The following is a 576716-nucleotide window of genomic DNA, read 5'->3' as shown; positions in this document are numbered from 1 at the left end:
GGCCCGCGTGCCCACTGCATGCACCAAGATGGCCGCCCGGCCCCAGCGCGACCCTAGCCTACAGGCGCCACTCCGGCGGGAGGACATCGCGCCCCCCTTGGGATGAGAGAGGGAGGAGCAGTTTCCATCACACCTCTGCGCTTCCCTGGGACGGTGGGTTTCGATCGACCTGCGGGCCTCCCTGAGGGCTGGCTCCACGCCTGCTGGGTGTCTGGGGCTCCTCCCGACCCGGCCCTGAAAGGGTCAAAGGACAATGGCAGGAAACCCCCAACAAGTGACCCCCAGGTGACAAGACCCCTGCCTGCACAGACTCCGGACATCAAAGAGGAGTCGGCCTATAACAAGGGGTGCTCTGGGACTGTCCGGCAGATTCGCCTTGGAACCACCTGAGCCCTGCTGAGTGACTCGCGGCTCCCTGAAAGATCGTAAGACCTCCGAACTTGTGCTTGAGCCCTGCTGAGTGACTCGCGGCTCCCTGAAGATCGTAAGAACTCCGAACTCGTGCTTGAGCCCTGCTGAATGACTCGCGGCTCCCTGAAGATCGTAAGACCTCCGAACTTGTGCTTGAGCCCTGCTGAGTGACTCGCGGCTCCCTGAAGATCGTAAGACCTCCGAACTTGTACTCGAGCCTGCTGAGTATCTCGCAGTGCCCACAGACTCCCTTGGTCCCGCCGGACCCCACGACGACAAGCGTATCCCCCAGCTCGAGGATTATGAGCTGTGCGCCGGATACGCTCCTGCATTTGATCCATTCCCCCCAAAGACTGTCCCGCTACCTCCTAACCCCCCTCCAAGACTTTGTGAGCCCACGCTCCACTTGTATATGTATTGCCTTGCGGATCATAAAGATCTTACCACTCCGATCTGATAAAGATTTGCTCTTAAGAACTCTCGGTGTTGTGTCTCTTTGTCGTGTGGTGCCGAGTGTACGATCCTAGATACGAGATTCCTCCCCTGAGGAGTCTCCCGCCAGTGCCCGGCTACGATACCTCGAGGGTTGGTCTCAGGCCAGTCAGGGCCCCCTCCGGGCCCCTCTGAGGTCGCCTTCTAACAGTACGCTACTTGTACGATTCGTACGGTAAAAAGAACGGATACGAGTCGTACAGAGGAAATTTTTCCCGGATCGGAATTGGCACCTGAGTGTAGAATACGTCACAGATAGCACCTTAGCATACAATATAAAAAAACTAATAGCCCTAGCCTATGTCCCTGTCACTGACGTACCAGAACACTATAACCTACTAATAGAGAGTCCATTCTACAAAAGAAATGAAGAAAAGTTAAGTCCACTACTGGATTACTTTGAGGACACATGGGTAGGGAGACTACACCGATCAGGCCACAGAAGATTACCAAAGTTCCACATACCATGGTGGAACGTGTACCTCAGCACCCTAAACAAAGAAGCCAAAAGTAACAACGCCGTTGAAGGATGGCATAACGCCTTCCAGGCAACAACAGGGAGAGGTACACCCACACTTCAAAAACTACTACAAAGTATTCAAAAGGAGCAAAGCTACTAAGAACTAAGGATACAACAATCCATTACACTAATTAAACCTAAAGTAAGTAAGCAAACAAATAAAATGTATGAACTTCTCCAAAGCCAAGTTACACTCTATCCTACAACTCGAGGCTTAGAATACTTATCCCTAATTGCAAAAAGCATCCTTTAATTCAAATTTAAACATAAATGAAAACATTGTCATATAAATCAAAACATATGCATAACTAAAATACTTCCATATTTTCATGAAACATTATTAATTTGTCAAATATATACAATTGATAAAATATTAAAAATATATTAACAAAATAATAATAATTAACAAAATACAATACATAGCAAAACAGAAATAAATGACATTTCCCTCCCACATACCATTAAAACAATTACTTACAGTTGTTGTAGCACCAAATCCAATGAAAGAGAAGGTCAAAGTCCATCCAGGTGTCAATGTATCCCAAACAACGTTAAATAAGCCCAAAAAAAAATGCAAAAATGCAAACATGTCCAAAAACAATTCCTCAAATCGATGAATCCAACTTTAAATGGCATAAAAAACCCGAAAAAATATAAAACGTAAAAAACGCTCCAAGAAGATGGCAAAAATACAGAGGTGCCGATCACGATCCTGTAGAAACCGGGTACGAACCGTCGGTCGGAGCATATTCTCCGTCCGACGCGTACCCGGTCTAAAAAATATACAAACATGGAATTACGATTCGCACGGAAATACCATTTCCGTACGAATCGTACAAAACCCCGACCGACGAAAATAAACACACAAATGTGATCCGGGAAAGCGCCGACGTGACGTCGGGACGCACGCAGCCTGCCATTCACGAACCAGGAATCACGATTCGCACCGACGTCATCCCGCACGGTGAATATTTTCCGGCAGCCAAAAACTGCCGGGAAATCAGGACGACGCGAACAAGGAGTACCTGCACGCGACGGACAGACATGGACCCGAACCTACGTGACATCCCGGCCCTCATAGCAGTCGACCTCCTCTACAGGTTACGACGCAGACGCCGCAGAAGGTCAGAACAACAAAGGGAGGGGGGAAAGGGGGGGGGGCAGGGGCAGGCCACAAAACCCCCACCAAAGTCACACAGCACACATGCCCTGGACATACCTGACCCCCAGGCCCTGGTCACTACGAGGGGGTGGGGGCGTGTCCAGCAAAGCCAGCGTTCGCCACAACGGAAGTGCTTGACGACGCGAACCGGCAACACAACAATACAGGTACGTCCCGTACCCACGCCTTAAGAGCGTGGGTACGAGTCGTACCACGCCCACACCTACGTCATCCCAACAATGGCGGGACGGCTGTACCCACGTGGTAAAGGCCTGGGTACGGCCCGCACAAGCATCACATAGCGTTGGGACGGATATGTACGGACCGTACCCCCACCCCCGCATGCATGGAGCGTACCCCCCACCCCAACAGTGTAAGTACGACCCGTACCCTCACCCGCGGACGTATGGAGCGTACCCCCACCCCAACAGTGTAAGTACAACCCGTACCCACACCCGCGGACGTATGGAGCGTACCCCCACCCCAACAGTGTAAGTACGACCCGTACCCACACCCGCGGACGTATGGAGCGTACCCCCACCCCAACAGTGTAAGTACGACCCGAAACCACACCCGCGGATGTATGGAGCGTACCCCCATCCCAACAGTGTAAGTACGACCCGTACCCACACCCGCGGACGTATGGAGCGTACCCCAAACCCCAACAGTGTAAGTACGACCTGTACCCTCACCCGCGGACGTATGGAGCGTACCCCCCACCCCAACAGTGTAAGTACGACCCGTACCCTCACCCGCGTACGTATGGAGCGTACCCCCACCCCAACAGTGTAAGTACGACCCGTACCCTCACCCGCGTACGTATGGAGCGTACCCCCACCCCAACAGTGTAAGTACGACCCGTACCCTCACCCGCGTACGTATGGAGCGTACCCCCACACCAACAGTGTAAGTACGACCCGTACCCTCACCCGCGTTCGTATGGAGCGTACCCCCACCCCAACAGTGTAAGTACGACCCGTACCCTCACCCGCATACGTATGGAGCGTACCCCCACCCCAACAGTGTAAGTACGACCCGTACCCTCACCCGCGTACGTATGGAGCATACCCCCACCCCAACAGTGTATGTATGACACGTACCCCCACCCGCGTATGCATGGAGCGTACCCCCACCCCAACCGTGTATGTACGACCCGTACCCTCACCCGCATACGTATGGAGCGTACCCCCACCCCAACAGTGTATGTACGACACGCACCCCCACCCGCGTATGCATGGAGCGTACCCCCACCCCAACCGTGTATGTACGGACCCTACCCCCACCTCGTATGCATGGAGCGAACCCACACCCGTGTATCTTCTAAGCGTACATATCCTGAAATAGGAGGGGTGGGTGCAGAGTCCTCCCAGCAGTGCCCAGAGACAGGAGGGGTGGGTGTACAGTCCTCCCAGCAGTGCCCAGTCACAAGAGTGGTGTGTGCAGAGTCCTCCCAGCAGTGCCCAGACACAGGAGGGGTGGGTGCAGAGTCCTCCCAGCAGTGCCCAGAGACAGGAGGGGTGTGTGCCCATCACTCCCAGCAGTGCCCAGAGACAGGAGGGGTGGGTGTAGAGTCCTCCCAGCAGTGCCCAGACGCAGGAGGGGTGTGTGCAGAGTCCTCCCAGCAGTGCCCAGACACAGGAGGGGTGGTTGCAGAGTCCTCCCAGCAGTGCCCAGACACAGGAGGGGTGGGTGCCTATCACTTCCAGCAGTGCCCAGACACAGGAGGGGTGGGTGTAGAGTCCTCCCAGCAGTGCCCAGACACAGGAGGGGTGGGTGTAGAGTTCCCCTAGCAGTGCCCAGACACAGGAGGGGTGTGAGCAGAGTCCTCCCAGCAGTGCCCAGACACAGGAGGGGTGGGTGCAGAGTCCTCCCAGCAGTGCCCAGAGACAGGAGGGGTGGGTGTAGAGTCCTCCCAGCAGTGCCCAGACGCAGGAGGGGTGTGTGCAGAGTCCTCCCAGCAGTGCCCAGACACAGGAGGGGTGGGTGCAGAGTCCTCCCAGCAGTGCCCAGACACAGGAGGGGTGGGTGCCTATCACTTCCAGCAGTGCCCAGACACAGGAGGGGTGGGTGTAGAGTCCTCCCAGCAGTGCCCAGACACAGGAGGGGTGGGTGTAGAGTTCCCCTAGCAGTGCCCAGACACAGGAGGGGTGTGAGCAGAGTCCTCCCAGCAGTGCCCAGACACAGGAGGGGTGGGTGCAGAGTCCTCCCAGCAGTGCCCAGAGACAGGAGGGGTGGGTGCAGAGTCCTCCCAGCAGTGCCCAGAGACAGGAGGGGTGTGTGCCTATCACTCCCAGCAGTGCCCAGAGACAGGAGGGGTGTGTGCAGAGTCCTCCCAGCAGTGCCCAGTCACAGGAGGGGTGTGTGCAGAGTCCTCCCAGCAGTGCCCAGACGCAGGAGGGGTGTGTGCAGAGTCCTCCCAGCAGTGCCCAGACACAGGAGGGGTGGTTGCAGAGTCCTCCCAGCAGTGCCCAGAGACAGGAGGGGTGTGTGCCCATCACTCCCAGCAGTGCCCAGAGACAGGAGGGGTGGGTGTAGAGTCCTCCCAGCAGTGCCCAGTCACAAGAGTGGTGTGTGCAGAGTCCTCCCAGCAGTGCCCAGACACAGGAGGGGTGGGTGCAGAGTCCTCCCAGCAGTGCCCAGACACAGGAGGGGTGGGTGCCTATCACTTCCAGCAGTGCCCAGACACAGGAGGGGTGGGTGTAGAGTCCTCCCAGCAGTGCCCAGAGACAGTAGGGGTGGGTGTAGAGTCCTTCCAGCAGTGCCCAGTCACAAGAGTGGTGTGTGCAGAGTCCTCCCAGCAGTGCCCAGACGCAGGAGGGGTGTGTGCAGAGTCCTTCCAGCAGTGCCCAGACAAAGGAGGGGTGGGTGCAGAGTCCTCCCAGCAGTGCCCAGACACAGGAGGGGTGGGTGCCTATCACTTCCAGCAGTGCCCAGACACAGGAGGGGTGGGTGTAGAGTCCTCCCAGCAGTGCCCAGAGACAGGAGGGGTGGGTGTAGAGTCCTCCCAGCAGTGCCCAGTCACAAGAGTGGTGTGTGCAGAGTCCTCCCAGCAGTGCCCAGACGCAGGAGGGGTGTGTGCAGAGTCCTCCCAGCAGTGCCAAGACACAGGAGGGGTGGGTGCAGAGTCCTCCCAGCAGTGCCCAGACACAGGAGGGGTGTGTGCCCATCACTCCCAGCAGTGCCCAGAGACAGGAGGGGTGGGTGTAGAGTCCTCCCAGCAGTGCCCAGACACAGGAGGGGTGGGTGTAGAGTCCTCCCAGCAGTGCCCAGACACAGGAGGGGTGGGTGTAGAGTTCCCCCAGCAGTGCCCAGACACAGGAGGGGTGTGTGCAGAGTCCTCCCAGCAGTGCCCAGACACAGGAGGGGTGGGTGTAGAGTCCTCCCAGCAGTGCCCAGACACAGGAGGGGTGGGTGTAGAGTTCCCCCAGCAGTGCCCAGACACAGGAGGGGTGTGTGCAGAGTCCTCCCAGCAGTGCCCAGAGACAGGAGGGGTGGGTATGTAGTAATCTGCTTTTAATGTAGTGCATTTCCCTTGCCCTGCTGTTCTCCCCAGCTATGTGATGTCATGTAGAATGTTGGGACTTGTAAAGTGGCAGTTGTGGAAGATGGGCTGAGTGGCCAGGAGGCTGCTCCTGGTGGGGCTTACTTAAGACTTACTAAAGAACCTGTAAGGATACAACTAAGAAATAAACTACGACTACGAGACCCTGTCTACTGGACTTCCTTATATTTCTACATTGGCGACGATTGGAGAAGCAATTTACGCGTGAAAAGGTGAAAAATTTTGAAACTGCAACTAAGGTACTAGTTTTGAAGTATTAAAATTATCTGGCACCTGCCCCACCAGTGACCCCAAGATCGGTCGCCCTAGAAACTAAGATTGCCAGATTCATCTAATTATTGTAAAGGTGCAGAGAAGTTATGGCGTTTTACCGATTTAAATATGAACTGTGGCAAGCTAACTGATTAAATTGGTTGTACAACGAGTGTAAAACTACAGTCCTTTGAGGAGAAAGTTAACCTGTTGCTGTCTTCAGTTTTGGGACTGGCTTTGTGGCATTTGTAAAGTTTCTCCTGCCAGCGCTGCACCATGGGTATGCTGACAGAATTTGATTAACGAGGAAGTGCTTCATGTATCGCCTGTGTATGCTGATTAGTGGACACACTTCAAGTCCAAGTGATGAAAAGTTAATTAAAGAGGTTTTGTAAAACAAACGCGGTGAAAAAAGGCGCTTTTAATGTTTAATTTTGGGTGGCTGGATACAATACATCAGTCATTAACGAACCAAAAGGTACATCGTTTCAAATCCAAACTGCCGGTGTTTACTTATGTACTGCGTGGTTGGAGTCCACGAGTAAGCTGTGTGTGAGTAAACTCGTGAGGGAACTAAATTGGGACATTGTCTGTAGTGGGAGTTTCCATGAAAATCGCCGCAAGCTCGGGAGAGCTCACCTTCAATATTGGGTTTCCATGACGACTGCTGCCATTTCACGAGGGTTCATCTTCAATATTCAAACTGCCAGCTCCGGAGTGCACGAGACGTTCCTTGAGTCTCTATATTGATGTGGTCTTCGCCGGAGCATTTCTCCTTCTGGTGACGTCGTAGAACCTTCGGGGATACTGGTGTAGAGGGAGTGCGTAGTAGTCACACGCTTTCTTGTGGTTCTTTTGTTGCCTGGTTACCAGTGTGTGGCCGAAGAGAAACTTTCAGTACGTCATTACGCAACGTTAAATGTCATGACGCCACGTCAAGAAGTCATTTGCAATTTCATTCTGCGTGTGTAGAGTGTTGTGTTCAGGTAACTAACGTTGCCATGGGAACAAAAGTACACCACGATGCCGCAAAACCTAAAGGTGGGTGAATGCATGCAGAGTCATGAGTTACTGGGAACATCAAAGCGTTGGCAGTTCCATTCTTAAGTGCGTGTGTTATGCCTAAAAGAAGACATGTGCGTTAGTGGAGACACGAATAAATACCAAGCATCGGCAGTTCCTTTAGGCTGCACTTTGATACCCTTTCTGAGTATGGAAATCAGTCCTAGTCAAAACGAGGGAGCACAAACGAGCACAAACGAGTGAAGTTAAGACTTTTAATTCCTTTACAAGAGTGCCATCTAGTGGATTTTCGAAGTATATATGTTTTATGGATTTATAGATATCTTCTCAGAAGCAGGCAGCACGAGTAAAGTGAAAGCAATATTTGAATGTAATAAAACCTACTACAAAAGTGCGAAAACAGTAATACCGGCATCGCAACAGTGACTATGACTGTCAGTTCAGAACAAGGAAAGTACAGTATTGTAGAAAAGGTTTCAAGTCTAGAGTATTAACTCGGTACCCGACGAAGAGCCGGAACAGAGAGCCTGCAAAGGGGGCTAATGGAAGGGGTTGTTGCACATAAGTTTATCTTGTGATGCTAGTTCCACTCATAGGTTCGATGTCGTATTAAGATGATGTGTCATTTATTATTTGATGTCATTTATTATTTGATGTGTATTTTCATTTTACACTTTACATGGATTTAGGAAAAGTAACTGAAGGATATTGGGAGGAGGATTCCCCCTGTGCGAGATAGATATTTGTTGAGGTTCCCCATCTTGATATTTTTAGGGTACTAGGCTTGGATTGATTTGTGTGGGTATTTGTTGTGTTGGAGCTGGTCTTCACACACTCTGTTTTAATCTACAGTGAGGGTAGTGCACACCCTTTGCACTGATTCTACCCCAGTTAGTTTTCTTTGGTGCCTAGCATTAATGTTTCAATCTCGTTACCCTTTTATATTGTTATTTACCTGTGTGTTTGATGGGTACCTCCAGTTGTTACTTAAGATTGAAGTGCGCAATGGATAACATTCTTATTTTATTGGTTATGCGCAATGGTCAGTATAGGTAGGAGGATTCCCCCTGTGAAGTGTGTATGCAGTAGAGGGTATGTAAATCTCCCTGGTCCTGCCATTTGTTTAGGGAGGAGGATTCCCCCTTTACATTGTGTTCATAAATGGTCGATATGTGTAGGGAGGAGGATTCCCCCTGTCCAATAGGTGAAGTGTGTATGCAGTAGAGGGTATGTAAATCTCCCTGGTCCTGCCATTTGTTTAGGGAGGAGGATTCCCCCTTTACATTGTGTTCATAAATGGTCGATATGTGTAGGGAGGAGGATTCCCCCTGTCCAGTAGGTGAAGTGTGTATGTAGTAGTGGGTATGTAAATCTTCCTGGTCCTGCCATTTGTTTAGGGAGGAGGATTCCCCCTTTACTTAGAATTCTATATTTCTTGTTATTTGATTATACTTGCTTATTATTATATTTACAGTAGATTTCTTTCTAGATGTTTATTTTCCTTTTACTACGCTTATAGAATTGTATGCTAATTCATTTTGTGAATTGTATTATTATATTTACAGTGTATTTCTTGCTTAATGTTTGTCTTCTTTTACTGTGCTTGTAGAATTCTATGCTAATTCATTTTTATTATTATTTAAAGGGGGGAGATATGTAGTAATCTGCTTTTAATGTAGTGCATTTCCCTTGCCCTGCTGTTCTCCCCAGCTATGTGATGTCATGTAGAATGTTGGGAATGTTGGGACTTGTAAAGTGGCAGTTGTGGAAGATGGGCTGAGTGGCCAGGAGGCTGCTCCTGGTAGGGCTTACTTAAGACTTACTAAAGAACCTGTAAGGATACAACTAAGAAATAAACTACGACTACGAGACCCTGTCTACTGGACTTCCTTATATTTCTACAGGGTGCAGAGTCCTCCCAGCAGTGCCCAGAGACAGGAGGGGTGTGTGCCTATCACTCCCAGCAGTGCCCAGAGACAGGAGGGGTGTGTGCAGAGTCCTCCCAGCAGTGCCCAGTCACAGGAGGGGTGTGTGCAGAGTCCTCCCAGCAGTGCCCAGTCACAGGAGGGGTGTGTGCAGAGTCCTCCCAGCAGTGCCCAGACGCAGGAGGGGTGGGTGCAGAGTCCTCCCAGCAGTGCCCAGACACAGGAGGGGTGTGTGCAGAGTCCCCCCAGCAGTGCCCAGACACAGGAGGGGTGGGTGCAGAGTCCTCCCAGCAATGCCCAGAGACAGGAGGGGTGTGTGCCCATCACTCCCAGCAGTGCCCAGAGACAGGAGGGGTGGGTGTAGAGTCCTCCCAGCAGTGCCCAGTCACAAGAGTGGTGTGTGCAGAGTCCTCCCAGCAGTGCCCAGACGCAGGAGGGGTGTGTGCAGAGTCCTCCCAGCAGTGCCCAGACACAGGAGGGGTGGGTGCAGAGTCCTCCCAGCAGAGCCCAGACACAGGAGGGGTGGGTGCCTATCACTTCCAGCAGTGCCCAGACACAGGAGGGGTGGGTGTAGAGTCCACCCAGCAGTGCCCAGAGACAGGAGGGGTGGGTGTAGAGTCCTCCCAGCAGTGTCCAGTCACAAGAGTGATGTGTGCAGAGTCCTCCCAGCAGTGCCCAGACGCAGGAGGGGTGTGTGCAGAGTCCTCCCAGCAGTGCCCAGACAAAGGAGGGGTGGGTGCAGAGTCCTCCCAGCAGTGCCCAGACACAGGAGGGGTGGGTGCAGAGTCCTCCCAGCAGTGCCCAGAGACAGGAGGGGTGGGTGCAGAGTCCTCCCAGCAGTGCCCAGAGACAGGAGGGGTGTGTGCAGAGTCCTCCCAGCAGTGCCCAGACACAGGAGGGGTGGGTGCAGAGTCCTCCCAGCAGTGCCCAGAGACAGGAGGGGTGGGTGCAGAGTCCTCCCAGCAGTGCCCAGAGACAGGAGGGGTGTGTGCCTATCACTCCCAGCAGTGCCCAGAGACAGGAGGGGTGTGTGCAGAGTCCTCCCAGAAGTGCCCAGTCACAGGAGGGGTGTGTGCAGAGTCCTCCCAGCAGTGCCCAGTCACAGGAGGGGTGTGTGCAGAGTCCTCCCAGCAGTGCCCAGACACAGGAGGGGTGTGTGCAGAGTCCTCCCAGCAGTGCCCAGACACAGGAGGGGTGGGTGCAGAGTCCTCCCAGCAGTGCCCAGACACAGGAGGGGTGGGTGCCTATCACTTCCAGCAGTGCCCAGACGCAGGAGGGGTGGGTGCATAGGCCCCCAGCAGTGCCCATGGAAAAAAAAGGGTGGAGTACCCACAGATCCAATTGCCACAATTGTTAGTCAGGTGCACAAAGACCCTGCAGTACATGTAACACATGTGTGCGAGGCTGGGAGTACACACATGCATACAGCCTAAAAGGGAACATGTCCACATGAAGTCATGTCAACAGACTACATACACAAGTACAGTGATCACCAAGGATGCCACGAATGATGCAGGTGGAGACATCGCTCTGCATGCATGGCCAAAGTTGAAGGGGTCCGTCACACACCCAGCTAATGTAGACACAGCTCAGCGCAACATATTGGGAACACCCTGCAGGGAAGATGTCAGGGTACACAGAGGAAGGAACACACCTTGGGACAATTTCACCATGCAGTAACTGCTTACATGAACAGAGAAACTTAGCTAATACCTTGTGATGGCACACAGATACCAGGGTACCCCCTATGACCAGCACACTACTACATTTCCCACACACCCAACACATGATCACCACCCAAAATCATGTAGCAGCCCCACCAACAGCAATACCACAAAAGCAGTAGTGTTCTAAGGAAAAAAAAAGGCTTTATTCAGCATTTTCTTATAAAGTGTGTGTGGATAAAGTTCAATATTTACAAAGCCCATAGGGCAGTCCATGAGTCACAGCTGGATGGGGGACACAGTGGGACGTGTGTCCCCTAGCTTGCCTGCACAGTCAGACTCCTTCGTCTTCCAGAGCGGGGAGGGCATCATGTGGGGGGAAAGGACCAGGCACCGCAGGGACATGAGGGCGAAGGGTAGGCGTCGTGGGTGCAGGGATGGAGGACTCCACCACAGGGGGTGGGGCAGGGCCAAAGGCGGAGGCCAGGATGTCGCTGCACACCTTAGCAAGGTCCTCCAGCGACTCCCCTGCACCCGAAGGAACCACAGGCCCCAAGGAGGGGGGGGGGGGCGGAGGGATGGGTCGCAGCGCCACTGGGGGAGGGTGTGGACAGGGGGGGGACTCAACCACCCTGACCGGGGACTCCCTTGACCGCTTGCGGGGTGGTGTCACAGTGGGGCTCAGGGACAGAGCGGCCATGAAGGAGTCTTTGCCTGATATGTGGCCAGGAGAGCTGAGGGGAGGGGATTTGGAGGGAGTGGATTTGGTGGAATGCGGACTCCCACTCTGGCTGCATGACTTACGTTTGCCCCCCGACCCAGTGGGTGTGCCTACTTCACCCTGTGTGTGCGTGCCAGGAGGTGTGCGTATGAGCTTCCCTGCTGGTGTGGTGCCTGTGTCTGTTGTGGTGGGTGCATGCTGACGTCTGGGTGTACGTGGGACAGGCATGGGAGTGGGAAATGTGGATGGATCAGGGGTAGGGGGTTGGACGTAGCGCTGCAGGAGACCCACTGCTGCAGTCAGTGTCGAGTCAATGGACCTCAGCAAGTTGCGTTGGTCAGCCTGCGATGAAAAAATGCCCTCCAAGTATGCCTCCATGTTGTTCAGCACTTGGCTGTGGCCAAGGAGGACATTAAGCATCGCAGCCTGACCAACCTGCAACTGCCGCTGGATGTCCACAGACTCGGCATTGGCGGCAGCAGTGGAGACAGGGGCAGGGGGTGCGGTGCCTGGCAGGAAGGAGACATGTGGTGACCGGGCACGCTGGGAAGGGACACGAGCAAGTGGGAGGCGGCTGATGGCAATGGAGGGGGCGGGGTGAGATGTTGTGCCGCTGTCAGCTGCTGGTGCAGCCTCCGCCCACTTGGAGAGATCATCCTCGGACCCGTCAGCTTCATATTCTGTCGTGCCAGTGGACAGGTCCTCGGCCTCACTCTCCTCCGCCTCAGTTCCACTCAATGTGCCAGCCACGATGTCAACGCTGGCACTGGTGCTCGGTCCCTCCGCTCCGTCTGTGCTCATGTCTCCCTCCGTGTCCCCCGACGATGCTGTGGGCAAGGTGAAGAGACAGCAATTAATCACACACCTGTATACATATGTCACATGAGTCCAATCTACATAGGTTACAGTGCATAGCCTGAAAAGAAAGATCAGTAACATCTACAAAACAAGGTACAGATGTAGGGCATGCAACACACAATTGGTTGACCCACCATGCCACTGAAAATCCATGGAGAGCATGACACAATAGCAAATGACATGAAATGGAGTTTGACATAGGAGCCAGGCCCTGGGGACAATCCAGCACTGCATCTGCACCACACAGCGTTGCCGAAAATAGGGATGAGCAGGGACCATATCCATGAACTTGAGGCACATGCTGCATAGGTAATACTGAAAACATGCCCAACATGACTGGCTCACTGCACCTTGAGTGTATGTCCAGACAAACATCACACACTGGCCAGACCTAGCAAGGAGATTTCAGGTTTTGACATGTAGGCTTTGCCCGCACCAACCACCCCCTACATGAGACAATTTGTTGAGACACAGGTGGCACTTACATCTATTAGTCTGGATGAAATACACAGGGGCTGCATAAATGCAAGATTGGACGCCAAATACCCAAGGTGCGCCTGTCCAAATAATCATGTATAAATGGTCATCATCAGATGATTGTAACAAGACACACAGGCACTGGCCACCGTGAGTATGAACAAGGAAAATCAGGTCAGGCTGTACAGTGGACACTTGTACTACATATTACGTCAATATACATGGTGCCAGGGGACAATGGCACAGAGCACAACCTATGCTGTAGACACTGAGAGTGTCCACGTTGTGTGATGACACACATGACACCTAGGAAAATATGCCCCAGGGGACAGTAGTGCCCACACAACTCCATGGTCCTGAATGGGAATGACTGCAACACACGCCACCATCCCTGCACTATGCGTATCGCACACTCATGCACATCATGTCACAGGCCACAACATAGGACATGCGTGCTGTAAGGCATGACACTTGAGAGACTAACTCCCATGTCTGGACTCAGCATCAGTGCCAACTGACATGGAACCCACATGTACTGAACTGGACAGGGCACAGGCAAGGTCCCAAAACCTGTTACACACCACCCCCACACATGATGCTACAGGCATAGTTCACATGGAGAAAGCGCCAGCCTACATTACCTTGTGAAGGAGTGACTACACACAGACCAGGGAACACATTGCAAGGAGGGGAAGGGAGGCAGGAGAGCACCGCTATACTGTGGGTAACTGGATCTGCCCAGCACCTTTAAACCCTGGCAGTGTATCCATGCAACTGTGCACTTACAAATGCTGGTGACACACAACAAACACACATGTACCTACCCCCTTCCTGCTGCTGCTTCTCCTGTAAGCGCCTGTCCAAGTCTGGAAATACCACCGCCAGCACACGCTTGTGGATGTGGGTCAGACGGCGGCGCCCGCGGTTCTTATGGGTCTCAGGTGAGTCCCCCAGCAGGACCCGTGCGATCCTCCGCGTCCAGCACCGGATATCCTGCCAGCGTTTCCTCACCTGGGCCAGGCGCTGCTTGCGACCGTCCGTCCTCCTCACGGCACTGACGGCGTTCATCCATATCTGCTTCTTGGCAGAGTCGCCTACCTGTGAGGAAGAACAAGTGACACTACATCAATACACCAGGCACATGTCACAGAGAGACATATTAGAACAAATATGCTGTATACAACAAGGCATAGTATGCATCCAACGCATTGCACCTTTGTCATAGGGACATGATGCTCTGGGGAAGGGCAAAAGCAGTACGTGCCATTGAAAGTACACAGGTGGAATGAGGGCAACGACACAATCAATGATCCAGGCTCACACTGTGCATCACAAGCTACACCAGGATAATGTGCAGCACCTCTAAGCAGTCACATGCCACAGGCCACTGACGCTACCGCAGCAGAGTACACAGACACACACAGGCACAGGACATTCACCTGCCATTGCCAAATGCAGCGACAAACCTCACTCTGCACATGTGCCACTAGACGGGGGGGGCTCACAGGTGTGGGGTTGGCTCTGCACATCAGACACACAGCACTGCTCCCTGCTCACATCACATGGGCAGGGTATATCCATCCCTCATGCAGCCCGGGTGCCACACTCCACATATGCACCCAACCACATGACAGGGGACTTACACACACACCGATGTCCAGGGTACGAACACATCATGTGGACACTCTCAGCACAGGTACACAGAACTAACACACATCTGTGGGTACAGTCACCTGTCACACTGGGCTGACCACATAATAAAATGAGGACTGTAGAGGCTACATTCCCAGGAGGACAAGACTGGCAGAATGTGGCATGCACCATGCAGTGATTGTCACAGTAAACACAATGCAAGTGAGGACGGCAGACATGCACCACAGCATGCACTGGCTGGGAGACATCAGGCATTCCCCCCCTGGGACCCCCCCTACAGTACATAGCATGTGTGCCACACCTGGACACAATGCCAGAAGTAACTGTCACAAACAAGGGACACAGTCTGTGCTAGTAGACTCTGCACTCACCTGATACCCTGGTCGCCCATACAGCAGGGGGTACTGTGGGAGGATCACATCCAGCAAAGCCAGGTTCTCCTCCAGGGTGAAAGGCTGTGACCTCTCCACAGACCTTGACATGGTTCCAGGGAATCAGTAGCAGCAGCTGGGTCGTCGAATCCAAAGATGTGCAGGCAAGTGCTCCCTCATGGGACCTGGCTGCCTTATATCTGCCTTGCTGGCCTGTTTCATGCACAGGAGTACAGAGTGATTGGTCACTCACATTTGCATCCTATGTTTCCTCAAATCCCTTCAAACCTAGCACAGTCAGTGGGTTCTTATTGTGTTTTTTTCTTGAGCATGATGTCAACTCCAGAACCACATTGCAACAAAGTAGATTTATTCAAACTGACTTCTGCTGTGCACCTGCTTAAAAAAATTCAAACTTTAAACTTGGTCTCCATGACAACCAGCATGCATGTAGGCCTTTATACTTGTCCCTCATGTGTCCCCTATGTAATTTGGAGATTCACACACAGGTACGGTGCGTACCGGGGCCCTAGGGCACCACAAATGCATAGCAACGGCCCGTACAGGCGTGTGTACGGTCCGTCTCACTATGGGTGTTCTCGCGTATGCGTACTCATAGTGATAGTGAGCGTACGCACGCGTGTACGGTCCGTACCACTATGAGTACGCATACGCGAGAACACCCATAGTGATAGTGAGCGTACAGGCGTGTGTAGGGTCCGTCTCACTATGGGTGTTCTCACGTATGCGTGCTCATAGTGGTACAGACGGTACACGCGTGCGTACGCTCACTATCACTATGAGCACGCATACGCGAGAACACCCATAGTGAGACGGACCCTACACACGCCTGTACGCTCACTATCACTATGGGTGTTCTCGCGTATGCGTACTCATAGTGGTACGGACCGTACACATGCCTGTACGCTCAATATCACTATGGGTGTTCACGCGTATGTGTACCCATAGTGGTACGGACCGTACACACACCTGTACGCTCACTATCACTATGGGTGTTCTCGCGTATGTGTACCCATAGTGGTACAGACCGTACACACGCCTGTACGCTCACTATCACTATGGGTGTTCTCGCGTATGTGTACCCATAGTGGTACGGACCGTACACACGCCTGTACGCTCACTATCACTATGGGTGCTCACGCATATGTGTACCCATAGTGGTACGGACCGTACACACGCCTATACGCTCACTATCACTATGGGTGTTCTCGCGTATGTGTACCCATAGTGGTACGGACCGTACACACGCCTGTACGCTCACTATCACTATGGGTGTTCACGCGTATGTGTACCCATAGTGGTACGGACCGTACACACGCCTGTACGCTCACTATCACTATGGGTGTTCTCGCGTATGTGTACCCATAGTAGTACAGACCGTACACACGCCTGTAGGCTCACTATCACTATGGGTGTTCACGCGTATGTGTACCCATAGTGGTATGGACCGTACACACGCCTGTACGCTCACTATCACTATGGGTGTTCTCGCGTATGTGTACCCATAGTGGTACGGACCGTACACACGCCTGTACGCTCACTTTCACTATGGGTGTTCACGCGTATGTGTACCCATAGTGGTACGGACCGTACACGCATGCGTACGCTCACTTTCACTATGGGTACACATACGGCAGCACTCCCATAGTGATAGGGAACGTACACAGGCCCTCTGAGCGAATGTACGGTGCCTTTCACACATCACAGTGGTGACAGGCAGCACACCGGAAGGAATAGGGCTGACATACTTGTCCATGGATGGACATCAAGGCATTGTCTGGGCAGTACTACATGTGTGGGGCACAGGTGTGAAAGGCTGTGATGTGGCATATTACTCCTGAGTCGAGAAGGCACCAGATGTATGATGAGATGTGTACAGATGTAATGTGTGATGGTGCAATGTGTGCCAGGCATGCCCTTAACTCCTTTGACATGTGTGCATGTGGTACTGCACACTTGGGATGAGCGTCACTGGCATGGCACAGTCAACAACACACGCAAGTGTCCCCTGATGCCCGCTACAGGGGTTACCACACCAGACATGTCACTACCCACTGTGCACGATGTGACTATGTCATGTATGTGTGGGGTGTCCCCATTAGCTTGATGTTGGTGCTCCCTCAAATGCATCAGCTGTTGCAGCAACCAACATGTGTCTGTGTGTAGATGGACATGGCACACTGTTACGCACACCAGGCCACATGTGGTATCGGATGTGAGGTGCATATGTATGCATGGGACACGGAGTAGCGTAACAAGGACATGTCTGCATCCTCTCTATGAATGTGTGGTGAGTCATTACATGTACACCTTATTGGCAAGGTGTGTGGGCTGTCCTAGTGTAATGTCATGTGACCTGTGGCTCTAGTGTTCCGCTACCAGTCTCTGAAATCGACAGCCTACTTCTGATGATGTGTTGATGTATGTCACTCCTGTGTTGCGTCTGGCTGTTCACTTACACTGGGACACAGCTAATCCCATGCCATGGCATGTGGAGGTTTACAATCTCCGTGTGTAGCTGGGTCTTGGTAGGAGTGTCACCTGGCAGCCATACGTGTCCAGGGCATGTGGCACATACCTGACTCCGTATGTCGCATATGTGTATTGACAGATTAACATGTGCTCAGCACCAAAAAATTGTTGTTGTAGTGCAGTCACTCTTCCTTGTCACTTCCAAATTACTGCAGAGCGCCGCCTCTTCCCCGAGCAATTCCGGACTTGGCTGACATGCGGGAGAATGACTGTATCCGGTGCTACCGCTTCCCCCAACCGTTGATTGAGGAGTTGACGGCGAGGCTGGCACCACACCTGCAACCGCTGCACAGGTATCCTACGGCACTGACACCCAAGCTGAAGGTAATGGCAGCCCTACATTTTCTTGCCACGGGTACCTTTCAAAATACCATAGCTCATGTTGGTGGCATGTCCCAGAGCATGTTCTGCCGTGTGCTGCATGATTTCTTAGAGGCCATGTTGCTTCACCTGGATGAGTTCATCCATTTTCCAACCCCTGAAATGTTGACTGGGGTCAAGCGTGGATTCTATGCCCTGGGAGGGATGCCCCATGTCATTGGGTCCATAGATGGGACACATGTGGCTTTAGTACCACCACAGGCACAGGAGGTAGCGTACAGGAATCGCAAGCACTACCACTCCATCAATGCCCTTGTGGTGTGTCTGTCCAACATGGGGATTTCACATGTCTGTGCTCGTTTTATAGGATCAGCACACGATGCCTACATCATGAGGCGTAGCAGGGTGCCTGAGATGATGACGCAGCTGCGCAACGAACGAGCATGTGTTGTTGGTGGGTACACTCTGTCTGTCCTGTATTTTGCGTAGACTTCCAGCACGACCGCTTCTCCTGTCCTACTTATGTGCATGTGCTTTCCATGTAGGGGACGCTGGCTATCCCAACATGCCATGGCTGATCACACCTCTCCGCAACCCCATCACGCCGGCCCAGCTCCGCTACAACACCGCCCATGGCCGGACAAGGCGAGTGATAGAGAGGACATTTGGCCTCCTGAAGAGCCGATTCAGGTGCCTCCACAAGACCGGCGGCGCCCTCCCATATGCCCCGGCGAAGGTCTGCAAAATCTTCATGGTGTGCTGCATGCTGCACAACATGGCAGTTGAGAAAGCTGTGCCACTCATCCTGGATCAAGATGATCAGGACCATCCACCCGTGGAGGACCAAGGTCTTGGCAATGGGGCTAGTGATGTGGAGGATGTGGTTCCGCAAGAGGACATCCGGAGTCAGCTCATACGCGACTTCTTTGCTTAGTGGTGAGTACCAGTGTCTGTGTGTGCACGCATTGGTCCCCGTGTGGCATGTGTTGCCATGTGTGTGTCCATCTGCATGTATGGCACGTGAGTCAGAGGTGTGTGTGGATGTGTCACTGGAGTGATGGTGCCAGTGATGAGTGTATTTCCCCAGTCATAATTGTGACCTAGCATGTTGTCATCCTTACATGTGTCGAGTACATGCACATGCAAGTGGCTGTGCTTTTTGTGGCTGACTTCTTGTGTGTCTCTCATCCCCAGGTACTTGCGCATGCCGTCTGCTGGTTGCATTGTTGTGGCACTGCTATTCCTCATGGACACGTCATCGTGTGCTGACTCAGCGTTACACGCACGGACAAGTTTGGAAGTCTCCTTAGGGTAAGGGATGCATCAGGGGTGTATTGGGTGTGGCAGTTGTTTCCGATGTGTGCACACTGCCCCTGTCGATGTTTGGTTCCTCTGCAGACATGTCGCATCACCATGGGACACATGACATGCAGCTGGGTACACCTGAATAGATGGTCAGACTTGCTGACAGTCATCAGTGATGGGATTGTGGATTGTGATGATGGCATCAATGTGTGTTACACTGCCCTCGGACACATACGGTTTGCATTGGCTTGACATGGTGTGGGACTTCCACATCAGTGGATCAATGGTGTATGGCAGCCTCTCTGTGAGCAGCAGGGGGTGTTTAGCTGTTAGCCGACACTTGTGTGCCAGTTCCATGGCTATCACACATTTGTGCTGCAGTAGGGGGGTTCCAGTGTTGGACCCACATGTTACTCCACATGACCCGTTCATGTGTACTCCGAGTTGCCTCTGCAATCCCGAATACATGACTAATAAAGGTGTCCCTATGCCTCAAAGGTGCCTCTTCTCAGTCAATGCTGGTGTGTTGCAACGGTGCATCCGGCATGTCTGGCATGGTTTTCCGTGATAGTGGCTATGTGTCTATGTGTAGAGTAGCAAGATGCAAGCTGTTTGTGTGGGATTAGACTGTGTATTGTGCATGTAGTCCATGACTGTGTGGCTATTGTGACATGTGCCATCCCCATGCATCCAACGTTGGCCAGGCCACCATTCTCTGCATCCACCTGACTCAAGCTTGCAGGACATGGTTCTGCCACCTGTCCACACATACCTGGGTGCCCCACAGGACACTCCACATGATCCCTGACCTCTGCGCATGGCTGTCGCTGTACTCAATCTGTCTGTCGGCACGGTTGTGCGGCCACCCTCTCAGCTGGTTGGGCCCATCACGGGTGTGTATGGTGCTCTTGCCTAATACAATGTGACCCATGTGTGTCCTGTGCCAGACTCAGGCCCCAGGGTGTGGATGGTTGAAGTCAAATGAGAACTCAGGCATGGTTAGACTTTACAAGACACATGTAAGGTAATAATGCAATATGTAGGCATCTTCTCTTTATGGTGTAACTTTTTATTTTGGTTGGGGTACGGGGGGGGGTATGACATGAGGGGCTTTCCGGGTGTGTGGAATCCAAAGTTCACTAGGGGAGTTGGTGTCCTTGCCATTTGAAATCCTCAGAGTCCATGCCACAGTCTTTGTCAACATTGGTCAGACAGTGACCAGCAAGTCCAGGTGGCAGAGAATGTCTTTTGCTGCTGTGCCGCTGTTGGTCCAGTGGGCCAGGTGCCAGGCCAGGTGTCCTGGGAGATGGTGCTGTTGCGCTGACCCTCATGGTCTTTTCCGTGGACGACCCGCCCTCCTGCGGGGACCCTCAGAAGCAGGCCGTGACGATGTTTGGGATGCTCCTTCGGATGTCTCCTCCTCCTCCTCCTGATCCCTCCCTGTGGGTGGTGATGTTCTACGCCTGATGGCACAGGGAGGGTTGCCCATGTTTTCGGCTATCCGACGGAGTGTACTGTGAATTCCCCTGAACACCGTCACGAGCTCAGCCTGTCTGTCCTCCATCCGCCCTTGGTGTCGCAGTAGACAGGCATGTTGCTCCGCATGTTGCTGGGCCTGCTGGGTCTTGATCTCCTCGAGGATGGACACAACCTGGGCCATGCCCGTGGTGTCCTGCTGGTATGTGTCCAGGATGTTTCAGACATGGGAATATACCGGTTCCCCAGCCAACAGGTCAGGCTCGCGCCTCCGCCGTCCTCCAATCCCACCACCCCTGCCCACTTGCACCTGGCCTGCCCTTGTGGGCACATCGGGTCTCCGGGACCCCTGAGGGGTGGCATTGGCGTTGTCGCCTGCCTCCTCCTGGGTGTCCGGTACACCGTGTCCCTCCTGGCCAGCCTGGCTGCATTGTGGTGGTGGGGCAGGGATCCTGGGTGTCTCCTGGGATGTGGCAGGAGTGGGGGTGGTGGTTGGCCCAGTTGTACCTGACGCAGGTGCTGCAGGTGGTTGGACACCAGAGGGGCCAGGTTGGTCGGGGTCAGGTTCGTCCACAGAGTGGTGAGAGTCGTCGCTGCCGGTGGGTCCGTCATCCCGCCGAGCCGGGTCCTGTGAGTCTTCCCCCCCAGTGTTGGGGGGTGATCTACGACGTTGACCTGTGTGTGAGAGAGACAATGTTAATTTTGTTCCATGCAACATCCATGTTTCATTGGTTTCTAAGTTGGCACATTTCCTCTGGGAATTTGGATATGTCTTGCATTCCACTCACAGTGCACTTGTGCATGGGTATGTCCCTTGGCCACAGCTTTTGCGACTTTACCTATGTGTGGCACAGTCTTACTTGCTGCGTCAATTGTGACTGCAGTCAGCAGTGGAATGAGCAGGTGTGGCAAGCCATGCATTGGCACCTTCCGTGTTGCACTGTACGTGGGCACATGGAGTTGTTCCACACACTTAGATAATGCAGGTAGCTGGCGTTGTGCTCGTGCACAGGTTGACACATGGCCCAGTGTTTTGCCATGGAGAAGAGGGGGGATTCAGGCACTGGCCACCCTTGTCTACATGCACGCAGTCCACCTGCTGACGAGCAGACATTCCCACACCTCCCACGGCTGAATTGGTCTCCCTGTGTGTCCCTTTCTCACTCCCTCTCTGTCCCCCTCTCCCTCCCTCTGTGTGTCAGCCTCCTCCCTCTATCCGTCTCCCTGTGTCTCCCTCCCTCTCTCTCTCTCCCCCTCTCCCTCCCTCTGTGTGTCACCCTCTGTCACCTCAGCCCAGCTTCCTAGGCACACACTTTTTGCAGATCTTTGACTGGCCCTTGGCTTGTTGATGTGAGTTTGTTTCTCATCAGCAGGCACCCATTGGGTGTAGTGTCTGTGTCTGCGCTGCTGCTGTGGTGGTGTGTGCTGCCACTCTTTCACAGTGTTGGCTGTTCATTAGCTGCTGTCATGTGCACAAACGTGCCGTCGCCCCCATGTGTTAATGCAAGGCGTCCGCCATTTGCTGGCAAGTCTTTCCTGTGTGGGGACACACTGTTTGTCTGGCTGTGACCTAGGCCATATGGGCAGGGGGCATTGTTGTCTGCTTCTGAGTTGCACTATGTGATTTTTGTGGCCCACACTCCCGCCATCCGGCTTACCGTGTCTTGTGTTGGTGTTTTCTGTGGCCTGTGACTTTGCATTGTCCAGCTGGGTGCATGGGGCATGGTGGCGCCAGTGGCATGTGCGTGTTCATGGAGTGTGGTTGAGTCATGCGATAGCTTGGGGTGGTTGCGTGCCTCTTTGTGAGTTTGGTTGTGGATGACGTTCCCCCCATGTGAGGTGAGTTGTTTGTGTACTCTCCCGGGTCTCGGAGTCCGTCTAATCCGTCCACTGACACCACCGGCAGTATGGCCATCACCCTCTCCTCCCAGGGATGGTATTGTACGGGTCTGCGGGGCGGCCCTCCTCCAGTGACGTTGGCCTGGTTGTGGTCGTTGGTCATTTTGGCTCGGACCCTCCTCCGCAGATCGTACCACCTGGCTTGGCATTCATGCCTGGTCCTTCTGGTGGCCGCAACAGCATTCACAGCATCAACAATCCTCTGCCACATGGCTGTTTTTTCGGTCATGCAGGTCTGTCTGACCAATGTTCCAAAGAGGTGTGGCTCGACTCTGAGGATTTCGTCGACAAGGACCTCCAACTCTCGGCTACTGAACTTTGGATTCTTGTTAGTGGGCATGGTGAGGGGTGTGGATGGGGGGGGGTGTGGATGGTTGTGGGTGTGGGTGTGGTTGTGCAGGTGTGTGTGTGAATGTGATGAGGGGGTGTTTGTGAAGGTGTGTGTGTGGGACATGTGCAGGTGTAAGGTGTAGTAAAGGTTCTAGTATGGTGCTGTAGGTTGTCTGTGGGGTCTGGCAGCAGTGGGTCTGTTGCAAAGGCTCATAGTTTGTGTGTGTGGGCCCTTTTTATTGGTCCATTGGTGGGTGTGGCTGTGTTTGAAGTTTGGGTGGGTGTGTTATAAGGAGTGGTTGTGTTTTGGGCCTCTGTTTTGGATTTTGGCAGTTGCAGGTCAGTGAATGTGTTGTTTTTGTGCTTGTTGGACATGTTTTGTGGCTTTGTGCCATTCGAATGGTGTATTCTTCTGTTGTTTTGCTTTGTCCTGGTTGTGTACGTGCGTTTTTAGCGTGTGTACGGTGTGTACTTCGGGAATTTTGTTGTACAGTGCTGTCCTTGTGTCTGGCTTGGTACGACTCGTACATGCGCGATGTTGTGTGAAGGTGCTGGTGTTGGGGCCTGGGGTGCGCTCCGTACTTACAATGTTGGGGTGGGGGTACGCTCCATGCATACGCGGGTGAGGGAACGGGTCGTACATACACGGTTGGGGTGGGGGTACGCTCCATGCATACGCGGGTGGGGGTACGTGTCGTACATACACGGTTGGGGTGGGGGTACGCTCCATACGTACGCGGGTGAGGGTACGGGTCGTACATACACCGTTGGGGTGGGGGTACGCTCCATGCATATGCGGGTGGGGGTACGTGTTGTACATACACGGTTGGGGTGGGGGTACGCTCCATACGTACGCGGGTGGGGGTACGTGTCGTACATACACGGTTGGGGTGGGGGTACGGTCCGTACATACACGGTTGGGGTGGGGGTACGCTCCATACGTACGCGGGTGAGGGTACGGGTCATACATACACGGTTGGGGTGGGGGTACGCTCCATACGTACGTGGGTGAGGGTACAGGTCGTACATACACGGTTGGGGTGGGGGTACGCTCCATGCATACGTGGGTGGGGGGACGTGTCGTACATACACGGTTGGGGTGGGGGTACGCTCCATACGTACGCGGGTGAGGGTACGGGTCATACATACACGGTTGGGGTGGGGGTACGCTCCATGCATACGCGGGTGGGGGTACGTGTCGTACATACACGGTTGGGGTGGGGGTACGCTCCATACGTATGCGGGTGGGGGTATGTGTCGTACATACACGGTTGGGGTGGGGGTACGGTCCGTACATACACGGTTGGGGTGGGGGTACGCTCCATACGTATGCGGGTGAGGGTACGGGTCGTACATACACAGTTGGGGTGGGGGTACGCTCCATACGTACGCGGGTGAGGGTACAGGTCGTACATACACGGTGGGGGTACGCTCCATACGTACGCGGGTGAGGGTACGGGTCGTACATACACGGTTGGGGTGGGGGTACGCTCCATGCATACGCGGGTGGGGGTACGTGTCGTACATACATGGTTGGGGTGGGGGTACGCTCCATACGTACGCGGGTGGGGGTACGTGTCGTACATACACGGTTGGGGTGGGGGTACGGTCCGTACATACACGGTTGGGGTGGGGGTACGCTCCATACGTACGCGGGTGAGGGTACGGGTCGTACATACACGGTTGGGGTGGGGGTACGCTCCATGCATAGGCGGGTGGGTGTACGTGTCGTACATACACGGTGGGGGTACGCTCCATACGTACGCGGGTGAGGGTACGGGTCGTACATACACGGTTGGGGTGGGGGTACGCTCCATGCATACGTGGGTGGGGGTACGTGTTGTACATACACGGTTGGGGTGGGGGTACGGTCCGTACATACACGGTTGGGGTGGGGGTACGCTCCATTCATACGCGGGTGGGGGTACGTGTCGTACATACAAGGTTGGGGTGGGGGTACGCTCCATACGTACGCGGGTGAGGGTACGGGTCGTACATACACGGTTGGGGTGGGGGTACGCTCCATACGTACGCGGGTGAGGGTACGGGTCGTACATACACGGTTGGGGTGGGGGTACGCTCCATGCATACGCGGGTGAGGGTACGGGTCGTACATACACGGTTGGGGTGGGGGTACGCTCCATGCATACGCGGGTGGGTATACGTGTCGTACATACACGGTGGGGGTACGCTCCATACGTACGCGGGTGAGGGTACGGGTCGTACATACACGGTTGGGGTGGGGGTACGCTCCATGCATACGCGGGTGGGGGTACGTGTTGTACATACACGGTTGGGGTGGGGGTACGGTCCGTACATACACGGTTGGGGTGGGGGTACGCTCCATTCATACGCGGGTGGGGGTACGTGTCGTACATACAAGGTTGGGGTGGGGGTACGCTCCATACGTACGCGGGTGAGGGTACGGGTCGTACATACACGGTTGGGGTGGGGGTACGCTCCATGCATACGCGGGTGGGGGTACGTGTCGTACATACACGGTTGGGGTGGGGGTATGGTCCTTACATACACGTTTGGGGTGGGGGGTACGCTCCATGCATACGCGGGTGAGGGTACGGGTCGTACTTACACTGTTGGGGTGGGGGGTACGCTCCATGCATACGCGGGTGAGGGTACGGGTCGTACTTACACTGTTGGGGTGGGGGGTACGCTCCATGCATACGCGGGTGAGGGTACGGGTCGTACATTCACGGTTGGGGTGGGGGTGACGCTCCATGCATACGCGGGTGAGGGTACGGGTCGTACATTCACGGTTGGGGTGGGGGTACGCTCCATACATTCACGGGTGGGGGTACGTCTCGTACATACACGGGTGTACATACACGGGTGGGGATTCGACTCGTACATAGGAGGGCTGGGGGGGTGTTGGGCACGTATGCGGGCACATGTCTCCATGGTTGCTATGTGAGTTCGGTGCGGACGGTGTTTTTTCCATACGGTTGTAACATCGGACGCACGGGATGGATCGTAATTCCGCGGTCGGACTTCACTTTTCACATTTGTACGGTAAATCGTCCGGGGACGTGTCGGCCACATTTTCCGAACCGAGGACGTGTGGGGAATGATTCCCAATGCGATTCGTATGGACTTTTTACCATGCGAATCGTGATTGCCAGTTTGTACAGCACTTGTACGATTCGTACGGTAAAAAGACCGGATACGAGTCGTACGGGGAATTTTTTTACCGGATCGTGATCGGCACCAGAGTGTGTTAAATAAAGATTAGCTTACAAAACGAACACACACCTTCACCAAAAAAAAAACAGCAACTGATCCAAAAAAACATAATTTGGCAATAAATCCAATTGGCAAACCCTTCAAAAACCCGAAAACGCTTACAAAGTAAAAAACACTCTATGAAAACGCGAAAAGAATTAAGAGTGTGTTAAATAAACATTAGTTCTCTAAACTAATACACACCTCTTAAAAAAAAAAACGGCAACATTCTCCAAAAAGCAACGTCGTCAAAGAGAAACCTGTAAAACAAAAAAAAAACATACCCACCCACACAAAAATACATAAACACAACTTCTAAAAACGTTTAATAACATTTAATAACAATACACATAAAAATATCTACAAACACTACTACAGAAACACGAGTCCTAAAACACGTAACCTACTCGAAAATTACCACAACGTAACACACACCTAAATTACACCAGAAACACAACCACCAAACTCTAAATACACTACAAACCAACAAACTACATCCAAATTACCTTTAAACCTAATTTAAACAATAATAAATAACTCTTACCTGCCTCCAAGCGACACAGCTCCCAACCGCGATCTCATCCCGGCGAAATAACCCAAAACAACACTAAGCGGTTACAAAAATAGTCCCCTTCAACAAAAAGGATTGAATAAATAAAAAGGTTACACTTAAATATAATAAAACATACAGTAAACTTACCAACATTTTTACCAAAATATTTTCTAAAAGGTTAAAAAAAATGATTAATTTCCCAAAATTAGGTAAAACTAGTACAACATTAATAAAAAATAATAGAACACATATATTAATTTTTATTATTAAAAATCAATAGGATTATTAACTCTACATATCAAAATATAAAATAAATACATAAGTTGACACCAAAATACTAAACACTTAATGTAAATATTATTATTATTAAATAAAAAATATTAATAATATTAATTCAACATATCTACTATATATAACAAATATACAATTAAAGTTATATTATGTTTTGTTAAGTGCAATTAAATGAAAATGCAATATTCCTTTTACAACAATAATGAAAATATAACCAATTTTTTTATTAATACTGTTAATAATACACATATTAATAATATTAATACTCTATTAATTATATATATATATTTAAACTGTTAGATAAAAATTGATATTTTTCTAAACTACAATATAAAAATGCTATATTGTATTAATCAATACTATTCCAACTCCTCTCAGTATTAAATCATGGAAGGTACTGGATAGTAAATCTATATAATTTACTATTCCAACTCCAGTCAGTATTAAATAAGGGAAGGTGCTGGATAGTAAATAAATATAATTTACTATTCCAACTCCAGTCAGTATTAATTTAGGGAAGGTGCTGGATAGTAAATAAATATAATTGACTATTCCAACTCCAGTCAGTATTAATTTAGAGAAGGTGCTGGATAGTAAATAAATATAATTTACTATTCCAACTCCAATCAATATTAAATCATGGAAGGTGCTGGATAGTAAATAAATATAATTCACTATTCCAACTCCACTCAGTATTAAATCAAAGAAAGTGCTGGATAGTAAATAAATATCATTTACTACTCCAACTCCAATCAAGATTAAATCGGGGAAGGTGCTGGATAGTAAATAAATATAATGTACTATTCCAACTCCAGTCAGTATTAATTTAGGGAAGGTGCTGGATAGTAAATTAATATAATTTACTATTCCAACTCCAATAAATATTAAATCTGGGAAGGTGCTGGATAGTAAATAAATATAATTGACTATTCCAACTCCACTCTATTAAATCAAAGAAATTGCTGGATAGTAAATAAATATAATTTACTACTCCAACTCCAATCAAGATTAAATCAGGGAAAGTGCTGGATAGTAAATAAATATAATTTACTATTCCAACTCCAGTCAATATTAATTTAGGGAAGGTGCTGGATAGTAAATAAATATAATTTACTATTCCAACTCCAATAAATATTAAATGTGGGAAGGTGCTGGATAGTAAATAAATATAATTTACTATCCCAACTCCAGTCAGTATTAATTTAGGGAAGGTGCTGGATAGTAAATAAATACAATTTACTATTCCAACTCCAATAAATATAAAATCTGGGAAGGTGCTGGATAGTAAATAAATATAATTTACTATTCCCACTTCACTCACTTTTAAATGACACAATATTCTATATATTTAAAAAACATATGTCTGTATGAATTTTAATTAAAATATTAGTAAATATGTTATATATCTATTCCCACTACATTCTAATATAACAATGTACTATCAAATATTCTAACATATCAAAAATCAACATTTTTTGTTTACATATAGAAACTGAAAAGTTATAAATGTCCATTATTAGTAATTTTATCTAAAGGAACATTGATTATATTTTTAAAACTTTTAACTATTTCACCAGTCATTTATTTTATGTTTAAATATATCTTTTCATCTCAAAATATTTAATTATTAGTAAATAATTTACTATTTTCTCTATAATTTAACCATGGCCAGCTTTATACCTTTACAACACAACAAACCACTACAAAATTAGACATAACAATATGAATCATAGAACATTTATGTAAAACACCACGACACAAACAACCACGAAAAATTAAACAAAAAAATAAAATGTACAAATTGTCTATAAATGTTGAAAAGTTGTAATATTCAAAATTATAAAGATAGTAAAAATATTTATTAACATTAAATTATCTTTTATAAACTCTCAACAAATATTACTTATTACTAACATATTAGAAATTTATAAGTTTTGAAAACAGTACACACCCTTACCCAGTAATAACACAACATCACACTCCTAAAATTTCCATAACTCATAATATATTTATATATTAAAAATATAATGATCTCATAAATATATATTTACTCTCAACAATAAATAATTTATATTAACATATAATAAAATAGTATATTTTAAAAAAACTCCCCACCCTTATCCCCTAATAACCCAACATCCCACTCCAATTATTTATATTATAATTAACCTTTCTAAAAAATTAATATATTATTATTATCTCATAAATATATATTTACTCTCAACAATTACAAATTATAATTTACATATTATTTATATATATTTTTTAAAACACTCCCCACCCTTATCCCCTAATAACCCAACATCCCACTCCTATTATTTATATTATAAATAACCTTTCTAAAAAATTAATATATTATTATTATCTCATAAATATATATTTACTCTCAACAATTACAATTTATAATTTACATAATATTTATATATATATTTTTAAAACACTCCCCACCCTTATCCCCTAATAACCCAACATCCCGCTCCTAAAATTTATAATACTAAGACTTTTTTACATATTTTTAATCTATTATTATATATACTATTTAGAATTTATTAGTATAACATTAGTAAAATGTTAATATTTTCAAATTCTAATTTTTGCTATAATTCGACATTATCATATTCGATATTACTTACCTTAACAAAATAACTATATTTTGTCCTTTCGATATTTTAGACTCGATATTTTGACATTCGATATTTAAAATTAAAAAAAACAACGATATTGAGGCATTCGATATACTGACTTACGATATTTTGGTACATTCGATATTACAAACTCGATATTATGTCATCACGATATTTAAAAGTCGATATTATGTCCATTTACCTCCCAGATTACCACAAACACAGCAAGCATAGACAAATGGGTAGAACCTAAAAACAGCTAAAGCATGTTAAATGACATCTCAGACCAAGTGAGAAATCCCTTATTCACCCATCACAGAGTTTAAAGTCCGACTTTAAATGCATTAGGGATCTAGGATAAGAGAGTCTGCAGGCAAGTGGGGGCGATCTGAAGGAACCCGCTCAACAAATGTTATAAACACCATGTCCACAGGAGAACACAACCACCCACCATGATGCAGAGACATGAGAATTGAGAGCCTGGCCTCTGATTGCGCCCAAGGGCTGTGGGACCTGTCTGGCTTCTGCAGTTCAACCTTCTATGCTCTTAGGCTTCTGCTCTCTTGGGCTGTCCTATGGGAGGGCTTTTTTTTTAACTGGACTGAAAAGACTTAGGTGCACAGGTGCCACTGAAAGCTTATACTAGACCCTAAGAGATGGGTGTAAGCCTGAAGCCTGATATTTTGAATCTACTGATTGCAGTGTGCCCCTGTTCAAAAACCATATTGAATGCAAGCTGCTATTGGTTCACCCTATCTCCAAGGTCTGTTTAATGCCTCTATTTCCACTGGGTGAAGTAGTCCGCAGCTGTGGTCTGTGGTGCAAGTGACACCAATTGGGAAATGAGAAACAGTCAGAAACTTGGGGGTTACTCTTCAATGAAAACTTGTCTTTCTCGTAATTACCGGCCATCACAAGGTCAGCACATTGCACCTGGTTTATTACTTCTAAAATCGACTTAGGGACGATTTATATCTAGGAGGGCTGCACATTTTTCCGTCATGTAGATCGAGTAAATTACTGCATTGCCCTGATGGAGATGCCACCCGCCATATTTAATGACAGTCAAGCTGGCGGTCACTTTTAAAGCACTCGCGGGAACTGCCGTCACAACTGTTCCTGTCAATGCTGTTTACAGTTTGGTGCAGAGTTCCGTCAACATGATGGAATCCTGCAGCAAACTGTTGCCTTTTTTATTTTCAAAATGAAAATCCCGAAGCATAAATAAAATAAAAAATAAAATGCTCCCCTCGCCATGCGAGTCCTCTTCCATGGCGAGGGTAGCCTTTAACAGTTTTCACTGCCCCTTATCATCAGGATTTTCCTGGCAGTGACAAGCAGTGAAAACTGACCTCTAATTCTACACATCTAAACTGTTTCGGTGGAATTAGATGTCTGATACCGATGGCCCGTACTTCGCAGAACCGTCGGAAGGGTTTGATCATGGCGGAGACAGAGTAGTCTCCACTGAGATTAAACCCAAGCTCCGCCCACATCTAAATTTGGCCGGTGAACAATTATCTTGACGGTATAGATACTTTGTCGCTATTGCAGAGTATCTACTCCGCCAAGATATAAATTGGGTTCTTAGTTAGGTTCATTGAGAAGAACCAGCTACTTACCTTCAGCAACGCTCTTTCTGATGGATATCTAACCTCAGAATCCTCACCTTTATAACATTTTCCAGACGTAAGGCTGGAGCTGGAAACTTGTCATAGCAGTGCCCCTGTGTACCAGTTGGTGCTGCATAAAGTGCCATCCCTGTGCGTCAATGTCAGTTTCTTGTTTGAATCTTTCGCCACCCAAAACAATTGCCGGTACCATTGTGCAGATCTTTAATTTGGCACCTTTTTAGATAGTAAAAAGAGACCCCGCCACAGAATGTAGAGGTGGGAGTGCAGTGAGGAACTTTCAGTTAGATAGAGTACCCACCAGAAAAGGTGTTACAGAAGGTAAGTAACTTGTTCTTCTGATGGATACTTCCAAAAGCCGATTCCTCACCTTTAAAATAGATACCCAAGCAGTAACTCCTGAAGGTGGAGGCTTTGTGGAATGGGCTAACAAGTCTTGCAGAACCGAATAGGGAACTGCCTGTCCTCTTAGACCTGTTGTCACGGCAGAAGTGCTTCATGATCGTGTGCACCGATGCCCACGTTGCGGCCTGAGAGCTGTCAAGGGCAGGCACACTGAATGCTACTGCAGAGGTGGTTACCTTAGCTCTGGAGGCCTTTCAGAGGCTCCATTCTGGCCAGAGTGTAGTAGATTTTAATGCAGAAGACTATACCCTTGACAGAGTCCTCTTTTACACCAACTTCCTTTTCTTTGTCCTGAAGAATCCTGCAAAAGTTGATCATCCACCTGGTGGTCCTTGGTACGATTGATGTAAAACCTTAAAGCTCTTTTGGGGTCCAAATAATGGAACCTCTCATCCTCTTTCGAGGGGTGAGGTGATGCAAACAACACTGGGACAGTAATGGCTTGACCAACTTGGAAAGGAGTCACGAAATTTGGCAAGAATGCCATCCAAGGGGCATATTATCAAGACAGGCGATAAAATTATCGCCGCTTTAGCGGCAGAAAACTGCTGCTAAAATGGCGATAATGGGCTTGATAATATGCTCTATGGAATTCCAATTGAAGCTCAGGTTAGATGTCCTTCACATCTAACATGGGCTTCAATTGGAATTCTATAGAGCATATTATCAAGCCCATTATCGCCGTTTTAGCGGCAGTTTTCTGCCGCTAAAGCGGCGATAATTTTATCGCCTGTCTTGATAATATGCCCTCAAGTTCTCAGCACCAGTTTGTCCTGCAAAAAAGAGGAGTAGGGTGGTTGTACCGAGCCTGGAATTCACTCACATGACCAGCTGAAATGTTTGCAATTAGGAAAACAGTCTTTAAGGTCAGAAGACACATTGGGCAGCTGTGCAGTGGCTTGAAGGGAGTACATATGAGAAACGTCAAAACCAAGTTAAGGTCCCACTGTGGCTTTGCAAGTGATTTGCAAGAGAAAATGTGCAGCATGTTCATCAAAACTTCAATAAATTGCATCACAACAGGTATTTAAACAAGGACGGTTCTTTCGGAAAATGTAGAGGCCGAAATGACTGACAAATATCCTATAATAGTGCCCAATGTTAGTCCTTCCTGGGTCGAAAACAAAACAAACCATAAAACATCAGACGGACCGGATTGTCAACGGGTCTGTCTTTGGAACTCCACACCAAACCACAAATTTGTTCCACTGCCCGGGCAAATAGACTTCATAGAGTGAACGCAGTCAACTGCTGCTATTTCATCTTCATGCAAGGAGGTGCATATTGTACAGGTTCGAGTGCAGAACTCAGCCCTATTGCTGTGACAGAAGATCCTCCTGAAGTGGAAGCCATGATCAGGGGACAGACGCTCATGCCCAACAGTTTTGGGTTTTATACTCTTCTGACCCAAACCAGCATCTGGATCATAGCACAAATGTCCTGGACTCCTTGCAATGGAGGGAAGGCCCTGAACTGTACTGTGTCCAAGACAGCTCCTCTCAGAGGAAGCCAGTGCGAAGTAGTCGGTGCGACCTCGGCCCCAACAATGTCAGGAGAGTTCCTGTTGTCTGGTGGTGATTGCTGACTGAATGTGGTGAGTTAAACTTACACAGTGAGGTAGGGGAAAACTGGTACCCCCAACCTTTATTGATGGGTGGAGACCTGCGTCATAACTTGAGTGAGCACCCGAGGGACAACGGTGAGGCCAAAGAGGAGCATGGCAAACAAAAAATGCTCTTGGCCTACTTTGAACTGCAAATAACGTCTGTGGGACTGCAGCTCGGGTGTATGAAAATATGTGTCCTGTAGGTCCAAGGCCACCATCCAGTCGCCCGGATCCAAGGCTGACAGAAAGTGGTCTAGTGTGAGTATTTTGAATATGTTGTTCCTTTGAAAGGCATCCAGAGTGCGAAGATCCAAGATAGGCCGTAGCCCTCCATCCTTCGTTGTCATGATAAACAGCACATTTCTGAGTCCGGATCTCTCTCAATAGCTCCTTTGGGCATCCTTTTGGCATCTTTCTTGCATTAGAATGGACAGGTGCTCCTTTGAGAGCTTTTCTGATTGGGAGGAAGGTGTGGTGGGACAGAAAAAAACGGTAGGACATAGCCATGCTGAATGATTTGGAGGACCCATCAGTCAGATGTGATGGACCATCACCGTGAGAGAATATGCTGGATCCTCCCTCCCACAGGGTGGTTGTGCACCACTGATGCGAACCTAAGGTGTCTTTGTGGCTGTCGCCACTGGGGAAAGTGAGGGGACTCTTACAAACTCCTGGGGGCAACTGTGCTCCTCACCTGTTTCCTGCCGTTGTTTTTGGTTCGTCCTCCCGCCGCCGTTTATCCACCATACGGCCGCAGTGAGGAGGCAGGGACCACACCACCCAGACTCCCTAGCGGCTCCTCCCACAGCCGCCACCAGCCAATCACGCGCCTGGAGGCGCTAGAAACCGGCAGCCTAACCCCCGCGTCGCGGGACGCGCGCGGGTGATGCCAGGAGAAGCCCGGGACAAGGGCGGGACCATCTGCGACCATAGGAGGCCGGGCTGGGCCACCCCCCTTGTGACTGTCTCAGAGGAACTATATTACTAACTCCACCCCAGTAGCACGTTTCTCAGACATCTACCCATTCTGGAACTGATTGCAAACAAAAAGACATCATAAACAGTGGATTATAGATCATTGTGCAATCGCGGGAGGGTTTAATTTTTTATATATCTTGTTGTAAAGCAGGGAGGATTCAATCACCAGCTAACCAGGCAAGGAGGTAGTGTAGTGGCGGGTTGCTGCAGTGTAAGTTTCGTTCCTACGCCCTCCTCCTTTCCTGTTTCAGTTATGTCCAACAGAACTAAGACGCGCTCTGTCACAAGCAAAGTAAATTCGTCTCGGACCTCGAATCCTTTAGGGTCTGAACCAAATGTTGCGTTACAACCTACTGCGATTGACCTGATGTTGCAAAAAGTTAATAGGGAGATTGAGCGCACAGAGAGAAGTCTGTGTATTCCAAATACACCTACACAACTCAATGTTCTAAACACATCAGCAATTTCCCATACCGACTCTCCAAAAAATTCCACTGAAGGTATTCCTTGTGCGCAGGTGGTAAAAGAAGTAGTCATAGACACAAATAGGGAATCAAAACAAGGGGGAAGCAGGAAGGGCCAACTTCGGAAAAACAAACAAAGCAGGGTTACACACGGTTCGAAAGATAGGGAGGCAGCAGTCACCGAAGTGCCAGTGACACGTCATCAAACTCCACGTGGATGGATGGACGAAGTAATAGGAGACCTCCAAAAACACATGGAAACTTTCATTATGAATCAGCTGAAACCAATAATTAGCAGGCTAGATAAAGTGATTAATGAATTGACAAAGCAGGGAAGATCTAAGGGCCTTATAGATTGTAATTTAACAGCAAACCGTTCCCTAGCAGGCCCCACGTCAGCTGGTCAGATAGTCGGTAATAATAATTGTGTGAGTAACGAGCAATGCACAATTGTACAAGTCCACGAAATACCCAAACCTACAGGCCAGGTAGAGAGGGGAAATACTCAGAAGGGGGGGAAAAAAGGACACGGATAAGGCCCAATAGCGAAAAAATGCCCTGCTAGCTCAAATAGGAAATCCAATAACCCATGTTCGCACTAACACAAATCTGACAAGCCATGAGCCGAATGACAGATTTGTTCATCACGCACCACCACATATTAATTTGCCCCCTGAAGCATGCCCTTTTGTTGTTGCTTTTACAGGGGTTCCCGAACTCTGGGAAGGGGAGAAAGAGTCATATACGGAACTGAAAAGCAAAATAATAAAGTGGTTAAACATACACAGGCCCCTGCGGGGAGGAGAGTGCGGAGAGATTGTCCATGTGAGAAGGGTAAACTGGATAGGCAGCAGGAGGAAAGATATCACAGGGGATTGCATCGTAGTAAACTTTAGGAACGCTGATCTAGTGAAATACATATTAGGCAGCTATAATAAAAACCATACGAGCACCATATGTTCCTTACCATTAGGATACTTCTACCCGAGAAGACGTGCTGCAAACGTCTATGCTTATGCTAGAACAGGAAACACACCAACAAGACACTGGGCCAGAATGGAAGAGCAGAGAGGACAGGATTATACTCAGTGGGCAAATACAAACAGGTTTAGCCCGCTACAGTCCCTTGACGAAAACGACTGACTATCCCAAATTGGGAAATGTCATGAAAAGATGGCTGAAAGGGTGGACAATAAATTAAGTACACAGAGGGTCCCAGAAAGCTATCAAGTAAAGAGGGTGGATGTACACCGAACATCTGTAGGTGAGGATGATCAGGGAGTGACATTGCTTTGGAAGGATGATCTAAGGACACACAACCAGGGAGGAGAGGTTGGAAAAGCACTGAGAGAAGGTCTGATGTTACTGTCCTGGAATATTGCAGGCTTGGCAGGGAAATTTGAAAATTGTGATTGGAAGAAAAACTTCCGTGGCTATCATATATTAGCTTTCCAGGAGACATGGGCGGTAGAATCCTCCCCCTATCAAATAGAGGGTTACAAGTGTTTCTTTGTACCAGTTATAGAAGGCAGATCAGGCAGAGCTAAGGGAGGGCTGGCTTTGTATGTCGATCTAGATGTAGAAGGCTCATGGTCACAACCTTCCTGGACATCGCACACCTTCCAGGCAGTTGTATTTCAAGGTCAAGGGCTGAGATTACTGATATTCAATATCTATAATTCAGGGCCAGTGGATGGGAATTACTCAGTAATACAGGAACTAGATAACAGACTTAATTATGAGATTAGTCAGAGGAAAGGGGTAGGAGAACCTATAGTCTTGATTATGGGTGATTTAAATTGCCATCTTTGCCCAAAATTGTTCTCCGTAAGTGCTGACTGGGCATCATGCCCGGCAGAGAGTGGGCCACACTTTGAGCACAACAAGGTGGGTACAACCTTTATGAAGCTATTAGACACTTATGCTCTAACACATACAATAGACTTGGTGGCCCCGGGTAGGGATGGTACTCTCACTCCAACATTCAAAGGTAGGGGATGCCACTCCATTATAGACTATATTATGATATCTACCTTTGCAAAGGACCGGGTCAAGGAGGTGAAAATAGATTGGAGTCCCTTCAGTGACCATAACCCATTGACGATGGAATTAATATATAGTGGTCGCTCTATTATAAGTAAACCGGCAGCCATCGAATTGCGACCAGTGGACCAGGGGAGGCGACTTAGATGGGCAAAAATGAATGCCCAGGAGTTCTATGGAACTCTAGCAGAAAAAGGTAAAAAACAGATTTATGATTGTCTTGATCCCTTAGTAGAGGGTGGAGTGCTGGTCTCAGTGTTCGAGTCATTAACTAACTTGGTGGGCGAACTACTGAAAGTACAAGGGACCAAAAAGAACGGAACCCAACCGCGCTGGTCTGATTCCGAATGCTCGCGAGCACTGAGAGACTTAAAATCATGCCTTAAAACCCAACCTAGGGACAAGCAGAAAGTAGCTCTCTGTAGAAACATATACAAAATAAAGGTAAAACAGAGGAAAACCACGCTTCAAGGGGAAGTCTGGGCTGACCTAAGGGAGGCTGGGGAGAATAGAGATTTTAATGAATTCTGGAAAATCATCAATAGACCCTGCTTTCAAGACAGTAATGCTCCGGTGCGTAGCAATAATATACTCCCCGAACAGTGGGTGGCTCATTTTAAGGGCCTTTACAATCATAGCAATGATACTGTGTCAGTAGGGGGTTGGGACGGGGTTCGGCTCGGTGAATCAGAATTTTCACTTCAAGAAATCACCCAAGCAATCCAAGGCCTGACACGTAACAAAGCTCCGGGGCCTGATGGTACGCCACCAGACCTCTATCTAAGCAACATCGAGCTTTGAGCCCCTATTATGACAAGGGTGCTAAACGCAGCTATAAAATCTGGTCTTCCGCGATCTTGGTCTACAGCACTGATTGTCCCTATCTTCAAAAAAGGGAGTAGGGACAATCCTCAATGCTATAGACCAATCTTGTTGATAGACGTGTCAGCCAAATTACTGGGCAGGGTTTAAATCGCCTTATGGCCTGGACAGAAGAGCACCACGTCATGGTAGACACACAATATGGCTTTAGATCGGGTAAATCAACAAGCGATCAATGACTTAACCTTTACTTATTAGCAGCAAAATACATAAAGGCTAGTAAAGGTACACTCTACATGGGTTTTATGGATCTGGCTGCGGCTTTTGATAATGTAAATAGCAGTAAACTTTGGGCCATGATGAGCAATCTGGGAATTGATCCCGGACTTATTAATATTCTCGAGGAATTACATTGGAACACCACGGCCAAGGTCCGCTTTAGCACGGGGGGGGGGGGGGGAGTACTGATTCCTTCCCGTGCACCAGCGGAGTGAGGCAGGGATGTATCCTTGCCCCCTTTCTATTTTCCCTCCATATAAATGAGTTGGAGAGAACACTGGTTGACTTAAATGTGGATTGTCCCAAAGCAGGAACGCGTCATATCCCGGTACTGTTGTACGCGGATGACGCGGTCCTGCTTGCTTGAACAGCTCTGAGTCTACAACATCTCGTTGAGGGGTTTGTGGAATTCATGGACAAATTAGACCTGTCCGTGAATCTGAACAAATCCTACGTGATGGTGGCGGGCAAGAAACCATGTAGAAAATTTGTATTTAAAATAGGGTCCCACACACTAGAAACTGTAAACTCCTTCTCCTACTTGGGCCTTTTGTTTGATGGGGAGATAAAGTTCGACTTTTTAATTGAGGAAAGGTGTAGAAAGCTGGTCTCCGCAAACGGTGCGATACTCAACTTTGCCCGAAGGCTGGGTCGTTGGTCACCAGAGCAAGTAATGAATCTATACGTAGCTGTAAGTACTGCAAAGGCCTTATATGGTGCAGAGGTCTGGGGCTTCAGGGATGCAAAGCTTTTACAGTTGGAGGAAGACAAATTCCTACGTAGGATCCTGAAGCTACCACAGAGTACCCCAGCAGGAATTGTACACACTGAACTTGGGATTCCATTTATCACAGACCAGGTGAAGGTGAGGCCTATTATGACATGGCTCAGAATTTGGGTGAACCCCGAAGCTGAGCTAAGTAGGGTAATAGTTGGCGATTGCTTACAAAAAGACAATTGCCTCCAAATTCCTTGGCTGAAGTATATCGAGGATACATTAGGAATCATCGATCAGTCGCTACTATTCACTGATCCGACTTCCATTACCACCGCTTGCAGACATCAAATTAAAAAACAGCTACTAGAAAAACTTGAATTGCAAAGATTAAGCTCCGACTCTGCAAAAAAATCGGTTGTGGCACACCGTCTAGTGAGTAATGGAGAAGGCATGGAGCCCTATTTATTTTTAATATACAACCAGCAGGATAGATTTTTAATGTGTCGTTTTAGGCTCAATTTGTTACATAATATTTTAGCATATCCATCAGGTTTTACTTTAACAATTGAGCAGAAGGGAGTCTGCGGCTGCGACAATAGGTCTCCGCAGGACACCCTTCATTTTGTACTTTTGTGTTCTTTTTATCGAATTCCCCGCCGCAGATTTCTTGTTGATATTTTAAAAGAAGTAAAACTCCGTCAAGCCAAGACTGCTCTACTATTTTTGCAAAAGGCCAGTGATATGCGTATCCTGTGCTCTATTATGAACTTTCTGAAAATAGTAGTCAGACTAAGAAATACAAGAGACTGAGCAGCGATGTATATAATGCCATATGTTTAAATGTTTTAACCCTCCTTTTAATGATGTATGGTTCAGAAATGTAATTAATGTATTTTGTATAATGTATTTTTATGATTGTTTTTAATCATCGAAATAAAGATCTACTGAACTGAACTGAGTAGTAGGACTGATGCCCTTGGGGACCTGCTCCCAGCCTGGCAGATCCACCCCTCTGGCTTCAAGAGGACTGAGTTGACTGAAGTGGGGGGTGAGGAGACTGACATTCCATGTACCCCAGTGCCCTGGAGTACCCCCAGAAATTCTAAAACTGGTGAGGAAACAAGTTGCCAGGGGCTGAAAGATCCAGGGAGTGTGCCACGGCCCTACATTCTTTATAACGTTCTAAAGCAGAATCAGCATAGAAAGGCATATTCATAACGGACGCCTGGAAGTCTCCTCAGAAATCTGTTGATCCAATCCACACAAGCAACACAATGGTGCCAACTGCTCACCTCAGACATTCGGTAGTATCAAGGTTCAGCACACATTGCGTATTTAGCCGCATCTTGATTGGTTTGAGCCAAGGAGGCTCAAGATCTTCCTGGACTGCTGGCAATATTTTGCTGCCCATTTCCCAGAGGGTGTGCACATATCAGCCCAATAAACAAACAGCATTGACTGACCTCAGTGCTAGGCTAGCCGAAGAGAACATTCTTTTTCTGAACGCCTCAATCTTCTTGGAATTTCTGTCCAGGGAGGACACAGGGAATAAATTAAAGATGGCCTTGGTGGTGGAAGCCTGGAACACCAGACTCTCTGGTGTAGGTTGCTGTGTAACAAAATTAGGGAAGCCAGGTGCCGGTCTGTGGCATCTGGACACCTGCCTACTCACCTATGGGCAAATAAAGGGCTTTGACCAAATGCTATTAGGGGGATCAGTATGGCCTTTATTAAATGGGAGCAGGGGCTCACACAAGGGTGACTCAGTGTGCAAGACTTCTGTCAGGACATTTGTCTTGCCTTCAACAGAAAGTTTGTCCGTGACCTCTGCTACTCACTGAGTCATCACAGCAAAGGAATCCCTCTCCTCTGCTCATGATGCAAATTCAACCCTGTGTCAGTGAAAGTATTAAGCCCACTGGCTTCCTGCAAGTCCATGTACAGACTGTAGCCATCAAATCTCCAAAATTGTCATCGCCAAGTTGTGGGACGCTCTGGTCAAAGTCAGAGCCAAAAAGACAATAGAGCCTCTAAGGGGGTCTCTGTAGTAGTGGAAGCATAAGCTCAGACTCGTGTTGAATGGGGACCGGGTGCACTGTAGCAGATTTGGAGTGTGATCTTAGTTGAGGTGGAGTTGAAGTCGGTTTGGGGTTGGACATTGGAGTCCGCATTCTCCTCCGGCACCATGTACACTGACGTCGATGAAGGAGTGTCCAACAGAGGTCTTGGAGTCAGAGTACAAACCAGTACCGGTGCTGAACAAGTGATGGGTCTACAGGTTTATATGGTGTTGGTGCGGAAGGATCCGCAGGCGGTAATGACGAGAGCCTCTGAAGATGCTGTTGCGCCACCCATGGCCTACGGCACATCGGGATCAACAGCGGAGTCGGCTCCTCAATCAGAGATTGGGAAAAAGATCAACTAGCACCTTGATGCCCTCACTTCTCTTTTGGTAGAGAGTGGGGTGATAGGGTCGAGTCCGCTTCTTTAGGTCTCGCGAGCCAAAGGCTCGAAGAGACATTTTGTATGTGGGATTTTCAAAGTGCTACCCACAGTTTTGGCTGGCCTAAACCTTGAGTGCACGATCACAAGCACGTGCACAGCTGCTCCCACTCCCCCCTCCCTTCTCTATAGCTTTCTTTCACTTTAGCCGCTTTGACCCTTGCATTCCCCCCTCCCTTCTCACTCAGCCCTTTGATGCTCTGCTCGATTACTTTCACTTTCGCCGCTACAAACTTTCCACTCCCCCCTCCCTTCTCTATAGCTTTCTTTCACTTTAGCCGCTTTGACCCTTGCATTCCCCCCTCCCTTCTCACCCAGCCCTTTGATGCTCTGCTCGATTACTTTCACTACAAACTTTTCAAGCCTTTTACCGCCTTTGATTTTCTTTTATTTTGCTGAGCCTTGATTCATACGTGCTTGTGATTTCAAGGGAAGTCTTACCCATCTTCAACTAACAGCATGCAGCCAAGCGTGAAGGATTATCGCTTGTACTTTCATTTCATATCATCTACAGCTCGTGTCCTCTAACGCATGTAAATAAATGTAAAGGCACGATCAGACAAACGGTAAGGATAATCGCTTGTGCTTCCATTCAACTTTGTCTTCAGCACGTGTGTTTGTCAGCGCGCAGCAGATTTTCATGTTTCCTCGCTCATGACTATACATCGATGCTTGCATCATGTTTCTCCATCTCTCCCTTCCTCCTATGTTGTCCTTAGTTAACTTTACATCACTCTCTGCTCCTTTGCCACACACTCATTTGTCCTCAGTGTATCGCCTTCATGCTTTGCTTCCACTGATAGCATAACATAACATAGTATAGCATAACAAAACAAAGCATAACATAACAAAACATAACAAAACATAGCATAGCATCACAAAACATAGCATAGCATAACAAAACAAAGCCTAGCATAGCAAAACACAACAAAACATAGCATAGCATAACAAAAAATAGTATAGCATAAAAAACACAACAAAAAATAGCATAGCATAACAAAAAATATCAAAACAAAACATAGCATAGCATAACAAAGCATAGCATAACAAAACAAAGCATAGCATAGCATAACAAAACATAGCATAGCATAACAAAACAAAGCATAGCATAAGAAAAAATAGCACAGCATTACAAAACTCAACAACGCATAGCATAACAAAGCATAGCAAAACAAAGCAAAGCATTGCATACCAAAACACAACAAAACGTAGCATAGCATAACAAAACATAGCATAACAAAACATAGCATAGCATAGCAAAACAAAACATAGCATAACAAAACAAAAAACAAAACATAGCATAGCATCACAAAACATAGCATAACAAAACATAGCATAACAAAGCAAAGCATAGCATAACAAAACACAACAAAACAGCATAGCATAAAACATAGCATAACACAACATAGCATAGCATAACAAAATATAGCATAACAAAACATAGCATAACATAACAAAACACAACAAAACGTAGCATAACTAAACACAGACACAGGGCAAAATGCAAAGTACTGTGGTGGGGGAGGGAGGGGAGCGCACGCAAGACCAAAGACGTGCAAGCCCGCTCCATTCATCAGCTTTTGGATGTTATAAAATCCACAGTAGTTTATTACACCATAACATAGCATAACATAACAAAACATAGCCTAGCCTAACATAAAATAACAGCATATCATAACAGAACATAGCCTAACATAACAAAACATACCATTACATAACATAATAAAACATAGCCTAGCGTTGCATACCATTGCATAGCATACCATACCATAACAAAACATAACATAACATAACAAAACATAGCCTCGCCTAACATAACATAACATAACATAACAAATCATAACATAGCATAACAAAACATAACATAGTATAGCATAACATAACATAGTATAGCATCACAAAACAAAGCATAGCATAACAAAACATAACAAAACATAGCATAGCATCACAAAACATAGCATAGCATAACAAAACAAAGCCTAGCATAGCAAAACACAACCATTGCATAGCATACCATAACTGAACAAAACATAACATAACATAAAAAACATAGCCTCGCCTAACATAACATAACAAATCATAACATAACATAGCATAACAAAACATAACATAGTATAGCATAACATAACATAGTATAGCATAACAAAACATAACAAAACATAGCATAGCATCACAAAACATCGCATAGCATCACAAAACATAGCATAGCATAACAAAACAAAGCCTAGCATAACAAAACATAGCATAGCATAACAAAACATAGCATAGCATAACAAAACATAGCAAAACAAAGCAAAGCATTGCATAACAAAACACAACAAAACGTAGCGTAGCATAACAAAGCATAGCATAGCATAACAAAACATAGCATAGCATAGCAAAACAAAACATAGCATAACAAAACACAACAACACATAGCATAGCATCACAAAACATAGCATAACAAAACAAAGCATAGCATAACAAAACAGCATAGCATAAAACAGAGCATAGCATAACAAAACACAACATCGCATAACAAAATATAGCATAACAAAACATAGCATAACATAACAAAACACAACAAAACGTAGCATAACTAAACACAAAATAGCATAGCATAACAAAACAGAACAAAACAGCATTGCATAACAAAAAATGGCATAACAAAACAAAACATAGCATAGCATAACAAAGCAGAGCATAGCATAGCATAACAACACAAAACATAACATAGCATAACAAAACATAGCATAACAAAATACAACAAAACATAGCATAGCATAACTAAACAAAACATAGCATAGCATAAAACATAGCATAACAAAACAAAAACTTAAGATAACAACGCATAGCATAACAAAACATAGCATAGCATAGCAAAACAAAACATAGCATAGCATACCAAAACATAGCATAACAAAACAAAGCATAGCATAACAAAACACAACAAAACAGCATAGCATAACGAAACACAACATAGCATAGCATAACAAAATATAGCATAACAAAACATAGCATAACATAACAAAACAAAACGTAGCATAACTAAACACAAAATAGCATAGCATAGCAAAACACAACAAAACAGGATAGCATAACAAAAAATGGCATAACAAAACAATACATAGCATAGCATAACAAAGCATAGCATAACAAAACATAACATAGCATAACAAAACATAGCATAGCATAACAAAAAACAACAAAACACAACAAAACATAGCATAGCATAACTAAACAAAACACAGCATAGCATAAAAAACATAGAATAGCATAGCAGATCAAAACAAAACATAGCATAACAAAGCATAGCATAGCATAACAAAACATAGCATAGCATAACAAAGCATAGCATAGTAAAACACAACAAAGCATAGCATAACACAACACAACAAATCACAGCATAGCATAACAAAACATAGCATAGCAAAACAAAACATAGCATAACAAAACAAAGCCTAGCATAGCTAAACACAACAAAAAATAGTATAGCATAAAAAACACAACAAAAAATAGCATAGCATAACAAAAAATATCAAAACATAGCATAGCATAACAAAACAAAGCATAGCATAGCATAACAAATCATAGAATAGCATAGCATATCAAAACAAAACATAGCATAAAAAAGCATAGCATAGCATAACAAAACATAGCATAGCATAGCAAAACACAACAAAACATAGCATAGCATAAGACAACACAACAAATCACAGCATAGCATAACAAAGCATAGCATAACAAAACATAGCATAGCAAAACAAAACATAGCATAACAAAACAAAGCATAGCAAAAAACAACAAAACATAGCATAGCATCGCAAAAATACCATAGCATAACAAAACATAGCATAGCATAGCAAAACATAGCATAGCATAACAAAACACAACAAAACATAGGATAGCATAACAAAACACAACAAAACATAGCATAGCATAACTAAACATAGCATAGCATAGCATATCAAAACAAAACATAGCATAAAAAAGCATAGCATAGCATAACAAAACATAGCATAGCATAACAAAGCATAGCATAGCATAGCAAAACACAACACAACATAGCATAGCTTAACACAACACAACAAATCACAGCATAGCATAACAAAGCATAGCATAACAAAACACAACAAAGCTGTGACGGAGTGTCAGGGACAGGCGGGACACAACGTTGTTTTAAACGGGGTTTTATTGCCAAGTAATGCTTTCTAGATACACGGTCAGCCAGTGTCCGAGATGACTTTTCAGTTCTTTAGGCTCTCGATGTTATTACTCTCTCTTCTCTCCTCTTCTTTCCTATTCCGTCCAGACAGCAGGCGGTACGTGCGCAGTATCTCCCCAGAGCAAGGCGATCTCCCAGCCGGAAGGAAACAAAGAGACAAAAGGCTATGTCAGGGGACCGTGTTACTAGGTTCGTTCCCTAACTCCGGGACCGGGTGTGAGGAAAGACTACCACCAGTGCTTTGACCCCTTTTCCCCTCACGCTGTGCCTATTCAAGTGCTGACTAAGGGAAGGGAACACGGGAAACACCTCTCCTACACCGGCGGTCTGCCTTCTTTACCTAACCAGCCCGCTACTCGGTCACGTACCTGACCGAGCCACGCTCCTCCCCTGGGAACGCGGCTGGGCGAAGCGCGGTGTCCTGGGCCTCCTGGCCGTCCGAAGTTCGTCTCGCTTCCTCTTTCTTCGCGCCGCTCCTCTCCTGGTCCTTGTTCGTTCCGCTCCTCTCCTCGTCCTCGTTCACTCCGCTCCGCTCCAACACTCCTCCTGGAAACGCCGTTCGACTCACTGTGCGGTTCTTCCTGTTTTGGCTGCTCCCACTCGGTGACGTCATAGGAGGGCGGGTACAGCGTCTCGTAGCCTTCGCTCCACTTAAAGGGACCTGCACCTTCTGGTCTCGATCCTTGCTGTTGGTCCATGAAGGGGAACCAGTCCTCCTGCTGAGGGGTTACAAGAGGAGATGAGACCGGTCTGGGAGTCCACCACTCCTTATCGTTATAGTCCTCTTCATGTCCCGCACTGTCACAAAAACATAGCATAGCAAAACAAAACATAGTATAACAAAGCATAGCATAACAAAACACAACAAAACATAGCATAGCATCACAAAACATAGCATAGCATAACAAAACACAACATAGCATAGCACAACAAAAAATAACATAACAAAACAAAACATAGCGTAACAAAGCATAGCATAACAAAACACAACAAAACGTAGCATAGCATAACTAAACAAAACATAGCATAGCCTAACAAAACAAAACATAGCATAGCATAACGACGCATAGCATAACAAAACATAGCATAACAAAACATAGCATAACAAAACATAGCATAGCATAACAAAACATAGCATAGCATAACAAAACATTGCATAGCATAACAAAGCATAGCTAAACAAAACATAGCATAACAAAACATAGCATAACAAAACACAACAAAACATAGCATAGCATAACAAAACATAGCATAGCCTAACAAAACATAGCATAGCCTAACAAAACAACACATAGCATAGCAAAACACAAAACATAGCATAACAAAACAAAACATAGCATAACAAAACATAGCATAGCATAACAAAACAAAGCATAGCATAACAAAACATAGCATAGCATACACAAAACATAGCATAGCATAACAAAACATAACATAACATAAGAAAACATAGCATTAAGTTTGATAAACTCATAGTAGCGGGCTAGCTAGCTTTAACGGGCAGTGAGTGTAAGCAAATCCGTAAACCCAGAAGCAGTCACTCGGTCACCTTTGCTCTTGTATTGCAGTGGCTTCGTTTATTAAACAGTGCCCATATTTATACTGTTAGCACTTTACTTGTGCAAATTTCAGGGCTCACAAAACTTTGATGAATCGAAATTCACAACAGAGGCTGTTAAGTTCGTGCTATATAGAACCCTAAGGATAAATAAAAAACATTGCCATTTACAATGGGAATAGCTCCAACAAACACAAGACATTTTTCAAAGTACAAAACATTGCCATTTACAATACCAATAGCTCCAGCTCCAACAAATGCGAGACCTATTGCATTTCCAATGCTTGTTTTATGTTTCCGCTTGGACCTCGACTCTGAGGAAGGCTTCTCTCAGGAGTGGGTCTGCCCCCTCGGCGCGAAGTGAAAACGGGACTACTTCCTATGTTCAGCAACGTATAGCTTCACTTTGCAGTCCAGGATCGCCTTGGGGTGCATAAGGGCACACTCCTTACATGACTTGAAGTTGTGCACCGAGCACAAACACCAAAGTCACACCTTGTGTTGGTCGGTGATCAACATCTGTTTAGTGCAGTTGCTGTGTGGTATAAAGCCTGCAGTTTTAAGGAGGGTGGGCATTTTCCCTTGCACACTGGATTTCGTTTTAGACCTCAGCTGCTCATTGGATCAGAATGCTAATGAAAGTGAGAGTGGAGCACTGGATCTGCATTTGAAGGCATGGAATAAAAGGAACTGACGTTGATACGCAGGGGTTGCACTTATATGAGGCTCTGCTCTGTCACTTACGGGAGAGAACAAAGCCAACGAGGAGTTGCATGGTGCCACCTAGCAGCGGGTGGGAGCACTGCTATGACAAGTCTGGCACATGGGCAATATTCTAAAGATGAGGAATATGCGGTTAGAAGTATCCATCAGAATAGGAAGTTGCTGTGCTGCTCAAGCTGAGAAACACTACAAATGAGCCTACATCAGACTTGAAAACAGCGACTCCAGTGAAGTAGTAGTAGATGTTTCCTATTCTTCAGAGATGCGCCTTCAAGATATGTTGTCTCATCTTCAAATCTCTGAACACCAGAAGCACTGAATTTGTCAACGGCCTTATTCAAAGGCATATACACATGCATAATTTGCGTTTTGCTCACAAAAATCTTCTAACCGCACCCTCCTTCAAACTGAATCAGCTGGGTGGTGTTAGGTTTGCCGTACTAGCACCCAGATATTGTAATTCCCTTCCCCTTGAAATCAGATGTTGCACAGACCTCCTGTGCTTCAGGAAGCTCCTCAAGACTTGGGGGTATATTCACAAGAACGTGTGCTAAACATCACCGAAAAATGCTAACGCAACTTTACACATCGCAGCCTATCGCGGGAAAATAATTCTGTGTCAACGTGGAATTCACAACACGGCGGTACCATGCGATAGTCCGCCGAAACCGCGGCCAATGTCCGCAATACAACCACCTCGACGGAGATAAAAACACAAACCTCAATGCAAAAAAACATGCGATGGGCCAAAGTGTGATGAGGAAATCAGCGATAAGCAGCGCCAGGCCTGCAATACACACATGGCAGGCGGGAATAAGCACAACAAAAGCCTGAAAAAGAAAGACAAACCAAACAGAAAACAACAGCAAAGCACAATGGAGGCAACCGTAGCCAGGATACAACCCCACAAGCCCCATTGGCAACAAAACATTGTACATGGCAGGCCATCTTGGACAAGGTGAATGCAGCCTGAGAGCGGCGGAGGATAATGGAAGAAAACAAGAACATCCGGAATGATGCGAAACGCACAAACAAGCAGAAACACGCCAACAACAAGAAGGCAGCAATGCACACCGGAGGTGGGAGACCAGCGCCACCCCAGGAGCTGGATGATATGGAGGAAATGGTGTCCACCACATCAGTCTGGAGATGGTGGCAGGACTCGGGGACCGGAAACTGCCCAAAACAACAGACACAACAGCAACAGGGAGAGGAACCAGCAGGGGATGGGGGAGATGGGCACATTGGCACACATGCACAATTAAGCACAGCACAACTGCAGACAAACCATGCCCAAGAGTAACAACACCAACCAAGAGCACAAATCACACAACACAGCAATATCACAACACTGAACAAGCACAGAAGTTAAAACCACACTGCCTGGTACTGCCTGATTCCAGGTCCAGGCTACTGGAGGCAGAGTTAGTACCAGCGACTACATGAGCTTTAGGACCAGCAGCAGTGGAGGTGAAGCAGAAGCAGTGCTCGATGCTCAGATCCAGGTAGGGCATTTGGACCTTGGTTTGGCTGATAAGAACGTTGCTGCTATCTGGAGAGGAGGTAAGAGAATTGTTTGTTCACCACAGGACTGTCATTTCAGCTGTGTGCCTCTGTCTCATCGAGGAAAGAATCTTGTGACTCCTGTGCCTACTCGATCGCCAGATAAGGAGAATGCAATATTTTATTGCATGGAGACATGCGAAGGCCGGAATGTAGGTAGTTCGCAACCTAAGGTTAGCAGATATTCCCTACGTGCCAGGGCAGCTCATTCCTCCTCTAATACAGATATTATTCAGCCTATTCTGCCCGCTTGTGTCTCCCCTTCAGTTAACAATACCAGAGTGACTGCCAAACGGACTAGGTCTAAGGGGGTCAACATAGAAGCCGGGGCCAGCGTTAACGGGAAAGGAAGGGTTAGGGGGAAGAGGGCATTGACCGCTAAAGTGAAAATAACCCCTTCATTAAAATCATTCTATAAGGTCATGTCTTCTTCTTCTTCTTCAAATCGGGCCCCTAACAAGGGAGGTTCACCGGAGGGCTCACAGGATGGTGCTGATGGTCCTAGCAGGCTGCAATCAAAAAATTCTTTGGATCTTGCCCAGTGTAAGCCCTCCGAAATCACCCTGGAAAGCAACATGCAGCAGCCTAGGCTACCAGGGTTACCTGACCCCCAGAACGACTCGACAGGGAGGACTGGGAATTTTCATTTGCCATTCATCCCGCAGTTGGTATTTCAAATAGGTTCTCCGTGTTAGCGTCCCAAGATGACCGGGCTGGCCAACTAGACCGTCTCCCCGAGGTTGCCGAACCAGGGGCCATGTCTAGATCCCTGGCAGACATCCTATTGGCCCTTAAGGATGAGATGGCAAGTAGGTTTACTGTTTCAGAGACAAATCAAGCTGCGATCCAAGCATCATGTGTGGTACTAGCTCAGAAGCTCGAGGAAGTGTCATTGAGAACTGACACTTTGGAGCTGGAGATCCCGAAAACAAGGAGGCCCTTTATACCTCTTCAACAGATATTGCAAAGCTGGCAGCCCAGAACAAAGAATTAAAAGATGATCTTGAACGCCTGGAGAACCACTCAAGGAAAAACAACCTGAGACTTATTAACGTTCCAGAAGCACTTGAAGGCACAGATATCAAGGGGTTTGTGATATGCCTGTTAAAGGAAACAGTGTTAAAGAATTCCCCAATATTGATCTCACACAGGAGATTCAACGTGAGCATCGTGATCCATTTAAAAGAAATTCAGCCAAACAAAAGCCCAGGAAAATTTTCATTAACTTTTTAACATATACTGTTAAAGAGGAAATTTTAACCTCGGCTCTAAGGGAAGAAACTATTACATCTAATTCCCCTACTAACTCTTTTTCCTTTTCTATTAGATCCAATATATCCCACATCACTGCTACGAAACAGTGGGAGCTGGGAAAAAGAATGGAGGAACTGAATAAATTGGGGGCTAAGACACAATTGAGGTTCCCTTCATCATTGCGTATAATGTGAAATAATCACATGTATCAGTTTCGCACAGTGGAGGAGGTTGACGCTCTTCTAGCTAAAATCAAGAATGGGGGTGGAGTATAGGAGGGGGATGGGTAAAGTAAGGAGGGCCCTTTTCTAGAGAGACTATAGATTATAATTCTAAAGTAAGTTATTCTCCAAAGCCTGAGGAGCTGAGGCTGAATAGGCTAAGCCTAATAGAAGGGAGGGTTTCCCGGGGGGGGGCCACATAGGGGGGGTGGGATGCATGGGGGTGTGGAGCAGCGGGTAAGAATCGAAAAAATAATGTCCTCAATCTCACATTTATAAGCGGCCGGCCGTTTAGGGTTTCATCTACCAATGGCACGAATCTTCCCAAATGAATGACGAGGTAAAATTTATCCCATGGAATGTCAACGAGCTAAGATGCCCCCGTAGACAAAGAATGGTATTGAAATATTAAGAGTTCTCCCCTGCCCAAATTTGTCTCATTCAAGAGACGCATTTGAGCTATGCAGAGTGTTGTACTATATTCACTAAATGTGCTTGGGTAAAATATTTCTTCTCTTCTGAGCAGACAGTCCACTGCAAGGGGGTGGTTATATTGATTAAACAGGGGGCAGGTTGTTCCATCAAATCCATCCAAACCGATCATTCTGGGAGGTGGATAGTGGCCGTATTGGATTTTGGTGGCTTAGAGTTAGTATGCGCTTCTTTCTATGGTCCTAATACAGACGACCCGACTCATAGCTGTAAATTGCAATCTACATTAATAGAAGTAGCCTCGCCTCTAATTATTGAGGGCGATTTTAATGTTTTTCTTGATCCCCGAAAAGATAGATCAAACCAGAGCCACTATATAGGGGCACCCCGAGTTTGTCGTGCTATGAAGAACTTGTAGCATGACTTAGAGCTTGTGGAGGGCTAAGATGGGCGATACACAGGGATACACGTTCTATAGTAAGAAGTATGGTCATTCATCTAGAATAGATTATGTGTTAATGGACAGGTCTAATTTGGATAATACGACCCGTATAACCGTTTAGCCACTTATCCGACAATGCCCCTGTGTTGGTTTCTGTTGTGAGGAAGAAACACAATCTACAACCCAGATGGACGCTTAAAAGATCTATGTTGGCAGACTCGAAGATTGCGAGGGCTCTTAAATCAGCAACCCTAGATTACTTCTCTATAAACATTGGTTCGACTTCTTTGGACTACGTCTGGGACGCCTTTAAGGCCAACTTGAGGGGCTTGCTGCATAGTCTTATCTGCTCAAAGAACAGGGCTGAGGCCCGGGAGCTACAGACTCTTGAGGGGAAAATTCTTCAGCTAGAGTCAGAGAGGGTACGGTTAAATCAAGGGAGACCTGAAAGATCGGTACAAGTCCAGAGGGACCTGGAAGGTCTTCGGCAGGAGTACAGGGGCAGATTAGATCAGAAGTGCAGGGCTCAATGGATGACCAAAAACATGCAGAATTTCGAGTATGGTGAGAAGGCAGGTGCACTATTAGCATGGAAAGCAAGAGCGGATCGCACCAAGAATAATATTAACAAACTGATAATAAATGAAAGCGGAGAGAAGTCTAGTAGTTTAGAGAAAATGCAAGTCTGCCTCCTCTCCTTATTCTCAGAGCTATACAGAGAGGAGACGGTGCCTAATGCCGAATTCCTTCAATCTTGGTTAAGTGAGAAGTCTCTGCCGACATTAACAGATGAAAGTCGCGAAATCTTAGATGCCCCAATAACCGAAAGAGAAATTAAAGACCAAATAAATAAATGTAAAAATAGTAAAGCAGCAGGCAAGGACCCGCTCCCCAGTGAGGTTTATAAACTTCTTTTGGACGAATTGGTACCAATACTCGGTATTCTATTTAACTTAGTATATAGCTCTGTAGGACTGCCACCTAGGTCTTGGAAAGAAGCAACCATAGTACTTATCCTGAAACCAGGGTAGAATCCCCTAATAGCGGATTCATACCGGCCGATCTCCCTGCTGAACGCCGATTACAAGATCTTTATGGGTAGTCTGACAGGGAAACTGGTTAAGTTGGCTCCATCATTGATAAATGCTGATCAAAAGGGGTTTCTCCCTGGGAGATACATCCAGGAGCAGACACATCAGCTAATTGGAAACATCGACTTGGCCACGGCGAGACTGGACCCTTTGGCCGTAGTTGCTTTCGATGCGGCCAAGGCGTTCGACAGAGTCTGCTGGGTATACCTCTGGGAGGTTCTTAGGTTTATGGGCTTTGGTCCTATTTTTATACGTACTTTGATTAATTGCTACCAGGGAGCTCCTGCTAAAATCCTGCTAAATGGTACGTTGTCCTCCTGTTTTTATATCCAAAGAGGAACAAGACAGGGTTGTCCCATCTCCCCCCTGTTATTTGATATTTATATAGAGCCATTGGCACAGGCAATGAGATCTGATGATTTAATTTTCCCCTTTAAATCTCAGCAATATAGTAACAAGTTGGCGCTATATGCCGACAATTTGTTGCTGTATACCAACAACCCTAGGTTGGTCATACCAAGGGTTGAAGCTCTGTTGGAGGAATTTGGCTCTCTTTCGGGATATCTAGCCAATACCTCCATAACAGAGGTAATGTGTTGGAATATTGATCACTGGGAAGGACCCGAGAGTAAAGAGTTTAAATATTTGGGTATAACTATTGTTAAGGATATATATAAAATCCCTCAGGTTAACTTAAATAAGACCATCTAAGAGATTGACCGACTATTTGCCAGATGGAAGAATCTCCCCCTAACAATTTTTGGCAGGGTCATTTTGCCTAAGTTGACTTACCTGTTCAACGCGATCCCTCTTGTTTTCCCTAGTAAAGATATTTGTAAAATCCAAAGTAAGATCGGAAGTTTTATCTGGGGGAACAAGGGGGCTCAATTGTCGTGGAAAAAGCTGAGACGCAGGCTTATTAAGGGGGGGCTGGCTCTTCCAGATATCGGTTGGTACTCTGTGGCCTTCCAGTTTAAGAACATCCAGATGCTATTGGTGAAACTGGAGGAGTCATCCTGGGGGAGGCTATTGGGTGAAATGGTTAAGCTGGAGGGTGGCAGTGGAGGGGAGGCCTTTTTGTATAAATTTGGGGCTCCAAGGTTTTTTAAACGGGTGCCTTTGAAAGTTCTTAAGGCCGCCCTAGCCATTTGGTATAAGGTAAGATGTTGATGGGGGATTGTGTATTATTCAGACTTTGCTCCGATTTGGGACTCACCGGGGACCCCGCTCTTTTTGAAGGATAGCCTTGCAATTCCAATAAAAAGGGCGAGCATTAACACCTGGTCAGAGATTCTATCCTCAGAAGGACCTCACCCCTGGGAGGTTTTAAGAGCAAAAGTTGGAAGTAGTTTCTCCACATTCAAATACCTACAATTAACCTCCTGGTACACAGCAGAAAATGGGGATATAAGAGGCAATTGGGAGGCGGAGCTGTCTTTGCAAATAGTACATATCAAAAGAGAAGTTTCTATCTGGTATAGGAAGTTTGTGGAAGCTGAAGATTTGGATCATCCTCCGCAGTATGTAGTTTGGAATCAATCTCCCTTCGAGCCTAACATTGAAGACCTTTATTGAAACTTCTTTATAAATTTGTTAAACCGGCTAGTTTAAAAAATAATCATTTTTTTGCTATTAATAGACTCTACTACACACCCGCAACAATTGCTACGTTTGCTCCACTATCCTCCACCAAATGCCCAGAATGCAACTTTCCCAATGCCAATGATATCCACATCTTTTATGAATGTCTTGATCTTAGTGCCTATTGGAAGGGAGTGGGGGAGGCTTTATGGGGCATTTTAAACGCAAAAAAATAGAGGTTAACGCTTCCCTGGTATTTCTTGGTGACGACGGTGTGTCAGGGAAGAATGTACAGCTGATACACAGAGGCTTACTGCTATATCTGGTATTGTTGGCCCGGAGAGAGATTTGTATTAAGTGGAAAGAACCACGGCCCCCAACTTTTGAGTATTGGCTTAAAGCTACGTTTGCCATGGCCCGCATGGACCAAGGAGGAGTAAGTGAGAGTGGTGTGAACATTTGGCATACTCTAGTGTCTTGGGGCTCGGAGTTGAGACTGGTATAACTTCCTCTGGCTCCTTTGGGTCCTATGATTACACCAAGCCTCCAACAAAGGGGCTGGGCTGGCTTGGTCCAAGCAAATGCAGCAGCTGTTGGGTGCATAGTTCGGTAAGACGGCTCACTACAAGAATTGCAGATGCTTCCGTGAGACAAAAAAAAGGGGGAAAAAAGATTTTTAAAAAACACCCTGCCTGAAAGGGAGAAGGGTGAACCAAATCAGAGCTGAAGGGACATCTCACACACAATGCAGCACACACACATAGAAAGCAGAGCACCCCAACATCGAACACAATGTGGTACAAGCAACAACATGTGCACAACCAAACACAGGACACAAGTGCACCCGCCTGTGGCCGGTAAACGGCCATGAATATCTGCCAAAGCACGAAACAGGGACATGATAATGCACAAGTACAAACCCACAGTCCTGATGGGGTAGCAATGCACGTATGGCAGTGAGCCAGAGAGTTCGTGACAGACACATTAGCATACAAATCAAGACACAACACAGTGGAAGACAAGTGAAAGTGCGGAAACTTTATCAACAAGTGCGTGTCAATACGGCCAAGAGAAGTGCCATGATATGCAGACCAATGCAGCAGCATGTCTGAATGAGGAACGTAGGAAAGCGCCCATTTCCACCTCGGGGGAGTCCATCACCAACACAAGTCAGTGCCAACCCCCATTGGTTGTCCACGCCTGGATCATGAGGCCAATGCAGCCATGCACACTGTCGTCTTGGGACATGTGACCAGATTCCCAACATGCAACCAGGCGTCGGGACACATGCAATGGGTCACATCCAGTTGTGGCTGCAGGTACCTTGTCACTCGTCCATGAACGCAAGTGCAGCTGCGTAGGCCAACATCTCCAATGAGCGATCGTTGTCCACCACATCTGACATGTCATCAACGTAATCCATCAGCTGACCCGGACAGATGTGCTGACTCCAACCACTGGATCCAATGTGCACCAAAGCCCATTCGGGTAGTGGCTCAATGTGCTCACTGCACACGACGACTCGTGCAATCTCCCAGGTCCAGTTTCCAGCCTGCATGCCAAACATCCATGCATGCCATAAACGGTCTTCACGGGACACTCCTGGTTGTGGGCCAACAGGGGTCGCACACACACGTCATAATCCAGGTCAGCTACCGTCACGTTGCAGAGGCAGACATCCATGGACCACTCGAATGTGCACGAGCGACAATGCAACACAGGCTGAATGCAGGGGACGTCCAGAAGGCGGAAGCTCAGCCGATAACTGATCCGCAGCACTGCCAACAGCAGTGCCCCCAGTACATGCAGCAGACGTGCACAGTACAGGTCCACGTGACTGGAGTAGAACATGTGTCCGGGATGGTCTGCCATTGTGTCAGTGGCTCTGCTTGAAGTGGCACTGTCTTGCCCTGCGCCAGTCCTGCGGATGAAATGGCACAGCTCGGTGCAATGAGCAGTGTCTGTGTGCAACGGGTGCAGGCCTGTGGTGGTGTGGGAGTACGTGTGAAGGCCATTTCACACACGCTAACTACGACCAAGGACGTCTGTGTGTGGGATGTGTACACGTTGGTCTCACGTCGGGCAGTGCGTAGTGTGGGAGTCGCAAGCAAATGCTATTGTATCTGTCAGTGGGTGCTGGCCACATGCAAGTTCCTGCTCGGAGCTGCAGATGTGCTACCGCCTGATAGTTCAGGTAAAGGACATTTCATCCCTACAGTAACTTCACCATCTGCATGCATACAGGAGATGTACAGAGGCCTGTTGTGGGTGTGGTGGGATGTCTGCGACCCTGGGAATCATGGATGATATGCCCAGCACGTGGCACATGAGCGGCCTCACTGTGTGTTACGTTGCCACACAGCTGCTCCTCCCTCCCACGAGCCCCCACACTTGTGTGCGCTCCGCAGTTGCATCACCTGCACTCCTACGGCACACCATTCTAATGCCTGTCTGCGCATGTCCAGCGCCATGCCAACAACACCGTGATGCTGGCCTTTGAAGGTGTGCGGCCACGTTAGTGTGGGCCAATGGTCCGGACAGGGCAGACACAGGTGTACATCCCATGGCTGGCTGTGATCGCGCTGCGAATGAGGCCAGGCAACTGACTCATGCATCTGCAGGACTTATACACATAACACTTGACATGCATGTGCCAAGACCCCAAGCGGTCTTGCGCTCCTACATGTCCCCGTACATGCGGCCCCGTCCTCCTGGTGCATGCCACATTGCCAAATCGCCTACTGTGGCCCTGGTGGCGACAACACCCCAACACAGAGACACACTTACCGCACTTCCTGTCCAAGGCCAGGTCTGAGCCGTGCCCTGCTCCCCCTACCAAATCAGCACACCCCTGCGCTGACCTGACGTACGCTGGACCAGCACACGCCGCTTGTGCATTCAGGGGGGTGCATGCGCAGCTACATGTCCAGGGTCACTGCCATCACTGAGGTGAAATGGTAACGTCCGATGAAGACAGCACGCTGTGATGTTGCAGGGCCCATGCCCATCATGCTGACACAATGACCACAAGGACACACTTGCTCAGATGGTGTGAATGGCTATGGGCACGTGCACCCAGCCACATTTATTTGCAGGTACACATACCGAGTGACACCTGTGTTGGATGTGCATGGGGTGTGTGCACACCATTCGGCAAGGGCTGCCTGGTGCAGTCGGAAATCGACAACAGTGTAGATCGTGAAGGACACAACCATTCAACCATAAAGGCCCCATGACTTGTGCTGCACAGAGTTAGTGGCCCCGGATGCACAGCGTCCTGCACGGGCCTACCGCCACGGGCCGCTGACTTGTGGGGCACTGGGGCAGGGTCACGAGTGCAGAGCAGGTTTCAGTAGATGACAAAGGGGCTTGTCGCGGAGTGTCTCGGTGGACAGTGGAAGGTGTACCCCCAGGGCATGATGCAGAGGGCAACCACACTAAAACAGTCACTATGGTGGAGATGAATGGAACTGACCATGTGGGACACCAAGCCCGGTCCTGCCAGATGAAGATGCAGAAGACCACCAGGCCATGGACTCAGACGCCATCAAGGTCCAACCAGATGGTGCCCATGACTCATTGAGCACAGAGTTAGTGGCACCAGTGCTGTTCGGGGATGCCGCCTGCGATGAGGCGTGTCCAATGGTGTGGACTCCTCCACATCTTACCCAAGACACAATTCCACATGTGTGACCTACTGGACCGCAGTGTAGGCCTGAGGCAGCGGTCAGCACGGGCCATTCACCGAGTGTCGCCGGCTTAAGTTGGATGGCCCCACCGGCCTGCGTAGTTAAGGTTCAGTGGTAACACGGGACGCGGACTTGCGGTGAACAGGGTTGATGGCACGAGGTCAGTTGTTGATAGTGTTCGATCACCTCCGTGACTCTGATCCGGCTTTTGTCCGGACTGAGCCGCATCTTCTTCTTACTCCTCTCCGTGCGTTCACTGCTGTGGACTCTGCCATTCATGATTCGCAACTATGTGCTGGATGTGGGACCTACTGGTCCGCAGGGTAGGCCTAAGCCCTCATCTATGTGTCGCCGGCTTGCGTTGAACAGGGTTAGTGGCACCGCGTGTCGCCAGTTTGTGTTGAACAGGGTTAGTGGCACCACGTGTCGCTGGCTTGCGTTGAACAGGGTTAGTGGCACCACGTGTCGCAGGCCTGCGATATGGAATTATGCCTCACTGATCGAAGGGAGTCTGGTGCTGTGGCCGCTGCCACGGACTTGGGGTCACTGCCATTCAGGACTCAGGACACATTTTTACATGTGGGACATACTGGGCCCAAGGGGACGCCGGTGGAGTATGTCAATGAGAAAGGATGCAGGCCCCGCCGCGCTCGGCGCAGGACTCATGGTGGGCTGAGAGGCGCCGCTCTGTCAGACGCGTTGTCCATTCCGAATGAGAACCACGGCCAGTACGACGGGCTTTTTGTTCACACCCCTGCGCAGGCCTGGCATACGCAGGTCCAACCCACTACGCACGCGCATGCAGGGGCGGACATGACATGAGACATTTCCGCGTTCTTCCCCACAGCCTGTGGGGACATGGTAGCGCCAACGGGCCACTACACTCCATGCACCAGCAGTTGATCTCCCCATGACCATTTCCGTGGTTTGCACTCTGTGGTCTGTCCGGCACCTCCACGCCACACCTGGCTTTGGGTAGGTTCACATTCCTTAGTCACTTGCCGCTCTCACACATGCCTGCTCCATACCTCTCCTCACATCCTGCTATTGTGTGTCTGTGGTGCCATGCGGTGGCTGGGTTGTGGGCATGGCAAGGCAGGATTCCCAATGGAGTCGTGTTGTTGTGTCTGGCCGGTTGTCATATTGTGTGTCATGTTGAATGTAGTTGTGCTGCGTGCCCATTGGCAGTGTCGTGAGTTGCATGACTGTGGGCTGGAGGTGTGTGGTGTGTATATTTTGGACTTACCAACTGGCACTGCATTTCCATGTGTGCCATTCTGCGAGTGCTGGGTGATGATGGACTGTCGGGAGATGTGAGTTTCATGCACTCTGCGTGAGGAGTTGGCCATGACATTGTTGAGGAGTCCCAGGCGGTCCACTATTGCCTGCACATTCATGGTATGCATGTGCTTTCTTTTGTGGTAGTTGTGTGGGCAGGGGGCACAAGGTGTACATGTGTGCATGTGTGCAGTTGATTATCCCTGACGCGTGAGGGAATCCAGCTATGGCGTAGGGGCCTTGCTTGGTCTCCAGCTGCTCCTGCGCAGTGTGGGTGACGTGGGGATGCTGGGGTACCAGGCTGATGTTGGCATCCAGGACAGGAGTGATGACCTTGGATGGGGCTGGCTGTGTGACTCCTCTGACTCTGGCAGATGTGGGTTGGATGGTACCAGAGGCCGGCATGTGCTGCGCAGCCGGCAGCTTTGTCTGAGGTGGGATGTTGGTTGTCCGCTGGGTTGGTACCGTCAGGATACGGGGGATGGTTGTCCTTTTGGGCCTGTAGTGGGCAATGTCCTCCTCTGGCGTTGGGTCTGGGCGGCAGGTGCGTTTCAGGTGGGTCCGCTGTCTTTGTGTATGCTGCCTCTGTGGTGTTCCGGGGCGGGGGGGATCCTGGGGTTGGTGGCGGGCCTGGGGTGGTTGCAGTGGGTGTTGTGGCCCTCATGGGTATCCACGTTGCCTGATAATTGTGTCCATTGCATCTGTGAGTCTTCCGGTGTGGTTCTTGGCTGTGCTCCCTTTTGTGCTGCAGGTAGTCGTCCTGCTTAACACCAGAAAAAGGCAGGTGTTAATTCCCTGCTGCTACCACGGCTTATCGCCTGTTTTTGGTTCGCATCGCAGATCTGGCAGTTCATTGTGGTTTTTTCGTGTGTTTTTGCACGGGTACGCCTACTCTGCATCTCATTAGGGTTAGTTGGTGGTGTCCACCGTGGAGATACATTTTGGGGTAGTTGTCATGGGAATACTGGCGTTGTCTGCAGTTTGCACCAGCTTGTGAATGAGTTGTTAAATCTATCTCCACTTTTAAAGCGTTAAGGGGGAGATAAATCAGAGATAAGTCCTTGTGAATATACCCCTCGGTTGTTTAGACAAGCATATGAGTAATTCACAATGGCTTTGTCACCCCTTAGAGCAGCGCCATGAAACCAATCCAGTGTACGTGCGCTTTACAAGGATTGCTAACATAACAAACATAACATGTTCATATTGGGAGACCGGGTACATGTTGACCACATTTTGTTTTGGCTGTCTGTAGGTTTGCAAAGTTAGCAGAGCGCTCTCAACTATTTGGAAGACCCAATATCAGCTAGCACCAACCAAATCTAAGGCTACTTGCCCTCCTGGTGCTTACAATCCCAAGATGTGCCTCTCCAGAGACTGCAGAAAAAAGTGCAGACAGAGGGCAGGGCATCAAGGCTCTACATCCAAACTATCAAGCAGACTTTCGAAATGTCTCTGTAAGGCACCGACTCTAACCTTTTTTAAGACAATGCTGTATAGCATTTCCTAGACCAGGTGTCTCCAACCAGTCGATCGCGAGCTGCCAGTAGCTCGCAGAAACCTTCAGAGGAGTTTCCAGCCTTGTGCTCATTTTTAACTAAGAACTGCAATAAATAAGCTTGAGCTTTCCTTTTTTACAAATATTTTTATTTATTTTTTTCTTCCGGTAACTGATAATGATTCAGAGGATTCCAATAGCATAAATACACACAGTAAGTACAGCCGCGCCAATGCATCAATAACATTTTCATGAGTACATTTTGCCTGTAAGCCCTCAGTCCTGTATACATTATAGATACGTCGTCTTCGTGAATTATACTGATGGATAGTTCGCCTTTTATGCATTTAGGTCTGAGTCTGATTCCTCGAGGGGTGTAGTGCAGATGTTCCCTCGGTAGGAGTTCCACTTGCCACATATCTGAGTCCATTTTTTGGGGCATTTTCTGTGGACGAAAACAGCTTTCTCTGCTACCATTGCTCTATCCATGTCCTCACACCATTGTTTAAATGTGGGGGTTGTTTGTGCATCCCAATTCTGCGCTATATTGCATTTAGCCATCATCATACCCAAGGTCGCCCAGTCCTGTGCTGCGTGGTTAATGTCCGTCGGTTCCCAAATGTTGAGGAGACAGCGCCTAGGATCCGGGGGGACAGCGGGGCCACAAACCCGTGTAAAAGTGTTCATGATAGCCTCCCAGTACAGCGTAATTTTTGGGCACTCCGACAAGGTGTGATAGAAGGTGCCCTGTAACCCGCATTCCCTCAAGCAAATTGGGTTGTCGGTCCTGCCCATTCTGTGTAGTGACACTCGTGTGTAGTAAGTCCTGTGTAGTATCTTGAGTTGTACTAGTTGTAGTCTGGCGGGTAAGGCTACTTCTCGTGGGGATGCTAGGGCCTCCTGCCAGTCTGTTTCGTCAAGTTCCCCCAGTTCTGTCTGCCATTTCTCGCGGAGGTTACCATAGGATCTTTCCAGTTATTGATTATTTTGCGATACAGTAGGCTCTGGTTGTGCCTGCATGGGGTTGGCTATGTCGTCCCTCCACGTCAGTGGGTATATCAGTGTTGTCTGTGTGCGGAGTGCAGCATGTTGCGGCTAGTGAGCAACAGCGTGTTGGCGTGAATAGCATATGGCTTACCTGTGTGAGAAAACTAAACATAAACTTTAACTGGTCCCTACCCCCCGCCCCCCTCCCTGCCTCCGAGTGCTTAGTCCCCATCAACTTGTACTTGCATGTGGGGGGAGAGTAGTCCAGAGATCATCCCGCTCCTTCCCGTCCATCGATACCATAATTGTACGCTCTGGTCTGTTCAAGTTAAGAAAGAGGAAAGGCCCATCTAGTCAGAGATGTACTCCCAACAGACACGTCCCGTCGTGGGCGCGTGTCTCGGTACGTGTCCTCCCAGTTGCCTGAAAGGTGCCCGAGCAGTCCGTGCATCTTCATTTTCGGTTCTCTGGTTGTGTGGAGTCAGGCACGGAGTCTGCATCTTCGAGCTCTGCGGTGCTAGCTTTTGTAGACGTTGAAGCTGATGTGGAGTTTTGCCCGATCGTTGAGACCCGGAAGCCTGTCTCCAGCCCTCCAGCCAGTCCTGGGCCTCCCCAGGCATTTAAATAGACCACGTTTTTTCATCCGCCACTACCCGCAATTGTGCCGGGAAGAGCATGGAGTAGGGAAGGTCTCGGCGTCGGAGTTCCTTCTTCACGTCCAGGAAACTCTGCCTTTGTCTGGTGACTGCCGCAGTGTAATCCGGAAAAAAGGAAATTACTGAGTTCCCTATGCGCAGCGGGGGAGCCACTCGCGTCATTTGCAATATGGCATCGCGGTCTCGGAAGCTAAAAATGTGGGCTAGTATGGGCCCAGGGGGGCCTTGGCCTGGGTTTGCCGCCTGGTACACGGTGGGCCCTCTCCACTGAGAAATAAGTTGATAGTTCTCTGGGTTGGAGATGGGTCTTAATGAGGTCTTCAACAAATAAGTCCATTGCGGGGCCTCCTTTACTCTCCGGCACGCCCACGATTCAGAGGTTATTGTGTCTGGAGTGGCTTTCCTGGTCCTCCAGCTTAGCCATTATCAATGTATTGTCTGTTTCTAGTTGGCGCACCTGTCGCTGCAAGGCAGCCATGTCGGTGGAGAGGGGCGTTGTGGTACTTTCAACTTCGGACACTCTTGTGGCCACCTTCTGGAAGTCAGGTCTCAGCAGTGAGATGTCTGTGGAAAGCGTCCCCACAGTGGTTTGGACCTTGTTAAGTGCGAACATTATATCTTGTAGTGTGACCTCTGTCGGGCCCTCAGGCGTCTGGGTCTTTTCATGGGCGGTGTTCCTGTCCGCCAGGTCCGGTTGGTCCTTGGCGTAGGCATACTTGTCTAGTTTCAGTTGTTGCACCGTGCGCTTGCCCCGGCCCCCCATGGCGGCTGGTCCGTTAGGGCGTCTCCGGGAGAGTGGGGTGTGTGTATGTGGCAGTAGTCGCCACTGCCTGCCTCTGAGGCTTGTAGCCACGCGCGGCCTTTTGGGTTTCCTGCCACGTGACCCCAGGCGCAGATAGTGGCTATGTCTTTGAGGCGACCAGGCCCAAACGTGATGTGGATAAGGCAAGTCGGTGGTTAATTTACAGGCTTCTTCCAATATGGACCAGGGGCCCCCAGGTTTAGGTGTCGCAATTATCAGCTGTGGGCAGCGGATGCTCACACTGCCCGACCTCTTCTACCTTTGCTGTGGCAGAATTCAAGCTATCTTGCTGCCTTTGCATCTGAGATGTGGCGTGGGCACAACAATGTCTTCAAGCACTGCCAGGGGTCCGTGTGCGCCTCAAGCATGAATGAATGAATGAATACAGACTTATATAGCGCATGGCTACCCGAAGGCATCCCAGCGCTTTCTGTGACATCTTATCACTCACCACTACTCACGGAAAGAGAAAAGTCTTCAGCTGCCTCCTGAATCCGAGATAATCATGCTCAAGACGAATATGGTCTGGAAGCTGGTTCCAGAACTTGGCGGCATTGTAAGGGAACCAACGACCTCCCGTCCGTGACCGTTTAATCAGAGGAACTACAAGAAGTCGTTTATTACTAGATCTAAGAGTTCTATTGGTGCAATATAATTGCACCATAGACTGAATTATAGGAGGCAGAAAACAAACGGCTCAGACCTGCTCCGAGGCACCGACGGAGAGGGCGGGGCCTCCTTTAAACCTGAGTCAATTCCGGGTGAGGTGAGGCTTACTTCTCGTGCTAACCAGATAAACTTATATAGACTGAGTGCACGAAGAAGGTATACACCACAAAAGGTTGTATTTTAAATATTCACTGTTCCTTTTTCACACTTTATTGTTGCAGTAGCAATTAATAGTTTACAAGGTCCTGATGAAAGCCATTTGACCATGGGGTCAAGCAGGCTGAAACATGTTGACCACATTGTTATACAGCCTATTTGTTAAAAGCTGTTTCTGCACCATTTTAACTAAGGATTAGTAGGAATATCTTGCATTAAACTACCTTCTTCCTCTAAATCCTTTTTTAACATTTTCACTTTACTGCACTGCACTGTTCATATTTCATATATCATTTCTCGGGATATACCTGCACATCTTGCCTAAGCTAGTGACTTGGCTGTCTTCTTTCCTTCCCCCTTCCCGGGCTTTATCCAAGTGCTCTGGTTAACACCGTTACCACACATAATACTCCAGGTTGGAGTGGTTCATAGTGGTGGGAAGGTCGGATATCCAGATGATGACACCTACCAATCACTGGTTATTGATGGAAATCCTTTACAACCAATCAGCACTCTAAGGTTTTTCTCTCTCATGCTTTACATCTACATCTATCTCTTTGTTGACCTTGCTCAACACTTAGACTGACAGACTCTTTTTTGTATTATTGAATTATAGGAGGGCCATTACCCCCAAGCGACTTATGGATAATACACATAGCCTTAAACCTGATTCTCTCCAGAACAGGGAGCCAATGCAGCTGACTAAGAGCTAACTTAGCAGAGCTGCGCTTCGGGACGTTCAGTAAGAGGCGGGCTGCACAGTTCTGAACAGTCTGTAGAATCTTTGTAGTTCCTTGCGGCGCACCCAAGTAAACTGCATTCGCGTAGTCCAGCCGTGATAAAACAAGAGCTTGGACCAGCATACGCCTGGCTTAAAACGGAAGAAGGGGAAGAATCTTCCTTATCAATCTAAGATGGCCATAACAATTGGCAGCAACTTTACGTGCTTGTACTGTAAAATTGAGGTTACAATCAAACCATACGCCCAGACTCTTAATCTCCGTCTTGGGGACAGGAGAAGGACCAAGACAGCTGGGCCACATGGGATCTAAATTTGCGGGGGCGCATGGCCCAGGATCATAATTTCTGTCTTGGCGCCGTTCAGTTTGAGAAAGGACAACTCCATCCACTCAATGACCTTCTCAAGACAGGCGGTCAAAGTTGGTTTCACTCTATCTTGCTGACTGAGGGACACCACCAACTGGGTGTCATCAGCATACATGACAGTGTGGATCCCCAGGGGGCCACCACCTCCGCAAGGGGCCTCATGTAGATGTTGAACATAGTGGGACTAAGAGAGGACCCCTGGGGGACTCCACAATGCAAAGGAATCCGATTAGAGAGAGCCTCCTCATCAAAGACTGCAAATGATCTGTCAGCCAGAAAGGACTGTAACCATTTAAGGGCAATCCCTGCTACTCCTACCTCCCTAAGTGTTTGAATCATATTTTGATGATTAACCGTGTCAAAGGCATGGCTGATCTCGCTCTGTAACATCTTCTCTGTCGTTATGGGGCCAGGCTTCCCCAGGCGATGTGGTGCGGAAGGCTGAGTGTATCTGCGCATTAAAACAGTAAAGTTTCAGCGCGCCCGGTCCTTCCCTACCGCCACGGACCAATGGGCGCACTGTGTTTGTGTCCCACTCACGGAGCACGCTCGGCTCGGGCTTTGCCGCACGCCCGCCGTCTCGCTCCCAGTCGTTCTCTTAGTCCCTAGGGGAAAATGCACCGCAGCTCTGCGCCGCAAAGCACGAATCTGCTCAGTTCAGCCCCGCAGCCTGTTCCACAGAGCACCCGGGCACCTCACCGCCTTCCCGTGGGCGTCGCCGCTCCGCCTGCTCCTGAAGGTCACGCCAGGTCCCGGCTTCTTTTTTTGGACTCAGGCCGCTTCCAGAAAACACGGCGCAGTGTCCCCGTGCCTTGCTGCAGGAGTCTTGGAAAAGGATCGCTGGGCGCCCAGACACCTCCGATGCTGGAATCTCGGCGTTTCAGTTCAGAGCATGTACGGATTAATGACAGGATAGTCGGGAATGTTGGCTAGATCTTGGAGTCTCTATAGGCAGCGGCCATTACGGTTGGCTGCTAGCCACACACCCTCTTGAGCTTTTCTTTTAAAGTGAATGTGCTCATTTCACATTATTATCAGGCTGCAGATAGCAGGGCCTGATAATGAGCAGTGCTCCACTCAGATTTATGATCCAGGTAGGTCACAGAGGTTCAGAACTTAAGCACCAAGGTATTTAACTCAAATAAAAGTCATTCTCAGCTCATTATTGGTGCATGAGAACAAAATTGATGTTTTCTTTAACCCTACGTTTGGAAAGTTTCAACCTTCGTGCGTTACTGTCCGGCACTGATTACAACATTGGCATAAACAGTTACCAACTGGCTTATGTATAATTTGGAGAATCATGTTACTAGAGGCGAAATCCCACTGGAGGGAAATGAATTGGTGCCAGACGGTAACGCACGAAAGTTGAAACTTTCCAAACGCATAATGAAAGAAATGCACTTAAAAAAATGTAATTGTTATATTGATTTAAAAATGATTTGGAATTATTAATTTGTTTATGTTCATGGAACCTTGAAAGAATTCACAATATTGAATGTGAGAATTTTTGTAGGTTATTTACAATAATCATTGTTTGCTTAAAGTTAACTACATATACCAGAATGCTTACACCACAGAGGCAGAAAATCACATGACTTTTTTGGAAAAAATAAGTATGCTGTGTAATTGATTTAAAACTAACCGTGACCGTGATTTTGTTCTTTCAGTGCAATACAAAAGAGCTCTTATGACATCTAAGGTATGTAGCGCTCATTCTGCAACAGAGTCCGGTTGAGGGAAGAACACAGGTAATTCAACCGACTGATTGATGTGAAATGCAGATGCAACCTTAGGTAGGAATTTGGGGTTGGTACGAAGAACTACTTTATCTTTGTGTAACTGGAAAAAGGGTTCTTCGATGGTTAATGCCTGTAGTTCACCCACTCTCCTCAATGGAGTGATTGCAATGAGGAAAGCTGTTTTCCAAGTGAGGAACTGTAGCTCACATCTGTTCATGGGTTCAAATGGTGGACCCATTAACCGTGTGAGGACTATGTTAAGATTCCATACTGGGGCAGGTGGAAGTCTTGGTGGTATAGCTCTTTTCAGTCCTTCCACAAATGCTTTGATGACAGGTACTCTAAATAATGATAAGTGTTGCAAATTTTGGAGGTAGGCTGCTATCGCAGCGAGATGCAGTCTAATGGATGTATAGGCTAATGCTGACTGCTGCAAATGTAATAGGTAGTACAGTATGTTCTGTATGGAAGCATTAAGAGGGCTGATGTGATTGTTATTACAATAGATAACAAAACGCTTCAATTTGGCTGCGCAACAGGCCCTTGTGGTAGGTTTCCTGGCCTCTCTAATAATGTTCATACAGTCTGGTGGAAGGTTGAGATAACCAAACTCTATGACTTCAGGAGCCAGATCGCGAGGTTCAGGTTTTTGGGATCTGGGTGTCTGATTTCTCCATGGCTCTGTGTGAGGAGACTGGGAGTTAAATGTAATTTTTGATGTGGTACCAGAGAGAGTTCCAACAGGATTGTGAACCAGGGTTGACGTGCTCATGTTGGAGCAACTAGTATTAGCGGGAGGGATGTTTGCCTGAGTTTATGAACCTCTGATGGAATGAGTGGTAGCGGCGGGAAAGCGTAGGCAAATATCCCTGGCCAATTCATCCATAGCGTATTGCCATTGGACAACGGGTGTGGATACCTGGAAGCGAAGCTTTGGCATTTTGCGTTTTCGGGTGTTGCAAACCGGTCTATGTGAGGGACTCCCCAGGCTTGGAAGTATGGGGGGAGAACTTGAAGGTGAAGTTCCCACCCGTGTATTTGATACCTCTGTCTGCCGAGGAGATCCGCAATCTGATTGTTGACACCTGGAAGATGTTCCGCTAGGAGATAAATGTTGTGGTGAATCGCCCACTTCTAGATGTCTTGGGCTAAGTGGGACAGTTGGAGAGAGTGTGTCCCCCGCTTCTGTATATAATACATAGCTGTCATGTTGTCCGTTCGGACTAGTACAGCTTTGTCAGATAGGTGATCTTGAAAGGCTTTGAGCGCTAGAAAGATTGCCATGAGCTCTAAATGATTGATGTGAAGCAACCTTTGCTGGTGGCTCCACAGCCCTTGCACTGAGTGTTGCTGAAGATGAGCTCCCCAGCCAGTGAGAGACGCGTCCGCTGTTAACAATGTCTGAGGAACCGGGTCTATGAACGGCCGCCCCTTTGACAGGTTTTTGGTGTTCCACCACTGCAGAGAGCAATTAGTACGGCTGCTTACCAACACTAGATCGGTTAATCGACCATGTGACTGGTTCCACTGACTGGCTAAACATTCCTTAAGTGGACACATGTGTAACCTGGTGTGGGAAACAATCATGATGCAAGATGCCATCATTCCCAGCAGTTGCATAAACACTTGAGCTGGAAGTGATTGAGTGGCTTTAAATCTGAGAATGAGCGCCTGAATGTTTCAGATTCTGGCTGCATTGGGAAACGCTAGAGCCCTTTGAGTATCCAGAGTGGCTCCTAGGTAATCCTGAATTTTGTTTGGTTGAAGATATGATTTTAACACATTGACTGAAACCCTAGCTGGTGAAGCAGCTGAATGGTTACGAAAGTGTGCTTGAGACATTGTTGGTTTGTGCTTGCTTTGATGAGCCAGTCGTCCAGATAGGGAAAGACATGCATGCTTTGTCTTCTGAGATGCACAGCTACTACCGCCAGACATTTTGTGAAGACTCTGGGGGCAGTGGTGACTCCGAATGGGAGTACCTTGCATTGGTAGTGGTGACCTGCTACCACAAACCTGAGAAATTTACGGTGAGCCGGATGGATTGGATTTGAAAGTAGGCGTCCTTTAAATCTAGAGTAGAAAGAAAGTCGCCCTTTTGCAAAAGAGGTAGTACCTGTTGTAGCGTTACCATGTGGAAGTGGTCTGACTGTATGTAAAGATTTAGTTCTCTGAGATCCAATATGGGTCTGTGAGAGCCATCCTTTTTTGGAATTAGGAAGTAAAAGGAGTAAACACCCGACCCTTGATGTTGGGGTGGTACGGGCTCTATGGATTGTTTTAGTGGTAGGGATTGCACCTCTTGTTTGAGAAGGTCTAGATGATCCGATGAAAGTCTGTGCGACTTTGGGGGAATGTTTGGAGGAGTGTTGATGAACTTCAGGCAGTAACCAGAATGGATAATTTGGAGAACCCACTTGTCTGTTGTTATTGACTGCCACTTTGGTAGAAATGAACAAGTTACTTACCTTCGGTAACGATATATCTGTAAGAAACATTAGTTAGTGATGGATTCCTTACCTTAGAATTACCCACAGGCATCAGACTGGATCCGGAAAGGTTTCGTCAGGAGTACCCCTGCACGTCTGAGGGTGGCATTGTGCAGCTACCCGTCCGTCGTCGGCGTCGTGGTCGCCGAGATTACGTTGCGGCAGCTACTTAGACGCCACCCTCGTGCGGTGAAGTCAGTTCTGAACACGACTTTCCGCGCCAGGAACGCAGAGCCATGCAAGATACTGACCACTGCTGCATAGAAACTAGGGCCCTGAAAGGGATGACCTTAACCCTAGATTCCTTACCTTAGAATAGATACCCCAGCAATACCAACCCCGGTGGTGGGTCTGTGAACCAAAATCACACCATGGAGTCCCGGAGAACAGATCAGCCAAAGAAGCCGTCTCTCTGGACTTGGCTGTCCAAACAATAGTGCTTAGTAAAAGTGTGCAACGAGGCCCACGTAGCTGCCTGTAAGGGGACACCACGTCCCAATGCTGTAGTGGCTGCCGTCGTCCTGGTGGAATGGGCGTGCAGCCCCACCGGAGGCTCCTTTTTTGCCAGAGAAAAACAGGCTTTAATACACAAGACGACCCATCTGGAGATAGTCCGCTTGTGTACGGCCTGACGTTTCTTGGCGCCTAAGTAGCCAACAAAGAGCTGGTCATCCACCCGGAAATGTGTGCGATTGTCAGAAGCTGGATACTTTATAACTCCTTGAACCGCACAGGAGCAGTATGATGCTAAGTCCCAATGCCCTTCTCAGAACCTTCCCTGCTAGGTCTTTTTGTGTTCCATTGCAGGTAAGTTCTAAGGGGGGAAAGGGGTTGGGGACAGAGAAGAGACTGCTCCAAAAAATCTGCATGTTCTGCTGCGTCTTCTTCTTCTTCTTCTTACAGGACTGCAAACATTAACATTTATCACTTTTAAATTAACTGTGCTTTTAAATTACTTTTCAATTACATATAAATAACTTACCAGAATGCTTTTTGAAGCCTACTTCTCTTCTTACTTCTCAGAATATTGTTTGCTATGTTGCTACGAGAAGTCTTCACTCAGTTCTCACAGGTACAATCTGCACTTGATCCTGCTATTCCTTAATGCAAGAAGGATATGTTAAGTATATGTTTCTTTTATTCCTTATTTAAAAATTGCCTGGGTTTCTTTTTCTTTATACTGAACTCTCTATTTAGAGACTGAAGTGATGCCTTGTACTGGGGTTCTGGTGTTGTTAATGACAAGCCTTCCGTCTGTTAATTTAGTTCAACAATAACTCTGGCCTTCGGTGAAGAGTTTACTGGGAAGTGTTCTTTTGATTCCTTTCACCATTTATTCTGGCTGCAGCTTTAGTGTGTGACATGTGAAAGAATTATGCCCAGGTTTAACTCTGGCTTCACAACTCAATTAATCTTTGAAAAGGCTTTTGAAGTGCATTTACAGAAGACACGGCGTGCTGAAAGGTCACGCCCGTGTCTGACAGGTTCTGTAGCAGCTGAAGATAATAGCTGAACTGAAAGCTTTTGTTTAATGCTCACTGTGAGGGAAAGCAATTACTAAAAGAAATTATTTAGTCAGCTGGCGTTGGAAATTATTCTGTCTTCTTTGCCCTTTGACTTGTAGAAATTAACATTAGACAAAACAACCTTTTCTCTCAGAATTATTTTACTTTAGCAACGTTTTTAACACTAACCTGATTCTGTGAGGAGTTTTAATGTTCCAACGAAGCTAACCCCGATTTTATCGCAACTACCCTAACTGACTTCCACGACGCTGGGGAAAACAGGTGCTCTTCCAATTATTTCTTCAGTGAAGTGTGCAGTGGAATGTTAAAGCGCAGTTCACTAGCTGTCATCAAATCTAAAAGGCTAGACTGCTAACAGCGGTGTGCTGTTGCAGTGACAGAATGTTGGCAGCCATCTTGGAGTTCCAGCGGTGCCAACTGACACTCCAGCTTGAGGGATTAACTGCCTTTTGGTAAGTTTGTAGAGGGAAAATAGTAGCCAGCGTTGAGTTAGAAGGAGGAAACCTCCTGTGAGTCCTGACAGCGATTCAGGTAAAATGAGAGCGCATGTTTTAGGTCCAGACAGTGGAGCCTCTCTTCCTCTCTGGAAAGATGCGTAGGCAAAAAGAAGGTGGGCAAAGTGATGGTCTGCCCGATGTGAAAGGCAGTGACAACCTTTGGCAGAAAGGATGGATGTGTCCTGAGCACAACCTTATCGGATGGACAGACAGAAAGGGAGGTTTACAAGAAAGAGCCTGGAGCTCACTCACTCTCCTAGCAGAGGTGATGGCAACCAGGAAAGCAGTCTTCAAAGTTACAAAACGGAGAGGACAGTTGTTAAGAGGCTCAAACGGTGCGTACATTAAAAATGTGAGAACCAAGTTCAAGTCCCACTGTGGCATTACAAAGGGAATAGGAGGGAAAAGAGGAGTAATGCCTTTGAGGAATCTATTAACTACAGGGGACTTGAAAAGAGAGAGCTGATCAGGAAGCCTGAGAAAGGACGAAATAGCAGAAAGGTAGCCCTTGATAGTGCCCAGAGCAGAGCCCTGCTGGGCCAAAGGAAGAAGAAACAAAAGGACTTCTGAAAGAGGGGCAGAAAGGGGATCCACAGCCTTTGCTGTACTCCATGCCACAAATTTGTTTCACCTGCAGGCATATACCAACTTAATGGAGGGACGCCTGGCTGCCAGAATGACATCAGGAGGCAAGTTGAAAGGAAACAACTGCCGCCGCTCAATCTCCACGCAAAGAGGTATAGACTGGACAGGTTCAGGTGGAGGACAGTCCCCTGCTGCTGCGACAGAAGATCCTCCCGAAGAGGCAGTCGGATCAATGTTCATACTGAGTAGCTCGGGATACCAAACTCTTCGAGCCCAGTCCGGAGCCACAAGAATGGCTTGGGCCCGGTCTCTCCTGATCTTCTTCAGCACTCTGGGCAGAAGTGGTATAGGCGGAAAGGCATACAACAGACCGCAACTCCACTCGCGACGAAAAGCGACGCCTGGCGAGTGCCGCCTTGGAAATTCCAACGTGTAGAACTGCTGACATTGCGCGTTCTCTTCCATGGCGAATAGATCTAACCAAGGCTCTCCCCACTGCTGACAGAGTCCTTGCGCCACCTCCGAGTGAAGACGCCATTCGTGATCCATCATGCACCTGCGGCTGAGTTTGTCCGCCCTGGCGCTCAGGGAACCTGCCAGGTGTTGAACCACCAGGGAAGTGACCTGATGTTCCAGCCATGTCCAGAGGCGCAGAGCCTCCTGACATGGGGTCCACGACCCCACCCTGCCCTGTATGTTGCAGTACCGCATGGCGGTGGTGTTGTCTGTGAACACCTACACTACTCTCCCGTTGACAGAGGGAAGGAATGCCTTCAGTGCAAGTCGGATCGCCTGGAGCTCCAGGAGGTTAATATTGAGCCTGGACTCCGCCGGAGACCAGAGGCCTCTGATCTCCGCCTCTCCCATGTGGCCGCCCATCTCCACTGTGTGCTCTGGTTGTGGAAGGGAGAGGGATCTGCCATTGACCCAATGCCGGTTCATTAGCCACCACTGCAACTGTTGTGCAGTGCCCTCCGAGATCTGGACGTAATCGGACAGGTTCCCCTGATGCTGCACCCACTGGAACTTCAGGTCCCACTGCAGAGCCCGCATATGCCATCTGGCATGATCGACCAGCAGGATGCAGGAGGCCATGAGGCCCAGCAGCCTCAGGGTCATCCTGACCGAAACCCAGGGTAGAAGCTGAAAGATCGGGATCAGAGCCTGAATATCCTGGACTCGCCGTTTGGGAGGATTGACCCGAAAGTTCGTCGTATCCAGAACCGCTCCGATGAACAGGAGCTTCTGAGAGGGAATCAGGTGTGACTTCGGCACATTGATGGAGAAACCCAGCAAATGCAGGAGGTCGGCCGTAGTCTGGAGGTGGGAGATGGCTCCTATCGTCGAGAAAGGGGAAGACTGGAACCCCTGATTTGCGCAGATGAGCTGCGACCACCGCCATCATTTTCGTGAACACCCGAGGGGTGCTGGTAAGGCCAAAGGGGAGCACGGTAAACTGAAAGTGCTCGTGGCCTACTGTAAACCGCAGGTAACGCCGGTGGGCCGGCAGGACGGGAATATGGAAATATGCGTCCTGCAGGTCTAACGTTACCATCCAGTCTCCAGGGTCGAGGGCAGACAAGACCTGAGCCAGAGTTAACATCTTGAACTTCTCCTTCCGAAGGAAGCGATTGACATCCCTGAGGTCCAAGATAGGATGCAGTCCCTTGTCCTTCTTGGGCACCAGAAAGTAGTGGGAATAACAACCACTTCCTACTTCTGGCGCAGGAACGCGCTCGATGGCCCCCTTGGCCAAGAGGGCCATCGAGGGGTGGCATGGCTGGAGGGGTAGTCTCGAGGGGGAGGGAGTAGCCCCTTCGGACTATTTGTAAAACCCACCTGTCCGAAGTGATGGTGCGCCAGTGGGGGAGGTGATGGCGAATCCTGTCACCCACTGGCATTTGATGGGCCTGAAAAACCTAACTAGGAAGGTTTGGAGGCAGTGGTGCCAGGGGTGTAGGTGGACTGACCCGCTTGCTGGCCCCCTGACCCGGCTTGGTGGGTCCCACGTCAGCGGCCGCGCTGAGACTGTTGCTGCGCAGGCCGGTGGCTCTGAAGCAAACATGTCTGGCGCCCCTTCCGTGGCCACAAAAGGAGCGGAAAGCAGAAGGCGGAGGAGAGCGTGTGGCCGAAAGGACCAAGGTCTTGGCCGTGGCCTGCAAGTCCTTAAAGTGCTCCAGTGCACTATCCGCTTTGTTGCCAAAAAGGCGAATGCCATCAAAGGGCATGTCCATTAGAGTGTTCTGGACATCCCCAGAGAAACCATTAGTCCTCAGCCAGACGTGGCGAAGGAGCACCACTGTCGTGGAAATCGCCCTGCCCAGCGAGTCGGCGGTGTCAAGACCACATCGAAAAGTGAACTTGCCTGCATCCCTCCCTTCAGCAATAGCTTGAGATAGCACTGTCCAGGCCTCCTCCGGACACTGAGGCAGCACTTGCGCCACCGTATCCCACACAGAGTGGGAATAACGTCCCAAGAGGCATGCGGTGTTCACAGACCGTAGCCCTGAACTGGCGGAAGAAAAAATCTTCTTACTGAACTGCTCCAGTCTCTTGGATTCCCTGTCCGGTGGTGCGGTAGTGAATGTGCTCGGGGACGCAGAGCCTTGGCCAACCAAGCTCTCAGGGGTGGGGTGTTGGGAAAGTAAAAGGGGGTGCCCCGGACCGGGCGATGGCATCGGGCCACATTCCTATCCACAGGAGCCCCTGTGTTGGGCCTGGACTAGGTGCCCAAAAGAACGCCCGAAAGTGCATCATTAAAAGGCAGCAGTGGCTCCGCAGAGGTAGCTGCTGGCTGAAGCACTTCTGTCAGGAGGTTAGTCCTGACACCCACTGTAGTGAGCTCGAGGTGGAGGGCCTCGGCCACCCCACGCAACACCACTGCATAACTTGCACCCTCCTCCGTAGCCACGGTAGGACGAGTCAACATTCCACGGTCAGGAGAGGTATCAAGACCACTGGCCTCCCCCAACCCCTCTACAGTCCGGGTCAAACTCACATTGCGCTGTGAGAGGGTCCTCAGATCCCTCCCAGTCGTCCCCTTCCTTCGAAGGCTGATGAACAGGCCGAAAATAAGGAAGATGGACAAAGGGATAGAAATTCCCCATCGGCGTCGGAATCGGCGTCGAACGACGCCGTTCCAGTGTCCTATCCACATCAGGGATGAAACTGGGGCCGACGCCGTCCGGTCGGCCAGGTGACGTCGGAGGTGGTGCTGGTGTGGTCGACATCGGTGGAGGTGTCACAAGGTCAACCGGCGTCTACCGGGATCCAGGCCTGGATCCATGGGGGCCTGCGGCGCCAAGGTCGTAGACGACAGCGATGCCGGAGCCGCCGGCGGTAAAGGCCAAGGCCGCCAGTCGGGCCCGCGGGGCTCGAAGACACACCGGCGGGGCCCGACGGCACAAACAGGCGAGCCATGGCTGACAGAAATTCCTGCAGCTGGGCCAGAGTCGCTGACGGACCCGGGAAGGGCGGGTAGGCTGGCGCCGACTGCGTAGGCTCCGCTGGAGCCACGGGGGAGGCACAACCTGCACCCACAACCGCGTCACCCAACCGGCGAGGGGAAGTCAGAGAGTGACGGCGCTTCTTTGACTTCTTGAAATGCTTCGTCTTACCTGACCACGAGTGTGAAGAATTTGATCCCGATGAACGGTGGTGGTGGCTCCACGACCGGGCCCTCGACCTCCCACGGGACCAGGACCTTGAATGGCGTGGAGCCGCCTGCCAGTCTTCAAGCAACTTTCGGGACCGTGAATGACAGTCCCCACAGGAATTGAAGTCGGGCATCCCTACTGCACCAGGAGTCGATCAACTCGAAAAATAGAGACAAAAAGCCTCGAAAAAACGCAGTCAAAAAATGACTGGGGGTACCGCTCTCTCCGGATCTGTGCTTGCTGGCGCGGAAAAAGAAACAACTGATGTCAGCTCGCAAGGGCGGCGTCTAAGTAGCTGCCGCAACATCATCTCGGCGACCACTAGGCCAACTGCGGCTGCGAAGCCGCACTACGCCACCTTCTGACATGCAGGGGTACTGCTGACGAAAACTTTCCGGATCCAGTCTGATGCCTGGGGGTAAATCTAAGGTAAGGAATCTATCACTAACATGTTTCTTTCAGATTGTGACAGTCATCTCCCCACAGGTGTTAAATGGTCGGGGGTAACTATGGGCAACTCACTGCTTTGTATTGGGGCGAGGTACGTGTATTGGAACCTCTACCTCTGCCCTTGCATTTGTTTCCTCTGTAATTGCCTCGAAAGAAACCCTTGGAACCCGAGGGTTGGTTATTTCCTTTATAGGTGGACGCAATGTCGGAGGAAGTATTCTTGGACCCTGCTCGATAAAAGGAGTGTCGAAAGGAACCACGGCCTTGTGGAGACTGAAGGGCTCCCATGGATTTAGCCACTTCGGTATCCTTCATCTTGTCAAGGGAAGTGTCTATCATGGGCCCAAAAAGGTTTTCCTTATCAAAGGGTGTGTTTAATATTGAAGTCTGAACCTCCGGTTTAAACCCTGATATGCGCAGCCAGTCGTGTCTTTTTAAAAGAACACTAGTGTTCACCGTTCTGGCGGATGTATCAGCAGCATCTAGTGAACATCTAATTTGGTTATTAGAAATTAACTGTCCCTCACGTACCAGGTCTTGCGCTTTTGATTTGTGTTCTTGGGGTAGAAATTGGATGAGTTGTTCCATTTCATCCCAGTGTGCGCGGTCATAACTTGCCAGCAACACTTGCGTATTACAAATGCGCCAGACATTAGCTGCCTGGGAGGCAATCCTTTTCCCTGAAGCATCAAGGAGTTTAGACTCCTTATCTGGGGGTGGTGCATCTCCAGTACTCTGGGAGTTTTCCCTTTTACGTGCATTAGAAACTACTAATGAGTCTAAGGGTAGTTGACCTTTTATGTGGACTGGATCCGATGGGGCAGGCTTTTATTTTTTGTCTACCCTAGGGGTAAGGATACGTGCTCTAACAGGATCCTTAAAAATGTCGTCTACATGTCTGATCATTCCTTTCAACATGGACACCATGTATGTAGACTTTTGTGTGTTGTTTCGTGTCTCGAAAAGGAAGTCCTTTTTAAGGGATTCTCAATGGAGTGGGACCCCATGGTAAGTAGCAACCCTGCTTAGTAAATCAACAAATCCTACACTGTCATCTGGCGGAGAAGGTCTGGTAGGATATATGTACGGATCGTTGTCAGTGGGCGAGTCAGTATTATAGTCATCCCACACATCTTCGGGCAGATTGTCATCATTATCTTCCCCATTACCCTGATTGTCAGGTGTATGTGGTGGGGAGTGCTCAGGTTAAGTTGGCACAGGTAGAGACTGGGGTAGAGGATGTGAAGAAAGAGGAGGAGGGGAAGAATTTGTCCCAACAGTTCTCTTCTTTAATGGAATGCGGTGTTCCTCTTCTGTAGTAGCACCCCTCTTTAAAGTCACGTTAGTAGTAATATGTCCAATTTTTGGATGTATTACCAGAATTTTCTGTTTCGGATTCAGGTTGTCGAGCAGATCACCAAAAGCATACTTTTTAGGTGACTTGGGTGTCTCCGTCTGTTTTGGCGCCGAAGGTTTTGGTGCTGATGGTTTCTTGGTCGGAGTTTTCCTATCCGAAGTTGTTTTCGGTGCCCAGTGGGGATGTTCGGTGGCGGACTTTTTCTTAGACTCTGAAGGCTTTGGCTCGGTGCCTGATTTGGTATGGGACTTGTCGGAGACGGAAGGCTTTTTGCTATGCTTCGGTGCCGAGCCTGAAGTTGGGCTTCGGAAGCTTGATCTCGGTGCCGACCGGGGCCCGAGGGCGCGGGTTGGTCCGGAGTCGTCTTCTGCGGTGTAAATAGAAGTTGGGGCGAGGTAGGGACTGTACTTACAGTACGTTGTCCATGCGGGATGTCTTCATCCTCGTTGGAGCTTTACTCGGTAATGGATATTTCTTCCTGTTCTTCCTCGGCTCGGATGAGGTCGCCAGCTTCCTCTTCCTCCGATTCAGATCCGAAGAGGTCAGGAATGGAGCCTGTTTGTCGTCTCTGCATGTCGCGTAGTCAGGAACGCCGGTCGCAAAGAGTCTTTTTGAAACGGAACGCTTGGCACGCGGCGCAGTCTTCTTCACTGTGTTCAGGGGAGAAACACAGGTTGCACACGGCGTGTGATCCGCAAAAAAACGGGAACGCGATCGGAAACAATACCGTCGAGGGTGAATGTTATAGGCGCGAGAAGAACCAATAGATCGGCGTCGAACCGGAGCATAACGAGTTACACCCGAACCCGTTGGCAGCAAAAAACAATTTGTAGATGGAGTTGATGACCATGCGCACTATCACCTAAGGGAGGAGGCCCCTACCTTGTGATTAGGAAAACTTCTTCCAGAAAAACAAAGTGCAAACATCCGGACCTAACACTAGATGGCGATCTTATGCAAAGCATGTGACCTACAGCTCACATGCCTCCAACATTTATATACATACACACACAAACAGCTTTCAGGCAGTGATAAACATGTTAAGATAATGCTTGTGATTGTGTTCCTGCTAGAGAGAGATCAGACTTTAGTCTAGTGGCAGTGTTGACACTATGAAGAAGCGCAGAGGGTGTTCTGCAAAGAACAGATCTGTATTTTAAGTGGATAACTAAGCGGATCAGTAAATCCAGGAGTCAAAAACGTTTTAAAACAAATTAAATGTATGTGAGAGAGGGGCTATGGAGAAATGAGGGGCACACTTGCTGACTGGTAGTGAGGGAATCCAACAGGGGCGGCTCTAGGCTCATGGTGGCCCTGTGCAGGGAGCGCAGGTAGGGGGCCCCGGAAGAGGGGGTCCGGGCGGGGCGGAGCTCAGGAAGGTGTTTTAATAAAACGTCCAGAAAAGGCGTTAGATGACCAGTAACATGGTAACAGAAAAACGACGTTTACTTTTTGAGTGCTCATCACTTGGATACTTTGTTTTAGAATCTGGGTCTCTGGAGGGACCCCTTTCAACAAGAAAAACACGTTGTGCGTCCGTAAGAGAGTTCGGCCACAAAGCAGGATCCCTCCAATCACATAAATCATATTCATAACACGGGTCTGTAACGTGGTCTTGCTCTTTGGCTTCCTTTTCAATACCAGCATCATCCGTCTGTAAACTCTGAACCTCCTTCAGAATGCCAGATGTTGATGGACCGATGAATGATGTTTCCGTTTCTCTGTCTGAGGGTCTTTTGTAATAATCCTCATCCTGAGTTGGTAATTGCTGCATGTTTGTATCAATTTCAGAGTCACCTTGTTCATTTTCATTGGTCTGCTCATGAGTATCATTCTGCTCATGGATATCATAATTTTTTTGTTCTTCTTTATGGTCGTCAGCGCCTGTTTTACCGAGTGCATCAGCAGTACTCTGGCCAGAGGATTCTCCATCTTTAGGTTTCCCTTGGGTGATAAAGTTCAGGATTGCTCCTTCCTGTGACACTACGAAAGCCTGCTGAGCCACCTTTCTCTTTCGTTTTGAATAACCAGATTTGTGTACTCGAATTCTCTTCATTTTGCTTGCAATGCAGCGGGCGAGGCTAGCAGTGGGAAGGGAAAAAAAGAAGACAATCAGCAGTGGCGGCTGCTGAAAGATTTTGATGTGTCATTTTTATTTTCTTGCAAAAACAACAGTTGATGGACAGAATGCAGAACAATGTCATACATTCACCCCAGTACAGAGATCTGGGCCTAAATCCATCGTTTTTTTGCTCACCACACCACCCCAGTTCAGACATGGCCATATGCAAATCAGCCTTGACCCTGTGCCTCATGGGAACAGTCCAGCCCGAACTGCCAAGCCATGTCTTCCCTGGACTACACAATGAAGGACCAGCATACCTTAATGAACGAGTGAATTTCCACCAACCTACCAGGAAAATATGTTCCAGAACCATCTCCCTAGCAGCCACCCAATGCAGCCGCTGATAAACCAGTGGAGGCCGCTACTTCTCCCACCTGGCCGTGAAGAGCTGAAAACCCTCCCCCTGCACCTCAGAGCCTCACCATCGCTCCAGCAGTTCAGGAAGGACCACAAGACCTCACTGTTCAACCAACAAGCAGCATGATCCAGCAGCATGAATCCCACACCGCCTCGAGACCCTTATGTGTGAAGCAGCTGAGCTTTACAAACCCTGACTGATTGATAGTAATTACCCTTCCCACTACATGTATGACACATCATGAGGACTAGCCACATATGGAAGGCTTATTTGAAGAGTGTTATAAAACTATAGGGTAGATCATGTGACTTGGCATACAAGGTCTGTTTTCTCAGTCCACTGAGAACAGTAGAGCCTGGAGAATAGTTCATGATCCATTTGGGAAGTGACCTTAGCAGGAAGAGAGTAAGCTACCTTGAAATCATGGCACACAGAGACCTGTCTCAGTACGTCACTAACTGATCCTGAAGACAGCCTACAGGTAACCAAAGACTCGTCCACTTTACCACATTGTCAAAAGACAAAATACAATATATTTAATTAAGGTTTCTTGTATAGTGCCATATTCCAGCAACCAGTTCTGCTCGCTTTCAGAGCACCTATTAAACAAGGATTAAATACAGTGAGTCCTAAGGCTATGAAAAGGCACTAGAAGTTCACTGAAGCAAAATTAATGTGCAAGGAACATCCAGTCAGGAGACAACTTTAAAGCAGACGTACGAACCACTAGCACAGCGTACCAACGACCCCATGGGCCGTGGCATAAGCAAGGAAAATGGCCCCTTTGGCTGCTGCTCAGGAAGTAAAATATAGCAATTATCAGGGTTCAATGGGCCCCTGAGGGTTTTGGGTCTCAGTACCACTGTACTTGCTGAACCAATGGTAACTATGCCCCTAGTATGGACAGAGAAGGCTGCTTCACCAATTGCAAAATGAGGACTAGTTAAACTAGTTTTCTCTGCTAGTCACATGACAAGCACTGGAATGTAATTAAAGAAATGATCAAGAAGCCAGTCTCCTACCAAGGTCTCTGCAAAAGGGCATTAGATTGAGTTAACATGAGTAGGCACTGCCATCCTATTGCAGGCGTCCATCCATAGGTGCTTGCATTTCATGTCTGCCTCAACACCATATAAACAGACATAACCAAATGCCAAGTACATTCGAACACTCGATGTTTTAAAAGATTTGTGCAGGCAGATCCAATCATTAGATCACAAGTATCAGCTTCATACTCTGTTTTCATGATTGTTGATAAGTAATTGTAATCATTTTAATGAATCCTTAACATTACGTCTAACACCTTGTACCCTGCTCTCCTCTTCCCCCCAATACGACCGTGCCTCCCAAGTTACACCTCCAAAAGTCACCGTGCCTCCCCTCAGCCACAAGTAAACACCGCCCCTGCACTCCTGACTCACTCTTCCCTCAACATACAGCGCCGATCTGTACCACTCCCTACCCCTGGCGCACGGTGACCACCTCTCCGACCCGCGCCCTCTCAGAGATGAATCATGAGAGAGAGGCTCTCTCTCACGATTCATCATGCCCTCCCTTCCCATGACCACCAGAATACCTCCAGCTCGCCACCTCACATGGCTTACCTCCACCCAGACCCAAAGCACACAGCATCTACAATAACATCCTCACCCAACCTTCCCCATGCCCCCGGCTCCTCACCCCCACGGGCTGGGATACATTCCTACGCCTGATCTGCCCTCCTCCCCAGGGCTCCCCACACCCTCGTCCAATGGCTCACCTTCCCTCTGGTTCACTCTGCAGTGGCACACGCTGACCTCCTCACTCCCCCTCCCCATGCCCTGACCCTCGGGCTGCTCACCTCGCAGCTGGCACCAAAGGTTGCACACTGGCATGCTATCCTCTGCAAGGCGGCCTTTCATGCCCAGGGTCTCTAGGCGCGCCGGTGCATGGCCTCGGCTGGTCTCGGTGCTGCTCGCTGCACGCCGGGCACGGGTGCTGCCACCCCTCCTGCCGCCAGTGATGCGTGGTGCTTCTGTAACCCCTTCGCTGCAGGACTCGCGGGCACTGCGCATGCGCGCGCTTGCGAGCCTCCGGAGGTGCCAGATCTGGACTATTAAAACAAGCTCGATTCTCCTGGAAAAAAAGTTCTAAAGAAGCACAAGACCTACCAGAAGAGCCCGAAACAAGGCCGACCCCACACAAAGACGAGACTGGGTTAGAAAGGAAAAGAGTATAAGAACAACCATTCAGTGTGCATCACATTGGATTTAGCACGCCTCAGTCGTTCATGCGCCAAATCCCTGCCAGGGGCCACCACGAATATGTATTGTATCCGATTCCTCGGGGTGGCCCCTGGGGTTTGGTGGCCCTGTGCAGGTGCACAGCTTGCACATGCCTAAGGCCGCCCCTGGTGTGATTGTCAGCTGCTAAAATACAAGTGAAATACATCTAGATTAAAGGAAGTAGATGTACATAGGTGAGTCTTGAGCAAACCAGGTAGGCTGCATTATGCTAAACTTACATGAGATGCTGTTAGGTGTGTCTATTTAAATATATTGCCAAACTAATACCACACATTATGGCTAAATTAAAGAAGACAATAACAATCAAACTGAAAATTAAGGGATGTAAAGCCAGGGAATCAAACCCTGGATGTACATGAGATAATCATGGAGATTATGGGATGGGCTGTATTGTGCTACACTACTGTGACCCCCTGTTAGATGTGCCCATTAAAATCTATTACCAACATAAGTTAAAATATTTTGAGTAAGCTACATCTGAATTATACATTAGAGAAGAAAATTGTGCAATCTACATGACTTATGTGGGGGTACTGCCAAAGAGATTCAGCCCTTGATGTGCATGGACAAGTCACAGATGATACACAGTAAGAAGCGTTCTACTGTACATTGCTGTTTTGAGTTGTTCCAACGTCAGGTGGTAAAGAGCAGCCTCAAAGTGCATAGCTGCCAAGCTTTCAGATTGCTATGTGATATTTTCATAATTTTATTGTAATTATGAGTCCGCCGCCGCAGACATTTGCACCAGTTTTATTCTTCTTAGAGTTTACCACTGCTCAAATGGGTGTAATTACTGATATATATATATATATATATATATATATATATATATATATATATATATATATATATATGTTTCCCTCGTCTTCATTGCTTGAGTTTTTCTCGCAAAAAGTGTCACTCATAGTCGTTGAAATGTCAATCATAATTACACTGAAGAATCTGAAGTTATGAGTAAATGTCACATTTGAAACCTTGGCAGCTATGCTGCCACTCTGCCACTCACTAAATATCCCCTCTGAAAACATTTAGCTCCTACCTCACTCAGGCTCCAGCAGCACTCCACAGTGGTGGCAGCCAGAGACAGGGTCTCTATGGCAGGGGTTGGTTCACTTCTGCTGCAGCAGCCAGCAAATCACCCAGCACTGCCACTGCAAGGGAAGAGAGGTGGGGACGGAGGACACGAAAGAACCTGGGAGGGCAATGCACAGCAAGACACTCCTGACAGGGAGGGGACCTCATGGAAGAGGACACGATGCAGGAAGAAAAGAGAACGTGCAATAACATGGACAGGCTTGTGTCAAAGAGCAGCGGGAGGTAATGAAGCAGTAGAGGCAGGCAAATTGGTAGAGGGACTGTGGATGCACATACTTAAGGGGACGACCAACACGTGGGAGAAGAATAGAATGCGGAGGGCCATAGTGAGGGAGAGGGGCCAGGGAGTGATGAAGAGAATGAGGAGGGTGTGAGAGAGGGAGGCCAGGGAGTGATGAAGAGAATGAGGATGGCCGGTGTGAGTGAGAGAGGCCAGGGAGTGGAAGAGAATGAGGAGGGCCGGTGTGAGGGAGAGAGGCCAGGGAGTGATTAAGAGAATGAGGAGGGCCGGTGAGGGAGAGAGGCCAGGGAGTGATGAAGAGGATGAGGAGGGTGTGAGGCAGAGAGGCCAGGGAGTGATGAAGAGGATGGGGAGGGTGTGAGGCAGAGAGGCCAGGGAGTGATGAAGAGGATGAGGAGGGTGTGGGGGAGAGAGGCCAGGGCGTGATGAAGAGAATGAGGAGGGCCAGTGTGAAGGAGAGAGGCCAGGGAGTTATAAAAAGAATGAAGAAGGCCGGTGTGAGGGAGAGAGGCCAGGGAGTGATTAAGAGAATGAGGAGGGCCGGTGAGGGAGAGAGGCCAGGGAGTGATGAAGAGGATGAGAAGGGTGTGAGGCAGAGAGGCCAGGGAGTGATGAAGAGGATGAGGAGGGTGTGAGGCAGAGAGGCCAGGGAGTGATGAAGAGGATGAGGAGGGTGTGGGGGAGAGAGGCCAGGGCGTGATGAAGAGAATGAGGAGGGCCAGTGTGAGGGAGAGAGGCCAGGGAGTGATTAAGAGAATGAGGAGGGCCGGTGAGGGAGAGAGGCCAGGGAGTGATGAAGAGGATGAGAAGGGTGTGAGGCAGAGAGGCCAGGGAGTGATGAAGAGGATGAGGAGGGTGTGAGGCAGAGAGGCCAGGGAGTGATGAAGAGGATGAGGAGGGTGTGGGGGAGAGAGGCCAGGGCGTGATGAAGAGAATGAGGAGGGCCAGTGTGAGGGAGAGAGGCCAGGGAGTGATTAAGAGAATGAGGAGGGCCGGTGAGGGAGAGAGGCCAGGGAGTGATGAAGAGGATGAGAAGGGTGTGAGGCAGAGAGGCCAGGGAGTTATGAAAAGAATGAAGAAGGCCAGTGTGAGGGAGAGATGCCAGGGAGTGATGAAAAGAATGAGGAGGGTGTGAGGAAGAGAGGCCAGGGAGTGAGGAAGATTAGGAAGAGAGGCCAGGGAGTGAAGAAGAAGAGGAAGAGTGGCGACGGTGTGCATGACATGTTTACAAAAGAAAAACAATTTAGTGCCATGAGGCGACTCAGTTCTTGGTTGTGAGCACTAAAGGTTTTCTAACAAAACACAAGGTAGCATAGGACACCGTAAGCATAGCACAGGTTGGGGAAGAAAAGCATCCCAAGAGCAGGGGGGTGCGTACAGTAAAGAGAAATGTCTGCACCCTGTGCTTCTGTGTGCCCCCCGTGACCCACCGCAGGATGTCTCGGGTTTCCAGAAAACGGCATTAGCCACTCGGGAAACTGGCGAGAGGGCTTCATTTTCCTAATGGGCTGGAAGTGCAGCCAATGGTGGAGAGCTGAGAGCCACCTGTGGGCTGAGCCTGTAACCGATACCCCCAAGTCTACCCAGGGCACGGGAAGGGAACCAGGAGTCACTGCCTGAGAGAGACACAAGCTGGGAGGCAGCGCTTCCGCTAGGGCAGGGCTGCTGAGCCTGTGAGTGACAGCCCTCCTCAGCGACGGAGCCAAGTCTTGCTGTTGGTACCCTTACTCACGATCATGGCATGCCCACTTCTGATGCCCCACCCGAGGCCAGGCGGCTCCTGGGGTCCGCTTTTGGGGCAGAGCGTTGAAGCTGGTTTGCGCACTTACTGGCTGAGGCTATTGGCTATACCTCCTGCAGTGCATTGCACTTGCTCTGTTTGTGCGGCCGTCAACGAAGGGCCTTGTCCTAGAAAAATATAAGTATCCTCGCTCAAGAGGCATGTGAGGCCCTCCTCCTTATACAACAGCCTTTTGAAGACTTCTTTGGCTAAGGAAGGCACGCTCGAGCAAAGGGTATTAGGGCATCATTTCAAACAAGAGGTGAGGACCCTGATAAAGAGTAGGTTTGATGTTTTAAGAGACTTTGAGGGCCTCTACCCTAGAGGCTTCGGAGTCAGCCACCCCTCTGAAAGCGTTTAGCCCTCCTCTTGCCTCACTCCAGGGTCTCTATGGCAATCATAGGTTAGTTCACTTGCTGCAGCAGCCACGAGGAAAAAAGTCAAAATTGTAGGATACAACAACTGAGACTTTTTTTTTTAATAGATTGTTCTATTTTTTATTTCAAGAGATTGTTAGTGGAATTGGTTGTAGCAATCAAACGACTAGAACTTACATAACCGCCTCAAAGTCATTTTATCAGGCTATCAAATGATAGAAGAATGGTCTTAGGTACAAAAGCCACTTCCACAGACCGAAGGCAGGCAAAAAAAACAAGCCAACCCAGGTTGCCATGGTAGTCAGGGCAATGGAAGAGTTAGAATGCTACACAAATACTAATACGGATGTCAATGTGAATCAGCGCCACCTCGACGCTCCATACACTAGCAGTTAAAGCAAGCTAGAATTGGTTCAGCCAGGTAGCCAACATCATCAACTTCACTCGACTGTTTCGGGCACCAAGATGCACCAAACTGCCCCCCACAAGCCGCGCCAGGGCCGCCAGCCGGCCCCCCTAGCAAACTCTGCCTCAACCCTCCCCGTCCCTGTGCACCATATGTTGCTAACAAAGAAAACTTACCCGGCTCAATACCCTTGCAGCAGCACCCCGCCCAGACCCACTCACCTTACCCCCACACAAATCGTCCAGCACTGTCAGGTGCGCACAAGTGTAGATTGACAGATTTCTCAATCACAAAGCATGAAATATTTCAGCAGGCAGGCATTCAGAAATCCTCCCACCTTTCAATGGTGAAATATTCACGGAACGTATTTCGGAACGCTGGTCTGCAATATATTTTTCCACTCTTGGCAGAACTCTTGGTAAGCTCTTGATGTGAAGTAGTAACCAAATCTCAAAAGATTGAGTCGGATGGCAAAACAGTTTTACAATATGTAGTAGGTAAATCACGAAACTTCATTACTAAGTTAATTATTTATCAGACCAAGCACCTTCTCCTTCCTGTGTTAATTTCGGACATTAACAGCTCACAGGGCACCAGGAAATGTCAGAGTTTGCGTCACTGCTCATCTGATGTCATGCCTTCTTTCTTCTTAGGCCAAGGGGTCTTCAGGGGGGCTTACATTGCTTAAGAGCTAGTAATACCTTTGTTTGTATCCCTTGTGCATCGAGCGCGGGTTATTTACTAATATACGTTTACTGTGTCAAGGGGACTTGGGCGTTATCAATGTTCTTGTCTGCAGCGGAAATGCACTCACATATTAAAGTGGATTTGTAGCGGAGGTGATGAGCTACTCAGCCACCCCTCTGAAAACATTTAGCTAGCTCCTGCTGCTCTCACCTCACTCGCTCTAGGGGTTGGTTCGAACTTCATTCACTTCTGTTGCACTGCAGCACTGCCACTGGCTGCTGCCCCAGGCCAGAACAATCCTCACGAGACGAGCGCGTAGTGGTGAAGCGCGTGACGCATCACTACTACGTGCTCATCGCGAGGGCTGGCCAAAATGATGCCCAGGGCCGTCATTGGTAGCGCTCGCGCGCTACAAGATTGACGGCCCTGGAGGCTGGGACGCACCAACAGTCAAGCAAGCACAAACGCGGGACGGACGTCGCGGCGGCAATTTGGCAGCAGTGCGTGGCTGCTTGCACTTTCAAATTGGGCTGCGCGCGCAGCACTGTGTCCCCAAATAAATTATAAAGGCCGCAGCGGCCGCAACGGGCCACCAGTGTCATGCGTCCGCCCCCAAAAAAGTGCCGCCTGGGGCGGACCGCCCCCACCGCCCCCCCCCTAGCTACGCCAGAGATAGGTTGTAAATAGGCTGTCGGCAGTCTCCACTTGCTCATCTCTTTATTCCTCCAACAGCCCTCATCGTCCAATGTTCCCTCCTTAGACCATTGCTCAATTTCTTCTGCAGAAGCAGATCTCTGCATATCTAGCACTTCCTGTCTGGTATCATGCCAACGTTCAGCCTGTGACTTCACTACGTACATAGACGTGGTGCTTCGCTGCATGGCAGTTTCACGGGCTGTTTGGTCTGCAAAAGCATTGCCTTGTCCTATCTTATCAATTACTTTCTTATGTGCGCTACATTTAACAATTGCTATTCTCTTTGGGTATGTTAAAGCAGTCAAGAGATTATGTACTAATTCTCCATGCATTATTTGCACCCCGTGGGATGTAAGAAAGCCCCTATCCTTCCAGAGTAGCCCAAAATCATGAGCCACTCCGAACGCATAGCGGCTATCTGTATAAATGTTCACAGATAAGTCAATACTAAGTTCACACGCTCGTGTCAAAGCTATTAGCTCAGCTGCTTGAGCTGACTTCTGTGGAATACGAGCTGTCTCAACTACCGTCTGAAGTGTTGTAATTGCATATGCAGCTGACGTTGTACCATCTGGTAACTTCAAACAGGACCCATCAACCCATAGTTCCCCATCAACACTTGAAAGGGGCGTGTCTTGCAAATCGACACAACCCTTTGTCTGTTCCTCAGTAAGGAATATACAATCATGAGACTCCTGTGACTGAGACTGATTCACCGGGTATGGCAACAAAGTGGCTGGGTTTAGTATCGCACATCTCTTTAGTGTAATGTGAGGGGCCAACAATGTCAATTCGTATCCTGTCAGACGAGCACTAGTTAAATGCTGCGTCTTCGTCTGATTTAAAAGGGCATCAACCGCATGGGGTACTAGCACCAACAGCTTATGTGACAAAACTATCCCTTCACTCTGACATATTGACACAGCTGTTGCTGCAACTGAACGGAAGCATCCAGGCAATGCACGAGCAACAGGATCAAGTACTGCTGAAAAATATGCACAGGGACGCTGTTTGTCACCGTGTATCTGCACTACAACTGACAATGCGCATCCATCTTTCTCATGTACATAGAGTGTAAAAGGCTTCGTATAATCTGGAGTACCTAACACTGGTGCTGAACAAAGGGCTTGTCGTAACTGTCGGAAAGCAGTCTCACATTCATCTGTCCATGGGAGGGGCATTGGAGTATCTTTAGTCAAAAGTACTAGCAAGGGTTTAACAATATGCGAAAATCCTAATATCCATTGCCTACATAAAGAAGTGAGACCAATGAATGCACGGACATCTTTCTGAGTACGGGGCACTGGTGTGTCTAAAATAGCTTGAATGCGATCTGGTGTGAGTGCACGGCCCTCCTTAGACAGAAGGTGACCTAAGTAGGTTACCTTCGGTCTACAATATTGCAATTTCTTTCGTGACACTTTGTGATGATGGGAAGCAAGAAAAGATAGCAAGGACAAAGTACATTTTTCACACTGTTCAGGGGTATCGGCTGCCAACAAGATGTCATCGACATATTGTATGAGAGCCACACCTTCAGGCAAAACAAAAGAATCAAGTTGTCTTTTTAATGCTTGACTGTAAATACTAGGACTCTCAGTGTAGCCTTGAGGAACTCTACAAAATCTATACGATTGATTATTCAAAGTGAAACCGAACAAATATCGGCTATCAGGATGAATAGGGATCGAAAAGAAAGCATTCTTCAAGTCTATCACAGAGAATGTAGTTGCTGTCGGAGGAACCAAAGTAAGAAGTGTCGTTATGTCAGAAACCACGGGGTATTATTAACTTCTCGCAAATCAATAATGAATCAGTAAATCCTAGTGTCAGTATCCTTTTTCAGAATAGGAAGAATCGGACTGTTACAAACATTGTAAGGAACTTCCTCAACAACCCCCACTTCAATGAGATCATGGACAATACGTATGAGTGCTTCTTCACCTTCCTGTGAAATTTTGTATTGAGGCAAACGTGGCAGCACAGCGCCCTCCTTGACACTAATGTGTACCGGTGGAATAACCATTTGCCCTACATCGGTGTCTGAAGTAGCCCACAAAGTACTAGGGAGTGAAGCTAATGCAATATCCTCTTTAACAAGGCAAGCTCTCACCATCACAGGATGGTTGTCATTCAAGATAACACGTACACCTTCTGGAGAACATCGTATCGTAGCCCTGAAATACTTGAGCATATCAAGACCTACAATATTGTCTGGTGTATTTGGGGAAAGCAAAAATGGACACGGAGCAGTAAATTTATCCACATGGAATGCAAGTGGTTGTGACAATGGGCTAAGGGAAGGGGTTCCATCGAAACCTATCGATGTAATGGTTAAGCCAGACAGGGGAGCCCTTGGAACCAATTGTTTAGACAAGGCGCTACGAGTAGCTCCTGTATCAACCAGAAACTGATCAGTAGAACCCAAAACATTCGCTGTGACATAGGGACCCCTCTGATCTACTGGAACTTCAACTGATTCCTTACCCCATCCTAGGCAATCCTATGCATAAGCAGAATCTTGAGAATCAGACGGCACATAGTCAGACATTTGATATTGGTTCCTTCTATCAAAAGTGTTAAACCCATTCTGCCCACGTATATTCGCATCAAACCTAGCACAATCACCTGTGCTTCCTCTAGGCCCTGAATATCCTGAACGATTTCTCATTTGTCCCCGACCACGTGGACACAGCTGAGCACACAGTGCTGGACAATCGGAAGCCCAATGCCCAAATTTCTTACAGTACGCGCACTGGTCAGCAGACAAATTCGAACGAGTATAAGAAGGGAAAGACGAACCATAAGATCCACGTCCACCTCTATCACTACCTCTAAAAGGCGGACCATAAGCCTGAGCCAACATAACCTTCGTTTTTAATTCTTTAGTCTTCTTATCCTCATTACCCTTTGCTTCTAATTCCTGGCGTTCATAATACTGAGCCATAGTCAAGAGAGAAACCGGGGAAGAGGTAGTCCATGAACTCTCACTGGCTTTTAGGCGACTAGCTATTCCTGGCAACAGGTTTGTAACATATTTATCGACAAACAGATGTCTGCCTGTGTCATCTGTCAATGACTGACCACTAAAATCGTGGAATGCTTCTTCAAAGCGTGTAAAGAAATCAGAGACCGATTCATCTGCCTTTTGCTTACAAGATGCTAAAACAGTCCAATCTATCTGTTTAGGAGGAATAATCGTTTTTAACTTAACTAATATAGCTGCGGGAAGATCTAGAATTAACTGATATGGCTTTTGTGCGGGTTCCCTTTCTACATCCATTTGTTCTAAGTCTTTCCATAATGCCCCAAAAGCTGCAAGATCATCAATTTTACGAACAGTTCTCCACATATCAGGCGGTAATATCAATCCGAAAAATAAATCAATATCAGGCAAAGTCATAGTACAAGAGCTAATAGCACCCTCAACTTCCTCATAAAAAGCGGCTGGATTTTTCCGCGGATCAGGCAATGCAGTTTTAATTGCCATGACATCCGTCCTATTCCAAGGAGTGTAAACCCAATTATAAATAAAATAACCCTTTGCATCAATAGAGGCCTTATCATCACTTGTACCCTGTCCTTTAGGAGGAACATACAAAGGCGCGGCCTCCCGCATAGGTTTCGCATGAACTATCATAGTCTTATCTGTTCCTGAGATAGAAGCTTGTGCCATGCCGGTCTGAGATGTCTGTGCAGCTACATCTGCAGCCTTTTTCTCCTCTCGCAAACGGACTGCATCAACACGCAGTTTAACCAAACGCCTGATTGTATCATTCACCTGGGGGAAAACAAAAAGACCATCACGCATTTGCTTACAATTAACTGCTACATCGTCGGGCTCTAACTCCTCAGAATATTTCCTAAACAGCTCAATGACCTCTGCGGCAAACCCCTCAGTAAAATACAGCTGCTCCCTTTCCTGCCACCCTTTCATACTATCTAGAAGTTCAGAGGCGGGGGCAATGCTACGAACTGCTTTACGAGCAGCAGATCTAAGCTGGGTCGAACGCGCAGCGGTCAACATAGAACGAGTTTCTCGTGTCTTGTGTTCCTCCGAACTAAAGTCCTCATCTGACTCATGAGGGGCAGAAGGAACAGTATACGGAGGTGGAGGACGATCTAATAAAAAGGAATCATCTTGTGGTTTATTAAGTATAGGATAAAGGGGCCGCCGAACAGCGTATTGGCCAGTTACCTGTAAATCGAGCTCCCTATCTTCTCTCTCTTTTAACTCTTTTATTTCTTTGTTCTTCAGCTCTAATACTTTCACATAAATGTTCTTTCGCTGTTCTTTTTCAATCAAGACTTGCTCACGCTTCATTCGTTCACGCACTTCTTTCTCCCACATTCGTACACAATCAAACATATCTTGCCTAGTCTTTCGCTTACACAGACATTGTTCCACATACTCAATCTTTCGTAAATCAAATGACCCATACATAGGCCAACGCAACTCAGGGTCCTTACGAGTGTATTTATTCCATAATGTGCTGTACATTATAGAAGAAAGACCATGCTTAATATACATATCCCTATTAGGTGTGCCCTCCGGGGGGGCCGGTTGTGCTTCATCGAGTCTCAAATTGGTACCACTACAAAAGCAACACATCCTACGAAGTGTGCTAGAAACAGGCATGCCAAAAATAGTGCAGAATATGCAGTATTATAATCAAAGTAGCACTTAAGGTACCTTTAGTACGATGTGCCGTTCAAATCAATTCAAATAGAGAAAATTCTCCTCATTACCTGCCTATATAGATTGCAATCTATATATAAATCTCATAACAAACCAAGTTGGCCAACACAAATTCCGAAATCCAAAAGCCACAGTAAGTGTTACTAAACTACCTTACCAACCCCAGGCATCAAAACCAACAGCAAGCGCCGCAGAAGGACACTTACCAATCACTTGGTGTCCAGGTTCCAACTGCCAAGTTCTAAAATCGACCAAATGGTCACTGCGCGGCGAAGCAAGAGAAGAGATCTCAGTCGAGGACCGGCACCACCTGGATGGTCAGATCAGAAAGAAAGGAAAAACGTCGTGGTTGCCAAGACTCGGGTCGCATTGGGCAGCGATCGCGTCCAGAGCGAGATTCCAATCCTTTGTCGCGACCAATCCTTTGGGCATCCGAGTCGCCGATGAGCCCCACTGGTTGGGCGCCAATTTGTAGAAGTGGACCTCAGCTAAGCCTACCAGTGCAAGGGGTTCGCCCTTCTCTGCAACCAATAGGAAGAAGTTGGCACAGAAACTGGAATAGAAAATACAAAGTTTAATAAACCTCATGAGGTGGAACTACATTCACACATCACCCTTCGGTATTGAGTGAAGTAGCACACTGAACAGAAAGAGCATGGTCCTTTTATACCCACACAGGGGCTGAAAAAAGGCGGTACAAGTACACATGAGAAGAGTTATGCACATAGATGGTCATGCAGAAACTGCACAGTCGACAAGTAGGAGGAGTTAACAGTTTGCCAATGCTAGTAAACACATCCTGACAGTTACATACTACTAACAGCTGTAAACTCAACTGGGCATGTGCGAAGGTAGAAGATACTAAATATAGTTTGTTTCTAGGCAGATTACAAGAGCAGTTAACACTAAAGGAGGACAAAGCACATGGTGAGCACATGGCAAACAAAATGGCTGCCAGAAATACAAAATGGATTCCAGAAAATGGACAAGATAGCCTCTAAATACCAGATGGATTCCGCTAATGCTAATCCAATCGCAGCCAAATTACAACACATCTAACATGGGCTTCAATTGGAATTCCATAGAGCATATTATCAAGCCCATTATCGCCGTTTTAGCGGCAGATTTCTGCCGCTAAAGCGGCGATAATTTTATCGCCTGTCTTGACAATATGCCCTCAAGTTCTCAGCACCAGTTTGTCCTGCAAAAAAGAGGAGTAGGGTGGTTGTACCGAGCCTGGAATTCACTCACATGACCTGCTGAAATGGTTGCAATTAGGAAAACAGTCCTTAAGGTCAGAAGACGCATCAGGCAGCTGTGCAGGGGCTTGAAGGGAGTACATATGAGAAACGTCAAAACCAAGTTAAGGTCCCACTGTGGCTTTGCAAGCGATTTGCAAGAGAAAATGTGCAGCATATTCATCAAAACTTCAATAAATTGCATCACAACAGGTATTTAAACAAGGACAGTTCTTTCGGAAAATGTAAAGAGGCCGAAATGACTGACAAATATCCTATAATAGTGCCCAATGTTAGTCCTTCCTGGGTCGAAAACAAAACAAACCATAAAACATCAGACGGACCGGATTGTCAACGGGTCTGTCTTGGGAACTCCACACCAAACCACAAATTTGTTCCACTGCCTGGCGTAAATAGACTTCATAGAGTGAACGCAGTCAACTGCTGCTATTTCATCTTCATGCAAGGAGGTGCATATTGCACAGGTTCGAGTGCAGAACTCAGCCCTCTTGCTGTGACAGAAGATCCTCCTGAAGTGGAAGCCATGATCAGGGGACAGGCGCTCATGCCCAAATGTTTCGGGTTTCATACTCTTCTGACCCAGACCAGCATCTGGATCATAGCACAAATTTCCTGGACTCCTTGCAATGGAAGGAAGGCCCTGAACTGTACTGTGTCCTAGACAGCTCCTCTCAGAGGAAGCCAGTGCGAAGTAGTCGGTGCGACCTCGGCCCCAACAATGCCAGGAGATTTCCTGTTGTCTGGTGGTGGTTGCTGACTGAATGTGGTGAGTTAAACTTACACAGAGGAGCATGGCAAACAAAAAATGCTCTTGGCCTACTTTGAACCGCAAGTAACGTCTGTGGGACTGCAGCTCGGGTGTATGAAAATATGTGTCCTGTAGGTCCAAGGCCACCATCCAGTCGCCCGGATCCAAGGCTGACAGAAAGTGGTCTAGTGTGAGTATTTTGAATATGTTGTTCCTTTGAAAGGCATCCAGAGTGCGAAGATCCAAGATAGGCCGTAGCCCTCCATCCTTCGTTGTCATGATAAACAGCACATTTCTGAGTCCGGATCTCTCTCAATAGCTCCTTTGGGCATCCTTTTGGCATCTTTCTTGCATTAGAATGGACAGGTGCTCCTTTGAGAGCTTTTCTGATTGGGAGGAAGGTGTGGTGGGACAGAAAAAAACGGTAGGACATAGCCATGCTGAATGATTTGGAGGACCCATCAGTCAGATGTGATGGACCATCACCGTGAGAGAATATGCTGGATCCTCCCTCCCACAGGGTGGTTGTGCACCACTGATGCGAACCTAAGGTGTCTTTGTGGCTGTCGCCACTGGGGAAAGTGAGGGGACTCTTACAAACTCCTGGGGGCAACTGTGCTCCTCACCTGTTTCCTGCCGTTGTGTTTGGTTCGTCCTCCCGCCGCCGTTTATCCACCATACGGCCGCAGTGAGGAGGCAGGGACCACACCACCCAGACTCCCTAGCGGCTCCTCCCACAGCCGCCACCAGCCAATCACGCGCCTGGAGGCGCTAGAAACCGGCAGCCTAACCCCGGTGGAGCGGGACGCGCGCGGGTGATGCCAGGAGAAGCCCGGCACAAGGGCGGGACCATCTGCGACCATAGGAGGCCGGGCTGGGCCACCCCCCTTGTGACTGTCTCAGAGGAACTATATTACTAACTCTACCCCAGTAGCACGTTTCTCAGACATCTACGCATTCTGGAACTGATTGCAAACGAAAAGACATTATAAACAGTGGATTATAGATCATTGTGCAATCGCGGGAGGGTTTAATTTTTTATATATCTTGTTGTAAAGCAGGGAGGATTCAATCACCAGCTAACCAGGCAAGGAGGTAGTGTAGTGGCGGGTTGCTGCAGTGTAAGTTTCGTTCCTACGCCCTCCTCCTTTCCTGTTTCAGTTATGTCCAACAGAACTAAGACGCGCTCTGTCACAAGCAAAGTAAATTCGTCTCGGACCTCGAATCCTTTAGGGTCTGAACCAAATGTTGCGTTACAACCTACTGCGATTGACCTGATGTTGCAAAAAGTTAATAGGGAGATTGAGCGCACAGAGAGAAGTCTGTCTATTCCAAATACACCTACACAACTAACTGTTCTAAACACATCAGCAATTTCCCATACCGACTCTCCAAAAAATTCCACTGAAGGTATTCCTTGTGCGCAGGTGGTAAAAGAAGTAGTCATAGACACAAATAGGGGATCAAAACAAGGGGGAAGCAGGAAGGGCCAACTTCGGAAAAACAAACAAAGCAGGGTTACACACGGTTCGAAAGATAGGGAGGCAGCAGTCACCGAAGTGCCAGTGACACGTCATCAAACTCCACCTGGATGGATGGACGAAGTAATAGGAGACCTCCAAAAACACATGGAAACTTTCATTATGAATCAGCTGAAACCAATAATTAGCAGGCTAGATAAAGTGATTAATGAATTGACAAAGCAGGGAAGATCTAAGGGCCTTATAGATTGTAATTTAACAGCAAACCGTTCCCTAGCAGGCCCCACGTCAGCTGGTCAGATAGTCGGTAATAATAATTGTGTGAGTAACGAGCAATGCACAATTGTACAAGTCCACGAAATACCCAAACCTACAGGCCAGGTAGAGAGGGGAAATACTCAGAAGGGGGGGACAAAGGACACGGATAAGGCCCAATAGCGAAAAAATGCCCTGCTAGCTCAAATAGGAAATCCAATAACCCATGTTCACACTAACACAAATCTGACAAGCCATGAGCCGAATGACAGATTTGTTCATCACGCACCACCACATATTAATTTGCCCCCTGAAGCATGCCCTTTTGTTGTTGCTTTTACAGGGGTTCCCGAACTCAGGGAAGGGGAGAAAGAGTCATATACGGAACTGAAAAGCAAAATAATAAAGTGGTTAAACATACACAGGCCCCTGCGGGGAGGAGAGTGCGGAGAGATTGTCCATGTGAGAAGGGTAAACTGGATAGGCAGCAGGAGGAAAGATATCACAGGGGATTGCATCGTAGTAAACTTTAGGAACGCTGATCTAGTGAAATACATATTAGGCAGCTATAATAAAAACCATACGAGCACCATATGTTCCTTACCATTAGGATACTTCTACCCGAGAAGACGCGCTGCAAACGTCTATGCTTATGCTAGAACAGGAAACACACCAACAAGACACTGGGCCAGAATGGAAGAGCAGAGAGGACAGGATTATACTCAGTGGGCAAATACAAACAGGTTTAGCCCGCTACAGTCCCTTGACGAAAACGACTGACTATCCCAAATTGGGAAATGTCATGAAAAGATGGCTGAAAGGATGGACAATAAATTAAGTACACAGAGGGTCCCAGAAAGCTATCAAGTAAAGAGGGTGGATGTACACCGAACATCTGTAGGTGAGGATGATCAGGGAGTGACATTGATTTGGAAGGATGATCTAAGGACACACAACCAGGGAGGAGAGGTTGGAAAAGCACTGAGAGAAGGTCTGATGTTACTGTCCTGGAATATTGCAGGCTTGGCAGGGAAATTTGAAAATTTAGAATGGAAGAAAAACTTCCGTGGCTATCATATATTAGCTTTCCAGGAGACATGGGCGGTAGAATCCTCCCCTTATCAAATAGAGGGTTACAAGTGTTTCTTTGTACCAGTTATAGAAGGCAGATCAGGCAGAGCTAAGGGAGGGCTGGCTTTGTATGTCGATCTAGATGTAGAAGGCTCATGGTCACAACCTTCCTGGACATCGCACACCTTCCAGGCAGTTGTATTTCAAGGTCAAGGGCTGAGATTACTGATATTCAATATCTATAATTCAGGGCCACGGGATGGGAATTACTCAGTAATCCAGGAACTAGATAACAGACTTAATTATGAGATTAGTCAGAGGAAAGGGGTAGGAGAACCTATAGTCTTGATTATGGGTGATTTAAATTGCCATCTTTGCCCAAAATTGTTCCCCGTAAGTGCTGACTGGTCATCATGCCCGGCAGAGAGTGGGCCACACTTTGAGCACAACAAGGAGGGTACAACCTTTATGAAGCTATTAGACACTTATGCTCTAACACATACAATAGACTTGGTGGCCCCGGGTAGGGATGGTACTCTCACTCCAACATTCAAAGGTAGGGGATGCCACTCCATTATAGACTATATTATGATATCTACCTTTGCAAAGGACCGGGTCAAGGAGGTGAAAATAGATTGGAGTCCCTTCAGTGACCATAACCCATTGACGATGAAATTAATATATAGTGGTCGCTCTATTAGAAGTAAACCGGCAGCCATCGAATTGCGACCAGTGGACCAGGGGAGGCGACTTAGATGGGCAAAAATTAATGCCCAGGAGTTCTATGGAACTCTAGCAGAAAAAGGTAAAAACCAGATTTATGATTGTCTTGATCCCTTAGTAGAGGGAGGTGTGCTGGTCTCAGTGTTCGAGTCATTAACTAACTTGGTGGGCGAACTACTGAAAGTAAAAGGGACCAAAAAGAACGGAACCCAACCACGCTGGTCTGATTCCGAATGCTCGCGAGCACTGAGAGACTTAAAATCATGCCTTAAAACCCAACCTAGGGACAAGCAGAAAGTAGCTCTCTGTAGAAACATATACAAAATAAAGGTAAAACAGAGGAAAACCACGCTTCAAGCGGAAGTCTGGGCTGACCTAAGGGAGGCTGGGGAGAATAGAGATTTTAATGAATTCTGGAAAATCATCAATAGACCCTGCTTTCAAGACAGTAATGCTCCGGTGCGTAGCAATAATATACTCCCCGAACAGTGGGTGGCTCATTTTAAGGGCCTTTACAATCATAGCAATGATACTGTGTCAGTAGGGGGTTGGGACGGGGTTCGGCTCGGTGAATCAGAATTTTCACTTCAAGAAATCACCCAAGCAATCCAAGGCCTGACACGTAACAAAGCTCCGGGGCCTGATGGTACGCCACCAGACCTCTATCTAAGCAACATCGAGCTTTGAGCCCCTATTATGACAAGGGTGCTAAACGCAGCTATAAAATCTGGTCTTCCGCGATCTTGGTCTACAGCACTGATTGTCCCTATCTTCAAAAAAGGGAGTAGGGACAATCCTCAATGCTATAGACCAATCTTGTTGATAGACGTGTCAGCCAAATTACTGGGCAGGGTTTAAATCGCCTTATGGCCTGGACAGAAGAGCACCACGTCATGGTAGACACACAATATGGCTTTAGATCGGGTAAATCAACAAGCGATCAATGACTTAACCTTTACTTATTAGCAGCAAAATACATAAAGGCTAGTAAAGGTACACTCTACATGGGTTTTATGGATCTGGCTGCGGCTTTTGATAATGTAAATAGCAGTAAACTTTGGGCCATGATGAGCAATCTGGGAATTGATCCCGGACTTATTAATATTCTCGAGGAATTACATTGGAACACCACGGCCAAGGTCCGCTTTAGCACGGGGGGGGGGGGGGAGTACTGATCCCTTCCCGTGCACCAGCGGAGTGAGGCAGGGATGTATCCTTGCCCCCTTTCTATTTTCCCTCCATATAAATGAGTTGGAGAGAACACTGGTTGACTTAAATGTGGATTGTCCCAAAGCAGGAACGCGTCATATCCCGGTACTGTTGTACGCGGATGACGCGGTCCTGCTTGCTTGAACAGCTCTGAGTCTACAACATCTCGTTGAGGGGTTTGTGGAATTCATGGACAAATTAGACCTGTCCGTGAATCTGAACAAATCCTACGTGATGGTGGCGGGCAAGAAACCATGTAGAAAATTTGTATTTAAAATAGGGTCCCACACACTAGAAACTGTAAACTCCTTCTCCTACTTGGGCCTTTTGTTTGATGGGGAGATAAAGTTCGACTTTTTAATTGAGGAAAGGTGTAGAAAGCTGGTCTCCGCAAACGGTGCGATACTCAACTTTGCCCGAAGGCTGGGTCGTTGGTCACCAGAGCAAGTAATGAATCTATACGTAGCTGTAAGTACTGCAAAGGCCTTATATGGTGCAGAGGTCTGGGGCTTCAGGGATGCAAAGCTTTTACAGTTGGAGGAAGACAAATTCCTACGTAGGATCCTGAAGCTACCACAGAGTACCCCAGCAGGAATTGTACACACTGAACTTGGGATTCCATTTATCACAGACCAGGTGAAGGTGAGGCCTATTATGACATGGCTCAGAATTTGGGTGAACCCCGAAGCTGAGCTAAGTAGGGTAATAGTTGGCGATTGCTTACAAAAAGACAATTGCCTCCAAATTCCTTGGCTGAAGTATATCGAGGATACATTAGGAATCATCGATCAGTCGCTACTATTCACTGATCCGACTTCCATTACCACCGCTTGCAGACATCAAATTAAAAAACAGCTACTAGAAAAACTTGAATTGCAAAGATTAAGCTCCGACTCTGCAAAAAAATCGGTTGTGGCACACCGTCTAGTGAGTAATGGAGAAGGCATGGAGCCCTATTTATTTTTAATATACAACCAGCAGGATAGATTTTTAATGTGTCGTTTTAGGCTCAATTTGTTACATAATATTTTAGCATATCCATCAGGTTTTACTTTAACAATTGAGCAGAAGGGAGTCTGCGGCTGCGACAATAGGTCTCCGCAGGACACCCTTCATTTTGTACTTTTGTGTTCTTTTTATCGAATTCCCCGCCGCAGATTTCTTGTTGATATTTTAAAAGAAGTAAAACTCCGTCAAGCCAAGACTGCTCTACTATTTTTGCAAAAGGCCAGTGATATGCGTATCCTGTGCTCTATTATGAACTTTCTGAAAATAGTAGTCAGACTAAGAAATACAAGAGACTGAGCAGCGATGTATATAATGCCATATGTTTAAATGTTTTAACCCTCCTTTTAATGATGTATGGTTCAGAAATGTAATTAATGTATTTTGTATAATGTATTTTTATGATTGTTTTTAATCATCGAAATAAAGATCTACTGAACTGAACTGAGTAGTAGGACTGATGCCCTTGGGGACTTGCTCCCAGCCTGGCAGATCCACCCCTCTGGCTTCAAGAGGACTGAGTTGACTGAAGTGGGGGGTGAGGAGACTGACATTCCATGTACCCCAGTGCCCTGGAGTACCCCCAGAAATTCTAAAACTGGTGAGGAAACAAGTTGCCAGGGGCTGAAAGATCCAGGGAGTGTGCCACGGCCCTACATTCTTTATAACGTTCTAAAGCAGAATCAGCATAGAAAGGCATATTCATAACGGACGCCTGGAAGTCTCCTCAGAAATCTGTTGATCCAATCCACACAAGCAACACAATGGTGCCAACTGCTCACCTCAGACATTCGGTAGTATCAAGGTTCAGCACACATTGCGTATTTAGCCGCATCTTGATTGGTTTGAGCCAAGGAGGCTCAAGATCTTCCTGGACTGCTGGCAATATTTTGCTGCCCATTTCCCAGAGGGTGTGCACATATCAGCCCAATAAACAAACAGCATTGACTGACCTCAGTGCTAGGCTAGCCGAAGAGAACATTCTTTTTCTGAACGCCTCAATCTTCTTGGAATTTCTGTCCAGGGAGGACACAGGGAATAAATTAAAGATGGCCTTGGTGGTGGAAGCCTGGAACACCAGACTCTCTGGTGTAGGTTGCTGTGTAACAAAATTAGGGAAGCCAGGTGCCGGTCTGTGGCATCTGGACACCTGCCTACTCACCTATGGGCAAATAAAGGGCTTTGACCAAATGCTATTAGGGGGATCAGTATGGCCTTTATTAAATGGGAGCAGGGGCTCACACAAGGGTGACTCAGTGTGCAAGACTTCTGTCAGGACATTTGTCTTGCCTTCAACAGAAAGTTTGTCCGTGACCTCTGCTACTCACTGAGTCATCACAGCAAAGGAATCCCTCTCCTCTGCTCATGATGCAAATTCAACCCTGTGTCAGTGAAAGTATTAAGCCCACTGGCTTCCTGCAAGTCCATGTACAGACTGTAGCCATCAAATCTCCAAAATTGTCATCGCCAAGTTGTGGGACGCTCTGGTCAAAGTCAGAGCCAAAAAGACAATAGAGCCTCTAAGGGGGTCTCTGTAGTAGTGGAAGCATAAGCTCAGACTCGTGTTGAATGGGGACCGGGTGCACTGTAGCAGATTTGGAGTGTGATCTTAGTTGAGGTGGAGTTGAAGTCGGTTTGGGGTTGGACATTGGAGTCCGCATTCTCCTCCGGCACCATGTACACTGACGTCGATGAAGGAGTGTCCAACAGAGGTCTTGGAGTCAGAGTACAAACCAGTACCGGTGCTGAACAAGTGATGGGTCTACAGGTTTATATGGTGTTGGTGCGGAAGGATCCGCAGGCGGTAATGACGAGAGCCTCTGAAGATGCTGTTGCGCCACCCATGGCCTACGGCACATCGGGATCAACAGCGGAGTCGGCTCCTCAATCAGAGATTGGGAAAAAGATCAACTAGCACCTTGATGCCCTCACTTCTCTTTTGGTAGAGAGTGGGGTGATAGGGTCGAGTCCGCTTCTTTAGGTCTCGCGAGCCAAAGGCTCGAAGAGACATTTTGTATGTGGGATTTTCAAAGTGCTACCCACAGTTTTGGCTGGCCTAAACCTTGAGTGCACGATCACAAGCACGTGCACAGCTGCTCCCACTCCCCCCTCCCTTCTCTATAGCTTTCTTTCACTTTAGCCGCTTTGACCCTTGCATTCCCCCCTCCCTTCTCACTCAGCCCTTTGATGCTCTGCTCGATTACTTTCACTTTCGCCGCTACAAACTTTCCACTCCCCCCTCCCTTCTCTATAGCTTTCTTTCACTTTAGCCGCTTTGACCCTTGCATTCCCCCCTCCCTTCTCACCCAGCCCTTTGATGCTCTGCTCGATTACTTTCACTACAAACTTTTCAAGCCTTTTACCGCCTTTGATTTTCTTTTATTTTGCTGAGCCTTGATTCATACGTGCTTGTGATTTCAAGGGAAGTCTTACCCATCTTCAACTAACAGCATGCAGCCAAGCGTGAAGGATTATCGCTTGTACTTTCATTTCATATCATCTACAGCTCGTGTCCTCTAACGCATGTAAATAAATGTAAAGGCACGATCAGACAAACGGTAAGGATAATCGCTTGTGCTTCCATTCAACTTTGTCTTCAGCACGTGTGTTTGTCAGCGCGCAGCAGATTTTCATGTTTCCTCGCTCATGACTATACATCGATGCTTGCATCATGTTTCTCCATCTCTCCCTTCCTCCTATGTTGTCCTTAGTTAACTTTACATCACTCTCTGCTCCTTTGCCACACACTCATTTGTCCTCAGTGTATCGCCTTCATGCTTTGCTTCCACTGATAGCATAACATAACATAGTATAGCATAACAAAACAAAGCATAACATAACAAAACATAACAAAACATAGCATAGCATCACAAAACATAGCATAGCATAACAAAACAAAGCCTAGCATAGCAAAACACAACAAAACATAGCATAGCATAACAAAAAATAGTATAGCATAAAAAACACAACAAAAAATAGCATAGCATAACAAAAAATATCAAAACAAAACATAGCATAACAAAGCATAGCATAACAAAACAAAGCATAGCATAGCATAACAAAACATAGCATAGCATAACAAAACAAAGCATAGCATAAGAAAAAATAGCACAGCATTACAAAACTCAACAACGCATAGCATAACAAAGCATAGCAAAACAAAGCAAAGCATTGCATACCAAAACACAACAAAACGTAGCATAGCATAACAAAACATAGCATAACAAAACATAGCATAGCATAGCAAAACAAAACATAGCATAACAAAACAAAAAACAAAACATAGCATAGCATCACAAAACATAGCATAACAAAACATAGCATAACAAAGCAAAGCATAGCATAACAAAACACAACAAAACAGCATAGCATAAAACATAGCATAACACAACATAGCATAGCATAACAAAATATAGCATAACAAAACATAGCATAACATAACAAAACACAACAAAACGTAGCATAACTAAACACAGACACAGGGCAAAATGCAAAGTACTGTGGTGGGGGAGGGAGGGGAGCGCACGCAAGACCAAAGACGTGCAAGCCCGCTCCATTCATCAGCTTTTGGATGTTATAAAATCCACAGTAGTTTATTACACCATAACATAGCATAACATAACAAAACATAGCCTAGCCTAACATAAAATAACAGCATATCATAACAGAACATAGCCTAACATAACAAAACATACCATTACATAACATAATAAAACATAGCCTAGCGTTGCATACCATTGCATAGCATACCATACCATAACAAAACATAACATAACATAACAAAACATAGCCTCGCCTAACATAACATAACATAACATAACAAATCATAACATAGCATAACAAAACATAACATAGTATAGCATAACATAACATAGTATAGCATCACAAAACAAAGCATAGCATAACAAAACATAACAAAACATAGCATAGCATCACAAAACATAGCATAGCATAACAAAACAAAGCCTAGCATAGCAAAACACAACCATTGCATAGCATACCATAACTGAACAAAACATAACATAACATAAAAAACATAGCCTCACCTAACATAACATAACAAATCATAACATAACATAGCATAACAAAACATAACATAGTATACCATAACATAACATAGTATAGCATAACAAAACATAACAAAACATAGCATAGCATCACAAAACATCGCATAGCATCACAAAACATAGCATAGCATAACAAAACAAAGCCTAGCATAACAAAACATAACAAAACATAGCATAGCATAACAAAACATAGCATAGCATAACAAAACATAGCAAAACAAAGCAAAGCATTGCATAACAAAACACAACAAAACGTAGCGTAGCATAACAAAGCATAGCATAGCATAACAAAACATAGCATAGCATAGCAAAACAAAACATAGCATAACAAAACACAACAACACATAGCATAGCATCACAAAACATAGCATAACAAAACATAGCATAACAAAACAAAGCATAGCATAACAAAACAGCATAGCATAAAACAGAGCATAGCATAACAAAACACAACATCGCATAACAAAATATAGCATAACAAAACATAGCATAACATAACAAAACACAACAAAACGTAGCATAACTAAACACAAAATAGCATAGCATAACAAAACAGAACAAAACAGCATTGCATAACAAAAAATGGCATAACAAAACAAAACATAGCATAGCATAACAAAGCAGAGCATAGCATAGCATAACAAAACAAAACATAACATAGCATAACAAAACATAGCATAACAAAATACAACAAAACATAGCATAGCATAACTAAACAAAACATAGCATAGCATAAAACATAGCATAACAAAACAAAAACTTAAGATAACAACGCATAGCATAACAAAACATAGCATAGCATAGCAAAACAAAACATAGCATAGCATACCAAAACATAGCATAACAAAACAAAGCATAGCATAACAAAACACAACAAAACAGCATAGCATAACGAAACACAACATAGCATAGCATAACAAAATATAGCATAACAAAACATAGCATAACATAACAAAACAAAACGTAGCATAACTAAACACAAAATAGCATAGCATAGCAAAACACAACAAAACAGGATAGCATAACAAAAAATGGCATAACAAAACAATACATAGCATAGCATAACAAAGCATAGCATAACAAAACATAACATAGCATAACAAAACATAGCATACCATAACAAAAAACAACAAAACACAACAAAACATAGCATAGCATAACTAAACAAAACACAGCATAGCATAAAAAACATAGAATAGCATAGCAGATCAAAACAAAACATAGCATAACAAAGCATAGCATAGCATAACAAAACATAGCATAGCATAACAAAGCATAGCATAGTTAAACACAACAAAGCATAGCATAACACAACACAACAAATCACAGCATAGCATAACAAAACATAGCATAGCAAAACAAAACATAGCATAACAAAACAAAGCCTAGCATAGCAAAACACAACAAAAAATAGTATAGCATAAAAAACACAACAAAAAATAGCATAGCATAACAAAAAATATCAAAACATAGCATAGCATAACAAAACAAAGCATAGCATAGCATAACAAATCATAGAATAGCATAGCATATCAAAACAAAACATAGCATAAAAAAGCATAGCATAGCATAACAAAACATAGCATAGCATAGCAAAACACAACAAAACATAGCATAGCATAAGACAACACAACAAATCACAGCATAGCATAACAAAGCATAGCATAACAAAACATAGCATAGCAAAACAAAACATAGCATAACAAAACAAAGCATAGCAAAAAACAACAAAACATAGCATAGCATCGCAAAAATACCATAGCATAACAAAACATAGCATAGCATAGCAAAACATAGCATAGCATAACAAAACACAACAAAACATAGGATAGCATAACAAAACACAACAAAACATAGCATAGCATAACTAAACATAGCATAGCATAGCATATCAAAACAAAACATAGCATAAAAAAGCATAGCATAGCATAACAAAACATAGCATAGCATAACAAAGCATAGCATAGCATAGCAAAACACAACACAACATAGCATAGCTTAACACAACACAACAAATCACAGCATAGCATAACAAAGCATAGCATAACAAAACACAACAAAACATAGCATAGCAAAACAAAACATAGTATAACAAAGCATAGCATAACAAAACACAACAAAACATAGCATAGCATCACAAAACATAGCATAGCATAACAAAACACAACATAGCATAGCACAACAAAAAATAACATAACAAAACAAAACATAGCGTAACAAAGCATAGCATAACAAAACACAACAAAACGTAGCATAGCATAACTAAACAAAACATAGCATAGCCTAACAAAACAAAACATAGCATAGCATAACGACGCATAGCATAACAAAACATAGCATAACAAAACATAGCATAACAAAACACAACAAAACATAGCATAGCATAACAAAACATAGCATAGCATAACAAAACATTGCATAGCATAACAAAGCATAGCTAAACAAAACATAGCATAACAAAACATAGCATAACAAAACACAACAAAACATAGCATAGCATAACAAAACATAGCATAGCCTAACAAAACATAGCATAGCCTAACAAAACAACACATAGCATAGCAAAACACAAAACATAGCATAACAAAACAAAACATAGCATAACAAAACATAGCATAGCATAACAAAACAAAGCATAGCATAACAAAACATAGCATAGCATACACAAAACATAGCATAGCATAACAAAACATAACATAACATAAGAAAACATAGCATTAAGTTTGATAAACTCATAGTAGCGGGCTAGCTAGCTTTAACGGGCAGTGAGTGTAAGCAAATCCGTAAACCCAGAAGCAGTCACTCGGTCACCTTTGCTCTTGTATTGCAGTGGCTTCGTTTATTAAACAGTGCCCATATTTATACTGTTAGCACTTTACTTGTGCAAATTTCAGGGCTCACAAAACTTTGATGAATCGAAATTCACAACAGAGGCTGTTAAGTTCGTGCTATATAGAACCCTAAGGATAAATAAAAAACATTGCCATTTACAATGGGAATAGCTCCAACAAACACAAGACATTTTTCAAAGTACAAAACATTGCCATTTACAATACCAATAGCTCCAGCTCCAACAAATGCGAGACCTATTGCATTTCCAATGCTTGTTTTATGTTTCCGCTTGGACCTCGACTCTGAGGAAGGCTTCTCTCAGGAGTGGGTCTGCCCCCTCGGCGCGAAGTGAAAACGGGACTACTTCCTATGTTCAGCAACGTATAGCTTCACTTTGCAGTCCAGGATCGCCTTGGGGTGCATAAGGGCACACTCCTTACATGACTTGAAGTTGTGCACCGAGCACAAACACCAAAGTCACACCTTGTGTTGGTCGGTGATCAACATCTGTTTAGTGCAGTTGCTGTGTGGTATAAAGCCTGCAGTTTTAAGGAGGGTGGGCATTTTCCCTTGCACACTGGATTTCGTTTTAGACCTCAGCTGCTCATTGGATCAGAATGCTAATGAAAGTGAGAGCGGAGCACTGGATCTGCATTTGAAGGCATGGAATAAAAGGAACTGACGTTGATACGCAGGGGTTGCACTTATATGAGGCTCTGCTCTGTCACTTACGGGAGAGAACAAAGCCAACGAGGAGTTGCATGGTGCCACCTAGCAGCGGGTGGGAGCACTGCTATGACAAGTCTGGCACATGGGCAATATTCTAAAGATGAGGAATATGCGGTTAGAAGTATCCATCAGAATAGGAAGTTGCTGTGCTGCTCAAGCTGAGAAACACTACAAATGAGCCTACATCAGACTTGAAAACAGCGACTCCAGTGAAGTAGTAGTAGATGTTTCCTATTCTTCAGAGATGCGCCTTCAAGATATGTTGTCTCATCTTCAAATCTCTGAACACCAGAAGCACTGAATTTGTCAACGGCCTTATTCAAAGGCATATACACATGCATAATTTGCGTTTTGCTCACAAAAATCTTCTAACCGCACCCTCCTTCAAACTGAATCAGCTGGGTGGTGTTAGGTTTGCCGTACTAGCACCCAGATATTGTAATTCCCTTCCCCTTGAAATCAGATGTTGCACAGACCTCCTGTGCTTCAGGAAGCTCCTCAAGACTTGGGGGTATATTCACAAGAACGTGTGCTAAACATCACCGAAAAATGCTAACGCAACTTTACACATCGCAGCCTATCGCGGGAAAATAATTCTGTGTCAACGTGGAATTCACAACACGGCGGTACCATGCGATAGTCCGCCGAAACCGCGGCCAATGTCCGCAATACAACCACCTCGACGGAGATAAAAACACAAACCTCAATGCAAAAAAACATGCGATGGGCCAAAGTGTGATGAGGAAATCAGCGATAAGCAGCGCCAGGCCTGCAATACACACATGGCAGGCGGGAATAAGCACAACAAAAGCCTGAAAAAGAAAGACAAACCAAACAGAAAACAACAGCAAAGCACAATGGAGGCAACCGTAGCCAGGATACAACCCCACAAGCCCCATTGGCAACAAAACATTGTACATGGCAGGCCATCTTGGACAAGGTGAATGCAGCCTGAGAGCGGCGGAGGATAATGGAAGAAAACAAGAACATCCGGAATGATGCGAAACGCACAAACAAGCAGAAACACGCCAACAACAAGAAGGCAGCAATGCACACCGGAGGTGGGAGTCCAGCGCCACCCCAGGAGCTGGATGATATGGAGGAAATGGTGTCCACCACATCAGTCTGGAGATGGTGGCAGGACTCGGGGACCGGAAACTGCCCAAAACAACAGACACAACAGCAACAGGGAGAGGAACCAGCAGGGGATGGGGGAGATGGGCACATTGGCACACATGCACAATTAAGCACAGCACAACTGCAGACAAACCATGCCCAAGAGTAACAACACCAACCAAGAGCACAAATCACACAACACAGCAATATCACAACACTGAACAAGCACAGAAGTTAAAACCACACTGCCTGGTACTGCCTGATTCCAGGTCCAGGCTACTGGAGGCAGAGTTAGTACCAGCGACTACATGAGCTTTAGGACCAGCAGCAGTGGAGGTGAAGCAGAAGCAGTGCTCGATGCTCAGATCCAGGTAGGGCATTTGGACCTTGGTTTGGCTGATAAGAACGTTGCTGCTATCTGGAGAGGAGGTAAGAGAATTGTTTGTTCACCACAGGACTGTCATTTCAGCTGTGTGCCTCTGTCTCATCGAGGAAAGAATCTTGTGACTCCTGTGCCTACTCGATCGCCAGATAAGGAGAATGCAATATTTTATTGCATGGAGACATGCGAAGGCCGGAATGTAGGTAGTTCGCAACCTAAGGTTAGCAGATATTCCCTACGTGCCAGGGCAGCTCATTCCTCCTCTAATACAGATATTATTCAGCCTATTCTGCCCGCTTGTGTCTCCCCTTCAGTTAACAATACCAGAGTGACTGCCAAACGGACTAGGTCTAAGGGGGTCAACATAGAAGCCGGGGCCAGCGTTAACGGGAAAGGAAGGGTTAGGGGGAAGAGGGCATTGACCGCTAAAGTGAAAATAACCCCTTCATTAAAATCATTCTATAAGGTCATGTCTTCTTCTTCTTCTTCAAATCGGGCCCCTAACAAGGGAGGTTCACCGGAGGGCTCACAGGATGGTGCTGATGGTCCTAGCAGGCTGCAATCAAAAAATTCTTTGGATCTTGCCCAGTGTAAGCCCTCCGAAATCACCCTGGAAAGCAACATGCAGCAGCCTAGGCTACCAGGGTTACCTGACCCCCAGAACGACTCGACAGGGAGGACTGGGAATTTTCATTTGCCATTCATCCCGCAGTTGGTATTTCAAATAGGTTCTCCGTGTTAGCGTCCCAAGATGACCGGGCTGGCCAACTAGACCGTCTCCCCGAGGTTGCCGAACCAGGGGCCATGTCTAGATCCCTGGCAGACATCCTATTGGCCCTTAAGGATGAGATGGCAAGTAGGTTTACTGTTTCAGAGACAAATCAAGCTGCGATCCAAGCATCATGTGTGGTACTAGCTCAGAAGCTCGAGGAAGTGTCATTGAGAACTGACACTTTGGAGCTGGAGATCCCGAAAACAAGGAGGCCCTTTATACCTCTTCAACAGATATTGCAAAGCTGGCAGCCCAGAACAAAGAATTAAAAGATGATCTTGAACGCCTGGAGAACCACTCAAGGAAAAACAACCTGAGACTTATTAACGTTCCAGAAGCACTTGAAGGCACAGATATCAAGGGGTTTGTGATATGCCTGTTAAAGGAAACAGTGTTAAAGAATTCCCCAATATTGATCTCACACAGGAGATTCAACGTGAGCATCGTGATCCATTTAAAAGAAATTCAGCCAAACAAAAGCCCAGGAAAATTTTCATTAACTTTTTAACATATACTGTTAAAGAGGAAATTTTAACCTCGGCTCTAAGGGAAGAAACTATTACATCTAATTCCCCTACTAACTCTTTTTCCTTTTCTATTAGATCCAATATATCCCACATCACTGCTACGAAACAGTGGGAGCTGGGAAAAAGAATGGAGGAACTGAATAAATTGGGGGCTAAGACACAATTGAGGTTCCCTTCATCATTGCGTATAATGTGAAATAATCACATGTATCAGTTTCGCACAGTGGAGGAGGTTGACGCTCTTCTAGCTAAAATCAAGAATGGGGGTGGAGTATAGGAGGGGGATGGGTAAAGTAAGGAGGGCCCTTTTCTAGAGAGACTATAGATTATAATTCTAAAGTAAGTTATTCTCCAAAGCCTGAGGAGCTGAGGCTGAATAGGCTAAGCCTAATAGAAGGGAGGGTTTCCCGGGGGGGGCCACATAGGGGGGGTGGGATGCATGGGGGTGTGGAGCAGCGGGTAAGAATCGAAAAAATAATGTCCTCAATCTCACATTTATAAGCGGCCGTCCGTTTAGGGTTTCATCTACCAATGGCACGAATCTTCCCAAATGAATGACGAGGTAAAATTTATCCCATGGAATATCAACGAGCTAAGATGCCCCCGTAGACAAAGAATGGTATTGAAATATTAAGAGTTCTCCCCTGCCCAAATTTGTCTCATTCAAGAGACGCATTTGAGCTATGCAGAGTGTTGTACTATATTCACTAAATGTGCTTGGGTAAAATATTTCTTCTCTTCTGAGCAGACAGTCCACTGCAAGGGGGTGGTTATATTGATTAAACAGGGGGCAGGTTGTTCCATCAAATCCATCCAAACCGATCATTCTGGGAGGTGGATAGTGGCCGTATTGGATTTTGGTGGCTTAGAGTTAGTATGCGCTTCTTTCTATGGTCCTAATACAGACGACCCGACTCATAGCTGTAAATTGCAATCTACATTAATAAAAGTAGCCTCGCCTCTAATTATTGAGGGCGATTTTAATGTTTTTCTTGATCCCCGAAAAGATAGATCAAACCAGAGCCACTATATAGGGGCACCCCGAGTTTGTCGTGCTATGAAGAACTTGTAGCATGACTTAGAGCTTGTGGAGGGCTAAGATGGGCGATACACAGGGATACACGTTCTATAGTAAGAAGTATGGTCATTCATCTAGAATAGATTATGTGTTAATGGACAGGTCTAATTTGGATAATACGACCCGTATAACCGTTCTGCCTAGCCACTTATCCGACAATGCCCCTGTGTTGGTTTCTGTTGTGAGGAAGAAACACAATCTACAACCCAGATGGACGCTTAAAAGATCTATGTTGGCAGACTCGAAGATTGCGAGGGCTCTTAAATCAGCAACCCTAGATTACTTCTCTATAAACATTGGTTCGACTTCTTTGGACTACGTCTGGGACGCCTTTAAGGCCAACTTGAGGGGCTTGCTGCATAGTCTTATCTGCTCAAAGAACAGGGCTGAGGCCCGGGAGCTACAGACTCTTGAGGGGAAAATTCTTCAGCTAGAGTCAGAGAGGGTACGGTTAAATCAAGGGAGACCTGAAAGATCGGTACAAGTCCAGAGGGACCTGGAAGGTCTTCGGCAGGAGTACAGGGGCAGATTAGATCAGAAGTGCAGGGCTCAATGGATGACCAAAAACATGCAGAATTTCGAGTATGGTGAGAAGGCAGGTGCACTATTAGCATGGAAAGCAAGAGCGGATCGCACCAAGAATAATATTAACAAACTGATAATAAATGAAAGCGGAGAGAAGTCTAGTAGTTTAGAGAAAATGCAAGTCTGCCTCCTCTCCTTATTCTCAGAGCTATACAGAGAGGAGACGGTGCCTAATGCCGAATTCCTTCAATCTTGGTTAAGTGAGAAGTCTCTGCCGACATTAACAGATGAAAGTCGCGAAATCTTAGATGCCCCAATAACCGAAAGAGAAATTAAAGACCAAATAAATAAATGTAAAAATAGTAAAGCAGCAGGCAAGGACCCGCTCCCCAGTGAGGTTTATAAACTTCTTTTGGACGAATTGGTACCAATACTCGGTATTCTATTTAACTTAGTATATAGCTCTGTAGGACTGCCACCTAGGTCTTGGAAAGAAGCAACCATAGTACTTATCCTGAAACCAGGGTAGAATCCCCTAATAGCGGATTCATACCGGCCGATCTCCCTGCTGAACGCCGATTACAAGATCTTTATGGGTAGTCTGACAGGGAAACTGGTTAAGTTGGCTCCATCATTGATAAATGCTGATCAAAAGGGGTTTCTCCCTGGGAGATACATCCAGGAGCAGACACATCAGCTAATTGGAAACATCGACTTGGCCACGGCGAGACTGGACCCTTTGGCCGTAGTTGCTTTCGATGCGGCCAAGGCGTTCGACAGAGTCTGCTGGGTATACCTCTGGGAGGTTCTTAGGTTTATGGGCTTTGGTCCTATTTTTATACGTACTTTGATTAATTGCTACCAGGGAGCTCCTGCTAAAATCCTGCTAAATGGTACGTTGTCCTCCTGTTTTTATATCCAAAGAGGAACAAGACAGGGTTGTCCCATCTCCCCCCTGTTATTTGATATTTATATAGAGCCATTGGCACAGGCAATGAGATCTGATGATTTAATTTTCCCCTTTAAATCTCAGCAATATAGTAACAAGTTGGCGCTATATGCCGACAATTTGTTGCTGTATACCAACAACCCTAGGTTGGTCATACCAAGGGTTGAAGCTCTGTTGGAGGAATTTGGCTCTCTTTCGGGATATCTAGCCAATACCTCCATAACAGAGGTAATGTGTTGGAATATTGATCACTGGGAAGGACCCGAGAGTAAAGAGTTTAAATATTTGGGTATAACTATTGTTAAGGATATATATAAAATCCCTCAGGTTAACTTAAATAAGACCATCTAAGAGATTGACCGACTATTTGCCAGATGGAAGAATCTCCCCCTAACAATTTTTGGCAGGGTCATTTTGCCTAAGTTGACTTACCTGTTCAACGCGATCCCTCTTGTTTTCCCTAGTAAAGATATTTGTAAAATCCAAAGTAAGATCGGAAGTTTTATCTGGGGGAACAAGGGGGCTCAATTGTCGTGGAAAAAGCTGAGACGCAGGCTTATTAAGGGGGGGCTGGCTCTTCCAGATATCGGTTGGTACTCTGTGGCCTTCCAGTTTAAGAACATCCAGATGCTATTGGTGAAACTGGAGGAGTCATCCTGGGGGAGGCTATTGGGTGAAATGGTTAAGCTGGAGGGTGGCAGTGGAGGGGAGGCCTTTTTGTATAAATTTGGGGCTCCAAGGTTTTTTAAACGGGTGCCTTTGAAAGTTCTTAAGGCCGCCCTAGCCATTTGGTATAAGGTAAGATGTTGATGGGGGATTGTGTATTATTCAGACTTTGCTCCGATTTGGGACTCACCGGGGACCCCGCTCTTTTTGAAGGATAGCCTTGCAATTCCAATAAAAAGGGCGAGCATTAACACCTGGTCAGAGATTCTATCCTCAGAAGGACCTCACCCCTGGGAGGTTTTAAGAGCAAAAGTTGGAAGTAGTTTCTCCACATTCAAATACCTACAATTAACCTCCTGGTACACAGCAGAAAATGGGGATATAAGAGGCAATTGGGAGGCGGAGCTGTCTTTGCAAATAGTACATATCAAAAGAGAAGTTTCTATCTGGTATAGGAAGTTTGTGGAAGCTGAAGATTTGGATCATCCTCCGCAGTATGTAGTTTGGAATCAATCTCCCTTCGAGCCTAACATTGAAGACCTTTATTGAAACTTCTTTATAAATTTGTTAAACCGGCTAGTTTAAAAAATAATCATTTTTTTGCTATTAATAGACTCTACTACACACCCGCAACAATTGCTACGTTTGCTCCACTATCCTCCACCAAATGCCCAGAATGCAACTTTCCCAATGCCAATGATATCCACATCTTTTATGAATGTCTTGATCTTAGTGCCTATTGGAAGGGAGTGGGGGAGGCTTTATGGGGCATTTTAAACGCAAAAAAATAGAGGTTAACGCTTCCCTGGTATTTCTTGGTGACGACGGTGTGTCAGGGAAGAATGTACAGCTGATACACAGAGGCTTACTGCTATATCTGGTATTGTTGGCCCGGAGAGAGATTTGTATTAAGTGGAAAGAACCACGGCCCCCAACTTTTGAGTATTGGCTTAAAGCTACGTTTGCCATGGCCCGCATGGACCAAGGAGGAGTAAGTGAGAGTGGTGTGAACATTTGGCATACTCTAGTGTCTTGGGGCTCGGAGTTGAGACTGGTATAACTTCCTCTGGCTCCTTTGGGTCCTATGATTACACCAAGCCTCCAACAAAGGGGCTGGGCTGGCTTGGTCCAAGCAAATGCAGCAGCTGTTGGGTGCATAGTTCGGTAAGACGGCTCACTACAAGAATTGCAGATGCTTCCGTGAGACAAAAAAAAGGGGGAAAAAAGTTTTTTAAAAAACACCCTGCCTGAAAGGGAGAAGGGTGAACCAAATCAGAGCTGAAGGGACATCTCACACACAATGCAGCACACACACATAGAAAGCAGAGCACCCCAACATCGAACACAATGTGGTACAAGCAACAACATGTGCACAACCAAACACAGGACACAAGTGCACCCGCCTGTGGCCGGTAAACGGCCATGAATATCTGCCAAAGCACGAAACAGGGACATGATAATGCACAAGTACAAACCCACAGTCCTGATGGGGTAGCAATGCACGTATGGCAGTGAGCCAGAGAGTTCGTGACAGACACATTAGCATACAAATCAAGACACAACACAGTGGAAGACAAGTGAAAGTGCGGAAACTTTATCAACAAGTGCGTGTCAATACGGCCAAGAGAAGTGCCATGATATGCAGACCAATGCAGCAGCATGTCTGAATGAGGAACGTAGGAAAGCGCCCATTTCCACCTCGGGGGAGTCCATCACCAACACAAGTCAGTGCCAACCCCCATTGGTTGTCCACGCCTGGATCATGAGGCCAATGCAGCCATGCACACTGTCGTCTTGGGACATGTGACCAGATTCCCAACATGCAACCAGGCGTCGGGACACATGCAATGGGTCACATCCAGTTGTGGCTGCAGGTACCTTGTCACTCGTCCATGAACGCAAGTGCAGCTGCGTAGGCCAACATCTCCAATGAGCGATCGTTGTCCACCACATCTGACATGTCATCAACGTAATCCATCAGCTGACCCGGACAGATGTGCTGACTCCAACCACTGGATCCAATGTGCACCAAAGCCCATTCGGGTAGTGGCTCAATGTGCTCACTGCACACGACGACTCGTGCAATCTCCCAGGTCCAGTTTCCAGCCTGCATGCCAAACATCCATGCATGCCATAAACGGTCTTCACGGGACACTCCTGGTTGTGGGCCAACAGGGGTCGCACACACACGTCATAATCCAGGTCAGCTACCGTCACGTTGCAGAGGCAGACATCCATGGACCACTCGAATGTGCACGAGCGACAATGCAACACAGGCTGAATGCAGGGGACGTCCAGAAGGCGGAAGCTCAGCCGATAACTGATCCGCAGCACTGCCAACAGCAGTGCCCCCAGTACATGCAGCAGACGTGCACAGTACAGGTCCACGTGACTGGAGTAGAACATGTGTCCGGGATGGTCTGCCATTGTGTCAGTGGCTCTGCTTGAAGTGGCACTGTCTTGCCCTGCGCCAGTCCTGCGGATGAAATGGCACAGCTCGGTGCAATGAGCAGTGTCTGTGTGCAACGGGTGCAGGCCTGTGGTGGTGTGGGAGTACGTGTGAAGGCCATTTCACACACGCTAACTACGACCAAGGACGTCTGTGTGTGGGATGTGTACACGTTGGTCTCACGTCGGGCAGTGCGTAGTGTGGGAGTCGCAAGCAAATGCTATTGTATCTGTCAGTGGGTGCTGGCCACATGCAAGTTCCTGCTCGGAGCTGCAGATGTGCTACCGCCTGATAGTTCAGGCAAAGGACATTTCATCCCTACAGTAACTTCACCATCTGCATGCATACAGGAGATGTACAGAGGCCTGTTGTGGGTGTGGTGGGATGTCTGCGACCCTGGGAATCATGGATGATATGCCCAGCACGTGGCACATGAGCGGCCTCACTGTGTGTTACGTTGCCACACAGCTGCTCCTCCCTCCCACGAGCCCCCACACTTGTGTGCGCTCCGCAGTTGCATCACCTGCACTCCTACGGCACACCATTCTAATGCCTGTCTGCGCATGTCCAGCGCCATGCCAACAACACCGTGATGCTGGCCTTTGAAGGTGTGCGGCCACGTTAGTGTGGGCCAATGGTCCGGACAGGGCAGACACAGGTGTACATCCCATGGCTGGCTGTGATCGCGCTGCGAATGAGGCCAGGCAACTGACTCATGCATCTGCAGGACTTATACACATAACACTTGACATGCATGTGCCAAGACCCCAAGCGGTCTTGCGCTCCTACATGTCCCCGTACATGCGGCCCCGTCCTCCTGGTGCATGCCACATTGCCAAATCGCCTACTGTGGCCCTGGTGGCGACAACACCCCAACACAGAGACACACTTACCGCACTTCCTGTCCAAGGCCAGGTCTGAGCCGTGCCCTGCTCCCCCTACCAAATCAGCACACCCCTGCGCTGACCTGACGTACGCTGGACCAGCACACGCCGCTTGTGCATTCAGGGGGGTGCATGCGCAGCTACATGTCCAGGGTCACTGCCATCACTGAGGTGAAATGGTAACGTCCGATGAAGACAGCACGCTGTGATGTTGCAGGGCCCGTGCCCATCATGCTGACACAATGACCACAAGGACACACTTGCTCAGATGGTGTGAATGGCTATGGGCACGTGCACCCAGCCACATTTATTTGCAGGTACACATACCGAGTGACACCTGTGTTGGATGTGCATGGGGTGTGTGCACACCATTCGGCAAGGGCTGCCTGGTGCAGTCGGAAATCGACAACAGTGTAGATCGTGAAGGACACAACCATTCAACCATAAAGGCCCCATGACTTGTGCTGCACAGAGTTAGTGGCCCCGGATGCACAGCGTCCTGCACGGGCCTACCGCCACGGGCCGCTGACTTGTGGGGCACTGGGGCAGGGTCACGAGTGCAGAGCAGGTTTCAGTAGATGACAAAGGGGCTTGTCGCGGAGTGTCTCGGTGGACAGTGGAAGGTGTACCCCCAGGGCATGATGCAGAGGGCAACCACACTAAAACAGTCACTATGGTGGAGATGAATGGAACTGACCATGTGGGACACCAAGCCCGGTCCTGCCAGATGAAGATGCAGAAGACCACCAGGCCATGGACTCAGACGCCATCAAGGTCCAACCAGATGGTGCCCATGACTCATTGAGCACAGAGTTAGTGGCACCAGTGCTGTTCGGGGATGCCGCCTGCGATGAGGCGTGTCCAATGGTGTGGACTCCTCCACATCTTACCCAAGACACAATTCCACATGTGTGACCTACTGGACCGCAGTGTAGGCCTGAGGCAGCGGTCAGCACGGGCCATTCACCGAGTGTCGCCGGCTTAAGTTGGATGGCCCCACCGGCCTGCGTAGTTAAGGTTCAGTGGTAACACGGGACGCGGACTTGCGGTGAACAGGGTTGATGGCACGAGGTCAGTTGTTGATAGTGTTCGATCACCTCCGTGACTCTGATCCGGCTTTTGTCCGGACTGAGCCGCATCTTCTTCTTACTCCTCTCCGTGCGTTCACTGCTGTGGACTCTGCCATTCATGATTCGCAACTATGTGCTGGATGTGGGACCTACTGGTCCGCAGGGTAGGCCTAAGCCCTCATCTATGTGTCGCCGGCTTGCGTTGAACAGGGTTAGTGGCACCGCGTGTCGCCAGTTTGTGTTGAACAGGGTTAGTGGCACCACGTGTCGCTGGCTTGCGTTGAACAGGGTTAGTGGCACCACGTGTCGCAGGCCTGCGATATGGAATTATGCCTCACTGATCGAAGGGAGTCTGGTGCTGTGGCCGCTGCCACGGACTTGGGGTCACTGCCATTCAGGACTCAGGACACATTTTTACATGTGGGACATACTGGGCCCAAGGGGACGCCGGTGGAGTATGTCAATGAGAAAGGATGCAGGCCCCGCCGCGCTCGGCGCAGGACTCATGGTGGGCTGAGAGGCGCCGCTCTGTCAGACGCGTTGTCCATTCCGAATGAGAACCACGGCCAGTACGACGGGCTTTTTGTTCACACCCCTGCGCAGGCCTGGCATACGCAGGTCCAACCCACTACGCACGCGCATGCAGGGGCGGACATGACATGAGACATTTCCGCGTTCTTCCCCACAGCCTGTGGGGACATGGTAGCGCCAACGGGCCACTACACTCCATGCACCAGCAGTTGATCTCCCCATGACCATTTCCGTGGTTTGCACTCTGTGGTCTGTCCGGCACCTCCACGCCACACCTGGCTTTGGGTAGGTTCACATTCCTTAGTCACTTGCCGCTCTCACACATGCCTGCTCCATACCTCTCCTCACATCCTGCTATTGTGTGTCTGTGGTGCCATGCGGTGGCTGGGTTGTGGGCATGGCAAGGCAGGATTCCCAATGGAGTCGTGTTGTTGTGTCTGGCCGGTTGTCATATTGTGTGTCATGTTGAATGTAGTTGTGCTGCGTGCCCATTGGCAGTGTCGTGAGTTGCATGACTGTGGGCTGGAGGTGTGTGGTGTGTATATTTTGGACTTACCAACTGGCACTGCATTTCCATGTGTGCCATTCTGCGAGTGCTGGGTGATGATGGACTGTCGGGAGATGTGAGTTTCATGCACTCTGCGTGAGGAGTTGGCCATGACATTGTTGAGGAGTCCCAGGCGGTCCACTATTGCCTGCACATTCATGGTATGCATGTGCTTTCTTTTGTGGTAGTTGTGTGGGCAGGGGGCACAAGGTGTACATGTGTGCATGTGTGCAGTTGATTATCCCTGACGCGTGAGGGAATCCAGCTATGGCGTAGGGGCCTTGCTTGGTCTCCAGCTGCTCCTGCGCAGTGTGGGTGACGTGGGGATGCTGGGGTACCAGGCTGATGTTGGCATCCAGGACAGGAGTGATGACCTTGGATGGGGCTGGCTGTGTGACTCCTCTGACTCTGGCAGATGTGGGTTGGATGGTACCAGAGGCCGGCATGTGCTGCGCAGCCGGCAGCTTTGTCTGAGGTGGGATGTTGGTTGTCCGCTGGGTTGGTACCGTCAGGATACGGGGGATGGTTGTCCTTTTGGGCCTGTAGTGGGCAATGTCCTCCTCTGGCGTTGGGTCTGGGCGGCAGGTGCGTTTCAGGTGGGTCCGCTGTCTTTGTGTATGCTGCCTCTGTGGTGTTCCGGGGCGGGGGGGATCCTGGGGTTGGTGGCGGGCCTGGGGTGGTTGCAGTGGGTGTTGTGGCCCTCATGGGTATCCACGTTGCCTGATAATTGTGTCCATTGCATCTGTGAGTCTTCCGGTGTGGTTCTTGGCTGTGCTCCCTTTTGTGCTGCAGGTAGTCGTCCTGCTTAACACCAGAAAAAGGCAGGTGTTAATTCCCTGCTGCTACCACGGCTTATCGCCTGTTTTTGGTTCGCATCGCAGATCTGGCAGTTCATTGTGGTTTTTTCGTGTGTTTTTGCACGGGTACGCCTACTCTGCATCTCATTAGGGTTAGTTGGTGGTGTCCACCGTGGAGATACATTTTGGGGTAGTTGTCATGGGAATACTGGCGTTGTCTGCAGTTTGCACCAGCTTGTGAATGAGTTGTTAAATCTATCTCCACTTTTAAAGCGTTAAGGGGGAGATAAATCAGAGATAAGTCCTTGTGAATATACCCCTCGGTTGTTTAGACAAGCATATGAGTAATTCACAATGGCTTTGTCACCCCTTAGAGCAGCGCCATGAAACCAATCCAGTGTACGTGCGCTTTACAAGGATTGCTAACATAACAAACATAACATGTTCATATTGGGAGACCGGGTACATGTTGACCACATTTTGTTTTGGCTGTCTGTAGGTTTGCAAAGTTAGCAGAGCGCTCTCAACTATTTGGAAGACCCAATATCAGCTAGCACCAACCAAATCTAAGGCTACTTGCCCTCCTGGTGCTTACAATCCCAAGATGTGCCTCTCCAGAGACTGCAGAAAAAAGTGCAGACAGAGGGCAGGGCATCAAGGCTCTACATCCAAACTATCAAGCAGACTTTCGAAATGTCTCTGTAAGGCACCGACTCTAACCTTTTTTAAGACAATGCTGTATAGCATTTCCTAGACCAGGTGTCTCTAACCAGTCGATCGCGAGCTGCCAGTAGCTCGCAGAAACCTTCAGAGGAGTTTCCAGCCTTGTGCTCATTTTTAACTAAGAACTGCAATAAATAAGCTTGAGCTTTCCTTTTTTACAAATATTTTTATTTATTTTTTTCTTCCGGTAACTGATAATGATTCAGAGGATTCCAATAGCATAAATACACACAGTAAGTACAGCCGCGCCAATGCATCAATAACATTTTCATGAGTACATTTTGCCTGTAAGCCCTCAGTCCTGTATACATTATAGATATGTCGTCTTCGTGAATTATACTGATGGATAGTTCGCCTTTTATGCATTTAGGTCTGAGTCTGATTCCTCGAGGGGTGTAGTGCGGATGTTCCCTCGGTAGGAGTTCCACTTGCCACATATCTGAGTCCATTTTTTGGGGCATTTTCTGTGGACGAAAACAGCTTTCTCTGCTACCATTGCTCTATCCATGTCCTCACACCATTGTTTAAATGTGGGGGTTGTTTGTGCATCCCAATTCTGCGCTATATTGCGTTTAGCCATCATCATACCCAAGGTCGCCCAGTCCTGTGCTGCGTGGTTAATGTCCGTCGGTTCCCAAATGTTGAGGAGACAGCGCCTAGGATCCGGGGGGACAGCGGGGCCACAAACCCGTGTAAAAGTGTTCATGATAGCCTCCCAGTACAGCGTAATTTTTGGGCACTCCGACAAGGTGTGATAGAAGGTGCCCTGTAACCCGCATTCCCTCAAGCAAATTGGGTTGTCGGTCCTGCCCATTCTGTGTAGTGACACTCGTGTGTAGTAAGTCCTGTGTAGTATCTTGAGTTGTACTAGTTGTAGTCTGGCGGGTAAGGCTACTTCTCGTGGGGATGCTAGGGCCTCCTGCCAGTCTGTTTCGTCAAGTTCCCCCAGTTCTGTCTGCCATTTCTCGCGGAGGTTACCATAGGATCTTTCCAGTTATTGATTATTTTGCGATACAGTAGGCTCTGGTTGTGCCTGCATGGGGTTGGCTATGTCGTCCCTCCACGTCAGTGGGTATATCAGTGTTGTCTGTGTGCGGAGTGCAGCATGTTGCGGCTAGTGAGCAACAGCGTGTTGGCGTGAATAGCATATGGCTTACCTGTGTGAGAAAACTAAACATAAACTTTAACTGGTCCCTACCCCCCGCCCCCCTCCCTGCCTCCGAGTGCTTAGTCCCCATCAACTTGTACTTGCATGTGGGGGGAGAGTAGTCCAGAGATCATCCCGCTCCTTCCCGTCCATCGATACCATAATTGTACGCTCTGGTCTGTTCAAGTTAAGAAAGAGGAAAGGCCCATCTAGTCAGAGATGTACTCCCAACAGACACGTCCCGTCGTGGGCGCGTGTCTCGGTACGTGTCCTCCCAGTTGCCTGAAAGGTGCCCGAGCAGTCCGTGCATCTTCATTTTCGGTTCTCTGGTTGTGTGGAGTCAGGCACGGAGTCTGCATCTTCGAGCTCTGCGGTGCTAGCTTTTGTAGACGTTGAAGCTGATGTGGAGTTTTGCCCGATCGTTGAGACCCGGAAGCCTGTCTCCAGCCCTCCAGCCAGTCCTGGGCCTCCCCAGGCATTTAAATAGACCACGTTTTTTCATCCGCCACTACCCGCAATTGTGCCGGGAAGAGCATGGAGTAGGGAAGGTCTCGGCGTCGGAGTTCCTTCTTCACGTCCAGGAAACTCTGCCTTTGTCTGGTGACTGCCGCAGTGTAATCCGAAAAAAAGGAAATTACTGAGTTCCCTATGCGCAGCGGGGGAGCCACTCGCGTCATTTGCAATATGGCATCGCGGTCTCGGAAGCTAAAAATGTGGGCTAGTATGGGCCCAGGGGGGCCTTGGCCTGGGTTTGCCGCCTGGTACACGGTGGGCCCTCTCCACTGAGAAATAAGTTGATAGTTCTCTGGGTTGGAGATGGGTCTTAATGAGGTCTTCAACAAATAAGTCCATTGCGGGGCCTCCTTTACTCTCCGGCACGCCCACGATTCAGAGGTTATTGTGTCTGGAGTGGCTTTCCTGGTCCTCCAGCTTAGCCATTATCAATGTATTGTCTGTTTCTAGTTGGCGCACCTGTCGCTGCAAGGCAGCCATGTCGGTGGAGAGGGGCGTTGTGGTACTTTCAACTTCGGACACTCTTGTGGCCACCTTCTGGAAGTCAGGTCTCAGCAGTGAGATGTCTGTGGAAAGCGTCCCCACAGTGGTTTGGACCTTGTTAAGTGCGAACATTATATCTTGTAGTGTGACCTCTGTCGGGCCCTCAGGCGTCTGGGTCTTTTCATGGGCGGTGTTCCTGTCCGCCAGGTCCGGTTGGTCCTTGGCGTAGGCATACTTGTCTAGTTTCAGTTGTTGCACCGTGCGCTTGCCCCGGCCCCCCATGGCGGCTGGTCCGTTAGGGCGTCTCCGGGAGAGTGGGGTGTGTGTATGTGGCAGTAGTCGCCACTGCCTGCCTCTGAGGCTTGTAGCCACGCGCGGCCTTTTGGGTTTCCTGCCACGTGACCCCAGGCGCAGATAGTGGCTATGTCTTTGAGGCGACCAGGCCCAAACGTGATGTGGATAAGGCAAGTCGGTGGTTAATTTACAGGCTTCTTCCAATATGGACCAGGGGCCCCCAGGTTTAGGTGTCGCAATTATCAGCTGTGGGCAGCGGATGCTCACACTGCCCGACCTCTTCTACCTTTGCTGTGGCAGAATTCAAGCTATCTTGCTGCCTTTGCATCTGAGATGTGGCGTGGGCACAACAATGTCTTCAAGCACTGCCAGGGGTCCGTGTGCGCCTCAAGCATGAATGAATGAATGAATACAGACTTATATAGCGCATGGCTACCCGAAGGCATCCCAGCGCTTTCTGTGACATCTTATCACTCACCACTACTCACGGAAAGAGAAAAGTCTTCAGCTGCCTCCTGAATCCGAGATAATCATGCTCAAGACGAATATGGTCTGGAAGCTGGTTCCAGAACTTGGCGGCATTGTAAGGGAACCAACGACCTCCCGTCCGTGACCGTTTAATCAGAGGAACTACAAGAAGTCGTTTATTACTAGATCTAAGAGTTCTATTGGTGCAATATAATTGCACCATAGACTGAATTATAGGAGGCAGAAAACAAACGGCTCAGACCTGCTCCGAGGCACCGACGGAGAGGGCGGGGCCTCCTTTAAACCTGAGTCAATTCCGGGTGAGGTGAGGCTTACTTCTCGTGCTAACCAGATAAACTTATATAGACTGAGTGCACGAAGAAGGTATACACCACAAAAGGTTGTATTTTAAATATTCACTGTTCCTTTTTCACACTTTATTGTTGCAGTAGCAATTAATAGTTTACAAGGTCCTGATGAAAGCCATTTGACCATGGGGTCAAGCAGGCTGAAACATGTTGACCACATTGTTATACAGCCTATTTGTTAAAAGCTGTTTCTGCACCATTTTAACTAAGGATTAGTAGGAATATCTTGCTTTAAACTACCTTCTTCCTCTAAATCCTTTTTTAACATTTTCACTTTACTGCACTGCACTGTTCATATTTCATATATCATTTCTCGGGATATACCTGCACATCTTGCCTAAGCTAGTGACTTGGCTGTCTTCTTTCCTTCCCCCTTCCCGGGCTTTATCCAAGTGCTCTGGTTAACACCGTTACCACACATAATACTCCAGGTTGGAGTGGTTCATAGTGGTGGGAAGGTCGGATATCCAGATGATGACACCTACCAATCACTGGTTATTGATGGAAATCCTTTACAACCAATCAGCACTCTAAGGTTTTTCTCTCTCATGCTTTACATCTACATCTATCTCTTTGTTGACCTTGCTCAACACTTAGACTGACAGACTCTTTTTTGTATTATTGAATTATAGGAGGGCCATTACCCCCAAGCGACTTATGGATAATACACATAGCCTTAAACCTGATTCTCTCCAGAACAGGGAGCCAATGCAGCTGACTAAGAGCTAACTTAGCAGAGCTGCGCTTCGGGACGTTCAGTAAGAGGCGGGCTGCACAGTTCTGAACAGTCTGTAGAATCTTTGTAGTTCCTTGCGGCGCACCCAAGTAAACTGCATTCGCGTAGTCCAGCCGTGATAAAACAAGAGCTTGGACCAGCATACGCCTGGCTTAAAACGGAAGAAGGGGAAGAATCTTCCTTATCAATCTAAGATGGCCATAACAATTGGCAGCAACTTTACGTGCTTGTACTGTAAAATTGAGGTTACAATCAAACCATACGCCCAGACTCTTAATCTCCGTCTTGGGGACAGGAGAAGGACCAAGACAGCTGGGCCACATGGGATCTAAATTTGCGGGGGCGCATGGCCCAGGATCATAATTTCTGTCTTGGCGCCGTTCAGTTTGAGAAAGGACAACTCCATCCACTCAATGACCTTCTCAAGACAGGCGGTCAAAGTTGGTTTCACTCTATCTTGCTGACTGAGGGACACCACCAACTGGGTGTCATCAGCATACATGACAGTGTGGATCCCCAGGGGGCCACCACCTCCGCAAGGGGCCTCATGTAGATGTTGAACATAGTGGGACTAAGAGAGGACCCCTGGGGGACTCCACAATGCAAAGGAATCCGATTAGAGAGAGCCTCCTCATCAAAGACTGCAAATGATCTGTCAGCCAGAAAGGACTGTAACCATTTAAGGGCAATCCCTGCTACTCCTACCTCCCTAAGTGTTTGAATCATATTTTGATGATTAACCGTGTCAAAGGCATGGCTGATCTCGCTCTGTAACATCTTCTCTGTCGTTATGGGGCCAGGCTTCCCCAGGCGATGTGGTGCGGAAGGCTGAGTGTATCTGCGCATTAAAACAGTAAAGTTTCAGCGCGCCCGGTCCTTCCCTACCGCCACGGACCAATGGGCGCACTGTGTTTGTGTCCCACTCACGGAGCACGCTCGGCTCGGGCTTTGCCGCACGCCCGCCGTCTCGCTCCCAGTCGTTCTCTTAGTCCCTAGGGGAAAATGCACCGCAGCTCTGCGCCGCAAAGCACGAATCTGCTCAGTTCAGCCCCGCAGCCTGTTCCACAGAGCACCCGGGCACCTCACCGCCTTCCCGTGGGCGTCGCCGCTCCGCCTGCTCCTGAAGGTCACGCCAGGTCCCGGCTTCTTTTTTTGGACTCAGGCCGCTTCCAGAAAACACGGCGCAGTGTCCCCGTGCCTTGCTGCAGGAGTCTTGGAAAAGGATCGCTGGGCGCCCAGACACCTCCGATGCTGGAATCTCGGCGTTTCAGTTCAGAGCATGTACGGATTAATGACAGGATAGTCGGGAATGTTGGCTAGATCTTGGAGTCTCTATAGGCAGCGGCCATTACGGTTGGCTGCTAGCCACACACCCTCTTGAGCTTTTCTTTTAAAGTGAATGTGCTCATTTCACATTATTATCAGGCTGCAGATAGCAGGGCCTGATAATGAGCAGTGCTCCACTCAGATTTATGATCCAGGTAGGTCACAGAGGTTCAGAACTTAAGCACCAAGGTATTTAACTCAAATAAAAGTCATTCTCAGCTCATTATTGGTGCATGAGAACAAAATTGATGTTTTCTTTAACCCTACGTTTGGAAAGTTTCAACCTTCGTGCGTTACTGTCCGGCACTGATTACAACATTGGCATAAACAGTTACCAACTGGCTTATGTATAATTTGGAGAATCATGTTACTAGAGGCGAAATCCCACTGGAGGGAAATGAATTGGTGCCAGACGGTAACGCACGAAAGTTGAAACTTTCCAAACGCATAATGAAAGAAATGCACTTAAAAAAATGTAATTGTTATATTGATTTAAAAATGATTTGGAATTATTAATTTGTTTATGTTCATGGAACCTTGAAAGAATTCACAATATTGAATGTGAGAATTTTTGTAGGTTATTTACAATAATCATTGTTTGCTTAAAGTTAACTACATATACCAGAATGCTTACACCACAGAGGCAGAAAATCACATGACTTTTTTGGAAAAAATAAGTATGCTGTGTAATTGATTTAAAACTAACCGTGACCGTGATTTTGTTCTTTCAGTGCAATACAAAAGAGCTCTTATGACATCTAAGGTATGTAGCGCTCATTCTGCAACAGAGTCCGGTTGAGGGAAGAACACAGGTAATTCAACCGACTGATTGATGTGAAATGCAGATGCAACCTTAGGTAGGAATTTGGGGTTGGTACGAAGAACTACTTTATCTTTGTGTAACTGGAAAAAGGGTTCTTCGATGGTTAATGCCTGTAGTTCACCCACTCTCCTCAATGGAGTGATTGCAATGAGGAAAGCTGTTTTCCAAGTGAGGAACTGTAGCTCACATCTGTTCATGGGTTCAAATGGTGGACCCATTAACCGTGTGAGGACTATGTTAAGATTCCATACTGGGGCAGGTGGAAGTCTTGGTGGTATAGCTCTTTTCAGTCCTTCCACAAATGCTTTGATGACAGGTACTCTAAATAATGATAAGTGTTGCAAATTTTGGAGGTAGGCTGCTATCGCAGCGAGATGCAGTCTAATGGATGTATAGGCTAATGCTGACTGCTGCAAATGTAATAGGTAGTACAGTATGTTCTGTATGGAAGCATTAAGAGGGCTGATGTGATTGTTATTACAATAGATAACAAAACGCTTCAATTTGGCTGCGCAACAGGCCCTTGTGGTAGGTTTCCTGGCCTCTCTAATAATGTTCATACAGTCTGGTGGAAGGTTGAGATAACCAAACTCTATGACTTCAGGAGCCAGATCGCGAGGTTCAGGTTTTTGGGATCTGGGTGTCTGATTTCTCCATGGCTCTGTGTGAGGAGACTGGGAGTTAAATGTAATTTTTGATGTGGTACCAGAGAGAGTTCCAACAGGATTGTGAACCAGGGTTGACGTGCTCATGTTGGAGCAACTAGTATTAGCGGGAGGGATGTTTGCCAGAGTTTATGAACCTCTGATGGAATGAGTGGTAGCGGCGGGAAAGCGTAGGCAAATATCCCTGGCCAATTCATCCATAGCGTATTGCCATTGGACAACGGGTGTGGATACCTGGAAGCGAAGCTTTGGCATTTTGCGTTTTCGGGTGTTGCAAACCGGTCTATGTGAGGGACTCCCCAGGCTTGGAAGTATGGGGGGAGAACTTGAAGGTGAAGTTCCCACCCGTGTATTTGATACCTCTGTCTGCCGAGGAGATCCGCAATCTGATTGTTGACACCTGGAAGATGTTCCGCTAGGAGATAAATGTTGTGGTGAATCGCCCACTTCTAGATGTCTTGGGCTAAGTGGGACAGTTGGAGAGAGTGTGTCCCCCGCTTCTGTATATAATACATAGCTGTCATGTTGTCCGTTCGGACTAGTACAGCTTTGTCAGATAGGTGATCTTGAAAGGCTTTGAGCGCTAGAAAGATTGCCATGAGCTCTAAATGATTGATGTGAAGCAACCTTTGCTGGTGGCTCCACAGCCCTTGCACTGAGTGTTGCTGAAGATGAGCTCCCCAGCCAGTGAGAGACGCGTCCGCTGTTAACAATGTCTGAGGAACCGGGTCTATGAACGGCCGCCCCTTTGACAGGTTTTTGGTGTTCCACCACTGCAGAGAGCAATTAGTACGGCTGCTTACCAACACTAGATCGGTTAATCGACCATGTGACTGGTTCCACTGACTGGCTAAACATTCCTTAAGTGGACACATGTGTAACCTGGTGTGGGAAACAATCATGATGCAAGATGCCATCATTCCCAGCAGTTGCATAAACACTTGAGCTGGAAGTGATTGAGTGGCTTTAAATCTGAGAATGAGCGCCTGAATGTTTCAGATTCTGGCTGCATTGGGAAACGCTAGAGCCCTTTGAGTATCCAGAGTGGCTCCTAGGTAATCCTGAATTTTGTTTGGTTGAAGATATGATTTTAACACATTGACTGAAACCCTAGCTGGTGAAGCAGCTGAATGGTTACGAAAGTGTGCTTGAGACATTGTTGGTTTGTGCTTGCTTTGATGAGCCAGTCGTCCAGATAGGGAAAGACATGCATGCTTTGTCTTCTGAGATGCACAGCTACTACCGCCAGACATTTTGTGAAGACTCTGGGGGCAGTGGTGACTCCGAATGGGAGTACCTTGCATTGGTAGTGGTGACCTGCTACCACAAACCTGAGAAATTTACGGTGAGCCGGATGGATTGGATTTGAAAGTAGGCGTCCTTTAAATCTAGAGTAGAAAGAAAGTCGCCCTTTTGCAAAAGAGGTAGTACCTGTTGTAGCGTTACCATGTGGAAGTGGTCTGACTGTATGTAAAGATTTAGTTCTCTGAGATCCAATATGGGTCTGTGAGAGCCATCCTTTTTTGGAATTAGGAAGTAAAAGGAGTAAACACCCGACCCTTGATGTTGGGGTGGTACGGGCTCTATGGATTGTTTTAGTGGTAGGGATTGCACCTCTTGTTTGAGAAGGTCTAGATGATCCGATGAAAGTCTGTGCGACTTTGGGGGAATGTTTGGAGGAGTGTTGATGAACTTCAGGCAGTAACCAGAATGGATAATTTGGAGAACCCACTTGTCTGTTGTTATTGACTGCCACTTTGGTAGAAATGAACAAGTTACTTACCTTCGGTAACGATATATCTGTAAGAAACATTAGTTAGTGATGGATTCCTTACCTTAGAATTACCCACAGGCATCAGACTGGATCCGGAAAGGTTTCGTCAGGAGTACCCCTGCGCGTCTGAGGGTGGCATTGTGCAGCTACCCGTCCGTCGTCGGCGTCGTGGTCGCCGAGATTACGTTGCGGCAGCTACTTAGACGCCACCCTCGTGCGGTGAAGTCAGTTCTGAACACGACTTTCCGCGCCAGGAACGCAGAGCCATGCAAGATACTGACCACTGCTGCATAGAAACTAGGGCCCTGAAAGGGATGACCTTAACCCTAGATTCCTTACCTTAGAATAGATACCCCAGCAATACCAACCCCGGTGGTGGGTCTGTGAACCAAAATCACACCATGGAGTCCCGGAGAACAGATCAGCCAAAGAAGCCGTCTCTCTGGACTTGGCTGTCCAAACAATAGTGCTTAGTAAAAGTGTGCAACGAGGCCCACGTAGCTGCCTGTAAGGGGACACCACGTCCCAATGCTGTAGTGGCTGCCGTCGTCCTGGTGGAATGGGCGTGCAGCCCCACCGGAGGCTCCTTTTTTGCCAGAGAAAAACAGGCTTTAATACACAAGACGACCCATCTGGAGATAGTCCGCTTGTGTACGGCCTGACGTTTCTTGGCGCCTAAGTAGCCAACAAAGAGCTGGTCATCCACCCGGAAATGTGTGCGATTGTCAGAAGCTGGATACTTTATAACTCCTTGAACCGCACAGGAGCAGTATGATGCTAAGTCCCAATGCCCTTCTCAGAACCTTCCCTGCTAGGTCTTTTTGTGTTCCATTGCAGGTAAGTTCTAAGGGGGGAAAGGGGTTGGGGACAGAGAAGAGACTGCTCCAAAAAATCTGCATGTTCTGCTGCGTCTTCTTCTTCTTCTTCTTACAGGACTGCAAACATTAACATTTATCACTTTTAAATTAACTGTGCTTTTAAATTACTTTTCAATTACATATAAATAACTTACCAGAATGCTTTTTGAAGCCTACTTCTCTTCTTACTTCTCAGAATATTGTTTGCTATGTTGCTACGAGAAGTCTTCACTCAGTTCTCACAGGTACAATCTGCACTTGATCCTGCTATTCCTTAATGCAAGAAGGATATGTTAAGTATATGTTTCTTTTATTCCTTATTTAAAAATTGCCTGGGTTTCTTTTTCTTTATACTGAACTCTCTATTTAGAGACTGAAGTGATGCCTTGTACTGGGGTTCTGGTGTTGTTAATGACAAGCCTTCCGTCTGTTAATTTAGTTCAACAATAACTCTGGCCTTCGGTGAAGAGTTTACTGGGAAGTGTTCTTTTGATTCCTTTCACCATTTATTCTGGCTGCAGCTTTAGTGTGTGACATGTGAAAGAATTATGCCCAGGTTTAACTCTGGCTTCACAACTCAATTAATCTTTGAAAAGGCTTTTGAAGTGCATTTACAGAAGACACGGCGTGCTGAAAGGTCACGCCCGTGTCTGACAGGTTCTGTAGCAGCTGAAGATAATAGCTGAACTGAAAGCTTTTGTTTAATGCTCACTGTGAGGGAAAGCAATTACTAAAAGAAATTATTTAGTCAGCTGGCGTTGGAAATTATTCTGTCTTCTTTGCCCTTTGACTTGTAGAAATTAACATTAGACAAAACAACCTTTTCTCTCAGAATTATTTTACTTTAGCAACGTTTTTAACACTAACCTGATTCTGTGAGGAGTTTTAATGTTCCAACGAAGCTAACCCCGATTTTATCGCAACTACCCTAACTGACTTCCACGACGCTGGGGAAAACAGGTGCTCTTCCAATTATTTCTTCAGTGAAGTGTGCAGTGGAATGTTAAAGCGCAGTTCACTAGCTGTCATCAAATCTAAAAGGCTAGACTGCTAACAGCGGTGTGCTGTTGCAGTGACAGAATGTTGGCAGCCATCTTGGAGTTCCAGCGGTGCCAACTGACACTCCAGCTTGAGGGATTAACTGCCTTTTGGTAAGTTTGTAGAGGGAAAATAGTAGCCAGCGTTGAGTTAGAAGGAGGAAACCTCCTGTGAGTCCTGACAGCGATTCAGGTAAAATGAGAGCGCATGTTTTAGGTCCAGACAGTGGAGCCTCTCTTCCTCTCTGGAAAGATGCGTAGGCAAAAAGAAGGTGGGCAAAGTGATGGTCTGCCCGATGTGAAAGGCAGTGACAACCTTTGGCAGAAAGGATGGATGTGTCCTGAGCACAACCTTATCGGATGGACAGACAAAGGGAGGTTTACAAGAAAGAGCCTGGAGCTCACTCACTCTCCTAGCAGAGGTGATGGCAACCAGGAAAGCAGTCTTCAAAGTTACAAAACGGAGAGGACAGTTGTTAAGAGGCTCAAACGGTGCGTACATTAAAAATGTGAGAACCAAGTTCAAGTCCCACTGTGGCATTACAAAGGGAATAGGAGGGAAAAGAGGAGTAATGCCTTTGAGGAATCTATTAACTACAGGGGACTTGAAAAGAGAGAGCTGATCAGGAAGCCTGAGAAAGGACGAAATAGCAGAAAGGTAGCCCTTGATAGTGCCCAGAGCAGAGCCCTGCTGGGCCAAAGGAAGAAGAAACAAAAGGACTTCTGAAAGAGGGGCAGAAAGGGGATCCACAGCCTTTGCTGTACTCCATGCCATAAATTTGTTTCACCTGCAGGCATATACCAACTTAATGGAGGGACGCCTGGCTGCCAGAATGACATCAGGAGGCAAGTTGAAAGGAAACAACTGCCACCGCTCAATCTCCACGCAAAGAGGTATAGACTGGACAGGTTCAGGTGGAGGACAGTCCCCTGCTGCTGCGACAGAAGATCCTCCCGAAGAGGCAGTCGGATCAATGTTCATACTGAGTAGCTCGGGATACCAAACTCTTCGAGCCCAGTCCGGAGCCACAAGAATGGCTTGGGCCCGGTCTCTCCTGATCTTCTTCAGCACTCTGGGCAGAAGTGGTATAGGCGGAAAGGCATACAACAGACCGCAACTCCACTCGCGACGAAAAGCGACGCCTGGCGAGTGCCGCCTTGGAAATTCCAACGTGTAGAACTGCTGACATTGCGCGTTCTCTTCCATGGCGAATAGATCTAACCAAGGCTCTCCCCACTGCTGACAGAGTCCTTGCGCCACCTCCGAGTGAAGACGCCATTCGTGATCCATCATGCACCTGCGGCTGAGTTTGTCCGCCCTGGCGCTCAGGGAACCTGCCAGGTGTTGAACCACCAGGGAAGTGACCTGATGTTCCAGCCATGTCCAGAGGCGCAGAGCCTCCTGACATGGGGTCCACGACCCCACCCTGCCCTGTATGTTGCAGTACCGCATGGCGGTGGTGTTGTCTGTGAACACCTACACTACTCTCCCGTTGACAGAGGGAAGGAATGCCTTCAGTGCAAGTCGGATCGCCTGGAGCTCCAGGAGGTTAATATTGAGCCTGGACTCCGCCGGAGACCAGAGGCCTCTGATCTCCGCCTCTCCCATGTGGCCGCCCATCTCCACTGTGTGCTCTGGTTGTGGAAGGGAGAGGGATCTGCCATTGACCCAATGCCGGTTCATTAGCCACCACTGCAACTGTTGTGCAGTGCCCTCCGAGATCTGGACGTAATCGGACAGGTTCCCCTGATGCTGCACCCACTGGAACTTCAGGTCCCACTGCAGAGCCCGCATATGCCATCTGGCATGATCGACCAGCAGGATGCAGGAGGCCATGAGGCCCAGCAGCCTCAGGGTCATCCTGACCGAAACCCAGGGTAGAAGCTGAAAGATCGGGATCAGAGCCTGAATATCCTGGACTCGCCGTTTGGGAGGATTGACCCGAAAGTTCGTCGTATCCAGAACCGCTCCGATGAACAGGAGCTTCTGAGAGGGAATCAGGTGTGACTTCGGCACATTGATGGAGAAACCCAGCAAATGCAGGAGGTCGGCCGTAGTCTGGAGGTGGGAGATGGCTCCTATCGTCGAGAAAGGGGAAGACTGGAACCCCTGATTTGCGCAGATGAGCTGCGACCACCGCCATCATTTTCGTGAACACCCGAGGGGTGCTGGTAAGGCCAAAGGGGAGCACGGTAAACTGAAAGTGCTCGTGGCCTACTGTAAACCGCATGTAACGCCGGTGGGCCGGCAGGACGGGAATATGGAAATATGCGTCCTGCAGGTCTAACGTTACCATCCAGTCTCCAGGGTCGAGGGCAGACAAGACCTGAGCCAGAGTTAACATCTTGAACTTCTCCTTCCGAAGGAAGCGATTGACATCCCTGAGGTCCAAGATAGGATGCAGTCCCTTGTCCTTCTTGGGCACCAGAAAGTAGTGGGAATAACAACCACTTCCTACTTCTGGCGCAGGAACGCGCTCGATGGCCCCCTTGGCCAAGAGGGCCATCGAGGGGTGGCATGGCTGGAGGGGTAGTCTCGAGGGGGAGGGAGTAGCCCCTTCGGACTATTTGTAAAACCCACCTGTCCGAAGTGATGGTGCGCCAGTGGGGGAGGTGATGGCGAATCCTGTCACCCACTGGCATTTGATGGGCCTGAAAAACCTAACTAGGAAGGTTTGGAGGCAGTGGTGCCAGGGGTGTAGGTGGACTGACCCGCTTGCTGGCCCCCTGACCCGGCTTGGTGGGTCCCACGTCAGCGGCCGCGCTGAGACTGTTGCTGCGCAGGCCGGTGGCTCTGAAGCAAACATGTCTGGCGCCCCTTCCGTGGCCACAAAAGGAGCGGAAAGCAGAAGGCGGAGGAGAGCGTGTGGCCGAAAGGACCAAGGTCTTGGCCGTGGCCTGCAAGTCCTTAAAGTGCTCCAGTGCACTATCCGCTTTGTTGCCAAAAAGGCGAATGCCATCAAAGGGCATGTCCATTAGAGTGTTCTGGACATCCCCAGAGAAACCATTAGTCCTCAGCCAGACGTGGCGAAGGAGCACCACTGTCGTGGAAATCGCCCTGCCCAGCGAGTCGGCGGTGTCAAGACCACATCGAAAAGTGAACTTGCCTGCATCCCTCCCTTCAGCAATAGCTTGAGATAGCACTGTCCAGGCCTCCTCCGGACACTGAGGCAGCACTTGCGCCACCGTATCCCACACAGAGTGGGAATAACGTCCCAAGAGGCATGCGGTGTTCACAGACCGTAGCCCTGAACTGGCGGAAGAAAAAATCTTCTTACTGAACTGCTCCAGTCTCTTGGATTCCCTGTCCGGTGGTGCGGTAGTGAATGTGCTCGGGGACGCAGAGCCTTGGCCAACCAAGCTCTCAGGGGTGGGGTGTTGGGAAAGTAAAAGGGGGTGCCCCGGACCGGGCGATGGCATCGGGCCACATTCCTATCCACAGGAGCCCCTGTGTTGGGCCTGGACTAGGTGCCCAAAAGAACGCCCGAAAGTGCATCATTAAAAGGCAGCAGTGGCTCCGCAGAGGTAGCTGCTGGCTGAAGCACTTCTGTCAGGAGGTTAGTCCTGACACCCACTGTAGTGAGCTCGAGGTGGAGGGCCTCGGCCACCCCACGCAACACCACTGCATAACTTGCACCCTCCTCCGTAGCCACGGTAGGACGAGTCAACATTCCACGGTCAGGAGAGGTATCAAGACCACTGGCCTCCCCCAACCCCTCTACAGTCCGGGTCAAACTCACATTGCGCTGTGAGAGGGTCCTCAGATCCCTCCCAGTCGTCCCCTTCCTTCGAAGGCTGATGAACAGGCCGAAAATAAGGAAGATGGACAAAGGGATAGAAATTCCCCATCGGCGTCGGAATCGGCGTCGAACGACGCCGTTCCAGTGTCCTATCCACATCAGGGATGAAACTGGGGCCGACGCCGTCCGGTCGGCCAGGTGACGTCGGAGGTGGTGCTGGTGTGGTCGACATCGGTGGAGGTGTCACAAGGTCAACCGGCGTCTACCGGGATCCAGGCCTGGATCCATGGGGGCCTGCGGCGCCAAGGTCGTAGACGACAGCGATGCCGGAGCCGCCGGCGGTAAAGGCCAAGGCCGCCAGTCGGGCCCGCGGGGCTCGAAGACACACCGGCGGGGCCCGACGGCACAAACAGGCGAGCCATGGCTGACAGAAATTCCTGCAGCTGGGCCAGAGTCGCTGACGGACCCGGGAAGGGCGGGTAGGCTGGCGCCGACTGCGTAGGCTCCGCTGGAGCCACGGGGGAGGCACAACCTGCACCCACAACCGCGTCACCCAACCGGCGAGGGGAAGTCAGAGAGTGACGGCGCTTCTTTGACTTCTTGAAATGCTTCGTCTTACCTGACCACGAGTGTGAAGAATTTGATCCCGATGAACGGTGGTGGTGGCTCCACGACCGGGCCCTCGACCTCCCACGGGACCAGGACCTTGAATGGCGTGGAGCCGCCTGCCAGTCTTCAAGCAACTTTCGGGACCGTGAATGACAGTCCCCACAGGAATTGAAGTCGGGCATCCCTACTGCACCAGGAGTCGATCAACTCGAAAAATAGAGACAAAAAGCCTCGAAAAAACGCAGTCAAAAAATGACTGGGGGTACCGCTCTCTCCGGATCTGTGCTTGCTGGCGCGGAAAAAGAAACAACTGATGTCAGCTCGCAAGGGCGGCGTCTAAGTAGCTGCCGCAACATCATCTCGGCGACCACTAGGCCAACTGCGGCTGCGAAGCCGCACTACGCCACCTTCTGACATGCAGGGGTACTGCTGACGAAAACTTTCCGGATCCAGTCTGATGCCTGGGGGTAAATCTAAGGTAAGGAATCTATCACTAACATGTTTCTTTCAGATTGTGACAGTCATCTCCCCACAGGTGTTAAATGGTCGGGGGTAACTATGGGCAACTCACTGCTTTGTATTGGGGCGAGGTACGTGTATTGGAACCTCTACCTCTGCCCTTGCATTTGTTTCCTCTGTAATTGCCTCGAAAGAAACCCTTGGAACCCGAGGGTTGGTTATTGCCTTTATAGGTGGACGCAATGTCGGAGGAAGTATTCTTGGACCCTGCTCGATAAAAGGAGTGTCGAAAGGAACCACGGCCTTGTGGAGACTGAAGGGCTCCCATGGATTTAGCCACTTCGGTATCCTTCATCTTGTCAAGGGAAGTGTCTATCATGGGCCCAAAAAGGTTTTCCTTATCAAAGGGTGTGTTTAATATTGAAGTCTGAACCTCCAGTTTAAACCCTGATATGCGCAGCCAGTCGTGTCTTTTTAAAAGAACACTAGTGTTCACCGTTCTGGCGGATGTATCAGCAGCATCTAGTGAACATCTAATTTGGTTATTAGAAATTAACTGTCCCTCACGTACCAGGTCTTGCGCTTTTGATTTGTGTTCTTGGGGTAGAAATTGGATGAGTTGTTCCATTTCATCCCAGTGTGCGCGGTCATAACTTGCCAGCAACACTTGCGTATTACAAATGCGCCAGACATTAGCTGCCTGGGAGGCAATCCTTTTCCCTGAAGCATCAAGGAGTTTAGACTCCTTATCTGGGGGTGGTGCATCTCCAGTACTCTGGGAGTTTTCCCTTTTACGTGCATTAGAAACTACTAATGAGTCTAAGGGTAGTTGACCTTTTATGTGGACTGGATCCGATGGGGCAGGCTTTTATTTTTTGTCTACCCTAGGGGTAAGGATACGTGCTCTAACAGGATCCTTAAAAATGTCGTCTACATGTCTGATCATTCCTTTCAACATGGACACCATGTATGTAGACTTTTGTGTGTTGTTTCGTGTCTCGAAAAGGAAGTCCTTTTTAAGGGATTCTCAATGGAGTGGGACCCCATGGTAAGTAGCAACCCTGCTTAGTAAATCAACAAATCCTACACTGTCATCTGGCGGAGAAGGTCTGGTAGGATATATGTACGGATCGTTGTCAGTGGGCGAGTCAGTATTATAGTCATCCCACACATCTTCGGGCAGATTGTCATCATTATCTTCCCCATTACCCTGATTGTCAGGTGTATGTGGTGGGGAGTGCTCAGGTTAAGTTGGCACAGGTAGAGACTGGGGTAGAGGATGTGAAGAAAGAGGAGGAGGGGAAGAATTTGTCCCAACAGTTCTCTTCTTTAATGGAATGCGGTGTTCCTCTTCTGTAGTAGCACCCCTCTTTAAAGTCACGTTAGTAGTAATATGTCCAATTTTTGGATGTATTACCAGAATTTTCTGTTTCGGATTCAGGTTGTCGAGCAGATCACCAAAAGCATACTTTTTAGGTGACTTGGGTGTCTCCGTCTGTTTTGGCGCCGAAGGTTTTGGTGCTGATGGTTTCTTGGTCGGAGTTTTCCTATCCGAAGTTGTTTTCGGTGCCCAGTGGGGATGTTCGGTGGCGGACTTTTTCTTAGACTCTGAAGGCTTTGGCTCGGTGCCTGATTTGGTATGGGACTTGTCGGAGACGGAAGGCTTTTTGCTATGCTTCGGTGCCGAGCCTGAAGTTGGGCTTCGGAAGCTTGATCTCGGTGCCGACCGGGGCCCGAGGGCGCGGGTTGGTCCGGAGTCGTCTTCTGCGGTGTAAATAGAAGTTGGGGCGAGGTAGGGACTGTACTTACAGTACGTTGTCCATGCGGGATGTCTTCATCCTCGTTGGAGCTTTACTCGGTAATGGATATTTCTTCCTGTTCTTCCTCGGCTCGGATGAGGTCGCCAGCTTCCTCTTCCTCCGATTCAGATCCGAAGAGGTCAGGAATGGAGCCTGTTTGTCGTCTCTGCATGTCGCGTAGTCAGGAACGCCGGTCGCAAAGAGTCTTTTTGAAACGGAACGCTTGGCACGCGGCGCAGTCTTCTTCACTGTGTTCAGGGGAGAAACACAGGTTGCACACGGCGTGTGATCCGCAAAAAAACGGGAACGCGATCGGAAACAATACCGTCGAGGGTGAATGTTATAGGCGCGAGAAGAACCAATAGATCGGCGTCGAACCGGAGCATAACGAGTTACACCCGAACCCGTTGGCAGCAAAAAACAATTTGTAGATGGAGTTGATGACCATGCGCACTATCACCTAAGGGAGGAGGCCCCTACCTTGTGATTAGGAAAACTTCTTCCAGAAAAACAAAGTGCAAACATCCGGACCTAACACTAGATGGCGATCTTATGCAAAGCATGTGACCTACAGCTCACATGCCTCCAACATTTATATACATACACACACAAACAGCTTTCAGGCAGTGATAAACATGTTAAGATAATGCTTGTGATTGTGTTCCTGCTAGAGAGAGATCAGACTTTAGTCTAGTGGCAGTGTTGACACTATGAAGAAGCGCAGAGGGTGTTCTGCAAAGAACAGATCTGTATTTTAAGTGGATAACTAAGCGGATCAGTAAATCCAGGAGTCAAAAACGTTTTAAAACAAATTAAATGTATGTGAGAGAGGGGCTATGGAGAAATGAGGGGCACACTTGCTGACTGGTAGTGAGGGAATCCAACAGGGGCGGCTCTAGGCTCATGGTGGCCCTGTGCAGGGAGCGCAGGTAGGGGGCCCCGGAAGAGGGGGTCCGGGCGGGGCGGAGCTCAGGAAGGTGTTTTAATAAAACGTCCAGAAAAGGCGTTAGATGACCAGTAACATGGTAACAGAAAAACGACGTTTACTTTTTGAGTGCTCATCACTTGGATACTTTGTTTTAGAATCTGGGTCTCTGGAGGGACCCCTTTCAACAAGAAAAACACGTTGTGCGTCCGTAAGAGAGTTCGGCCACAAAGCAGGATCCCTCCAATCACATAAATCATATTCATAACACGGGTCTGTAACGTGGTCTTGCTCTTTGGCTTCCTTTTCAATACCAGCATCATCCGTCTGTAAACTCTGAACCTCCTTCAGAATGCCAGATGTTGATGGACCGATGAATGATGTTTCCGTTTCTCTGTCTGAGGGTCTTTTGTAATAATCCTCATCCTGAGTTGGTAATTGCTGCATGTTTGTATCAATTTCAGAGTCACCTTGTTCATTTTCATTGGTCTGCTCATGAGTATCATTCTGCTCATGGATATCATAATTTTTTTGTTCTTCTTTATGGTCGTCAGCGCCTGTTTTACCGAGTGCATCAGCAGTACTCTGGCCAGAGGATTCTCCATCTTTAGGTTTCCCTTGGGTGATAAAGTTCAGGATTGCTCCTTCCTGTGACACTACGAAAGCCTGCTGAGCCACCTTTCTCTTTCGTTTTGAATAACCAGATTTGTGTACTCGAATTCTCTTCATTTTGCTTGCAATGCAGCGGGCGAGGCTAGCAGTGGGAAGGGAAAAAAAGAAGACAATCAGCAGTGGCGGCTGCTGAAAGATTTTGATGTGTCATTTTTATTTTCTTGCAAAAACAACAGTTGATGGACAGAATGCAGAACAATGTCATACATTCACCCCAGTACAGAGATCTGGGCCTAAATCCATCGTTTTTTTGCTCACCACACCACCCCAGTTCAGACATGGCCATATGCAAATCAGCCTTGACCCTGTGCCTCATGGGAACAGTCCAGCCCGAACTGCCAAGCCATGTCTTCCCTGGACTACACAATGAAGGACCAGCATACCTTAATGAACGAGTGAATTTCCACCAACCTACCAGGAAAATATGTTCCAGAACCATCTCCCTAGCAGCCACCCAATGCAGCCGCTGATAAACCAGTGGAGGCCGCTACTTCTCCCACCTGGCCGTGAAGAGCTGAAAACCCTCCCCCTGCACCTCAGAGCCTCACCATCGCTCCAGCAGTTCAGGAAGGACCACAAGACCTCACTGTTCAACCAACAAGCAGCATGATCCAGCAGCATGAATCCCACACCGCCTCGAGACCCTTATGTGTGAAGCAGCTGAGCTTTACAAACCCTGACTGATTGATAGTAATTACCCTTCCCACTACATGTATGACACATCATGAGGACTAGCCACATATGGAAGGCTTATTTGAAGAGTGTTATAAAACTATAGGGTAGATCATGTGACTTGGCATACAAGGTCTGTTTTCTCAGTCCACTGAGAACAGTAGAGCCTGGAGAATAGTTCATGATCCATTTGGGAAGTGACCTTAGCAGGAAGAGAGTAAGCTACCTTGAAATCATGGCACACAGAGACCTGTCTCAGTACGTCACTAACTGATCCTGAAGACAGCCTACAGGTAACCAAAGACTCGTCCACTTTACCACATTGTCAAAAGACAAAATACAATATATTTAATTAAGGTTTCTTGTATAGTGCCATATTCCAGCAACCAGTTCTGCTCGCTTTCAGAGCACCTATTAAACAAGGATTAATTACAGTGAGTCCTAAGGCTATGAAAAGGCACTAGAAGTTCACTGAAGCAAAATTAATGTGCAAGGAACATCCAGTCAGGAGACAACTTTAAAGCAGACGTACGAACCACTAGCACAGCGTACCAACGACCCCATGGGCCGTGGCATAAGCAAGGAAAATGGCCCCTTTGGCTGCTGCTCAGGAAGTAAAATATAGCAATTATCAGGGTTCAATGGGCCCCTGAGGGTTTTGGGTCTCAGTACCACTGTACTTGCTGAACCAATGGTAACTATGCCCCTAGTATGGACAGAGAAGGCTGCTTCACCAATTGCAAAATGAGGACTAGTTAAACTAGTTTTCTCTGCTAGTCACATGACAAGCACTGGAATGTAATTAAAGAAATGATCAAGAAGCCAGTCTCCTACCAAGGTCTCTGCAAAAGGGCATTAGATTGAGTTAACATGAGTAGGCACTGCCATCCTATTGCAGGCGTCCATCCATAGGTGCTTGCATTTCATGTCTGCCTCAACACCATATAAACAGACATAACCAAATGCCAAGTACATTCGAACACTCGATGTTTTAAAAGATTTGTGCAGGCAGATCCACTCATTAGATCACAAGTATCAGCTTCATACTCTGTTTTCATGATTGTTGATAAGTAATTGTAATCATTTTAATGAATCCTTAACATTACGTCTAACACCTTGTACCCTGCTCTCCTCTTCCCCCCAATACGACCGTGCCTCCCAAGTTACACCTCCAAAAGTCACCGTGCCTCCCCTCAGCCACAAGTAAACACCGCCCCTGCACTCCTGACTCACTCTTCCCTCAACATACAGCGCCGATCTGTACCACTCCCTACCCCTGGCGCACGGTGACCACCTCTCCGACCCGCGCCCTCTCAGAGATGAATCATGAGAGAGAGGCTCTCTCTCACGATTCATCATGCCCTCCCTTCCCATGACCACCAGAATACCTCCAGCTCGCCACCTCACATGGCTTACCTCCACCCAGACCCAAAGCACACAGCATCTACAATAACATCCTCACCCAACCTTCCCCATGCCCCCGGCTCCTCACCCCCACGGGCTGGGATACATTCCTACGCCTGATCTGCCCTCCTCCCCAGGGCTCCCCACACCCTCGTCCAATGGCTCACCTTCCCTCTGGTTCACTCTGCAGTGGCACACGCTGACCTCCTCACTCCCCCTCCCCATGCCCTGACCCTCGGGCTGCTCACCTCGCAGCTGGCACCAAAGGTTGCACACTGGCATGCTATCCTCTGCAAGGCGGCCTTTCATGCCCAGGGTCTCTAGGCGCGCCGGTGCATGGCCTCGGCTGGTCTCGGTGCTGCTCGCTGCACGCCGGGCACGGGTGCTGCCACCCCTCCTGCCGCCAGTGATGCGTGGTGCTTCTGTAACCCCTTCGCTGCAGGACTCGCGGGCACTGCGCATGCGCGCGCTTGCGAGCCTCCGGAGGTGCCAGATCTGGACTATTAAAACAAGCTCGATTCTCCTGGAAAAAAAGTTCTAAAGAAGCACAAGACCTACCAGAAGAGCCCGAAACAAGGCCGACCCCACACAAAGACGAGACTGGGTTAGAAAGGAAAAGAGTATAAGAACAACCATTCAGCGTGCATCACATTGGATTTAGCACGCCTCAGTCGTTCATGCGCCAAATCCCTGCCAGGGGCCACCACGAATATGTATTGTATCCGATTCCTCGGGGTGGCCCCTGGGGTTTGGTGGCCCTGTGCAGGTGCACAGCTTGCACATGCCTAAGGCCGCCCCTGAATCCAACGACGTCATAACAACGTGTATTTGTAAAGCAGACGCTCACCTGTGCGCATCTTGGCGCTGAATAACAGATATTTATTGGAGATCATCGGAGGTGGGCGCCAAAATGATTGTCGCACTGAGTGCCACCAGTGCTAAAGGCCGTGATGATGGGTATGTGGCAAGGTGAAGTAATACGATGTCTTTTTAGTGTTTTTGGAAGGGCAAGGTACAGTGACTTCATCATTATTGACTGTTGCAAACCTCACTAATGCACACACGCACCTACCCACTTTTCAAATCAACAACCTATCTGCCTTCTACGTAGGATAGTGCTTTAAAAGGAAGGTTTTAGGCACTGGCAAAGATAGTGTTTCGTTGGATGAATGCTGTCCAGGCCCTAAATCTGGTCATCGAGTTCAGCTCTGAGGCAGGATCAGAGACTGAGACAACAGTTTCTGAGACAGCATCTGAGGGAGAGGACTATGGAGCAGAATCTGGGAGTCATTATTCAGTCGACGCAGTTCCATCCGGCGACTCATCTTCCAGCAATTCAGAGGGAGATGATGACAGTTGTGCTGTCCCTTTGCAAGCACAGTCTGTGCAGCGGGACAACAGTAGCAGGTTAGACCAACCCAGAGGAGGCATGTGTGGCAGCAAGCCTCCCAATTTAGTTCAGCCCCAAATTCTACCTTTCAGTGGAGACGCTGGATGTAAAGTCGATACGGCAATTTTGTTGCCAATTGACTATGTTCATCTCTTTGATGTTGGCTTCCCTGATGAAATTGTGCAAATCTGCATGCCGAACTATTTCTGAGGGAGCATGGAGGCAATCTCAGGCCTCTTTCCAGGGCACACAAGTGGACTCTCACTTCATTAGGGGAGTAGAAGATATTTTTGGGCCATACATGAGCAGAGATCGTTTTTTGCTAGTGCAGCGCATGCTGCATTTCAATGACAAATTCTGCTGCATTCCCCCTAGACAATCCAGACCATGACAGGCTGTTCAAAATTCAGCCTGTCGAGGAACATTTTTCTGCCAAGTTTCCGGAGGTTTATACTCCTGGAAAGAATATAGCCATCGATGAGTCCTTGATATTGTATAAAGGGCGGCTATTGTTCAGGCTGTACATTGCGAGCAAACAAGCTCGCTATGGCATCAAGCTGTACATGCTGTGTGAGAGCTCGACTGGCTATGCGTACAGTTTGAGAGTGCATGCAGGAAAGGACTCCACTGCAAACCCTGTAGGTTGTCCTCCTATGCTATGGTTCACATGAAAGATTGTATGGAAGCTTATGCAGCCACTCCTTCACAAAGGTTTTAACTTTTATGCAGACAATTTCTATACTCCCGTAGAGCTGTTCAGTGTGCTCTTTAAAACCTGGCACTCTGGCCTGCAGTACAATTCGTTGTCGCCACAAAGTATTCCCACAGGAGCTTGTTTGCAAGAAGGTCCAAAATCCCGAGTACTATGTTGCATTCCAACAAACTGCTCGCAGTCAAATTCTCAGATAGGTGTGATGTGTACATGCTCAATACAATTCATGATGAGAGCACTTCCCCTCTTTATGGTTTTGGGTCCGATGGCTGAAGTCCACAAGCCCACCTGTATACTTGACTAAAGGTACATGGGCAGAGTGGACAAGAACGAGCGATACAATGCGAGTCGTACAATTCGCACTTGGTATACAAAACTGTTTACCCACCTGATCCAGATAGCAACATACAATGCGTATGTTGTTTCTCGTCGACAACCACAGGAAGACTCATGTCTTTCCTTGACTTTGTTGTCTGTGATTGAAAGGCTCTCTGCTACAGAAGCAGCAGTTTCCACTTCATGTGTTCTGGAGGACGTGGCAAGGCTGAAGGAGCGACACTTTGCTTATAAAATTCCTAGACACCCAAAAAAGAGCGACCATATCGTCGTTGTAAAGTGTGCTTGAAGCAGGGAAAGAGACAGGAGTGCAGTGTTTACTGCCCCCAGTGCCCATCTGAGCCAGCCTTGTGTTTTCCTACTTGCTTTATGTTGTATCATACTAAAGCAAAGTACTTGGAAATTGACTGAGGTAGACCCGTCATTAGGTAAACCTTTCAATTGCTGTGAATGGATTCCTACTGTCTGTGGGCCACCACTTTACTAGGCATGCAGTCGCAGAATATTTGTTCCTCTACTTCAGGAAAACATGGACTTCGCGACACCCTTATCTGCTTTCAGAACGTGGTAGTTGTTCTGTTCGCCAATTGACAAGTGCATTATAGTCACCACACTGCACATACTGGTGGACAGAACATGCGACACGTTGTCACGGAGTACCCTGTTTGGCTAAATGTTAGAGGCGTGAAGTGCTTGTTAGGGAACTTATGTATACTACACAAGGACCATCCTGATTGCCATCGAGAACCGGAGTAAGTGTATTAAGTCAAACAAATATCCAACGGGACTTATTCACTAACATTTCTAATTGCTTTGAAAATGTGCAAACTCAATTAGTAACTTGTATCATAACAATGTTTTTGAAAAGGGATACAGGACACAATATCTTGTATGATGACTGTTTTCATATCTTTAGTATAAGATGTAAAAACAATCATACAAGATATTCTGTCTTGCACCTTTTTTCAATAACATTGGGTTTGATGCAAGTAAGTAATTGAGTTTTCACGCTGTCAAAGTAAAAGTGTCGGTGAATGAGACCCACAGGACATTTGATTGGCTTATTACTTCAGGGAACTTGAGCAATATTCCCCAGCATGTTTGACCTATTTTTCAAGGTAGGTATGCTTGCTCAGTTTGAGGAATGGCTTTGCGGCATACTCGGACACCCCCTAACTTGCATCCACAAACAGGAAGGAGTTGGATTTAGCACAGTGAGTGAGTTGATGGCGAATGACAAACATTTTCTTGAGCATCATGTAGCTTGTGACGGAAGGCATTAGTATAGGTTCACTTGACAGGATTAATCAGGACTTGGATGAGGACAGACACACGAACGGGGAAGAAAAGCTTACGGCAGGTGTGCTTTCCTAGGAATATAATGCATAAATAAGGGCCCCCTGTAAATAATAATATTCGACATCTTTTCTCCACATTTGTAGATTGCTCTCTGTATCCTGAGGAAACTTCCTTCTTTACATGTCCATCTAGGACACAGAATTATCTTGGCTTTTTTCCTGAAGAAGGCATCTCAATGCCGAAACTCGCGTAGAAAATTACATCTCTCTACCGAAACTACTACCTTTCCCTCCCCTTTTCTTTCGGTTTTATAAGCCATTTTATGTAGTATCCTGTTCTTGTCACCATGTATTTTGTTGGAAACTCTGTTTTGTGCCAGTAATGTCTATCTTGTGTTGTTGCTAGTCTTATTGCTTTTTTGTACATATTGTCGGATGTTTTACTGAATATAAATAAAATGATTTAAACTAATTTTTGTTCTTAGTGAGAGTACACAGTTTTAACTAATTAGAATTTTGACATTGATTCATAATTCTATTACTCATGTTTACTGCCTAGAAATTTTATTTTGTTCTTTCCTAGGAATATATCATAGGTTGAAGACAAATAGTAAAGGTAGTACAGATACACGTCATGACTTCATCTTCACCTATGGATTCAAACCCATTGGTGCCACACTCCCATTGATTTACGATAGTATGTATGGATCAATGCTTGACCTGCTTGCCATGTTCATCCTCCGTCAGAACTTAGTAGATGTTCAGTTTGCTGTATGATAAGTGCATTACAGTCATATCGGTGGATGGGACATATGCTATATTGTCACGAAATACCAATGTTTCACATTCTACCGTTCTTCATAGTTTATGATGTACTCTTTAGAAAACTTTAGAAAATTTCCAGCGCGTTTGCCTCATTTTCAAAGGTAGATATGCTCACTCAGTTCGAAGAATGGCTATGCAACATACTCGGACACCCCCAACTTGCATTCACAAACTAAAAGGAGTAGGATTTCGCATAGTGAGTGCGCTAAAAGCGCATGAAAGACAGGTCTTCCTGAGCCTCATGTGGCTGTCATGGGAGCCATTAGTAAAGGTTCACTAGACATGCGTTTGGTAATGTTCAAAAAGAAGGAGGCGGATAACTGACAGGTGGTAAAATGTATTCAAACTCATTACGTCATGTAGCGTATGAATGTAAAGAGTCCTTGCAGGGCGGCATGTTGATTTGAGTGCAAGTGATCTGTTTGATTGGGCCATGGCCGGCGGTATGAAAGTCTTGTGTGTGCTGAGTGAATGGCATGTTAATGGACCATAAAGCAGTTCGTGCTGTGAAGTGGCTTTATGGCTCCCCTTCAGAAGGCTCGGTTTCAATATTTAGATACTTTGATAGGTATTATAAGTATTTGTGCTTTGAAGCCAGCATTTCTGGAGGTGCTAAAACCAACCAGTGAAAGTGGTGGATTAACATTAACAAATTAGTACCAGAATTGTATTTGTGGTGGTAAGATGGCCTTTAGTAAGAACTTTTTTTTTGTCAACTTGGGTAGCTGGGGATTTTGTGCCCTAGCTCAGCCGTCACCAAGGCAAATCTGCACATTTTTGACAAGTAGATGAGGGGAGTACTTGCATGGCTCTCACCTGTTTTTTGTTTTGCCCAGAATCCCCTGCAAACCTCATATTTAGCTAAAACAATCAAATTTTCCTCACATTTAAGTGATGGAAAGTTCTGGAATCTGTGGGGACATACAAACTTCGATACATCCAGCGTTTCCCCCAAGTGTCCTGATACAAATGGTACCTCACTTGGTTCGGCGAGGGCGGCAGAGGTTTTTCTTGGGTACGTAGAAGGAGATTTGTGAGAAAGTGCCATCTTTCTTGCATGGTCGGCCCCCACCTTTTGCTGAATTGCTGAATGTACTTTGAATGAGTGTGCCCTGGGCTCCTGCCAATCAGGTGCCCAGGGCCTATGTTCCTTCCCTAAAAACTGTGCTGAAACCTAAACCCAAATTGGCAAACCCTGGCCACATGTCAGCCCCTGGTAAATAGTATACTAGGTACCCAGGGCCTTGTGACCAGGGAAGTCCCCTAAGGGCTGCATCACTTATTTTGCCACCCTTAGAGGCCCTGTGCTCTGACACAAACACACTGCCCTTGCAGGCTGAGTGTCTGGGTATAGAACAAAACAGAGTCGACATGGCACACATCCCTGTGTGCCATGCCCACAACACACACTGCCCTGGCATACATCAGCCACCCCTCTAGCTGGGTGCCCTATGCCAGTGGTGTGGGTACAGGAGCATGAGCCCTGTGCCCCTAGAGTACCCAGGTCGATTCCTGGGCACTGTAAGTGCAGTGCTGCCATTTAAGAGTATATGGTGCTGGGAGATCGTCAAACACGAACTCCACAAAACCATGATGGCTCCACTAAAGACTGAGAAGTTTGGTATCATACTTCTCAGCACATTAAACCCGCACTGATGCCAGTGCAGGATTTAATGTACAATGCACGACAGAGGGCATCTTAGAGATGCCCCCTGAACCTAACCTACAATCCACGTCTTGTCTGAGGGGCTGCCTAGGCTGCCACACAGCAGACATGTTGCTGGACCCCTGGGTAGAGAGCCATCCGCTCTCCTGGGCCTGCAACAATGCACATCCTGGGCGATGTGCTAGGTCTCCTCCCACAGGATGGGCAGGGGGAGCTTCAAAGGCCTTTGTGAGCTTCTCCAGGCCACTTGCTGTACTCAGCAACTGGCCCCTACCGGTTCTAAACCTCCACTCCGGCGGGAAGACTGCCCGGAAACCCCAAGGAAGGACAGGGGGTGTGCCAGCCTCTGCCAACCCCACCCCTCAGGTGGGGGAGGCGAGGTGAAGCACATCTCCGGGCTCTCGCCATCTTGAAGAAGGGGAGCCCTGCCCAATCAGGACTAGGCCACTCTCCGATCCCACAGGAGAGTGGCAGGATAGGGGATGTACCCACCCCAGGGCAGGGACCCAGTGGTCCCTGCCCTTTACCTACCTGTAACACCCTAAATTTTGTATTTAGGGGCACCCTGAACCTTCCTTCCTTAGATCCAGATTCCGAAACAGCAAAGAAGATCAAGAAGCAAGAAGACCTGCCGTGCAGCTGCTAACAAGAGGAAGAGACCAGCTGCTTTGGCCCCAGCCCTACCGACCTGTTAACCCTCGAACCTGCTACTGCTAAATCCCGGCATCTCCTGTGGCCAGCAATCTCACCAACACCGGAGGACCTGACTACCTTGCGACTCAAAGCATCTGGACTCCAACGAGCAGTGGTACTGCTCAAAGCAAGTAACTGACCCCTGGCATCAGCCAGGAACCGCAAACCCTGCACACTCTGCACGTCCCCCTGACGACTGTGGCCCCAAATCCAGCACCCAAGGACCCACCTCGACGCTCCTGACGATGCCTGCAGCCTCAGAACCAGGGACCCCCCCAACCGCAATCTACAGAGGGTAAGATTTACCGACACCAAAAGGCACCCCTGCACCCGGCGCCCTGCGGCCCCCTGTGCCCAACTCCTGGGTACCTACCTATCCTCCAACTACCCAACTTACCTCTCAAAGTGGTGGTCGCACCTGAAGAATCTTCGTCCCCGAGCTTGCAGCCTTTGTTAATTCTTGAGCTTCTCCATTGCAATCCATTGAGCGCCCAACGGCTCAAAAGCACCCTGCACCCAGCCGCCCAAGTGGCCTTGGCAGTGCAACTTCTACTCTAAACTACTTCCCCATTTGCCCTGAGCACGTGACCAGGAGCCCAGCTCCCACAGCCGCGTGGCCTGCTAGCCAGCAGCCACCAACCACGGACCCCTTGCCTCCCATAGGATAACATTGGGCCTACCTCACTCTGCACCCGGCTGCCCCAGTGCCGCTGAGGGTGTAACAACTGTATTTACCTGACCCTGGGAGACCCCTGAGTCTATTCCCAGAACCATAACTCTGCCAGTCGAGTACTTACCCAAAAGCCGATAACTCACTTTTCTTCCATAGGATAACATTGACTGGTTTCACTTGAAAATACTTGGGAAAAAGTGTGGAGTTTCTAAACTTTAAAATATTCACCTAAAATCAACCGAGTAACGAAATCGAAAATACTCACCTGCTATTAGGAGAGATCCCAGTGCTGGATCTTGGTGCCCAGCACTGACCCTGAAAAGTAATTACAACCATACTTACCGCTAACTCAATTTTCTTCCATAGGAAACCATTGAATGTTTTTTCTGTGAAATTTCTTCTGTCGATTTTTGCAAACTACAAATATTCTTTAAAAATCGTACCAACTGTGAAAACGTAATTACTTACCTGTTTTAGATAGATTTCACAGTACTGAGCCTAGGAGCCCATCACTGGATTACAAAAGTGACAAGAACATACTTTACCTGCAACTTGAATTTCCTTCCACAGGATAAAATTGCCTGGTTTTTGCTGAAAATGTTTCTAAGTGTTGATTTTGCAAACTTACAAATATTCGTTAAAAATCGCCTGTATAACCTAAACGCATTCTCTCAACTGCTTACAGGTGGTGCCCCAGTGCAGGATCCAACACTGAGCTAGAAAAAGTAACCTTTACCCCACTTACCGGCTAAGTGAATTTCCTCCCATAGGATAACATTGGTGATTTTGTTAGAAAAAGTTTTTTAAGTGTCAACTTTTAAAATACCAAAATATTGCTTAAAAATCACAACAGTAACTAAAACGTATTTACTCACCTGTTTCGAGGAACTGTCCCAGGACTGAATATAGGATCCAGTCCTGGAGTTAGAAAAGTAATCCTAAAACTAATCAATTGCATTTACTTCGAATTTCCCATTGAGCTCAATGTATAATTGTGTTTGAATTGTGTTGCCAATTGCAACAAACTAACTATTGCATTCAAAAGACTATTGCCTACTGAAAAGTATTTAACTAAAGCATATCATTCTGAGAAAGTATATTTTGATACCTATTGTTGGTTCTGAAATAAAACAACCATATATTTTTATATACAAACCATTGGCCTAGATTTCAGTTCTTGAGTGTGAGATCATTTGCTGACTGAGTGTTTACAACAAATGCTTTACACTGTCCTCTGATACTGCCTTACTGCTCGACCAAGCTACCACTTTAGAGAGTAAGGTTATATCTAACTTTAGCTTCTGCCAAACCTCTGGGGACTGTGGAATCTGTACACACTGTACCTATTTGGTAACCGTATATACAGAGCCACTTTCCTACAAGATTCTATCGTTGAGATATTGGGGTCTGATGTTGTGAAGGCATTTGTAGGTGTGGGTGAGTATCTTGAAAGTTACTCTCTTTTCGACGGGGAGCAAGTGGAGGTTTTGTAGGTGTTGGGTGATGTGTTCGTGTCAAGGGATGCCGAGGACGAGTCTGGCTGCGGTGTTGAGTTTGCGGAGCAGAGACTTGTTGATCCCGGCGAAGAGGGCGCTTCCATAGTCCAGTCTGCTGGTTATGAGTGCGTGGGTGACAGTCTTCCTTAATTCAGGGGGATCCATTTGAAAGTCTTCCGAAGGATGCGGAGGGTTTTAAAACAGGTTGAGGCGACGGCGTTGCCCTGTCGGGTCATGGAGAGGGAGAAGTCGAGTATGATGCCGAGGTTCCGGGCGTGGTCCGTGGAGGCGGTGGGCTACCGAGGGCGGTGGGCCACCAGGTGTTGCCCCATGCAGAGGGGGAGGGTCTCAAGACGAGGACCTCCGTCTTTTCCGAGTTGAGCTTCAGGCAGCTGCTGCTTATCCAGGATGCGACGTCTTTCATTCCTTCCCGGAAGTTGAGTCTGGTGGTGATGAGGTCCTTGGTGATGGAGAGGGTGAGCTGGGTGTCGTCAGCGTAGGATACTATGCTGAGTCTGAGTTCTCTGACGATGGCAGCGAGTGGGGCCATGAAGATGTTGAAGAGGGTAAGGCTGAGCGATGATCCTTGGGATACTACGCACTTGAGCTCTGTGGGTTCGGAGAGGAAGGGTGGAAGTCTGATTCTTTGGGTTCTGCCAGTGAGGAAGGAGCGGAGTCAGTCGAGGGCGGTTCCCTGTATGCCGGCGTCGTGGAGTCTGGCGGTGAGTGTGCAGTGGGAGATGGTGTCGAAGGCTGCAGAGAGGTCGAGTAGGATAAGGGACGCGGTGTGTCCTTGGTCGAGGAGGGTGTGGATGTCATCTGTAGCGGCGAGTAGAGCGGTCTCAGTGCTGTGGTTGCTGCAGAATCCATATTGGGAGGGGTCGAGGATGGAGTTCTCTTCGATGAATTTCGTTATATGGACGTTGACGTTCTTCTCAGTGACTTTGGCTGTGAAGTGGAGGATGGAGATGGGTCGGTAGTTCTTGAGGTCCGTAGAGTCTGCTGAGGGCTTCTTGAGTAGTAGCCTGTCTTATGCGCATTTCCAGTCATCTGGGAAAGTGCCGGTTTGGAAGGTGGCGTTGATGGTGCGTGGTAGTTCCAGTGCGATGGTGGCTCTGTGGAAGATGTGTGGAGGGCAGGGGGTCCGTGGGGGCTCCTGAGTGAATGCGTATCATGGTCAATGCAGTGTCTTCGGTGGTGATAGGGGTCCAGGAGGAGATGGTGGGCTGGCTGGCATTGCTGGAGGAGAGAGTGGTTTCGGGGTCAGGTGTCTGGTAGTTGAAGTTTTCGTAGAGGCACTTGATTTTCAGATGGAAGTAGGAGCCGAGCTTGTTGCAGAGGTCCTGGGAGGGGGTGATGTCCCAGGTTTTGCTGGGGTGTTTAGTGAATTCCAAGATGATGCTGAAGAGTTCCTTTGAGTTGTTGGAGTTGGCGAGGATCTTGTTCTGAATGAAGGTCCTTTTGGTGCGTTGGTGGTATTCGGTCATGGTGTTCTTGTAGGTTGTGCGGGCTTCATAGAATTTGCTGTTTCTACAATTTTTCTCGAGACGTCGGATTCTTGGAGGTCGGCGGTGAACCTGGTGGCCTTTCTGGGGTACGGTCTGTGGGGGTTACGTAGGGGTGCGAGCTTGTCTGCGCAGTTGGTGATCCATCTGTGAAGTTCTTTGGCTGCGAGGTTGGCGTTGGTCGAGGTGGAGGGGGCATCGCTGTTGAGGGTGGAGTTGAGCTGCTCCTCTGTAACCTGGCTCCAGTTCCTTCGCAGAGGGCAGGGTGCAGGCTTGGGGGCAGTGGGTTTGTTGACGTGTAAGTGTACGCAGTGGTGGTACGTCCAGGGGGTTGCTTGGTGTGGCTGAAGTGGATGCAAAGATGGGGTCGAGGGTGTGTCCTGCCTTGTGTGTGGGGATGGTGATAAGTTGTTTCAGTCCGAGGTTGTCCAGTAGGGAGGCGGAGTTGAGGTCGCTGAGGTTGTCGAGGAGGAAGTTGAGGTCTCCGATGAGTATGTAGTCCATAGAAGCGATGGCGTGGGGCGCGATGAGGTCTGTGATGGTAGTGGTGAAAGCGGTTCAAGGTCAGGTAGGTCTGTAGGCGAGGGTGCCTCATAGGGTCGTTCTGGGGCTTGTCTGGATCTGGAAGTGGAGGTGTTCGGTGGTGGGTGGGCTGTCGCTCGATCTGGTGAGTCGGAGGGAGCTCTTGTATGCGATGGCAAGTCCTTCTCCTGAGCAGTTGGGTCAGTCCTTTCTCTGGATCTTGTATCCGTTGGGGATGGCGGTGGCGATGTCAGGGCCGGCGGTGGGGTTGGTCCACATTTCAGTGACGAAGGCGACTTCTGGCGCGAGGGTGTCGAGGAGTTCCCAGATCTCTACAGCATTTCTGTGCAGGGAGCGCACATTGAGGAAGATGCACATTGAGGAGGATGCACCTCAGGGCTTCGGGGGTGCTGGCGTCCAGCGTGGGTGCAGCGGTCGTAGGGGTGTGGGGGATAGTGAAGGATTGTCGCCAGGAGAACTGACCGTGGGTTGTGTTCGGCATAGCCAGCTGGCAGTTGTTGTTCCTTCCAGGGTTGAGTGCGAGGAGGTCAGCTGAGTTGTAGCGGTGGGTGGCCCAAGTGCCTGCAACAGGGAAGGGCCCAAAAGGTATTGTGGAGACTTCAAAATTATCTATTGCAAAACTACCAGTTTTTCCAAGGGGATTACCTGCATTTTTGGTCCCGGGCTCAGCAGCGATCTAGGGAAACCTACCAAACCCAGACATATCTGAAAAATAGACACCCGGGAGAGTCCAGGAAGGTGTGGGTTGGGTCGATCCCCCAATGTGTTTCTACCCAGAATCCCCTGCAAACCTCATATTTAGCTAAAAAAATTACATTTTTCTCACATTTCTATGTTGGAAAGTTGTGGGATCACCACGCCGACACCAATTTCCTACCACCCAGGGTTCCCCCAGGTCTCCCGATAAAAATGCTACCTCACTTGTGTGGGTGGCCCAAGTACCCACTACAGGGAAGGGCCCAAAACGTTTTGTGGAGACAGCAACATTATCTACCACAAACCGACCTGGTTTTGCAAGGGGTGCAACTAGGCCTACCCACACAAGTGAGGTACCATTTTTACTGGAAGACTTGAGGGAATGCTGGGTGGTGGAAGTTTGTGGCTCCCGCAGATTCTAGAACTTTCCATGGCAGAAATATGAGGAAAATGTTGTTTTTTTACAAAGTTTGAGGTTTGCAAGGGATTCTGGGTAACAGAACCTGGTGAGAGCCACACAAGTCACCCCATCCTGGATTCCGCTGGGTGTCTAGTTTTCAAAGATTTACAGGTTTGCTACGTTTGCCCAGGTACCTGCTGAGCTAGGGTCCAAAATCTACAGCTAGGCACATTTTAAAAAAAGGGTTAATTTTCACTGGAAAAGTGTGATGTGTCAACGTTGCGTTTTGGGCTGTTTCCTGCTGCGGGCACTAGGCCTACCCACACAAGAAAATGTACCATTTTTATCGGGAAACTTGGGGGAATGCTCGATGGGTGGAAGTTTGTACCTCTCCACAGATTCCAGAACTTTCCATCACAGAAATGAGATGGAAAATGTGTTTTATTTTACCAGGTTTGAGCTTTGCAAGAGATTCTGTGTAACAGAACCTGGTGAAAGCCTTACAAGTCACCCCATTCCTGGATTCATCTGGGTGTAGTTTTAAAAAATGTACAGGTTTGCTAGGTCTCAATAGGTGTCGGCTGAGCTACTGTCCAAAATCCACAGCTAGGCACATTGCAAAAAAAAGTCAGCTTTCACTGGAAAAATGTGATGTGTCCATGTTCTGTTTTGGGCAATTACCTGTCGCAAGCACTAGGCCTACCAGCACAAGTGAGGTACTATTTGTATTGAGAGACGTAGGGGAACACAGAATAGTAGAAGGATTAGTTACTTACCTGTAATCCTAATTCTCATCCAGGGGTATACTCATCAAAGTCATAATCTATGAATAATCCCCGCCCACGTGCAGGATCCCGGAACATATAGAAAATACATATATATATCCATATATATGCATATGTGAAAACATATACATGCAGCCTAAAATGTTTCCAACATGGCAAAAATGCCGCAATTACTTAGGTTTGCAATGTAAGAAAAATACCCTCCTAACCCATAACGAAAAGAGGACATGCACTGAAAAGTTGTCATACAACAATCCTTTATTGCCATAAGAAAAACTTGCAATTGCAGGCAGTTGCCAGTAGGCTGCATTGCAGAGCAGTAATGAAACAAAGAAAACTGACACCTTGCCTTTAAGGCCTCCAAAGGTCATGCCACCGTGCCTTTAAGACCTGCCAGGAGACCCTCTGCTCCCATCATGCACCACAGGTGACAGTTAGGTCAGTTCTTTTTGACGGTGTATTGTGTAGAGACACTTGAGTAGAGGAAGGAATTAACACAGAACAACTCCAGTAATGCTCGTCTGGGGAGGAGGGAGGGTCGCTTATGACTTTGATGAGTATACCCATGGATGAGAACTAGGATTACAGGTAAGTAACTAATCCTTCTCATCCAGGGGATACTCATCAATAGTCATAATCTATGAATAGAGTAGCAAGCCCATACCCACTACCTCGCGGATGAGCAACAGAGTATACAGAATATGAACAACATTACATTCAAAATAGCAATCATGCAAACAAGTTCCTCAAAGAGGTCTGCCCAACCTGGGCATCGGCCTGTGCATCAGAATCTAGACAGTAATGGCGTGTGAAGGTATGCAGCGATCGCCATGTAGCTGCCTTACAGATCTCAGACATTGGAACATTGCGAAGGAGAGCTGTGGTAGACGCTTTCCCTCTGGTAGAGTGTGCTTTAGGTTTTCCTTGTAAAGTCTTGTTAGCTAACTGGTAGGATAAAGCTATACAAGAGACAATCCATCGAGAAATGGATCTTTTAGATGCAGATAGACCGGTGTTAGTGGAACTGTAGTTGACAAAGAGCCGGTCAGATTTCCTAAGTGTGTGAGTCCTGGCAAGGTAAAACTTCAATACTCTCCGGAGATCTAAAGAGTGTAACGATCTCTCAGGGGGAGTAGAAGGTTTAGGAAAGAAGGTGGGTAGAGTAATCATCTGATTGATGTGAAAATCCGAGACCACCTTAGGAAGGAAGCTCGGATGTGTACGTAATACCACCCTATTGGCATGAAACACAGTATAAGGCTCCATACAGCACAGCGCCTGAATCTCGCTCACCCTGCGGGCTGATGTGATTGCTACTAAAAAAGCAGCCTTCCAGGTCAAATGCTGCAAAGATGCCTTATGAATAGGCTCGAAAGGAGCACCCATCAGTTTAGTAAGAACAATGTTAAGTTCCCAAGGTGGAGAAGGAGATCTCACTCGGGGGGTAAACTTTCCTGAGTCCCTCCAGAAAGTCCTTGACCACTGGCATTTGAAAGAATGATGCCTGGTTCGGAGACTTCCTGTATGCCGTTATTGCAGCCAGGTGAACCCTGATGGAGGAATATTGCAGGCCGGACTTAGCCAAGTATAACAAGTAAGGAAGGATCACTCGCTCCGGACCCTTGATCGGATCATAAGCGTTGTCATTACACCACAGCTAAAATCTCTTCCACTTGAAAGCATAAGATCTCCTGGTGGAGGGCCTCTTTGCTTCCTTGAGAATACTCATACAGTCCGCTGAGAGGTCTAAGTGCCCGTACTGGATGACCTCAGGAGCCATGCTGTCAATCACAGGGAAGAGAGATTGGGATGAAATACTCTCCCTTCGTTCTTGGCCAGAAGGTCCGGACGGCAGGCCAGCCTCCGGTGTGGGGCCTCTGACAGCTGTAGAAGATCCGGATACCACCACTGGCGTGGCCACTCCGGAGCTATCAGGATCATTCTGGTGTTGGTCCTGTAAAATTTCTGTATGACCGCTGGGATCAGAGGGAGCGGTGGAAAAGCGTACAGCAATGTCTGACCATTTGATCAAAAGTGCATTCCCCTGTGATCCTTGTTGTGGGAATCTGGACGCGAAGACGGGGCATTTTGTATTTGCCGCGTCTGCGAACAGGTCGATGTCTGGCACTCCCCAATGCCAAAAAATGTCCTGAGCGACCTTGTCGCTTAGTACCCAATCGTGCGCTTCTACGAAGTCTCTGCTGAGAGCATCTGCTTGCACCTTCAAGGTTCCTGGAAGGTGGACAGCCACGATCGTGAGATTCCTCCCCAGAAGCCACTTCCAGATGGTCTGGGACTCTAGAGACAGGACCTTTGACCTGGTGCCTCCCTGCTTGTTCAGATAGAACATTGTAATCATGTTGTCTGTATGAATCTGAATGGAACTGGACTGGCGAGATGGGTACAGAGACTTGAGAGCCAGATGAACTGCCCTTAGCTCCAGGAAGTTGATGTGATAACTTCGCTCTGTCTTGGACCGGAGACCTTGTACCTGAAGCTGGCCCATGTGAGCTCCCCAACCCTGCAGTGAGGCATCCGTTACAATAGTCTGGGTCGGACTGGCCTGGTGAAAAGGGACCCCTTGTAGAAGTTGCAATCGTTTCAGGCACCATTTGATGGAGTCCCTGTCAGCCTGAGGAAGAGACACACTATCTTCCCAACTGCCTGACCGCTGCGTCCACTGATCTCCGAGGGACTGCTGCAGAGGCCGCATGTGCAGTCTGGCATTGGGAACAATGAAGATGCAGGAGGCCATAGATCCCAGCAGTGACGACACCTGCCTGGCTGTAGGATGTGGAGTGCTGAGAAGAGCGCGGCACTTTATCAGCATTGATGACAACCTCTCCTCCGAAGGACACACGCTTGCTCTAGCGGTGTCCAGGGAAGCGCCCAAGTAGTGTATCTTCTGTGTTGGATTGAGGACTGATTTCTTGTAGTTGACTTGCAACCCCAGGGAGTGAAGAAGTTGAAGACAGTAGGTGAGATGGCTCTGGAGTAGTGAAGGTGTGGAACTCTTTAGGAGCCAATCGTCTAGGTAGGGGTAGACAAAGATTTTCCGCTTGCGGAGGAACGCAGCCACCACCACCATGCACTTGGAGAACGTTTGGGGGCGGATTTGAGCCCGAACGGAAGTACTCGGTACTGATAGTGCCGTTGAGACACCTGGAACCTGAGGAATTTTCGATGCTTCACTGACACAGGAATGTGAAAGTAGGCGTCCTGTAGGTCGATGGCACGCATCCAGTCCCCCTGGTGAAGATGTGGGAATATCTGGTGCAGGGCTAGCATCCAAAATTTCTCTTTCCTTATAAATTTGTTCAGCAGGCGCAAATCGAAGATAGGTCTGACCTCTTTGGTTACTCCTTGCTTCTGGACCAGGAAATACCGTGAGTATACCCCTTGGTTTTGCTGGTGGAGAGGGACCTCTTCAATGGCTTTTTTGGAGAGAAGGGTATACACCTCGCCTTGCAACAGACGCTTGAGTTGTTGTGGAAGGTACTTCAATTGTGAAGGAACCTGTGGGGGATGGGACTTGAACCTCAGCAAGTAGCCATGCTGCACAATAGTCAGCACCCATTTGTCTCTTGTTATGGTTTCCCACTCTTCTAGATGAAAAACGATACTCCCTCCTACCGGAGTGGCGAACGGGTGCGGAGGAAGCAATGCTTCACTGCTTTGGAGGCTGCTTGGAGGAGGATTGCTGTTGTTTATTGTTCCCCCTTCCTCTGCCAGGACACTTTTGCTGGAATTGTGACCTCTGCTAGTTTTGAGAGGACCATTGAGGGGATTGAACCCTCTGCTGGAAGGGTCGTTTATCGTATTGAGGAGAACGTTCACAAAACTCCTTCCGCTTTTCCAGTCCAACTGCTTTGACCGTATCCAGCTCGGTCTTCATCTTTGTCATTTCCTCATCTGCGTGAGATCCGAATAGTGAGGAACCGTTGAAAGGCAGGTTGAGAATCCTCCTCTGGGCGTCAGGTTTAAGGCCTGCGAGGCGCAGCCATGCTGAGCGTCGTGAACAGATGCCGTGCGCATAACCATGCGCTGCGAAGTCTGATGCGTCTGCAGCAGCGCTGATGACCTGGTTTGCTACCAAACCACCCTCCTGTAGGATCTCTTGAAAGTCCTGTCAATCTTCTTTGGGAAACTTGTCGGTAAATCGAGCCAGGGGGTCCCAAAGAGACCTGTCATAACGCCCTAGGAGGGCTGATGCACTTGCAACTTTCATAGTGGATGCAGACGTACTACAAATCTTCCTGCCACAAGAGTCCATTTGCTTACTGTCCTTCTCTGGGGGGACTGAAGCTAATGAGGCTGCGGAGTGCGCTTTCCTGGCGGCTGCCACAATGACTGAATCCGCAGGAGGATCAGACCTAAGGAACAAGGGATCTTGGTCTGGAGCATTATATTTTTTGGCAATCCTTGATGGAACTGACCCCACTGTGGCAGGAGTGAGGAACGTGGTCATAGCTGGCTCTAAAAAACCTGGCACCAGAGGTAGCAGAGGCCTGGGAGCCGTACGATGGTGCAATGTCTCAAAAATGACGGAAGTGGGAATCACAGGAGTATATAAACTGATATTCAGTTTCTGAGCTCCTCTGCCAAGCACGTCAGTGAAAGTCCCAATGTCATCTATTGGAGACACCCTTGAAGGTGACGTAGAAGAAAGGATTGGAGAGTAGTCCCGGACAGAAGACCTAGTGGACGAAGAACAGGAGGATGATCTTCGGCACTTTCTCTTATGTGTAGGATCGTAGAGCGAGCTGCGACCACCTCGTGACCGGCGATGGGAATGCGATCTGGGTCGTTTGGAATGAGACTTTGAAGGCCTCTCCGGAACGCCTCTCTCAGGGTCTTTTGCGGTACTAGAGGGTGAGTATGTCTGTGAGTAGTCCGAGCCCGGACTCCTGCGGAAGCCTCCCTCTCCGAAGTCCTTCAGCCACCATGGCGACAGACCGAAAACCTCCTGTTCGCCACCTCTCGGAGATCTCTCTGGAGAAATCTGAACAATATTCAGCCCTGGGGATGATGAATGGGCTCTCGACGTCGATTTGCGCCGAGCCTCCTCCGAGACAGCTGCAGTTTTGTCCCTCGACGTCGAACGCCTCGACGTCGACAAGGTTTGAGCCACATTCGTCGTCGATCTGTGCGGCGATAAGCTGTAAGAACGCCGTCTTGTCCTCGACGTTGGTCTCGACGTCGACCGCCCACGGCGATGAGGGGACCTCGACCTCCCATGGCGCCTTCCTGACGTCGATCTCCTCAACGTCGAATGCCTTGACCGCGACGACGTTCTCGACGTCGACAGTCTGTCCACTCGCGGCAGGGTCTTCGCCGGTGAGTCTCTTGACGCCGGTCCTCTCAAGGATGGCGGAGACTGCCTCGCCGTCGACGGGGCATTAACTGGTCTCTCTGGACCCACAGCCTTCGAGCCTGCAGTGCTGTGCCTCGACGCCGACTTACTGGCATGCGGCGGAGAGTCTCGACGATGACTTGTCCCTCGACGCTGAAGAGTGCCTCGGCCTCTTCAACGTCGACCTCGACGGAGACCATTCTGTCACCTGCTTCTTCCTGGAATCAGGGGAGGTGGAACGACGCCGTTTTCGATGTTGCTTGCTGGAAGAGGAGTATCTGATGTCTCCATGGCCACCAACCTGATGGCCTCTATCCCTCTCCAGCTGGGCATGAAGCTCGAGGCGTTCTCTGTCACACAGAGTCCTTTTTTTAAAACTTCTGGCAATGATAACACTGGTCAGGGTTGTGTGAAGAAGGAAGGCACACAATACACACTTAGTGTGGATCTGACAGTGCCATTTTCTTGCACAGGAAGGACATTTCCGAAATAAAGTAGGCATTCTGACTGGAAAAAATTCAGGAAAGTCAGAAAAATTAGTCAGAAATACTTCAATTAATCAAGAAATGTCGAATTTTCAAAGAAAATGTCGAATATAATCAAATTCAGTCAAAAACTGAAGAGCTCAAAACTCTAGGATCCTCTCAGAAGGAGCCAAAAAAACAGAACTGACAAAGGCAATCTATACCTGGCTTTCATAGACCTTAGGATGGCGTTCGACCTGGTCCCTCGTGAAAGGTTGTGGGAAGTACTGGAGAAGATGGGCATCCCAGGATCACTTTTGGGCTTTATTGTAAAACTTCACTAGGGGAACTATGCGAGGATCAGATGGGGTACTCAAGGACAACTGACTGAGAGGATACCCGTGAGGAGGGGAGTACGCCAGGGATGTGTTATGGCACCAACGCTGTTTTCTCTCTTTGTGAATGGAGTGGTGGACCACCCTGAGAGAGGATCCAGCTGACTCGCCATCCCTGGCAGGTGAAAAAAAACCCACACTCCTCTTCGCGGATGACACCATCTTGATTTCCAAGTCCCCCTCAGGCCTCCAAAAGCTCCTGAATCGCTTTAGTGCATTTTGTTCTGATAGAGGTCTTACCATCAACACCTCAAAAACAAAGCTCATGGCCTTATCACCCTCTACCAGATTTAGGAACAATCTATTGCTCAATGGTGAGCCTTTGGAGCTGGTAGATTCTTTTGATTACCTGGGCATTAGGGTCAATAATCGGATGAGCTGGAAAGATCATTTGGCCAAAATGCTGCTAAACTTCAAAAGAGTCTCAGGGGCGGTCCTGAGAGAATTCCGGGAGTCCACGAGTAAGCCCGTGGCACCGATTCTTGTAATCTATGAGGGCCAAGTACTACCATCCGACCTATACGGCTCCGAACTATGGGGGTTTGAGAATATATCGGAGCTAGTCATGTCTGAAAATAAGTTCTTGAGAGACCTGGTTGCCCTTCCTGCTTCAACTCCGTTAATCCCTTTACGGGCAGATATGGGCAGGCGCCCCTTTAAAGATCTAGTGCGCCTGCGCCCACTACTCTTTTGGGTTCGCTTGCGAAGGACTAGAGAGCTTCAAAAGTATGCTGCTGCTTTAGATGAACTTATTTCACTTAATACTGGCAACAAGATTAAGTGGTTGAGCAATCTGAGGCAGTTGGTTGTTCTATTGGGCCGGAGTGATTCATGGAAAAGCCAAATACCGCCACCCAAGTTAGTGATTAAGAAGCTGTACTGGGACTGGGTTCAGAAAGAGAACCTTAGTGGAGGTGCAGGGGGCTCCCTAACTGAGCGGTTCCTGTCGTTTAAATGGTCAAGGAGCTTTGAACCGTTCTTGGATTTTATAGAGAAACCCCTAGACAGAACACTTTATCTAAAGGTTAGGTTCGGGATTCTCCCGGTGAACGACTTCACCTTGGGGTGGAAAAAACAGGGGGGCTCATCGAATTCTTGCCCAGGTTGTGCAGCCCCTACTGAATCCGTGGCGCACTTCTTTTTTGCCTGCCCAGCATATAGGGTAGCTAGGAGGATATGGTTAAAGCCATTATGCATGGGGATGGGCCTTAGATGTCACAAAATGGCCCTGCGGATTCTCTGCACCGACACGACCTCCATAGCTATGGTATGTGGAGTAGCCAAATATTTGGGCAGTGCATGGATGTCACGCATGAGACGTATCAAGGCCCTCCCCCACCCCACCTAATTGCTGGAAGGTCCCTGGCCAGATGCCCCCACGATACCTGACATTGTCCCCTTTGTACTTCTTATCAAATTAGTAAATGTGAGATAGGAGTTGTTGTTTGTATTATTTAGGTCTGGTGGGTCCGTGTTTTTAATATTGTTGTATTGTAAACTGTTTGCTTTTATGATGAATTTTTTATCGAATAAAGAAGATTGATTGAAGAACTGACATGTCACCTGTGGTGCATGATGGGAGCAGAGGGTCTCCTGGCAGGTCTTAAAGGCACGGTGACATGACCTTTGGAGGCCTTAAAGGCAAGGTGTCAGTTTTCTTTGTTTCATTACTGCTCTGCTATGCAGCCTACTGGCAACTGCCTGCAATTACAAGTTTTTCTTATGGCAATAAACAACTTTTCAGTCCATGTCCTCTTTTCCTTATGGGTTAGGAGGGTATTTTTCTTACATTGCAAACCTATGTAATTGTGGCATTTTTGCAATGTTGGAAACATTTTAGGCTGCATGTATATGTTTTCATATGCATATATATGAATATATATATGTATTTTCTATATGCTTCTGGATCCCGCACGTGGGCGGGGATTATTCATAGATTATGACTATTGATGGGTATCCCCTGGATGAGAACAAGTGTTATTACCAATTGACGTTTTGCATTGCATTTCTGCCTTCCAAATGTAAAGACAGTATGTAAAAAAGAAGTAATTTTGAAAAATGCCCTCTTATTCACATGCTAGTATGGATACCCACAAATTCGGAGATGTACAACTAACCACTGCTGCTAAACTCCATATGTTGTTCCCATTTTGGAAATACATAGTTTTGCTTGATAGCTATTTTTCACTCTTTATACTTTATCAAATGAATTGCTATACACACTGAAAAACCATTGCAAGGCGCAGCTTTGTTATTGGCTCTGGGCACCTTGGGTTCTTGGTGAACCTACAAGTCCTATATATCCCTGCAACCAGAAGGGTCACGCAGACATGACGGTATATTGCTTTGAAAAAACTACCATACTTAGAAGTTACAAGTGAAAATGTAGGCAAAAAAATGCTTTTTTTTTTTTTTTTAACTCTAGTTCAATATTTTTATTTCAACTGTTACTTTCTATAGGAAAACCTTGAAGGATCTATACAAATGACCTCTCACTAAATTCAGTATTTTTTCTACTTTTCAGAAATGTATAGCTTTCCGGGATATATTATTGGTTTCACACCCATTTCTATCACTAACTGGAAGGAGTTTGAAAGCACATAAAATTAGGAAATTAGTCTTTTTCCCACTAAAATGCCAAAACTGTTTGGAAACTTTGGTTTTCTACCAAAAGTCTCCCTGTTCCTGAAAGCTGGGAAGATGGTGATTTTAGCACCGCAAACCATTCATGGATACCATTTGCAAGGAAAAACCAGACGCTTTCTTCTTCAGCACCACTTTGCCAAAATAAACAACATATAGCTGTATTTTGGCTAATTTCTCGGTCCACTCCAAGGGAATCCACAAACCCTGGGTACCTTTAGAATCCCCAGGATGTTGGATAAAAGGATGCAAATTTGACATGGATACCTTATGTAGAAAAAAGTTACAAAGCCCTAAGCACAAACTACCCCAAATACCCAAAAAAAGGCTCAGGACTGGGGGAGGAAAAGGCCCAGCAGTTAAGGGGTTAAATAAGAGAATATTAAAATGAAGTGTGAGCTTAATAATTAAGTTAACTCTTCATTTTAATTTTCTCCCTTTTCAAAGTGTTGCCTTTACACACAGCAGGCATCTTGCTCCCAGTGGGTGGTAGACACAGTGACATATTTATAACTGAAACATACAGTCATTTTCTTCTATAAGGAAGAAAATTACAATGAAGAAAAATGTTTCTATAAAACATTGTCTTAATGTTTTTCACTACACACTACCACAATTAAATCCTAATGTTTTTTTAAAAAACTGTTTCTTCAAATTCCTCACATTAAAACAAATGACTGTATTTTCCAGATATAAATATGGCACCATGTCTACAGGCCACTGGGAGTAAAATGCCTGCTGTTTGTAAAGACACTTTCATATGGGTGAAAATTAAAATGATGAGTTTTATGTAATGCATATTAACATAAAGTGATCTCCTCAGTGAAATTTTCTCCCATTTCAAAGTGTTGCAACTACACACAGCAGGCATTTTGCTCCCAGTGGCTGGCCGGGTAGACACGCTGTCATATTCCCAACTGAAAAATGCAGCCACTTTTTTTTAAATAGGAGAAATTTAAAGCGCAGAAAGATTTTCTATCAAGTGCAGAAACTTTTTCCTTAATACGAACATTTTTGCAGAACTTTTTTCTGCAGTTTAAATTTCTCCCATTTAAAAAAAATGGTTGCATATTTGTGTTATACATGTAACAGTGCCACATATGGCGAAAGGTATGTCCTGTGCCACAAGTACAAACGACACAGACTCTCATTCACCCATACACATATATCCCATTCATTCACACACATGTTCATACATCCCTGCAGACCATGTACTCACTGACGCCCATGGCAGTCCTATCATAGTGCCCCTAGTCACAGTATTTTGTTCCAACTATAGTTTTGAGCTCCATGGACATTAGGTTTAAAGTCAGTGAAACTGGGCGATGGGGTGTCTGGTAACAGTGTGCTAGTTACTTGGTCTTCAGTAGCTAATGACGGCTTTCACTGATCAGAAGTTGCTCTCATTACAGAAAAGGTTGGAGACCCCTGTCCTGGACTGTTCATTTCTTTGACATTATTGTGGGAATATGCATACCTTTTTATTTTTATGACTTTTTAAGGTTGATTAGCTTGAGCACCTTGAAGAGCCTTATAAATAATCAACATGATATGGAACGAAAGGTTAAAGAAAACCAAAGAGAACACTACGAGAAGTTATAAACAACTTAAGTACAATAAACATAAAGAATGAACGTCAACATTTCAAATCCTTTATTTTCGTTCTTATCCGTTTAACAGCTTAAAAACAAAAATATATATATATATATATAAATTACATCACGCACAAAAAAGGTACAAAGAAAAAAAAAAAAAGGAAATCATACACAATTATCCCGCATTACCCTATAAAAGTGAGGCAGCACACATACTCTCATAACCCTCACCCCACACACCACACACTGCTTCGGTGCATAGGGGGAACAGCTTGAAATTGCTTCATAGACGCTACGTACAAAGGCTGTGACGGTAACAGATTTGATGCACCTCACTGCAGCCGACAACAGAACACATTTTTTTAAATCTTTTTGGTAGGTTTGGTTTATTTTTTTAAATTAATTCTTTTTTTTGTTTTGCATTCCTCTGGCTACAAAGCAATAAATACAACATTTGCACAAACATTTTATGTACACGCCTGTTAGCAGTTCAGTGGGAAATAAAATGCACCAGAAAAGGCAAAAAAGAAATCTTGTCCTTAATTTGTCTGCGTTCAGAGTGAGGACAGAGGACAGGTTTCAAATACTGCGAAGAAAGTAGATCCTTTGAATATCGGCAAACTCTGTTTTTTGAGTTCGACATTTGTAGGTACATTCGACTGCAGGGTTTTAATGAAAGTAACCATGGTACATTCAAAGGTTTCAAGGTGCAGCAGAGGGGGAGGGGAGAGATATTCTATGGTACAGGCACATATCACTTGTCAGAAGCACTGATGAGCTTATCCGGTATCTTGACCAATAGGGGTGGGCTGCAAAGTGGAAACTGTATACATCAGCACGCCCCCCCCCCTCCCACCACGATTCTACTCCTGCACTGAGAAGCAGAATGCTTACCATCGCACCTATTATCCAAGTTGGTGTACGTGGGGAGATTCAGTAAATGTGATTGGTTAGGGGGTTAGCCAATGACACTGACCAAGACATCCCATGACAGGAAGGAAGAGAGACATCGGGGCCCAGGAAACTGCAGCTATCAAAAATTGGGGAAAGTGTAAAGAAGATGCTCCTGTTGTGGTGCCTTCATAGGCAGGTTGGGCCTATTTCGCTCACCTCTATTTCCGAATTATTTGAGTAAATGGCTACAGTCAGGTGGCAAAGTAGACTGTACGAACTGCACAACATTTGGTCTACTTGCTAGGGCTTCAAGATGCAGCAAACCATGCAGCCCTAAGACCACTCTGTGACTCTGACTGAGCGTACCGGACAACTGCTGCAACCCCTAGTATAACAGAGGGCTCCAGTGGTTTTCCACATCTGGCAATGACCTTTGGGTTACAGCAGTCTTCAAGGGAGACTGTTCCACAGTCAGGGACGCCAGTTCATATAGTGCTAACCCACCCTCAATACACCCCAGAGGAGAAAGGATCTCTGAAAAGCAATGTAGACGCATTAAGTCTCTTCTATACTGCCATTTCACTATCCCTACATCTTGCACATACTTTTTTTTTTTGAGTGAACGGGAGACTCTCATGAAATGCACTTTTTGAAATGTTAAAAAATTAATCTTTATGTCAAGTAATATCTGTAACAAGGATATGGGGTATTTCAGTAAAAGCATATTGCTGCTGCTACCCCAATTGTAAACTGTTTGTGTGCACATGAGTGAACATGTACATGTGCAGGGGGCTGGCGGAGCTGGATGTAGAAAACGGGACGTGGGCGTATTGGACATTATCTGTGGCGTTTTATAAAATAGCCTTGTTTTTCGAAACTGCAACTTGAAAAGTAAATTACTTGTATCTGTAAACAATCGTTCTTGAATGCAAACGGCCATGCCCTTTCACATGCCCTAACCAATCTGTTGCAATGTGTTTAAATAATGCTTTATTACTATTATGGAACTTAATGGAGCTAATTTCATCAGTAGTGGAAGGATGAGGCCAGCCACGCCAGGATTCAATACGTCACCTGCAGTCCATCGGCCATGTTACTAGCTCATTTTACTTTAAGAGAATAGTTCCCTTCCTACCATCACTGGGAGGATCTGGGAAGTTTAGGAACCTGCTATTTATGTATTATCTTAAGGCCACACTGCTAGCACGTGGTGCATAATAAACTGTTATATAAAGTATATGAATTGCTTTAAATCACTTTATTTGGTGGTAATATCAACCTGTCCGTAAAGTTCTTTTGATCTTTATAATTATGAAAAAAGGTGAAGAAGTTGGAGCCCTAAGTGGATGTATCGTAACGCCTATGTAATAAATACCCCGTGGCTAAGATAGAGGCACTGCGTCTACCACATAGACACGTTTGTACTGGGCCTTTTCAGTAGGTGTCACGTGAGGCTATGGTGACACTGCAGGTCTATAACTCTGAATCCCATGCGTGTCAGAGCGCCATGCACGATAAGTCATCCAAGAGCTCCTCCAGGTGCTGCCATGCAGAAAGCACTGCCTGCTTCCAGCTTAAGCGAACACAAACAAAGACTGGGAACTTATGGAAAGGTTATTTACCAGTAACCTCATTTCACTAACTTTGGTATCTTTCAAAGATTCACAGGATTGTGATTTCCAGCCGTTCAATCCTGAGAATCTGTGCAAGAGTCAATGACCGAGAAGGACCGGTAACAAAAATAAACATTATCAGGTACAGGGGGTAATCTGTTCCTTTCAACCGAAGCTGATGTGGGACAGAAATTGCAGGACGCCAGCCCAAATACTGCATGAATTGTTCCAACAGCCAAGGAGGCAGTGGTACCATTTTATGAAACACTCTTCAAATGAAGGCAAAAACATGTGCCTGCTTAGGGCACCACCAGTAGGTGAACAGGTACAGATAACCCCGACAAGCAGCAAATGCTTTCTCTGCGCTTGATGGATTCAAAAGGCTGGGATGAAGTGATGGAAAAGTGCCATGTGGCACAGTGAAGAAAAAAAACCTGTACCGGTCCAGCAATTGAAGAACATCTGAACTTGATTCTCTCATCTTTAAGATAAATGAGTGACAACTAAGCTCTTTGTTAGAGTGGTAGATGTAGCCCTACCAAGTCTCAATGGTCACCAACCCAACACAAGGCCTTATCTCTCAACCCACTGCAGCTCACAAGGAAGCAGATGTTCTGCAGCCCAAGGACCATGTGAAGAAGCTGGTTCCATCTGGACATCTCAGCCAAGGATTACCACCTGTGGTTCTCTAGGCAGCACCTCTTTCATTCAGGGAGTGCTTTGGAGCTATGATGTACTAGGTTTTCATCCATTCATAGTACTTCATTTCTGTCAGCAGGAAACTACTCATCTGATTATCTTTCGCCTCAGCTCAATGTCAAATGATGCTCTGAAAAACGGAGATGAACCACCAATGGTTTCACCGAGCTTTACAGTAATTTGCATCAGAGAACATAAGCAACGTGTCTTTAGGAAAGCATCGGAACGAGGATAGCCAGGTAGAAATAATACCATTTCAACTAACCTATTAGAGGAACCAGGTATAAGTCTCCAAGCTCCAAAAGTCATCAGCAACTGCTGCACACCTGAGGGCCATCCTCCATGTACTACAACTGGGATCCGTTGGGACCACATTACAGTATCTGTGGAGGGTGAAAGTCACCAAAACTACTGAAAGGCTCAGCCTGTTGAATCCTTGTTGGAACTCCACTGAAGCTTTGATAGTGATCTGGATATCCGAAGAGTCGACCAGTTTTCATTGTTCTCTAAGAACATAAAAAGTGAAATGTACATGTCCATTCTAGGCATTCTCCTAACAGAAGGTCATTACTTAATTCGAAATGTTATGTGACCTCCCCTAAACGAGCTTGGACTAAAAGAGCAAATGGCCAGAACAGAGGCGATTGATTTAACAGCGGGTTCGAGGGAATAACCAGGGAGTTCTTGCTTTTTGGAGTCTGAAAGGAGAATTATGGTTGTGTCTCATGTAATAACAAGCAAAGGATTTTAATAAATGGTCTTGTTCAAAATCCTATTGAATTCAGTGTTTTCTGGCAAGGTGTAGATCTGTATATATGTGTGTGTATATATACACCTCATTACATATATACATATATTCAATAAGCAATAATTTACAAAACAAATCAATAGCTCCCACCACTTTTGGGGTCTCAAGACACATAGACAAGCTATATGCCAGAAGAATCCCTGTCCCACACAGGGACGTCCCTAGGACTGGGCTCAGTATGTACGAGTGAAGCCATGGCCACCGTGGTCACTCTCAGGTCTACCTGCTTGTCTATGTGCAGAGGGTACTTTGTGTTCTGATGCCCAAACATGCAAGGACAAGATTGTCTTTATGAAGGCAGATGGGACTGGAGTACGTAACTGCACAGCTGCGTACGAGGCATGCAACTTAGAGCTCCATGCGTCCCTCTCTTTGAATGAAGGTGGCCAGAGCTCTGCTTTTAATCAACCAAACCTCGGATCCTGGCTCTGACCTTCTGGAGATAATTGGGCGATGCTTTCCTTCAAAGAGGATGGGAGATGGACGGGATATAACCAATCCACTCATCACGTGGCTGCCTTCGAAGGATCCCTCCAACTATCCCCCTCCCAAACGTCTGACATGACTCCGATCAACAGAAGCACAAAGCCTGTAGTGACGACTACTCAGTCTGTGCATCTGGGGGTGCTTTACACCATAGCAGCCCCAAATGCACACACGTCACAATGGCCACCTTTACATTGGTTCCCTACAGTCGATGGCAATCAGTGTAGGGATGGTTCTTGCCAGAAACAATGAGTTCAGAAGCCGGTTTATTGGTTTCGACCCATTGAAATCTAGCGGTGATGACGGATGATGGCACTGACGATAGAACACGGCAAAGCTGAGACCGTCAGAAGAAACAATAGGTCCAAAGTCTTGGCTCTTATTGCAAACACCGAGGACAGAGCAGTCTTTGCTGGAGCAAGATTGCTTTTTGCCACCTCTAAGCATTGACACAACTCTGATCAAGTCATAAAAGGAACAAAATACATGAAAGAATGGAAGTTAGATTTGTCACACATCTGCGCTGTATAGTTGGCGTTACCATTTACACACAACCAAGACTCAAACATTAACACCATCCTGCCCGTGGCCGTATACTAGCTACGTGGTCTCCTGGAAGAAAACTGAGGGGATCACAGCTGCACGGAACAAACATTTAAAAAAAACACTTTAAAAAAGAAGATTAAAAATTAATTTGCGGTCTGAACTGCATATATTCTTCAACTGTTCATGCTCTAGCTTTGGATAAACCGAGCCTGACATTGCCTGTCCTTAAAAGAACACTGAAGGAAAGTCTACCTTCTCAGACTGCAGATGGCAAAGCTGGTCTTGAGCTGAAAAAGGGGCGGATCCACCCCACCCCGAAACTTCAAGACGCCTGGGTAAGGGGTACAGTACAGGGAAATATACAACATACACACAGATCTGTACACTAGTAGTGCAATAAAAATAACCAGCAAACTGGGGGAGAGGGCATAAAAGAACAGCATCTTTAACAATAACATTCCCAAGACGCTCACCAACTTTTCAAGTCTCCACCATGAGTAAAGTGCTCCTGTAATTCACGAACAGTGTTTGTGTGCAGTGTGTGTGTGTGTGTGTGTTTGTGTTTAAAGTAATCTCAAGAACAAATGAAACTTCAACTTCGAACAATGTCTGAAGGCAATCTTTTCCGATCAACTTTTTCCCTAAAATCAGAACAGTTTTAGGGGCTGGGTGCAATGAGAAACAAAGACGGTGGGCCCTTTGGTTGACAAGTCGATGCGGCTTTGGTTTGCTTCCTGCATCAGTGGTCAGGCACCCAACAGATGTTGCCGGGCACAGTGGCCCTTCTATGGCAGCTCCTGGTTCTCAGAATGAACCATCTTAGGAGGCCACACTCCGGCTGGAAGGTTGTCCGAGTGTGATCGTCTAATTTTCCCAATATGCTCTACAAGAGATGACTCATTATTTTTCTTAGCTCACCCAGATGCAACATGACCACAAAAGTTTAACTTCATTCCAAAAGAAAGTGCTCCAAGGCAACGTTAGATAACTTAGTGTATCACACAAAGCAGTCGGAGACAAGGATAAAGTTGAAAATTATTGCCTCTGAAATGCCACATCCAAAAGCGGTGGTCACTGCTGCCCATGGACCACACCCATCAAATGCTGAAAGCGCTTCAAGTGTCTTGTACGGCATTATTCCGTCAATGAAACCTCCTGGAATGGACTGAACATTTGCATTTCGTGCTCATGACCTTCCCATATGTGCCCCTATACCCCAAAAACATCATGGTTGCGTTTGGGAATTTCAACTAGAAGTAAGGAAAGTCTGCTGCAACGATACTCACAGTGTATTTGAAAGGGCAGAGACAATGGGGCAATTACCAGGCAACCAGGCAAAATGGAGGGTGACCAGACTGTTACCTTGGTGACCAGTGATTATCTATTTATCGTTTGGCAGTTTAACCGTGGAAGAGGTTTTAGTTTTGGAAATGCACCTTCAGCTGGAAAAAATGAAGCTACCATAAACTTTCTGAGACTTTATCCTTGGGGCAGGTGCGTCAGCCTCAAGCAGCAGTGATCACTCAGGCCTGTAGCGTGGGGGCGAGATATCTCCTTGCTTTCAGCAACAGTAAATAATCAAATAAATAATTTCAGTTCTCAAGTAGTTGAAGTAATTGCGCTACTGTGGATCTCCAAGGAGTAGGCTCTCAGGCGTGCTCCAATACCCTCTCCCTGGGAGGGGAAAGATGAAATCTGGAAGCCACATTCTGTAGAAGCAACACTAATGTAGTGCACAAAGCTTCATGTCATTAGATATAGTTGGCCCGACCACCCCAGGACGATGAAAGGAAAAACAGCAATCCAGCGAATGAGTGAAACGTCTTGAGACTTGCAGTGGGCTAGGGGCTGCGTTAGTCAGGGTGCACGTCATATTTTGAGAGTCTCTTCGACCATGAAGAGGCCTGCCTCCCGATGGGGCTGGCCCGTGTCCCTTCACGCACATCATGTCCCGAGCAGACCACATCCGCCTCATGCAGAAATGCCTGACTGGAGAGCTGAGAGTCTTCTTTCAATAGTCATTTTACCTGTAAAGAGAAGACACCTTTTAAGACCACAGTGAACAGCTGCCTCTTGCTCAGGTCTTAACATGACCACTAGGCATTACTTATAGCTTCATAATGATCTAAGTTACTAGTTGCATCCTGTTATATGGTGGCTCAAACAACTAGTCTTCCATTTTTCACATCTAAATAGAAGTTAACTGAAATTCAATTTCCCTTTCAGATCTGCCCAACTGTTTGTTCCCACGACTGCCCGGCTTTGAATTCTAGTTTCAATGTCGTCGCTCTGCATTTACGCCCAGTGTTTATGCAGAAGGTAAGCTGTTAAATACACCTACCTGCTTCCATGGATGCCCGCCGTTCTTTAACTCTACTCCCACTTTCTTACTTTGCAAGCCAAGTAATGGAAAATTCTTCCACATGCTACAATGTAACCTTTATCTCAACAAATTCTGAAACTTAGCAAACAGTGTGTGCAAATAGAGGAGAGTTCAAAGACTGCGGCGCGGACTCACGCGCGCTGTTGTACGCTACTGTGTTGTTTTGGACATTTTGTCTTTTTAAATTGAAAGCAATTCAGGATATGCAAACAAATATCTTCCTATTCACGAGTTTGCTTTTTATGATTCTCTCGATTTGTACGTCATTACCCTGTTGACTGACAAACATAGTTTGGTCGCTTGTTTGTTTTTTCCTAGGTTTCAAGTCAAGTTTACAGTAAATCTGTGTTGTACAAAGGAATGGCACTGACGACCCAGGTGACCAGTGGTCGAGAAATAGAGGGTGTTGGTAAAGGGCACAATAAGGAATGACAAAGGGAGTGGAGTGAGAAAGTGAAGGAATACAAGCAGAAGTAGTAGTAGAAGGAGTGCTCTGAGGTTTTGTTAACTCACACTATTCAATGCACATGTTTGGGAACCTATGCATGCTCAAACTAGTGCCCAAACATTTGGTAAAGATAATCAAAAACAAATATGCATGCTAAGGGATGCAACAAAACAAATATGCATGCTAAGGGATGCAACAAAACAAATATGCATGCTAAGGAATGCAACAAAACAAATATGCATGCTAAGGAATGCAACAAAACAAATATGCATGCTAAGGAATGCAACAAAACAAATATGCATGCTAAGGAATGCAACAAAACAAATATGCATGCTAAGGAATGCAACAAAACAAATATGCATGCTAAGAAATGCAACAAAACAAATATGCATGCTAAGGAATGCAACAAAACAAATATGCATGCTAAGGAATGCAACAAAACAAACATGCATGCTATAGAATGCTACTTTATATTTGTAAACATGAATGCATGGGCAGTGGTGGTTGTAGCCACCAACCCAAACAAATCTAAATCAGGGCCTCAGTACGTCACCTGCATCCACCCACCAGGAAGTGGTCACCATTTTTAGACAGGAAGTGAGCGTCTGCTTACATTTACGGATGTTGTCAATGTCCCCTTGCTCAGTCATGAAGTGTAGGAGCCCATCCATCAGCAGGAGCGCCTTGTGGTAGCGCTGGGCACTGTCCTCTCGGTGGTGGAACATCTCGTCCAGAGCTGCGGATTGTACCTGTTGAGGGCACTGCACATTAACACAGGAAAGACACATTCCCAGCACAGCTTATCTAGCAGGCACTTTCTTTGGCCACTGTAAAATGAACACCACGTCACTGGACGCCAGCTTTACCTACTGTGTTCTGTTGAATTATTCAACTGGGAAGGACCTCAGGGACATTTAAAACCCTTCTCCTTCGCGACCACAGACTTTTTTGTAATTTACAGTTGTAATAAACTCAAATTTCTAAAACTATATAGATCGTCTACCTGCCTGTTTGGTTCACATCTAAGCTGTGTAATGCCAAGGACTTAACTTGACAAATTGGCAGATGGCATTCTATGAAGACAGACAAAAACAGAATGATCTGCACCACAAGATGCTGCTTGTAAGGAGCTTTGTGGGTTCGCCTCACCAGGCAGACTGCCTTCAACACTGTGACATCACTTCTTGTACAACTTGCTAAAGGAATGCTTTAGGGTGAACATGTTTCGATACAGGAGGGAACTTAAGGACTGTCTGAGGTAAGCGATAGATGCCTGTCAGACGTTCCTGAGTATCGCACACTCTTCTGCCAAAGCAGATGAAGGGACATTTCTGTACACCTCAATCGGTTGGAAAAAACAGAGGCTGTTGGTACTGAAGCTGCACACCACCTGCACAATATTCAATCACATTATTTTTTACATATATGGCCTGCAGCAGAGTTTAACAACCATATTACGTGCCTATTTACCTAATCAACGACTGTTGAAAAAGAATAATAAAACAAAGTGTTGCTTTCTTTTCACTAATCAGACATACAGAAAACAAAATGGTGTTTAGAGTTATGAAGCCACTGACAGCAAAATGGCATTCCCTTGAGAGTCTGGCTCCAGGTATCTGGAGGAGTGCGTCTCCCTCTACTTATCTGGAGGAGTGCGTCTCCCTCTAGTTATCTGGAGGAGTGCGTCTCTCTCCACTTATGTGGAGGAGTGAGTCTACCTCCAGTTATCTGGAGGAGTGAGTCTCCCTCTAGTTATCTGGAGGAGTGCGTCTCCCTCTACTTATGTGGAGGAGTGAGTCTACCTCTAGTTATCTGGGGGAGTGAGTCTCCCTCTACTTATCGGGAGGAGAGAGTCTGGCTCTAGTTTTCGGAAGGAGAGAGTCTGGCTCTAGTTATCTGGAAGGGAGAGTCTGGCTCTAGTTATCCGGAGGGGAGAGTCTGGCTCTAGTTATCTGGAGGGGAGAGCCTGGCTCTAGTTATATGGAGGGAAGAGTCTGGCTCTAGTTACCTGGAGGAGAGAGTCTGACTCTAGTTATCTGGAGGAGAGAGTCTGGCTCTAGTTATCTGGAGGAGAGAGTCTTGCTCTAGTTATCTGGAGGAGAGAGTCTGGCTCTAGTTATCTGGAGGGAAGAGTCTGGCTCTAGTTATCTGGAGGGGAGAGTCTGGCTCTAGCTATCTGGAGGGGAAGAGTCTGGCTCTAGTTATCTGGAGGGGAAGAGTCTGGCTCTAGTTATCTGGAGGGGAAGAGTCTGGCTCTAGTTATCTGGAGGGGAAGAGTCTGGCTCTAGTTATCTGGAGGAGAGAGACTGCTCTAGTTATCCAGAGGGGGGAGTCCGGCTCTACTTATCCAGAGGGGGGAGTCCGGCTCTACTTATCCAGAGGGGGGAGTCCGGCGCTAGTTATACGGAGGGGGGAGTCCGGCGCTAGTTATACGGAGGGGGGAGTCCGGCGCTAGTTATACGGAGGGGGGAGTCCGGCGCTAGTTATACGGAGGGGGGAGTCCGGCGCTAGTTATCTGGAGTAGGGAGTCTGGCTCTAGTTATCTGGAGGGGAAGAGTCTGGCTATAGTTATCTGGAGGGAAAATCTGGCTTTAGTTATCTGGAGGAGAGAGTCTGGCTCTAGTTACCTGGAGGAGAGAGACTGCTCTAGTTATCCAGAGGGGGGAGTCCGGCTCTACTTATCCAGAGGGGGAAGTCCGGCGCTAGTTATACGGAGGGGGGAGTCCGGCGCTAGTTATACGGAGGCGGGAGTCCGGCGCTAGTTATCTGGAGAAGGGAGTCTGGCTCTAGTTATCTGGAGGGGAGAGTCGTTATCTGGAGGGGAGAGTCTGGCTCTAGTTATCTGGAGGGGAGAGTCTGGCTCTAGTAATTTGGAGGGGAGAGTCTGGCTCTAGTAATTTGGAGGGGAGAGTCTGGCTCTAGTAATTTGGAGGGGAAAGTCTGGCTCTAGTTATCTGGAAGAGCGAGTCTGGCTCTAGTTATCCGGAGGAGCGAGTCTGGCTCTAGTTATCTGGAGGAGCGAGTCTGGCTCTAGTTATCTGGAGGAGCGAGTCTGGCTCTAGTTATCTGGAGGAGCGAGTCTGGCTCTAGTTATCCGGAGGAGCGAGTCTGGCTCCAGTTATCTGAAGGAAAAGGTCTGGCTCTCGTTATCTGGAGGAGAGGATCTGGCTCTAGTTATCGAAAGTAGAGAGTCTGGCTCTAGTTATCGGAAGGAGAGAGTCTGGCTCTAGTTATCGGAAGGAGAGAGTCTGGCTCTAGCTATCGGAAAGAGAGAGTCTGGCTCTAGCTATCGGAAGGAGAGAGTCTGGCTCTAGTTATCTGGAGGATAGAGTCTGACTCTAGTTATCTGGAGGATAGAGTCTGGCTCTAGTTATCTGCAGTGGAGAGTATGGCTCTAGTCATCTGGAAGAGCGAGTCTAGCTCTAGTTATCTGGAGGGGAGAGTCTGGCTCTATTTATCTGGAGGAGAGAGTTTGGCCCTAGTTATCTGGAGGAGAGAGTCTGGCTCTAATCATCTGGAGGAGAGAGTCTGGCTCTAATGATCTGGAGAAGAGAGTTCTCTCTCTTTATCTGGAGGATAGAGTCTGGCTCTAGTTATCTGCAGTGGAGAGTATGGCTCTAGTCATCTGGAACAGCGAGTCTAGCTCTAGTTATCTGGAGGGGAGAGTCTGGCTCTAGTAATTTGGAGGGGAAAGTCTGGCTCTAGTTATCTGGAAGAGCAAGTCTGGCTCTAGTTATCTGGAAGAGCGAGTCTGGCTCTAGTTATCCGGAGGAGCGAGTCTGGCTCTAGTTATCTGGAGGAGCGAGTCTGGCTCTAGTTATCTGGAGGAGCGAGTCTGGCTCTAGTTATTCGGAGGGGAGAGTCTGGCTCTAGTTATCGAAAGGAGAGAGTCTGGCTCTAGTTATCTGGAGGGGAGAGTCTGGCTCTAGTTATCTGGAGGGGAGAGTCTGGCTCTAGTAATTTGGAGGGGAGAGTCTGGCTCTAGTAATTTGGAGGGGAAAGTCTGGCTCTAGTTATCTGGAAGAGCGAGTCTGGCTCTAGTTATCCGGAGGAGCGAGTCTGGCTCTAGTTATCTGGAGGAGCGAGTCTGGCTCTAGTTATCTGGAGGAGCGAGTTTGGCTCTAGTTATCTGGAGGAGCGAGTCTGGCTCTAGTTATCCGGAGGAGCGAGTCTGGCTCCAGTTATCTGAAGGAAAAGGTCTGGCTCTCGTTATCTGGAGGAGAGAGTCTGGCTCTAGTTATCAGGAGGAGAGGATCTGGCTCTAGTTATCGAAAGTAGAGAGTCTGGCTCTAGTTATCGGAAGGAGAGAGTCTGGCTCTAGCTATCGGAAAGAGAGAGTCTGGCTCTAGCTATCGGAAGGAGAGAGTCTGGCTCTAGTTATCGGGAGGCGAGAGTCTGGCTCTAGTTATCGGAAGAAGAGAGTCTGGCTCTAGTTATCTGGAGGATAGAGTCTGACTCTAGTTATCTGGAGGATAGAGTCTGGCTCTAGTTATCTGCAGTGGAGAGTATGGCTCTAGTCATCTGGAAGAGCGAGTCTAGCTCTAGTTATCTGGAGGGGAGAGTCTGGCTCTATTTATCTGGAGGAGAGAGTTTGGCCCTAGTTATCTGGAGGAGAGAGTCTGGCTCTAATCATCTGGAGGAGAGAGTCTGGCTCTAATGATCTGGAGAAGAGAGTTCTCTCTCTTTATCTGGAGGATAGAGTCTGGCTCTAGTTATCTGCAGTGGAGAGTATGGCTCTAGTCATCTGGAACAGCGAGTCTAGCTCTAGTTATCTGGAGGGGAGAGTCTGGCTCTATTTATCTGGAGGAGAGAGTTTGGCCCTAGTTATCTGGAGGAGAGAGTCTGGCTCTAATCATCTGGAGGAGAGAGTTTGGGCCTAGTTATCTGGAGGAGAGAGTCTGGCTCTAATGATCTGGAGGAGAGAGTTCTCTCTATTTATCAGGAGGGGAGAGTCTGGCTCTAGTTATCTGGATGGGGGAGACTGGCTCTAGCAGTCTGAAGGAGAGAGTCTGGCTCTCGTTATCTGGAGTTGGGAGTCTGCTCTAGTTGTCTTGAGGAGAGAGTCTGCTCTAGTTATATATACAACAGAGTCTGGCTCTAGGTTTCTTATGAGAGAATCTGCTGTAGTTATCTGTAGGAGAGACTCCGTCACTAGTTATCTGGAAGACAGAGTCTGGATGTAGTTACCTGGAGGCGTAGCTTTACCATGTTACAGTTTCTGCATTTGCAAACAAATTTGAGGATACTGCCATTCTTCAAAAATGTTTTCTAGCACTACGCCGTCCATGACCCACTTGTGATTTTCCTTGCAGAATCTGACTAGTGCATCCCATGGGTGTTCTGGCCTTCTAGGAGGTGATTCACAATTATCGACAACCCTCTGGAAATCAGTCTTTGCCAGAGTGTCTGAGCTTCCCTGGAGAGAGGGTGCAGTCTGGTTCTTTCTTGTTTGCTGAGATGGTAACTGGCTGTAGTATCACCTGGGTTGGTCAGGATCCTGTTCATCATAAGAGATGGGAGGAAAGCCTTCAGAGAGCTCTGTGGATGGCCCTGAGCAGCAGCACTTCAATAAGATACTATTTATCCTTTTTCAGCCATGTTCCTTGAATATTTAAAGTGTCCAGATGGGCACCTCACTCTAGAAATGATGCGTGTCTAGATCGGCACCTTACACTAGAAGAGATGCGTATCTAGATGGGCACCTTACACTAGAAGAGATGCGTGTCTAATTGGGAACCTTACACTAGAAGAGATTCGTGCCTAGATGGGCACCTTACACTAGAAGAGATTCGTGCCTAGATGGGCACCTTACTCAAGAAGAGATGCATGCCTAGATGGGCAACTTACTCTAGAAAGAGATGCATGCCTAGACGGGCACCTTACACTAGAAGGGATGCATGCCTAGATGGGCACTCTACACTAGAAGAAATGCGTGCCTAGATGGGCACTTTACTGTAGAAGAGATACGTGCCTAGATGGGCACCTTACACTAGACGGGATGCGTGCCTAGATGGGCACCTTACACTAGAAGGGATGCGTGCCTAGATGAGCATCTTACACTAGAAGGGATGCGTGCCTAGACGGGTACCTTACACTAGAAGACATACGCGTCTATATGAGCACCTTACACTAGAAGACATGAGTGTCTAAATGGCACCGTACACTAGCAGAGATGCGTGTCTAGATGGGCACCTAACACTAGAAGAGATGTGTGTCTAGATTGGCACCTAACACTAGAAGAGATGTGTGTCTAAATGGGCACCTTACACTAGAAGAGATGCGTGTCTAGATGGGCACCTTACACTAGAAGACATTCGTGTCTAAATGGCACCTTACACTAGAAGAGATGCGTGTCTAGATGGGCACCTTACACTAGAAGAGATGCGTGCCTAGATGGGCACCTTACACTAGAAGACATGCATGCCTAGATGGGCACCTTACACTAGAAGAGAGGCGTGCCTAGATGGGCACCTTACACTAAAAGAGATGCATTTGTCCCAATAGCTTGAGTTGGCACCTTCTGAGTGAACGGTACGATGTTCGAAAGCAGTAAACTGTCACCACTCATTCTCCGCTCATGGAGGTGTAAGCTGTGCAGACCAGATTGTAAGACTCTGGCCTGCTGCTGCCGTAGAAGGTCCTCATGCAGAGGCTGCCTGATCAGGGACAGATGCACATGGCCAGAAGTTGCAAGTACTCTCCTGGGGTAATCCGGAGCCACTAAGATGACTTGAGCCCGGTCATTCCTGATCTTCTTCAGAACTTTGGGCATGAGAGGTAGAGGCGGGAAGGCATACAGAAATCATGAGCCCCACTCTAAGTGTAAAGAATCTCAGAGGGAGTGTCACTTTCCACATAAGCATGGACACTTCTAGAAGAGACAAACAGATCCAGCTAGGATTCTTCCAATTGCTGGAAGATGCCCTGTGCCTCAATCAGAGTATAATTGCCATTGCTGATCTGCTAAGCAACGCTGGCTGAGTTCTTCCGCTCTAGCGTTCAGAAATACTGCCAGGTGGCTGGATACCAGGGAAATGCCCTGGCGGTTCTGCCAGTTGCAGAGCCTCCACAGGACCCAGAACCCCACTCTGCCCAGTTCTTTTTAATACCACATGGCAGTGGTGTTGTCCATGAGAACCTGAATCAGCTTCTCCTTGATGGATGGAAGGAAGTAATTTAGAAACAAGCGAATCACCCACAACCCTAACAGACGGATTTTTAAGCAGGTCCCTGTCGGATACCAGAGCACTCTGATCTCTGCCTCTCCCAGATGGCCTCCTTAAACCAGCAACAATGCATACATCAATGCCATCAACTCTGGGAGGGGTAGGGAGATGTCTACCACTGGTTCAATAGCTGTTGAGCAGCCACCACTGCAGGGCTTTCTTCTTCTTTGAAAAATGGATGGAAACCAACAGGAGGGCTGAGCCCACAGACTTCAGAAACCACTGCAGAGCCCAGATATGCCATCTGGTGAGTTTCATAAGCAGGATGCAGTAGACTTCAGCTTTCACCCAGTCCCAGAAAAGAAATGGAATCTTTGGGATCATAGCACAAATGCCCTGGACTTGTTGAGCCAGGGGAAATACTTAAGAGAACACTGTATCCAGAACAGTTCCGATGACAGAGAAAAGGAGTAAGGTGGGGTTTCAGCACGTTGATCGAGAACCCCAAAGATGTGAGGAGGTTCACAGTTGTCTGGAGGTGACCTATGACTAACTGTGGGGAGCCCACCTTCAGCAGCCATTCGCTGAGTTATGAGGAGAATGGTATTCCCAACCTCCGGAGATGTGCTGCGACCACCAGCATCCCTTTCTTGAACACCTGACAGACGCTGGTGAGGATGAAGCGGAGCACAGAAAACTGAAAATACTGATGGCCTGCCTTGAACGGCAGGTAATGCCTGTGGGACTGCAGGATGGTGATGTGGAAATAAGCATCCTGCAAATCAGCCAGCTGCCTGGATCCAAGGCAAATAGGGCTTGGGCCAGCATGATCATCTTCAACGTGTCTCTCCTCAGAAAGAAGCTGAGGGCGAACATCTAAAATAGGACAAAGGCCTCTGTCTCTTTTCGGCACCAGGAAAGAACAGGAATAACATTCAGTCCCTATTCTGGTACAGGGACCCTCTCCATGGCTCCTTTGTCCAAAGGAGCCTGGACTTTCTACTGTAAGAAAAGTGGTCCTACGACAGCTGCTCTGGTGTAGGAGTTATATGCAGTGGAGTGGAAAGGAGCGGTAGTGCATATCCTTGCTGAACGACTTGAAGCACCCACCTGTCTGTTGTGAAGCTCTGCTGTCGGTGGAGGTAATAACTTATCCTGCCTTCAACAGGATAAGCATGTATCACCAAGGGCTAACTAAAGTGGTTTGGTGGTGGAAGGGGCAGGGTACAGAGCAGTATGTTGCCTCTGAAGACCTGGATGTGTCGGCCAGCTCCCCAATTATGACCTCGAAAGGTTGGGGGTGCTGATGTTGTGGAGATGGATCTTGGCATTGTCGGTGCACCAAACCTCTTCCAAAGCTTTAAAAGGAGTGAAATCACTGGGGACAGTGCTACACTGGAGTGGAAAACCCAAGGAATGTGCTGTGGCTCTGCTCTCTTTGAAGTTCTTCAGGGCCGAGTCTGCCTTGTCACTGAAGGGTCAGGTGCCATCAAATGGCACGTCCATCAGTCAAGCCTGCACGTCACTAGAGAAGCCAGTCTATCTAATCCATATGTGGTGACAAAGCACCTTGCTGGTACCAAATGCCCAGCCCAACCACTCGGTGGTATCCAGCCCAGAGAGGATGACACTCTTTACTGCGTTTTGGCAACCCTGTATAATCTGTGCAAGGTTGGGGCAGAATTCTTGTAGAACTGTGGACAAGATCTCGTGGACCATGTCGCATAATGCATGCTCACAGCATCCCAGGAGGCATCATGCATTTAGAAAACAGAAGGCAAGATTGGCTGAAGCAAACATCCACTTTTCGACAGTCTTCATTTGCTTTGGTTCATTATCAAGAGGCATAGTAGGGAATGAATTTGGGCTGAATGCGAAGAGGACCTTTACGGACAGCAACCTCTAGAGTGAGAATGGGTTTGTGTTTTCTACTTCAATCGAAACAGGCCCTTAAACGTCTTCTGATGATGTTCGGCAATGTAGAGCTTGGCTTCGGGGTCTCGGATCACCTTTTGATTCATCCTGGTGCGGTCCTCGCAAGACTTAGAGTCATGTGACTAAGTCAAGCATCAAGGACAAACCTTGGGGGGATGGGGGTCGGCTCAGGTCTATCAGAGAAATTTGTTTGATAGTTCCTGCAAGGCTTATTTGGGCTCTAGCGTCACTTCTTAGTTGGAAGGGGGTCAACGCTGAGCCGCATGATGTTACCTATTGGTGCAAGAGGGGATTGCTGAAAGGAATTCTCCAGTGTCCGTCTGGCACCTGGGGATTATTCATGAGGTGAGGAATCTATGGTTAAAACTGTCCATCAGAATGTCCATCAGAGAGAGGGAGAGCTGGGAGAGAGACATAGAGAGGGAGGGGGAGGGGAGAGAGAGAGAGAGAGAAGGAGAAAGAGAGGGGGAGAGAGGGAGAGTGAGATGGAGAGAGAGAGAGAGAGAGCGAGGGAGAGAGAGACAGAGAGAGAGGTAGAGAGAGAGAGAGGTAGAGAGAGAGAGAGGTAGAGAGAGAGAGAGAGAGAGAGAGAGAAGGAGAAAGAGAGGGGGAGAGAGGGAGAGTGAGATGGAGAGAGAGAGAGAGAGCGAGGGAGAGAGACAGAGAGAGAGAGCGAGCGAGGGAGAGAGACAGAGAGAGAGAGAGAGAGAGAGAGAGAGAGAGAGAGAGAGAGAGAGAGAGAGAGAGAGAGAGAGAGAGAGAGAGAGAGAGAGACAAACCCTCCTCATTTCCTTTTCTTCTCGACCTGCTCCAGGCGCACTGGAGCTTGAAGAGAGAGCTCACACCAATGGTCAGTGTAGCTGAGCACTTACCATCTGCACGGCGTGGCTGAAGATGAGCTTCTCCGCAGTGATGCTATTGATGCGATCCATCAGCTTTTGCTTGTCGGCAAAGAAGCGCTGCAGTCGCATGTTGAGGCAGTGGCAGGACGCGACACTGGACTTGTAGAGCTCATTCAGTTTCTTTACCACTGTGGAGAGAAGAGAGCCTGGCTATATTGCTGGATTCACTTTATTCTTCAGAGAATTTAGAAACTTTGCCATGGATTATCTCTCTTGGCAACATTTTCTGCATTCGCCGTACCATCTGTCTATTTGAACAAGTTCCTTAATTTCGGTAATGATATATCTGTAAGAGATATATATTTACGTTTTGAATGTGGTCGGTTTAGTGTATAATGAAAAAGTGCCATAATCTCAGTTAGGAACTGCACACCAGTCAGGTGTGAACTACACAGTACATGTTCAACACACAGGGGCATTTTGTAATGCTGAGTATGGAACGGTCTTAGTGTCTTCATTTCTGCCTCAGATGAGTAAAATGAAAGACATCTCAAGAGGTAAAAGTCAACAAGTAACTCAATGACAATTATAACAGTAAAGATACAGAAAAACAACGTCATGGGTGGGACTAAGGGGCATGCCCAGGATTGTAAACAGTCTGAAACTGAATCTGCCACCTTCTACCTGGGCCCTCTCCAGTAAAACTAGAGGGGAGGGTTTTGGTACCTTCCAAGCACAGGAGGGGCAGCAGCATGCTCTGGCGTCTAAGGGTGCATAGAGGGGACACCCACCTTGTGTTTCTGCTAAAGAGTGCATGGAGGGGACACCTACCTTGCTTGACTGCTAAAGAGTGCATGGAGGGGACACCTACCTTGCTTGACTGCTGAAGAGGGCGTAGAGGAGACTGCTAAAGAGTGCATGGAGGGGACACCCACCTCGCTGGACTGCTAAAGAGTGCATAGAGGGGACACCTACCTTGCTTGACTGCTAAAGAGTGCATGGAGGGGACCCCCACCTTGCTTTTCTGCTAAAGAGTGCATAGAGGGGACACCTACCTTGCTTGACTGCTAAAGAGTGCATGGAGGGGACCCCCACCTTGCTTTTCTGCTAAAGAGTGCATGGAGAAGACATGTACCTCGCCTTTCTCCTAAAGAGTGCAAGGAGGGGACAACTACCTTGCTTGACTGCTGCACAGTGCATGGAGAAGACATATACCTCGCTTTTCTGTTAAAGAGTGCATTTAGGGGACACCTACCTTGCTGGACTGCTAAAGAGTGCATGGAGGGGGCTGCTAAAGAGTGCATGGAGGGGACACCTACCTTGCTTGACTGCTAAAGAGTGCATGGAGGGGACACCCAGCTTGCTTGACTGCTAAAGAGTGCCTGGAGGGGACCCCTACCTTGCTCGACTGCTAAAGAGTGCATGGAGGGGGCTGCTGAAGAAAGTATGGAAGGGACACCTACCTTGCTTGACTGCTCAAGAGCGCATAGAGGGGACACCTTCCTTCCTTGACTTCTAAAGAGTGCATGGAGGGGACACCTACCTTGCTGGACTGCTAAAGAGTGCATGGAGGGACTGCTGAAGAATGCATGGAGGGGACACCTACCTTGCTTGACTGCTATAGAGTGCATGTAGGGGCCACCTACCTTGCTGGACTGCTAAAGAGTACATGGAGGGGACACCTACCTTGCTGGACTGCTAAAGAGTGCATGAAGGGGACTTCTGAAGAGTGCATGGAGGGGACACCTACCTTGCATGACTGCTAAAGGGTGCATGGAGGGGACCCTTACCTTGCTTGACTGCTAAAGAGTGCATGGAGAGGACAACTACCTTTCTGGACTGCTAAAGAGTGCATGCAGGGGACTGCTAAAGAGTGCATGGAGGGGACATCTACATTGCTGGACTGTTAAAGAGTGCATGCACGGGACGTCTGAAGAGTGCATGGAGGGGATCCCTACCTTGCTTGACTGCTAAAGAGTGCATGGGGTGGACACCCACCTTGCTGGACTGCTAAAGAGTGCATGGAGGAGACACCTACCTTGCTGGACTGCTAAAGAGTGCATGGAGGGACTGCTGAAGAGTGCATGGAGGGGACACCTACCTTGCTTGACTGCTAAAGAGTGCATGGAGGGGACACCTACCTTGCTTGACTGCTGAAGAGGGCATGGAGGGGACTGCTAAAGATTACATGGAGGGGACCTCTACCTGCTTGCCTGCTGAAGAGTGCATGGAGGGGACACCTACCTTGCTTGACTGCTGAAGAGTGCATGGAGGGGACACCTACCTTTCTTGACTGCTGAAGAGTGCATGGAGGGGACACCTACCTCGCTTGACTGCTAAAGAGTGCATAGAGGGGACACCTACCTTGCTTGACTGCTAAAGAGTGCATGGAGGGGACACCTACCTTGCTTGACTGCTGAAGAGGGCATGGAGGGGACTGCTAAAGATTGCATGGAGGGGACCTCTACCTGCTTGCCTGCTGAAGAGTGCATGGAGGGGACACCTACCTTGCTTGACTGCTGAAGAGTGCATGGAGGGGACACCTACCTTGCTTGACTGCTGAAGAGTGCATGGAGGGGACACCTACCTCGCTTGACTGCTAAAGAGTGCATAGAGGGGACACCTACCTTGCTTGACTGCTAAAGAGTGCATGGAAGGGACACCTAGCTTGCTTGACTGCTAAAGAGTGCATGAATGTAAGAAACTGGCTCTACATATACTACACCAAAATGAGGTATAGTGTGTATAGGGTCCAGGTAACTCCAAAGGTAGGCAGAGGTTAACGTTAGATAGAACCTTACTCTCTATTTGTGGTAGCTTGGTCGAGCAGTAAGGCAGAGGACAGTCAGCAAACAAATTCACACACTCAGAGACTGAACTCTAGGCCAATGATTTTGTATACAAAATATACTGTGTTTTATTTTAGAGCCAAGCAAGCCTGGCACAGGTAAGCATTAAATACTTTACAGTAATAAGTTACTGAGTGTCGAACAGTTTGAAAATGCAATAGAAACAGAGAACACAATGGGGGGTGAAGTATCATAACGTAAAGTCCTACAAGCTTGGGCACATTGTTTTAGGCCCAGGTCTCTGCACAGTGGTACAAGTCAGGATCTACGTATTTCATTATAGGCGGTGCAAAAGAATAAAACATGGGCGAGATCTTCTTTGGTTTCGTTACAGACAGGGCAAATCCCCTCTCCCCTCCCCACCCATTTACAAGTCGATTCCCCAATCGGAAGGCATCCATACCTTAATTGGATATATAACTTTTTTGCCATGGGGGGATGCAAGACTTAGCAAATACAGTACATTGAAATGAATAGGCTTTTTCAGTAAATTGCAGGTAAGTTACTTTTCACTGTACTTTTCTTACTCAGTGCTGGATACCTGGATTCAGCACTGGGACATTTCATGCAAACAGCTAAGTAAATACGTTTTGGTAATTTGTGCGATTTTTAAAGAATACTTTTAGATTTTGAAACTTCACACTTCGAAACTTTTTGGAAGAAAATCGGTCAATGTTATCCTATGTAGGAAAAGTAGTTATCGGTTCACAGGTAAGTTTTTATTTGTTTTCACCCCTCTTCAGCCAGGATAGCTTAATTCCAGTGGCACAGTGAGCCCAGGACCCACGTCTGGGCATACCAAGCGCACTTAGGGCAAGAAAGCAAAAGACACACAATTGATGGACAGAATGCAGAGCAAATCAAAACATTCACCCCCAGTGAAGACATCTGGGTTAAATCCAAAATTCTTTTGCTCACCATGCCACCCCAGTTTAGACGTGGCCATATGCAAATCAGTCTTGACCCTGTGCCTCATGGGAACAGTGCAGCCCAAACTGCCAAGCCAGGTCCTCCCAGGACCAGAAACAAGCATCCTAGGACCGGTTTTGGGGTTTCACCCCTCTTCAGCCAGGATAGCTTAATTCCAGTGGCACAGTGAGCCCAGGACCCAGTAAATTGCAGGTAAGTTACTTTTCACTGTACTTTTCTTACTCAGTGCTGGATACCTGGATTCAGCACTGGGACATTTCATGCAAACAGCTAAGTAAATACGTTTTGGTAATTTGTGCGATTTTTAAAGAATACTTTTAGATTTTGAAACTTCACACTTCGAAACTTTTTGGAAGAAAATCGGTCAATGTTATCCTATGTAGGAAAAGTAGTTATCGGTTCACAGGTAAGTTATCGACAGTGGGAGTTCAAGTTCTGGGGGTAGACTCAAGGGTCCCCCATGGTCAGGGATGCACTCTTGTTACACCCTAAGAGGCACTGGGGTGGCCCGGTGCAGAGTGTTGAGACCTAATGTAATCCAATGGGGGATAGGGGCCTCCGGTTGGTGGCTGCTGGCTAGCAGGCCACACGGCTTTGGGAGCAAAGCTCCTGGACTTTAGCTCAGGGCAAATGGGGAACAAGCCAGCACAAAAGGTGCACCCTCAGCGGCGCTGGGGCGACCGGGTGCAGAGTGCTGTTTTGGCGTCAGGGGCCCTGTTGTTTTCAATGGAGATTTCCGTTTTTGGTTTTTAGCTGCAGGCTCGATGCAGGAAGAGTTCCGGGAGGAACCAACAGCTGGGCAGATAAGTTGGAGGGCTCCGGGACGTAGGTGCACCTCGGGCTCCTTTCTCCAGGCCACAGGGCGGCTAGATGCAGGGGTGTCTTTTGAGGTTGGATTTCACCTTACCCACTCACGGGTCGGGAGGGAGGGGGGGGGGTGTTCTCCGTGCAGAGGCTGCAGGCGATGTCGGGGAGTCCTGGAGAGGTCAACCCAAAGTGGACTCGGACTCTGGCGTGCTGGGGGACCTTGCTGGAACCAGTGGGCCACTCGAACTCGGCTGTAGGCGACGGGTGCAGTGTGGTGTTTCCAGGCGTCAAGATTCTTTGTCCTCAGCAGGCTCTGAGTCTTGCTTTGGAGTTTCTTTTGAACAGAACTGCTGTTCACAGGAGATCCGGTCTTTGTTGAAGGCAGCTAGTCCTCCCAGGGGTTCTGGAGGTCGCTGACTGCAGGACAAGGCGACTTTTGGCGCAGGATCTCAGAAAACTGCAGATGGGCCGGTAGGGCTGGGGCCAAGTCCGTTGTTCTCTGCAGTCATCTCTGCTGGGCGTCTTCTTTCGTCCTTCTTCGTAGGTTGCGGGAATCTGAGGAAGCAAGGTTCAGGGTGCCCCCTAAATACTAAATTTAGGGGCGTTAAAGGTAGGTAAAGGGCAGGGACCAATGGGTCCCTTCCCTGAGGGGAGTACACCCCCTATTCTGCCCCTTTCCAGTGGGAGGGGGGCAGGAGCCTGTCCGTGGTTGGTTGGGGCCCCCCATCCTCAAGATGACGGGGACTCTGTGTTGTGCTTCACCTCGCCTCCCCCACCTGAAGGGTGGAGTTGGCAGAGGTGGATACACCTCTCTCACTCACTAGGTTTTCCTGCCGATTCTTTCATCCAAAGTGGGGGGGGAGAACCAGTGGGGACCAGTTGCTGAAAGCAGCAAAGGGTCTGGGGAATCTCCAAAGGCAGTATGCCTTTGAAGCTTCCCCTTCGTGAACCCTGCCCATCCTGGGGGAGGAGGCTTGGCACCTCGTCCCAGGCTGTGCATTGTTTCAGGCTCCCGAGATCGGCAGGCTCTCGACCCAGGGGTCCAGAAACATGTCGGTTGGTGGCAGCCTAAGCAGCCACTCTAGAAGTGGGTCCTTTTTCAGGGGGCATCTCTAAGATGCCCTCTGGGGGCATTTTTCATTAAATCCCACCTGCACTTACAGTGTCTACACTGTAGGGGTACAGGGCTCATGCACCTGTATCCTCACCACTGACATAGGGCACCCAGCTAGAGGGGTGACTGATCCATGTCATGGTAGTGGGTTGTAGGCATGGCACACAGGGATGTGTGCCATGTCGACTCTTCACTTTGTTCTGCACCAAAACAGGCAGCCTGCAAAGGCAGTGTGTGTGTAAAAGTACACGGCCTCTAAGGGTGGCACAATAAGTGCTGCAGTCCTTAGAGGTCTTCCCTGGTCACAGTGCCCTGGGTACCTGTGGTACCATTTATCAGGGGCTGACCTGTGGCCAGAGATGCCAATTGGGTTTGTTTTGGGGAAAGAACACAGGTCCTGGGAGCCTGATTTGCATGGACCCAGGGCACATCAAGTAAAAGTGCATCAGTAGTCTGGCAAAAAGTGTGTGGTGGGGGGGGGGGGGAGTGGTGTTACTGCAACAGAAACCCACTTTCCTACAATGGAGGGGACACCTACCTTGCTGGACTGCTAAAGACTACATGGAGGGGACACCTCCCTTGCTGGACTGCTAAGGAGTGCATGGAGGGGACTGCTGAAGAGTACATGGAGGGGACACCTACCTTGCTTGACTGTGGAGGACAGGCACAGTTTCCCTGCTTTCACCTGCTCCATGGAGGTCTGCAGGCCAACGGACAGGAGCTCTGCCGCCTTCAGATACAGCACCAGCTGCTCGGCATAGCTACGACAGACACAAAAATGAAAGAAAACAGAATGGCATTACTCGGGGAAACCATCATGAGCCCTTTGTGGTGAACACTCTGGACCTCCAGTGACGCAGATGCAGCAGCAGGTTGGCATCCAGGCCTTTACTCAGACTCAGATGTACTATGTTGAGCTACTACTGTGTGCTCTCTGCTGAGTGAGACATTATGGTCTACTACCAGCCCATGTTCCTCGGAGTAGGAGACCCTGTCCTCTCACCTGGCCTGAGCTGACACCATATGTTTGATGTTCCTGCGGCTTGCATGCGATGCTCTCTGCTAAGTGAGACATTATGGTTGACTACCACCCCATGTTCCTCGGAGTACGAGACACAGTCCTCTCACCTGGCCTGCAATGCTCTGAGCTGACACCATATGTTGGGTGATCCCGTGGGTTTCGTGCCATGCTCTATGCTGAGTCAGGCACACTGCTTGACATGCACACTCCGATTTTGACTTTTTTGTAACCTTGACTACGGAAAACAAACTTCTCAAGGCAAACATCCACTGTGATAACATCAGTGCGAACTGAAGCAAACGTAACAATCTGGCGAAGACCTTTGTCAGGTTAGGAGCGAGATGTGAGTGTAATTGAATGTGCCCTAGACTCACCCACGGGCATGGACTGGATGTGCACTTTGGTGAGAAAGGCAGATTTGATTCTCCAACTCCATTCTCTGCTGAGTAGGGTATGTTATATCAGGCATATTCCTTTAGTCTGTTGAACAGTGTACTATCACATACCCTAATACACTCCTAGGACATATATGGTTACTACTGAGAATACACTATGTGGCATCTGACATGTCACATCAAGCCTCTTCTTAAAATGTGCTTCAATACCACCATGAGAAGGTACTCAACCTCTGTAGAGAATGATCACACCTCCTTAAACAGAGCTCCACTCTCAACAGAGAAGGGTAATGAAAGAGACACAGAATTCCCCCTCGGACACACATCTCTGTTATTAACCACCATTCAGTAAGACGCACATAACTCCCTCAGCTGAAAAGTGCAATGTCAGATACACTAAATTCCACCTCACACACACTCACACCTCTCCACTACTAACCAGCATGCAGTAAGACATGACATATATACCTCCCTCTGCTGAGAAGGATAATGTCAGACAATAAATTCCATCTCGGATACAAGAGTGTCTATTAAGTCTCATACTCGCCACCGACTGCTGAAAAGGGTCATGTTAGTTACAGCCTGTGTACACAGATTGGCTACTACAGAACATTTCCTAAGTCTCAGACACACATCTCGATTCTTCTGGGAAGGGGAATGACATATAAACTGCAATTCAGACTCTGGCAGATCCTTGACACTACCGCTCAGTCAGTAAAATAGACATGGATCTCGACCCATTGCTGATAAGTGAGATACACTAATTCCTCCTGACACAGACCTTGGTTCTATAAAGCCTCCAGTGAGATGCTCTCTGCTAAAAAGGTTAATGTCGAACATATATCTTCATTGCTACTGAGAATCCAGTGAGACACATCCTTTCAGTGCAACAGAGAAACCAGTGTGATAGACGCCGCCTTCTACTCTTTGGTGAGAATGATAACAACAAGCATTTGCAATGCAATAGGTCTCGCATTTGCAAAGTTTTAAGCTATTGCCATTGTAAATGGTATTGTAAAAGGCATTGTAAATGACAATACCTTTTATTTATCTGTTTTTAAAACCAACACATAGATAAAAGGTTTGTTATTTACAATGCCAGTAGCTAAATACCCTTGCAGGAGAGAGACACGTGGAGCTCCGCCAGTGCGCCTCGATGTTACCCTATTATTGTTGAACTAGAACGAGCACCTGAGTTCACACTTGCAACACTCCTACAATTCCAGTAATGAAACAAGAACACCGTACTATCCCAGTGCTGAAGACCCACTGTGTGCTCTGCCAGTGCCCCTCAATCCAGAGTCTTGCTATTGTACTTGTGAGGCTAATTCACAGCTCTGCCAGTGTGACTGAACCCTGATTTGCGCCACCCCTGCTATGCCACAAAGACCCACACGCAGCTGTCCCAGTGTATCTCAATCAATCCTGGACTGCAGCACCCATTTTATTCCAGCTCTGACACCACACACTGTTCTTCTAATGCACCTCCTTCCAAAACGTACACCCCTGACGTCCTATTATATATAGCTCCCCAAGTGTACCTGCAGCTCCCACATGCTGCTCTTCCAATGCATCTCACTCGTAACTCAGACCACCCCCTCCATTCCACCTAGATGAAATACAGCTCCCCCAGTCTACCTGCAGCTCTGAGACCACACGCTGCTTCAGCTCCCCCAGTGTACCTGCAGCTTTGACCCCACACACTGCTCTTTTGAGGCACCTCACTCCTAACTTATCGTGGCAGCACAAGAAAACGTAAATGGCCAAGACACACAAGCCCACAGCCGGGTGAGCTGCGAGGAGCAGGCAAAGATGAGTATCCGATGCTACGAGGCAGGCTGCAGCATAACCTGCCTTCTCCGTCCCCTGGCTCCGCTGCTCTGCTGGAGCCCCATGACTGATTGGGAGGGAGGAGCTTGGAAATAGAGAACAAAGAAAGTGAAACCAGCTACGGCATCGCTGGTGGTTGATGTCTGACTCGATCCTGTTTGGGAGGCGGGAGGGGTGTTATTGGCATGCGAGTATAACGGGGGCTGTAATGGGGCGCTTATTAAAAAAAAAAGAATAATACTCCCTGAACAAGGAAGAGATGGACTGCCTTTCGGGTTTTGGTGCTTGCTGTAAGGAGCGCTACCCGTGGGTGTCCTAGTCCCGGTGCAGGACAGCGCGACAGACAGAGGTGTATTGTAGCGTTGGAGTGCGCGTTCACTGAAGGAGCCTACCCAGTGCGGGAGGAGCGTGTGCTCAGTGGCAGGTGAATTGGATGCTTCTTATCTCTAGAGGCTCCGAGGCAGCAAGCGGAAAGCAGGAGCAATGGTGCACTGCATACCGGAGTTGGCAGCAGCACTCTTGGACCAGAGCTGCCTCTATGTGAGCTCTATTATGTAGCGAGAGAAGCCAAGTTCCAGGCTTGCACAAAGCATCGTAGCTTATTCTCAGGGGAGGGACGGGAGGGTATTAATGAAAGTTCCTGCGCAGCCCAGGGACCAGGTCCTTGTCAGCAGAAGCCTACTGACTCTCCTATTAACAGTTAACCCACCACCAACAAGTATTCCTTGATGCACTGTTACTGAAATGAAGGAGGCGAGTGGGAGAGGAGGGGCAAGTGCTTGGAAAAGGCACCCTCGGAATGCCTATGCGACGCCCTGCTCTTGTGGAGACATTTCTTATCAGCTTGTTAAATAAACAAGCTGATAAGAAATGTCTGCACAACAGCCGCAAATCAGGCGATGGTGTCCGGAGTCTGGGTTGGAATGCCTCATGAAAAGAACGGCAAGAATGCTCCCTGAAAAGCGCGTGCGCCGAGAATGCTGTAACACCGAGAATGCCTCATGAAAAGCCTGAGTCGGGGAGGGCGGGCCTAATGCCGACAGGGCGGACACCAACCCCGCTTCCAGAGAAACCAGACACAAAAGCGACAACAATAGATCTTGCCAAGGCGAAGCACCACATGCGCGCTGCATTCGCAGGCGAGACCTAAAAAGGGCTCTGCAGTTCTGCATTGGACACATACCTTCACTACTATAGAGAATCCAGTATGGCCCAAACAGAGCTGGCAAGGGTACTCTCAGACACACTATAATTCTGCCTCAGACACATGGGGAGTGGAGTTGGCTTAACGGCTAGGGCGGTCGACCTCGAATCTTGGAACAGGGTTTGAGTCTCGGCAATGATGCTGAACATCCTGTGATTCTGGGCAAATCACTTAATCTCCCCGTGCCTTACAAACATTAATGTGTCCTCATGTAATGCAACTGGTGCTATGTAAAGCGCTCTGATACCCGATTCGGGTCAACTTTGTGCTATATAAAACTCTGTAAAATAAAAAAATAAAATACCTATGTCACAACAGAGCATCCAGTCAGACAGACACAAACCTCCACTCTCTGCTGGGAAGGGGAAAGTCAGACACACATTTCATCTCAGGCACACACACCTTGGTACCACACAGCATCCAAACCTCCCCTCTGCTGGGAAGGGGAAAGTCAGACACACATTTCATCTCAGGCACACGCACCTTGGTGCCACAGAGCATCCAGGGAGATAGACACATACCTCCACTCTTTGCTGAGAAGGCTGATTTGATCAGCCACCACGCTCTCCTGGAGTTGGAACTCGGATGCTACAGAGGAGCTCATCTCGCTCGTGCTCCCCTTGACTGCGGCAATTTCCATCACATAGTGGACGAAGGCCAGCGTGAAACGTAGGCTGTGCAGCATATCTGTGTGCTCTTGCTGAAAAAGAAAATGAATGACCTGTAAACAAACCACCCTTTCACTTCACCCATCAGTACTAACATAAAGCAATCAAGTAAGTGTGGTATATGTCCATATGGTTTTGTGCAAGAACTACTGCTGAAAGTATTAACCACAAGACCCTGGATTCATCTTGCCTAAACCCTTGCTTTAATGAAGGAACCCTAAAGCTGGGGGGCAGACACCATCATGGATGGAGCCAACTCATCCCCTTTTAGCTCTCGCCTACGCAGTGCGCATGCGCTGCATAGGAGGGGACCTCTTGGAATCGATTCGCTTTTTCGCCCAAAACCGTGCACGCTTTGCATTGCTTTCAATTGCAACGCGTGCATGTTTGGCGTTTCCCTTGCGGGAGCGAGCAGCACCACCATGTGTTAGCAATTATCGCGCTCGCTCCCGCAAGGTAAACGCTGTGTGTCCCTGCTCTCGGCCACACTCCCCCCACCCCTCCTTCATTTTCTGACCCACTTGTTTATTTTCATCGCGGTCAGCTTCGGCTGCGCTTGTTTATTTAATTAATTGCACATGTGCGGTCCGCTTCGGCCGCGCTTGTTTATTTACTTAATTGCACAAGCACGGTACTCTTCGGCCGTGCTGGTTTTCTCCAGCTGCAGGTCACAGAGAGGCTCCCAAGCAAGGGGCGGGGGAAGCAGCGATGGCAACATGACCTTTCTGGCTCTCCAAATTTAGCAAGACCTAAAGGGAAAAGAGCACAAGCGGGACTGAGATACACAAGGAGGTGAACAGATCATGTGACGCTGTTCTTTAAATTATGTTAGGCGTACTAATTTTACATGGGCTGAAAACATAATATGCCCTGATGTCTCTCTAGTTGATCTGGCACATTCCAGACATAGGGGTCATGAAAAGTGCTAGGCAGAGCGTTGGGTTCCTCAAAAAAAGAAAAGCCAAGCAATAATGCACATTTGCAACGGTGTGCGCACGTAATAAATACAATATGCATGGCTTGCCCGTTTAGTTTCATTGACGAGTGCTATTGTGTTTTTTACGGTATTCTCTCTGCATTTTCCTTTCGGCTTTCCAGCTTGTTCTAATGACGTTTTGGCGACCATATCTTTGTCTTTCGTTATATACTGCAAATGGAACTTTACTCCTGCCAACAAAAACAGCAACTCGACCCCGGGCAGCTGACTCTGCGAACAGCCTGTACCTGTGACAGGAGCATGCCTATGCCTCTGATGTTTACCGTTTTACTTTACAAAGTGCAGTCTCACATCTCTAAGTGGTGAGAATGCCGAACACGGAAAGTAACTGGAGACCAATAAGGGAACACACTTGCGGTTGTGTACACGACAGTGGCTGGGCACAACCCTTTACACTCTCTCCCTAGGCGCAGTATTTTAACTGCTTGTTTCTTGGGACTGCATTCCCTGTATCTGTTTGTTGTGGTTTATGGCTGGCCTTGGGAATGGGCAAGAGAAGGTGCTTCAAAGCACTAGAGGTCTGATTCATTCCCCAATAGCAGGCCGCTCTCTCTGAAAGGCCCCCTAGCACTTCGATCAGCACAAATATTAACAGCTCCCCAGGTGTATCTACCAGTGCACCCCGCTGAACCTATCTTCTCATCTGCTTTCCACTATAATGCATGGAGCCCTCGGCGGATCAGTAAATGGGTCCTAAAGACTATTGACAAGAGGCTGGGCGTGCTGGAAGGTATGGTGGGCCTGGATGCAGTCTCGCATACGGCTTTCATCTGTGCTGTAAAGAGTGGCCGGGCTTGGCCACGGGTCCCCTTCCTTATACTGATGGGGCCTCTATGTATGTAATGCGTCACATGTCTCTGCAATGCATTGATTCCAATGGGAATGTGAATCACTTGTATACAGTATCAGATAAATATCTGACTGCTTTCTCTTTTAGCTTATGGTAAAGATGCTCCAAGAACAACTGTCCTGCTCTGCAGGTTACACTAGATTATTGACTGATATTTGATTACTTTGATTTTTAAAAAGTGAAATGATGCCTGGTTTTGTTTTCTTTGTGGTGTGTGAGTGAAAAACCGCTACAGCCATCTTGTAGACCCAACGTGGGCTTAGTATTTTTATTATTTTTGTCTGGGAAGTTTGGGTTGGTTACCCAAATACGCTTATGATAACATTTCTTGTGACGTATGCTGTCTTATATCTTCTTGGTCAAAAATTGTAAAGTATTTTAGGGAACACCAGGGCTGCAACTGTGACTTCACTTACAGTATTTACCTGTTTGATAAATTGCCTAATGTGTTATTTTGCTCATAGCTTCCCCCGAAAAAAAAATCTGTGAGATCACCAACACGATGAGTGACTTATTACCCGGCGAGTCCACGCTCCCAAAGGTTGTGCACGCGCAAATGAGTTGGTACATGAACTTTATTGTTCTAAGAAATATGACTTAGTGCTCCGGGTTGGGAAACTTGCATTGTCCAACATTCTCTTTCTTGAGATGTGTTCCCCCCCCTTATTAAAAACAGTATTAACTTTTATTTCAAAAAGGGCTTCCAATAAAGGTCCCAGGACCTCCCAATACATTCCATATCTTTAGGATTACAATACACGGTGAATTAATTCGGTTTGATTGAACGCATGTAAATGTATCTTGCTATGTGAATATCTTGAGAATGCGGCATAGTTCCAACCCTACTGGAGCCATGCTGGACACCTCTGTGCTACATCTAGCTATTGTGCCATTTCTTGCCCAGTTTCCCAATCCAAAACCCTGGTAGACTCAGTTTTTCCTCACATGTCTTATTCTCTCGTTGTTGGGCGAGATCCATACTTCACACTTCACCATGCTTGCAGCTTCTCTACTTCAGCTCAGCACAAACCATTCCTGAAATTATTCATTTCCCATCTCCTGTTGACCCCCCCTCCTTCCTCTGTCCCTTTATCTATCTTCTTGCCTCACTTGATTCAAACTTCTGAACCTAGGCACTCTGTGCTTTCCTTTCTATTGACCCCACATTTCTATCACACTTGCTCTAATGCCCTGAATACCCACTGCCTTGTCCTCCGTTATACTTGCTTCAACCTTTCGGCTAGGTTTGTTTTATGCAAATACCATATACAGACAACCTCAAGTATATCTGCTGCTCTTTTCAAACATGCTGATTTAAAAGATGCATCTTTCAGTCATCCCCGAGCTAGCAAACCTGTCCCTCTCGCCCTGTTGTACTCTTTCCTCCTGCGCCTCATCTTGGTTCTGCTTCTTCGATGTGCTTGCCACTCTCCTCTGGAATCAATGCCTTCACGACATTCATCTTTCTTCCATCTTAGTATGCCTCAGAGAGCATATAACTTACGCTTCTTCCTGTTCTAGTTCTTCACTCTGCTTGGTCTGACATTGTGTAGTTTCTGTTTTGTTCTGCTCTGTTTCATGTTTAGGATAAAAGTACCATAAAAATGAAAAAAGCAAGTAAATATTCCTGCTTACGGAGTCACAGGGCTCTGTCGCAGATTAGGGAGTGTAAACGGGCGTGGGGCATATAATGACCACATTTTTTGAGAAATTAAAAAAAGGGGAACAAGGGATAAGAACGGCACAACAAGCATTTCCAATGCAGTAGGTCTCACATTTTGGAAACTTTGATCTATTGGTGTTGCAAATGACAATGCCTTTTATTATAGCAGGTTTTTTAAACACATAAATAAAATGCATTGTCATTTACAATGCAAATAGCTCAAAATCTTGCAAATGCGAGACCTATTGCATTGCAAATGCTTGTTTTACTGTGTCAGACTCCCTTTTGTAGTGGAAGAAACTATTTGATTCTCCAATATAAACGCACAAATTACTTACTTGTGTAACGATACATCTGTAAGAGACATTAGTTAGTGATAGATTCCTTAACCTTAGAATATCCCCAGGTGTCAGATTGGATCTGGAAAGTTTTTCGGCAGCAGTACCCCTGCACGTCGGTAGGCGTCGTCGTGCGGCTCTACGTACGTCGCTGGCGTCGTAGCCGCCGACATGACGTCGTCGCAGCTACTTAGACGCGCCCATGCGCGCTGACGTCAGTTCTGTACAAAACATTTCCGCACCAGGAACGCAGAGCCATGCCAGAGACCAACTACTGGTGCAACAGAACTAGGGCCCTGAAAGGGATGACCTGAACCATAGAGAACAGTTCGCAGAACGGGGAGGATGGGTGGGCGGTAAGGAATCTATCACTAACTAATGTCTCTTACAAATATATTGTTACACAAGTAAGTAACTTGTGCATCTGAAAGAGACACGTTAGTGATAGATTCCTTACCTTAGAATACATACCAAAGCAATACCAACCCCGGTGGTGGGTTTGCGAAGTGAGATTACGCCAGAAAGTCACGGAGAACCGAACGGCCAAAGAAGCCGTCTCTGGACTTGACTGTGAAGGCAATAGTGCTTAGTGAAAGTATGCAGCGAGGCCCAAGTGGCTGCTTAACAGATGTCCTGCAGGGGGACACCACGTCCCAATGCAGTAGTAGCTGCCGTCGCCCTGGTAGAATGTGCGCGCAGCTTTACCGGAGGTTCCTTTTTAGCCAGAGAGTAACAGGCTTTAATGCACAGGACAACCCAGCGGGAGATAGTCCGCTTGTGCACAGCCAGGGCTTTCTTGGCGCCCACGTAGCCAAAAAAGAGCTGGTCATCCACCCGGAACGGTTGTGTGCGGTTGAGGTAGAATGAAAGCTCACGTTTTGGGTCCAGACGGTGGAGCCTCTCTTCCTCTCTGGAAGGGTGTGGAGGCGGAATGAAAGTGGGCAGAGTGACAGTTTGCCCCAGATAAAAGGCAGTGACTACTTTTGGTAGAAAGGAGGGACGTGGCCGAAGCACAACCTTGTCCGGATGAACCGCCAGGAAAGGAGGTTTGCATGAAAGAGCCTGGAGTTCACTCACACGGCTAGCGGAGGTGATGGCCACCAGGAAGACAGTTGTCAAAGTCAATATTCGTAAAGGGCAGTTATTAAGAGGCTCAAAGGGAGCACACATTAAGTATGTGAGAACCAGGTTAAAGTCCCAGTGAGGCATCACAAAAGGAATAGAAGGGAAAAGGTGAGTAATGCCTTTGAGAAATCTATGGACAACAGCCTGAAAAAGGCTGAAAGAGCAGAAAGGTAGCCCTTAACAGTGCCCAGAGCAGAGCCCTGCTGAGCGAAAGAGGGAAGGAACAATAGGACCTCATAAAGGGGGGCAGAAAGGGGGGTCCACAGCTTTCGCTGTGCACCATGCCACAAATTTGTTCCACCGACAGGCGGATACAGTTTAGGTGAGGGACGCCTGGCTGCCAGAATCACATTACAAACTTCAGGAGGCAAGTCAAATGGAATCAACAGTCGCCGCTCAATCCCTACGCAAGGAGGTGGAGGCTGAACAGGTTTGGGTGGAGGACCGTCCCCTGTTGCCGCGACAGAAGATCCTCCCGAACAGGCAGTCGGATTGGAGGATCCACGCTCAAACTGAGTAGCTCGGGATACCAAACTCTTCGAGCCCAGTCCGGTGCCACAAGAATAACTTGGGCCCGGTCGCATCTGATCTTCTTCAGCACTCTGGGTAGAAGTTGTATAGGCGGAAAGGCGTACAACCGACCGCATCTCCACTCATGGCGAAAAGTGTCTCAGAGCAAGTGCCGCTTTGGAAACTCCAACGCGCAGAACTGCTGACATTGCGTGTTCTGTTTGGTGGTGAATAGATCTAACCAAGGTTCTCCCCATTGCCGAAAGAGACCTTGTGCCACGTCCGAGTGAAGACGCCATTCGTGATCCATGATGCACCGGCGGCTGAGTTCGTCCGCCCCGGTGTGCACAGAACCTGCCAAGTGTTGAACTACCAGAAGAATGCCCTGGCGGTCCAGCCACGTCCAGAGGTGCCGAGCCTCCTGACATAGGGTCCACAACCCCACCCAGTCTCGCTAGTTGCAGTACCACATGGCGGTGGTGCTGTCCGAGAACCCCTGCACAACTGTCCTCTTGACCGAGGGAAGGAATGGTTCGAGTGCAAGCAGGATCGCCGTAAGCTCCAACTGATTATTATGGAGCTCCGACTCTGCCGGAGACCATAGGCCTCTGATCTCCGCCTCCCCCATATGGTCACCCCATCCCCGGAGGGACACATCTGTTACCACTGTGTGCTCCGGTTGGGGAAGGAATAGGAATCTGCCGCTCATGGATGCGCTGTTCGGGAAGATAAACCCGAATTTGCACCGTGTCCAGAACCGCTCCAATGAAGAGGAGCTTCTGAGAGGGAGCCAGATGCAACTTCGGCACGTGGATGGAGAACCCCAGCAAATGCAGAAGGCTGGCCGTAGTTTGGAGGTGTGAGACGACATCTCGGGGCGAGCCCGCCGTCAACAGCCAGTAGTCAAGATAGGGGAAGACTGAAACCCCTTATATGCGCAGATGAGCTGCGACCACCGCAGTCACTTCTGTGAACGCCCGAGGCGCGCTGGTAAGGCCAAAAGAGAGTACGGTGAACTGAAAGTGGGAGCATTTTGAACTTTTTCTTCCGAAGGAAGTAAATGACGTACCAGAGGCCTAAAAGAGGACGCAGGCCCTTGTCCTTCTTTGGAATCAAGAAATATTGGGAAGAACAACCACGACCTACTATTGGCGTCGGAACGCGCTCAACGGACCCCTCTGACCATGAGGGCCGGAACGTCCTGCTGGAGAAGCGCTAAGTGATCCCCCAACATGCAGTGGTACGGAGGAGGCACGGCCGGAGAGCAGTACGGGATGGGAGGGAATAGCCCCTTCGGACTATCTGCAAAACCCAACTGTCCGAAGTGATGGTGCGCCAGTGGGGGAGGCGATGGCGAATCGTGCCGCCCACGTGCGTTTGGTGGGCCCGAAAACTCTGGATTAGGAAGGTTTGGAGGCTGTGGTGGCAGGGGCAGCAGCGGACTGACCCGGCCGCTGGCTCTGTGACCCACCTCTGCGGGTCCCCTTTCAGCGGCTGCGCCGAGAGTGCTGCTGCGCAGGCCTGCGGTTCTGAAAGGAACTTGTTTGGGCGCCTCGTCCCTGCCAGAAAAGGAACGAAAGGCAGACCCCAAGGGAATGCGCGTGGTGGAAAGTCCTTAAAACGTTCCAACGTGCCATCCAGGTGGTCACCACAGAGGCGCGTGCCATCAAAGGGTACGTCCAACAAAGCATTCTGGACATCCCCTGAGAAGCCAGTGGCTCTGAGCCAGGCGTAACGGCAGAGCGCCACCGTTGTGGAAATTGCCCTGCCGAGGAAGTCGGTGGTATCAAGGCCACCACGTATAGTAAACGTTGCCGCATCTCTCCCATCGGTAATTGCTTGGGAGAGTACCGTCCGAGCGTCCGTCGGACACTGAGGCAGCGCCAGCGCCACTGTGTCCCACACAGAGTGGGAATAGCGGGCCAAAAGGCATGCAGTATGCACTGTCCGCAGTCCTGAAGTGGCAGAGGTAAAACCCAGTTCCCAGACTGCTCAACCTTTTTTTTTTTTGGTACCCTATCCGGAGGTGCGGAAGGGAATGCGCTGGGAGAAGCAGAGGCCTGGACAACCAGACTGTCCAGCGTCGGGTTTTATGTGAGGAAACTGGGGTCGCCCGGGGCCGGGCGACGCCGTTGTGTCACACTCCTATCCACAGGAGTACCCGTGGGAGGCGCTGACCAGGCGCCCAGAGGACATCTGTAAGGGCGTGATTAAAGGGCAGCAGCGGCTCCGTGGAGGAGGCCCCTGGCCGAATAACCTCAGTCAGGAGATTGGTCCTGAGAGACACCGTAGGGAGCTTGAGGTTAGGAGCCTCAGCCGCCCTGCGCAACACCACAGAAACTGTACCATCCTGCTCCGTAGCCACGGAGGAAGAGGCAAGTGTACCGGTGCTTGGAGATAAATTCCAGATCGCTCAGATCCTCCACATTGGCATCCTAGTGTAGTGCATCCTAACACTGAGCTGCGAGAAGGTCCCTAGCTGAGGGGTAGGCGAAGAGCGACGCCGCGTCTTCGACCTGGTATGGCGCTTCGACTTACCTGACCCCGATGCTACGAATGATGGCGTAGGTACCGCAACCGGCCCCTCGACCGCCCACGGGCGCGGGACCTTGGGTGGCGCGGAGCAATTGCTGGGCCACAAATAAATGCCGGGAACGCTCCCGCAAGTCTTTGGCGCCATGGCCCGACAACTGGGGCACGTCTCGCGGTGATGGACGTGCCCGGAGCAGAAGAGACACACGACATGCAGGTCCTCTGCCGACATGTTCCGACGGCATACAGGCAGAGAGGTGGCAGCAAACAAATCCAAGTAATATCTTTCATGCACTAACACTTCATAATGTGGGGATATAATGCAGCAAAAACAAAACTACAAACACTTTTGTGTAAGAAACACAAACTTTCAGCACATAACGCCTTCTTAAGGGTCAAACGTGACCATATTTAACCTGCTACTTGAAGGGTTATTTTAGTAGAGTTGGAAGACACTAACCTCCATCAGCGTCTCCTCTGGCAACTCGGGGACCTCAAACATCACCACAGCATCTGCTGTGGCATCGGCAAAGGGGCACCGCAGGCTGGACTGTGCTTCCAAAGGGTCTCCACCGGTGCTCACCAGGAAGTGCCTTCCACTGTAGGACCCGCAGGAGCTCTGCGAGCTGGAGGACCCCACTGATGCAGAAAGAGAAACAGGAGCCTTAACAAGTGGGCACTGTCCAGCTGTCTGGCACACAGATATCATAGGCACCCGTGTACACAGTGCATCTCTCTTCCGACACCTGCCTGCAAACACATACATGCTTTGGGAATCAGCACATACAAACACTGGCATGCTTTTAGCATCTTCGCCTTCTCTGCCCTCCCTCTCCCCAGGAACCAGCATATGCAAATACAAACCACGTATAAACATATGCACACCCTCTCAGTCCCGCCCTGAGCTGCACTGCCCACATGGCCAACATGTCCTGTGTAAAAGGCTCATTACTTCCTCTAATGACGTCTGTAGACTACATTAAAAAGCAAAGTGCCTCGTCCTTTGATGATGTAAACCATTACCTGAAAACATTCTGGTCCTGGTGGTCTGAGGTGGTGTCATCCCACTCGGAGGGGAGCCAACAGTGAAGGTGACAGGGGCAGGACTAACCGCACTCACAGCCTGTGCTCCAGAAGCAAGGCTTCCCACTGCATAGCCCATGAAAGGTGCTGCAACAAAGACACAGACTGGTCAGGCTAAACCAACACCCCCAAAATAACAACACACACCTCCCCCATCACACACAATTACAAACAAAGATGGGACACAAACCCAGAGAATAGTATAGAGTGTGTGAAACGCTCACACAAATAAGTTTAATACAGAAAGTATTACTTACTCTGTAAGCATCTGTTTGCAGAATGTAGTGCTATAAATGTACCTGCTCTGCATCCTCTTAACATCTAGTGTGAGGCCTGGATGAGACCTCAACACAGCACTAGATCTTCATTAGGACTCAGGGAACAACAGGCTTGATACAGTGATTTCCAGTGCCTGGTTACTGGCTGAGAGCTGTGAGTGTCACCTATAGTTGCTGATAATTGCGAAACAAAGGTTATGTTTGTACTATGAATGGCTGTAGTTATACATGCTCTGCATACTCCTGCCAACTAGACTTGGGCTCGGAAATTACAACTATCTTTTCTTCTAAAAAGGTTTTGAGTCAAGGGATGTGGTGCGACTCCTCCCTTAATCCACAATGCGAATGGCCACAGATTCCACCCTAGATTGCTTTCCGTACAGCAGGTGAAAGAGAATGTAGAGGTGGACTACTATGATGTGCCGTGTGCAATGTAAGTAGTTTAAAAGAAAAAAGTGTGAAAAAGTTAAACAAATGCCATCACTGACGACTTTCGGGGAGGAGTGTGGGCGTGTGTGACATCTACACACTTCAAACAGATGCTTAGAGGGCACGTAACATTTTCCGTTTGTAACGTGTGGCTGCAGATACACCTGCTCTCCATTGACTGTAAAGCAGTTTCATCTCTAATTGTGGCTGGGTGGCAGATGGTGCAGATGTTTGGGTCACTGTTCTCAACACAGTTTGGGCAACCACAGCCTGCTGACAGCCTAATATATACCCACACAGTAATGCTTTGTAAAGATGTGTGAGCTGACCAGGTAGTTACCTTGTAGACGCCTTTTAATGGGTTGCTGCCTTGGATAGCCATGGTCGCCCCTTTTTGCATGTAGAGTCTGCCCTGCGAGCTACAGTGAGTACACGTTTAGAATATAAAGTCTGGATACACCCGACAACCTACCTTACAATGGCTGCTTTGGGAATGGGGTGGCCCTTATGAGGTTTTGCAAAAACTACAAAGAGCTGGTTGATTTTGTGGATGGGCTTAGTCCTGTCGATATAATACAAGAGTGCATGTTTAGCGTCTAGCTGTGCAATGCCCTTCTTCTACTGAATCGGTTTGTGGAAAGAATATGGGGAGTTCAGTAATTTGGTTGATGTGGAACGGAGGAATTACCTTGGGCAAGAACCTAGGATTAGTTCTAAGGACCAACCTGGGTTTGTCCACCAGAATAAATGGTTCTTGAACAGTGAGCCAGAATGGGTGGAAGAGCCTTCTACTACATCATGGCAGAGACCGGGGACGAGCTCCCGATCAACATCAGACGCGCCCCTACTCTTCACACCTTCAGGAAGACACTCAAGACCTGGCTCTTCGACAGACTGGAGCTGCACCTCCCTCCCCCAGCGCCTTGAGACCCTTCCGGGTGAGTAGCACGCTTCACAATTCCCTGATTGATGATCGATTGAGTGCTTGAAGCTTGCGGATTCACCTGAGCAGCACCTTTCAGGAAAGAAACTGTAGGTTGAAGGAGCAGAAGAGCTCAAAAGGTGGACCAATAAGTCTTGGGAAGATTATCTTAAGGTTCCACACAGAGGATAAAGGTGTTTGTAGGGGTATCGCCCCTTTTGAGGCCCTCCATGAACGCCTTAACCATCAGGAATTTGAAGAGTGATTAGAGTATCCTGTTTTGTATGCTTGCTGCGGTTACCTTTCCAGAGGCGTATATGCCCCTGCCTTTGCCATTGTTGCCCTGGTAGCCTCCTCAAGTATCCTCTACCTACCTGTGACTCACAAAAGACCTGTTGCTTTACGCTCGGCCAGGGGATGTAGTCTTTGTTCCGCCCCTGGACTCTTCTCTATGTAAAGTACCCCCGGGAATAGCAGATGGTGTGCCCCTGGACTTCTCTATCTCTGTCTCCTTTTACTTCCCCAAACTCTCTTCCTCCTGGGCTCAAAGAGATGTCCCCATTAAAATGAGATGTTGAGGAGGTGCTGCTGCACATCCTGCTTGAACCCTGAGATGGGCAATCATGCATGATGGCAGAGCAATTTGCTAGTGCTCAGGCTAAGAGAGGCGGTATGTGCAGCATCGAGTGCATAGCAGATAATAGTAAGGGAGATAATCTTCCCCATAGTCACTGGTTATCAGCCACTTCTTATACATTTCGGGGAGGTGCAGTAACAGCGCCTACAATTCTTCCTATTGAGACCTGCTGTACCACAACACCAAGACCCCGAATAGGCAATGCACTATTTATTTATAAAGTTTTATTTAGCACGAACTTGATCCCGAAGGATTTCAGAGCGCTTTACAATTTGAGGGAAGGAAGGTAACAGATCAAAACCTGAGTCAAATGGGGAATCTAATAGGCATTGAATCAAATAGTGCACATATAACAGATCATTTATAAACCTAGGGTGACCGAAGAGTGGGCTAGACGATGGAGCATAATGACATAAGGGGGGCAAAAACAATAATCATATACAGGAATAATAACAAATGCAATAATCATATACAGGAATAATAACCGATACCATAGTATGTCCGATGCGATTAGAGCTAACAATTGTGTTGTTGCTCCAGCTGCCACATGCTTGCCATGGAGTCAGGCACTTACTGTCCTTGTCTGGCAGGTGGGATTGGGTGTAACCTGTGGTTGGAGCAGAGGCCCGCTTCTGTACTGTATGTCCCATCAAGGAGTCTGTTGAGTGGGAGAAGCTTTAAACTTCTACTCGACCTGTGATTTAACCACTTTTGTCTTGAGAGGAATCTTGAAATTGTTTGGGTCCAACTTCAACATGCCCATAAGCATGGGAGGGAACTGAACGGTGCGCCGAGTCTTGAAGAGGGTATCCACTAAAACGTCATCCTCATGCAGGACATACATGTCAAATTTATGGTGGCGGTATGCCCTCTGAATTATGGCATGATATGCAGTGGTGTCATCCAATGAGGATGGCTTGCCTGGGTATGGATTCAGGTTATGTTCGTCTCGATAACCTGTCCCAAGTGGCAGCTCGTAAGGGTCTTCCTCCCAGTAGGGACTGTCTGGTTCTGAGTAAGTGTACAATGACCTGTCAGGAGACTGTGGTAGTGGAGGAGGAAGCGGTGAGCTTAGATGTGGTGGTAGTGACAACATGGATTTGAGTAGCTGGGTTGGAGGGTTTGTAGCCTTTTACTTGCGCTTCTTAGGCTCCGGATGACTTGGTGTGTTGAAGTGAGCTCCTCCTCGAAGCTTAGCGTTCATTTCTTTGGAATTGGGGGCAGAATGGTTGACGGCCGTTCCTTGGGGAATTGGCAGCCATTCCTGTGTGGGTACTACTAGTCTGGGTGGATGAAGAGTTGCTTCTGCCGGTTGTCAAATTCCTCTGCCAGCTTTTTGAGGATGGATGCCTTGGATTCCTCCGAGCTTGGTGCTAAAGGGACCCTCGGGGTCAACTTCGTGGTCGGTTTCAGAGGCACTCTTGGTGTCGGCCTTGGTTCAGAAGGAGGGTGCTCAGAGCTCTTTGGTTGTCGTAGTTCAAGCCCTTTGCCAGGAACCTGCTTGGTGTCTAAGCTTTCTCCTTGAGCTGACCAGAACCTGAGGGCCTCGGTGGACCAGAATCTATAGGTTTCTTTTTCTCCTGCTCAGAGTTCGATGTCCGACTTATGGAGGCACTTTGCTGAGTGTGGTTTCAACCCATGGGCTTGCTGAGCTACAGTTAAACTCAAGCTTCTTGGAGTCTACTTTTTTCGGAGCCCTGGAAGTTTTGACATTTAGGACGCACTGTCTTGGGCTTCTCCCTCACTTGCACTTGAGGATAGCATCTTAAAAGTTTGGTGACGATTGTGCCATCAGGATCCTAGAGGGGCCTGCTTCTTCCTCCTCAAAGCTGAGTGGGTCCTGATCTCTGAAAATGGCCCAAGTAAGAATACTGCTGCATATTCTAATACATCCAGGTCCATTACCTTCAGTCTTAAGGTTATGTTGCAGCGAAAAGTAAAGCAAAACTCGCAAGCGATCCCGTTGTGGTCAGGGAGATGCTGGACCACCAGGAATATTTTACATTGCACAGGACAGAATTGAAAGGGTGAGCATTCCATCACCCCCTTCCTGTCTTCATTCTATGGGATGAACTTCAAGTTGAGGAAGGGGACAGAAGCGGGTGGTGCTGAAATGAGACCGCAGTGGTCAGGGAAGATGGGACAGTCTGCTGATGGGGAGGATTATGTAGGTCTGAAGTCATTCCTGGACATGTCAGACCATGATGGCAGAAAAAAAAACAATCCAGGGTGGAGTAGTGGTACTCATGCACATTGTGGACCTAGGGAAACGTCACTCCACACCCAGTGACTCAAAACGTCTTAGGAGAAAAACAAGTTGTAATGTCCAAACCCAACTCTAGTTGGCAGGAGTATGCCGAGCATGTGTGTCTACAGCCAAACATACTAAGAATATAACTTCTTTCACTATTAGCAGCAACACTAGATGACATTCACAGCTTTCAGCATGTAAGCAGGCCCTGGAAATCAGTGCATCAAGCTTGGTGATCCCTGAGTCCCAATGAAAAAGATAAAGTCCTAGTGCTGTTGTGAGCTTTCATCCAGGACCAGCCCCTCAAGGTTACAGAAGAGGACATGAGCATGGCAGAGTAAGCAAACAGCAAAGAGCACCTCACCTGTTATGTCCATGGGCTTCTCGGTATTGAGACTATCATTACTGCCAGCCTCAGACACCGGTGTACCGAAAGCAGCCTTCATCAGCAGGTCTGTGAGCCGGCCGGTGCTCAAAGATCTGAAAAGCAGAAGAGAAAGGGAGAAGCTGAACATGCTGAAGGTGCAATTCAGTGTTGGCTCTGCATGAAGGTACATGTCACACAGCAAGTGCACAAATTCACATCCATGCAGTCCAACTCCTCGTCTTTCACTGCATGTGTGAATTTCTGCCCTGTAGTGCTTTTTGATGGTATGTAAAACTCTATTCTTATAATCATCACCCCCAAAACTCCTATACATTCTCTCAGTTCATTACACGGGTTGCCCAGGAGGCAAGTAGGCTATTTTTGTACAGAAATCTTTTCAATGAACCAACACTAAAATAAGGAATATGCTACTTATCAGTATGCATCTGTTCTTGGCATGTAGAGCTGCAGAGTTGTACACTTAGCATAGATCGCCATCTGGTGTTGGGCCCGGATGTTTGCAGTTTGTTTTTCTTCTTGGACAGTCTTTGGAAGTCACGAGTTTGGTGACTCCTCCTTCGGTCCGTACTGCGCATGGGCTTCGGCTCCATCCTCAGATTGTTTTTCGCCAACAGGGAAATGATGGAGCGTAGTAATAACAGTGAGAAACCCATGTGTTGTATCTAAATAAGATGTACTGGAACGGATACAGGTAGCCGGGGAGGCGGGTGGGCGTGTACAACTCTGCAGCTCTACATGCCAAGAACAGATGCATACTGGTAAGTAGCATATTCCGTTCGAGGCATATGAGCTGCAGATTGTACACTTAGCATAGATTATATAGCAGTACCCAACCTTAGCGGCGACCACCGGTATCCGTTGCAGCTGTTTGAAAAAGTGTCTTTAGTACAGCCTGGCCCACCCTAGCTTGCTGCTTGGAATGCACATCTACACAGTAGTGTTTTGTGAAGGTGTGCGGTGTAGACCATGTGGCTGCTTTGCAGATGTCATCTAAGGGTATATTCCCTAGAAAAGCCATAGAAGCCCCTAACTTTCTTGTAGAGTGGGCTTTAGGAGGAACAGATAATGTTCTCTTTGCCTTTTGATAGCAAATTTGTATGCATTTTACAATCCACCTAGCTATCCCTGATTTAGAAATGGGGTTGCCTTTATGTGGTGGAGAGAAGGAAACGAACAATTGTTTAGTCTTCCTGAAGGGTTGCGTTCTTTGTATGTAGTATAGCAACGCCCTTTTCACATCAAGTGTGTGTAAGGCCCTTTCTGCAACAGATTGGGGTTGCGAAAAGAAGACAGGTAATTCCACTGATTGATTGAGGTGGAAGGGGGAAATGACTTTGGGCAGAAACTTCGGATTTGTGCGAAGTATGACCTTGCTGTGATGCATTTGTATGTAGGGTTCCTGTATGGTGAACGCTTGTATTTCACCAACCCTTCTAAGGGAAGTGATAGCTACAAGGAAAGCTGTTTTCCAGGTGAGAAACTGTAGCTCACATTTGTGCATTGGTTCGAAGGGCGGACCCATTAGTCGTGTAAGAACTAAATTTAGATTCCATACAGGGGAAGGTGGTGCCCTGGGAGGAATTACGCGTTTAAGGCCTTCCATGAAGGCTTTAATAGCGGGCACTCTGAAGAGTGATAAATGCTGTCTGTTTTGTAGATAAGCAGCGATCGCTGCTAGGTGTAGGCGTATGGATGAATATGCCAGGTTACACCTGTGAAGATGGAGCAGATAGCATATGATGTGCTGTATGGATGCATCTAGAGGGTTGATTGTATTGTTACGGCAGTAAATTACAAATCTTTTCCACTTTGCGGCATAGCATGCTCTAGTGGTAGGACGTCTGGCTTCCATGATGATGTTCATGCAATCAGGGGGAAGGTTAAGGTATCCGAATTCTAGGATTTCAGGAGCCAGATCGCCAGGTTGAGCTGAGCTGGGTCCGGGTGCCTGATTTCTCCATGGTTCTGGGTTAGGAGGCATGGGGATAGATGCAGTTTTTGATGTGGTACCACTGACAGTTGTAGTAGCGTGGTGTACCACGGCTGCCTGGCCCACGTCGGAGCTACCAGAATGAGTGTGAGGGAGTGCTGTTGTAGCTTCCTGACCACTAATGGAATTAGTGGGAGAGGTGGAAAGGCGTATGCAAATCTGCCTGACCAGTTCATCCATATCGCATTGCCCTTGGACAATGGGTGTGGGTATCTGGCGGCGAAGCTTGGGCATTTTTTGTTTTCGTGGGTGGCGAAGAGGTCTATCTGAGGATGCCCCCACTGTTGGAAGAATGGGTGAAGAACTTGTGGATGCAGTTCCCATTCGTGTAGTTGTTGCGTTTGTCTGCTGAGCAGATCTGCCATGGTGTTTTGTACGCCTGGAACGTGCTGTGCCAGGAGAAAGATGTTTTGAGGAATTGCCCATCTCCATATGCTCTGGGCTAAGCGGGAGAGCTGGGGAGAGTGTGTCCCCCCCTGTTTTTGGATATAATACATTGCAGTCATATTGTCTGTGCGAATGAGGACTGCTTTGCCCGAAATCTGTTTTTGGAAAGATTTTAGGGCTAGAAAGATCGCCAAGAGCTCCAGATGGTTGATGTGGAGCGATTTTTGCTGTGGCGTCCATAGACCTTGCATGGTGAGGTGTAGAAGGTGCGCTCCCCAGCCGGAGAGCGATGCGTCCGCTGTTAGAGTCACCCGAGGAACCGGGTCCAGGAACGGCCGCCCTTTGGAAAGGTTTGTGGTGTTCCACCACTGCAGAGAGTGATGTGTGCGGCCGTCCACCAACACCAGATCCGTCAGCTGCCCCTGGGCCTGGTTCCACTGTTGTGCTAGGCACTCTTGAAGTGGACGCATGTGGAGTCTTGCATGGGGCACTATGAAGATGCAAGACGCCATCATTCCTATAAGCTTCATAAACACTCTTGCTGGAAGAGAGTGTTGAGGAAGGAATGTTTTGCGTAAGGCTTGAATGCTTGTGATTCTGGCTGGGTTTGGATAGGCAATACCTTTGGAGGTGTCTATAGTGGCCCCGAGATATTGCTTTGTGTGAGATGGTATGAGGTGGGACTTTTGGTAGTTCACCGTGAAGCCTAGCTGGTGGAGCAGTTGGATGGTGCTGTTTGTATGTTGCACACATTGGTCGTAGGACGCGGCTTTTATCAGCCAGTCGTCTAGGTAAGGGAAGACGTGAATATGTTGACGTCTGAGGTGTGCTGCTACTACTGCTAGGCATTTGGTAAACACCCGTGGTGCGGTGGTGACCCCGAAGGGGAGAACCGTGAATTGGTAATGTTGCCCGTCCACCACGAACCTGAGGTATTTCCTGTGAGAGGGGTGTATTGGAATGTGAAAGTATGCGTCTTTCAGATCCAAGGTTGTGAGGAAGTCTCCCTGGCAGAGGAGTGGGAGGACTTGCTGTAGGGTGACCATGTGAAAATGGTCTGAATGTATGTAGGCATTTAGAGGCCGGAGGTCGAGAATGGGTCTGAGGGTCCCGTCTTTCTTTGGTATTAAGAAATATAGGGAGTAGACCCCTAGATTTTGTTGATTGACGGGGACCTGCTCTATAGCGTGTTTTTGGAGGAGTGAGAGTACCTCTTGTTTGAGCAGTGTGAATGTTCTTGAGACATTGGACGGTGCCTTGGTGGGATATTGGGTGGGGTAGATGTTAGTTCGAGACAGTACCCTGACCGAATGATTTGGGTCACCCATTTGTCCGATGTTATGGACTCCCATGTGTGGATAAAGTCTTGTAGTCTGCCCCCGACCGGAGTGGGATGGTCTGGGGGGAGCGGAGGGGAGTCATTGTGCGGGTGGGGTGGCAGAACGGGTGTTGTTGGTTTTGCCCCTGCCCTTATTGTTGTTGCCTCTGTAACCGCCCCTTTGATTGCCCTTTGAAAAGGTATTTTGAGGAGGGGACTTGTAGGAGGTAGAGGCGTTATCGGTGGAGGAGCCTCTGCCTGTGCCACGAAAGGACGAGCGTCGAAAGGAACGTTTAGAGGCTTGTGTTTGGAGTGCCCCCATAGACTTTGCTGTGTCTGTGTCCTTTTTCATCTTTTCCAACGCTTCGTCTACCTTTGGCCCAAAGAGAGTTTGCTGGTCAAAGGGGTGATTGAGTATGGACGCCTGGACTTCAGGCTTGAACCCTGAGATCCTGAGCCAGGCATGGCGACGAAGCAGGACACTTGTATTTATGGCTCTAGAAGCAGTGTCGGCTGCATCGAGGGCACACTTAATGGAGGTGTTTGTAATTAGTTTACCCTCCTGTATTAGGTCATGAGCCTTGCGCTTGTGTTTTTCTGGAAGGTGCTGCATAAGAGCCTCTAGTTCGTCATAGTGTGCTCTGTCATATCGCGCAAGCAGTGCTTGTGTATTTGCAATGCGCCACATGTTTGCAGCTTGGGAGGCGGTGCGTTTACCAGACGCGTCCAGAAGCTTAGATTCCTTGTCTGGCGGTGGGGCTTCTTCTGAGGATTGGGAGTTAGCCCGCTTTCTAGCTGTGGAAACAACTAGGGAATCTAGGGGAGCAGGGCCCTTAATGTATGCAGGGTCTGTGGGTGCTGCTTTGTACTTCTTCTCTATTCTAGGGTTCAGTACTCTGGCCCTGACAGGGTCTTTGAACACCTCTGTAGCGTGCTTGGTGACACCCTTAAGCATGGGTAAAATAGAAGTGGATTTGTCTTGTATGTCAAATGTATCCAGTAGGAAGTCTTCTTCCACTGGTTCACTGTGCATGTCCACCCCATGGTAGTGTGCTGCTCTCTGCACTAAATGATGAAACCCTAAGGAGTCCTCTGGAGGAGACGGCCTGGATGGGTATAGGTCGTCCTGAGGTATATCTGGTATATCAGGGTTATTGTAATCCTCCCATGGGTCTGGGGTCCCTGGTGGAGTGGGATCCATTGGGGCGTCCGCCGGGTAATTGTCCGGGTCCCCGTCATCCGGATCTGGGGATGGGGCCGGATCGTAGTGAGGTGGAGGTGGCGGAGACCTGGGAGGGGGAGGGGGTGGAGGTGGTGGAGGAGGTAGGGGAGGCGGTAGTGGGGAGGGCACTCTGAGGGGTGAAGTAGCAGAGTCCTTCCTTTTGGGTGGTGGGGGAGGAGCCGGAGTATCAAGGCGTCTTTTCTTGATAATTAAAGTCAATAGTCCAGTCTTTGGATCTTTGGACAGAGTCTTTTGTAGAGGGTCTGGTGTAAACAGAGCCAGTGGCGTCGAATCGTCCGTCGGCACCGGTGATTTCGGAGCCGAGGGCTTCGATGGTTTGTGTGCGCCATGCTTTTTTGGGGCCTCCTGTTTTTTCGGCGTCGAAGGAGTTTTCGGCGCCGGAGCGTCGGTGCCGACAGATTTATGTTTGTGTTTGGTCGGCACCGAGAGTCCAGGCTTCGGCACCGGTGGCTTCGGAGTCGAGCTGGATATTGCTTTCTTCGGTGCCGGATGCTGTTTTTCGGCACCGGGCGTCGGCTGGCTCGATCCCGAGCTGCCGTGAGACTTTGGATGCTTCGACACCGAGCCCGAAGGTGGGGTGATCGAAGCTTTGGTCTTGGTTTTGCCCAGGCCGGCAGGCGAGGGAGTAACCTGAGTGTCTTTGGTTTTGGGCGCGGGGGTGGGAGGGGGCACAGTACTCACGGCCCGCTGCGCCGGTGTGATGTCCTCCACGTCGGAGTCGTCGGCTTCGGAAGCGCTGACGACGTCTTCTTCCTGCTCGGTGTGTGTTTGCCCCGAAGCTTCGGCGCCGTCTCCGAAGATGTCCGGTGGAGCTGCAGACGATGAGTGCGCCATGGTGCCTCGAGCTTTTCGATCCCGGATGGTTTTCTTCGATCGAAAAGACTTACAGGCGGGGCAATCTCTGGCCTCGTGTTCTGGAGAGAGGCAAAGATTACACACCTGATGGAGGTCGGTGTGGGGAAATTTAGACCCACATTTTGGGCACTTTTTGAACGGAGTCCTTTCCATCGGCCGGGACCGGAGTCGAGGAGGGCCCGAAGGCCGGTGCCGATGTACGGGATGGAGAAAAGTGCCGCTTCGAGAGATGAAGATGATGATGAAGAAACTCGAAGATACGAGGATTTTCCGTCGAGGCTGGAACCGTAGAAGTTCGAAGCCGGAGCACGAAGTATCACATCCGAGCCCGATGGCGGAAAAAAACAATCTGAGGATGGAGCCGAAGCCCATGCGCAGTACGGACCGAAGGAGGAGTCACCAAACTCGTGACTTCCAAAGACTGTCCAAGAAGAAAAACAAACTGCAAACATCCGGGCCTAACACCAGATGGCGATCTATGCTAAGTGTACAACTCTGCAGCTCATATGCCTCGAACAGCAATTTTTGAAAGGAAGAGGAAAGGGGTAATTGTTGCAGACCAGTGTTAATGTTTAGAAAACCACAAATGTATACAAACCAATTCTCCAAGTAGAATGTGGGAAACAAAAACCTTTTTCATTAGCCTTGTGCCAAACTAGTTTACAAGCCAATTGGAAAGCAAAAACAAACTCCTAAAAGTGGTGACCATCCACCATCTGAACCATAAACATTGGAGGAGATCCCCTTCCAGGCCAACCCTCTCCATTATGGAGTTTTCAGCTGCTTTGCCTTCACCTCAAGCTGGACGGCATCAACTTTGGAAGGGCATTCAAGGCCCACTGGTTTTGCTCTGTTGATGTGTCCTGGCCTGCAAAATCTCTCTGTGGACAGATGGGTCGCCACCCTGATTCCACCTCTGCCCTCACCACTCACTAGGTCCTACCAACATTACTGTCCTTTTCAGTGACGCAAATAGTTATCATTGTGATTTATGCCCTTTGCAAATACAGACAGTAATATAAAAATAAACAAACATTACCATATGTTCTTTTGATAGAGCACAGCCTTAAGGCGCCTATTCTACATTCAAGAAATAAAGCCGAACGGATAACTGAACTTTTGAAATGAGTGTTGATGCTTTGAAGCCCACCTCAAATGAATCCAGTGTGTTAGCACTACACAGGTCCCTGTCAGAACTCTTACCTGCCGCATGGCCCCTTGCTGTCTTCCACGGCCTTAAGCCCCAGGCCCGTCTGCTGGCAGTGGAAGGGTCCCATGTCCCTGAAATCAGGGAGGGTCTTATTCCGAGTGGGTGTGAGCATCATTCCCTGGTGGGCCAGCAAGGCAATCAGGTTCTGCGAACTTGAAGTTTTAGGGAACTCAAACTGAGACACAACCTGCAAACAAGGGAAGCCATGAGATAAGGACACTGGAATTGAAAAATGAGAGTAGGCTGATAAGGAACCCGTGGGATCATGAGACAACACACATCAAAACTGGACGTAGGAGAAAAGGACCCTTTAGGTTTTTGATGCTCATGAGAAAGGCACACAGGGAATTCAGTGCACGAGAGACATAAATGACTCTGTAACGGTCTGGAAGGAAGCGGATCCTCTCTATATCTAAGCCTCCTGTGACCAACAAACTGTCATAGGCTCAGTCTCCGATGACTGGATCTGAAGCACAAACCAAGACAGGAAGGGTAGGTTATGGAGTGGGTCAAGTAAGAGAGGTTACCTTGGTGGGCGAGCCCACAATAGTGGGCAGTGGGCTTCTCTGCATGAACTCCGACAGCTTGGGGGACGAGCGCATAGGCCGGCTGGACTGCAAGCCATGGATGTGCAGAGGCTGGCTTGTCTGTGTTGGCACCATAGGTCGCACCACTGGGTCAGAGTACTGCTTCCTGATGGTCTGTCGGGTGGACTGCAACTCGGAGAGGTTTGGCGCGCTGTGCAAGCGGCTCCCCATGCCATGAGCTGATGGCTCCAGCCCTGAGGCACCTAAAGAGACAACAGCAACAAGATAAAGAGCTGCTGAAGCACTCCTGCTTCACACACCCTGCCAGCATACTCACCGCACAGCACACTTCACTTGCATTCTCAATTTCTTCACACTTTTGCATTATTGTGTTATACACCTGTCAGCTCCTACCCCGCACAGCTCTTTCCAAGGAACATTCCCGAGTTCTGTCTCGGCAAGGCTTTCCTCTTCCTGCAAGCTCCTTCTCGTCATTGATCTGTCCTGCTCCTGTTTCCTCTGAGATCCTTCTCTGCATTGTTCCTCCTCCCAAACCATGTGAGCACTATTTCCTTTCTTATGAATACTTGCTGTCTGCTCCTTAGCAAAACTGTTTCTACGCTGGCTTATTCCTCTCCGAACTGCTCCTCTTGCTGAACACTTACGTGAACACCCACCCTACAATGGTAATCCCTCCACAAAGTCCAGGTGAGCTCTTCTTGCAGTGGTTCCAGCCCTTCATTTTCCAAAACAACCATCCTTCGCTAAAAACTCACCTTCCCTTCTCTTCCCCGCACACTCCTGCAAATTCTCCTGTGTGTTCATTTCTGCACCTTCTGCAAATTTGCTGTTGGCTTTCCTCTACTAGCTTGTTTCAAGTGAGCTCCGTGATCCATGCAAGCTCTCTCCCTGCACTCTCCTTCTTCTGGAGACTCTCTTGAGCCCTCTCTACCCATGCTTCCCTTCTTGTGCACTCCCAGCACTCTCCTTCTTCTGGAGACTCTTGTGCCCTCTCTACCCATGCTTCCCTTCTTGTGCACTCCCAGGGCTCTCCTTCTTCTGCAGACTCTCTTGAGCCCTCTCTACCCATGCTTCCCTTCTTGTGCACTCCCAGGGCTCTCCTTCTTCTGCACTCTCTTGAGCCCTCTCTGCCCATGCTTCTCTTCTTGTGAGCTCCCAGCACTCTCCTACTTCTGCAGACTCTCTTGAGCCCTCTCTACCCATGCTTCCCTTCTTGTGCACTCCCAGGGCTCTCCTTCTTCTGCACTCTCTTGAGCCCTCTCTGCCCATGCTTCTCTTCTTGTGAGCTCCCAGGGCTCTCCTTCTTCTGCAGACTCTCTTGAGCCCTCTCTACCCATGCTTCCCTTCTTGTGCACTCCCAGGGCTCTCCTTCTTCTGCACTCTCTTGAGCCCTCTCTGCCCATGCTTCTCTTCTTGTGAGCTCCCAGCACTCTCCTACTTCTGCAGACTCTCTTAAGCCCTCTCTACCCATGCTTCTCTTCTTGTGCACTCCCAGCACTCTCCTACTTCTGCAGACTCTCTTGAGCCCTCTCTGCCCATACTTCTCTTCTTGTGCACTCCCAGGGCTCTCCTTCTTCTGGAGACTCTCATGTGCCCTCTCTACCCATGCTTCCCTTCTTGTGAGCTCCCAGGGCTCTCCTTCTTCTGCAAACTTTCTTGAGCCCTCTCTACCCATGCTTCTCTTCTTGTGAGCTCCCAGGGCTCTCCTTCTTCTTCAGACTCTCTTGAGCCCTCTCTAACCATGCTTCTCTTCTTGTGAGCTCCCAGGGCTCTCCTTCTTCTGCAGACTCTCTTGAGCCCTCTCTGCCCATGCTTCCCTTCTTGTGCACTCCCAGCACTCTCCTACTTCTGCAGACTCTCTTGAGCCCTCTCTACCCATGCTTCTCTTCTTGTGAGCTCCCAGGGCTCTCCTTCTTCTGCAGACTTTCTTGAGCCCTCTCTACCCATGCTTCTCTTCTTGTGCACTCCCAGCGCTCTCCTACTTCTGCAGACTTTCTTGAGCCCTCTCTACCCAGGCTTCTCTCTTGTCAGCTCCCAGGGCTCTCCTTCTTCTGCAGAATCTCTTGTGCCCTCTCTGCCCATGCTTCTCTTCTTGTGCGCTCCCAGGGCTCTCCTTCTTCTGCAGACTATCTTGAGCCCTCTCTACCAACGCTTCCCTTCTTGTGCGCTATCTGCACTCTCCTACTTCTGCAGACTCTCTTGAGCCCTCTCTACCCATGCTTCTCTTCTTGTGAGCTCCCAGGGTTCTCCTTCTTCTGCAGACTCTCTTGAGCCCTCTCTACCCATGCTTCCCTTCTTGTGCACTCCCAGGGCTCTCCTTCTTCTGCACTCTCTTGAGCCCTCTCTACCCATGCTTCTCTTCTTGTGAGCTCCCAGGGCTCTCCTTCTTCTGCAGACTTTCTTGAGCCCTCTCTACCCATGCTTCCCTTCTTGTCAGCTCCCAGGGCTCTCCTTCTGCAGAATCTCTTGAGCCTCTCTACCCATGCTTCTCTTCTTGTGAGCTCCCAGGGCTCTCCTTCTTCTGCAGAGTCTCTTGAGCCCTCTCTACCCATGCTTCTCTTCTTGTGAGCTCCCAGCACTCTCCTTCTTCTGGAGACTCTCTTGAGCCCTCTCTACCCATGCTTCCCTTCTTGTGCACTATCTGCACTTTCCTACTTCTGCAGACTTTCTTGAGCCCTCTCTACCCATGCTTCTCTTCTTGTGAGCTCCCAGGGCTCTCCTTCTTTAGCAGACTTTCTTGAGCCCTCTCAACCCATGCTTCTCTTCTTGTGAGCTCCCAGGGCTCTCCTTCTTCTGAAGACTTTCTATAGCCCTCTCTACCCATGCTTCTCTTCTTGTGAGCTCCCAGGGCTCTCCTTCTTCTGCAGACTTTGAGTCCTCTCTAACCATGCTTCTCTTCTTGAAAGCTCCCAGCACTCTCCTACTTCTGAAGACTCTCTTGAGCCCTCTCTACCCATGCTTCTCTTGTTGTGAGCTCCCAGGGCTCTCCAACTTCTGCAGACTCTCTTGAGCCCTCTCTACCCATGCTTCCCTTCTTGTGCACTCCCAGGGCTCTCCTTCTTCTGCAGACTTTCTTGAGCCCTCTCTACCCATGCTTCTCTTCTTGTGAGCTCCCAGGGCTCTCCTTCTTCTGCAGACTCTCTTGAGCCCTCTCTACCCATGCTTCTCTTCTTGTGAGCTCCCAGGGCTCTCCTTCTTCTGCAGACTCTCTTGAGCCCTCTCTACCCATGCTTCTCTTCTTGTGAGCTCCCAGGGCTCTCCTTCTTCTGCAGACTCTCTTGTGCCCTCTCTGCCCATGCTTCCCTTCCTGTGCACTCCCAGCACTCTCCTACTTCTTCAGACTCTCTTGAGCCCTCTCTAACCATGCTTCTCTTCTTGTGAGCTCCCAGGGCTCTCCTTCTTCTGCAGACTCTCTTGAGCCCTCTCTGCCCATGCTTCCCTTCTTGTGCACTCCCAGCACTCTCCTACTTCTGCAGACTCTCTTGAGCCCTCTCTACCCATGCTTCTCTTCTTGTGAGCTCCCAGGGCTCTCCTTCTTCTGCAGACTCTCTTGAGCCCTCTCTGCCCATGCTTCTCTTCTTGTGAGCTCCCAGCACTCTCCTACTTCTGCAGACTTTCTTGAGCCCTCTCTACCCACGCTTCCCTTCTTGTGCACTCCCAGGGCTCTCCTTCTTCTGCAGACTTTGAGTCCTCTCAACCCATGCTTCTCTTCTTGTGAGCTCCCAGGGCTCTCCTACTTCTGCAGACTCTCTTAAGCCCTCTCTACCCATGCTTCTCTTCTTGTGCACTCCCAGGGCTCTCCTTCTTCTGCAGACTCTCTTGAGCCCTCTCTACCCATGCTTCCCTTCTTGTCAGCTCCCAGGGCTCTCCTTCTGCAGAATCTCTTGAGCCTCTCTACCCATGCTTCTCTTCTTGTGAGCTCCCAGGGCTCTCCTTCTTCTGCAGACTTTCTTGAGCCCTCTCTACCCATGCTTCCCTTCTTGTGAGCTCCCAGGGCTCTCCTTCTTCTGCAGACTTTCTTGAGCCCTCTCTACCCATGCTTCTCTTCTTGTGCACTCCCAGCGCTCTCCTACTTCTGCAGACTCTCTTGAGCCCTCTCTACCATACTTCTCTTGTTGTGAGCTCCCAGGGCTCTCCTTCTTCTGCAGACTCTCTTGAGCCCTCTCTACCCATGCTTCTCTTGTGAGCTCCCAGGGCTCTCCTTCTTCTGCAGACTCTCTTGTGTCCTCTCTACCCATGCTTCTCTTGTTGTGAGCTCCCAGGGCTCTCCTTCTTCTGCAGACTTTCTTGAGCCCTCTCTACCCATGCTTCTCTTCTTGTGCACTCCCAGCGCTCTCCTACTTCTGCAGACTCTCTTGAGCCCTCTCTACCCATACTTCTCTTGTTGTGAGCTCCCAGGGCTCTCCTTCTTCTGCAGACTCTCTTGAGCCCTCTCTACCCATGCTTCTCTTGTTGTGAGCTCCCAGGGCTCTCCTTCTTCTGCAGACTCTCTTGAGCCCTCTCTACCCATGCTTCTCTTGTTGTGAGCTCCCAGGGCTCTCCTTCTTCTGCAGACTCTCTTGAGCCCTCTCTACCCATGCTTCACTTCTTGTGAGCTCCCAGGGCTCTCCTTCTTCTGCAGACTCTCTTGAGCCCTCTCTACTCATGCTTCTCTTCTTGTGAGCTCCCAGGGCTCTCCTTCTTCTGCAGACTCTCTTGAGCCCTCTCTACCCACGCTTCCCTTCTTGTGCGCTATCTGCACTCTCCTTCTGCATGCTCCACTGTGAGCCTATTGCTTCTCTTTCTGAATGTTACCGTCTGCTGCTTCCCTGCACATTCCTCCACCTTCCCTAATGCACACGTTCTTCCCTGCAAGCTCCTTATCGTGCATTCTCTCCCGCACACTCATTGTGACCACCTTCCCACCATGCTCCTCTCTCTTCCCTGCAAGCTCTTCCTTCTCAAGCTCCCAGGGGCTCATATTCCCTGCACACCTGACCCTCAAGAACACATGCCAAAATATAGACTGATGAAGCAGAGTTACACCAGAACCCACCAAGTTAATTGCAGATTCAAATTCGATTTCAGATTACTTTAGGAAAACAAGTTTGAATAAGCAAAGTATTAAAACTCCTGGAACTCCTCATTCAGATCTAGATCTAAAAAAAGGAAGTTTAAGCTGCAATAAGAGGTGGAGGAAGCGAGAAGGGAATCCACCATGTGTCTAGATTTTTCTCAGATGTTGTAATAAACGTACCAGGCGCAGGGTTCCTACTTCGAGATTCCGTTCCAGCTGGGGAGGTGCTGAGGCACGGGCCAGGCCGCTCCGGAATGGTGCCCACTGCAAGGGAGACCAAAGCAACAGCTCACAGTGGGACATTTCTTACACAAACAGGAGGCACCAGCTTAGTAAAAGAATATATAGTCTATTTTAAAAGGACTTTTGAAGGCGCTGATACCACGTATTATCAAGTGTTTGGGGATAGCAGGGAATTATCGGAAAGGCCATATTCTGTTCTCAGGGGACCCACCTTGAGGAGACGGCACGAAAGGCTTAGCGCCTCCAAAGGAAAGGCGCCTTGAGGTAGTTGCGGTGGGTTCTGCGTGGAAAGGCGGCGAAGCACCAGTTTTTCCAAACCCCAGCGGACTTGTGCTGGTGGACCTTCGAACCACCGTTGATCTAATGGGAAACAAAACCAACATCCACATTATTTGAAGTAAGAAAAGAAATGTCACTTTGTACCGAGTGGAGATACTCCTGCTTTACAAAGTGCCTCACACAATCTCAATTCAGTGTGTCTCTCTAACTCCACTGTAGAAGCAGATGAGATGTCTCTCGAGACACACGGGGTCGTAGTCTGAGACTATGAAGATTCCAATTTGGATGTCTTATTGTTGCTCAGGATGGACTAGAATCTTCTATTCCAGGTTAACCCACTCTGCCAGTCCTGCAGCCTAATGCCACATTTAGTCCAACACTGATCTAATGAAAATTCCTGACACTCTATTTTAGCCTTTTATGGAACTGATGCAACATTAATACGTAACCTTGAAAGAGTAGAAATTCTCAGACAAGAGATATGCGTATTGCCAATAGTTGAGAGTATTATCTGAGCCTAGTTCATCTATAGGTCTGAGAAAATATTTATTCAACAGAGAGGCCTCTCAAACAATTACACAGCGGCTAAGAATGAGACACCATTATTGCACTCAAGCCCTTGTCATTCAGAGAATCTCTTCAGGCAGAAAGTTATAATTTGAGACGTCTGAGGCACAATGTGATCTCCTGCACCGGCACGCAAGCACCCACCCTGCCAGCAACTGTCGGTGAGGTGTAACTCAGAGTCTTCCATCATTACTCCGATACACATCCTGAAGCGCTTTGTGACAAGTTACTTATTTAAATGATAAAGCTCTTTTTGGTGGGTACTCTATCGAAATACAGACTCCTCAACTTTTGAATTCCCCTAGGCGCCAGACTGGATTCGTACATTTTTCAGTAACAGCTCCAGAACGCTTTTAAGTGGGGTCATGAGTACACAGAGGCTTTCCACTGCCTCTAGAAATGACAGCACGGAGCCGAATATTGCTGCCACCCCGTAAGCTGATGTAAGTTTTCTTTTGAAACTTTTCCACAACCTCATACACAGATCAATCGTGACAGATAGCAACATCACTGAACAAAATCTATCTTGAGAACTACCCATAAAGTTAAATCTCCAGAATGGGAGGAGGGTGGGTGGTGAGAAATATCCAGTAAGATCGAGTATCCATGAGAAGAGTGCTGCTGAAGGTGAGTAACTTGTTGTTCTGATAGATACTTCTAATTGCAGATTTTTCAACCTTTGAATAAATACCAAAGAGGGCCTGAGGAGTGCACTTACTTCAGGAGTCCTGCAGAACTGAGGATGTAAAATGGCTCTCCCTATAGACTCGAGCACCGAGACAGCGATGTATGACGAAGGTCGAGATGGACTCCCATGTAATATACAGGAATGATGGCAGTGGTTACAAAAAGAACAGTTAGCACCTCTGTTATAGTTTACGTAGGTATGTCTCAATAAGTAATCTTGCGTGCTCAATATCAACACTTTGCCATCCACAGTGTCACCCAGTGCAGAAAGAAGGCTTCCTCCATACACATTAAAACTATTAATGCGAAAACAGAGCACAGCACCACAAGAAATAATAACTGACCATCAATAGTCAGTGATGTATTGAATTACAAAATAACACAGTAAGGACAATTCATATGGCAAGATCCCGATAACCTGTAGATAGATTTTCAATAATGTTGACACGTTGTTGTAGAACATAAACAGCCGACACGTGTTTCGTCGATGAACGACTTCCTCAAGGCTTCAATAATAGTTCTGTGTGTCGAAAGGTCCACAAACACAACCTTTTCCCAATCAAAGTATCCCAGGAATGCTTGAATAACTATATGAGTTTGTATGCGCAATATTTTAGCTAGGTCATGTAACCTTCGTAGCGGCACTTACTTTACGTATCGGGAGACGGATACCTACGTCCTTCGGATGTCGGTGCAAGACCGATAATCCTCCTAGAAGCTCTTGACCTCGGCTTCTAACCGTTTACCATAACGGGGATCTACGAAGGTTGGATTCTGTCCCTTGCGGCTGCCCATGGGAGGGGAAATAAGACTGCTGAAGTTGTGGAGGGTCATGAGGAGGAAGAGGATTGCCATCCTTGTTGGTGGCCTCAGTCTCTGATGTCACTACGTGTTCTGGTGCCTGAAAAGGGCTGTATGGCATGTGACAGCTGCCTTCGGTGATAGGCAAGACCCCAAGATGAGAGTGTCCACTGAACTTTCATTACTGCTGGTGGAATTAGCGAGCTGGAGCTAGCAAACACGAGGAGCGATCTGTAGCATGGTTGTCTTTGAAGTGCTCCTGGGCAAAATCAGCTTTTTCTCCAAAAAGCCTGAAGCCGTCACATGTACTTAACAAACAGGAGCAGCCTAAATGCCCATGTGAACCTGCGTAGTAGACATGCATGCAATCATAAAGGTTCACGCAGAACTCGTTTGAAAAAAGACACTGGATGAGAGCAGCAATATTACTGTAGTGGATATGAAATGCAAGACAGATGGCCGCATTCGTCCAGTAGGTCCAGTGAGGAGCAGATTTATGAAATGTCGACCTGAGGATGGTGAATTGGAGCCAAACTAAGAACTGGAGTGGGAGGGTCCCTTGGGGTTGGAGTGTGAACTGCCTTGTTTCTTGTGCGCGGTGACATAGATTTGGTTGATCCTACACAACACAAGCAGATGTTCTGTGGGTCCATAACCGAGTTCTGTTTTCTCCAATCATGACACAGTTTGAAGTCTGCAGTGTTGAGGAGAGACATTGTTCTAGCATACTGTCTGAAAAAACATCTTGGCGTCAGTAAGACACCGATAAAAAGATAAGAGAGTGAAGTTCTAGATCTGGTGAAGACCATAAAAAAAAGGCAAGGAACTGAGATGTGCACAAAGGGGTGGCACTTATATGCAGCTCCGTGCCATCACTTCTGAACGCAGTGTGAAGCTGCCGTGCAAAACCAATTGTTAATAAAGTTCTGGATCCAGTCTGGCACCTGAGGGAATTTGAAAGGCGAGGCATCTGCAGTTAGAAGTATCCATCAGAAAATACCTTTGCTTAACTGATGTGTATTCGAGACTAGAGGATTCCCCCCACAGCACATAGTAGCAAAAGCCCAGACTGAATACTCACCGGGGCGGTGTGTACTGATTTGGCGATAGAAGGTTTTCCTCTATCCGCCTGTAGTTCTGGATCTGGGTTGGGACGGGAATGGGCACCGACTGGCTGTATTTGATGCTCGAGAGGTGGCTCTGCCTGCTGTTAAAACAAGAAGAAAATGAATGTCTAAACTCAGAACCATCTTTAATGTGCAGCCACTGACAATTAAACCAGGATCCGACTTTACTAGAAATAAAGCCTTGAATGAACCTACCTAACTCCTCAATGCATACTTTAACAGCGAATACATGATCTACCACAACACTGGTGTCCTGAGACCACAACAGCCATAAAATAATATTTCGTACTGCCTGCTAATCCATGCTCAAACGACCAGCACATGACCCACCGTAACTCTGGAATCCTTGCTGCTCCCACAGTCAATCTAGGACCTACCATAACCCTGGCACCTGAAGCAGCAACAGTCACCCATGATGGTGAGCATGGCAATTAAACCATTCCCGAACAGTCAGAAAATGAAGCACTTTACCCCTAGAATTCAGGTTCAACAGCCACTAACCAACCAATACAAACCCAACATCCAACATGTGATCAGTTGCATCTGCTCTTAATCCAAAGGCCAGCCTTGAGGAATGGTACCCACAGAATCCAAGTTGTTTTTGTAAGAAGTCATAGGATAGGGTGTGACTCTCCTTCGAGCTGTGCACTGTGCATGGGCACCAACTCCATATTAGAGTGTTTCCACACAGCAGGTTATGTTATGTATGGAGAGTAATGATGAATAAAGTGCTTGATGTGCTATTAAGAGACACCATTTTCCACCCATAGCATCTGGTGCTGTAGATACATATGCTTCGCATAGACTGTAAAGAAGGACCCTCCTAATGCAACGGCTCGCGTGCTATTAAGACATACCATTTCCATCCATAGCATCTGCTGCTGTAGATACGCATGCTTCGCATAGACTGTAAAGAAGGACCCTCCTAATGCAACGGCTCGCATGCGGATGATGTAGACGCTTGGAAGAAGTTCTTAACGCCGTATGTCCCACCATGGCTTTTTGACGGACTAGAATATCTACACAGAAGCACTTAGTAAATGTTTGTGAGTTGACTATATGGCTGCTTTACAAATATCTCATAATAGGGTGTTTCCCAAAAAAGCAAGGATTGCTCCCCTTTTATGGATGTCGTGTGCCCTAGGTGGAGCAGATAGAACCCTCTTTGCTTTAAAATAGCAGGTCTGAATACATTCGCCAATCGCCTTAAATAGCTGATTTGATCTTTTAAATGCTTTGGTTCTAGCCTTATAGACCGTACATAGAATCTCTTAACATCCGATGCGTGAAGTCTCTCTCCACAACGGATTCTGGGCGCAGAAAGAAAACTGGAAGCTTTATGGTTTGGCGAAGGTGAAAAGATGGCAGCACCTTAAGGAGAAACTTAGAATGGGTTCGAAGAACTTCCTATCCTTGTGTCCCTGGATGAAAGGCTCTTGTGTAGTTAGCGCTTGCAGCTCACTAACTTCCAGAGAGGTAACGCCCACTAGGATCACCACCTTGCTTGAAAGACATTAAAAGGGGGGTGAAAGCACGGGCTCAAAAGGTGGTGGCAAGAGCTCTGTGAGGACTACATTCAGGTTCCACACAGGAGCAGGAGAGTCTCTTGGGCGAATTACCCCTTTGAGACCCTCCACGAAAACTTTAATGACTGGAATTCAAAAAAGGGCCTGAGACTACCTTTTTGTATGTGGGATGCAACAGCAGCTAAATGTAAACAAATGGAGGTTATGGGAAAGGCCTGCTTTCTATCAATGCAAATGATAGGCAACATTGCCCCGCACTAAAGGTTTTAAGGGATCTTAATTCACAGAAGGACAGTGGGAAACAAACATTTTCCATTTGGCCACATAAGGTGTCTGAGGATAGGTCTGAGGGAGCCATCCTTCTTTGGGAATTAGGAAGCTTCCTTGTTGTTGTGGGTCGCACTCTCTTTATGGCACCATTCTGCAGGAGGGCGAGCACCTCCTCTCGAAGAAGCAACAAATGTTTTGTGCTGAGAGCATGTGGCCGAGGGAAGGGGTTATGTGCAGTTCTGGGCAGCAGCCGTTTTGGACGATGGCTAGGACTCACTTGTCAGACGTAATGATCCCCCAGGCAAGGAGAAAATCGCATAACCTCCCCCCCCCTCCCCTCCCCTGACAGGTGATGTGTGAGCAGGAGGGATGAGAAGTCAGTGCTCGGCTGGGGTGGCCCTGTTCCTACAGTACCCTATGTAGGTGCCAGGGCTCTAGTCCCTTCCGGGTGGCTGCTGCTGCATCGGGTAAGAGTGCGGTTGCTTGAGTGAGGTGGTGTTCGCTCCCCCCTGGGATGCTGTTTGTGATTTGACCGCCTCTGCATCTTTCCTTTGCTGGTCAAGCTTCTCATCACCCCGAGACCTGAAGAGGGCGCTCCCTGTCAAACAAGAGTACTCTGACATCCAAAGTCACTAATGTCTTGTGAGCGGAAGCCTGGTGCGGATGCCCATGGATGCAGAATCCAGAGGGTCCAAGGGGCAATGAATGTCGACTTTAGATATAAATGCCTTCGGCTACTGTCTCGTCCTCGCCATCCCACACTGTTGGAAGATGCTTCAGCAGCTCTTGCATTTCCTTCCATTCTTCCCTGTAGTAACACGAAAGGAGTGCTTCAGAATTACCTCTCCACCAATGAGAGGCCGCTCCAACAATCATCCTTTCCTCTCTAGAGAGAGACAACTGCCAGTGCATTCTGCATGAGTGTGCTCTCCACCAATGAGAGGCCGCTCCAACAATCCTCTTTTACCAGCGCTTCAATCTTTGATCCTTTCCTCTCTAGAGAGCGACAACTGCCAGTGCATTCTGCATGAGTGTGCTTGAAAGCTGTGTGGACGACTAGAAAATCGGGTGGAACCAGCCCCCTAAAAAAGATGAGGTCATTAGGAGAGGGTTTGAATTTTCTCTGGTTTTGACCTGTTCTTTAAAATGTTCAGGGACGGACTTTAACATGCCCTTTTAACCTAGGGAAGATCTGCACCCTGCGCTCAGGGTTTCTAGAATTAAACCACCCTCCTCTGTGATATGCATGTCCACCCTGTGGTACTACGCAGCCACCTCGTGAAACGCTGAAGTGTCATCAGAGGGTGACATGGGATAGTATTCTATGCTTGGGTCCCCTGGGGAGAAGTGTGGCTCAATGATTAGAGTGGCAGACCCTGATGCAGAGGTCTAGCCCGGGACCAGGGTTCAATTCCCCGCCTCGGCGGGTCTTGGGCTCAAAAATTCCACGGACCTGATAATTCTCGCCTCGGTGCCTATTCCAATCATTGAGTCCTACTCTGCAACTCTGGGCAATAGCTTGCTTAATCTCCACAACGGCCCCCACAACGCTAAGGATGCCTGGCCTCCACCTTGGGGGTGCCCAGGAGTGGACGCCTCACAGGGAAAGCCAGGATGGGTTCCACAGCGGTATTCATACAAGTGCCTTGAGACCCTTGCGGGTGAGTAGTGTGCTATACAAGTATCAAATTTACATTTTATATCACAATAATGCCATGGATTGTCGCTGGGGCGGTGTCTTGAAGGCTCACAATGACCACAGGGGCCAGCCGGGTCTGAGTAAGAAACTGGTGATGCCCCTGTCGACTCTAGTGGAGGCAGCACAGGAGGTGTGTAAGGTGGTGGTGAAGGGTGCAGTGGAGGCGATGCTCCTGTTGACTCTAGTGGAGGCAGCACAGGAGGTGTGTAAGGTGGTGGAGAAGGGTGCAGTGGAGGCGATGCTCCTGTCGACTCTAGTGGAGGCAGCACAGGAGGTGTGTAAGGTGGTGGTGAAGGGTGCAGTGGAGGCGATGCTGCTGTCGACTCTAGTGGTGGCAGCACAGGAGGTGTGTAAGGTGGTGGTGAAGGGTGCAGTGGAGGCGATGAAGGCTTCTTTACCGGGCCCGAAGGTGGGGTGTGAGAAGCAGTGTCCTTGGTCTTGCCTAGGCCCGGAGGCGAAGGTGTGACCGAAGCCTTTTTCGGTATCGGCGTGGGCGTGGGAGGGGGAATTGTACTCACGACCCGCTGCGCCGGGGTGATGTCCTCCATATCTGAGTCGTCGGCCTCGGAAGCGCGGACGAGGTCGTCGTCCTCCTGTTCGATGTCCTGCTGTCCCGGAGCTTCGACGTCGCCTCCGAAGATGTCGACTGGAGCGGAGGTCGAGGAGTGCGCCATGTTGCGTCTAGCCCGTCGATCTCGAATGGTCTTTTTTGAGCGAAAAGACTTGCAGGCGGGACAGTCTCGGGCCTCGTGTTCTGGGGAGAGGCAGAGGTTGCACACCTCATGGAGATCGGTGTGGGGAAACTTGGACCCACATCGAGGGCACTTCTTGAAGGGAGTTCTTTCCATCAGCCGAGACCGGAGCCGGAATAGGCCCGAAGGCCGCCGTCGACCACCGGAATCGAAGAAGTGCCGAAGAGAAGATGAATAAGATGATTTATGTCTTTGAAGAAGCTCAATGAGCGAGGATTTGTGCGTCGATCGGTGAACTGGGAAGTTCGGAACCGGAGTGCGAAGTTTTACATCCGAGCCCGATGGCGGAAAAAAACTATCTGAGGATGGAGCCGACGCCCATGCGCAATACTAACCAGAGGAGGAGTCACCGACCTTGTGACTCCCAAAGACTTTCCAAGAGGAAAAACAAACTGCAAACATCCGGGCCCAACACCAGATGGCGATCTATGCACAGTGTATAATCTGCAGCTCATATGCCTCGAACAAACTATCCAATATGGAGCTGGTGTCAGTTCACAATGCCCAACAGGAGTCACACCATATCCTGGTGAGTCGAGAGACTTCCATGAACAAAAACAGCTTGCAAATGTCTGTGTCAAACATTAGGTGGCAGAAGTATGCCAATGATGTGTATCTACAGCAACACATGCTACAAACATTTGTTTGAACAGTATTCAACTGACGCAGTAATGGTCTGGTCTTCATTCCAATCTCACCACAGACCAGACCATCTCTGCTTGTAACCGAGGTTTGCAAAAAGCCTAGGCAATACATGTACAACTGCTCTGCTTGGTCTAGATGCAGAGTTGTGGGTCTGTGTAACTTGAATACAGATCTACAATAGAAGCAGCATGAGGCAAGTAACCAGATCTTGGCATCAGGGAGGAGGCTGCACGCGATATCGCGAGACTGGAAGGCTGATGAGAGGTTACGAGGAGACCTCTTGCTCTGCCCTGAGGTAAGAACGGAGGCCGAGTGATGAGGGTTTGCTTGAAGCTGGTATTCTTACCCCGATGGGCTGGATGTTCCACTGTATGGAGGTGACGGTGAGGGAGTTCGCGCCTGAACCTCCAGACCTGCAGACGTGACCATAGAACTGCTGGAGAAAAGAGAAGAAAAGAATGTGACCTACAGACCTTACTGTAAAAGGTAGAGCAGCATTTGGAGATGGAACTTGGGAGCGAACGAGGGCAGATCTTGGGAAGCTCATAGAGCAGCTGTTCAAGTGCAGTTCTGTTCTTCTGGAACAGGCTTTAATTTCTAGAAATCACTACTGCAGTTCTGTAGGGCCAGGACTGGGCCAGGTCTGCTCCTGGGTGGGTGTATAGGACATGTCCTGGGTCTGCTGTGCTGGGAGGGGGATATGCAACGCATCTCCATGGCAATGGTAGGAACAAGTGTAGGAGCATATGTATTCAGGGAGACGATGCCAAGGGAAGCTCTGGGAGTAGGGTCGAGGACCGTGTGTATGGGCTGCTATTCCATGGTAGATGGAGGAAGGATGCGATGTGCACGACATCCTTCGAGAGACGCAGCACATCTCCTGGGAATTACAGATTATCAGGGCAGTTCAGGTGGTGGGAGCCGGGAAGCCCTTAAAAAGCACAGAGGTAATTGTGGGAAGGGGTGCTACCAGTATAATTGTCAGAGTCTAGGGAAGAGGACAGCAGAACATCCTTGAGTGAGACGATCTGCAGATCTGGAGGGAAAAGCAGAACAGCTTTATTGGAAGGTACAAACAACTGCCAAGTGTAGGGTCCAAAGCCAATGCAATTATCATGGTGGCAGGGCAACCCAAGAATACTACAATCCATAATACACTGTTGCCCTATTCATATGTACAAATAACCAGTCCACAAAATCTTGATGCCTGCTAGGCAAGGCATTTCACGCCCAGCTAATCTCCCTTTGTGGCCATTTGGACAGAGCATGGCCAGGCCTGACCAAGGGCTATTCATTGGGGATTCTGGTTTAATTAAATCTGAAATTAGTGTTGAACTTCATCAGTGTATAACACTTACCCGCTGTACATCAGACAGTCTTGGGTTGGTTTCACTCCTGCACCCTCAGCCGCGATTTCACCTGGATTTTTCAAATAAGCAGACAGCATTATCCTTTCACCCCTCAAAATTGCTCAATTTATATTCACAGAAGCATTTAGCAAAGCATACTTTACTGGAGCTGGGCACAGTGAGTGAGCTTCTAATGCTGTCTCAGATTAGGCTCTCCCTGCCTACATTTCTCCCAGGACAGTAGGTGTGCAAACTAGTAGGAACTTGTATTGATTGGCAAACATGGGAACTTGGACCCGAGGGGGCACTGTTCATTCTAGAAGACGGCTTGAATAATCTACAAACAGGTTCTGGATTAGCGGAGTCTGAAGGTAAGATTTTACTTGTGTTATTTTACGTACAAGTTCCTAATTAGTATCCTTCAAATGTATTCTGAGTAAAGCAGATGACACCCAAATATTGGGCAGAACAAAAATGGGCCCTTGCAGTAGAAATGGGACCATTTACTGGGGGGCAAAACCTTAGTAAAAGGTCTTCAGAGAAGGCCACTAAAGCTCAACTCCTTCACCTCTCACAGAGCATCAGTCAGCTGACATAGCAAAGTTCTTGTTAAAACAAGCATTGACAGCAACACACCCTTAAAACATTTTCAATCCGCTTGGGAGTTATACAGACTTTAATTGTTGCAATTTAGCCAAACACGGAATGATCCCACTCGGCCATTTCCCAGCAGCATTTATGAGGGCAGAGAAAGCCAACATAACACCGCGTCGCTCCTTCCTTGCTTGCGAGGACTTGCCTACAGTAATAGTATCTGTGCCGGCGGAGGCATGCAGCTACAAACGAAGCTCCAGAGACTGTCAGCAACAAATACAGATCCAGGAGCTGCAACACGAGTCACTCGCTCTAGGGAAGGCGACACCATCCTAAATGAGACATCCAACCTCTCTGAATATTGCGTAATCATACATTGGAGTGGCAGTGCAGGCCAACTCGAAGGTTGAGCCGCCTAGGATTGCGCAAACCTCGAACACACCACGAGTGCATCCATGGTGAGGATAGGTACGGAAGGTCGGTCACCGATTGTTGGAGAACAAACAACCAAGAGCAAGACTAAACTGGCCCCATTAACCCCAACCAATGAGGCTAGACTGCGCTTAGCACTCCGTTCTCCACTCCCACTTATAGGATTCTTGGCAAATTCAAACGTTACAAATACAATCTAACCTCAAAATATCAAAGCTAGCTTCAGGCTCAAGGTGGCATCTCCTCTTTTTTCACTTTTTGCTTCGTTCAGTAGCACTTTTATTCCAAGCACTTTACAAAAAGTGTGGAAGGCAACGCATGACACTAATCGATTGGAAATCCGACAAGGAAACAAATCATGGTGCACATTTGCAGAAGAGAAAGAAACAGCTAGGATGAACCACCATGACAGAGAAACAGGAAATATTCACATACAGAGGTCATGCTTCCAGCTCTACAGCTGACGAGGGCTGGGTGACATGGGCTCCGAAATGTGTAAAACAGGATGTCGCTAACACACGAAGCAGTAAAATACATGGGTGTTGTATGTTCCATTGTCCAGGCAGCATTTAAAGTCTATGAAGCAAAAGCTTGTAACAAACGGCTCAGTATGAAACGAGAAAAAAGGAGAGCCCAGTAGATTCATGGAACTGGGTGCCCAGATATTAACATGGGCAGAAGGTGCACCAGGGCCATGTCATGGCAGAGTAACACCCCTGGACATCAGAAACCGGGCCCATCGAGGGAACCCCCAATGTGATCACATCCTAAAAAGCACACCTGCAGCTTTAAGAAGAGACTAACTTGTTTTACACACAGTCCCTCCTACAACAAAATCAAGACTTAGAATGAAAGTACAAATATCGAATCCCACCATAGAGCCCCAAAGGCGAAGGGCAACCTCTTAGAGAGACTGTCATTACAAAGCCACCAGTGTAGATGGTGAAGCGGACAAAAAGGAACATCCGGGCAGCGTAAACAGAGTAAAATGCATTTCAGTGTCTGGCAGCCATGAAAAAGAACTCCCGCCAAACGAGGCATGTGGAAAGAAAGAAGGCCCGAGAGCCGGGCGGAAGCCTAACAAAGAGCAGGTTCAAGACCGTGACTGCAAACTTTAGATTGCAGATTCAGAGACTAGTCTTAGGAAAAGCCTGGAGAACAGAACAGAGGAGTTTGGTGAAGGGCTTCTCTGCATCCTATGCCCCTACAGAGCACGAGCTGCGTCTTGGGAGTTTCCTTACAGACCACAAGACGTTTTCCGATTTGCTTTTGAGGGTTCGTTGTGGGCAAGGTTTGGGTTTAAGGACTGAGAAGCTGCCACCTGAGGCTGTCATTATTTTAAATGCTGCCATCTTTAGCGTGTTGAGAGTGGATGAGACTGAAGTGCCTCAGACATCACTGAAAACCAAACTGAACTCTTTCACCGACGCGCTGCGCCGTCTTCAGAACGAGCGTCATCTCTACCTTTAAGCTCTTTATTATCAGTAGTGAAGGCAAAGCTAATCCCCTCGATGACCCATGGCCTCCTGCATTCCCAAGGAGACTATCTACCCCTCGATGACCCATGGCCTCCCGCACCCCCAAGGAGACTATCTACCCCTCGATGACCCATGGCCTCCTGCATTCCCAAGGAGACTATCTACCCCTCGATGACCCATGGCCTCCCGCATTCCCAAGGAGACTATCTACCCCTCGATGACCCATGGCCTCCTGCATTCCCAAGGAGACTATCTACCCCTCGATGACCCATGGCCTCCCGCACCCCCAAGGAGACTATCTACCCCTCGATGACCCATGGCCTCCTGCATTCCCAAGGAGACTATCTACCCCTCGATGACCCATGGCCTCCCGCATTCCCAAGGAGACAATATCCCCCTCGATGACCCATGGCCTCCCGCATTCCCAAGGAGACTATCTCCCCCTCGATGACCCATGGCCTCCCGCATTCCCAAGGAGACTATTTACCCCTCGATGACCCATGGCCTCCTGCATTCCCAAGGAGACTATCTACCCCTCGATGACCCATGGCCTCCCGCATTCCCAAGGAGACTATCTACCCCTCGATGACCCATGGCCTCCCGCATTCCCAAGGAGACGATCTACCCCTCGATGACCCATGGCCTCCTGCATTCCCAAGGAGACGATCTACCCCTCGATGACCCATGGCCTCCTGCATTCCCAAGGAGACTATCTACCCCCTCGATGACCCATGGCCTCCTGCATTCCCAAGGAGACTATCTACCCCTCGATGACCCATGGCCTCCCGCATTCCCAAGGAGACAATCTACCCCTCGATGACCCATGGCCTCCCGCATTCCCAAGGAGACAATCTCCCCCTCGGTGACCCATGGCCTCCTGCATTCCCAAGGAGACTATCTCCCCCTCGATAGTCTCCCCCTCGATGACCCTTGGCATCCCGCATTCCCAAGGAGACTATCTACCCCTCGATGACCCATGGCCTCCTGCATTCCCAAGGAGACTATCTACCCCTTGATGACCCATGGCCTCCCGCATTCCCAAGGAGACTATCTACCCCTTGATGACCCATGGCCTCCTGCATTCCCAAGGAGACTATCTACCCCTCGATGACCCATGGCCTCCCGCATTCCCAAGGAGACTATCTACCCCTCGATGACCCATGGCCTCCTGCATTCCCAAGGAGACTATCTACCCCTCGATGACCCATGGCCTCCCGCATTCCCAAGGAGACAATATCCCCCTCGATGACCCATGGCCTCCCGCATTCCCAAGGAGACTATCTCCCCCTCGATGACCCATGGCCTCCCGCATTCCCAAGGAGACTATTTACCCCTCGATGACCCATGGCCTCCTGCATTCCCAAGGAGACTATCTACCCCTCGATGACCCATGGCCTCCCGCATTCCCAAGGAGACTATCTACCCCTCGATGACCCATGGCCTCCCGCATTCCCAAGGAGACGATCTACCCCTCGATGACCCATGGCCTCCTGCATTCCCAAGGAGACGATCTACCCCTCGATGACCCATGGCCTCCTGCATTCCCAAGGAGACTATCTACCCCCTCGATGACCCATGGCCTCCTGCATTCCCAAGGAGACTATCTACCCCTCGATGACCCATGGCCTCCCGCATTCCCAAGGAGACAATCTACCCCTCGATGACCCATGGCCTCCCGCATTCCCAAGGAGACAATCTCCCCCTCGGTGACCCATGGCCTCCTGCATTCCCAAGGAGACTATCTCCCCCTCGATAGTCTCCCCCTCGATGACCCTTGGCATCCCGCATTCCCAAGGAGACTATCTACCCCTCGATGACCCATGGCCTCCTGCATTCCCAAGGAGACTATCTACCCCTTGATGACCCATGGCCTCCCGCATTCCCAAGGAGACTATCTACCCCTTGATGACCCATGGCCTCCTGCATTCCCAAGGAGACTATCTACCCCTCGATGACCCATGGCCTCCCGCATTCCCAAGGAGACTATCTACCCCTCGATGACCCATGGCCTCCTGCATTCCCAAGGAGACTATCTACCCCTCGATGACCCATGGCCTCCCGCTTTCCCAAGGAGACAATATCCCCCTCGATGACCCATGGCCTCCCGCATTCCCAAGGAGACTATCTCCCCCTCGATGACCCATGGCCTCCCGCATTCCCAAGGAGACTATTTACCCCTCGATGACCCATGGCCTCCTGCATTCCCAAGGAGACTATCTACCCCTCGATGACCCATGGCCTCCCGCATTCCCAAGGAGACTATCTACCCCTCGATGACCCATGGCCTCCCGCATTCCCAAGGAGACGATCTACCCCTCGATGACCCATGGCCTCCTGCATTCCCAAGGAGACGATCTACCCCTCGATGACCCATGGCCTCCTGCATTCCCAAGGAGACTATCTACCCCCTCGATGACCCATGGCCTCCTGCATTCCCAAGGAGACTATCTACCCCTCGATGACCCATGGCCTCCCGCATTGCCAAGGAGACAATCTACCCCTCGATGACCCATGGCCTCCCGCATTCCCAAGGAGACAATCTCCCCCTCGGTGACCCATGGCCTCCTGCATTCCCAAGGAGACTATCTCCCCCTCGATAGTCTCCCCCTCGATGACCCTTGGCATCCCGCATTCCCAAGGAGACTATCTACCCCTCGATGACCCATGGCCTCCTGCATTCCCAAGGAGACTATCTACCCCTTGATGACCCATGGCCTCCCGCATTCCCAAGGAGACTATCTACCCCTCGATGACCCATGGCCTCCCGCATTCCCAAGGAGACTATCTACCCCTTGATGACCCATGGCCTCCCGGATTCCCAAGGAGACTATCTACCCCTCGATGACCCATGGCCTCCTGCATTCCCAAGGAGACTATCTACCCCTTGATGACCCATGGCCTCCCTCATTCCCAAGGAGACTATATACCCCTCGATGACCCATGGCCTCCCGCATTCCCAAGGAGACAATCTCCCCCTCGATGACCCATGGCCTCCTGCATTCCCAAGGAGACTATCTCCCCCTCGATGACCCATGGCCTCCCGCATTCCCAAGGAGACTATCTACCCCTCGATGACCCATGGCCTCCTGCATTCCCAAGGAGACTATCTCCCCCTCGATGACCCATGGCCTCCCGCATTCCCAAGGAGACAATATCCCCCTCGATGACCCATGGCCTCCCGCATTCCCAAGGAGACTATCTCCCCCTCGATGACCCATGGCCTCCCGCATTCCCAAGGAGACTATCTACCCCTCGATGAACCATGGCCTCCCGCATTCCCAAGGAGACTATCTACCCCTCGATGATCCATGGCCTCCCGCATTCCCAAGGAGACGATCTACCCCTCGATGACCCATGGCCTCCCGCATTCCCAAGGAGACTATCTACCCCTCGATGACCCATGGCCTCCCGCATTCCCAAGGAGACAATATCCCCCTCGATGACCCATGGCCTCCCGCATTCCCAAGGAGACTATCTACCTGCCCAATATTCTGTTTATTCGCACCTTACAAACAACCTTAGTGATGTAGTCAAGGCAGACTGTTAGAATGTAACCCACTGCGGCACAAGTCAATGCTCATGGTCTACTTTCTTATAACTGCCATCAAATTGAAAAGATTCAAAAACAATCTGTCGCTTTAAATTCCTAGGCTACATTTTTGCACGAGTCTTTGAAACAGTTTTAACTTTCTAGCCAATGCAATAATTTGGAATACACACAATATTTAGTTTGCAACCAAAACACTGGTACTTGAAAGTAGAAGACAGATTGTGCAGAGTTAAGCAAAATATTGTTTTTAAATATGTAATCGATAACTATTTCATAGGCTTGCTTCCATCTTCCCTTGTATTTATCCTCCCACTTTAACTGTAACATTAAGAAATACGTTTCTTTGTCTCTGGAAAGGCTGCTGCATGTTCTCCGCGTCGCCGGTGCCAGCTGAAAGCACGGGTAGATGACTCCGGCATGAGTATAACGCAAGAGATATTAGGTCTGCTGGAATTATTTTTGTGTGTGAGTTCAGTGGGCCTAATTAATATCAAACTGTTGCCTTGTAAAATGTATAACTTTTGCAATGAAATACCTGTTTTCTGTAACCTCAGTGCAATAATATAGCCTTAGAGCCCGCGGTAGTTTAACCTGGATTCGTCTCCCTGCTGCTATGTGCATGAAGACTCTGCACTTCAGACGCCTTTGGACTGGTTTCCGATGGAGGATCTTGGAAGGCGGCTTTCTCCAAGGAGTTGGAGCTAGAGCCTTTCAGAGGAAACCCTGCCTGACATGCAGCGCACCAGCGACATGGCGGGGTCTGGCTGGCATTCAATGCTGGTAATACTGGTGCTACCCTCAGAGGTCATGTGATGGCCACGCGAAGTCACACGTCTGTGCGCATCTTGCTTTAGACAGCAGGGCCTGGCTACAGTGACCCATGGCCGTTCCCTTGCACTTCAGGACAGCTTGTTTGGAAAGGTAAAACCCTACGATTGGCCTCCTGAAGCCACTCACATCCGGTTAAGATGTCCATGATCTCAAACTAGGTGCGGGATCTTCAACAACAAAATGAACAAACACTCAAGATGACAGAAAGTCCACCCTCGGTGGGGAGGGGGAGCAGGGAGCGGGAGCCTGCAGAGAAAGCACCAGCCGTGAGATGAGGCCCTCGAACCCAGTGGGTTTAACAAAACAGCGTTGCCACCTGGTGTCCGTCCGGACTACAAACGTGCGGCCTCGGCCCCATGAGTCGGAGCTGGGAATGCCAGGAGAATGACTCTTCTACGGAGGAGACTGGCAGCCCCTGGACAGCGAGGGCATTCGCTTGCCTTTTGATATCATTTATTTCATGGATGTGACCTAGTGTGCTACAGACTGCTTCTGTGTCCCTCTCCATGTATGGACGGACCATAAGGGTGAGCAGCGGGCGGGCGCACTTCAGGCGTGCGTAGTCCTAGTAATAGTGGAGACCTCTTCACACGGAGTGTGGTGGGCGCTCTCTGGAGGTGGGAAACAGCATTCGAGAGCCTCCCTTGCCTCGTCGGTCATTTCATTCTAGCATAGGACTAGGAAGGGGTTAGAGGCTGGAAGGGCTTATGTGTGAGGATTTAGGGGTAAGGAGTTAGGGTAAGAAGTTAAGGGTGTAAAATATGCGGTAAGGCGTAGAAGGCAACGTGTTATGGGTACAGATAAGAGGTTGAAAGCTAAAGTTAAGGGGGAGAGGAGTAAGGGTATGGGGTTAAGGGTAAGGGGTTAAGGGTAGGGAGTAAGGGTGGAGGTTAAGGGCCAAGGGGTGGAGGTTAAGAGCCAAGAGTTTAAAGTTAAGGGGTACATGTAAGGGTTAAAAGTTAAGTCCTACTGTGTAAAGTTATGGGTGAATAAACATACTTAGTGGTGAGGGGATGAGTGGTTAACTGTGTTAAGGTAAGAGGTAGGTGTAATTCGTACAGGGTAGGAGCTTATGGGTAGGGTCAAGGTGTTAACAATATGATCCGAGGAGGAGTGGCTAAACTCTCTTGCTCATAATACCTCTTGTGTTTAAGAATGAGCGGTCGTTTTCCAAGTGTCCACCAGGGGGCAGTGTTGCTCCACGAATCCTCACCCGTACCAGTTTACACATCCCAGGGCGGCCAGTGGTGCCTGTGAGTGTCCCTCCACCTCCCAATACCTTCACACACATGACAACAACATGGGCCCTTTTCACACCGCTCGTCTGACGTGATTTACACTGACATTTATGATTTACTCCCGAGGTCTTACTTGGGAACTGGGCGGGCACCATGACGAAGTCATCGGTGTCACAGGAGGAGTTCTTGCTGCTGCTTCCGGCCGAGTCCTTGGAGCCCTGGAGGAAGCCTGGCGAGTCCTGCAGAGGGGAGGGCAGGGTCTTCTCCTGCAGGGGCTGCAGGTCCCCCAGAGACTGGAGGAACAGGGAAAGAAAGGCAGGGGTTCAAGGGAGCGTCCGGAGAACCACAAACACAGACACACGTTTATGTAACTCGGGTGGGTTCCTTGTGAGGTAAGACCACAAAAAGAAAGAAGTCAGAGGTGCATAAGAATTGGCATAAACAGCGCATAAATAATGGGTCTGCTCCTTGGCTCGCACCCCTAAAGGTCTACATCCACACAGCCTCTGGAAGCAGCTCCCCCAAAACCTCTCTAGCTGCTGGACCACTGTGCAGGGCCTGCCCAAGCACCCCTTCCAGCAAGCAAACCTTTCACTATACACGACACCTGTCCCAAGCTATCCACGTGGCAGCGCTGGACCACCAGGTGGTGCCCGGCTCAAGAACCCACGCGGCAGCTGAAATTCTGAGATTACACCGCACACGGCATCTGACGCAAGCACTCCACGTGGCAACACTGGACCACCAGGTGGTACCCGGCTCAAGAACCCACGCGGCAGCTGAAATTCTGAGATTACACCGCACACGGCATCTGACGCAAGCACTCCACGTGGCAGCGCTGGACCACCAGGTGGTACCCGGCTCAAGAACCCACGTGGCACATGCAACTCCATGACATTACACCACTGCACGGCATCCGATACAAGCTCTCCACGTGGCTGCGCTGGACCACCAGGTGGTACCCGGCTCAAGAACCCACGCGGCACATGGAACTCCATGACATTACACCGCTGCACGGCATCTGATACAAGCTCTCCACGTGGCAGCGCTGGACCACCAGGTGGCACCCGGCTCAAGAACCCACGCGGCACATGAACTCTGACATTACACCGCACACGGCATCTGACTCAAGCTCGCAACATGGCATCGCCGGACCAAAAGGTGGTACTCGGTTCAAAAACCCACGCAGCACATGAAACTCTATGACATTAGACAACAGCACGGCATCCGATACAAGCTCTCCACGTGGCAGCGCTGGACCACCAGGTGGTACCCGGCTCAAGAACCCACGCGGCACATGGAACTCCATGACATTACACCGCTGCATGGCATCTGATACAAGCTCTCCACGTGGCAGCGCTGGACCACCAGGTGGTACCCGGTTCAAGAACCCACGCGGCACATGAAACTCTATGACATTACACTGCCCACGGCATCTGATACAAGCTCTCCAGGTGGCAGCGCTGGACCACCAGGTGGTACCCGGTTCAAGAACCCACGCGGCACATGAAACTCTTTGCTGTATTAGACCCCCTCCCCTTAGCAGAGCCAATCCTCTGTGCAGCAGGGAGGGCTACTGTATAATATCTCCGCCTGCTCCCCAACCCACGCTGCACGTGCTCGAGCTTAGTTTGAGGGATAGCACAGCCCTTGCCAGAACTGCACAGAGCCCCAGCTCCGCATGGAGGATGTGGCCTGCGTGTGACCGTCCCCAGTGGGTATAAATGAACACTGTTTGCCCGAGCCGTGCATGTGCTCAGCCAGCGCAGTTATCCAGGAGGGGACCAGGTTTGAAAGTCAACTCAGAAAGGAAAACAAATGTCAGCCTGCATTCCTGCACACTTTCCGATGCCCTCCGACCCCGCCCTCTGGAAAATACACTTCCACTCCAGCAGACTCTAGGAATGCCGCCTACTCCAGCCAGAGTCACGTACTGGACATAGCTCCGCACGGTATGTTAGAGCGCTCTAAGCGCTGGAGTGGAGACCCCCACGTAGGGGTGTCTGAACCAGTCAGCATGAGGTCTGCGGGCCTCTCCAGGGCCATCTCTCAGCCATGGGAAAGAGATTACCCTCGCAGGACGAGGGCTCGAGGGACTTCTTCACAAGTGAGCCACCTTGGCATCTTCCCTCCACCACAAGGGCACACTTCTCTTCCAGGGAACCCTGAAGTCACAGTCTCCCCTCCACCACAAGGGCACACTTCTCTTCCAGCGAACCCTGAAGTCACAATCTCCCTCCACCACCCTTCCACCACAAGGGCACACTTCTCTTCCAGCGAACCCTGAAGTCACAATCTCCCTCCACCACAAGGGCACACTTCTCTTCCAGCGAACCATGAAGTCACAATCTCCCCTCCACCACAAGGGCACACTTCTCTTCCAGCGAACCCTGAAGTCACAATCTCCCTCCACCACAAGGGCACACTTCTCTTCCAGCGAACCCTGAAGTCACAATCTCCCCTCCACCACAAGGGCACACTTCTCTTCCAGCGAACCCTGAAGTCACAATCTCCCTCCACCACAAGGGCACACTTCTCTTCCAGCGAACCCTGAAGTCACAATCTCCCCTCCACCACAAGGGCACACTTCTCTTCCAGCGAACCCTGAAGTCACAATCTCCCTCCACCACCCTTCCACCACAAGGGTACACTTCTCTTCCAGCGAACCCTGAAGTCACAATCTCCCCTCCACCACAAGGGGACACTTCTATTCCAGCGAACCCTGAAGTCACAATCTCCCCTTCACCATCCTTCCACCACAAAGGCACACTTCTCTTCCAGTGAACCCTGAAGTCACAATCTCCCTCCATCACAAGGGGACACTTCTCTTCCAGTGAACCCTGAAGTCAAAATCTCCCTCCATCACAAGGGGACACTTCTCTTCCAGCGAACCCTGAAGTCACAATCTCCCTCCATCACAAGGGTACACTTCTCTTCCAGTGAACCCTGAAGTCACAATCTCCCTCCATCACAAGGATACACTTCTCTTCCAGTGAACCCTGAATTCACAATCTCCCCTCCACCACAAGGGCACACTTCTCTTCCAGTGAACCCTGAAGTCACAATCTCCCCTCCACCACAAGGGCACACTTCTCTTCCAGAGAACCCTGAAGTCACAATCTCCCTCCACCACAAGGGCACACTTCTCTTCCAGCGAACCCTGAAGTCACAATCTCCCCTCCCCCACAAGGGCACACTTCTCTTCCAGTGAACCCTGAATTCACAATCTCCCCTCCACCACAAGGGCACACTTCTCTTCCAGCGAACCTTGAAGTCACAATCTCCCTCCATCACAAGGGCACACTTCTCTTCCAGTGAACCCTGAATTCACAATCTCCCCTCCACCACAAGGGCACACTTCTCTTCCAGCGAACCCTAAAGTCACAATCTCCCCTCCACCACCCTTCCAGCACAAGGGCACACTTCTCTTCCAGTGAACCCTGAATTCACAATCTCCCCCCACCACAAGGGCACACTTCTCTTCCAGCGAACCCTGAAGTCACAATCTCCCCTCCACCACCCTTCCAGCACAAGGGCACACTTCTCTTCCAGGGAACCCTGAAGTCACAATCTCCCTCCATCACAAGGGTACACTTCTCTTCCAGTGAACCCCGAAGTCACAATCTCCTCCCCACCACAAGGGCACACTTCTCTTCCAGCGAACCCTGAAGTCACAATCTGCCCTCCACCACAAGGGCACACTTGTCTTCCAGTGAACCCTGAATTCACAATCTCCCATCCACCAGAAGGGCACACTTCTCTTCCAGCGAACCCTGAAGTCACAATCTCCCCTCCACCACCCTTCCAGCACAAGGGCACACTTCTCTTCCAGGGAACCCTGAAGTCACAATCTCCCCTCCTCCACAAGGGCACACTTCTCTTCCAGCGAACCCCGAAGTCACAATCTCCCTCCACCACAAGGGCACACTTCTCTTCCAGCGAACCCTGAAGTCACAATCTCCCCTCCACCACAAGGGCACACTTCTCTTCCAGCGAACCCTGAAGTCACAATCTCCCTCCACCACCCTTCCACCACAAGGGTACACTTCTCTTCCAGCGAACCCTGAAGTCACAATCTCCCCTCCACCACAAGGGGACACTTCTATTCCAGCGAACCCTGAAGTCACAATCTCCCCTTCACCATCCTTCCACCACAAAGGCACACTTCTCTTCCAGTGAACCCTGAAGTCACAATCTCCCTCCATCACAAGGGGACACTTCTCTTCCAGTGAACCCTGAAGTCAAAATCTCCCTCCATCACAAGGGGACACTTCTCTTCCAGCGAACCCTGAAGTCACAATCTCCCTCCATCACAAGGGTACACTTCTCTTCCAGTGAACCCTGAAGTCACAATCTCCCTCCATCACAAGGATACACTTCTCTTCCAGTGAACCCTGAATTCACAATCTCCCCTCCACCACAAGGGCACACTTCTCTTCCAGTGAACCCTGAAGTCACAATCTCCCCTCCACCACAAGGGCACACTTCTCTTCCAGCGAACCCTGAAGTCACAATCTCCCTCCACCACAAGGGCACACTTCTCTTCCAGCGAACCCTGAAGTCACAATCTCCCCTCCCCCACAAGGGCACACTTCTCTTCCAGTGAACCCTGAATTCACAATCTCCCCTCCACCACAAGGGCACACTTCTCTTCCAGCGAACCTTGAAGTCACAATCTCCCTCCATCACAAGGGCACACTTCTCTTCCAGTGAACCCTGAATTCACAATCTCCCCTCCACCACAAGGGCACACTTCTCTTCCAGCGAACCCTGAAGTCACAATCTCCCCTCCACCACCCTTCCAGCACAAGGGCACACTTCTCTTCCAGGGAACCCTGAAGTCACAATCTCCCTCCATCACAAGGGTACACTTCTCTTCCAGTGAACCCCGAAGTCACAATCTCCTCCCCACCACAAGGGCACACTTCTCTTCCAGCGAACCCTGAAGTCACAATCTGCCCTCCACCACAAGGGCACACTTGTCTTCCAGTGAACCCTGAATTCACAATCTCCCATCCACCACAAGGGCACACTTCTCTTCCAGCGAACCCTGAAGTCACAATCTCCCCTCCACCACCCTTCCAGCACAAGGGCACACTTCTCTTCCAGGGAACCCTGAAGTCACAATCTCCCTCCATCACAAGGGTACACTTCTCTTCCAGTGAACCCTGAAGTCACAATCTCCCCTCCACCACAAGGGCACACTTCTCTTCCAGCGAACCCTGAAGTCACAATCTCCCCTCCCCCACCCTTCCAGCACAAAGGCACACTTCTCTTCCAGCGAACCCTGAAGTCACAATCTCCCCTCCACCACCAGGGTACACTTCTCTTCCAGTGAACCCTGAAGTCACCATCTTTCCTCCACCACCCTTCCACCCCAAGGTCACACTTCTCTCCGAGTGAACCCTGAAGTCACAATCTCCCCTTCACCACAAGGGCACACTTCTCTTCCAGCGAACCCTGAAGTCCCAATCTCCCCTTCACCACAAGGGCACACTTCTCTTCCAGCGAACCCTGAAGTCACAATCTCCCTCCACCACAAGGGCACACTTCTCTTCCAGTGAACCCTGAAGTCACAATCTCCCCTCCACCACAAGGACACACTTCTCTCCGAGTGAACCCTGAAGTCCCAATCTCCCCTTCACCACAAGGGCACACTTCTCTTCCAGCGAACCCTGAAGTCACAATCTCCCTCCACCACAAGGGCACACTTCTCTTCCAGTGAACCCTGAAGTCACAATCTCCCCTCCATCACAAGGGCACACTTCTCTTCCAGTGAATGCTGAAGTCACAATCTCCCTCCACCACCCTTCGACCACAAGGACACAATTCTCTTCCAGTGAACCCTGAATTCACAATCTCAGCTCCTCTCCACCACCCTTCCACCACAAGGGCACACTTCTCTTCCAGCGAACCCTGAAGTCACAATCTCCCCTCCACCACAAGGGCACACTTCTCTTCCAGTGAACCCTGAAGTCACAATCTCCCCTTCACCACAAGGGCACACTTCTCTTCCAGTGAACCCTGATTTCACAATCTCCCCTCCACCACAAGGGCACACTTCTCTTCCAGTGAACCCTGAAGTCACAATCTCCCTCCACCACCCTTCGACCACAAGGGCACACTTCTCTTCCAGTGAACCCTGAATTCACAATCTCCCCTCCACCACAAAGGCACACTTCTCTTCCAGTGAACCCTGAATTCATAATCTCCCCTCCACCACAAGGGCACACTTCTGTTCCAGTGAACCCTGAAGTCACAATCTCCCTCCACCACCCTCCGACCACAAGGGCACACTTCTCTTCCAGCGAACCCTGAAGTCACAATCTCCCCTCCACCACAAGGGCACACTTCTCTTCCAGTGAACCCTGAATTCACAATCTCCCATCCACCACAAGGGCACACTTCTCTTCCAGTGAACCCTGAAGTCACCATCTTCCCTCCACCACCCTTCCACCCCAAGGGCACACTTCTCTTCCAGTGAACCCTGAAGTCACAATCTTCCCTCCACCACCCTTCCACCACAAGGGCACACTTCTCTTCCAGTGAACCCTGAAGTCACAATCTCCTCTCCACCACAAGGGCACACTTCTCTCCCAGTGAACCCTGAAGTCACAATCTCCCCTTCACCACAAGGGCACACTTCTCTTCCAGCGAACCGTGAAGTCACAATCTCCCCTCCACCACAAGGGCACACTTCTCTTCCAGTGAACCCTGAATTCACAATCTCCCCTCCACCACAAGGGCACACTTCTCTTCCAGTGAACCCTTAAGTCACAATCTCCCTCCACCACCCTTCGACCACAAGGGCACACTTCTCTTCCAGTGAACCCTGAATTCACAATCTCCCCTCCACCACAAAGGCACACTTCTCTTCCAGTGAACCCTGAATTCACAATCTCCCCTCCACAACAAGGGCACACTTCTCTTCCAGTGAACCCTGAAGTCACAATCTCCCTCCTCCACCCTTCGACCACAAGGGCACACTTCTCTTCCAGTGAACCCTGAATTCACAATCTCCACTCTACCACAAAGGCACACTTCTCTTCCAGTGAACCCTGAAGTCACAATCTCCCCTCCACCCCAAGGACACTCTTCTCTTCCAGTGAACCCTGAAATCACAATCTCCCTCCACCACCCTTCGACCACAAGGTCACACCTCTCTTCCAGTGAACCCTAAAGTCACAATCTCCCTCCATCACAAGGGCACACTTCTCTTCCAGCGAACCCTGAAGTCACAATCTCCTCTTCACCACAAGGGCACACTTCTCTTCCAGTGAACCCTGAACTCACAATCTCCCCTCCACCACAAGGGCACACTTCTCTTCCAGTGAACCCTGAATTCACAATCTCCCCTTCACCACAAGGTCACACTTCCCTTCCAGTGAACCCTGAATTCACAGTCTCCCCTCCACCACCAGGGCACATTTCTCTTCCAGTGAACCCCAAAGTCACAATCTCCCCTCCACCACCAGAGCACACTTCTCTTCCAGTGAACCCTGAAGTCAATATCTCTCCTCCACCACCAGGGCACACTTCTCTTCCAGTGAACCCTGACTTCACAATCTCCCTTCCACCACAAGGCCACACATCTCTTCCAGTGAACCCTGAAGCCACAATCTCACTTCCTCTCCACCACCTTTCCACCACAAGGGCACACTTCTCTTCCAGTGAACCCTTAAGTCACAATCTTTCCTCCACCACCCTTCCACCACAAGGGCACTCTTCTCTTCCAGTGAACCCTGAAGTCACAATCTCCCTTACACCACAAGGGCACACTTCTTCAAGTGAACCCCGAAGTCACAATCTCCTCCCCACCACAAGGGCACACTTCTCTTCCAGTGAATCCTGAAGTCACAATCTCCCCTCCATCAAAAGGGCACACTTCTCTTCCAGTGAATGCTGAAGTCACAATCTCCTCTTCCAGCGAACCCTGAAGTAACAAAGACTTCTACCATACCCTACTAGAAGCATGAAGTCACAAATGTGTTATGTGGTACCTTTTCTCTCACCACCGCAGGCACACTGCTCCCCTCCCACTGAAGCTTAAGATCACACTCCGACCGAGCCCAACCATCCTAGGACCAAAGGCTCCACTGATAGTAAAGCCTAAAGTCACAAGGTGGTACCCCGATCCATATTAATGGATACAAGCCATTACTATACCACACACTTAACAACACTCTAATAAGCCACATAACATAGACACCTAATCAATGCAATTCTCAGAACTGTACAAAAAGGTGCCCTGATCAAGAAAGCGCTATGATGTCAAAGTGATGACAGAAAGTGCTATAGAAACACATAGCAAACGTGACAGGTGAACTGTGCACACACTGGAGGACAAGCGGCGACTCCTACTGAGGAAGCTAGCGCAGCAAGATGTCCACTGTGATTACTTACTGGCGGGGAGGCCAGGTGGGACGTGGAGGAGCTGCTGCAGGAGCTGCCGGAGCCGGAACTGGGGTAGGAGGGCATAGGCACAGGAGCGGCTGTGGAGAGAGAAAGAGGACTTCAGCATCTTAAAAAAAGACCAGCTAAAAAGCCCAATACCACCAATAAGGCAAAGAAAGGGCTCGCAGTCACATACAGAGGTGTCAAGCCTTGAGTCGCCCACTCCCGCCGGCAGAAAGGGCTCGCAGTCACATACAGAGGTGTCAAGGCTTGAGTCGCCAACTCCCACCGGCAGAAAGGGCTCACAGTCACATACAGAGGTATCAAGCCTTGAGTCGCCCACTCCCACCGGCAGAAAGGGCTCACAGTCACATACAGAGGTGTCAAGCCTTGAGTCGCCCACTCCCACCGGCAGAAAGGGTTCGCAGTCCTATACAGAGGTGTCAAGCTTTGGGTCACCCACTCCCACCGGCAGAAAGGGCTCGCAGTCACATACAGAGGTGTCCAGCTTGGGGTCGCCCACTCCCACCGGCAGAAAGGGCTTGCAGTCACATACAGAGGTGTCAAGCCTTGAGCGCCCACTCCCACCAGCAGAAAGGGCTCGCAGTCACATACAGAGGTGTCAAGCCTTGGTTCGGCCACTCCCACTGGCAGAAAAGGCTCGCAGTCCCTGGCAGAGGTGTCAAGCCTTGAGTCGCCCACTTCCACCAGCAGAGACAGCTCGCAGTCACAGGCAGAGGTATCAAGCCTTGAGTCACCCACTCCCACCGGCAGAAAGGGTTCGCAGTCACAGGCAGAGGTGTCAAGCCTTGAGTCACCCGCTCCCACCGGCAGAAAGGGCTCGCAGTCACATACAGAGGTGCCAAGCCTTGAGTCACCCACTCCTGCCGGTAGAAAGGGCTCGCAGTCACATACAGAGGTGTCAAGCATTGAGTTACCCACTCCCACTTGCAGAGAGGACTCGCAGTCACATACAGAGGTGTCAAGCCTTGAGTCGCCCACTCCCACCGGCAGAAAGGGCTCGCAGTCACATACAGAGGTGTCAAGCTTCAGGTCGCCCACTCCCGCCAGCAGAAAGGGCTCGCAGTCACATACAGAGGTGTCAAGCGTGGGGTCACCCACTCCCACGGCAGAAAGGGCTCGCAGTCACATACAGAGGTGTCAAGCCTTGAGTCACCCACTCCCACCGGCAGAAAGGGCTCGCAGTCACATACAGAGGTGTCAAGCCTTGAGCGCCCACTCCCACCGGCAGAAAGGGCTCGCAGTCACATACAGAGGTGTCAAGCCTTGAGCGCCCACTCCCACCGGCAGAAAGGGCTCGCAGTCACATACAGAGGTGTCGAGCCTTGAGTCGCCCACTCCCACCGGCAGAAAGGGCTCGCAGTCACATACAGAGGTGTCAAGGCTTGAGTCACCCACTCCCACCGACAGAAAGGGCTCGCAGTCACATACAGAGGTGTCAAGGCTTGAGTCGCCCACTCCCACCGGCAGAAAGGGCTCGCAGTCACATACAGAGGTGTCAAGGCTTGAGTCGCCCACTCCCACCTGCAGAAAGGGCTCGCAGTCACATACAGAGGTGTCAAGGCTTGAGTAGCCCACTCCCACCGGCAGAAAGGGCTCGCAGTCACATACAGAGGTATCAAGCCTTGAGTCGCCCACTCCCACCGGCAGAAAGGGCTCGCAGTCACATACAGAGGTGTGAAGCCTTGCGTGCCCACTCCCAATGGCAGAAAGGGATCACAGTCACATACAGAGGTGTCAAGCCATGAGTCGCCCGCTCCCACCAGCAGAAAGGGCCCGCAGTCACATACAGAGGTGTCAAGCTTCAGGTCGCCGATTCCCACTTGCAGAAAGGACTCGTAGTCACATACAGAGGTGCCAAGCCTTCAGTCGCCCACTCCCACTAGCAGAAAGGCTTGCAGTCACATACAGAGGTGTCAAGCTTCAGGTCACCCACTCCCACCAGCAGAAAGGGCTCGCAGTCATATACAGAGGTGTCAAGCGTGGGGTCACCCACTCCCACCGGCAGAAACGGCTCACAGTCACATACAGAGGAGTCAAGCCTTGAGTCGCCCACTCCCACCGGCAGAAAGGGCTTGCAGTCACATACATTGGTGTCAAGCCTTGAGCGCCCACTCCCACCGGCAGAAAGGGCTTGCAGTCACATATAGAGGTGTCAAGCCTTGGGTCACCCACCAGCAGAAAGGGCTCGCAGTCACATACAGAGGTGTCAAGCCTTGAGTCGCCCACTCCCACCAGCAGAAAGGCTCGCAGTCACATACAGAGGTGACAAGCCTGGAGTCACCCACTCCCCCAGCAGAAAGGGCTCGCAGTCACATACAGAGGTGTCAAGCCTTGAGTCACCCACTCCCCCAGCAGAAAGGGCTCGCAGTCACATACAGAGGTGTCAAGCCTTGAGCGCCCACTCCCGCCGGCAGAAAGGGCTCGCAGTCACATACAGAGGTGTCAAGCCTTGGGTCACCCACTCCCACCTGCAGAAAGGGCTCGCAGTCACATACAGAGGTGTCAAGCCTCGAGTCGCTCACTCCCGCCGGCAGAAAGGGCTCGCAGTCACAGGCAGAGGTGTCAAGCCTTGAGTCACCCACTCCCACCGGCAGAAAGGGCTCGCAGTCACATACAGAGGTGCCAAGCCTTGAGTCACCCACTCCCACCGGCAGAAAGGGCTCGCAGTCCCTGGCGGAGGTGTCAAGCATTGAGTCGCCCTCTCCCACCGGCAGACAGGGCTCGCATTCCCTGGCAGAGGTGTCAAGCTTGGGGTCGCCCACTCCCACCGGCAGAAAGGGCTCACAGTCACATACAGAGGTATCAAGCCTTGAGTCGCCCACTCCCACCGGCAGAAAGGGCTCACAGTCACATACAGAGGTGTCAAGCCTTGAGTCGCCCACTCCCACCGGCAGAAAGGGATCACAGTCACATACAGAGGTGTCAAGCCTTGAGTCGCTCACTCCCACCGGCAGAAAGGGATCACAGTCACATACAGAGGTGTCAAGCCTTGGGTCAACCACTCCCACCAGCAGAAAGGGCTCGCAGTCCCTGGCAGAGGTGTCAAGCCTTGAGTCACCCACTTCCACCGGCAGAAAGGGCTCGCAGTCACAGGGAGAGGTGTCAAGGCTTGAGTCGCCCACTCCCACCGGCAGAAAGGGATCACAGTCACATACAGAGGTGTCAAGCCTTGGGTCAACCACTCCCACCAGCAGAAAGGGCTAGCAGTCCCTGGCAGAGGTGTCAAGCCTTGAGTCGCCCACTCCCACCTGCAGAAAGGCTCGCAGTCACATACAGAGGTGTCAAGCTTCAGGTCGCCCACTCCCACCAGCAGAAAGGGCTTGCAGTCATATACAGAGGTGTCAAGGCTTGAGTCGCCCACTCCCACCAGCAGAAAGGCTTGCAGTCACATACAGAGGTGTCAAGCTTCAGGTCGCCCACTCCCACCAGCAGAAAGGGCTCGCAGTCATATACAGAGGTGTCAAGCGTGGGGTTACCCACTCCCACCGGCAGAAACGGCTCACAGTCACATACAGAGGAGTCAAGCCTTGAGCGTCCACTCCCACCGGCAGAAAGGGCTTGCAGTCACATACAGAGGTGTCAAGCATTGAGTCGCCCACTTCCACCGGCAGAAAGGGCTTGCAGTCTCATACAGAGGTGTCAAGCCTTGGGTCACCCACCAGCAGAAAGGGCTCGCAGTCACATACAGAGGTGTCAAGCCTTGAGTCGCCCACTCCCACCAGCAGAAAGGCTCGCAGTCACATAGAGAGGTGTCAAGCCTTGAGTCACCCACTCCCCCCAGCAGAAAGGGCTCTCAGTCACATACAGAGGTGTCAAGCCTTGAGTCACCCACTCCCCCCAGCAGAAAGGGCTCGCAGTCACATACAGAGGTGCCAAGCCTTGAGTCACCCACTCCCGCCGGTAGAAAGGGCTCGCAGTCCCTGGCAGAGGTGTCAAGCCTTAAGCGCCCACTCCCACCGGCAGAAAGGGCTCGCAGTCACATACAGAGGTGTCAAGCCTTGAGCGCCCACTCCCACCGGCAGAAAGGGCTCGCAGTCACATACAGAGGTGTCAAGCCTTGGGTCACCCACTCCCACCTGCAGAAAGGGCTCGCAGTCACATACAGAGGTGTCAAGCCTCGAGTCATCCACTCCCACAGGCAGAAAGGGCTCGCAGTCACATACAGAGCTGTCAAGCCTTGAGTCGCCCACTCCCACCGGCAGAAAGGGATCACAGTCACATACAGAGGTGTCAAGCCTTGAGTCGCCCACTCCCGCCGGCAGAAAGAGCTCACAGTCACATACAGAGGTGTCAAGCCTTGAGTCGCCCACTCCCACCGGCAGAAAGGGCTCGCAGTCCCTGGCAGAGGTGTCAAGGCTTGAGTCGCCCACTCCCACCGGCAGAAAGGGCTCGCAGTCACATACAGAGGTGTCAAGCCTTGAGTCGCCCACTCCCACTAGCAGAAAGGTCTCGCAGTCCCTGGCAGAGGTGTCAAGCATTGAGTCACCCACTCCCACCGGCAGAAAGGGCTCGCAGTCACATACAGAGGTGTCAAGGCTTGAGTCGCCCACACCCACCAGCAGAAAGGGCTCGCAGTCACATACAGAGGTATCAAGCCTTGAGTCGCCCACTCCCGCCGGCAGAAAGGGCTCGCAGTCACATACAGAGGTGTCAAGCTTCAGGTCGCCCACTCCCACCAGCAGAAAGGGCTCGCAGTCACAGACAGAGGTGTCAAGGCTTGAGTCGCCCACTCCCGCCGGCAGAAAGGGCTCTCAGTCACATACAGAGGTGTCAAGCCTTGAGTCGCCCACTCCCACCGGCAGAAAGGGCTCGCAGTCACATACAGAGGTGTCAAGCCTTGAGTCTACCACTCCCCCCAGCAGAAAGGGCTCTCAGTCACATACAGAGGTGTCAAGGCTTGAGTCGCCCACTCCCATCAGCAGAAAGGCTTGCAGTCACAAGCAGAGTTGTCAAGGCTTGAGTCGCCCACTCCCACTGGCAGAAAGATCTCGCAGTCACATACAGAGGTGTCAAGCCTTGAGTCGCCCACCATCACCGGCAGAAAGGGCTCGCAGTCACATACAGAGGTGTCAAGGCTTGAGTCGCCCACTCCCATCAGCAGAAAGGCTTGCAGTCACAAGCAGAGTTGTCAAGCCTTGAGTCGCCCACTCCCACCGGCAGAAAGGGCTCGCACTCCCTGGCAGAGGTGTCAAACCTTGAGTCGCCCACTCCCACCGGCAGAAAGGGCTCGCACTCCCTGGCAGAGGTGTCAAGCCTTGAGTCGCCCACTCCCACCGGCAGAGTGGGCCTTCAGTCACAGGCAGAGGTGTCAAGGCTTGAGTCACCCACTCCCACCAGCAGAGAGGGCTCGCAGTCACATACAGAGGTGTCAAGCCTTGAGTCTACCACTCCCACTGGCAGAAAGGGCTCACAGTCACATACAGAGGTGTCAAGCCTTGAGTCGCCCACTCCCACCGGCAGAAAGGGCACGCAGTTCCTGGCAGAGGTGTCAAGCCTTGAGTCACCCACTCCCACCGGCAGAAAGGATCGCAGTCACGTTAGGCACACCTCTCAAAGGAGTTAGTCACATGTAAGGCCCACCCCTCAAAGGCCGCCAGGGCTGGAAGAGTCAGTTATATGTCCATCCAGGTCACGTCTGTAAGTCAAACGCGCATCTCGAAATCTGGTAGGAGTGGGAACGCGTGTCACTGTCCAACTCCCATCCTAAAGACTGGCAGCGCTGGAGGAGTCAGTCACATGTCGGGGTCACCCAGGTGGGGAGAGAACAGCTTCAAAGAATGAAGTCCTTGCTAGAGGGGCCAGGGTCGGCTGAAAGCATCTTCAGTGAGAGAGTTTACACCACAGAGGCTGTGTGAGTGCCTGTTTAAAGCCACAGAGTGACCGTGGGCACGGGCCAACCTCGCAGCAGCAGAGCCAGCAGCCCACCCGCCTTTACTTACACTTCTTCATGGAGGCGCTCACGTCCAGGTATGGGTGGTGGAAAAACTCATCTGCGAAAGAAAAGGAGAGCATTAGACTCTGCGGTCAGATGGAGCCCGCGGCCCGGCTATGGTCGCAGGCACCAGCTGCACACCTTCTGAGACACAACCCTCAGTGGTCTGGTACACAGGCTGTGTGGCGCCCCACTTATTCACGCTATGATCTTGGGCACCTTACGGTCTCCATGCTCGTTAGTGGCCTCATCAGCCAAGAGTGGAGTGCTTAGAAAAAAGGCAGAGACTGCAACGACAAGGGTGGCACTGACCTACGCATGCACTTCCACATGCCAGACTGCTCACACTCACCCACTGGTCCTAGTCTTTCCACCCAAGACTCTCACTTCCACAAGACAGGCTGCTGTCACAGACCCAATGGCCCTGGTCTTTCCACCCAAGACCCTCACTTCCACAAGACAGGCTGCTCTCCCCGACCCAATGGCCCTGGTCTTTCCACCCAAGACGCTCACTTCCACAAGAGAGGCTGCTCGCACCGACCCAATGGCCCTGGTTTTTCCACCCAAGATGCTCACTTCCACAAGACAGGCTGCTCTCACCGACCCACTGGCCCTGGTCTTTCCACCCAAGACGCTCACTTCCACAAGACAGGCTGCTCACACCGACCCAATGGCCCTGGTCTTTCCACCCAAGACGCTCACTTCCACAAGACAGGCTGCTCTCACGGACCCAATGGCCCTGGTCTTTCCACCCAAGATGCTCACTTCCACAAGACAGGCTGCTCTCACGGACCCAATGGTCCTGGTCTTTCCACCCAAGACTCTCCACACGACAGGCTGCTCACACCCACCCCGTTGGCCTGGTCTTTCCACCCATGAGCCTCAGTTACACATGCCAGGTTACTCCCACCCACCCATTAGTCCAGGTCTTTGCACCTAAGACCCGTTCTATCAGGCCGCAGCCAGACCCAGGCATCTGGCCAATCACAAGAAAGGCTGCATGCCACGGCTCACACAAGCTCCGCCCTGTACTACCCATGGAGAAGGGCCCAGAGATCCTCCGTAGGATGGATTTACTGGAACGTGTTTACAGGTATTCCTAATTATGAATGATTATTTTTACATCGCTACATCACCGACGCTCCCAGCCTGTAAACAGCAGGTGTTACTCTCAGTCAACAGATGGGCACCATTTCATCTGCCTTGTAAGGATGAAAGGCAGGCTCCCTCGGTATGCCATCTTGCAAACAGAGACGATGGCCCCTAGATGCCAATGATTCACAAGAAACAGGTGCGAGGCGTGAAGAAGGCAGCCGAGCAGGGGGCAGCCAGCCCCGCCTGCCTGGAGGCACCGCTGGCAGAGGGCACAGTGACGAGTAGGAAGCCCACACTTCATATCAAACCACATTCCTTTCCCTTTACAGCCCAAGCCCTAAGTAAAGCAGTGACAGGAGCCTGGGCGCTCCTTGGGCCCAGAGCCCCAAGTGAAAGAGTCCTCACCCCGGGCCTGGAAACAAGAGCCCAGAACACAGGGCAGGACTAGGAACCCGAGAACGGACGGGCTAAGGCAGCAACCCCAGAGTCTGCGACTGCTTAGAAAATGTCAGAATATTAACAGATTAAGAAGGTGGAAATAAAGAAGTAAAATAGAAAATATTTAAACATCCTGTAAATTTGAGGCTAAAAAATTGCCATTTTAATTCTGAATCATGGGAGCAGTGCAAGTGCATCACAATAATATAATATGGACAATGGCTGGCCTCAATATATATCAGAAATGATCCCATCTTTCCATCACAATGAACATTTAAAAAAAAAAAAATATATATATATATATATATACATATATGTGTATTCAGTTAAATATTCCGGCATTTGCTGCTTTACATATTTTTGTGTATTGTTTTTCGATTCAAATCATCACAATTGTTTAGGCCAGAGTTTCCCGGATTTCAATAATGATTCAGGGGTGTCCCCGGAGTCCAAATGTTAAGCACCACTAGTTTAAAGGTTTAAAAACAATCTAAAGGTAACTCGAGAAGAGAGGGCAGACATCCGTCAATGGGATGAGCCCAAGAACACTACAGAAGGGGTGAACCTGGTCAGAGCACACAAACCTCTCGATCAAGCACCGCAGACCAGAGGGCAGACACCCGTCAAGGGGTGAGCCCAAGAACACTACAGAAGGGGTGAACCTGGTCAGAGCACACAAACCTCTCCATCAGCACCGCAGACCAGAGGGCAGACACCCGTCAAGGGGTGTGCCCAAGAACACTACAGAAGGGGTGAACCTGGTCAGAGCACACAAACCTCTCCATCAGCACCGCAGACCAGAGGGCAGACACCCGTCAAGGGGTGAACCCAAGAATGTCAAACTCTACAGAAGGGGTGAACCTGGTCAAACGACACAAACCTCTCGATCAAGCACCGCAGACCAGAGGGCAGACACCCGTCAAGGGGTGAGCCCAAGAACACTACAGAAGGGGTGAACCTGGTCAGAGCACACAAACCTCTCGATCAGGCACCGCAGACCAGAGGGCAGACATCTGTCAATGGGGTGAGCCCAAGAACACTAAAGAAGGGAAGAACCTGCTCAAATGACACAAACCTCTCCTCTCGATCAAGCACCGCAGACCAGAGGGCAGACACCCGTCAAGGGGTGAGCCCAAGAACACTACAGAAGGGAAGAACCTGGTCAAATGACACAAACCTCTCGATCAGGCACCGCAGACCAGAGGGCAGACACCCGTCAAGGGTTGAGCCCAAGAACACTACAGAAGGGGTGAACCTGGTCAGAGCACACAAACCTCTCCATCAGCACCGCAGACCAGAGGGCAAACACCCGTCTCTAGAGTCACCCCAAGAATGTCAAACACTACAGAAGGGAAGAACCTGGTCAGAGCACACAAACCTCTCGATCAGGCACCGCAGACCAGAGGGCAGACACCCGTCAAGGGGTGAGCCCAAGAACACTACAGAAGGGAAGAACCTGGTCAGAGCACACAAACCTCTCGATCAGGCACCGCAGACCAGAGGGCAGACATCTGTCAATGGGGTGAGCCCAAGAACACTAAAGAAGGGAAGAACCTGCTCAAATGACACAAACCTCTCCTCTCGATCAAGCACCGCAGACCAGAGGGCAGACACCCGTCAAGGGGTGAGCCCAAGAACACTACAGAAGGGAAGAACCTGGTCAGAGCACACAAACCTCTCGATCAGGCACCGCAGACCAGAGGGCAGACACCCGTCAAGGGGTGAGCCCAAGAACACTACAGAAGGGGTGAACCTGGTCAGAGCACACAAACCTCTCCATCAGCACCGCAGACCAGAGGGCAGACACCCGTCAAGGGGTGAGCCCAAGAATGTCAAACTCTACAGAAGGGGTGAACCTGGTCAAACGACACAAACCTCTCGATCAAGCACCGCAGACCAGAGGGCAGACACCCGTCAAGGGGTGAGCCCAAGAATGTCAAACTCTACAGAAGGGGTGAACATGGTCAAATGACACAAACCTCTCGATCAAGCACCGCAGACCAGAGGGCAGACACCCGCCTCTAGAGTCACCGAAGAATGTCAAACACTATAGAAGGGGTGAACCTGGTCAAATGACACAAACCTCTCGATCAAGCACCGCAGACCAGAGGGTAGACACCCGCCTCTAGAGTCACCCAAGAATGTCAAACACTACAGAAGGGATGAACCTGGTCAGATGACACAAACCTCTCGATCAAGCACCGCAGACCAGAGGGTAGACACCCGCCTCTAGAGTCACCCAAGAATGTCAAACACTACAGAAGGGATGAACCTGGTCAGAGCACACAAACCTCTCGATCAAGCACCGCAGACCAGAGGGCAGACACCTGTCTCTAGAGTCACCTCAGGAATGTCAAACACTCCAGATGGGGTGAACCTGGCCAGATGACACAAACCTCTCGATCAAGCACCGCAGACCAGAGGGCAGACACCCGTCTCTAGAATCACCCCAGGAGTGTCAAACACTACAGAAGGGAAGACCTTGGTCAGACGACACAAACCTCTCGATCAAGCACCGCAGACCAGAGGGCAGACACCCGGTCTCTAGAGTCACCCCAGGAGTATCAAACACTACAGAAGGGATGAACCTGGTCAAACGAAGCAAACCTCTCGATCAAGCACCGCAGACCAGAGGGCAGACACCCGTCTCTAGAATCACCCCAGGAGTGTCAAACACTACAGAAGGGAAGAACCTGGTCAGACGACACAAACGGTCTCCTTGAGAGGTCTCACCGCGAGGAGACAGGGAGGTATCTGAAAGATGGAGGATGACAAGAGAAGTACCCGGAGAAGCGAGAAAGCAACGATCACTGTTCACAGACTTAAGATGACGTCTGTAAAGCACACACAAGTCTCCTGCATGCTGAAAGAAACTCCCACAATTAAATAATATATAAAACCAGGAAATATTCACAGAAGCACAGGTGGATCCGTGGCCAAATATTGAATATGGAACCTGAAGACCAGAGGTTTAGTCCAGAGTTTCAGTTGACCAAACCGTGTTATTGTCATCAGCCAATCATTTTATCTCACTATGCCTCAACTTCCATGTTCCCAAAAGTGGTAACGTTTAGAAACAGCCACTGCATAAAACTCTGGCCATTGGCACTTGTGGCTAACGCACAAACCAAGCATTGAAAGACACCATAGAGTTGCCTGTGCTGTTTGCAGGGCTTTTCAGAGGCGAGTCAACACAGACTCTTTCCTTATACAGATGAGCAGCCGCGCGAGGAGCGGGCTTTAGTCCCAAGGGAAGAGCTGATGGTCATCTTCGAAACCATGATTCTGGCACTTCTCTTGTCCTGATCAGGATGGCGGCGTCCTCTGGAACACATCAATGATTCATAACGTCATCCTAGCCTGTGGCCCTTGCACCCATTACCCTGAGGGGTCGTCTGGACTGCCCCGACCCTCGGAATTCACAGAGGGCCGTTTCCCTTTCTTTGAAAGAAGGCTGCGCTTGGAACAGAATTCTTGAAATGCTGCTAACTTGGAACTGTCTTCGAGCTCATTACACAAGGAGAGATGAAATACACTATTGCAGTAGACTGAAACCTAGAACAGAAACAGCGTAAGGAAAGGGGAGTGCAGCCTGCAACCATATCTCGCTGGCTCGATACACTGGCATGAGGGATTCAGGGTCCACCTTCATGTGGAATCACCACTCTGTGCCAAGTGACCATCACTACCACTTTCCAATTACACCACACATTTCTTAAAATCCACTATAAATGGTTGTAACGACCCCCTCTCTCCCCCCCATACACACCAACCGGGAAAAATTATACAGAAGACTAACAATCCTCAAGGCAGAATCAGAGATTTGTCAGCCTTTGTTAGAGACATTCACGCACGTCGTAAGATGCAGAGGCCGTCACTGTGAGATACTCACAAAGTTACAAATCGTCAAGGAAGGAAGAAAGAGAAGTCTCAGCAGCGTAATATAGACTCACATCTCAAAATGCAGAAGCCATCAATATGAGATAGTCAGAGACTGGCATACCGTCAGGGAAGGAAGAAAGAGATGTCATATCCCGCGAAACAGTAAGATTCAGTGGCCATCACTGTGAGATAGTCAGAGACTTACATACCGTCAAAGGAAGAAGAAAGAGATGTCATATCAGGCGAAACAAAGTAAGATTCAGTGGCTATCACTGTGAGATAGTCACGAGACTTGCATACCGTCAGGGCAGGAAGAAAGAGATGTCATATCCCACAAAATATAGTAAGATTCAGTGGCCGTCACGGTGAGCTAGTCGGAGACTTACATACCATCAAAGGAAAAAGAAGAAAGAGACGTCATATCCCGCGAAACCTAGTAAGATTCAGTTGCCATAACTGTGAGATAGTCAGTGACTTGCATACCATCAGGGAAAGAAGAAAGAGATGACATATCCCGCGAAATATAGTAAGATTCAGTGGCCATCACTGTGAAATAGTCAGAGACTTGCATACCGTCAAGGAAGGAAGAAAGAGATGTCATATCCCGCAAAACATAGTAAGATTCAGTGGCCATCACTGTGAGATAGTCAGAGACTTGCATACCGTCAGGGAAGGAAGAAAGAGATGACATATCCCGCAAAACATAGTAAGATTCAGTGGCCATCACTGTGAGATAGTCAGAGACTTGCATACCGTCATGGAAGGAAGAAAGAGATGACATATCCCGCAAAACATAGTAAGATTCAGTGGCCATCACTGTGAGATAGTCAGAGACTTGCATACCGTCAGGGAAGGAAGAAAGAGATGACATATCCCGCGAAATATAGTAAGATTCAGTGGCCATCACTGTGAGATAGTCAGAGACTTGCATACCGTCAAGGAAGGAAGAAAGAGACGTCATATCCCGCAAAACATAGTAAGATTCAGTGGCCATCACTGTGAGATAGTCAGAGACTTGCATACCGTCAAGGAAGGAAGAAAGAGACGTCATATCCCGCAAAACATAGTAAGGTTCAGTGGCCATCACTGTGAGATAGTCAGAGACCTGCATACCGCCAGGGAAGGAAGAAAGAGATGTCATATCCCGCGAAACATAGTAAGATTCAGTGGCCATCACTGTGAGATAGTCAGAGACTTACATACCGTCAAGGAAGGAAGAAAGAGATGTCTCAGGCTGCGTAATACACACTCGCATCTCAAACCGAAGAAGCTGTCACTATGAGATTCATACTGCCAAGAATGGAAGAAAGAGATGTTGCAGCCTGCGTAACACACACTTACATCCTAAGATTCATGGGCCATCACTGTGAGATACTCACCGAGTTACATACTGCCAAGAAAGGAAGAAAGAAAGAAAGAACGAGATGTTAGCTTGCGTAACACACACACCTCTCAAACTGAAGAAGCAGTCACTGTGAGATACTCACAGACTTACATACCATCAAGAAAGGAAAAAAGATGTGTTGCAGCGTACCCAGCACATACTCTCATTGTAAGATTCAGGGGCCATCGCTGTGAGATATACACACTGTCAAAAAAGGAAGAAAGAGATGTTGCAGCCAGCGTAAAACACGCTGACATCATAACATGAAGAAGCCATCGCTGTGAGATACTCACAGAGTTATACACCGTCAAGGAAGGAAGGTCTCTTAGCTTGTGTAACATATGCTCACACTGTATGATGCAGAGGCCATTGCTGTGAGATACTCACAGAGTTACACACTGTCAAGGTAGAAAGAGATGTCTCAGCCTGCATATCACACACTGACAATGTATGATGTGGAGCCCAACACTGTGAGACACTCACAGAGTTACACACCGTCAAGAAAGGAAGAAAGGGTTGTCTCAGCCTGTGCAACAACTGCGTATGCGGTCAATTGTTGTAAGAAATCAAGCTTATTGTGGTGAAGGAATACACAGGCGTCATTTTAAGAAAAAGCTCTTGTCGCTACAAGCAGGCTGCTGCTGTGAGATGTGTGGGTCCTCTGCAGCTATATACAGTGAAGTCATAAGGAGAGTTCTGGCAGCCTGCGAGAGACAGGCTTACAGCATGAGCTGCGGAGGGCATCACTGTGGGATATATACAGGATTACATACCCAAGGCAGAAACCTATAGAAGATGCCGAGGCCATGGAAGTGGCAAGTTAAGATTAGGGCTCCTGGCTTTATGGAATTTAATTTTTGGGAGATTTCAGTCTGCAGTTATCCATATTTATATTTTGTGAAAACATGAAGGTGGAAATAGTATTTTTTCACATTTATGCAACAGATAAACGTGCATTCATGCTTGAACGCCTGGTTTCCAGTACATGAACACTCCGATTATAAATCAATGCATGTATATTAAAACATGAACATTTTAGTATTAAGGTTCTGCATATCTATTGTTGTTTTAGCCTCTTTACCAAAATTATTTCTTTTTTTAAATTCCTTACCTATCAATCTGCACAGTTATTGGCCAAGCAGCAATGAGTGACAGCATTTAGAATACCTCAAAAAAGAATCCAATTTCCATTTTTATCCACATCTAAAAATAAATACAGGCTAGAAAATAAAGCATTTCCTGCCTGTTTTTATCGGTAAAATCAGTAAAAACAGAAAACAGGGAGCCTTAGGTAAGATACTCCGTGGAGTTAGAGACTGTCAAGGTGGAAACAAAGTGTGATCCAAGCCTGCATAAATCGTAATTACAACCTATGCAGAGCACAGCTTTGAAATGTTCAGGTAACCTGCAGAGCTGCAAATAAAGATTCAAGACAACCAAAACTGCTGCAGAACTAGAACATAGTCATAATGTTGAGACAATTGCCTGTCCATGTCCTTTTAGTAGGACAGCAAGCGGGAAAGAAGGCTAAGTCAACTGCCTACTGCAGGTCAGTTCAGATGTTCTTCACCGCCAGTTTTCATTTCTCAATGTGTTCTTCATTTCTAAATCCATCACAAGCACCATGGACAACATACAGCCATGTCATGAAGGGGTAGGAGACCACCTATAATGAGACAGAATCACCCCACAGACATGCAAACCCTCTCCGAGCTCAGGGTCTGCACAGTACATCAGTCTGATCAGAGACTTTGAAAGGACACATACTCAATGTGTACATTATGAGGCAAGCCATGTCGTATATACCATGCATGCATTTATTTGTTAAGACTCTCAATCAACCCTGCTGCATGTTAAGTTTATATTCACGGTCACAAACCAGCAAAACATTCTCATCATAGCAGCAAACGCTTTTAGCAAACGCTAACATTTTTATTATATGATTGGACCCAAAAAAATACACTTTTGACTACACCACCCACATACTGGGGATATACCATCGTAACCAAAAAGAAACACTGCCATGAACTGGCACGAGGGCAGAGACATCTCTACGCACCCCTCTGTCTGACAGATGATCCAGTGGATCGAAGACCACATCCCAAACACGGAATCCACCATCATTGCATCCCTTTCCGCCATTCCCATGTGGACCAGGCATGTAGAGCTGTAGATTCACATGCTTTGCATACTCCTGCCATCTAGTGTTGGGTCCGGGTGTTTGCAAGTTGCTTTTCTTCGAAGAAGTCTTTCCTATTCACCAAGTAAGGTGACTTCTCCTTTCGGTGATAGTGTGCATGGTTATAGACTCCATTGTTAGATTGTTTTACCGCAAGAGCGTGAGAATGGAGTAAGTAAGTGCAGTATAAAGATGTCCATGCGTATAAATGTATAATGAAGAACTGCAACAACTACAGGTACCCGGGGAGGTGGGTGGGCACATATGAATCTACAGCTCTACATGCCAAGAACAGATGCTTACTGTGTAAGTAACATTATCCATTCGAGGCAGGTGTGCTGTAGATGCACATGCTTTGCATAGACTATAAAGCAGTATACTCCCATAGCAGTGGCTAACCTGTAGATGTTGCAGTTGTTTGGAACAGTGTTTTAAGTACTGCTTGGCCTACATTAGCTTGTTGACGTGCTAACACATCTACACAATAGTGTTTGGTATATGTGTGTGGTGTAGACCATGTAGCTGCCTTACATACGGAATGTTACCTAAAAAGGCCACAGAAGCCCCTATTTTGCGAGTGGAATGCGCTATAGGGGGTATGGTTAAAGTTATTTTAGCTTTAGTGTAGCATGTTTGAATGCATTTAACAATCCATCTTGCAATAACAGATTTAGAGATATGATTGCCTATGTGAGGTGGAGCAAATGCAACAAACAGTTGTTTTGCGAGAGTCTTTTGTCCTATCTACGTAGTACAGTAAAGCTCTTTTAACAAGCGTGTGGAGAGCGCATTCTGCTACAGAATCAGGTTGAGGAAAAAAGACTGGCAACTCAACGGATTGGTTTATATGAAAAGCAGAAACTACTTTGGGAAGGAATTTTGGGTTGGTGCGGAGAACTTTCCTGTCTTTGTGGTGCTGAAAGAAGGGTTCTTCTAAAGTTAATGCCTGTAGCTCACCAACTCTCCTCAGTGATGTGATCACAATGAGGAAAGCAACCTTTCATGAGAGAACTTGCGAAGGGCACTTGTGCAATGGGTCAAAAGGTGGACCCATGAGCCTTGTGAGAACAATGTGGAGATTTTACACTCGGGCAGGAGGAATATGTGGTGGTACTACTTAATCCCTCCATGAAAGCTTTGATTACTGGAACTCTGAATAGTGACAGATGTTGCCTATTCTGTAAGTACGCATCTACCGCGGCAAGATGCAAGTGAATAGATGTATAAGCTAGTCCAGTTTGCTATAAATGTAACAGGTAACAGATAATGTTTTGCATAGAAACATCTAAAGGATTGCCTTTGTTGTTATTGCAGTATACAACAAATCTTTCCCATTTTGCTGCATAGAAAGCTCTGGTTGTAGGCCTTCTTGCATCCTTTAGAATATTCATACAGTCTGGTGGTAAATTTAAATAACCAAACTCTATGATTTAAGGAGTCAGATCGCTAAGTTCAGTTCTTTGGGATTTGGATGTCCGATTGCTCCTTGGTTCTGTGTGAGGAGACTGGAGGTGAGTTGCAGCTTCTGATGTGGAAGTAGTGACAGCTCCAACAGGGTGGTGTACCATGGTTGACGGGCCCATGCAAGAGCTACTAGAATTAGTGTGAGGGATGTTTGCCTGAGTTTCCAAACCACACGGAATAAGCGGGAGAGGCGGAAAAGCGTAGGCAAATATCCCTCACCAGTTCATCCACAGGGCATTGCCCTTTGAGAGCAGGTGTGGGAACCTGGAGCCGTAACTTGGGCATTTTGCGTTTTCGGCTGTGGCGAACAAGTCTATTTGTGGAAATACCCATTGTTGGAAGTAAAGAAGGAGAACTTGGGGATGAAGTTCCCACTCGTGAATGTACGGTCTCCTTCTGCTGAGAAGGTCCGCAATTTGATTGTTTACTCATGGGAGGTGTTCTGCAAGAAGATAAACCTTGTGATGGACTGCCCAATTCCAAATGGCTTGAGTGAATGTTGACAGTTGGAGAGTGTCTAGCCCTGCTTCTGCACATCATACGTTGCTGTCATGTTGTCTGTTTGGACTAGGACAGTTGTGCCTATGAGGGGAGTTTGAAAAGCTTTTGAGTGCTAGACAAACCGCTAAAAGCGCCAGATATTTGATGTGGAGGCTTCTGTGCTAGGGATTGTATTGCGTAATCTCGGAGATGAGCCCCCCCAACCTGTTAGAGATGTGTCTGCTGTGAGCACAATCTGTGGAATACAGTCGATAAAAGGTCGTCCTTTTGATACGTTTTATGGGTTCCGCCACAGCAGAGAGGGATGGGTATGGCCGTCTACCAACACTAGATCGGTTAAGTGACCCTGTGACTGATTCCACTGACATGCTAAGCACTCTAGTAAGGGGCGAATGTGAAGCCTTGCATGGGGGTACAATTGCGATGCAAGACGCCATCAGACCCAGCAGTTGCATGAACACTCTGGCTGGTAAAGTTGGGTTGGGCTGAAACTGTAGAATTATAGCCTGAATATGGCTAATTCTGGCTACAATGGGAGAGGCTAGAGCTTTGACTGTGTCTAGAGGGGCTCCTAAGTAAGACATCTGTGCCGGATGCAGGTGAGATTTTCGCGCATTGACCGTGAAGCCTAGTTGATGAAGTAGATCTGTAATTGTGATCTGTGTGTGCTGTAGACAGTTGTGGTAAGTTCTGGCTTTGATAAGCCAGTCATCTAGATAGGGGAAGACATGAATATGCTGTCTTCTGAGATGAGCTGCGACTACTGCCAGACATTTGGTACATACTCTGGGCGCTGTAGTCACTCTGAAGGGAAGCACTTTGAATTGGTAATGCTTGCCCGATATCGCAAATCTGAGGTATTTGCGATGAGCTGGATGAATTGTAACATGAAAATATGCATCGTTTAAATCTAGAGGAGACATAAAATCAGCTCTTTGTGGAAGTAGCTGTTGAAGCGTCACCATGTGAAAGTGTTCTGACAGTATATAAAGGTTTAACTCTCCAAGATCCAGAATAGGTCTTAGGGAACCGCCCTTTTTGGGAATGAGAAAATACGGAGAGTAAAACCCTGAGCCCTGGTACTGTGTTGGAACCGGCTCTATTGCTCCCTTTACTAAGAGGGATTGGAGCTCTTGTTCTAGCAATTGTAAGTGTTCTGGAGGCAATTTGTGAGATCAAGGTGGAATGTTTGGGGGATTGCTGGTAAGCTCCAGGCAATAACCATGTTGGATAATTCCAGTCACCCATTTGTCTGTTATTATGGACTGCCAAAGGGGGAGAAATTGTGGAAGTTTTCCCCTGACAGGTGTGGTGTAATCGGGGGGGGGGGGGGGGGGGGGGGGGGTAAGCGTGGGCAAGTCACTGTCCGTGGGAGAAGGGGGGTGTTGCCCTCACCCCTACTCTTGAAGATAACCTCCTCGAAAAAATCCTCTGGAGGGAGAGGACTGGTAGTTACCTCTATAAGTGGAGGTATTCTGGTCTGAGGATGGAGTTTTGTATCCTCCTCTGTAAAAGGAGCGATGAAAGGAGCCTCTGTTGGACAGAGACTGGAGCGGTCCCATGGACTTGGCCACTTCAGTGTCATTTTTCCTCTTCTCTAACGCTTGATCTACATTTATCAAAAGTGTATTAAGGATGGATTGTTGGACCTCTGGCTTAAACCCAGAAATCCTTAATCAGATGTGTCTCCTGAAAAAGATGCTGGTGTTAACCTCTCTAGCTGCAGTTTCTGCAACATCTAGAGCATATCTTATAGAAGAATTAGAAATGAGTTTACCTTCATTTACTAAGTTCTGCACCTTAGCTTTATGCTCGTCTGGAAGATATTGAAGCAACTGTTCCTTTTGTTCCCAGTGTGCCCTGTCGTACCTGGCTAAGAGACCCTGTGTATTTGCAATGCGCCATTGATTTGCAGCTTGAGCAGCTATGCACTTGCCAGAAGCGTCTATTAACTTAGACTCCTTATCTGGGGGAGGAGCATCTCCTGATGTTTGGGAATTCGCTCACTTACGAGCATTAGACACTACCAGGGAATCTAAAGGCAACTGGCCCCTGATAAATACTGGGTCTGTTGGGGAGGCTTTATAATTTTTGCCAACCCTAGGAGTCAAGATGCGTGCTCTCACTGGGTCCTTAAAATCTCATCAGCATGTCTCATCATGCCTTCAAGCATGAGACGTTTTTGTGAGGACCTCTGAGTGGAACCTTTGTGCAGTGCCACCCCATGATATTGTGCAGCCCTGGCAATGAGTTCTTGGTGGGATGCATTGTCATCTGGAGGAGATGGCTTGGCAAAGGACTGGATCATTATCTGCTGAGGGATTAATTGAATAATCTGTCCATGGATCTCTTGGGAGATGTGTCTCCCCAATCAACATCATCATCATCATTATGGTGAGATTGTGGAGAATCCAGAGGTGTGATTTGCAAAGGATTCGCTGACGGTGACGAAGGTGGTGGTTATGGTGGACGAAAAGGACTTGTAGCAACAGATTTCCTTTTCAAATGGATCTTGTATGAAGTGTCCTCATCAGGAAAATTTGTGTTTCTGAGGCTGCTTGGTGTGAATATGGCAAGTCTCAGGGTTAACATATATCTTCTTTTGATTGGGATCTGTTTTAAATGGAACAATGTCGAGTTTCGGATCTGAAGGGGCATCTTTTTGATACGCCTCCAAAGTTTTCGGTGGCGGCGTCTTTGATGCCGGCGTAGGCTGGCCTTTCGGCGTGGAAGGTTTCAGCTCTGAAGGCTGCTTGGCTTTCAGCACGGAGGATTTTGGCTCCGAGCCAGACTGGTGTTTTGAACCGGAGGACTTTGGTTCTGAGGAGGACTTTTGTCGACTCTGTACTGAGCTGAAAGGCTTGACTGTCTGTTTCAGAGTCGAGTCTGGAGGCCGGGCGTCAGAAACTTCGTCCCTGTGCCAACCGAGGTGGTGCTGAAGCCTTGTGCTTTGTTAAGAGTGGTTTGTGGGGGCGATGGGTCTTCGGTACTCACATCAACTTGTCCCTGCAGCAGTTTTTCGGCATCGAGGTCTATCTCAAGCTCCGACTCTGAGTCTTGCTCTGAGAAGTCTTCCTCCTCTTCTCCCACTGATGCCTTAATGTCTTCTTGGCCGGAATCTTCACTGAAGATGTCCGGCGTTTCTTCGATGCTTTGACGCTGCATCTCTCGACATCGTCAGACGATCGTGAAGAGTTTTCTTTGATTGAAATGATCTGCAAGCATCACAGTCTTCTTTTTTGTGCTCAGGAGCACAAGTGGCACACTTCCTGTGAGTCTGTGCGTGGATTGTTCACGTGGCACAGAGGACATAATTTAAACAGTGTCCGATCCATCGACGGAGAGCTGACCCGGCGCAGTTAGGCCCGAAGGCCGTCTACGAAGCTTTCCGATCAAAAAGTCGATTCTGTTGCCAAAACAATACGCAGAGAAGTGGGAAACGCGAACGAAACAATACCGTTGAGGGTAGAGAGGAGGGTGCATCGAGGGGAACCTGAAGAATGGTTTTGAACCGGAGCGCAGAAATACACATCCGAACCCGGGGGCGGAAAAAAACAACCTAACAATGGAGTCGATGACCATGTGCAGTATCACCGAAAGGAGTCACCTTACCTTGTGACAAGGAAAGACTACTTACAAACATCCTTATCCAACACTAGATGGCAGGAGTATGCAAAGCATGTGTATCTACAGCACACATGCCTCGAACATACATTACTGTCAATTCTAAAAAGCCCAATTTGTAATGTGCAATATTCTTAGCACTGGACAAAATACTCAACTCGGGAGTATTGATTTTATCAGGTGCCACGAATACTGCCACCCACACCGTGGCACCACAAGCTTCAGCGAGGAGCTTGAGTTTCCTCTGAAAGCTACAATGCATAGTAGACACAGGTTGGGAGGGACAACCCTTCGAAGCTGATTTATTAGATAAAGTATGGATCACTTCTAACCAGAAAGTCGCCATCATCTTACATGGGCCGGAAAGATCTGTAATGCGGCATCTCACACAGGCTCACACATGCTCAGTGACGCACTTTAACCTGACATCTATGGAGTCTGGAGTCGCTCTTACCAAAGTCCATGCGGTCCTTCTGGTTCCGCTGCAGCAGCCCCATCAGCAGCTCCTTCAGGTGGCTGGAGGTTTCCCGTGGAATACTGTAAATCAACCATTGGACCAAATTTAGCATGTACACAATAAAGCTGCGGAGAGATGCTTTGATTGGTTCTACATGGAGCACACTGCATAAGTTAACTGATTCTAGACAATGGGCAGAGAGGCTCTAGGTGCAGGCTAGAGTGCCAGAAGATGGACAGCTAAGCGCTAGGTGGGAGGCTGGTGAGGGGTCGGAGTCAGGGCTCGGTGGTATGTGAAGACTGCGTAGAGGCTCGGTGGTATGTGAATACTACGTAGAGTTGATGGTATGTGAACACTGCTTAGAGGCTAAGTGGTAAGTGAACGTGGAGTAGAGTAGGTGGTATGTGAACACTGCATAGAGTAGGTGGTATGTGATAACTGCTTAGAGGCTAGATGGTATGTGAACACTGCGTAGAGTAGGTGCATCCTGAGAATTTTAAACCAGGTGAGACTAGGCGAGTGGTGGATGGTCATTGGAGGCCATTTCAGAGGGGGGGGGGGACAGCAAAAGAGAAGCCTTTGTCTCCTCTGCTCTTTCAACTGATTTTAAGGCCACAAGGGCTTTGTGCTCGTCGAAGCAGAGGTATCTGATGGGTTGCCAGCATTGATGTTACTCTGCAGACGCAGAGCCTTTTAGACACCTAAAGGTGAGGTGCAATATGTTGAAAGTGATTCAGAAATGAAAAGTTAGCGGTGCAGAGTGATATTGTGCAGGCTGAAGCGGAATCTAGAGAGCTTTCGGTATTACTGAGAGGTGTCACTTGTCATCTTCATTAAATCCCATTACATCCTATGGGATTTAGATTTCGGCAGATGGGACAGTCACCCACCCCCCAAGTTCTAAACCAGGCCCTATGTTGTGATGATACTTGCACATTATAAGCTTTCCGAAATTGACGCTAGAGTCTGTGCTTTTGCTAGCCATCCATCCAGACAGGTGCATCCCCAAAGGCATGGATCAGAAATGCGGCCAAGAGCACTCTGGTGAACACTCTGCAAGCTGGAAGGCCCAACGGGAAGTGTGTGCGCTGCTAATGCTCCTTCCCAACGGCAGGCATGAGTAGTGCGGATGCTCCTTCGCTACGGCAGACAGTAGTGCGGATGCTGCTTCCCTACGGCAGACAGGAGTAGTGCGGATGCTCCTTCCCTACGGCAGACACGAGTACTGTGGATGCTCCTTCCCTACGGCAGACATGAGTACTGCGGATGCTCCTTCCCTACGGCAGACATGAGTACTGCGGATGCTGGTTCCCTACGGCAGACATGAGTACTGCGGATGCTCCTTCCCTACGTCAGACATGAGTAATGTGGATGCTGGTTCCCTACGGCAGACATGGGTACTGTGGAGGCTCTTTCCCTACGGCAGGCATGAGTACTGCAGATGCTGGTTCCAAACGGCAGACATGAGTACTGCGGATGCTCCTTCCCTACGGCAGACATGAGTACTGTGGATGCTGGTTCCCTACGGCAGACATGAGTACTGTGGAGGCTCTTTCCCTACGGCAGGCATGAGTACTGCAAATGCTCCTTCCCTATGGCAGACATGAGTACTGTGGATGCTGGTTCCCTATGGCAGACATGAGTACTGCGGATGCTCCTTCCCTACGGCAGACCTGAGTACTGCGGATGCTGGTTCCCTACGGCAGACACGAGTACTGCAGATGCTCCTTCCCTACGGCAGACATGAGTACTGCGGATGCTCCTTCCCTACGGCAGGCATGAGTACTGCAAATGCTCCTTCCCTACGGCAGACATGAGTACTGCAAATGCTTCTTCCCTACGGCAGGCATGAGTACTGTGGATGCTGGTTTCCTACAGCAGACATGAGTACTGCGGATGCTGGTTCCCTACAGCAGACATGAGTACTGTGGATGCTGGTTCCCTACGTCAGACACGAGTACTACGGATGTTCCTTCACTACGGCAAGCATGAGTACTGCGGATGCTTCTTCCCTACGGCAGACATGAGTACTGTGGACGCTGGTTCCCTACGGCAGACACGGGTACTGCGGATGCTGGTTCCCTACGGCAGACATGAGTACTGTGGATGCTGGTTCCCTACGGCAGACACTAGTACTGCAGATGCTCCTTCCCTACGGCAGACATGAGTACTGCAGATGCTTGTTCCCTACGGCAGACATGAGTACTGCAGATGCTGGTTCCCTACGGCAGACATGAGTACTGTGGAGGCTCTTTCCCTACGGCAGGCATGAGTACTGCAAATGCTCCTTCCCTATGGCAGACATGAGTACTGTGGATGCTGGTTCCCTATGGCAGACATGAGTACTGCGGATGCTCCTTCCCTACGGCAGACATGAGTACTGCGGATGCTGGTTCCCTACCGCAGACATGAGTACTGCAAATGCTTCTTCCCTACGACAGGCATGAGTACTGTGGATGCTGGTTCCCTATGGCAGATATGAGTACTGCGGATGCTCCTTCCCTACGGCAGACCTGAGTACTGCGGATGCTGGTTCCCTACGGCAGACACGAGTACTGCAGATGCTCCTTCCCTACGGCAGACATGAGTACTGCGGATGCTCCTTCCCTACGGCAGGCATGAGTACTGCAAATGCTCCTTCCCTACGGCAGACATGAGTACTGCAAATGCTTCTTCCCTACGGCAGGCATGAGTACTGTGGATGCTGGTTTCCTACAGCAGACATGAGTACTGCGGATGCTGGTTCCCTACAGCAGACATGAGTACTGTGGATGCTGGTTCCCTACGTCAGACACGAGTACTACGGATGTTCCTTCACTACGGCAAGCATGAGTACTGCGGATGCTTCTTCCCTACGGCAGACATGAGTACTGCGGATGCTCCTTCCCTACGGCAGACATGAATACTGTGGATGCTGGTTCCCTACGGCAGACATGAGTACTGCGGATGCTGGTTCCCTACGGCAGACATGAGTACTGCGGATGCTCCTTCCCTACGACAGGCATGAGTACTGCGGATGCTCCTTCCCTACGGCAGACATGAGTACTGCAAATGCTTCTTCCCTGCGGCAGGCATGAGTACTGTGGATGCTGGTTCCCAACAGCAGCCATGAGTACTGCGGATGCTGGTTCCCTACAGCAGACATGAGTACTGCGGATACTGGTTCCCTACAGCAGACACGAGTACTGCAGATGCTCCTTCCCTACGGCAGACATGAGTACTGCGGATGCTCCTTCCCTACGGCAGGCATGAGTACTGCAAATGCTCCTTCCCTACGGCAGACATGAGTACTGCAAATGCTTCTTCCCTACGGCAGGCATGAGTACTGTGGATGCTGGTTCCCTACAGCAGACATGAGTACTGCGGATGCTGGTTCCCTACAGCAGACATGAGTACTGTGGATGCTGGTTCCCTACGTCAGACACGAGTACTACGGATGTTCCTTCACTACGGCAAGCATGAGTACTGCGGATGCTTCTTCCCTACGGCAGACATGAGTACTGTGGACGCTGGTTCCCTACGGCAGACACGGGTACTGCGGATGCTGGTTCCCTACGGCAGACATGAGTACTGTGGATGCTGGTTCCCTACGGCAGACATGAATACTGTGGATGCTGGTTCCCTACGGCAGACACTAGTACTGCAGATGCTCCTTCCCTACGGCAGACATGAGTACTGCAGATGCTTGTTCCCTACGGCAGACATGAGTACTGCAGATGCTGGTTCCCTACGGCAGACATGAGTACTGCGGATGCTCCTTCCCTACGGCAGACATGAATACTGTGGATGCTGGTTCCCTACGGCAGACATGAGTACTGCGGATGCTGGTTCCCTACGGCAGACATGAGTACTGCGGATGCTCCTTCCCTACGACAGGCATGAGTACTGCGGATGCTCCTTCCCTACGGCAGACATGAGTACTGCAAATGCTTCTTCCCTACGGCAGGCATGAGTACTGTGGATGCTGGTTCCCAACAGCAGCCATGAGTACTGCGGATGCTGGTTCCCTACAGCAGACATGAGTACTGCGGATGCTGGTTCCCTACAGCAGACACGAGTACTGCGGATGCTCCTTCACTACGGCAAGCGTGAGAACTGCGGATGCTTCTTTCCTACGGCACACATGAGTACTGTGGATGCTGGTTCCCTACGGAAGACATGAGTACTGCGGATGCTGGTTCCCTACGGCACACATGAGTACTGCGAATGCTGGTTCCCTACGGCAGACTTGAGTACTGCGGATGCTGGTTCCCTACGGCAGACATGAGTACTGCGGATGCCGGTTCCCTACAGCAGACATGAGTACTGTGGATGCTGTTTCCCTACGTCAGACACGAGTACTGCGGATGTTCCTTCACTACGGCAAGCATGAGTACTGTGGATGCTTCTTCCCTACGGCAGACATGAGTACAGTGGACGCTGGTTCCCTACGGCAGACATGAGTACTGTGGATGCTGGTTCCCTACGGCAGACACGGGTACTGCGGATGCTGGTTCCCTACGGCAGACATGAGTACTGCGGATGCTGGTTCCCTACGGCAGACATGAGTACTGTGGATGCTGGTTCCCTACGGCAGACACTAGTACTGCAGATGCTCCTTCCCTACGGCAGACATGAGTACTGCAGATGCTGGTTCCCTACGGCAGACATGAGTACTGCAGATGCTGGTTCCCTACGGCAGACATGAGTACTGCAGATGCTGGTTCCCTACGGCAGACATGAGTACTGCGGATGCTGGTTCCCTACGGCAGACACGAGTACTGCAGATGCTGGTTCCCTACGGCAGACATGAGTACTGCAGATGCTGGTTCCCTACGGCAGACATGAGTACTGTGGATGCTCCTTCCCTACGGCAGACATGAGTACTGCGGATGCTCCTTCCCTACGACAGGCATGAGTACTGCGGATGCTTCTTCCCTACGGCAGACATGAGTACTGCAAATGCTTCTTCCCTACGGCAGGCATGAGTACTGTGGATGCTGGTTCCCAACAGCAGACATGAGTACTGCGGATGCTGGTTCCCTACAGCAGACATGAGTACTGTGGATGCTGGTTCCCTACGTCAGACACGAGTACTGCGGATGCTCCTTCACTACGGCAAGCGTGAGAACTGCGGATGCTTCTTTCCTACGGCACACATGAGTACTGTGGATGCTGGTTCCCTATGGCAGACATGAGTACTGCGGATGCTGGTTCCCTACGGCACACATGAGTACTGCGGATGCTGGTTCCCTACGGCAGACATGAGTACTGTGGATGCTCCTTCCCTACGGCAGACATGAGTACTGCAGATGCTGGTTCCCTACGGCAGACATGAGTACTGCAGATGCTCCTTCCCTACGGCAGATATGAGTACTGTGGATGCTCCTTCCCTACGGCAGACATGAGTACTGCAGATGCTGGTTCCCTACGGCAGACATGAGTACTGCAGATGCCCCTTCCCGATGGCAGACATGAGTACTCCGGATGCTCCTTCCCTACGGCAGATATGAGTACTGTGGATGCTGGTTCCCTACGGCAGACATGAGTACTGCGGATGCTCCTTTGTGACGCAGGAAATCACAATATATACGTAGGATATAGAAGCTAACCTGTTCTCTTGATGTAACACCTCCAGAATGTATGACCTGATATATGTCTGCTAGAGTAATCTGGTTCAGGAAGAGTGTTCCTAAAATAGGATGATGGCCCCAGTTGTCTTGGGGACAAGCAAATACCAACGGTACAACCCCCAGGCCTCCCCCTGATCTGGAACCAACTTGATTGCGCCAGAGAGGAATGCCTGGGCAGTTTTGTAAGCAGCCTTTTGCTGGCTTCAAGTTATGGACTCATCTAGGACCTATCCCATCGCCAGGAAAGGCTCATCTTTCGGAGTACGACTTTTGGTATCTAAAATTTAGGTCATTGCAGTTTGAGTCTTGAGATGCCACGTGCATGCTGGCCACTCGATAGCAAACAGCTCCACAGCAAAAGGAAGCTTTGATGGCGCTGATGCGTGGCACATTTAGTAAAAATACCCGTGACAGCAGGACTAGACGCAGGCACCAGGCAGCAGCTCGCTAGGCCTTTGGCGGAACTGTGTGCTACTGTTGCGCTCATCCTAGTATTCGGTGGCGGCCTCTGCATAGACCTTTGCCTCTTTGAGAGTCTCACCTACAAGCCTCGGCTGATCCACTGGTCGAGACGAAGAAACTGACTTCCGGACAATGTCAGGTTGTTTATCGTCTTGAAGACATCTAAATTGAATCAGACTTCTTGAATGCATGGTCATTTGTTTTGCCAGATTGGGCCTAGAACAATCTCCCCCTCAGCAGACATCAGCGACGGTGCGGAATCCCTTGTGGATGGATAGATAGATTGTCGCTAGCATGGGAGTCAGAGAGGGATCAGTGCTGAGTCTGTTGTAGACACTAAAACTGCAGGTGTGAGCACTTCACACTCGAAGACTAGAGAAGGCAAATTCCAAAAACCTTAAATTGTCCAGCGAAAAGAAAGAGAATGAAACATGAGGGAGGCCCCTGAACAGTTGAGGTGGGATTGAAAAGTACTGCAAAGACTCCAACTCCTGCCCCGAAGGAGAACAAAAACCTTACCTGATGGAAGTTCCCAGGACGGGGTGAAGATCAGCCTTCAGTACCATATGAGGTAATGGTGCCGGTACTAGTGTGGGGACTGCCGTACTCTATCTCCTCGTCCTCTGCTAATTCACCTTTTTGTCCTTCGTAGCCGGCGGAGTTGTCCATAAGAAAGGACATCCAGACAACAACAGAATCCAGTGCTGGACAATTAGAATTTTTCCTCTTGCTCCCTGAATAGGGCAATTTCCAAGCAACTTTGAGGTCCCGGCTAGAAGCGTGGCTGCATCCTAGCTGCCAGGCGCAGGCCCAGCCGACACTGGCACTGGCACACCGACACGAATCCCCCAGCTCTCTAGAGGGGGTCAGAGATTGCCTCCTCCGTTGGACAGGGTTTGGCCTCAGGCTTAGCAAGCTTCCTATAATCTACAGAGTGCTGAGAAACATGGGGGGGGGGGGGGGAGGAGGGTGGAGGGGAAGGCCACCACCCTGTCTCCTTAATTTCACATCTTTACCAGACTGAAGCCAAAGGCAGTGTCCCTACCCATCAGATGTCCCCCTTGAGCACGCCGCGACTGCGTTCACCCCTCACCGGAGTGACGCAACCCTCTCCCACACACCAGCCGGTACTGGGAGTTACACAGGGTGCTTCGGGACTGATGGAGGAGGTACTGAGCACTCGGGGCTCGAAGAGGGTGTTGTGAAAAGCGAGGCGGCCGAGCTCCTGAGGCCCTATAACTAAGGTCTGTGGGCTTGCCAACTCCTCTTCGAGGGATCGGCCTGCTCTGTGCCCAGGAGGCACTTACAAGACGCTGTGGGACTCGACGGGCATCTGAAGTGCTGCAGACACCTCAGCACCTTTCCATAGATGCGTGAATTGAAGCCAAGCCCATGTGGGGTTTGTTCAGACATCCTCACACCGAGCATTCGCTCCTGCCCACCCACAGATGCACAAACATGGTTATTGACTTGTTAGTTAGTTTGAATGCTGTAAAGCAGCTACGCTCCTGGCAGAGGCTTGCCCAGGCTTGGCATTGCCACTTCCTGGAATGAATATGAATAGGTGGCATCTACTGACATCACTTCCTGCGGCGTGAGTTACATCTGCTTTGAGTGATGAACTGAATTGGCATGTGTAAATGAACCCTGCTAAACACACAGCAGCCAGTTAGGATTCCAGGGTGTGCGCCAACATTCGCCAGGCTCCTCGTTAGCGCTGGGGGATGTCTGCTGGCAGTCGCTGGCATGCTGTGGGCACACAGTACCCGTTTCTATAGCTGTAGACAGACAAGGGCAAGGTTAAGTCTCATGCAAGTGGGCGCTCTTATGCTTAGCCTGCCTGCTCGGGTTTCAGTCTGAGTGGCAGGAATGCCAGGCCTTGCCTTTTTGTAGCCTAGGGTGATTTTTTTTTTTTAACTGGCTGTGATTGGCTGTCCCTACTTTGGGCCATGCCCCCAGGAAGACCCCATACACTGCCAAGCATTTCCTGTCCGTGAACTTGTGTTCGAGACATGTATGGACCCAGCCTGAATCAGTCGGCGTCAGTCGGAAGATATACAGTCCCTCATCCGTGAATTAAATCTAGACCGCTCTTTCCGTGTGGATGCCCTCGCCCCACACTCCCCCATGAGAGGGTCATGCTAGGTGGTTTCAGCTGGTTCTTGCAGGTCACTGATGTTATGATACTGGTGTAGGAAGCCTCGTGGCGCTACAGAACACACCACCACCCCGCGAGCTCGGGCGCTCTGCTCAGGACAAACAGCATCACCAGTTAAAAACCAACATTTTCTCTTTCATGGTGGGGTAGACTAGAATCTATTAAAATGAATATTGCTCCAAAAATATTTTATACTCTTTCCATGATTCCCTCTCAGTTCCCATTAAAATTTTATAAAGATATTGATAAACTTCTTTCCAAATTTCTTTGGAATAACAAATCACCTCGCATTAGTTATAAAAAATTAAAAATGTCTAAATGTAATGCTGGATTTGGTATCCCAGATTTTTTTCTGTATCATAAAGCTTTTATTTTAAAACAAAGTGCCATATGGTTTAGTCATTTCCCTTTACATAATCCACCCTCTTGGCTCCTAATTGAAAAATCTATGGTGAGGCCGTTCCCATTACCAACGCTGTTAACTATGTCCAACACCTCCTCAGTTTTTCATAAATCTATCGTTCTCAAATCCACTAAATTGGTTTTTAATGATTTAGATTCTATTTTTCTATACCGCATGTATAACACTGTTGAATTGTCATTATGGTTGTCAAGAATTCCTGTCATACGAGGGGAGGAAAACGGTAACCAGCGAAAACGGACTACATCTCCCAGGATGCTTAGCGGTTGAGAGGTTATGTAAACAGGAGAGCTGTTACATAACTCAAGGGAAACACGCCCTTATGTAAACAGGAGAGCTGTTACATAACTCAAGGGAAACACGCCCTTATGTAAACAGGAGAGCTGGTACATAACTCAAGGGAAACACGCCCTTATGTAAACAGGAGAGCTGTTACATAACTCAAGGGAAACACGCCCTTATGTAAACAGGAGAGCTGTTACATAACTCAAGGAAAACACGCCCTATAAAGGGAGGAACCGGGAGGTACAAGGCTGTCGGATATTGTGTTTACACCGACGTACCTGCTTCATGAAGAGCAGTGTTCCGGAGTGGTGCTCCAGTAAGGCAAGAACGGAGGTAGGTCGAGTCGTTACTCCCTGGGCCGTGTCTTGCCCCATCGTCACCTGTGAAGGACCCGGAAGCTCTACCGGTCAACCATTGAGCTTCGCTTTTTGACTCGGCTGAGTCCAAGCGCAGTGGCGCTTTTGCTGGTTGGAGTCGTAACTCCCAGCCCGACCAGAGACACAGGGACTGCCAGCTGTAACGCACACCAGGAGGTGTTTGCTGCGTTACAGACTCGGAAGTCCACAGGATCGATCGAGCGGCTGCTCTCGGTTCAGTCTTCTTGCTTGTGATTGGGGTATCGGTGACGCATCACCAGGAGGTGACTCCGCGTCACGGTGCAGTCTGAGGAAGAGGTTGAGCGGCTGCTCCCTTCAGGTAGAGACCCCGGCTGGGTGTTTCCCTGACTCCTCGATTCTCCCCAACACTCTTCGTGCCCCTCACAGCCTACCGATTGGCATTGTCGGCCATTTCATTTCTGCCCTCTGTTGGCATACGCCGGGATCGGCGTATATGCAGAGGACGGTTAGGACCATCCGTGCTGTGGGCTGGTAACGTACTTAGCCTGGAGGATTCCAGTGACTATAACTTTTGTTTGTTCTTTGTATTTTATTTGCCTTCATTAAAAGAACTAACCCTTCACAAGTGGTTGCGTCCTCATTGTCGTGTCTGTTAAACGATCCTGAGACGTTCAGGGCGTTACAATGGTATAGCAATATCATTAAACTAAATAGGAATATTAGATTTTGGTCTTCATGGATCAAAGCGGGTATTTTTTATCTTAAAGACATTTATTCCAACAATACCTTTATATCGTTTGAGGATCTACAAACAAGGTTTGGTTTAACCCAATCTGATCGTATTAAATATGAATATTTAATTAACTCAATTTTAGATTCCTTTCCACAAGCTATTCCGACTAGTGTTACAGCTGATCTATCCGTGTATATCCAAACTATATCGCTGAAAGCTAATGGTGTTTCCATTTTATATAAAAAATTATCTAATACGTTAGGAAGTAACATAACAATGATTGCATCCTTCTGGAATAATGAACTTTCACTTACATTGTCTAATGATTCATGGGAAATTATATGGACTAGAAGTATTTCTGGTTGGTTACCTGTTTCACTTTATCAAACCAATTCCTATATATTATTTAATTCTTTATGGACTCCACAACGTTTATTCCAAGCTAAACTCCTTCAATCTGACACTTGTTGGCATTGTAAATTGCATCCTGGTTCGTTACGACATATGCTTTTTGATTGCCCTTTAATTGCAAAATTCTGGACAGAAGTTTGGGATTTTATTAAGAAATTGTTGCATATACATGAAGATTTAGCATATAAAATGTTAATTTGCAAATCAGTTACATTATCCCAATCTCTAAGTTCTTTGGAATGTAAGCTTTTTGATTTTTTGATTTCTGCTGCGTTAAAATCTATTACCTTTTGTTGGAAAGACGTTTCTAAGTTATCAGTTCATGCTTGGTGGTCTTGGGTTATCTTTACAAGACGAGGTGCTCAATTATCTTTGTCTGGGGTTAATCATAATCCTATTTCCTATCACTCTTTTTGGAGTCCTGTTGATCTCTATTTTGCATCTTAAGGGTATGTTTATGTATTGTATTGCTTTTTATGATTTTTATACTAATTAATATGTCATAGTAGCTCTATTTATTGCTTACTCAATAATTTGTTATTAGATGTTTCCCTCCCCCCCTTCCTTTTAAGTTTATAAGAATATGACCAATTTCTTTTCTATTGGAATGAATTTGATAATTTTTGTATGTCTATGTTGTTGATGTTCATTATAAAATTTCAATAAAATATTTTGAACACAAAAAAACATACAAATTCAAAAAAAAAAAAAAAAAAAAAAAAAAAAAAAAACACCAACATTTTCTGTTTTTTCCCCAAAAGATAAGAGAAGGGGTAAAGGGAAGTAAAAAGTTTGTTCTGCAGTCTGTTCCTTGTAGTTGCCAGAGGACCTCACCAGCAGGGGGCTCTGTGCTGCACTCAGTGCCAGGCTGGTACCCCTGGAGTGCCCCCTCTGTGACGCGGCTTCTGGGCTTCAGAGATGCTGATCACCTAACCCTCTGCCTCAGTTGTGCCCAGCGTTTATCTCGGACGACGGCCAATCCCAGAGTCCCAGCCTTCAACAGACACAATGGAGGCACAAGAGGAGTCCGACGGCACTGCCCAGACGCTTCACTGGACCCACTGCAAAGGACTGGCATTAGGGCGAAGTGCCCGCTGCCTCTTCTGGGTGCAACAAGCCTACGCCGCTTCCACAACTAGTGATGAATACACAATGCACACCAATGGAGTGAGGCGCAAGAAATAGCCTCAGCTGAGCAGGTACACCCCCAAGGAGGGCGGGCCTGTGCTCTACGCCCCCTCCACGGAGCACGGGCTGAAAAGAATGCTCTCACCAGCATGAGGAGCAGACTGGTACCCCGAGGAGGGCGGGCCCGGGCTCTACGCCCCCTCCACGAGCATGGGTTGAAAAGGAGGCTCTCACCAGCATTGAAGCACACTGGTACCCCGAGGAGGGCGGGGCGGGCCTGTGCTCTACGCCCCCTCCACGGAGCACGGGCTGAAAAGGATGCTCTCACCAGCATGAGGGGCAGACTGGCACGTGGCACCCCCGAGGAGGGCGGGCCCGGGCTCTACGGCCCCCCCCCACGGAGCACGGGCTGAAAAGGATGCTCTCACCAGCATTGAGGCACACTGGTACCCCCGAGGAGGGCGGGGCGGGCCTGTGCTCTACGCCCCCTCCACGGAGCACGGGCTGAAAAGGATGCTCTCACCAGCATGAGGAGCAGACTGGCACGTGGCACCCCTAAGGAGGGTGGGCCTGTGCTCTACAGCCCCTCCACGAGCACGGGTTGAAAAGGATGCTCTCACCAGCATGAGGAGCAGACTGGCACGTGGCACCCCCAAGGAGGGCGGGCCTGTGCTCTGCGGCCCCTCCACGGAGCACGGGCTGAAAAGGATGCTCTCACCAGCATGAGGAGCAGACTGGCACGTGGCACCCCCAAGGAGGGCGGGCCCGGGCTCTACGGCCCCTCCACGGAGCACGGGCTGAAAAGGATGCTCTCGCCAGCATGAGGAGCAGACTGGCACGTGGCACCCCCAAGGAGGGCGGGCCCGGGCTCTACGGCCCCTCCACGGAGCACAGGCTGTAAAGGAGGCTGTCACCAGCAGGCTATCACCAGCACGAGAATCAGACTGCCCCCCCAAGGAGGGCGAGCCTGGGCTCTGCGTCCCCTCTACGGAGCCCAAGCGAGACACAGGGGGAAGCGAAAGAGAGGTGGGAAGAGAGACACACGGGAAAGAGACACAAGAGCCAAGAGAGAGACAGAGGGAAGAGAGATACAAAGGGGCAAGAGAGTCAAAGGGGGAAAAAGAGACACAGGGTTGAAGAGAGACGCGGGGAGCAAGAGAGACACAAGATGGAAGAGAGACACAGGGTGGAAGAGAGACACAGGCGCGCGATAAAGGGTGGAAGAGACAGGGCTGAAGAGGGACGCAGGTTGCAAGAGAGATGCAGGGGCAAGACAGACAGGGGCAAGAGAGACAAAGGGGGCAAGAGAGACAAAGGGGGCAAGAGAGACACAGGGGGCAAGAGAGACACAGGGGGCAAGAGAGACACAGGGGGCAAGAGAGAGACAGAGGGAAAGAGACACAGGGAAAGAGAGACACAGGGAAAGAGAGACACACAGAGGAAGAGAGACACACAGAGGAAGAGAGACACACAGAGGAAGAGAGACACACAGAGGAAGAGAGGCACAAAGAGGAAGAGAGACACAGGGGAAGAGAGGGCTATGGAGGGTATATGATGTGCTAACTGGACACAGATTTGACTCGTCTTGGTCTACTAATTGAGCTTAATGGAAACTGCCAAAACTGGCCAATTGGGCAAAAATTACAAGCATGTAAAATAAAGACAAGTAAACACTAGCAGCATTTTAAAGAACATCAATAGCAGAACATGAACCAGTAATAAAATACATTGTGCACTTTACAGCAGTTGTCAGAATGGTCTGTGTGGTTGGATATAGGGGACATACCATATGTCAGTATTGGTATATGTTTGATCACATATGTATAGTTTCCAAATTTGTTTTAGCATGATAGAACAAATATTTGATGTATTACAATGTGCGAGAACTGTACACTTGTGCAAAAATTGATTAGGTAGTAGTGTTCCTCAAAAAGGAAAAAACGGCACACCAAACAAATGCAAATAGTAAATGAACTACATACAGTTAAGGCGTAATAGTATACAGAGATCAACTATTTCAAAGGGGTGCTCAAAGCTAATATTGATGTCTACTACCTAAAGACATCATCCGTATGTACAAGACATACACACATAAATATTCACAAGAAAAAGACTTAAATGGCACACCCAAACAATATAGAGGTTCAGTTCCCCACTAATGTAGATTGCCAGCTATATTCAAGTCACATATACTTGTCAAAGGAGAAGATAAGAGGATCAGTCCCAATAGTTGGTCATCTTGTTTAATAACAAATCCGAGACCCCTTAGAGATTCAGTTGCTTGTCATCTTTATTTTTAGGATTCAAATTCCAATACACGAACCAGCCGACACGTGTTTCGTCTTACAAAGACTTTTTCAAGGCACAAATTGTAATAAAGTTGTATTGATGGTATTCGTAGTATGTCGTGAAGATGCAAAAACACGACGTCCAAACTATCCAAGGTCACTATAGCGTGTGGTAGATCATACCATCAATAGGAGTGGAATGTAATTCGTTCCAAGAGGATACGTAGAAGCTGTTCAGTGACGTTCTCGTGATTGGTGGCGTGCAAAAATGAGATACAACCGCAATACGCACCGTCTCACTAACAAGTGAGACGGTGCGTATTGCGGTTGTATCTCATTCCTTGTGGAAACAGACAGTGGGTGCACGCTTATCAAGGTTTTTGCACGCCACCAATCACGAGAACGTCACTGAACAGCTTCTACGTATCCTCTTGGAACGAATTACATTCCACTCCTATTGATGGTATGATCTACCACACGCTATAGTGACCTTGGATAGTTTGGACGTCGTGTTTTTGAATCTTCACGACATACTACGAATACCATCAATACAACTTTATTACAATTTGTGCCTTGAAAAAGTCTTTGTAAGACGAAACACGTGTCGGCTGGTTCGTGTATTGGAATTTGAATCCTAAAAATAAAGATGACAAGCAACTGAATCTCTAAGGGGTCTCGGATTTGTTATTAAACAAGATGACCAACTAATGGGACTGATCCTCTTATCTTCTCCTTTGACAAGTATATGTGACTTGAATATAGCTGGCAATCTACATTAGTGGGGAACTGAACCTCTATATTGTTTGGGTGTGCCATTTAAGTATTTTTCTTGTGAATAACTGTACACTTGTATTTATGAAGAATTTGTGGTTTCATAAACATGTTTTTAACTTTGTATAGTCAGATTATCTTGCTGCAATAATATGAACAAGTCTAAAAACATAATAACATCTTAAACATTAGTATGCCTATGTTTAGGATTTAATAAATTCAGTGATGGACAGCCCACAGAGCTCTAGCTAGCCTACAGAGAAGGAATACAGGTCGTGAGGGAGTCTGGTCAAATGTCTTTTTCTGCTTTACAGCAGTGGTCCTCGGTCCCAAGTGAAGTCCAGATGGACACTTTATAGCGGTGGCCCCAGGTATCTCTGACCAGACGAACTCATGGGTTCCTTGTGAAACTCTGAGCACATGTATGTGCAGAGGGATTCAACCCATCTCTTGTCCTGACAAGAAATAAACAAGCTGGATTCTACGACCACAATCCAAGCAGAACACGGAGTCCTTGGAGATGCATCTGCCTTTTCCGAAGGATGACTAGGGAACAGGACAACTGAGAGCTTGGCCTTCGACTGACACTGCCCCAGATCATATGGGATACGGGAGCCAGCAGGGCCCAAAGATGGCAGCTGGCTAGCACCAACTGTTCCCAGGGTAGGTGGGCACTCAGAGAGAAGGAAGAAGTAATACTCACTTGGGTGCCAGGCAGCTGGCTAGCACCAACTGTGCCCAGGGGACGTGGGCACTATGAGAGGATGCAAAAGCAATACTCACTTGAGCGCCGGCAGCAGGTGGGCACTCAGAGAGGGCAGACGTAATACTCACTTGGGTGCCAGGCAGCTGGCTAGCACCAACTGTGCCCAGGGGAGGTGGGCACTCCGAGAGAAGGCAAAAGCAAGTCACTTGGGTGCCAGGCAGCTAGCTAGCACCAACTGTGCCAGGGGAGGTGGGCACTCAGAGAGAAGGCAGAAGCAATACTCACTTGGGTGCCAAGCAGCTGGGTAGCACAAACTGTGCCAAGGGTAGGTGGGCACTCGGAGAGAAGGCAGAAGCAATACTCACTTGTGTGCCAGGCAGCTGGCTAGCATCAACTGTGTGTGCCCAGGAAAGGTAAACGCTCTGAGAGAAGGCAGAAGTAATACTCACTTGGGTGCCAGGCAGCTGGCTAGCAGCAACTGTGTGTGCCCAGGGGAGGTAGACGCTCTGAGAGAAGTAATACTCACTTGGGTGCCAGGTAGCTGACTAGCACCAACTGTGCCCAGGGGAGGTGGGCACTCAGAGGGAAGGCAAAAGCAATACTAACTTAGGTGCCAGGCAGCTGGCTAGCAAGGGGTGGGGGACTCAGAGGGGATACCGAAGCAATACTCCCTGGCTAGTACCAACTATGCCCCGGGAGGTGGGCACTATGACAGAGGATGGAGAAGCAACACTCACTTGGGTGCCAGGCAGCTGGCTAGCACCAACTGTGCACTGGGGAGGTGGGCACTCAGAGAGAAGGCAAAAGTGATACTCTCTTGTGTGCGAGGTAGCTGGCTAGCACCAACTGTGCCCAGGGTAGGTGGGCACTCAGAGAGGATGCAAAAGCAATACTCATTGGCTAGCACCAACTGTGCCCAGGGAAGGTGGGCACTAAGAGAGAGGACGCAGAAGAATTAGTCACTTGGGTGCCAGGCAGCTGGCTAGCACCAACTGTGCCCAGGGGAGATGGGCACTAGGAGAGAAGGCAGAAGTAATATCCGCCTGGGTGCCAGGCAGCTGGCTAGCACCAACTGTGTGTGCCATGGGGAGGTGGGCACTTTGAAAGAGAAGGCAGATGCACCACTCACTTGGGTGCCAGGCAGCAGGTGGACACTCAGAGAAGATAGAACAATACTCACTTGGGTGCCAGGCAGCAGGTGGACACTCAGAGAAGACAGAACAATACTCACTTGGGTGCCAGGCTCTTGTTCTTCTCATAGAAGAGACGCAGGTCTTGAGGCGTGCTGGCCTGGGAAGGACAAACAAGCACTGGTTAGCTCAGCTGGACTGCACGGGACAGGACTTGTTAGAAACTCGCTGTCGACAGGATGAAGGGGTTCAGTAAGATACAGCCCTCTTCGTGTCTTTTCACCTCAAAACTCGGTCAGTTCTACAGACGAGACAAGCACGGCAGGCTAGATGCGCCCCGGCCTTCAGTCGCCCTAGTCTGTAGCGCACAAAACGCTGCGCCTCGGACCACGAACTCACACTGGAAGGAAACTGCACCCATACTTTTATTCCAAAATATATGCACTGCAGCACGTGGTCCTAGGGGCATCCACTCCCAAGGCACGGCGGTGCTGATGCTGCGGCTACACGGGAGGCACCACTGGGCAACTCTCTAGAGAATCTGTCTGCTTCCACTCACGCCCGTCCCCACAGAGGTCGCGTCAGTTGAAATCAATGCACAGCGCCTGAATCACAAGTTACAACTAATGCGAAATACCAATACCAATAATATAGTAATATAGAACAATGAGCTATTCACTGTCATCCTAGAGCCGCTTGCAAACTGCAAGGTATATGTTAGCGCTATAAGTTTTTTTGCCCCGTCTTTCATTATCCTAATCTTGTGAAAAGGGTTCATTTGGGTAGAAAACAATTCTTATTATGAGAAAGAACCCCATACAATGATGTTACGTTTCAAATTCTGAATGTGTGCCTTTCCTGAATAAGAACTTTAACTATATTGCCTACCAGTATCGATGACATGTCACTCCTACACTACACCTTGTAGTCCTGTCTGATGTACCATTCGCTATACACTGATTTACACACATATGATTGTCTCTGTGCAATGTGTGTGGGGTGTAAAGTGCTCCGACACCTTACACTGATATGAGTGGCGCTATAAAACTAAATGAATCTGAGAGACAGTGGTTATGGAGACTTGAGGGGCGCTGTTAAAGGGTGCTAGTGAGGGAATCCGTGGCGGAGGTGGTCATTGGATACAGTCCGAGAGTGCAGCTGTCGGCTGTGAGACATGTCTGAGGGGCCTCAGACACTGAACTGTGTGTGCGATGCTCGCCTGGGAGCTGCTGTGTATCAGGCACGGATCGGAATGTTTGTGTTGCGCACACACAACCCTTGAAGCAGGGAGGCGCTTAAAGCACACGCAGCCTGCCGCCCTTCCAGCCTACAAGCCCGCAGGACCAAGGGGGCCTTCGGGTTTACCCTGGCATCCGTGGGGGACTTGTTCTCAAAGGCTTGGTATCTGCATGAGGGTAGCGCCTTCTCTTCCCCCAATGGCGCTGTGCTGAAGCGCTGTATGGTTTCCACAAGGTGCCCGGTGTTCGAGCTGTCTCTCTGCACAAAAAGGTTTGTACTGTGCTTTGTAAGAAGATCGCTCAATAGACCGCCCCACGCCATTTAAAAATGTCTCAGCACAGACCTGACCCGGCTCCAACCCAGCCCTTCTCTCTCGGTGCTAATGCTGTCTCTGCAGCTTCTAGGCGCACACGGACTGTCTTTGTTTAACAAAGAGATTCCTGGGGTTTGGACACACTGTGGGCCCGGCGGGAGGTACTGAACATGTTCTGCGCCTGTGCCCATCTGTTCCTGGCCTGAGCCGGCCTCCAGCCCCCGCGCTGGCCTTGGACACCCACGCGTGTTTCCGCCTGGCCACTGCAGGAGGCACACGAAGCCCCCTCTGGGTTTAGGACACACTACACACCGCCAGGGAGGGCAGAGGGCCCAGAAAGCCTGGCTCCCACAAAAGCAGCCGGCAACGCGCAGAAGGTTATTCAAACGTCTCGCTGAATTGTCCGAATGAAAAAGAAAGCCTGGGAAACAGGGTTCATATCAGTTTTCTTTTAAATGTGCACCCCACCTCCCCTAGAGCATGGGTTTGTGTGGGAGGGGGTGGGAAGGCACACGAGGACCGCTCAAGCTCGGGAGACTCGCTCAGGGTAAGAGGGAAAAGCAGCATCGAAATCACGCACGCACGAGGACCAGCTTGGAGGGTCACGCATGGGGAGACCATCTCCCAGAGTCACGCACGGGGGGCGGTGGGACAGGCAGGGGGGTGGGGCGGCTCGGAGAGCCACACACGCGGGGGCGGCTCGGAGGGTCACGCACGGGGGGCGGTTCGGAGGGTCACGCACGGGGTGGGGACGGCTCGGAGGGGCACGCATGGGAGGACGGCTCGGAGGGTCACGCACGGGGGGGGGGTCGGCCACGCACGGGGGGGGCTCTGAGGGTCACGCACGGGGGGGGCTCTGAGGGTCACGCACGGGGGGGGGGCTCTGAGGGTCACGCACGGGGGGGCGGCTCGGAGGGCCACGCACGGAGGGCAGCTCGGAGGGCCACGCACGGGGTCCGGCTCGGAGGGTCACGAGGGGGGGGGGGGGGGTTGGGTCAGAGCTGTCGCGGCTGGAATCCTGTGGGCGGCTCCCTACACCTGCGGAGTATGGTAAGAATTTAGGGATTTCGTGTGACACCGCCCTGAATTTAAATCCACAGGTAAACTGCACCGTGGACACCTGCTGCTTCACGATCTAATTCTTTCCCACTCATTCCGGAGGAATTGTGCAAGCCAGGGGCTCTCACACGGATCACCGCGCGATTAGACTACTGGAACGCACTTTACCTCAACATAAACACCACCGCCTTCAACAAACTCCAGAGGGTTCCAAATGCGGCTGCACGCCTCTTACTGAATATTCAAAAATTCTCTTCAGTTCGGGAAGGTCTTCACAGCCTCCACTGGCTTCCTGTTAGGAAGCAGACGATGGTTAGGGTACCGAGCACAGTCCATCTGCCTTGCATCGTAAGGGCTCGTTAGTTATTGGGTCCTCCTTTCACTGGTACAGACCAACCAGGTCTCGAAGACCAGCGTCAAGTAGGAAAGTCACAGTTCCTACATTTCGTAAGTTAAGATGGGGAGCTTGCGTGTTTGTTTTCAGTTGCTGCCGCTAGGCTATGAAACACAAGCACACCTACATTAAAGAGATTGCTCCTTATCCCTCCTTTAGGAAACACTTAAAAACTTGGCTCTTTAACTTGTAGGTCTGTGCCTGTGGTCTTATACTTTTGATTAAGGATCGCCTTTGCCTCTCCCTTCCTTACATGGTCACCTTTTCCTGGGTGGGCTTTCTCTAATGGAGTTTGAAGTTCTGGGCTCAGCACCTTTTTGCCTGCTGGTTTAGAGTGCTATATAAATCTTTCTTCATTCATTCATTCATTCATCAGAAGGATGCTGTATCTTGACCATTGGAAGGATGCTGTGTCTTGATAATCTGGAAGGATGCTGTGTCTTGATCATCTGGAAGGATGCTGTGTGAAGACACACCATACCCAGATGGTCAAGACACAGGATCCTTACGATAGTCAAGACACAGCATCCTTTCGATGGCCAAGACACACCATCCTTCCTGATTGTCAACACACACCATCCTTCTAGGTGGTCAAGACACACCATCCGTCCAGATGGTCAATAAACAGCATCCTTCTAATGGCCAAGACACAGCATCCTTCTCTGATGGCCAAGACACAGCATCCTCCTCCGATGGCCAAGACACAGCATCCTTCTCCGAAGGCGAAGACACAGCATCCTTCTCTGAAGGCGAAGACACAGCATCCTTCTCTGAAGGCGAAGACACAGCATCCTTCTCTGAAGGCGAAGACACAGCATCCTTCTCCGATGGCCAAGACACAGCATCCTTCTCCGATGGCCAAGACACAGCATCCTTCTCCGAAGGCCAAGACACAGCATCCTTCTCCGAAGGCCAAGACACAGCATCCTTCCCGATGGTCAAGAGACCACACCCTTCTTGATGTTCAAGAGACCACACCCTTCTTGATGTTCAAGATACACCATCCTATCTATGGTCAGGACAGCATTATTGTGATGGTCAAGACAGCATCCTTCCGATGGTCCACAGCATCCTTCCGATGGTCCACAGCATCATTCCGATGGTCCACAGCATCATTCCGATGGTCCACAGCATCATTCCGATGGTCAAGACTGCATCCTTCCGATGGTCAAGACAGCATCCTTCCGATGGTCAAGACACCATCCTTCCGATGGCACAAGACAGCATCTGTCCGATGGTCAAGACAGCATCTGTCCGATGGTCAAGACAGCATCTGTCCGATGGTCAAGACAGCATCTGTCCGATGGTCAAGACAGCATTCTTCCGAGGGGCGTGGCTTAGCACCCAACGAGCATGGCGGCGTCTCTGTGAGGCTCCGAGGACCGGGCAGGAGCGACACGCCGTATTCACTGCCAGCGCGGGAATGACCAGCACATTACCACCATGAACAATTGCCCTTTGCCTGAGGACCCTAAGCGCTTCTGTTTCCAGCAGTAAGAAGGCTTTATTTACCTGGTATTGCCGCTTCGCGGCCGCCATTTTAGATGCGAGGACGCGCTGTGAATGCCTCTTCGTCACTCGCAAGCGGATTTAATTATTTTTTTCTTTTTTTTTTTTAACGCTGGGCTCACAATTTTGCTGCTCATCACCTGCTTGCTATCTATGCCCCCTTTTTTTTCATAAAATCTCATGTTACTGTGAATAAGAAGGAAGATATTACTTATATAGATGACTGTCCTCTCCGCAATATGGCTGCCATTTTGATTGTTTGTGTGACAGTTATCCTTTTTTCTAACTTGCTGAATGGTCGCATTCCTCTATTCTGGATCCGAACGAGGTAATTTTGAGGTATCCTTCAGCTGATGTATTCGCAGTGTGGTCCTCCTGGAGTTATGTGCCTCATTTCTTCACCCCTCTGAGTCTCTGTGATACCCAATGATACTTACCTCATGGTCTCACCATAAGCTACTCCTCTTGTGTAGAGTACTTAATTGATCTTTTGCTAGCGAGGCTCAATGGCTATTCTTCTTCTATAAGGTGAACTATCATATTTTTCACGTCTGGATGTTTATTCAACATTGAAATAAATCAAATTTTCATACAGCACGCAAACCTCTCTGACTCATGGGCTCTTGATTTAAGCTCTACATTTACTGTCTGGCTGCTTGCCCACTGCACTGATGTCACTGTTTTTTGATGGGTAGAGCAAAAGGTTCTCTTTACACCTTTACACCTCAACTAGACCAAAACGCACTTTCATTACAAATTCAAAACTCTTCTCTGAACTCTCTAAACTGGAGGATTCTGGTTTACTGCCATCTGAAACTCATAGCGCTACAATGGACCCCGTCCCACCAGTTTCAGGAAAGACTAATGTTAAACGTCTAAAGAAGGACCCTCCCTCGCCTCCCAAATCTTCTTCACCAGTCTCGATGGAGCTGCTTCTACAAGAGATAAGGGCCCTTAGACCCTTCGTTGAAGAGACAAATTCTAAACTGCAGGTGCTATCCGATAAGTGGTCTCAACTAGACTCGCGACTTAACACCGTGGAGCAAACTGTGTCATCCTTTGCTGATGTCTCTAAGACTATTCCATCTCTGCAATCACAAGTTAATGTGCTCCACAAGCAGACTGAGGATCTTGAAAATCGCAATAGGAGGAATAATCTACGTTTATATGGCCTAGGGGAGGGCACGGAAGGTTCAGACCCCATTGTTTTTTTCAAAACTTTCCTCCCTAAGATACTTCACTTGCCAGACGCCCCCGAGTTGAATATTCAACGTGCTCACAGGCTAGGACGAATTTCTGCCAACAGTGCCTCCCCGCAACGTCCAAGAGGAGTCATTCTTTATTTTTTGGAATATACGGATCTACTGAAAGTTCTCTCAGCCGCTAAATCCATCCAGAAAATTTCCTGGTCTGGCTCAACTTTGTTTTTTGCGCAGGATTATTCGAGGGCCACAGCTGCCAGACGCAAGGCCTTTCTTAACATGAGATCTGATTTACGTTCAATGGGAGCCAGATATGGCCTATACCACCCTTGTCTATTCAAAGTCACCTATAATAACAATACAACTTCCTACGAAGATCCATTAAGTCTTCAAAGCTTCATCAATTCACACAAGATAGATGATATGGATTCATCGCGCTCCTCCTCCTCACATCTCACATGATGTTTTCTCTTTAACTCTTTGTTAATGGGTACACAATTAAGTACTGGGCATGTGGTTCTAAGCTCAAGTTAGTTGGTTTGTAAACATTTGTTCACTGTTTTACATTTAGCTGTGTACTAACTTCATATTCCTTTATCTTTACAGTCTTGTTCGCGTCTCGGCGTGTTCCCTGTCCGGTCCAGTTTTGGCCTCCTTCTGACGTTTCGTCCATGTGGCTCTACCTACCCCCACCTCCATGTTTCCTTTATGTAGGTATGTGTTCTGTTTTGTCTTTTGTCTTATTTTCTGTTTAGCTTATTTTTGTTTATGACCTTCCAGGTGTCTTTATTAATACATTTCCTCTGCTATTTTCTGTGGCTATATACTTCCTTTTCCTTGCACGTGTCAGTGTTTTCTTATTTTTCTCTATTAACTCGCTCTATAATGCTTCTTCTTTTTTTCTTTGGGCATTGAAAGTACCGTTTTTTCCTTTTTTCTTTTTTGTATCTTTTATTCTCTCTTCCTTCCCAGATACTCATATTTTCTATTTCCTTTTTCTTAATTCTTTTCCTCCTTCTTTTTCTGCTATCACATTTTTACTTTTCCACTTCTTTCAATCCTTGCTCTACTGGCACTCTTTGGCCCTCTATACTATCTTATCTTACCGGAGCTTTATCGTTAACTATTGTTACTTGACACTTTTCTTTTTTATTCGCTTTGATTTTAATGTTTCATTTCTCTTTATTTTGTCAATTTTAGTATTTATATTCTTTCATCTTATTGATTTGGACTATTACTTCATGTTATTACTCTTTTTATGCTTCTTAATTATCCATGGCACTTAAATTAATTTCATGGAATATTAGGGGTCTAAATTCTCCTATAAAGAGACAGAGAGTCTTGACCCATCTGGCTAAGTTGAATGCTGATATTGTTTTTCTACAAGAGACGCACCTTACTGATATTGAGTCTTTGAAATTGAAAAGAGGTTGGGTGGGTGAAGTTTATTTCTCTCCTGGAGATGGTAAGCGAAATGGTGTTTCGATTTTATGTCGCAAATGTCTTCCTATTACGATGTTATTACAGGAATCTGATAAGGGGAGATGGATCCTTGTTAAGTTGTTACTAAAAGATGTTCCAATTTCTCTCCTCAATGTTTATGCTCTTACCAATGGAGATGTTTCCTTTTGGCCTAACTTATCTATGGTTACGTGTAATTAGTCCAATTCTTTATACTTCTTATGTAGTACATTTGGAATGTATTGATGTATGCTTAACATTGTATAATGTTTCTTGACACCTTGTCTTTTCCTTCAATAAAATTCTTTGAATTTAAAGACAGCATTCTTCCGACGGCCAAGACGGCATTCTTCCGACGGCCAAGACAGCATCCTTCAGATGGTCAAGACACATCATCCTTCTGATGGTCAAGATACATCATCCTTCTGATGGTCAAGACACATCATCCTTCTGAAGATCGCGTCCCTCAGATGGTCAACACAGCATTCTTTTGATGGTCAAGACAGCATCCTTCTGATGGTCAAGAAACAGCATCCTACCCGATAGGCAAGAGACGGCACTAAAGGCAGAAGATTGTGCCAGGGCTGTAAAGAAAGGTGCATGGCTTCACACTGATCTAGGTGCACGAATGACAGTGTACGCAGTCACCCAGCAGAACTATCTACCCGATATGTATTGAGGAGCCAGACACCCCCATCTCCCAAAGATTTAATTAATTCATGGACGGCATATTAACAATCCCAAGGAGGTTAACGCTGCTCCGGTGAGGTAACAACACCCCTGCATGTGTCTGAACTTGTGAAAGCACTGTGGCTCGGAGACTCAATACCACAGCATCCTTCACAGCTCGGATAAAGCATCTCAACCTGGAATCTCAACATGGCAGCATCCCTCTGGGCTTACAGAAAGCACTGCAAACTGGAAACTCAGCGTCCCAGCATCCTTCAGAGGTCATTAACATAGAAGGGTCCTAAAGCTCAATGCCTCAGCATCCTCCAGAGGTCATTAACATAGAAGGGTCCTAAAGCTCAATGCCCCAGCATCCTCCAGAGGTCATTAACACAGAAGGGTCCTAAAGCTCAATGCCCCAGCATCCTCCAGAGGTCATTAACATAGAAGGGTCCTAAAGCTCAATGCCCCAGCATCCTTCAGAGGTCATTAACATAGAGGGTCCTATAGCTCAATGCCCCAGCATCCTTCAGAGGTCATTGACATAGAAAGGTCCTAAAGCTCAATGCCCCAGCATCCTCCAGAGGTCATTAACATAGAAGGGCCCTAAAGCTCAATGCCCCAGCATCCTTCAGAGGTCATTAACATAGAAGGGTCCTAAAGCTCAATGCCTCAGCATCCTCCAGAGGTCATTAACATAGAAAGGTCCTAAAGCTCAATGCCTCAGCATCCTCCAGAGGTCATTAACATAGAAAGGTCCTAAAGCTCAATGCCTCAGCATCCTTCAGAGGTCATTAACATGGAAGGGTCCTAAAGCTCAATGCCTCAGCATCCTCCAGAGGTCATTAACATAGAAGGGTCCTAAAGCTCAATGCCTCAGCATCCTCCAGAGGTCATTAACATAGAGGGTCCTAAAGCTCAATGCCTCAGCATCCTTCAGAGGTCATTAACATAGAAGGGTCCTAAAGCTCAATGCCCCAGCATCCTCCAGAGGTCATTGACATAGAAGGGTCCTAAAGCTCAATGCCTCAGCATCCTCCAGAGGTCATTAACATAGAAAGGTCCTAAAGCTCAATGCCTCAGCATCCTCCAGAGGTCATTAACATAGAAGGCTCCTAAAGCTCAATGCCCCAGCATCCTTCAGAGGTCATTAACATAGAAGGGTCCTAAAGCTCAATGCCTCAGCATCCTTCAGAGGTCATTAACATAGAAGGGTCCTAAAGCTCAATGCCTCAGCATCCTCCAGAGGTAATTAACATAGAAAGGTCCTAAAGCTCAATGCCTCAGCATCCTCCAGAGGTCATTAACATAGAAAGGTCCTAAAGCTCAATGCCTCAGCATCCTTCAGAGGTCATTAACATGGAAGGGTCCTAAAGCTCAATGCCTCAGCATCCTCCAGAGGTCATTAACATAGAAGGGTCCTAAAGCTCAATGCCTCAGCATCCTCCAGAGGTCATTAACATAGAGGGTCCTATAGCTCAATGCCCCAGCACCCTTCAGAGGTCATTAACATAGAAGGGTCCTAAAGCTCAATGCCCCAGCATCCTTCAGAGGTCATTAACATAGAAGGGTCCTAAAGCTCAATGCCTCACCATCCTCCAGAGGTCATTAACATAGAAGGGTCCTAAAGCTCAATGCCCCAGCATCCTTCAGAGGTCATGAACATAGAAGGGTCCTAAAGCTCAATGCCCCAGCATCCTCCAGAGGTCATTGACATAGAAGGGTCCTAAAGCTCAATGCCTCAGCATCCTCCAGAGGTCATTAACATAGAAGGGTCCTAAAGCTCAATGCCTCAGTATCCTCCAGAGGTCATTAACATAGAAAGGTCCTAAAGCTCAATGCCTCAGCATCCTCCAGAGGTCATTAACATAGAAGGGTCCTAAAGCTCAATGCCTCAGCATCCTCCAGAGGTCATTAACATAGAAGGGTCCTAAAGCTCAATGCCTCAGCATCCTCCAGAGGTCATTAACATAGAAAGGTCCTAAAGCTCAATGCCTCAGCATCCTCCAGAGCTTGCGTAAACATGGTGCCCCGAAAATTCAGCAGTCCAGTCAAGAGCTCAAATTAAGCACTGCAATCTAGACACTCAACATTCCAACATCACACAGAAGGCCTATAAACGCCTGGCTGCAGGTATGGATGTGCATACGATCTTCAGGGACTGACGTCAATGGATATGATGAAGGAGGTGCCTTCTTAGAAGAGCCAGCACACGGCTGCCCTTAGTCAAGGTAAGCAAAGAAAGTCTAACTTGTATGTAAAAAAACTTTGCATCATTATGCCTTCCTTCAGCTTCACTTTAACATACTCCACGTTAATGATAACATTCTAATCCATCAGCTTTTTCCCACGCCCATGAAACATCTGTTCTCAGAGAGCGAATTATGAACACCTTGGACCAGAGCTATGCACCAAAACTCAGACTGGACACCCAGTGCAGGAACCAGCCAAGGAGACTGTAATCATAAGAAATATTATAAAGGGACCTGCATAGCTGTTCAAAGCTGCCAGAGTACTGAAAACCATCAAACTGCGTGCCTGTCTCTCACATTTCATTATCCACCAAACTACTAAGCGCTGAGTCCCATAACGCGATAACTGCAACTCGGTGGTTATCACACACAACATGGAAACACTTCCCGCATGTGATGAAAATAAAGGCAACATCCTTCCTACCACATACTCTACATGGCATAGCTTTCTACACAAGTAGGTAACCACTTTAGGGCCACACATAAGGGTACTAAGCATTATATAAATGCTGCAATATAAAACAATTAAATAAAGTACATGGCCACAGAAAGCTATTGCCATAGCATTATGAGACAGGAAGTGACAGTAGCTGAAGGAGGAGTGGTGCAGCGCCCAGCTCATCGCACTCACCTGGAAGGGAGCCTTGCCAGTGAGACACTGGTAAATGATGGTACCTATGCTCCACAGGTCGGCCTTGGCATCATAATGTTGAGACATGATCACCTCAGGAGCCTGCAATGAAGAAACATCAAATACACATTAAACTGAGCTAAGCGAAGACCTCTGAATAAAGCCATTGCAGCAAAAGGACAGGCACTGAGCAGAGGGCAGGCCTTCAGCGATAGGGTAATATCACTATATGGAACAAAGGTGAAAAGTGATCGATTTAACAGGCACCATTCACTGAATGCATAATGCTTACAATGGCACATGGAAAGCAAAGCTTCATGGGCGGTTTCCCTCCTGATGATCTCTACACACAGCTTTCAGAGCAGCCCTCTGCCCCTTATGCAATGGTTTCCATCTTGAATGAGGACTCCTCAGCAGCTTTTTCTCAGTGCTGAGCAGGCACACAGATTCCAGGCTCTGAACCAGCATGGCGCTGCCCTGGCCTGCCCTCGAGTACAGGATGCTTCTAATCCTTGCTCTGCAGCTGGCCTCAGTTCACCTTTATATAAGAAGCTAACACTAAGTCTGATCTCTCTCAGTGACCCAATACTGAAGTTCTGGTTGAGGCAAGTATTAACCGCGGAGAAAGTAGAGAGATGATCTCCTCTGACAGTGTGGAATGGCTAGCATGGACTATGCATGTCTGCTGGGTCAGACAATCACAGGACCACAGCATTAATATCAGTTATTATAAAAGCAAAGCCTACATGAAACCAAGCATGTTCAGCTCTACCCATGAATGCTTCTCCCTGCCTTACAACGCTTCGCACTGCCTTACAATGCTTCGCCCTGCCTTACAAACCTTCGCCATGCCTTACAGCGCTTTGCTCTACCTAACAATGCTTCTACCTGCCTTACAACGCTTCGCACTGCCTTACAATGCTTCGCCCTGCCTTACAAACCTTCGCCATGCCTTATAGCGCTTTGCTCTACCTTACAATGCTTCCTCCTGCCTTACAACGCTTCGCTCTACCATACGCTTCGCCCTGCCTTACAACGCCGGAGGCCTGCATCTCTTTAGGAAATGCAAATGCTCCTTTGAAGCACCTCAGGGAAGATCACTTATCCTCACCCTCAATGGTGGCAAACTGGCATGGGGGTGAAAGGCTCCGATCATCTAAGACCTGCAACACTAGCCACTACTAACACCTTAACGCCACAGCAGTGGACAGAAAATGGAATGAAGTGGTTGGAACCGAGCCACGGTCTCGGTCATAACATGAAGGACGCAGTCTCTGAAACCCTGAGCGCTGAAGTTCTATCGGAGGTTGATTAAAGGAGGGTACTTGATACCGGACAACTCACAAAAAAGAAAAGAAAACAACTCCGAGCTCCAGTCAGTTCAGCTCCAGCTGGAAACCAAAGCCCAGCAGCTTCCAGGAAAAGTTTGCTTAACTAATGACCCGGGGATAACAAACAGAGAGTGTGGGATGGTGGCTGGCTCTCCACCTGCGGGGTAAAGGCCATTATCTCGTATCGAGACAAGCACACCGCGTTCCCTCTTCGATGACTCATTTCTCTGTTAGAGTTGTGAAATCCTGTCCTCTCTTTCACAGGAACGTGAGTGTGCCATAGTAGTGGGAGAGCCAGAGGGTGCTGTGTGTATGTTATCTCAAGTTAAGGAATCACAAGTGCAGGGTTTATTGTTTATTGTGTATGGCTAATACCATCGCTCTGTGCCTTCAGACCGTCTCGCGGAGGAGGGAGGTAGGCGATAGTCTCCACTTACCATGTACATGGGCGAACCACACAAAGTTGCTGCCATCATATTGCTCTGTAGGTATCGGGCAAATCCGAAGTCCGCTGAAATAGAGGAAACAGCACAATAATAAATGTATGCATAAACCTCCATGTACTACGTAGAGTTAAATCTTCATAAAATCCCAGTTAGCACACATGGAGTGGCCACAAAGGCTATGGAGCAGCCTTCCCCTGTACAATCTCAATCATTGACTCCCTGTCTGAGAAGGGCCAGTCTCTAGGATAGGTCGGGCCTGTTCATTAATCCGACGTTGGACACACCTTAATCCCTGGCCGATCCATCATATGATCTTCGACACTCGAAGGCAACTGGCCAATCCTCCATATGATCTCAAACACATGGGGGGTTATTGGCCAATCCTCCATATGACCTCAAATACATGGGGGGTATTGGCCAATCCTCCACATCATCTCAAATACATGGGGGCATTGGCGGATCCTCCACATTGTCTCAAATACATTGGGAGTATTGGACAATCCTCCATATGATCTTCGACACTTGAAGGCTGGTGGCAAATCTTCCATATGATCTAAAATACATGGTGAGCATTGGCCAATCCTCCACATGATCTCAAACACATGGAGGCTACTGGCCAATCCTCCACATGATCTCAAACACATGGAGGCTACTGGCCAATCCTCCATATGATCTCAAACACATGGAGAGTACTGGCCAATCCTCCATATGATCTCAAACACATGGGGAGTACTGGCCAAACGTCCATATGATCTCAAACACATGGGGAGTACTGGCCAAACGTCCATAGGATCTTCAACACTCTGAGACTAGTGGCCAATCCTCCATATGATCTCAAATACATGAAGGGTATTAGCCAATCTTCCATATGATCTCTTACACTCAGAGGCTATTGGTCAATCCTCCATATGATCTCAAATACATGGATGGTATTGGCCAATCCTCCATATGATCTGTCACCCGGAGGCTATTGGTCAATCTTCCATATAATCTAAAATACATGGGGATTATTGGTCAATCCTCCATATGATTTTCGACAACTGGAGGCTACTGGCCAAATCTCCATAGGATCTTCAACACTCGGAGGCTGCTGGCCAATCCTCCATATGATCTCAAATAAATGGAGGGTATTGGGCAATCTTCCATATTATCTCTTACACTCTGAGGCTATTGGCCAATCCTCCATATGATCTCTGACACTCGGAAGCTATTGGCCAATCCTCCATATGATCTCAAATACATGGAGGTATTGTCCAATCCTCCATATGATCTCTGACACTTGGAAGCTATTGGCCAACCCTCCATATGTTCTCAAATACATGGAGAGTATTGGCCAATCCTCCATGTGCTCTCTGACGCTGGGAGGCTATTGGCCAATCTTCCATATGATCTCGGACACTCGGAGTCGATTGGCCAATCCTCCATATGATCTCAAACACATGGAGGCTACTGTCCAATCTCCACATGATCTCAAACACATGGAAACTACTGGCCAATCCTCCACATGGTCTCGGACACTCTGAAGTTATTGTCTCTCTCCGTTACCTTAGAGTGGTGATGCCAATATCCTTATTGGTGATTGACCCTGTCAATCACCTGCTTAATCTCCGTATACGGTTAAAAGCATTATTGGTAGATCAAGCTATTCAACTTTTCCTTGTGTACACAAGGTTTACCATTAAAAATATTGGCACAACAAGGCTTCCCTGGCTCCCGTGTACTTTGAGCCGATAGATTGAGAGTAGTTAGACTCAAAACATCTCAAATCATGGAGGGTCATTCTAAAAGATAAGGAGGGTGCGTATTAACAAAGCTCAATTCATGTGTGTAAGATCCCTACACAGAGCTTCCATGGTGTGCACTAGTCAATACCTTCTTAAAACGGCCGACAGCTGGGAAGGTGGCTCACCTATCTTGATGCGGATATTGTTCGGGTTGGACTTGCGGCCCCCGGTGTAGGAGAGCAGGATGTTCTGAGGCTTCAGGTCTCTGTGAATGATACCTTTGCTGTGCAGGATTCGCATGGCGCCGGCGATCTGCTGAAGGAAGAGCCTGATGGTGTCTTCGCTGAGAGTCCTCATAGCTGTAGGATGGAAACGTGTCAACGTGAGCACTTCTGACCAAAGCTAATAAGCAACCTCTGGCTCTAGAGTTGTTAGATGCACTCAGCAACCCATGTAAAGTGAGGCCGGGAGCCCCCACAACCCATCACATTAAGGGGCGCAAAGTCTGAGTACTAGCTGTGACTAGGTGTGGAAACCCAATTACCCTGCCACTCTTTGAGAAGCCTCTACTGCTGTAGGTCTGAGGTGCCAGCATTGGAAGTGCATCTCTGGTACATGTTCCTGCAGTGATACTGGGGCTGTCTTGTCCAGTGGGGCTGGAATGAGGGAGCTTTTTAGCAAGAGATCTGTCACATACTGCTCGTCACTGGACGACTCTAAAAGAGTCAAGCGTGCAGGTCCCAAATAGTCACATACCCTGAGCACCAACATCCTACAATGACAAATAAGCACACGCAATTCCAATACCCCTGGCTTATAAATGAAACTGCCTCTTTATTGATGGCGTTAGGACACTCAGTGAGTTATCATACATGCAGTCACACATCCATGAAGTCATTAAGTCTGCCACAAACTCATTCTTGCATTTCTCCACTTACATAACCACAATAAAACATAACCCCAAACTCAGCACCATACGCAAAATAAATTTAAAGAATAGAAGTAGAAAAAGGAAAGTTTGCTAGCAATAACAAATAAAATTCAACAATGCAACTGGTGGCTGTTTTGTTTTAAACTTTCATCGTGGCTTGTCAGGCCCTTCAAAGAGATTCTCGCAAAAATGATAAAAGTGCAAATTTTCTACACCTAGAATTTGTCATAGAAGTTATTTAACACTAAACTCGTTCCTGCTAATGTAATCTGTGAGACTACATGGAAAAAAATACATGCATGCAGGCTTTAACATGGTGCAAAAGGAATTCACCCTTAAAGGCGATTTGGCTTTATCATGATAAAACAATCGAACCTTCTGCCTTTGTGTAAAATTTCATATTAAACAGATCAGACCTATGACATCTGACATAACGGTGCCCAACGAATCAATCAGGGCAATCACCATTATCACCGGATTGTCATCACAACCGACTGAGACCTACTTTGTGAGTGTACGTTATCACACAAGAAAACCACCAGATATTCAGCAATAAAATTACAAATATGTACAAAATTACAGGTGTCAATATAAAATCCTTATAAAAAGGCCTAATAAGAACTACAAAAACCAACACCATGTAATAAAATACCTCCCTACATCCTGCAAAGCAGTCTTATAACAATCCATCGTTAAAGGGCTATTAGATTTACCAAACACGTTTCACCATGAATAAGCCAGGCCTACTTCCTTTGCCATCGCTTTTCATAACAAACAGATCAGGCTTATGGCATTTTCCAGTGAACCTATCGTGTTTATGGCTTTTATCATTGGCTTGTCATCATAGCCAACACGTGGCTACTGCAGTGAGCATAAGATTTCCCACAAGACACCCATCAGGTATACAATCATAGGAATACGAATATATACACAATTACAGTTGGAAAAACAAAATACTATCTCTCCTAAGAGGATTTAACAAGGATTTTCACAGTGCAAATCTTCTATCCCAGGCTTTGTCAGAGGTGGTAACCAAAACCTAAATCTTTGCCTACTAAGGTAACCTGTGAAATAGTAACTCACCCCTAAATGTGTAATGGCTTTAACATATGTTTTTCACCATATCCCAAGCCTACAGCCTTTATCACAAGGTTCATACTAAACAGACCAGGTTTATGGCCTTCATAATTGGCTTGTGAGCAGAACTAACAGTTCATTTGTATGAGCATACACTTTCCCACAAAGACAAACAAGCATTGAAAATGCAATAGGTCTCGCCTTTGATTAAGTTAAAGCTATTTGCTTTGCTAATGGTATTGTATAGCAAAGCAAATGGATTTAACTTAATGAAAGGCGCAACCTATTGCATTTTTAATGCCAGCAGTGGCACACAATGGAAGAAGGAGGGGCGCAATGGGGGAGGGAGGGATAGCGAAAGTGTGCCATGCGCGCGTTGTGCTGAAATGCCGTGACCCGTACGCATGCACATCACCTGCCCATCCGTACGCGTGCACATCTCCTGTCCGTCCGTACGCGTGCACAGGGCCGGCTTTAGTGCTGGTGGCACCCTGTGCAACAATGTTTGTTGGTGCCCCCCCAATGACCACCTCCACCACGGATTCTCTCACTAGCACCCTTTAACAGTGACCAAGTCACCATAACCACACTCTCTCAGATGCATTGAATTAGTTATATAGCACCACTCATACCAGTGTAGGGTGTCCGAGCACTGCATCACACACACATTACACAGAGACAATCAATCATACGTGTGTAAATCAGTGTATAGGAAATGTTACATAAGCCAACGGACTAAAAGTATAGGAGTCACATGTCATCCATACTGCTAGGCAGTATAGTGTAAGAGTGCTTGGTGTGGAGAAGCACAAACTCAGAGTCGAAAAAGAAACAGCATAGTTGGGAGCTTTCTTTAATAATAAGAATCGATTTCTAGCTAAATTAACCCTTTTTGTAACATTAATCAATGTTCTAATAATGTATACTTTGCAGTGTGTATGCAGTTCTAGGATGAAAGTTAATCGCTCACTATTCTATAGTAGGACTTTAAGTTATAAATTGCAAGTAAAAAAAGGATGTCTCTTTTGAAAGCAGTAACCTGCTAATCTGTTTACATCACACGCACTCTGTAATCTACTTGGTACACGTTCTTTGCAGCAGGCATATACCTAACACTAACTTCACCTAAGTCAAAACCTCAACTATACAAAATGCTGATCTCTCTCCAGGAAGATAATAAATCACACGAGTTATCTTGACATTTATGTGAGGCCTGGCAATTGCTGGCGGAAAGAAACGCTGCAGCAGGTGCTTCAAAAGCATAATAAACTTTCAAACACGGCGCCCCCAGGAAGCCAGCACCCGGTGCGGTGGCACCGGTCGCACCGCCCTAAAGCCGGCCCTGCGCGTGCACATGGAATCCATATTGATTCATAAAAGGCCCTCGCATGGCGAGAGCAGCGCATGCGTGCTGCTAATGCCAGGCGAGACCTAATAAATGTAGGTTAGCTCTCAGTCTCTCTCTTTGTTTCACAGCATCGGAGTTCTCCACGCCGGCAGAGACACCTCAAGGTCAGCATTAAATGTTCAGGGCAGGTTATTTTTTATAAGAAGGCAAGACAAGGTGCCGACGGTAGGAGGCCAGTAGGGTTGTACTCGAGATATAGAAATCTGATCCTCTGTACCTCTGGGGCCTCACTGTAATGGCCCAAGAAGAAAAGCAGGAGATACAGTGATAGTGTCAAAGAAATGGCACAAAAGAGAGGGCGCTATGTGGGGGCTCATATTTTTGTTTACGAATGGTATGACCACTTTTTCTGAGAGATGCCTCTGGGAAACAGGGCGATATTTAGAGGGGCTACTTTTTAGGTCTCGCTGAGCCAGCGCATGCGTAGCTCTGCGAGACATTCAGTATCGGGGTTTTCAAAGTGCTGCCTGGTGGCCTAGCGCTTGCGTTCACGCAAGCTTGCATGCGCGCAGCCGCCATCTGCCTCCCTTCCAGCGCGATCATTTTCACTTTTTCGTGCGATGTAGATGCAGCGAAATAACGTTTTTTTAGGTCTTCTCTCTGCATTTTACCTTTCGGCTTTACACCCTGATTATTGTTGTAAAGGAACTGTAAAAAAAAAGTGCCTTTCGTTGTCTGTCTTGCGACGTTGCATGCTCTTTGCAGCCCCTGCCCCCCATCACTTTATCCTTGCAAACAAAGATCACAAAAGCAGCTAAGCAGAAGCTGACTGAAGCCCTGGGGGTTTGGCAAAGGATACATTTGCTGCAAGAACAGCAGGTGTCGCACCAGCAAGCTCACTCCCAGAGGGAGCCTATTCAACAACACACATGAGCTGAAGCCTGGGAAGCACTTCAAACAGCAGGAAGAAAATGACACCTTAAAAACACGACTCGTGTGCTGACAACCTTAGGCGCCATGTTACCACTACATTACGTGGATGGCTGTAATTAACATTTCCAACTGTGTGCAGTGCATGCAATATTACATTCATAATGTATTGAATGCAGGCAATATAAAATACTTCAATTTAATGCAGCATGTAGTTAGTAACTTTAGTGGGTATTCTGGAATATTCGATTGGATGCTGTAAATGCTGTGCCTCCTTCCTTCTGATGTCCGCTGCACCTAACAATCGCCTGGCGCTGGGACCCAAGCCAGACTTCACAAAGATGCCTTCGAAATTACACAGTTGCGGAACGTAATTGTCCCTATTGCTTATCTCCCGACAGAGATGGGAAGGAAACGAGCACGCTGCACTTTCTAACCTTATTCTAGAAATAAAAATACAATCGTGGTTTCAGTTGTTAGTGAGTGTCATTGCCCTGCACGCCCTGCACCCCATGCCCCCAATTGATTGCAGCGGGTGACTTGGGAAATGCACTGAATTGGCACTGCATATTGAGCAGGACAAAACCTCTGCCGAGTATAGTAAAAATTGGTTCAAAACCAATCTCAGTTTGTGGCTTCATCACCTCTAGGTTTTAAATCCCTGTACTGGCACTTGTTCTCGGTCTGCCTAGCCTGCACTTTAGATGCTGTTTAGGTGTTGAGTGTTGGAAGTATTTACTCATGCTGCCTGTGCTGTAACTATCCGAGTGGGTGGTGCACTTTTGCAGCCTGTGAGGTACCTCCTCTGTGTGTGAGGGAAGCTTGCTCTGCTCATACCAGTGTCTGGTGCGTTCATGCGGAGACTGGTGGTATGACGTGTACGAGGGGTAGAAGGTTTCTCTGTTGCCACTTGTGCAGTAAATGTCGCATGTACCTTTGCTCCTAACTTCGTGTATGTGCAGTAAGTTTACTATGTTTTCATTATGCTTATGTCATATGTTGAGAAAACTTGCACTAAACATGCAGTACTTGCATGTGAGGCAAAGTTGCATTGCATTTGCTCAGGTGATCGATCCAATTTCTTCAGTCTTCTGTAACATTTGACTATAAAAAAAATCAATACGCATTTGCAATGCAATAGGTCTCTCAATTGCGATATTTAGACCTACTGGCATTGTAAATAAACATGCCATTTATTTATGGGTTTAAAAAACACCTGTTTTGCAGTTTTATATAGCGGGATCTCGACCCGAAGGTATTGGGGCGCTTTACATGAGCAGCAGTAAGTAACATTACAGAAGGACATAATCATTTTTGGTAGGCATGGGGAGATGAAATATTTTGCCCATAATCTCAAAATGTTGTGCATACGCAGATATTCTAACCTGATTCCCCAGTTCCAAAGTTGGCAGCTCTGGCCATTACGCCACATCCTCCATAAGTAATAGTCCAGCTTCGTGACAATGCCTTGTTCAGCGATGCTGTGTTCTCCACGTTTTCGTTGCCTTTGTGAATAATGTACACAGTAGCTTTCATCCCCGGGTCATTAAATCCCCCGGAGGCTGCTTATCTCACTGCCATCTAAATACTTAAGCTTTGCCCGAGTATGAGCGGAGCGCGATGTTTGTAAGCACAGAAACACTGTGTTAAATAGATCGCGACTGCAGAGCTAAGGTTGCTCTCAGTGAAGATTTCAGTATTTATTTTTGAGTAGCTTCTCCTTGTTTCAGTTAAATAAGTTACGATGTTGCTGCGAGGCTAATGGCGGTGTCCTACGTCAAAGTGGAGCGGGGATTTCACTATGTAACTGCCTTTAGCTTCATGGAGACTCTTTCACTAGTCACGTCACAAAGTTTATTGCATTCAGTAGTGATGGTTAATGTGTGTCCATTTTTTCCATTATCCGGTTATTTTTTCCAGTTACATCTAAAATAGAACATAGACAGCAATCCCAGCTGTGTTCGCGCTAGGTGACCGCGTTTCAGTTGCTGAGCTTTTAATAGCTAACCCCTGTCAGGAATAAAAAGAAACGCCAGGAAAGAAATGCAGTTTGACATTAACCCCCCCAGCCTCTCTTTCAATAAAAATATATATATATATATTATTTCGGAGTGGGTAGTGCTCTATTACAGTATTATAATGCATACCTAGAAGGTGCACCCCCTGTTCATGATAAAAACAAGCATTGGCATAGCCAATAGGTCTCGCTTTTAGGACCTTATAAGTATTTAGTTATGCACCATAATATCCTTGGTGCAACAACATCAACTGTTGCATGGCTAAAAACGTATAAGGTCCTAAAGGCGAGACCTATTGGCTATGCCAATGCTTGTTTTATTGGCTATTACAGACATTAGTGCAGCAGGTGCTGTGGCACTTTGGTCAGGGGAGTAAGTTGCAGCCGGGCCCTAGTAATGGCTGCCTTACAATGGAAAGCGGCATGAATGCACATTTTCCTTGGTAGCATTAGGGCCCAGGCCACTCCGGCTAGCACGGAACAGGCGTTTAGTCACACGAAGGGGCAGAAAGCCTACTTTGAGCAGAAGGCCTAAGAGTGATGGTCCCGTGGAGTGGTCAGGGTGAGCAGCCTGCTTTGCGAAGCCTCGTCACCATTGGTGCTGCAGCTGCAGATTGTAGCAGTTTTACTCTACTTCCTGGAGTGCATTAGGGAACGGTGCATAGTAGGGCCTCGTAGCAATGGTCCAAAGGAGAAGAAAATTGAGGCAGACGAGATACCTTGGTTTGGGAATCAGAGAGATGGGAGAAGGATTGTGTAAGATAGGAGCCAATGCTGAAGAACAAAGGAGACAGCTTGCTTGGCAAGGCAATGGCGATCATTGGTGTAACAGGTGCAGTGGCACTGGGGCTCAGTGGTATGAGGGACACCACAATTATGAATGTGTTTCTTTAAAAAGGGAGCTTTGGGCTTATTTTCCTTGCTAGCATTAGGGGCATAGGGTATCTTTCCTACAAAACGTGGAAGGGAGGCAATATGCAGAACTCATTTTTTCAAAGAGGGACCTAGAGCCTTTGTCAAGATTGAAATGATGGTCAGGCATGATGGGGAAGGGGTGAAAGAAGAAGAGATAGCCAGTGCTTAATTTGAGCCAGTGAGCACCGCACTTAATCGTCATCACCGGTGCTTATAGTGCAAACTCTACCCAAAGGTATTTGAGAGCTTTTCATGAGCACCAGTTAAGAACATATTAATTTTTGGTAAGCACTGGGAGATTAAGTGATTTGCCCAGAATCACAGGATGTTAAGCGTACGTCGAGACTCAAACTTGGTTCCCCAGCACCAAAGTCAGCAGATCTGTCTCTTATGCCACATCCTCTCCCCACTTGTAGTGTTTCATGGTTAGTAGTTGGTTCTGTTATAAGCGGAGCTAATAAGAGCACCTGGTTGGTGCAAGCTGTCTCCGGACGAGAGACCTGGCACTTATTTTTTCACAAATTAACCACTCAGAGATAGTCTGTTTATCAGGGCCACAGCTATTTTTAGGGCAGCGTGTGCAGTTGTATTGAGGCCCAAGAGTGCAAGGGCTCACAGCACCCCAATTATGCATAGTAGTGATTTATGGGTTCATTTGTTTTTTGTTTGACATGTTTGCTCTTTTATAAGTCTCACATCTACTGTCGATTGTGAGCTATAGAAAACCACACTTGAAATGACTGCATAATCCCCAACATCCTATGATCAGCCCTGAGCCCTCCCCAAAATCCTTGCATTAAGTTTTGGAGGGGGCAGAACAAAAAGCGTTTTAAGACCTCTGGTTTAGACTCTCACGCACTAAAGAGCAGTCCCACTACTGGACAGCCTCAATGCAGCCAAGGACGCAGGACAGCCTCAATGCAGCCAAGGACGCAGTATTTCTCACTTGAAAATCAGGTTTCGGTTCACATCAGATATTTTGGTCGCGTCCCTGGAAATTTCACACATGTGGTTACAAGGTCTGTGGAGCACGCCGCCAGACCTCAACGCTCCCCCAGCTCCTACATGCATCAACATGTGCATTCTGAGGCCGCCATTAAAGAACGTACCCGTCCTCTTCGGTCTTTTCCTTTTCGTCCAGCTTGATCTTCTTGCACTGTAGCTCGTCTGCTGCCATCCTCATGGTTGCAGTAACTGCCCTGCACTGGGTCTGCTCTTCTACACCCTCTTTTGCCGTCTTTCCCTGCCCTCTGGTCTGTCTCTTCTTGCTGCCTCTTCTCCACTCGCACTCTATTTTCGCTCTCCTCGTGCCTGTTGCTGTCTCTGGTACCGCTTCCTGCTGCCTCTTTCGTGTGTCTCTGCTCCTCACTGTTTCTTTTGCCCTGCTCACGTGTCTTGTTCTTCCTTGGGTCTGCTCTTTTGCTCGATTTCTGCCTCGTTATCCCTAGCACTGTATGTTTGCGGAGCGTCCGTTCACTTCTTGACCTCGTGTCCTCTCTCCCGTCAGCGAGCCTTGGGCTCTCTGCGACTCTTATCTCACTGTCGCTGCGGCGGTGTACGCCGGTTTCTCTCTCTGTAGTCTTTTATATCGATTTTCTTTTCTTACATTTGATTGTCCCTTTAGCTCCCCAGCTAAGGCAGGTCGCTGAGCAACCGGGGTCCTGAGTCGGGCTGCTCGGAGGGCCTGATGGAAATGACTATATTTTGCCATCAGACACGTGGGCAACGGAGCTTCTGGGGTTTGGCAATTAAGAGATGTGCGTGTGATTTTGTGTTTCCAGCAGTTTCTAATAGCGCAGCAAGTCTACCAAGCGTGGTGTTCTTTATTCCATTTAATCAAGTACTTGCAAGGAAGTGGGTATGAAAAAAAAGCATACGCCCAAATACTAACAGGGGCTATGCCACTCTCAAGCCCATGGTCCCCGCCGCCTATCTGTCCCTGTGCCAGAGAGGAAGGTTTGGTGTGTACCGCGTTCAGAATGTGCTCTGGGCGGGCTTCTGCTTTTAGCCAGGGGCGCTGGATCCGAAGGGCACAGGACCTGCGATGATATTAAAGGGCGATTCCGGTTCAAGGACGAGCTTACATTGGCTTCATTTATTGTCGAAAGAGGTGTGGGAAAGCTTCAGAACTAGACGAGGACACATGACGCTGGGGAGAAAATAGGGTGATCAAAATCAGACTTTTTAATTTCAAGAAATGTTACAAGAATGTTCATGTTTAGAGCCAAAAGAAGCGGTGCTATGCTCCGAAACCTGACGTACCACAATGCCCAAATAAATCACAGTGGTGACGACTGACGAGGGAAAAGCTAAAGTTTGTCTCTGGAAGCGGGGAGGTCCAGCTGAGCTTTTCACTCGGTGCTTGTTAGTTTTGTATGTGTGCGTGAAACTCATTACTGGTCTCTGGCGCCACATTGTGCATTCCTAGTTGTAGCGTACATGCGTCAAAGCTGGTGCGAGACATGTACTAAAGTGGCTTCTCAACCATCAGTGACACACCACCCCCGCAGCAGCTTCAAACAAGCGCTCGCCAGGTAGCCGCTGTTTATTTTTGCATCGCGCTTTCACTTTAAAGTGAAAGCGCGATGCAAAAATAAACACGCGGAGCCCGGTCTCCTTTTGAGACGGCCCATCCGAACTGGATCTTACGGCTTGTATATACAACACGCCTCCTTGCGATAAGAAACTGCTTCACGACAGCAGTGAAGAAGGCGAGCCAGTCCGGATGGGCCGGACCAAAAGTGGAAAGGGATGCAACGCCAACAGATCATTTCCAATGGCAGGCCACCGTTTAGAATAAACGGTGACGCCAGCCAATGGAAAGGAGGGGCTGGACTTAAAGCCCTTTTCTCAAACTCCTCATTTGCAATAAATCTCGCCGCGCATGTGCGCAGCAACGCTAGGCGAGACCTAAAAATGCAATAAAAGCCCCTTTCCAGTGGAAGCACACAACGCTTGCCCAATCAAACACAGTACTCAAGATAACACGGCACGTGGGCGTAGCCTAAGCCCCTCTCTCCCTGGCACTTCCGAAAGCTCTTTTTTCTAGTGTTCACATAAACAGTTGCGTTGTCAAGCCAGACGGAAAAATCATAAAAATAACACTGCGTTTTATCCAGTCTCTATACTTTAAGCCTCATCACGGCAATCACATAAAGATGGGCTATAATGTAATTTATCTGAGTTCTCCTTCACTCTACATACATCTCAGTGAGGACGACGACCTCCAGCCACAGCTAGTACAGGAAACTGGTCTGCGAACATCAAAAGAAATGACCAACACAGAGAAGCGACCGGTAGAGCTAATCGGGGATGCCAGCAAACCATGAACAAAACACATGTGTAGTCTCTCTCTTGAGCTTTCTGCTCTACATCACTGCCTAGTGCTGCGTCCCATTACATGATGGTCATCACACACCATGTAGAAACAAGTCCCACTAGAGCGCAAAGCAAGGTAAACACACTCCAACCACACCCCCACATGGTTTAGCGCACTACCCATGTAGATAGGCACTTCAGCGCCCAACATACAACAGAGCGGTGCAGCGTGCCACCCGTGTGGATAAGCACTTCGGCTTTCTACATATATACAACCACATGCCCACACAGTGCATGCAGCGTGCTTCCCGTGTGGATAAGCACTTCAGCCCCCTACATACAAACAACCACACGCCCACACTGTGCATGCAGCGTGCTACCCGTGTGGATAAGCACTTCAGCCTCCTACATCCAATCACACGCCCACACAGTGCATGCAGCGTGCCCCCGTGTGGATAAGCACTTCAGCCCCCTACATCCAATCACAAGCCCACACAGTGCTTGCAACGTGCTGCCCGTGTGGATAAGCACTTCAGCCCCCTACATACATACAAACACACCCCCACACAGTGGATGCAGCGCGCCCCCGTGTGGATAAGCACTTCAGCCCCCTACATACATACAAACACACCCCCACACAGTGGATGCAGCGCGCCCCCGTGTGGATAAGCACTTCAGCCCCCTACATACAAACAACCACAGGACCACACAGTGCATGCAGCGTGCTACCCCTGTGGATAAGCCCTTCAGTGCTGCACATTGGGGTATGAAGCAGGCGCGCAATACCCATTGGACTCAAAGGGCTTCAGCCCCCCCCGTCGTGTGTGGCAGCCCGGGATGAGACACCTTCCCGGGCAAAAAAGCAGCCGTACCCGAGCACTTCACAGGTCTTTTAAAGACCATTTGCATATTAATGAGGCCTCGCTGTTGTTTCACCCCTTCTAAGAGCAGCTCCACTCTGCCTATTGCTTAAAGTTCAGCCCCCCCCGAAAGTTTTGCTCAGCACCCCCCCCGAAATTTGGCTCTAGTTGCGCCTCTGGTATGAAGTGCTATCCGACTGCCATAATATAATACAACTGAGGAACAATATAAAGCAAGAAGTGAGCCGGCGGCACTCGGGATGGCTCCGCAGCCAGGCCTTTGTTTGCTTGTTCCACGGGGCCGGACTTGGTCTCAATCCCTTTCTCCTCAAGAGACGAGGCAGCGCAACAACGCTTCGCTTCAGGGCTGCGCATGCGCGGCTCAGGAGAGGCGAGAAGCGGGCCGCAGGCCTACACTCCTCGCCCTTTTGAAAAACAGGTGGATTCCACGGACGTAAATTGATGATATTAATTATTGACAAGTTGTATCACCAGATCTCCAACTCGACCAACATCCACGTACGCTTGTTGCATGAACCCATATAACTGGAGACCTCGAGTGTCACGCACTGCGAGTGAGACTTACACATCTGGAGGTCCGGTTGAGTTCTAATCCACAGTAGGCTGAACATGGGCGTCCGCAGAAATTTTTCCAGGGGGGGGCGAACCTGGCAAATGAAGGGGCGTGGCTAATGTTAATGGGGGCGGGGCTAAAATGGCAGACAATCCGGATCGGGTAATGTTCAGGCCAACCTGAGAAAAACAAGCATTGGCATAGCCAATAGGTCTCGCCTTTGGGACCTTATGACTGACTCACTGACTGAAGAACTTATATAGCGCACTTCTGCCAAGGCGTCTTGGCGCTGGGTAAGTGTGATGCCGGCAGTATAAGTATTTAGTTCTGCAGCAGGTCCCAAAGGCGAGACCAATTGGCTATGCCAATGCTTGTTGTTATATCTGGGCATGTTGAGAGGCTAGGGGACTGGGTCTCGATGTCAGGTTGGGAGCACAGCAATGACCTACTCAATTTGAATGCGTAGATAATACAACCGGAGGGGTGAAATGAAAGGTTCACTACCAGGAATAACAGGAAGGTAGAAAGTTAGGCTGGTTAGAAAGGTAAGGAGGGGTAGAGGCAGGCATGGTGGTGAGGGGAAAAACAGATGCATGCTAGGAGAGCGCTGTGAGGGAGTGAGGCGAAATGGGAAGAGGCACTGAAGGTGGGTCGGGTAAAGACCGTAGTGAGGCAAACAGAAGGGTAGCGAGGGGTGAAGGGTAGACAAAGAAGTGAGGTGTAGAAGTAAAAGATTCAGGAGCAGAGACAGGTAAATCAAAGCTGGAGAGGGGAGAATAACGCAGTCGTAGAACCAGAGAGGGCCAGGTAGAGAGAGGGAGAGGTGTGTCAGAGACAGGTAGAGACAGCTGAGGAAGAGGGAATAATAACGACTGAGGTAGACAGGCGAGGTAGAGGGGTGCGTTGATATAAAGAAAGTGCAGAGATGTGTCACAGATGTTACTGAAGAGGAAAAGAAGTAGAGATATTGAGAAAGAAGTAAAGCACAAAAAGAAGTAAGGGGTGAACAGAGGTAGAAGGAGTGGAAGGGGAGAGAACACGTAGAAGATGAATGGCAGGGTAAAATGAGCGATCAGGCAGTGAGTGTGAGGAGTGGGATACAGAGGCATATGTGGCAGTGAGCGCGAAGTGCGGGGTACAGAGGGATATGTTGTGGCAGTTAGCGCAAGGTGTGTGGTACAGAGGGATATGTCGTGGCAGTTAGCGCGAGGTGTGGGGTACAGAGGGATATAAGGCAGTGAGCGTGGGCAGGGCCGACTTTAGCGCTCGTGGGGCCCAGTGCGATAATGCTTTTTGGCACCCCCAATGACCACCTCCACTACAGGTTCTTCATAACCATCCTTTCACAGCGCCCCTCAAGCCTCCGTAACCATTCAGTCTCAGGTGCATTTAATTCATTTTATAGCGCCGCTCCTATCAGTGTAAGGTGTCACAACACTTTACATCACACAGATTACATAGAGACAATCAATCATAGGTGTGTAAATCAGTGCATAGGAAATGTTACATAAGAGAGAGGACAAGAAGGTGTAGGAGTCACATGTCATCCATACAGGTAGGCAGGATAGTTTAAGAGTGCTTGGTCAGGAGAATCAGAAACCTAGAATTTAAAACCTAGCACCATGGATGGGGGGTTCTCTTTATTAATAAGAATTGATTTCTACCCAAATTAACCCATTTTGCCACATTAGGATAATGAAAAACTGGGGGGAAATCATAACGCTCTAGCCCAGTTTGCATGCATCTTTGCTAACAGTTACTTGCTCACTGTTCCACATTAGGATTTTAACTCATAGAGTTATCAACAATATGGTCTCTCTGACAAAAGTGTGACCCACTGACCTATTTACATTACATTATACGCACTTTGTGAGCTGCACGTTCTTTGCAGCAAGCATAGTAACCCTCTGCGCTATCTTAGGATGAGTAGAAACTTCCACTACACAAAACTTTGATCTCTCCCTCTCTCTAAGGAAGTGCATTAATCACTGCAGTCATGTAGACATTTTTATAGGTGGCTGAAAGTTTCTAGGAGTCCAGGAAAGAAGCAGGTGCTTTTAAAATCATCATATTAGGGCCCCCTACACGAAGTCAGCAGCCGGTGCGGTGGCACCGGTCGCACCGCCCTAGAGCCAGCCCTGAGCACGGGGAGTGGGGTGCAGGGGGATATGAGGCAGTGAGCGTGGGGAGTGGGGTGCAGGGGGATAGGAGGCAGTGAAACACAGGGTCGGGACGTCCTGCCAGACATGATAGGGTGCATACTGGCAGATAGATATGTTATTGACACAAGTCTGTGTACGTTTTAGTGGGATCTGGAATCCGGGCTATGCTGCAACCTCAGTTTTTGACTTGGGAGAATAATGCATCGACCCCCCCGACCCCCCCCCCCCCGAACTTCATTCAGAAGACCCCTTGCTCTCAGGCTACAGAGTGTTCAGGGCCGGCTTTAGCGCTGGTGGCGCCCTGTGCGACAAAGTTTGTTGGCGCCCCCCACGGGCGCTCCCCACAGACTCCCACACTACTACCCTTTAACAGTACAGTACTCCCTCAAGTCTCCATAACCACTCTCTCTCAGATGTATTTAATAGTGCCACCTGTACCAGTTTAGGGTGTCAGAGCACTTTACATCGCAAACACTACTCAGATGCAATCAATCATAGGTGTGTAAATCAGTGTATAGGAAATGTTACATAATACAGAGGACTACAAGGTGTAGGAGTTGCATGTCATCCATACTGGTAGGCAGTATAGTTTAAGAGTGCTTGGTCTGGAGAAGCACAGACTCAGAAAGTAAATCAGAACCCGATGGTTGGAGGTTACATTTCATAATGATGATTTTTTTTTTTACCGAAAAGGATCTCTCTGACAAAAGCACTGACCTATTTAAACTATATGCATTTTGTGATCTGCATGGTACACATTCTTTGCAGCACACACATTAACCCTCTGTGATACATAAAATGAGTTAAAACTTCCACTTGACAAAACTCCTTTTCTCTCCAGGAAGAACATTAATCACCAAGTTATCTTGACATTTTTATTTTTGTATGACAATTTCGGAGGCCGGCAATGCAGCAGGTGTTTTTAAAACCATAAAATACTTCCAAATAGGCGCCCCCTCGAAGAGTCAGCACCCAGTGCGGTGGCACCGGTTGCACCGCCCTAAAGCCGGCCCTGAGAGTGTTAAAAGGAGGTCTTTGTGTCCAGACCTAACCACTCGTGCTTGTGGCGCGCAGCTCAAACCGGCCATTGTCATTCTGTTTGTGGCAATCAGCCACAGACAGAATGACAATGGGCGGGAGGGGCAGCGAGGAGGAGTGCAAGGAGCCCCATCAGTGAGTTGAGGCCTCTGGCAGGGAACACCTCTGCTCCCTGCAGGGCCCGTAATCCCGGACAAAAGGCGTCCGTAAAAGCATAAGTGGCCACAGGGGGGGCAAGGAGGAGCAGTCCAGGGGGGGGGCAAGCGCCCCTCCTTGCCCCCCCCTGCGGACGCCCATGAGGCTGAATGTCACACCTGTTGGGGATCGCTACAACCGGAATTTGGAAATCTAAACTCTCCTTCAGCTGCAGGGGGTTGGGACACTCCTACCACCCCTCCGTCTGATGGGAGGCACGAACCCTCCACCACGTTTTGGAATATAAAATTTTATTTTTATAGAGACTTTGGTTGTTTTATTATTTCCATGACAATTCTTATGTTGCCACTGATGTCGTCACTTCCTATGACATAACAGAATATGCAGATTCGTTCTCACTCCTAATCATTTTCTAACCTGGAGAGCTCGGCTGGGTGCCGCTTTTAAATCCCATGCCAGGACGCGCCCACGAACCAAAGGCCATCCCCGCGGTGCATCATGGGAGGAATCCGCGGGATTGGTGGGTGCGAACGGAGGGCTGGCTCTGCTGGGCTGAAGGGAGAGGCCAGCATCCTGCTCACGAGCACACCAGAGACTCAAAGGGCCCTTTCTTAGACGAGGAGCCTTCGTACGGGGGCGTTGAAGGGGGTGGGTTGACGATGTGCAGACAGCGGTGCAGCCCCCACCGGCCACATCCGCAGGCTGTCGGTGCGGCATCATCGGAGACACAGCCTCTCACAGGCACACACAGCCTCTTAGGCACAGACACAGACTCACAAGCACACACACAGACTCTCACAGGCACAGACGCCGACACAGACTCTGAGGCACACACGCAGACTCTCACAGGCAGGCACACAGACTCTCACAGGCACAGACGCCGACACAGACTCACAGGCACACGCAGACTCTCACAGGCAGGCACACAGACTCTCACAGGCACAGACGCCGACACAGACTCACAGGCACACACACAGATTCTCACAGGCACACATAGACTCTTACAGGCACAGAAGCCGACACAGAGATGTAGTATCCGGCTGGATACATTCTAGTGTTCCACTTTACTGTAACCCACACTGAACACCCACCCACCACAGGCGTCACGAGTCAGGTGACCCTGACAATAAAAGGGGCCGAGCGCACGTGCTCCTGGCCAGTTTACCGTACCAGCAACCCTGTGTCTGCGTGACTCCTGTATCTGCATGCGGGCCTGAGGGCCCAATCACCACATTGCGTGGAAGTCCTTATCGCCAATTCATGTTTTGTTTGCAACTTGTGTGTTTTCTCCCACAGGTTCGGACTTCATTTTGGTTGAACTTTCATTAAAGTTTGGGAGGGATGTAGTATCCGGCTGGATACATTCTAGTGTTCCACTTTACTGTAACCCACACTGAACACCCACCCACCACAGGCGTCACGAGTCAGGTGACCCTGACAATAAAAGGGGCCGAGCGCACGTGCTCCTGGCCAGTTTACCGTACCAGCAACCCTGTGTCTGGGTGACTCCTTTATCTGCATGCGGGCCTGAGGGCCCAATCACCACAAGACTCACAGGCACACAGACACGACACAGATTTTCACAGGCGCACACGCACTTTAGGAAAACACGGGAAATGGAAGGGGTGTCCCGGCTCGGGGTGGGGTGAGACAGGCTTCCCACAGTGCTCTGGGAAGAAGGGGCTTCTAAGCGCCTTGATGTATTTACGCGAACGGCAGATTCCGTTGGAGTTCGCGCAGAGAGGGATCGCCAGACGTTATCCGTGTTGGATTCATATTCAGGGGGTCATTGAAAGAAACCATAAGAAAACAACTCAGTTCTCAGGGCCGGTTCGGCAGCTGCGTGAGCCCTGAGACAGCACACACAGGCCACATCACAACGAGGCCTGGGACGGGAGGAGTGCTGTAGTGTGTACCGGAAGTACTTCAAACAGGCGACCGCTATTCAGTCAAAACGGAGAATGTCCTGAAGCACACCTGGTGTATTTCACTTTACTGTGAGAATAACCTCTTTTTTTCAATTTTGCGTGCAGCACCCGTGAATGGTGTGCCGTTCCTTTCACACCAGGGCATAATATTCTGAGAAGTGGTGGCCCGCTATGTTAGCAGGTCACGCGCGGGTTGCACAGCGTATGCACTTTGGTATTTCCAAATTAATACTCATCAACCATTGTAATGACATTTTTATCAAGTTTATTTCTTTCCTTATAAACATGTTTTATCCATTTGGTGAAGACATCACGTCAAAAGATGAAATCCGTAACGTTTTTTGGTTGTTAAATTCAGTGTATTGCCCATCCAGGCCTATACATGAATATATGTTGAATTTCCGAATATCCACCAGATTCTGTACATTTTCATTACTCAATGCATTTCGGTTTTAGCAAAACCTTCCTCAGGAGTATCTATGAATTATAAAGATGTATATGTTACGATCACATAACATGAAACCCATAAAAAATATTTGTTTAGATGGTCTCCGCCTTGTCGAGGTCATGATTATGGAGAGAATCTGGGGATTCATTTAGTAGGTCACACGCAATGTATTACACCTTTTCAGTTGAAGTTGAAAAATTTAGTTGGGTGATTATGAAGGTGATTTAATCAGAATGTTTTGTAATTTATTTGTTAAGGCGGAGACCATCTAAACAAATATTTTTTATGGGTTTCATGTTATGTGATCGTAACATATACATCTTTATAATTCATAGATAGTCCTGAGGAAGGTTTTGCTAAAACCGAAATGCATTGAGTAATGAAAATGTACAGAATCTGGTGGATATTCGGAAATTCAACATATATTCATGTATAGGCCTGGATGGGCAATGCACTGAATTTAACAACCAAAAAACGTTACGGATTTCATCTTTTGACGTGATGTCTTCACCAAATGGATAAAACATGTTTATAAGGAAAGAAATAAACTTGATAAAAATTGGATTACAATGGTTGATGAGTATTAATTTGGAAATACCAAAGTGCATACGCTGTGCAACCCGCGCGTGACCTGCTAACATAGCGGGCCACCACTTCTCAGACCTCTATTCAGTGCCATGCTGCAAGCACCGGGGCCTCCTCAGAGCAGGATGGCCACCCCCGTGAGGCAGGTAGGTTAGCGCCATCTGGTGCCAGGCTACAGGCACTAGGGCTTCCTCACAGCAGCAGGATGGCCACCCTCTGTGAGGCAGGTAGGTCAGCGCCATCTGGTGCCAGGCTGCAAGCACCGGGGGCTCCTCAGAGCAGGGGAGTGGGCACCCACGTGGAGGCAGGTAGGTCAGAGCCATCTGGTGCCAGGCTACAAGCACCAGGGCTTCCTCACAGCAGCAGGATGGGCACCCCCGTGCCCAAGTAGGTAGGTCAGAGCCATCCGGCGCCAGGCTACATGCACCAGGGCTTCCTCAAAGCAGCAGAAAGGGCACCCCCGTGAGGAAGGTAGGTCAGCGCCATTTGGTGCCAGGCTACAAGCATCAGGGCTCCCTCACAGCAGCAGGATGGGCACCCTCTGTGAGGCAGATAGGTCAGCGCCATCTGGTGCCAGGCTGCAAGCACCGGGACCTCCTCAGAGCAGGGGAGTGGGCACCCACGTGAGGCCTCCTCACCAGAGCAGACGGACATACAACCTCCAGTGAGGAAAGTAGGTCAGCGCCATCCAGTGCCAGGCTACAACTACTGAGGTCTCACCAGAACATATCAAACTATGCAAATTAACAACAGAGCTTAAGAACAGTGGAAAGAATCTAGTAAAGTTCGGCATAAAGAGCTCAACAATCCATACAGAATTAAATAAGTGTGCATCCAAGAACACAAAGCTCAGCGCTGAAAGTATGTTTTTTGGGGTGCTGGAGCGGACTAAGAGTTCCGTGTGCTCCCCGTTTCCAGGTCTTGCAATTACCCAGCATGCTTTTCCCTGCTCTTATACCCTTCTCATATATCCATACCGCTCTAAAAGTGAGTACCCTTCTCTAAGAGAGCTGGAACACAGCTCCCCTCAGACACCTCTTCAGTGGTAATTACAGTTCAAAAGCAAGAGACGGCCAAGGTAAAATCTGTCCAACTCTGACCGTGGATTCAACTTAAAGAGGCAACCGTGGTCACTAAACCTCCTCCCTTGGCGGGAGAAAAGAAGCGTACTCGACACACTGGTCTTTCAAACTCAGACACGAGGGTCAGGTTTCTGAAGTCCGTGTCTCAATAACACTCTGCACTGTGGGGATGCTTGCTGTAAACTGCACCACTGTATTCCCCTCAGACCTTCTGCAAGCATGACCAAGGACAGTACCGTGGTCAGTCTCCGAGCTGGACGGTACAGAACCTGCGAAGCCTTGCAGCAAGACCTTCATTCAAGTCTGGCGTTGCCACCTCTGTAGGGTTCAGCTGTCCAGTGTTTCAGACAAGCCAACAAGTCAGAGGTTGAGCTGCTTAGTTTTATTTTCTAGGTCCACCATTTTTCTTCCCAGGAGTTCTGTCTTTGACCTTATGGGTTACATAGATTACAGGAATGTTGGTCTGTCGGATGACAATGGCTACAGTCAACGAATGCCTTTTATGCGAAGGTCATCACACTTGAAGGAAGTCACTCTGTGTCCGCAACGAGCTACCACTGAATACAATTCTTAGTGGTGAATGTAGAAGCGTCTTCGTGGAGGACGGATGTTGGTTTTCAGTACAGCTCCCTCGGTCAGTGATCTGCCCCTCGCTTCAAGCGCAATCTCGGATTAAGATCGAGTATTGTTGGCCATGAACCTCTAAATTATTTTTATTTGTGGCTAATCCAAGTCTGCAGTCGTTGAATGTGTGCTGCCCACTTTGCACATAGCATGCTTGCCAAGTGATCAACAAGGGATTCATGTGAGACAGTGAATTCAGTATTACCTTGCACCACTTTTAAAGCTCTGTGCGGTCTCAGAGCGGACTTCTGCAGGACCAGGAGTGATGTCAGCTATGAGTAGAACTTCCTTGAGCCACACTGGCCTCTTCAGAGATGGCGGATTGGGTATTAACTTATAGAACGCTGTACAGTCTAACCTACTCTTTTGCCCGTCAGCTGACCAAAGTTATCTTTTTAACCTACGAACAGGCCTCAAAAGCAACGGGACTCTGGCAGCCAAGGACTATCTAACCTAGTGTTGGGGGTGTCGCCTTTTTGGGGTCAGTCGGCATATGGGAGGATTCTAAACTCTATGCTCTTAGTCACATACAACACTGCAGACACAGCTTGCGTTGCACCCACTTATTCAATTTGTGTTTCTTCTCCTAATAATCACGGTTTTCAATGTATATGAAGGCGATGACTGATTGTTGCGCTAAAAACCGGACGCATTAATCAGATTTCAAACCTAGTAACAAAGAGGACACCAGAGAGTGTTTACCCCACACTGGGAGTAGGGGCAGCCCCATCAGAGGCGAAGCAGACGGTCTGCTTCAGCATCTCATGTAGACCTTGGGCCCCAACCAGCACCTCCGGACCGGCCTTTAGCATGGGCCAGCTGGGCACAGGTCCAGGGCGCCAATTTTCTCAGGGGTGCATGGCACCTCTGTGCATTAAGGTAATGCCAACAACACAAACTGCTCCAGCCTTGTCCCAGCCTGTTCGTTTCTGTTTGATTTGCCTGTTAAAGTGGTTTTAGTCCTTCGTGGTCCTAGTGTTTTCAAACCCCTTTTGCCCCCTTCCTTGTCCTTCCTTCACCCCCTGACCCCTGCTGACACAACAACAAAACCGTCATCTGCGTGAGCTATCGGTGCTTGAGGTGAGCTGGGGAGGTCCGGGGATGTTTGTGGTCAGGGGCAGTCCCTGCTCATCCCGCTACTGACCAGTGAACACTGACACACCCCACGCCCCCCTCCCTCATTTAATTTACTATCATCAGCAAGGTCGCCACATTTCTCTCTGCAGCTCCCACTGCTCCGCGCTGTACAGCTCAGGGAGAGAGGAAACTTCTGGGTGGGGCAGAGAAAAGCAAGAACAGCCCCTCCCCCTGCCCCCCTCCCCCCCACCCCCCACCACCGCCGCTCTGCAGCATCCCAGCCTGAAGTGAGGCATTCGCTTGGCTTCCTCTGATAAGTAGGTTTACCCAACCGATGTCATTTATACCGGCCGCTTGTGTACTCCCCAGCAGCGAGCGCGGGAAGCAAGTGCAGGGGCCACAGGGCCCCCAGCGGGCTTCGAACATAGATAAAACACCATGAACGCCCCCGAAGCAGCCTGTGGCAAGAGCGGCTCCTTCAGCACCTCTATGCTACCCAGCATATAGTTCATTCATTCGCTCTTTCGTAAAACATTATTTTAAGATCAGTAGCGAAGCAAGGGTCCCAGGGGCCCTGGTGCAAGCAAGGGAAAGGGCCCCTCTGACTGCAGTTAGGGCATAAAGCAAGTATCGTAGTTCGATGGGCCCCTCGGGGCTCCAGCCCCCGGTGTCACTGCACCTGCTGTATCAATGGTACCTACGCCCCTAAGATAGCTCCAAGCAGGCAAACTTACATTTGAATAGGTGAGGGTTTGCACACACTTTTTGCATAAACTGGCACGTGGAGGGCGTGGTCGGGCACACTGGCAGCGACCCCTCCCCATTGAGAGAGGGGTACGCTGCAGCTGTCCATCTCCCATGCTTGCCCTTACGAGCCGGATGTGAAAGGCAGGCCTTAAGGCCAGGCACATAATGTGTAGTTTTAGTGCCCAGAAAGGTGCCAAATTAACATTGCTCCTAAAAAGACATTGAGGGCCCTACTCAGTATTCCCCCCCTTGGGCCAGGTGGTCATACGTCACTAGGCAAGCACCAGCCATCCTCGGGGTGGCACATTGTCCAACAGAGGGTGGTCAGCCAATGCCAGTCAGGGAACCAGTCATCACTGGAGTGTACAGATCTGAAGTTACCCTCCTGTGACACTGACCCGCTGTGCGCAGGATGTACAGAATGATGGATTCCCATCATACCAACACTTCCGGGTTTATCAGCTAGTTCTGAGACTCTCCAGAAAACCAAACACAAGCAGGTCTTCCAGGGACGGGGTGCCCAGGGGACAGGCACAGAACTACTATGGCGCAGACAGGGCACCCTCCGAGGCGCGGCCGGGGCACACACCGTGTCGGGGCCGGGGCACCCTACGGGGCGCTGCCAGGGCACCCTCCAGGACGCGGCCAGGGCACCCTCCGGGACGCGGCCAGGGCACCCTCCGGGACGCGGCCAGGGCACCCTCCGGGACGCGGCCAGGACATCCTCTGGGACGCGGCCGGGGCACCCTTCGGGGCGCGGCCGGGGCACCCTCCGAGACGCGGCCGGGGCACCCTCCGAGACGCGGCCGGGGCACCCTCTGGGATGGAGCCGGGGCACCCTCCGGGGCGCGGCCGGGGCACACACCGTGTCGCAGCCGGGGCACCCTACGGGGCGCGGCCAGGGCACCCTACGGGGCGCGGCCAGGGCACCCTCCAGGACGCGGCCGGGGCATCCTCCGGGACACGGCCGGGGCACCCTCCGGGCCGGGGCACCCCCCGAGCCGGGGCACCCTCCGAGACGCGGCCGGGGCACCCTCTGGGATGGGGCCGGGGCACCCTACGGGACGCGGACGGGGCACCCTACGGGACGCGGACAGGGCACCCTACGGGACGCGGCAGGTGCACACTCCGGGACGCGGCAGGTGCACACTCCGGGACGCGGCAGGTGCACACTCCGGGACGCGGCAGGTGCACACTCCGGGACGCGGCAGGTGCACACTCCGGGACGCGGCAGGGACACCCTACGGGACGCGGCAGGGGCACCCTACGGGACGCAGCCAGGGCACCCTCCGGAACGCGGCAGGTGCACACTCCGGGACGCGGCAGGTGCACACTCCGGGATGCGGCAGGGTCACCCTACGGGACGCGGCAGGGTCACCCTACGGGACGCGGCAGGGGCACCCTTCGGAACGCGGCAGGGGCACCCTTCAGGACGCGGCAGGGGCACACTCCGAGACGCGGCAGGGGCACCCTACGGGACGGCAGGGGCACCCTACGGGACGCGGCAGGGGCACCCTACGGGACGCGGCAGGGGCACCCTACGGGTCACGGCCGGGGCACCCTACGGGACGCGGCCGGGGCACCCTACGGGACGCGGCCGGGGCACCCTCTGGAATGGGGCCGGGGCACCCTACGGGACGCGGACAGGGCACCCTACGGGACGCGGCAGGTGCACACTCCGGGACGTGGCTGGTGCACACTCCGGGACGCGGCAGGTGCACACTCCGGGACGCGGCAGGGGCACACTCCGGGACGCGGCAGGGGCACCCTACGGGACGCAGCCAGGGCACCCTCCAGAACGCGGCAGGTGCACACTCCGGGACGCGGCAGGGTCACCCTACGGGATGCGGCAGGGTCACCCTACGGGACGCGGCAGGGGCACCCTACGGGACGCGGCCAGGGCACCCTCCGAAACGCGGCAGGTGCACACTCCGGGACGCGGCAGGTGCACACTCCGGGACGCGGCAGGGTCACCCTACGGGACGCGGCAGGGTCACCCTACGGGACGCGGCAGGGTCACCCTACGGGACGCGGCAGGGTCACCCTACGGGACGCGGCAGGGTCACCCTACGGGATGCGGCAGGGTCACCCTACGGGACGCGGCAGGGGCACCCTACGGGACGCGGCAGGGGCACCCTACGGGACGCGGCCAGGGCACCCTCCGAAACGCGGCAGGTGCACACTCCGGGACGCGGCAGGTGCACACTCCGGGACGCGGCAGGGTCACCCTACGGGACGCGGCAGGGTCACCCTACGGGACGCGGCAGGGTCACCCTACGGGACGCGGCAGGGGCACCGTACGGGACGCAGCCAGGGCACCCTCCGCAACGCGGCAGGTGCACACTCCGCAACGCGGCAGGCTCACCCTACGGGACGCGGCCGGGGCACCCTACGGGACACAGCACCCAACGGGACGCGGCCGGGGCACCCAACGGGAGGCGGCCGGGGCACCCAACGGGAGGCGGCCGGGGCACCCTAGGGGACGCGGCCGGGGCACATTCCGGGACGCGGCAGGGTCACCCTACGGGATGCAGCCGGGGCACCCTATGGGACGCGGCACCCAACGGGACGTGGCCGGGGCACCCAAAGGGACGCGGCCGGGGCACCCAACGGGACGCGGCCGGGGCACCCTAGGGGGCGCGGCCGGGGCACCCTAGGGGGCGCGGCCAGGGCACCCAACGGGACACGGCCGGGGCACCCTAGGGGACGCGGCCGGGGCACCCTACGGGATGCGGCCGGGGCACCCTAGGGGGCGCGGCCGGGGCACCCAACGGGACGCGGCCGGGGCACCCTAGGGGACGCGGCCGGGGCACCCAACGGGACGCGGCCGGGGCACCCTAGGGGGCGCGGCCGGGGCACCCTAGGGGGCGCGGCCGGGGCACCCTAGGGGGCGCAGCCGGGGCACCCTAGGGGGCGCAGCCGGGGCACCCTCCGGGACGTGGCCAGGGCAATCCCCTGGGCACAGCGAAGACACCCACACGGGATGCCGTCATACACCACTCCGCTCAGCACTGACTGCATCTGGCTGTGATGGGGACTTGGCGGGGAGGAGGCTCGAAGGCAGCATCAGAAAAAAGTGAATTCCTCAGGCCAGGAGACAGGAATAGGAGCATATCTACAAAAGCAGACCCCAGGCATGACTGGAATGCCCCCCGCTGACAGCAGTACTAGGAAGTAACCGGAGCTCCGTGTTTATCTCGGACCCGAGGCCAGGAGCCGGCCAGGAGCCGGCCTGTTTGTTTACCCTCCCAGGACAGGCCGTGGGAGCGGGCTCAGCAGCAGGGTCTGTGCGGCGCGCTCGGTTGTTCTCAGTACTTTCAAGGCTGGGGAGGAACGTGCGAGGCGTCACGCTGTCACTCACAGCTAGAAACGAGCACTGGCAAAAGCAAGAGGTCTGATATTTATTGCCAGGCTTTTGGCTTAATCGAGATGTATTATTTTTGTTTCATGTTATTGTTGGAGGAGGTGACGGACCTTCTTCAAAAAAGGGAAAAACGAAATTATTTTTGGGGTCTCAAAAAGCACACACTGCCACAGCCGCCCCCAGCACTTTAGAGAACTACTTTGCGTGTAGATGTGCTTGTGAAGGGGCTGAATGACGTCACTGAGTGAAGTTAGCCAATGACTGAAGTGGGCGGACACATGCCCCATGCTGTGCTGTAGTGGGCGGAAAAAAAATGTGAAGGACAATAGTAGATGAATGCAGTGGAGGCTCCTCCGGAGGAGCGCCGCCCCACTGCTTCATGCAGGGTAAAAAAGGAAAAGTAGAATGATAATAACTCGAGGTTATTAGCATTTGATTTTATTCCCGTTGCGGCATCTTTGTGGGGCGGGGTGGCTCTCAGAGCAGGGGGAGGCGTGGAGAACATGCCCACCCCTCCAGCCCCTGACTGAGCGCCATGTCATGCAACTCAGACCTGCAGCGTTGTGATTGGTAGCAGGTGTATTTGAAGGTCTGGCAGCGCCTGTAGGTGGCAGGTGTATTTGAAGGTCTGGCAGCGCCTGTAGGTGGCAGGTGTATTTGAAGGCCTGGACAGAGCCTGTAGGTGGCAGGTGTATTTGAAGGCCTGGGCAGAGCCTGTAGGTGGCAGGTGTATTTGTAGGGCGGCCGGCTGGACAGAGCCTGTAGGTGGCAGGTGTATTTGAAGGCCTGGACAGAGCTGGCAGGTGTATATGAAGGCCTGGCAGAGCCTGTAGGTGGCAGGTGTATTTGAACGCCTGGCAGAGCCTGTAGGTGCAGGTGTATTTGAAGGCCTGGCAGAGCCTGTAGGTGGCAGGTGTATTTGAAGGCCTGGACAGAGCTGGCAGGTGTATATGAAGGCCTGGCAGAGCCTGTAGGTGGCAGGTGTATTTGAAGGCCTGGCAGAGCCTGTAGGTGGCAGGTGTATTTGAAGGCCTAGACAGACCCTGTAGGTGGCAGGTGTATTTGAAGGCCTAGACAGAGCCTGTAGGTGGCAGGTGTATTTGAAGTTCTGGCAGCGCCTGTAGGTGGCAGGTGTATTTGAACGCCTAGCAGAGCCTGTAGGTGGCAGGTGTATTTGAAGGCCTGGCAGAGCCTGTAGGTGGCAGGTGTATTTGAAGGCCTGGCAGAGCCTGTAGGTGGCAGGTGTATTTGAAGGCCTGGCAGAGCCTGTAGGTGGCAGGTGTATTTGAAGGCCTGGACAGAGCTGGCAGGTGTATTTGAAGGCCTGGCAGAGCCTGTAGGTGGCAGGTGTATTTCAAGGCCTAGCAGAGCCTGTAGGTGGCAGGTGTATTTGAAGGCCTGGGCAGACCTGGCAGGTGTATTTGAAGGCCTGGCAGAGCCTGTAGGTGGCAGGTGTATTTGAACGCCTGGCAGAGCCTGTAGGTAGCAGGTGTATTTGAACGCCTGGCAGAGCCTGTAGGTGGCCGGTGTATTTGAACAAACATCCACAAGGACCATATCACCCCTGGAATTTCCTTCCACAGGATTTCTCTTATTATGAAGAGCCTCCTTTTTTAGGGTCACGCCCAGGGAGGAGCGGGGAAAGAAACCAGAGAGGAAACAACGTGCACTGGGTCACAAGAGAGGAAGAACCAACGAGGGTCTCAACCAGGAGCATGACGGGGACACTAACCAACCACCCATCAACAAGCAAGAAGTATGCCTAGTGGTTAATTTAACAAACCACATCCTGACGAATGCACAGACCAGCGTCTTGGAGAAAAGCCTGGGTTTTGTGCCTACAGCAAAACTGGATACATTTCTTTTATGCACAGAAATGAAAGAATTCATGAGGAGACTGAAGTTACAAGTCTTCTTCAAAGGAAAGGAACAAACTGAGAAGCAAGATGGGGACACAGGTTTGAAATCAAAATCAACCTTCACCCGCCCCTCCCGGACTCCACTTTACCGATTTAACTGCTTACTTTCGAAAAAGCAGTCATGAAGGAACTAGAAGAAATAAATCCAGCAACCAATCGGATTTTTCACAACACCACAAGAGAGGAGAAACAAGCAATCAGAGAACTCACCAGTAACGACAAACTGGCAATCAAGCCAGCAGATAAGGGAGGGGCTATTGTCATCCAATCATCAGAACAATATGATCAGGAATGCCGACGTCTCCTTCAAGAGCAAAGGAACTACGAGGTCCTCACTCAAGACCCCACAGAAACAATACGGGTACGGATTGCCAGTATGGTGGAAGAAGCTTTGGCACACGGATGGATCTCCAAGAAGGAAGGGGAATTCCTGATCAACAGCTCACCTAGGACACCCTATTTGTACACGATCCCGAAGAAACACAAAAGTCTGGAGAGACCACCGGGACGCCCGATAGTGTCGGGAATAGGATCCATATTAGAACCTTTGTCAAAGTTTGCAGACGCCTTCCTACAACCTTTGGTACCTTTGTGTGTTTTTAAGTGTTTTTAAAGTGATTTGGCAACACCAGCCTTGGGTAGCACAGCACCCATTATAGAATACGAGTGTGGTGCACCTCAATTTTTGAAAAAATATATCACAGTGGATTTTCCCACCCAAATTTTTCAACATGAGGGTGATGTGTTGAACACAGTAAATGTTGTTTCTCCCTTACAGAGTATTTTGGAAACAGATACAAATTAGGTATGGTTTGCATGCTTATCTAAATAACATAAATTGTGGCTTACATTGACAGGCCTATGATATCAATCAATGAATGCATGAGTGGACTAGGGATCACACACGGTCCCGACGAGAAAGCCAGGGGGATGGCTTTTGAAACATGTTGACCCGTGAGGTGGTATCTCGTTAAAGGAACACCGCCTCCGTTCCCCTTTCTTAATATTACCAGCTGGGGAGAGCAATAAAAGATACTTTTTCCACTAGCCAGGTAACCTTTTAACTTGCACCACAAATCTCTTTGACCCACCACTCCCACCCCTGCACCACACATAGCAGTCTCAATAAGAACAGTGCTCCCGCGTCTCCGTAGGTCGCAGCACGCCCCGTCCCGCAGCGGGGCAGGAAGGACCCTATGATGAAGCATGACACCAAATAAACATTTTGTTTCCATAACATACTGTTTCCCAGGTCAATTCTTTGGGTTAACACTCTCTCCCACCATTAATATAGAATTCCTAGATTAGGAAGGATATATATTTTTTTTCAAAAATAGGTTCAATATGTTTGTTTACTTGTATTTGAAGGCCTGGCAGCGCCTGTAGGTGGCAGGTGTGTGAAGGCCTGGCAGAGCCTGTAAGTGGCATGTGTGTTTGAATGCCTGGCAGAGTCTGTAGATGGCACACCTCCTTGAACACCGTGAGCCTGGGCAGAGTCCAGAAGTGGCATGCCTATCTGAAGGACAGTTGGAAGAGTCCAGAGAGGCAGGACTACTGGAAGGCTGGACAGAGCCCGGCGATGGCAGGACCATCGAAGGCTGGGACGCTGGCCAGAGTCCAGAAAGGGCATGCTTATCTGAAGGTTAGCAGGCTTGACAGAGCCAGGATGCCACGGTTCTATGCACTCCAGAGGTGCGTGGTGCGGTTCTGTGTGCTCCAGAGGTGCGTGGCATGGTTCTGTGCGCTCCAGACGTGCCACACACGTCTGTCTACTCCAGAGGTGCGAGGCACAGTTCTGTGCACTCCAGAGGCGTGTGGCACGGAACTGTGCACCTCAGACGTGCGTGGCACAGTTCTGTGCACTCCAGAGGTGCGTGGCACAGTTCTGTGCGCTTCAGACGTGCGTGGCATGGTTCTGTGCACTCCAGACGTGCCACACACGTCTGTCTACTCCAGAGGTGCGAGGCACAGTTCTGTGCACTCCAGAGGCGTGTGGCACGGAACTGTGCACCTCAGACGTGAGTGGCACAGTTCTGTGCACTCCAGAGGCGCATGGCACAGTTCTGTGCGCTTCAGACGTGCGTGGCATGGTTCTGTGCGCTCCAGAGGTGCGTGGCACAGTTCTGTGCCCCACAGAGGTGCATAGCACGGTTCTGTGCGCTCCAGAGGTGCATGGCACTGTTCTGTGTGCTACAGACGTGCGGGGCATGGTTCTGTGTGCTACAGACGTGTAGGGTACGGTTATGTGTGCTCCAGAGGTGCGTGGCACGGTTGTGTGTGCTCCAGAGGTGCGTGGCACGGTTCTGCAAACTCCAGAGGTGCGTGGCACGCTGCGGTGCGCTCCAGACATGCATGGCACGGTTCTGTGCCCCCCAGAGGTGTGTAGCACGGTTCTGTGCACCCCAGAGGTGCGTGGCACGGTTCTGTGCGCTCCAGAGGAGCTTCTGTGCACTCCAGAGGTGGGTGGCACGGTTCTGTGCGCTCCAGAGGAGCGTGGCATGGTTCTGTGCGTTCCAGAGGTGCGTGGCACGGTTCTGTGCGCTCCAGAGGTGTGTGGCATGGTTCTGTGCGCTCCAGAGGTGCGTGGCACCGTTCTGTGCGCTCCAGAGGTGCGTGGCACGGTTCTGTGCGCTCCAGAGGTGCGTGGCACGGTTCTGTGCGCTCTAGACGGAAGTGGCACGGTTCTGTGCCCCCCAGAGGTGTGTGTCACGGTTCTGTGCGCCCTAGAGGTGCGTGGCACACTGTAAAAGTTTGTCTCTTCCTCTTGAACTTGAATGCTTATTCAGTCTGTAGCCGCCTGACAACGTTTGGCCTCCGGGTGAAGGGTGGGGACACCTGTCGTAGTTATTCCAGACTGTTTGCCCTCAGGCCTAACCAGTTGTTTAGAGTTTTATATATGAACTTTAACTCAACGGTGTAGTTCTTCTGTCACCATGACGGTTCTCTGACTCCCTTAGGGGTAGATTCACATTATGAACCCTCTGTCATCTGTGAATGGACTACACAGTGCCACAGCCTACAATATGCTGCAGTAATGCGACCTGGTCGGGCTCAGAGCATTGCAGAACAATCCAGAAATCTGGTGGTTCATCCTCACTGACTGTAAACCTAGAACTCCTGGTAGTAGGCACTACCTCCTCATTGACTGTACATGTAGTACTCCCGGCAGCACCATCTCCCTGACTGTAAACACAGAACTCCTGGCAGTAGGCAGCACCCCTTGTTCGGCCTCACTGACTGTACATGGAGTACTCTCGGCAGCACCTCTTGTTCGGCCTCACTGACTGTACATGCAGTACTCCCGGCAGCACTTCTCGTTCGGCCTCACTGAATGTACATGCAGTACTCCCGGCAGCATCTCTCGTTCGACTTCACTGACTGTACATGTAGTACTCCCGACAGCACTTCTCGTTCGGCCTCACTGACTGTACATGCAGTACTCCCGGCAACACTTCTCGTTCGGCCTCACTGATTGTACATGTAGTACTCACGGCAGCATTTCTCTTTCGGCCTCACTGACTGTACATGCAGTACTCCCGGCAGAACTTCTCGTTCGGCCTCACTGACTGTACATGCAGTACTCCCGGCAGCACTTCTCGTTCGGCCTCACTGACTGTACATGCAGTACTCCTTCTCGTTCGGCCTCACTGATTGTACATGTAGTACTCACGGCAGCACTTCTCGTTCGGCCTCACTGACTGTACATGTAGTACTCCCGACAGCATCTCTCGTTCGACTTCACTGACTGTACATGTAGTACTCCCGACAGCTCCCCTTGTTCGGCCTCACTGACTGTACATGCAGTACTCCCGGCAGCACCTCTCGTTCGGCCTCACTGACTGTACATGTAGTACTCCCGGCAGCACTTCTCGTTCGGCCTCACTGACTGTACATGTAGTACTCACGGCAGCACTTCTCGTTCGGCCTCACTGACTGTACATGTAGTACTCCCGACAGCATCTCTCGTTCGGCCTCACTGACTGTACATGCAGTACTCCCGACAGCACTTCTCATTCCGCCTCACTGACTGTACATGCAGTACTCCCGGCAGCACTTCTCGTTCGGCCTCACTGACTGTACATGTAGTACTCCCAGCAGCACTTCTCGTTCGGCCTCACTGATTGTACATGTAGTACTCCCGGCAACATCTCTCGTTCAACTTTCCTGACTGTACATGTAGTAGTCCCGACAGCACCCCTTGTTCGGCCTCACTGACTGTACATGCAGTACTCCCGGCAGCACCTCTCGTTCGGCCTCACTGACTGTACATGTAGTACTCTCGGCAGCACCTCTTGTTTGGCCTCACTGACTGTACATGTAGTACTCACGGCAGCACTTATCGTTCGGCCTCACTGACTGTACATGTAGTACTCCCGGCAGCACTTCTCGTTTGGCCTCACTGATTGTACATGTAGTACTCACGGCAGCACTTCTCGTTCGGCCTCACTGACTGTACATGTAATACTCACGGCAGCACTTCTCGTTCGGCCTCACTGACTGTACATGTAGTACTCCCGGCAGCACTTCTCGTTCGGCCTCACTGACTGTACATGTAGTACTCTCGGCAGCACCTCTTGTTTGGCCTCACTGACTGTACATGTAGTACTCACGGCAGCACTTCTCGTTCGGCCTCACTGACTGTACATGTAGTACTCCCGGCAGCATCTCTCGTTCGACTTCACTGACTGTACATGCAGTACTCCCGGCAGCACCTCTCGTTCGGCCTCACTGACTGTACATGCAGTACTCCCGGCAGCACCTCTCGTTCGGCCTCACTGATTGTACATGTAGTACTCACGGCAGCACTTCTCGTTCGGCCTCACTGACTGTACATGTAATACTCACGGCAGCACTTCTCGTTCGGCCTCACTGACTGTACATGTAGTACTCCCGGCAGCACTTCTCGTTCGGCCTCACTGACTGTACATGTAGTACTCTCGGCAGCACCTCTTGTTTGGCCTCACTGACTGTACATGTAGTACTCCCGACAGCACTTCTCGTTCGGCCTCACTGATTGTACATGTAGTACTCCCGGCAGCACTTCTCGTTCGGCCTCACTGAATGTACATGTAGTACTCTCGGCAGCACCTCTTGTTTGGCCTCACTGACTGTACATGCAGTACTCCCGGCAGCACTTCTCGTTCGGCCTCACTGATTGTACATGTAGTACTCCCGGCAGCACTTCTCGTTCGGCCTCACTGAATGTACATGCAGTACTCCTGGCAGCACCTCTTGTTCGGCCTCACTGACTGTACATGTAGTACTCCCGGCAGCACTTCTCGTTCGGCCTCACTGACTGTACATGTAGTACTCCTGGCAGCACCTCTTGTTCGGCCTCACTGACTCTACATGTAGCACTCCCGGCAGCACTTCTCGTTCGGCCTCACTGACTGTACATGCAGTACTCACGGCAGCATTTCTCGTTCGGCCTCACTGATTGTACATGTAGTACTCCCGGCAGCACTTCTCGTTCGGCTCACTGATTGTACATGTAGTACTCACGGCAGCACTTCTCGTTCGGCCTCAATGACTGTACATGCAGTACTCACGGCAGCACTTCTCGTTCGGCCTCACTGAATGTACATGTAGTACTCCCGGCAGTATCTCTCGTTCAGCCTCACTGAATGTACATGTAGTACTCCCGGCAGTATCTCTCGTTCAGCCTCACTGAATGTACATGTAGTACTCCCGGCAGTATCTCTCGTTCAGCCTCACTGAATGTACATGTAGTACTCCCGGCAGTAGCTCTCGTTCAGCCTCACTGACTGTACATGCAGTACTCCCGGCAGCATCTCTCAATTAGTCATACTGGGTAAACAAGCAGCACTCCTTGTAGTGGGCAGCACCTCTTGTTTGATATTACTGACAATACATTTTGTACTCCTGGCACCACACATCACTTTTTGTTCAGCCTGTTAATGACCGTAAATCTGCTACTTACTGTAGTAATCCCACAGAAGGCAGCACCTGTCATTCGATCTCATGATGCTACTCATCTAGTACTCCCACTCTCTAAAGTGTGTGATCCCACAAGGCTCTTCACTGAGCCCCACACTCTTCAATCTCTATGTGCTCTCACTGGCAAATCGTTCGTGCACACAGCTTACCCTTTGTGTCATACGCAGATGATACACAAATTATCGTGGCCCTTACATCTGAAGCTAGTCGAACATCTTCCCAACTCATCGGAGGTCACAGACTAGATGTCCGCAGGTAGCCTGAAACTTAATGGTGGAAAGACTTAAGTACTAGTGGTTGGGAACAACCCCTCAAGGTGGGCAGAGTTGTCATGCCTGAACATCTAGGAGAGAATCCTAAGTCCGCCGAGGCAGTAAAAAGCCTGGGCTGCTGGGTAGATGACAAACTTATGAAGAAACACAGGCCCTAAAAGACTTCAAATTGTACAGAACACCACAGCCAGGATCCTTTATAAAATCCCCAAACACCAATCAGCAAGTCCAGTCCTAGCACCTCTGCACTGGCTGCCGGTCCAGAAAAGGATTGAATTTAAGGGACTCTGCAGTGCCCATCGGATCATACACAGGAAAGGCCCACCTATCACCTAAAAATGAATTCCTCTACATTCCAAAGAGGCCTCTTTGGACCGGGAAGCAAGGGCTTTCGATCGAACCCAAGGTCAGCAGAGCGAGAAGTGGCAGCCGCTCCTTTGCGTACCTTGTCCCAAAACTGTGGACCGGTCTGCCCACCGACTTCAGATTTCAACAGTCGAGAGACCGCCAGCTTCAGAAATCTCCTCAAAACCCACCTTTTTCTAAAGCCCAGTACTAACCTAAAGTTTATTAAGGTGTTCCGGCTGGTGCTGTTGATATTAGAGCTGGGAGGCCCGACCTGGGTAGCTACGCACTTAACAAAACCATCAGAATAGAATAGGAGACAGCACTTTTTCACTGGCCTCATCTAGGCTGTACATTTGCTGCTCACACACCCCTCGTTTGGTCTCGCTGGCTGTACAAGCAGGACCCCATATGTGGTGTCACAAAACATGTGTTGCTCCTGCAGCAGGCAGCAGTCTGACAGTAAATGTGGCCCTCCCGGCAGTAGGTTGCACGTCTCGTTCGGTCTCATAACGAGTGCACATCTGTCTGGCACTCGCAGAAGAGTGCATTTCTTCAGGCTGTACATTTGCAGCTCAGAGCAGCAGGGTGCACCTCTTGTTTGCTTTCACTGGCTGCTCATGCAGGACTCCTGCTAGCACTTCGGCTTAGGTCCAACAAAGCATGCAGCACTCCTGCCAGCAGACAGCACCTCTGGTTTGGTCTAAAAGTACACAACCTACTCCCAGAAGTGGGTAGCACCTCTAGTTTGGTTTTATGGCTGTACATCTGGCACTAGTGCTTAATTTGTAAAATTAAAATAAAATAAAAAGAATTTGCAATGCAATAAGGTCAAACATTTACGAGAGCCCTATTGCATTGCAAATGCTTGTTATCATGTTGCTCTTAGAGGGAGAGGTTGTGGGTCAGCGGTCAGAGCTGCCAATTCGGGAGCTGGGGACTAGTGTTCGAGTCTCTGCGTCAGCTCAACATTCTTTAATTCTTAGCAAAGCATTTAATCTCCTGCCCAGGATCTAGCAATTTAAATTATAAAAAAAATAAACAGCGATCTCTCGAAGAGGCGGTCATGCAGTGTTGAGGATGGGGGAACAGAACAATGGAGGAAGTGTCCACGGATTTCTCGAATCGTGTGGCATTGTGCAGTGGGGGGCATATTTAAAAGTTATACATTAAGTGAAAGTGCGCATAGTGTGCTGCAAATACCGAAACAAATACAAGTATTTGCAATGCAATAGGTCTCGCATTTGTGGAAGCTAGAGCTATTGGCGTTGTAAATGTCATTGTTTTTTACTTATTTATTTTTGGTAGCAGAGTGCGATATAAAGTAAATCTGCCGATTTTTTTGTTTATATATATACACATATATATGTGTATATGTATGTATATTAATGTTCAGTTCGAGGTGAATAAATGGAGTTGTGAACTTCTTCAATGCAATTTGATAAAATTACTTTATTGGCATTGAGAAGTGTAGTCAAACCTAAAACAAATACAGTTACACAAAAATAAAACGTAGGCGAACAGGGTAGTTTATGTTTTGCATACAGGTTAAATATGAAATCATTGTTTCAGTACAAATAATAGTTGCACCAACGGCCACACTTCCTCAAAATACACAAAAGGAATGTTTGCAACTATATGAATAAGCTTGTGTATAAAAATAGTTTTAATGAACTCCGTAACGTGTCTATGAACGTATGACTGGTCCCTAGTAGTGAAAGCAAAAAAAAATCCACCAGAATTATTAATTTGCACGTTGGTTTTTGATGGGTGTTTTCTGCGTGCTGTTTTGTTGCTAGGTTTGAACTTTTGTTCCTCTTCTGTTTCTTTCCATGATCCGAATGCAAGGTTTAAATTGCTTGCCGATAAATAAAGAGCAAATATGCCTTCTCAAGGCACGCAAGTAAAGCAACGCTTTAATTTCGTTGTTTTTCTTTTTAAATTAGCGAGGATGGAGGGAGTTAGAGACTCTTCAACCTTTAAGCCCCCCTTTGATATTTGCGCAGCACTAGAAGTCAGCTGGGGCTTCGGTTCCGAGAAATTTGCACCTTTTTGAATAGGACGCTTGAAAAGCCAAGCTGCTAGATTACATACCGCCACGGAGAAAATGAGAACGGCGCCCATCTCACCGGTCTACGGGGACAAGCTTTCTAGTAGATTCATTTTTATTGTTTTCAATATAAATATTTTGTTTATGTGCATCCGCCACTCTTCTTTTTTTTTTTTGCTCACTCTCGCCACCCCCAAAGGCGATGTCACCATGGAATACTGTGGATACAAGAGGCGCGCAGAGCAGGCGCTACCCGACCCTACCATGCGTCCAGGAAAGTGGGAAGCCTCCTGAGGCAAGGTAGTGAGGGGGGGGGAGGGGCATGACTGGGGACTCGGAGGACAGCTGATCTCTTGCATGTCAACAGTGCCGAGTACACAGTAGGCGCGGTCCATTTGTTTTCCTTTCACAGTTCCAAATGTGTGTGTAATCAATGCAGGCGTACGCCGTCCAGGTGTGTCAAATGGCACCATGTCACAAGGGTGGTTTCCAGTCCTGATGTTTCAGTCAACTGCACCAAGTATTCTGGGAAATGTAGGCCTTCAGACCAATAATTGGGAAACAGGCCAGGGCTGGAAATCATAAGCAGCCCTGTCAAAACATTTTAAGCAAGCCCGGCTACCTTTATTTATTCCCCCCCCTCTCTACCCCAACAAACCGCCCGCCCCAATGTCCCTACGGTGCCTGTTGCAATAAACCCCCTTGGAGGTTGAGAGTGATATTGAACGCCCAGCAGCAGGCTTGGGCCTTCCAAAAACTGCCTCGAATGACTCCAGCCCCCGGGGGAAATGCCCGATGGGTTAAATTTGCAATCCAACAGCTGTTGTGACATAAAACTGCAAGTCCCAGCATGCTTAAAGCTAGGATTAATGAAAAGATGCGGGAGCTGCTGGTCTGCGTGCGCGGTTGCGAGCAGCAGCATATGTTTCCAATTATCGCGCCCGTGTCTGGGCACGATAATTGGAAACATATGCTGCTGCTGCACGTGAGACACCAATAGGCCATGGGCAGAGCAATGCGCCCGCCTTTGGCCAATTGTGTGCTGTCTTTGTAAAAAAGACGCATGCAAAGGCCAATAGCGTGGGCCAAAAGGAAAAGCACACGCACGAGCGTGTGCGATTCCTAGGTCCGTTTCTAAACCCCCTACAAGGAGGTCTCTCGCTGTGCGAGCAGTGCTGCACACTGCAACGCTAGGCGCAAGACCTAAAAATGGCCCACATTGCTAAAGCTGGTATCCCACCAGCACGCTTTAGATGAATTAAGCAAAGAGTTCTCACCAAGGGCTAATACAAGCTATGCAGTCAGGACACAGTAAAAGGTCCAGTCCTGTTGGGAGGGTACAATAGAAGACAGGGAGATACTAAGGAGGGAGTAATAAGCCTATTAACAAATCAAAAGCCAACATTTACAAAGGACAGTCACAGCAGCCAATTGAAAAGATGGGCGGAGCTTCAAGTCCGTACCTGAATACGGCATGCCTCGCAGAGCAGCGCATTAGCTGCCTAGGCTCGACTGAAAAATAATAAGTGCCAGGGCTCTCGTCAGGAGGCCACTGCAGCTGGCACCACACATTGCCCTGCTATGTTGCCAATGATAGAAACAACACAACTACTAAGCATAACACTCCTACAAATGTGACAATTCAGACTATTCCAGGCCCCCAAAGCTATAAGAAGGGCTTGGGTGGCATGTAATAATAATGTATTAACAGTTGTCATGGTCATCTGTAAATTAGCCAGACGGCACCACCTTGTGACAGACTGTCAAGGGCCTGTGTTGACAATTAAGTGCCGGTGCGGAGCACCGGAAACCACCAGCTCAAATTAAGCACTGTCTGGCATTCCGATAAGGCTTGTCACAGTAGCAGGTGGCACCCCTCGTTCAGTCTGTTACCGACTCCTACACTGTTTACAGTGAATAAAGAGATTGGCTGGCAAACTCGCACCACATCTCTGAACCAGAGATCACATCACTTTAGAACTTCATTACTATAATGGTCTGAGGATTGACCAGCGCTTGAAATGGAAATATAGCAGAGCCAGGACCTCAGTTCAAGAGGACCCGTTTGCTACCGAGAAGTTCTGGAGCACTCCAACAATAAGTATAGCGCAAGCAAGAACCTTTCTGCAGGTCAAGCTTGACGCATGCCTACAACCATTCATTTAAATTACTCCTTTCAAGTTATAATTATTCTACATTAACTTAGACTATTTAAATTATTTTAGAATGGTATTTTACATCACTAAACCAACAACAACAAAAATTACATTTCAATTTACATTCACACAATTTTATCAAATATGCAATAAAAAATACTCATTATCAAAGACTAAAAAAAGAATTTAGGACAATCTTCTAACAAGCAGCTCAAGTCTGCAAGCATGTATACAGCGAAGAACATCACTCGTCCTAAAATTCAATTTATGCAATAAATTCATTAGATACTTTTTCTTAGTATTAGACAAACAAGGAAATGGAAAATGCCTTGATGAAAGCCTGAATGTCATTACTGCACAGGACGCACACATGCCTCTCCTCTGAGAGCCCGGTCCAATATCTGATGATATGAACAGCAAGACGCCTGCCTGCCCCATGCTCGGGATGATAAAACGCGCTGCACCTCTTTTTGAGGTGATGCCTGGCACACAACACACCTCCGGATCTGGTACCCGCTCCTAGTAAACCTGTAAACTAGCTGCCCCTGGTACTACTGCAACTACCAACAAGGCCCTTTGGTCAAGCCTCACTCCCCCAAAGCACAAAGAACCTTATATTCTAATGCGAACCCCTGCCACAAAACATATCATTTCACTCTGCGAATTCCTAAAACCAAATCGGCATTGCAAGACCCCCCAACCCTTGTTTATTGTCGCCAATATTCCCGTTTTCAGGCTCCAGGCATCTGCTGGTAACTACTACTTCCACGTTCTTCTTTCCTTCTGCACCACCACACCACGCCTGCTAGACGCCCACCCATGCACCCATGCGGGAGGTGGCGCCCTCTCTCAGGGTGCCCTTTCTGTGCCAGGCACCACAGCCCACTCGCAGCCTCAGCCTGCCGATGCTCCACCTGTGCCTGGCTTCAAACCACTCCCAGACATGTACACTGGGCTCGACCTTTCCCACATACATGCCAGGACAAAAGGCTCGAGCCTTTTCTGGAACTGGAACCCACTCCCTTCCTTTGACCTTTAGAAGGTCACCAGAGCACCTGGGCCCCCCCACCCCCCCAGCGCCAGAAGGATTTATTCTGCTTTCATAAACGTTAGGAAATCAACTACTACAAAATAGGCCAGGGCAAAGATGCTGTCCTGTCTGAAGCCAATTTCGGTTTCTCCGCTGATCACCACCGATCAATATCTGAACCCAAAGGTCAGTGTAGAAGAAACGACTCTCATGTGTGTGCGACACAAACCGGGTGACCGTTATCGCCCCTAGAACCGAGGCTCCCACACAGGTCACGCTAGAAGCGTGCACTCTGCCCATCAAGCACTCAAGGCAGGCTTGATGCACACTGGATCAATAGAGAACAGTGTGTGCCACCCTCACCGTGTGACAGTCATCACACGACGCCCGAGGCTCCCACACAGGTCACGCTAGAAGCGTGCACTCTTCCAACGAGACCCACAAGATAGGCGTGCTGCACCCCCGGTCCAAGAGAGAACAGTGCGTGGGGCCCTCACGAGCGGCAGCAAGTCACATTACAGATGTAAATACAACTTAAAACGGTCCTTGGGTACTCGGACAGGAGGCAGCCCCTCCCTCTGGGCCGCGTGTACTCACTGTGCAGGTAATCCGCAAGGTCTCCCCCGTTGCAGTACTGAAAAAGAAAAAGAATGGAATTAACACCACAACAGGATGAGAACAGTGGAGGCCAAACAGAGAGGGTCACAGCTCTGATCACTACATTCATGGTGCGCCTGAAAGTCAAGTGCTACTATCGATTACAGAGCAGCTCGGGGCGTGGGAGCTGGACACATACAAGGCATACAAACCCTCTGAAAGCAAAGCGAGGCCGCGCTGATCCCTAAACACGCCCTGTGGGAAGCAGACATAAGGTCACCACAAGCACATTGACCCGCTGAGGTATCTTAAACAAGCATTGGGAATGCCAAGCAGCCTGGTGTTCATGTGCTGCACTGTTCACAGGCCGCTGCTCATGTTTTATAATCTCAATGGTGGAGTTTTTTTTTTCCTCTGGTGGACTGGGACTCGGAGTGAGAACCAAGAAAGAGCATGTACTTGCTCTGCTGTGATGGAACATGGCACAGTGAAGGAGTTATGAGCAGAGGGAGGAAGGGGTGAAAGAGCATGTACTTGCTCTGCTGTGATGGAACATGGCACAGCGAAGGAGTTATGAGCAGAGGGAGGAAGGGGTGAAAGAGCATGTACTTGCTCTGCTGTGATGGAACATGGCACAGCGAAGGAGTTATGAGCAGAGGGAGGAAGGGGTGAAAGTGCATGTACTTGCTCTGCTGTGATGGAACATGGCACAGTGAAGGAGTTATGAGCAGAGGGAGGAAGGGGTGAAAGTGCATGTACTTGCTCTGCTGTGATGGAACATGGCACAGTGAAGGAGTTATGAGCAGAGGGAGGAAGGGGTGAAAGAGCATGTACTTGCTCTGCTGTGATGGAACATGGCACAGCGAAGGAGTTATGAGCAGAGGGAGGAAGGGGTGAAAGAGCATGTACTTGCTCTGCTGTGATGGAACATGGCACAGCGAAGGAGTTATGAGCAGAGGGAGGAAGGGGTGAAAGTGCATGTACTTGCTCTGCTGTGATGGAACATGGCACAGTGAAGGAGTTATGAGCAGAGGGAGGAAGGGGTGAAAGTGCATGTACTTGCTCTGCTGTGATGGAACATGGCACAGCGAAGGAGTTATGAGCAGAGGGAGGAAGGGGTGAAAGTGCATGTACTTGCTCTGCTGTGATGGAACATGGCACAGCGAAGGAGTTATGAGCAGAGGGAGGAAGGGGTGAAAGTGCATGTACTTGCTCTGCTGTGATGGAACATGGCACAGCGAAGGAGTTATGAGCAGAGGGAGGAAGGGGTGAAAGAGCATGTACTTGCTCTGCTGTGATGGAACATGGCACAGTGAAGGAGTTATGAGCAGAGGGAGGAAGGGGTGAAAGTGCATGTACTTGCTCTGCTGTGATGGAACATGGCACAGCGAAGGAGTTATGAGCAGAGGGAGGAAGGGGTGAAAGTGCATGTACTTGCTCTGCTGTGATGGAACATGGCACAGCGAAGGAGTTATGAGCAGAGGGAGGAAGGGGTGAAAGAGCATGTACTTGCTCTGCTGTGATGGAACATGGCACAGCGAAGGAGTTATGAGCAGAGGGAGGAAGGGGTGAAAGAGCATGTACTTGCTCTGCTGTGATGGAACATGGCACAGCGAAGGAGTTATGAGCAGAGGGAGGAAGGGGTGAAAGAGCATGTACTTGCTCTGCTGTGATGGAACATGGCACAGTGAAGGAGTTATGAGCAGAGGGAGGAAGGGGTGAAAGAGCATGTACTTGCTCTGCTGTGATGGAACATGGCACAGTGAAGGAGTTATGAGCAGAGGGAGGAAGGGGTGAAAGTGCATGTACTTGCTCTGCTGTGATGGAACATGGCACAGCGAAGGAGTTATGAGCAGAGGGAGGAAGGGGTGAAAGAGCATGTACTTGCTCTGCTGTGATGGAACATGGCACAGTGAAGGAGTTATGAGCAGAGGGAGGAAGGGGTGAAAGTGCATGTACTTGCTCTGCTGTGATGGAACATGGCACAGCGAAGGAGTTATGAGCAGAGGGAGGAAGGGGTGAAAGTGCATGTACTTGCTCTGCTGTGATGGAACATGGCACAGCGAAGGAGTTATGAGCAGAGGGAGGAAGGGGTGAAAGTGCATGTACTTGCTCTGCTGTGATGGAACATGGCACAGCGAAGGAGTTATGAGCAGAGGGAGGAAGGGGTGAAAGAGCATGTACTTGCTCTGCTGTGATGGAACATGGCACAGCGAAGGAGTTATGAGCAGAGGGAGGAAGGGGTGAAAGAGCATGTACTTGCTCTGCTGTGATGGAACATGGCACAGCGAAGGAGTTATGAGCAGAGGGAGGAAGGGGTGAAAGAGCATGTACTTGCTCTGCTGTGATGGAACATGGCACAGCGAAGGAGTTATGAGCAGAGGGAGGAAGGGGTGAGAGTGCATGTAGGGGAGAACCCAAGAGCCACACATTCGGGACAAGTGCCTCGTGTTATATGTGAAGCGTCTTGGCAAAGGTCCGTTTATTCACTGGTAATCGACAGAAGGAGTCTCTCTGCCATTTAAAAGAAGCACAATGTGGTACATTACATAACAGACAAGCCAGTTCCATTGTGCACACTCTGAAGGTGGCAGATCCAGTGGCTTGTTCTGCCAAGCAAGACTGCACGTCCAGCATTCAAACAGGTTTGGACAGCTGCCTGATCCCCGACCTTCTCCGTCAACTCAGAGGCAAAAAAGAATGTTCCTTAAGCGTTTTAAGAGGGAGTAACATGTAGCAGCGATCTCAATGACGTAGGAAGAAGGGTGGATCTGTAGCGGCAGAGACACCACCATTGGTGGTCATAGGAGTTGGGAACGGGGATGGCCGGGGCCAAGCGTCAGCGAGCACCAAACACACACGCAGGTCTAAGGAGGACCCCATTGGACCGGCGCCTCTGTTTGTCAGCATCGCGTTGTGAAAGAGTCCTGGTTGTCAAACCTGCGACTGAAGCGAGGTATCTCCAAAGCCAGAGACTGCCATTTAATTGTACCAGGAATCGAATATCAGCAGCAACCAGTGGCATAGCCAATAGGTCTCGCCTTTGGGGCCTTATAAGTGTTTAGCCATGCAACAGTTGGGTCCCAAAAGCGAGACCTATTGGCTATGCAAAGCGGCCTTGTCGCCGCGAAACTGAAAGTAATCGCGGTAAAGCGCGGTAAAGCACAGCGCGCGCGCCCGCGCACATGCACTGTAGCTCTAGGCCGGCCTGGTAGCACTTTCTGGAGCCCTCTCAATAAGTCTCGCCAGACCAGCGCATGCGCTGGGTCAGGCGAGACCTAAAAATGTAAAATGGGTTAAATAAAGCTTAAAGAGCTCTACGGAGAGCACAACAATTCTCAATAAATGTTTGTCCACTGTTTTTACTTTTACAAAGAAGTATCTTAATTCACGTCCAACTAAATAAGAACCTCAAATCACACATGTGGACGATAAAGGTGCGAGCTCTGTAACCTCGTGAACTAGAGTCCTTTGCAGGAGGGTCTCACGATTAAACAATGCATAGCCCCTCCCTAGGGGGTTTGTTGAGGAATCTCCACAGAAAGTTCTTCCTACTAATGTTGTCAGAGAGGATTCAATGTACAACATTTCCTCTTGCATCTGTCCCAGGGTTGATAATGTAAACCCCCAAGGAGCTAACACTGTATGTAACACCCGCCTCTGAGGGTACTGCGGCAGTGCAGGCCGGGGCTGGCTCAAGGGGTACGGTGGGTAAGGAAGTCAGAACTGAGGAAAGCACAATAACTAACTTCACGTACCCCAAAGAAATATCACAGCGGGCGGCAAACCCTGCAAATGAGGTCTGCCCCTGTGATCTGTGACCTACCAAGCTGTGCACAAACAGCTTTTAACTCTACAAACCAACAATGCTTCTATATGGGACAGATGTATTAAAGCTCTTCTTCTTGCCTCTGAATAGGAGTTCACAATGTGAAGCCTCTTCCGATTGTATTTGTCAGACGGTTAGAAATCTCAGGGTGTTTGTCTTGGAGTTCACAATGTAAAAGCCCTTCTTATTGCACCTGTGGAGTTCACCAAGGGAACCACTTTCTGGTCCGCCTGGTCCTAGAGTGTTTGTCCGCAAGTTCACAATGGAAATCCCCTTCCTATGGAATTCATCATAAAGTTTACCGTGTAAAAGCCCCACAGGTTGTATTCATCAGAGAGCGCACAATGGAAGGTCCCTTAATATGGGGTTCACAAGGTAAACGCCCCTGATTTTGTATATTACCAGAGAGTGCACAATGGAAGGTCCCTTCCTATGGGGTTCACATTGTGAAAGCCCCAGATTTTGTATATACCAGAGAGCGCACAATGGAAGGTCCCTTCCTATGGAGTTCACAGTGTAAAAGACCCTCATTTTGTATATCATCAGAGAGCGCACAATGGAAGGTCCCTTCCTATGGAGTTCACATTGTGAAAGCCCCTCGTTTTGTATATTATCAGAGAGCGCACAATAGAAGGTCCCTTCCTATGGAGTTCACATTGTGAAAGCCCCTCGTTTTGTATATTATCAGAGAGCGCACAATGGAAGGTCCCTTCCTATGGAGTTCACATTGTAAAAGCCCCTCATTTTGTATATTACCAGAGAGCGCACAATGGAAGGTCCCTTCCTATGGAGTTCACATTGTAAAAGCCCCTCATTTTGTATATTACCAGAGAGCGCATAGTGGAAGGTCCCTTCCTATGGGGTTCACATTGTAAAAGCCCCTGATTTTGTATATTATCAGAGAGCGCACAATGAAAGGTCCCTTCCTATGGAGTTCACAGTGTAAAAGCCCCTGATTTTGTATATCATCAGAGAGCGCACAATGGAAGGTCCCTTCCTATGGGGTTCACATTGTAAAAGCCCCTCGGTTTGTATATTACCAGAGAGCGCATAGTAGAAGGTCCCTTCCTATGGGGTTCACATTGTAAAAGCCCCTGATTTTGTATATCATCAGAGAGCGCACAATGGAAGGTCCCTTCCTATGGGGTTCACAAGGTAAAATCCCCTGATTTTGTATATTATCAGAGAGCGCACAATGGAAGGTCCCTTCCTATGGGGTTCACATTGTAAAAGCCCCTCATTTTGTATATTACCAGAGAGCGCATAGTGGAAGGTCCCTTCCTATGGAGTTCACAGTGTAAAAGCCCCTGATTTTGTATATTATCAGAGAGCGCACAATGGAAGGTCCCTTCCTATGGAGTTCACATTGTAAAAGACCCTCATTTTGTATATCATCAGAGAGCGCACAATGGAAGGTCCCTTCCTATGGGGTTCACTTTGTAAAAGCCCCTGATTTTGTATATACCAGAGAGCGCACAATGAAAGGTCCCTTCCTATGGAGTTCACAGTGTAAAAGCCCCTGATTTTGTATATTATCAGAGAGCGCACAATGAAAGGTCCCTTCCTATGGGGTTCACATTGTAAAAGCCCCTGATTTTGTATATCATCAGAGAGCGCACAATGGAAGGTCCCTTCCTATGGGGTTCACATTGTAAAAGCCCCTGATTTTGTATATTATCAGAGAGCGCACAATGAAAGGTCCCTTCCTATGGAGTTCACAGTGTAAAAGCCCCTGATTTTGTATATCATCAGAGAGCGCACAATGGAAGGTCCCTTCCTATGGAGTTTACATTGTAAAAGACTCTCATTTTGTATATCATCAGAGAGCGCACAATGGAAGGTCCCTTCCTATGGGGTTCACATTGTAAAAGCCCCTCATTTTGTATATCATCAGAGAGCGCACAATGGAAGGTCCCTTCCTATGGGGTTCACTTTGTAAAAGCCCCAGATTTTGTATATTACCAGAGAGCGCACAATGGAAGGTCCCTTCCTATGGAGTTCACATTGTAAAAGACCCAGATTTTGTATATTACCAGAGAGCGCACAATGGAAGGTCCCTTCCTATGGGGTTCACTTTGTAAAAGCCCCAGATTTTGTATATACCAGAGAGTGCACAATGGAAGGTCCCTTCCTATGGGGTTCACATTGTAAAAGCCCCTCATTTTGTATATTACCAGAGAGCGTATAGTGGAAGGTCCCTTCCTATGGGGTTCACATTGTAAAAGCCCCTGATGTTGTATATACCAGAGAGCGCACAATGAAAGGTCCCTTCCTATGGAGTTCACAGTGTAAAAGCCCCTGATTTTGTATATAATCAGAGAGCGCACAATGGAAGGTCCCTTCCTATGAGGTTCACAGTGTAAAAGCCCCTGATTTTGTATATTATCAGAGAGCGCACAATGGAAGGTCCCTTCCTATGGGGTTCACATTGTAAAAGCCCCTCGTTTTGTATATCATCAGAGAGCGCACAATGGAAGGTCCCTTCCTATGGAGTTTACATTGTAAAAGACTCTCATTTTGTATATCATCAGAGAGCGCACAATGGAAGGTCCCTTCCTATGGGGTTCACTTTGTAAAAGCCCCTGATTTTGTATATCATCAGAGAGCGCACAATGAAAGGTCCCTTCCTATGGAGTTAACAGTGTAAAAGCCCCTGATTTTGTACATCATCAGAGAGCGCACAATGGAAGGTCCCTTCCTATGGGGTTCACTTTGTAAAAGCCCCAGATTTTGTATATTATCAGAGAGCGCACAATGAAAAGTCCCTTCCTATGGGGTTCACATTGTAAAAGCCCCTGATTTTGTATATTATCAGAGAGCGCACAATGAAAGGTCCCTTCCTATGGAGTTCACAGTGTAAAAGCCCCTGATTTTGTACATCATCAGAGAGCGCACAATGGAAGGTCCCTTCCTATGGGGTTCACTTTGTAAAAGCCCCAGATTTTGTATATTACCAGAGAGCGCACAATGGAAGGTCCCTTCCTATGGGGTTCACATTGTAAAAGCCCAGGATTTTGTATATTACCAGAGAGCGCACAATGGAAGGTCCCTTCCTATGGAGTTCACATTGTAAAAGACCCTCGTTTTGTATATTACCAGAGAGCGCACAATGGAAGGTCCCTTCCTATGGAGTTCACAGTGTAAAAGCCCCTGATTTTGTATATTATCAGAGAGCGCACAATGGAAGGTCCCTTCCTATGGGGTTCACTTTGTAAAAGCCCCAGATTTTGTATATACCAGAGAGTGCACAATGGAAGGTCCCTTCCTATGGAGTTCACATTGTAAAAGCCCCTGATTTTGTATATACCAGAGAGCGCACAATGAAAGGTCCCTTCCTATGGAGTTCACAGTGTAAAAGCCCCTGATTTTGTATATTATCAGAGAGCGCACAATGAAAGGTCCCTTCCTATGGGGTTCACATTGTGAAAGCCACTCATTTTGTATATCATCAGAGAGCGCACAATGGAAGGTCCCTTCCTATGGGGTTCACTTTGTAAAAGCCCCAGATTTTGTATATACCAGAGAGCGCACAATGTAAGGCCCCTTCCTATGGGGTTCACATTGTGAAAGCCCCTTGTTTTGTATATTATCAGAGAGCGCACAATGTAAGGCCCCTTCCTATGGGGTTCACATTGTAAAAGCCCCTGATTTTGTATATTATCAGAGAGCGCACAATGGAAGGTCCCTTCCTATGGGGTTCACATTGTAAAAGCCCCTGATTTTGTATATTATCAGAGAGCGCACAATGAAAGGTCCCTTCCTATGGAGTTCACAGTGTAAAAGCCCCTGATTTTGTATATACCAGAGAGTGCACAATGGAAGGTCCCTTCCTATGGAGTTCACATTGTAAAAGACCCTCATTTTGTATATCATCAGAGAGCGCACAATGGAAGGTCCCTTCCTATGGGGTTCACATTGTAAAAGCCCCTCAATTTGTATATTACCAGAGAGCGCACAATGGAAGGTCCCTTCCTATGGGGTTCACATTGTAAAAGCCCCTCATTTTGTATATCATCAGAGAGCGCACAATGGAAGGTCCCTTCCTATGGGGTTCACATTGTGAAAGCCCCTCATTTTGTATATCATCAGAGAGCGCACAATGGAAGGTCCCTTCCTATGGGGTTCACATTGTAAAAGCCCCTTGTTTTGTATATCATCAGAGAGCGCACAATGGAAGGTCCCTTCCTATGGGGTTCACATTGTGAAAGCCCCTCATTTTGTATATCAGAGAGCGCACAATGGAAGGTCCCTTCCTATGGGGTTCACATTGTAAAAGCCCCTGATTTTGTATATCATCAGAGAGCGCACAATGGAAGGTCCCTTCCTATGGAGTTCACATTGTAAAAGCCCCTGATTTTGTATATCATCAGAGAGCGCACAATGGAAGGTCCCTTCCTATGGAGTTCACAGTGTAAAAGCCCCTGATTTTGTATATCATCAGAGAGCGCACAATGGAAGGTCCCTTCCTATGGGGTTCACATTGTAAAAGCCCAGGATTTTGTATATCATCAGAGAGCGCACAATGAAAGGTCCCTTCCTATGGGGTTCACATTGTAAAAGCCCAGGATTTTGTATATCATCAGAGAGCGCACAATGGAAGGTCCCTTCCTATGGAGTTCACATTGTAAAAGACCCTCGTTTTGTATATCACCAGAGAGTGCACAATGGAAGGTCCCTTCCTATGGAGTTCACAGTGTAAAAGCCCCTCATTTTGTATGTATCAGAGTTCACAATGTAAAATCCTTCCCTATTGAAGTCAGAGTTCACATTGTAACACCCCGTTCCGATTACATTTGTCACAGAGTTCACAATACCTAACTCCTTCCTAAAGCGTTTCATAAGTTTGTTTTGTAAAATCCATTCTATTGTATTATTGCTCCACATAAAATTGCCAAAATCCCTAGCAATCAACGTCCCTTTGTTTTGCTCTGTGTGTTCCCATATTTTTCTAGTTAAATCGTGGATGCACTGGACTGTCACAACCATTGAACCTGCTTTCACGTGAGCACCCCTGGCACCCTCGGCTCCTGAGGGTGCTCGTCTCATGTGAGCACCCCTGGCACCCTCGGCTCCTGAGGGTGCTCGTCTCATGTGAGCACCCCCTGGCACCCTCGGCTCCTGAGGGTGCTCGTCTCATGTGAGCACCCCCTGGCACCCTCGGTGCCTGAGGGTGCTTGTCTCATGTGAGCACCCCTGGCACCCTCGGCTCCGGAGGGTGCTCGTCTCATGTGAGCACCCCTGGCACCCTCGGCTCCGGAGGGTGCTCGTCTCATGTGAGCACCCCCTGGCACCCTCGGCTCCGGAGGGTGCTCGTCTCATGTGAGCACCCCTGGCACCCTCGGCTCCGGAGGGTGCTCGTCTCATGTGAGCACCCCTGGCACCCTCGGCTCCTGAGGGTGCTCGTCTCATGTGAGCACCCCTGGCACCCTCAATGCCTGAGTGTGCTCGTCTCATGTGAGCACCCCTGGCACCCTCGGCTCCTGAGGGTGCTCGTCTCATGTGAGCACCCCTGGCACCCTCGACGCCTGAGGGTGCTCGTCTCATGTGAGCACCCCTGGCACCCTCGGCTCCTGAGGGTTTTCGTCTCATGTGAGCACCCCTGGCACCCTCGATGCCTGAGTGTGCTCGTCTCATGTGAGCACCCCTGGCACCCTCGGCTCCTGAGGGTGCTCGTCTCATGTGAGCACCCCTGGCACCCTCGACGCCTGAGGGTGCTCGTCTCATGTGAGCACCCCTGGCACCCTCAGCTCCTGAGGGTGCTCGTCTCATGTGAGCCCCCTGGCACCCTCGGCTGCTGAGGGTGCTCGTCTCATGTGAGCACACCTGGCACCCTCGGCGCCTGAGGGTGCCCGGTCTAGGCTGGCCTCCGGGCAGCTATTCTTTGATAGAGTGAGGTTAATGGTTCGAAACATGTTTTCAGGAACCCAAAGGATCTCATACACCCTGGGAATCGTATACTTCATACACTGTATTCAGGGATCTCCAATCCCGTGTTAGACAAGGACTCCTCCAGCACAAGGATTTTCAACTTTTGTCTCTAAATCTGATTCTGTTTGAATGAGGTTCTACCATCCTGTGTGAAACACAGTCCTTCACACCCACACAAGGGTCTTCAACCTTTAAAGGGCTCATCTACAGACTCCGGTAGACAAAAGCCTCTTGCGGCCCGCACCAAAACCTTACGGTGGGCTTAGAGCCCACCCAGTGCTTGCTATTGGTTGCCATTATTGTCACTCTCATTTGCTTGCATCTTATTCGCTGGCTCGACTTCAGCTTTTTGAGTTTGTCACTGCCTTGGAGCATAGCCTTTTTACCATAATTTTGAACTTGTATCTTTCCACTGCTCACTTACAGAGAACTACTTTTTTCTCCATGGCCTTGTATGCGTTTCTAGCTCTTCTCCTCCGAGCTGCGGTTTCCTCTCGCTCTCGTGTGCGGTTCTCTTTCATATGCTCCTCTCCAGCCACAATCCTTGCCCCTCGCTCCATGCTGCTCTCTCCAGCATGTGCTGTTTTCTGCATCTTTTATCCCCCACTTGGCTTTGTTTTTATGTACTACACTTCCCTCTGCCCAATCCCTGTTGCTGGCTCCCCCCCCCCCCCCGGTCCACCTTTAGTAACCACCACTTGCGGTCCTTTTACACTTTTTTCCTATTTTTTTCAATTTCTTGGGGGGCCCAGCAGCTCCCATTGGCTGCGGGATCCACTCTGTTTGCTGAAGTGAGCATTAGAGTAATTTTTTTCTTCCATTTCCTGCCCAGGTCGTTCAATAGGCACGCGAATGCATGGTGGCATATGCCCACGCATATATCAGCAAACATGAGCGTGCCAACCAAAGAACTTAGGTGCCTGTAGCGTCATGATGTACATGCACTATACGTGTCTCGTCAAAGCTTTTTTCTTTTTGGGGACGAATGCAGCATTTTGCTTTTTAGTGAACCTGCAGGGCGTCGCCCAAAAGCATTGGCAAAGCCAAAACCTCCCAAAGGGGAGGACTATTCGCCTTGCAATGCTTGCGAAACAGGGTTTTGCCTGAACTGGGCACGCTATCACCGTGTCTCAACCATGAAGCCCTCCAGGTTCCCAACACAACCAGCCAAAACCTTTTGTAACCGGACTACCTCTGAAAGAGAGGCTATTCCACCCTGGGTGGAAAACCGGAAGTCCTCCAGGGCACTTTCACATGGAATCAAACATCTGGCACCGGGGAGAACCGGACAGTCACGCTGATTTTTTAAAGGGGAAAGAAGGAGGATGTCTTAAAAAAGAATTGACAACAGAAGAAACCATCTTTGAAACCAAAAATCTAAAGTACGAGAGGAAACAGAAGTCAAATCTCACCTCCATGACCAGGTAGACAGAGTTCGACAGCTCCTGCAAACAAAAACACAATAGGTTTACATTGGATTCGTAGGTGAGCATGAAAGATTGACAACAGTTTATCTGCATGTTTTAAGATGCCTGGGTCTTGAATGAAGTTCCCACCGAGGTCCCCAGAGGAGGCCTGGCTCCAGGTCACCCTCAGCTGCCCACTGCCCCCAGAGAACGCCTGGCTCCAGGTCACCCTCAGCTGCCCACTGCCCCAGAGGAGGCCTGGTTCCAGGTCACCCCCAGCTGCCCACTGCCCCAGAGTACGCCTGGCTCCAGGTCCCCCTGCAACTGCCCACTGCCCCCAGAGGAGGCCTGGCTCCAGGTCACCCCGCAGCTGCTCCCAGAGGAGGCCTGGCTCCAGGTCACCCCCAGCTGCCCACTGCCCCAGAGTACGCCTGGCTCCAGGTCCCCCCACAGCTGCCCAATGCCCCCAGAGTACGCCCGGTTCCAGGTTCACCCCGCAACTGCCCACTGCCCCCAGAGGAGGCCTAGTTCCAGGTCAGCCCCGCAGCTTCCCACTGCCCCCAAAGTAGGCCAGGCCACCCCACAGCTGCCCACTGCCCCCAGAGTACGCCTGGTTCCAGGTTCACCCCGCAACTGCCCACTGCCCCCAAAGGAGGCCTGGCTCCAGGTCACCCCGCAGCTGCCCCCAAAGGAGGCCTGACTCCAGGTCTCCCCGCAGCTGCCCCCAGAGGAGGCCTGGCTCCAGGTCACCCCGCAGCTGCCCACTGCCCCCAGAGGGTCCTGGCTCCAGGTCACCACGCAGCTGCCCACTGCCCCTAGAGGAGGCCTGGCTCCAGGTCACCCCACAGCTGCCCACTGCCCTTAAAGGAGGCCTGGCTCCAGGTCACCCCACAGCTGCCCACTACCCTCAAAGGATGCCTGGCTCCAGGTCACCCCACAGCTGCCCACTGCCCTCAAGGAATGCCTGGCTCAGGTCACCCCGCAACTGCCCACTGCCCCCAGAGGAGACCTGGCTTCAGGTCTCCCCGCAGCTGCCCCCAGAGGAGGCCTGTCTCCAGGTCACCACGCAGCTGCACACTGCCCCTAGAGGAGGCCTGGCTCCAAGTCACCACGCAGCTGCCCACTGCCCCTAGAGAAGGCCTGGCTCCAGGTCACCCCACAGCTGCCCACTGCCCTCAAAGGAGGCCTGGCTCCAGGTCACCCCACAGCTGCCCACTGCCCTCAAAGGATGCCTGGCTCCAGGTCACCCCGCAACTGCCCACTGCCCCGAAAGGAGGCCTGGCTCCAGGTCAACACGCAGCTGCCCACTGCCCCCAGAGGAGGCCTGCCTCCAGCTCACCATACAGCTGCCCACTGCCCCAGAGGAGGCCTGGCTCCAGGTCATCCCGCAGCTGCCCCCAGAGTTGACCTGGCTTCAGGTCACCCCGCAGCTGCCCAATGCCCCCACAGGAGGCCTGGCTCCAGGTCACCCCGCAGCTGTCCACTGCCCCCAGAGTACGCCTGGCTCCAGGTCACCCCGCAACTGCCCACTGCCTCCAAAGGAGGCCTGGCTCCAGGTCACCCCACAACTGTCCCCAGAGGAGGCCTGGCTCCAGGTCCCCACGCAGCTGCCCCCAGAGGAGGCCTGGCACCAGCTCACCACGCAGCTGCACACTGCCCCCAGAGGAGGCCTGGCTCCTGGTCACCACGCAGCTGCTCCCAGAGGAGACCTGGCTCCAGGTCCCCACGCAGCTGCCCAATGTCCCTAGAGGAGGCCTGGCTCCAGGTCACCCCGCAGCTGTCCCCAGAGGAAACCTGGCTCCAGGTCCCCACGCAGCTGCCCCCAGAGGAGGCCTGGCACCAGCTCACCACGCAGCTGCACACTGCCCCCAGAGGAGGCCTGGCTCCAGGTCACCCCGCAGCTGCCCCTAGAGGACGCCTGGCTCCAGGTCACCACACAGCTGCCCAATGCCCCAAGAGGAGGCCAGGCTCCAGGTCACCCCGCAGCTGTCCCCAGAGGAAGCCTGGCTCTAGGTCACCCCGCAGCTGCCCCAGAGGAGGCCTGGCTCCAGGTCACCCCGCAGCTGCCCCAGAGGAGGCCTGGCTACAGCTCACCACGCAGCTGCCCGCTGCCCCTAGAGGAGGCCTGGCTCCAGGTCACCCTGCAGCTGCCCCAGAGGAGGCCTGGCTCCAGCTCACCACGCAGCTGCCCACTGCCCCTAGAGGAGGCCTGGCTCCAGGTCACCCCCAGCTGCACACTGCCCCAGAGGAGGCCTGGCTCCAGCTCACCACGCAGCTACCCCTAGAGGAGGCCTGGCTCCAGGTCACCCCGCAGCTGCCAAATGCCCCCAGAGGAGGCCTGGCTCCAGGTCACCCCCAGCTGCACACTGCCCCCAGAGGAGGCCTGGCTCCAGGTCACCCCGCAGCTGTCCCCAGAGGAGGCCTGGCTCCAGGTAAACCACGCAGCTGTCCCCAGAGGAGGCCTGGCTCCAGGTCACCCCCAGCTGCACACTGCCCCTAGAGGAGGCCTGGCTCCAGGTCACCCCACAGCTGCCCACTGCCCTTAAAGGAGGCCTGTCTCCAGGTTACCCCGCAGCTGCCCACTGCCCCCAGAGGGTCCTGGCTCCAGGTCACCACGCAGCTGGTCCCAGAGGAGGCCTGGCTCCAGGTCACCACGCAGCTGCCCAATGCCCCAAGAGGAGGCCTGGCTCCAGGTCACCCCGCAGCTGTCCCCAGAGGAAGCCTGGCCCCAGGTCACCACGCAGCTACCTCCAGAGGAGGCCTGGCTCTAGGTCACCCCGCAGCTGCCCCAGAGGAGGCCTGGCTCCAGGTCACCACGCAGCTGCCCACTGTCCCTAGAGGAGGCCTGGCTCCAGGTCACACTGCAGCTGCACACTGCCCCAGCGGAGGACTGGCTCCAGCTCACCACGCAGCTGCCTCTAGAGGAGGCCTGGCTCCAGGTCACCACGCAGCTGCCCCAGAGGAGGCCTGGCTCCAGGTCACCACGCAGCTGCCCACTGCCCCTAGAGGAGGCCTGGCTCCAGGTTACCCCGTAGCTGCCCAATGCCCCCAGAGGAGGCCTGGCTCCAGGTCACCCCGCAGCTGCACACTGCCCCTAGAGGAGGCCTGGCTCCAGGACACCCCACAGCTGCCCCTAGAGGAGGCCTTGCTCCAGGTCACCCCACAGCTGTCCCCAGAGGAGGCCTGGCTCCAGGTCACCCCGCAGCTGCCCACTGCCCCCACAGGAGGCCTGGCACCAGGTCACCCCCAGCTGCCACTGCCCCCACAGTAGGACTGGCTCCAGGTCACCCCCAGCTGCCCACTGGCCCAGAGGAGGCCTGGCTCCAGGTCACCGCCAGCTGCCCACTGCCCCAGAGGAGGCCTGGCTCCAGGTCACCCCCAGCTGCCCACTGCCCCAGAGGAGGCCTGGCTCCTGGTCACCCGCAGCTGCCCAATGCCCCCATAGGAGGCTTGGCTCCAGGTCACCCCGCAGCTTCCCAATGCCCCCAGAGGAGGCCTGGCTCCAGGTCACCCCGCAGCTGCCCACAGCCCCCATAGGAGGCCTGGCTCCAGGTCACCCCGCAGATGCCCACTGCCAACACATTAGATGGGCCCTGAGGCATTCATCCTCTCTGAAGTATAGACGGGCATGCTTTCAAGGTGCCCAAGGCCACTAAAGATGGGCATGGAGCAGTGCAGAGAAGCCTGCTTGCATCTGATTCAAGTATTCATTATGATAGATCCCCTACTCCCTGCTCTACCCAGCCAAACTGAAAGTGTCATATGATGGATCCGCTCATTTTTTCATGGACGCCAAATCCGCCCTGAAGTTTGCCAAACATGTGGGAGGCAAGCCGAAAAAATCCAGCCCTCGACCTGGTGATGCTACTGAAAACCAGCTAAGTGATAATGACTGATATGTGTGCTGAGGGTACATGCTTCTCGGAACACCGCCGCGCCTGGTCTCGCCTAGATTATTGGCTGTTGACGAGGGATATGGCCAGTTGGGTGATTGGGGTGAAACATTTGTCGAGAACCATATCGGACCACTCCCCATGTTTGCTGACATTATCCCTACCCAACACTACACGTAAGGAATTCACCTGGAGGCTTCCCCCACGGGCGCTTCTGGACGAATCATTTAAGGAAGAAATACGCACTGATATATCTGAATACTTTACATTAAACACTGGGTCTGTGGATACGGAGGCTTCGCTTTGGGAAGCTTTTAAAGTGGTCATCAGGGGGAAGTGCATCTCTAAGCAGGCTGGAGTCCTAAAGGCCATCAGAACCACTTTGGGTAACATTGAGTCTCAGATAAAAGATTTGGACACCCGCATACAAAACGGGGGAGAAGCTGCCCTGCTTGCGGATTTGAAAAGCAAACTGTTAGAATACGAAGAGGAAGCACAAAGGGAAGTGAAATTCTTAGGAAAATATGCCGAAGAGCGCAGATATGGATAGGGGGACAGACCAGGGCGTACGCTTGCTTAGAGTCCAGCGCTCTACGGCCTTTGTTCACGAAATTATCAACAAAGGGGGTGGCCAACTAGGGGTTCTCCTACTATTTTATAGGAGTTCTCCTCGTTTTATGCGCAGTTATATAAAGCCACGCTAGCTGAGTGCCAGGAGGGCATGCAGGAATTCCTAGATTCCGTGGCATTGGCATGGTTTAATGACAGACACAGGGTATACATGCACTTGCCCATCACAATAGAAGACGTGACTAATATCATTATGAGCTTGCCACTGGATAAGGCCCCGGGGTCGGACGGGCTGAAGGCAGCATTTTATAAAACGTATGTTGAGGAGCTTGCTCCTCGACTCTTGGCAGTTTATGGGGAAGCACACGAAACAGGTGTATTGCCTCCATCCACGCATGAAGCCATTATAATCACATTACTGAAGGCGGGCAAACCTGACAATGAGCTGGACACATACAGGCCACTGTCACTTATAAATGTAGACGTAAAGATTTTGGCCAAATTGATAGCTAACAGGCTGCAGCCTATGCTCCCCATGATTGCTTTATCGGATCAATCGGGCTTCATACCAGGCAGATCCAACTCCCATAACCTCCGTACGTTTTTTTCAGTTACACATTACCTCCACCCTGACGTGCAGGCTGCGGTGGCGTTTCTGGATGCCACGAAGGCATTCGACTCGCTCGAATGGCCTTACTTATTTAGAATCCTGGAAAGGATGGGATTTGGCCCGCTGTTCCTCCGGTGGATAAAGCTGTTGTATACCAAGCCAACAGCCCGGTGCGAGTCAATAATATTATTTCAGACCCCTTTCCGATTACGCGTGGCACACAACAGGGGTGCCCGCTGTCCCCATTATTATTCGCCATAGCAATGGAACCCCTGGCTGCGCGAATTAGACAACATCATACTGATAAGGGGATCGGCTTTAGCGCTCGTAGTCTGCTATTATCGCTCTACGCAGATGCCGTCACACTGTACATCTTGTACCCGGAATGCAACCTGGATGTGGTATTGAGGGAGTTAATCAAATTTGGTGGCCTGTCCGGCATATCAATAAACTGGAAAAAATCAGTGATCTTTCCCCTCACAGATAACACCAAGGCGGTCACCTCGGAATTCCCGCTACAGCGGGAAAACGACACAGTGAAGTATTTAGGTATATGGATTAGCCGAGATGCAAGAACTCTGGAACCTAAATTTTGGCAGGGCTGTTAATTGGTTGGAAGACAAGGTAGCTTTGTGGGGCAGGCTCCCACTGTCGTTGGCTGGCAGAGTTGCACTGACCAAAATGATTATCCTGCCTAAATTTTTATATCTATTCGTGAACTTGCCACTCGTACTCACTCAGTCCTTTTTTAATACTTTGAGGTCGTTATTGATCTCGCTGGTGTGGGCGGGATGTAAGGCTAGGGTGTCGTGGGAACTGATGACGTTACCGACCAGGCAGGGTGGGCTGGGTGCCCCAGATATGAAGTTATATGCACTTTGTGCGCAGGCGCAATTCTTACAATATTGGGTCCATCAGACACCATTTCAGACGCATGTCGCTGTTGAGGAGGATGCGGTTGCGCCTGTGCTGCTGCGAGTGGCAGTATAAGAGATGCAAACGACCCACAGATGGGTTGGATACTACTGAAACGCTCAGATGGGCGTGGGAGGGACTGCGGAGAAGAGCAAACATACCAATACTGTACGCTTCCTCGATCCCAATCGCACAAACCCACTTCTGCCTAACGTGCGGGATGAGATAAATGGTAAAGTTGCACAGGTGATGAAGCTCCATACCTTTGCGGACTTATACCCAGGAGGGGTATTCAGGGACTATCCGAAAGCAGTGTAAGGTGAGAGGGTACCCTTCGGGGAGGTATTTTTGCACCACAAACTTCGGGCAGCTTGCCGGAAGCGGCATGCAACTTTCCCATCCCAGCCACCACCGCTAATTGCCCTGGAAAATTTGTTGACTACACCGTCGCCACGCAAATTGATTACCAGACTTTACACACGAATGTGGACGGTTCCCCGCGCGGTAACCTCCAGTGCTCGCTCTAAATGGGACGTCGAGCTACCCACGCCCCTGACAGACGTCGAGTGGGCCTACTGTTGTGCCCAAATGACCAAACTCTCACCTAACTACAAACTTCGACTAATTCACTTTAAATTTTTACACCGTTACTATAGGACGCCCATTGGCCTACATAGGATGGGATTAAGGGACGATGATTGTTGGTGGCGCTGCTGGACAGCTGCCGCCTCGTTCCTCCATATGGCTTGGGAATGTCCGGACATCATTGTATATTGGACTATAATTTTCGAAACCCTCAATCAGATCCTGGGTCTCAAGGTGCCCCCCTCCCCTGTGTTGGGCCTACTGGGATATGTCAAACATACACACATTAAAAAACGCAAGTTGCACGCACTGCTTTTGTTATTTGCCTGACGACAGATGGCTCTTGTCTAGGGGAAACGAAGGAAACCCACAATTAAAGAGTGGTTGAGGGAAGTCATGTATGGCCAAACTCAGTTGGCAGCGTACTGGGAGCTTATGCCACCTGCCTCCAGGCCCAAGGAGATATGGGAGCCGTTTCTTGACTGGGCCCGGGCGCAATCTAATGATTCCGTAACAGGCGTGGGTGCTGAAGCTGCTGTAGTGCCTGGGGGGGTCTCCTGAATGCATTATGTAACTGAATGGCTTCACTGTGGTTCAAGGTAGATAATGATTGCATGTAATGGCGTACTCCGGGAGAGGCGCCCTCCCTGTCTGCTTGGTTAGTTGAGTAACGCTGCCTTGAGAATCAATGCAAAGTTAGATGTGGTCTCTATACATTCATCAGGCATCACTGACATCACTATATAGATGATTTGGTCAAGTGAATATGTTTCGCATTTCCGCTATGTATATGGCTGATTACACACCACAGTAATGTTATGTCTCTTGCATTGTACTGTATCACATTTTTGATAATCAAAACAAACAAATAAATAAATAAATAAATAAAATATTCATTATGATAAAACGTCCTGCTGGGGTACCAGGCGGGGTCGGGGAGGTTTAAGGGCCATGGATCAAGCAAGGAGTGAACCCATCCCACCCCGTGCCAGTCAACCAAATACATCTTGACTTCTCAAACCAAAGCAGTTTAAAGGAATATAGTCCTGCATCTACACTTGGCATCGAACAGGATGCCCACAGTATTGCTGGAAGGAGCCTCGGCATCAGCAGGATGGCCGCAGTATGGATGCCAGGAGCCCTGGCATCGAGCAGGATGTGTGCAGTATAACTGGCAGGAGCCCTGGCATCATGCAGGATGGTCGCAGTATGGATGGCAGGAGCCCGGGCATTGGGCAGGATGACCGCAGTATGGATGCCAGGAGCCCTGGCATCGAGCAGGAAGGTCGCAATATGGATGGCAGGAGCCCTGGTGTCATGCAGGATGGTCGCAGTATGGACAGCGACTGCCCTCGAGTCATGTAGGATGGTTACATAAAGGATGGCAGGAGGCCTTGTGTCATACAGGATGGTCGCAATATGGACGGCTTGGGTGCTGGCATCATGCAGGATTCCCGCAATATGGATAGCAGGAGCCCTGGTGTCATGCAGGATGGTCACACTATGAATGGCATGGGCCCCAGCATCACGCAGGATGCCCACAGTATGGAAGGCAGGAGCCCTGGCACCAGGGAGGATAGTCGCAGTATGGATGAAAGGAGCTCTGGCATTGAGCAGGATGGCCGCAGTATTGATGGCAGAAGTCCTGGCATCATGCAGGATGGTCGCAGGGGATGTCAGGACCCCTGGTTTCATGCAGGATGCTTGCAGTATGGCTGGCAGGAGCCATGGCATCAGGCAAGATGCCAGCAGTACAGACGGCAGGAGCCCTGGCACCAGCTAAGATGCGTACAGTATGGCTGTCAGGAGCCTTGGCATCATGAAGGACACTGGCAGTATAAATAGGAGGAGCACTGGCATCATGTAGGATGTGTGCAGTATAACTGGCAGGTGCCCTGTCACCAGGGAGGACACCCTCAGTATGGATGGCAGAAGCCTTGGCATCATGAAGGGCACTGGCAGTATGGGTGCCAGGAGCCCTGGCATCATGCAGGACACCAATAGTACGGAAGCCAGGAGCCTTTGCATCATGCAAGACAGCAGCAGTATGGATGGCAGGAGCCCTGGCATCATGCTGGACACCAGCAGTATGGATGCTATGAACCTTGGCATCATGTAGGACACCATCAGCATGAGTGCTAAGAGCCCTGGCATCATGTAGGACACCAATAGTATGGATGCCAGGAGCCCTTGCATCATGTAGGACGGCAGCAGTGTGGATGGCAGGAGCCCTGGCATCATGCTGCACAGCAGCAGTATGGATGCTATGTGCTCTGGCAACATGCAGTAAACCATCAGTATGAGTGCCAGGAGCCCTGGCATCATGTAGAACACCAATAGTATGGATGCCAGGAGCCCTGCATCATGCAGGACAGCAGCAGTATGGATGCCAGGAGCCCTGGCATTATGTAGGACACCAGCTGTATGGATTCCAGGAGCCCTGGCGTCATGTAGGACACCAGTTGTATGGATGCCAAGAAATTTGGAATCATGCAAGATGGCTGCCATACTGGTGACAGCCTGGAAAAAGGTCTTGCGCTTACACTACGTCTGGTGGAAGTAAAGACATAGAACAGAATTGCTGCAGTATGGGTGCCAGGAGCCCTGGCATCATGCTGGACACCAGAAGTATGGATAGCAGGAGACCTGGCATCATGCTGGACACCAGCAGTATGGGTGGCAGGAGCCCTGGCATCATGCAGGAAACCATCAGTATGAGTGCCAGGGGCCCAGGCATCGTGCAGGAAACCATCAGCATGAGTGCCAGGAGTCCTGGCATCATGTAGGACACCAATAGTATGGATGCCAGGAGCCCTGCATCATGCAGGACAGCACCAGTAAGATGGCAGGAGCCCTGGCATCATGCTGGACACCAGCAGTATGGATGCAGGAGCCCTGGCATCACGTAGGACACCAGCTGTATGGATGCCAGGAGCCCTGGCCTCATGCTGGACACCAGCAGTATGGATGACAGGAGTCCTGGCATCATGTAGGACACCAGTTGTATGGATGGCAAGAGCTTTGGCATCATGCAAGATGGCTGCCATATGACTGGTGACAGCCTGGAAAAAGGTCTTGTGCTTACACTACAGTTGGTGGAAGTAAAGTCATAGAACAGAATAGCTGCAGTATGGATGCCAGGAGCCCTGGCATCATGCTGGACACCAGCAGTATGGATAGCAGGAGCCCTGGCATCATGCTGGACACCAGCAGTATACCTGGCAGGAGCCCTGGCATCATGCAGGAAACCAGCAGTATGAGTGCCAGGGGCCCTGGCATCGTGCAGGAAACCATCAGCATGAGTGCCAGGAGTCCTGGCACCCTGTAGGACACCAATAGTATGGATGCCAGGAGCCCTGCATCATGCAGGACAGCAGCAGTAAGATGGCAGGAGCCCTGGCACCATGCTGGACACCAGCAGTATGGATGCCAGGAGCCCTGCATCATGCAGGACAGCAGCAGTAAGATGGCAGGAGCCATGGCATCATGCTGGACACCAGCAGCATGGATGCCAGGAGCCCTGGCATCATGCAGGAAACCATCAGTATGAGTGCCAGGGGCCCTGGCATCGTGCAAGAAACCATCAGCATGAGTGCCAGGAGTCCTGGCATCATGTAGGACACCAATAGTATGGATGCCAGGAGCCCTGCATCATGCAGGACAGCAGCAGTAAGATGGCAGGAGCCCTGGCACCATGCTGGACACCAGCAGTATGGATGCCAGGAGCCCTGCATCATGCATGACAGCAGCAGTAAGATGGCAGGAGCCCTGGCATCATGCTGGACACCAGCAGTATGGATGCCAGGAGCCCTGGCATCACGTAGGACACCAGCTGTATGGATGCCAGGAGTCCTGGCATCAAGTAGGACACCAGTTGTATGGATGCCAAGAGCTTTGGCATCATGCAAGATGGCTGCCATATGACTGGTGACAGCCTGGAAAAAGGTCGTGTGCTTACACTACGGTTGGTGGAAGTAAAGACATAGAACAGAATAGCTGCAGTATGGATGCCAGGAGCCTGGCATCGTGCTGGACACCAGCAGTATGGATAGCAGGAGACCTGGCATCATGCTGGACACCAGCAGTATGGATGGCAGGAGCCCTGGCATCATGCTGGACACCAACAGTATGGATGCTAGGAACCTTGGCATCATGTAGGACACCATCAGCATGAGTTCCAGGAGCCCTGGCATCATGTAGGACACCAATAGTATGGATGCCAGGAGCCCTTGCATCATGCAGGACGGCAGCAGTGTGAATGGCAGGAGCCCTGGCATCATGCTTTACAGCAGCAGTATGGATGCCAGGTGCCCTGGCAACATGCAGTAAACCATCAGTATGAGTGCCAGGAGCCCTGGCATCATGTAGGACACCAATAGTATGGATGCCAGGAGCCCTGCGTCATGCAGGACAGCAGCCGTATAGATGGCAGGAGCCCTGGCATCATGCTGGACACCAGCAGTATGGCTAGCAGGAGCCCTGGCATCATGCTGGACACCAGCAGTATGGATGGCAGGAGCCCTGGCATCATGCAGGAAACCATCAGTATGAGTGCCAGGGGCCCTGGCATCGTGCAAGAAACCATCAGCATGAGTGCCAGGAGTCCTGGCATCATGTAGGACACCAATAGTATGGATGCCAGGAGCCCTGCATCATGCAGGACAGCAGCAGTAAGATGGCAGGAGCCCTGGCACCATGCTGGACACCAACAGTATGGATGCTAGGAACCTTGGCATCATGTAGGACACCATCAGCATGAGATCCAGGAGCCCTGGCATCATGTAGGACACCAATAGTATGGATGCCAGGAGCCCTTGCATCATGCAGGACGGCAGCAGTGTGAATGGCAGGAGCCCTGGCATCATGCTTTACAGCAGCAGTATGGATGCCAGGTGCCCTTGCAACAATGTAGTAAACCATCAGTATGAGTGCCAGGGGCCGTGGCATCGTGCAGAAAACCATCAGCATGGATGCGAGGAGCCCTGGCATCATGCTGGACACCAGCAGTATGGATGGCAGGAGCCCTGGCATCATGCAGGAAACCATCAGTATGAGTGCCAGGGGCCCTGGCATTGTGCAGGAAACCATCAGCATGGATGCGAGGAGCCCTGGCATCATGCTGGACACCAGCAGTATAGGTGGCAGGAGCCCTGGCATCATGCAGGACACCAGCAGTATAGGTGGCAGGAGCCCTGGCATCATGCAGGACAACTGCAGTATGGATGCCAAGAGCGCTGGCATCATGGAGGACACCAATAGTATGGATGCCAGAGGCCCTTGCATCATGCAGGACAACAGCAGTATGGATGGCAGGAGCCCTGGAATCATGTAGGACACCGTCAGTATGGATGCCAGGAACTACTGGCATCATGCTGGACACCAGCAGTATGGATGCCAGGAGCCCTGGCATTATGTAGGGCACCATCAGTATGGATGCCAGGAGCCTTAGCCTCATGTAGGACACCATCAGTATGGATGCCAGAACCTGCTGGCATCATGCTGAACACCAGCAGTATGGGAGACGGGAGCCCTGGCATAATGTAGGCACCCGCAGTATGGATGACAGGAGCCCTGGCATAATGTAGGCAGCAGCAGTATGGATGCCAGGAGCCCTGGCATAATGTAGGCAGCAGCAGTATGGATGCCAGGAGCCCTGGCATCATGTAGGACACCAGTTGTATGGATGCCAAGAGCTTTGGCATCATGCAAGATGGCTGCCATATGACTGGTGACAGCCTGGACAAGGTCTTGTACTTACACTACGACTGGTGGAAGTAAAGACATAAAACAGAATAGCTGCAGTATGGATGCCAGGAGCCCTGGCATCATGCAGGACACCAGCAGTATGGGTGCTGGGAGCCCTGCCATCATGCTGAACAGCCGTAGTATGGGTACTGGGAGCCCAGGCATCATGCTGGGCATCAGCAGTATGAATGCCAAGAGCCCTGGCATCATGCTGGACACCAGCAGTACGGATGCTAGGAGCCCTGGCATCATGCTGCACACCATCGCTATGGATGCCAGGCACCCTGGCATCAGGCAGGACACCAGCAGTATGGATGGCATGAGTCCTGACATCATGCTGGACACCAGTAGTATGGATACCAGGAACCTTGGCATCATGTAGGACACCATCAGTATGGATGCCAGGACCTGCTGGCATCATGCTGGACACCAGTAGTATAGATGGCAGGAGCCCTGGCATCATGCTGGACACCAGTAGTATGCATGGCAGGAGCCCTGGCATCATGCTGGACACCAGTAGTATGGATGGCAGGATCCCTGGCATAATGTAGGGACCAGCAGTATGGATGCCAGAGGCCCTGACATCATGCAGAACAGCAGTATGGATGCCAGGCGCCCTGGCATCATGCAGGATACGTGCATCCATGGCAATGGACAGGGACTGGGCGTAATGCCCACACTAGAACAGGCCTGAGCCCTCAAATTAGGCAGGACTCGTGCCAGGCAGGGTGGCTGCACTAGGAGTGCCAGGGCACATGGCATTAGGCAGGGTGCCAGCAGTCTGAATTACAGGTGCGTTGGCACAAGATAGCGAGATCGCAGAACGACTGGTAGGAGCATGGCATCAGACACGGATGCCCGCAGGCGAGGGCGCAGGGCACCAGCTCCGAGCATCGGCCTCGGCCAGCTCTTGGAGTCTGTCCAGAGCTATAAATAGAGACCGCGGCGAGAGCCGTCCAGCAGCGCCAAGCCGGGAGGGCGAGGGCGGAAGGGAGGCACAGATATGGAAAGTCGTCTGTCTGTCTGTGCGTCTGAGCCACCTGGCGGCCACAACACAGCTCCCGGCTCCGGGGGGGGGGGGGGTGGAGCTGGGGTCAGGGAGAGGTGCAGGCCTCGGGGTTTCAGAAATCCAGAACCGGGAAGGAACCGGGGGATGGGGACTCCCCGAAGCCTGCTTACAGAAGAACCGAGTGGAGGCAGTACCGCTCCAGGTGCCCGTGGGCCAAGAGGCAGTACCGCTCCAGGTGCCCCTGGGCCAAGAGGCAGTACCTCTCCAGATGCCCCAGGGCCAAGAGGCAGTACCGCTCCAGGTGCCCCTGGATCAAGACAGCTCTGCGGGACGCAACAGGTGGACCGAACCAAGAGGAAGCTGGAAGCCCTCTGGAGACCGGCACGTCTGGGGCAGAGTCAGTCACATCAGCCTTATGGAACAGCTTCCTACCCAGTCCCACGGGTCCAACAGATGTGAACCCGACACGTGCCTTCCTGTACCCCAATGCTTTACAGCTGGCAGGGGCGAGGCTGCGGGACGGCCCGTGGCGCATGCACAGAGGCCTTCCTCTCACATGATCAGGAACCCTGAGGAGCAACGTCATGGTGGGCACCTTACTGCTAGCTAGAGATATAAAGAGGAAGGCACCATGAACAACAGAGGTAATGGAAGGTACACCCCAACCTCCGCAGCTATGTTCAACACAGATAACCTGACAGCAGAAGTTCTGCCCTGCACCACCCTCGCACAGAGATTAGTCAAGTGTGAGCTAAAACCATGGCCTATCCAGGCAACTTCAACACTCGATCTTAACCAAGGGCCAAATAGCAACACTTGACACTTCTTGACACGCCAACACTCGATCTCAGCCAATTACCCAATGGTAGTTCTCAACACTTCACGATACGCCAACACTCGATCTCAGCCACGGACCCAATGGTAGTTCTCAACACTTCACGATACGCCAACAGTCAATCTCAGCCACGGACCCAATGGCAGTTCTCAACACTTCTCGATACGCCAACACTCAATCTCAGCCACGGACCCAATGGCAGTTCTCAACACTTCTCGATACGCCAACACTCAATCTCAGCCACGGACCCAATGGTAGTTCTCAACACTTCACGATACGCCAACACTCGATCTCAGCCACGGACCCGAAGGCAGTTCTCAACACTTCTCGATACGCCAACACTCAATCTCAGCCACGGACCCAATGGTAGTTCTCAACACTTCACGATACGCCAACACTCGATCTCAGCCACGGACCCAATGGCAGTTCTCAACACTTCTCGATACGCCAACACTCAATCTCAGCCACGGACCCAATGGTAGTTTTCAACACTTCACGATACGCCAACACTCCATCTCAGCCACGGACCCAATGGCAGTTCTCAACACTTCTCGATACGGCAACACTCGATCTCAGCCACGGACCCAATGATAGTTCTCAACACTTCATGATACGCCAACAATCTATCTCAGTCAAGGACCTAAGGGCAGCTCTCAACACTCCTTGACAAGCCAACCTACATCTCAGCCAAGGGCCCAACGGTGTCGCTCAACACTTCACAACACGCCAGCACTTGATCTTAGCCAAGGGCCAAATGGCAGCTCTCAACACTTCATGACACGCCAACACTTGATCTTAGACAAGGGCCCAATGGAAGCGCTCAACACTTCATGACACGTCATCCCTCAATCTAAGCCAAGGGACCAATGGCAGCTCTCAACACTTCATGACACGCCAACAGACGATCTTAGCAAAGGGCTCAATAGCATCTGTTGACACTGCATGCTTCTTGGACCAGACCTCTAGATGTAGCGAGGTTCGGGTTCATTTTTCTTGATCTCTATGGTTCATGGGCATCTCAGCTACAAGCACCTGAGCGACAGATGGTCTCACTTGCCATGGTTTAGCACAGCCAGGATCACAAGCCTATCATGCATGGTTTGTTAGTCCCCATACAAGTTCACACAGTTGCATGTGCAGGGCCCTGCTGGGGACTCATGGACCTCTCAACGTGTGATCTTGTGCAGCTCCTGCGTGGACCTTCGGTGGCACCAAGGAGCAGTACCAGGCTGCTTTCACCTCCAGTGTGGTAGTCTCAGTAAAGGTTTCTTTGAGCAGCTCCGACAGCACTTGTGCAGTACAGGATCGTCCTCGCCGACAACAAGGTCTGTGAGGCCCAAAGTGCAAGGTGCAAGGCGAGCACAGGACATCCTGGGGCCTCAGAAATACCTGCTGGAAAAACAGCATGCTGCACAAGGATACATTTTCTAAATGTGATTTTTGTGCTATTGAAAAGGGATGGGCGTGGGTCTCTGTTACACTTCAATTATCGAATGATAAAAACTTGCATTAGCCTTTGTCTCAGATTCATCTTACTCCTTCCCAATGTTCTAAACATAAACTCCGCCTCGGACACTCAGAACGCGACAGCCAATCCCTCATTTCACTACCGCCCTGAACTAAGAAAAGAGCTCTGGAAAAATCACAATTCACTTCCGGATTTCTATGATCCGGGAGATTGCATTCGGCTTCCAAACCATTGGAAATGCGCTCATCTCTGAGTGCAAGTGAAAGCTGCGTCGATGCACCGCACATGTTGCTTCACTGGAACTTCTAGGCGCTTTGTTACACTTCTTGGTCACCATCCTGACAGTAAATCAACACACCTCTTCATCCAGACAAATTACGCTTTCCGTGGGCTCTAAAGTTAGACATTATTAAAGCGCGTCCGGCCGGTGATTTGTTCTGTGTGCAGATCACTGACCTCATTATCACTTTGAGATGTGAGCCCTGAGAGGTACTGCGCATGTGTCACTTCATTAAAGCATTCATTCGCGGGAATAAAACTCTTAAAAGTGAAACGACGCTTTACAACTGCCAGGATGTAGTTCCCACAAAGCAGAGTTCCCATTCCACAACAGTATAATGAGTAACAGCGCAGTCCCACGCTCAGGAAGGCGCGCACCACCTCTTCTCGGGAGCTGTACCCACACACTTGCTGGGGTTTGTGGAGATTTTTAAAGTATTAAGTGCCGTTATTAAGCAGATCAGTGTCGCTGTGGCTGAACTGCTGCTTCTTTCCTGCAAGGGATCGGGGTTCAGGGGGGTCCAGGGGGGTTCAGGGGGGTCCCTCAGGCCAGAAATAGGAGCGGCGAGGAGGCCTTCTGTGGAAGGGGGGACTCTTGGCCAACGGTAGAGACAGGCGCCAAGGAGAGCATCCTTGGTTTACCGCCTTTCCACATCCACGCAATCTAGGCGCAGACGCAGGTCCCACCTTAAGTACTAGGGGTGGGCCCTTTCCTTCCCGATGCCCGCACCCCACTGTATCACGCCTTGTGCCCCATGTGCCTACTATCGATGAAGACAGCGACAGTGGGTGTACTCCTTACGAAGGGGTACAAGTGGGGAAAACATTGATTTTAGTATATTTTTTTATATGAATTGGCTAAAATATTTCATTATTTGTGCCCTTGTTTGATGTATACTTCTTTATGTACATTGTTTTGAGAGTCAATAGTAGACACAGCTTTCAGTGGTGGGTCAGTGAGGCCCACCGAGCCGCTGACGCGGGGTGTGGCGGACACCACAGGCACGTACAGTGCTCGGGCCCAGATTCAGACCTGCACTGGATCATTTCTCATACAAAAGATATTTGAAAGGCAAGACAGATACCTTGCAAAACATACATTCCGCAAAAGATATGACCCTTAGATCAGCACTGGTTGGAAATATGCAGCTGGTGTATAGTAAAATGAATCTGTCTTCAGTCCTTTCAGGCCGAGGGGTTGTTCTGAATTCATGTTTCATGAAGCTACGCTTGTATATTATTCGTTCGCATAAAAAGCTATCAGTAGAAGACTACAGAGGAGAGGTTTGACCACAGGACTGTGGGGGGTCATTCCAAAATCCGGACGAGCGACTGGAGACGGATTCATTTTAGTCTTAGAGATGACCCGCACTTGAAGAGGAGGAACTTGGTTTAATTGACGGCCACACTGCCTACAACTCATGAGAAATCTCACTACTGCACCCTGCATCTTGGCAGTCTATTTTTTCTTGCCCTCATGAAACCTTTTTAGGTGAAACGCGTTGGCTGCGCTCCTACGGAAATGTACAATAAACCAAGGGAATATTTCATACCAGGAACATCTACGAGTATTGATCTAAATGTCACATCTTTTGTGGAATGTATTTTATGCAAAGGATCTGTGGTGCTTCCCAAATATCTTTTGTATGAAAAATGTTCACTGGATGGCCAATCGGCAGCTGACCCTTGAGCTGGCCAATCGGCAGCTGACCCTTGAGCTGGCCAATCGGCAGCTGCCCCTTGAGCTGGCCAATGTGGTCTCCTTAATCAGTTGTGGTGACTGCACCAGACAGTGCGGTTTAAACTCGCTGGCTACTCGTTCTCTTGGTCCCGGTGCCTTGGATTCTGCCTGCCCCGAGGGGGCCTTCCGTGTGTTGGGCCTGCAGGTATACCTTGCCCGTGACTCGTAGCACGGGTGTGACCCTGGCGTGACACTAGTGCGGCACTGGCGTGACACAGATGTGCCGCTGAACTGGAGAGCCGCTTGGCATTTCCTGCAGTGCAGAATTCTCAGAAATCTGGACTGCTGTCCAGAGAAGTGTGGCATCTCGACCACGGGACAACGCAAAACACTTTAGAATATAAAAAATAAACACAAACGTCAGCCTCCCACAGGAAAGAGTGCAAACACAAACAATATTCCAACAAAGGGCCTAAGTCGTAGAATGTCTCTGCCGCTGTGGAGGAGGCGGCAGCATTCTGTATATTTTAGGGGGGGGGGGGGGGGGGGGGGCAGAAGGCACCGTGGATAAAGCCATTGGGCCTGGCTGCTTCTGCCTCCAGTCTCCCGGCAACGCATCCTTCGCCCAGTAACAGAGGACGCCTCCAGTCCACCCCCACTGCTGACGCCCAGCTGATCCTGGGCAGCTGCCAGATGCAGATAGCGCCGAGCACCGGCCATCTGCCTCCTTGTAACACACACAAAAGAGGGCAGAGCGCTGGGGGAGGGGGCGAAGGCTCGTCACCCCCACCTTGCAAGGGGCTAGGTTTAGGCCTGATGCAGACCTCTGAGAAGGTGAAACACACATCTGTAATACCCAGGACTGCCCCGAGGGATGGGAGGCCCGGAGAACTCACAGCCAGAGACATGGCCCCCCTCTGACCCATGGGACGCTGAGACCCCGGGGACCTCGGCTGGACGAGCAGGAGTCCCGGGCCTGGGCACCACACCACGGGGTACAAGAGACCGCTGAAGGGCGCTGTTTCCGACTTCCCTCTACCATTCTTACTGTTCCGCGACCACCCCACCCCCCGAGAGTGCTGGGCAGCTGGGGGAGGGCGGCACAGTCAGCAGCCCCTTGTCTCTTCTCTGTCCGTCACAGTCACCTTTGCTGAACTCCGATAAAGGCTCCTTGGCAATCAATCCACTCTGCCCACTTTCTGCAGAGAAGGCCCGTAGGCACATCCACTCTGCCCACTTTCTGCAGAGAAGGCCCGTAGGCACATCCACTCTGCCCACTTTCTGCAGAGAAGGCCCCAGAGAAGGCCTGTAGGCACAGCCACTCTGCCCACTTTCTGTAGAGAAGGCCCTTAGGCACAGCCACTCTGCCCACTTTCTGCAGAGAAGGCCTGTAGGCACATCCACTCTGCCCACTTTCTGCAGAGAAAGTCTGCAGGCACATCCACTCTGCTCACTTTCTGTAGAGACGGTCCACGGGCACAACCACTCTGCCCACTTTCTGTAGAGAAGGCCCGTAGGTACATCCACTCTGCCCACTTTCTATAGAGAAGGCCCTTGGGCACATCCACTATGCCCACTTTCTGCAGAGAAGGCCCGTAGGCACATACACTGCCCACTTTCTGCAGAGACTGCACTTGGGCACATCCGTAGGTACATCCACTCTGCCCACTTTCTATAGAGAAGGCCCCTGGGCACATCCACTCTGCCCACTTTCTGCAGAGAAGGCCCGTACGCACATACACTCTGCCCACTTTCTGCAGAGACTGCACTTGGGCACATCCGTAGGTACATCCACTCTGCCCACTTTCTATAGAGAAGGCCCTTTGGCACATCCACTCTGCCCACTTTCTGCAGAGAAGGCCCGTACGCACATACACTCTGCCCACTTTCTGCAGAGACTGCACTTGGGCACATCCGTAGGTACATCCACTCTGCCCACTTTCTATAGAGAAGGCCCTTTGGCACATCCACTCTGCCCACTTTCTGCAGAGAAGGCCCGTACGCACATACACTCTGCCCACTTTCTGCAGAGACTGCACTTGGGCACATCCGTAGGTACATTCACTCTGCCCACTTTCTATAGAGAAGGCCCCTGGGCACATCCACTCTGCCCACTTTCTGCAGAGAAGGCCCGTACGCACATACACTCTGCCCACTTTCTGCAGAGACTGCACTTGGGCACATCCATAGGTACATCCACTCTGCCCACTTTCTATAGAGAAGGCCCTTTGGCACATCCACTCTGCCCACTTTCTGCAGAGAAGGCCCGTACGCACATACACTCTACCCACTTTCTGCAGAGACTGTACTTGGGCACATCCACCCTGCCCACTTCTGCAAAGAAGGCCCTTGCACATATCTACTCTGCCCACTTTCTGCACAGGATGCACTTGGGCACATCCACCCAGCCCACTTCTGCAGAGAAGGCACTTGGGCACATCCACTCTGCCCACTTTCTGCAGAGAAGGCCCCAGGGCACATCCAATCTGCCCACTTTCTGCAGTGAAAACACTTGGGCACATCCTCTCTGCCCACTTTGTGTAGAGAAGGCCCCAGGGCACATCCAATCTGCCCACTCGGCAATGCCAGGACACGCTACTGTCCGCGCCCTCCGCAGCCCTAAGTCAAAGGTCCAACGCTCTGTACAGCGGGGCGGTTTCCACTAAGCCTTGGAAACACAAGGCAGGCACGCCTGCAAATGAATAAGTGATCGCGGCTCTTGCCTTATGCCTGTTCCTCACGCATCATTTCGCCAGAAAGGGCTTCATGAATAAAAGACATTAACCTACTTAAGCAAATAAAAGCTTTCTGGAAGGTTCTTCCTTTCCCCTCCCCCTGCACTGGCGAACGTCAAGGCACCTGCCTGTCAACAGGGCCATCAGTCAGATTCTCAATACCCACCCGAAGGGCACAGGGTGAGCGAGGGACCACCCCTCCAACTCGGCCTCAGACATGCTCTGGACAGAGCCCTAGAAAGATGCCAGGGTCCGTAGACTCCAAGCCCAATGTTGGCAAAGGTGCCACTACTTCCCCACTCAGCCCCTAACATGAGGCAGTCAGGCCACTGGTCTCTATAAGGTGTCGAAGGCACTAGGCTCCCGGCTAGCCCCAGTCAGGCGGCAGTCAGGCCGCTGGTCTCTATGAGGTATCGAAGGCACTAGGTCCCCGGTGAGCCCCTGTCAGGCAGTCAGGCCGCTGGTCTCTATGAGGTGTCGAAGGCACTAGGCTCCCGGCTAGCCCCAGTCAGGCGGCAGTCAGGCCGCTGGTCTCTATGAGGTGTCGAAGGCACTAGGTCCCCGGTGAGCCCCGGTCAGGAGGCAGTCAAGCCAATGGTTTCTATAAGGTGGGTGTCGGTGGAACTAGGTCCCCGGTGAGCCCCTGTCAGGCAGTCAGGCCGCTGGTCTCTATGAGGTATCGAAGGCACTAGGTCCCCGGTGAGCCCCGGACAGGAGGCAGTCAGGCCGCTGGTCTCTATGAGGTATCGAAGGCACTAGGTCCCCGGTGAGCCCCGGACAGGAGGCAGTCAGGCCGCTGGTCTCTATGAGGTATCGAAGGCACTAGGTCCCCGGTGAGCCCCGGTCAGGAGGCAGTCAGGCCGCTGGTCTCTATGAGGTATCGAAGGCACTAGGTCCCCGGTGAGCCCCGGACAGGAGGCAGTCAGGCCGCTGGTCTCTATGAGGTATCGAAGGCACTAGGTCCCCGGTGAGCCCCGGTCAGGAGGCAGTCAGGCCGCTGGTCTCTATGAGGTGTCGAAGGCACTAGGTCACGGGCTAGCCCCTGTCAGGCAGTCAGGCCGCTGGTCTCTATGAGGTGTCGAAGGCACTAGGTCCCCGGTGAGCCCCGGTCAGGAGGCAGTCAGGCCGCTGGTCTCTATGAGGTGTCGAAGGCACTAGGTCCCCGGTGAGCCCCTGTCAGGCACTCAGGCCGCTGGTCTCTATGAGGTGTCGAAGGCATTAGGCTCCCGGCTAGCCCCAGTCAGGCGGCAGTCAGGCCAATGGTCTCTATAAAGTGGATGTCGGTGGAACTAGGTCCCGGGCTTGCCGCGTTCAGGCGGCAGTCAGGCTGCTGGTCTCTATGAGGTGTCGTGGGCACTAGGTACCCGGCTAGCCCCGTTCCAGAGGCAGTCAGGTCACCAGTCTCTATGAGGTGTGGCCTCTATGAGGTGTTGTGGGCATTAGGTCCCCGGCTATCCCCGGTCAGGAGGCAGTCAGACACTGGTCTCTATAAGGTGGGTGTCATGGGTACTACGGCCCCGGCTAGCCCCGGTCAGGCGGTAGTCAGGCTTCTGGTCTATATAAGGTGTCGTGGGCATTAGGTCCCTGGCTAGCCCTGGTCAGGAGGGAGTCAGGCCGCTGGTCTCTATAAGGTGGGTGTCAGTGGCACTAGGTCCCGGGCTAGCCCCGGTCAGGAGGTAGTCAGCCTGCTGGTCTCTATGAGGTGTCGAGGGCACTAGGGCCCCGGCTAGCCCCAAACAGGAGGCAGTCAGGTTGTTGGTCTCTATGAGGTGTTGAGGGCACTAGGTCCCCGGCTAACCCCAGTCAAGAGGCAGTCAGGCCGCTGGTCTCTATAAGGTGTAGAGGGCACTAGGTCCCCGGCTAGCCCGGTCAGTGGGCAGTCAGGCCACTGGTCTCTATCGGGTCTCGAGGGCACTAGGTCCTCGGCTAGCTCCATTCAGGAGGCAGTCAGGCCACTGGTCTCTATAAGGTGTGGTCCCTATAAGGTGTCGTGGGCACTAAGTCCCAGGCTAGCCCTGAGTCAGGAGGCAGTCAGGCCACTGGTCTCTATAAGGTGTCGGGGGCATTAGGTACTCGGCTAGCCCCGAACAGGATGCAGTCAGGCCACTGGTCTCTATGAGGTGTTGATGGTACTAGGTCCCCGGCTAGCCCAAGTTAGGAGGCAGACAGGCCACTGGTCTCTATAAGGTGTGGTCCCTATAAGGTGTCGGGGGCACTAAGTCCCAGGCTAGCCCTGAGTCAGGAGGCAGTCAGGCCACTGGTCTCTATCAGGTGTCGAGGGCATTAGGTACTTGGCTAGCCCCGAATAGGAGGCAGTCAGGCCACTGGTCTCTATAAGGTGTTGAGGGCACTAGGTCCCCGGCAAGCCCCAGTCAGTGGGCAGTCAGGCCATTGGTCTCTGTGAGGTGTCGAGGGTACTAGGTCCCCGACTAGCCCCAGTCAGGAGGCAGACAAGCCACTGGTCTCTATCAGGTGTCGAGGGCACTATGTCCCCGGCTAGCTCCATTCAAGAGGCAGTCAGGCCACTGGTCTCTGTGAGGTGTCGAGGGTACTAGGTCCCCGACTAGCCCCAGTCAGGAGGCAGACAAGCCACTGGTCTCTATCAGGTGTCGAGGGCACTATGTCCCCGGCTAGCTCCATTCAAGAGGCAGTCAGGCCACTGGTCTCTACAAGGTGTCGTGGACACTATGTCCCTGGCAAGCCCCGGTCAGAAAGCAGTCAGGCCACTGGTCTCTTTAAGGTGTGGTTTCTATAAGGCGTCGTGGGCACTAAGTCCCCGGCTAGCCCCGGTCAGGAGGCAGTCAGACACTGGTCTCTATAAGGTTGGTGTCGTGGGCACTAAGTCCCTGGCTAGCCCCGGTCAGGAGGTAGTCAGGCTTCTGATCTCTATAAGGTGTTGTGGGCACTAGGTCTCCGGCTAGCCCAGGTCAGGAGGCAGTCAGGCCACTGGTGTCTCTCTATATGGTGGGTGTCAGGAGTACTTGGTCCGCGGCTAGCCCTGGTCCGGAAACAATCACTCCACTGGTTTCTATAAGAAATCGTGGCCACCAGGTCCCCGGCTAGCCCTGGTCAGGAGACAGTCAGGCCACTGGTCTCTATAAGGTGGGTGTCGGTGGCAGTAGGTCCCCGGCTAGCCCCCGTCAGGAGGTAATCAGGCATCTGGTCTCTATAAGGTGCGTGCTGTGGGCACTAGTTCCCTGGCTAGCCCCGGTCAGGAGGCAGTCAGGCCACTGGTCTCTCTCTATATGGTGGGTGTCGTGGGTACTAGGTCCCCGGCTAGCCCAGGTCAGGAGGCAGTCAGGCCACTGGTCTCTGTAAGGTGGGTGTCGGTGGCAGTAGGTCCCCGGCTAGCCCCTGTCAGGAGGTAATCAGGCATCTGGTCTCTATAAGTTGGGTGCTGTGGGCACTAGTTCCCTGGCTAGCCCCGGTCAGGAGGCAGTCAGGCCACTGGTCTCTCTCTATATGGTGGGTGTCGTGGGTACTAGGTCCCCTGCTAGCCCCGGTCAGGAGGTAGTTAGGCTTCTGGTCTCTATAAGGTGTTGTGGGCACTAGGTACCCGGCTAGCCCAGGTGAGGAGGCAGTCAGGCCACTGGTCTCTCTCTATATGGTGGGTGTCGTGGGTACTAGGTCCCTTGCTAGCCCCGGTCAGGAGGTAGTTAGGCTTCTGGTCTCTATAAGGTCCTGTGGGCACTAGGTTCCCGGCTAGCCCCGGTCAGGAGGCAGTCAGGCCACTGGTCTCTATAAGGTGGGTGTCGTGGGCACTAGGTCCCCGGCTAGCCCTGGCCAGGAGGTAGTAGGACACTGGGCACTAAGACCCCGATAGGAGGAAGTTAGGCCACAGGTCTTCCATAAAGTGTCGTGGGGGTAACTTGGCCCCTCCCCCTTCCATAAACCTACTGCTGATTTTTTCAAATAAGTAGTTAAAAAATGACAATTGTAAATCGTCAAAGGCTCCTTTTAGTCTCCATCCTTTTTCACCACAGAACAAATCTCATTAGGGCAGTCTATTTTTATATTTCTCTGATTACGAATGAACTCTGGCACGCAATGTTTTGACCTGGAAAAATAAAGCCATCCAGCTTGCTGCTGGCAAGTGCGGGTTATTTTGCTGTGTGGAATGGAGGGTGGCTTTGGGGCTCGGGCTGTGCCACACACCAGAGCATCTGAGGTCAGTCTGATGCACGAAGCAGCTGACCTAGATTCATCTATTCGTGCCTACGTGTGAACTTGCATGTTGGATGCATGGCACGGAGACGTGCGAACTTGCATGTTGGATGCATGGCTCGGAGACGTGGTAACTTGCATGATGAAATCATGGCCCGGAGACGTGGGAATTTGCATATTGGATGCATGGGAACTTGCATATTGGATGCATGGCACGGAGACGTGGGAACTTGCAAGTTGGATGCGTGGCACGTAAACGTGGGAACTTGCATGTTGGATGCATGGCAAGGAAACCACGGAGACGAGGGAACTTGCATGTTGGATGCATGGCAAGGAGACCACGGAGACGTGGGAACTTGCATGTTTGATGCATGGCACGGAGACGTGCAAACTTGCATGTTGGATGCATGGCAGGGAGACGTGCAAACTTGCATGTTGGATGCATGGCAGGGAGACATGCGAACTTGCATATGGGATGCATGGCACCGAGAAGTGGGAACTTCTATGCTGGATGCATGGCACAGAGACGTGGGAACTTCCTTGTTGGATGCATGGCACGGAGACGTGGGAACTTGCGTGTTGGAATCATGACACGGAGACGTGGTAACTTGCATGATGAAATCATGGCCCGGAGACGGGGAATTTGCATATTGGATGCATGGGAACTTGCATATTGGATGCATGGCACGGAGACGTGGGAACTTGCATGTTGGATGCGTGGCACGTAAACGTGGGAACTTGCATGTTGGATGCATGGCAAGGAAACCACGGAGACGAGGGAACTTGCATGTTGGATGCATGGCAAGGAGACCACGGAGACGTGGGAACTTGCATGTTTGATGCATGGCACCGAGACGTGCAAACTTGCATGTTGGATGCATGGCAGGGAGACGTGCAAACTTGCATGTTGAATGCATGGCAAGGAGAAGTGGGAACTTCTATGCTGGATGCATGGCACAGAGACGTGGGAACTTCCTTGTTGGATGCATGGCACGGAGACGTGGGAACTTGCATGTTGGAATCATGACACGGACACATGCGAACTTGCAAGTTGGATGTATGGCACGGAGACGTGTGAATTTGCATGTTGGAATCATGGCACGGAGATGCATGGGAACTTGCATGTTGGATGCATGGCACAGAGACATGGGAACTTGCATGTTGGAATCAAGGCACGGAGACGTAAGAACTTGCATATTTGATGCATGGCACGGAGACGTGGGAACTTGCATGTGGGATGCATGGCAAGGAGACCACGGAGACGTGGGAACGTGCATGTTGGATGCATAGCACGGAGACGTTGAACTTGCATGTTTGATGCATGGCACGGAGACGTGCAAACTTGCATGTTTGATGCATGGCACGGAGACGTGCAAACTTGCATGTTTGATGCATGGCACGGAGACGTGCAAACTTGCATGTTGGATACATGGCATGGAGATGTGTGAACTTGCATGTTGGACGCATGGCATGGAGACGTGCAAACTTGCATGTTGGATGCATGGCACGGAGACGTGGGAACTTCTATGCTAGATGCATGGCACGGAGACGTGGGAACTTGAATGTTGGATGCATGGCACAGAGACGTGGGAACTTGCATGTTGGATGGATGGCACGGAGACGTGGGAACTGGCATGTTGGAATCATGGCACGGAGACGTGGGAACTTGCATGTTGGATGCATGGCACGGAGACGTGGGAACTTGCATGTTGGATGCATGGCACGGAGATGTGGGAACTTGCATGTTGGATACATGAAACGGAGACATGGGTACTTGCATGTTGGATGAAAGGCAAGGAGAAGAGGGAACTTGCATGTTGGATACATGTCATGGAGACGTGGGAACTTGCGCGTTGGATGCATGGCACGGAGACATGGGAACTTGCATGTTGGATACACAGCAGGGAGATGTGACCATTTGCATGTTGGATGCCTGGCAAGAAGACGTGTAAACACACATGTTGGATGCAAGGAAAGAGAAAGGGAAAGCAATCCTTAGGAGGTGAAGCGTAGTAGGCATGTCAGGGAGGACTGTGTACAGGCGCAGGTGCAGCGGAGAGGTGCAAGAGAGGTCCCTTCAAGAGGTGAGTGTGTACAGGCACGGGTGCATCGGAGAGGTGCACGAGAGGTCCCTTTAAGAGAGGTGCACGAGAGGTCCCTTCAAGAGAGGTGCAAGAGGTCCCTTCAAGAGGTGAGTGTGTACAGGAGCGGGTGCAGCAATGAGGTGCAAGAGAGGTCCCTTCCAGAGGTAAGTGTGTACAGGCGCGGGTGCAGCAGAGAGGTGCAAGAGAGGTCCCTTCCAGAGGTAAGTGTGTACAGGCGCGGGTGCAGCAGAGAGGTGCAAGAGAGGTCCCTTGAAGAGTTGAGTGTGTACAGGCGTGGTGCAGCGGAGAGGTGCACAAGAGGTCCCTTCAAGAGAGGTGCACAAGAGGTCCCTCCAAGAGAGGTGCAAGAGGTCCCTTCAAGAGGTGAGTGTGTACAGGAGCGGGTGCAGCAGAGAGGTGCAAGAGAGGTCCCTTCCAGAGGGGACTGTGTACAGGCGCGGGTGCAGCAGATAGGCGCAAGAGAGGTCCCTTCAAGAGGTGAGTGTGTACAGGCGCGGGTGCAGCGGAGAGGTGCACGAGAGGTCCCTTCAGGAGAGGTGCACGAGAGGTCCCTTCATAAGAGGTGCACGAGAGGTCCCTTCCAGAGGTGACTGTGTACAGGCGCAGGTGCAGAGGAGAGGTGCAAGAGAGGTCCCTTCAAGAGGTGAGTGTGTACAGGCGCGGGTGCAGCGCAGAGGTGCACGAGAGGTCCCTCCAAGAGAGGTGCACAAAGTCCCTTCAAGAGAGGTGCAAGAGAGCTCCCTTTCAGAGGTGACTGTGTACAGGCGCGGGTGAGGCAGAGAGGTGCAAGAGAGGTCCCTTCAAGAGGTGAGAGTGTACAGATGTGGGTACAGCAGAGAAGGGCAAGAGAGGACCCTTCAAGAGGCGAGTGTGTACAGGCGCGGGTGCAGCGGAGTGGTGCACGAGAGGTCCATTCCAGAGGTGAATGTGTACATGCGCGGGTGCAGCGGAGAGGTGCAAGAGAGATCCCTTCAAGAGCGGTGCACGACAGGTCCCTTCAAGAGAGGTGCACGGGAGGTCCCTTCAAGAGAGGTGCACGAGAGGTCCATTCAAGAGAGGTGCACGAGAGGTCCATTCAAGAGAGGTGACTGTGTACAGGCGTGGGTGCAGCAGAGAGGTGCAAGAGAGCTCCCTTCCAGAGGTGACTGTGTACAGGCGCGGGTGCAGTGGAGAGGTGCAAGAGAGATCCCTTCAAGAGAGGTGCACAGGCGCGGGTGCAGCAGAGAGGTGCAAGAGAGGTCCCTTCAAGAGGTGAGTGTGTACAGGCGCGGGTGCAGCAGAGAGGTGCAAGAGAGGTCGCTTCAAGAGGTCAGTGTGTACAGGCGCGGGTGCAGTGGAGAGGTGCACAAGAGGTCCCTTCAAGAGAGGTGCACGAGAGGTCCCATCAAGAGAGGTGCAAGAGAGGTCCCTTCAAGAGCGGAGTGTGCACAGGCGCAGCATAGAGGTGCACGAGAGGTCCCTTCAAGAGAGGTGCACGAGAGGTCCCTTCAAGAGAGGTGCACGAGAGGTCCCTTCAAGAGGTGACTGTGTACAGGCGCGGGTGCAGCAGATAGGCGCAAGAGAGGTCCCTTCAAGAGTTGAGTGTGTACAGGCGCGGGTGAAGCAGAGAGGTGCAAGAGAGGTCCCTTCAAGAGGTGACTGTGTACATGCGCGGGTGCAGCGGAGAGGTGCACGAGAGGTCCCTTCAAGAGATGAATGTGTACAGGCGCGGGTGCAGCGGAGAGGTGCACGAGAGGTCCCTTCAAGAGAGGTGCACGAGAGGTCCCTTCAAGAGGTGAGTGTGTACAGGCGCGGGGTGCAGCGGAGAGGTGCAAGAGGTCGCTTCAAGAGGTCAGTGTGTACAGGCGCGGGTGTAGTGGAGAGGTGCACAAGAGGTCCCTTCAAGAGAGGTGCACGAGAGGTCTCTTCATGAGAGGTGCAAGAGAGGTCCCTTCAAGAGCGGAGTGTGCACAGGCGCGGGTGCAGCATAGAGGTGCACGAGAGGTCCCTTCAAGAGAGGTGCACGAGAGGTCCCTTCAAGAGAGGTGCAAGAGAGCTCCCTTCCAGAGGTGACTGTGTACAGGCGCGGGTGCAGCAGATAGGCGCAAGAGAGGTCCCTTCAAGAGTTGAGTGTGTACAGGCGCGGGTGAAGCAGAGAGGTGCAAGAGAGGTCCCTTCAAGAGGTGACTGTGTACAGGCGCGGGTGCAGCGGAGAGGTGCACGAGAGGTCCCTTCAAGAGGTGAGTGTGTACAGGCGCGGGTGCAGCGGAGAGGTGCACGAGAGGTCCCTTCAAGAGAGGTGCACGAGAGGTCCCTTCAAGAGGTGAGTGTGTACAAGCGCGGGTGCAGCAGAGAGGTGCAAGAGAGGTCCCTTCAAGAGGTGAGTGTGTACAGGCGCGGGTGAAGCAGAGAGGTGCAAGAGAGGTCCCTTCAAGAGGTGAGTGTGTACAGGCACGGGTGCATCGGAGAGGTGCACGAGAGGTCCCTTCAAGAGGTGAGTGTGTACAAGCGCGGGTGCAGCAGAGAGGTGCAAGAGAGGTCCCTTCAAGAGGTGAGTGTGTACAGGCGCGGGTGAAGCAGAGAGGTGCAAGAGAGGTCCCTTCAAGAGGTGAGTGTGTACAGGCACGGGTGCATCGGAGAGGTGCAAGAGAGGTCCCTTCAAGAGGTGAGTGTGTACAGGCGCGGGTGCAGCGGAGAGGTGCACGAGAGGTCCCTTCAAGAGAGGTGCACGAGAGGTCCCTTCAAGAGAGGTGCACGAGAGGTCCCTTCAAGAGAGGTGCACGAGAGGTCCCTTCGAGGGAGGTCCCTTCAAGAGCGGCCCCTTCCAGAGGGGCCCATAGGGGCCCTCGTCTGATCCAAACGCATCAGTGCAGGCGTTGTTTGCATGAATCCCAGGGTGAGGGGGTGACCGCATACCGCGAGCAGGACCACTGCTCACCCAAGGCCGGCTGCCCCCCCACTCCCAGGGAGTTACTCTTGTCCGTGTAAACAAGCCCTGAGCACTGCAAAGCTGGTGTCGTCAGACACCGATGGCTCGAGTTCAGGAATAATATTCATAACAACTGCTCTGCAAACCTTCACCCGGCGCTGCAAGCAGCAAGATCTATTTTTAAAAGTTTCCGTTTAGAAAGTCTGCTTTGTTTTGAGGCGCAGCTGTTTATTGTGATGCCTGCCAAGTGGGGTGTGCAATCAGTAAGTGAAAATTACACATTAGTTATAGTAGAACCCGCGTATGTACTATGGGAATGTAGATGCGAGGCACAGATGCAACACGGTCGAGGGTGGAGTTAAATTAATCTAGGCGAGTTTCAGGCCATTGAACACGCACTGGGCAACCAACAGCCACACTCTTGTGTGTGGTTTTCTACTCATGAATAACAAGGGCTGCGTGAGCATGTTTGTGTATGTGTGCATTTGTGCACTCTGTATTAGCAACATACGGTGTTTGAAATGCTCCGGCAGCTTGTCCAGTGAGTGTGCATTGTGCAGAGTGAAGACACACACACTCCCCAGCCACGCACAGTGTGTGTTCACACTTTGTACCGCTACACCCATTGTGTAATGCCTACTCCTGGAGGTAAGCTTTGCTACCAGGGCAGCGCTGTCTTCTCCAGTGTGTCTCGCAGCTTGTACAGTGAGTGTACATTGTGCAGAGTGGAGACACACACACTCCCCAGCCATGCACAGTGTGTGTTCACACTTTGCACCCTTGGAGACATTGTGTAACGCCTACTCCTGGAGGTAAGCTTTGTGTCTCTGGCAGCTTGTACAGTGAGTGTACATTGTGAAGAGTGAAGACACACACACTCCCCAGCCATGCACAGTGTGTGTTCACACTTTGTACCCTTACACCCATTGTGTAATGCCTACTCCTGGAGGTAAGCTTTGTGTCTCTGGCAGCTTGTACAGTGAGTGTACATTGTGCAGAGTGAAGACACACACACTCCCCAGCCATGCACAGTGTGTGTTCACACTTTGCACCCTTGGAGACATTGTGTAATGCCTACTCCTGGAGGTAAGCTTTGTGTCTCTGGCAGCTTGTACAGTGAGTGTACATTGTGAAGAGTGAAGACACACACACTCCCCAGCCATGCACAGTGTGTGTTCACACTTTGTACCCTTACACCCATTGTGTAATGCCTACTCCTGGAGGTAAGCTTTGTGTCTCTGGCAGCTTGTACAGTGAGTGTACATTGTGCAGAGTGAAGACACACACACTCCCCAGCCATGCACAGTGTGTGTTCACACTTTGTACCGCTACACCCATTGTGTAATGCCTACTCCTGGAGGTAAGCTTTGTGTCTCTGGCAGCTTGTCCAGTGAGTGTACATTGTGCAGAGTGAAGACACACACACTCCCCAGCCATGCACAGTGTGTGTTCACACTTTGCACCCTTGGAGACATTGTGTAATGCCTACTCCTGGAGGTAAGCTTTGCTACCAGGGCAGCGCTGTGTCTTCCAGTGTGTCTCGCAGCTTGTACAGTGAGTGTACATTGTGCAGAGTGAAGACACACACACACTCCCCAGCCATGCACAGTGTGTGTTCACTGGCAGCTCAGACTTTACTCACTGCTCACACCTACCACAGTGCCCCACCTTTGACTAGTTTTTTAGATCTGTTGACTTCCGGCCACTAATGGCCACGGCCTGTTCAGGCCCTACGCCTGACTTGGGGCACTGGTGTCTCCTTACCACGTTGACCTCTTACACCATAGCTTAGGGTAGCGCTGATCAGGTCAAGGCAACAGACTCGCAAAGTTCCATATCGTCCCATAAACCACATTATCCCCCCAAAAATATACATTTACAAAACGGTTTAAAAGTGCCACACTGACGTCCTTCCGAGAAACTCTCTCCGAGATGTTTATACACGGCCAGAAACCTACCTAAACAATACCGACCAGTTCGTTATCCTTCACAAGTGACAGTTGGGCGCGGCCTCTCACCACTCGGACAGTACTGAGGAGAAGGGCATCGGATGGGACTTCCTCAGAATACCAGCCAGCCGCATCCCTGGCAATGGGGCAGGCATGGCCGAGGAGAACTATGAGGGAGAGAAGTCATTACTGACGCAGAGAGGCTGCGAGACGCAACATCACAGCCCAGAACACCACATGTACCACAACGGGCCGCTCCATGAGGCCAAGATGAGCAACTCGGTGGCAGGAGCCCGACACTGGCAACACGCGGGCTCTGAAACCAACGCTGCACCACTCTTGGAGAAGCGCCCTCACCTCACCCCACCAAGAGACCCAGAGCAAGCACCTCCCTCATACCATCTCTTGCCACCCTGGAAACCTTTGTGCCACCTGCCGCGCTTGTTTTCAACAACAGTGGTCCCCAGAAAGTGAAATGGAAACCAAAGGAATGAATATAGACTCAATCGTAGCTATATTTAGTGGACTTGTCCAGCCGGACAGAGGTCTGATATTTACTTGTAGGTTTAGGATATAGTCATACAAAACAATACATAAAATGGAACACAATCCCGTGTCCTACTTAGCCAGTAGAGTACATAAACAAGGGAGAAAACGAACAGCAGAGGGCTCAGGCAAAGCTTTTCCGGTTTGTTACACAAGGAGGATATACAGTGTTACAAGAACAAATCACTACAAAACACCTTTACAGCGGAATGAACAAAAGGTTTTTTGCGTATAAGGTGTATTAGGGTGTATTAGGCACATCCCTACGACTATTGAAAGCACATCATTCACACTCCCCCCAGCAGAGTCCTGGAGTGAAAACTGGCCTCATCAGTTCTCGTGGGGTCACACAGCGCCTAGATACTCGTGCCTCAAAGTCAGAAATAAACAAGCATTGGCATAGCCAATAGGTCTCGCCTTTGGGACCTTATAAGTGTTTAGCTATGCAACAGTTGCATAACTAAATACTTATAAGGTCCTCCCAAAAGCGAGACCTATTGGCAATGCCAAGCGGCCGTGCGGCCGCGAAAGTGAAAGTAATCTCGGTAAAGTGCGGCACGCGCGCCCGCGCACATGCACTGTAGCTCTAGGCTGGCCTGGTAGCACTTTTTGGAGCCCTCTCAATAAGTCTCGCCAGACCAGCGCATGCGCTGGGTCAGGCGAGACCTAACTAGCATGCTGCTGGCAACAAGGCACAGCGCACCTTCATTGCCATCTTGGATGACGTCCTTCGCACCAGTGTCCAACTGATGTCTAGAAATAGAACTTCTCTGTGAGGGATGGGCGGCCTGCTTCCTAGAGAGCGCCTCGACCTGCTCTTAGGGCTGCTCGCTGCATGACCCGGTCAGAGGGTTCACAAGTCCACCCAGCTCCAGGAACCCCCTCCTCCCTGGGCGGATTCCCAGAACTGACTCCATCTAAAGTCCTGGAAGTGTGTCCTTCCAACCCGCTGGTCAACACACCGCATCCGAACAAGCACGTCATTTCTGTGAAAACAAGCATGTGGCGGCAAGGGATCCAACGCACACGGCTGCTCGCACGCTGGATCCAGCACATAATATAACAAGCCTTGGCAAAACAGTAGCCACGACTAAGCTAAAGCCGTTTGGCTTTGCCAATGTGTTTTTGCCATGTTGTACACCAGTGTGGCTAAAGGTGAGTGGCGTACAGGAGAGTGAGTGTCAGAGTAGCGTGGGGAAAAGTGGAGTAGAGTGGCGAAGGCTGGAGTAGAGTGGCGAGAACAGTGGACTAGAGCGGCAAAGAGTGGAATAGAGTCACAGAGTGAAGTGGCATAGAGCGGTGTAGAGTGGAATGGCGCAGAGTGGCATACAATGGAGTAGTGTGTTGTAGAGTATAATGTCATAAAGTGGTGTAGAGTGGCGAACACTGGAGTAGAATGGCGAACAGTGGACTAGAGCGGCAAAGAGTGGAATAGAGTCACAGAGTGAAGTGGCATAGAGCAGTGTAGAGTGGAATGGCGCAGAGTGGCATAGAATGGAGTAGTGTGTTGTGGAGTATAGTGTCATAAAGTGGTGTAGAGTGTTATAGAGTAGATTAGAAAGTCCTAGAATGGAGTGGACTGGTGTAGCGTAGAGTCGAGTAGTGTAGCATTGAGTGGCGTAGAGTTGAATCAAGCGGCATGGAGTGCCAGAGTAGAGTAGAGAGGCACAGAGTGTCGTAGAATGACGTGGCATGGAGTGACCTAGAGTGAAGTGGCCTAGAGTGTGGTGGAGTGTCATGTCAAAGAGTGGAATGACGTAGAGTGGATTAGAAAGTCATAGAATGGAGTGGACTGGTGTAGCGTAGAGTCGAGTAGTGTAACATTGAGTGGCGTAGAGTTGAATCAAGCGGCATGGAGTGCCAGTGTAGAGTAGAGGGGCACAGAGTGTCGTAGAATGACGTGGCATGGAGTGACCTAGAGTGAAGTGGCCTAGAGTGTGGTGCAGTGTCATGTCAAAGAGTGGAATGTCGTAGAGTGTCGTAATGTGGACTCTCGTAGAGCGGAGTGGTGCAGAGTATGCATGTTGTGTTAGCACTCTGCCATTACAGACAACACATTTTTTATTGAAATGCCCATTACATTTGCATACACAGTTGTACTGATAAAACTATACAGCGCACAAACAACGTATGGGAATGTCAACACCTCCTGTACTGATTCATTTTGATTGAATTCAAATATGTGTTTCCACCACACCTCAGAATTACAAAAAGATGTAATCAAAAGGCGAGGGTGAAAAGAGGAGGGTGTGCGAGGAGCTAACAAGTCCCCCTTGGGTACAGGAGCCACACAACGAATGGGCGAGAGTCTCCCTCTGTCTTCGAGCTGGGGATTGCTCTGACCCTGGGGTCTTGGAACAGGACCACCTGCTCCCCTGGATGAAAAGCATCGCCGTGTGCTTGAAGGGGGCCAAGACAGGTGCTTGTGCGGCGACGAGGGGGGCAGGATCCATCCACTAACACTATGAACCCTGGGTGCCCTGGGAACCGTCTCCCTGTCCCAACTCCCCGCGCCTTTCATCATGAACGCAACTTTCAACGATCACTCGTGTAAAACCTTCCCGATCATCCAACCAACCGCTGAGCAGAGCTGGCGAAACTCCAGAATGTGCCTTTGATCCCAAAATGGTGAAGATACAAGCACTGCTCTGAGGCAGGCACCTGCCCCAAGGTACCTACACTGTACGCAAGGTCGCCTGGGGCACACAGCAGGACCCCTGAAGAAACGACCGACTCCTGCCCGGGACCATCCTGCACTGACCGACTGTGCACCAGATCACACAACACGTCTTCGGAAAGATGAACCACGGAGACAACACCGAAGCTCTGGGGAACGGGGCTGCGGATTGTACTAAACGGAAGCCTAAAACGAGCATTAAAGGACATGTGTCTCTGGGAAAGCCTTCAAATAGAACGGTGTCGGGTTTTGTGAATGGCGCATACTGGGTTGGGGCTACCCACTTCCCTCCTGGACACACACGCCCTCTCATACATAACACACACAGACGGACCATTTTACAGCAACTTGAAGGTGACTCGTAGCACTAGAAAACGACTTTACAGACACACTAGAGCGCGTGTCTTGGGCCGGGTTGTGTACATGAACTGCGGCCACAGTCTGTGTGCGTGTACCCTCGCCCGCCAGGCATGCTGCACGCGTGTCACGCACGGTGCCCACATGGCGCTGCGCCAGGCCAGTGACTCTCATGGATTCCTGCAGTGGGCGGTGGCACACCTGCCCGTGCCCGCAGCAGGTGAGCGGACATGTCTGGGCCTCCAGTCACCGGTGCTAATCACCCCCTCGGAGGCTCCTCATTAGCGCCGGAGTCACGCCAGGCCGTGGCGGAGCTGCCACCGATGTCTAGGAAACGGGGCGGCAGGCACTGCCCCGACACGAGCGACACAACACGGCGGGGACTCGTGTCACAGGATGAAAATAGCACGTTATTATGTGCTGCGTGATCCGTGCGCTGTTATTTATCAACCACGGGGTGGACGAGCGAGGGTCACCTGTCCCCACAGGCAGGCTGCTGTCACCACAGGCTCTGCTGCTGTCAATACAGGCCCTGCTGCCGGTCCCCACAGGCTCCGCTGCTGTCACCACAGGCTTAGCTGCTGTCAATACAGGCCCTGCTGCCGGTCCCCACAGGCTCCGCTGCTGTCACCACAGGCTTAGCTGCTGTCCCCACAGGCTCTGCTGCTGTCCCCACAGGCTCTGCCGGTTACCACAGTCTGAGCTACTATAAACACAGGCCCTGGTGCTGTCACCACAGGCAGAGCTACTGTAAACACAGGGTCTGCTGCTGTCCCCACAGGCTCTGCTGCTGTCACCACAGGCAGAGCTACTATAAACACAAGCCCTGGTGCTGTCACCACAGGCAGAGCTACTGTAAACACAGGGTCTGCTGCTGTCACCACAGGCTCGGCTGCTGTCACCACAGGCAGAGCTACTGTAAACACAGGCCATGGTGCTGTCACCACAGGCAGAGCTTCTGTTACCACAGGCTCTGCTGGTGTCACCACAGGCAGAGCTACTGTAAACACAGGCTCTGCTGCGGTCACCACAGACCCTGCTGCTGTCACCACAGGCAGAGCTACTGTAAACACAGGCCCTGCTGCTGTCCCCACAGGCTCTGCTGGTTACCACAGGCTCTGCTGCTGTCACCACAGGCTCTGTTGGTTACCACAGGCTCTGCTGCTGTCCCCACAGGCTCCGCTGGTCACCACAGGCTCTGCTGCTGTCACCACAGGAAGAGCTACTGTAAACACAGGCCCTGCTGCTGTCACCACAGGCAGAGCTACTGTAAACACAGGCTCTGCTGCTGGCACCACAGGCAGAGCTACTGTAAACACAGACTCTGCTGCTGTCCCTACAGGCTCTGTTGGTCACCATAGGCTCCGCTGCCGTCACCACAGGCTATCCTGCTGTCACCACAGGTCCTGCTGCCATCACCACAGGTCCTGCTGCCGTCACCACAGGCTCCGCTGCCGTCACCACAGGCTCTGCTGCTGGTCCCCACAGGCCCTGCTGCTGTCACCAAAGGCTCTCCTCCTGTCACCATAGGCTCTGCTGCTGTCCCCACAGGCACTGCTGCTGTCACTACAGGTCCTGCTGCTGTTCTCACAGGCTCTGCTGCTGGTCACCACAGGCTCTGCTGCTGGTCACCACAGGCTCTGCTGCTGTCTCCGCAGGCTCTGCTGCTGTGACCACAGGCAGCGCTGTTGTTACCACAGGCTCTCCTACTGTCACCACAGGCTCCGCTGCTGTCACCATAGGCCCTGCTGCTGTCCCCACAGGCTCTCCTGCTGTCACCACAGGCCCTGCTGCTGTTCTCATAGGCCCTACTGCTGACTCCACAGGCTCCGAGGCGGTCACCACAGGCTCTGCTGCTGTCACCACAGGCTCCAATGCTGTCACCACAGGCTCCAATGCTGTCACCACAGGCTCCAATACTGTCCCCACAGGCTCAAATACTGTCCCCACAGGCCCTGCTGCTGTCCCCACAGGCTCTGCTGCTGTCCCCACAGGCTCCGCTGGTCACCACAGGCTCTGCTGCTGTCACCACAGGAAGAGATACTGTAAACACAGGCCCTGCTGCTGTCCCCACAGGCCCTGCTGCTGGCACCACAGGCAGAGCTACTGTAAACACAGACTCTACTGCTGTCCCTACAGGCTCTGCTGGTCACCACAGGCTCCGCTGCCATCACCACAGGCTATCCTGCTGTCACCACAGGTCCTGCTGCTGTCACCACAGGTCCTGCTGCCGTCACCACAGGCTCCGCTGCCGTCACCACAGGCTCTGCTGCTGGTCCCCACAGGCTCTGCTGCTGGTCCCCACAGGCTCTCCCCCTGTCACCATAGGCTCTGCTGCTGTCCCCACAGGCACTGCTGCTTTCACTACAGGTCCTGCTGCTGTTCTCACAGGCTCTGCTGCGGACACCACAGGCTCCGCTGCTGGTCACCACAGGCTCTGCTGCTGGTCACCACAGGCTCTGCTGCTGTCTCCGCAGGCTCTGCTGCTGTGACCACAGGCAGCGCGGCTGTTACCACAGGCTCTCCTGCTGTCACCACAGTCTCCGCTGCTGTCCCCAGAGGCTCCGCTGCTGTCCCCAGAGGCTCTGCTGCTGTCCCCACAGGCTCTGCTGCTGTCACCATAGGCCCTGCTGCTGTCCCCTCAGGCTATCCTGCTGTTACCATAGGCTCTCCTGCTGTCACCACAGTCTCCGCTGCTGTCACCATAGGCCCTGTTGCTGTCCCCACAGGCTCTGGTCCTGTCACCATAGACCCTGCTGCTGTCCCCACAGGCTCTCCTGCTGTCACCACAGGCCCTGCTGCTGTTCTCATAGGCCCTGCTGCTGACACCACAGGCTCCGAGGCTGTCACCACAGGCTCCGAGGCTGTCACCACAGGCTCCGAGGCTGTCACCACAGGCTCCAATGCTGTCCCCACAGGCTCCAATACTGTCCCCACAGGCCTTGCTGCTGTCCCCACAGGCTCTGCTGCTGTCCCCTCAGGCTCAGCTGCTGACACCACAGGCTCTGCGGCTGCCACCACAGGCTCTGCGGCTGTCACCGTAGGTCCTGCTGCTGTCCCCACAGGCTTTGCTGCTGTCACCATAGATCCTGCAGCTGTCCCAACAGGCTCTACTGGTCACCACAGGCTCTGCTGTTGTCCCTACAGGCTCTGCTGCTGTCACCACAGGCATTTCTGTGGTCACCACAGGCTCTGCTATTGTCCCAACAGGCTATCCTGCTGCTGTCACCAAAGGCTATGCTCCTGTCACCATAGGTCCTGCTGCTGTCCCCACAGGCTCAGCTGCAGCTCTCCTGCTGTCACCACAGGCTCTGCTGCTGTCATCACAGGCTCCGCTGCTGTCACCACAGGCAGCGCTGCTGTCACCACAGGCTCTCCTGTCACAACAGGCTCTGCTGCTGTCCCCACAGGCTCCACTGCTGTCCCCACAGGCTCCACTGCTGTCCCCACAGGCTCTGCTGCTGTCCCCACAGGCCCACATGCTCTGCTGCTGTCCCCGCAGGCTCTGCTGCTGTCCCCACAGGCCCTGCTACTGTCACCATAGGCCCTGCTACTGTCCCCACAGGTCCTGCCGTTGTGCCCACAGGCTCTGCTGCTGACACCACAGGCTCTGCTGCTGACACCACAGGCTCTGCAGCTGACACCACAGGCCCTGCCGCTGACACCACAGGCCCTGCCGCTGGCCCCACAGGCTCTGCTGCTGTCACCACAGGCCCTGCTACTGTCCCCACAGGCTTTGCTGCTGTCCCCACAGGCTCTGCTGCTGACACCACAGGCTCTGCCACTGTCCCCACAGGCTCTGCCTCTGTCCCCACAGGCTCTGCCTCTGTCCCCACAGGCTCTGCTGCTTACACCACAGGCTCTGCTGCTGTTACCACAGGCCCTACTACTGTCCCCACAGGCTTTGCTACTGTCCCCACAGGCTTTGCTACTGTCCCCACAGGCCCTGCTACTGTCCCCACAGGCCCTGCTACTGTCCCCACAGGCCCTGCTACTGTCTCCACAGGCCCTGCTACTGTCCCCACAGGCTCTGCTGCTGTCATCACAGATCTTGCTGCCGGTGGGGGTGCTAGGCTCTGTAACCCACGGAGCTGCCACAGTCACAAGGTCTACACGACCCACCCACAGCAGATGCCAAGGCACAGACCCCAGACACGGACGAAGCAAAGACCCGCCCTCACAGAACCCCTTCCCCTCCACCTCGGTCTACTATGGCCATCACTTGCTTCCACGTTCAGCGCCTCCTGAGGGCTAGTAAGCGCTATGAGAAACATTTGAAGTATGTCACGTGGCCCCATGCCAGCCTTCCGCGCTGCCAAGGTGTGAAGCATACAACAAACACGCCGTGTTGTGCCACACGAGCGTTACGTCAGGGTGGTGCGTCACACAAGTGCACAACACCGCCCGCTGACTCACGGGGCCTTAGGGCCCTGAACCGGCGGAACCGGCAGAGGCGGGGCGCGTCACCGGCCGGGCCCTTGCCACCCGCGGCTGGGGCCCCAAGAAAGGCGGGAGGGGCTCAATAACCCCCAACCCCCCCGCTGCCCCCGTCACTACAGGGAACCACCGTACACCACGGCATACGGGTCCATTTCCCAAGCACAACGTCTTTTAACCACCGTACACCGCGGCATACTGGTCTGGTCTATATACCTGGCCCAGCGCCCCCTTTTAACCACCGTACACCGCGGCATACTGGTCCATATCCCAAGCACAACGCCCTGCGCCGCCTTTTAACCACCGTACACCGCGGCATACTGGTCTGGTCTATATCCCTGGCCCAGCGCCCCCTTTTAACCACCGTACACCGCGGCATACTGGTCTGGTCTATATCCCAGGCCCAGTGCCTCCTTTTAACCACTGTAAACCACGGCATACTAGTCCATAACCGAGGCACAGCGCCCTGCGCCTCCTTTTAACCACCGTACACCGCGGAATGCAGTGTACTGGGCCATCTCCCAGGCACAGCCCCCCAACCCCCTCCTGGCTGGCACAGAAGGGCCTGCCCTGTCCCGGCTGCACAGACACCTGGCTGGCACAGAAGGGCCTGCATTGCCCCAGCTGTAAATACACCTGACTGGCACAGAAGGGCCTGCCCTGCCCCGGCTGCACAGACACCTGGCTGGCACAGAAGGGCCTGCTCTGCCCCGGCTGCACAGACACCTGACTGGCACCGAAGGGCCTGCATTGCCCCGGCTGTAAATACACCTGGCTGGCACCAAAGGGCCTGCACTGCTGCGGCTGCACAGACACTTGGCTGGCACTGAAGGGTCTGCACTGCCCGGCTGCACAGACACCTGGCTGGCACTGAAGGGCCTGCACTGCCCGGCTGCACAGACACCTGACTGGCACAGAAGGGCCTACACTGCCCGGCTGCACAGACACCTGACTGGCACAGAAGGGCCTGCACTGCTGCGGCTGTAAATACACCTGACTGGCACCAAAGGACCTGCACTGCCCAGCTGCACAGACACCTGGCTGGTACTGAAGGGCCTGCACTGCCCCGGCTGCACAGACACCTGACTGGCACAGAAGGGCCTACACTGCCCGGCTGCACAGACACCTGACTGGCACAGAAGGGCCTGCCCTGCTGCGGCTGTAAATACACCTGACTGGCACCAAAGGACCTGCACTGCCCAGCTGCACAGACACCTGGCTGGTACTGAAGGGCCTGCACTGCCCCGGCTGCACAGACACCTGGCTGGCACCGAAGGGCCTGCACTGCCCGGCTGCACAGACACCTGGCTGGCACTGAAGGGCCTGCACTGCCCGGCTGCACAGACACCTGACTGGCACAGAAGGGCCTACACTGCCCGGCTGCACAGACACCTGACTGGCACAGAAGGGCCTGCACTGCTGCGGCTGTAAATACACCTGACTGGCACCAAAGGACCTGCACTGCCCAGCTGCACAGACACCTGGCTGGTACTGAAGGGCCTGCACTGCCCCGGCTGCACAGACACCTGGCTGGCACCGAAGGGCCTGCACTGCCCGGCTGCACAGACACCTGGCTGGCACCGAAGGGCCTCTGACTGGACAGACACCTGGCTGGTAGTGTCCTCTGCATCCAGCGAAGGCACTCTAATTTATATATATTGATGAAAAGAGGAGGTGATTAAAATCACAAACTCCCTTGTGGCTCCGGAGCAGACGGAACAAAGGGCCCCAAAGGCCCTTTCCCAAACACGATGCTCTGCTTGTTGAAGACACTGCAGTGTTAGGGCCCCAGGGTGGTTGGCTCAAAACCTCTATAATCCGGTTATAACTGTGAATACACCAATGACGGATTCTGCGGCCTTCTTTCCACTGGCAGTATCCACGTGAGAGCTGGGTGAGGGCACTGAACGCTGCCAGGCTTACGCTGCCATCATGCTTTGCCCAATTGGTTCTGGAGGACTTCTTGTGTTTAGGTCGAGCCTGGGCAGCGCGTGCGTTGCTCTGCGAGGCATGCTGTATTAGAGTATGCACTTGAAGCTCCCCACACTCTCCGCCCATATTTTTCATTGGCTTGTGTCTTTGTCCTTTGTAAATGCTGGCTTCTGATTCGCTAATCGGCTTGTTAGGCCCTCCTTAGTACTGCCTGGTCTGAATTTGAAACCTCCCCTGAGGACTGGCCCTTTCACTTCTGTTGTTACACCTGTCTGTGTTATTTAGTCTATAAGCACCATTTCTCCTGTGAGTTTTGTCTTACTGCTGCCACGACGTGCTTGGCAGCAACATACAGCGCGCCATGCACGCTTTCACTTGCCAAGCAGCCGGGACAATTGCGGCCGCTTCTTTGCGAGGCCATAGGTCTTGCATTTAGGGGAGTTTGAGCTATTGGCATTGCAAATGTCGATAGCTTAAACTCTCGCATATGCAACACCGATTGCTTTACACAGTTTTTTGCTGGGTGTTTCCAAGCGCCCCATGCAGCACTTCGCCCTTGATAGAGGCCACGGCGCTTTCCTTAGACTGGGCCTGGCCTCTTAACGTGAAAGCGCAGCAGGGGGCGCTTAGAAACAAACAATATTTACAATTCAATAGGTCTCGCATTTGCCAGAATTTAAGCGATTGACATTTACAGTGCCAGTAGCTCAACGTCTCGTAAATGCGAGACCTATTGCATTGCAAACGCTTGTTTCGTTAGCTGTTTAGTGTAGCGCCAGCATGATGCCTATATGGGGGAGGGGGTAACGGAAAGAGCACTGAGGCACTACGGAGAGGCAGTCCGTTCTGAGAGTGTTCAGAGGTGCCTACAATGTACCAAACCTGCCGAAAAGGTGACGTGGGATAAAGAGGCTGTCAGGAGAGGCACCGACCCCTTCCTCCTATGCGTCTCGGAAGCCACGCTCACCCCGCAACGTCTTTCCTCCTCTCGCAGCCCTCGCCGCTCTTTGTGAATGCCAGCTAACACCGGCTTCGGTGGGTCCCCAAAGCGCTAGAAACATTTCTAAGAGGAGCTGTGTGTGATGGGACTGCCTTCCATGGGTCACCAACGCGAGATACGAACGCCGCCTCCGGTAGAGTCGGCAAGGTCTGAAGGCCCAGGATCACACAGGGCGTCAAGCAGTACTGCGGAGATTGGCAAGACGCCTTTTGAGATGCATTACGGTGCTGGGTATCGGACTACGTGCAGCCAGTGGAATCCTGTCCGGCACACCCGCTGCCCCTACATCAAGCGCTCATATGTGATAAACAGCGCTCTGAAGGCACGCCCTCTGCGGTCTTGGCACCATTTCCTGCCTACAGAAAAACAGCATCCGAACACAATGGGTCGTCGTCTCTGCAAAGCCTTCTGCCGGAGACGAGCTCCGGGGTCAGGTCCAGAGACGATGTAGGATGGAGCCAGAGCAGAACAAAAGCCCAACACCATCCAAAACAGGAGAAAGATCGATTCATGCTGTAAAGGGGGGAGGGGGGGGCATACGCATTCCCCACTCCAACCCGGCCCAGCAGGCTCTTGACAGACCACCGACCACTCCTAAAGCAGGTTCTTCGAGCTGAGGTAATGGGTGATATTACCTGCCCCGTTGCACTTGCTTTATCTGCCTAGGAAGGATGAAAGGCCCCTTCTGGATGCACCCAGGGTAGCTGGTCACGTGATGAGTCTCCAGCTCACCTTAGCTTAGAGCTTCTGCGCCCATTGCAGCATGAGTGAGCGAGTGAGTGAAGGAGCGAGTGAGTGAAGGAGCACGCAAGTAAGACCAGAGCGCAAGGTCACACTGTGCATCGTCACAGGGCGCCGGTCTCTCAAGAGAGGCAAAGCTCCTTGGACATTGTTCTCAAGAGTTCCAAGACGGGTATAACTTTCCCACTTCATTAACGAGGACGGGAAATGTGTTCCACAGCATCGCTCCAAACTCTACATTTAAGAGGATAATGTATGGCATTGCAATTGCATTTATATAGTATTTACTATCCCGGTCGAGGCGTTTAAGTGGCTTTTTAAGCGAGTAGCACGCTACTTCAAAACCCATAAAGGATCAGTGGTGAATTAGTACAGTGAAAAATGAAAGTCATTTGACTGGTGGCTATGTTAGTCAGTTATTTGGACGAAAAGGATAGCGGAGGGATAGAAGAGGGAAAAAGGTTTGCATTTATTTAGCGCTTGCTACCCCTGACGGGGCGTTGAAGCTCTCTTTCGGCGAGTAGCACGCTACTCCGGAACCCATAAATGATTAGTGTTGAATTAGTATAATGAAATATGAAATTAATGTGAGTGGTGGGCATGTTAGTCTGTTATTTGCATTAAAAAGGACAGTGGCGGGATGTTTTGGAGCTCACATCAGTAGGAGGTGGCTTGGGATGAGTAAAAGGGAGGGTGAGGGGGAAGGGTTCAGGAAGGCTTGTTTCGGGGGATTGGTATAGTAAAAGAGGTATGAGACGATGCAAGGAGCGGTAGAGCAGGGAAGACTCTAGAAAGGGTTATTTTGGGGATCATAGCAGGGTTATGGGATTTGGGATGAATGAGAGAGTGGAGGTAGAGGATATACTGATAGAGGTATAGGGTGAGAAATAGGGTAGTGCATTGGATATGCGGAATTAGAAGAAAAGTAATAAGTACACGGAAGGTATATAGATGCATAATGGAAGAAAGTATATGTAGATTAAAGATGCATTAAATGAACTCCAGCATTCAAGTGTTGTACTTTAAATTAATTATATATTTGTAATTCAATAGTGAAGCAATTGTAGATAATACATGTTTATACAAAGCAATACTCATATATAGGTACAAATAAACACTTATATACAAAGGTATATGCTGTATATTTATGTTTGAGTATGGTTGTTATGTGGGGAAGAGCAAATTCTTGAGTAGAGTCTGAAGATAAGGTGGTTTTCCGTGGATCTTTTGTTGGTGGTGGAGGTTGGGGGGGGGGGGGGGGGTGTATAGAGTTCCATAGTTTGGCTGCTTGAACAGAGAAGGATGTGTCACCCATGGTTTTCTCTTTTACACTGGGATTTTGAGGTGAGGTGCCACTCTAGAGCGGAGGTTCCTTTGTTGAATGGATGACTGCGATGTGTGATGAAATGAGGACAGAGATCCACCCCATGACTCATCTAATCACTCACGGAGTTGTCCGTGCCATGGTCGATCTAGCAAGGATCATGAAGCAACTGTATTCCTAAAGGAGACCGGTTCAGTACCATGCATGACGGTGCTGAGGGATTAAATGACCAGCGAGATCTTGTAGGGAATCGAGCAGACCCACAGCACGGCTCATCTCATCACTCTGGCAGGAATCATGAAGCAACCTTATTCCTCACACAGACCAGTCCCATACGAGGCAGGACCTGACGGGCACACCAGGAATAACAGGTAACCTGGCCTCTTGCCTTAAATTATTTATTTTACAGAAGTTAGAAAGCCCAGGGTTCTACACCAGCCTCACACCAAGGATGCCCCAGCAGGCCATCGACAGTAACGCTACCCCACTGGTAAAGGGGGCCACATCCTGGAGAGCCTTGAAAGCAGGTCTTATTTAAAATTCCCTTGTCTATGCTGTGGGGATCAGATACAAGGCTCTTGGAACAGAGGGAGTGTGGTTTCATTTCCTAAGGCCTCCAATTGATCTAATGACCACACCTGGCCATGAACACTACAAAATAATTGTATACACTTGAGTAAAGGCTGCTATGATAACCACGCCCGGAGTCTGCAAGAGCATAAATTATTAGACTCCACTCTTTGGGGATGAAAGAAAGGACCCTATGTAGTCTAAAAGAGTGAAAAAGCTCTTCTCACTGTTGTGACCACTTGGGTTTCACAGACCGGTCATTGTCTAACTAAAGCTCAATGCTTTAACCTTGCCGTCACATGGCCGGGGTGCTAACAATAAGCTTCAGCTGTCACACACACTTTTCAAGGCCTGCTGTTTCATGACCCGCCACACTATCCAGCCATGATGAGAAATCTTAGAACAGTGGGGTTACCATACAGAATAGAGGCACAAGATTCTCAGAGAAAACCTTTACTGCCTTTCAAATATGTCATATGTGCATAGACGCAAGATTACTGATGCACAGGTCGTACGCCGCTGTTACACATACTACCTACTGGATTCGTGTAGGGAATCGCATCACAGAGGTGGCGACAAATCAAATCACTCTTGCAGCAGCGGCTGCTAGGAGTGATGCCTCTGAGCTGCTCCCCGAGACTCGGAAGGGTCAGTGAAAATCATGGCCAAAGCCTAGAAGGCAAAACTAGCTGAAGATCCCTGGCAAGAAATGGAATCTAAATTGTAAGGATCTGGCAAGCAAAATGTGTCCCACATCCAAAAACACCCACACACCAAATCCGACATTAACCAGAAAGGAAGACCTGGGGGGTTTGAGTGCTTTAGGGGCAAGCATTGGTGTATGCACCCATACACTCGCTACCCCCACTAGCATTGGCAAGTTTACTACAAATACACGCAGCTGAATGGCAGCGCCTAAAACAAATACACTTACACCCTCTCAAAACACGGATTCGTGATCCTAAAGCTCTTTGATACAAGAAACTGTTAACACTGAAGTAACCAAAAGGCCAGACAGCATCTTCTTTCTTTTTATAAATAGTTCTCTCTGTGTCACTCCATTATACAATCAGATACAACTCAGCCAAACTCTGCTTCTCAAGGCCACTCCAATGTTGCCGACTCCTGTTCACCAAAGAACTCTCTAGTCCTTAAAAACACCCCTCCTGTTTGTGCCTCCATTTAGTTACATGTAAAAACCCAGCCAACCTGTCAAACAGGATTTGACATTCATGCAGGATTTGGCATAAATGTCAAAAGGATGCTCACAGACCCACCATGTATATTCTAGCAGGTTCAGAAGAGTTATTTCTGCCCATTCAGGTGAGTATATTGCTTGCTCCTGGGAAGCACTTCACACCTTGTTCACACCAATTCAAATGCTAATTACTGGCTGGCAGGAGTAGGAGGGAAAATACACACTTACTTCAGGCACCGAAAAGTAAACTTTCTAAAAGTTACTTTTCCTTAATATTAATAAAAAGTCAACCTTTTTTACTTTTGCTTATACATTACCATATCTACCTGGAAAAGTACAGGGAAAGTAAAAAATAGTGCATTCAACTTGGAAAAAATGTTAAATTAATTTTAAATGTAGGCCAAAATAAAAAATGCTCAATTAACTTCATTTTAATTAAATATTTAATTAATTTAATTATACAGAGTTAAATCAACAATATTTTTAAAATATTTATTTAGATATCCCACCTAAAGTAAAATATTTATTTACTTTTTAACAATTACAAAATGTATGCATACAATTACTCTAAAATCATTTAATTATTTTTTAAAAATACAGTTCCATGCATTTTTATATTACAAATGTTATTACATATTTAAACCTAAAAAAATGTTTTTTTTTTTTAAAATCAATAAATTAATGGTAAATATTTATTTAAAAGTCAAAATAAATTCATATAATTCCACATTATTTCTTATGGGGTTCTAGTGTAAGTCCCTGCCTCCTTTATTTTCTATGGGAGTGTGTTGCAGTATCAGCAGGAGGCCATATGTGGTGCTGGACTTACTACTTCTCCTTTTGGCAGTAGTAACTTACACTCATGTAGTTGGCTCGACTTCCAATTTCAGGGAATGGAGACATGTAAGTATACACTGCTGAGTAACTTTACACTCGTAGATGGTGAACAGACAAAGTAGTAAAGTTTCTTAAAGGTGTAAGGGTACACTTACATGTGTAACTTACTCACTAGTCTAAGTTACCGCTGTGACTAGCCCTGAGCAACTTTAAGCCTGTCGGTACCAACAGTATTTCCTATCTGGCGACATCTATCGTATTTACCAATAAAACGGCCTGCATTTCATTGTTAGTCACTCAGCAGTCTTAACACTCCTGCTTTTTGCCTTCACTTCAATTCGATCTTATTCTATTCCCAGCCCATTCTTCACACGGTAGCACGCTTTGTGCGCCCATTCTTCACACGGTAGCACGCTTTGTGCGCCCATTCTTCACACGGTAGCACGCTTTGTGCGCCCATTCTTCACACGGTAGCACGCTTTGTGCGCCCATTCTTCACACGGTAGCATGCTTGGTGCGCCCATTCTTCACACGGGAGCAGGCTTTGTGCGCCCATTCTTCACACGGTAGCATGCTTTGTGCGCCCAGTCTTCACACGGTAGCACGCTTTGTGCGCCCATTCTTCACACGGTAGCACGCTTTGTGCGCCCATTCTTCACACGGTAGCACGCTTTGTGCGCCCATTCTTCACACGGTAGCATGCTTGGTGCGCCCATTCTTCACACGGGAGCAGGCTTTGTGCGCCCATTCTTCACACGGTAGCATGCTTTGTGCGCCCAGTCTTCACACGGCAGTATGCTTTGTGCGCCCATTCTTCACACGGTAGCACGCTTGGTGCGCCCATTCTTCACACGGTAGCCTGCTTGGTGCGCCCATTCTTCACACGGGAGCATGCTTTGTGCGCCCATTCTTCACACGGTAGCACGCTTGGTGCGCCCATTCTTCACACGGGAGCAGGCTTTGTGCGCCCATTCTTCACACGGCAGCATGCTTTGTGCGCCCAGTCTTCACACGGCAGTATGCTTTGTGCGCCCATTCTTCACACGGCAGCACGCTTTGTGCGCCCATTCTTCACACGGTAGCCTGCTTGGTGCGCCCATTCTTCACACGGGAGCATGCTTGGTGCGCCCATTCTTCACACGGGAGCATGCTTTGTGCGCCCATTCTTCACATGGCAGCATGCTTTGTGCGCCCATTCTTCACACGGCAGCATGTTTTGTGCACCCATTCTTCACATGGTAGCATGCTTTGTGCGCCCATTCTTCACACGGGAGCATGCTTGGTGCGCCCATTCTTCACACGGGAGCATGCTTTGTGCGCCCATTCTTCACACGGCAGCATGCTTTGTGCGCCCATTCTTCACACGGCAGCATGTTTTGTGCACCCATTCTTCACATGGTAGCATGCTTTGTGCGCCCATTCTTCACACGGTAGCATGCTTGGTGCGCCCATTCTTCACACGGTAGCATGCTTGGTGCGCCCATTCTTCACACGGTAGCATGCTTTGTGCGCCCATTCTTCACACGGTAGCATGCTTTGTGCGACAAGAAAATCGTTATCACGGAGGAGAAGAGATGGAGCTGGACATCAAACATGATACCTATTTAATCTGTACATCCATCGGATGCACCCACCTGTACATGAGGTATTACCAGTGAGTATTGAATATATACATTTACTGTGATTTCAAAGTCTGCGCCCCAGACCTACTGACTCCACTTTCATCCTACTACAGGCACCTCCCGGGAGATGGATGATGTGTTGATGTGTTTGATATATGACTGACACGAAGGTTCCCTGTTTTATTTATAAAAGAAACCGAGAGGATTGGGTTAATCCTGCTGGCAGAGAGGGCAAGAATACCAGAGGTGAGGGTTGGGTGGCCCACTTCCACTGCAGCCTCCCCTGGAATTTTCACCTTCTCTGCTAGTACAGAATGGATATGTACATCCAGCAGAATGCAAAAGGGTAAACTGGAGATACAACCAAGCATTCTGGCCCGAGGCCCTGCCGCCATCAGCAGGGGTGGGAAGGCGGAGGGGATTGGGCTTGAGGGGCATAGATGGTATGGCCCCATTCTAACACTGAATGGGTAGGGGGCTCATCACATAAATAAAATGTCTTGAACACTTTGACAAGTCCAGTTGAGACCATTTCTATTCTGATCATGTGCTTGCTTGCAGGCTCTTATCTCTTTCTATTAGAGGGTGTGAAGTTTTAGACACTAGCAAAAGTGTTAGCATCATGTGCGCATCCTATCTGTTGTTTATATTATGGTTGCAGCGATAACATTATGGATGCTTCCAGTGAAAGCTGACATGTTTACATTTTTTTTAACTTATAAGGGCAAATTATCTGCATGTAAATCGAGATGATGCGTTTATGGCCGTACTTATTTTGCCTTGTTGGGTCTTTAGTGTCTCTGAACTTACAAACAGGAGACACAATTGGTGATCAGATACCGGATTTTTTTGTCGTATCAGTCCAGTAACCTGGCATTACTTCTCATACCCGGACAAGCGCTACAACAGAGTATAGCTAATCAGAAGAGAACGTATGCTGTACGCAAGCAGGCCTAGCACGGGGATGTTCCAGGAGTATCGTAGAGAAGCGGCCTTCAGCCTGGCATTACTTCTCATACCTGGACAAGCGCTACAACAGAGTATAGCTAAGCAGAAGAGAACGTATGCTGTACGCAAGCAGGCCTAGCATGGGGATGTTCCAGGAGTATCGTAGAGAAGCGGCCTTCAGCCTTGCATTACTTCTCATACCTGGTCAAGCACTACAACAGAGTATAGCTAAACAGAAGAGAACGTATGCTGTACGCAAGCAGGCCTAGCACGGGGATGCTGGAGTATCGTAGAGAAGCGGCCTTCAGCCTGGCATTACTTCTCATACCTGGACAAGCGCTACAACAGAGTATAGCTCAACAGAAGAGAACGTATGCTGTACGCAAACAGGCCTAGCACGGGGATGTTCCAGGAGTATCGTAGAGAAGCGGCCTTCAGCCTGGCATTACTTCTCATACCTGGTCAAGCACTACAACAGAGTATAGCTAAACAGAAGTGAACGTATGCTGTACGCAAGCAGGCCTAGCACGGGGATGTTCCAGGAGTATCGTAGAGAAGCAGCCTTCAGCCTGGCATTACTTCTCATACCTGGTCAAGCACTACAACAGAGTATAGCTATGCAGAAGAGGACGTATACTGTACGCAAGCAGGCCTAGCACGGGGATGCTCCAGGAGTATCGTAGAGAGGCGGCCTTCAGCCTTGCATTACTTCTCATACCTGGTCAAGCACTACAACAGAGTATAGCTAAGCAGAAGAGAACGTATGCTGTACGCAAGCAGGCCTAGCACGGGGATGTTCCAGGAGTATCGTAGAGAAGCGGCCTTCAGCCTGGCATTACTTCTCATACCTGGTCAAGCACTACAACAGAGTATAGCTCAACAGAAGAGAACGTATGCTGTACGCAAGCAGGCCTAGCACGGGGATGTTCCAGGAGTATCGTAAAGAAGCGGCCTTCAGCCTGGCATTATTTCTCATACCTGGACAAGTGCTACAACAGAGTATAGCTAAACAGAAGAGAACGTATGCTGTACGCAAGCAGGCCTAGCACGGGGATGTTCCAGGAGTATCGTAGAGAAGCGGCCTTCAGCCTGGCATTACTTCTCATACCTGGTCAAGCACTACAACAGAGTATAGCTAAACAGAAGTGAACGTATGCTGTACGCAAGCAGGCCTAGCACAGGGACGCTCCAGGAGTATCGTAGAGAAGCGGCCTTCAGACTGGCATTACTTCTCATACCCGGACAAGCGCTACAACAGAGTATAGCTAAGCAGAAGAGGACGTATACTGTACGCAAGCAGGCCTAGCACGGGGATGCTCCAGGAGTATCGGAGAGAAGCGGCCTTCAGCCTTGCATTACTTCTCATACCTGGTCAAGCACTACAACAGAGTATAGCTAAGCAGAAGAGAACGTATGCTGTACGCAAGCAGGCCTAGCACGGGGATGTTCCAGGAGTATCGTAGAGAAGCGGCCTTCAGCCTGGCATTACTTCTCATACCTGGACAATGCTACAACAGAGTATAGCTAAGCAGAAGAGGACGTATGCTGTACGCAAGCAGGCCTAGCACGGGGATGTTCCAGGAGTATCGTAGAGAAGCGGCCTTCAGCCTGGCATTACTTCTCATACCTGGACAATGCTACAACAGAGTATAGCTAAGCAGAAGAGGACGTATGCTGTACGCAAGCAGGCCTAGCACGGGGACGCTCCAGGAGTATCGCAGAGAAGCGGCCTTCAGCCTGGCATTACTTCTCATACCTGGACAAGTGCTACAACAGAGTATAGCTAAGCAGAAGAGAATTGTACGCAAGCAGGCCTAGCACGGGGATGTTCTAGGAGTATCGTAGAGAAGCGGCCCACAGCCTGGCATTACTTCTCATACCTGGACAAGTGCTACAACAGAGTATAGCTAAACAGAAGAGAACGTATGCTGTACGCAAGCAGGCCTAGCACGGGGATGCTGGAGTATCGTAGAGAAGCGGCCTTCAGCCTGGCATTACTTCTCATACCTGGACAAGTGCTACAACAGAGTATAGCTAAGCAGAAGAGAATTGTACGCAAGCAGGCCTAGCACGGGGATGTTCCAGGAGTATCATATAGAAGTGGCCTTCAGCCTGGCATTACTTCTCATACCTGAACAAGCGCTACAACAGAGTATAGCTAAACAGAAGAGAACGTATGCTGTACGCAAGCAGGCCTAGCACGGGGATGCTGGAGTATCGTAGAGAAGCGGCCCACAGCCTGGCATTACTTCTCATACCTGGACAAGCGCTATAACAGAGTATAGCTAAACAGAAGAGAACGTATGCTGTACGCAAGCAGGCCTAGCACGGGGATGCTACAGGAGTATCGTAGAGAAGCGGCCTTCAGCCTGGCATTACTTCTCATACCCGGACAAGCGCTACAACAGAGTATAGCTAAACAGAAGAGAACGTATGCTGTACGCAAGCAGGCCTAGCACGGGGATGTTCCAGGAGTATCGTAGAGAAGCGGCCTTCAGCCTGGCATTACTTCTCATACCTGGACAAGCACTACAACAGAGTATAGCTCAACAGAAGAGAACGTATGCTGTACGCAAGCAGGCCTAGCACGGGGATGTTCCAGGAGTATCGTAGAGAAGCGGCCTTCAGCCTGGCATTACTTCTCATACCTGGACAAGCCCTACAACAGAGTATAGCTCAACAGAAGAGAACGTATGCTGTACGCAAGCAGGCCTAGCACGGGGATGTTCCAGGAGTATCGTAGAGAAGCGGCCTTCAGCCTGGCATTACTTCTCATACCTGGTCAAGCACTACAACAGAGTATAGCTAAACAGAAGTGAACGTATGCTGTACGCAAGCAGGCCAAGCACGGGGACGCTCCAGGAGTATCGTAGAGAAGCGGCCTTCAGCCTGGCATTACTTCTCATACCCGGACAAGCGCTACAACAGAGTATAGCTCAACAGAAGAGGACGTATACTGTACGCAAGCAGGCCTAGCACGGGGATGCTCCAGGAGTATCGTAGAGAGGCGGCCTTCAGCCTTGCATTACTTCTCATACCTGGTCAAGCGCTACAACAGAGTATAGCTATGCAGAAGAGGACGTATACTGTACGCAAGCAGGCCTAGCACGGGGACGCTCCAGGAGTATCGTAGAGAAGCGGCCTTCAGCCTGGCATTACTTCTCATACCTGGACAAGCCCTACAACAGAGTATAGCTAAACAGAAGAGAATGTATGCTGTATGATCCATCTTAAGAAACTTCCTTTATAGGCTTGTTGTTTTCTGCTTATGCTCACATTTAGTACAGCGCGTCCAAGGAGTGACAGGGTGGTGTTACTATGCTAAGTTGCTAGTCCAGTTAAAAAAGTTCATATTTTTTTTGCTGGTCATGTCATGCACTGCCACATTTATTTTCACTTTCTGTGTGGTTACTGGTCATTATCTATGCACTAGAGTTGGGTTTTAGTAATAAATATTGTAAAGTTTTATTCTGCGTTTCATAGTGCTATTTTGAATGTGTTATCAAAAGAGGTTTTTGAGTTTCACTGTGTTTATGTAGTAGGACTAATTGTGACACCACCTCAACAGTATCACAAAAAGGACTGTGTACGGGTCGCGTTCCAATTTTTTTTTTTTTTGCAGAGTTTTATATAGCGCGAACTTGACCCGAATCCAATCAGGTATCAGAGCGCTTTGCATAGCACCAGTTACGTTACATGAGGACACGCATTCATTTTTGTTAGGCACGGGGAGATTAAGTGAGTTGCCCAGGATCACAGGATGTTCAGCGTCATTCGTCGAGGTCGCGCGCCCTAGCCGTTAGGCCACCTCCTCTTCCCGTTACTGGCATCTTTTATACACCGCATGATGCATGATCCCCGAGACTGCGATCATGAATGGGACATTTTGCTGCTACCTTTTGTATATATTACTAATCATGCGATTGCGCCTACTTTTTACTTCTCAATGGTGTCTTTTGCAATCTGTGTGTTACTGTTTTTTTTATTCTGGGTGCTCTTTATTGTGAACGTTTGCCATGATTTTAATTAATCGTGAAAATCAAAATAAACTTAAACCTTATAGAAGACATTCTGCATCAGATGAATATTGTGGGGGTTGTGGGGTCCATGCCCTTTACCCCCTTCTTACCCCCGTTCATGCTTCACTGCAGCCAGGTGTGTAGTTCAATTCAAGTAGATTCAACATCAATCCCAAAAGCCAAGCCTAGAAATACCCACAATGAAACTTTCATCGCCAGACTGGGGTTGCACATCACTGTCCCTTTCGCCATCACACTGAACCCAGAGTGCGTGGTTAATCCTATGTGCACCTGAGGGTCTTCACCTACAGCACAGGAACGCGACCTCCAAGGCCTCAAAACTACAGAAGATGAAAAGGAAACACAAGAATGCGCATCCCGGATCACATTCAAGACCGACGCTCCCTTTCACCCCAAAACCTGGACCTGGAAAGATCAGTTCTGCATTTTATACGGGGCTCCCTCAGAGAAAAGAGGGCTTGTCGTTAAAATTCCGTCCCGGCGAGGTAAAACCAGTCCTCCGTGAGAACCGGCGTTGCCTTTACTCTCAGGGCTCACATGTTTACTGGACAGTAGTGTCATCGCTCCAGCACAGCATGTTCGGCAGACGCAATAACACTGTGTGCTCGGATCTACTCCCTGCTACATCAAATGTTGCCCAGACTGGGCCCTTCCCAATACCCCCAGCTGCTCAGGTGATGGGACGGATGCAAAAGAGAACAATTAATGGACCCAATGCTGAACATCGTCAAACATTCGCGCCCGGAACAGAGACCTCGCCCTAAATCCATTCCTTTCTTGCCAAAGATGCCATTCCAGTTTCAGAAAAAGCATTTACAATGCAACGGTCTCGGCATTGTTAAAGTTAGAGCTATTGGCATTGCTCGTGACATTATTTTTGTTTATGTTTTTAAAACATTTAAAGAAACGGCATTGTTATTTACAATGTCAATAGCTTAATCACTCTCAAAAGCGAGATTTATTATGCGAGCATTATTTGGGAAGTTTGGCAAATCCATAATTATGAGGAAAACGCTGCAGCATCGCAAAATGCCAGTGGCCCAGACTAATATGCATGATTAGTATGTGGATTCCATGCCCATTCCATCTTTGTCCTCTCTGCTGAAACTGCTGTCTAAAGTGTCAAATTTTATTAATACTAAACAAAAATCGCACTACCGTGCCAGGGCCAGACTTGGCGTTGATAATGATTGTTTGAAAAGGGAACTTTGAAAGGATACGAACTTGACCAATTCTGGTTTCAAAATATAAGAGAACACTGTAGAGGCATGCGTCTACCGACTGTTATATATAATTTGGGATATATTTCTTAATCTGTCGAGTTCAGCCACTGCATGATTATATTGTTGTCTCTTTTTGAAACTCGGGAGCAGTAACATTGTCGTGGTGTCACTAGGGCTTCAAGTGGATGCTTTTTCAATATTATATACAAGCCACAGTTACTGCTAATTTATCTTATGCAACTAACAACGATTGACAAAGCCAATAGTCCTAACTTGTTGTAGGTATCATGTTACTTGTTGTATCATTATGCCTGGATGCAATGACAAAAGAGACAGCAAAATACAAGTCGTATAGACCCCGCGCAACACCGCCCCCCACCCATTTGTTTGTATACCACTTAAAGCCCTGGGTAGGATACTCAACAACAGGGCCGAACTGGAACTCCAAAGTAGGCCTGGCAATTATGTCGGACCAGCTGGAGGGTCATGGGGGAGGTTTAACAGGGGTGTGGAATTTAATAAAATATCTACTTGTCCATGGGGCAGGTTGCTTCATAAATCTACTTGTCCTGTAACAAACTCCACTTGTCCCTTTTGTGCCATGTAATGCGGCGACAAATAATGGCAGCAATCTTATTATATATAAGAGCTCTGAAATATCCTCTCTGATTATGCCAGGGCTCCTTCCATAGTAGGGTTTGAATACTAGCAATTCCCTTATGGTGCCACGTTTCCGCAGATCTACATATTGGGGCTGAAGGTAGTGGTAGGCAACAGTTCCAGGGTTGGAATGCCCATTTGAGTCTGTGCATACCTACTAACCTGCATGTTTTAAGGGTTTTCACTAACTCTTCTCTAATCCTTTTCCCATACTGAGAAAGGTTGGACATTTACTCCTGACAATGGCAAACACAAAGCTTCTTCCAGGGTTGGGATACTATTTCTTGGCTTACTTGTGTAAAGTCTTGTGAATTCACAAAAGTAGTATATCTGTACTTAATACAAGGACATGGGTGCACTTTTGAGACTTTATTTAATAATTGGGCCCCTAATCAGGTCTGGCGTTAACCACAACCTTTTGTGCTTATTAAAAATTCTGTCTGTCTGTCTCTCACTCTATCAGCTAGCTTCACAAGGAGCATATCAACACACAGTCGTTTTGTTCAGTGCCAGGAACTACTGTAGCAATGTGTGCTTTTTGAGACCAAAAGAATTTATGCTTTTGCCAATGTTTGTTACAATGGTGAGGCCCCCCCAACTCCCACACCAATAAGGTTTTACAAAAACCATGCCAAAACAAGTTGCGCATTAACAAAACAAAAAGGATGACCAACAATTTCAGGCCTACTGGCCATACCAATGCTTGTTTATTTTTGTTTCCCATAATCTTATTAAAACGGGTTACACTGATCTTCCATTATATATATTTTGGGGAAATACTAGCATACATCAACACATTTTACTAAATGATGTTGCAAAGAAATGGTACCAAAAATTTTACAGTAGTTCAGCGAAATGTATTTGCATTTTTAGTGAACATTTTATTTTGAAAGCAAAGATTTGTCAATCTTGCTTTCAAGCTTCTGCAAATATTTGCATCTAATCAGAGAGCATTCTGGGAGTAGTATACTTAGCCTCATATTGCTAAACATTGAAAACGTGTGTATAAGTTTTTATCCTGGAACATCCATTAGTAGTGCAGTCCGAGCTTACAACATTTACTTACCCTAATAATAAAGGCTTTACATTAATGAACCATATATACAAGTTTGAACAGCATTAACACATGACCATAAATATTACCTTAACTGCAGTCAATGCTTTACCCTGATCTATAATGTGGTACTGTAAACTGGCAGCCAAAGGGTTTGTGCTGTAGGGGGTTGGGCCTTCTTGTCCCAAGGACAAAATACACATGAAAACTTGTTGCCCTTGACCCCAAACAATATGTCCCGGGCGTTGGGCTATAGGAATTCCACATCCCTGGGTTAACTGTGAAGCACTTTTGCTACAGGAAACGCCCGATGCCCGGGCAAGCCAGCCCGGCCCTGCTCAACAAGCCCGTTCTCTCCGCATTTACCTGTGATCAGGCGCGCAACACCCATTGAACTCAAAGGGCTTCAGCCCCCCCCCCCCCCCCGTCGTGTGTGGCAGCCCGGGATGAGACCGCTTCCCGGGCAGACACAAAGCCGCGCCGAGCCCTTCACAGGTCTTTAAAAAGACCATTTGCATGTTAATGAGGCCTCGCTGTTGCTTCACCCCTTCTAAGAACCCCCGCAGCTCCACTCTGCCTAGATTCAGCCCCCCCCCACTCCCGAAATCAGCGCCACTCTGCCTACTGTTTAAAGATTCAGCCCCCCCCCCGAAATTTTCGCTTATCCCCCCCCCCCCCCCCCCCCAACGTTAACTAGCAAGTGATTTCGCTGGTCGCTTTTTCACAAGATCTGAACTTTGGCAGTGATGTTTCCCCTTGATAGAGAAGTTTCAGTATTTGGATTCCATGCCCATTCCTTCTTTGTCCTCTCTGCTGAAACTGCTGTCTGAAGTGTCACATTTTATTAATACTAAACAAAAATCGCACTACCGTTCCAGGGCCAGATTTGGCGTTGATAATGATTGTTTGAAAAGGGAACTTTGAAAGGATACGAACTTGCGAGTGCTTGCGGCCTGAAACAACAAGCGAAGTACCAGCAGCAACCCCAGAGGACCGAAGTTGCTGCGGGACCTGGAGAGCAAATTACCCGAGTCACCTCGAGGTGCAGGCATTCAACGCTGACTCTACAGCCTCGAACGGCCGAATGTAAAGCTATCGGCTGGGCCTGCCGATTCCGGACCCGGACTGCGGAGCTTGTCGGATCCGTGCGGGGACGTGCTGGTCCCGAGTCATGTAATAACCCGGACGGATTGGCCATTGCACTCGGAGGCTGTGGTGGAAGTACGCGGTTCGTCGCAAAATGGCAGACGAGCCATGGCTGTGATTGTCGACATAGGACGGCTTGACACGGCCGTAATCTTTGGTTATTTGCCTATGTGGGATCTCCGCAGGAGCACAAAGCGGGATAGTGTAAAACAAGCCCAGGGCACCGGAAGACACCACCGCAGCATCGCAAAATGCCAGTGGCCCAGACTAATATGCATGATTACTATTTGGATTCCATGCCCATTCCATCTTTGTCCTCTCTGCTGAAACTGCTGTCTGAAGTGTCAAATTTTATTAATACTAAACAAAAATCGCACGACCGTGCCAGGGCCAGACTTGGCGTTGATAATGATTGTTTGAAAAGGGAACTTTGAAAGGATACGAACTTGACCGATTCTGGTTTCAAAATATAAGAGAACACTGTAGAGGCATGCGTCTACCGACTGTTATATATAATTTGGGATATATTTCTTAATCTGTCGAGTTGGAGTGGTGAATGTTCCATGCCACATTTTGCCATCAAAATTCATTTTGACGCAAAACTAGAACCGGAAATGAGGCAAGACGCAGAGTTGTAGCACCACAACATAAAAGGAAGTTAAGGAGGTCGAAGTACTGTTTGCCAGAGCGGAGACCATAGTCCAAGCACGGTTCATTGTGGCAGAGAAACCAGAGTTCTATAAAATAAATGTTCGTGAGGGGGGGGGGGTGGTTTTCGTAAAACAGCTTGAATTGTGTAACGATGACCCGCGAGCCGAGAGAGCGTGCACAAATGTTGATGTGAGAGACTGAAGACATTGAGAGTTAAAATCTGCAAGCGACAATTACTTTTATTTTCTTTGCTACATAAATGATCGAATTTAATGGTTGAGTGGCACACACAAATCTGACGTTTAAAATTGCTGATGAAGTAGAAAGCCTCCCAGCGACCCGTCCAGCCCTGTCAGCGGCCGCATATCTTTCTGCCATGTCCTATATCTCCAGAGCGAAAGGCAGCGTCGTTTTCGGATTCGGGGGCGTGTTTTGCTGTTGTCTCCTCCTTGAGACTTCTTGCAAAAAACACGCCCCCGATCCGAAAAGGACGGGGCCTAATCTGAATGACTGACCTCTTCTCCAATGGCTGGCCAGCATTCAAGAGGCCAGCCAATGGAGAACAGGGGAGAAGAGGGGCGGGTTCAAGCCCCTCTTCTCCAAGTCATGAAATCTCCGACTTCCGGTTCTGCCTTTCGGCAGACCGGACGTCCTCGACCTAAAAAGTGGTAAAGTTTTCAACATAGAGAAGAAAGCGAAGATTGGCAAAGCGCAGTCCCCAAGCATCTGCAACACTTGTACCGCCCAATGAGGTGAGTAGCGCCGCGAGGTCAACAATGGTTATTCAACAATTCTACAGGAAGTAACAGAAAACGGAGCCTCTCCTTCTCCTGCTCTGTCAGCAAAACAAGAGTTCCCACTGCAGTGCACTGGGAACTGTGGACAACAGTCTGCTGTGCGATGGGAAGCACTGGCTCCCACTGCAGTGCACTGGGAACTGTGGACAACAGTCTGCTGTGCCATGGGAAGCACTGGCTCCCACTGCAGTGCACCGGGAACTGTGGACAACAGTCTGCTGTGCGATGGGAAGCACTGGCTCCCACTACAGTGCACTGGGAACTGTGGACAACAGTCTGCTGTGCGATGGGAAGCACTGGCTCCCACTGCAGTGCACCGGGAACTGTGGACAACAGTCTGCTGTGCGATGGGAAGCACTGGCTCCCACTGCAGTGCACTGGGAACTGTGGACAACAGTCTGCTGTGCGATGGGAAGCACTGGCTCCCACTGCAGTGCACCGGGAACTGTGGACAACAGTCTGCTGTGCGATGGGAAGCACTGGCTCCTACTGCAGTGCACTGGGAACTGTGGACAACAGTCTGCTGTGCGATGGGAAGCACTGGCTCCCACTGCAGTGCACTGGGAACGGTGGACAACAGTCTGCTGTGCGATGGGAAGCACTGGCTCCCACTGCAGTGCACTGGGAACTGTGGACAACAGTCTGCTGTGCGATGGGAAGCACTGGCTCCCACTGCAGTGCACTGGAAACTGTGGCGCTGACAATAGGGTTATGGGAAGCACTGGCTCCTACTGCAGTGCACTGGGAACTGTGGACAACAGTCTGCTGTGCGATGGGAAGCACTGGCTTCCACTGCAGTGCACTGGGAACTGTGGACAACAGTCTGCTGTGCGATGTGAAGCACTGGCTCCCACTGCAGTGGGAACTGTGGACAGTCTGATGTCTGATGGGAAGCACTGGCTCCCACTGCACTGCACTGGGAATTGTGGCACGGACAATAGGGTGATGGGAAGCACTGGCTCCCACTGCACCGCACTGGGAACTGTGGCGCTGACAATAGGGTTATGGGAAGCACTGGCTCCTACTGCAGTGCACTGGGAACTGTGGACAACAGTCTGCTGTGCGATGGGAAACACTGGCTCCCACTACACTAGGAACTGTGTCACTGACAATAGGGTGATGGGAAGCACTGGCTCCCACTGCAGCGCACTGGGAACTGTGGAACACACAATAGCGTGTTGGGAAGCACAGTCTCCCACTGCAGTGCACTGAGAACTGGTTCACAACAGTAATTTACTGCAGAGCGTGGGATTCTAACACAATCTCTATTGACCTACATGATGTTCCTAAAGGGTTTTACCCATTCTGGGCCCATGCGAAACTACGTTGCTACAAAACGGCCTTGTAATACACATTGCGGGTATTATCTGCTCATGGAGTTCACATTTCTATTTACAGAGTTTTCTGTAGAATCAAGATTCACGTATATCATCTAGCATCGTCTAAGTAAATGTAAATCTATAAAACATGCTGTAGTTGGAACAAAGTTTTTCGCTCACTCCACTACATCGAATGTAAAGTGCTCGGACATCCACTGAAGTGGTCCGTGCTATGCCGACCTTCAAATTTCATATAAATTACTGAAAACAAATGCAGTACCACGTTAAGTTTGTGCTTACAGAAGGCTGCTATGAAAGGACTACCTTTCCCACTGTGGTTCAATCAAGTACCCAACAGGACTGCATAACTAACAATGCAGTTAATGTGAATAGATTTTCAACGCCTAAACTGGACAGCGGTGCATTTCCCAGACAGCTGTGTGAAAAAACTGCCATTTTCAGCAGGGATGGACCTTACTTCACAGAAGGAAGTTCCCATTCTCGAGAGGGAAAAGCAGGCCTCGAAAAATCATGGCAATATTACTAGAATGCAGATCTAGTGACTTAAATATTCGTCTTGACCTAGTTGTGATGTTCTTGACCAATAAACTGGTTTCAAATGATGTAAAATTGGGTAAATATTTTAATACACCGAGCCATCATTTTCTTCATTATCACATATGAGAGAATCTTCAAATACGCGAGTTCAGCATGTCTGCTGTATAAAAAAAACTCTTGTTTGATTTAAGTTTAAACTTTAGCTTCAGAAAATGTTTTTGTTTGCCACATATCGGATACAAATGACCCCTGATATGCTTCTGAGTTCATTAACAGTATTGTCATCAGGGCGGGAGCAGGCATGTTTCTCACATCATGTTTAAAACGTATCACTTTTAACAAATACATAACTAAAGCATGAAGTGGTAGCACACTGTAATTTGGAATCAGAAGATTTTACATTGAAATGGACACAAATTTCCCACTGACATTCGATTTTACTGAAAAACCTATATAGTGTACAAACAATAATGCTTGGAAATCGAATTTATGTAAATATGTACGATTTGCAAATCATCAAGTAAAGTGTTCTGATTTCTTTTGCTCCTATTTAAATCTTTGTTTGCATCACACTTCTCGATCACAAAACAATTTGCTTTTGTAATTCCTGATATATTTTGAAATATTTGTAATATTCATTTACAAGCTATTTAAATGTACTGACATCTTACAGCCTTTTGTTTCACAATGATTTTCAGACAGTTCGCTTGACAAAAACCTCGAACTGTAGTAAGAGAAAGAAAAATAAACTACATTTTCCAAGCAGCAATCAGTAAAAAGAAAAACTGACATTTGATCAGTTTCCTTGAACAGACAGCAAATGTGTCAAGATAAAAACAAGATTTAAAGACATCTTTATTGCTCATTCATTTTCTGAATCAACAGAACACCTGTTCCTTTCCAGATTATGTTCACTCGCTGGACCTGATAAAATCTGAGTCACCATGGGGAGAATAGATTTTTCAAGGCCTGAAAGGAGAGAGGTAAAGGGAAGGAGAGCAGGGTATGGGGAGGAAAGGCAATGATATCGAAAGAAGAGCAGAGTTAGGAGAGGAAAAGCTGAGGTGAAGGTGGGAGAGAAAGCAGTTTGGAGGTAGGAAAGGAAAGGCTGAAGAGAAGGTGGGGAGAGAAGGGATAAGGCAGAAGAGAGCAGTAGTGATGGAGGAGAAAATAGGGTTGAAGGCGGAGAAGCAGGACCTTAAGGTGGGAGAGACAAGGCACGACAGCATAACTGAAGGTAGGAGACATAAGGTATCAAAAAGCAGGGTTGAAGGTAGGAGAGAAGGTACGAGAGAGCAGGGCTGAAGTTAGGAGAGAGAAGGGCAGAAGTTAGGAGAGAGAAGGTACGTGGGAGAGCAGGGTTGAATGTAGGAGAGAAGGTAAGAGAGAGCAGGGCTGAAGTTAGGAGAGGGAAGGGCTTAAGTTAGGAGATAGAAGGTACGTGAGAGAGCAGGGTTGAAGTTAGGAGAGAGAAGGTACGTGAGAGAGCAGGGTTGAAGTTAGGAGAGAGAAGGTAAATGAGAGAAGGTAGATGAGAGAGCTGGGTTGCAGTTAGGAGAGAGAAGGTACATGAGAGAGCAGGGCTGAAGTTAGGAGAGAGAAGGTACATGAGAGAGCAGGGTTGAAGGTAGGAGAGAGAAGGTACGTGAGAGAGCAGGGTTGAAGGTAGGAGAGAGAAGGTACGAGAGAGGGCAGGGATGAAGTTAGGAGAGAGAAGGTACATGAGAGAGCAGGGTTGAAGTTAGGAGAGAGAAGGTACATGAGAGGGCAGGGTTGAAGGTAGGAGAGAGAAGGTACGTGAGAGAGCAGGGTTGAAGTTAGGAGAGAGAAGGTACGAGAGAGAGCAGGGATGAAGTTAGGAGAGAGAAGGTAGGTGAGAGAGCAGGGTTGAAGTTAGGAGAGAGAAGGTAAAGGAGAGACGGTAGATGAGAGAGCAGGGTTGAAGTTAGGAGAGAGAAGGTACGAAAGAGAGCAGGGTTGCAGTTAGGAGAGAGGAGGTACAACACATAGCAGGGCTGAAGTTAGGAGAGAGGAGGTGAGAGAGTTGGGTTGAATGTAGGAGAGGGAAGGTAAGAGAGAGCAGGGTTGAAGGTAGGAGAGTAGGTATGTGAGAGAGCTGGGTTGATGTTAGGAGAGAGAGGTATGTGAGAGCTGGGTTGATGTTAGGAGAGAGAGGTATGTGAGAGCTGGGTTGATGTTAGGAGAGAGAGGTATGTGAGAGCTGGGTTGATGTTAGAGAGGTATGTGAGAGCTGGGTTGAAGTTAGGAGAGAGAGGTAGGTGAGAGAGCAGGGCTGAAGTTAGGAGAGAGAAGGTACGAGAGAGAGCAGGGCTGAAGTTAGGAGAGAGAAGGTACGAGAGAGAGCGGGCTGAAGTTAAGAGAGAGAAGGTACAAGAGAGAGCAGGGCTGAAGTTAGGAGAGAGGAGGTACATGAGAGAGCAGGGTTGAAGTTAGGAGAGAGAAGGTACATGAGAGAGCAGGGCTGAAGTTAGGGGAGAGAAGGTACGACACAGAGCAGGGCTGAAGTTAGGGGAGAGCAGGTAAGTGAGAGAGTAGGGTTGAATGTAGGAGAGAAGGTATGTGAGAGAGCTGGGTTGAAGTTAGGAGAGAGAAGGTACGTGAGAGAGCAGGGTTGAAGGTAGGAGAGAGAAGGTACGTGAGAGAGCAGGGTTGAAGGTAGGAGAGAGAAGGTACGAGAGAGAGAGCAGGGACGAAGTTAGGGGAGAGAAGGTAAGTGAGAGAGCAGGGTTGAAGTTAGGAGAGAGAAGGTACGTGAGAGAGCAGGGTTGAATTTAGGAGAGAGAAGGTAAATGAGAGAAGGTAGATGAGAGAGCAGGGCTGAAGTTAGGAGAGAGAAGGGCTTAAGTTAGGAGATAGAAGGTACGTGAGAGAGCAGGGTTGAAGTTAGGAGAGAGAAGGTACGTGAGAGAGCAGGGTTGAAGTTAGGAGAGAGAAGGTAAATGAGAGAAGGTAGATGAGAGAGCTGGGTTGCAGTTAGGAGAGAGAAGGTACATGAGAGAGCAGGGCTGAAGTTAGGAGAGAGAAGGTACATGAGAGGGCAGGGTTGAAGGTAGGAGAGAGAAGGTACGTGAGAGAGCAGGGTTGAAGGTAGGAGAGAGAAGGTACGAGAGAGGGCAGGGATGAAGTTAGGAGAGAGAAGGTACATGAGAGAGCAGGGTTGAAGTTAGGAGAGAGAAGGTACATGAGAGGGCAGGGTTGAAGGTAGGAGAGAGAAGGTACGTGAGAGAGCAGGGTTGAAGTTAGGAGAGAGAAGGTACGAGAGAGAGCAGGGATGAAGTTAGGAGAGAGAAGGTAGGTGAGAGAGCAGGGTTGAAGTTAGGAGAGAGAAGGTAAAGGAGAGACGGTAGATGAGAGAGCAGGGTTGAAGTTAGGAGAGAGAAGGTACGAAAGAGAGCAGGGTTGCAGTTAGGAGAGAGGAGGTACAACACATAGCAGGGCTGAAGTTAGGAGAGAGGAGGTGAGAGAGTTGGGTTGAATGTAGGAGAGGGAAGGTAAGAGAGAGCAGGGTTGAAGGTAGGAGAGTAGGTATGTGAGAGAGCTGGGTTGATGTTAGGAGAGAGAGGTATGTGAGAGCTGGGTTGATGTTAGGAGAGAGAGGTATGTGAGAGCTGGGTTGATGTTAGGAGAGAGAGGTATGTGAGAGCTGGGTTGAAGTTAGGAGAGAGAGGTAGGTGAGAGAGCAGGGCTGAAGTTAGGAGAGAGAAGGTACGAGAGAGAGCAGGGCTGAAGTTAGGAGAGAGAAGGTACGAGAGAGAGCGGGCTGAAGTTAAGAGAGAGAAGGTACAAGAGAGAGCAGGGCTGAAGTTAGGAGAGAGGAGGTACATGAGAGAGCAGGGTTGAAGTTAGGAGAGAGAAGGTACATGAGAGAGCAGGGCTGAAGTTAGGGGAGAGAAGGTACGACACAGAGCAGGGCTGAAGTTAGGGGAGAGCAGGTAAGTGAGAGAGTAGGGTTGAATGTAGGAGAGAAGGTATGTGAGAGAGCTGGGTTGAAGTTAGGAGAGAGAAGGTACGTGAGAGAGCAGGGTTGAATTTAGGAGAGAGAAGGTAAATGAGAGAAGGTAGATGAGAGAGCAGGGCTGAAGTTAGGAGAGAGAAGGTACAAGAGAGAGCAGGGTTGAAGTTAGGAGAGAGAAGGTACATGAGAGAGCAGGGTTGAAGGTAGGAGAGAGAAGGTACGTGAGAGAGCAGGGTTGAAGGTAGGAGAGAGAAGGTACGAGAGAGAGAGCAGGGACGAAGTTAGGGGAGAGAAGGTAGGTGAGAGAGCAGGGTTGAAGATAGGAGAGAGAAGGTACGTGAGAGAGCAGGGTTGAATTTAGGAGAGAGAAGGTAAATGAGAGAAGGTAGATGAGAGAGCAGGGCTGAAGTTAGGAGAGAGAAGGTACAAGAGAGAGCAGGGTTGAAGTTAGGAGAGAGAAGGTACATGAGAGAGCAGGGCTGAAGTTAGGGGAGAGAAGGTACGACACAGAGCAGGGCTGAAGTTAGGGGAGAGAAGGTAAGTGAGAGAGTAGGGTTGAATGTAGGAGAGAAGGTATGTGAGAGAGCTGGGTTGAAGTTAGGAGAGAGAAGGTACGTGAGAGAGCAGGGTTGAAATTAGGAGAGAGAAGGTAAATGAGAGAAGGTAGATGAGAGAGCAGGGCTGAAGTTAGGAGAGAGAAGGTACAAGAGAGAGCAAGGTTGAAGTTAGGAGAGAGAAGGTACATGAGAGAGCAGGGTTGAAGGTAGGAGAGAGAAGGTACGTGAGAGAGCAGGGTTGAAGGTAGGAGAGAGAAGGTACGTGAGAGAGCAGGGTTGAAGGTAGGAGAGAGAAGGTACGAGAGAGAGAGCAGGGACGAAGTTAGGGGAGAGAAGGTAGGTGAGAGAGCAGGGTTGAAGTTAGGAGAGAGAAGGTAAAGGAGAGAAGGTAGATGAGAGAGCAGGGTTGAAGTTAGGAGAGAGAAGGTACATGAGAGAGAAGGGCTGAAGTTAGGAGAGAGAAGGTAAGTGAAAGAAGGTAGATGAGAGAGCAGGGCTGAAGCTAGGAGAGAGAAGTTATGTGAGAGAGCAGGGCTGAAGTTAGGAGAGAAGGTAAGAGAGAGCAGGGTTGAGGGCATGTGACAGAGCAGAGATGAAGGAAGAAGAGATAAGAGCGAGAGATGAGGTAAGAGAGGGGAGGAGGAGTGGTAAAGATAGGATAGGGAGAGCAGGGAGGGAGAAAAGGGCCATGGCAGGGAAGAGCAGTCGTTAAAGTCGCTGAAGTAAATGTGAAGTTTGGGAAAGCAGAGTTGAAGGTGGGGGAAGCAGAGGTGAAGGTGAGAGAAGCAGAGGTGAAGGTAGGGGAAGCAGCGGTGAAGGTGAGAGAAGCAGAGGTGAAGGTAGGGGAAGCAGCGGTGAAGGTGAGAGAAGCAGAGGTGAAGGTGAGAGAAGCAGAGGTGAAGGTGAGAGAAGCAGAGGTGAAGGTAGGGGAAGCAGCGGTGAAGATGATAGAAGCAGAGGTGAAGTTGGGGGAAGTAGAGGTGAAAGTACGTGGTTTGAGAGAGAAGGTAACAGAGATAAGGGAAGGGAAGAGGAGTAGTAAAGATAGGAGAGGGAGAGCATGGGTGGATAAAGGGTGGGGGTGGGATGGGGAGGGAGAACGGAGTTTGAAAGTGCGGCTGTGCAAGTGGCTGCTACAGGCAGGGGGCAGGTATGGAAAGGATCGAGGGGTGAGATCCGATGAACACTTGGGAGGGCAAAAAGGGGGTGACTATGTGGAGTGAAAGCAACCCAGGAGTATTCAAAGCATGGAGTAACTCTCCTCCAGGGTAGGGATGCACTCCTAATGTTTCCATCTATACCAGAAGCACAAGACACAATACACACCCCTCACCTAAAGCTTGAACACGTAAACACCAACTTAGCAGCAGTTTATAAAACGTTCACCTCCAGCACAAATTACCAATTCACAAGAAACCCGGAGCACAATTTTAAGCAACAGCGACGAAGGCAAGACTCAGTTACATTTCCCATCTGACCCGCAGAGACCTCCTGTGCACCCTGCCTCACCCACAGGCGCTGTATAGAACACATTTCCCATCTGACCCGCAGAGACCTCCAGCGCACCCTGCCTCACCCACAGGCGCTGTATACAACACATTTCCCATCTGACCCATAGAGACCTCCAGCGCACCCTGCCTCACCCACATGCGCTGTATAGAACTCATTTCCCATCTGACCCGCAGAGACCTCCAGCGCACCCTGCCTCACCCACAGGCGCTGTATATAACACATTTCCCATCTGACCCGCAGAGACCTCCAGCGCACCCTGCCTCACCCACAGGCGCTGTATACAACACATTTCCCATCTGACCCATAGAGACCTCCAGCGCACCCTGCCTCACCCACAGGCGCTGTATAGAACTCATTTCCCATCTGACCCGTAGAGACCTCCAGCGCACCCTGCCTCACCCACATGCGCTGTATAGAACTCATTTCCCATCTGACCCGCAGAGACCTCCAGCGCACCCTGCCTCACCCACAGGCGCTGTATATAACACATTTCCCATCTGACCCGCAGAGACCTCCAGCGCACCCTGCCTCACCCACATGCGCTGTATATAACACATTTCCCATCTGACCCGCAGAGACCTCCTGTGCACCCTGCCTCACCCACAGGCGCTGTATAGAACTCATTTCCCATCTGACCCGCAGAGACCTCCAGCGCACCCTGCCTCACCCACAGGCGCTGTATATAACACATTTCCCATCTGACCCGCAGAGACCTCCAGCGCACCCTGCCTCACCCACAGGCGCTGTATATAACACATTTCCCATCTGACCCGCAGAGACCTCCTGTGCACCCTGCCTCACCCACAGGCGCTGTATAGAACTCATTTCCCATCTGACCCGCAGAGACCTCCAGCGCACCCTGCCTCACCCACAGGCGCTGTATAGAACTCATTTCCCATCTGACCCGCAGAGACCTCCAGCGCACCCTGCCTCACCCACAGGCGCTGTATAGAACTCATTTCCCATCTGACCCGCAGAGACCTCCAGCGCACCCTGCCTCACCCACAGGCGCTGTATACAACACATTTCCCATCTGACCCGCAGAGACCTCCAGCGCACCCTGCCTCACCCACAGGCGCTGTATAGAACTCATTTCCCATCTGACCCGCAGAGACCTCCAGCGCACCCTGCCTCACCCACAGGCGCTGTATATAACACATTTCCCATCTGACCCGCAGAGACCTCCAGCGCACCCTGCCTCACCCACAGGCGCTGTATATAACACATTTCCCATCTGACCCGCAGAGACCTCCTGTGCACCCTGCCTCACCCACAGGCGCTGTATAGAACTCATTTCCCATCTGACCCGCAGAGACCTCCAGCGCACCCTGCCTCACCCACAGGCGCTGTATAGAACTCATTTCCCATCTGACCCGCAGAGACCTCCAGCGCACCCTGCCTCACCCACAGGCGCTGTATATAACACATTTCCCATCTGACCCGCAGAGACCTCCTGTGCACCCTGCCTCACCCACAGGCGCTGTATAGAACTCATTTCCCATCTGACCCGCAGAGACCTCCAGCACACCCTGCCTCACCCACATGCGCTGTATAGAACTCATTTCCCATCTGACCCGCAGAGACCTCCAGCGCACCCTGCCTCACCCACAGGCGCTGTATATAACACATTTCCCATCTGACCCGCAGAGACCTCCAGCGCACCCTGCCTCACCCACAGGCGCTGTATAGAACTCATTTCCCATCTGACCCGCAGAGACCTCCAGCACACCCTGCCTCACCCACATGCGCTGTATAGAACTCATTTCCCATCTGACCCGCAGAGACCTCCAGCGCACCCTGCCTCACCCACAGGCGCTGTATATAACACATTTCCCATCTGACCCGCAGAGACCTCCAGCGCACCCTGCCTCACCCACAGGCGCTGTATATAACACATTTCCCATCTGACCCGCAGAGACCTCCAGCGCACCCTGCCTCACCCACAGGCGCTGTATAGAACTCATTTCCCATCTGACCCGCAGAGACCTCCAGCACACCCTGCCTCACCCACATGCGCTGTATAGAACTCATTTCCCATCTGACCCGCAGAGACCTCCAGCGCACCCTGCCTCACCCACAGGCGCTGTATATAACACATTTCCCATCTGACCCGCAGAGACCTCCAGCGCACCCTGCCTCACCCACAGGCGCTGTATATAACACATTTCCCATCTGACCCATAGAGACCTCCAGCACACCCTGCCTCACCCACAGGCGCTGTATAGAACTCATTTCCCATCTGACCCGTAGAGACCTCCAGCGCACCCTGCCTCACCCACAGGCGCTGTATACAACTCATTTCCCATCTGACCCGCAGAGACCTCCAGCACACCCTGCCTCACCCACAGGCGCTGTATAGAACACATTTCCCATCTGACCCGCAGAGACCTCCTGTGCACCCTGCCTCACCCACATGCGCTGTATAGAACTCATTTCCCATCTGACCCGTAGAGACCTCCAGCACACCCTGCCTCACCCACAGGCGCTGTATATAACACATTTCCCATCTGACCCATAGAGACCTCCAGCACACCCTGCCTCACCCACAGGCGCTGTATACAACACATTTCCCATCTGACCCGCAGAGACCTCCAGCACACCCTGCCTCACCCACAGGCGCTGTATACAACACATTTCCCATCTGACCCGCAGAGACCTCCTGTGCACCCTGCCTCACCCACATGCGCTGTATACAACACATTTCCCATCTGACCCGCAGAGACCTCCAGCGCACCCTGCCTCACCCACAGGCGCTGTATAGAACACATTTCCCATCTGACCCGCAGAGACCTCCAGCGCACCCTGCCTCACCCACAGGCGCTGTATATAACACATTTCCCATCTGACCCATAGAGACCTCCAGCACACCCTGCCTCACCCACAGGCGCTGTATAGAACTCATTTCCCATCTGACCCGTAGAGACCTCCAGCGCACCCTGCCTCACCCACAGGCGCTGTATACAACTCATTTCCCATCTGACCCGCAGAGACCTCCAGCACACCCTGCCTCACCCACAGGCGCTGCATAGAACACATTTCCCATCTGACCCGCAGAGACCTCCAGCGCACCCTGCCTCACCCACAGGCGCTGTATACAACACATTTCCCATCTGACCCGCAGAGACCTCCAGCGCACCCTGCCTCACCCACAGGCGCTGTATACAACACATTTCCCATCTGACCCGCAGAGACCTCCAGCGCACCCTGCCTCACCCACAGGCGCTGTATACAACACATTTCCCATCTGACCCGCAGAGACCTCCAGCGCACCCTGCCTCACCCACAGGCGCTGTATACAACACATTTCCCATCTGACCCGCAGAGACCTCCAGCGCACCCTGCCTCACCCACAGGCGCTGTATACAACACATTTCCCATCTGACCCGCAGAGACCTCCAGCGCACCCTGCCTCACCCACAGGCGCTGTATACAACACATTTCCCATCTGACCCGCAGAGACCTCCTGTGCACCCTGCCTCACCCACAGGCGCTGTATAGAACACATTTCCCATCTGACCCGCAGAGACCTCCAGCGCACCCTGCCTCACCCACAGGCGCTGTATACAACACATTTCCCATCTGACCCGCAGAGACCTCCAGCGCACCCTGCCTCACCCACAGGCGCTGTATACAACACATTTCCCATCTGACCCGCAGAGACCTCCAGCGCACCCTGCCTCACCCACAGGCGCTGTATACAACACATTTCCCATCTGACCCGCAGAGACCTCCAGCGCACCCTGCCTCACCCACAGGCGCTGTATAGAACTCATTTCCCATCTGACCCGCAGAGACCTCCTGTGCACCCTGCCTCACCCACAGGCGCTGTATACAACACATTTCCCATCTGACCCGCAGAGACCTCCAGCGCACCCTGCCTCACCCACATGCGCTGTATAGAACTCATTTCCCATCTGACCCGCAGAGACCTCCAGCGCACCCTGCCTCACCCACAGGCGCTGTATAGAACTCATTTCCCATCTGACCCGCAGAGACCTCCAGCGCACCCTGCCTCACCCACAGGCGCTGTATAGAACTCATTTCCCATCTGACCCGCAGAGACCTCCAGCGCACCCTGCCTCACCCACAGGCGCTGTATAGAACTCATTTCCCATCTGACCCGCAGAGACCTCCAGCGCACCCTGCCTCACCCACAGGCGCTGTATATAACACATTTCCCATCTGACCCGCAGAGACCTCCAGCGCACCCTGCCTCACCCACAGGCGCTGTATATAACACATTTCCCATCTGACCCGCAGAGACCTCCAGCGCACCCTGCCTCACCCACAGGCGCTGTATAGAACTCATTTCCCATCTGACCCGCAGAGACCTCCAGCACACCCTGCCTCACCCACATGCGCTGTATAGAACTCATTTCCCATCTGACCCGCAGAGACCTCCAGCGCACCCTGCCTCACCCACAGGCGCTGTATATAACACATTTCCCATCTGACCCGCAGAGACCTCCAGCGCACCCTGCCTCACCCACAGGCGCTGTATATAACACATTTCCCATCTGACCCATAGAGACCTCCAGCACACCCTGCCTCACCCACAGGCGCTGTATAGAACTCATTTCCCATCTGACCCGTAGAGACCTCCAGCGCACCCTGCCTCACCCACAGGCGCTGTATACAACTCATTTCCCATCTGACCCGCAGAGACCTCCAGCACACCCTGCCTCACCCACAGGCGCTGTATAGAACACATTTCCCATCTGACCCGCAGAGACCTCCTGTGCACCCTGCCTCACCCACATGCGCTGTATAGAACTCATTTCCCATCTGACCCGTAGAGACCTCCAGCACACCCTGCCTCACCCACAGGCGCTGTATATAACACATTTCCCATCTGACCCATAGAGACCTCCAGCACACCCTGCCTCACCCACAGGCGCTGTATACAACACATTTCCCATCTGACCCGCAGAGACCTCCAGCACACCCTGCCTCACCCACAGGCGCTGTATACAACACATTTCCCATCTGACCCGCAGAGACCTCCTGTGCACCCTGCCTCACCCACATGCGCTGTATACAACACATTTCCCATCTGACCCGCAGAGACCTCCAGCGCACCCTGCCTCACCCACAGGCGCTGTATAGAACACATTTCCCATCTGACCCGCAGAGACCTCCAGCGCACCCTGCCTCACCCACAGGCGCTGTATATAACACATTTCCCATCTGACCCATAGAGACCTCCAGCACACCCTGCCTCACCCACAGGCGCTGTATAGAACTCATTTCCCATCTGACCCGTAGAGACCTCCAGCGCACCCTGCCTCACCCACAGGCGCTGTATACAACTCATTTCCCATCTGACCCGCAGAGACCTCCAGCACACCCTGCCTCACCCACAGGCGCTGTATAGAACACATTTCCCATCTGACCCGCAGAGACCTCCTGTGCACCCTGCCTCACCCACATGCGCTGTATAGAACTCATTTCCCATCTGACCCGTAGAGACCTCCAGCACACCCTGCCTCACCCACAGGCGCTGTATACAACACATTTCCCATCTGACCCGCAGAGACCTCCTGTGCACCCTGCCTCACCCACAGGCGCTGTATATAACACATTTCCCATCTGACCCATAGAGACCTCCAGCACACCCTGCCTCACCCACAGGCGCTGTATATAACACATTTCCCATCTGACCCATAGAGACCTCCAGCACACCCTGCCTCACCCACAGGCGCTGTATACAACACATTTCCCATCTGACCCGCAGAGACCTCCAGCACACCCTGCCTCACCCACAGGCGCTGTATACAACACATTTCCCATCTGACCCGCAGAGACCTCCTGTGCACCCTGCCTCACCCACATGCGCTGTATACAACACATTTCCCATCTGACCCGCAGAGACCTCCAGCGCACCCTGCCTCACCCACAGGCGCTGTATACAACACATTTCCCATCTGACCCGCAGAGACCTCCAGCGCACCCTGCCTCACCCACAGGCGCTGTATACAACACATTTCCCATCTGACCCGCAGAGACCTCCAGCGCACCCTGCCTCACCCACAGGCGCTGTATACAACACATTTCCCATCTGACCCGCAGAGACCTCCAGCGCACCCTGCCTCACCCACAGGCGCTGTATACAACACATTTCCCATCTGACCCGCAGAGACCTCCAGCGCACCCTGCCTCACCCACAGGCGCTGTATACAACACATTTCCCATCTGACCCGCAGAGACCTCCAGCGCACCCTGCCTCACCCACAGGCGCTGTATACAACACATTTCCCATCTGACCCGCAGAGACCTCCTGTGCACCCTGCCTCACCCACAGGCGCTGTATAGAACACATTTCCCATCTGACCCGCAGAGACCTCCAGCGCACCCTGCCTCACCCACAGGCGCTGTATACAACACATTTCCCATCTGACCCGCAGAGACCTCCAGCGCACCCTGCCTCACCCACAGGCGCTGTATACAACACATTTCCCATCTGACCCGCAGAGACCTCCAGCGCACCCTGCCTCACCCACAGGCGCTGTATACAACACATTTCCCATCTGACCCGCAGAGACCTCCAGCGCACCCTGCCTCACCCACAGGCGCTGTATAGAACTCATTTCCCATCTGACCCGCAGAGACCTCCTGTGCACCCTGCCTCACCCACAGGCGCTGTATACAACACATTTCCCATCTGACCCGCAGAGACCTCCAGCGCACCCTGCCTCACCCACAGGCGCTGTATAGAACTCATTTCCCATCTGACCCGTAGAGACCTCCAGCGCACCCTGCCTCACCCACATGCGCTGTATAGAACTCATTTCCCATCTGACCCGTAGAGACCTCCAGCACACCCTGCCTCACCCACATGCGCTGTATAGAACTCATTTCCCATCTGACCCGTAGAGACCTCCAGCGCACCCTGCCTCACCCACAGGCGCTGTATAGAACTCATTTCCCATCTGACCCGTAGAGACCTCCAGCGCACCCTGCCTCACCCACAGGCGCTGTATAGAACTCATTTCCCATCTGACCCGTAGAGACCTCCAGCGCACCCTGCCTCACCCACAGGCGCTGTATATAACACATTTCCCATCTGACCCATAGAGACCTCCAGCACACCCTGCCTCACCCACAGGCGCTGTATACAACACATTTCCCATCTGACCCGCAGAGACCTCCAGCGCACCCTGCCTCACCCACAGGCGCTGTATAGAACTCATTTCCCATCTGACCCGTAGAGACCTCCAGCGCACCCTGCCTCACCCACAGGCGCTGTATACAACACATTTCCCATCTGACCCGCAGAGACCTCCAGCGCACCCTGCCTCACCCACAGGCGCTGTATAGAACTCATTTCCCATCTGACCCGCAGAGACCTCCTGTGCACCCTGCCTCACCCACAGGCGCTGTATACAACACATTTCCCATCTGACCCGCAGAGACCTCCAGCGCACCCTGCCTCACCCACAGGCGCTGTATAGAACTTATTTCCCATCTGACCCGTAGAGACCTCCAGCGCACCCTGCCTCACCCACATGCGCTGTATAGAACTCATTTCCCATCTGACCCGTAGAGACCTCCAGCACACCCTGCCTCACCCACAGGCGCTGTATACAACACATTTCCCATCTGACCCGCAGAGACCTCCTGTGCACCCTGCCTCACCCACAGGCGCTGTATATAACACATTTCCCATCTGACCCGTAGAGACCTCCAGCACACCCTGCCTCACCCACAGGCGCTGTATATAACACATTTCCCACCTGACCCGCAGAGACCTCCAGCGCACCCTGCCTCACCCACAGGCGCTGTATAGAACACATTTCCCATCTGACCCGCAGAGACCTCCAGCGCACCCTGCCTCACCCACAGGCGCTGTATATAACACATTTCCCATCTGACCCGTAGAGACCTCCAGCGCACCCTGCCTCACCCACAGGCGCTGTATATAACACATTTCCCATCTGACCCATAGAGACCTCCAGCACACCCTGCCTCACCCACAGGCGCTGTATACAACACATTTCCCATCTGACCCGCAGAGACCTCCAGCGCACCCTGCCTCACCCACAGGCGCTGTATAGAACTCATTTCCCATCTGACCCGTAGAGACCTCCAGCGCACCCTGCCTCACCCACAGGCGCTGTATACAACACATTTCCCATCTGACCCGCAGAGACCTCCAGCGCACCCTGCCTCACCCACAGGCGCTGTATAGAACTCATTTCCCATCTGACCCGCAGAGACCTCCTGTGCACCCTGCCTCACCCACAGGCGCTGTATACAACACATTTCCCATCTGACCCGCAGAGACCTCCAGCGCACCCTGCCTCACCCACAGGCGCTGTATAGAACTCATTTCCCATCTGACCCGTAGAGACCTCCAGCGCACCCTGCCTCACCCACATGCGCTGTATAGAACTCATTTCCCATCTGACCCGTAGAGACCTCCAGCACACCCTGCCTCACCCACAGGCGCTGTATACAACACATTTCCCATCTGACCCGCAGAGACCTCCTGTGCACCCTGCCTCACCCACAGGCGCTGTATATAACACATTTCCCATCTGACCCGTAGAGACCTCCAGCACACCCTGCCTCACCCACAGGCGCTGTATATAACACATTTCCCACCTGACCCGCAGAGACCTCCAGCGCACCCTGCCTCACCCACAGGCGCTGTATAGAACACATTTCCCATCTGACCCGCAGAGACCTCCAGCGCACCCTGCCTCACCCACAGGCGCTGTATACAACACATTTCCCATCTGACCCGCAGAGACCTCCAGCGCACCCTGCCTCACCCACAGGCGCTGTATACAACACATTTCCCATCTGACCCGCAGAGACCTCCAGCGCACCCTGCCTCACCCACAGGCGCTGTATAGAACTCATTTCCCATCTGACCCGTAGAGACCTCCAGCGCACCCTGCCTCACCCACAGGCGCTGTATAGAACACATTTCCCATCTGACCCATAGAGACCTCCAGCACACCCTGCCTCACCCACAGGCGCTGTATACAACACATTTCCCATCTGACCCGCAGAGACCTCCAGCGCACCCTGCCTCACCCACATGCGCTGTATAGAACTCATTTCCCATCTGACCCGTAGAGACCTCCAGCGCACCCTGCCTCACCCACATGCGCTGTATAGAACACATTTCCCATCTGACCCATAGAGACCTCCAGCACACCCTGCCTCACCCACAGGCGCTGTATACAACACATTTCCCATCTGACCCGCAGAGACCTCCTGTGCACCCTGCCTCACCCACAGGCGCTGTATATAACACATTTCCCACCTGACCCGCAGAGACCTCCAGCGCACCCTGCCTCACCCACAGGCGCTGTATATAACACATTTCCCATCTGACCCGCAGAGACCTCCAGCGCACCCTGCCTCACCCACAGGCGCTGTATACAACACATTTCCCATCTGACCCGCAGAGACCTCCAGCGCACCCTGCCTCACCCACAGGCGCTGTATACAACACATTTCCCATCTGACCCATAGAGACCTCCAGCACACCCTGCCTCACCCACAGGCGCTGTATACAACACATTTCCCATCTGACCCGCAGAGACCTCCAGCGCACCCTGCCTCACCCACAGGCGCTGTATAGAACTCATTTCCCATCTGACCCGTAGAGACCTCCAGCGCACCCTGCCTCACCCACATGCGCTGTATAGAACTCATTTCCCATCTGACCCGTAGAGACCTCCAGCACACCCTGCCTCACCCACAGGCGCTGTATACAACACATTTCCCATCTGACCCGCAGAGACCTCCTGTGCACCCTGCCTCACCCACAGGCGCTGTATATAACACATTTCCCATCTGACCCGTAGAGACCTCCAGCACACCCTGCCTCACCCACAGGCGCTGTATATAACACATTTCCCACCTGACCCGCAGAGACCTCCAGCGCACCCTGCCTCACCCACAGGCGCTGTATAGAACACATTTCCCATCTGACCCGCAGAGACCTCCAGCGCACCCTGCCTCACCCACAGGCGCTGTATACAACACATTTCCCATCTGACCCGCAGAGACCTCCAGCGCACCCTGCCTCACCCACAGGCGCTGTATACAACACATTTCCCATCTGACCCGCAGAGACCTCCAGCGCACCCTGCCTCACCCACAGGCGCTGTATAGAACTCATTTCCCATCTGACCCGTAGAGACCTCCAGCGCACCCTGCCTCACCCACAGGCGCTGTATAGAACACATTTCCCATCTGACCCATAGAGACCTCCAGCACACCCTGCCTCACCCACAGGCGCTGTATACAACACATTTCCCATCTGACCCGCAGAGACCTCCAGCGCACCCTGCCTCACCCACATGCGCTGTATAGAACTCATTTCCCATCTGACCCGTAGAGACCTCCAGCGCACCCTGCCTCACCCACATGCGCTGTATAGAACACATTTCCCATCTGACCCATAGAGACCTCCAGCACACCCTGCCTCACCCACAGGCGCTGTATACAACACATTTCCCATCTGACCCGCAGAGACCTCCTGTGCACCCTGCCTCACCCACAGGCGCTGTATATAACACATTTCCCACCTGACCCGCAGAGACCTCCAGCGCACCCTGCCTCACCCACAGGCGCTGTATATAACACATTTCCCATCTGACCCGCAGAGACCTCCAGCGCACCCTGCCTCACCCACAGGCGCTGTATACAACACATTTCCCATCTGACCCGCAGAGACCTCCAGCGCACCCTGCCTCACCCACAGGCGCTGTATACAACACATTTCCCATCTGACCCGCAGAGACCTCCAGCGCACCCTGCCTCACCCACAGGCGCTGTATAGAACTCATTTCCCATCTGACCCGTAGAGACCTCCAGCGCACCCTGCCTCACCCACAGGCGCTGTATAGAACACATTTCCCATCTGACCCATAGAGACCTCCAGCACACCCTGCCTCACCCACAGGCGCTGTATACAACACATTTCCCATCTGACCCGCAGAGACCTCCAGCGCACCCTGCCTCACCCACAGGCGCTGTATACAACACATTTCCCATCTGACCCGCAGAGACCTCCAGCGCACCCTGCCTCACCCACAGGCGCTGTATATAACACATTTCCCATCTGACCCGCAGAGACCTCCTGTGCACCCTGCCTCACCCACATGCGCTGTATAGAACACATTTCCCATCTGACCCATAGAGACCTCCAGCACACCCTGCCTCACCCACAGGCGCTGTATACAACACATTTCCCATCTGACCCGCAGAGACCTCCTGTGCACCCTGCCTCACCCACAGGCGCTGTATATAACACATTTCCCACCTGACCCGCAGAGACCTCCAGCGCACCCTGCCTCACCCACAGGCGCTGTATATAACACATTTCCCATCTGACCCGCAGAGACCTCCAGCGCACCCTGCCTCACCCACAGGCGCTGTATACAACACATTTCCCATCTGACCCGCAGAGACCTCCAGCGCACCCTGCCTCACCCACAGGCGCTGTATACAACACATTTCCCATCTGACCGGCAGAGACCTCCAGCGCACCCTGCCTCACCCACAGGCGCTGTATAGAACTCATTTCCCATCTGACCCGTAGAGACCTCCAGCGCACCCTGCCTCACCCACAGGCGCTGTATAGAACACATTTCCCATCTGACCCATAGAGACCTCCAGCACACCCTGCCTCACCCACAGGCGCTGTATACAACACATTTCCCATCTGACCCGCAGAGACCTCCAGCGCACCCTGCCTCACCCACAGGCGCTGTATACAACACATTTCCCATCTGACCCGCAGAGACCTCCAGCGCACCCTGCCTCACCCACAGGCGCTGTATACAACACATTTCCCATCTGACCCGCAGAGACCTCCTGTGCACCCTGCCTCACCCACATGCGCTGTATAGAACACATTTCCCATCTGACCCATAGAGACCTCCAGCACACCCTGCCTCACCCACAGGCGCTGTATACAACACATTTCCCATCTGACCCGCAGAGACCTCCTGTGCACCCTGCCTCACCCACATGCGCTGTATAGAACTCATTTCCCATCTGACCCGTAGAGACCTCCAGCGCACCCTGCCTCACCCACAGGCGCTGTATAGAACACATTTCCCATCTGACCCGCAGAGACCTCCAGCGCACCCTGCCTCACCCACAGGCGCTGTATACAACACATTTCCCATCTGACCCGCAGAGACCTCCTGTGCACCCTGCCTCACCCACATGCGCTGTATAGAACACATTTCCCATCTGACCCATAGAGACCTCCAGCACACCCTGCCTCACCCACAGGCGCTGTATACAACACATTTCCCATCTGACCCGCAGAGACCTCCAGCGCACCCTGCCTCACCCACAGGCGCTGTATACAACACATTTCCCATCTGACCCGCAGAGACCTCCTGTGCACCCTGCCTCACCCACATGCGCTGTATAGAACACATTTCCCATCTGACCCATAGAGACCTCCAGCACACCCTGCCTCACCCACAGGCGCTGTATACAACACATTTCCCATCTGACCCGCAGAGACCTCCTGTGCACCCTGCCTCACCCACATGCGCTGTATAGAACTCATTTCCCATCTGACCCGTAGAGACCTCCAGCGCACCCTGCCTCACCCACAGGCGCTGTATAGAACACATTTCCCATCTGACCCGCAGAGACCTCCAGCGCACCCTGCCTCACCCACAGGCGCTGTATATAACACATTTCCCATCTGACCCGCAGAGACCTCCTGTGCACCCTGCCTCACCCACATGCGCTGTATAGAACACATTTCCCATCTGACCCATAGAGACCTCCAGCACACCCTGCCTCACCCACAGGCGCTGTATACAACACATTTCCCATCTGACCCGCAGAGACCTCCTGTGCACCCTGCCTCACCCACATGCGCTGTATAGAACTCATTTCCCATCTGACCCGTAGAGACCTCCAGCGCACCCTGCCTCACCTACAGGCGCTGTATATAACACATTTCCCATCTGACCCGTAGAGCACTCCAGCACACCCTGCCTCACCCACAGGCGCTGTATACAACACATTTCCCATCTGACCCGTAGAGCACTCCAGCACACCCACAGGCGCTGTATATAACGGCACCATCTATAATGCCTCTTTTACATGAACCCACGCAGGGCTGTGCTGCACGCGCCACTGTCTTGAAAGCACAGCACTGTAGTGTCACTGTATGGATCAATGAGGGCACTACTGTGCTGCTTCTAGAAGGAGAGAAGCAAAACCAAAGGGGATGATGGACGGAGTGTTGAACATTGCAAGCACTCACCCCCAGTCAACTGATCTGGGTTTAATCCATCATCTTTCTTTAGCCCACTCTGCCAGCCCAGTTCAGACATGGCCATATGCAAATCAGTCTGACCCTGTGCCTCACGGGAACAGTCCAGCCCGAACTGCCAAGCCATGTCATCCCTGGACCGGAAACAAGCTTCCTAGGACCGGTTTCTGGCTAATCAGCCGTCATCAGCCAGGCTAGCTTGAATCCAGTGGCAAAGTGAGCATGGGACCCACGTCTGGGCATACCCTGCCAACTTAGGGCGAACAAAGCAAAACCAAAGGGGATGATGGACGGAGTGTTGAACATTGCAAACACTCACCCCCAGTCAACTGATCTCGGTTTAATCCATCATCATTCTTTAGCTCACTCCGCTTCTAGGAGAGGGTGGGCCGAAGTGGGCATCACCTGAGCTTGGATCGTGATGGCCGTGATGGGGTCTGAAAATATAGACCTGACTCCTTTGTCTCCTTCAAGAAATATTTAAAAGCATGGCTTTTCTCATCGCCGGCTCCCTTGCTTGCTGTGCTTACGAGCTGTTTTTTCAGGCACAGTGATTAGACACCCTCGGGTTTAACGCGCTCTATAAATTCATTTTTCATTTCATTATGTTACTGTAATCAGAGAAAAAGTATTCTTGACTGACTGAATATGTCGCCTGAGATTTCACAGAGATTTGCGCATCAGCAGCTGTGAACCAAGGTCGGGCTGGACTGTTCCCATGGGGCACAGGGTCAAGACTGATTTGCATATGGCTGGGTTCAAACTGGAATGGCATGGTGAGCAAAAAAATGATGGATTTAGGCCCAGATCTCTGTACTGGGGTGAATGTATGACATTGTTCTGCATTCTGTCCATCAATTGTTGTTTTTGCATTTGTCACCCCGAGTGGGAAGGGTATGCTCAGACGTGAGTCCCGTGCACTCCATGCCACTGGAATCAAGCTATCCTGGTTGACGAGGGCTGAAAGCCCGAAACCGGTCCTAGGATGCTTGTTTCCAGTCCAGGGAGGACCTGGCTTGGCAGTTCGGGCTGGACTGTTCCCATGGGGCACAGGGTCAAGACTGATTTGCATATGGCTGGGTTCAAACTGGAACGGCATGGTGGGCAAAAAAACGATGGATTTAGGCCCAGATCTCTGTACTGGGGTGAATGTATGACATTGTTCTGCATTCTGTCCATCAATTGTTGTTTTTGCGCGTGAACCAAGGTCTAGCATCAACCTGGACTTCACATCCAAGACAACTTCCAAAGCCACAGCCACAGCCAGCAGCTGGGCCACAACACACGAGGGGGCATACCTGGAAGTCGTAGAGCGCCACGATGTTTTCATGCTTCAGCTCCTGCAGAAATAAAGCACACGGTGAGTTCCACTTGCCGTGTGCAGGTCCCTCGGTAGCAAGGCCTGGTGCTGCCGCCACTCCACTCACCTTCAGGATTTTAATCTCCTTGCCCAGGAGGGCCTGGGACTTGGCCAGGTTCTTCTTGTTGATGCACTTCACCGCCACCTCCACTTCCGGTTTCTGGAAGGAAAGGGAGGGAGACGCGCATCAGTCGGTGACGCCAGACACGGCTCCGAGCTACACACACTTTAAACAAACACTGGCTCCCACAGAGGCCCCTGCTCCTGGGTCGCATGCCCGGACATGTCCTGCTCCCACGCACACACAGGCCCCATTACAGGGAAAGGTCTGGAAACTGTGCGCTGCGATGCCTCGCCAGGGCTACTGAGCGCTATACACATGCAATGAGGTCCCAGGAACATCCCTCCCCGCCCCCTCCAGAAGAGCTACACAAACTACCTATAACAGGCACACACGCACTCGTCTTTGTTATAGCTCGAACATCTGTTTTACATCTGGGGACTTTTATTGCTACTCCAATGTCACCCACGGGTCACCTCGAAGCGCGCGACATGCACAGTATGAGACCATAGGAAGACTTTACGGATGCCCGGGGAAGTGATTCCATGGGAAGATATTCAAACAAGCATTTACAATGCAATGGTCTCGGCATTGGTAAAGTGAGAGCTATTGGCATTGCTCATGACATTGTTTTTGTTTTTAAAACATTTAAAGAAATGGCATTGTTATTTACAATGTCAATAGCTTAATCACTCTCAAATGCAAGACCTATTGCATTTTCACCCACACACAGAGCCACCTACACACACACTGATTAAGCTATTGACATTGTAAACAACAATGCCGTTTCTCTACATGTTTTAAAAACAAAAACATAAACAAAAATAATGTCATGAGCAATGCCAATAGCTCTAACTTTACCAATGCCGAGACCATTGCATTGTAAATGCTTGTTTAAGTGAGTGAGGGAAGCACACGGAGGGTTGATTGTTGGAGCGGAAGCAACATGGAAGGTGCGCGTGGGAGGAAATGACAAAGAGGGTGGGGAGGACCTATACAGAGGGCGTAGGGAACCGACACAGAGGGCAGGGGAAGCAACAAGGAGTGTGGTGGAATAAGTATCCAGAGGGGGAGGGGAGGAGAAAAGCACATGGGCGAGAGAGAGAGAAACATGGAGTGGGGCAGAAGGGTCCTGGGGGAGAAATACACGAGGGAGAGAGCTGGAAAAATTACATGCACTCATGGAGTGCTTAACCAAAAAGAAAGCGCTAGCGCTTGGAAAGTAAGCAGTGGAAGGACACAAGTAATGTGCCCTTTCTCCAGGGGTGGGATAAACACAACAGGGAGGAGGAGGAAAGCCCACAAAAGTTAACAAATAAAAAGCAAGTGAGTGAGAGGGACAATAAGTCCAACCAATGGTAAGAAGTGGGCAGGCTTCTAGGCTCAATGTAAGCTGGCAATAGATCTTGCGCTGTCTGGTAGGCAAGACCTACAAAAGGGTACTGAAATTAAGCTCACACTCTAAATGTAAAGCAAGCGGGCAAAATAATATAGAAGGATTTTACAAAAGGCATTTCTACACAACTCTTTTACTAGCAAACTTTAGTCGAGGTGTTTTTTTATTGTTAAAGGCTGTTCAAATAGCCTATAAATGCATAGTGTGCTTGGCGCTAGATACAGACATGCTTCACAGATAACTGAGTGATTAACCCAAATGTGCTCCTGGTGGACAATGCTCCCAATAAAACCAGAAGAGGCTGGTACAAAATGATGGCGTGTTGTGCTAACCTGTGCTGCTTCAGTTATTTTGGAGGAATAAGGCACACTATCACTACTTTCACTCCTGAAGCCTTTCCACAAAATGTCTTATGAGCTGCCAATCCATTGTGGTTCCGCAAACAATAAGCAATATGCTCAATGGCTGTTCACAAACAGCCTACGTACGGCACTGCCAGAGCATTCATGCATGTAATCCATGTTCACGTAGGTGTGCCCACTCCAAGACGGCCTTCCTCAACGTATGATCTTAGAAGGCACAAGGAAAGGAGTAAATTGTAAGCCAGAGAAGGCAGTTTCTGCTCGTCCAGTCTAGGCGCACCCAATATACCTTTGCTCTTACCGTGCTTGAATGTTGCTATGCACATTTCAAATTTCACCCATTTGTTAGAGGTGGAAACGAAAAAGAAAGAATTTAGAGAAAGGGACCTCATGTTGGTGGAGAGCCAGGAGGCTGCTAATGTCCGTAGATCCATGTTCCTTCGTTCACATGGACGATGGGAACCAAAGAAGAACTAAGCATTTGGTGGCACTGTTATTCACAGAGAACCTTGGTAGTGCTGCTGCTGCATTCACCCTCTTGCCCATCCCACAACAGATGGGCTCATTTTGTGAGCACGGGGATCCACATTTTGTGCAATATGGGCCCAGCACTTCTTTAGAGAATTGGACTTGATATCTCCTGAAATTGGTGATCTCGTGTTGCGTATGGCATTGCAAGTAAATGTATGTGTTCCATTTTCACAAAAATATACACATGCAGAGGTATTCACCCCAAGATTTCCTGTCTGCCCACCCCTCATCGGCACTTTCCAATAAGCGCACTGCGGATGTCTCCCAGTTAATTTGCCTTGCAAACAAGCAAGTCTTAATAGCCATTTCTTCCACAGTAAGGATTTTGCATTACACTAGGATCAGAGGCGCTAAAAGCAAAGCACTAAAATGGACAAATCAATTAAGCCAGTCTTAGGGGCTAGATGAGATTTTGTGCACTTTTATTTTAATTTCTCATCCACAGCAGAAACAAAAGCATAAATATGTATCTAGGGAGGAATTGTGGCCTACAGTACATAGCTGCCGACTTCAGAGCTGGGGAACCAGTTTCGAATCCCGGCTTTGGCTCATCATTATTGGACTCTGGGCAGAGAACTTTATCTCCGCATGCCTTAAAAACGTGAAACTACTCAGATTCTCTAGTAAAGCAAAGAGCTCTAATGTCATTAGGCCAAGTCGGTGCGATGTAAAACAGCAACAACAAAAAAATAATAATAATTAATTGTCCAGTATACATTAGTGTTCATGATCAAAGAATAATGTACTTTTTGCTAAAACGAATCTAAGTTTTATTTGTGGCCATTCCCGTTGAGCAGCAACAAAGGGTTTGCCCTGTATACTGCAGCAGAACAGCATTTTTCGATGTTACACTATCTCCGAAGAAAAAAACGGATGTCGATTGGATACAAAAATACAATCAAATACCAGTAACCGATTAAAAACTAAAACTGGTATTAATATAATTTTCTTCACGGGAGTTCGTTAAATTGCCAAACACCTCTATGCTTCCATTAAATTCAGGAAAAATAATTTGAAACTGTCAACTGAACGGTCCACTAGGGTTATGCGAGAACACCTCATGTTTACAAATAAAGAATGGAAAAGGGCAGTCAAAAAGCATAACATGTAGTTTCGTTTTTAAATGTAATGTTATAGCCCTCAAAGCAGCAACAAACCCTTTATATTTCTTTACAACCAGGAACATTTTCAGTCTTTTTTCTAAGTTTGTGTTCAAATTTTAGAAGATGCCAAACGCAGAAAGACGACTAACACAACTGTTGCGGATTTCCTGCATATTCTACAGAATGCACAATGGCACTTTTCAGGGAACACTAATAAAAGGAGCACCAAAAAGCACAGAAATACTGCAAATCTAAATAACCAGAGCTCCAAATCAAATGTTTCGTACGGTAATGAGGAGGGACCTAGAGGGAAAAAGAATGGGGCTCATACTTAAAACAATGACACACCTAGTAGCTCAGCATAATTTGGCAGTGTTTGATCTCCAGATTATTCCTTGGTACAATATATTCGAAATCAGGTTGGTGGTCTCAGCGCGGCTACTGGAGCATGTGTCATGTATATTTAGATGTTGTGCGCTCCTCAAAGAAAACCTCTGGATGCCCAACTATTTCTCTAACTTTTAAGTAAATAAGCTATGGCAAAAGTGGTGCACGCACACCAAAGCACCAGGCCAGACACACTGAGAAGGCTCACCTTGTTTAGGGGGTGGTGGTGATAGGCTGGGGGTACCTGTGGATTCCTAACCCTCCACCACTCACGTGACTCTTTGGCCTCTGCTCCCTGCTCTTCTCTCTTGCCAGAGGGTTGACCAGCCCCCATGAGGGCAGGAGAGCAGGACTGGGCCGGCACTGCGGGAGGTGAGGGATAATTGAATCTTGGGCATTCCTCCCCGGAACTGCAGGCTGGACAGGACGATATAGACATTGCTGAACTGACAACGTGGACTTTGCAGAGGACCAGCTCCGCGGCCAACTGCTGCTTCCGTTTGTGCACGCACCTTTCCTCCTGCCTCGAGCCCGAGAGTCGGACCTCCCTGGGTGCCACGTAGTGCGGCCCCTACGCATGATGGCAGCGGGGTTCCAGGCGGGCACCTGTTCACCCCAAGAGGCACTCGAGTTTCTGTGCCCTCCCAGTCTGGTTCCCGTGATCTTACGTGCAAGGGCCCCAGGAGGGGCAACAGCTACTGAAACTTGTGAGGTGTCAGGTGGGCCGGTGCATGGAGCAGGCAGAAAAGGAACAAGTAAATCCTCAGCATCAGCACCAACGAGCTCTAGATACAAGTCCTTTGCTCCGTCGTGACAGTGAGGCAGCTTTCAAACTTTGAGCAGCTGCCTTTCTCAGAGTTGACCCAATGTCTGAAAACCCGCCATGCCTAAAGGAGGCAGCCGTCGGGCCTTGTAATCAGCGTCGGCCATACTGGCCCATATTGGGCATTTGTTCCGGCGCAGTAGCATGACGTGGTGTTTGTAAGCAGTGTCGGACATGTTGACACACACAGGGCATTACTGCACAGTAATGCAGCCCATCCGCGCACAACACAGAGCAGGGGAGCGTTATTTCTCCTTTAAACTCCGGGGCAGCAGACGTAGAGAGTCAGTAGGGTTGGGGCACTGCTGGATGTTTACTGGAGCCGAGCGTCTGCAGAATGTGTATGGACCTAAGGGCACGAGCAGGCGGGAAGGTGAGATGTTAGCTGGCAGCAATGAAGCGTGACTGCAAGCAAGAGTGACCTCCCAGCACAGAGGAAGACAATCCGTGAGAGCACAGAAGGACCCGAAAACAGCAACAGGACGAGACACGGAAGAAAAGAACAAGCCAAGGGCACCGGAAGACACCACCGCCTTTCACCGAGGCACAGCAAAAATGCCTCGGAGAAAGGGAGCCTCATTTTCGGATTTGGGGGCGTGTTTTGCTGTTGTCTCCTCCCTGAGACTTCTCGCAAAAAACACGCCCCCAGATCCGAAAAAGACGGGCCTTCAACGGAGTGACTGACCTCTTCTCCAGTGGCTGGCCAGCATTTAAGAGGCCAGCCAATGGAGAACAGGAGAGAAGAGGGGCGGGTGCAAGCCCCTCTTCTCAAAGACATTAAATCTCCGGACTTCCGGTCTGCCGACCGGATGGTCCCGAGACCTAATAAAGGATTCATCGGGGAGACTCCAGTGCGAGCTCAAAGAAGCGTCGACTAGAGGGGGACAGCATGAGAGGGCCCAGACGGGGCCCAACAAACATTGTATGCGGCACGGGATCCGGCACTGAAGTTATGTGGCAGGGCTGGTGTTAACCCTTCCAAAGCTTGGCCTCTGGGCGCTGATCAAGGTCTGTGCTTTGTGCTTCCTATCTCCTGTTCAGTAGGCACTACAACATCACACTGACCCGCGCTGCTGAGAGGTATGAGTGAGACACACCTGTGAGGACCGGTGTGATATCACTGCTGAGAGGTGTGAGTGAGACACCCTGTGAGGACCGGTGTGATATCACTGCTGAGATATATGAGTGAGAGACACCTATGAGGAACGGTGTGATATCACTGCTGAGAGGTGTGAGTGAGAGACACCTGTGAGGAGCGGTGTGATATCACTGCTGAGAGGTATGAGTGAGAGACACCTGTGAGGACCGGTGTGATATCACTGCTGAGAGGTATGAGTGAGAGACACCTGTGAGGAACGGTGTGATATCACTGCTGAGAGGTGTGAGTGAGAGACACCTGTGAGGAGCGGTGTGATATCACTGCTGAGAGGTATGAGTGAGAGACACCTGTGAGGAGCGGTGTGATATCACTGCTGAAAGGTGTGAGTGGGAGACACCTGTCAGGACCGGTGTGATATTACACTGATCCGCAGTGCTGAAAGGTATGAGTGGGAGGGACCAGTGTGATATCATGTGTCTTGATTGTAGTTGTCGAAAATCTTTTATTGTACAGTTCATATTCCGTTATTCATTAAAATCACAACACAAATGCTTTGCCTTGCCAACGCGTTTCATCCCTCATGGGACTTCTTCAGGGCTTTGATAGAATTGTTGTTGCTTTTGTTAACAATAAGTACGGCTCCAGTCCAACCTTCACAGCAATGTTGGACAAATCGTATATTGGTGAAATTATCCCCAGAGGAACCACAATAGGTCCATGCAACTAGCGACTTGTGTTTTCTTTATTTGTCTGACCAAAGGTAGATCATCCAGTTACAAGAAGTACACTCTGGAGACATTCTTGGACCCCGTGTGTCAGGCGCTGATCAAGAGTGCCTACCGGACGTACAGCCGTCAGAGAACTACAACGACCAGAATCCTCGGCTGTACGAAGGCGGGGCCAAAACAGGGTAAATACGCGACTCAGGAGCCAATCGAGGCGCGTAATACTGGATTGTGGAGCACGTTGGTATCGACGCCCGTCACCGAGCGAGGAACGCACAAGTGTTCGCGTCTGCGGCATCGGAGGGGAGCTGCTACGTCGCCGTGCTGAGAAAACCGCCGAGAGACACCCGGCTTAGGATTGTTTGGTTCCGACCTCCCGGAACTCCCACACGGGACGCTGCTGTAAGCGTCGCCGCGTTCCGAGACCTCAGGATAATCGTCAGGTTCGGGGAGAACGTATTGTCCACCGGACTGCGAGGGCGCCGCCTTGGAACGTTTGGATACAGGTATCCACGGAGCGAGAGCGAGAAGGAGGCGGTTCAACTACTGGCAAGTAAGCGCGTTAGGGTTTGCGAGACATTTCCTTTTCCCTTGTTGTTCATAAAAGAAGGAGCGGTAGAAATAGGAAATACGAGACTCTGGTTCTTTATGCTCGCTGTGTGCTGGGAAGAAGGAGAGCTCAAACATTGGTGCCCCTAGCGCTCTCTTTCATATTCTGATAAGCGTCTACTGGAAATCTGTTCAAGACATTTGTGTTGGAGTACTTAACAGGGAGAGGGACCATAGAGCATCACGGAGGGATTCGCTTGAGTGGGTTTTTGTACATAGGCGAAGGGCAAACCGGGGACAGTAGAGGGAGAAGAGACTGAATAGAAGGTTGGAATTAGAGGGGGAGTGTCCTCTCAGTTTGTGTTGTAACGCTGTGCATGTAACAGTGTGTTTGAGGTGCCACAGTACATTTAGTGAGACCTAATGAGAGTAGGTTGTTATTGTGGTTTATCTTCTTTTGTTTTCTCTCTTCCTATCCTTTCAGAACTCCCAATCCCTGCGGTACCCATCCTCTTCCTTTTCCCTCGCCTGATTGTTCTGGTACTCTGTGTTACTATAACCAGAGCCGGAGACGTCGGGAGGTGGAACCCTTGTGCATCACTCGAATCTACAGGAACGACGGCGGTCGTGACACCGTGTTTATAGAGGAAGCGACATTGCTATATTTACTTCTTGTAACTGGACGATATACCTTTGTTCAGACAAATAAAGAAAACACAATTCGCTAGTTGCATGGACCTATTGTGGTTCCTCTGGGGATAATTTCACCAATATACGATTTGTCCAACATTGCTGTGAAGGTTGGACTGGAGCCATACTTATTGTTAACAAAAGCAACAACAATTCAATCAAAGCCCTGAAGAAGTCCCATGAGGGATGAAACGCGTTGGCAAGGCAAAGCATTCGTGTTGTGATTGTAATGAATAACGGAATATGAACTTTACAATAAAAGATTTTCGACAACTTCAATCCAGAAACATCACTGTGTGACTTTTTGCTTGGGAAAGCTATTCTTATGTTTATATACTTTGTTTTGTTTACTTGAATAAGTTGCATTAGGATGACTATATAAATAGGAAACTTTTTCGCTTGGGTGCTGGGTTAATTCTTAGCTTTGGATAATGGTGATTTTTATCACCTCTTTAGGGTGCATGTGGGTCACATCCTAAACCTATTGCACCAAGACTCAATGCTGACTGTATAGGCTAATTATTTGAGCAATGTCTGGTGCTGGATCTTTTTAAGCTCTGACCCTGCTCTCATGTTCAACCAGTGTGATATCACACTGCTCAGCACTGCTTAGAGGTATGTGTGGGAGACACCTGTGGGGACCGGTGTGATATCACACTGGTGAGAGGTATGAGTGGGAGACACCTGTGGGGACCCGTGTGATATTACACTGCTCAGCACTGCTGAAAGGTGTGAGTGGGAGACACTTGTGAGGACTGCTGTGATATTACACTGCTCTGCGCTGCTGAGAGGTATGAGTGGGAGGCACCTGTGAGGACTGCTGTGATATTACACTGCTCAGCACTGCTGAAAGGTGTGAGTGGGAGACACCTGTGAGGACTGCTGTGATATTACACTGCTCCGCACTGCTGAAAGGTGTGAGTGGGAGACACCTGTGAGGACCAGTGTGATATCACACTGCTCAGCACTGCTTAGAGGTATGTGTGGGAGACACCTGTGGGGACCGGTGTGATATCACACTGCTGAGAGGTGTGAGTGAGAGACATCCGTGAGGACCGGTGTGATATCACACTGGTGAGAGGTATGAGTGGGAGACACCTGTGGGGACCCGTGTGATATTACACTGCTCAGCACTGCTGAAAGGTGTGAGTGGGAGACACCTGTGAGGACTGCTGTGATATTACACTGCTCCGCACTGCTGAAAGGTGTGAGTGGGAGACACCTGTGAGGACCAGTGTGATATCACACTGCTCAGCACTGCTTAGAGGTATGTGTGGGAGACACCTGTGGGGACCGGTGTGATATCACACTGCTGAGAGGTGTGAGTGAGAGACATCCGTGAGGACCGGTGTGATATCACACTGGTGAGAGGTATGAGTGGGAGACACCTGTGGGGGCCCGTGTGATATTACACTGCTCAGCACTGCTGAAAGGTGTGAGTGGGAGACACCTGTGAGGACTGCTGTGATATTACACTGCTCCGCACTGCTGAAAGGTGTGAGTGGGAGACACCTGTGAGGACCAGTGTGATATCACACTGCTCAGCACTGCTGAGAGGAGTGAGACACCTGTGAGGACCTGTGTGATATTACACTGCTCAGGACTGCTGAAAGGTGTGAGTGGGAGACACCTGTGAGGAACGGTGTGATATCACACTGATCCGCACTGCTGAAAGGTATGAGTAAGAGACACCTGTGAGGACCAGTGTTATATCACACTGCTCAGCACTGCTGAGAGGTATGAGTAGGAGACACTGTGAGGACCAGTGTGATATCACACTGCTCTGCGCTGCTGAGAGGTATCAGTGGGAGACACCTGTGAGGACTGCTGATATTACACTGCTCTGCGCTGCTGAGAGGTAGCAGTGGGAGACACCTGTGAGCACTGCTGTGATATTACACTGCTCTGCGCTGCTGAGAGGTATCAGTGGGAGACACCTGTGAGGACTGCTGATATTACACTGCTCTGCGCTGCTGAGAGGTAGCAGTGGGAGACACCTGTGAGCACTGCTGTGATATTACACTGCTCTGCCCTGCTGAGAGGTATGAGTGGGAGACACCTGTGAGGACTGCTGTGATATTACACTGCTCTGCCCTGCTGAGAGGTATGAGTGGGAGACATCTGTGAGGACTGCTGTGATATTACACTGCTCTGCGCTGCTGAGAGGTATCAGTGGGAGACACCTGTGAGCACTGCTGTGATATTACACTGCTCTGCCCTGCTGAGAGGTATGAGTGGGAGACATCTGTGAGGACTGCTGTGATATTACACTGCTCTGCGCTGCTGAGAGGTATCAGTGGGAGACACCTGTGAGGACTGCTGTGATATTACACTGCTCTGCGCTGCTGAGAGGTAGCACTGGGAGACACCTGTGAGCACTGCTGTGATATTACACTGCTCTGCCCTGCTGAGAGGTATGAGTGGGAGGCACCTGTGAGGACTGCTGTGATATCAAACTGCTCTGCACTGCTGAGTGGTATCAGTGGGAGACACCTGTGAGGACATGTGTGATATCACACTGCTGCGCACTGCTGAGAGGTACGAGTAGGATACTCTGTGAGGACCAGTGTGATATCACACTGCTCTGCCCTGCTGAGAGGTATGAGTGGGTGACACCTGTGAGGACTGCTGTGATATTACACTGCTCTGCACTGCTGAGAGGTATCAGTGGGAGACACCTGTGAGGACATGTGTGATATCACACTGCTGCGCACTGCTGAGAGGTATGAGTAGGATACTCTGTGAGGACCAGTGTGATATCACACTGCTCTGCCCTGCTGAGAGGTATGAGTGGGAGGCACCTGTGAGGACTGCTGATATTACACTGCTCTGCGCTGCTGAGAGGTATGAGTGGGAGGCACCTGTGAGGACTGCTGTGATATTACACTTCTCTGCGCTGCTGAGAGGTATGAGTGGGAGGCACCTGTGAGGACTGCTGTGACATTACACTGCTCTGCGCTGCTGAGAGGTATCAGTGGGAGACACCTGTGAGGACTGCTGTGATATCACACTGCTCTGCACTGCTGAGAGGTATCAGTGGGAGACACCTGTGAGGACATGTGTGATATCACACTGCTCTGCCCTGCTGAGAGGTATCAGTGGGAGACACATGTACGGACTGCTGTGATATTACACTGCTCTGCGCTGCTGAGAGGTATCAGTGGGAGACACATGTACGGACTGCTGTGATATTACACTGCTCTGCGCTGCTGAGAGGTATGAGTGGGAGACACCTGTGAGGACATGTGTGATATCACACTGCTCTGCCCTGCTGAGAGGTACGAGTGGGAGGCACCTGTGAGGACTGCTGTGATATTACACTGCTCTGCCCTGCTGAGAGGTATGAGTGGGAGGCACCTGTGAGGACTGCTGTGATATTACACTGCTCTGCGCTGCTGAGAGGGATCAGTGGGAGACACCTGTGAGGACTGCTGTGATATTACACTGCTCTGCCCTGCTGAGAGGTATGAGTGGGAGGCACCTGTGAGGACTGCTGTGATATTACACTGCTCTGCCCTGCTGAGAGGTATGAGTGGGAGGCACCTGTGAGGACTGCTGTGATATTACACTGCTCTGCGCTGCTGAGAGGGATCAGTGGGAGACACCTGTGAGGACTGCTGTGATATTACACTGCTCTGCCCTGCTGAGAGGTATGAGTGGGAGGCACCTGTGAGGACTGCTGTGATATTACACTGCTGAGAGGGATCAGTGGGAGACACCTGTGAGGACTGCTGTGATATTACACTGCTCTGCCCTGCTGAGAGGTATGAGTGGGAGGCACCTGTGAGGACTGCTGTGATATTACACTGCTCTGCGCTGCTGAGAGGGATCAGTGGGAGACACCTGTGAGGACTGCTGTGATATTACACTGCTCTGCGCTGCTGAGAGGTGTGAGTGGGAGGCCAGCTGTGAAGTCGAGTGTGATATTACACCGATCTGCTGAGCAGGTCCGAGTTGTAGCATCGCTGCTCCCCGGGGCACGTGTAGCCCACGTGTATTCTGCCGAGGTCTAAATGCGTCCCAAACACATGTCGCAATCCAGAGAAACGAGGCACGGGCAGTTTACATTTCACTGATTCAGGGACATTCACCACCACGACGTTTTAGGAGTGTTTACACACTGCCCACTGAGGGAGTCATTTACCCCTCCCTCCAAACTGTTCATAATAATAAACTGCACGTGGGCGCGAAAGAAAGGGAACAGCAACATGGCTGACTGGGGGCATGGAACGAGTCCAGCTCCTACCAACGTCCAACCTAACTGCATGTCCCTGCTCCAGACTTCTTGGCACTGGGCGCTGCCTGCGGGTGGCACGTGGTGCCAAATAATCACTAATAAATAAACAAGTACATTCTGGGACGTGCACCAGCGAGCAACGTAACATTACGTAATTCTCACGAGCAAACATCCACTCTGCCTCGGTTCACGGGAGCTGGGTCCAGGCCCCGGCACGATCTGCGTCCAATTCTATAATGTTCTCCTGGATCGACACCAAAGGCGATCTGGAACTCAGAGGGGGCCTCTGTGAAGTGATGGTCGGTACGCTTTGTAGTAAGTCACAAGTTCTTTATTAAGAACAAAGTATGAAACAGGTGAGCGACACACGACACTAAAGTAGGACACAACACTCTGGGGCTGAAGAATTCAAGGGAACCCCTGGAAATGAGGTTATCAGCTTGGCCCCACTGAGACCCCCGTATCCTCTCGCGCTTTAGGCTCCTAATAGGAAGATACAGCACAGGCACAGCCACGGGGTCCTGCCGGCCCCCCAGGAATTACCCCAATCTTTTGAAGAGATTTCTTTGATCCACCCGAGTCTCCCACCTCATAAGAGAGGGGGGGGGGGGTTGTCATGGTCTCCACTCTGCTACACTCAGTGAAACTCTGGATTTTTCAAGTGCCCCTTAAAATCGTAATATTACAGGATGGTGTGCAACAGGCAGGCAACTAGAGTCAAATTTGGGGGGGGGGGGGGGCTGAAAAAGATTTCGGGGGGGGGGCTAAGTCTTCCAGCCATAGGCAGAATGGCTGTAAGAAGGGGTGAAAACAAAACAAAAGCCGCATTAACGAGTAAATGGTCTTTTAAAGACTCGTGAAGTACTCTGGTGCGGCTGCAATTAGACGGACGCCAGCCCGCGAGGCTGTCTCAGCCGGGCTGTCACACACGACGGGGGGGGCTGAAGCCCGGCGAGCCCAATGGGTGTTGCGCGCCTGGTGTGCAACCTCACTGTCCTATTCTACCCCGTGTGTGGTGCTGAGTACACCTGCAGCAGGAGAGGGTGGGGGTGCATCCTCACTGTCCTATTTCACCTGTGTGTGATGCTGAGTACATCTGTAGTATAAAAGAGGAGGGGGACGCATCCTCGCTGCCCCATTCCCCGTGTGTGATGCTAAGTACACCCAAAGTATACCCCAGGGTGGAGTTGCACCTTCACTGCCCTATTCCACCCGTGTGGGATGCGGAGAACATCTGCAGTATCAGAAGGTGGGGGGCGCATCCTCACTTCCGTATTCACCACGTGTGATGCCAGTACACCTGCAGTAGGAGAGAGTGGGGGTACATCCTCGCTGCCCCATTCCCCGTGTGTGATGCTAAGTAAACCTGCAGTATGAAAGGAGAGCGGCGGTTGCATTCCCATCGGCGTATTCTATTCTGTGTGTTTTCTATGAACAGAAGGGATCTACATTTTCAATAAATAGCATTTTCAATAAATACCAATCTGTCGGCCCTGGACAGGCTACCAGAACACGGCGGGATTACCTCTTTGTGGCGCCCCTTGAAGACCACCGCGAAGGCGCCGTGCCCTATGAGGTCCTTCCGGCTGAACTCGAACTTCCCCACCGTCTCCATGGCCGCAGGACACCTGGACAGAGGACTTGTGGATGGACAGAGAGGGGATCAGCATCGGCCAGGGTGCTGGAAGAGCAGGGCTGCCCGCTGGTCGCCTTCCCTACAGCACAGACTTTGCACCACTGCCCCCAGGACACCGGTCTCTCTAGTCATGGTAGTGGCTTCCACCGTGAGGCAGGCAGAGCGGGAAGACCGGGCTCACTCTCGCTGGGACGGGCCCATGGTCCAGGTGATGCAACAGAGGGCAGGAGCTGGGTGTCTGAGCGGGGCCGCCGTCAATCCTCAGCGGCCTAGCATGGAGGCCCAGCCACTGCTCGCTCAATCCTCTGATGGGACCTCCACGGTCCTTCTCGAGGGTCTCCCTGTGAGCTTTCCAGATGGGATCGGGACCCTCTCAAACCCACCTCCAGGGTGCACAGGGGGGCCTGCCCATCTTAGTCCGTACAGACAGATCCTGGCCGTCCCACCTGCCTTTCTTGGTGTGGTCTGATGATATTGGGCTTTTTCACAGTATGGGGTGGTGGATTCCTGAGCCAGTCCACCTAAAACTGGCAGTGTTTACACGGGGATCTTTTAAATTGGTAGACTCTTGAGCCAGTCCACCTTAAACTGGTCGTGTTTACACTGGGATCTTCAGGGGTGGTGGATTTCAGAGCCAGTCCACTTTAAACTGGCAGTGTTTACACCGGGATCTTTAAGGGGTGGATTTCAGGGCTAGCCCACCTTAATCTGGCAGTGTTTACACGTCGATCTTCAAAGTTGGTAGATTCTTGAGCCAGTCCACCTTAATCTGGCATTGTTTACTCCTTGATCTTCAAAATTGGTAGATTCTTGAGTCAGTCCACTTTAATCTGGCAGTGTTTACTCCCTGATCTTCAAAGTTGGTAGATTCTCGAGCCAGTCCACCCTAATCTGGCAGTGTTTACACCTAGATCTTCAAAGTTGGTAGATTCTCGAGCCAGTCCACCTTAATCAGGCAGTGTTTACACCAGGATCTGCACCAGTCCACCTTAATCAGGCAGTGTTTACACCAGGATCTGCACCAGTCCACCTTAAATCAGCTTAAGTCCACAGGGCGATGCGAGCCGGACCACCTTAAATCCATGGGTTTTCCATGGGCTTGTCAGCCACCAGGGTCCCCGCTGAGAGCTGATTGGATCGCCCGGTCACTCCACCACCCCTACCCTGCGTGGGGGCCGCAATTCTGTCACAGTCGCAGATTCCACCTTAACAACCCGGGCCCAGCAATGGTCCCGCCGGTCCACCTTAAATGCCGAGCCTGCCCGAGGGTTCGGAAGGGTCCACTTACGGTCCAATAAACAGGGGAGGGGGTTACCACCGCTGTAAGGTCTGTCGTTCCAACTTAATTCCCGGTGCGGTTGTCTGAGCTCCTTAAACAACAGCGGTTGTTTCGCAGTCACCGTGTGTTGTACCCCCGACTCGTTTGTCTCTGGGGTCCCGATTCCTGTTTCTGGGGCGGTCAGACCCCGGTCAATTCGGATCAACCTCTCCGTAGCGTTGACAGCAGCTGCACTGCGCGAGCTCTGGGCCGCTGACAGACAAAAGGGGGACGAGCTCGCGCAGGGTTCCCGCCCCCCAGCCAATCAGCTCCGAGCAGTGAAAACCCACCGCCAATCTGCAGCTGAACTGCCTGCCCTTCACCCAATCGTCGGCCGTGGGTGGCATGCAGGTGCACGGTTGACAGCAGGTATCGTCGATGCTTCTGACAGAACAAAACAAAAGAGATTTTGGTAGAAACTTCCTGACGTCTGCCCAATCAAAAGCACCGTTTTGCGCATGCGTGCAAGGCGCATCTGCCTAGTAGCTGCAGGAAACGCCATCTTGGAATCACCCGAAGTCAGGCCCGAGCCAAAGGAGCTCACTCTCTGTTTATGTTTACAAAGCTCCAGCTCCTCCCTCCATGTGGCACAGGTGAAGACCCTGCCAAGCCCTAATGTGACAGAGGCCCCGCCCCAACACCAGGGGCCAAGGTTCGTCAAGAAAATAGCCTCATCTACAGTGTACTTCGAGGGTCCCAGTAGCCTTGTGTCACAAAGTAGGGCTGCACCTGGACGAGTTTTACCCGCATGACTACTATTTAATGTCCCAGCTGGTAAAACAAACTTTGAAAATGCAATAGGTGTCGCCCTCGTTTAAGTTAAAGCAATTCTGTTTGCAATTAGGTGGCTTTTTAGCTTTGCTTTTATTAGTGTTTTTCAAACTCATGTACATAACATGCATATATATGTATGCATTTATATTTATATAGATGTGTATATATATGTTTATGTATGTTTGTAAATATATACACATACATAAATATAAATGCATATGCATATATATATATACACACACATATATATATGTGTGCACGTACAGTGAGGAGTAGAGAGAGAGGAGTCGAGAGTGAGGAGCAAGCTTACATTAAAGAACTTCAGCAGGGGGTGTTACTGCAATATTTTGGCATTTATGTAGATGTTTACAAAAATGCTACATAGCCACGCAGAGTCCACATTGGCCTGCCATCCTTACACCTTAATACATACATTTGCCTAATTTTGAAACCATTTTGTGTTTAGTCTGCATCAGTGTGAATAGTAATGTTGGCCAAAGCATGGAAATAACACAATCTCTTGCTGAAGTGCTGCACAGGTCAGGCCAACAGAACGAATGAAAACAGAACAGAAAGAGTCCGTATCCCCACCCTGCTTTTTGCGGATGACACGCTCCTGATCTCGAAGACCCCACAAGGCCTCCAGAAATTGCTAACGCGATTCCAGGAGTTCTGTGCTGCAAAAGGCTTAATAATAAATGTGGACAAAACAAAATACCTAGTCCTAAATCCTCCTAAGAAACTGGGCCGTCCACCTACACTTAACTCGATTCCCTTAGAGAAAGTAGCCGAATTCGATTACCTCGGTATTCGGATTACGGATAGGATGTCTTGGGCAAATCATATTGACAAAATGGTCCTCAACCATAGGAGAGTAGGAGGAGCTCTCATGAGGGAGTTCAGGGCCTCACCTAGGAGATCACTTACCCCAGTAATCGATATCTACAAGGCCAAAGTAGTGACATCAGCCTTGTATGGGGCAGAACTGTGGGGCCACTGCCGATTGGACGCCCTAGTGACAGCGGAGAGCAAGCTACTGAAATCCATTATCTCCATTCCACTGAGCACACCATCTGTACCAGTGTGGTTGGACAAGGGTTGTAAAAACATCAAAGATCAGGCCCAGCTTCGCCCGCTCCTGCTATGGACACGAATCTGGAGGGGTGAAGAACTAAAATCCTATGCTGATGCCCTGGGGGAAATAATGAGTCTGGGGGGTTGGGCTAAGATAAGATGGCTAAGAGAAACTAAAAAGCTTCTGGAGAAGATCGGTCTAGGAGACTGTTGGTCATCACGTTCAGCCCCTCCAAAAGAAGTTGTCAAGGCGCTTTACTGGAAATGGACTGCGGAGCGTCTAATTACAAACCCTAACCACTGCAAGTCCACTGTCGCCTTTTTACAAATCAAAGACATTGTGGCTTTTGAACCCTACCTGGACCTGATCACCCTTCCCTTTGACCGAGCCCTTTATTTTAAATTTAGAGTTGGATCCCTTCCCCTAGGAGCTGTGGTATCGAATTGGACATCAGCGGCCCGTACTTCTCCAAATTGTGCATGTTGCCTGAGTAGGGTTGAGTCCATTGCGCATGTCCTATTTGAATGCCCGGATTATGCAAGGCCTAGGAGTTTCTGGTTGAAACCTCTTTGTCGAAATATGGGCACACGTAGCCACCTAGTAGCCTTGCGTATCCTAACCACGGACACTTCCCCCCCTATAGTGTGTGGAACAGCAACATTTTTAAAGCAGTTTTGGCTTATTCGTTGCAAGAGATTGTCAGTAGCTGTTTAATTCCTTTTTTAGCTAATTTAGTAACGGGCAATTCATGTCCTTTTATCTTTTTTAATGAATTTCATACTGGCTTCTTGTAGCAATGGTTTTTTGTACACTGTAATGATTGTATTTTAATTGTGCTTATAAGATATCTTGCATATCGAATAAAAGCTTATAAAGAAAGAAAACAGAACAAGGCACGCACATCAATCACTAGAACGCAAATAAAGCAGTGGGAACTCAAACTCTAAACTATCAGTCTCCAATAATGAACACAGACTTTTTAACAAGCAACATGCCGCAAACATGCCACATTAGGTTTGAGGAGCACTGAGAGTGGATGCAAGGCGTGCTAGCAGAAAAAAAAGAAGCGTTATTTGTGGAATAGGGTGCATTATTAGAGCTGCTTGTGCCTAGGGGACACACACTCTTAATTTCAAAATATAAACAGGGGAGAAATTTCGTCGGGTCTGGTTCTCTGTTCAAAGCGCGTTATATCTAATAATAAATGGACTTAGGAGCCTTACCAGCATTTTAAATAATACATTAGTGTGGAGGATTTCGCCATCACAATTTTGCAGTAAATTTGTACTATATGTATTGTGTATAATTACCTGCAGATCTTTTATACAACCCCCCCCCCAAAAAAAAAACTCACTTATTTCACAATTTAATATTTTCACAAACACATATCTGGAGCTTAGCTCCTGCCCATTTGGTTGGATGGAAAGGTGAAAGTATGAATAGATGAAACAGTGAAAGGATGAATGACTGACTTATGAACTAAATGAAAATAGATGGATGGATAGAAATGGGAAAAGATGGATTAGTGAAAGGATGGATGGGTGAAAGGATGGAAACGTGAAAGGATGGATGGAAGGGTGAAGGGATGGATGGATGGATGGAAGGGATGGATGGATGGAAAGGTGAAAGAATGGATGGGTGAAAGGATGAATGTGTGAAAGGATGGATGGAAAGGTGAAAGAAATGGAGGGGTGAAAGGATGGATGGGTGAAAGGATGAAAGGAAGGGAGGGAGGGTGAAAGTGTGAAGGGGACTACTCTAGGAATGCTGCACTTGGTTTGATCATTCGGTGTCACCAGACGTTAGGTAAAAGTGGAGTGCATTTTAATTTTCTGGCTACTCCCTTGCTTCCGAACACCGATGTCTGTGAGCAGACACTGAATGTTTAAAAACCAGGGGGTAAAGTTCAGAGATTTTGAAAAATTCAAATAATTTCTGACCTTCAAACTCTGAAATTTGATTTGCACCAAGAATTATTATTTTCTTATTTACTTTACCAATGAATTAACTGAGGGTTTAAGTCAATTATTTACGTTGTTTCAAAGTAATTTATTGTAGTTTTTTTTTAAAAACAAATATCTCAAAACATCACGTTGATGCCACAGAAAGCTTACATGTGACAACTATTAGCTACGGTACCTATTCCTGTTCAGTGTGTTTCTTTAAGACGAGGTCATCTTTGTGTTTCGTGTTTGTAACCACTTAGCAGTCTTTGCCTGGCATCCGAAAAAATATATGTGCTGGGTGCCAAAGTTTCTCTTAGGAGCTCGCCAATAGCATTGCCTAGTGCTGGTGTTGGCAAATACCAAGACTGCCATGTCTTGACTCCACTTTCTTCCTGTCTCTAGCTCACTCTTGTGGGTTCTTTTTTTACACATGCTTTCTTTCTTACTTAATATTTTCCACTCTTTCTCTTTCTCCTCCTTTTCTGTATTTCTGTTGCTTAATATGGGCCCATGTATGAAGATGAATAGTATGTCCCAATCCATAATCATTAGTGCCAGCACCCACCAGTAGGAACCACCAGCAGAAATCCAGCACTGTTTATGTCATACCATAAAGGTAAAAATGCAATACGATAATCCGAAGAAATGCCATAAAAAGAAGGACATGGGATACTTTGGGGTCATGTACAAAAGAATTGATACAATGGAGGTCAAATAAATTAGACCTGAGCGCAATGAGAAGAAAAAAACACATGCACATAAGAGCAAACAGTCAAAGTCAAAGAAGGACCCATAGAAAGCATGTCTTTTATACATACATGGTTTAAGAAGAACAGGATATAACCAAGTGCTGCAAAACAACAATGGCAGTGCAGTGGGCAAGTGCATCAAACATGCTGGTGTGAGAATAAAAATATAAAGAAGGCGGAAAATAGAACTAATGAAAGTCAATATTTTAATATCTAGAGATCACAAAGATTTGACATTGAATTCCGAAGGGTCCCCTTTCTAACAGGTGGTAGGGTGAGAGTCCAATAGGTAATTATCGCCAATGTTTCAACCCCAGAGTCATCAAACAAACATTTAGTAAAGGTAATGGTTGCCAGAATAAATGCCACATTAAAAAAAAAAGCATTTGCAATGCAATAGGACTCGCGTTACTGAAGGGTTGAGCTTTTGGCGTTGCATTATTGTTTGCAACTCCAATTGGTCAAACTTTTAGTATTGCGAGACCTAGTGCATTGCAAATGCTTGTTATTATATTGGTCATGCCAGTCTTATGAAGGACGCTGTTGCACGTATCCTCTCCCTACGCCCTCTTCCCCGTGATTTTGTTTAAGTGCAGGAATGGGGTTCGGGGAGTGGACCATTGTAGTATCTGCCCCTCCACATAACACCTGCTCTGCAGTACAAGCAGTCGCGGCCGGCATGATGGGGGAAGGGGAGGGGTCGCACAGGTTCGTGGGGGGGGATAGGGGTCGAGCAGGTTCGCGGGGGAGGAGCGGGACAGGTTTAAGTACAATTTAAAAAAACTTACCATCCCACGTTTTACTGCTGCTCCTGGCCGGGTCTCCTTTTTCCACCGGCATCCTCCTTGAGGACTCCCAGGCCAGGGCAGGGCAAGTTGGGCAACGAGGCCAGGCGGAGTTCGAGTGCTCCGAGCCTCCGACTCTGTCTCACTTGCTCAGCAATGGCACGCCCGCACGCACTGTGGGGAGGGGGAGCATCGTCCCGGAGCAGAGTGAGCGGGCTGTTTGGTCAATAAAAATGCGTCCTGCCTCCTTGTACTTTACTGGCTGCCCAGTCCCGGGTTAGAGGACTAGCAATTCCTTCCTATTCGAAGTGAGGCAAACACGTTCCTCGTGTTTTTTTAATGTTCTGTTTCGGTATCTTTTCCGCAGACCCGCATCTTTAGTATGATTTATGGCGATAAGGCTTTCATTGCGAAAGTTTACTTTCGGGAAGGCTCCTGATGAACGCAGGCTTCTTGGTTTCACACCATGGTCCTGCAGAGCTCTGGCTGGGCGGGGGGGGAATGGGGGGGGTGAGGTAAAGCAAAAGCACGCCGCCATGCAGGCGTAAGGACAAAAAAATGCGCGTGCAAAGATGGCGTCGGGCTGTCCACATGCGCGTGCATTTTCTTTCCCTACGCGTGCATGTTTGGCTTGGTGAATGGTGAGGGCAGTCATTTCTGTCCATCTGTACACGCGTGCATTCAGCTTTGGCTGAATTGATCGCAAAAGGCATGCGCTGCTTTCGCCAGGCGAGACCTAAAAAAAAATGGAAATAGGAAAATCTCCTAAAGCCGGCATGTTTACGCTTATCAATACTTACTTTAAACAGTAAATAAAAGAAGAAAACACCTACAATTTGTTCTAGAGCTGCCCTAATAACTTATATTTACAGTATAGTACAAACAAAGAGGGGCCAGGAGCTCTTGTAGGTTCAGCATACATGCTCCTAACAAATATCAAGTCTATCAACAAAGGTATTCAGTTTCTTAGGAAAAAGAGGGGCAAAATATGCAGTTGGTCAGTGTCTAAGGAAACGGCCGGGGGCGTTCCTTTAGGAACAGGAGCCCTCACTCACCCAGATGGGTATCATGCTTCATCATAGGGCATGCTCCTTGTCGGACTGGTGCTGCAGTGCCCGACGGGCACCCACAAAAGTGCTCAGGCCAGGTTCACTCCAGGAAGTAGAGACAGCTTTGTGAGAGGCAGCCACAGTCCATTCAGGTGCTAGTGACAACTCCTCCCACTACTCTTAATGCAGCCAGGTCGATTCAGCCTGGCTATGAGTCACCAAGGAAAGGCAGGACACACCTCAACTCCCCTTGTATCTGTCTAGTGTGAAGGCACATCCCCAGCTCCTGTCACTCCAAAATCAGATGCTGAATAAACAAAGAGGCAGAGGTACACAGGGTGGTTAAGTAAGAAAATGCCCACTTTCTAAAAGTCAAATTTCAAACTCACAATTTAAAATCCACCTTTACTAAAAGGTGTGTTATTAAATTCTGAGTTCAAAGAGCCTAAACTCAATTTCTCTATCTTGTCCCAATTGAAAGTTACACATGTAAAATGTTACAGTGCAGCTCCAATGATAGCCTACAGGACAGAGAGCTTTTCAACAGTGAAAAATGAAATACACAGCATTTCACTAGCAGGACATGTAAAGCACACCAGTACATGTCTTACCTTTCACATACACTGCACCCTGACCATGGGGGTACCTTGGGCCAACCCGAGGGGTGCCTTATATGCAAGAAAAGGGAAGGTTAGGGCAAGTCCCATGGGACAGATAGCCTTTCAACAGTGGAAAACGAAATACACTGCATTTCAGTAGCAGGTCATGTAAAGCACACCAGTACATGTCCTACCATTCACATGCACTGCACCCTGCCCATGGGGTTACCTTGGGCCTACCGGCGGTAGGTTAGGGCACTTGCCAAGTCGACATGGCAGTAAAAACTGCACACAGACACTGCCGTGGCAAGTCTGAGACACCTTGAAAAGGCTACTTGTGTGGATGGCACAACCAGTGCTGCGACACACTAGTAGCATTTCATTTACAGGCCCTGGACACAGACAGTGAACTGTACTAGGGACTTACTAGTAAATCATATATCCCAATCATGGAAAACTAACCATAACACAATTTATATGGAGAGCAGATGCAATTTAGCACTAATTAGCAGTGGCAAAGTGCTGAAAGTTCTAAATCAATGAAAAATGGGTCAAAAATAGGAGGCCAAAAAGCAAAAAGTCTAGGGAAAACCTGCCAAAAATATGTCAGGTCTAACAGTTTGGCGTGTCTAAAATCTGAAGTTAACTAGAACTATGTACATATGTCCCAAAATATTATAGCTTGCCAAAAAGATATGACAAACAGATTTAGGCAAAGAGGGAATGACAGCCAAATGATGATAACTGCACTGGAGAAGGTGAATAATCTAACAAGGGAACATATTTTGTTCAGTCAACGACAAAGCCAGAAAGCAAGGACACAGTTAGGTTGATAACCACTTACGGCAATCAGAATAAAGAACTAGCTAGGGCTGTCAGGAAGAATTGGCATGTAATTCACTCTGATATCATCAAGGGGGCTGTGGTCCCACGAAGCCACACATCACCTATTGAAGAACAAATTTGATGAGGGATAGTCTGGTCAGATCCATTCCAAAAACAAGAAGAACATCCAGTTGGTTAACGGGGACTAATGGTTTCCACAAGTGTTCTAAATGCAGAGCCTGCTCAATAGGAATAAACACAAACGAATATCTTTCTCCACTCTCGAATACACCTGTTCCTATTAAGGGCAATTATGACTGCAAAAGCGATCAGGCTATATATGACCTCACCTGCAGTTGTAATCTAAGGTATGTGGGCAGCACTGTACTGCAGGTTCACAAACGTATATTGCAGCATATGCATGCCATCAGGAACATAGATCTCACCTACCCAATAGCCAGGCACTGCGCCGAAATGCATCAAAGTGATGTCAAATAGATAACGTTCTTCGTCATTGACACAGTGGCACATAACATCAGCGGGGGAAACAGGATAGATAACGTTATTCATCATTGACACAGTGCCACGTAACATCAGCGGGGGAAACAGGATAGATAACGTTATTAGTCATTGACACAGTGCCACATAACATCAGCGGGGGAAACAGGATAGATAACGTTATTCGTCATTGACACAGTGCCACGTAACATCAGCGGGGGAAACAGGATAGTGTTGGAAGGCGTCCCCCGGGGAGGCTGCGGAATGTGTTCCTGACCACCCTGAGGCCCACCTTTCCCAGAGCTAGGCCGAGCAAGAGCAGGGAGGCCCTTCCTGGAAGGGTCTCGTACCTAGGATCGCACACGCTGCGCTTACTCTTTTCGTCGGATAGAGGGACACCACACAGTAAGTCGTTGTAAGAGAATATACTTTTATCGATGGTTATCAAGGATCTTTATGATCCGGCAGGCAGGTGCAGAATTAATGCCACAAGCGGCAGCGATCTTGTGATGAGGGGTAAGGGGTAGCGGGACAGTCTTTCAATCAGTGTCTCTGCGAGGTATCCGGCGCCCAGCTCTCAATCCTCGAGCTGAGGGGATGTTGCTTCTCTCGGCGATCTCTGCCGATTCTCTTGGAGGAGCGGGCCGCGAGTCACTCAGCAGGCACCGGAGGTTCTTAGTTCAGGGAGCCGCGACGGCGTCAGCAGGGCTCAGATGGTTCAGAGTTCGGGGAGCCACGACAGCGTCCGCAGGGCTCAGATGGTTCAGAGTTTGGGGAGCCGCGACAGCGTCAGCAGGGCTCAGATGGTTCAGCGTTCGGGGAGCCGCGACAGCGTCAGCAGGGCTCAGATGGTTCAGCGTTCGGGGAGCCGCGACAGCGTCAGCAGGGCTCAGATGGTTCAGAGTTCGGGGAGCCGCGACAGCGTCAGCAGGGCTCAGATGGTTCAGGGTTCGGGTAGCGTTCTTCGGTTCGGGGAGCGATCGAGCCGCGACCAAATCCGCAGGCTCTCGTCAGTCCAGGTCTTCTCTGCTTCCTGTCCCTTCAGCACCCCTTGTTATACTTCCCCTCCTCTTTGAAGTCCGGAGTCCTCGCAGAGAGGGGTCTGGTGCCTGGGGGCGGTGTGTGGGGGTTTTCCCGTCGCTCGGCCCTTTGATCTGTTCAGGTGTGTCCGGGAGGGACTCCAGACGCCCAGCAGGCAAGGCGCCCGCTCACCGGGGGCCTGGTGGTCGATCGAAACCTCCCTCGGGGAAGAGACCAGAGGTGTGACCGGGTCGGCGCCTCTCGTTCTGGTCTGGGTTGGGGGGTTCGCTCTCCCTCGGCCAGGCATGCGTGTTGGGGATCTGGTCGGCCCTCGGGATGTTGGTCCACGGGAGCCGGAAGGCCGTGTCCACGAGGTTCGGCGTGGTTGTCGTGTAACTTGCTGGTCGGGAGGGCCCACGCCACGAGGCCGGTCTCACACATGCCCCCCCAGCTGAAAGGCGGGGAGAACTACCCATCCACTTGGGAGTTCTCCTCGCTGAAGCGGAAGAATCGGGACAGGCCGTCCGCGTTGGCATGGTCCGTCCCGGGGCGATGTTCCACAGTGAAATCCATCCCCTGGAGAGAGATGGACCAGCGTAGCAGCTTGGGGTTTTCTCCTCGCATCTGCATCAACCACCGCAGGGGTCGATGATCTGTTTGCACTCGGAAGTGTGTTCCGAACAGGTAGGGCCGTAGCTTTTTGAGGGCCCAGACTACTGCGAACGTCTCTCGTTCAATTGTGCTCCACCGCTGTTCCCGGGGCAGTAACCTTCGGCTGATGAAGGCTATGGGACGATCTAGGCCCTTGTCGTCGAACTGAGAGAGGACTGCCCCGATGCCGTGTTCCGAGGCGTCCGTCTGGACTACAAACTCCTGGGCGTAGTCGGGTGCTTTGAGCACTGGAGCCGCGCACATTGCGGCCTTTAGGGTGTCAAACGCCTTCTGGCAGGAGGGAGTCCAGTGTACTTTCTTGGGGTGTTTCTTGGAGGTTAGTTCTGTGAGAGGGCCTGCGATGCTGCCATAGTTCTTAATAAACCTTCGGTAGTAGCCGGTGAGGCCCAGGAAGGCTCGGACTTCCGTTTGGGTTGCAGGGGGTTCCCAGGACAAGATGGCGTCGATCTTCGGCTGGAGGGGGGCGACCTGCCCACTTCCCACCTGGTGCCCCAGATAGGTTACGGAGCCGTGCCCAATTTGACATTTGCTAGCTTTGATGGTGAGGCCGGCCCGGCGCAGAGCCAGCAGGACTTGACGGAGGTGCTGGAGGTGCTCGGCCCATTGGGAGCTGAAGACCGCTATGTCGTCGAGGTATGCTGCGCTGAACCCCTCTAGTCCGGACAGGACCCTGTTCACCAGCCGCTGGAAGGTGGCCGGGGCATTTTTCATTCCGAACGGCATCACCCTAAAGCGGTAGTGCCCATCCGGGGTGGAGAAGGCGGAGCACTCCTTGGCTCCCTCGGTGAGGGCAATCTGCCAGTACCCACTGGTCAGGTCGAAGGTGCTGAGGTAGCGAGCGGCCCCAAGGCGGTCAATGAGTTCGTCGGCACGGGGGATAGGGTGAGCGTCCGCTCGGGTGACCGCATTGAGGCCTCGGTAGTCCACGCAAAACCTCAGCTCGGGGGCAACACCCGGGGTCGTTGCTTTCGGAACCAGGACTACCGGGCTGGCCCAGGGGCTGTCGGAGGGTTCGATCACCCCGAGGGCTAACATCTTTGCCACCTCGGTCTGGATGCAGGTTCGGACTCGATCAGGGACCCGGTAGGCCCGATGTCTCACTGGCGGGCTGTCCCCGGTGTTCACGTCGTGGACACACCAGTTGGTGACCCCGGGGGTCAGGGAGAAGAGATCCGCAAACTGCCGTAGTAGCCGGCGGCAGTCGTCGGTCTGTTGGGCTGTGAGGGCGGTTGACAGTCTCACTCCCTCCACGGATCCATCGGTTTCTTTCGCCCCCAGGGGGTCTGGGAGGGGCTCAGTGTCTTCTTCGGCCCCATCGTCGGTGGCCAGGAGTAAACTTAATTCGGTCCGTACAAAGTGAGGTTTGAGGCGGTTCACGTGGAGAACCCGGAGGGGGTTCCTCGGGGACTGCATATCGATGAGATATGTGACTTGGCTCTTCCTCTCGACCACCTTGAAGGGCCCAGTCCATTTATCTTGGAGAGCGCAGGGTCTCACCGGGGCCATGACCCAGACTTGTTGGCCCGGCTGGAACTCGACCAGCGTGGCATTCTGGTCATACCAGCCCTTCATTTCTTCCTGACTGGCTTCGAGGTTTGCTTCTGCGAGTTCTCTGAATTTTCGGGTCTGGTTGCGGAGCGCCAAGATGTATCGGAACACATCCGGGGGGGTCCCCCGGGGGGTTGTTTCCCACCCCTCCTTGACCAGGCTCAGGGGTCCTCGGACGGGGTGCCCATATAGTAGTTCGAATGGGCTGAATCCCAGGGATTTTTGGGGAACCCTCCCGGTATGCGAACAGGAGACATGGGAGAAGGACGTCAAGCGCTCGACTAGTCCGTTTCCTTGGGGGTGGTACGGGGTGGTGAATTTGTACGATACTCCGCACTGTTGCCAGAGGGACTTCATATATCGGGAGATAAAGTTCGTGCCCCGGTCACTCACGACTTCGAGGGGGAACCCCATGCGGGAGAAGATCCCCATCAAGGCCCGGCCTACCACGGGGGCCGTCACGGTGCGGAGAGGGATGGCTTCGGGGTAACGGGTGGCATGATCCACTAGGACGAGGATGAACCGGTGGCCCTGGGCGGTCTTGGGGTTCAGCGGCCCCACAATGTCTATTCCTACCCGCTCAAAAGGGGTACTGACGACGGGGAAGGGCTGTAGCGGAGCCTTGCGCTTGTCCCCACTCTTTCCACTGGCTTGGCACGTGGGGCAGGACTTGCAGTGGGCCTCCACATTTGCTCGCATCTTGGGCCAATAGAAGTGGGTGACGAGTCGTTGGTAGGTCTTATCTTGGCCTAAGTGTCCGGCCAGAGGTACATCATGGGCCAGGCCCAGGAGGAGACTTCGGAAGCGTAGGGGTACCACCAGTACCCGGGCCGATCCCAACTCGGCCGACTTTTGTTCGCTGTACAGGAGGCCGTCCTCCCAGTATACCCAGTGGGTGCCAGTCTGGTCGCCTGCTGCTTGGGCCTCGGCCTGTTGTTGGGGTCCGATGAGGGACGGGCAGGTGGATTGCTCTTGGCAGAACTCTTCACGGGAGGGGCCCCCTTCGCAGGGCCACTGGGCCAGTTCTGGCAAGCCCTCGAGGTGGGTCAGGATTTCAGGGTCGGAAGGCACTGACCCTTCGTCGGGAGCGGTCGGCTCGTCCAGAGGGGGGTCGTTGGCCTCGGGTGGTGTATCCGGGATCTCGGGGGTGGTGTCGGTGTCCAGCGGCCGGGCCTCTTCCCCCTCGGAGGGAGGCGCCCTGAGAGTCATTGAGCGCGTGGTGGCGCATACCCATTCGGGTAGGCCCATCATCTCGAGGTGGGCTCTTCGTTCCACTTGTCCCCACGGGGAGTTCTCGAGGTCGTTGCCCAGGAGGCAGTCCACGGGCTGGGAGGTTCGGACCGCCACCTTTAACTTGCCGGTGACTCCCCCCCATTCGAAGGGAACTAGGGCCATCCGGCAGAGGCTCTCGGAATTGTCTGAGGATATAACGGGGCAAAAGGCGCCAGGCAGGATCTGATCTTCGGAGATCAGGTGACAATGAACCGCCGTGACACTCGCCCCTGTGTCCCGGAGGCCCTCGATGCGGTGACCGTTGACCGTCACCTGTTGTCGGTACTTCTTCGTATTGGCGGGCAGGGACGTTCTGGGGACCATCTCCCCCAGGGAGACCAATGCCATGGCGGCTGGTTCCCATTCCTCGTGGTCTTCTATCTCTTCCCCCAGGGCTACGGAGGCCTTCTGTCGAGCCGGCGGGGTTGTTGTGGTGGACCGCTGGTACAGGGGACACTGAGGGTCGCTGGTATAGTGTCCGGTCTGTTGGCAGCGAAAACAGGTGATCCTCACTCGGGGCCCCGGTCTCCCTGGTGGCCCGGTGCTGGCCGGAGGTGGAGCTGGAAAAGGCGGAGATGGTCCTCTGGGCGGGCTGAGCGGGGGTCCCCCCGGGAGCTCCCGTGGCCGGCCCTGATTCCCTCCGCCCCTCTGGCGGGAGGGTCCCTGACTGTGGCGACCGTAGTCTCCCACGGGGCCCCGGGAGGCCCGGGTGTTCACCCATCGGTCAGCCTCGACGGCCAGTTTTCGAGGGTCTGTGAGCTTGCTGTCCAGGAGGTGCTGGCGTAGCTCTACGAAGCAATTAGCGGACAAGTGTTCCCATGCGATTAGGTCGAACAGCTCCTCAAAGGTGGAGACCTTGCTGCCCTTGATCCACCCGTCCAAGGCCCGGCTGTAGAAGTTCACGTACTCCACCCAGGTGGTACCGGGTATCTTTTTACAGTCTCGAAACCGTTGCCGGTACATTTCAGGGGTGAGCCCATATCTGGCTACTAGAGCCTCTTTCATGTGACTATAGGAGTTCATCACGGTGGAGGGCAGGTCCAGCAGGGTATCTCTTCCCTCGCTCAGGAACCGGCCCCACAGCCCAGCCCCCCAGTCTTTCTGCGGGACTCGGTGGGAGGTCATGGCGACTTCGTAGGCCTTGAACCATTGCTGAATATCGTCGTTCTTATAGTATTCTTTTACCACATCCTTGGGGATGTGGACCTTGGGTTCCACGGTGGAGGAGATGGGTTGTGTTCCCGAGGGTTGGGCCCCCTCCTTCCTAGCCTTGAGCTCGATTTCTTTTAGGCTACGTTCGTGCTCTAGTTGGAGTTTTTTTTCGTCGTGCTCTCTCTGTCATTTCTTTTCCTCTAGTTCTCCTTGTAGTCGTAACTGTTCCAACGCTAGTTTTTTCTCAGCCAGTTTTAGCTCTCCTTCGATTTTCAATTTTGCTAGTTCTAGTTCGTGGTGGCGATCTCTTTCTCGGTCCGCTAGTTCCTCTGGGGATAGGCCCCTCTCGGGGGCGCCGTTCCTCCCCGGGTTGCTTCGTGGTTCGTTGGGAGGCTCTTCTTCCGTTTGTGTCCGGGGAGTTTCCGCCTCGACCCATGTTTTTAATGCCCCCTGGAAGTCCTCTTTCGTGCTTAGTCCGGTGGTAGCGATTCCAAAGTCTTTGCAAAATTGTTTCAGTTCTCGGTGCGTATAATATTCTAACTGGTCCTTTTGGAATGCCGTGCTTGGGTTGGTGCCTGCGGCACCTAGGGAAGTTTCTCCTTCCATTCTTCTTGGTAGTGCGTACTCCGTCTACTGTACGATCTCTAGGCGTTGGCTCGGATCCCGTCGTCTGCCACCAAATGTTGGAAGGCGTCCCCCGGGGAGGCTGCGGAATGTGTTCCTGACCACCCTGAGGCCCACCTTTCCCAGAGCTAGGCCGAGCAAGAGCAGGGAGTTCAGAGTTTGGGGAGCCGCGACTGCGTCAGCAGGGCTCAGATGGTTCAGCGTTCGGGGAGCCGCGACAGCGTCAGCAGGGCTCAGATGGTTCAGCGTTCGGGGAGCCGCGACAGCGTCAGCAGGGCTCAGATGGTTCAGGGTTTGGGTAGCGTTCTTCGGTTCGGGGAGCGATCGAGCCGCGACCAAATCCGCAGGCTCTCGTCAGTCCAGGTCTTCTCTGCTTCCTGTCCCTTCAGCACCCCTTGTTATACTTCCCCTCCTCTTTGAAGTCCGGAGTCCTCGCAGAGAGGGGTCTGGTGCCTGGGGGCGGTGTGTGGGGGTTTTCCCGTCGCTCGGCCCTTTGATCTGTTCAGGTGTGTCCGGGAGGGACTCCAGACGCCCAGCAGGCGAGGCGCCCGCTCACCGGGGGCCTGGTGGTCGATCGAAACCTCCCTCGGGGAAGAGACCAGAGGTGTGACCGGGTCGGCGCCTCTCGTTCTGGTCTGGGTTGGGGGGTTCGCTCTCCTTCGGCCAGGCATGCGTGTTGGGGATCTGGTCGGCCCTCGGGATGTTGGTCCACGGGAGCCGGAAGGCCGTGTCCATGAGGTTCGGCGTGGTTGTCGTGTAACTTGCTGGTCGGGAGGGCCCACGCCACGAGGCCGGTCTCACAGATAGATAACGTTATTTGTCATTGACACAGTGCCACGTAACATCAGCGGGGAAACAGGATAGATAACGTTATTCGTCATTGACACAGTGCCACATAACATCAGCGGGCAAAACAGGATAGATAACGTTATTCGTCATTGACACAGTGCCACGTAACATCAGCGGGGGAAACAGGATAGATAACGTTATACGTCATTGACACAGTGCCACATAACATCAGAGTGGGAAACAGGATAAAAGCATTAAGGAGACTGGAGAGCATGTTTATTTGAAATTTAGATTCTAAATCCCCAAATGGACTGAATATTGAAAAAGATCTATACAACTTTCTGTAATAAGGGGTGTTGGTTGTTGTTCTATATCAAAGAGAAGATTTCATACATCTATCATGATCCCCAATTAAAGTCACAGAGTTTGTAGTAAAATTGAAAGAAAATCAGGCTCCAGCGCGATTAAAGAAAAACCACCCCAGCGGTTGGCAGGAAACCGGGGACGGCCCCCCTCTCCAAGCCTAACAAGGCCCTGGGGACCCATTCCCTGGGGCTAACATATTTATAAAGGGGAGGATGTGCCCCCCCTACCCAAGCCAGCAGGAGGCTCTGGGGACCCTATCCCCTGGTGCCCCGTGGCCCCCTCCCTGAGCCTGAAAAGCCCCGGGGACCCTATCCTCCAGGGCCGCAATTCACCAAATGGAGACAGAACCTGCGCAGCCCCCCTCCTAGAACCATCAAATGTCCCTGGGGACCCCATCACCGGGGGCTGGCTCAGGGATGGTGTATGGGGAGCCCACCAACAGGACATCATCCATTTCCCTGCCCAAGAATGCAGGCAGGGAAAGTGCAATGTGCTTCCACCCGGCTGGAGCACAAAGCAGCTCCCACTAGGTGGGAGCACAACACTTTTCCCTGACCGCGTTCTTGGACAGGGAATTACAGTTACATTTTCCTGCCCTGCAGAAGTAAAAGTAAACTGCTGGCTCCTGCTACACCCGGGATGGGTGCAAGTAAGGGAGCCAGTGGGTCTGCTGGGGCCCTGGGCCTCCCCCTGCTGCCTCAATGAGGGACCAGCTGTGGGGTGCCATGGGTGGCACCGGCGCACCCCATTTAAAAAATACAACAAAAAGATGATGATGCTGGCTCCTGCAGGCACAGGGAGCTGGTTTGGCTGTGACAGCCCTGGGGCAACACCCAAGAAAAATAATGGCCTTCGTCAGGTGGGACCCCCTTAAAATGACATACCAGCTCCTATGTTGCCCCATGAAATGGGAAATGTAAAACACATGGATCCCTTTTGTGATATGTGTTCATTTATAAGTCTATCATCAAATAGAGTGCACCGAACCAGAATAATCTCCGGAAGTATATTACTTTAAAATCTTAGAAAAGTCTGTCCCCTCTATTTATATTTCTTAAAAAGTATATTATTTTATATATTAAACAATTATCTTCCAATACAGTCATCAAGTACTTGTTTCATATTCATACATATTAGAAAAAGAAGATATAAAACATTGTACATACAAACAGTGCAATCACAATATCAATTTACATATATAAATAACATTGCTTCTGCATATGAGTTTCTTCCATATAAGACCTCTAAAACATTTATTAAAATAGTTTGTCTACTTCTTTCCATAAAACTAGTGAAATGCGGCCACTTATAGGGAGCTGGCAGGGCCCCTGGGGCTCCCCGCACAGCACCCTTTGGAAAACTAATCAGTGGTGTCCAGGGTGGGACCAGGACACCCAGTAAAACGGTGAATAATAAATAAGCAGCCACAGCCTCTTGCAGTTTGCAGTTTTTATGGCGCAAACTCTACCCGAAGTTTTTGGAAGGCCATATTAATCTTTATGTCTTGCCAATCTCTCCTTAGGTCTCGCCTGAGGCAGCACGCATGCGGTCTCTTCAAGATCTATGGTATCTTAAACCAACCTAAGAAGCAGTGGGAAAGCCGGTAGCTCTCGCTTATGCAAGATCTATTGGGTTTGTCAATGTTTTTAGGACGTGTCAGCATTGACCGTGTCATAGTGCATTTTTTTAAGCCATGTTGTACAGCAGCCAATGCTGCGGTGCAAAATGTTTAAAAAAAAAGCAGAGAGGGGTGTAAGCCACATGAGGAGCGAGGTGGGTGGTGGTTGCAGCAATAATGGAGAGTGGAAGGAGGGGGTTTGGGGAAAACAAAACAGGAGAGAGGGAGTAACAGACGTGGGCAGGGGGATAGTGGGGAGGGGGGAGAAGAAACAGTGCCTCAATCACAGAATGATCAGCGGATGGACAATAATTAAGTAGAATTAATGTGTGCTTGGTCTGAGCTCTACAGAAAGGAATGGAGGTGATGATTGGCCTGTGGTGGCCAATTAGGTGGGTGGGATAAAGACTAACACTGATGCCAACAAATGGTAAGTAATAGGCGGGCTTCAAGCCATTTTATTGTAATCAACCGTGTTTCACAGGATCGACCTGAAAAGGGCTTTGAGCCCATCCATTACTTTTATTTTTTATTTTCTTTGAAAAGTTTTATATGGCGCACACAAGAACCGTCAGGGTATCAGAGCGCAGTACTCCGAAGCAGACAGCTTAAGCTGGTAAAGGAGAAAATAATGGACAGATAAGCGGTTACACAATATGCACAGTGCATAGTAGTAAGGAAGTTTAATGCTGTAAACACAAAATAAAAGTTAGTTTGTATAGTTACAGGTCTATTCTCACAGGTAGCTATTCAGTAGCAATCCTTTGACTTCTTTAAATGTGGGGGTCGAGGGGTTCGCTCTGAATTTTGGGAAGAAGAGCTCTCCATATTCTCAGAGCAAGACCAGAGAAGATGCGGTTGTAGGTTCTTTTTTAGACCTTTTGTGGTTTCAACAGTAGAGTGTTTAAACCTCTTAGGGCAGGATTCATGTCTGACAGTTTAACTTTATTTGCCAAGTAAGCGGGAGTGTTCTGATGCAGCGCTTAGTGCATCAAGCAAGATATCTTGTAGCTGATCCTTGCATGAAAAGAAAACCAGTTGAGTTGGATTAGATCTGCTGTGATGTGATCACGTTTTATTGGTCCTTTGATGAGTCTAGCAGAAGAGTTCAGAGTGGCCCGTTTGGTTTTGGGTAGCCCTGCCAGGGTCACAATCCCGTAGTCTAGACGGGAGATAACTAGGGATTGGGCTGCTAGTTGCATGTCATCAGAAAGCAGGAACGGTTTGATGTTCCTTAATGGCTTGAATTGGTGATTAGCTCCTCTCGTTGTTGCACTGATGCGGTCTTGCATATTCAGGAATTTGTCCAAAGTTATGCCTAATTATCTAGTGGTATAGAATTGAGGGCCATTGTTTGAGCCAGTCCTGAATGGGGGTAGAATGATTGTGGGGGGCAATCAGGAGGAATTCCGTCTTGAGTGTATTAAGCAAAAGGTGGCTGTGAGATAACCACTGGTGAGGTTCCAAAAGAGCACAGTTGAGAGTTCTGATGTCCTCCAGTGAAGACATTTTCATATACAATTGAGTATCATTGGTGTACATGTGATAGTGTATGTTTGTGCTGTTGTACAAGTTGAAGAGTGCGGATCCTTGAGGTACTCCAATCGAGACCGGCCTCCTGTTGGAAAGGTCGTGGTTGATTTTGATTCTTTGCGTTCTGTTTTGAACGAACGAGGCAAACCAATTTAAACTGGGCCAGATAACACCATCCTTTTTTCAAGCTGATCAATCAAGTTGTCATGTTTGACCGTGTAAAACGCAGAGGAAAGATCAAGCAGTATAAGTAGGTAAGGTTTGTTCTGGTCAAGTAGTCTTAAGGCATCGTCAACAATGTGTATTAGAGCCGTTTCAGATCTGTGTACAGATCTGAATCCCGCTTGGTATTGATCGAGGAGCTAAAACTGTTTGATGTGATTAAAGAGTTGGACGTGAACGCATTTCTCAAGTAGTTTGGCTAAAGTCATGATATTAGAAATTGGTCGGAAGTTGTTAGGGTCGGATAAGTCTGCATTCGGCTTCTTTGGGATGGGGGTGACTTGTCCTATCTTGAGGCAATGTGGAATCTAGCCCTGCATGAGAGATTCATGTACAATCTTAGACCAGAGCGGGAAAATTGAAGATGTAAGCTCTTTAAAGAACTTGGTGGGCAGAGGATCACTGAAATTATATGAAGGTTGGTTTTACTGAAATTATACTGTTGGGTAGCTCAGCTTCGTCTGGTACTATAAAGGTATTCCATGACGCATTGGTTTTTGGAGTATGGTCCACCGAGCCAGCAAGTGGAGAACTCGTCCAAGGTAGCCGTGAAGAGGGAGTGGACTGAGACTGAGCCTGCGTGTCTGGAAAGAAGAGTTGCAGTTCTAGTTCAATATTTCTTGTTTTTTTAAACGAAGTGTGCTGAGAACTCCTTACCACTAGGAGTGAGATTTTGAGTGCAGAGTTGATTAGTTGAGTGGTTTGCTTATTGTTTGATGGTCTCAAATAGTTTTTGTGATCTGTTTTTGGCCTTGTCAAGCTGTGACCTAAAGTAATCAGTTATGGCACTACAGATATGTTTGTTATAAGCATTTCTAGTCATCCCTAACTGCTTGAGGTTAGTTATGGAAGGAGAGAATCTCCAAGATCTGTCTGCAAGCCTTATTTCTTGTCGTTCCTCATTAAGGGAGCCACTGAACCAAGGTTTTGAATGTTTGGTAGGAATCCTTTTGAGATGCATTGGAGCAAGCGAGTCAAAAATATCTGTCATGGAGTGAATGTAGCGTTCAGTGTCATCCAGATTTGTCACGTTGGGGGGCGGAGGAAGATTATTGTTCATATAGGTCAGCTCATTTACGTTGCTGTTCCTCAAATCTCGAGATCATAGTTTAGGCTTACAAGGTTGCCCTTGCCTAATCAGCACCCTTTCCAATATTAGAAAAGAAATTAGAAAGTGATCCGACCAGTCACAAGGTGATATGTCATCCAGTTGTATGAAGTTATCCTTAGCTATGATTATATCTAGGGTGGAACCCTTGTTTTGTGTAGCTCTGTTGCATGACTGGGTGAAGTTAAGGTCAGAGGGGTAATCCTTGAATGTGCATAGTAATGGATCAGCTTTGTTGTTCCAGTGTAGGTTGAAATCTCCAAGGAATATATGGTTAGGAAGTTGGTCAGACTTAATCGATATGGTCTCCATTATTTGTTGGATGAACAGAAGATTGTCAGCAGGGGGGTGATAGATCCTGTGGAGTGCACATAATGTCTTGTTGTTCAAGATTTCGATTTCCAGGTGTTCACAGAGGGACATTGGTGCCGATTGTTTATGTCTCGGGGAGAGACTGGAACAATAGATGCATGAAATGCCGCCCCGATTTTAACTGGTCTATCAACTCTAATAATGTCATATTCGGGGGGACTAAAATGTCCAAGATTGGTGTAGAGGTGTCATTAAGCCAAGTTTCAGTTAATATCAGGAGGTCCAGCTCTTGCAGAAGTATGAGGTTGGTAATATCGGCTGCATGTCTTACCGCTGATCTGCATCGCTTTGATGTGATATTTTGTTACTACAGTTTCAAAGTGTGATGTGTGGACAGTTAGTACGTTTTCCTTGTTCATAGATCTGAGATTCACCCTAGATCCTCCAAACTGGTTGGAGGGAATAGTTTGGATACTGAATGTTAAGGAAGATGAGTCAATACTTGAGGTGTTGTAAGATAGTAAAAGGGAATGAATGTCTGCATCTATCAAATAATTGGCAACCCTATAAGGCCTGGAGTGGTGATTAGGATATGGCCGTAAATTCCAGTACGGATTCAATGAGTTTTCCATGGATGATATTTTCCTCCGGAAGTGTTTGACCCTTGAGGGGAGGCTGGGTTAATTGATCTCAGAAGTCATATTGAGATCCCAAGCCTTCTCCATCTTCAAAGAGGTGTGTGATACGTTCTGAACGCCGTCTTTAACTAGTTGAAGATCATTCTTGATGTCTGGCAGATTGTCCTCACTGGAGGGAGGGTTTATAGTATGCGTGGGTGGTTTATGGGGTAGAGTGTAAATGAGATCCCTCAGAGGAGTGAGAGGAGTTGGCATTGTGGATTGCTCATAGGTCAGGAGGTAAGTAGTAGGGGAGTTTATGGGCGGTTGCGGGCTAGTGGATGGTGTAACGGAGGTGGAGAGTGGAAGAGAGGTAGGAAGAGGTGTCAGATTATTTCCTTTGCTAGGCATCTTGTGACGTAGGTCACTTATACATTTAGGGACATATTTGACATGCAGATGCTTCACTCTTGTGCCACGAAATGGGGCGCAAGGACGACACAACTACTATGTACAATTTATCAAGTCAATTAAGACCACCTTGCATGGCCCTGCGCGGCTTGATAAATCTAGAGTGGTGTTACTCTGCCTCAGGGAGGCCTTCCATGGCGGGAGCCTGGGTGTTCCCACACATCAACTCATGAACTTTGGTGCATACCAGATTTACCATTACTGGTAGACCCGGAAATGCGTCAAAATGCTATGCCTCCCCAGGAGAGGCGTAATGAGGAAAAATATATTTATTTCTCCTCGTTTTTTCCACTTTCTATGTGAGCTGCATTTTGCAGACACATAGAAAGAGGAAATGCCTCGGAGGATTGCTTTTGTGTGGGACGGTGTCTCTTCCTGCACTAAAACAATCCTGCTTGTAACACAGGCATCCTTGCACCACGGTGCAAGAACGCTTGCGTTGGTGCCAGGCAGCACGTTGTGCGCCAGCGCAAGGATAAGGCAGGAATGAGCTGTTTGATGTTAAATACGGCTGATTCCTGCCCTCTCCCTATTGGGCAGTGCAGCAAGGTGGCTTGGTTTCTTGATAAACGTGCCCCTTACATTTAAAAACCCTGCCACAAAGAAATTGGCAACAAGCAGAAACGTGGCAGTAAATCTGTTCAGCTTAATTGGTTGCAAAGTCTGCATTTTAAAATACATTATGGGGTTAAGTCACCTAAAGCAAAGATATTTGTGTGGCAACTAAATCTAGAGTAATAAGAACGGTGGGAAAACTCTGGAGGTGAACGTCTTTGCTGGTGAGATCTGCGTTACGTCTAGTCCCATTTTTTAATCAAAGTCGCATAGAGGGTTAATATGTCTCCTGCAAAGCACAATATGTAATATGTAGATGACAGATTTTTATTTTATGTAAATGGGTAAGGGTGTTATTGCTTTTAACACAGAGATCATTTTGTTACTTGTAGTTCATAAACAGTGAGCTATGAAGGACATGTGGCTCCTACACCTTGTAACCCTCACTGTCTTATGTAATACCTCCTATACATTGATTAACACACACGATTTATTGTCAATGTATAATGTGTGCGTGTGAAGTAAATCGCTCTGACACCCTGCACTGGGATGACTAGCACTATAGCGCTATGAAAGAAATAAAACAGAATAGCGGTATTTAAAATTATTTGTGTAAATAACGGGACAGACTAAGACATCTGACATTCTTTAGGTGCATGCATATCTCTTATATACGGGGAGTGAACAAAGTCAAAAGCTGCCTCTCTTAAGTACCTGTGAAGTGATAAACTGTAACCCCTCCTCCCGCATGTTGCTGCTCAGAACGGAAGCAGACAACGTGCAGGCGCTGCTAAATGTGTCCCTGTGTGGAAAATTACACCAAGACAATTTTAGCATATTTCTGTGGGGCCCAACCTTTTGGCAGGGTAGACGGCGGCCACCCTGTGAAAAGCGTGGGTAGGCGCCGATTACCCACATGTGCCCTTGACTTGTCCCCCTACTCCACGACACTCTACTCCACTCTACAACAATCTACTCCACGACTTTCTATTCCACTCTACTCCACTTTGTTCCACTCTACAACACACTATTCCATTCTAAGCCACTCCACTCTACGCCATTCCATTCTGCGCCACTCTGCTCCACTTCACTCTATACCACTCTACTCCACTCTTTGCCATCGCACTCAACGCCACACTTCCTCTATGCCACTAACTTTTAGGCAAGCTGAACAGTGCTTAATTTGAGCTGGTGGTTTCCGGTGCTCGGCACCAGCACTTAATTGTCAACACCGGCACTGCTGACACTGCCACATGACGGCACGGGTCATCTAATTTTGAGATTAGCACAACTGTGGTTGTTTATGAATAAAATATACATCAAGCATTACTAGTACATGCCTTCCCAGCCCTTCCTGTAGCTTTGGGGACCTGGAATAGTCTAAATTGTCGCACTTTCAGGTAAGAGGGATAGCTAGTAGTTGTTTTGGTAGCGTCATTGGCAGCAATGACAGAGGGAATGGGTGGTGCAAGCTGCAGTGGCCTCCTGGGCAGGGCCCTGGCACTTATTATTTTACAAATTAAGCCCTGGCTGAACAGCAGCCACGCTGGTGTACAACATGGCTACATTGGCAAAGCCAATAGCTCCGGCATAGGCGAGACCTATTGGCTTTGGCAATGCTTGCTTTTTAGGCACGAGAAGAGTGAGAGATTACTTTAGTACTGGAGGACTGGGTTCGATTCTCGGCGTCGACTCAACATCCTGTGATATTATTTTGTTAATTTGTGATGTGTAATAGTTTTGAAATTGTATCCAGTGGCTTCCAATTAGTCTTTTATGTTTTATGAGTATTGCACCTAAATAAACCATTCATTGATTTCTCATGAAATGAAAGGGGATTTATAAACATCATTTTAGCGCCTACAATAGCGCTCACATCTAGAACTGCTGACGTTCGCACTTTGCCGAGGTTAAGCCACAACCCACGTTTCATGGCGATTGATGTGGTGGGAGTGAAGGAAAACACAGGTGGGGCTAAAAAACACGACATTTCCCTGTAACACTATTTCTGCGGCAGGGAGTCGTTAAAAGACCTGCAGTAATTCCTGGAAATAAAGCTCCTGCGGCGGTGCTCGGACTGAGTGAGTATTACATGTTTTTAAGGCAGTAATATCAGATGCCAAGCCACGGGTTTTCAAAGTCAGCCTGGGTCTCATTTACTGTTGCGAAATCTTTCGTTCTCCTGCCACTTTGTGGCTGGATCTGGAACTTTCTGCAAGAAATAACGTAAAATACTCTGAATGCATTATCTATTAAAATACCAATTGCCTTGCTGGAGCCAACACCTTTGTTGCGCCGGCGCCAATCGATATAAGCTCACTTTTGCTCCCAGCGTTTCCTCTAAGAGAGGTTTGGCGACCTGTACATGAATCTATGAGCAGCCCAGCGCAGAGGGTGCGCTGCAGTGCTACTGTTACAGGTTAGCCTTTCATCCTTCAGCCAGGGAGTTTTAAGCAGTGCCGCTTAGAGAAAACGAGAGCAAGTTACCCAAATCGATTCTCCGGACGCTCGGACTTCACGAGCTGCGAGAATCTAGTTCTGATCGCCTCGCGCAGGTCTGCAGAGCCCGCCCTGTGGCTTCTCAGCAGGTCTCCACGAGGATATGACGAGGGCCAGAGGATGGAGAGATGCCGATTGAATTTGTGCCTCATTGTTTTGCCCTACTTTTTAAGGGAAATTATATACATATGAGAAAAAATATTCAATAATTGTATATATGAAGAAGTACTATATCAATTCATTGTTTTCATATTTAGTGATAATGTTTTTAATTATTTGTGGTGATACGATTGAGACAGTATGAATGTCAATGTATTAAATATTGTTAATAAAAGCATGTTTTGTACTTTTGGATAAAAACAGTATCTGATTTGGTTCTTTCTTTTTCTAACTACTATTGATGTATGATTATTATATTTTTCTGTGGCCTTAAGTCTTTACACTGATTCATTGATCCCTGCCTTAAGGAACTGCTACCCTATTAGCAGGGGGCCTCTCTCTCTTTACACCATAGAGATGGCCCTCCTGTGCATGAGTGGAAGGAAGCTAAAATCAAAAACAGGTGCATGCCCCTAATCAACAGGACAGCCACCATCATGGCCCAGCTGACTGAAGCCTGCACGAAGGCCTCAAGGCGAGGATGAGGTCTGACGGCTAGGTTGCCAACCTTGGTGCTGGAAACCAAGTTCGAGCCTCGGGTCGCATCTACATCCTGTGATTCTGGGCAAATCACTTAATCTCCCCGTGCCTACCCAAACAAAAAAAAAAATGAATGTGTCCTTGTGTAATGTAACCGGTGCTCATGTAAAGCGCTCCGATACCTTCGGGTCGAGTTCGCGCTATATAAATCTGCAACAAAAAAAAGGAGCCGATTCGCCCAGGAGCCATAAGCAGATAAACCCAGCAGGCCACAATTGCCCCATCGAAAGGATTCCAGGTCCGAGGAACTCCAATGACGCAATCCCAGACCGCATGTGTTGTGAACCTGCCCCATTTCCCATCTGCTCTGTTACTGCGACATGGCCCCGTCTTCCCACATTCAGCAGGACGCAGAGGGCTTTCCTCGTCGTGCATTAGATGCAGCAAACATCTAATTTCTGTATTTTCATGTTTAGACAGATGGATTGAAATGCAGAAATTAGATATTTTCTGTAAGTAATTTATTGAGCCTCGTGTCTGCATCTAACGCACAATGGTATTTGTAGGAAGTGAGTTATAGTGTGCACAGAGTCCAGTGGAACCCCAAAGGTAGGCAGAGGTAAAGTGAGACAGCCCCCCACTCTCTATTTGTGGTAGTGTGGTCGAGCAGTAAGGCAGTATCAGAGGACAGTGTTAAGCATTTGTTGTACACACTCGGGCAAGAAATGATGCCACACACTCAGAGACTGAACTCAGAACAATTTGCTTGTGTCAAAAACATTATTTTGTTATTTTATTTCTAGACCCAGGCCTGGTGCAGGTAAGTGACATAATACTTTGCAAGTTTTCATGCAGTGAATTACAGTTGAATGTAGGTTGAAATGCAGTTGGTTGATTTACAAGTAAGTCAACAGTCATAAATTACTTTTCAGTTACTTTACAAGATTACTGCACATGTTACTTCTTGGATTACTTTTTAAGTTACTTTTGCTAACCAGTGCAATATGCCTAGCTATCACACTGGGACATCTCCTAGACAAAAAGGTAAGGAATACAGTTTTTGTATATTTGCAGTATTTCAAGTTTTCATACAAACCAACTCCACACTTTAGAAGATTTTTCTAAGGAAAGCAGCCCATTCAATCCTATGGGGGGAAATGAAGTTATCAGTTCACAGGTAAGTACTTGCTTGTGGGAGGTGGTATTCTGGGGTTAGCACCAGGGTTCCCACAGGGTCAAGGATGCACTCTTCAAGCACCCGCAGCGGCACTAGGGTGGCCGGGGGCAGAGTGCTGAGGACCAATGTTATCCAAAGGGAGATAGGGAGCCTCCGGTTGGTGGCTGCTCACGAGCAGGCCATAAGGTTGTGGGAGCAAAGCTCCTGGTTTAAGGCTTTAGCACCCAAGCTGCACCCGCAGCGGGAAAGGGGCGGCTGGGTGCAGGGTGCTGTCTTGGCGTTGTTGGTTTCAATGGGGATTCCCCGATTACAACAAACTGCAGGCATGTGACGAAGATCTTCTGGAGGCGACCACTGGCTGGAGAGGTAAGTTAGGATGTCTGGAGATGCTGGGACACTGTCGGTTGGGTCACCCAAGGCCGTTAGACGTCAGGTGCTGGGGTGTCTTTAGGCATCGGGCTTTCTTACCAGCTCCGGTCGGGGGGGGGGTAGGGGGAGGGACCTCCAGCAAGGCAGGTGTCGATTGGAGATTCGAGGCAGTTCAGAGATCACCAGATCTCATGTCCAAATTTCCAGGGAGACCTGCTCATGGTGTGGGCCACTCGAACTCGGACCGTGGGCGTTGGGTGCAGACTCGCAGATTTGGCCGGAGTCAGAGTCTGTGGCTGAGCAAATCCAGTGCTCACGGGAGACATTCTTGGTCTGGAAGGCAGGGCAGGTCCTCCTGGTTCTTGGGGTAGGGCTGGGGCCAAGTCAGTGCGCGTCCTCCTCTTCTTAGTTCAGCACAGTTTTTTCGGTCCTTCTCTCTTCTTGTCGGTTCTTGTCTGAGGAGGCAAGGTTCGGGGGTGCCCCTAAATACTAGATTTAGGGGCGCAACAGGTAGGTAAAGGTTAGGACCAATGGTTTCCTTCCTTGGGGTGGGTATACCCCTTATTATGCCACCCTCCAGTGGGAGGGGGCATATGACTCTCTGGTTGGCGGGGTCCCCCATCTACAAGATGGGAACTGAGAGTTGTGCTTCACCTCACCTCCCCCACCTGAGGGGTGGGTTGGCAAAGGTGGGCACACCTCCCTTACTCACTTGGTTATCTCGCCGATTCTCCTACCCAATGCGGGGGTCAGAACCGGTGGGGGCCAGTTGCTGGAAGCAGCAAATGGCTGGGGTAGCTCACAAAGGCGGCAAGCCTTTGACGTTTGCCCTTTGTGGACCCTGCGCATCCTGGGGGAGGAGGCTTGGCACGCCGTCCCAGAATGTGCATTGTTTCAGACTCCCGAGAGCAGCAGTCTCTTGACCCAGAGGCCCATGGTCTCAGACTCCCGAGATCAGCAGTCTCTCGACCCAGGGGCCCAGGACCATGTCTGGTGGTGGCAGCTGGCGTGCAGCCACTCAGCCAGGACACTAGAGTTAGGTTGCTTTCCAGGGGGCATCTATAAGATGCCCTCTGAGTGCATTTTTTATTAAATCCCACACTGGCATCAGTGTGAGTTTAATGTGCTGAGAAGTTTGATACCAAACTTCCCAGTCTTCAGTGCAGCTATTATGGTGCTGTGGAGTTCGTAATGGCAAACTCCCACCACCAATTACTCTTTATGGCATGAATGCACTTACAATATCTAAGAATTGACGTACACACTGTAGGGGTACAGGGCTCATACACCTGTACCCTCACCACTGGTGTAGTGCACCCAGCTAGAGGGGTGGCTTACCTATGCCAGGGCTGTGGGTTGTAGACATGGCACACAACCCTGTGTGCCATGCCGACTCTTCACTTTGTTCTGCACCAAAACACGCAGCCGTGTGAGAGAGTGTGTGTGAGAGAGAGTGCGAGTGTGCGCGCGCAGGATCTCTAAAGGTTGCACACTAAGTGCTGCAGCCTTTAGAGACCTTTCCTGGCCACAGTACCTATGGTACCTTTTACAAGGATCTTGCATGTGGCCAGAGAGTTGCCAATTTGGGTTTGCAATTCTACAGTTAAGGGAAAGAACATAGGCCCTAGTTACCTGGTTGGCAGGAAACCAGGGCACACTCAGTCAAAGTACATCAACAGTTTGGCAAAAAGGGGGGGGGCAACCATGCAAAAAGGGGCACTTTCCTACAGTACTGTTCTTTGGATAATTAATTTCGGGCCAGATGTAGTAAGATTTAATTCACAAATAACAGCTTAAAATTACACACCAACATTTTGTAAATCCAATCTGATTGAAGTGACCTATGCACTAAAAAATCAATTAGAAAAATAGAGACTCAAAGAACAATCTGCCTAATTATTTTGTATTGTCTATAATCATGGGGACGGTGGCCTACAAGGGACAGTAGTGCACCATCACCGCAATTGCATTTTAAAATTGAACTTTGATTTTTTTAAGCAGACAGATTTTCTTAAAGGAAAGTGGGATGTATTTTCTCCTCCAAAAAGTGTACCACTTTGAAACACTTCAAGCCCCATGGACCACTGCCTAGTCCTCTGCCCCCCACAATTGCTAGTGCTACCCAGATTCTCAAAGGAGAAGGGTTCTTAAGGGACCCCTTTCTCTTTTCAAATAAATTACCACCCCATCTTGAGTGCTGGTAACTGATCAATGGTTTGCAACTGGAAGGGCCAGGAATGCCCAAAACACTCCCATTCCAAACTGTGATTTGGCACAGATTGATAAACCCCTTTTGTGACTGGGATTTTTTTTTGTAAATCTGAAAACCGACTAAGTACTTTGGGAAACAAGATTTTGTGAATTGCAGGGGTTGCGACTGAAAACCCCTTAATACATCTTTTCCTGCTAGTTTCTCAGGATTATCTACCCGGGAACCCAACTCTCCTACATCTTCCTGCAGTTCTCAGAGGCAGGATTTCAGGTATCTCCTGATTTCGTCTCATTTCCTATAGGAAGCGGTGAAGGTATTCTGGAGTGATCACAGCTGATGGAACCCTGCTCATCTGCCTCTTAAGAAGGATCCTGCCCAGCCTAAGGGTTTATCTTCCTTATCACCCTTTGGGTCCTTGGAAGTTAGCATGTCTGTCATTGAGGTCTATTTGTCCCCCAAAGGCTGCCATAGTGCTGCGTTTGCAACCTTATGCCGTGAAGGAGCAGATTGGTCAATTGTCCCTGGTCACCAGTCTTTCCCAGTGTTGAAGACTCCAGTCTATGTGACTAAACCCACAGTGACACACACCTTGAACCTCGTAACAGTAAAAGGGCTACTCACCCAGAGTTGTACACGGCGTGCCAACCACCCTAGGAGGTGCATGGCGTAATCCAGCAATCTGTGCAAACCATCCCGGTGCATAGAAGCCCTTTAGGCAAAGCAATACTTGCGTGCTGATCTTTTGGCCCCCAAACTGGTCACATTATTTCAAACTCTATTAGATTAAGGATATCTACCTAGCACAACAAACAAAGCAATACTAGTATCAATCCTTCAACCAGCTAGGGATTCCGTTAATGTAGCTTCAGATTGTCCGCTCCTAATTTTAAACACTGAATACAACATCCTCCGTGATATCTTGGCACACAGGCTGGAAGTTGATAATCGCGCAATCTTGTTATACGCAGATGATACGCTGCTTTATGTGAGGGATGTTTAGAGTGATCTATCAAACAATTTTGAATACTCTTACCTCCTTCATAGTATGGTACCTGGGCTTTAATTGGAATTAATCCTGTATATTCCCAATATCCAGTACACTACCACAATGCAGTTATTCTAGATGGCATAAGAGGTAGTGCGAAGGAGGTACGTTCCGATATTTGGGAATTAGGATAAATCTTCAAAAGGCTAATCCACTGGAGACCAATCTGGGATCTGCGGTGCATACACCGAGATCTCGGTTTGCATTCTGGTGCACTCTCCCTTTGTTCTGTATGGGCTGAATAGCCCCATCCCAAATGACTATGCTACCCGTCTTCTTAACTATGATAGTAGATTTATAAAGCGCATGGCGACCCAGAGGCAATCCAGAGCTAGCTGAGAAGATACTGTTCCGCAAAGACATGGGGTGCCATGTGGAGGTTCAGGTCTTACTGTTTTATGAATCTTTCCTCCTTGAGCCCCAAACAATATTTTCATGTACTCTATGCCGAGTGACCTCACATGGGCCTTGAACAGAAAAGGAGTGACACCAGCAAAATTAAAACTGCCAATGGATAAGTCGGTCTTGTGACCCCTGATTTTGACCCATATTATCCGGCAGTCAGTTACAATAGGGAGCATGCAGGTGGCAGGGTGTCCCTCCGATGAGTTAGAGTATACCTCTGGATGGCCACTTGCTTGCAGTTTTCTTTCCTAGTGCCTTATCTCCCAAAGGCCCTCTTATCCTACTGCGCACTACACTGGGTTGTTTGAAGCAAAGTCTGAAAAAACATATGTAATTATTCCAGTGACCGAGAAGGGGGGAGGGGGGAGTGGCTTTGAGACTTATTGACTCAGCATTCACAAAAGTCTGAAAAGAGTATGTTTTCTAGGCCTACTTCTGTAAACCCATATGAATTCTTGAAAGTAGTGAATCTGCATGAATGCAGGGACTTACGCTTGCCTCCTGGCTGCATCACCTCAGGGATGAAATCGATGTGTGCCAATGCATTCGATCTGGATGGCGCCAAGATGAAGCTGCAGGGTTTTGGCCAACGCATCACCAATGCACCACAGAGGTGGCCCTCCGATTAGATGATCCCCTACTCCAGTTGGCGCAGCTAAACCTGGGGGTGATGATTAATGATCTGAACATGGATGAGCAAGGTCCCCACGTCCTGTTGTCTATATTTAAGGATGCTGTTTAAAGTACTTCCAGTGGTGACAAAACAATTCATAACAAGGTAGTCCAAGCCCATATTTGATCACACCTGGACCACTGTAATGCTCAATATTTGGGGCCACCAATAAAGGCTGCGGCCGACTGCAGAGTCCAGAATTGGGCTGCTAGACTGTTGCCAACTGCAAAGCATAACGCGCCTGCCACATATTGAAAACTCAGCACTGGTTACCTGTGGACAAAGGAACGCAGTTCAGAATCCCCTGTATGTCTCACCGAGCCAACAATAACCGAGTCCTGAAATTATAACAGCGAAACTTCAGGTCTGCTTTTCGTGCCGCCCTCCACGGTCTGCAAATGCTTTTCTGTTTTCTGCTCCCCAAATAAGCCCGGCCTGAAAAGGTGTACAGCTTTTTCTTTCTAGAATCCCAATTGTGCTCTCCCCCTTTAGTTAAGGGGTGAAGGCAAGCACCTAGAGTTTCATAAAGGTTCGAAGACATGGTTGCAAATGGGTTATTGCAACAGTCTTGTAGCGCCTGGACACCCCTGTTAGGTTAACAGTTGCGCTTTCTAAAACCAGGTCATCATCTTTAAGAATTTAGAACTGAATTATCACACTGCCCATAAGGACTTTACGGAGAATGTCCACTAAATTATCTTATTAAAAAAAAAAAAAAAAAAATATAATATATATATATATATATATATATATATATATATATATATATATATATATATATATATATATATATATATATATATATATATATATATATATATATATATATATATATATATATATATATATATATATATATATATATATATATATATATATATATATATATATATATATATATATATATATATATCCATATCCTACTGGCGGTCGCCAGTAGGTAGTTATAGTTAGGACCCCGTTTCCATAGGAAAACCGCAACATTCTATTTTGAATAACTTTGGCGCCGGTCGACGAATCCTCGCGAAATTTTCAAAATAGGTGGGGCGCTACGCTCCGCTCCTACCCTGAAAGTCTCGGGGGGATTCGTCATGCGGGGGCTGAGATAAAAGGGGGGTCCCAAAACGTGTTTTTCCCATGCATTTTTCCATAGGACCTTTAGACACAGCTACAGCCCGAACGGCTGAACAGAGTTCCTTGAAATTTGGCAGAGAGGTAGTCTACAGGTCAAGGAAGTGCCTTTTGTAGGTTTGGTGTAAATCTGTTCAGTAGATTCTGAGAAAATAGCCTTTAAATCAATATATATATCTGAGCCAGCTTACGGTGCGCTTACGGTGCGCTTACCGTACGCGTACAGTGACGTGCGCGAGCGCGATTCTGATTGGCTGTTCGATCTAGGTAAACATTCGAATCGGTCGAAACCAGGAAGCGGCGGCCGCCATTTTCTCTCTCGCACTCTGAGGGGGGCAGCAAAAACAAAGACAAAAACCATCTAAAGGGGCAGTATATTCAGTTCTTAATCACCCAGCATCGATATAGGTGTCCCCAAACAACCCCCAAGGCCAAAAAAACAATTTTATTTTTTTTCGAAAAATCGCCGATTACGCTTACCGTACGCGTACGGTTAAAATTATATAAAAAAAAAAAAAATTATCCACACTCTCCACACCCCGTGTGCAAATGGTGCCCGAAGGGCACCAATTGTGCATGGCTTATAACATCACGAAATAGTATAAATGAATACCTTTTCACAACGAAGCGCATAATATGTCCCCCATGTGCGCACGGTGCGCGAAGCGCATCGTGCGTACATGGCCCATCCCGCATAACGTGGGCACGCGGTGCGCGCAGCGCACCGCGTGACCACCGTGCGTGCACGGCACTAACTGCGTAAAGTGGGCGCACGGTGCGCGAAGCGCACCGTGCACGCACGGAACGAACTGCGTTAACTGGGCGCGCACGCCACGAATGGCGTAAAGTAACTTAGCATTTAAAAAACCGTACAAATTCACTGAAAAAACCATAGGTTTCACACACGATATAGTTAGGAATTAGCATTTAAAAAACCTTGCAAATTCACTGAAAAAACCATAGGTTTCACACAAGTTATAGTTAGCTGTACATTTCACTCGTAAAAAACCAATGAAATTCCCCCGTTATAGTTAGTGCAGGCAACTATAACTCACGCGACCGCAATCCTCTGCTGATGGCATATGTGTCTTTATGAAAAAAAAATATTTGTAATATATGTATAGCTAAAATTTAATGGAAGAAGACATGGGCAAATAAGTGTCTAAATACAGTATTAGCATCAGCAGAGGATTGCGGTCGCGTGAGTTATAGTTGCCTGCACTAACTATAACGGGGGAATTTCATTGGTTTTTTACGAGTGAAATGTACAGCTAACTATAACTTGTGTGAAACCTATGTTTTTTTCAGTGAATATATATATATATATATATATATATATATATATATTGGCGTGCCTCAAACAGGTATTTAAAGTTGCAAAGCAGTTCAGCCAAGTTACGTTTTTTGGGTATATTTTGTTTTGAAAGCAAAGAGCCAGGCTCGCTTTCACGCTTCTGCATATATTTACATACAATACAGAAGCATTCTGGGAGCATTATCAGGATTCCCAAATTACTACATTTTGCAAACTTCTTCACATGTATAAACGTAGATGCCGGTGTGCTTATGGGTTTCTGTTTTTCTATGAAAATACACATGTATCACAATAAGTGAATATGATTATACTGAAGGCACGTGTACATGTGTATCAATTTATTTAGATAAAAAATATAGAAGTATAAACAGCACATATGGTAATGTCTGAGCATTTCAGTATAACTACATGTGTATTCGTATAGGTATTTATATAGTGGGATTTGTGTCTTGTACATAACATAACATTGCATGGTTAGGTGTGTATACATGTTGCTATATAGTTACATGCGAGGGCATGTCTCTATATAGTTATATATTCATCTTTACTTACTGGGGGCAGCGGGGCACTCCCCTTCAACCTCTGCCCATACCCCCACTCTCAAACTCATCCCCAACCTCTCCGACTACTATGGACTCCCAAACTCTTCCCTCCTTTTATCCTAATCATCCAACTAACAGGCACCCACCGCTCCCAATAACAACTCCCATCTTTCCTTTACTAATCCACTTCAATGAATCGATCCCTTTCAAAGCCACACGGTAAATGCATGAGATCTGAATGGGGACGAATGTAACACACTTACCACAACTGATCCACAAGAAAAGAAGAAAAAAAAAACACTTTACTGACCTATTAGTTTCTTACCTCTAACCTTGAGTTCCTGAGTAGCGTGCTACTTGCCGCAAAGCCTCATCAGGGGTAGAAAGCGCAATATAAATACTATTAAAATACAATAACAATCGTTGTTGGTGTCATCAAGACGCTGTGAGTTGGCTCAGGCAGTGGCCAAGTCTACGTCAAGAAAGCATCGCGGTCTATCCCCGACAAGTAGGGTTCCTTCGTTTGACCTTCCTGCCGAGGACAGCCCAGTCGCAATATCTCCTCTTCAAAGGGCAGTCCCTGCAGGTGCTGCCGGGAGCCTGCCCTTCATGTCCCATTAGGGTTCTTTAATAATCCCCTCTTTCTCAGCTTGTGGTCGGGTGGCAGGGAGTTGACCTACTCGCTCTAAAGGTCAGAGCCAGCCATTATCTCCAGACAGAGGCTTCAGACCTTAAGAACAACACGTGCCACCCTGAAGACCTTTACATGAAGCCAGAATAGAAAATCTATTGAGAAAGAATAAGTGAGACATGAGCATCTCCTAGTAACTTCACCACAGTGAAACCCATCCACAAGAGAGGGCACAGATACTAAGGATCGTCTTATAAGTTTGAAATAAGTTATCGCGAAGGTTCACTTTAGGATTGTCCTCCCGCCTCTCAAGGTGTGATGTGCCTCACTGGGCCGGCTCCGAATCCTCTTCGCCTTGCATTCGTTTAATTGAGCACAAGTGAAGGGCTGTATCTTGGTAATTCACATTCTTTACGTACAAACAGCATAGGTTCATTTCAACATTTCTAATTACATCACTTTGAAATTACAGTGGGTTCCACTGAAATGAATTAAGTGCAGTGTTACTGAGAAAAGCAACAATTGGATTTGTAAACATTTTTTGGGACAGATGGTCATTAAATAACAAACAACAATCCACCTCAAATTAAACAAATTACCAACAACGAAACTAAATAAAGGTAGTCATACGGGTTCACCCTTAAGCCCAGCCCCTTATCCCTATAAGGGAGAGGTGTAGCGCAGCGGCTGACTCTGGAGCGCGGGCCTCACAGTTTGATCCCCGGCACCAGCTCAGCACCATGCGACTTTGAAAAATAGCTCAATTCATCTCCCCGACAGCCCCCAGTGCCTTGAAACCTTAAGGGGCGATATGTTTGTGCATTATAAATATGTATTATTATTATTATTGCCCAAGCCCTTAAACCATAACCCCATAACTTAACTTTAGACTCCTAGACACACCATTATGTCATTAACATCTACAGAAAGACCCTTCACCCTGAATCCCAAGCCCTTAATGCTGTATCTTAAACCCTTTATCTTAATCCCAACCTCGTTCCCTTATACTGCATACCCTATTCCCCTAAACCTTTACCCATAAAACACATACCTCAAGCCCTAAACCCCACTGCCTAAGCCCATTGCTTTAATTGCTAACATTTACCCTTAAAATCCTAAACTGTTAACCCTTTCACGCTAATCCCTTGTATCCATAACCACCTAAGCATGATTCTTTATCCAACTCCAAGCTCCTATACCTCAAACCCTAAGCCACTTACCCAAATCATTACCCACTTACAATCAAACCATAATCCCCTTTATAGCAAACCCTTATCCTGATACCAAACCCCATAACCCCCAACACATATCCTACACCCATAATCACTTCTCCCCTTTCACACCATCCTTACTTCAAAATATTTTGAGAAAAAATACTTTGCTAAGTGTTGCTTTTGCAAAGCATTTATTTTTTAGAAGTGTTATTTATTAAGTTTCGAGGCAATACATGACTGTTCGCCTTATCAAATGCATCTGAGTACATAACAGATTACGGCAGGGTTGAAGGCGGTCTCCGACCTTTTATAGTCTATATGGAGCGTATGTGCCTGCCAAATTATAAACTGACAAATATTGAATAATTTTCCCATAAAAGAGGCAGAGCCCAAGTTCCCGGTCTATTTAGTAAGACTAATGTATTGACCTACTCCAGAGACAATAATCTTTTAGTAGTAATCCATCCTCAGATTTCTTACTGACGGTGAAATTGAGGATTTTAAGATTAGGAATTTGTATGAATCAAATTTATATCTTTTTCCTTCTTATAGGTTTGTAATTATTTGAAGGACAATATTGTGTAAATTCAAAACTAAACTAAATAAACAAATCCACTGGAGGATGATTTTGTTCCCAAGCGCAACATGAAGTTAAGTCAAGGTGAAAAACGTCTTTGATCTAACTAACAACACACACAACATTCCGATTGCTTCCAAATCCAACTATTAAGTTGGAAAAAGAATTCTGTTATTGGTTTTAGAGCCAAGAGGTTCCCAGGGTTCTTGCTGATTGAATTAGTTTGATAAAAAACATACCTACAAAAAATGTGGTCTGGAGGCAAAACCGCTGATCTTGGAACCCGAAGAGACGGATTTTAATCAAAGCTTTAGAGCTTGACAAACAGAATTCATTTGAACTCAATGCAGTTTTCATCCTGGATAATTTCTACAGACTGCATTGTTTGTTATGTTGCATTGTTTGTTGTGTCCAACGTTATTCTTTATTCTCATTATCACAAACTATCTTCTACACTTGCACTTTTGGAGCTCTGAACTGTTTCTCAAATACTGATCTCTTATTGTTTCCTGCTTAGGATTCATTCTGTTTCCTCCTTCTCTTAGTAAGTCACTCTCTTTTGGTCACAACCAAAGCAATACTTTTGATTCTACACTTAATTTTCAAAAACAGATTTTATACTTGCTTATACTTATTTTAAACTATATAATATTAGATCGTTTATTATGTTATAGTTTACTATATAATATTGAGAGGATTTATTTTCTTCTGTTCTGAGGCAAAACTTCAGATTTAATCTCTCATTCTCATACAATTCACTACTGTTGTCCACAGGCTTTCCTTCTATTTCTGCCCATTCTTTATTTTTCTTGGTCATTCCAACTCTGCTCTCATTACTCCTTGTGTATCTCATTTACACTGGTTGCCTATTTTGCATCACCTTCAATTGTAATATTTATGTGTCGACTAAGTGTACTAAAGATCTTAATCCAACGGGCGATGCTAAAATTCTATCAAGCTGCTCGTAATGTACGTTCAGCAGATGAAAGGCCCCTTTTCTGCCCGATCTACCATGTGCGCCCTCCTTATGTCTTACTTCACTAGGGTAACGTACCTCTAGGCAGCTGCATTAACAGTTACCCGCTAGGACTTGCTTTTGCAAACAGGTTAGAGTAATTATCTCTATTTTCGTTTTTACTTCTTACTGTTGTGCGCGTGTTCATGACATTTATTTGTGCTATTACCAATATTTTTTTTACCAGTGTACAAATTACTTCAGCATGTGTCTGAATCGGTCAAAAGGTTGTTTTGGGAAAAAGAAATGTCAACATGTGTGATGGAGCATTTATGTTATCTTCTGCAAGTACCTCAAACCAAAACAGTCTCCTGGGGCGATAGGCGCTTTATGGTGGCCGCACCCAGGCTCTGGAACTCGGTACCAATTGACATCAGAGAAAGCTCATCTCTGATGTTATTTCGCAGAAAATTGAAGACCTGGCTCTTTGGCCAATAACTACTCTTTCTTAGCTTTGTGGGTACTTCACACTGTTTTTCCCAGCGGCGAGACGCCTATGGGCATTTGTTCGCGCTTTATAAATTTCAAAAATAAATAAATAAATAAATGTTATTGGTTGTACGGATCGCCTTCTTCAGATGTCCATTCTGCTGTTTATGTGCCCATGAACCATCTTTAATATAACTCTTCCAAACAGAAGACAGAAAGTCCCACCAGACAGCAGATGTGGACAAACATCATAACAAGGGTGACGGAGATGCCACGGAACTGTGGCTCCTCCCCAAACTAGAACTGAAAAGAAATCTTCATCAAGGATATTACGCCAAACACCGGCGCAGCTCTCACTCATTCTCCTTCATTCCATTCCACATGTATAAGATGCACTTTGCCTCACAAGAGGGGCCACAGTGCATCCCTCGACCCTTCCAACCAACCACAATGTGTCGTAGGACGCCTACGCATCTCATCGCTCATTTGCTCTCCAGTCCACTACAAGCTAAGACGCTGTGAAATATTATAGAATAAAGGAATAACTCTGGCCTTCACACTTAACACATTAAAACTGTAGCAATAGGGGACACTCGGCAACCACACATTTCCAACCAAGCACGAGCGGATTAGCAGGCTACTAGACCACAATGTGCTTTGGCGCCTGGGCAGGTGCAAGGAACACTATATACAACTGTGGTACACAACAGGCTTTATGGGACAAAAGCTTCACTTACAAACCAAAGCTTCGAGAGCATATGACAAAAAGGAGAGTGTGTTTAAAAGTATGAACAAAATGAAAAATGATCAACAAACTTTAACCTAAGCATTTGGAGCGACAGGGTGGATTCTGAAGTACTTGCCACCACAGCTGCTGGCTACAAGCATTTTCAAACATTAGGCTTAATTTTGCTCAAAATTTACAGAAATGCACAGTTTCACACATTAAACTAGGTCTTAGAGCTGCATAATCTAGTGATAAAAAAATTAGCCTCAATTTCATCAAATAAACGCTGAAAGTCACCTGTTTTTAACGTGTTTGCAGGTATTTGCAATAATTTAGTCTGTCACTTTTTAATGATGTACATCTTTCCAAATTGGCCCTAAGTAGCATCACCGTGGACACAGTTCAGGTTCCTCACAATAGACCAGAATTAGCCAAAAGGACAGTACACTGTAGGAAATTGATCAGCCGAACACGCACAGATAAAACACAGGTAAGTGTGATTTTTGAAATTGTGGTTTTGTTTTTTGGGCAGTTTTAGTTTTTTTATGAACAGCGAAGACAGACACTACCAGTAAAGCACAAACTCTACATTTGTTTACATTGTGTACCAGTCCACAGGTGCACTAGTCTGGAAGAACACATGTGCAACATCCTAACGGGCTAGTGCCTCGGAAAAGATAGGGGGGGGGGGCAGTGGTAGTCCATAATTTCTCGTTTCTTGCCCAATTTTCCCTGTGAGCTGGCTGCTGGAAGGAGAACCTCTGGAAACAGTTTGTGATTTCCTTTACAAAAGGTATCCTCCTTGGATGGACGCCTCTCATTCAGCTAAGTGGTCGCTTTCGTCAAAAGGATGCAGGTAACAATAGCAGACATTCTAGCACGACAGAGTGTGGTAGCCTACTGAGCGAACTGTGAATTTCCCCCTAGGGTCATTCCACTAAACAATGACATATTGCTCGACTTGTACAGTCTGAAAGACATCTGCGCCCAGCTCTTGCTGCTGTTTTGCGGACGCGGATGTCTCATGCAGCAGGAACTTGCCAGGCCTAACCTTCAAAGGGCTGGAGGCTGGCATGTGCAGGTTCGTATTACTGGAGAAGCATCGCAAAGCCAGCGGCACTGCCTACCAGCAAAGGGACCTTTACAGTGGAGGACACCCAGTGTTATTTCTGTCCTTGAAACGTCACGGTTACCGCTTCTCCAGCTTCTTGAACTTTGCCTCTGTTGGGGTGAAAAGAAAAAACAATCAATAAAGCAAAATGAGCTCATCTAAAAATACTCAATGGGAATCTCTCCCAAGCTCTGGTTATTACATTACAGTGAACATGTGCCTCATAGGAGAAGGTGTGGTCTAGTGGTAACTGTGCAGGGCTAAGAGCAGTGGGGTCACACGGCCATTGGGTACATTCTAGCAGCAAAGTGTGGGCTCATGGAGGCTGCTAAGTAACAACTGTAGCAGTCTGGGGGGGGGGGTGGCTGTCTTCCTGGCAGAGGGTGGTCTTCCACATACCAACATAACTGTGAGCAAGTCAGTTTGTGAACTTGTGATTCACCTTCATTGCATTGGAATGCCGCACGCGGCTCTGGAATACTCCCGTGCAATCGACGGTTGGGTGGGTGTCTGAGAGACAGTCAGCTGCTACATGCAGGTGGAGATTGTTCTTGCTTGGGGTGGGCAGAGACTGAAGAGACTGCATGTGAATCTCAGAACTGGTGTGACTTGCCGGCCCAAGACCCGATAACAATACTTTGCAAACCACAAAAGTACTGGGGATTTGCAACCAAATACCCACAGATTTCCCCAGAGGATCTGCTGTGGTGAATCAGAGGCTAGGAGGGGCCTACACCTCCTGAAGCTCTCACTGCGGGCGCCTGTACTCTACTCCTCCCATGCCGTGCAACAAGGGGAAACAGGTCCCCTGCCTCCCAACCCACCCCCCCACTGGCCCAGCCTGGTTACTCATCCCACCAGCTGGAGGAGGTAACACTGACCGTGGAACGATTTCTCTTGATGTTCTGGTTTGAGAGATATTGTGAGTTGAGTTACCGGGTTTTGACACCATTGTCTAGGCTGATAGTCAAATGGCCAGTGGGCTCACCAGTGTCCATTGTGGCACCCCAGAACCGTAAGTACACCAGTCACAAGATGATCTCAACAGCGGCCAGCCGGTACTAAGATACAGTCCCCAAATCCAATGGCCATCTACAAGGGGTCTTGATTCTACACTGGCTTCATAGCAAACCAATGTCTCCAACTAGACTAGTCTTCTAGACTCCGAACTCCAGTGTAATGGTCTGTGTCCCTTCCTCTAGACAGCCCGATTAGATCACTTCCGAAAGAACCTCTAGAAGCAGAGAAACACTATTTTGCAGGGTGGGCAATCACCTATTGGGTAGTAGATTAGTTGAGCATCAGTGGGTTTATAGAAGAAGGTGCACATAATACACTGGAGTGCATGCCATTAGCTCAAATCTCTGCATTCTGAAAATAGGCTTGGTTATACAGACGCAGTTGATCTCTTGATTTGAAAAGGAAACCCGAGCGCTTCACAGAGAACCTCAGTCGACCTGAACACCTCCCAAAGGATAACATTGGCCTCAGAGATGAATATTAAACTGTTTCCAGTTCCTAGGGCTAAAGAGGTACAGCAGTGACCAGGGTCACATAGCTGAAGTTATCTGGGCCCAACCTACACATCTTATTCACTTGTTTAGACCAGCGGTTCCTCTGCATGCCTACAGATAAGCCCAGGAAGAAGAGGAGGATAAAACCGAAGGTGCTCTTTCTCCCTTTTCTGCCACCCTGTGGCAGGCAGTGGATTCTTGGGAGTTTCCTACCTGGGTCCTGCCTTTGTCCCTGGTTTCCTAGGATCACTGAATCTACTGCACTCCAAATGGATAACAAGGTTATTCCCTCTGGGCACTTGACTCTCCTGGGGCAGTGATGTACAAGCTTGTTAACAGGTTAAGTACAAATGTCAGCTAAAATTAAACCCCACAAAGAAGACCAAAAAGGTGCAAGCGTGATTCTTGGGATGAGATACCACCCAAACCTTTTCATAGCGTTTACCTGCTAGGTAGCAGATCTTCACTAACATTGGACCCTGTGGCCACTGGTCGTCTCTGGAAGACCGCGTAGGAGAGCTCAGAAATCTTTGGGACTCATTGGGTTTAGTCTAGTGTTTGTACACAAAGTGCAAGTCAACCCACCTGAGGTGCCAGACAAAATTACACAGTGTCACAAGATGTGAGAAAGTGGCTCTGTATATACTGTTCCCAAATAGGTACAGGGTTTACAGAGTCCACAGTCCCCAGAGGTTTGGCAGAGGCTAAAGTTAGATATAAGCTTACTCTCTAAAGTGGTAGCTTGGTCGAGCAGTAAGGCAGTATCAGAGGACAGTGTAAAGCATTTGTTGCACACCCTCAGCCAGCAAATGGCCTCACACACTCAATAACAACTGCACGCTAAGCCAATGGTTTATATATAAAAAATATATGCTTGTTTTATTTTAGAACCAACAATAGGTATTAAAATATACTTTCTCAGAATGAGATGCTTTATATAAATACTTTTGCAATATGCAATTGACTTTTGTAGAAAGTTACAAGTGGTTGCAATAGGCAACACAATTCTAAAACACAATAATGCATTGAGTTCAATGGAAGTTTCAAGTTATTTGCCACAGATTACTTTTGGAATTCCAGGACTGGATCCTAGATTCAGTCCTGGGTCAGTACTTGGAATCAAGGGATAAAAGTCGACTTAATTACTGTCATGATTTTTAGACAATATTTTGCTATTTTAAAAGTTGACACTTAGAAAATATTTAATAGAAAACAGTCAATGATTCCCTATGGCAGAAAATTCTAGTTGCAGGTACAGTATGTTCTCGTTACTTTTGTAATCCAGTACTGGGTGCCTAGACTCAGTACTGGGACCTTTATCCAAAACAGGTAAGTAATTACGTTTTCAGATATTATACGATTTTTAAAGAATATTTAAAGATTGCAGAAATTGACACAAGAAATTTCACAGAAAAACAGTCAATGATTTCCTATGGGAGAAAATTGGGTTACTGGTAAGTACAGTTGTAAGTATTTTTCAGAGTCAGTATTGGGCACCAAGATCCAGCACTGGGAACTCACCTAAGAGCAGGCGAGTATTTTCGTTTTCGTTACTCGGCTGATTTTTGGTGAATATTTTAGGTTTTGAAAAGTTCACACTAAGAAGAAATTTCAGGAAAAGCCAGTCAATGTTACCCTATGGAGAAAATTGAGTTATCGGTTTAAAGGTAAGTACTCGACTGGCAGAGTTAAGGTTCTGGGCATAGACTCTGGGGTCTCCCAGGGTGAGGTAGGTACAGTTGGTTCACCCTCAGCGGCACAAGGGCGGCCGGGTGCAGAGAGAGTTAGGCCCAATGTTATCCTATGAGAGGTAGGGGGGCCTTGGTTGGTGGCTGCTGACTAGCAGGCCACGCGGCTGTGGGAGCTGGGCTCCTGGTCACTTACTCAGGGCAAGTGGGGAAGTAGATAGGTGTAGAGGTTACACTGCCAGGGCCACTCGGGCGGCTGGGTGCAGGGTGCTTTTCAGCCTTCGGGCGCTCAATTGATTTCAATGGGAAATCTCCGGTTTAGAAAAAAACTGCAAACTCGGGGATGAGGATTCTTCAGGTGCCACCACCACTTCGAGAGGTAAGTTGGGTAGTTGGAGGATAGGTAGGTACCCCGGGATTGGGCACAGGGGGCCGCGGGACGCCGAGTGCAGGGGTGCCTTTTGGTGTCGGGAAATCTTACCCTCTGTTGATCGCGGTTGGGGGGGGGGCACCTGGTTCTGAGGCTGCAGGCTTCTTCAGGAGTGTCGAAGGAGGTCCTTGGGTGCCGGACTCGGGGTCACAGTTGCCGTGGGGTCGTCCTCGTGGTCTTTGTTCACTCCAGCACAGGCCAGACTTGGCTGGTGCAGAGTGTGCTGGGTTCGCGGTTCTGGGCTGCTGCCAGGGATTAGAAGTAGATTTTGAGTAGAGACTCTACTGATGGGAGTCCCAGGGGTTTGGAGTCAAAAGGTAGCCAGGTCCTCCGGGGTTTGTGAGGTTGCTGGCCACAAGAGATGCCGGGTTGGAGCAGGAGCAGGTTCGAGGGTCGACAGGCCAGTAGGGCTGGGGCCAAAGCAGTTGGTGTCTTCCTCTTCTTAGCAGCTGCAGGGCAGGTCTTCTTTCTTCTAGCTCTACTTCGGATCTTGGAATCTGGGGAAGGAAGGTTCAGGGTGCCCCTAAATACTAGATTTAGGGGTGTTACAGGTAGGTGAAGGGCAGGGACCAATGGGTCCCTGTCCTGGGGTGGGTACACCCCCTATCCTGCCTCTCTCCTGTGGGAGGGGGGCAGTAGCCTAGTCCTGATAGGGTAGGGCTTCCCATCTTCAAGATGTCGAGAGCCCGGAGGTGTGCTTCACCTCGCCTCCCCCACCTGGGGTTAGCAGGCTGGCACATGCCCTGTCCTTATTTGGTGTTTCCGGCCAAGCTTCCCGCCAGAGTGGGGGTTGCAGTGGCCTGGGGAAACTCACAGAGGCGGCATGCCTTTGGAACTTCCCCCTGCCCATGCTGTAGGAGGAGATTTAGCACCTCGCCCAGGATGTGCATTGTTGCAGGCCCATGAGAGCAGGGGCTCTCCTACCTAGGGGTCCAGCAACATGTCTGCTGTGTGGCAGCCTAGGCAGCCTCAGAACAGACATGGATTGTAGGTTAGATTTTAGGGGGCATCTCTAAGATGCCCTCTGGGGTGTTTGGTACATTAAATCCCACACTTGCATCAGTGTGGGTTTAATGTGCTGAAAAGTTTGATACCAAACTTCTCAGTCTTCAGTGTTGCCATTATGGTGCTGTGGAGTTCGTGTTTGACGAGCTCTCAGCATCATGTACTCGTACATGGCAGCACTGCACTTACAGTGCCCAGGAATGGACCTGGGTACTGTAGGGGCACAGGGCTCCTGCTCCTTTGCCCACACCATTGGCATAGGGCACCCAGCTAGAGGGGTGGCTGATGTATGCCATGGCAGTGTAGGTGATGGGTATGGCACACAGGGATGTGTGCCATGTCGACTCTTTGTTTTGTCTTGCACCCAGACACCCAGCCTGCAAGGGCAGTGTGTGTGTGTAAGGGTAAAGGGCCTCTAAGGGTGGCACAAGGAGTGCTGCAGCCCTTAGAGGCCTTCCCTGGTCACAAGGCCTTGGGTACCTAGTGTACCATTTACCAGGGGCTGAGATGTGGCCAGGGTTTGCCAATTTGTGTTTTGTGTTTTTAGGGAAGGAACATAGGCCCTGGGCACCTGATTGGCAGGAGTCCAGGGTACACTCAGTCAAAGTACATTCAGCAATTCAGAAAAAAGTGGGGGCATACCATGCAAGAAAGATGGCACTTTCTCACACAAGACTACTATCATATGTCTGTTACTGTTTCGGTGGGCTTTGGATGCAAACTCAGTGCGCCAACTTCCCAGTTTAGAAAAATGGTCAGAAATCCTTTTGGTTAAAAACCCACCACCCAAACAATAAGAGTTGCAAACTATAACAAATGGCTAATTTAGGGTGCCAGGATCCTTAGCGTACAGGCCCAGTTCAAATACCAATGTGGTTTCTAGTAGTTGGCGTCTATTTAGGATTCAGTCCAGGAGCAGGTCAGCTGCCAATCCAGCAGGTCTCCCAGATCCTGAGAATGAATGAAAGTGGATTTATAGAGCACAAACAAATGGCCAAGGGCGTCAAGACGCTGTAGAGAGGGTTTGTTCAGTACAAACCTACAGTGAAAAAGAAAACCATCAAGGGATCATTGCAGAATCACTAGACAGTGAAGAGCCAGGTTTCAAGGTCTTTTGAAAAGAGACAAGAGTCTGAAAGTGGGTGACGGATAGCGGAACAGAATTCCATAGCTTGGCTGCAGCAACTCAAAAAGCTCTGCCAACCCATCTAGACTTTCGATATTTAGGAACAACCACATGGTGTGCAAAGCAAAGGTATCGAGAGGGGATATGCCAATTAAACATTTTTCTCATTCCTCTCGGCCCAGTGTTATACAGCGTCCTATGGACAATACATGAAGCTTGAAACATAATACGCTGGTTCATTAGGTAGCCAGTGAAGCTTCTAAATCCAAGCAGACATAAATTAATGTTTGGGGATATCGAGAATAAGTCTTGCTGCCGCATTCTGTATTAGCTGCAGCTTGGCGAAAGCAGATTTATTGATCTTCAAGTACAACCCATTACAATAATCTAACGTAGATGAAATCAGGGCCAGAGTTACTGGTTTACGTACTGAAATAGGAAAAAAGGGGAGCACCTTTCTGAGAATCCCGAAAATCCAAAAACATGTCGATACAGTTCGATTGACTTGCAGGCAAATGACAACTTAGTATCTATCAGGATACCCAAGTTTTTTGCTGAATCTTATGATGTGGGTAGGGTATCAGTGGGTTAGCATCCACCATTAAGTCCAGAGCGGGTTCCAAACTTTAGGTGCTTGTTGCTCAAAAAGGGCAGTCAAGATGCTCTAGTGACACCTATTAGGCCTAGTCCCAAATGGGAACTGGACCCTAGACTTGGGGACTAACCAGTACTTTAAATGAAACCATCCCTGAAACTGCAAGGGTTTTGAGGGTGAATCACATGGTTTCGAAATCAGACTGATTAGCCAGAGCCGAGAGAGTACATCTCAAATGGCAGGAGGTGGAAGAGGTGTGGCGCAGCGGCCAGGGTGCCCGACTCCGGAGCACAGGGTTCACACGTCGATCCTCGACAGCCATGCTCACGGAAACTCGGATGAAGTGGATTGCAAGATTCTAGCAGCCACTGGCGACCTGTGTTGAGGTGCCCTCCACACAGATATTCTTCCAACTGCAGGTATTCTTGCAGTAAACTCCTCTCCAAGGTGTGCAGCTTTGTTCCCATTTTTTATAGGCCTTCACAGTTGCCCAGATTTTCTAGTAGGTCATGTGTTCGCTCTCGCCTTAAAGAAAAACAGCCACAAGCAAACGTTCTGCCTCTGGTTGTTAGGTTATATTATTTTAATTTATTAGGCGCATCATTCTGCGAGGGATATCTCGGCACAGATTCCAAGGTAACAGGCGGAGGGTACTGCTTTTGGAATAGGTTAGTCTTGAGCCATTTCCTGAATTGGAGGTGGTCTTCGCAGATTCGCATTTGAAGAGGCAACTTATCCCGATAGAAAGGGGCAAGGAAAGAGAACGACCTGTCTCCTGACTGGGATTTTCTACACCTAGAGACTGTGAACAGAGCTTTGTCACAAGATTTTAGGAGTCTATGTGGAGAGTAGCGAGAGATCTTAGAAGACAGATAGTTGGGCCCTTCACCATATAAAGCTTTGTGAGTTAAGCAGCAGATCTTGAAGATAATTCTGTTCCTCTCCGGAAGCCAATGTAGGAGAGGAGAGGATGCTGTTCCAGAAGGGAGATTGCAAATGAGGCGGGCTATGGTGTTCTGTACCACCTGAAGTTTAGATAGCAACGTCTCGTTGGCCGAGGCCAGGAGAGCATTACCATAGTCCAGACGGCTGATAATCAATGCCTGAACTAAGATTTTCCATGCTGTGCATGTTAGTAGAGGGAAAGCTCTTCTCAGCAAACGTATCATGTAGCCTGTGGTGGCCAAAACTTGTTCTTTCATAGTTCGAGATTGATCCATCCGGACTCCCAGATTTTTAGGTCGAGCCTGAGCAGCGCATGGGATGCGCTGCGAGGCATGCTGTATTCAGGTAGGGACTTGAAGCTCCATCCACTCTCGGACTATATTTTTCATTGGCATGTGTCATTGTCCACTGTAAACTGTGGCTGTTCATTGGTCACTACACTCAGTAGTCCCTCCTTAGTACCGCCTGGTCTCATTTTGTAACCTCTCATGGCGACACCCCCTGTTACGTGTGCTGTTACTCAGTAGGTTTGAATTACGGCCTCAGAGCACTATTTCCTCAAATAGCTCTGTCCTGCCTGCTGTTGCAGGAAGGACGCGCTCTCTCTTAACGCGATTTAAAAAATGTTATAGCACGGGCGCGAATGCATTTGCAATGCAATAGGACTCGCATTTGCGAGAGTTTAAGCTACTGGCATTGTAAATGACAATGCCTTTTATTTATCGGTTTTAAAAACAACACAGAAATAAAAGGCACTGTCATTCACAATGCTAATAGCTCAAACTCTCGAAAATGTGATACCTATTGCATTGCAAATGCTTGTTTACTACTAGTGTGGGTGAGGGGGCCGTACCAAGTTCTGAGGGCCACCAATGATGGTAAACATCTGTGTCCATTGTGTGTGTAAAGTTTCCTCGAAATTCAGATAATGTACGAAGTAGTTGGCCCGCAAGGCGTTCTTTATTCGGCTTTGGAAGTACAGCTAGGAAGCCTCACCCGTCCAATCCTTTGGAAGTTCAAGCCTGCCACCACGCATACTGCCCTGTAACTACTGACTGCCCTAGGAGCTAGAGACGAGGCTTCACGGGTGTCGAGCAAACTCTGAGAGAGACCCTATGGGATATGGTAGTCACCTGGGAAAGGGCATGGACAGGAACCGCTCAAATCAGGGCCAAGATTCCTAAGAGAATTCAGATTCCAGAACAGGAGCCTAGGCATGTGGAAATAAACAACCTCCCAAAAGGCCGGTCCTTTTGGCCGTGCAAATTATTTTCAATAAAATCCTCCAACCTCAAGGTGGGGTCTAAATCCATACCCTCCGCCAAACAATGCAGGGCAGAATCACAAAAGCTCTGGGAAGCAGTCTGTCCCAGGTTACATCTGTTCTCCATATCAAATTCTCCCCTTCCACAGCTCAATTGCAAATTTTCAAATCACTTGGGTTCTTACCAGAAAATGATTTAGTTCCCTATTCTCTTACTTCAGTTCCCATTCATTGTTTAATAGAAGGCTCTAAGCAGGGCTTTAAGTCCTAATTTTGAGATACATTTCATAAGGTGTAAATAAGTAATTCTATTTATAAAACAGGTGAAATACTGAATATGTAATTGCAACTTTTAATCATTATGGATATTTATTTAGGTTACCCATCTTAAACTTACAGGTAGAAATTCACACAGATTAAAAGAGAAGTGTTTCACCTTTTAACTTTTCTTCAGATCAAACAGCAAGAGCAGCGCAGTACCTTTGCGTGGTACGCAGCCGGAGAGAAGTAATTTGGATACATTTCAAGAGGGGTGCAGGTGGAAATCTGAACACTTTATTGCAGCTGCCCTCCCCGTTAGTTTTGCTTCTTTAGTTATCTGATCATAGACGCCGCAGATCTAGTGGCGGACGTCATCCATATGACGTTTACACCCACGGCTGGAATGCCTTCTGAACAAGAAGGACGGACAATGGAGATCCACGGTGGAGATCCACGGTGTAAAAAATGAAGGGAAAAAAACTGAACCACAAATAGTGTCACTAAACATATCTGGTTTTATAGGAACCCTTTAAGTGGCAAAGGGTTATGACCAGCAGCCCCCCCAAATCACCCTACTTAAGCTGCTTCCTCTGTTACAGTTAATAACGTGTTCCTCGACTCCGTTCTTCTAGAAACGTTCTCTTAATTCCAAGATTTTCAGTAATTTTATGTAGTACATGCACTTGTTTACAGAATGTGTTTCTAAACTATACAGTTCACAAAACGGTTCCAGCAAAAAGCATGCTGAATTCAAAATAAGTTATAGGGGGTAAATATGTGGCACTGGGTGCAGTCATTTCAGGAAGGAAGAAATGCTCACATTAGGGTTCTGATGGACAAACCACATGTGTGAGTATGTCTCCTAGGCCTGAGTGAGGGGTGAAGGAAGCAGTTCTACATGTTTTTGAGAAAGCCATGTCCAAGTCATCGGCAAAGAGAACAAGCATTTACAATGCAATGGTCTCGGCATTGTTAAAGTTAGAGCTATTGGCATTGCTGAGGACATTATTTTTGTTTTTGTTTTTAAAACATTTAAAGAAACGGCATTGTTATTTACAATGCCAATAGCTTAATCACTCTCAAATGCGAGACCTTTTGCATTTGCACCCACACACAGAGCCACACACACAAAGCCACCCACACACACAGAGCCACCCACACAGAGCAACCCACACACAAATAGAGCCACCCACAGAGCCACCTACACACAGTTACCCACACACAGAGCCACCACGCATAGAGCCACCTACAAAAAAAGCCACACAGAGCCACACACACAGAGCCACACACACAGAGCCGCCCACACACACAGCCACCCACACACACACACACACAGCCACCCACACAGCCACCCACACAGAGCCTCCCCCACACACACAGAGCCTCCCCCACACACACAGAGCCTCCCCCACACACACAGAGCATCCCACACACACACACACACACAGAGCATCCCACACACACACACAGAGCCTCCCACACACACAGAGCCTCCCACACACACACACACACACACAGAGTTGCCAGATTACTCAGTGTCAGAATGACAATGTTTCCGGGCCTGATTTTTAATCATTAAATCAACGGATTCTACAAACCAAGTCATACACTGTTTTTAAATGCATAGCCCAATACTGTAAGTCAACATGGAGCGACCGGACTACCAGTTTAATTCGCGCAGACGTAGGGCCTTCTGGTACTTGTAGTAAGGCAAGTGAGGCATGTCCACCGCTCAAATTAATTTCATATTTCCCCACTAATCGTGCTTGGATTCTGGAGTAGCGTGCTACCCGGCGAAAAAGCGATTAGACACCTTGTCAGGGGTAGTAAGCGTTATATAAATGCAAACCCTTCCCTTTTATTTATATCCCTCCATTATCCTTTTCAATCCAAATAACAGACTAACATATCAACTGCTCAAATTAATTTCAGATTTCACTATACTAATTCACCTCTAATCCGTTATTGGTTCTTGAGTAGCATGCAACTCGCCGAAAAAGCGATTAGACACCTTGTCAGGGGAAGTAAGCGTTACATAAATGCAATTACAATACAATAATGGGAAAATCCAAACTAGAGAGTATAAAATGGAAGAAGAAGCACGGCCAGACCAGTTATTCACGCATGGCGAGACCACTCGAGATCTATGAAGTACTTCTTATGCCAGCATGAGACAAAGATCTCTGCCTCCTCACATCTGGCACAATACAACTTCAGATCGCCTGCAATGGACAATCCGAAATTTCCAATCTCCTCACTCTGGACACAGTAATCTTGTAAACCTCACTGTGGCCAAAAATCAATCAACGAACTGTGAAGTACTCACATCAGGCACTGGACAGCTGGGACTATCGGAGGTACTCACATCTGTCACCAACAATCTGGAATTTCTGAACACACGTCACCTTGAGATCTCTGGTGATCTCAGACCAAGCACAGGACGATCACAAGCGTCTTAAATACACATATCTCACACATGAAACGTGAGACTCTTGAACCATTCACACACAAAGTGAGACAAATTGAGATCCCTGAACTGCTCACGCCTAACCTGGGACATCATAAGACCTCTCAGATACTCACACCAGAAATGAGAAAACGAGAAAACGTGATATACCAGAGGTACTCGCAATCCAACATCTCTGAAACAAGAATTTCTGAACACACGTCACCTTGAGATCTCTGGTGATCTCAGACCAAGCACAGGACGATCACAAGTGTCTTAAATACACATATCTCACACATGAAACATGAGACTCTTGAACCATTCACACCCAAAGTGAGACGAATTGAGATCCCTGAACTGCTCACACCTAACCTGGGACATCATAAGACCTCTCAGATACTCACACCAGAAATGAGAAAATGAGAAAACGTGATATATCAGAGGTACTCGCAATCCAACATCTCTGAAACAATAAGAATTGTCACTGAAACATGGACACCAATATACAAATGACAAAACGACCAACTTACCGACCAGGTGCAGGGATTTTCGGCGGCTGTACCAGCGGCACCCGGGGGAGCTATCCGCCTCGTAGCCCACCAGAGGGGTGCAGATGCCATCGGCCACCTGGCCGAGGAGCAGGAGGACCCCCGCGTAGGTGGTGTTGAAGCCCAGCACCGAGTGGTAGTAGAGCAGAAAGTAGATGAACCACATGGAAGCGCACAGGTCGTTGAGGAAGTGGCCGGTGGAGTAACTCAGCCGCTGCCGCAGCGGCATGGAGTCCTGGTCCGCCATGGTCCGGTGTCCCACCTGGGGGCCGTCACACCAGCTGGAAGGTGGTCATGTGAGGGGCGCTGAAAGCAAGGGACTTGGCTTTTAGCTATTTTCCCTTCCTTTTTAATTTATTATAAAGTGCCCCTCATGCCAACTCTTTATAGCCTGGTAACATGCCAGACTAAAGGACAGATAGTCCCTACGAAGTACCAGAACGAACGAACGAGCAAATTGTCGGTCAGGAGAAGATGGGTAATTTTTCTGAATTTTAGCAGGTGTCATAAACGGCTGGAGTAGACGGGCAGGATTACTTACGAGTACCAACAAGACGTCCCTCGTAGGCGCGGATTTTTCCCCGTTATAACACACAACGGCGCATTCACATTCTCAGGATTCAAATATGTGTCACCTTTTGCTACACGGGGTGCACAGTTCCTGTTTGCACAAATATTAGCAGTTTTTTTTTCTCTAGCAAAATCGTCGTTCTCCACAAAGCAGGGAACAGCTTTTGGGAAGCAGCACCTCACAGGGAGCCCCGATAATGTAGCATTTATCATGCCCCAGGACAAAATTACGCTACTATTACACTACACAACTGCCTATTACACTGCCCCAGGGCACTTTAGAGGGGCGTTGCGCTCGAACCGCCAACCCCAGTAGGGCCGGGTCTCCCCTAAGTCACCCGTGCAAACATGGGTGCGCACGGCTGCCCAGCATTTTAACTTGCGCCCTCTCACAACCCCCCCAGTGGCCGCAACGAATCGATGAAAAGTGCCGCCCCAGCATACCTAATCACTGGGGCGACAGCGGCCTCTCTCAGAGTCGGGGGGGGGGGGGGCGCACACTCATGCATGATAATGATGACCCCCAGCGGCCCCACAATCTTATATGCCACCCCCTACATGCCCGACCACCGGGCGTAAGTGGCAAAACTACGCCCTGCAGTTGCCGGAGCCCCCCAGGGAGGCCTTTTCAGCAGGCCGAAGGAAGTATTCAACTGGTGAGCAGAGAAATTTGCACTCATGTGCGAGATTGGAGGCAGACAATGTGTGCAGGAGCTGTGTGGATTAACCGCACCCCACAGAAGTGCAGCCCTGACCTCCACTCTCACACGATCAGTGTGAGCTGCACCCTCTGAGCCCAAACTGTGCTAATTAAATCGGGTGCATCCTGCCTGATGCGTGGCCCGCGTGAGGCCTCCCAAGGGGTAAATTCCCATATACACATGGTAGAACGAAAGAGAGCAAGTCTTAGAGATCACGCATGTATCTATTTATTTTGAAAATTTGGACATCATGGGGTGCAAATTGCCCACAGCGACGGTGCCCAGACACTTTGCGCGCAGGATTCTCCGCGCTGTGATACCCGCCCAGGCCCCGAGGCCATGCGCCCAGCGAGTCCAGAGCCCAAGGTGGACTCACGCTCGGACAGCCACTGCGCCGCACACGGCAAGACCCCTGAGGGGGAACCGGAGAGTGCCGGGGACAAGGGACTCTAGATAGCTAAAGGCCCATGCACCCCCAAACAAGAGTGCCAGGCCGCAGCTTGCTAGCTGGCCGGCAATCCAGAGCCCGCGCCCCCCAGGGCAGCCCAGAGCAAGCACCAGTGTCACCCGCGACCACTCGGGTGGGGTGGGTGGAGGAGGCATGTGGGTAGGAGGGGGGTATGAACGACTCACGGGCAACCTCCCTCAATGCTCCCGCAGTCCTGGGGCTAAGCGAGCACGACGCAAGATGACAAGTACAGACGACGAGTTGAGACGGCGTGTCCGGCACGAAGAGAGGCAAACCCCTAGGTTTGTTTGCACTTTGCAGTTGATTGTTCGTGAGGTTTTTCCCTCCTTCACTTACAGATTAACGCGGACACTTCCACTACTTTGGGAGAAAGCCCCGGGCCGCTGAAAGGCTGGTGTATGTTGGAAAAAACAAATAGGGCTTTGAAAAACAAACGCCTCTCTGCGTGGCTTCCCGCCGGTGAGGGCGCGTTTCGCCAGGGACCCCCATTGTCATGCGGGAATGTGCGAGGGACTAATCTACTTGAGGAGGCCAGCCGATGGGGGGAAAATGGCTGCATCGCACCACACGAGTCTACAGCGTGTCTTGCTCATGCTGCCTGCACGCGCCAATAGGCTCTCTTATTGGTTGACAAGGTCCACCAATCACAGTGCTTATTTGGTAGTTGCCAACCAATCAGAGAGCCGACTGGCGCGTGTAGGCAGCGTGAGCAAGACATGCCGTAGACTCGCTGTTTTATGGGCGTGTTAAAAAAAGAGAAAGAATCGAAAAAACACGCCCACGAATCCGAAAGAGACGGGGCTTGTTTGGAGAGACAAAGCTCTTCTCCAATGGCTGACCAGCATTTAAGAGGCCAGCCAATGGAGAAGAGGAGAGAAGAGGGGCGGGTTGAAGCCCCACTTCTCAAAGTCATTAAATCTCGCGAGCAAGACTGCGCAAGCGCAGACTTCGCTAGCCGAGACCTAAAAATGGGGTCACAGAAATTAACAAACTACATAGGAAGGAAGAATCTGTGAGATTCTCATTGTGGGATGAAGGTCCCAGGTCATGACATTGAATTCCTAGGGGATGTAGAACTTCATATGCCCTTAAACCTCAACTTATATAAAAAAGGTATTAAACACAAGAAGTACATTTCATCCTATGGGCTACAAATCGTACAACAAATGTTCAGGTTGGAGTGGATTTTTTTAAAGGGATTTCCTTTTCACTTTCTGGTGTTGGACAAAGGGGCACCGAAATCGGGGTAACAACGTTAGAGAAGTGGGGTTGTCATTTTGTGAATTGACAAGTATCTCACTGGGGAATGAAGAGGTAAACTGCGAAGATACAAGGTTGGGACTATATGAAGAAAGACAGCCTTTCCAAAGGGTGAACATTTGCAATGGTTCATAATGCTGGGGGTACTCCAAGCACCGATAAGATTACTGGTTTCTAAATAGGGTTTTTGAGAAACCTGGTGTAGAAAACATTTTGTGTGCTGTGGTAGGTGTCCATTTGGTTCCCTAGAAGATGCTGCTGCGTATGGTGAAAAAGAGTGAACCATGGAGTGAAAAAACCTGTAGGAATTGTCAAGAGAAGTGTTTGTCAGCAGCGACAGTCAATGGCTATTCCTGCATTTACAAATAAAGATACTTTCTCATACATCTAAAGTGGTTTCAAGTGAATGAAGCGGTTGCGGGCGAGGTTGGTGGTAATGTTAAGAGTTCACAGAGAAGTAGTATGAGAGGTGCAGAGTGCTTCGAAGTGGACCAATGCCCTGGCAGGATGTCTGAAGGGACTATGAGCTTGCTGTTACTACTAGTAAGTAGAAATTGTTCTCACTAGGACAGTTGCATCTATCATTTTTTAAGGTACAGTTAAATGCATCATTTGCTACTCCATGAACCTTGGTGCTCCGCTGTATATGGCTACACAGAGGATCTACTTGAAAGGAATGGACTTATCTGTGTTAGAGTATCTGTCAAAACATCTGAGCACTAGGAAACACTAGACATTTAACATTTATTTGTTCACGAATTAGTACAATTATTTAGACTGTGTATTATGGCCCACAGTCCCCCAGCTGGACCACAGTTTGGAAGAGGAAGTGTGTAAAATGAGAATCCATTACCAAGCCTTTTAGAGTATGCGTCCAACTTGTACGCTGCAAGCTCCAGAGATGCCACCTGCTCCTCAATCTGATCAATTTGTTCCAAATACGGCTGAAGGCTGGCATCTAGAGAAGAAAACAATCCAAAATACTATGTTGAATACATTTTCGGACACTAAAAACAAACAAGCATTTACAATGCAATGGTCTCGGCATTATTAAAGTTAGAGCTATTGGCATTGCTCATGACATTATTTTTATTTATGTTTTTGTTTTTAAAACATTTAAAGAAACGGCATTGTTATTTACAATGTCAATAGCTTAATCACTCTCAAATGCGAGACCTATTGCATTTGCACCCACACAAAGAGCCACCCACACACAAATAGAGCCACCCACACACACAGAGCCACCCACATATAGCAACCCACACACAAATAGAGGCACCTACACACACACACAGAGTAATTAAAAGGTGTTTATGATGGCGTGACAATCGTCTGCTCTAATAAATACACAAACACAACCGGTATAGCCATGTGCCGGAAAGCACGGATACACATTAGGGTTTTTATTATCTTTAATAAAGTTTTATTTTCTTACAGCCTCACAAGCACGCACAAGAAACGCAAACAAACTTCAACAAACGCACATTTCTGCATATGAGTGCACCTTTGTTGGCATAAGGAACCGGGCTCAACGCTTAAACGCTTTTCTATATCCAAAATAATCCTAACACAATAGTTAACACAACCACAACGCATGCGTGCATTTCGCAGCACACATAACGGCATAACACTGACACCACACACACACCGGTAAATGTGAACCGGTGGTTGCAGGTGGCACTCACCGGCACTCATTTTTTTTTTTTTTTTCAGCTTTTTACTCTTGTATAGTGCACGCTTTGAAACATGTCGCCTCCAGGTGTTTATAACAGCAACAATTAAGAGATCCAGAGTTGAGGCTGAAATCAATGAGAGTTTCTCGCAGTGGCTGTCAGTGGGCCAAAAAGGTGATCTGTGGCTGCGGGGAAGTTTCACTCTACGCTGACGTGCAGCAGGGGATGGCTAAATACGACAGGCTTACTACACCTACAAAGTCTGAATGCCATGCGTGGCAGGAGCACGTTGAAGTGGGTATCTGTAGGCACAAAATGACACTGTTGAAAGGAACATTACGAGTATACAAGGCTTGGGGAGTAAGTGTCGTATTTTTCATTGTCGGCAAGTTCCATACATGTTTATTTTAGTGTAGCCCTAACAAATACACAATCTTACACATATACACACACAGGCACTGAAAACACACATTTATTCATGCGATGCCTTAAAAACACACTCGTATATAAAGACTAGCGCAGACACAAGCAAAAATGCATTTTGGCTGTGCAAACGCAGGCACGCATAAAGGTAACTACACACATATAGAAAATAAACACACACACATCCTTTCAAAAACACACTAATCTGCATTGATGATTGCGGCGCACATAGAAATAAACACTACGCATTCACTCGGGCAAACACACACAAATGAATAGGCACACACACCACAGACATGCACACCCGCGTATGAATAGGCACATACAACATGCACATGAATAGGCACAGACGCATATACACACATCCTTACGAACACACTAATATGCATAGATGAGTGCCCACACAAACACAATGCCCACACTCTGGAAACTCATATGAATGAAGAGGCACACACAAACACGCACCCGCGAGTGAATAGGCACACACATGCACACAGACATGAATAGGCATGAACACATACACACACAGCCGTACAAACACACTAATCTGTATAGATGAGTGCCCACACAGACACAATGCAAACACACACGAAGACAAATAAGAGCACTACATAATACAAGGAACTGCTCTATGGTACAACAATGTTGGATGGAGGATTCAAAAAAGCTTAAAGGTTAAAACTGTGCATAGCACAGATATTCTGCACTACCTTAAGACATGCATATAATGGCCTAACTGCTCCTCAATTCCAGCTCAACTGAGCCCCAAGTGTGACACAGTTACCAGTACTGGAAGTCATACTGCAAATACAGTGTGGAATTTGCAATGCAAGTGTGAAACATTAGTGTACTAATGAACGCTCTGGCATAGGAGTGTGAATACCTGGGACTACAGTCTTGTCCCAAGGGCAACATTACTCTGAAGCAAAAGGCATGGCGAAATCAGGACCAACCAAAGAAGGTCGACGCAGTGTAACAAATTGGAAGCATGCTGAATTTCCCACTTTAAGGAATCATGTTTTACAAGCTTCTTGAAGTGACTTTGTACTCACACCTTACAGAAAGGGGATAAGGGAGCTGGAGGACAGGATCCTGTACTCCACAGTGACACAAAGATACAATGTGACTGCTGTTCCCCCTCCTTCACTGTGGTTTTTTAATTCCTCAAGTAGTACGGCACTCAGTATGCAGTGATCTGCCCTCATGATAAGTGATAAAGGGTTGTTTTAGTCCCTATGCTCAGGCAATTACTTTGAACATGACAAAATAGAGATAGACCAAACCCTGGCCACGCTTTTAATTATTCTACCATACTAATATGTGCAGAATAGATCCTTGCATATCTGTAAACTTGCTGTTTTGTGAGCATGGGTGAAGTATGCTATTTGAGAGGGTGACCCCAAAAAGTGAAAGTCAGAAACTCCAGGTTAGGAGGTCGAGGGTGATCAAGATTTTACCATCTAGAATCCTAGGCTGGCATGTTTCTAATAAGGAAGATGGTTATCATTGATTGTCACTAAATAGATGCAAAGTTGGCAGTAATGTCAGTGAACTAATGAAGGAGTAGACACAAAGGCATTGCAGCTATTGCCTGAAGATAAGCTTTAAAGTGTTCACATCTTTTCATTTTCATGAATTACCAGCTGTAAAAAGACTTGTCAGATAACGCGCCAATGGTTTAAAATGAATTGTATTTTTTACCAGCCGAAAGATGTCCCCCATAACGAATAACTATTTTAACACCTAGGAAATCGACGAACCCCAAATTTTAAAAGTTGGCAGCAAAATAGTCCACGTTTAACAACCTAATCTACCTGTGCTGTCTAGATGTGTAGTAAATACTATGCAACCGCTGGGCTTCTCTGAATGCGACTCTTTTCCCATTCCTTATATAATATCTTCCTTATTGTGTCGACACCAAATTCATCCATTTTATTTACCACTGGTTTTCCGTTTTCTACCTCACTTCCTCCAGGATCATCACAGCATTGGCTCTAGTTAGTGGCCACGCCCCTCTTTCATAAAATTGAGACCCTTCTTTTCCTCCTTCACTTACAGGAAGGATCACGTACTTCCCCTATGCTACTATCTCCTCCCTTCCATTGACTTCACTGTCTAATCTTGAACCATATAGCAAACCTTTTGCCCGCCCACTAGCAACTCCACAATCAACACCTGGAACTGCCAGAGGCAATTAATAGAAGTAATAAATAAATGGAAAAAAATACATGCTCCTGCGCGCTGTACCTTACTGGCATCTCCATCTTATTTACAATTCTCCTCTCATGCCAACCACGTTGTGTCCCACCATGTCCACTTCCTCCTAGCATCTGCCAACCACGTTGTGTCCCACCATGTCCACTTCCTCCTAGCACCATCTGAAACACTGCAGGCAACACTCGTATCCACTTTATGCCATGTTTGTAGCTGCCACCTAAACCTCATTTAAGAGCCTGGTTCCCCTGCACCCCCTGGTCGCCCAGCCTTACCTGCGCGTTTCCCTCGTTCTCATTACTGTAGCAACACCCCATGGCGGGGCAGCCTGTCCCCCAAGGCCGGGACCACTCACAAGCTCTTACAGCACCACACTTCAGGTCCTCCTTTAGCGCCCCTAGCAGGTGGGCAACATCACATGACAAGCCTCGGCTGCAGGGACAACCACCACCAGCGGAACTTCCGGCATCGCTCAGCTGTGGTCTGAGGCAGCCGTCGACTGGCGAGGTGTCCCTTATGGGGTGAGGCATAGCGGCGGCCATCTTAAACCAGTGCTGCATCTACTTCAAAGTCTTATAATATGTACTACTAAGATCGAAACTTTAGATTTCCAACGCTTCTATAAGATTCATCACAATTTACAGCATGTTACAAAATACACATATACATTTGTGTTTGTAACTGATCTTCCATCAAGCATATATTGTGTTTTTAATATACAAGAAATAATGAATGAGTATGAAACTTTTATGATGCACTAGACTATGCCGCTATCTGCTCAGATCAGTTTTTGGCGAGTAACTTCCAGTTTGCTGCTCTTTAAATATTATATTAGCAATGAGGCAATCTGAAGAAGGTATCTTTTCAGTAGTACACCTATTGTCCTTCTTTCATGTCAATAGCTACAACAGCTGAGCTCTTATTATTAAAGGAACGCCAAGACCAGCATGGCCCGGTTTCATTTAGACTTGTCAGATAAAGCGCTGATGGTTTAAAATGAATTGTATTTACCAGCCGAAAGATGTCCCCATAACGAATAACTATTTTAACACCTAGGAAATCGACGAACCCCAAATTTTAAAAGTAGGCAGCAAAATAGTCCACGTTTAAAAACCTAATCTACCTGTGCTGAGGGTTTCAGGCGTTTGTAATTAATGGATCTCTGACGCAGGTATCCTGAGAACATGCGAAACAGCCCAGCCATGTCTGTTGTCACTTCAAATGGACCGTCAGACTCAAGTACCAGATTACAGCGCAAAAAACCCGGAGTGGCTCATTAACGCGTCCCCCTCCCCGCCCCTCCACCCCACTCCGCGACATGGAGGCATCCAATAGCTTGAACTGCAAACACGGGTGACTTTAGCGCTACATTCCTACGAGCCACTAGACGATATAATTAACAAACCACGAAGTGCGCCTAAAAAAAATTCTCGCTATTAAACTGTTAATTGCGAGTGGACGACCACAAAGCCGTGAGGCTCCGGTGAATGCTTCTAAGACAGGAAGTTTTGGCTCCCAAGTCCCTGGTCAGCCGCTGACACATTGTTATATTGGGACACACACCACTTTTCCCTTCTCCTACCTGGCACCAGTCGCTCGGCTGTGAATCGGGAGCGCCTGAAAACGGTTAAAACGGGGCGTGTATGAGGTAAATCATTAAAGGGACAGTCCTTGTTTTTAATGGTTTGTGATGCTCAGCAGCGCCGAGCTGGCAAGTTCCAAAGCCCCCTGAGCAATGTCTTCAAAGGGGTCGTTCTCCGAGGTAAGGGCTGCGTGCTGAGCACAGATAAAACCTCAGCTGCTGCTCGACAATTCTGAAAGTCCTTCACAGTCATTGAGGCCTGATTGATTCTACAGCTGTTCTGAACGCATCAAGACCCACCCTCAACTGGACCAACAAGAGCACCAGCTCACAAGCGAGTCTATTCACAGCAGGCTGTCCACAAAACCCATAGGCAAAGTATTGGAAATTAACAAATGCGCCGGGACACCACCGCCTTTCTCCGAGGCACAGCAGAAAATGCCTCGGAGAAAGGGAGCCTCGTTTTCGGATTGGGGGGCGTGTTTTGCTGTTGTCTCCTCCCTGAGACTTCTCGCAAAAAACACGCCCCCCGATCCGAAAAGGACGGGGCAGGATCGGAGTGACGGGACCTCTTCTCCAATGGCTGGCCAGCATTTACTAGGCCAGCCAATGGAGAACAGGGAAGAAGAGGGGCGGGAGCAAGCCCCTCTTCTAAAAGTCACTCAAAGTCATTAAATCTCGCGAGCGAGACTGCGCAAGCGCAGCCTTCGCTAGCCGAGACCTAAAAACTCACTAGCTCACATAAGTGTTAGGAACAAACAATTGCAAAAAAAGTACATAAAAACAAGTAAACCGCGATCTGCACTCTTAAATAGGTCAGCCCTTCCTTAGCACAGCAAAGGGGCAACCTGAAATTTTGTGCACATTTGAACATGTTGGGAGGGTGCCATAAAAGTGAGATGTGTATAAAGATTAGAAATTCACACCAAAAGTATTCTGGCTCAACCCCAGCTATCCATGACCTCTCGCATGGATTACACCATTGCCTTTTTAGAACAGCACTACTGTCCATAACGAAAGAAATTGCCACTAAAACCAGAGTTTCGATCAGTAGTCCGATCTCTCATGGTCGCCGGATGGGCTACAATAATGCCCGACTAACAGGACCAGGTTAACTCTGTGGCCCATATGCATCTCAACTCCACTCAAGCTCCAAGAAAAGTGACCCCATGACTCCAGTGTTGAGACCTTCACTGGCTACCTTGAGAGTTCAGAACCTATAAACCTCTCAAACTACGCTGTCTGCTTACAGTCCTCCTCAAAGATTTCCCGCACAGAAAAGGTTTTTGAAGCAAAAAGAACGGCATCAATTCCCAGTTCGCTACAACAATCCTTCCTTGGAGTTGTTATCTCCCTAATAAATTCCCTACCCTACATATCCGAAGAAAGCCGACTTCCAAAAACTAAACGCATACAGCCTCAGCACATATCTTCATTACTAGCTCCCTCTGGCACCTCCTTCCCTTATCACACGGTCCTGCATGAACTACTGTGGGCGGCAACTTCACAATTAATACTTTACCAAAAGATGCAACTTCGGGATCGTTTATTGAATGTTACTTCCTTCTCTTGGAACGCTCATGTGTAATAACTTAAGATCTTTTGAGGAACTAAATTCGTCCCACACCATGCCAAAAAACACCCGTCTAAAAGCCTTCTCAGCAGCACAAGGTGATGCTCATGGCAGTTTCATCAGCCTTTGCTACCAGACACAAATGCAGGTCCATTTACTTTCATGTGAAGAACATGTAAACCCCACCTGGAAGCAGCTTGTGGAGTAGGCGGGGGTGGGGGGAGCGGTGGAGGTCAACATTTACGCATTACGCCTTTGGGTCCAAGTCCCTCGGAGTCCTGATGTGCGATTTGACAATCAGACCCCATACATTCTTCCAGCAGCATTTTTAAATCATTGGAAAAAGCTCCCAATTTTGCCTTCGATGTCTCACCCTTGGAGGGTCAGTCACTGTTCAGCAATCACTCACAGCACAACTGAATCAGCTGATGGCATTCATCCAATCAATATTTATTCTCCATGCTCTCATTTCAACTAATTTGTTATGGAGTCGCCTCAACGCCCACAGCTAGCCCACTAATATTTCCTATTTCTAGGGAGGAAACCTTTTCTCTAAAAAGGTCCCTTCTTAGCCGAGGCCCCCACTGCTGGATGGCTCCATCTAGATGTAGGGCACTGAAGACTCTTGGGTCCACACAGTTGGTCTGCAAGCTGGCAACAAACTCCTGGCAATCCTGCTGGCTCAAACATAAATAAATATACATCTAGACATAAGTAAGCCCTTAAAGTAATGACTTATGTTCTCACATTGTGAGAACCAATAAGGTGCTACGCACAGAGTACCACATGGCACTGCTAACCTGGGGATGCTCTCAAAGTGCACCCACACCCATATTAGAGTGCTGCTACTGCCCCCACAACAAATAGGAAGGCGTCCAGCGGCAGCCACGATTCTAGTGAGAACAGATGTTTTGCTACAAGACTACTGAATCTCTAGGTAACATTAGTTCAGTGCCCAAAACTGGGGACCACGTGTGCCACATAAATATGGTGTTCATGGACAAGAGTGTGGTATGAATTGTGTCTTCTGTAAGGGCATGTTGCATGCACACAAAACGCTAATGTTCTGTACAGGGAATAGCTATTCCAGTTTCCAAATCCCTTGAGAAGTCCATGGGATGCAATTCCTAACGCCCCAGTAGAAGCTTCACCAATGTCTGGTTTCTGTCAACAACAAAATCGACAAGAACCCTGCCTGAGCAGAAGGAAAACTGACCAAAATCAATTCTGTTACTTAGGAGTTCTGCCTGCAGCCCACCCAGACATTAGAAGACTACCCTGAAACTGTCTGACTGGGATGAGGCCCAACCCAAATCCTGGGACCCTCTGTAGCGCCCCCTGTGTGCTCCACTGAGGACAGTCTCGAAAATGCAGCGACCTCAGATTCTAGACACTCTCTGGGAATTCACATTTCCTTCATCAGCTGGCACTCTCATTCACATCTTGTGCAAGCTTGGAATCCAGGAATGAAGCCATCTAGTTTTGTCAGCAAAGTTATAGCGTTTTACTGTGGTACTGGCTTCCTGCCAAGTTCCAATATGATCTATATGAATATTGGCCAGTGAGTTAGTGGATTCGATTTACCTGGACCTCTGGAGACCAGCTCTGCTGCAGCAGCACAGAGAAGTCTGACTGGAGCAGGAGTCAAAATAAACAAATCCAAACAGAGCAAATCTGGAGACAGCCAAGATCTCGCGATGCTTTCCCCTCTCTCAGCAGAACACAGCCTTTGGCCACATTACTTGGAAGATACTGCCTTATCGCCTAGAGCTGTAAAGATATTTGGAGCTTGACTCAGCCCATGTTCACTTTACTACTTTTGCTATACGCAATTAAAATATCTGCTATTTTAAAAGATATTGCTCTACTCGATACAGAGTTCATGGTGTATGATTCCTGTCATACTGCGCAGAAGCGCCAAACCTACTTTTAGTAAACCTTTATTGCTAAACCTTGCTATGTTTGGAGAATCAGGAGTAATGTGGGAGTTTATAGGGTCTTAGGGTCTGAGACATCATTTATAAACCACAGTAGCCATCACTGTGACTGCCCAGTAATCACAGACTATCTCAGGGCCAAGAGAAGAATCATTGTTGTAGCAGACAGCGACCAACAAAACCCTTTGCTTCATTAAGCCCAGCATTGCTCTCTCGTCTCCGGGTCTTTAGTGCCCACGAGGCTGCCCGCAGATACTTATGCAGCAGCGCTGTCGATGGCTGCTTCGACTGAGCCTGGGCCGAGCTGGTCAGACGTTCATCTATACAGGAAGGGCATCAAATGGATAACAATTACGCAGAAAGACATATTTTGCGGTAACGGTAAAGTGTCTTGTAATGGACCAATATTCCAAAACTGTGACCTTGACACACCTCAGCCAGTTGTTGTAGCAAAATAAAGAGCAGTGGGCAAGTGACAGTGACAAGCGACATGACTAACCCTGGGCGTAGTTCACGAAGTAGCACTTCGCGAAGCTACGCAAAGTGCAGTTCGCACTACGTGAGCTACGCGTAGCACTTCGCGAACTGCGTAGTACCTTGTTCGCACTGTGCCAGATGTCGTTTTCAATGATTGCACAGTGCGGATAAGCAACCGGCACTGTGCAATCATTGAAAATGGCATCTTGCACAGTGCAGGCTGTAGTTTTCTGCTGCTCGAGTAGATTTTTACTCGAGCGGCAGCTTTCTCAACGCGAACTGGTAGTTTCTCATCGCGAGCGGTCGCGAGCATACGCGACCCCTCGCAATGAGAAACCTGACCTCCTTGCGTTGGGAATCTCGCCGGGAGGTTTATTTTCCATGCTCGCGATCGCCAACTTGATGTTGCTGATCGCGAACAAGGAAAAAGTCTCGCCAGGATGTCATTTTGCTTGCTCGCGGTCGCCAACTTGACGTTGAGGACCGCGAGCAAGCAAAAAATGACCGCAGCACTACGCAACACTACGCTACGCGTGTTCGCACTGTGCTACGTGCAGTTCGCGTAGTGCGAACTTCGCAAACTACGCGACCGTAGCATAGTGCTTTGCCCAGGCTTAGACATGACACTATAGATTATGAAGTGAAAATCCAGGTTCATAAACTGAAGTTAGTTTTCAATTGAGCACAAGGGATTGCAAAGAGGTGCAGAATTAGGCCACAGAATGGAGACACCACAGATGCATAGACTGGTCCTGCAGAATTGTAAAACTGATAGAATGAGTACTGAAGTGAAAGCTAGGTGTGCCACTAATGTATTTGTGGAATGTCTCCCAGATGAAGTAGTGTCTGAAATCACAGAAGGCACTCTGGAACTCTCTTGCTCACTGGCTGCCCCTGAAGAGCTGTAGATGGATGGCTACGTTTGAAACCCACTGAAGGCTTGTTAGCAATACAGTTATCAGCCTAGTAGTTCTCAGGACTGGATCCCGCAGAGGTGTCAGCAGACACTCTGGGCAGGTACCAGAGATGGGAGGCTTCGGCGCACTAATTCTCATTTGAGAAGGTGGGTTGTTACTATAATGTTTATCTGGAGAACATAGACCCGACTCTACACCGGTTCAGGCCCTGCCCACCAAGACACCCATTTTCTACACTGTCATAAGTCCCGTGCACGCCCATTGTCGTTTTCCATATGTTAGCATGAGCACGTTGCAGACCATCCTCTGCTTTGCACGTTACCGTACAGATATATTTTGCTTTATGCGCTAATGTACTTTCACACAAAACACGCTGTTTTGCTCGCTGTTCTTTTTCTGGGATTTAGTCTGTACATGTAGACATGGTTGTTATTCTGGTCAGGACTTAGCACCTAGATAAAACAAGCAAATGCAGCTGTAGTTTGGAAACACGCACTTTTGTCACATAGGTATGCACAGATAGGTAACCCACACTTGGAGAGGGACCTTTCCAGGGAAACGATCGTGCCAGCGTCTGGGATGTAAAACTTTCATCTGTGTATACTGAGGTACGGGTCTACTGCTAACACCTATATAATCATTTTGCTTCTGTAGAAGGGGAGGGAGGTTAGGCTACACTGTCATATATAATGACAGTTCCATTTATGGTTTATGGAGTACTTGCTATGCTAACCGTATTAGTGTTGGGCATTTTTCTACTTGTTGTGGCAAGTATACTCCCATAATCCTAAGCATAGTTCTGTGACTTCGCAGAATCTCTGCCACAGCACCTTGTCAGACTCTTCCCAGCGCGGAGAATCCCCTGCATATCAGGTCAGACTCAGCCCACCCACGACGACTCCTCACGTCACAGCAGGCGTCACCCACATCCAGAGAGTAACCTTCACACCCAGACATCAGCCCACTCTCACTGCACAAACACCTCCCTCTGCACACCAGTCACTGCCTACCCGCACTGCACGGATCGATCTCTACACCGCGTAAGACTCCATTCCCTCACACTGCACAAAGGCGCTCTTCCTGCCCCTGGCAGACTTAGCTCGTCTTCCCACATCGAATTTGGTACTGCAGAAAGACATCCTCCAATATAGCTTGTTAAAGGGTCTGGAAATGCTCATCGCCCAGTATGTCGAGGACCCCCAAAACACACCTATCATTTAAATTACCATGCTCAGTCCATGCCCTGCGAAACTCCAATTATGGATATCAGAGAACTTCCTGATGCTTAACTCTCAGAAAACAGAATTCCTTCCCATTAAAGTGCCCGGTCCCAAAAAATCTTCGATCCTTTGCTCAAGATGAAAGTCTAACATGTCGTTCTTACGTCGATAAAAATAGCTGGGCTTCATGCTTTACTTCACTCTCTTGCTGCCCCCGCCATCAACACAATGGCTCAATCGACAAACCTTTACTCTCGCAGTAGGATTAAACACCAACTCTCACCTGAGCACCACAGACCATCAGCACACTCATCGGTTATCGCTCATCTGAACCTTGTGCAAGTCATGCTAGCAGCTAATCCTCAAGCATCAATCGCTCTGCTCAAGGCTGTTCTTCATTTCATGGCCACTCATACAAGCCATGACCCCATCTCCCCAATGCACAGTGATTTACAATGTCTAACCGTCTAAGTTAGGATAAAATTCTAACTTTGCAGCCTGCTGTACCAAGGCATTAACCTAAATAAATCTTCCTATCTGGTCAATTTGGGATCATGGGCAGACAAAGATGTCCCTTGAGCAAGAACTGTTCATATCTAGAGGCTACAAGAAATAAAGTGTCCAAAGCACACAACTGAACCTTCACTGGAGCTGTCAAAACTACTTGTTTTCTTAGTGAAATGATTTTTAAAACTTTTCCATCCCCACTTTAAATCTGTTACATCTCATCCATCCTTCATGAGCTTGTATATCTCAAGATGTTCCTACTGTTTGCTATTTGTATCAAATTCTCTGCAGTAGAGCAATACAAAAATGAAAGAACTGTTAAATGGCAACAACTCACTCACACTACACAAAAACACTGCCCTTCACCCCACGTCAGACACTACAAACACACACAGCGCCATTGCCATGTCCAAGGCCGCCTCAAGTGCAGCTGCGGTTGCGACTCACAGTTATGATTCAGATCCTTCAAATTTCGGCTGATGTTTATGGCGAGGTCTTTCATCTCCATGTATTTTAAGCAGGTCAGCTTATTCATTTTTTCCAAGAGTTTGTAATCTTCGCTGGTGGCTGGAATGAAAAATAAAAAGATCTAAGAACTTTGAATAATTCAGTTAGTGCCGATGTTCAGATTTTAGAGGGCTGTTGCTTACATATCCCGTACTGCAACTCAGGAGTACATCCTGGCGTCACCTAAAGTGAAGGCGCCCATTTTTCTTGAGCGGAGCGTCTCTCTGTTCAAATTTCTGTATTTGTCAAAAGTTGGTATCTTTAATAATGGAGTCCAAAGTTCTTAAAAACTATTTTCAGTGGATAAAGAACCTCATCGTCAAGGTCAGCTCGCTCTTACCCATTAATGAAAGTGACCTCATACTGGGAACAGGATAAGGGAGAAATTGGTAGTAGTAAAACAAAATGAATATTGAGGAGCATGCAGAGCGTGCACTGTTAATTCAAGGCGGAGAAGCAGGCTGACTGAATGGGCCAAGCAATCTCTTAAAGTTACGGTAGAGAGCAGGGAGCCTCCTGTGCAGAGTCAGGCCACAGACGCCCGGCATGAGGGATATAGTGTCTTGGACTCACCAGTCAGTTCACCACTCAGGTACGTAGACATCTTGGTGAACATGTCCTTGCACAGCTCGTTGATATCCGCTTCCGCTGGCTCTTTTGCTTCCTCCGCTGTCTCGATCACAGTATCATCTAAATGAATAACAAAAGACGATTAGCCAGAAGAACTCTTGGTTAAATGTACTTTCCATTGTCCAAGCCAACTTAATGTAGGGAGTGTCATGAGCCAAAAATAATCTTGCCACCAACATCAAACTCAGAATCTGTGTCATTCAATCGGAACAGACAAAGGAGGAATCACAGCCAAGAGAAGGGCCTGGTATTTCAGGAAAGTGCCTGATTCCTGATAGAGTTTCTCCTGCGCAGTATGCATCACCTAGTATTTTACACTGAATAATGTGTCGTCTGAGCTATCCTACTAACCATAGCACAAACAAAACATAACTTACATCACTTCCCGATTCAGGGCAAGGGTGGAACAGAGCAGTAAGTGTCTGGGTCCAGAGATGGGATGTGATGCGCGCCTGTGGTATGTATAGCAACTTATCAAGAAGGCCTCTTTTGCAAAGACAGTGGTCTATTCTCACACTATTGTGGCATGGGACTGCTGTCCATGGCAAGTAAGGGCAGAGTGTTCGGGGCAGCTGTCACTGCGGCAGAGGCTTGCTGCCCCTACTAGAGAGGGGTGACTGCCTCTGCTACAGAATGGCTGCTACCATCGATGCAGGGGTGTGGCCTTCACTGTGTAAAAGGGGATTCAGAAATATGTGAGCTAGTATTAATACATTGCTTTTATACTGAACTTCTGGCATTTCTAAGTGCTGCAAATAACATGTTATTCGTACTCAATACCGGCCAAGGAAGGCTAGCAAGAGGAGTCTGCCTCGCCTGGATTGAAACCCATGACCTGCTACACATCACAATTGGACAGCTAACTGGGATAGCCTGCCAGCCTACTGATACTAGTGGACCTGTTATTGTGCATGACCCACATTAGCACCCATTTTCTGTCCATCCTTCTGATGCGAAAGGGCTCCAGTATGGCGGTAGCAATCTCTTGTACACAGCAGCTTTCACCAGTAAGAACATGGTGGGCACACATCAGTACTCAAGACGTGTTCCACTGTGCTCTGCGCTAAGACAACTAGCCCCAGTTTGCTGCATCTGCTACAGGGAACTTCCTCTGCAGTATGCAAGAAGATGCAGGGAACTGCCTCTGCAGTATGCAAGAAGATGCGGGGAACTGCCTCTGCAGTGTGCAAGAAGATGCGGGGAGCTGCCTCTGCAGTGTGCAAGAAGGTGCAGGGAACTGCCTCTGCAGTGTGCAAGAAGGTGCAGGGAACTGCCTCTGCAGTGTGCAAGAAGATGCGGGGAACTGCCTCTGCAGTGTGCAAGAAGATGCGGGGAACTGCCTCTGCAGTGTGCACAAGAAGACGCGGGGAACTGCCTCTGCAGTGTGCAAGAAGATGCAGGGAGCTGCCTCTGCAGTATGCAAGAAGATGCAGGGAGCTGCCTCTGCAGTATGCAAGAAGATGCAGGGAGCTGCCTCTGCAGTAGGCAAGAAGATGCAGGGAGCTGCCTCTGCAGTGTGCAAGAAGATGCAGGGAGCTGCCGCTGCAGTGTGCAAGAAGATGCGGGGAACTGCCTCTGCAGTGTGCACAAGAAGATGCGGGGAACTGCCTCTGCAGTATGCAAGAAGACGCGGGGAACTGCCTCTGCAGTATGCAAGAAGATGCGGGGAACTGCCTCTGCAGTATGCAAGAAGATGCGGGGAACTGCCTCTGCAGTGTGCAAGAAGATGCGGGGAACTGCCTCTGCAGTGTGCAAGAAGATGCGGGGAACTGCCTCTGCAGGGTGCAAGAAGATGCGGGGAACTGCCTCTGCAGTGTGCAAGAAGGTGCAGGGAACTGCCTCTGCAGTGTGCAAGAAGGTGCAGGGAACTGCCTCTGCAGTGTGCAAGAAGATGCGGGGAACTGCCTCTGCAGTGTGCAAGAAGATGCAGGGTGCAAGAAGATGCAGGGAACTGCCTCTGCAGTATGCAAGAAGATGCAGGGAGCTGCCTCTGCAGTATGCAAGAAGATGCAGGGAGCTGCCTCTGCAGTATGCAAGAAGATGCAGGGAGCTGCCTCTGCAGTATGCAAATAGATGCAGGGAGCTGCCTCTGCAGTATGCAAGAAGTCGTTGTATAGTGCACAGGGAATGCATCTCAGCCTTTGGTACTCTGAACCCATTCCAGCCAACTCCTTTTAGCTCACTCTGCCACTACAGGATCAACAATAGCCAGAGCAGCCTGGCACTGCTACAACAGGATGATTCCTGCCCACACTGCGAGGTCTCATCGCCTATCAAGAGTAACACGCGCAACCCCATGCCGGTTTCAGCTCACGGAGGCTCCCCCATGAGGCGCAGTTTGAGATCTGTTGCACAATGAGTCAAGGGAGGCACCTCCAAACTTGCAGATTGGATTTGGGAGGCCTCAATCAGAAAGACGCCTCCTTGTGTTTCAGTGGCACCGCCTTTTGTATTTGAGAGCCATTTGGTTTGGGAGGCTTCCTGCTAGGAAGTTTCATCTCGGGAGGTGAGTCCCATGTTTCCCAAGTACAAGGTCTAGTAGCTGCGGACGGATCTGTGTTTATTCACTGGCACCATGCAGCCAGGCACCAGGGGTGTGCCAACGACAAACCTGTCTGCACCCAGCTGCGCCAAGTTCAGACAATCGTAGAGAGTGGTTAGCAGTGTGACCCAAACTACCCACCTTAGTTACACAGGTCAGGGGCTGTTTCCCATCAGCATTAACGTAAATCCCCTCAATGAGAGGGCATATTTGGGGGGCAGAAACAAGGGTGTGGAAGGGTCATGCTTAAGGCCCTTGGGTGTCATTTTCTCCCTCCTAAACTAGAGGTCACTCTCCCGAAAAAATAAATGGGAAGTTCACAAAGGAACATTTTGCTGCTTTGTTCATCACAGATTCCCGGCTGAGGGGGTGGGGGAATCAACACTCTCTAGGATTGAGGTCCTGTGTTGGGATCAGACGGGCAGGAGAGGTGGAAACAATGTACAGGGCTGCACTTGTTGTGTGCAAGGCAGCTAAGCTTAGGACCAAGTTACCGTAGACAAGGGTCTCCAGCTTCTTCCATAACAAGATCTACTTCTGATTTGTGAGTATAGTCCCTCTCTACTAATGACTGACAATTGTTGCAGCAATGATCACACCAGAGACCATCACAATAGTGACCACACCTAGGAGGATTACTACTAGCGAACCACCCAGGTGTATCTCACAATACTGAGTGGTGCTCAGATAACCGGTCCTAGGAAGCTTGTTTCCGGTCCAGGGAAGACCTGACTTGGCAGTTCGGGATGGACTGTTCCCATATGGAACAGGGTCAAGACTGAATTGCATATGGCTGGGTCTTACCTGGGGTGACAAAGTGAGTTAAAGAACGATGATGGATTCAACCCAGATCTGTGACTGGGGGGTAGTGTCTGAAAAGTTTCAGCGCTCCGTCCATCATCTCCTTGTGTTTGCTAAAATATCATATCCAGAACATGGACTAATATTAATCATGAAAATACATATACATGCACGTACAGATTTACCATTCTAAACTCAACATCTACATACCTGATAGTATATATATCTTCAAGATAAATAGATGTGGAGTAAAAAAATGTGAAGCCATACTTACCTTTATTTGATTACCAATATGATATTGTGGGAGCCTAAATTTTGGATACAATATTTTGGTTGGAAAATATTTTAAATTCTGTATTGTAATAGAACACCAATAGTGCAAATTATAAGATGGGGTTACTAACAGCAATGTCAGAAAACGTGTTCTCAAATAAAACGCCTTCACATGAGTAATGAATAACAGTGGCAGCAGTAAGTGCCCACGGCCCCAAAGGAAATACTAAAATCTAGAAATGCCCCCAGCCCACTGCATGAGCGATCATTTAACTAGCAGCTTACATAGTTATGGCTTTTCATTCATAAGAATTGCAAACATCAGTATATCATTTTCTCAAAATATATGGTTTTCTATCAAATATGCACTTTTCATTTTGGGTTAACCCAAAGAAAACATGGTATTGCTCTGAAAAATCAATTTTTGCATCAAAAATCAGATTTAATGCATAGTCTTTAAATATCAGCTTGGGATTTCCTCGATACAAAAATCAGAGACAGACTCCGACCCACATGCCCAGGTTTTACTTTACCCTGCCAGGAATGAACACAATAATGCCAAATATACCTACATTATGCCAAGGATGCCCACCACTATGTCAGGACTACGACTGTGCCTTTGCTGCTCACCATAATGCCAAGAACCCCTCCATCATGCCAGCCACGGACATTATTCCGAGGGAGCCCATGATTATACGATAGATGGCCTCAATAAAGCCACAAATACCCACAATATAACAAGGACAGCAGCCTTTAAGCCACAATTAATCCAAATATGCCCGCAAATGTCAAGATTTACGGTTATTATGCCAGTGGCAACATTAGGTCAGAAATTGACATAACAACCCCCTCATATTGAGGGCATCACATACATTTGGTGTTCCTAAGACACCAGGAATGGCCTCCAGGAAGAGAATATTTAGTTAAAGGAGGGACACAATGTCAGACATGCATGAGCGTACATCTACATGTACTCATTCACACAGCAACATTTAAACAAATAAACATACATACATATGCACGCACAACACTCCCACTGCCTAAAACAAACAAGACAATTATTTTTCTCCACCCTCAATCAAGCCTTTGTTCTCCTTGGGTACCAGGTTGCTAACGTATGGTTCTCACACACTTCCACTGTGTCTCTTGCAATTCCATACTTCAGCGAATTCACTTTGGCTATTACTGGCAGTAAGAAACTGGCTTATTATTTGGGGTGGATGACTACCCACCTCAAGGATTGACCCATCTCCCCCAGCCCTCTCCCTTTGTCTCATAGTAGGCTGGAGTCCGAGCAACTGCCCACCACTGATCATGATCGGTCAACTCCAATCATGCCAGTTCTGCCTGGACCTAACCCTCAGCTTAATGATCACTCCCCCCTTGCTAATGCTCCAACCTCACTATTAAAAGCACATGGAACTCAGCTAGTCCTAAATGACCAACTTCCTCCCCAGGATCTACCCTCCACCATCGCGGACCCCATAGGCTTACACCGAGACCCCCCTTCACCAATCGATTTCCTTTCACACCCTCCATCCCTCGCCAAACACTCAGATTTGGCTGCGCTACTAGATGAGATTTCTCTACAGTTGCACCTTCTCACTTCTGAGCTACATGACCTGAAAGTCCTCTCAAACAATCTTTTCCCCGTGATCAGCTCTTTCCTCACCTCTGCAAATTTGTCCAAAGCTCCCACTAGCGATAGAAGTCACATGAACAAGCCTTTAGCCTCTCCCATCTTGAGATCCATTCCCCTTCCCAACGGCCCCTCTCGCCCGAGAAGATAGGAGACCGACCTTCAGATCTCCAGGACCTGCACAACTCTTACCCTACTTGGTCCAACCCCAACAAAGCCCGCCAAGACAAATACAATCCATCCTTTCTAACCGAGAGACCCTCCTCGTAATCTTAGAGGCAGCAATAAGGTGAACCTCACTCATGTGAACGTCACCCAGAAACCTTCCCCCTCTAATCCCCTACGACTTAAATGTGTACTTCTAAATTGCAGGTCAGCCAGTAACCATGCCTCTGATATCTTCGACCTCATCCAACACAAGGACTTAGACATTACCATCCTCACTGAAACTTGGCTAAATCCCGCTTCCACTCCTATTTTAAGACTTCCTAGTACCTCCCACTCATGATATAATTAGGTTAGACAGAGCTCGGAAATTGGGTGGGGGCCTAGCCTGCATTCATAGGACACACTGTCAATTTCTCACGTGGAGTCTAATGCGCCCTCCTCTTGTGAATACTTCTGTCTCAGCATCTCAAGTAAGAACCTGCCGGTTTGCAAACTGCACACCTTCTACCACCCCCCGGGAGACAATCTCTCCTTCATTGAGCAATTCATGGAAATCATGTCTGGCAATGTTGACTCAGGCGTGTCCCAAATCTTCCTTGGTGACTTTAACCTTCACTGGGCAAACCCCAAAGACCCTGCGGTATCTTGCCTTAAAGGTTTTTTAAATGATCAAGATCTGAGTCAGCACTGTGACCAACCAACCCATAACAAAGAAACTCTAGACCTCATTATCGTGAAAGGGCAGACCGTCACCCTGGATTCCATTACCCCGTGTGACTGGTCAGACCACCACTGCATCCTCTTTTATATTAACAGGGAGGTACTGATGAGGAAGGCTCAACCAACGAAATTAAAGATATGGAAAAGGAACCTCAAATCAATAAACTCGGTTGATCTAGCTGCCCATTGTAAATCTGCCCTCTCCTCCCAAGCTGACTTGATTGAGGTGCAGTTACTCACTGACTCTTACAATTCGACCATCTCCAACATCATGGATGACATTGCTCCACTCCAACATAAAAATGCCTCAACAACAAAAATATCCAAACCGTGGTATAATGAAAACTTAAACACGGAACGCCGCAACCTTAGGGCAATGGAACGTTCCTAGAGATCAAATCCCTCCTCGGACCAACTTAAACTCCTGAGAGATGTTAGGAGCCTCTACTACAAACAAATCAGGAGCGCCAAGGCTAACTACTTCAGACACCAATTGAATCAAGCGGCAAACCATCCCAAGAAACTTTTCGAATTGGTCAAACAGCAATCAGTAGCAGGTCCAATCCTCTCTGAACCTGGAGGCAGCCCACCCTCTAGCAACAAACTTGCAGCTTTCTTCATTGAGAAATCAAGCTCATCTCCACTGAACTCGCCTCTAAGAAGGCTTTACTGCCCTCCTCTAGGGCAGCATCACCCCTTGACCTCTTAGAAAAGATCAACTCTACCATCCAGATTACCAAGAACAATGCCTCCTGGGACACCTTTACCCCATTTAGTAAACAAGACATCAAAAAGATGCTCCTGAACATTAACCCATCCAACCACTTCAGTGACCCGTTACCCCCGGCCATCTTCAAGGAAATCAAGAATGCACTCATCCCCACCTCAACAAGGATTGTAACTGCTTCTCAATCACAAGGCACGATCCCAGACTGCCTAAAAGCAGCTCAGGTATCACCTATACTAAAAAAAACTAACACTGACAAAGCGGATCTCAATAACTTCCAGCCTATCCCCAACATACCCACCCTAGCGAAACTCCTTGAAAAATGCATTCAATCCCAACTCTGTGCTCACATAGAGAACTACCAACTCCTTGACCAGCATCAATCCGGCTTTAGGAAGGGGCACAGCACCGAATAGGCTCTCACTCGTGTTATGGATGACATTTTAAAAATGCTTGATCAAAATTAATCCTGCCTCCTGATCCTCCTTGACCTTTCCTCCACTTTCGATGCGGTTAATCAGGACAACCTCCTATCCATTCTGCAAAACAGGATGGGTTTTTCTGATCAGGTGCTACAATGGTTCTCGTCCTTCCTCCACCACAGATCTCAACGAGTCAGGGCAAATCACTCTCTCTCACAGCCCTCTCCAGTACTCATGTGGGTCCCCCAAGGATCGGCCTTATCTCCTATCCTCTTCAACCTTTTCTTGGAACCATTAGCTAACTCACTAAACTCCACGGGTATTCTTTTCCATGTGTATGCCGACGACGCGCAACTATCTGAAAATCGCATCCCCGGAAAACATCAGCTCACTCAACACTACCCTAACGTCTATCCAAAACTGGTTAACTGAGAACCATCTCCTGCTCAACACCTCAAAAACTGAATTCCTGCTCATCTCCCCTCCGAACCACATCCCCAAGCTAGACCTTTGGTTGAGGCACCTCACTGCTTTCAACTGCACTTCTCTCATCATAGACTCAGCCAAATCTCTAGGCGTCACCATGGACAAGCACCTGAATATGATAAATCATATCAGCAATATATGTAAGGGAGCAAACCACTTGATGAGGACACTCAAATATCAAACCGTTTCTTCCACTTAATGATTTCACGCTGGTACAAACGCTTATCCTGCCGAGGCAAGATTACGGCAGCGCTACCTTCTGTGGCCTTCCCAAATACACCCTGGCTCCACTAAGGGCATCACTGAATGCTGCTGCTGCTAGACTGGTTACCGGCACCAAACGCAATGAGCACATATCCCCAGTCCTAAAATCTCTTAATTGGTTCCCCTACGAAGCACAAATTCAGTTAAAGATTGCCGTTATGATGCACAAAGGCTTCCACTTCAATACTCAAAGGTACCTGGCGCAAAAACTTGAACTATATTGCGGTGTAAGAGCCTCAAGAAGCGACTCTACTTTTCTCTTGAAACCACTTATCCTTAGAAAAAAAGAACTTGTCACAGAGCCTTCTCTGGCGCTGCCCCAAAGATATGGAACTCTCTCCCACCGGAAGTACGCAGAATCTCCTTAACAACGGTGTTCAAACTGGAAGTCAAAAGATTCCTGATGAATAAATTCCCACTGTAAGTGGGCTAGGCTCTCCTGCTCGATGACCTTTCCTACTAACATGGTACCATCATTTACTACTATGCCCCCTCCGCTACCCGTGTACAATTGTCTATTATAACCGTCCATGCAACCCACAGCATATGTAGCAGATCTGCGTCTAGCGTGGAACATCTCGGGCAGGCAGAGTCAGTACGGTGAAAATATCTGTTGATTTTGGTTGGCATATAATACGCCCCGTGTATAATGTAGAATTGGATTTGTCTGAACCTCATGTTCCTGGGGATCTGGATCGGACTAGCCAGTACTCAACCCCATTCCTTGTCTGGGAATTGCCTTCCTAAGTCTTGCTCCCATTTTAGTCTAAGGGAATCAAACTTGATCGTGGCGTGCTGGCGTAGCGAGGCCGCGCAGCACCACGTCAGGTGTCTGCCCTGTCCCATTACGTCCAAGTATTGTATGGTAAGGTGCGTGGGTGGTTCAGTGATGAGATCTCCCCATCGCACAGTAGGCGTGGCTATCAGAGACGGGTGCAGGAGGACCCGTCCTGCTGGGAGCCCATCCTCCTCCACCAGCGTCTCATAGGGAAGCAGGATGCCATCTCGGTAAAGATCTCCCAGGGTCTGCACCCCCGCCGCGTGCCATTGCAGTAGCTCTGTTGAAGTAAGTGTTCATTGCCCTCTGGGAGCACCCTCTAGTGAAAGAGCAGGATCATATGGCGTTATATGACCAGTTATGTAAATGCTCCTTGTATAGCAGTTATACGCTATGTTGAGCCACACAGATTCCGGAGGTCGCGCTCGTGCGCTGGGGTGGAAGAGCTGGAGGATCTGTGACGGTGTAAGTGGTGAGAGCGTGGTCGCGGTATCCTCACACTGGCGGCCTGCTATCCATCTAGCCACCCACTGGAGCTGCGCTGCTAGATAGTAGTGTTCGAAGCACCCGCCCTGGTCGGTGGATAGATACAGTTTTTTAATCACCACTCTATTTCGACTGGGACCCCATATGAAATCCCCCGATTGTCTTCTCCAGTGTCGTAAAAAAGGAAACCGGTATATGGATGGACAAGTTGGTAAAATATCCCCACCGGCTACAAAATATGACAATGTTGAGGGGCACCAAGGGACCTCAAAAGCCTCCATGAAACCCACAGGACCTCATTTAATAGGGGACAACAATGTACTCAGTTGTCAATATAATCTACCCATTGCTTCATGAGGTTGCACCTCCAATCCTTAGCCAGTGCAAAGGTTCTAATAGAAAACTCTGCTGACGCCCAGAGTACCACCTTTGCCTGCCATGTCGGAATGTCGCCTTCCAGGACATGGCTATCTGTCGGTTTGCAAGAATCAGCGTCAGATTCTGCAAACACATTAATTGTTTGTTTTTTTTTAGTTATCAACCCTATGTTAAGGAGACAGCGAGTGGGATCACACAGCAGGATGGAGTTTGTAATGGTTGAAATACAAGATGTCACCGCATGCCAGTAATCTGAGATCACTGGACATGTCCAGACCAAATGAAAAAGGTCCACTGTATCACGACTGCATCTGGGACAGTGTGCACTAACCCCAGGGTACAACTTGGCTATTCTGTCCGGGAAAAGTTATGTATGGTGCAGGTAATTGAATTGCGTGTATCGTGATCTAGCGTTCCACTGTATCAGTTTAAGGGAACAAAGGCATCTCAGTCAAACAGGGTCCGCCGACTTCGTGAACAACCGGGCAGCCCACCAGTCTCTGAGGGCAGGGGAGCATGGGCCACGCAAACCACGATTCAAAGTGTCATATAGGACAGATATCACTTGGTGCAAGGTCGTAGCAGTCAGCATCAGTTCCAGAGGAGCAGCTGTTCGAATTCAATCTCTCTCAGCGTTCAACATCTTGCCAGCCACATCCCGAAGAGCTGAGTATTACAGAAACTGTCCTGGGGGTAGGCCACAACTCTTCATTAAGTCTTCGAGCATGCGCATAGTCCACTATCACATCCCCCCCATGTCCTATAACCAGCTGTCGTCCAGTCGTCCACAGAGAAGAGGACCCATACGGATCTGCAAAGAGGTGGTTCCCATAAGGGTAAGCTTGGGGCGTACCCTAGTGGTAGATAGGAAGCTACCTTGCACCCTCTATTGGCACACAGGGAGCTCCTCGCACCCCACACTGGTACACAGGGACCTGCCACGCACCCTTCGATGATACACAAGGAGCTCCCTGCACCCTCCAGTGGTACACAGGAACCAGCCCCACACCCTCCAGTGGTACACTGGGACCTGCCCCACACCCTCCAGTGGTACACAGGAAGCTACCCCACACCCTCCAGTGGCACACAGGGAGCTGACCCACATCCTTCATTGGTACACATGGAGCTGCCTGGTTCATCCCAGTGGCACCCAGGAAACTGTTCTGCTCCCCCCAGTGGTAGACAGGAGCTCCCCGCACATCCTAGTGGTAGACAGGGAGCTACCCCGCAGTGGCACACAGGGAACTGCTCCGCTTCCTCTAGTGGTACATATGGAGCTGCCCTGCATACCCCAGTGGTAAATATCAATCAATCAAACCATTTGTAGAGCGCACTACTCACCCGTGAGGGTCTCAAGGTGCTGAGGAGGTGGGGAGAGGGGGGGGTGATGCTACTGCTCAAACAGCCAGGTCTTGAGAAGTCTCCTGAAGGTCAGCAGGTCCTGGGTCTGTCGCAGGCGGATGGGGAGGTTGTTCCAGGTCTTAGCGGCAAGGTGGGAGAATGATCTGCCGCCTGCGGTCGCTCGTCAGGTGCGGGGGACGGTGGCGAGGTCAGCGGAGTGAAGCTGGTGGTTCGGGGTATAGAAGGTGAGTCGTTCGTTGAGGTACGCTGGTCCAGTGTTGTGGAGTGCTTTGTGAGCGTGGGTGAGGAGCCTGAAGGTGATCCTCTTGTTGACGGGGAGCCAGTGCAGGTAAATAGGAAGCTACCTCGCACCCTCTAGTGGTACACGGTGAGCTTCCAGCACCCAATGGTGGTACACAGGGACCTACCTCGCACCCTCCAGTGATGCAAAGGGAGCTCTCTGCACCTGGCAGTGGTCGACAAGGACCTGCCCCGCACCCTCCCCGGACTCTCCCGTGGTACACAGGGAGCTACTCCACACTTTCTCGTGGTAAACAGAGAGCTACCCGCACCCTCCAGTGGTACACAGGGAGCTACCCTGCACCCTCCAGTGGTACACAGGGAGCTACCCCGCACCCTCCAGTGGTACACAGGGAGCTACCCCGCACCCTCCAGTGGTACACAGGGAGCTACCCCGCACCCTCCAGTGGTACACGGGGAGCCACCCCGCACCCTCCCGTGGTACACGGGGAGCCACCCCGCACCCTCCCGTGGTACACGGGGAGCCACCGCGCACCCTCCCGTGGTACACAGGGAGTTGCCCCACACCCTTCACTGGTACATATGGAGCTGCCTGGTTCATCCCAGTGGCACCCAGGGAACTGGTCCACTTCCACTCCCCCCCAATGGTAGACAGGGGCTCCATGCACCCCCCAGTGGTAGACATGGAGCTGCTCTGCTCCCTGCAGTGGTACACAGGAGTTGCCCTGCACTGCTCCAGTGGTACACAGGGAGCTGTCACCAGTACATGATGAGCAGCCCATCCCACTAACACAGGGCGATGTCACCAGTACACAAGAAGCACCCTGGGAGCAGCTCACCCAGTGCAGAGGGGGTTGTCAGTGGTACACAGAGCGCAGCCACCATGTCAGTACACAGGGAGCCGCTTACACGGTTCATTGGGGGAACCCGTCCCAAATACACAGGGTGTGGTCACCAGCAGGCAGGGAGCACCAGCACCCAGCTCCCCCCACCCCAAATTACTAAGGGAACTGCCACAGGGTAGTCAGGGAGCAACAAGCTCAGTGCAGAGGGAGCTGAACCAGTACACAGGGACCTCTCCCACAACAGACAGGGGGCAGCTCACCCAGTGGAGAGGGAGCTCTGACCAGTATAAAGGGGTCTCACCCAGCACAAAGGGGCCTGCCCCACAGCAGACAGGAAGGAGCTCACCCAGTACACAGGGAGTTCACCCAGTAAACAGGGGGCTCAACCAGTACACAGGGAGCTCACCCAGTACACAGGGAGGACCCTCCTACCAAGCACGCAGAGTGCAGCTCCTCCCACCGTACACAGGGAGCTCTGACAAGTACACGGGGAGTTCACCGAGAACACAGTGAGAAGTCCTACCAAGTATCACGCATCATGCGTGACTAACGCATTTCAGTGTGGTGTTCCGCTTCACCGCACTGAAATGCATTGTCACGCATTTTAATGCCACTGTCTCTCTCCTTACCAGCGCTGTCAAGTAACTGACATGGCCGCCATGCCAGGCTGCTAGCGCGCACGCCTATGACACCTGCACCCGGCCGGCTCTGCTAAGTGCTGCCAGCTGCTCCCCGCAGCCTTGCCAGCCCGGGCGCTGCCACGGTCAGGCTCAGTAACACTAAACAGTATAGTATATGTGTGCACTCTCTGTGCTGCTACAATGTATCAAATAGCCTGGCCTGCTGCACTGAAACTCCCGCCCGCTGCGTGCAGCGGAGTCACTGGCCTGAAGTCACCCGGCCGGAGGTAGGCCCGTTCCCAATACCGAGACACGCAGGCGGGCCTGAGCTGTGGTTGCGTGAGAGGCTGTGGCAGGCGCAGTTATCGGGGATTGGCATGCGAGTGTTGCTGTTTGTGGCAACTTGAACTGGTGCCACCCCTAGTCGGTGACCTCTCCTACCTTTTGCGCCCTGAGGCCCTCACAGGTCAGCCCCTGGATCGCGACTGTGGCTGCTTTATTAGAGTATAGCTACCGCTGCGAGATTTAGCCCTGGCCGAACACGTTGGCATCACGTGACGGGCGCAACAATAATCACACAGTGGGGTCCATGTGATTTGCTTACAGGAAGTAGTCACTGTCTGAGTAAGGGGTGAGCGGCAGTTATGTTTCTTTGCGCGCCACTGCATGTGCTGCCAGTTGGGTGCCTTGGAATGCCATGCTGCAAGATTCGTCTCGGCTGCTATCCGGTCTGTGAGTGAATATTATTCATGGCTGACATGTTCTTCTTGATTTATGTATTAATAGCGTTAATTTAATTTAGCAACCTGCAAGTAGATGTCACCTGCTCGACTCGGGCCGAGACAGGCCGGGCTCTCAGCTGACTTACTGTTATGATTAGCAGCGGAGTTGACCCCGCTGCGCCACATGTGCCATCTATAATGTGGCCTGTAGTTCCTTGCATCAGTAAAATAAATAAATCCAGGATGGCACCTTCCCTGTTGCTGAGTGTTTTTCGAGCAATTCAGGTGCTACCCCCAGTGTCACTCTAGTGAGCTTTCGGCAGCAGAGTTTTGGGCATTCTGAATGCGGGAGAATCATTGTGAATGCGCACTGGATCGACCCGTGTGCAGTTTTTTCTATATTATCCAGCGCCAGAATGGGTCCGCTGGTGCCTCTCAAGTCGATTGGCTGGACACACACTGAGTGGCAACAATTAATAATACTATTGTGGCAATAATGATCCAACATACAGATGCCAGGGAGGCCGGACTTGGCCCATAGAGGCGCAGGCTGGGGCAGGATGATGGCCCAGGCCGCCAGGAATTGTTACTGAAGCCCCGCAGCACAGGACAACACTTATCTGACCTCGACAAGTGCTGCTGTGGGTTCAGGTTCTGTCCGGGCAGTGAGTGCCAGAGCAGGTGCTGCCAGTGTCTTTTAAAGGCACACGGAACTGCTCTCAAAGCTCCTCACCGATTCAGACTTCAATCTCATCAACACTACAACACCTCAGTCTGCAGCCAGAGTGTGTGATAGTGACTCACAGACACACTTCAGCAACAACAGATCGGCAGAAGACATTTTTTCCCCAGCTAGGTGCAGCAGTAGGTAGTAGGATTGTTGTAACTCGGGACTTCTGTAAGCAAGTCAAAATCTAAGGCTGCTGTAATTAAATGTAGCTGTTCAAAGGTCGTACATTTGTTAACTGGCAGTTCACTCTGCATGTTCTATCGCAGAGGGTCAATATCCCTGCAGCAGAGATCACTCTACTGTGCACATCGCAAACCTGTTTATGAGGATCGCTCCAAGTTACTAAATGCCCTTCCATTTCTAGCACTGTGCAGCAGTTTCAAGATCTCAGAGTTCCTTGTTGCTCAAATGGGTGTAACTTCTGATATTTATGTGTCTCCTAGTAAAAGTGCACCCCCCTGATCTAGGGGTGTGTCATCAGGGCACAAACGATGTCCTCGCGTTGAGGTTTCAAATGATGATCAAAAGGTAGAGTTGAAGTTCATTTCGAAAAAACTTTATTGAAAGTCTTAGTTAACAATCAATCCACATGCGTTGCGCTGACATTAGCGTGAGTTTTAAACTCCCAATGCATTTCGGCCTGAGCCTTCGTCAGGGGCAATCTACGAGCAGTAAAGAGGAAGAAAAAATAAAAACTGTCGGATTTCAGGGAGATGACTATTGTTCACCCGTGTGAAGTCCCGTGAGTCTGGTGAAATAACGTGAATTCGGTCGAAAGTTAGTGAGGGAGTGATACTAGAGTGGTGGGAGTGAGGGTAGCGGATGTATTTCAAAGCATTCGGTCAGTTTATCTAAAATTGGGGGTGGATGAGTTGCTTAGAGATGCATGCGTCAGGAATGAACAATTAAAAAGGATTGACAAAACGCCAAGGAGGCTAGTGGAAACCTATCATAAACATGCTAGCGGTGGATCGTTAAGACATGCTCTTACCGAGTGCTGGAAGCCTCATCGCGTCGTCCGTGTGTGGTGCTGTACGCCTGGGATGATGCGGGAAATGGTTTAAGTGTTGTCGGAAAAACGCTGGGAGCGTGTGACGTGATAGAATACTATGTGTATAGAAATAGGACTACCGTAATGATAGTAAATGAAAACAGTGAAAGGACTAGCCGAGTGAATGTGAAATGTACTTGGGGATCTGAAAAAATGGGAAATCACCGATATATGTAGGTGGTAAGTAGGTAAACTGTAATCTGTGAGTGTAAAGAACGTGTGTGATAACGCTGCTAAGCAATCAGAGCAACAAAGATCAAATGTAAACACAGGCAGCACATCGGGGAGCAGAATCTTCATACTAATACTGTGAACAGCGCAGGTAGGACACCAGGAGAAAAAAGGGTTTTCATTTTACAATGGAACAAGACAGAAGGATCAGGTGCCGAACAATTTCCCAACAGCGATAAAAGGTATGCAGAGTAATAGACGTAAGCAATAAACAGCAATCTATTGGATCAATGGCGCAGACACAGGAAATTCAGGATGGGGAAGAATATCATAAACAGTTGCGCCTGCAGTCCCCCGCCCGAACTCCCAGAGAACACCCCGGAAATTGTGGCACACATGAAACGGCAACGAGTCATAACAAAGGAGGTGTATCACGCTGATCCCAGAAAAAGAAAAACAAGAGGAATCAGAGAGGAAAAAGGAGGCCATGGAAAAAGAGGTGAAAGACTAAAGAATCCCCTCCCCCAACCCCCCACCCTGCACCTCTGCAGATGAGTACGGCCCCCCCCCCCAGCAGTGTGCCTGTCGCCCTAGAACCAGACCCGAAATATAGAAGAATAGGGAAAAAGAAGTAGGAAAAGAACCCCACCAGACGGGGGGGTATAGAAAGTGTTAATAAACTGGAGGAGGGCCTTCAAAACATACCCCCGGCTTCTCCCTCCCGCACGGTAAGTTTTCCCCAAAGTAAACAATAAACAGCACAAAACCGATCGTATCAAAGAAAGATGGGGAGCATTATGCACCTATTATGCTAATAGCTATGCCATGAGAGCACGCAACCCCTGAGCCCGCCCGTCCACTAGATGACCACCCCTGAAGGATCAGCCTTATCCCTGACCACTCTTTGCAATTCTGCCCATGCCTACCCCTCGACCCAGCGGTGGATTGATTGTTAACTAAGACTTTCAATAAAGTTTTTTCGAAATGAACTTCAACTCTACCTTTTGATCATCATTTGAAACCTCAACGCGAGGACATCGTTTGTGCCCTGGGGACACACCCCTAGATCAGGGGGGTGCACTTTTACTAGTTCATTCACTCACTCAAATTCGGAGAGTGAGACCCAGGAGCACGACACAAACTACAACAACCAAAGAATCATCAAGCAGTGCATGTACCATACCCTTTACTTCACATTTATGTGTCTCCCTCATCTTCATTACTTGATTTTGATCGGAAGAAAGTGTCACTCATAGTCATTGAAATGTCACTCATATTTTCACTGACATTATAAAAATGTCACACATAGCAACTTGAAACCTTGGCAGCTAGGAGTGAGCAGCTCACAAAGTAAAGAGGGAGTAAACTCACTGCACACGGAGGAGTGACCAGTACACAGGGAGCTCCCTCCAAGCACACAGGGTGCAGCCCATCCAAGCACACAGGGTGCAGCCCCCTCCCACACTACTTGTGTCCACAGTGCAGAGGGGACACCTCCGCCAGTACACGGGGCACTACGAGGCTCTGGTGCAATGCCCCACACCCAGTACACGAGGCACTACTTGGCGCTGGTGCACTGCTCCGCCCACCCCACTGCTCACGTTTAGCGCTGCGATCCTTCGCCGCCTCCGGCCCCAGCCCCGCCGACTCCATGGCTGATTCCACGGACGGGATTCCAGGAAGTGGTCCTAGTGCTCCAAGCCCAATTGTGCGGCGAAAGAAGCCCAAAACAAGGGCCGCCCATAGAACGATGTGGACAAGCTGTAACCTAAGCATCTTAAAAACAAACGAAGGACTTGAGAATCGGCTGATAAGAGCTGCCATGATGGGGGAACAGAGCCAGGGGCCAGGGCCACCCACTGAACTCTAACCTTAACCAAGAGTGTGTGGATCCCAGGGCAGACATGCTACTGGCATGCAGTCCTGACTTTTTCTCTAACATAATCTCTGTGCTTGCTGGTGATTTGGTTAAGCCCTACTCACAGTATTTAAAGACAAAAATACAAGTCCCAGATTGCAAAGTGCCCTTTAGATAAAAATATTGAATGACATAAAATAGCATAAACATACTACATGGTTACTTTGCAACTAAGGAAAACGAAGTCTACTTTTAAGTATTAGCATAGAAATTAGAGAAAGTCTGCCAATCTGTATTGTTTGGACTTTAAACAGCCTATTTTGGGTGCCTCCTGTTCTGAATTTTGAGAGGCAGTGGCTACTTAAAACAAATATACAATCCACATATCTTCAACCCTTTCCTTTTGTTTCTTTGCATCATGTCCATAAGTGTTTATTATGATACTCAATGTAACCTTGTCTACAGATTTGACTTCAATGAGTAATTCAAAGTATTCAGGTAGTAGCAACCTTTGTCCAAACCAAATGGCAAATTTTTCTGAAATAAATAAGTTGTAAAATGTAAAAGTCCTTAACTGGAAAAGTTGTGTCTCAGTGACACAGAGCCATCTCATGACCCTAGTCCAATTTTTAGGTCTCGCCTGGCGTTAGCTGTGCGCATGCGCTACTCTTACCATGCAACAGCCTTTTGGAATCAATACGTATTCCAAAGCTAGATGTGCACACGTACGGACGGACAGAAGATGTGCACGCATATGGACGGACAGGAGATGTGCATGCGTACGCGTCAGCAGTCTCGGAGTCAGCTCACCTTTGAGCGCAACACGTGCATGGCGCACTTTCACTTTCCCTCCCTCTCCCCGTCGGCTCCAGGTCCCGGAGTTGGCTCACCGTTCTGTGATTCTGGGCAAGTCACTAATCCCCGTCTCTTCCGCCTTGTTTTCACTTTACAGCTGGCCGCTCTGCCTGATGCTGTGAGATGATTCCTACTAGTAATCTTGTCTGACGCGATGTACCATTAATGTTAGTAGCTGGGGATGATTTTAGTTAAGCACAAGTAGCTCTTATTACAGAGGGGGCTGGAGCCCCCTATTGTTCGGTGTGCAAGGGGCGACCTACACTATTCGAAGAGATGCCCTAGCATTTAGGATAATGAAGAAAACAGAAAGGACATGCCTTTTACGAGGGGGCGAGTGAAAAAAGGCTGCTTGATATTTGTACAATCTTCGGCGACTCTTTAGGGGGCTTAGGCACTATATAATGCAAATACAATAGTTAGTGCCGCAATGTAAATCTCTGATGTCCATGAGACTTGTGTATAAATTGCAGCATTGCCATTGAACAGGCACACACACCCAGTAGATAGCTTGGTCGGCATAACTATTCTGTGAGTTTTTTCAAGTGTATTACTTGGCCAGCACTCTTACCACAGGCCTTGACTAGAGAGTGGTAAACTGCCCAGACCAGAAACCAGGGACGGAATCTGTCATCAGTGTGACCTGGTAGTGGAAAATATTATAACTCGTTCTCATACACAACTCGGACACACGAGACGTCTGACTTCCTGCATTAGGCGATGCTGGAATAAGACCGGAAGCAAAGTGACAGAACCCTGGGGCGTTGATGAATGGAATCCGGGAGACACCTTCAGAGATGACTGTTTGCATTGATCGTTTGCACAGTACATGTGCTATCTTGAACATATTATTGCACAAGGTGGTACTTAGTAAACCATACAAAATATGTCCGCACGCTACTTCTAAATTGGAAACTGCGGCTGAAAGTTGACCACTCCGCGCAGCTTCGTTTGCACGGTGTATTTACTTTGGCAACTTTGGCCTGGCCGACAGATTCTGGCAACAAGGAGCTTGGTTTTATATTGTGTTCGTGGAAGATAGTCTGCGGGTGAAGGGGAGGTTTTAAAGGAGAGGGGACAGGGAAGGCCTGTGGAAAAGGAGGGTAAAAGGAGTGGCCTAAGGAAAGGTGACGGGAAAAAGGAGGACCTGAATAGGATGGGAGGGAAGAAGGAGGGAGCCTATGGAAAATGGACGGACATTAGGGGGCCTACAAGACTACTGTGGGAGGAGCAGAGGAAGAATACTTAGTGAGGAGGGTAGCCTGGGGGGAAAGAGGGAAGGAGGGGGGCATGTTCGGTGTATCTCCAGAAAAAGACAGTGCTGACGTAGGAACGCGTTAGGGTCTTGGACCGGCCTGGCCAGCCAATGCACACCTCATCAATGTAAGCACCCTACGTATTTACTTGTGGTCATGCTTTTCGTGGCCATAAGGTACTCTGTATTTTTGGGGACCTGATCCTCGGGGCGTTCGGTGAGAGGCAGGCAGGGCGAGAAGCAGAAGCACCGCATAGCCCGAGTACCGTGCACAAACGCTGAAGGGTGCCGCATCTCTTCCCTTTCGGCGGGGAGTTTATAGGGGAGTTGCAGTCCCTCGCAGGTGTTAGTTGGACACAGGTGCATAGAGCTCCGTGTTAATTGCCCGATGCCTAGGTGTTTACTGACAGGTGACCGCATTGGGTAGCGGTACCTCCTCTTCCTGAAGGTGAGGCTTTTACATGGTTGGTACAGGCCGAAGTCGTGGTGATTATAGAGCCGTAAAGGGATGTGCCGCTGCTATTCAGCGGGGCTTGGTTACAGGTGTATGGGGGTAAGAGAGTGGGGTTTGCTGTTAGAAAGAGTTAGAGATGGGTGAGCCAACACATTAACACGGAGAGTAGAGCCAAGCGTCTGGGGCATCTCCTGTAAACAGTTAAAAGAATGTGTTTTTGTTATTCAGGCGATTTTTAACGAATATTTGTAAGTTTGCAAAATCGACACAGAAGAATTTCTGGCAAAAACCAGGCAATGTTATCGGGTGCAGAGTGAGTTTGGTCCAATGTTATCCTATGGGAGGCAAGGGGCCTTTGGTTGGTGGTTGCTGGCTAGGGGGGCCAAGCGGCTGTGGGAGTTGGGCTCCTGGTCACTTGCTCAGGGCAATTGGGGAAGTAGGTTAGAGTAGAAGTTGCACCGCCAGGGCCACTCGGGCGGCTGGGTGCAAGGTGCTCTTGAGCTTTCGGGCGCTCAATGGATTGCAATGGAGAAGCTCAAGAACGAACAAAGGCTGCAAGCTCGTGGACGAAGATTCTTCAGGTGCGACCACCACTTCGAGAGGTAAGTTGGGTAGTTGGAGGATAGGTAGGCACCCAGGACTTGGGCACAGGGGGCCGCAGGGCGCCGGGTGCAGGGGTGCCTTTTGGCATCGGGAAATCTTACGCTCTGCTGGTCGCGGTTGGAGGGGTCCCTGGTTCTGAGGCTGCAGGCATCGTCAGGAGCATCGAGGTGGGTCCTTGAGTGCTGGATTCGGGTCACAGTCACTGGAGGGAAGTCCTCGTGGTCTTTGTCCACTCTGGCACAGGCCAGGCTTGGCTGGTGCAGAGAGTGCAGGGTTCGCGGTTCCAGGCTGATGCCAGGGGTCAGTTACTTGCTTTGAGCAGTACCACTGCTCGTGGGAGTCCCAGTTGCTTAGAGTCACAAGGTAGCCAGGTCCTCTGGGGTTTGTGAGGTTGCTGACCACTGACCGCAGGAGCAGGTTCGAGGGTCGACAGGTCGGTAGGGCTGGGGCCAAAGCAGTTGGTGTCTTCCTCTTGTTAGCAGCTGCACGGCAGGTCTTCTTGTTTCTTGATCTTCTTTGCTGTTTTGGAATCTGGATCTGAGGAAGGAAGGTTCAGGGTGCCCCTAAATACTAAATTTAGGGACGTTACAGGTAGGTAAAGGGCAGGGACCAATGGGTCCCTTCCCTGGGGTAGGTACACCCCCTATCCTGCCACTCTCCTGTAGGAAGGGGGCAGTAGCCTAGTCCTGATTGGGCAGGGCTTCCCATCTTCAAAATGGCAAGAGCCCGGAGATGTGCTGCACCTCGCCAACCCCACCTGAGGGGTGGTGTTGGCAGAGGCTGGCAAACCCCCATTCCTTCCTTGGGGCTTCTGGTCAGTCTTCCCACCAGAGTGGGGGTCAGAACCGGTATGGGCCAGTTGCTGAATGCAGCAAGTGGCCTGGAGAAGCTCACAAAGGCGGTATGCCTTTGAAGCTTCCCCTACCCATCCTGGGGGAGGAGACCTAGCATCTCGCCCAGGATGTGCATTGTTGCAGGCCCAGGAGAGCGGATGGCTCTCTACCCAGGGGTCCAGGAACATGTCTGCTGTGTGGCAGCCTAGGCAGCCCCTCAGACAAGACGTGGATTGTAGGTTAGGTTCAGGGGGCATCTCTAAGATGCCCTCTGTCATGCATTGTACATTAAATCCTACACTGGCATCAGTGCGGGTTTAATGTGCTGAGAAGTTTGATATCAAACTTCTCAGTCTTCAGTGTAGCCATCATGGTGCTGTGGAGTTCGTGTTGACGATCTCCCAGCACCATATACTCTTAAATGGCAGCACTGCACTTACAGTGCCCAGGAATGGACCTGGGTACTGTAGGGGCACAGGGCTCATGCACCTGTACACACACCACTGGCATAGGTTAACCAGCTAGAGGGGTGGCTGATTTATGCCAGGGCAGTACGTGTGGTGGGCATGGCACACAGGGATGTGTGCCATGTCGACTCTGTTTTGTTCTGCACCCAGACACTCAGTCTGCAAAGGCAGTGTGTGTGTGTCAGGGTAAAGGGCCTCTAAGGGTGGCACAATAAGTGCTGCAGCCCTTAGGGGCCTTCTCTGGTCACAATGCCCTGGGTACCTAGTGTACCATTTACCAGGGGCTGACATGAGACCAGAGATACTAATTGGGTTTAGGCTTCAACACAGTTTTAGGGAAGGAACATAGGCCCTGGGTACCTGATTGGCAGGAGCCCAGGGCACACTCAGTCAAAGTACATCAACAATTCAGCAAAAAGTGGGGGCATACCATGCAAGAAAGATGGCACTTTCTCACACTGTGACCCTGGGGTTTGCTATAAAGGCCTCCTGTGGACAGACTCCACCTTGCATCTGAGAGGTGGGCAAAGCTTACTCTAGAGTCCCTGTGCCCCTGGGGTTGGCCTTGAAAGGCCTAGTGTGGACATACTCCGCCCTACATCTGAGCAGTGGGCGAGGCTTACCCTAGAGTCCCTGTGCCCCTGGGGCTGGCTTTGAAAGGCCTAGTGTGGACAGACTCCACCCTACATCTGAGAGGTGGGTGAGGCTTACCCTAGAGTCCCTGTGCCCCTGGGGTTGGCTTTGAGGGCCTCGTGTGGACAGACTCCACAAGACATCGAGAGGTGGGCGAGGCTCATCCTAGTGTCCCTCTGCCCCTGGGGTTTGCTTTGAAGGCCTGGTGTGGACAGACGCCACAAGACATCGAGAGGTGGGCGAGGCTTACCCTAGCCTCCCTGTGCCCCTGCGGTTTGATTTGAAGGCCTCTTGTGGACAGACTCCACAAGACATCAAGAGGTTGGCGAGGCTCACCCTAGAGTCCCTGTCCTCCTGGGGTTTGCTTTGAAGGCCTCGTGTGGACAGACTCCACCCTACATCTGAGAGGTGGGCGAGGCTCACCCTAGAGTCCCTGTGCTGCTGGGGTTTGCTTTGAAAGCCTGGTGTGGACAGACTCCTCAAGACATCTGAGAGGTGGGCGAGGCTCAGCCTAGAGTCCCTGTGCCCCTGGGGTTGGCTTTGAAAGGCCTAGTGTGGACAGACTCCACCTTACATCTAAGAGGTGGGTGAGGCTTACACTAGAGTCCCTGTGCCCGTGGGGTTGGCTTTGAAGGCCTCGTGTGGACAGACTCCACCCTACATCTGAGAGGTGGGCGAGGCTCACCCTAGAGTCCCTGTGCCCCTGGGGTTGGCTTTGAAGGCGTCGTGTGGACAGACTCCACAAGACATCAAGAGGTGGGCGAGGCTCACCCTAGAGTCCCTGTGCCCCTGGGGTTTGCTTTGAAGGACTCCACAAGACGTCTGAGAGGTGGGCGAGGCTCACCCTCGGTGCCTGTGCCTTTTGGGGTTTGCTTTGAAGGCCTCCTATGGACAGACTCCACCCTACATCTGAGAGGTGGGCAAGGCTTACCCTGGAGTCCCTGTGCCCCTGGGTTTGCTTTGAAGGTCTGGTGTGGACAGACTCCACAAGACATCTGAGAGGTGGGCGAGGCTCACCCTAGAGTCTCTGTGCCTCTGGGGTTTGCTTTGAAGGCCTGGTGTGGACAGACTCTACCCTACATCTGAGAGGTGGGCAAGGCTTACCCTAGAGTCCCTGTGCCCCTGGGGTTTGCTTTGAAGGCCTGGTGTGGACAGACTCCACCCTACATCTGAGCGGTGGGCGAGGCTTAGCCTAGAGTCACTGTGCCTCTTGGGTTTGCTTTGAAGGCCTCCTGTGAACAGACTCAACCCTACATCTGAGCGGTGGGCGAGGCTTACCCTAGAGTCCCTGTGCCTCTGGGGTTCGCTTTGAAAGCCTCCTGTGGACAGACTTCACCCTACATCTGAGCGGTGGGCGAGGCTTACCCTAGAGTCACTGTGCCTCTTGGGTTTGCTTTGAAGGCCTCCTGTGAACAGACTCAACCCTACATTTGAGCGGTGGGCAAGGCTTACCCTAGAGTCCCTTTGCCCCTGGGGTTTGCTTTGAAGGACTGGCGTGGACAGACTCCACAAGACATCGAGAGGTGGGTGAGGCTTACCCTAGAGTCCCTGTGCCCCTGGGGTTTGATTTGAAGGCCTCATGTGGACAGACTCCACAAGACATCGAGAGGTGGGCGAGGCTCACCATAGAGTCCCTGCGCCCCTGGGGTTTGCTTTGAAGGCCTTGTGTGGACAGACTCCACTCTACATCTGAGAGGTGGGCGAGGATCACCCTAGAGTCCCTGTGCCCCTGGGGTGTGCTTTGAAGGCCTGATGTGGACAGACTCCACAAGACATCTAAGAGGTGAGCGAGGCTCACCCTAGAGTCCTTGTGCCCCTGGGGTTGGCTTTGAAACCTGGTGTGGACAGACTCCACAAGACATCTGAGAGGTGGGCGTGGCTCACACTAGAGTCCCTGTGCCCCTGGGGTTTGCTTTGAAGGCCTCGTGTAAACAGACTCCACCCTACATCTGAGAGGTGGGGGCGAGGCTCACCCTAGAGTTCCTGTGCCCCTGGGGTTGGCTTTGAGGGCGTTGTGTGGACAGACTCCACAAGACATCTGAGAGGTGGGCGAGGCTCACCCTAGAGTCCCTGTGCCCCTGGGGTTTGCTTTGAAGGCCTGGTGTGGACAGACTCCACAAGACATCTGAGCAGTGGGCGAGGCTTACCCTAGAGTCCCTGTGCCCCTGGGGCTGGCTTTGAAAGGCCTAGTGTGGACAGACTCCACCCTACATCTGAGAGGTGGGTGAGGCTTACCCTAGAGTCCCTGTGCCCCTGGGGTTGGCTTTGAGGGCCTCGTGTGGACAGACTCCACAAGACATCAAGAGGTGGGCGAGACTCATCCTAGTGTCCCTCTGCCCCTGGGGTTTGCTTTGAAGGCCTGGTGTGGACAGACGCCACAAGACATCGAGAGGTGGGCGAGGCTTACCCTAGCCTCCCTGTGCCCCTGCGGTTTGATTTGAAGGCCTCTTGTGGACAGACTCCACAAGACATCAAGAGGTTGGCGAGGCTCACCCTAGAGTCCCTGTCCTCCTGGGGTTTGCTTTGAAGGCCTCGTGTGGACAGACTCCACCCTACATCTGAGAGGTGGGCGAGGCTCACCCTAGAGTCCCTGTGCTGCTGGGGTTTGCTTTGAAAGCCTGGTGTGGACAGACTCCTCAAGACATCTGAGAGGTGGGCGAGGCTCAGCCTAGAGTCCCTGTGCCCCTGGGGTTGGCTTTGAAAGGCCTAGTGTGGACAGACTCCACCTTACATCTAAGAGGTGGGTGAGGCTTACACTAGAGTCCCTGTGCCCGTGGGGTTGGCTTTGAAGGCCTCGTGTGGACAGACTCCACCCTACATCTGAGAGGTGGGCGAGGCTCACCCTAGAGTCCCTGTGCCCCTGGGGTTGGCTTTGAAGGCGTCGTGTGGACAGACTCCACAAGACATCGAGAGGTGCTCGAGGCTCACCCTAGAGTCCCTGTGCCCCTGGGGTTTGCTTTGAAGGACTCCACAAGACGTCTGAGAGGTGGGCGAGGCTCACCCTCGGTGCCTGTGCCTTTGGGGTTTGCTTTGAAGGCCTCCTGTGGACAGACTCCACCCTACATCTGAGAGGTGGGCAAGGCTTACCCTGGAGTCCCTGTGCCCCTGGGTTTGCTTTGAAGGTCTGGTGTGGACAGACTCCACAAGACATCTGAGAGGTGGGCGAGGCTCATCCTAGAGTCTCTGTGCCTCTGGGGTTTGCTTTGAAGGCCTGGTGTGGACAGACTCCACCCTACATCTGAGCGGTGGGCGAGGCTTAGCCTAGAGTCACTGTGCCTCTTGGGTTTGCTTTGAAGGCCTCCTGTGAACAGACTCAACCCTACATCTGAGCGGTGGGCGAGGCTTACCCTAGAGTCCCTGTGCCTCTGGGGTTTGCTTTGAAAGCCTCCTGTGGACAGACTTCACCCTACATCTGAGCGGTGGGCGAGGCTTACCCTAGAGTCACTGTGCCTCTTGGGTTTGCTTTGAAGGCCTCCTGTGAACAGACTCAACCCTACATTTGAGCGGTGGGCGAGGCTTACCCTAGAGTCCCTTTGCCCCTGGGGTTTGCTTTGAAGGACTGGCGTGGACAGACTCCACAAGACATCGAGAGGTGGGTGAGGCTTACCCTAGAGTCCCTGTGCCCCTGGGGTTTGATTTGAAGGCCTCATGTGGACAGACTCCACAAGACATCGAGAGGTGGGCGAGGCTCACCATAGAGTCCCTGCGCCCCTGGGGTTTGCTTTGAAGGCCTTGTGTGGACAGACTCCACTCTACATCTGAGAGGTGGGCGAGGATCACCCTAGAGTCCCTTTGCCCCTGGGGTGTGCTTTGAAGGCCTGATGTGGACAGACTCCACAAGACATCTAAGAGGTGAGCGAGGCTCACCCTAGAGTCCTTGTGCCCCTGGGGTTGGCTTTGAAACCTGGTGTGGACAGACTCCACAAGACATCTGAGAGGTGGGCGTGGCTCACACTAGAGTCCCTGTGCCCCTGGGGTTTGCTTTGAAGGCCTCGTGTAGACAGACTCCACCCTACATCTGAGAGGTGGGGGCGAGGCTCACCCTAGAGTTCCTGTGCCCCTGGGGTTGGCTTTGAGGGCGTTGTGTGGACAGACTCCACAAGACATCTGAGAGGTGGGCGAGGCTCACCCTAGAGTCCCTGTGCCCCTGGGGTTTGCTTTGAAGGCCTGGTGTGGACAGACTCCACAAGACATCTGAGCGGTGGGCGAGGCTCACCCTAGAGTCCCTGTGCCTCTGGGGTTAGCTTTGAAGGACTCGCGTGGACAGACTCCACCCTACATCTGAGAGGTGGGCGAGGCTTACCCTAGAGTCCCTGTGCCCCTGGGGTTGGCTTTGAAGGCCTCATGTGGACAGACTCCACCCTACATCTGAGCGGTGGGCGAGGCTCACCCTAGAGTCCCTGTGCCCCTGGGGTTTTCTTTGAAGGCCTCGTGTGGACAGACTCCACCCTACATCTGAGAGGTGGGTGAGGTTCACCCTAGAGTCCCTGTGTCCCTGGGGTTTGCTTTGAAGGCCTGGTGTGGACAGACTCCACAAGACATCTGAGAGGTGGGCGGGGCTCACCCTAGAGTCCCTGTGCCTCTGGGGTTTGCTTTGAAGGCCTCGTTTGGACAGACTCCACCCTACATCTGAGAGGTGGGCGAGGCTTACCCTAGAGTCCCTGTGCCCCTGCGGTTGGCTTTGAAGGCCTCGTGTGGACAGACTCCACAAGACATCAAGAGGTGGGCAAGGCTCATCCTAGAGTCCCTGTGCCCCTGGGGTTTGCTTTGAAGGTCTAGTGTGGACAGACTCCACAAGACATCTGAGAGGTGGGCGAGGCTCACCCTAGAGTCCCTGTGCCCCTGGGGTTTGCTTTGAAGGAATCCACAAGACGTCTGAGAGGTGGGCGAGGCTCACCCTAGAGTCCCTGTGCCCCTGGGGTTTGCTTTGAAGGCCTCGTGTGGACAGACTCCACCCTACATCTGAGAGGTGGGCGAGGCTCACCCTAGAGACCCTGTGCCTTAGACTCAGCCCCCTTGGCAAGGAGGGCTGCCATCACCAATGCAAGAAGTAGGAAAGAGTAGTTGAGATAGACAGCTGCTGCTGCTACCAGATATGAAGGCCAGGAGGTGCCACCTGAGCAGGAAGTGAACACCATGCGAGGCCCCAAAGAAGGACTAGGGAACGCACGGGCTTTTAGGACGTGGGTGTCCGTGGATGAGAGTCCATTTCTGCCTGTACACTCAATTCTGAAAGAAAAACTGTGAAATATTTCAGCACTTCCGGGCTTGCCACAGATCCACCGAACAATCAACTGAACATCAGCAGTACCTGTGCCTTTGAGTTCACTGCCGTGGGTTTGTTTCAGGGTGGGGTGCGTTGAATGGACTCCCCCACTCCCTCCATTATTGATTGTAGCCACACGGCTATTTGCAGGCATTCCAGTCGTCACCTTTGGTGCGTCTGAGTTTGTGTGTTAGTTTGTCTAGATTCATAAAAGTAGTCTGTCTCATTATCGTACAAGAAAGCTCGGGCAGAAATAAAGTTTAGCTGGCCAGGGTAAATGTGGAGAGGATAGATACACTCTGATTTTTTAGATCTCACCTGAGCCAGCGCATGCGCTACTCTGGCGAGACATTTAGTAACTGGCTTTTAAAAGTGCTACCCAGAGGCTTTTTCCGACCACCAGCTTGTTGTTACGCGCACAAGCGCGCGCGATGTGCACAGCTGCCATCTGGCTTTCTGTAATGGCTCATTAAGCCTTACAGCGTGCGCGTGAATCCCCGCCCCTCCCCCTCCCTTCTCCCACTCCCTCCTTGTCAGCTTCATTGCTTTCACTTTCACGCCACACGTAAATCCCCTCCTCTCTTCCTTCTCCCACGCCCTCCTCATCAGCTTCATTGCTTTCACTTTCGTGCCGTCTTGCTCGCGATCCCTACTCTCCTTCCTCCTTATTGTATATTCATTCTTTCCACCCCATTCCACCTTCCCTGTTATCTCTTCCCTCGTTATTTATTCCTCTAGTTCGTTTCCTTCCTCCATTTTGTTTCCTTTCTCTTCTCCCTCTTTCTTTGCCGTCCCTTTGTCTCCTTCCTCCCGGTTCCCACTTCACTTGTTATTCTCTCCTCTCCCTTCTTTGCGACTTTTCTACCCTTTCTCACTATTCTCTTTTTCTTACCCCCCCTCCCCTTTGTAGGCATCCACTCACATCACAGACGCTGCGCACTGCTTTTTCATCCGAAAAATATACCAGTTCTGGTCCCTTCTTTGTAAGCATTTTTAAGGTACATACAGCCTCGGATGCGGCGCTCGTGGGGGTGTGGACCATTGATCTAAGATGAGTGACCTGACCATAGGATGCCGTGACACCCGCCGCAGAGACGCCTGGCTTTCCTAGCCTCCATTTCCCACTCCCGCGGCCGCCATTACAGGCCTGTGAGGAAGGAAGCAGACAGACTTCCCTCAATGTTGCGCTAATCATCAATTATTGGATTAGCTCTCAATGTCAGAGTTTATGGCAAATTCGCGTTGTCACGAAAGCCTGCAGACCTCCCTACGTGACTGTTGCCTTTATGATAACGGGCACCCACGTGACCAGCCGCCAGGCCTGGCTGCGTCCTTCCTTTTAATCTTTTCGAAGTTCAGTAGACAGCTTGCCTTCACATGGCTCTCAAGTTACCATCTGTTGCATCTTGTCAACTTTCACCGACCCGAAAGCAATAGCATTGGTCAAGTTTTAAAGACCGCTAATTAGGGTAATGCTAGCACCACTGGAAATTATTCAAAGGACATTGGTCCAATTATGTTATCACGGGAAATCCGGTTAATAGAAGTGGCCACTTTGCTTCTAATCCAAACTGCATTATAATATCTTCCATGATGTATAGAAACTTACTTTGAGGACTGCAGACAATTTGATTTTTACTGACACATCTAGGGGCATATGTATCAACATCTTCATTTGCGATTCTCAAATAGCGATTTTTAAAGAATCGCTATTTGAGAATTGCAAAACGGGATGTATTTAAAAAATCGCAAAACTTTAGCGATTTCTTAAAATTCCTTAACTGCGATTAGCAAATTGCGAAATCGCAATTAAGGAATACCTTCCCATTCATTTCTATGGGCCAGGAGACCCATAGGAATGAATGGGAAGTAATTCTGAAGTTGCGATTCGCAATTTGCTAATCCCAATTTGAGAATAATTTCAAAGGTGCAAGGGTGTCATGATGACACCCTGATGCACCCCTGAAATGAGCATGTGTGTGCATATGGCGCACATACATGCCCTAAGGGTATGTATGTGCGCCACGTGGCACTTTGTAAAATTACAAAAAGTGCATTTTTAACAGAAATCGCAAATTACCACCAACTAGAAGTTGGTGGTAATTTGCAATTTCTTAAGGATTAGTCGCAATGCTTTGGTGCGTGGTACATATCATTTAAGAAATCGCAATTTGCGATTTCTTAAATGCTTACGCAAACTTAAGAAATCGCTATATTAGCGATTCCTTAAATTTGCGATGAGGATTTGCCTCATACATCCCGTTTTGCGAATTTTTAATCGCAAACGCTGTTTTTTGCGACTCGCAGCATTTGCGATTAAAAATTCGGTTGATACATATGCCCCCTAGTTTTCAGCAGACATGCAGGTCTATGCAGCAATGTCTGTCAGTAATGTCAGCATTTTCCCCATTGACTTCTGTTGAAGTGCAGACAATTTTACGCTGGAGACAGCTCAAAAATATACTCACTTCGGGGCATGTTATCAAGCCAGGCGATAACATTATCGCCGCTTTAGCGGCAGAAGACTGCCGCTAAAACGGCGATAATGGGCTTGATAATATGCTCTATGGAATTCCAATTGAAGCCCATGTTAGATGTGAAGGACATCTAACCTGAGCTTCAATTGGAATTCCATAGAGCATATTATCAAGCCCATTATCGCCGTTTTAGCGGCAGTTTTCTGTCGCTAAAGCGGCGATAATGTTATCGCCTGGCTTGATAATATGCCCCCAAGAGTAGTAGTATGACTAATATAAACATGTAGACCGTAGGGTTCATAAAAAAGCTGCTGCCTAACCCCTAAATGATTCGCTTGGCAGGATGCAGTTGAAAGGACTCAAAGGCCTTCTTGTATAGTGGTGGGTCTTTTCCTCCATGTCATGATGTTGGTAATGGGAGGGAGTGGCGCTGATTAAGCAGACCTCTCAACTTGCCTGCCTTTGGGAGGTGTTGAATGCTTTTCACCTCTTTCAACATAAGCCCTTTTCTCCCACCGTGGTAGCGGCAAGTAGGGAAGGCTTCTGATTTTATGCAGTCATGTAATTGCTTTAAGCACCTGTCTTCTTCCTTACTCCGACTCATTGACTCGCGGCGAATCCAACAAGCATTGGCATAGCCAATAAGTCTCGCCTTCGGGACCTTTTAAGTGTTTAGCCATGCAACAGTTGATGTTGTTGCACCAAGGATATTGTACTGCATAACTAAATACTTCTAAGGTCCCAAAAGCGAGACCTATTGGCTATGCCAATGCTTGTTCTCTTCTGGTAAGGTAGAGAGGAAATATAACAGGAGCAGCGTGGGGCGCTTGTAAAAACGAGCTGCCTGTCCGTCAATGCTCGCCTCGCGATAGATAAGACACACATTGCAGGAGAGGCTGAGCGCCTCCGCAATTACTGGTCTCTGCTGCCATCACGTGGACATTAGTGGAGCTGCTGCGTAAAGCTGAGCACAGTAGAGTTTGGCGGGCGGGTACTTTCTCACGTTCATGACGCATATCCCGTCCACATTATTAGACGTGCAATACACATAATACGCTTGTAATTAGGGGAACCAGATGTTTCCCTGTCTTCATTGCTTGAATTTACTCGTGAGAAAGTGTCCCTCATAATCGTGGAATGTCACACATAATTACACTGACATTATGGAAATGTCACACATAAGCACTCAGAGACCTTAGCACCTCGGGACCAAGTACCTTTCAGTCAAACTCTAAAGCAGGCCCTACAGTCAAGGAGAAATGATGTTGGTGAAAATAATAAAAAAAATAGGTCCACAGCGTACCAGAAGTGTCTTTATAAATGCTTGTTCAAGCTTTCTTTTGATATTGATTGACTGACTAACACCAGGCAGCTTGAGCATTCTTCTGTTTTTGTGTGCCTCGTTTCCGAAAACGTAACCTATAATTCAATATTGTGTGTCCCCAAAAGGGCTTGAATGAGCTGAAAATGGGTAATACATTCAAACATCTTCCAAATAACGGCCCCCTGCTCTGGACTTTAAACATCCTTACGGTAGCTCGGTCTTTACCGTTGATTGCAGCTGCGCCCTCTCCTGACACCAGACAGGTGTTGCGCTGGGAACTCAGTGCTAGACTGAGTCCTACCACTGACCAGTGCTTTAAACGGACCGGTACTGCCCGGTAGGGAGGACCGAAACCTTTTATTTTGAGAGGGAGAGTACCGGCACTTCTCAAGAGAGACGTAATACTTAAATTAGAGAGTGCCGGCACTTCTCAAGAGAGACCAAGGGGCAGATCTACTTTGGAGTTGCGCCACTTTTACGCTGCCGTTGCGTCACTTTTGTGATGCAGCGGCGGCGTAAACCCTGCCCCACGTTGCGCCCTATTTACATCGTGACGCATCTATGGAGATGCGTCACGGTGTAAAGCCCTGCGCCACATGAAACCTGCGTCAGGTTTCATGTGGGCGTTTCCACGCAGAGGGGGGCGTTCCGTCACAGGAACGCCCCTGAAAAGTGACTCAGTGAGATCTATAAGATTTCACTGAGTCACTTTCCCAACGCTGATGCGTCAAAACCCTGCGCCTGCTTGAAGCAGGCGTAAGGCTTGACGCACCATGTTAGGTATGGGGTAGGTTGGAACAGTGCTGAAGTTGCGTCGCGCTTGCGACACAACTTCAGCACTGCGCCAACCTTACGCCGGCAGATACGTCACGCATCTGCTTGTCCTTGCGCCACGATACACCGCATTGTAAATGCGGCGCATCTGCGGTGGCGCAAGGGCAAACTTGCGTGACGCATCTTCCCTGGCGCATCCATGCTGATTTGCAGGGATGCGCCAGGGAACATAAATCTGCCCCGTAATACTTAAATTAGAGAGTACTGGCACTTCTCAGGAACAGGCAGGCAGTCTGGTACAGGGTACCTGCACTTCTATTTTCCCATTTCAAGCACTGCCACTGACCCTGCCTGAGTCGCCTCTTCGCCTGCTCATTGTTGGGTATTGCTTTCCACCTTTGGTGGAGAAGCCTGCCGCCCATGCTCACAAAAGGAGTCAACACATGCACAGTACCATCAGCATTAAGAAAAAGTTGTTTTTTAAAACTGATTTTTAGGTTTTAATAAAGATGCATGGACGCGCGGGCCACAAAATACATGCAGGATGTTGGAATGAGTACAACCAAAAATGAAAACAACAAAATAACTTGCACAGTGAATCCCACACATCCCACCCAAATATCATAAGACATCCGGCATGTCCCGCAATAGATTCAGCATTGGTCGCGCACATCATTCCCTTGATTTGCTGCTCCAGATCCCCGAACTTTCTCCTCCAGCACCAGCAGAGATCAGCAGAGTGAACAGGATACAAAACAATTAGAAAAAGTGTTTTAATCTGTTTTACAGCCTGATGCTCTGCCCAGTCATGTGTCCCAGCATAATACGCCCCTTCTCATTTTTTTTAAATGACCAGGGTGGTCTGTAAAACAGATAACTACATAATGACGGGGTCAATATACTTCAATTTGTATTTATTACATTTTGTGTGGCTGGTAGTGGGGTGCAGAGTGACACAAGGGATTGCATCAGTTTACTTACCATTATCACACTCCACGAGTGCGGCGTAAAATGACCATCGCTGCCTGAGTACTCACACAGCCCTTAATCAATAGCGCCAAGATGCTCCCTTGGAGAGACGGTTGCGCTTTATAAATAATATATACATACAATATTCCTTGTTGTCTTTCAGTGGTGAGGATGGCACAGGTTGGAACCTCATATAATGATCTGGGCTGCCTGGAGGCATGGGGCCGCCTTCCAGCTGGTTTGTTGATCCTTCACTGACTCTGTCCTCATCCCGAGAGCCCTGGGAATGAGCTGAGGGCAGAGTCAATGTGACAAGGAGGCTTCTCACCCTTCATCTTTGAATTCCACTTCAGGAGGGGCTCATCAGGGCATCTCTCGTCCTGGGGTTCCCTCCTCTGTCTGAGGCTCTCCATCACTGAAGACCTCTACCCGATTAAGACACTGTATTGATTAAGCACCACCTGAAGTACATGTGGTCACCACTGTGTAGATATGGTTTAGTCGCACTTTCCATTGAAAAGCCATGTTTGGCTTGACTGTTACTTTGGCCCACATTGACAGTTCTGCACCAAATGCGGCACTCGCTTAGCGTAGTCAACTAATGTCTGGCATTCTAAATTATGTAAACATGTGTGTTGCCATTTAAGGCCCCATAGGAAATGTTGCTCACAGCTATTGCCAAAACTACTGAATGCATTCCCACCAAATGTGACATTATCTTTACCCAGAAGGGACATTTTCATGTGAATAAACATGCATGCTATGTTACATGGGGTACATGTAGCAATGAGTTCAGTTTTAGATATTTATTATCACGTTACAAAGGCCAGATGAGCGTGCTTACCATGGAAGCACGCCATGCTCACATTATGGGCCAATGCAATGAGATTGTGTTCTGGTTCTGCTTAACCCATTCATTGCCAGATGCTTGCACACCTCTATACTGAGATGTTCCAAATAAATTTGTTTCAGGTTGTTTAAACACATGTGCATCTTTGTTTTTGTGAACTCATACAAACCTTTTTTTGCCACCCCAAACACACCATCCATATCTCATAAAAATTGGAAGATATAATAATAAATGTGCATATATTTCATGTTCTTTAAAAATATGCTCAATATTTGGTTGCATTTCTCAACTGTGCAATCATAAATCCCAGAACGCTAACCAATGAAATGTTGTCTTGAATGTCTGAGGTTTATAATGACAAATGTGTGTGGGCTCTCCTGGGCAAACCGTCTGGACAATCAATTATGATTGCATGATCCCTCCCATGTCCTGTAATGGCGGCCACAACATTTTGCTTTTTGCTGCAGCAGACAATAAGATTCCTCAGTATTGCAGTACCAGAATCCTTTAGACCCCCTCACATGACCTTGGAGGCTAGGGTGTGACCAACGTGCCCCTTATGGGCTATTTCTGTTGCCCGGTTCTTCTGCAGCACCTCCTGCCCTCTCTCCATGTCAGTTTGCTGCCCCAACCCTTTCAACCCAACCCTCTGTTGTCAACTTGCTCTGCCAGCCTATCTTACCCATCCTCCATTTTCTGTGTACTCCCCCAAACCCCCACCCAGCCTTTATTGTCAGCTTGCTGCCCCAGCCCCGCCTGACAGCCGTACATTGTCAGCTTGTGCTCCCTCAGCCCCTCCCCCCTCCCCTCTGTTGTCAGCTTCCTGTCCCAGCCACTCTTGCACTCCTGTCATTGTCAACTGCCTGCCCAGCACCTCCTGTCCACCCTCCATTGTCCGACACCCCCTCTGACTATACCATTTCCAGATCCTAGTAGACCAGAGTGGGACCCTTTGTAGAGACAGTATTAGGCAAAAATTGAGATACCTGCTGGACACTGGGGCTGCCAGTTTCTCCATTTAGAAACACGCCCTCCCCACCATCTCGGGACAAACTAATACATTGGTGGGATATTCTAAAATTTCAATCTTTAGCACCATTAGTGAAACTCTAAAATGCCATATTGGCCCTATCTCAGACACATTCTTTTTTGATAATGGATAAATGTGCCTTGAATTTATAGGGAATTGAATTGCTGAAGAAACTAAATGCTGTAACAACATGTGCACCCCAAGGAATATATCTTGACTGCTCCGTTGATTACCCACACATTGCACAATTCATTGGTATTTCTGGAGCCCACCTAATTGGCCTGCCTGCGATAATACCAAAACAAGTCAACCCTAAAGTAGGGCCAATAGGGAAGAATGATGTAGGCACTATCTACATTGACCCCATTAGTATTTCTGAGAAGCCAGGTGCCCGAGTACCTCGAACACCCAAATACCAAATTTCAAGGGAAGGACAGGATGGACTGAGGAAGGTCATTGATGATTTATAAGTAGATAGAGTGATAAAATAAATAATTGGAAATCTGTGCAATAGCCCTATACCATCTGTAGTGAAAAAGAATGTTGGCCCCTCAACACTTGATCAGTACCGTCTAGTGGTGGCCCTTTGGGCCATCAACAGCATAGTGCAACCTCAATTCCCAGTGGTTCCTAACCCTAGCACGATACTGGCCACCATACCACCGGCAGCAGCCTACTTCATGGTCATTGATCTAAAAAATGCCGTCTTTTCCTTCTCATTACATGAGAATTCCCAGTACCTATTTGCCTTCTGTTTTCGAGGTAGATCCTATACATTTTTGTGTATACTGCAAGGATTCATGGAGTCCTCTTCCATAAATTTACTAGTATTGAAAACTTAACTAGACACATTTACATTGAGCTCCAACAGCACGTTGATTCAGTACATACACGATCTTCTCTTATGCAGTATAGATGAAGACAACTGCATTACAGACACAAGGTTTCACCTCCTAAACTGCAATTTGTCCAACAGCAGGTATCCTATTGAGGCCACCTACTGTCAAAAGGGGAGAGGAAAAATAGCCCCTGACAGAATACGTACCATACAGCAGACACAAACACAACAGCAAGGTAGAGCATTCTTAGGCATAGCGGGATAATGTAGGCAATGAATACCACTTTTTCCCCTTATCACTAACCCTTACAAATGCTGACCAGGAAAGACATAACAGAGCCCATCCTGTGGAATGAAGAATGTCAACAGAATTTCAAGGCTATTCAGTGAGCCTTGTGTGATGCACCAGCCCTAGGGTTGCCTGACTATACAAAGGACTTTCACCTATATGTACATGAAAAGGAGGGTTGTGAGAGAGGGTCGATTTTATATCATAGGGGCCCCAGGTCCGTTCTGTCCACACCTGAGGTATGAGACCCTTGTCCTTGCCCTGCCAGCCTAATTTGTAGGCCGTGTTAAATTGACCAGAGGGTCCTGTGTTACTATATAACAAATACCCTGGGACATCCTTACCACTCAGCCAGCATAAAACCCTTGTGTAGGCCCTTCTGTTCAATATGTAGGCCTCTTTGTTAAATTGACCATAGTTCTGCCATTTTCCTGTATAACAGGCTGAAGGCAGGTCTAATCCAAATCGTATCTAGCTCCTCGTTCTGTGAGTCCTCCTGCTCCAAACTATAGAGCCCCCACCCTACCCGTGTGCCAAGTTCACTGGCGCAAAGTTCAACATCCCCATGTTCTTTCAACATGCAGCAGACTGCATCCTGGGCCAGTACAAGGGAAGTTGCCACCGCAGATGTGTCAAGCTGAGGCGAGAATGTGGCACCACAAGACTTTAAATATTTATACATGTATATACAGAATCCCTGTACAATACACATTTTTCTGCTTCCAATTTACGGCAAGCGCCTTGCCTGAGATATGAACTTTCACCTAGCTCACGTACCACAGCTACTGGAAAGGGCGTCACCATGTATGGTAAAATATTAGAACCATACCGTAAGTCACGAGGTAGACGTGGCATGAGATGACGATACCGTAGGCACTTCTAACCGCCTTAAAGAGTATAAGAAGGGAGACCACAGAGACATCTTTGGACTACCCCACCCGTCTGTTAGTAGATGACAGGCGGGTGTGGGTGGTTTCCAAGAGCTCTTGTTTTTTGTTTTTAAGATACAATTTAACTTGCCAACATATTTGCTGTATATGCTATGTATGCTATTTTGCTATGCTGTTTTCCTATTTAAACTGGTGTTTTCTTATTGAGCATTTCATACTTATATTACATTTGCAAAGTTGCTTTCTTTTAGGTTTTAGGTAGGTACGTGAGTATACTCAGTATTTTAGATCAAGTGTGTTTTACATTCTGAGAACATTTTCCTTGATGTAACTTATGTTTCTCATAATGTATTTATAAATGTGTCTTTGAGGTTTAGTCTCTCTCTCTTTCAGACAGTACAATAGTTTTAATACAGAAATGCCATCTTATCCATGTGACTATCTGGATTCTGTATTTTGTATTTTTATGCCTTTGTCTTGCAGTTTTTGAAGTTGCACCTTCTTAATAAAACTGCCAAATCTTTCAGCCTCAGTTTCCATGGCTCACATATCTGTTTACTTCATTTTTAGAGTGAGCTTTCCCAGACACCCCGGCTCAAATTAAGGTGCCCCTTTTGTCCCTAACTCACTCCCTCGATCACTCCGTGAAGGCTCCAAGAGCTCTGTGCTTAGCCCCCTGCCCTCTTGACCCTTAAATAAAGCTCCCTCCAACAGTTGTGCATTAGTTGTGCATTAGCTGTGCTGATACAGACACATGGGAACCATAAACAGCCATGTGCTTACTTTTCTGCAATGCTTGACTCTGTGCAAAAGGTCTACCCATATGTCTGTGAGCTACAGCAGCGGCTGCCACTTCCCAAAATCTAGATGAAACTTTGGTGTTAGGAAACAGATCATGTATATGTACTACACTCTGTAGATCAGATTCTGAACAAGACTAGGACACAACACCTCACAAATGCAAGATTGACCCATTGTGAATTACACCTATATGCATCAAATTTAATTCTGCACATGTAATATTCTTAACCCCGCCATAGTGCTACCCCTGCCAACATCCAACTGTGAAGAACCCCATGATTGTGTATTGATAACAGAGGGTCAACAAGAGGGAAGATCGATCTAACTAATACCCTTTACAACAGAGAGACGGAGACCTGTGGGTCGATGGCTCTTGCTTCAAGCTCTCAGATGGCGGTCAAGCAGCACCATATGCCATTACTACCCTTGAGACTGTGGTGGAGACATGTAAGCTATCACAATGTTCTGCACAAATTGCCGAGATTATTGCATTGACTAGATATGTGAACTAAGTGGTGAACATTTATAGTGATAGCCAGTTTGCCTTTGGGGTGGTTTACAATTTTAGAAAACTGTTGAAGGAAAGAGGAATCCTCACCTCTCAAGGACAGAAAATACAACATGGCATCTTAATTGTGAAAGTGCTGAATGCTTTACCCAAAGTGAGTAGCCATTATAAAATGCAATGCGCATAAGAAAATTGTGGATGATGTGGGGAAGGGAAATGCTTTTGCTGATACAGTAGCAAAGGAGACAGCCAGAAGGGACTGCTCCCTCACCTATGTGTTCAATGTATTACGACCAGCTGAAACAGATGAACTGAACTTAAACAGACACAGTGTTGGGGATCTACAAAAACTGGCCACTCAGGAGGAATTGACTAAATTGGCAGAAGCATGGAAACAGGTAGATGGAATGTTAATGGACAAAGAGAGGCATGTAAGATTGCCAAACTCCATAGTCCATCAAATGGCATTATCTGTATACGGCCCAGTGCATTTTGGGAGAGATGCAATGTGGGCATATTTCTGTAAATGGTGGAGTAACTCTGAGTTTAGAAAGACTTCAGAGCAGATATGTAAAAACTGTATGGTTTGTGCCCAATGCCACTGAGACTCCTTCCGGACACTTTGCATGCACCTGAGACACCTATAGAACACCTTCAAATTAATTTCGTTGACATGCCACCAACAAATAAGCATTGGTATTCACTGGTGGTAGTCTGCATGTTCTCAGGTTGGATAGAAGCCTATGTGACAAAGAAATATTATCTAAATATTAAAGGAACTATTTCCTCAATTTGGTTTGCCCCGTTTACTTTCCTTGGACAATGAGCCACGTTTCCCGAATAAGGTAATGGAACTTGTGACAAAGGTATTGACCATAAAGTGTACATTTCAGTGTGTCTACAACCCAAAAGTGGCAGGGGCAGTGGAGAAGAGAAATTACATTCTGAAAGCCAAGGTGGCAAAAATATGTGCTGAGAGTACTTTGGGTAGATGCCCTGCCCCAGGCCCTTATGAGCATGCGCAGCACCCCAAATTCTGTTAATTTGCTGAGTCCTCATGCAATTGTTACTGAACAGTTTGGGAGGCGCCGCAGTACACTGCCACATTGCATTTATCTGATGGTCTAATGAGAAACTATTGCATACCACTGACTAAAACCAAGCAAACTTTGCACCAACAGGTGAAGAACATGTTGCCCACTCCTCTGACTTAAGTCGGCCACAACATTGCCCTGGATGAGTGGGAAATAGTTAAGAGCTTTCAGCAAAACAACTGCCTTCAGGCCAGGTGGAAGGCCAGGTACAAATCCTGTTGGTGACCAACACTGTGGAGGAAAGTCCATTGTCTAAAAAAACTGGATACATGCTTTGCATGTAAAAAGAACACCTCCAGCTCCATGTCAAAAACAGCCGGGTGAGCAAACAGATTTGTTGCAAGCAGTGCATACTGATAAACCTGATACAATTTGCGATCAACAGTGTCTTCCAAATTCGATTAACAGTAGTAAATACTGAATTTGGATTCCTGTATGTACTAGTAATCTCTGGGGACCTAGTGACACAGAAGATGATAGTGAAAGTGCTTGGACCACGGGTAGAAAATGAATAGAACAACTGCTTTCTGGGCCATTATTTGGACTAAGGATATGACCCTAATAATAATTTTAGCGTTTTGCATAGTGAAAATATACGAGGAACGCCAGGAACACTGGTAAGAATGAAAATGGACTATGATTTAGACTTAAATAAACACCACACCAAAGAATATCATAACAATGCATTGGTACAAATGATGAACGCATACCATAAGAAAATGAATGCCTTAGATTGTTGGATATGTATGCAAATGCCTGCAAAAGTGAAAAGAGGTTTCAATTTGTTACATATGCCTCTACTGTTTAATGCATCATGCTGTGCATTTTGGTCTCTATTTAGGATCCTTACCTTTGGAACGGGACAGAGAAAAGTTAGACCATCCAAAATAAAAATATGATCAGAATAGAGAGGTCACCATACCCTCTGGATGTATGGAGTGGGTGATGTCAGGCAATGAGGAAGAGGAACCTTTAATAATAAATACAACGCATTGTAGCACATTTCTAGATTTGTTATGCAATGATACAGATGATATAGATTACTAGAGGCAACTATAACTCAAACCTCAGCAGCATTAGAAAATGTAACAGTAGAAACGGTTACCATGAGGGCTGTGGTTTTACAGAACAGGATGGGTTTAAAGATGATACTAGCTGAAAGTGGGGGGGTCTGTAAGATGATTAAAATGGAGTGCTGCACCTACATTCCTGATAATGTCCCAAACGTATATAAAGCAGTGGAAAATCTGCATGATATTGGACATCAAGTGCATGAGGTAGCCGAAAGGACATTATGGGATGATATAGGGTCCCTATTTGGAAATTGGGGGTTGGTAGCTGCTAAAAATAAATAGTCACTCTGTTGATATGTTGCCTTTTGATCAATGTATTACCTTCATGCATTAAAATGTGTATGGACATGTGTGTAGTGAGAAAATTGTCTGAGAAAAATGGTATAAAGTTGTTACAAAGGAAAAAGGAAAGTGAAGTAGAAAATATGATGGTGATAGAGTTAGAATAAAATTGAACTAATGGCTGAATATTAGTTCAAAAGGAGAGATTGAGACAGAGTACTTCACTTTCTATTTGTAAAATACATACACTGGAATGTACAGACATTGGAATCCATTTTGAATGAAGGCATCTATCTCATGAAACTGTTGAATATTGTACAGTGCTGTCACATATACCCTTGCTTGTCCTCGAGGTTCTTGGAAAACTTTATCCCATCTCCTTGTAACTTTTCACTGTCTTACACACACAGTGGACAATCTGTTGTATTCTCTTACTGTCTTCTGCCCTTTGATTTTGCTTTTCATCTTCTCCCATTCTCTTTATGCTCCTTTTCTCACGTGTCTACTTACAACCTCTTCCTCTATTGTTTTATCTCTATCTCTTTTTCCCACCTGTCTGCTTATAACCTCTTTCCCTCTCTGCCTTTCTCTTTCTCTTATCTCACTCTCTCTCTCTCTATTTTCTCTTGGATCCCTTTTGCTCTCACATTCAGCACTTTCTCTCACCTATAGTATTCAACCACGCTCTCTTTCTCTCTCTTTTTTTGCTCTCTCTCACTCCGCTGGCTCATTAAAGCACGCTTGTCTCTCACTCTCTGTCACTCTCTCACCTCTCTCATCTCACCTGTCATTGTGTTCAGTGCAGGGCTGACCTTTCTTCCACTCTGACATTTCCCAATAGTCCCAAGGCCACAGGGTTCCTTTCAGAGCTGAATGGGCTGCCAGGACCCCTTCATGAAATCGTGTTCTAGTCTAGGACTCCTGTATTATGTGGCTGCTTTGAAAATGTTTGCAAGGGCTGTTTATCATTTTCAGTATTACCCTGTTAGTTTTACTGGTGCGTATGCATTACCTCATCCTCCCTGTTTGCCTTTGGTTTAGCCCTTGCGACGTAGGACAGTGGTTCCCAAACTTGTGACTCCTGAGGACCTCCGTTGACTCACCACTGGAAGCTGGGGACCCCCACCAATTTGTATGATTTAAATTTCAAACATTAAAAGAGTAATTAAAAAAAATAAACACACATGTGCACACAATAGAAATACTCAAATTACTAAGGATTTTAGTATTTTATATTGAAAGAGTTTGCAAAAAACTGAAAATTTTAATGGGAAGGTTGGTGCTGCATCTCTGTGATTATCTTTTAAATGGTTATTTTATTTCGCAGTACAAGGCTCCTGCCAGGGCCAGAGTAGAAACCCAAAGCAGCCCTGGCAAATGTTTTAAGACCAGTCCCCATACAGTGCACACCAAGTGAAGTGAGTGAGCCTGGCCACTACAAAGGGGCTTTGGGAGGCTCCCCCTTCGAGAAAAATTAGGATACAATGGTGCAGTCTACAACACATTTATCATTATATATTGAATTGTATTAGCTTATAAAGAACAGTAAATGATGACCTTGCTATGCACCAGGATACAACAATCTTTGTTGGGGCTCTTCAATGATTCCCTTATTATCACCCTTCAACAGTGCCTCTCATTTCTCCATAGCCCCTCTGTCACATGTATTTCATTTGTTTTATAGCATCTCTCATACCATTGTAGGATGTCAGAGCACTTTACATCACACACATATAGAGACAATGAATCATATGTGTACATCAGTGTAGAGAAAATGTTACATAAGGCAAAGGGGACTACAAGGTGTAGGATTCACATGTTTTTCTTACTGGTAGGCATTTTAAAAGAGTGCTTGGTCTGGAAAAGCACAAACTCAGGATTCAGAACATAACACAGTGGTTAGCATTGGCTAACAAAAATGTATTTCCACCCAAATAAACCCCTTTCGCAGCATCAGGATAATGAAAGACTGGGGAAAACATAAGTTACTAACTTGTACCATGCAGTGTGTAAGCAGTTCCTTGATGACAGTTTATAGGTCACTGTGCTAGATTATGTTTGTCTCTTATGAGCTGCAGAGTAACAAAATAATCTGCGACAAAAGCAGTATCCCACTGACCTATGCACATAAAATACTATTTTTTAAAATGCATGGTACACATTCCTTGCAGCAGGCATATTAACCCTCTGTGCTACATTAGATAAGTCAAACCTGCCACTGGACAAAACACATCTCTCTCCAGCAGGTACATTAATCACTGGTGTTATCTTGACACTTTTATTGTTGCTCAAAAACTGCTAATTCTACAAGGAATTTTGCAGTGCTTTTAAAACTGCTGCTTGCGGACCCCCTGGGAATGTCTCACGGACCCCTGGGGGTCCACGGACCCCAATTTGGGAAAGCACCGCTTTAGACACAGAGTAATGCCCATCAGGTACATAGGAGGAACAATTACACATTACATACATTCAAATTAGCAATTCTTCAGGCCTTGGTCTGTCTTGTAATTATCATGCTTTCTTTTGAAGTTTATCCTGTTCCCGCCCTAAACATCTCCCAGGCCGACCAGATCTTTTCCCATTCAGCCAGGCATCCTCTACTTTGATAAACATTTTTTTCTGCCTGCTGACACCAATCTAGATCATTCCCCCAGTCTTCAATCCGTGGAGGTTGAGTACTTCCCCAATTTTTAGTAATATTCCTTTTGTCCACTCCAGCCGCCAGCATCAGCCATGTTTTGGTATGTGTGGGCCAATTAATTTCCCCCGTCATCCCCAGGAGGTGCCATCCTGTGTCCACTGGAACCCTCTGCCCCACCACCTCTGTCATGATCCGAGCCACCTCATCCCAGAGGCTTTGTAGTTTGGGACAAGACCAGAATATATGAAAAAAGGTTCCTTTCTCTTTACACCCCATGATACAGTGATCTGTGTCACTCCTGCCCAACCGATGGTGGAGCGTTCTATGGGTATAGGACCTATGTAAGATACGGAGCTGTACCAACCGGAACCTCGCCCTTATGGCAATCTCCCTAGAGCTCTGTATAGCCTCCCGCCAGTCCTCATCTTCTAGGAGTCCGAGGTCTGACTCCCATGCTTCCCTCGGGGGACTAAAGGGTCTGGCGAATTATTCATGATTTTCCTGTAGGTAATGGAAACCTCCTTGTCTATCATCAGGTCTAGCAATAACCTGTCCTCCAACAGGGAGTATTCCGGTGGTAAATCCCCCTCCGTAACGTGTTTCTTCAGGGCATGTCTGAGCTGAAAATAACAAAACCTTTCGGATTCCGCTAGTTGATATTCTGTTTGTAACGCTTCAAACTTAATCATGTAGCCTTTTTTCCTTATGTCTCCCAGCCACTCTATCCCTATAAGCTTCCATTTCTGGGATCCCTGTAGCTTCCCCACTTCCCTCAGCATGTCACTTTCCCGAAGTGCGGTCTGTTCAGTCAGTTTTGTTTCCCACCCTACTCTCTTCATGGTCTCCCTCCAGGCTCGTCTTACTGTCTGCGAATGTGGGGGGAATGGTTTCCCAGGTGTCTTGAAGAACAGGGCTGCCAAGTAGCCCCTGCTCCCCATTGTTTGCCTGTCCACCCGGTATGCCGGCTCTGACACTATTGAGAAGGCCCATTCGTTGATGTTAATTAGTTGGGAGGCCAGGTAATAGCCCTTAATCTCTGGGATCGCTAGCACGCCCTCATAAACTCCTTGTTGCAGTTTTTTTAGCGCAATGCGTGGGACCCCCCCTTCCCATAATCAACTTTGAAGTTCTCTATCAATTGTCCTAAAGACAGTGTTGAGGATCTGGTACAGGGTGTTCTGTAACATGTACAGCAGGCGGGGGCTCGCCATCATTAAAAATAGCACCGCCCGGCCCATTAGAGAAACTGGAAGTCATCACCAATGAATCACATCCTCTCGCAGTCTTTCAAGCTGTGGGTTTCAGTTCAGGGTCATGAAGTCCTTTTCGGTCTTAGTTATATGTATTCCCAAATATTTGAATTCTTCCCTCCGTTCCAAAGCTGCGCAAGCCGACGTTAGCGGCGGCTATTCTGGTGTCAGTGGTAACACTAGCGATTTGTCCCAGTTTATCTGGTAGCTGGAATAACTACCAAACAGCTGAAATATATGAATAACTCTGTGTAACGTGTGCCGGGGTCTATGAGCGTAGAGTAGAACGTCATCCGCCTACAGCGAGATTCGTTCCTCCCACCCGACTCTTATGTCAATACCGTATACCATAGGGTCATTGCACACCCACGTTGAGAGCGGCTTTAATGCCATTGCAAAGATCAGGGGAGATAATGGGCATCCCTCACGGGCCTCTCTATGCAACCTGAAGGGTCTGGATACTGTCCCGTTTACTCTTACTCTTGCTAGTGGGTCTCTATATAAAAGTGCAATCCACGCCCCGAATCTTGGCCCGAAACCCAAATATGTCCACTCAATGCTGTCAAATGCCATGAGAGCATCCAGCGCCAGTACTGCCGCTGCCATCTCCGGCCGTAATGCGGTTATGTGCGTTACTCCAAATAGCCTTCTGAGGTTCAGTCTAGTACTTCTGTGTGATATAAAACCTGACTGGTCAGGATGAATTATTGTGGAGATTATCGGTTGTATCCTATGATCTAGAGCCTTAGCTAGCCCCTTTGCTTCAAAATTGATTAGCGATATGGGCCTGTATGAACTACACTGCCGCGGGAGCTTGAACCCCTTTAGGTATTACTGCTATTGTGGCCAGTCGTAGATCTTCAGGTAGTTTTCCCCCTTCCAGCGCTAAGTGAAACATGTCTAGCATCGGTTTCGCTACCTTATCTGCTACATATTTGAACAGATTGGTAGCCCATTGGGTCCCGCTGCGTTCCCAGACTGCAGGTCTCTTATGGCTACTGCTATTTCCTCCACTGTCAGCTCTCTACCGATAACGTTTCTGTCTTCTAGTGAGAGCTCCATTAGTCTGATGTCCCTCAAAAGCTCTGCACTGTCGCCTGCCGTTCTGGTCGTGGTACATCGCCTCGTAATGGGTTGCAAAGGCTTCAGCTATTTCCCCGCTCGACATACATAGTGAGCCGTCAGGTTTCTGTATTTCTAGGACCCAATTGCGATCAGTGTCTCTCTTCTCAAGCCATGCTATTAACTTGTTTGCTTTGTCCCCTACGTCGTACAAGCGCCTTTGGACAGCTATTGCATGTGACCTGGGAGCACTCTCCTCCAAATCTCTGAGTTCGGACTGCCGTAGTCGCAGTTTGTGCCCCAGGGTTGGGTTCTATGTTCCCTGTTGTCCTATTTGATCCTCTAAATCTGCTATCTCCTGCTCCAGCTCCTCATATTTAACCCGTCTTTCTTTCTTTTGCTCCCCTGCTATTGCCTGAGCGGGTCCTCTAGCCACTGCCTTGTATGCTTGCCACAAAGTAGTTGGTGAACTAACTGTCCCAGTATTCTCGTTGAAATATTGTTCTGTCCTTTCTTTAAATTTGTCCACAAATTCTTCGTTTCTAACTGCCAGGATTGTATTCGTGACAGGTAAAGAATGCCTACAAGGGATTTTATTTAAAAAAAGATTAATGATTAGTAGTTCTAAAGTTCCTTTGAGAGTGAGTCTAATTAGAACATGCACCCAATTTGTCATCTGACAACACCAATCAATGAACATGAAAAGCACAAAAACACGGGAATATCTTTTGTAGAAAATACAAAATTATTTATATAGATGAATCAAGTTAAAAGGAGTAAAAATGAACAATCAATTCAGCAATAAATCATGAAAGAAGTAAAAACAAAGTAATCCTACAGTTCATGAAAAAAACATCTATTCCAATGAGATCAGCAATGACATATCTCTTAATGAGAATAATGGTCACTTGAATGCAATGGATATTTCGGAAATAGATGGTAGAGTCGACGTTTCGGTCTTTAAAGGCGTCAGTCCATCAGACCATCTTCAAGACAATGGATATTGCAAATAAGGAAAGACCCTTATACAAATATAATACAATAAATCACAAAAATGTAAACATCATTGCACTGTAAACTTATAATACAGTAATATAACAAGATACCCGTGTAAAACCAGAAAACTCAAAATAATTACTCTTTCAAGGCCCTGGACTGGACCACCTCCTTCCTCATCGGCAGAACTCAGAGAGTCCGCCTCCCCCCGTTCCGCTCCGAGGCCTTCAAGATCATCTGCGGCGTCCCACAAGGATCCTCCCTCAGCCCGACGCTGTTCAACATCTACATGGCACCACTAGCACGCATCGCCCGACAACACGACCTCAACATAATCTCTTATGCCGACGACACTCAGCTGATCCTCTCCCTCACCAAGGACCCCCTCACCACCAAATCCAACCTCCACCAGGGAATGAAGGCTATCGCCGACTGGATGGAGGACAGCTGCCTCAAACTGAACACAGACAAAATGGAAATCCTCATTCTCGGGTCCAACCCCTCCGCTTGGGACGACTCTTGGTGGCCCACATCACTGGGGTCCCCCCCGGCCCCCACCGACCACGCACACAACCTGGGAGTCATCCTTGACTCGAAACTCTCCATGACCAAACAAGTCAACGCAGTCTCCTCCACCTGTTTCAACACCCTCCGCATGCTCCGCAAGATCTTCCGTTGGATCCCGACAAACACGAGGAAAACAGTCACCCAGGCCCTGGTCAGCAGCAGGCTCGATTACGGAAACACCCTCTACGCCGGAACCTCGTCCAAGCTCATCAGCAGACTACAGAGAATCCAGACTGCCTCTGCACGCCTGATCCTCTGCGTCCTGTGCCGCGACCACATCACCCCCCACCTGAAGAACCTGCACTGGCTCCCCGTCGACAAAAGAATCTCCTTCAAGCTCCTGATCCACGCACACAAGGCACTCCACAAAACCGGCCCAGCCTACCTCAACAGCCGACTCTCCTTCTACGTACCCAACAGAAAACTCCGCTCCGCTGACCACGCCCTGGCCACGGTCCCACGCATTCGGAGAACTACTTCCGGAGGCAGATCCTTCTCCTATCGCGCCGCCAAGACCTGGAACACCCTACCCCTCCTCCTACGTCAAACCGAAGACCTGCTGACCTTCAGGAGACAACTCAAGACCTGGCTCTTCGACCACTAACACCCCCCCCCCAGCGCCTTGAAACCCGCCCGGGTATGTAGTGCGCTTTACAAGTTACATGATTGATTGATTGATTGATTGATTGATTGATTACCATCTATTTCCGAAATATCCATTGCATTCAAGTGACCATTATTCTTATTAAGAGATATGTCATTGTTGATCTCATTGCAATAGATGTTTTTTTCATGAACTGTAGCATGACTTTGTTTTTACTTCTTTCATGATTTATTGCTGAATTGATTGTTCATTTGTACTCCTTTTAACTTGATTCAACAAAAGATATTCCCGTGTTTTTGTGCTTTTCATGTTCATTGATTGGTGTTGTCAGATGACAAATTGGGTGTAATTTCTAATTAGACTCACTCTCATAGGAACTTTAGAACAACTAATCATTAATCTTTTTTTAAATAAAATCCCTGTAGGCATTCTTTACCTGTCACTATTTGTTTTGCCCAAGCCTCCAAGGGTATATTGGATTCACCCTATTTTTATACAGGATTGTATTCGTGGCGGTAGGGTGCAGTCCCTTACAGGGCCCCTCAGCACCACCTCTACCGTGGAGTGGTCGATATTCCTCTAGCTTTGTGTCGCGCTGCTTGAAATAATCCTGCATATGTACACGATGTAAAAATATTATCCTGGCGGGCTCCACTGGTGTGGGCTGCTGAGATGTGTGTATACTGTCTTGTATTAAGGTTACGAGCTCTCCAAAAGTCAGTTAACCCCATTGCTACCGCAAATGATCGTAGCCGACCTGGTCCGACAGTTTTCCCTGATTTCCCACTTCTATCTATCTCTGGGGTCATGGCAGCCATCATGTACCCCCCTAGTATATGATTCCCTTGTGGCATTTCTAATACTGTTTTGTTAATCCCTGGGAAGGTTTCTGAGTGGAGTTTTGGCAGTATAAAGATGGAGCTTACATTGATGGCTTTGCCCTCCCATGTCCCAGTCAGCGCCACATACCTGCCCTCGGTATAGCGCCAAATCCGGCCCGCCACAAAAGGAGTTATGTTTTTACTTAGTATCGCCACTCCCCTCGAAAAGGTTGTGAATTCTGCGTGGGCTGTTAGCGTGTATCCGTATTGATTCAATGCTAGATAATGATTACCTTTTAAATGAGTCTCTTGGAGGAGCACCAAGTCGGGGAGTGTCTACGCAAATATTGAAGGACCATTGTACGTTTGGATTTTATTGCCTAAACCGTTGACATTCCAGGACAGAATTGTTCTGTTACTAACCGTTCGTGTTGCCATTGCCAATGTTTGGTTCCTTCCTCCACCTCCCTCCCCTCCAACTCCCCGGCCCACTGTGTCTGTGAATTGTGCACTGTGCCAATTGGTGTCCCAAACCCTAACTCAAACATGTTGCGAACAATGCATGTCAAACCGATATGCAAATAACATAAACACTTTATTTTCCCCAACACCCTCCTCCCTGCCATCCTGCACTGTAGGTCTAAAACTACCCACTGTCCCAATTTGCAGGGTGCCTGTCGACACTTCTTGAACATTCTACTAACTAGGGTCAGTTGACACCATAATTCTTGTTTCTGTTGCGCGCCTTCCCTCCCACCTGTCCGTCGCCCAATATCTTGAAAGTCCCATATTGTGTCCCTTTTTGATCAGCACTTACAGTACTCTGCCTTGGGGGGGGAGACAGCCAGGTTGGCTTTCCGCCCTCTCCCCCTTCAGTGTATTTCCAGGTCTGGAGCCAGTGCAGTGTCCTGTAGTACCTCCAGTTCAGACTTTAACAGTTTCATTATCTCACCCTTCATTTAGTGGCTGGTTGTGATTCTGGCAAGCCTAGCTCATTTGTAGATCCATTATTTGTTGTTCCTTCAAGCCCTTCGGTGGAGGCGTTGTCGTCTAGTACTGCCTGCTGCTTCCTGTTTCCGCTTTGCCTTTCCTGCCCCTTTCAAGCCAGTCCCATACTTCTTCAGGCGAGGTAAAGTACCATGCTCTGCCGTTTTTAATCACTCTTAATTTGGCTGGGAACAGTATTGCATACTTGAAGTTCTCTTCTCTTAGCATTCGTCGGTGCTGCTGCACCAGCAGGGTATAGTCTGAGAAGAACCTTATTGTTGCATTCTTGTAGAGCAGGTCGCCCCTGTGACGGGCAGCCTGTAAGATGGCATCCCGGTCTCGATAGTTCAATATCTGGGCTATTACAGTTCTTGGTGGCGCCCCTGGTTTAATCGGAGGCACCGGCGCCCTGTGGGCCCTCTCGACGGTGAAGAATCTGGAGTGGCATTGGGGTTTCAACTTATTCAGTATAAAGTCTTTCAAGAGCAGGTCCATCGAGGGACCCTCCATTCCTCCGGCACCCCCACCACCCTGATGTTGTTTTGGCGGGCCCTCCCTTCTTGATCCTCCAGCTTCGGGGCCTTTACTTTTTGTTGCTGCGACATTCTTTGCACTTGTTCTTCTAGCGACTACCTGCAAGTTCCCAATATTAGTTTCCGCTGTCTTTACCTGCTCCGAGGTTTTATTCTTGTCCGTCCAAAATAGATTTCCATCTATATTGACCCTGTTAATTTTGGCCTCCAATGTTGCTCCCAGGCTGTGGATCGCCTCCAACATGGCACCCAAAGACGGTTCTACCGTATCCTGATTCCCCGCTGCTACAGCTCTGTCTGACTTTGTGCTCCTCGGTACTGCATACTTGTACAGTTTATTGCTCTGTGGTACCGGTGCCCCCTTTGGTCGCATTTTGTCTTTACTGTACAGGTAGTGCACTCCCTTCAGGTGCTTGCTTCCAGATCCCCAGGCTATTTTAGATATCAGTGGTGCAGCCCCTCCCTGGGTATGTTGAGTCGTTTCTGGGAACCACCGGCCTCTTGGGAGTCGTTCGCTCCTCTCTCCGCCCCACCGGTGGGCAAGCTTCACCTTCACCTTCAGTGAGGCTCGAGGGCTGCATAGGAGTCTCTTTTTCCCACTGCAGCCCAACCCCCGTCCTTTAATCGGCACTGGGTCTCCCCTCGACTGCCCTATCCTTCCTCAGTCCTTCAGTGGGTCTCCTCCTGTCACACCGCTCACCTCCAGGGAGCTGAAAACAGACTCTGAGCCTCCTTCTCCCAGCTTTGGAAACACAGCTCCTGCCACAACCGGATCGGCCTGCAACTTGTAGTCCGCTCTGGGATCTGGGCTCTGGCCCCGAACCCGGTCTCAGTGTCTAGGCCCACCCCCAGCCTTCCAGCTCTCAGTTGCCTAGGACTTCACTTTCTTCCCCCACTCCTCTGTTCATCTTTCGCACCTGTAAATATCTTGCCAGGCTCACGTCACTGTTGGGGACTTTCCGATTTAGTTTACGCTTCGGTGTCGGGCTAATAAATGTCAGATCTCAGACGGATGGGAGAGAGGCCGCACAGAGCTTTTAGATTATGTGGCCATCTTGGCTGGTGCCAAGCCACGCCCCCCTTAGACCCCTTTTCAATGGTGAAGCCAGATTCTGAAAATGCCACTTGTAGAAAGTTGGCATTTCTTGTCCCAACCATTTGGCACCTGCAGTCTGTAACCTGGGTCACAGAGGTTCTGCCCAGCACACTCACCAATGGTTTTGACACTAGTCTTTTGTGACCCAAGGCAAGCTGGGACCAGGTCAGGGAGGCAGGAAATTCCAAACACCTCTGGTGTGAAAACCTCCTGAAGCTTCTCCTGCTTCAAAGGGGGCACCAGGAATAAATAATGGATCCTCAGACCCAGCTCTTCAGTGCACTCCGTGACCTGTGAATACTACAGAAGAAGGACTGCTGTGCTGCAAGAATGACTGCTACTCTGCTGCCCTGTTACTCTGCTGCCCTGCTTCTAGCTGCCCTGTTTGCTGAAAAGGAAGACTGGATCTGCACCCTTCATCCTATGCTGAAATCACTCCAAGGGTCAGCTAACTGACCTCCTGTTCTGAGCTACAGGAACATAACAAGCTTCAGAAGCTTCCTGCATCTTCCCAGCTGACCTGCAACGGAACCTGGCTGAGTCCTGCTGGCCTCTTCTGGAGTGTGTTCCTGAACCCTAAGAGGTGCCCCTCAGGTCCTGGACCCTGGTTGTGGCATCAGTTGAGCTACTCTTCCAAGAAAAGGAGAAACCCTTAAGCTTTGGGGTCTTTGAGACCACAAACAGGTCTGTTCATGCCAAGATCTTGCTGTTTGCCCTGCCCGCCAATGTGAGGTTCCTGTAAACCCAACTCTTCTCGCCACAGCAATCACCAATGACGCCATGCAGTGTGAGATCTGCACTTCGCGCTACAACTTCAACAGCCCGCGGTGACCGCTAACGCGAAACTCCAGCTACACCGCCTGTGACGCCTGACAGGATGTTAGTGACACAGAGATGACTGTTCGCGATACCCGGCCTACTCTTCCCACTACATTGATGACCATCCGCAACATTCTTCCTGCTCCTCGCAGCCCACTGCTCCGTGAATGATCAATTCATGCTTGACTTTTGAAGGCAACTTTTTCAGTGGGACTAGCCTGGCCCCTATATCTGGCCCGTGCTCTATCAAGGTCGGTTTGAACTTGTGACTTTGACCCAGCCTTGCACGACTACATAACTGCGACTGGCGCTTTGTGCATTTAGGTGCTTTACTCACACGAAATCTTTAAAATTGTATATCCTCGGTTATACTGACTGGAGCTTTGTCATTTTGATCTCAAATAATGTAATGAAATGTATTCTATTGTTCTAAATTGGTGCTTCGGGCATACCTTGCACATTGACTCTACGTTAAGCCTGACTGCTTTGCGCCAAGCTACTAGAGTGTTAAGCACAGGTTAATTTGGGGTTTGCTGGTGTTTCACCGTGACAGGAATAGTGGTTTCTACTTGAGTAAGGTTTCAGTGCCCCTCAACCACTAACCCAGGTTCCTACAGAGGGTATCAAGGTGGACATGCACCCTGGCCAGCCACTACTCTCCTACAGCTAGCCCAGTGGCTACTCGACCAGTAAGACTCCAGAAACTGTGCCAAGATGGATCACTGACAATATCGGAACCAAAAATATTGTGCGGACAGAATATTGTGCCAAAGATATCGAGGACCAAAACATCGGGAAGGTAAGTGCACATAGGTAAGTATAGATTTACTATTCTCAACTCCACATCTACGTACCTTGAATATATATATGTATATATCATCAATATATATATATGTGGAGTTATATATAGTAAAACTGATAATATACTAAAACTTCACTGACCTATTGAAACTTACCTTCATGTTATTTTTGCCCTCAAAATTCATGACATGATATTTTGTCCCACAATATTTATGGTTCCAATACTCTGTACAAACACCACCAAGACACCACGCACCCAAACCTAGACTCCTGACACCACTGGAGACACGTGACTTCATATCAACTGCTGAAAACCTATCACGGCAATACAAGTATTGGTGCCATTGCTCTAGCAGTGAAGACGTATCCTGTTCTGTAAATTACAAGGTTAACTGCGTTTATGGTACTTAATGCCAAGCGCTATGATACAGTTTGGGGTCAGAACTCTAGCGCAGAGAGTTGTACAGATTTCTGGTTTTCACGGTGAAACTTGGGTTTATTTGTAGTATTTTTGTCTTGTGTTTTTTGTTCAGTACATTTCTTTTTATAAAGTAAAGCACTGACTGGACAATGATGTTATTACCAGGTATTATGGTGTAAAATGTATTCTGAAGGTCTAACCCACCTTACCCCCTAGAGTAAGCCTTAGACCGCCTTATCTTGCAACCCTGAGAGAGTCAAGTGCTGTAGAAGAGTACTTGGTTATCCAGTTTTGGGTCCACTAGAACTGAGGCCTGAGAACACCAGCGGGGAAGACTCCAGTTGATGCGATTGGAGAGCAGTAACCCCGGAGTGCCCTGGTGCCCTGGAAACCGATCATCACAGGCATTGACTCCCATACCGGCTACTTAATTTCTCATGGTAACAAATATTTAAACATGTTTACCTGCAGCCGCTTTTCTTCAAATGTATAATATTCCTTGTCTCAGTGTATCCTGCCCTGGTGTGACTGTATTGCCTGTGTCATTATGTTAAATTCTGCAAGTATTCTTGTTGACAGTATATTTCCTGTCTCTGTGCATTCGGAGTACATTCTATCCTGGCATACGTGTATTCCCTGTACTGGTGTCAGAGTATTCAGTCCCCGTCTCAGTGTGATCCCTGTCTTTTTAGGTCTTGCCTGGCGTGAGCAGCGCAAAGCGCTGCGCTCGCCATCCGAGGGCTTTTTGTAGAGTATTCAGTCCCCGTCTCAGTGTGATCCCTGTCTTTTTAGGTCTCGCCTGGCGTGAGCAGCGCACAGCGCTGCCCTCGCCATGCGAGGGCTTTTTGCAATCAGTTCAACAAGTGCACGTGTACGGAGGGACAAAGATGGCGTCGGGCTGTCCACATACAGCTGCAAATGCACGCACATGTGGACAGCCCGACGCCATCTTTGTCCCTCCGTACGCGTGCACATGTAAAAAGCCCTCGCATGGCGAGAGCAGAGCTCTGCGCTGCTAACGCCGTCGGCGCATGTGGACACTGAGAGAGAGGGAGCGGCGCTCTCCTGTTCTGGTCGCACTCTGATCTTCTTTGTCAGGTGTAGGGAAGCCCCAGTCGTTAGAAGGTACCGGGCGCTTCTCTGTTCTTGCTCCCATGCTTTCCTTCAGTCAGTTGTTTGTATTTTATTTTACATTTTATATAGTGCCACTCTAACCTTATAGTGGGTGTCAGCGTGCTTTGCAGTATAACAGAATAGAAAATGAGTTATTTTTACAATACAATCATTATATACATATAGAGGGGAGGCTACGTAGAAAGGGCAGTTGGCTAGCCCACCACCTGACCCCCTTCCAAGTAATATTACTTTGCCTTCTTTTCCTTTGGTATTTGTCTGTTTAGATTGCAGTTACACAGTCAGTCTTGCAAACTCTGCCGCAAATAAATATCATTTCCCAACCTATATCCCTAAAAAAGCTAGCAGCGGATGTAAGTGTTTTGTTGACGTCTGCCCTGCGTGAGTCATGTTTGGCAGGAAACAGAATGCACTTGAGAACTTTAGACACCAGAAGCATCTGCTTTACTTCAAGTCCTTGAGAAAGGAAGTTTAAGAAGCACTGCCAAGGTACCCGCCTGCGCCTTGGGGGACGGGCTGTGCTAAGAATCTCCCAACCACCAAATGAATAGAGAAAGGACTAGTCAGCCAACCACAAGGTGGGTATCTGCACCCTCGCACCAGTTTTTTTTAAACATCTCAAGTTAATCGCTGTTGGATGTGAAGTGCTCAACCTCTTGAAAGCAATAGCTGAGTCGTTTGATGTAGAAGTAGCTTGCACAATTCAGATATATCAGATCACAGGTCACGTGTACATCAATTCAGAGATCTGGACTGCTCCAGGTAATCATGTGATGCTGACCAGTCCAATGATCCGACTGGCCCAGGTCAGGTGTGAGATCCTCATCAGTCTAGAGATAGTCAGTTGCAGTCTATTAGACGTGAGTAGTCCATCGATCACTAGCACCATCATTTCAGTTTTGTGTAGCTCACCCACTCCAGATGAGAAATTCTCATTAGTCTACAGGTTTCATGCTGCACCGTGACATGCATGAGTATCCACCCTGTCCTGTTCTTTTTCTGTGCTTGTGCTATTTAAGATTAGGCAGCAAGCCACCTCCGAGACGCAAAAGCTTTGTGCTGGAATGTGACTTCAACATGCAATGGCAAGTAATTACAGAAGTTAAAGAAGCTGTTTTACAGCTCAAATAAGGCAAATCCCTCTCCGCATAGCACTTGATCTACATGCTCTAGTACTGTGGTCCATGTCTAGAGTCAAAGCATACCACACTAGTACAGTCTACTGGGCTGACTTCAAAAAGTGTCAGCTGTTTCTTCTAGACTTCCAATAGATTTTCAAACTGTTACTCAACATTGTCAGCAGAGCTCTAAGCTTCCATCCCCTAACTGTATACCCATGTTCTATAAATATATATATTTATATTTTTTAACGGCAGATTATCTGGGCAGACCCCCATGCTCTGGAATGTTCCAAACTTTACCCCAGGCCCAAAGTAGGATCTCTAAGGAGAACGTTGATCTGAACTGCTACATATGGGTTAGTTGTAGCATAAAAAGGTTTTCCATCTTGTTCAAAAAACATATGTTCCTGAGAGTTCAGAATGGATTTGGTATAAGTGGAAGGAGGATAGGGAGGATCGAACCCTTGAAAAAGACGATATTTGAGAGGGATTCTATGAAGTACTGGTGTCTTCAGATTGGTTTGTTCTTATGATATGACACTCATTCAGATGGAAGTTATGACCACATGTCTGGAATTGCACACTTGTAGGAGATGTTAGGGGCATATCTACAACGCGGCGATAGAAAATTATCGCCGCTTTTGCGGCCGTTTTCGGCTGAAAAGCGGCGATAATTTTATCGCCTAATTAGCAAGGTCACGCTAACGTGTGAAACCTTGCATTAGCGCACGAATTCCTAACGCCCAGCTTTGCATCTCTAATGAGATGCAAAGTGGGCGTTCCTGACCTGACATGACAGGAGAAATGTCGCTAAGCGACATTTCTCCTATCATCAAGCCCCACGCTATGAAGCATAGCGGCAGGAAAAGTAGCGATAACCCCTGTTATCGCTACTTTCCTTACGCCTGCTTCAGGACTGACTTAGCCATGATATCCTATGGAAGGTGGATATCATGGCTAAGTTTGTGAGGCCCTATCATCAAGCTAACGCTACATTTCATGAGATTATCACTGGGTTTCCAGCGATAATCTCACATTAGGCAGTTAGCGCTAGGATTTTTATCGCTTTTGAGATAAGCGTTGCTAATAGCACGCTATCTCAGCGATAAAAATCCACGTTACCCGGCGATAATTTTCCTAGCGCTAAGTGCGCTTAGCGATAATTATCACCGGTTGTTGCTGATATGCCCCTCAGTTTTTCTTTTAAAAGGGGGTGCCATGGGTAGAGCTATTCACTGCTCTCCAGATTCATTCCAAATTCCGAGGCTCCCTAGTCTTGCTTCCACCTCTTCCTCTTCAATCACCCTACAATTCATGTCTTTTTATCTCCACCACGAGGGTCTTTCTCACCCGTGCTTGCACCCATTGTCCAGGTTGTTCGATCTTCATCATCTTCTTTTCTCGTCTGGCATTCTCTCACTCTTAGTAAAAGTCTGAAGAAAAAGAAGTCCTTTCTCCAAAAATGAGTGTATTTCATGTGTGGGATCTGTGAAGCAGCCCCTTTTTAAGGGCTTTAATCCATTTTCCCAAGATTTTATTTCATTGCATGTTTTTTGTCTTTCCTGCAATCCTGGCCTAGAGACCGGAGGAATGGTAGCTAGAAGTAAGAGAAGTAAGTGCAAGAGCCACAGGGTCCGGTCACGCCGCCTTTATTCTTGCTGGGTGGGGGACAGTTCTAAAAGGATTATATCGAACAGCTCTGGACATGACGATGGGTGCATTCATATACCCATCTCACCTAGAGTCTAAAATGTCATTGCATTGTCTGGTCATCTCACCATAGTGACCTATTCCCCACCCCCAAATTTCCCTTTCCCCAAGGTGAGATCACTATATGATAAAACTACATAATAATAAGAATTCAAAATCCCATCATTTTCTATGCCAATAACCACGTCCACTGTCAGTCCTCCTCACTGAGTCATCGTAGCCCATTGTCATTAGACCACCTATATCATTATCCATATTAATCCATCATGAATCGCCAAGGTCCAAAGTGCTCCCTGCGATAAGGTGCTTCGCGCTCCATCGTTCCAATGTGCCAAACCGCGCCCCATGGATCATCTTGTTATTAAAGCTGACCCACAGGGGCCAAAAAGCGCTCCATGCAATTAAAACTCTATTTTATGTACAGATTCTCGTATTCCTTTTGAGATTATTAATGAACCTTACGGATTGCCTTTTTCATGCCCTAATAACTGGCTTGATTCAGCTTTTTAATCCATTTAAAAATGCTGCCTTTCTTGTCCTGGTATTTAAGGTTCAAAACATTGACGAAGCCATGCACACCTCGGGGGTTTGAAGACTTCACATACACAGATCATGTGCATTAGAGACTCGTCCGCTCAGTCACCCTACGTGCATTGCGTAGTATTCCCCCTTCTTTTGGTCATACCAGCAGCACCTTAGGGGAATAAGGCAGAAACACCGTCTTATCATCGAGAGTTTTGATTAGTTGGAAAGAGGCAAGATCAGATACTGCGGGAGCGCCCCCGGGGTGTGCCCAGGTACCATGAGATTTGACTCTTAGATCACTGAGGTGCTGCTCAGCTGAGATTATCTTTGCAGATTTCATTCATAGTTTTGATGTCATTTTATATGATACATTGTTGCATAGCACGTCCTCCACGCTCAGAGCCCAGAGCCTCCATAGAGGTTGCCAAAAACAAGCCCCCCAACCAGCCAGGCTTCTGGAATTTCTCCCAGAGGAGATGCTCATCAAACCGTTTGGCGCAGTTTTCAATTTTTGACAGTACGACACAAATTTGCCCTCGAGGCCAAGTCCTGCTTTATTATTTTAAATTCCAGTCTAATTTGATCTTGGGAGCTGGTCCTTAAACATTTTTGCGCCATAAGAGATTGTTGGCATTCGCTTGCTTGAAACTACAGTCAGAAGGGCCTTGGTATCCTGGCATGCAAGATTCCTCTCCATATGGCCATCTTGCACATCAAGTGCTTCGCAGTCCTTTTCATTGAGCCGCCCTGAGCTTTCCTGCCACCTCTTTTCTCAAACATCACGCCAAGATATTTCAAACCTTTGCTATATGCGAGCCTCCGATACACCAGGCGCCCTTTTGATCAGATTTCTACTATAGCTTATTGTTTAAGTCTTCGATATATTAATAATGATGTAATTTTCCACACAGTAGCATACACACATTGAGAAACCTCTGAAGTCCAGTTTGGATGCAGTCTAGTAAAACCATATAATCTGCATATTTTAAGATTTGTACTTTCCTCTTCGCCGGGCAAAGTGGGCCGATCTTGGTGGCAACTAAATTACTTTCCATACTTGCCATGTATAGATTATAGAGTAGAACTCAAGGATACAGCCTTGTTTTAATCCTTTGAATAGATTTTTTTAGAGGCCGTCCAGTTGGTTTAACTTTTACCCACGTATTACTATACAGTGACTTAATGGCCTTCCAAAGGTGCAGAGGGATTCCCCAATTACTTAACTGTGCCCCAAGACGGCCTCTTGGAATGTTAGCAAAAGCATTGGTGAAATCAAAAAAAGCAGCATTAAGAGGTCGAGTCTTGGGGCGCAAGCACCTTCAATCAGGTAAGTAAGGGTCAGAAGATGAACCCCAATGTTGCAGTGCCTCTGAACACCAGTCTGAATCCATGGGATCCATGGTTTTTCTTTAGCCCAGGTTTCCAAATCGTCATTCGGTAATCTTGTATAGCACTTACCTTCCGCATCCAGCAACACCATCATTGTGTAATTTGTGGGCAGTGATCTACTTCCCTTCTCATGTATAGGAGACAAAATCGACCCCTTCTAGCTATCTGCCACTATCCCTGAAGAGCAGCATTCTGAGAAAAGGGAATTTAAAAAAGGTGTCCAGAGGCTTAAATCCAACTTTAAAAAGGCCACAGGTAGGCTATTTGGGCCTGGTGCGCTTGTTACCCCTAATTTTCCTTAGTTCCTTTACCACCTGTATTTCGCATGGCCAAACATAGTTACTGGTGGGCGTCTGTGTTTTACTCACTGCCATCAATCCTGCTAATAGGTCCTTCACGTTTGCACAGCAAGATATTTGGGTTTCATTTTGTTGTCCAGTGCTATCCTCAACAGATTCTCTAGTGTTCCGGCGCCAGTTCCCCATACTTGTTAGACTTCCCACTTACTGGTGCAAACTGAATCGACCCCAATTTCGTGAGCCAAAGCTGCTGTATATGGATGGACCGTTGCTACAGGGAGATGTTACAGCCCTTAGGATTTTTGGTTTGACCAAGCTCCTTTACTAAGCCCCAAAATGTCCTTAAGTCCTTTCGCGTAAGTGCTGCATGAAGTTTAGCCCAATTCGGTTCCTCGACATTGCGTTTATCAGCCCTTTTCTGTTTCCTGTATGCTTGCCTCAGGATTTGTACTTTTCTTTCATACTCTTCACATCTCAATTTTTGTTCCTGAGTCAGTGAAGGGCTTTATTTAGTTATTTTCTTAGCCTCCTTGCTTTCTATCCTGTGGAGTTCTCTGATCTGTGATAATCCGAGTATAATCCTTCTCTGGGGTCCTCTGCAAAATTCGTTTGTAGTAATACTGCCAACTTTATCCAACTTTTCATTACTTCATTTCCCTTCTTATATTCTTTAGCCCATATTAATAGACCCTGGTTTCATTTTATTTGAGTCTGTTCCATCCTTCAATCTATTCGTTTTATCAGAGCAATATCTCCTTGTTGGCCAGTGACCTTTATTATGTGGTACCTTTTCACAAACATGGTGATCCTACATGAGATTGCAGCATGGTCACTGGAGAATTTTGGAATTACCTAAAAATCATTTATTTTTTGGAAATGCTCTATTGATGACCATAGGTAGTTAATCTTAACGGAGAAATGTGCGTATATGCTGCTGGCCTATGGGTATTTATCATTCCGTCCACGCATTCCTAATACCTCTAGGGACTTGACAAATTGTTCACTAAATTTCTCCTGTTTCTGACCATTTGAGGGTGGGGGAGAAATCACTTGGGGAATGACTCGGTATGCAATCTCCCCATCTTTCCACTCCTCATGGTTACTGTTCCAAAGTAGGTTTGAATTAAAGTCCCCTCCAAGCAAGACATGTTCCTTTGGCTATTCTGATCATAGGCCTTCTAAACATCAACCAACATTCCTGCGGACTCGTGCCTCTGTATTGTTTATGGCTGGAAATAGATATTTCCAATAAGTAATTTTCAGGTCATTCTGTTGGTCTGCCTTTTCACCGGTTCAATGTTTACAATGATAGCATCTCTGTTTCTGGCCCAAATTCTGGAGGCATTGGCTGCTAGGTCGCTTTTTACTTGATTCGAAATCCCACCACTGGGGGTTCACCCCAATGGGATGGGAGGGGGGGTGCTGCAGAATCCGTAATATCAGGCAAAGGGTCGTGATCCATACACCAGCTTTCCTGCTGACAAATGTCTTTCAGATTGAGTTCATCCAACTTCCTTAATTTGTACTCCTGATCTGAGATTCCCCTCACATTCCTAAAGCAGCTTTTAATCTCCTGAGACTTTTCCCCTACTGCACGTGTTTTACTGGAATTAGGAGAATTGGTTTAAACACTCCGCCAACCATTTCCAATTTGGAGGCCGTGGTGTTTCTGCCTCTATTTGCTGTGCCATGTATACCCTTCCTCCTACTTTGAGTGTGCCACGTCTAGGCTGCTTGTTTTTATTTACCATAACTGTTTTAAACCAATTTGTGTTCTCTTACACGTGTGGGGCTGTGCATACTTTAGAAGCGTCTTCCTGTGCCCCTAAATCATTCCTCAATGCCAATCAAGTTTTGACACTTGGAACTTCATCCCTAAAGGTCTGGTATGTGATGGCTGCAGGGTGGGTTAAGTATTGAAGGGTATCTGTCAGGCAGATTGTAGGGCAGAATAATTCACCACATAGACAATTGCCTCTTATTGTCTGGGAAGCTTTGGGCAATGCTCTTCTCCTTAAAGCCAGTCTCGGTATGTTTATCTCCCCTGTACCTGCAAGTCCTTTGCCAGTTTTTTCCAAACCAGGGAGTTGAGATGGCAATCTTATGATGTTCTGTCTGTTCAATGTGTCCCATCTTCCTCGCGAGGCATTCTCCGGGTATAACATTATACTTTTTAGACCTTTGCGTCAAACCTTTATTGCTTTAGAGTTGTTACTAATCAGCAGGACTTTATTTATTTTATTTGTCGGTGCTTCTTTTTTTGTTGAACTGCCTCACATGCAGACAAGCCAGACCCTATTGTTAAGCGTACACTTAACATTATATGTAATAAAATTCGATGTACTGACTCACGCAAAACGGAGGCACACCTTAGAGATATGGGAGCTCCAGTAGACGTTATATGCCACCGCTCGCAATTGTACGCTTCTAACAGCCAGTGCACGCTTTGGGAAAACGGGGGATCCGAGGAACAATTCCGGGTAATGCGAGGAATCAGACAGGGATGCGTCCTTGCCCAGAAATTTCTTTAAATAACCCTCACCCACCATGGATACCCCTTGGTGGCATTCTTCATCATTGGGTTCTTCCCATTTCCGCTGCGGATTGGGGCGTACTACGACCTGCGAGTACGCGAGAGCACTGATAGTATTAGGACAAATCCTCATGAGAAGATAATAGGAGTGGGGGGCTGTTTTTGTAAAGTAAAAAATACCTGGCTAGTAGGAATTTGTTTTATTTAGTTGTACCTCTATCCGGTATGTTTAAAAACAAAGGGGAAAACAAAGTATGGATGCAAGTTTAGAACTATCTATCGAAACCATAGGCAGAAATGGTATTGGTCTAAGATGGTAATGCACATTACTTGCACTGAATGGTAGGATTAACTATGAAAAACTGCTAAGGCATTTATTAGCATTTTATCAGCAATTGTAAATAAATTAAAACTTAAGGGATTCAGGAATAAGTAGAAAGCCTAAGGGGCGGTTTGATACTGTCTGCTCTAGAGCTAAGCAGACCCTTCGGAAAGCACTGCAGGAAACCTCAAGAGATTGGGGGAAAATAAACGAGTTAAGAAGGAATTATAAATGAGTGTTATCCTGGAGGAAAAGGGGACTCTAGGAACAGCCTTGGGAAAATTTAGAACATGCAGCAGATACTGGGGATTGTCAATTGTTTTGGAAAAATGTTAATACCCCATTTTTTTTAAGTATGATATATGCCATTGACAGATCTCAGTTGCTTCATAAGCCTTAATCTCTCATTGTGGAGGGATTTTCAATC

The 576716-nt window shown here is 49.1% G+C and overlaps 2 protein-coding genes across 3 annotated transcripts; both read right to left on the bottom strand.

Moving 5' to 3' along the window:
- Nucleotides 1-164767: 164767 nt before the first annotated feature.
- ULK1 (unc-51 like autophagy activating kinase 1) lies at nucleotides 164768-448023 on the bottom strand. 2 transcript variants are annotated; one of them, XM_085635032.1, is made up of 28 exons: nucleotides 444010-448023; nucleotides 430589-430681; nucleotides 430460-430501; nucleotides 348765-348797; nucleotides 337596-337632; nucleotides 298273-298446; nucleotides 296355-296428; nucleotides 294587-294688; nucleotides 283959-284017; nucleotides 267412-267494; nucleotides 252398-252448; nucleotides 246444-246532; nucleotides 238174-238333; nucleotides 229927-229987; nucleotides 228915-229004; nucleotides 223631-223756; nucleotides 220427-220575; nucleotides 220153-220236; nucleotides 214896-215158; nucleotides 214362-214555; nucleotides 207342-207457; nucleotides 202401-202547; nucleotides 201838-202016; nucleotides 193216-193394; nucleotides 188887-189005; nucleotides 182575-182732; nucleotides 173215-173350; nucleotides 164768-171797 (listed from the first exon to the last, which is right to left on the bottom strand). In XM_085635032.1, exons 1-28 carry the CDS (start codon nucleotides 444097-444099, stop codon nucleotides 171742-171744), a joined length of 3144 nt encoding a protein of 1047 aa, XP_085491158.1. In that variant the 5' UTR covers nucleotides 444100-448023; the 3' UTR covers nucleotides 164768-171741. The 2 variants fall into 2 exon arrangements, with proteins under 2 accessions (XP_085491158.1, XP_085491159.1); XM_085635033.1 differs by having other exon boundaries at nucleotides 228915-229001.
- A 36162-nt stretch (nucleotides 448024-484185) lies between these two features.
- On the bottom strand, nucleotides 484186-530963 carry BLOC1S2 (biogenesis of lysosomal organelles complex 1 subunit 2). Its single transcript, XM_085633327.1, has 5 exons — nucleotides 530837-530963; nucleotides 513754-513870; nucleotides 513121-513240; nucleotides 501004-501108; nucleotides 484186-485438 (listed from the first exon to the last, which is right to left on the bottom strand). The coding sequence occupies exons 1-5, from the start codon at nucleotides 530886-530888 to the stop codon at nucleotides 485407-485409; spliced, it is 426 nt and encodes a 141-aa protein (XP_085489453.1). The 5' UTR covers nucleotides 530889-530963; the 3' UTR covers nucleotides 484186-485406.
- Nucleotides 530964-576716: the final 45753 nt, after the last annotated feature.

Source organism: Triturus cristatus, chromosome 11, assembly GCF_964204655.1.
Source record: "Triturus cristatus chromosome 11, aTriCri1.1, whole genome shotgun sequence".
In the NCBI taxonomy this organism is placed as follows: domain Eukaryota; kingdom Metazoa; phylum Chordata; class Amphibia; order Caudata; family Salamandridae; genus Triturus; species Triturus cristatus.
This window is presented reverse-complemented; position numbering and strand designations above follow the sequence as displayed.

Bases quoted from the DNA above. Each gene is read 5' to 3' on its own strand.
- ULK1 (XM_085635032.1), bottom strand. From the start codon at position 444,099: ATGGAGACGGTGGGGAAGTTCGAGTTCAGCCGGAAGGACCTCATAGGG. The intron at 348,798-430,459 runs GTATGCCCCCTC...TTTTGTTTGCAG, and splicing joins TGGCGCTCTACGACTTCCAG to GAGCTGTCGAACTCTGTCTA. The intron at 207,458-214,361 runs GTAAGAGTTCTG...TCTGCTTTTCAG, and splicing joins AGCAAGGGGCCATGCGGCAG to ATCTTTGAGCACCGGCCGGC.
- BLOC1S2 (XM_085633327.1), bottom strand. From the start codon at position 530,888: ATGGAGTCGGCGGGGCTGGGGCCGGAGGCGGCGAAGGATCGCAGCGCT. The intron at 513,871-530,836 runs GTGAGCAGTGGG...TTATTCATTTAG, and splicing joins GAAGGATCGCAGCGCTAAAC to ATGATACTGTGATCGAGACA. The intron at 513,241-513,753 runs GTGAGTCCAAGA...TTTTCATTCCAG, and splicing joins CCTGAGTGGTGAACTGACTG to CCACCAGCGAAGATTACAAA.